Source organism: Malaya genurostris, chromosome 3, assembly GCF_030247185.1.
Source record: "Malaya genurostris strain Urasoe2022 chromosome 3, Malgen_1.1, whole genome shotgun sequence".
NCBI classification, from domain to species: Eukaryota; Metazoa; Arthropoda; class Insecta; order Diptera; family Culicidae; genus Malaya; species Malaya genurostris.
The window spans coordinates 77087660-77625377 of NC_080572.1; the positions used below are offsets into that span (position 1 = coordinate 77087660).

Sequence of the window (537718 nt, forward strand, 5' to 3'; positions counted from 1 at the left end):
GAAGATGATTCCTGATGCCTGACTACCTCAAAATCGTCGTCCTTGCGCGAAAAACCCAAGCAAAAATAAAGAGCTTTCCGCGTTGTTTTAAAAATTTCAGAAAACTTAATTTTAGAGTTGTTTGTGGTTATCTCACACTGTTCAAAATATTATCCTAAATTCCTGATCATATTTTTGATGAAATAGTGAAAGAATTATGTTCCTGCCATGATTACAAGTCAAGATGTTCACGATTAAGTTCTGCCCATTTTTCCATATGGCTAATTTTGAAAATGCGCCCCATAGTAAAGTAAGTCGTATTCACGACAAAATCAGTCGTAAGTCGAATTGACCTCTCCATCGGTTCAAAACTTAAGGTTTGCCATACTGAAGCCATGTGCAAAGTTTCATCCAAATCGGAGAAGATCGATTCTGATTTTGTCACTTTTCGTCTACTCATTCCTGGAATTGCTCATGAGGATTACAAATACATTATTAAGTACAGACACATGACGGTTCTACGAAAAATTCTTTTCAAAATAAAATGTCATTATAAGGTTGGAATCATAAAATTTGCGATATTGATACTCATTTATTGATTTTAACAATCTTAAAGTAACCGCTAACCGGTATTTTAAAATTCAAAATTATTCCTCCTTCGTTTGTCTTTATATCAATTACGAAATCATAAGATAAAATTGTGATATTCTAACAGTACGGACTATTTATGAATTATATTCAGTGAATAATTAAACCATGCATAAATAACAATTAAGAAAAACATAACATTGAAATTCACCAACACTTAAGGTGAAATGTAGTCTCAAAAAAGGCGTGCAATATTGTTACCGCTTGAGTTGAGCGATCATCGCACAAAGGATAACAAGAAAATCCGACACATAGAAACCAGAACTTTTTTCAGTGATTGAGCGCAGTGGGCTTACCTCTCGTTATACTGGCTTGTAAAAAAGACTGGGAGTAATGGATTTTTAAATCCTTCACACTTTGAAAATATGCTAATTCAATCGTTATTGTTAGTGATTACTCTTACACTAGAGCTATGAATCATGAGTAATTATGAATGACTAACATGAGGTTATATGTATATGTATTGACTAACTTGCTAACCATGTATATGCCTAAGTTTAGTAGCAAGCATGGATTCTTCTTCAAAAGAACGATTGAAGACAAGAGAACATTCAAGTATTTTCGATATTTTTGACAGGCCACATTGTTTGTATCACAGGTTATATAAAAGTTATATTTTAAAATATTCTACATGAACGATAATATTTGGCTTGTATTTATTTCATTTAGTAGCCTGTCAAGGTTGAAGTTTTAAGTTTTGCTATAAAAATTGCTACAGCCAAGCATTATTGCTTCAGCAACATCAATGCACTGAGCTCAAAAGAGCTGGACAGTTTTAGCATTATAAATGACAGTTGCTTAGAAAATAAACGATTTCTTACAATACCCATTTTATAGTATTCAACTCGTTTTCATTTCAACACAATACCCAATGCTGCATAAATTCGCGTCCTTATTTGATATGTAATTTTTGCTCACGATATAATGCCACCGAGTCCACCGTGCATTTCTCACACCACCGCAAGAAAAATGCAGAAAAGTTTATGTAAACTTTTTCAAATTTCGGTAGTTTTGACTAAAATTTTATAATTTTGAGTTGCATTTTCAGATTCTTTGTGCAATTCTGCTACTAACACTACTTTTCAGTTCTAAAACCATCCCCGTGGAACGAAACAGTAACCGTTTATACATTTCAAAAACCAATTACGGCTCGGCAAAGCAAAATTTCAAAATTCAGGAATACTTAGTCGTGATAAATTTGATTTCGAAAACTTGAGTGTTTTTACTTTCTCGAAAATCGGTCTAGTTTTTGAATAATTGATCAAACACGCGATTCGCGCATTCCGCTACATTTCACCTTCAGAGGTTACTTACTTTAGGGCTAGAGATGGTTGGGTATGCAATTTCTTAACCCCGACTCGTAGCCGGTGAACAAAAAAAAACCGAAACCGGAAAAACGCGTTTTCGGGTTGAAATACCCGAAACCTGCACCCATTAAAAATGATAAAATTGTCACCCGTACCGGACCCGAATCCGATGAACATTTTTTTTCTAAACTTAAATCCGACCAATACCCGTCGGGTTTTGGGTACAAATACCCGAAACTCGACAACCTCTATTGTACAGCCCATCTTTCAAAACAATTTTTGTTGTGACTCATTTGCAGTGAGTACGATATTTCAATAATCAATGAATTGACCTATTCCACATTTGAAGTGAGTTTTCCAATTAGTATAGCTAGAGATCGAACGACGGAACACAAAACAATACTTTTTGTGTAATTGGCAACGGTTTTCGATATTCCACCGTGTCGAGGTTTAAGTACAAGTAATCGATTCGTACTAAGCGAACCTGACTGTTTTTCTTACGTTTCGTCTTCGACTTCTTCAGTGTAGCAGATTATATTGAACTGTCACACCACTCAGCAGCTCACATACAGCTAATGAGACGTATTTACGTTTGAAACTTTATCAGTAAAGAAACTGCGCCTCGGCACAACTTAAGTCTCTTTAAGTATAAATAACTTTACGTCTGTTTAGCGCTTTATGTTGAACTGCTGAGTGGAGAGGCAATCCAATCTGAACCAGCAGCAGTCCCGTACTCAGATTTCCGTTTCGGGAGGGGCCCTGATAAAAAATTAAACGTCATACTTATGATTCTTTGTCTATCTAATTATGGGTGCGCCGTTAGAACCTCTTGTTTCTTGGAAGCGTGACATTGGTTAAAAAGAATTTCCGAGTTCACATAGGAAATATTCATGGAAGATTGATCCAAAAAACTTTGCATTGAAACCAAAAATGATCGATTTTTAAGTTTCTCATATCATTTCGTCCAATAGTCCGTATTCGACTTCCAGTTCCAGAGTTGCCAATTAATGAGATTTAAAACTCTCAATTTGTAAAATGGTGTCTCACTATTCAGTGAGATCTTCTAGTTTGGAAATTTCGTAGTTGTTTATCCAACAAATTTATTTCGAACATAACGGTTTCGGAAGCATCGAAAATAGCGGTTAAAAATTTTATAAGAAGAACTCGTGCCGATTTTTTAGAGATGACTGGACCGATTTTAACAATCTTTTATGCGACTGAAAATTCTTATAACACCACTTGATCTTATCTAATTTCATTGAGATCCAACTTTCTGGTCTGGAAATACAGGGTGATGAGTGATCGTTGTTAAACGGTGATTTTTTTTTAGCAAAGCCTTGGTATTACATTCCTATAGTGAAATTTGACCTTCTGTTTCAACAGACTTCGCAACCGATTCAGAATGTACAGAACGATTGCATGGCTGGTGCTACGATCCTACTGACACTACGAATCCTTCCAGGTCGAGGCTCGAACATACGACAACTGGTTTGTTACACCAGTGCCTTATGCATTGAACTGCTAACCCGGTGATTTTTTTGCTAGTATCTTTTTGGCAACACTGTTTTTGAAAGATCACGCGTGAATCTTGTGTTGTGCCATTGTCAAAGTTGTTCAGTTTGGTTTATTTCCAAACATTACATTATATTGATCGTTCTATGGATTCCAATAAAGATTTCATAAATTTTGTTCAAATTTTTTGTGCTGTTTTTTTTTAAATCCTATACCTCTTAAAAATCAACTATTGGAAGAGACGATGCAATAACAGAACAATATTTTTATTATCGATCACAATAGCAGGTACATTGTCTGCTTAGCAGTTTATATTGAACTGCTAATAAGCGTAACAGTTCATCATAGGTTATTCTGCGCTGACGAGCCGAAGACTAATGAGTGCTCTGAGTTTCTAACCGTCATATCTGACCACTTTTGACTTTTGCCTTTCTCATATAGAAAGGTTATTCTATAACTTGAAAAACCGACTAGTAAAAATTGGCCCAGAGGCTCAAGTATCATATATCATTCGACTCAGTTCATCGAGCTGAGCAATGTCTGTGTGTGTATGTGTCAAATAATCTCACTAGGTTTTCTCGGAGATGGCAGAACCGATTTTGACAAACTTTGATTAAAATGAAAGGTCTCATGATCTCATACGGAACTCCTGAATTTCATTCGGATCCGACTTCCGGTTCCGGAGTTATAGAGTAAAGTGTGTTAAATATTGTACGCCGTCACCTAAACCGGCGAAATAAAATACGTAAAAGAATTTCTAAACTGGTCTCAAAACTACACTAATCGATAGCCATTATCAGTAGGCAACTAAACAAACCGATTTCGGCTATCTTGGTTCCCAGTCTCCGGTTCCAGAAGCACCAGAAATAGTGGTCATATATTCCAAAATGGATCTCACTCACTTTTTTCAGCGATGGTTTGACCGATTTCCACAAATTCCTTAAATTCAGATGAAAGGTCTTATGGTTCCATACGGAATCTCTGAATTTCATCTGAATCCGACTTCCGGTTCCGGAGTTATAGGGTAAAGTGTGTTCAATAGTGTACAACGTCACTTAAACCGGCCAAACAAAACACGTAAACAATTTTGTAAACTGGACTCAAAACCGATATTCCCATTTTTAGGGTCAAAATTTTAAACCGTCGTTTAGAGTACGATGGCAATCTTTTCTTCAAATCCCACTTCGTTTTCTTGAGGATGACCTACGCGAGCAAAGCACTGTTTCATTCTGTATGTTATACTAGTTACTACACAAACAATCCCTTGGTATCTTTCAAAAATCGAAGAAAAATTTTTTGAATAGAATACAACAATATTATATATGAGTAAGGCATCATTACACCACTAGGTTGATTAAAATAGGTTTTTATTTTATTTTCTTAGATTAGAGCTTTCCTAGAGCATACTAGTGCGGTCTGAGCTATCTATTTGCATAAATTAGTTCGCGCCGTTTTCAAACAGATGGCATAACTTGATTTCTTTACCAGTCACTTACCTTTTCAAATATGCGTTGGAAAGCTACTATCATACTGTTTCAGAATCAGTACGTGTCAATTAGCTAATTTTGCTATGAAAATGTTGAATTTTGTGGCGAATAAAGGGTTTTTATTTAGTGTTATCTGGAATTTAAAAAAAAGTCACAGAAAGTCGAACTTTAAAAAAATTTGCGATATGACACTAAAAGTCGGCGTTGCATGCAATTCTAAGACTTTTGGCATCAAAAAATTATTTCGATTTCGGAAATTTCATGTACTCTCCCCTACAGTGATTTTTCCAGATCTATGGAAATTCCACTAAGTCGATTAAGAAGAATTTTTTTAAGATTAGCATCACTCTTCTCACACAAATTGACAACGCAAATGTCAAGCGCTTGGTTTGAGAAATGATGCCGAGTATGTGACATAAACACTGAAGCATGCTTTTGTAAACTACTCGAATCAATCTGAATTGGTTTCAAAAATGAGCCCAAATTAATTCCAGAAATTATTTAATAAACAGAGTAATAAAAAATTATTAGACTGATTTCAAGAAAGCGAAAGGCATTATCATACCGCTAGGAAGGAAGGGTTTTTCGAATTTCAATCGCTCCAATAATGCACAATAATACTTGCTGTTGACGGATGTAGTTTCCTTCTCTTGGCGTAGATGGCGGTCTGTGTACTTGAGGTGTTTCCGTTCATGTATTACCATAGAGTAAAACAAAGAAACGATAGATTTATAGATTCGGTTGATTTTGATATTTTGTCTTTGGATCTCGTGATATCGGCAACAATATTACTACTTTTTCCATTCGTTTAGAGCAAAGATTAGGGAAAATATTCAAACTTATTAAGAAATCAAAACCGTGAGCATATTCGTAGAGCTCTGAGAGAAATTTTCAAAATGCCCACGGAAGTCTAGACGTAGTCCTACATCAAAAAGAAAAAGTTGGTACTTTTTCAATTTTAGAATGTTCTGTTGCTAAATAGAATATTTACCGTCACAGATTATTCAACAAACTCAATAAAACTGTTTAAATTGAAGAGAGTGTTTCAGTGTACCGGACACTGAACATAAGGTAATAAAAAACGTAAGTTTACTTCAAAATTATAGAGCTAATGGAAACCTCGAAGCCGTTTGATGCCATATACGTTACCAAAAATTGTAGGTCGACAATTGATAATTCCGCCGTCTGAACCCAATATCGTACACAGGCTAATCATTTTGAAAATAATATCAAAATTTTTGCACAAACCGGTTAAAGTCAGTTGTCGAAAGCACATAGTAAAACCTTAATAAAGACTAGAAAGTTTTTTTGAGCAGCAATTATCAAAACCTGCTGAACAAAACACTTTTCAGCCAAATTTAAATTAATGTCTGCATCCAGTAATTTCGGTTCGGCATAAAAAATTTCAATCAAGTTTTGAGCGTCATCTCGTTAGAATGTTAGAAATTTAAAAAAAAATCTACTTTACTGTCTGTATTTCCGTAACCGAAAGTCAAATCCGCATGAAATTTAAAAGCTTTATGCGGTATTGTAATATCATTCATTTGATTCAGAGTTTGTGAACATCGGTTCTGCCAAAGTTTGACAAAGCCTACGAATTAAGAAAGAATAATTAAACTCTAAGAGACAAGTGCATAAAATTGAACTGAAACAAATTCGGAAGACGTTTTAAGGAAACCCGAAATGTTTTATTCTCGTTTTTTTTTTAAATTTAAATAATCTACATAGGGCGATGAGGATGTTTAACAGTGAAATAATGATATCAAAGCTGCTTCATTCCGCTGCCGCTCAGACAGCTGAAGCGGTGGGTTTTCAGACTTAGAAGCACTTGCGGTGGACGATGGATGGACCAGATTCATCGTATTCCTCCTTGGAGATCCACATCGACTGGAAGGTGGACAGGGAGGCCAGGATAGATCCACCGATCCAGACGGAGTACTTACGCTCCGGAGGGGCGATGATCTTGATCTTGATGGTCGATGGAGCCAGAGCGGTGATTTCCTTCTGCATGCGATCAGCAATACCTGAGATTTTGGATTAGAATTACAACTTCTAGTAGTTCCAGCTAACTAAACCGTATAGCATTTACCTGGGTACATGGTGGTACCACCGGACATGACAGTGTTGGCGTACAGATCCTTACGGATGTCGACATCGCACTTCATGATCGAGTTGTACACAGTCTCATGGACACCGGCAGCTTCCATTCCCAAGAAGGATGGCTGGAACAGGGCCTCCGGAGCACGGAAACGCTCGTTACCGATGGTGATGACCTGACCGTCAGGAAGTTCATAGGACTTTTCCAGTGAAGTAGAAGCGGCAGCAGTGGCCATTTCCTGCTCGAAGTCCAGAGCCACGTAGCACAGTTTTTCCTTCACATCGCGAACGATTTCACGCTCGGCGGTGGTGGTGAAAGAGTAACCGCGTTCGGTCAGGATCTTCATGAGGTAGGCAGTCAAATCACGACCGGCCAAATCCAAACGGAGGATGGCATGTGGCAGAGCATAACCTTCATAGATTGGGACAGTGTGCGAAACACCGTCTCCGGAATCCAGAACAATACCGGTGGTACGACCGGAGGCATACAGGGACAGGACAGCCTGGATGGCGACATACATGGCTGGCGAGTTGAAGGTTTCAAACATGATCTGAGTCATCTTCTCACGGTTGGCCTTCGGGTTCAGCGGAGCTTCGGTCAGCAGGATCGGGTGCTCCTCTGGGGCAACACGCAGCTCATTGTAGAAGGTGTGATGCCAAATCTTCTCCATATCATCCCAGTTGGTGATGATTCCATGTTCGATCGGGTATTTCAGAGTAAGAATACCACGCTTGGATTGAGCCTCATCACCGACGTACGAATCCTTGTTGCCCATACCGACCATCACACCCTGGTGACGGGGACGACCAACGATCGACGGAAATACGGAACGGGGAGCGTCATCTCCGGCGAAACCAGCCTTGACCATTCCAGATCCATTATCAACAACAAGACCTCCATCATCGTCGTCACACATCTTGTCTGCTTCGGACTTTGCACTTGGTGCCTACCGGGAACAAAGAGTTGATTATTACGACCTGAAACCGTCACGACCAGGAAACGACTGAATGTCCTTCTGCTGCGGAGTCTTCGATCGAGGCAAGTGATATTTTCCCCACCTTCTGACAACCGGTAAGTCTGCGTCGGCGTAATAATTATTACCAATTTAATGGCTTTTGGCGAAGAAAAAAAAGTGTTTCGATGAAAAGTGAAGTATACAGTGTGCGGTATCAAATTGAAAATATAACTTGAAAAATGAGAATCCAACCATGTGATGAGAGTAACGCGATCCTAGAAGCAACAAAATTGAAGCTCCTAAAATGGTCTGTCGATTAGCGTGAGCGTTGAAAATAAGTATTATTAAACTTGATATCTAAGATAACCGTTCGTAACTGGTTCACAAGAGCACTCGATAATCTTAACATTGTCGAGTGATCTGTTAACTGCTGCTATCGGTGGACGTACGTCTGTTTTTGCTTTTCTCCGCTCGGATCGGTAGCTGTAAAATCTGACGTCACAATTCAGTGAAGGGAAGACAATTTATTACTTTATCAATTGTTCTATCAGCGCGATGTTTAAACCACCATACATCGATGGTGTTTAGTTGATATTTAAATTATAATATTAATGTAATATTTGGGTAACAGTATTGCGGTTTGACAGCAAGTGTATGTATTGATCCTATTTGCTTATGTGTAGCTCTAAACTCTATTCTGACTGAAATATGACGAATCTTACAGTCATTATGTCGAGAGTGAGTCGTGCCGCCGTTCACGCGAAATTGTACTGATATTTTCTGGACTGCTTCTCAGTATAAGTAATTTGAGGCAATCCAACTAGGGTTAATAGATATATAATTTCTTAGCTAAGGAACAATAGTTCCTTATGTGTAGCCTACAGGGCTGGGAAAATCAAGATCAAAAAATCGTCAAATCAAGATCTTTGCCGAAGAAGATCGCTTGTGATCTTCCGCAATAAAAATCACTACTGATCTAATCTTTTTAAGATCAGTTGATCAGTGATCTTCAAATCACATCGTTCAAAATCGGTACTGATCTTCCATCACACAATATCGGTAGAGATTTTTAGCTAAAATAATTCTTGATTCATGTAAGATAAATCATTGGATGATTCGAACAGTTTTGATATTGTTGAAGGAAAATCATACATGATCAAACATGGGAGCCGATTGATCTACGTCTGAAATCGTTGATTCCCCGCTGAGGGGTATGACAATTAGTGACTACAGGAATTTATAACCAAGGATAACGCGTGTCAATGACACTTTCAAAATCATGGAAAATTGTCAATTTTGTATCTTTGGGGATTGTGATTTCACGGCTTGACGTCTTTTATGGACACCCTTTTTTTCTCATAATGAGAAAAAGCAAGAACTCGGTGCACAGGACCAAGACTTGACTTGAAAATTTGACAAAACATTCTTGAAATGTTTTATTAGGACAAAAAACAAGGAAAAAAATATGATTTTTCAAAAGTGTTAGACCATACGCGCTACCCAGAAAAATAAATTGTTTCCTTCGATTTTATAGACAGGTTTTGAAAGTCCGTAACCATCGTCATTCGAGAACTACTTCACCATTTTTTCAAATTTTTCACACATTTTCTACATACCAACATACCAGACCTTAATGTTTTTTTTCGTTGTTTGTTATTGAATGAATATTGTATGAATTGTATATCTATTTGCAAAATTCTGTAATGAAAATTTACGTAAGACTGATCGTCCGGTAAAAATTTGCATAATTATTGTAAAAGAAAACTCATGTACCGAAATATCGGTCATTTCCATGGATTACCGAAATTTCTCGTCAACAATATTACCGAACAATGGAATTAAATCTTAGTGTGCTTACTTTTGAGTAGGATTAAGCAAAAATCCCATTTAAACATGTCAATAATATATATTTCAGAAACGGTGAGTCCGATCGAATTGGTATATTCTGCAATGTTTTAGGTAGTTATAATGACTATGTAAAAAAAAATGGTACAGTTAAAAAATATTTTATTTTAAAAAAGACACTTAGAATTCAAATATTCCAAAAAACGTAGACATATTTTTTTTTATTTTTCGACATGTTGTAGCTAAAGTCCAAAGTAAAATACCGTCAAATTTATCGAATGGAGAAAATATATTTGGAAAAGTCATATATTTTCAAAATAATGAAATTTTTTCAAAATCATGAAAAATTCTTTTTTTCAACAAAATTTCACAACCGTTCTCGGTTATGGATAATCTTTGAGTCTTGATAATATTCTCTTGAAACAGTAGCAACAGTTAAGCAACAGCTAGTATTAATTCTATGATTGTTTTCATGCCCTGATGGTATTTTTCTAATATTAGAATGTATAAAATATATGAGAAATGCAGTAAATATTTTTCGTAAAGAATAAGAAAATATGTTTCCCAGTTTTCTGGGATAAACACACCTGTTATTTTCGCTGGGTAAACCTGTTGTTATAATTTTCCTGATCTTATTAAAATCAACCCATGTACCCATGTTTGTATATAAAACAATCTTGTACTGCGAGTGATAATCAAGTGAAAACAAGAAATAGCTATGGGGACGGGTATAGTGTGATGGGTAAGTCGATGCCTTTCACGCAGCCTGCCTGGGTTCGATTCCCAACCCCGCACATAGGGTCAGAAAGTTTTTCTGACCCGAAGAGGTGAATGACCTTAATGTTAAAACCTCTATAATCAAAACACAAAAAAAAGAAATAGCTCAGAATTGAAGAATGAAGTACAAAATATATTAACGATTTATTAAATTTTAGTTGGTTTGACGCAAAGCCGCCATAACTAAGTTCAGTTTTGCAATGACTGAGCGGAAACATACATTGGAGAAGCCAAATGAATGAAAAACTACCATAAAAGATGATTTATTGGAAAAAGATACGCTCAGAGACAGGACTCGAACCTGCGTTCTTATGCATTCCGTGCATACGCGCTTCCATTTCGCCACTCTGTATTTTGTTTTAGTCACTCTAAAACGCCAGTCAGACACAGTAGAACTTACATCGAACATGGTCTACATCCTGGCCGTCATCCGACTGGCTTTGGCGATTTCTCCTGTCTTTGAATTAGATTTTGCCTTTTTAAGAAAATTAGATTACTGATTTTAAATAAAATCATGAGTCACAAGTTTTTCTAATTTTTCGCAAAAATATGCTGCAAATTCTTCTACTGGTTTGACAAATTTCTCTAGATCACATCTGTCAGTAGAAACCTATTGTTCAAATCTTATCTCAGTCAAATCACGTTCCTCGAAATTGTCTAAAACGCTTCTCTCCAGATCTTGTGTCGTTGGTCAACTTTTGAATTCAGGGAGGTAGCATGATCTTTTTGGTGAGTCACATAATAGCTTTTTTAAATAATAATTCTTATCATCATACCTGAAACATTGTTCAATAGCATGAATCATTAATGAAACATTCTCATAGATTGTGCAAACACATATGTTATGTGAACCAGAACTTCCAAGCAACTTTCAGTGTTTTGGCCTTAATGCTGCAAATGCTCCTTATAACCTAAATAAATTCCTTTCAATGAATCAATCGTTTTTGTTTGCGTTCACACTTACCATTCATTTTGACTGCGACGCAATCCCTTGATCCCGGCATTACTCTGCTGACGTCATCGCTGTTGAAATATTGAAGCACCTTGTTTTCTATCGTTTCGTCTCTGCTGCGTCCCGTTCGTTTCTTGGCTTTTTTTCGTCCATTGATTCTCTTGACTCCAACACAATGTTTTTTCGCCTTGAATTAGGTGGCTATTTTCTCCTTTGACCACGAGTTTAGCAAGACTGACAACAAACGCACTTTTTCATTCCTAGTGCAATCATTCTTAGCAAACTGCTCTATCATTTTAGTAATCACTTCATCCAACTCTGCTGCTTTTTTATACCTCTTGAAATATCCAAATATTTTTCTCTAGGATAATTAACATTCCGGATTTTCTTCGGTGATATCGGAGACACGTTGATTCCTGCGATGCCCTTGTTGAAGAGTTCAATGTTGTGTGCTCTTGAATACTCCGCCGCGACTGATGCTTCAGAAGATGCTGAGTTGATTGAAGCTGCTGAAGGTACTTCCTCTAAATCGGTTCCATTGTTGACTGCCCTTCTGTTTTCGACGTATGACTTTCCTTATGAGCCCGCCTACGACAGCGATCACAAATGCTTAAGGTGGTATTCAATTTAACCTTGCACTTTTGAGCTTCTTATTTTCCAATTATGGTTTCTGTTGATTGGAAAAATTTTCCGGAATACACAAAACCAGGAAAAGGTATACAACATTTTAAGAAAACCATATTGTAGTATTGTAACTGTTTCGAAAGAGATTTCTTATAAACTGATATTTGTTCTACGATGCATAGCTATTTATATGTGAAACAGGTAGAATTTAGGTAAGCAATTCGCCGGTACGTACGTTGGTTGTGAACAGTAGGTAGTCAACTGGCACACCTCTTTGATTTGATTTGACGTAGTTACGTTAGTTCTACTGTTTAAATGATTATCTTTCAACGAGAACTTGAAATTTCGAATATATCTGTAAATTGTTTTAGCTGTAACTTTTTCAAAAGGCACGAATGGGATAGCCATCAGCCTGTAGATTTTAATAAGAGCTTTAAAATAAAAATTATCAAAAAAAATCGAAACCCTGTTTTTTTTTAAATTAATTTTTTCGGATTATTTTGTAATTATTGAGAAAAAAATAATCAAAATTTTTTTTCAGTGTATATTTTTATAAGAGTGCCCAATCGATTCCCTACAACTTCTTCCTGAGCACAATTTTTGTACATTTGGCTGCCTAAACTTTTGAACAATAGCGCTTTACGAAATTAAAGGTAATCCAAAAATTTTGGCACCCTTGTATACATTAGAGCGGTAAAAAAACAAAGTGTTTTGTCGGTTACTTCACTTATACCATTATATCTCCGGAACAAAAAGTCGCAGCCATTTGATCTTTGAACTTGATCAATGGCTAAACAGTAGCTTTCAAACGAGCACAAGTTTGTTAAAATTTGTTCAGCTATCTCTGAGAAAATTGAGCGCGTGAAAATACAACGCTTTTTGTCCGTTACGTCACTTATACAATCATATCTCCGGAACCGGCGTTCGGCACAAAAATAAATACTTTTCAGAAGAACCCGCTAAGCATTTCTCCGGTTTAGTTTTCAAAGATTCATTCAGCTACTGAAAAGTAAAATACGGGTCAAAAAATTTGAGAAAATACTAGCACACAGCACTTACCCATGCCCGATTATTTTTTTTTTGATTCTTTTTAATGCGCTTTGGAAAATAAGAAACCTTTTTTTTGGCATTCTAGTGAACACCTAGTACCTAGTATGTTTTCAAATACATTTCCATGAATCATCTTGGCATCATAATTCTGATTGAGGGCTGGCCAAATATACTTGGTTACGTGATTGAATGATATTTTTAGATTGTCACAACGTTCTAAAGAACATGTAAAGACTAAGAGTACCGATCTTTAGCACGGTATTTGATTTAATTAAGAGAAAAAAATCGGCGTGATCGAGACCAACACATAAAAACTTTGTTTGACGTTGGGAGAAATCGGACTACAATAAAGGGATTGGAATTTTCAAATCTAATTTTTTTAATACAGATCCATAGAATAACGAAAATAGTGTTTACCCCTTACTTGTTATTAAATCTAAGCTTTTGTGAACGTCTTAAAAATCTATTGGAAGATTTCGTGACTGAAATGAGATGTTTACATATCGCTTTGATGTTTGTTTCGATTGATATTTATCAATGAAAATTACATTTCACAACGAATGTGCTACACATGAAACATCTATATCGATGTTGAAGCTGGTGTCGCGCCTGCTGCCATTCGTTGCCGTGGTATTATGCAACCGATTTAGAAGCACTTGCGGTGGACGATGGATGGTCCAGATTCATCGTATTCCTCCTTGGAGATCCACATCGACTGGAAGGTGGACAGGGAGGCCAGGATAGATCCACCGATCCAGACGGAGTACTTACGCTCCGGAGGGGCGATGATCTTGATCTTGATGGTCGATGGAGCCAGAGCGGTGATTTCCTTCTGCATACGATCAGCAATACCTGAGATTTTGGAAAATAATTACAACTTCAAGTAGTTCCAGCTAACTAAACCGTATAGTATTTACCTGGGTACATGGTGGTACCACCGGACATGACAGTGTTGGCGTACAGATCCTTACGGATGTCGACATCGCACTTCATGATCGAGTTATACACAGTCTCATGGACACCGGCAGCTTCCATTCCCAAGAAGGATGGCTGGAACAGGGCCTCCGGAGCACGGAAACGCTCGTTACCGATGGTGATGACCTGACCGTCAGGAAGTTCATAGGACTTTTCCAGTGAAGTAGAAGCGGCAGCAGTGGCCATTTCCTGCTCGAAGTCCAGAGCCACGTAGCACAGTTTTTCCTTCACATCGCGAACGATTTCACGCTCGGCGGTGGTGGTGAAAGAGTAACCGCGTTCGGTCAGGATCTTCATGAGGTAGGCAGTCAAATCACGACCGGCCAAATCCAAACGGAGGATGGCATGTGGCAGAGCATAACCTTCATAGATTGGGACAGTGTGCGAAACACCGTCTCCGGAATCCAGAACAATACCGGTGGTACGACCGGAGGCATACAGGGACAGGACAGCCTGGATGGCGACATACATGGCTGGCGAGTTGAAGGTTTCAAACATGATCTGAGTCATCTTCTCACGGTTAGCCTTCGGGTTCAGTGGAGCTTCGGTCAGCAGGATCGGGTGCTCCTCTGGGGCAACACGCAGCTCATTGTAGAAGGTGTGATGCCAAATCTTCTCCATATCATCCCAGTTGGTGATGATTCCATGTTCGATCGGGTATTTCAGAGTAAGAATACCACGCTTAGATTGAGCCTCATCACCGACGTACGAATCCTTGTTGCCCATACCGACCATCACACCCTGGTGACGGGGACGACCAACGATCGATGGAAACACGGAACGTGGAGCATCATCACCAGCGAAACCGGCCTTTACCATTCCGGATCCGTTATCCACAACAAGACCTCCAGCATCGTCGTCACACATTTTGTTTGCTTATTACTGTTTCCTGTCGTACCTGAATATAACAATTATTGTGACCTGAGACTGCCACAGCTAGGAAGAGACTGTCGATACTGTAGCAAGCGATAATTATCATCGACTTGAAACATATTCCCCCACTCACCAAAAAATGAGGGAGTCTGCGTAGTTGACCTCTTCGTCGATCAACAATTTTATCGCGCTTTGCGCCGAAATTCATGTCGAATCCATGTGCTATGACACTATGTTCCTAAATAGGCAACGGATTCAGTAGGTATCAAAAATACATTTTCGAATTCGAACGGTCTATTTTGTTACGAGAAACCACGTGTTGAAGTGTGAGTTTGGTTGACAAAAATAATCATAATGTTAATTCAAGTCGGCAGGTACTATACAGAGTATCACAAATATATTTCTTTGGTGACTGACGAATTGACAAAAAAACAGCATTAAGTTATTTCGAGCGATTCGCTGTTGATTTTGCTTTGAACTAAATTCTCGACAGACACCGTCTTGTGAACGAATAAATTACCGATGACGTTGAGTAATTTGTATCAGATATATATATTATCAATTTCAATGCAATCGTTTGGCTAATCGCATGCGTTAGTAGGAGGCGCATAGTTTGATTGAGAAATGAATTACTTTTGATGCAGTTTCGTGTGCTGCTAGCTTGCCTTGCGATTTCTGAACCATAACCACTATCTTTTGCTGCTTGAATTCCTACAGTTGTATGATTCACGACGAAAAATTTAAACGAGCTATATTATATTTTTTCCGGGCCAATTTCTAGCTCCTGACTATCGGTTTGAAGTGTGCAAATTATAAAACATCGAATAACAGACCTTAGAAAATGATTAACTAACTTATGCAAGTTTCAAACTGAGCCATGAAAAAGGTCTAAGATAGAAATTAATCCGTGTTCTTGGTGCTTTTTGGGCCGATTATACCAAACTGTTAAAAGTATTATGAAATTGACGCCAGCTGAATTCAATATTGTGTACTTTTTCATTGTGTTTCCTTGCAAGGGTCTAGGATGAAATCTTTGCAGAATTCTACAGTAATGCATATGTCAAAATTGAAATAAGTGACAACCTCACTTCGACTAAGCTCACCGAGTTTTGAAATTTGAAGCTTTCGTACGTGTTTTTACATTGGTAATTATTTCTGTTTCTGTTATGAAAATTTTGTTCATCCATCACACTGTAACATCGAACCATTAACAATCTTTTTAAAGGCTAACAATTATTCAGCCTTTGCTTATTGAGAAATATGTCGGCGAAGAAGTATTTTCGAGGACGCATTTTAGAAATCATGATTTATGGTGTCCACTGTATGTTAGCGCAGAATGATCAGAAGTCAAAAAATTAAAGTAACAACTTTTTACTATAAGAAAATATAAAATAATTGATTTCTCAAAACTGTTAGACCCCACCCACCCCATTTGATCGATTACTCAAAAGCTAAACAAAATTTCGGAAAACTAAAAACACTCAGGTTTTCGCAATTAAATTTATCACAACATAATTTTGAAATTTTGTCGTAATATGCTTTTGAAATGTATGATTGGTTACTGTTCCGTTACACGAAGATGATTTTAGAATTGAATTTTCATTATTATCTGTTTTACTTGTGCATTTCTGTTTCGTGCGATAGTGGTGTGAGAAATACACGGTGAATTCGATGGCGTTATATGATAAGCAAATATTACATATAAAATAATTGCACGATTTTTTGCAACATTGCACAGTGGGGAAAATGGACGAAAACCGCGACGATTTTTTTTAAAGGCATGATACAACTGACCACAAAGCACTGTTTTGGTGTAAAATGGTCAGTAAAATCGATTACACGTACTAAGAAAGATCGCACGAAACGCTATCATGTTCATTTCACCCCAAGATCCCTTTTTGTACTGTACTGTATTCAAGCTTAACTATATAACATAAAACCGAAGTACTTGCAGAAGAACGAATAGAATGTTTTCTGATGTAAAGAAATCTAACAAATCGATTACACATAGTTTTAATGACAGCAGCAAACTCGTTGTACCGATTTACCCCATTTCTTTTCTTGTTATGATATTCAGTTGAAATATGATCTGCAATCTAAAAGCAAATCCAATACGATCTATCAATGTTGGTTTATATTTCGTACAAAACATCTGTGATCCAATTAAATACAATGAGAGTGACAGTAGTGACCTTTTTAACCCGTTTTACCCCAATGTATTTCATATGTCGTACCGTTGGTTTAATTTTCTTTCACATTCCGAAAGGAGGGTGAATGCGGTTGATTGAAATCGATTGATATTACAAAGAAAGACCTAAAAAAAGATTACAAATAGATTTAACGACCGCACGAATTTCGTTATATCGTTTTACCCCAATTTATTTTTTACTGAGCATTTGATAAATATTTATCTACAATCCAGAAGCATATCCTATACGAACTATCAATATTGGTCCATATCACGTAGACAACGACGAAACCTTGGTTCAAGGGGATGAACCTGAGTCGCGTTTTCATTCGTGTGATGTCGCGGTTCATGTCAAACCACTACACATTCAACGCACATCGCCGGTGTATTGGCCTCGCGAAGAACGGTCTCTGCACCTGTGGCGAGGATTATCAGGACATCGAGCATGTCATGTGGTCGTGCGGAGAGTATTGTGACGCCAGGTCAGAGCTTAAGAAATCCCTCAGGGCCCGAGGTAGACCACCTGAGGATCCGATCCGAGATGTGTTGGCGAGTCGGGATAGTTCTTATATGCTCCTCATTTATAGGTACCTTAAACACATGACCGTACAAGTGTAATCTGTTATATATTGCTTGTAAATCTTTTCAATAAACTTCCTTGACGATATTTCAACTGAGGCTAAGAATAAACTTACAAGTTCGACACTAACATTCGCTCGATTCTCCCCATCCCTCGACTGTCCACTATCTTCATCGAAACTAACAAGATCCATCTGCTGTCACTAGCTTTTTCGCTCCCCCTTCCCATGTCTTTCCACCATCTCGATGTCAACTAATTAGATCTTTGTCGTTCTTAGTCATTTCGTTCCCACACCCTCTTTTTCCACTCCGTTTATTTCTGTATGTTTCTTTCATTCTCTTCGACAACATCACCATCATCGCCCACGGAGAGCCGCTCCAGTCGATGACCAACATGCGGGCCACCCACCGGGTCGTCGTAGTCTGGGGGTGTTTCCCGCGGACGCACAGAAGGATGCAGCAACCTTTGATACTTTTCCACGTCACCTGGATGGTTCCCATAAGTTTAAAAAGGCATTAAAGTACTCACAAATTTAATAGGGGGTACGTTCAAAACGATTTTAAAACTGTCTAGCGAAATTCAATTTTAATTACTGTTTTTTTAAGTGCCTTCAATCAAAATCTGTTTATGAAGATATAATAAATAAACAACGAAATAACCTCGTTCAGATTGCTCAAAAAATTAATTCAAGAAGAGTGATTTCTATTTTTTTTTAAATTTATGTATCATGAGAATTTTAATATTATCACAATCGATGTTCAATCCCAATATTGTTTTCTTCGTGTTTGTTATACTTCATAAAACTAAAACGACTATTCCGGCTTTCATTATTTGAAAAGTAGTTTTGAAAAAAGTAATATTCTGGTTTTATTTATGTTCCATACACTTCTTGCGACTCCATAGTGTGTTCGCCATATTGAAGCTACAAGAGTTTCTTAAGTTGTATTTTCGTTATCATTACGTTGGGAAAACCAACCGATAGCTATCTGAATCAATGCAAAAATTGTATGTTATAATCTTGAAGGATCTATGTTATTGCCATATCAATTCACAGTAACGAATTGTCCATTCGTTTACGTATTTATAAAGGTTTCGAAACGGAAAATAAACCTTGTTTTAACTCGTAGCTGTATAGCATAGCTGTGATTAAAGATATGTTAGTATTAAGTAGCGATAACTTACACATGATAGTTAGTTCAATGTTTATGATATAAAGAAACATTGCTGTCACCTCGTTTTAACCAGTGTAACGTGAAAAACAGACCAGAATTTTTCTGGCCCTAAGAGGCGAATGACCTTAAGGTTAAAGCCTCTATGATCGAAACAAAGAATGTTTAACACTCTTTCACATCCTATCGGTGAGACGTTGGCTCGAAAATGCCTTGTTTGATATTCCTTCGCTCTGTTTCTCTAGCGATACATAATGTAAACATAAAGCTTTTTTAGGTCAGCGCGGTTGATGCAAATGGTGCAGAATTGTCCGATGACGGGCCGATCGAAGCGCTACGATCGGCCCTATATCGTGCTCAATCGGTCCGATAATCGGACCGATGATCGGACTTATGCGGGTCTACAAATTTCACTGGGTAGTAGCTAGAAGCACAGTTGTGATTAAAGATTAGTTTGGATTTAGTAACGATAGCTTATGAATTATAATTAATTCAATATGACGAAAAGATGCGGTGATTGGAAACTCAAATAACTACTTCGTAACTAGTCATATTGCTGTCACCTTGTTTTAAACAGTATTACATAAAAAACATGTTCGTGCTATTGTTGCAACATAGTTTGGACTTAGTCGTATCAGAAGTAGTTGCGGATTGCTACTTGGGGGCCGGATCTTTAAAGACCCAAGGGTGTTTCTCGCGAACCCACATGGATAAATATGCGGCCACTACGATTACGTAGCAACGTCACCTGAAAAACATGCAAGACCCAACCCTTCTTTCAGTTCATATACACTAAGGTCTTTTTTATGCGGTCTTTTTTTATGCGTTTTTTTTATGCGACTTTTTTATGCGAATTTTCAGAGTTATGCGATTTTTTTTATGCGAAGTTTCAGAGTTATGCGTTTTTTTTTATGCGGTACGTAAACTCGCATAAAAAAGGCTTCAGTGTAAGTGTAAGTAAATGCCTTGGCATTATAAAGCTAGCCGCATTGTGCCTTAATAAATATATCTTTAAACAAGTGCAAACTGGCACGCAAAATATTAAACGATTATCATATTTATATCGAATTTAATGCGACGGTGCATTTCTCTTAACTGAAGTGTACTGAAGTGTCCAAAATATACATGATTTCCTCTTGATATTCCACGATATGTACTACTAAAATATCAATTATTGAGGGGATAGCAATGAACAATTTAGGGCATTTTTCTCTCTTTACTGTTGTACAGAAACGCTCGAAAAAAAATTGAACGTATTTTTAGTATACACGTACAGACATTTTGCAATCAGCACAAACTAATTTGGATGGTATAATACACTTCAAAAATTACTTCAATATCGATACTTGATCATCTGAGTCTCGGTTGGAATGTCGGTTTTCACAGCAAACAATTGCACAGTGGAATTTCATACTTTCAATTATTTTGCGGCCTTATCTCGAACTTATTGATGGCTTCTGCAAAGGAGTAAGGGGTATTGGCGTGGTTTCATGGACCATATTTCAGCACCTTTGTAAAGACAGAAAAAAATACCTTTTTACTGAAAGCTGAAGTTTTTGTCTTTGACAATTAACTATTGCAACTATAAACTCATTATTCGGTAATGTTACTAAAAGGGTTCAAAATCTTTTTTTTTTTTCATTCTATCCTTTTCCTCAGAAACGATTTGTGTTTACGCTTAGTGAATAGAGAGATAGAAAAAAAACTGTTATACTCGTAGCAATCCTCTTCAAGCAGTTAGGTAGACTGAAATCGGAATAAGCAGCTATTTGCCTTTCCGACAGCTCATTTGCAACCACACGCAAAAGCCAGCGATCGCAAAACAACCAAAATGTTAGTTGTTTTTTGATTAAATTGTCATTTTTGATTTGTGGTGCTGGCAGATTATCAATGACACCCAGCAAAGACACGCAACACAAACGAGTAATGAAATGTTACAGTTGAGCGATGACATACACCCTAAGCGAAAAATGGAAAGTTTCAATGAGGTGTCACTCGTGCAACTGAGCAATGACACAATCCCAGCAAAGTTACCTGTATGCATGAAAACATAAAATGTCTCAGTTCTTTTAACCAATTATTCAGTTATTGGAACTCAAAGCGACTATTGCAATAAATACATTTTTACTGCTGACACAGAGAACAGACATCCAAGTAGAGATTTCAATTTGTGTAAGAAATTTAACGGTTTTTGCCTTTCTCATATAGAAAGGTTATGCAATCAGTGTGAAAACCGACTTTTGAACCGAGGCCCGGAGGGCTCGACTCAGTACGTCGAGCACGCAAAATGTCTGTGTGTATGTGTGTGTGTGTGTATGTGCGTATGTGTGTATGTAACATTTTTTGCACTATCTTTTCTCGGAGATGGCTGAACCGATTTTCACAAACCTAGATTCAAATGAAGGTCTTGTGTAGTCCCATACAAAATCCCTAAGTATTGTTTGGATCCAACTTCCGGTTCCGGAGTTATGGGGTAAAATGTGCAAAAAATAAAAATATGTGTTCTAGCTTTTCTCATAGATGGCACGACCGATTTTCATAAACTTAGGTTTAAATGAAAGGTCCTATGGTCCCATACGTAATTCCTGAATTTCATCTGGATCCGACTTCCGAATCCGGAAATATAAGGTAAAGTGTGTTAAAAATTGCATACCATAACTGAAAAGGGCGAAAAACCGTAAAAAGGTTTCTAAATCGACCTCAAATCTTCTCCACTTAATAGTTTTTATCAATAGATGGTCAAACAAACCTATTTAGATTATTCTTTCAAGAATCGAAGTTTTCTATGAGCAAATGTATATCTGATGTATGTGAGATTTAATAAATAAAATGAACATAATACAAGTATAAAAGTTCAACAAACTCTATTTCATCTTGTAAATCGTTTAAACACGTTTGTGATGAATGATTACACTTCAGTACTGTCTTCTGACAAAGGGTTCGGTATTTTTTTGTTTTGAATAAAATTCTCGATTTGAACAAATTTTCGGATTATAAAAAATAAAACGTTCTTTACCCCGCTAGCAGTGAGACGAAACCCTTTTTATCGATCCACTCGTTTTCTGCTTCTGTAAATATTCAATTGTCTCTCCAAAATGGTGACTTGAAAGTATGGTAACGGATTACTTAGCTAAAATAAATAGGATAATTAACTAAAATAAATAGACAATTTCAGTAAATAAATTTGAGTGAAATGAAAATTTCATTTTATTATTATTTTCATTTATCATTTTATTGAAAATTTCATTATGTTGACTTAAATATCTATAGAAAACAGTTTTTATACTACAGAGGAGACCGGGGCTAAACCGGACACTTTTTGGAAATTGCAAATAACATCCATTACAACTGGAATTTTACCAAAGTTATCTCTACCGTTGTGTAGATTCAACCTTCAGCCACAATTCCGTACAACTACATTTTCCCAATATGCATTAGTTTTCGTACCAAGTCACGGGGAAGTGATCAACCCAAAAATGGGACAAAGGGTCACACAAAAATTAAAAACGAATACAATGGGATGCCAAATCTCCAGCTAACTGACGTCTGTCTATCACATGAAAGCACGTTTACGAAGTCAATCCATCGATCGAAATAACAGCAGGTTTATAAGAAATTCAAGCTGTCATGTTGAACCCCGTGTGTAAGACCTCTAACCTCCCTGTATACGCGCCTGACGGTAGATATTATCAAGAGAGCAGCAAATTTCGAGATAAAAGTTTCCATAACTCGGTAAGTAATCATCAGTTCCAAAAACAATAGCGTATAAACTTCCAGGAAGACCTTTCATTTGCAACTAGTTTGATTAAAAAAAAACCTGTTTTAATCCACCTAGTGGTTTAATGATGCCTTTCTTATATCAATCATACTATCCTATATAATGCTGTGGTATTCTTCAAAATAATTTTCTTCGATTATTAAAACAATAACCGAAATCGAGTTGTTTGACCGTCTACTGATAAAAACTATCAATTGGAGAAGTTTTGAGGTCGATGTAGAAAACTTTTTATGGTTTTTCGCCCTTTTCAGTGATGGTATACAATTTTTAATACACTTTACCCAATATTTCCGGAACCGGAAGTCGGATCCAGATAATATTCAGGAATTTTGTATGGGACTACAAGATCTTTCATTTGAATCTAAGTTTGTGAAATTCGGTTCAGCCATCTCCGAGAAAAGTTAGTGCAAAAAAACGTTACATACACTCACACACACACGCACACACACGCACACACACACATACACACACATACACACACACACACACACACACACACACACATTTATATTCGTAGAAATATAGTGAAATGGATATTCTCATTGTGTATTGATTCATTTTTATTCACAATACCGAATGAACGTCTTTAGAACAAGTCGTTTTTTACTTATGGGCCTATGCAATCCAGACACATATCCCGGAATTTGCTCCCGGCAGTAAACATATATGGGCTGCAAAATTTCAATTTCGATTAATTGGATAATAATTAAAGACTGTCCCAGAAAGAATGGACAATGGTTCAGAATCTGTCAATTTTTATGGCTGCGTCCTGTTGTTTACACTCTTCTCTAACCACTTGTGCAATTGTTTATTCGTTTTCATTAGTTTGTTTCCAAATGCGTGGACTTTTAGCAGAACAACGTCGAAAAATTGTGTACAAATGGTGCACAGAACGCGGACTGTCACTGATAAAGATAGCAAAAATGGAAGGAGTAAGTGAAAAAGCCGTGCGAGATGCAATCAGGAAGTTCGGTGAGGATAACACCTTTGAGGATAAACCGAAAACGGGTCGAAAAAAGGTCCTGCTAACCCTCAGTTTGATAAACGTATACTGAAGGCGTTCGAGCAAAAGAAGGAGGTTTCAGTTCGAGATGTGGCCAAAAAAGTGGACACTTCGAAGTCAAATGTTCTTCGTGCTAAAGAACGTTTGAATCTTCGAACCTATAAGAAGCAGAAACAACCAAAACGTAGTCCGAAACATGGAGCACCGATCAGGCCGAGGATTCGAAAGCTGTACAATACGATTCTTGCTGGAAATTTGAACTGCATAATCATGGAGGACGAAACCTACGTGAAACTCGATTACTGATCCTTGCCAGGACCACAATATTATACGGTGCGAGAAGGGCAAGTGTTAAACCAGTCCGAGACATCGATTGAACTCGAAAAATTTGGTAAGAAAGCTATGGTCTGGCAAGCAATTTGTAGCTGCGGTAAGATTTCGAAACCCTTCATCACCACTGCTTCAATGAACAGCCAAATATACACCAAGGAATGTTTACAAAAACGACTTCTACCCATGATTCGTAGCCACAAGGATCCTGTTGTCTTCTGGCCAGATTTTGCTTCTTGCCGCTACTCGAAATCAACGGTAGAATGGTATACTACCAAAAATGTCACTTTCGTCGCAAAAGACATGAATCCACCAAATTGCCCACAACTTCGACCAATTGAGGAATTTTGGGCATTAACGAAGGCACATCTTAGGAAACATGTCTCGGCAGCCAAAACCATTCAACAGTTCGAAAAAAATTGGAAAAAAGTATCAAAACTTGTCGCCAAGAAGTCTGTACAGAATTTATTGAGGAACGTTCGCAAAAAGATGCGCCAGCTAGTCTACAATCGCTAAGTAGCAAATGTTGAGAATAATATTCTGTTGTTGTAGTCTAATGTTATCAGTATATCGAATAAAATTTAAATATCTAACACTTGTGAATTATTTACAGCAAAATCAAAGTGCGTCCATACTTTCTGGTACAGTCTTCACTACAATTTCCAATGAGTCTTCCTGTAAACGAATGTTTACATTATTGATTAAATAAATCGATTAAATATCAAATTTCATGAAATGGTTTCCGTCTGACAGTTTTGATTCATTGTTTTTTTCACCGAAGTTCGGTATATAATAGTTATATTCACCATGCAGCCGGTATGTTTTTCACCGTACTCTGTGACTATGTCGGAAAATTGGTTATTTCTCATCACCACCGAAAGTTTTTATCAAAAAATCTACCGAATATCGGAATCAAATCTTGGTGTGCAAACTTATCAGTGTAATTCAACAAGCTTCTCGCATACGGTGAAAGATACATCAAGGAGTTATTGACTATTTTCTCCAGCTTGTTTCTACGGAATCAGAAGTCGAAAGAAGTTGTAAAAATATATAAGGTGTTCAACAGTTTTACGTGTTTTTACAAAATTTAACGTTTCGTGGAACAAATTGTTTTTCTGGGGTTGATGTCAAATACGCTAGAATGGAAAAAGTGATTTTTGAAATTTTTGCAATGACTGTGTGAAAAAAAAATATTGGAAAAGTCATTTGAGAGAAACTCACAGCAGAGATAATTCTATTGAAAAAGATACTCTAAGAAACAGGGGTGGAATCATGTAAGGTGATTATCACCAAGTGATTATCACTTTTGAAAATTTGGAATCATGTAAGGTGATAATCACCAAGTTCTGTCACCACTGCTGAAAGGCTAACATCACTATCAAACGTTGGCATTACGTAAGGTGATAGTCACCACACGATTTAATCACCTTCATGTCAATATGGAGGTGATAGCAATTTAGTTATCACTTTCAGTAGTGTTTTGATTTTTTGAGAAGTGGCTTTATAAATTATGGTCCGTTAGGTGAATTTTAAGCCACTGATATAAACATAACCGACCAATGTTGGTCGGAGAGGATAATTTTTCAATAAAACTCGTACTGATATTGTGCCAAATTAAATACCAAAATGAAAAGTAACTTAGTTTATATAGATTGAAGAATTCACAGAATATTTATCAATTAAATCAATTCATTTATGTTGTAATTATTATTTGAAGGAATATCATTGGGGTATTCGTAGAGTCAAAGATAAATTGCTTTCTGGAAATTAGATCTTAGAATTAGATGGTCGTGACCTAGTGAGCGACATATCAGTCTCGTTCAACTGAACGAGTAAAAAAGATTAAACTGCGTTCTAAATTTTCTTCTTGTGAGTTGAACTAAATAAGGCAATATTTTTAGACAATTAGTTGCTGCTAATCATAGTGGATATTTCTTAGTACCGGTGGGTAAAATTTCCGAAATGGAACTAGCATTTGAAAGCTCTGTGAAATGTCTTAATCGTAAAGTGAATGAAAACTATACAAGAAATTATTTAACGGATCTTTCTCATTCGAGAGGAATGCCATCCGTTGTGAAACATAAAGAAGATCTAACAATTCGTGTCATTTCAAAGCTAGTAAATTTATCCCAAAGAACTCACTGTGGCATTCATTTCCATTGAAAAATAAAAATCGGCACTAAATTAAACCAACAAGTGAATTATTTTATTTGTTTGTGCGCAGGTAATTTTTTTCAACGTTACTCTTCGATCCATACAAATCATCATTGATAAACATGACTCGGATTAATGAAAAAAATTGAAAACTAAAGGAATAAAACTTTAGATTTCAAAATATTATATGGGTATTCGCCACATTCATATTTTACTCCTGAAAAATTGACGTTTCTTGACAGGTGATAAATGGAGTGAAGTTGGCTCAATCACCGGTGATGGTGATAGTAAAAGTGATCACCTTCGGTGATTCCAAACATTCTGGTTATCACCTCGTTATCACCAGGAGGTGATAGTCACTTATCACCTTACATGATTCCACCCCAGGACTCGAACCTGCGTTCTTATGCAATCCGTGTATACGCGTACACTGGGGTCTTTTTTACGCGGTTTTATTTATGCGGTTTCTTTTTACACGGATTTCCGAAGTTACGCGGAGATTCTGATGTTATGCCGAATTTTTTTTTCAAATCAACTCTTTGACACTTAGAAAGTTTTCGATTTTTCTCAAAAAAAATGCTCAGAAGACACCAGATGTGGACGTTTCATACATTTCTAAGATATTCGGCATTAAGTTTTGTTTTCTTTAGTTTTGAAATTTTGTTCTACGCGGATTTCCAAAGTTACGCTGTTTTTTACGCGGATTTTCGAAGTTATGCGTTTTTTACGCGGATTTCCGAAGTTGCGCGGTTTTTATTTACGCGGTACGTACCCCCTACGTAAAAAGAGTCCTCAGTGTATACCATTTTCGCCACCCTGACACAGCTCTACCACAAAACTGAGTTTGGTAAGCGTACATTAAACAATGGTCTAAATCCCAACCGCCTCACTCATTACAAAAACTGAACTTAGTTATGGGGACTTTACGTCAGACCAACTAAAAATTAATAAATCGTTAAAAATATTTTCCGTTTGATTTTCCGTAACAATCTGCTTCTGGTAGGAAGGGCAGACTATCAAACAACCTTCATAAGGTATGTCGCTGATGATAGCCAGGCATCGATTTGTATAGTAGAGAAGGCAAGAAGTGATTATGAATATACTCTTCTAATCAGTACCTGAGCGGAAAACAGGTATAGAGCGAGAAGACTAACGTTTTGTTGTCTAATCAACAGAGAAGATGTTTGGATATATGGTACCGGTCATGAGGGGGCTGGGATTTAGACCATTCTTCGATGTACGCCAATGTTGCTCGAATATCAAAAATACAACGAATGTCTATGATCATCGCTCGCTTTCCTTCGCCTTTGTTCGATAATCGTTCTGGTATTCGAACTTGTCCGTATATTCGGGCGCGAACGAAGCCGACGCTGCTTCGTTACTTGCACGAATATCTATTCCTTGCAGTTGTTATTCGCATTGGACATACCCCCGAATGACTTAACGCGAATATCGAACGAATATTCATACAGCGATCATCGCCAAACGTAATTCGCGATGATCGTTCGTGCTGTCTTTGAAACATGCAAATTAAGATGTTTCCCCCCGCACTATTACCATAATCTTATGTGTATATGATGAACCATATTCCAGCATTCTCCCATTACTGCTATCGAACGAGATATGATGAATTTATTAGATAAAAAATGCTTTGTGAAGAATGGAAACCAACGATCTTCGCCGTGACGCTATTCGAACCAATTCGAAGAATAAAATAAATGAACGAATGACAAACGAATGTATAAAACGAACATGCACGATGTATACCAGCAGCGAAGAATGGATTAGTATATTCGGGTTCTCTACGATCATTGCTTGTTCCTTTTGCACCCTTCTCTCTTTCGAGCAGTGAATAGTTCAACGTTGTTCGAGACTGGCATATTCGAAGGCAGTATAATCACAGCAAGGATGCGTGAATGGGTTAGTTACACGAAGAATATTTGCAACATTGATGTACGCTTACCAAACCCAGTTTGTGATAGAGCTGTGTCTACCACAACTCAGGGTAGCGGAAATGGTAAACGCGTATGCACGGATTACATAAGAACGCAGGTTCGAGTCCTGTCTATGAGCGTATCTTTTTTCCAAAAAATTCTCTTTTCTGTGATTTTCTCATTCATTTAGCTTCTCCAATATATTTTTCCACTAAGTCATTGCAAAAACGGCACTTAGTTATGACGACTTTACGTCAAACCAACTAAAAGTTTATAAATCGGTGATTTTTGGAATCATTTTAGTAACACTATCAAATAATGAGTTAATGGCTATAGTTTGCGAAAGAATTTCGTCAGTAAAGTTACCAGAAAATACAATTTTTCGAAGACGAAAACTCTGCCTACTTCAAGTAAAAAAATAATTGTTTCATTTGTCTTTACACACGTGCTGAAACATGGTCGATTATTTCCATAAAACCGCCTACAACTTAGCAGAAAACACCAACAAAGGAAAGTTTACGATAAGGGCGCCAACTAATTAAAGGTATGGAATTTAAGTTTTGGATCACTGGATCATTAATTACTTCGAAAATGAACACCATAGTTAAATAAACGTCAGTGCTTGTCTTGTGAATCCTCAAACAAACGAAGCAACAAAATAAAACATCCGCTGTGAACACTTTGCTTGACATTACTGAATGAGAGATCTATATTAGAGAGAAACTGGATGTGTGAGAGTATATGCTACTGAGCAGACCAGTTTCCATGCTTGGTAAATTGCCTATGCTCACAGTCTCAGTTAACACATGAACCAATCAACCAATGCAATGCACAGTGGGAAACAATCTTTGAAAACGCGCAAAGAACTCTGTAACTCATGAACGAATTGAGATAGGTCAACAAACTAAAGCGTTTCTTATGTAAAAATGTCCAAGAAATTCAATGGAATGGTTTACAAAGACCGCACGAATCGCCATCCTGCTCGTTTTACCCCAAATGTATAGCAGTTTTGGGGTTTCCTATAACATTCGCTCTGTAACTTGGAAAGAAGTCGAGTGCGATGTTCTGGAATAGCCTACTTTTATGTAAAAAAGTCTCGAGAATCGATTAGAAGAACCTACACTGGCCGCACGAAACCTTTGGATGACTATTTTACCCCAGTTCCTCCATTTTATAGTATTTAATTGTAAATCGGTTTTAAATCATGGTAAAACTTATTGGAAGTTCACTAAATCTAGCTTATCTTATAAAAAAGTCTGTAGAACCGAATGGAAGAACCTACACTGGCCGCACGAAATGTTTTGATGACTATTTTACCGAGATTTAAGGACGATTTACAATAAGATATCATGAAATAGAGGAATTGGGGTGAAACAGTCATCAGAACGTTTCGTGCGACCAGTGTAGGTTCTTCCATTTGATTTCCCAGACATTTTTACATAAAATCGAGCTATTTCAGTAGACCACACTCGATTTCTTTTCAAGTTATAGAACAAATACTACAGAAAACCCTAAAGCTGCTGGGCATTTAGGGTAAAACGAGCAGGATAGTGATTTGTGTGGCCATTAAAAAACCATTCCATTGAATTTCTTGAATTTTACATAAGAAACGCTCTTGTTTGTTGCCTTTTTCCATGATTCTCTATTTTTTGCAGGTTTCCTGGGTTTTTTCCCACTGTACAATGCAAGGAAACGAAAGGACCACTCTCGTTAGTACTCTACGAGAATGAATAACTTTGCTTCACGGCGTGCTTCAAGACGCGAAGTAAGATCATACAAGCAATATTTACGGTGTTTTTTTCGGTGTAGGTTTACAAAAATCATTTTTGAACATAATGTTTGAACTCCAAGACCAAATTTGACCACATTTCAAAAATATTCCAAACATTATATAGAGTAACAGAGGTGTTTTGGCCCACTTTAGGAATGATTTTATTCTGGCCTACTTTGTAAAAATATCCACCAAATGTTGTTATATCTTTGAAAAACCCTTCCGCAATAGGTAATTTAATGTAATCGACTTCAAATGGATGCAACATGGCTTACTTAACATCGATTAAATCAATAAAGTTTGTTAGGTGGGCCAAAATATATGAAGTGGCCAAAATACCTCCGTTACCCTAGCATAAAGTTTGCCTTTTTTCTTGGGAGTTTACACAGTTTATATATCCAACACTAAAAGCAATGTTATTTAAATTAATATTCATCGGAATCAAAAGTTATGACTCTAGTTTTCTTATAGGCATCTTAAATATGAGATCCGTTCATCAAATGTTAACCTCATGAAACATGGTCATCAGCTGGCGCACATATTCATGAACTAATGAATGAACAAAGCAGCTCTCCTTGCTTGGGTTGCAATGTGAATTTTACCCGACATACGATTGTGTGTGAATAGCACAAAGGGGGAAACTCTTTTGTTAATATTCTCGTTGCTTCAATTTGCAAGCCCCGATAAACGATGCGTTGCAGGTGTGAACCTGTTGTATCTCAAAATCAAGCACGATATTTCACTTTGCAAACGCTGTAATCTCGATTTTAGTGTCTCGTTAGCCAAGAATTCGATGGACTGGGATAAGTCCAGATGAGGAGAGATGATTAATAACGAGTATATAATTAAGCGCAAGATTCATGGGACTTTAAAAAAATAACATCAAAACTAGTTTTTTTACAGTTCTATTTTAAAAACAGATTATAAAGATAACAAAAATATTGCTTTTAACCCCACTTGTTGTTAAAACTATGAATGTCTTATATTGGACTGAAACAAGTATTGGTAGATTTCGTTTTTCCATTAAATCAAATATCTTCGACGCTGTGTGATGTTGTATTTTTCTCGATTCTCGATATGATCTTATAAAAGTCTCATCTATTTCTGGTGTTAAAGCAATAATTCTTCGTCCATTACTCGATAGAAGAACCTCAAAACATAAGGATAATGACCCACATTACAGATATAAATAGACATATCTTTCCACGGAGAAAATATTTGAATCACATATGGGAGAATATTGCATGATGATGATGTTTTCACAGTAAATAGGTGTCTCGATGCATGCTGATGGTAATGCTGTAGCTGTTTCTGCTGTTGTTGGTGTGCTTATTTCAGTACACTTAGAAGCACTTGCGGTGGACAATGGCCGGACCAGACTCGTCGTATTCCTGTTTGGAGATCCACATGGTCTGGAAGGTGGACAGAGAAGCCAAGATGGATCCGCCGATCCAGACGGAGTATTTACGTTCTGGTGGGGCGATGATCTTGATCTTGATGGTCGACGGAGCCAGGGCGGTGATTTCCTTCTGCATACGATCAGCAATACCTGAGATTTTGGAATAGAATTACAACTTCAAGTAGTTCCAGCTAACTAAACCGTGTAGTATTTACCTGGGTACATGGTGGTACCACCGGACATGACAGTGTTGGCGTATAGATCCTTACGGATATCGACATCACACTTCATGATCGAGTTGTATACGGTCTCGTGAATACCGCTGGATTCCATACCCAGGAAAGAAGGCTGGAACAGAGCCTCTGGGCATCGGAAGCGTTCATTGCCAATGGTGATGACCTGACCATCAGGAAGTTCATAGGACTTTTCCAGCGAAGTAGAAGCGGCAGCAGTGGCCATTTCCTGCTCGAAGTCCAAAGCGACGTAGCACAACTTTTCCTTGATATCACGAACGATTTCACGCTCGGCGGTGGTGGTGAAAGAGTAACCACGTTCGGTCAGAATTTTCATCAAGTAATCTGTCAGATCACGACCGGCCAAGTCTAGACGGAGGATGGCATGTGGCAGAGCATAACCTTCATAGATTGGGACAGTGTGCGAAACACCGTCTCCGGAATCCAAAACAATGCCGGTGGTACGACCGGAGGCATACAGGGACAGGACAGCCTGGATGGCGACATACATGGCTGGCGAGTTGAAGGTTTCAAACATGATCTGAGTCATCTTCTCGCGGTTGGCCTTCGGGTTCAGCGGAGCTTCGGTCAGCAGGACTGGATGTTCCTCTGGGGCAACGCGCAGTTCATTGTAGAAGGTGTGATGCCAAATCTTCTCCATATCATCCCAGTTGGTGATGATACCATGCTCGATCGGGTACTTCAGTGTGAGAATACCACGCTTAGATTGGGCCTCATCACCGACGTACGAGTCCTTGTTGCCCATACCGACCATAACACCCTGGTGACGGGGACGACCAACGATGGACGGGAAGACGGCACGCGGGGCGTCATCACCAGCGAAGCCGGCCTTGCACATTCCGGATCCGTTATCGACAACGAGTGCTCCAGCATCATCATCACACATCTTGGCTGATTTGGTTTGGCTTTACTGCTCTACGGAAAAAAAATACGACCACCGGTTACAATGAGTCCGAAGAAAAGGATTTGAACGAAACAAAAGATGGATTTTAAATCGACGTGTTCGGTTTTATGACGTGTCTTTAGTAGGGTAAAAGAGGTATTTTGGTCCACTTTAGGATTGATTTTATTTTGGCCCACTTTGTAAAAATATTCACCAAATGTTGTAATATCTTTGAAAACTCCTTCCGCAATAGGTGATTTAATATGATTAGCTTCAAATTGATCCAACATGGGTTTCTTAACATCGATTAAATCCATAAAGTTTCTAAGGTGGGCCATTATACATCTGTTACCCTATCTCATCAGTCTTGAGCGTGAATATTGTTCTAATTGTTTGAGAGATGCCAATTCGAGCCACGTTATGAAATATTCGACCTTTAAGATTCTTTATATTTAAATAGGTTATATTTTTTTATCAATTACACAACCAAGGTGAGGGTAGAATTTACAAAAAGAAGCGCAACTTCGCGGTCGGCTTTAATAGTACAGAAAAATTGCATGGCAAGTGCTACAATCCTATTGACACTAAGAAATCTAACACGTTGTTTCGCATTGTCAATAACAGAACATTGTAATAATTTATATAAGCACGATTGATCTAAAGAGCTAGAAGAAAACATCTCTTCATAGTTTCTTCATGAATTCAAATCACTCTGTTCCACAAATTGTATCTGATATAACGACTTGTTGACTAACGATTATGTCCTGCGTCATGCCAAAAACGTGCTTGTAGGATATTGCTTCTTAATCAAAATACGATCACATGTGCTATTTCAGAACTGCCTCTCTACATTGTAAATGTTCATATAAATTAAAACACAATTAATCACGTTTTCAACCAGTACCACAAATCCGAACGAGTTGGTTTGCTTATGATTAATAATACTCGATTCATTAACCAACACTGAACTGCAATCCATGAAACTACGAAATATCAACTTGGCATACTAACCCTTCACAACAAAAAAACAAACTACGAATTGTGCCTTGCCGGTGTCTGAGTATTTTGGCGAATGACTGCAAAAATAACCAATATCTAGTTTTTATACTGGGTTCTCGTTTCTGGGCACCCATCGGCCGATCCTTAGAAGGTTCGAAGCGGCTGTCCAATATCGCGGTGCATCAAGAATGTGTTATCTCCCTTCGACACACGGAATCATCGCATCGGCACCAACACACCTACTCAGGAAACTGCAGGGACCGCGTGCATTCGGATGAAGATGTAGAACAGAGAGATGTCATCTATGCTGCAAAACCGCGAATTTAGTTTGTATGATATTTTTCTGAAGATGCAACGCTTACGCATGCTAACTATAGGTGCCAAAATGACTTCCCCTCAAACCTTACCCAGCAAAGTACGCTGTTAAGGCATCATCGTCTCTAAGTAAAGTGCATTCAACAAAAAATGAATAGGTTATTGATTATGCTACGAAATGCGTTACGAACAATAGGATCTAAAAAATTCACTTTTTATTACTATCCAATAATTATACATAAACCAACAAATAAATTTCCCGTTGCTTTCCGACACCATTTCAGGCCAACGGAGTTATTTCTCTTAAATTGTGCTGCACCGCCAACCGAGTGCACGCAAAGACCGAAATCAGTTTTTTTGGCAAAATAATTAGTTGATTTTCGGAGTTTAGTTACTTAATTTTCAGGCCTGCCGGTATGATTTGCTGTTCTCAGTTCCCAAAATAACGCTAGAACATGGGATGAATTTGCTGATTTTCTAGTTACCTTGTTGTCATTTTTAAGTGGCGACTCAATCCATTTTTTTCAACTAATTTTTTAAATTGAATCAACCCCGGGCCGTACCCAGGTTTTCGTTTCAGGAAGGGTCTTAAAAAATAAATAATGTAACTGAAGATTACTTATGTACCTAATTCATGATGTGTCTTTTACCGACGTTTTCAACAGACACTTCAAACTATTCCACTGGAACTGTCATTCTTATAAAATTTGTGACTGTGTCCGTGAACAAATTATTATCACATTTCTTTACGTTTACTGTTATATTATTTCTAAGTCTACGTACGTTTGTGCAAAATGTACGTAGTCTCATTTTCTTTTATTCACACAAAAATATACGAAAGTCAGTCAATCAATCCAGAATAATGATTCATCAACTTAGCTTTACCTGAGAAAAGAATGATTCGAATAAAAGTAAATGTCAAGCATTGCGAAAGTGAAAATTTTCGGAAAACACACCTCAGTGGCTAAATTGAACTAAAGGCTTTCCAGTAAAATTGTTCATTTCAATCACTTTACGAAGGAAACCCATTTTCATTCCCATCGCCCATCCGGTAAAGACGTTTTAGAATCATTGTATCTCATTGCCGCTTGTTTATCTTTTATAACTGAGAATTGACAACAAAATAAGCATTTTTTTTACAAAGTGAAATGCATTTACGCACGGAGTGTGGGACTCTCCACAGGACTACCCAACTGTTGATTGGAACTACCCACTAAAACACCTTGAATCTCCAACCCTACCTCCCGGCACCACCGCTAGGTATTTCTTCGGGGTGGAAGGCTATTGGTGCTCACAGCACCCTCCCCAGACTTATGCAGAATGGGGATCAGCATCCTGCTCGAGGGATCGACCAGTTGGATGACGAGCATGACTTCCGGTTCGCTAGCGCCTCGACGACTCGAATCGGTGTTGTGGCGACTGCTCGACTAGCCCCCGCCGAAGGATCTAGCCTACACCGACGGAGAGTTCCCCGACGAAGGAGGCTCTCCCGAAACCGACACTTTCAATACCCGTCAACGCCCGACCGAGAGGATGCCTGGGTCAATCCAGTGATTCCGGTTGGAGGATAGCTTCTGGTTCACTGGCGCCCCGACGATCCTAACAGTTTATGTACTACTCGTCTAGTCCCCGACGATGGATCTAGATTAATCCGACGAAGAGCTCCCCGGCGAAGGATGTTCTCCCAGACCGACGTTTATTCGCTGATCCCTCTTGAGCCTACTACGGTTGCACGCGACTAGCAGTCGCGGCTGCCTGTTGTTGTTCCGCACTCCATTTCCGCTGCAATATGCCCGCAATTTGGGATGCCGCGGTCGACACTGCGTTCCAGTTCTCTACGCAGTGGCACATACTCTGGATCAGGATCTCCAGTGTGGTGTCAATACCGCATGCCTCCAGTAGTTCACTCCTTTGAGCCGCGAAACGAGAACGTGTTCTGCCGTCTCGATTTCGTCTGGGCAGCCAGACAAAATAAGCATGTAACGCTTCGTAACGCCCATAGCTTACTAAAAAGTAACGCATGTAACGCTTCGTAACGTCATAATTCACAAAAACGTAATGTTAGTAACGGTTCGTAACGCCTCTAACTTACAAAAAAATAACGCTTCGTAACGCCATAACGCCTATAACTCACAAAAAACTAACTCATGTATCGCTTCGTAAACAGCATTTGATTTTAAGCTATTTTATCTCATCAAGAATCCTGATAACACCGGTTTCTTGCAGTCTCAATTAAATGTATTTCTGAATTGGTGCAACGTTAACAGGATGGTGCTAAATGCATCAAAATGTTCCGTCATTTCTTTCTCTCGCAAAAGAACAACGATCACGTATGATTATGCTATTTCGCAAACCGTCCTAAAACGGGAGTCAACAAGGATTTAGGAGAGTTACTGGATTCTAAACTTAATTTCAAAGGTCATTGGGACTCATTTTTCGTATTGCTAAAAATTTTGACAGCATATATTGTTGGAAATCGCTCGACCCTTGAGTACACTGTCGTTGTTTGGACACCGTATTATCAAACTGATAAGCTGAGAATTGAAGTTGTTCAGCGGAAATTTGTTCGTTTCGCTTTGCGCCGTCTGCCATGGAGAGATGCATAAAATCTTCCAAGCTACGAAAATCGATGTAGACTCATAAATCTCGATTTGCTACCTGTTCGCCGGGATACCATCAAAGCGTTTCTCGTTGCGGATTTAATCCTATCCCGGATTGATTGCGCAGATCTCCTACAACTGCTGAATTTTGACATCCATCGTCGTAATTTGCGATTCAATCCTTTTATCCGAGTTACTCAAGCTAGAACCAACTACGGTTTCAATGAACCAGTCTCCAGTATTTGCGTTTAATCAACAGTTGTTCTAACGAGTTCGATCTTTATTTACCTCGAAATACTGTCGAAAACCTATTTTTTCGTAACGCCTGTAACTTACAAAAAGTCACTGCTTCGTAACACCTGCAACTAACAAAACAAACGCCTCGTAACACCTTAAACCTACTACTGAACTACTGAAAAATAACGTTAAAAGCGTTAGAAGCGTTTCAAATTATGACAGAACAAGTTTATTCTCCTAGTGCGCAACTACATCCATGCTTATCCAATACATATGTGGATGCGGAATATTGAAGTATATAGTACATAGTATATAGTAAACATTGAACATGAAAAAGGTACAAAGAGGAAGCATTTGATACATACATAATGGATACCATTTTAAATTAAGCTCAATATATTTACCGTATTCCGCTTTGGAGCGATCATCACGATACCTGATTGTAGCGATTTGGATAGGGAGAGTAGAGTCGTTAACTCCCTATTGTTAACATTACGTGAATATTTTCCCCACTTATTGTGGCTACCTTATATTACAATAACTTGCACAGCGATTGACTTACAGGAGATTGTTTTCGGAAGAAGATTCTTGAACGTTCTCGTGATACGTGTAAGCAAAATGGATTGTTTGACTCTTCATGCAATGAATATTGATTCGAATTGTAATGTAAGTGTGATGGAAAAACATATGATACGTCACTATTCTGTACGTTTCGTCTTCGACTCGTCAGTGCAGAGCAGTTCAAATTGATCTGCTTAGTGCAAAAACTTAGATAGTTCAATTTGAACCACTAAGGAGTGTATCGAAAATAAGCTATCCACAAATTTTCCTTTCAAATTATGATAAAAAACGATATTTTATTCAAACTAAAAATGGATCCTTTATTGTTCGACGTTAAATTTGAGCATAATGAAAACCGGATGAAAGTTATTCCTTCACGAATTTTTGAACTTTTGATCGAACGCTCTTCATCAAGTTCCGGACAAGTGTTCCATCGCATTTTTTGGACGCTTGAGTGCAAATTGTTTTGAACTTCTGCATGTTCCCAGCTGCCTTACCAGTGTTCTTGAAGACCCTCTTCACGATTGCTCAGTAACGTTTGATGTGTCGAAGCTGAGGGCAATTTGGTGGATTGATATTTTTCTCAACGAAATTCATACTCTTTTCCGCAAGCCAATTGAGAGTGGTTTGGGCAAAGTGAGCCGACGCTAAATCCGGCCAAAACAGTGAAGGTGTACTATGCTTCTTATATAAAGGCAGCAATCTCTTCTGGAGACACTCAGGTGGATAGATTTCTGCATTTATATTTCCGGTAGTGTAAAAAATGGTTGACTTCAAACCACAGGAACATATTACTTGCATACCAGTACCTTTCGACCGAATTTCTCTACTTGAATCGACCTGTCCGCATCGCTCACAACCTCCCCAACGACGACAGTAAAGTATTGTGGACCTGGAAGGGTTTTTGAGTCCTCCTTTACATAAGTCTCATCGTCCATCAAAACGCATGCATCCGGACACTGCAAATGACGCGAATACAATTTCCGGGCCCTTGTTGCTGCTCGCTTCTTCTGTTCCACACTTTGTTCCGAGATTTTCTGCTTCTTTTAGGTCTTCAGGTGATTTCGCCTCTTGATACGCTGGACCATTTTGACACTCTTTCCTGCTTTTTTGGACAAATCACGTATTGACATTGATTTCTTCATGATTAGAGATACCACTTTCTGGTCCAGTTTCGGGTTGGACGAACCGGGTTTTCTGTCTCTTCCTGGTAGCTCATCCAAAGAATAGTGTTCCCCAAACTTATTAATGATGGTTTTAATACTGACATGATGAATTCCAAACTGCTTCGCCAATTTTCGCATTGTAATACCATTCTTACTTGGCCATGTGTCCAGAACCTTAATTTTCATTTCCTTTTCAATACGCGACATTTTGAAAACGCAGAATTTGAACCGCACAAACAAGTAAACAAATGAGAGCTGACAGCCAAATGCACAGTATGCTGTGATCTGAGCATAAAAACCAACACAAATCCATGCGTACAACACAAATGTATGTGGATAGCTTAGCTTCGAAACACTCCTTAGGCAGGCGTAAAGTTAACGCTATTTTTTTATATTGTGCCGAAGAGACATGTCTTTTCTGACGTCCCGAATAGGTGACTGAATTGGCCGACCACATATTTTGGTTATTTAGGGGATTGGTTAAGGTCTGAGGACATAGGGTCGCGTGATGAGTTTAAAATCAACCACGTGACTCGCTCAATTCTCTTTGCGCATCGTATTTCTCTTGTACTCTCTCGTATATGAGCAAACTGTACCGCGTTACCAGCATACATTTTATTATTTTGATGAGAAGTTTTATCACATAAGTTTATCGTATGGGTTTCACATTACATGGATTGCAATGAACGATGTAAAAATATTCAACTTTCACAAAGATTGAATATCTGTGTGTTTGGCAGCCTTGTCGAGTCAATTTTATTTCTCTCTCCTTTTTCCTATCAGGAAACCAAAGCGAAAAAAAATGGTGGATGCATTGAAACTGACTTTGTTTCACAGAAAAATACAAGACTTTATTATTATCGCGATAACATTTATGATACAAGCCTTCAAAGCCGAGATATTCGATGAACAAGTAGAGGTATGCATTTCCGAGCGTTCCAATTTTCAGCAGTTCTTCAGTCAGAAAAAAAATACAACACGACCGCTAAACTCAATGAATCATTCTGAAAATTTAACAGAATATTCTCAACTAAATTTCGAAGACGTCGTCAGGTGGGTTTTTCTATATTCTGCACCGTTTCCAAGAAAATTTAATTTGAAACGGGAAAATAGCAAAAAACCTACCACTTTTGAACTGTCTAAGTTTTTGCACTAATCAATTCAATTTGAACTGTCATACCCCTAAATAACCAAATAGCATACATCATATATAGACTGTAGTAATAACAACTGTTTCTCGATACGTGCGGTGTCCTTATAGAATTACATCGACGACACGACCTGCACTCGTCTATTTAAACTGTATCGCAAATTTAACTACCTCTCAGTAACTCGTAATGTCAAAACAAAATTGCTTGGAATAATATTCAAACTGGCAACACAATTTGATATTTTATTGATTTTGAATAACAGTTACCATAACCTTGGTTACTGTATATTAAAGACTTAAGAAATGAGTTAAGACTTAAGAAATGAAACTGCTAAACGGGTATATTATTACGAAAAAATTAGAATGGATTCAATGGTTCAAGTGGAAGATCCGTTTTATGCAGTTACAAGTTCTCCAGCATCATTAGCTGTTAGAGCAGTGGATCAATAAGTCGGTCTTGGTGTAGTAATTCTGGCCACATTTGTGGCTTGAAATTAGCCAATGAGTACGACTACAAAGTACTACTGTATTTGAAAAGAATACACGGATTTGGCATTCAAAATAATTATACCATGCAACTAACGATAAATAATGATACCTCAAATGAAATCTACTTGAAGGAAACGGACATACAAAAAACTACACTGATATTGAAATGATCGAATGTACTGCAGAAGCTTGGACTCACTAGGGAAAATCCTTTTGTTTTTATTCGTCACTGTATTTGTCATTCTCCTCAGAGACTTTAATGTACGTAATAGTATGAAATAAAAAAAGTAAATGATTTTTATGCGTTTCCTTCAATTCTCATTTATTCATTGTATTGAAATATGTTAGTTTCTGAAATTTTCTAAAATGTACAATGTTAAGAAAGAAGGAAGAAACCGTGTAGCATGTTATAATTAGAGCTAGAAATATATCCTACTCCAAAACAAAACATACGATTTATTGGACCACATTTATCCACTAATCGAGGATCCGATTGTGTTTCATTTAAAAGAGTTAGAGAACACCCGTTGGTTTTGATAATGAGCTTCCCAATAAATCTCAGATTTGACTTCGTATCTTTCAGGGTTGTTGGGACTGTTCATAAACTATTCAATATTACAAACATATTTATTTTATTTAATTTAATTTTGATATAAAATTAGGACCTCTACACCGTTTAGAAAATTTCTTGACTTTCTATCCGTTGTGAGTTGTTGATGTTGTCTATCGCTAGTAATCAAGCTGAGAATTAATGAAAATATAGTTGATATCGTGTTGATATTTTTCTGTTTTCGTTTAATCTGGAATCTTCTTCATGAGCTAGTGATTCCGATATTTAAAGCTGATTTTTAGAATGCTCTCTTTATTGTTAGACCTGGAAAATATAGTTTCATTAGAGCGATGAATATTGAGATCTAGCAGTTTTATTCGTGTTCCAATCATCGTATCTACATTTCATTTCCTTAAGTCCGGTCAAGAAAATAACTTGTTGAATAAATATACTACAGTTTGCTGAAGCTTTCTGTATCTTTCTGTCGTCGATTACATCCTTGCTTGAAAATCGTACGAGTAAGTAAGCAACCAAGATATGTTATTGTATTACGTGTTTAGGAGAGTTTTTAAGTAATTAAAAGAAAAAATACAAAAAAAACAATTTTGTTCTTCCTTAAGCCACTAGAACATAAAGACATAAGACAGTAAGTGCAGAATATTAGAAACTAACACAGTTCGATGAATATCTGCTTTAAAGTAATAATCTGATAGATTTCATTTTTCTCATTATACTATTCGATCATTGGCTAACTATTCCTTTTCGCTAGCTTAAAAATTTATGAAAAGTACCGACGACACCAAAACATCCGAGATGCCCGTAGAGTAACAACTTATTTCTTCTATGAACTTGTACCAAGACATTCAATTCAAAATTCACTTTGTTTTGTGTTTTCAATCAGAACACTTACTCAAATCCAATTTTATTCTCACTTCTGTTGGAGCATTTAGTTAGCAAGTCGTTTCGACTTTTTCGTACAAGCAGTCGTATAAAAAACCGTTCGTTTTAAGTTTCATAATGCGGCCTTTGCTTTTCACCAATTAATCTCAATCAATGAACTAATTAAAATGAACATCGAAACGATGCGCAAGCAACTTCACCACTAAAGGTTTCTGCTCTGCATTGTTTGGACTTTAATCAGAAATGTTTTGCGATTTTTCAACTAATTCAACTAAACACTTAAACTATTTTAATATGCCGTTTTCAATGTGCTGCCATTGAACTGTGATGGTGACAGTTAGGCTGCGTTAAATTTGCAAATATGGCACATAGTTAGATGTAAACGAAAAAGTCTTCCTGAATTGAATTCTTGTTAGCTTTTTCTTCCAGATTTTCTACCTACTAAAAATATTACCTTGAAGTAAGAAAAACTTTTAGCAAGATAATTGATAAACAACAGTTAAATTATTGGCTGTTTTTGAAATTTTACTTGTTTTCAACTACTCGAAAAACAAAAATACGAATTAAACACAGAGCTGATTTGCTTCTTTTCGTTTGAGAAAAGTTTTCTATTATCAACATTTTGTTTATTTTTTACTCATACTGCAGCAGAACAGAAAATCTAGCGATCAGCTGTCCAAATGCTAATTAGATGGAACATTTGCTCATACTGCACCCAAATGCAAGATAAACATAGCATGTTGTTAAAGGATAACCGCCCGTATATTCATCTCAATGCACGAAACTCTATACTTCGTCGTGAAATACTCGCCCTACAATTGATCGACCGAAAACGTATTTGCAATTTTGGTTCAATCCTTCCAGTGCAAGAAAGCAACATTATCAACATCGAAAGATTTTGGATTAGTTTGGACTTTCAACGTCAATGTAGAAACATTCACCTTACCATTTCAGAATGCATAACTAAGTTGATGCATCTTGCATAGTCGGTATCTTTTCCACCAAAGAACTTCGCCGAACGCCTAACCGCAGCATGTACGGTTTGCCAAAAGTAAAAATATCCGCAGGGTTACCAGTGCGTTAGAGAACAAAATTGGCAACGAGTGACGGTTTTGGATCCATTCAGCACTAGACTCGTCTCGAGTAACCAAAAAAGGTGTCACATGGAATATGAGACAAAACTTGACTCTTTTTAATGCTATTCAAGATTTTATTTACTAATTTTCCGTTTAATGTGAATTTATGAAATTATCTAACTTTACAACGGTAACGGCAACTCTGGTGGTACATTTCAATTCATAGTTCAAGACAGTTCGTGCTGTGGAACATGAGATTTTTCAAAGATGACAAATAATCTTGTAGTTTTGTTCGGTTTCAATTATAGACAATCCAACATAGTGCCAGCGATCACTCGGGTCAGATAAATTCTGATTTTCAAAAACGGAAATTTTTTAATAATCAATAATGCTATAAAATTATCGTCTATGAATGAAATTAAAATACACTGTGTATAAGATCCTATCAGTTCTGGAAATATTTTAGTCAAGACTGATGTAAAATGCAAACATTCTAGGTATTATAAAAGCTATACTTTGTAGAATTATGCACTACGTTTGAGCATATTTGAGTTTGATACACTATTACTACAGAAAAATAATTAATTTGGTTAATGCACGGAGAACCCTTCGATCATAAACTTCGATATCGCAGTTTTTGATTTTTGCGATAGTTGATTTTACTAATTTCTTTTTGATTCAACCAATATAGTTTTTGATTTGCATATATTCAAGTAGTTGAAAAATATGTTGTTTTGAATGCTGTCAAATGCCGAAGACAGTTGAAAGCAAAACAATAATCGCAATGCAAAATTAACAACTTCTTTAGTTGAAATCTGTTCGTGTCGCTTCAAAATGTCAATGAAAACAACATCGATGGTTAAAGCGTTTGGTGAAATTGTGTTCAATCGATTTGAGAAATTTATGATAACAAGTGTTTATCTAACAGCGATATTGTGATAAAGTTAACCTTGCTTAAGATGAAAAAGATTTGGTGACAAGTTAGAAAATGTTAATGAATGATCATCTCGTAATCTTTCAGGTATGCGCAAAAATTTTATGCTTCAAATTCGATCATTGATTTACTTCCAGCAGACTGTTTTACTTCCAGCTGTTTGATACCGATGATGATGTTCATGCATTACCAATGAAACGCTTTTTGACATGAATTTAATTTATGAAAGTAACAGGAGCGAAGGGTTTCAAACACACAGAACGCGCTGCGATTGAATGGAGCGTTTGAATTGCCGTCGCAAAATTCCCATTCCCAGCGGTTGATGCAGCCAAGCTCATATAAATTGACTAAAATTATCAGTGCTTAACTTTAGTTCAACCGTTTGAAGGCATCATCTTTCAATACTCATTTTAGGTAAATTTAATAATTTCGCTAATTTACTCGCCCCTCCGGGCACTTTTGCTGATTAAAAACGATTTTCTACATCAATCATTTCTGATCGAATCAGAAGTATTTTTTTAGAATTTAGATCTTTGTTGATCTCGACTTGACATGATCATGATTATACAAAAATCAAAATCACTCAGAGATCAGATCAGTTCTGATTTCGTAATGATAATTTATTCCTCGGTTAAGATCACTTGAAATCAGCAGTGATCGGTGGTTTTCCAAGCCCTAATGATATTACATGTCAATATAAAATATTGTTTATATTTTAACAACGATATTTATTTCATTATTCTCAACATACCGAACTTATTTCAAATAGATCATGACGTGTATCAGTAAGTATATTTTGATTATTTTCGCAAGTCAATAACATTGTTCGAGTTGATTCAACTATTTGCAATGTCTAAAACAAATAAAATCGATTAATTTTTCAACTAACAGAATTTTGTTTCAATAACTCAACTAAAATATTTGTTGAAATTGAAAGGTATGTGTCCTCACTAATTGACAGAATTTTTTTCCAAACAGTTAAATTAGTTGTTTCAACCATCGTTCTGCTAATCGAAAAACAAAAATGAAAGTTCAGTTAAAACAACAATCGATTAGTTGTACCAAATTTTAACCAATCGAATTCAGAAAATCAACTAATATTCTGGTTGAAATGGGATCGCGGGTGGTTCCGTGTGCATTCTTCGATCTCATTTTCGAATGTATTGAATCTAATACCATTTTCTCGAAATCCACTGAGTGCTATTGTATGTATATAAATTACCATCAAATTACACAGACTCCAGTCGCTTTTTGGGTTCACAGACTTCTAAGCTGATTAAAAGTAAATTGGTACGCTCTTCGTGCGCCGTTAGCACATCGTAAAAAAATAAATCATTGATTTTACAGCATAAACAATTGATTCACAATTAGATATATAGGTTACAATACATTTTATTGTATCTTGACAAGATTTCCAACCATTCAATATATTGTTTCTACGATTCACAATAGAATTTATTGTACACGTGGTGTTTCAAACAATATGCAAACTGTACATTGGATTGTTTTCCAACAAAACATGTATGAGAAATTTTTATGATTTGAATTGTTACGATACTTAGCAACCTATACATTCTATTGTAAAAAGCATGTTCACAATTAATTGAATAGTGTATAACAATATATTAAAATATTTTTCAATGGTCAAAGCAAAATTTGATTTCGCAGTTCGGCAATTTCTTTAGGTGAACTTTCGGTAAATATCGCTCAATAAACCGTGTGATTAGGCAAAAAAAAACACTTTTTCGATGAAAAAATCGATTTTATGCATCATTGTAATCTTCCTCAAGTTCAATACAATCATTACAACGCTTCTCTAACTTCTTGATTCCGTGCTTATAGGAGGATTTGCGTTTTTACCTTTTTTATATATATAAAAAATAGGCATAAAATTCGCTCAAATTTTCGAGAAAATTTCCGAGGCCCGGAGGGCCGAATGTCATATACCAATCGATTCAGCTCGACGAACTGAGCAAATGTCTGTGTGTGTGTATGTGTGTGTCTGTATGTGTGTTGTCAACAAAGAGGTCGAGATCTCAGAGATGGCTGGACCGATTTTGATCAAATTAGTCGCAAATGAAAGGTCCCCACGTCACCCAGAACGCTATTGAATGATTTTGAGATCGGATGTTTGCCTTTTGAGTTATACGAAGTTACATGTCAAAATTTTCAGTTTTTTGACAGTCACAATTGACCTTGAAAACAGAATATGTTTTCAGACTTTTATTCCGCACGGTAATAGCTATCCAACAAGCCATAGATTGTTCAAATCCGTCCATTTTTAACGGAGATATCGAAATTTTTGTGTAAGCGACTTTTCTCCCATATTCCAGCTGTAGAAGTTCTGAGCGCTGTCTGGCAAAGAAAGGCTTGGGAGCAACGTAAAACACGATTTTTATACTGTTACATACAATTGTTTCTAAGTACCAAAAATACTGTCTACAGCATCCTTTTTCATGACATTTTGCCTCGGACCGATTTTAGCACTATTCGTTTTTGGCAACATAATCGTTCGAATATGACATATTGGAAAGATGGCAGTACTTCCGAATTCAGAACATTTTCATAATTATATTGATTTAAACTGCTTACAGCTGAATGCTGCAAGAACATAACACCCATATGCCATTCGAATCAGTTCGTCGAGATCAGCAAATCCGTATGTGACAAATGATTTCACCTTTTTTGGAAGATGACTCAACCGTTTTCTACAAACTCAGATTCATATGAAAATTCGTATGCTCCTAAACAAGGTTCCTGAATTATGTTTGGATCCGACTTCTGGTTCCGGAACTACAGGATGATTTCTCAAAGATGTCTACACTGATTTTTAAACATTTTGAAACAAATGTAAACTATTCAGGTGAATTTGTCTGATTTCGGCTACACCGATTTTCGAATTCCGGCTCCAGTATCGAATCGTTTCTCAAAGCTCAATCGTTTTCTCAAATAAAACCAAATCGAATTTCAGAAACAAAAATTCAAATGGACTCAAAACTATTGCAATTTATTCGTCATATGGCCATACGAATCGGTTTGGGTTATGCTGGTTCCTGAATACCGGCTCTGGAAGCACCTTAAATTACCGTAAACTCTAAAGTGGAATTTACTTCGACATATCATGGAATGTTTAATCGATTGTCCCACTTTTAGATAGAGTAATGAGTGATTAAAATGTCAAATTGCAGCTAAAAACGACGGTCATTAAAATAATGTCATGAAAACTGAAACACCGAAGAATATTCATGCAAAAAACACATGCGGATTGATAAAAAGAGATATCATCTCACTGCTGGGTGGATTAAGCACGTTTTTTTTTTCAAAATAGGCTTTTCATTCAGCAATCGCATCTTCATTTGAAATTCACTTACCGCCGAGCATTTTTTTTGCATTAAAAGTACTTACTCTTCGATATACGGGGCCGGGTGTCAATTAAAAGTTTCACAAGTAGCCGCGTAACCTTTTTCTGTCATAGTTTTGAACGCTTATACATTTGTCATTTGTTGATGAGTTTATATAATTAACCAACCAATCGATTCGGCAACATTTAACTTAACTTATGAGGTAACGTCACTTAAGTATACCATTGAAAATGTGGTTTGAGTGGACCTATGTTTTCACGATCCAATCACAGTAGTAGCGCGTGAATGAAGTCATCCTCTCGTCCAATTTGCGAAATATGAACTATCGCACAAAAGCGATTCTATAAATATAACAGATCGGCTGAAAAGTTCGTATCGTTTCTATGAGAGGGCGCCACTAGAATTAAATCCATACCATTTTCAGTTAGTACTAACCTTCAAAAGATACGTGTATAAATTTGACAGCTGTCTGATTATTAGTTTGTGAGATATTGCATTTTGAGTGAAGCTACTTTTGTTATTGTGAAAAAAATGGAAAAAAAGGAATTTCGTGTGTTGATGAAACACTACTTTTTGATGAAAAAAAGTGCCGCCGATACCAAAAAATGGCTTGATGAGTGTTATCCAGACTCTGCACCGGGCGAAGCAACAATTCGTAAGTGGTTTGCAAAATTTCGTACTGGTCATATGAGCACCGAAGACGATGAATGCAGTGGACGTCCAAAAGAGGCTGTTACCGATGAAAACGTGAGAAAAATCCACAAAATGATTTTCAATGACCGTAAAGTGAAGCTGATCGAGATAGCTGACACCCTAAAGATATCAAAGGAACGTGTTGGACATATTATTCACGAATATTTGGATATGAGAAAGCTTTGTGCAAAATGGGTGCCGCGTGAGCTCATAACTAATATTCTGGTTGAAATGGGATCGCGGGTGGTTCCGTGTGCATTCTTCGATCTCATTTTCGAATGTATTGAATCTAATACCATTTTCTCTAAATCCACTGAGTGCTATTGTATGTATATAAATTACCATCAAATTACACAGACTCCAGTCGCTTTTTGGGTTCACAGACTTCTAAGCTGATTAAAAGTAAATTGGTACGCTCTTCGTGCGCCGTTAGCACATCGTAAAAAAATAAATCATTGATTTTACAGCATAAACAATTGATTCACAATTAGATATATAGGTTACAATACATTTTATTGTATCTTGACAAGATTTCCAACCATTCAATATATTGTTTCTACGATTCACAATAGAATTTATTGTACACGTGGTGTTTCAAACAATATGCAAACTGTACATTGGATTGTTTTCCAACAAAACATGTATGAGAAATTTTTATGATTTGAATTGTTACGATACTTAGCAACCTATACATTCTATTGTAAAAAGCATGTTCACAATTAATTGAATAGTGTATAACAATATATTAAAATATTTTTCAATGGTCAAAGCAAAATTTGATTTCGCAGTTCGGCAATTTCTTTAGGTGAACTTTCGGTAAATATCGCTCAATAAACCGTGTGATTAGGCAAAAAAAAAACACTTTTTCGATGAAAAAATCGATTTTATGCATCATTGTAATCTTCCTCAAGTTCAATACAATCATTACAACGCTTCTCTAACTTCTTGATTCCGTGCTTATAGGAGGATTTGCGTTTTTACCTTTTTTATATATATAAAAAATAGGCATAAAATTCGCTCAAATTTTCGAGAAAATTTCCGAGGCCCGGAGGGCCGAATGTCATATACCAATCGATTCAGCTCGACGAACTGAGCAAATGTCTGTGTGTGTGTATGTGTGTGTCTGTATGTGTGTTGTCAACAAAGAGGTCGAGATCTCAGAGATGGCTGGACCGATTTTGATCAAATTAGTCGCAAATGAAAGGTCCCCACGTCACCCAGAACGCTATTGAATGATTTTGAGATCGGATGTTTGCCTTTTGAGTTATACGAAGTTACATGTCAAAATTTTCAGTTTTTTGACAGTCACAATTGACCTTGAAAACAGAATATGTTTTCAGACTTTTATTCCGCACGGTAATAGCTATCCAACAAGCCATAGATTGTTCAAATCCGTCCATTTTTAACGGAGATATCGAAATTTTTGTGTAAGCGACTTTTCTCCCATATTCCAGCTGTAGAAGTTCTGAGCGCTGTCTGGCAAAGAAAGGCTTGGGAGCAACGTAAAACACGATTTTTATACTGTTACATACAATTGTTTCTAAGTACCAAAAATACTGTCTACAGCATCCTTTTTCATGACATTTTGCCTCGGACCGATTTTAGCACTATTCGTTTTTGGCAACATAATCGTTCGAATATGACATATTGGAAAGATGGCAGTACTTCCGAATTCAGAACATTTTCATAATTATATTGATTTAAACTGCGTACAGCTGAATGCTGCAAGAACATAACACCCATATGCCATTCGAATCAGTCCGTCGAGATCAGCAAATCCGTATGTGACAAATGATTTCACCTTTTTTGGAAGATGACTCAACCGTTTTCTACAAACTCAGATTCATATGAAAATTCGTATGCTCCTAAACAAGGTTCCTGAATTATGTTTGGATCCGACTTCTGGTTCCGGAACTACAGGATGATTTCTCAAAGATGTCTACACTGATTTTTAAACATTTTGAAACAAATGTAAACTACTCAGGTGAATTTGTCTGATTTCGGCTACACCGATTTTCGAATTCCGGCTCCAGTATCGAATCGTTTCTCAAAGCTCAATCGTTTTCTCAAATAAAACCAAATCGAATTTCAGAAACAAAAATTCAAATGGACTCAAAACTATTGCAATTTATTCGTCATATGGCCATACGAATCGGTTTGGGTTATGCTGGTTCCTGAATACCGGCTCTGGAAGCACCTTAAATTACCGTAAACTCTAAAGTGGAATTTACTTCGACATATCATGGAATGTTTAATCGATTGTCCCACTTTTAGATAGAGTAATGAGTGATTAAAATGTCAAATTGCAGCTAAAAACGACGGTCATTAAAATAATGTCATGAAAACTGAAACACCGAAGAATATTCATGCAAAAAACACATGCGGATTGATAAAAAGAGATATCATCTCACTGCTGGGTGGATTAAGCACGTTTTTTTTTTTCAAAATAGGCTTTTCATTCAGCAATCGCATCTTCATTTGAAATTCACTTACCGCCGAGCATTTTTTTTGCATTAAAAGTACTTACTCTTCGATATACGGGGCCGGGTGTCAATTAAAAGTTTCACAAGTAGCCGCGTAACCTTTTTCTGTCATAGTTTTGAACGCTTATACATTTGTCATTTGTTGATGAGTTTATATAATTAACCAACCAATCGATTCGGCAACATTTAACTTAACTTATGAGGTAACGTCACTTAAGTATACCATTGAAAATGTGGTTTGAGTGGACCTATGTTTTCACGAGCCACTCACAGTAGTAGCGCGTGAATGAAGTCATCCTCTCGTCCAATTTGCGAAATATGAACTATCGCACAAAAGCGATTCTATAAATATAACAGATCGGCTGAAAAGTTCGTATCGTTTCTATGAGAGGGCGCCACTAGAATTAAATCCATACCATTTTCAGTTAGTACTAACCTTCAAAAGATACGTGTATAAATTTGACAGCTGTCTGATTATTAGTTTGTGAGATATTGCATTTTGAGTGAAGCTACTTTTGTTATTGTGAAAAAAATGGAAAAAAAGGAATTTCGTGTGTTGATGAAACACTACTTTTTGATGAAAAAAAGTGCCGCCGATACCAAAAAATGGCTTGATGAGTGTTATCCAGACTCTGCACCGGGCGAAGCAACAATTCGTAAGTGGTTTGCAAAATTTCGTACTGGTCATATGAGCACCGAAGACGATGAATGCAGTGGACGTCCAAAAGAGGCTGTTACCGATGAAAACGTGAGAAAAATCCACAAAATGATTTTCAATGACCGTAAAGTGAAGCTGATCGAGATAGCTGACACCCTAAAGATATCAAAGGAACGTGTTGGACATATTATTCACGAATATTTGGATATGAGAAAGCTTTGTGCAAAATGGGTGCCGCGTGAGCTCACAATCGATCAAAAACAACAACGAAAAACCATGCTGAAATTGAACGAATTGGGCTTCGAATTGCTCCCTCATCCACCGTATTCTCCAGATTTGGCCTCCAGTGACTTTTTCCTGTTCTCAGACCTCAAGATAATGCTCGCTGGTAAAAAATTTAGAAGCAATGAAGAGGTAATCGCTGAAACTGAGGCCTATTTTGAGGCAAAGGACAAATCGTACTACAAAAATGGAATCGAAAAGTTGGAAAATCGCTCTAATCGCTGTATCGCCTCTGATGGCAATTATGTTGAATAATATAAACGAATTTTGGAAAAAATGTGTGTTTCTATTAAACGATATGAACTTTTCAGCCGAACGGTTATGTTCGAATACATTTCTGCTTTAGTTAACCACTGGCTGGCTTTGAGCGAGCATGCATCGTAAGCCGGTGAAGGTGTTTGAATAATGAGTGGTTGAAATATACTTTACATACAAGCATTAACTACATTACACTTAAGCAAAATTAAATTACTTACGAAAGTTCTAAAATACATTCAATAACAGGTCAAGTTTAAAAAAAACAATAAATAAACGTTTAAACGTGACACGAGATAGATTAAAATCGAATATTGTACAACATCGATTAAATATGCGAGCCATACTATTCAGGGGTTCGTTCTTCGCGTAATTTGTTCTAGCGAACTGGATGACGAGGAAAGAGTTGCTCCGGAGAGTTCTGCGTCGGATGTTTATACCCATTTGTCCGAGAAGATCACGACAGCCTATATGACCAAGTATAAAATCGCATTAGAGACGTTCCGTCGATCACTGAGTAGTTCAAGTCCAATTAGGTTACATCTGTGTTCATATCTAGGGTCTCTCCAAGGCAGCTGACGTAGAGCAAATCGGACAAATTTATGCTGCATAGCTTCGATGCGTTGTACTCCATTGCGGTAATAAGGTGACCAGACTACTACCGAGAACTCGAGTACAGAGCGAACAAGGGCAATATATAATGCTTTTAAACAGTGGATGTTTTTGAACGACTTCGTCATTTGGAAGATAAAACCGAGTTGCTTGGATGCCTTTGAGACGATGTACGATATGTGCTCACAAAAAGTTAATTTGCTATCAAGTATGACACCAAGATCTTTGATGCAGAAGCGAATAGTTGACCTTATTGGATTTCGTTTATGATTAAAGCTTATTATGGAACACGTTGATGCGTTCAGTACCATTCTGTTGACCTGACACCAGTTTCCGAAAATATCAAGTTGTTCCTGAAGGAACTTAGCATCGTTTTGGCAGAACACGTTGAAGAATAATTTGAACTCGTCTGCGTATGAGAGCTTAGAGCACTTCAACGAGAGAATGACGTCATTAATGTAAGTTAGAAACAGAAGAAGTCCTAGGTTCCTTGTGGTACGGCAGATGTAATAGCAAAGGATTGAGAAGTGATGTATCCGATTTTTACCCACATTTCGTGGCCAGTAAGGTACGACTTTATCCAGTCAAGGAACCTTCTCTGGAAACCGATACGCTCCAGTTTTGCTAGTGCAATGCCATGATTAATCTTGTCAAATGCAGCTGACAAATCAGTATAAATAGCATCTATTTGATGACCTTTTTACAACATTTCACGGATGATAAATGATGTATAACGTACTAAATTTGTATTCGGAACAAATCCATGTTGATCGGCAAAGATGTAATGTGAACTGCAGCGAAACATGAAGTTCATGACGATCAACTCAAACAACTTGGAAGCTGCACTCAATGACGCAATACCACGATAGTTCGATATGATATGCTTGTCGCCTTTCTTGTGCACAGGGAATAATATTGACTTTTTTCCAAATGTTAGGGAATTTGCCAGAAGACAGTGAACAATTAAACACATATGCTAGTGGAGCTGCAATGCTATAAGCACATGTTTTTAGCCCTATTGTTGGAATACCGTCAGGGCCTGGATTCGAAGTGTATTTGAGATTCTCACACACTTCAATAACATCGTCAAATGAAACACTGGCTGGAAAACCCACCGATGGATGGTAAGGTACGTTATTAACAGCGTTTTCGATTGCTTCGTAGTCAAGGTTAGAAGAACTCGTGTCTCTCAATGCATGAGCCGTGAGAGAATTTTTCTACATTTCTACAAACAAAACTACATTTCTTCGCTCCACTTCGTACTCTGAGTATTCCACGGCCCTTAAAAAAATACAGTCTGATAATGATTGGTGCAGTGTCGAATTTACCAAGAGAGAATCGCAAGTTGACATTTGTATTTGGTACAATGTCAGCTCGTCAGTATCCACATTAGAGTGTGAGTCTGGAACGAAAGGGGGGCAGTGTAGTTTTCTGACCTAACTACGACTGAACATATACGTGTAGCAAATTTACCTGAGAAACTTTGCTCAGTAGCAATATCTTGAATTTGACTGATGAACGAATCAGGAGATTAAAGAGCGAGGTTTACATCCCTATTATTGATTCCGTGAGTGGCTGGCTGGTTAAACTCATGGAGTTCACGATCATTGGTCGAATCGGCAACAACCGTCAGAGAGCTGGAAGTGTAGTCCACTTTGAGCGTGCGTAGTATCTATCGAAGCCTCGGAAGGACGTATACTTATGTGTTTACCTGACAGAGCAGGAGAATCAACTGACTCATTCGATCTCATTTGCTATGTAGTGTAATCAATTCTCAGTTTGGCTTTTTCTAATCGCTTTTTGTAAAGGGGACACTGTGAACTCTAAGAGTGATGACTGATATCAAGTATCTCGGCGTTTGAAGGATTCAAATGCTCATTCTGATTGTGAAAATTAATGGATTTAGCAATATCAGGATTTTGAAGAACGATTAATAAAATTACACTATTACTGAATTTACTGGTTCAAGCACTGGTAGCTGGATATCTTGTTAATATGATGTATTTGATAGAATCAATTATCATAAATTGAAGTCAATCGAAGTAGAAACTTGGACCTTGCTCTTGCTTCTTCGTAGAATGAGATAGCCATAGATAAAGGTCCATAACTTCCAGAGTTTCGTTCCAATAGTCTTGAAAATTTCACATAAAATTCTTCAAATGTTTTACTATAAGAAAATATAAAGAAAATAATAAATGATTTTTCAAAAGTGTTAGACCCTACCCACCCCTTAATTCATTCTTTCGAAAGGGACAAAAGTTGCTTCACCCCTTAATTCATTCTTTCGAAAGGGACAAAAGTTGCTTCAATTAAATGACTGTCACTTTTTTAATAATCGTAATGAATCGGAGCGCCTGTGTGTCTGTCACACGACTTGTGGAGTGATGTGTTCAATCTGGATAATCAGTTCTTCATATAATCGGCGATATAGTCAGCAATTTAAGGTAAAATTTTCAGTAGTATGAGATAAAGTCATAGATGACAACTCTCGGTTTGTGAATATTCCTTCAAATCGCCTTATAATTTATATTTTCGAGATAGGTTTGACAAGTAGGTTATTTAAATTAATGTCATATTAATTTCTAACTTAAATTTGGAAATCCTAGATGACTAAAACCGTTTTTTGATGGGTTTTTAAATTTTTCAAGGAATTAGAACTTTTCGTGTGTTTTGCCTTATAATTGTATCGTTACAATTATGCAAGTTATTTGAAATTGAAAAGTGGCAAAATTAACACAATCAATAAACTAGTACGTGCTAATATCGATATTGAGATATGTGGAAAAAGCAAGTCAGTTTTATTCGTGTTCAACGAATCCAGTTATCTCTGACATTACCCACCCACTTTTTTTTATTGATAAATGCATTTATTTTATTCAAGCATAAAGCTAAACGTTTCAACATCATTCTTTAGGAAAACCATTACATTTTATAGTAAATAAGGAGTTCGGAATATTGAGACTTCATCTCTTTTAAGAATTCTACAAAGTGGTGCGATATAATTAGTCTGAAATTCTCGTTACTGGATTTAGATCGAATTTTAAGTACTTTTTAGATAATAAACAATGTTTGCGTATAGAATTAAAGAGTCGAAGCTGCCCATCGAAAGAGCCGATGTGGCTCGCAAACTGCAGCTTATCGACCCCTGCACTAGACTAATCTAATAGTCATTGAGCCCTTCTGAAAAGCAACTACAAATAGAAAAGGATTTTCATTGCTTGAATCTCTAGCATCTATATGCACTGATCGTAACACAAACACACGGCCAGTGTTTTCAAAACTGTAATATGAATTTTAAAACAACAATTTTTGAACTGTTGTTATTGTTATATTTATAAACATAAAATCTATCAACGAAAAGCATGTCGGCAGACGGTAGGAAAAGTTGGAATGCAAGAACCGGATTAAATCATTTGATTCGGAAGAACCGGTTAATTTTTGTCCGATTTTGACATTCAAAGTTTTTCTTGTCCGGTACTTGCAGAAAATTTTTTTTTAACGTTTTTTTTGTAAGGGGCTGTCCATAAAAGACGTCACGCCGCCAGGGGGAGGGGGGTGTTTCATAAAACGTGACCTTTTGTGACAGGGGGAAGGGGGGGAGGTTTTTGGAATGTGACGTCCACTATTTTCAATGAGCGCATTTTTAAATACCTAATTATAATACTGCTTTCCCCTATTTCCTGAAAAAATCTCCACAATAAACGTTTACATTCTATAGGAAAACGTGTATTTGTTGATGTAAAAGCTTCTTCTTGTAAATTCAGAAATGAGTGATGCAGGAAATCATTTCTGTTGTGATCAGCAAAAGTGCACGGAGGAGCGAGTAAATTAGCGAAATTAATAAATTTTGCCTAATATGAGTAAAAAAGAAAAATATGTTTAACCTAAGTTATGCACTGACATATTTTTCAGTAATTTCTAGCATTGATAATACTATATTATAAAAATTTCTCTTATCTGATTCTGATCCAGTTTATTCAATTGTACTCCATTTGAAAAAGGGCGGGAGATCAACGATTTCAGGTGTAGATCATGTCATGTCTTATCTTGATCATATGCGATTTTCCTCCACTAACATCAAAGCTTATCGAATCATCCAATGATTGAACTTACATAAATCAACTGATCTTGAAAAGATTCTTCGGCAGCGATCTCGTTTTTATGAGGTTTTGATCTTTATTTTCTCAGCCCTGTATGCTACACTAAGGAAATATTATTCCTTAGCTTAAGAAATTATATATCTATGTACCCCATAGAAGGATTGAAACAGATGATTTAAATGTTTCATCAATTCCAATCAAATACTTTTGTTAAATTATATAATTAACATTAATAAAATAATTCCGATGATTTTGAAGTTTTAGGGATATTTTTTAATCTAATGAGAGCATGTAATAAATCGATTTTTCCCTCATATTTGTATGGTTTGTCATACATATTGAGAATGTATTGAGATGAATTTTATTTATTTTGAATTTGTGACATGTGACATAGGGGGGGTGGGGGGTCTTTGCATCTGTGACAATTTGTGACAAAGGGGGGATGGGGAGTCAAAAATCGTCAAAAAAAGTGTGACGTCTTTTATGGACAGCCCCTAATCCAAACTCGAGCATACCCCATTTTTCTATTCATTCAATGTTCTCGGACTGATATTTTCTCTTCCGGGAATGTCACCGAGGAGATGAAAGCGTCCCGTTGTCAGTTATGTTACTGGAACCGGAGGTGTTCCCCATTAGCCTTCCGAATTCGATTAGTGATTCGAGAATAGCTTTGAAACGTGCGTTTGCAATTTCGTAATAAGCAATTTCTGAAATAGGTAGCATATACGCAAACCACGGTCTGACGAAGTACGGGAATGGCGAAGTACGGGCGGATGTATTTTTGCATGCATTTTCTTCAAAACGTTGTAATTCGATTGTTGTTGATTGCACAAAAATAATATCAAAAAAGAGGAGCGAATATACTCATTGAAACGGATGAAAGAATATTGACGTCAGTGCACGGAATTATGAAAAGGTTTGAGTTAACTTTGTAACGAGCGACCTTGAATTGTAATGATTAATTAGTAAATTTTTCCACACTTTCTCATTCCAATATAGATTTGCTGAGAATGCCAAAGAAACTCTTGATGGTTAACATCAGAAAAATGTAAAGAGTTGAATTCTATCACCTACACTAGGCAATCCAAGAGAAAGGTCACCCAAATAACTAAATGAACACACTCATGATTTTCCTAGAAATTTTATTATTGAAAACGTGGTAAACGTAAAAGTAGATGTAGATATTACAAGGCAGTGCTAATTGCAGGTCTTTCAAAGAGAATTGTCATAACACCAAACTTGTAAATCACGGAGATGTTTGTTGCTAACAAAAGCAGGTGTTACTTATAAATGATGTTCCTTTATTGGAATTATTGCGGGCGTACCTGAACTTCCTCAACTAGATACATGAACTGAGAAAGCAACCGATTGTCTTAGGCTGTGCATTGGCGGTATTTGCATTTGAATAACATGCAATTTGACTGTAGCTGTTGAATCAAAGATTTGTTGGTCGTTCGTCTTCGTCACATCCGGCGGCAGTTTTTCTAATGCTATCGAGCGGCTCAGTGGCACTTAGAAGCACTTGCGGTGGACGATTCCTGGGCCACCTTCATCGTACTCCTGTTTCGAAATCCACATGGTCTGGAAGGTGGACAGCGAAGCCAGAATGGAACCTCCGATCCAGACGGAGTATTTACGTTCCGGTGGTGCAATGATCTTGATTTTGATGGTAGACGGAGCCAGGGCGGTGATTTCCTTCTGCATACGATCAGCAATACCTGTAGCAATTGCAGAACGATGTGAAGAACTTATCAAACGAGAAAGAGCAATCCTAATTACCTGGATACATTGTGGTTCCACCGGATAAGACACTGTTGGCATACAGATCCTTACGGATGTCAACATCGCAGCGCATTATAGAACTGTATACAGTTTCGTGAACACCGGTAGCTTCCATGCCGAGGAAGGACGGTTGGAAAAGTGCTTCTGGTGCACGGAAACGCTCGTTTCCGATGGTGATGACTTGACCATCAGGAAGTTCGTAGGACTTTTCTGAGGATGAGGTAGCAGCAGCGGCTTGCATTTCCTGCTCAAAGTCCAGAGCCACGTAACACAGCTTTTCCTTGATATCTCTGACAATTTCACGTTCAGCGGTGGTGGTGAAAGAGTAACCGCGTTCAGTCAGGATCTTCATTAAGTAATCAGTGAGATCACGTCCGGCCAAATCCATGCGAAGAATGGCATGTGGCAAGGCATATCCTTCATAAATTGGGACCGTGTGTGAAACACCATCTCCTGAATCCAGCACTACACCAGTGGTACGACCGGAGGCATACAGGGACAGCACAGCCTGGATGGCGACATACACGGCCGGTGAGGCAAACGTCTCAAACATGATCTGAGTCATTTTCTCACGGTTGGACTTTGGATTGAGCGGAGCCTCTGTCAGTAGAACCGGATGTTCCTCCGGCGCTACTCGCAGCTCGTTGTAGAAGGTGTGATGCCAAACTTTTTCCATGTCGTCCCAGTTCGTGATGATACCGTGCTCTATCGGATACTTCAGAGTGAGAATACCACGCTTGGACTGGGCTTCGTCACCAACGTAGGCATCCTTCTGACCCATACCGACCATCACACCCTGGTGCCGGGGTCGGCCAACGATGGACGGGAAGACGGCACGTGGGGCGTCATCACCGGCGAATCCGGCCTTGCACATTCCGGATCCATTGTCGACCACCAGTGCTCCTGCATCATCATCACACATTTTGGCAGTTCGTTGGCTCTTTTACGAGTTCTGTATGTAGTGGAGAGAAAAGGAACTTTCGTTAGATTTTTAATAGAAGATGCGGTCTGTAACAACGTCATAGAGAACAGTGACAACATGTAGATATACAGACATCATGACAGTAGGACTAATGGAAATTTTCAATAGATTTATCTCTTGCTCTTCTTTTTATTGCTCATTCTTCTTCAGAGCGCGTCAAAGCAATTTTGCGAATATTTGTTGATCTAAAACAACAGAGAAATGTGCCCACCAACACATTAAATTAAAATCTTTGATATGAATATCCGTTTTCGAAAAAAAAAAACAATTCGGAAAAGTGAATTTTTATGCGAAAAATGTGATGGAACTTTTTTATTGTAAAGGGTGGTAATATCAATTTATGATTAAACCGCGTATTTTTGTTAGTTTTTTTTGGACTATAAAATACCTATAAAGTAAAAAATCAATATGGGAATGGCGAAGATAAATCTTCTGATAATTGTGTTATTTTGTTTTTATTATCTTTTTCCGAAAATATTTCATACTGAAATATTTACTGTCTTTTTTTAATGTCAAAGTTTTTTCCCGATTTCTCTGATATCCGAGCGTTAGAGATGGATACGCGAACTGAAACTGAAACAAACGTATCCCAAGTTTATTAACTTTTTTTTGTTTCCACTATAGAGGTTTTAACGATAAGATCATTCACCTCTTCGAAACAGAAAAACTCTCTGACCCTATGTGCGAGGGTTGGGAATCGAACCCAAGTGCCCTGCATGAAAGATATCACGACCCATCACGCTATACCCGTCCCCTGACTAGGGTTATTTATTCGAAAAGTTCTAGTGTCAAATTTCGAAACTGCTATACGCTACCGTTCCATTTTTTTTATTTGAAACAGCAGAAAAACGCCGCGGGGGTTGCCAGTTTTTTATTATTATTTCTGTATTTAAACATTAAAACTCTTATGAATTATGGCATTCAGAGGTAAAACACTCCTGAATATGCTCTTAGCCTCAAATTCCGTGACATTATCTTTCTATTTAATATTTCCCTGTGACATTATCCTCCTATTTAATTATTCATCTGTAACCAGAGGATGCACATAATTATAATTTATTTTTAGTTGAACACTTATGGACTTGAAATATTACGATGGTAACAGCATCTGTTGAAACAACAGAGCATATGGAAGAAGCACGGAGAACCCGCAGATCACAAAATTACAATATTGCAATTGTTGTTTCACGCCCTGGTTGGTTCAACTGAAATGTTGTTGATTTAACTAACATGTCTGTTGATTTTGTCATAACCATTCAGGTAACCGAAATTGTTGTATTCAAATGCTGTCACTTGGCGGAGAACGAAGACAGCAAAACGCAGAACAAAAAACCTCTTCAATGCACCAGAAGCGTTTCATATTGAAAATTTTCAATGGTAAATGAACGTCATTTAAGTTAGTTACGCAGTGGCCGTTTTATGTAAGTGAAAGTATCCAGAAGAATATAACAGTTAATTGTAAAACAAGTTTTCCATGCGGACAGTTTATGTCAATGTTATTAAACCCGCTTAACGCTTAAAAATTTGCTGCTAAAGTGAAGTGGTACTATTTGTATTTTCTTGAAAGTGTATCTGTAGCATTAGGTTTACCAGCGAGCCATTCTGCAAGTGAAGGAAAAAATCCTAATTCCCTGTGACCATTTTTCTGGTGATTTCCCTTTTGAGAATTGTAATCTTCTGGTTCATTTCTATATCCTTTGTGAGTTTAGTGATAAAGATATAAGCAGGTAATTAGGTAAGGTAATAAGGTAAAAAATATTTATTGCAATTGGCGTCTTAAGTTCAAATAACTGAATAATTGGTTGAAACAACTGAGACATTTTTTTGCTTTCATGCATACAAGTAACTTTGCAGGGATTGTGTCTTTGCTCAATTGCAAGAGTGACATCTCATTGAAACGTTCCATTGTTCGCTCAGGGTGTTTGGCATTGCTCAACTGAAACGTTTCATTACTTGTTTGTGGTGCGTGTCTCTGTTGGGTGTCTTTGCTAAGCTGCCAGCACGATAAATAAAAAATGACAGATTAGTTAGAACAACAGTCGATTAGTTGTACCGAATTTTAACCAATCAAAATCAGTAAAACAACTAATATTTTAGTTGTTTTGCGATCGCTGGCTTTTCCGTGAGTAGGGCAAAACATCGACAAACAAAAACCCTGTTTTAATCCAAATAGTGGACCATTGGAAACTTCACTCTGTAATTCCGAAACTGGAAGAAAGATCCGGATAGAATACTATAGCAATCTATGAGACCATAAGAATCGGTTTAGCCCCTTTGATAAAATGCAGAAAATTTCTTTCGACGGGTTGAAATTTCAAATACACTTTACCCTGTAGTTTCGGAATCGGAAGTAAGATCCGGATGAAGCTCAACAGTAGTATATGCAGCCGAAAATTGGAAACTGCATTTGATCATCATTGTAAAAATGAAATGAGCTCTGTTTTAAACTTGTTGCTTACATCCCGGATTGGCGGTTCAATGCATAGGACGCTGGTCTTACAAGCCAGTTGTCGTATGTTCGAGCCCCGACCTGGAAGAATTTTCTTAGTGTCAGTATGATCCGTAGTACTAGCCATGCAATGATTCTGTACGCTATATGAATCTGCTGCGTACTCTGTTGAAACGGAAAGGCCAAATTCCACGAAAGAAATGCCAAGATTTTGCTTTTACGAAACCGGGAACTGATATAACTTTCAAATAGAAACAGCTTTAAGACAAATTTAGAATTTTCTCCTTTTCGCTTCTAGAGCATGACGGAAATTTGGCTACAATTTCCGATACTTCCAGAACATGGAACTTATACCCGATATCTCCGAAATCAATTTTTATGATGAATAACTAACAAGACGTACACAACTCAAGTTTTATATGACTAGTTTAGAGGATTTTTTCGTTTTGATGTAAAGAGAAAAAAAGCTCTTGAAATAATTTTTTTTTCACTCATCGCTATGTAATATCGGAACCGGAAGTAGTATCCAAATAAAATTCAGCATTATTTGTTTGAGTCTAAGTTAGTAGAAATCGGTTCAGCCATCTACAAGAACATTGAGTGCGTATTTTTGTTTATTTTTGCCCACATCACCCTGTAACTCTGGAACCGAAGATCGGATGCGGATAAAATTTAAAAGCAATCTCGGAGAAAATCAAGTGCAAGTCGAGTACCCGTTTGCATTTTTGTGCAGTTCACCCCGTTACTTCGGAACCAGAACTCGGATCTGGATGAAATTTAATAGCAGGCTATGAGACCAAGAGACCGTGCATTTAAATTTAAGTTTGTAACAATCGGTCCAGCCATATTCGAAAAAATCAAGTGCATATTTCTGTTACACACATAGACATATTCTGATTTCGACGAACAGAATCAAGCACACGGTAAAAAATTAATAACATTAGAGCAACTGTAAAAATGAGTAATTTTAACGCTTGAATACGTCAGCAGAGGCAAGTTTACACGATTTTTTCCTGGTGTGTAGTTAATAGATGCTTGTCTATGAAAAGTGATCGATCGCCGATTTATTTGAAATCTAAGCTGCGTAATCGAACGAAAAAAAAAATCAAATACTAATGCGGTCAGTTGTATCTAACAAACATATTATCACATCTGTAAGTAAGCAATTATCAATTTTAATTTGCTAACGTGTTATGTAACGACTTGTAACCTTGTTATTTATTTTAATGGGTAATTCCGCTCTCAAGTTTAGCATTTCGATAAAAGCGATTGAAGCTTCCCGGAATTGTGCTAATGACATGGAATACTCCGATTTGGATAAAACTTTGCACACATCTTCAGTATGACAAACTATTTGTATTTCATGGATGGTGAGACCAATTCGATTGAAGACTTTTTTTTTAAAAACTAGCGGATTTATTTTCTGTTTGCATTTTCTTCAAATCGTTGAAATTCGGAAACGGTAATTTAAAAAAAAAACCGAAAAAGGGTGTATGTTTTCTAGAGGAATAGGAAAATAATGGAGAAAAAATGTTCAAATCTATTGCATCTATAGATCTAGAAGTTGGGAAGCAATGTTTGCTTTTTGGCTAGTGACTTTTGCACAACTGCTTCAAAAATATTGAAATGGCAATTTACAATCTTCGCATTGTTGCGAACTCTGATGCCATTGTTGCAAAACGCAAATGCAGTTTCTTTATCGTCGTTGAGCGGAAATTCATAAAAGGAATATTCTTTCAATTAATTCATTTTTCTACAGTGATGTTCTTTTCAAAGGGTACAGTGTTGTCTTTTTTTCATGAAGAGTATTTTAGCAGTGGTTTCGTGTTTTCTACAATGGCTGTTTTTTCTAAGATTGTAAGTAGATCCCTAAAGTTAGTAAATATGGAATAAATTGTATTCAGACCCCAAATTACCGTCACTGAACTTTTTTCCTGCTTTGGTTATAGAGAGTGTAAAGTTAAGGTCATTCACCGCATGGAGCCTGCAAAACTTTCCGATCAAAAGAGCGTGAAAGGTTTAGACTTACCCATCACTCTATACCCGCCCTTACTGAACTTTCACTGTAATAATGATAAGCAGTTTCTTTATAATTTTATGTTTGGTGCATTAGTTTCTCAAAAAAAAAACATTGTTTTGCGTTAACGGCCAACGTTTCATCTTCATTACCTTCATCTTCAGGATTAACAACTACTACAGCGGTCGTCATCTTTGAATTTAAAACAACACAAATTGGTCGTAGTCGTTTTCAAACTTAGATTTATAGTGATTGTATTCGAACAAGGCTCTTGTTTTGCTGTTAAATCAAGAAAAGTGATTAGACCATAGTCGGTCTCAGTTTTAAATCAACTTTCTTGGTTTTATTTTATCAATACGCAACTTTCTAAACTTATGTTCATTTTTCTTATACCTCATAATGGCCATGAACATAAACCATAACCTGTTTCTACAATTTTGCAAATTCTAAGAATTGATTCAAAATTTTACTTTATCATTTGAATTTTAAAATAAATCAACACGAAATAGATTCTTCGAGATTGATTTTAGGAGTCTCTAAGTATTGGTAATAATTTTAAAAACTGATACAATTGTTTATCGTAACATGCTTCCCAAACAAGTAATGCAACGAACGAGCACTACATCTTAAAATTTTGTAACTTGTATTAAAAGTATTCTAGGATCCAGTATCAAGGATAGAAAAAAAAGTTTCTTCGAGTAACATTAGACTTAGCATCATCATATTTGTCTCATCGACATAAAATAAATACTATCAAATTATTAGTTAAAAATTCAAATCACTTCACATTTATATCGAAACAAAACCCTTCGAACAACCAGCTTTTCTCAGCATCAAAACTAGATAACCAAAAATTATTAATTTGAAATGTAGATCAATCTACGAAACACAATTCTCTTCTTCCATTGATAGAAAGCACAACTGACTGCACTCTGCTAGTCCATATTCTGAAATGTAGAGCCCATCTTTCGAAGATCATGAACACATTAATCCAGTATCCGTTACTAATGGACAACATAAAAAACTTTAAATCTTTGTTCAGTAAATTCGTTCAAAATCATGCAGCAAATTTTTCACTTTAGTTTCATTATCTAGAAACGAAACTTATGTATTAGCACCCGTATATTCACTATTGGAAGTTGTGACCAAATTTTCACCGTTACGTAATTCACATTAATTTCTCGTACGCAACCCAGATTTGGTATTAGGAAAATTTTCTCAAACCACCATCCGGTCAATCGAATCCGAACTACTCCAACACAGCAGGACATCCGGTTGGACGAAAACACAGCATCACGCAGGATAACAACAAATTTCAGCACAATCACGTACACCGGAAACCAACCTTTAGGAAATGATAAGGAAAAAGCACTGGATGCTGTTCACCGGACAAAGGATCACTTGAGATCGCACCAGCAGGCGTTAAAATCCGAATGCGAATAATTGGGACTGCGTGACGGAACCACCGGTTTTATACTCCGAAACTGAATCGACAATTGATCAAATGCACTCCCTAGATGGGATGAGAGCAGTTGCGAGTGCGTGTAATTGATCGGTAATCGATCGGAACCGTTCGTGTTTTTAATTCCACTACCAGACGTGTGAATTTCATTTCTAAATTTGGCACTAAATAGTTCGCTGGCGCACTACGCTATCAATAGTCGATAGGATGCGGCACGACACCAACACAATCGAACGGCGATCAGGAATCACCGCAGTTCACAGATCTGTGACATGGTTGTAGTCTGCATGCATAGCTACTTAATGCAATAATTATCATCAAATAATACTAAGTGTTCATAATCAGATTGCAACTGCTTGAAGAACCAAAAGAAAGTAAAGTGATTCCAGAGTACTTCGTTTGTAGGAACTTTGTCCACACGTACCACGGGATCTACTTCTAATGACCTGAAGCTTACAAATCAGTCGCCATGAAAGCAGTCTTAATAAAGGTTATGCATAATAGGAAGGCAAATTGGCCCGCCACATGTTTAACAATCGGAAGTTAACATTTCCACTCTCTATATCGAGAACAATTTTAAAGGCTACCCCAATGATCCTTCCCGATTTCCTGAATACAAGCCAATAAAATGCAAAGTCCGAAGCGTTACTTGACGTTCTTCTGTTTCTACAGACTGACAAATTTCATCTCCAATCCTGTATGCCTGCACCTTTCTTTTCACTTCATTCCAATTTTCCAAGTTTTTTTGCTTTTAACCAAATTTTTTTTAACTCTAAGTATCTTTATACACCCAAATCTCCGGGTACGTGAACTTTATTTACATTTCCTCTTTTTGAGTAACTCAAAAAATTCCCACTCAACGTAATGTTTTTTACGAACCAAATCCCAAATGACGTAAACTTTTTTTACGAACCTACTTCGTAAAAAGAGGTTTTTGCATACAAAGAAAATGATCTCCGTCTCATTTATATTCCATGGAAATTTCTACAATATGGATATTTTCGGAACGGGTTTGATGAGTAGATGGAAAACGATGTTTGAGGTGGTTCCGAATTCCAAGAAGGTGACTTCCGCTTCATTGATATTCCTTGAAAACCACTAGGTGGATTAAGAAGAGCTTTGTTCGTAAATTTGGCTCAGAACAGTTTACAAATTTAAAATATTATGCTAGCTCACTTTCATGTTTGAAATTCAAGATTAAATGAAAAAATTTTTAAGGAATCTTTTTATGAAAATAATAATGCCGTATGAAAGACACCGGAAAACGTTACACTAAGAGTATTAAAATAGGCTTAATCTGTCATCGACCCTCAAAATCTGTGAAGTACACAGTTCGAAAAAATCTTGTGATTTTACATTTTGTAAGATGCACATAAATGGAGCGTCGTATTTCACACAAATTCATATTCAAGAACATGCAAAATTGTGTGATTTGAAAATTACATGGCTTGAGTTCAAATGAACCAAAAATAATAAAAGATTGATAGCAACAGCGCAACTTGAAGCGAGAAATATTAGATCACAAAGCACATCGGTCAATCGACTGAACCACAGAAGCACATATATGTTTGTTGAATACTTGATACATATAAATCCATACAGTAAGTAGTTATGAATTGTATCGTTTGTAGGATTATATCAAATTAGCTCTTCACATCTTTTTCTATTAAAGCAAACAATTATGATTTTAGATTTTTCTTCACTCTCCATTCTGGAACCGGAGGTCTGGCCGTTATAATTTTTAAGAATTTCTCTCTGACAGTAGTGCCTTTCGTTTGAGCCTATGTTATATACTAACTTACTAACTAATACAGAGAACGAGTCGAATTGAAGATTGCATCGATTTTTTTCCGAATTTGCTTATAATATTATGTGGACTTACATCTATGGTTCTATATTTGTGAGTCTGTGTGACTCATTTGTACTAAACCAGGGAGGACACTTCAAAATCATTTTCAGAATTTTATTCTGAATCCTTTGAAGCGTTTTCTTCCTGGTGGAACAACCAAATTGGTACTGCATAAAGCATGGCTGGACTGAAAATTTGTTTATAAATTATAAATTTGTTTTTTTAGACAGATCTTAGAATTTCTGTTTATAAGAGGATATAAACATTTAATATATTTATTACACTTTGCCTGGATTCCTTCAATGTGATCCTTGAACGTGAGTTTTTTGTCATACGATAAACCTAAGTATTTTGCTTGATCAGACCATGTCAATTCCAAGCCATTCAATTTGATAATGTGATTATTATTTGGTTTAAGTAAAGAAGCTTTTGGCTTATGAGGAAAGATAATTAATTGCATTTTTGTTGCATTTGGCTTAATTTTCTATTTTGACAGATAATCACTGAAAATATTCAATCTTCTTTGTAGGCGACTGCAGATAATTCTTAGATTTCTACTTGTGGCTAACAGACTTGTGTCGTCACAGAATAGCGATTTCTGACAACCAACGGGTAGATTTGGAAGATCAGAAGTGCAAATATTATACAAGATTGGAGCTACGCTCGAACCCTGCGGTACACCGGCTCGTACGGGTAGCAATTCAGATTTACAATTCTGATAGCTAACCTGAAGAGTACGATCAGTTAAATAATTTTGAATCATTTTGATCAAATAAATAGGAAATTGGAAATCAGACATTTTTGCTATTAATCCTTTGTGCCAAACACTGTCGAATGCTTTTTCTATGTCTAGAAGAGCAACTCCAGTGGATTACCCAGAAGATTTATTTGCTTTTATCATGTTCGTTACTCTTACAAGTTGATGAGTAGTTGAGTGTTCATGACGAAATCGAAACTGCTCTGGTAAAAATTGAATTCTCATTTATATGAGACATCATTCTCAACAAGATGATTATTTCAAAATGTTTACTGATAGAAGAAAGTAAACTAATTGGTCGATAGCTTGATGTTTCTGCTGGGTTTTTATCAGGCTTGAGGATAGGAATAACTTTACCGTTTTTCCATCTTTTTGGGAAGTAAACTTATGAAAAACACTTGTTGAAAATTTTAACCAAGAGTCTCAAGGCAACATCGTGAAGATTTTTAATAGGAATATTAAAAATTTCATCATTACCAGGAGCCTTCATGATTTGAAGTTTCCTAATAATTGACTTCATTTCATCAAAATTCATCTCAATAATGTCATTTGGTAATAACACATGAGTAGAAATCAGGATCACAAGAGCGAACATTCTTCAACCGAATGAGCAGTTGAAGATTGTCATCGATGATAGGAGTATTTAATTTAGTTTGAGCTTTGGGAACTGAGAGATTTCTAGCTTCGATAATGTAATGATTCAAATTATCTATTGCTGTGCCGATGTCCGCAGAACTTTCTAAAATAATTCCATGATCCACATGATTTTCAATGTAAGATCTGTATTCAAACCAATTGGCTCTATGGTAGTTGAATATAGAACTAATTGGATTAATTATAGCCTCGTTGGAAAGTCTGAATGTTACAGGAAGATGATCGGAGTCAAAGTTAGCATGTGTAATCGGTTCACTACAAATGTGACTTTGATCCGTTAGAACCAGATCAATTGTAGACGGGTTTTTCACGGAAGAGAAACAAGTCGGATTACTGGGATGCGGAACTGTAAAGTAACCAGCTGAGAGTTGATTATGAAGTATTTTACCATTACTGTTATTTTGCCTACATTTATAATGGATATGCTTTGCATTTAATTCCCCTATTACGAAAAATTTCGGTCGATATCGATAAGTTTTTGCAAATCGCCTTTAAAGAAATTTAATTGTTTATCGGTGCATTTGAATGGCAAATTTGCTCCAGCGATGACATAAATTCCATGAATGGTTTCAACTTCGATTCCCAAGCATTCAATAACTTTAGTATTTAAAGAAGGTAAAATTCGATGTTTAATTTGCCGGTGGACAAAAAGGCCAACTCCACCACCCATTCCAGTAAACCTGTCGAATCGATGAACCACATAATGTAGATTGCTTTTCAATTTGACATTTGGGTTAAGAAAAGTTTCTGTCACAATGGCAATATTAACTCTGTAAACTTTGAGAAAATTATAAAATTCATTTTCACTCGATTTTAAAGATCGAGCATTCCAATTTAAAATATTCAAATAATTATTTACCATCACTGTTAAATTTTAAATTCATTATACTATTATTTGCAAATTGCCATTAAATTTGAAATGCATCAAAAAGTGATGAAGTCGAATTCATTCGGATGATCAGTTGAAAAAGTTGTTTTAGTATTATTTCCAGTTTTATTGCCTAAACCGACTTCGTTTAAAGAAGCGAATGGCATATTGGTAGGTAGATTTCTATCTGTTACATTAGTGTAACTGCCAATAGAAGATGACGTGGCCGATATTAATAAATGGTTTTCGAAGACCAACTGGAAGGCGTTCCTGTGTTTTGATTATTTACATTATAAGAATTAATAGGTATCTCTGATGTCTACCTGTTACCAAAGCGTAACTGTCATTAGAAGAAGATGAAGACGAGGTCGATCTACTGTCAATAAATAATTTTCGTTAGAAGACGAATTGAAAGGCGTACCTGCTTTACATTCGAAGAACAGGACATTTCAAATAATTAGATTTATGATTTCCATCGCAATTAGAACATGAAAATTTATCAGGGGTTTCATTCATTGAATGCGATATACCACAATTTAAACACCGTATATCCATATGACAATTTTAAGTTCCATGGCCGAAGCCTTGGCAATGACGACATTGCGTTAAGTTTACAATTCCATTATGTCGTTTATAATGTTCCCAATGAATTTTAATGTGGGAAATGAAACGTACTTTTTCTAAAGTTTTCAAATTGTTTACATCCATTCAGTAAAAACCATTCAAGCGAAGAGGTTGTGTTTCGATAGTACTGGCTCGTGAGTTAACGGCTGCTACCGAGACAATTCTAAGCTTCAGGTAGTTAAACTGCCCATAGCAAACGCAATATTCGGGGCGTTTCCCGACTGGAAAGCTAGCAACGAAGGCCATCCCGTTCATACGCACAGAGGTGTAGAGACACAGAGGTGCGAGAGCATAGAAGTGACGAGTCACAGAGGTGCCATCGCATAAAGGTGCGAAGACGAAGGGGTGCAAAGGCACAGAGGTGCTAAAGCAACCCAGTGCTGATCTACCAGGTACCAGAATTTGTACGCTGCGTAGGATCAAAAGAGACGGCATATATCGCGAGGTGCTACACTGCAAGCATCGCATTTGATCGCCACCAAGAGCAAAAGCACTGTACCTGGGGTCAGGTACAGCAAGTGCAGTGGTGTTCACAACGACGGCAGAGCAACTGAGATAGCAGTAAACGACAGAAGACTGCCAATTGGAAACAGCAAAAGACTGCCAATTGGAAATCGTTGGAAGAGCTTCACGTCGTTCTTCACGATAAAGGAACAGAGACATCAGCTACAAGGTAGATTTAATTTAATTTATTTTTTATTTCTTATATCTGAAATTTTACTAAACATAAGTTTTTATTTTGGTATTATTAATTTACAAAAAAAATTTAATGTAATGGATGATCTCATGGAAGATCATCCGAATCCGATTCCGGATACTAGTAAAAGTTTAAATACTCCGAGGGCTAAACATTATCCACAGGGTACCACTGGGCCATGGATAGTCTATCTTCGAAAAAAAGAAAAGATTTTAAACTTGATGCAAATTACAAAGGATTTGACATCACATTTCTCTGAAGTTAAAGAAATCTGTAAGGTTAATAGAGATAAAATTCGAGTTGTAGTTAACGACTTGAAACAGGCAAACGATATTGTAACCTGTAAATTATTTGCTATTGAATATCGAGTTTACATTCCATCGAAGGAGGTAGAAATTGACGGTGTTGTGACTGAAGCAAGTCTGACAGCAGATGATTTACTTAAAAATGGAGTTGGCCGTTTTAAAAACTCCATGCTTGAGGGAGTTAAGATACTCGAGTGCAAACAATTGTACTCAGCATCTATTGTCGATGGAAAAAAGTCTTATCGTCCCTCAGATTCGTTTCGCGTAACATTTGCCGGATCTGCATTGCCTAGCCATGTCTATATCGATAAAATTCGTCTTCCTGTTCGGCTTTTCGTACCGCATGTTATGAATTGCACGAACTGTAAAAAATTCGGACATACAGCTACTTACTGTAGTAATAAGTCCAAATGTATCAAATGTCAAGGGCCTCATAAGGATAATCTTTGCGATAAAGATGTTGAAAAATGTGTTTATTGTGGGGAAAGCCCTCATGATGATCTTTCAGTGTGCGCTGCATTTAAGCTGCGTAAAGACAAAATGAAGCTTTCTTTAAAAGCACGGTCTAAGCGCACATATGCAGAAATGCTCAAAACGGTCATACATGTCTCCCCTTTGGAAACCGAAAACGGTTTTTCAAATCTTGCGGAGCCAGAGGAATCTGACTCTGACGGAAATAGTGAAGATACCTCGTTTGTCACTCCTCAAGGGTCTGTTAAGAGGAGATTAACAAACCACAAAATACCAAAAAAGACACCTAAAATTATACCTTCAAAAAAAGATCCCCGTGTTAAAGCTAAAAAGCCAAATTTAAAACCAAAAACTGTGCCTCCTGGTTTGTCAAATTCACAAACCAATCCAGGAACTAGCTCAAGAAAAGACAATAATCCAGTGGGCTCCATTTCACATTCACCAACAGGATTACTGAAATTTTCGGAAATTGTAGAATGGATTTTCGCTGCATTCAATATTTCTGAACCTCTAAAGACCATCATAACAGCATTCCTTCCAATAGCTAGAACTTTTTTGAAACAGTTATCAGCTCAATGGCCAGCTCTTACAGGTTTTGTATCATTTGATGGATAATTTATCATCCGCCGCAAATGATTCAATCACTGTCCTGCAGTGGAATTGTCGAAGCATCATGCCAAAACTTGATTCATTTAAAGTTTTGTTGCATAGTCAAAAATGTGATGTATTTGCTTTGTGCGAAACATGGCTTACATCAAACATAGCCTTAAATTTTAATGACTTTAACATTATACGTCTCGACAGAGACTCCCCGTATGGTGGAGTGCTTTTAGGAATTAAGAAATGTTATTCCTTTTATAGATTAAACATTCCTTCGACTTCTAGTATAGAAGTTGTTGCTTGTCAAATAAACATTAAAGGAAAGGACATTTGCATTGCTTCGGTATATATTCCTCCAAGAGCTCAAGTTGGACAACGACAGCTTAATGAAATTGTCGAAGCCCTTCCTGCTCCACGTTTGATTTTAGGAGATTTCAATTCGCACGGAATGATGTGGGGTTCCGTTTACAATGATAGCAGATCATCTCTAATATATAATATTTGCGACAATTTTAGCATGACGGTACTAAATATGGGTAGCATGACACGGATCCCAAGACCTCCTGCACGTCCAAGTGCATTAGATTTATCTCTTTGTTCGACTTCAATTCGACTAGATTGCACCTGGAAAGTATTTCCTGATTTACATGGTAGCGATCATTTACCAATCATCATCTCAATTAGCAGTAACAAAGGCATTGCTAATTCAGTTAATATTCCATATGATTTGACAAAAAATATTGACTGGATTAAATACCAAAGTAATATTTCAAGTGTCTTAACTTCAATGGAAGAGCTTCCCCCACTTGAAGAATATGACTTCCTCGTTTGTTCGATTCTGGAGGCCGCAGAACAAGCCCAAACCAAACGATTTCTTGGTCCATCGTCTAACAGAAGACCTCCAAATCCTTGGTGGGACAAAGAGTGCTCAGATGCTAAACACGCGAAACAAAATGCTTTCAAGACGTTTTTTAAACGAGGAGGAGGAACTCCTCAGAATTTTGAAAAATTCTTGGTTTTAGAAACCAAGTACAAGAACATACTTCGGGTTAAGAAATGCAGCTATTGGAGACATTTTGTGGAAGGTTTGTCAAGAGAAACCTCAATGAGCACTCTTTGGAATACGGCCAGACGAATGAGGAATCGTAACGTAGGAAATGAGAGTGAGGAGTACTCGAATCGATGGATATTTGATTTTGCGAGGAAAGTTTGTCCAGATTCCGTTCCTACGCATAGCATTGTTAGGGAGTCTTCTTCAAATGATGATTCCATTGATAGCCCCTTTTCAATGATGGAATTTTCCATAGCACTCATGTCTTGTAACAATAACGCTCCTGGATTGGACAGAATTAAATTCAACTTGGTGAAGAATCTGCCCGACCTCGCAAAAAGACGTTTGTTGGAATTGTTCAACAAGTTTCTTGAGCAAAATATTGTTCCACCTGACTGGAGACAAGTGAAAGTTATCGCCATTCAAAAGCCGGGGAAACCAGCTTCCAATCACAACTCATATAGACCCATCGCGATGTTGTCCTGCATCAGAAAATTGTTCGAAAAAATTATTCTACGACGTCTCGACACTTGGGTCGAGACGAACGGTTTGTTGTCAGATACTCAGTTTGGCTTCCGTAGAAATAAAGGGACGAATGATTGCCTTGCATTACTTTCGTCTGACATCCAAATTGCCTTCGCTCAAAAGCAACAAATGGCATCTGTATTTTTAGACATTAAAGGAGCATTTGATTCAGTTTCCATTGATGTTCTTTCAGACAAGCTCCACCAACATGGACTCCCAGCGGTTATAAATAATTATTTGCACAACCTTTTGTCAGAGAAACGCATGCATTTTTCACATGGCGATTTGGCAACAATCAGAATTAGCTACATGGGTCTCCCGCAAGGCTCATGCCTCAGTCCGCTCCTCTATAATTTTTACGTGAATGACATTGACAGCTGTCTAGTAACCCCATGTACACTAAGACAATTGGCAGATGATGGCGTGGTTTCAGTTACTGGATCCAAAGCTATTGATCTGCAAAAACCATTGCAAGATACCTTAGATAAATTGTCCGTTTGGGCTGTTCATCTTGGTATCGAATTCTCTGCGGAGAAAACAGAGCTGGTCGTCTTTTCAAAAAAGCATGATCCCGCGCAACTTCAGCTTCATATGATGGGAAGAATAATCGAACAGGTTTTGACTTTCAAATACCTCGGGGTGTGGTTTGATTCCAAATGCACGTGGGGAGGACACATTAGGTATCTGATAACGAAATGCCAACAAAGAGTAAATTTTCTTCGAACAATAACAGGGTCTTGGTGGGGTGCTCATCCGCAAGATCTAATAAAATTGTATCAGACAACGATACTTTCAGTGATGGAATATGGATGCGTTTGTTTTCGTTCCGCTGCAAATTCTCATATTATCAAACTTGAGCGAATTCAGTACCGTTGTTTGCGAATTGCTTTAGGCTGCATGCATTCGACACATACAATGAGTCTTGAAGTTCTGGCGGGAGTTCTTCCATTAAAAGATCGATTTTGGGAGCTTTCATCACGCCTGCTAATAAGATGTGATGTGCTGAATCCCATGGTAATTAATAATTTCGAACGACTAGTCGAGCTTCGATCTCAAACAAAATTCATGACAGTATATTTTAACCATATGTCACAGGAAATCAACCCTTCAAGATATATTCCTATCCGTGTCAGCCTCCTAAATGTACCTGACTCAACTTTATTTTTCGACACATCCATGCAGCGCGAAGTGCGTGGAATCCCGGACCACCTACGCTCTATGGAAATCCCAAAAATATTTTCAAGTAAGTTCAGGCATATTAACTCTGAGAAAATGTTTTACACGGACGGATCGCGAATGGAAGAAGCGACAGGGTTTGGTATGTTCAACAATAATGTTTCGGCCTCATTCAAGCTTCAAGAACCTGCATCTGTTTATATAGCAGAGTTAGCAGCAGTTCATTATAGCTTGAATGTAATCGTCACATTATCTCCAAACCATTATTTCCTCTTCACAGATAGTCTGAGTGCAATTGAAGCCATTCGCTCAAACGCTGCTGGCAAAAATGAACCGTTTTTCTTGGGTAAAATAAAACAGTGTCTGAACGACATATTGAATAATAATTATCTAATCACAATAGTTTGGGTTCCGGCTCATTGCTCCATTCCAGGCAATGAAAGAGCCGATATTTTAGCCAAACGTGGTGCTATTGAGGGTGAAATTTATGAGAGACCGATTGCTTTCAACGAATTCTATAGCGCGTCTCGCCAAAGAACACTTGCCAGCTGGCAAGCTTCTTGGGATAAAGATGATCTGGGTCGGTGGATGCACTCAATTATTCCTAAAATATCGACAAAGGCATGGTTCAGGGGACTGGATGTGAGTAGAGATTTCATTCGTGTGATGTCCAGACTCATGTCCAATCACTACACGTTAGATGCACATCTCCTTCGAATTGGACTTTCCGAGACTAATCATTGTGCTTGCGGCGAAGGTTACCGCGATATTGACCATGTTGTTTGGACATGCGTGGAGTTTCGTGATGTCAGATCTCAACTAATAAATTCCTTGCGTACCCAAGGTAGACTATCCAATGTCCCAGTTCGCGACATTCTTGCTTGTCGTGACCTTCCATACATGAAACTTCTTTATCATTTCATTAAATCCATTGGAGTTCCAATTTAAATTTTATTTTATGTTAAACTGTTTTCTCTTCCATGAGTTCAACCAATAGCCAACTATAGGATATTGAATATAAGTGGTGAACTGATACAAACAATCCTGAAATAGTTATAAGATCATGTACAAAATAAATGTATTTTATTTAATGTAATTTAAAATAGCAACTCGCTTGATAAAAACAGTGTTTAGATTAACTAATGAGTACCAACATACTAATATGATATTCGAAATGTATTAGGTTTAAACTACTATGTATTGTGGATGCCACGGCGAAGAAAAACTTATGTATATTGCCTATGAAATAAACGTATTTATGAAAAAAAAAAAAAAATTGTTTACATCACTTCGATTGAAGTGTATTAGGTAAAGTTCATGGGAAATTCCAGAGCGTGGTTTAGAAGAACAATTCGCTCTTTTTTAATAAGTATTACTTGGGAAGGGGCAAAACCGAGCAATTCTTTTAGTTCATTTTTAATTTCATCAGTACTTTGATCATTTGATAAGCCTTTCAAAACAGCCTTGAAGGGTCTGTTTGATTTTATATCATATGAATAAATATCGACAAATATCGGATAAGACGTTAATAATTTTCCAATCCATCAACCAAGACTCGACATTCTCCTCTTCGTCCGATTGGAAATATGACTTTTACTTCCGGGAGAAAAGTAGAAAGCTCAGTACGAAATGCTTTGAAGTAGGAAATCATCACCATCACTGGAGGCATAGATTGTTTTTCTTCCCAGAACGACAAGCGTCCATTTTGGGAATTTTAGAAGAATTTTCTTCTATGTTGCTACAATCGGATTCAGGAAGAATCTCGTAGGGGAAAGTCTTATAAAGCGCCCCTGCTAGCCAAAATGCCCCCTTACCTTTCTTAAGCATTGAAGACTTTTCTGAACCAAAGTTTTATCACTAACACTATCGTTTCGTAGGATCTTTCTGCTATGCAAGTTTGGTGGTTGTCGTTTGCAGGAAAGTAAGAAAAAACTAAAAATTTCATTTGGCAGCTTTTCGATGTAAGGTTTTGCTTCGACTAAATAGATGTTTTATCCGCCATTTCTCTGACATACTGATTATCTCAAAACAGTAACTTTATGGACATTTCAAGAATGCATCATTGTTGTGGGATAAAATGTCTTTTGTTGTGTGTCATGCTACTGATTTGTTGTGAGACATATTTTACGGCTGCTGGGGCATTATGTCTGTGGCGAGTGGAAAAAAACTAAGAATGTGGCCGTTTTGGAAAATGTGTTTATATCTATCAATTTTCATCTTTTCTATTGGAGTCATTGAAAATTATGTTCCTCATCCGTATTGCAATGAAATACTTACATTCTCGAGGAAAATATATCAATACACTTGGAAATATCTAAATGTTTTCTTAAGTGGGGCATATTATAACACTTTACCCTAAATATTGTTAGACGGCATAGAATCAACGGAAGAGAAGTCCGTCCGATGTCTTTTATTTTTACATTCCGATTCAATAAGATCGTCTATGTTATTAGAAAAAATAAGAATAACAGATTGAGATTTCTTCCATATTGAATTATTTTTAGTCTTAGGCTTGTTGCCTTTCCGGTTTAACGCAGGCTTTTTGAAAAATATAAATTACCTAGGCTAAATTAGTCTTCGATTAGACTCCTAGTTTGGATAAGTCTTGATAAAGACTTTTGTGGTAGTCTTAATAAAGACTGATTAGTTCGAAAAATAATTCTTTGAATGGCTAGCCTTAAAAAAGGTAGATTATTTTCTTAGTCTTGAAAAAGTCTAATTATATTGGAATATCACTCTTTGTATCGCCTTGAGAAAGGCTGACTAATTGTTAGTCTTTAAAAAGATGATTCAGGTAGCCTTGGAAAAGACTAAAGCCTTGAATCAGAGAAACACCCAGCCAGAAAAAAAAATTCCAGGAGCCAAGAGCTATACGCGTGCGGTGCGAACGACTGTTCAACACCGACTAAAAGTACAAAATTAATTCCTTCTACATGGAACAATAGTGCGTTAGTTTTCTGGATGTTCGCATACAAACATCTTCTTTTTCACTACTAAATAAATCATCATATTCTGGATAGAATAGTTCGTTCGTCAAGTTACACACGACACGAGAAGCAATTTCAAAAATATTTGTTAAAATTATGAGCATGCTTGAAAAAAATGGTGTAATAACTAGGGAACGTTTTTCTCTTACTGCTGTAATTTTGATTTTCGTTCAGAATATCCCCAACATAATTCAATATTTTTTGCATCCATTCACTTAGCTCTGAGGCTGGCAACTAGAACTTTAATTGTTAGGAACAGTTAATTTGTGTGTTCGTGTATATTTTCAGAATAGTTTGCACCGATTCTATGCACCCAATTAAATATTGGTTAGTGTAAAATAGAATGTCACAACTTGAATAAGATCTCATTACATAGATAAACTCAAACAACGAACAAAGATAAACTAAATTGTTTGGAATATAACAAAAATTAACAGCGAAACCAGTCGGAACAGATTACAAAATATAGTAGTACATCAACAAACGGTATAGAGAATACATTTTCTTCGGTACGCATTATATACGATACAAGTACGCTTCCAGAAATTAAAATCCCAATGATCGAAGAGTGGCCAGATGTTCCGAGCTTCGCGGGAACTGCATATGGGCGTAATTGTACAACACACTCGTTCGCCCATCTGGTTATTTAACATCAACGTCTACAAATTTCGAACCAAATTCATACAAAAACAAATATAGCCAGCAATTACAACTACTGATTGTATTTGAATGTAGAAAGCAGTTTAATACGACACAGTCCTAGACCGAAACAATTACACAAAACGTCATCCTCAATTGTTTAGCTCAGTTCTATGATGTCACATTACTTTCATCGCCAACACCCCCGAAACCTTTTTCTTGTTTATTTTCCTTGCAATGCACAATTATGGTCAATCGGTTCGAAACAAGCCTTTGTAAGGATCGATTGTTCGTGAAATCGGCGCTTGGAGATATTTTTAATTCTTTGCGAACGACCGATCGATCCCCAACGAAACAATTCACGTAATGTCCGACCGGTCTGCTAATGTGCGTTCACAGAGGCAACAACACATCACCATAAAAGGCAAGGTCTACCGTGTTTCCCCATTGAACCGACCGACCGACCAACCGACCGGCCGGCCGACTATTTCAATCTAGAATCCCGAATTGATCTCGCGCTATCTAAGGGGAACCCACAGTTACGAAAGTCACAGCGACGATTAGGAGGTACTTATAGCTAAAAATACAAATTTCGGATGTGCCGGTGACAGTCCACATCTACAAGCCGTTATTTAGTGCACCATACCCCGCCAAAACGACGGCGCTCGGATGGACGGCTGAGAAGCATCCAACAATGTGATGAGAATACACGAGAATTAAAATAAGACTCGCATCGAATCGACGACGATTGCGGCATGCCATTATTGAAAGAGTTTGCATTCACTCGCAGCAAGAGATCGGGATAAATTAAGTGATACAAATTTGCTAAAATCCGCAACGTTAGAGTACTCGCAAGAGACACTGAGGATGCTGTTTACATTATGTTGGGAAAATCTCGACAACGTTTTAGTTTTATTGTCTAAATGCTCTATTTCAAAAATTAGCCGACGAATTCTTTGTCCAATTTACGATGTGAGTTGGTTTAATATGTTTACTAGCATAAAATCGCACTAGGTTAGTTCTACCGAATTAAGATGATATTAATTCATACTGTTAACTGAACTAATCCTAAGTTTTCACTATGTGTAAACTTTTTGAAAAAGAAACGAAATATTGCAGTGCAATTAACATGCTCAGCCGAGAAAATGTGACATCTTCAGGATCAAGAACATCAAAAAGCAATTTTCAGTTTGTAATTATTACGTCTTAACTACAATCATGAAGTAAGGATCAAAGCTATCGATATCAAAATCGACAAGCTGTTGTAAGACGTAGACTCTTACGGCATTACTTTAGATGTTTCCAGTTTTTAATATTTCCGACATAATTATTCAAAGAACAACGAAAAGTCAATTCATTTTCAATTTCGTCAGTATTTTTTTCACAAGCGATGGCGAAACGACGTGCACATCTTCATCTAGTTGGCAGATTTTGTTATTTAGTGAATATATGAAACTACTTATGGACTACTAGTTCCCGATTTTCGCTTTCGAAAGCACCGATAATATTGAAGAAAAGGTTCCAAAGCGGAACTCACTTGAAATTCTCAGAAACGGGTAAACCGATTTTCACAAATCGTGATTCCAATTGAAGCTCTTATTGCCTTTAAAGACACTGTGCAATTTCATCCAGGTCCGACTTCCGGCTCCGAAATTATAGGGCGATGAGTGTCGATACATTCAAATTCAAAATGACGATCCTTGGCTTGGCTCCGTTCGCAGCGTGATTTGTTCAATTTCGTACAGCGTGCAGGGTTGCCACATTAAAATTTATATATTTCAGGTGAAAAAATGTAAATTTTCAATTATTTTATTCTTGTTAGTGTTATTACAAAATCATGATAACAATGCTTTTTTATAAAAGTACATTTATTGCCTTTTTTTATTGTAGACATTTTATGCAATCACTTGAAAAATTGACAAGTGAAAATTGGCTCAGAGCGCTAAGTGTTTTATATCATTCGACACAGTGCATCGGGTAAAGTGTGCTTAAAATTGCACACCGTTATTTAGAGCGACGATGCAATCCAGTACATGGGTGAAGCATATCGCTATACATGCTTGAACCCACCTGATGATTTGTTTGAGAGGGCGCGTCAGACTCATGTGAAACGTTCAAAAGGAAACAAGTTTCCTTCAAGTGACTTTGGCTGGCTATCCACAATTCCTCGTCCAGTAATCAATTGTAATATTGTTATTAATAACAAATTAATAATAAAAGAACAATCAATATCAATATTACAATATTGAAATACATATTAAACTAGCTGAATTACGCGGCGTTGCTTGGAAATGTTTCGTTCATGTTCAGATTGCGAATGAACAGTGTCCCATCTCAGATCTCAGAATAATCATTATTTTCACGAAACTTTTTGTTAGAAACATTTAAAACACCTTTCTCTCTATAAATACCTTCTTAGTAACCTCCGAGTTTGTATATGTGCTTGTAACGTACTTGAATTATTATGTATATGTGTTTGTAACGTACTTCCGTACTTTCTTGTCACATTCGATCTACAATACCTTTGGCTTCCATGGCTATAAACACTTGCTATTTCCTCTCTCTTTATTAAAAATTTTATGACATCATTATTTCCACGTAATCGCACAAAATTTCACATCTCATAATGATTATTTTATAACGAAAGGCTGTATATCATCACAACTACATTCGTACTCTAGGATAACTTTTTTATATCATTTATTTTACCCCGGCTTTAACCATTTTGGTCGTTCACCGGGGAGAAGAACGTATAGAATAACGATTCAGTTAACACAAATGTTGTTGTAAACTTATTTCCGACATCTTGGGTCGACAGTTTTTTCAATTTTCATTAAAAATGCACATTAATTGTATGATTTCTTCGTCAATTCAAATCAATGTTGAGAATACCTCCCTCTTGTGATTATTTTTGTGAACCTCATTGGAAATATGCTGTACTCGTAAGTACCAATTTTTCGTAAAACCCGATCAATTTTCCCTTACACTTTCCTTGTTCCATGAAACCAGATCTTTTGAAATTATTTAAAGAAAATTGCGTTGCATACAAATAAACAACAGCAATACTATCTACTACGACCTTGAAATTCTTGCCATTCTATTGTTTTATAAAAAATGGGAGATGAAAATTTATTTTCAAAAATCTCTCCTTCTAGTCTAAATCTTGATTCTCTTCTAATTATATAAATTTCGTCATTGACCTTCATGTTAAGAACAGTTGCTACACACTATTCCCGCTGAAATTGTTACAATGATCATCGCTGAAGAGCAAGAAGTATATGTGCTAAATTTAATAGGAATCCATTCAGTAGTTTCGGAGTTATACCGTTACAAACATTACATACCCCTTTTGAAAGCACTTGCTACATCCACACCCCATATAATCATATCTAAGGTATACAAAATGTTTCTAAGGTCTTCAAAAAATATCGATTCTTGTCAAATTTTATGATTTTTTTCATGACCTTTTCATGTTAATGACAATTGCTTCGCTTCTTCCCCTATAAAAATACCTTTATGATAATTTCTGAACAGAAAAAAAATTCCTGTGCCATGCTTCATAGCAATTCGTGCAGTAGTTTCGGAGTTATGCCATTACAAACATTACACTTCCTTTTTTAGAGGCACTTACTACGCCCTCCCCCCACCGAATATCCTCTAAGTTGTGCAAAAAGCATCTATGGTCTTCAAAAAGTACCGATGACACTTGCTACGCTCCCTCCTCCCATAAAAATATTCTTATAACCATCTATGAAGAGCAAGAAGTATATGTGCCAAGTTTGATAGCAATCCGTTAATTAGTTTTGTAGTTATGCCATTACACACATTACACCCCCCCCCCCCCCCTTTTTAAAGACACTTGCTACATCCATCCACCAGATAATCATTTCTAAAGTATGAGAAATGTTTCTAAGGTCTTCAAAAAATATCGATTTTCGTCAAGTTGTATGAATTTTTTCATGACTCCTCCTTGTTAATGACACTTGCTACGCTCTCTCCTATAAAAATACCATCTCTGAAGAGCTAGAAGTACATGTGCTAATTTTGTTAGTGATCCGTTCAATAATTCCGGAGTTATGCCATTACAAATATTACACCCCCTTTTTTAAAGGCACTTGCTACATCCACCCCCATATAATCATATCTAATATATGCAAAATGCTTCTATGGTTTTAAAAAAGTATCGATTCTCATCAAATTAGACAAACTTTTTCATGACCCTCCCTGGTAAGGACACTTACTACGCTCCCTTCCCCATTAGAATACCCTTATGACCTTCTCAGAAAAGCAAAAAATATCTGTGCCAAGTTTGTTGGCAATCCGGTCAGTAGTTTCGGAGTTATGTCGGTTTAAACATTACACCCCCCCCCCTTTTAAAGGGACTTGCTACATCCACCCCCCGTATAGTCATATCTAAGATATGCAAAATGTTTCTATGGTCTTCAAAACGTATCGATTCTCGTCAAGTTATATCAATTTTCCTTTGACCCCCCTTTGTTTATGATACTTGTTACGCTCCCTCCCCTATAAAAATACTCCTAACCATCTCTGAATTGCAAGAAGTACCTGTGCCAAGTGTGGTGGCAATCCGTTCAGTAGTTCCGAAGTTATGGCGTTACAAACATACAAACTTACATCATTTTTTTCAACGTGTTGAAAATGTCAATTTTTTAAATATTATGTTTTCATTTAAAGAGAATCATGTTTTATATGAAACGACATGTGATGGATTTTTATGTGAGAAATGAGTAACGTGGATGACCATTGAAAAATTTGGAATTGCTAGATATCATGGATGACGATGACACTGCTAGTCAAGAGCGAATGGCAGTAATGTTAAATGTTGCACAACAAACAATTTCTAACTGCTTAAAAGTTATAGAAAAAGTACAAAGAAATGTTACTTCGCATAGTTACTTAGAAATAATTTAATGGTTCCAAAAAGAACCGATTTGTGTAATTTTTCCATTATCGCATTACGTATCGCTTTCGACCTCGTGATCGAGATCCTAACAATGTGGTACTAGATTTCGACTGACGCTGCTCGAACTGTCATAACAAACATAGGTAAACAAACCTGTATATGGGTTCATGAAAATCATGAAAAAAAAATTTAACCGTGAATTATTGTTTAGGTATTTTCGAATACATTTATTCGGTTGAAGTACTGAAAAGAGGAAAATTGTTTGTAATACTGCGGTTTTAGGTTACCACGAAATTACCATGAACATATTTATGAAATTTAAATCAAGAAGCAGATTCGTTTCCACTCCATTTGAAAACGTAAAGAATTTTTTCAAGCCTGTTCTTGTACACAATTTATCGATGAGCTTTTCAAATTATAATAAAAAAAATCTGTGTCTAATACAATTTACGTCATCCATATGTGTAGTTTTAATCAAAGGTTTTAGGTTCTGCAGCTTTCTTTGTAGTATTTTCTCGTATTTATTAGGAGATATTGCTTTAGCTTTAGCAACCCATTCTTTGTAGTATTCATAATCTATTTAGGTACTATTGAAGAGTCAAATACACGCTAATAGCAGGAGATTGTGATACTTTTGGCATATTCTAAATACTTTCAAGGTGTTCGGACAAATTTTTCAATTTACTTGAGTTAGATATATGGGTAAAAACATTATTCGCTCATTGTTACCAAGCGAAGAAGCTTTTTCCCTAAATCCGTTCGAGCAAAATATATAATGATATACAAAACAATGCATTAGAATAAAGATTATCAATACTAATATGTTTATGAAAATCTAAGATGTTATCGATTTAAATGACAAAGAAACGTATTCGAAAACTCATAGTCGATAATAATACGGCTTTCGACCATTTCTTATCGTGTTCAGTCGTTTACGAGCTCGAATGTTTTGTATCCATGATGACAAAACTTCTCGATAATCTAATACTTCTTCGAGTGAAGTCGAACGAAGCTCGATGATCGACTTCGGATCGAGAACCATAATACGATACGTGGTCGATTCGATAAAATTTTAGGCGAATCGAGATACATAATGCCACCCCAGCATTCAACTGCTGTGGAGACGCTTGATGTTTGATTCTAGAACTGAATTCTGAACATGAATTCCGAACCTGAATTATGGTTTAGAGTTCAGATCTAAAATCTCGTTCCAAAATCCAGATCTAGCATTCATATCGTGAAATTTGTTCCAGAATTTTGAAATTGCATTGCTGAAACAGAACTTTTACTACGAATTTCGAATTTAAAGTTAGTCAGTAAATTACACTCGTCCAGTTGAACAACATTACTGATATGTGCCAGACCTACCTCGAAACAAATGACATAGAGCAGGAGTTATGTTTTTGTATTTAGTACAACTCGAGATATTCCATTCTTCCACAGGGCGAATTTTGAAAAGGCGCTCCATAGTAAAGTAAGACTTATTCTCGTCAAAAAATGTCCAAGCCTGCCGACTCCCCGCTATCGTTTTTGTAAAATCTTTAAATCCTTTCGGGGGTTGGAGGTTTCATGAAATGTTCATTTTGGTACCTGCAGATCGTTCAGTATCTTGTCGGGGGTACGGAGCGATTTGGTTCTGTTTGTTTTGTGCAGTTTTGTTTCCCACCTTATTCACTATACAATTCCTCTCCATGTTCCTCTCATCCTTTCCTTCTCATCAGAAAAATGATGAAATTTCACGCAAGACATCAAATAACCAGGGGAACTTGAGCCAATTAGTTCTGATTACAGACTCCTGATGGGCGATCTAATATTGTGTTTTAAAGCTAAAGGCGTACGTGTGCGAGGATGATGATTGCCAGTTTATCTGTTAAAATACAAGGTAAATTTCCAATTTCCACTTGTAAAATCATTTATAACTTATTTACAGCAATGAACGGTTTTTCTCAGTCTAAAAAGTAAGGCAGACGATTTGTTTTTATATTTGCCCGACGTTTTGGCCGTTTTTGATGGCCTTTTTCAAGGGAAAACTACGGAAATAAAGTTTATTCAAAATTTTGTTGTTAGAGACATGTTTTACAATAAAATATTTTATTCTGGGAACTCACCAACTTGTCGTCTTTGTCGGTCTCGTTTGTTGCAAACGGTAAAAAGTATGTTGTAGTCAGTTCTGTCAAAATACTGGAACGGATTCTTTATCCGCGGCATTAAAAACAATTTCAACTTGAAGGACCAGTTCGCTCGTACATCTCATCCAAGTCAATCGATACAACAAAACCGCTTACGTTCGAGACAGAAGATACCAAGTACAGTATTGTGTAGTGAGCAATAGGCCTCGAAAATTAGTGAACCAAACGAACAAAAGCTACCGCCGACACGAAAGAATACAATTGTTGTGGACTTCAGGCAGTGCAAAATTCGATCTTCGATACGAGAACTTGAAGGTTTGCTCAAGGAGCAAATGCATCTTGACATTAAACGTGTGCATTTGCTTCAATGTAATAAGACGAATAATGTTGTTTACATCCAGTTTTATAAAGAGTTGGATGCAATTCCATTCGCAAAAGACAATAACAATGTGCACTGTGTGGAGCACGAGAACATTAAGTACAACATTCCAGTATATATGGAAGATAGTGCTATAGAAGTGCGTGTGCATGATCTTCCCTTAAGCGTCACCGATTCATATATTCGCAAAACTACACAGAAAAAAATAATGAATTCTACAGGTAACAGAATTCTACAAACAATATAAGTCACAACTACTAAATTTTTAAAATGACGCAATATTCCATTCGCACAGAATTTTACATGGTCCGAGTGTAATTTGCACTCCGCTACCAAGTGCCGCTGTATGGATTTATATTTATCAATTATTCACTGAACAGATATGAGTTCTGCAGTCCAGTCGAGTAACCGATGTGCTTGTGATCTCATGTTTCTCGGTTCAAGTCGCACTGCTGCTATCGATTTTTTGTTTTTTTATTTCATTCGAATTCAAGCCATGTAATGTTCAAATCACACAATTTTACATGTTCTTGAATAAAAATTTGTGTGAAATATGACGCTCCATTTATGTGCATCTTATAAGATGTCAAATTACAAGATTTTTTCGAACTGTGTATGTCCCAATACGAAGAGATTCTCTCTATGGAAAAAGAAAAGTGGAAGAATTTTTTCCCTGGTATTCTAAATGGCGTACGTTTATTACGCATACACTTGAAGAAGCCTATACCTTCTTATGTGATGTTTGGTCAAGATACAAGAATTCCGTGCAAATCACTTGTTACCTATGACAATGGATGGCCACATGTCAATATTGCCAAAAAGCTGTTCACTACGGTAAGCCATGTGATAAACTGGACAAGGAGACAACTACACCAAAGAACAACGGTGCTTCCTTCACACCAACCCCAACCAACCCCAGTACACCTGTAACAGCCACCAACAACAATGAAGCATCCCCTTCAACGAAACCATCAGTATCCCCTATAGAACAAAGTACACCAGCTGCAGTTAACAACTTACCCTCCAACCAACTAGCAACTTCAACCAATGTACGAGGTCTGTTCAAAAAGTACCCGGAACTCTCATTTTTCTAAAAAAATATTTATTTATTCGTCTACATCTATATGGTCCCCTTCAAAGTAATCCCCCCTAGATATAATACACTTATGCCAGCGTTTTTTCCAGTCTTCGAAACAACCCTGATAGTCACTTTTTGTAATGCTCTGTAGCACTCTCAGCGATTCTGCCTTTATCTCTTCAATCGATGAAAAACGCTGTCCTTTCATGGGTCTCTTCAACTTTGGGAACAGGAGCGATATCTGGTGAATAAGGAGGTTGGGGCATGATTAAAGTCTTAAAAGTCGTTTTTTTATCAAAATTCAGTAGTTTTGGAACGAATTTTGCTGCCACTCGTTTCATGCCCAAAACTTTTGAAAAAATATGATGGCATGAGCCAACTGATATGCCAAATTCATCAGCAACTTTTCTAATAGTGATTCGGCGATCATCCATAATCATTTTTTCCACTTTTCCCACATTTTCATCGATTATTGACGTGCTGGGTCGACCGGAGCGTTCGTCGTCTTCAACGTCTTCGCGGCCATCTTGGAAACGCTTATACCACTCGTAAACATTTGTTTCTTTTCATAGCAGACTCACCGTAGGCTCTCTGTAACATTTCCCACACTTGGTTACACTTTATTTCATTTTTCACGCAAAATTTAATACAAATTCTTTGACTCTTCAATTCTTCCATTGTTTAAACTAACAAAAATCGCCGAGCTCAAAAAAACACGTCTACACCAGCCGCTACAAGACAAAATGTAAACAATGAATACAGCTGAAAATTTCACCATACATTAGGGACATATGTACCAACACAATAAAAAAAAATTTTGACCACCGGACTCACCAGACGCGCGCAATTAAAAAATTCCGGGAACTTTTTGAACAGACCTCGTACAACAAGGCGCATCTACAGCAACTCTCAACGAGCCCAAGACTACGATCAACAAGGAAAACGGAAATCACACACAACACAGACGATGAAGAAATGGATGATGAGATAAGGCGCGGACGAAGTGACCCCCGATCCTCGTTGGATGGAAATGTAAATTCATCTCCCCCTAGAAAAAGGGTGACAACGAGCCAATAGAAAAAAAAATTTAAGTAACAAAAATGTAAGCCAATCGGCCACGTAAAGCTTTTACGCAAAATGGTCAGAATACAAATTTTATTATAAAAAAAAACCTGAAGGACCGCGCAGATGCGCAAACCGAACCAAACATGCGATACTATGATGAGAAAAGATGTTTTACCGCCCTTTTGATTTATTCCTTTAGCGTTCAAAATAACCTCTTCCGAACCGAAACAAATTCCGGATCTCGATATTTGTCTACATATCATCTTATAAAATCAAAAATTATTTCACGAAATAAAAGAAAACTAATTTTCATACATTTTCAAATGAACAGTTCTTGTAACAGATCCTAAAATTCTACAATATAATTGGAAAAAAAGAAAGTTTCGAAGAATGAAACTTAGATGGCGCGTCAGGTAAAATTAGTTTTACATTAGATTGCCAATTCTTGAAGTCCTTTCTTTTGAATCTAAGCTTATGAAAATCGATGCAGTCATCTCTGAGAAAATTGAGTTTTATAGACGTAGCCGCTATCCTCTTGAAGTGGTTTGGAGCACACGAGCAAATTCTCGGTGCGTTTTTGGTCATATTTGGTCATGAACTAACCAACATCTACCGAATTGAAGAGTTATACTGCTGTTTGAGTGTATTTGATTCGATTTTTCCGTGTCATGTAAAAAAACAAGTGCCTGAAATTGAACTTTTCATACTCATCAGCTTGTAGTTCCGAAACCGTCGTCGTCGTCGAAAGTCGTATCCGAATCAAATTCGGTAGAGTTGTAAAGTTTGAACTTAAGCTTATGAAAATTGGATAAAAAGTCTCTGAGAAAATTGAGTGCCATTCATTTTGCACATTTTACCTCGAAACTCCGGAACCGAAAATCGGATTCTTATGAAATTCAATAGCAGGCTATGGGTCTACAAGGTCTTTAATCTGAATCGAGTGCACGTTTTTTACAAATTTTTCCCCGTTAGTCTCGAACCGGAAGTTCGATCCGAATAAAATTCAATAGACCTTTCATTTGCATCTAAGTTTACGAAAATCGGTCCAGTCTTCTTTGAGAAAGACGAGTACACATTATTGTTACATACACACACAAACATTTTGCGCACTCGACGAACTGAGTCGAATGGTATATGACACTTGGCCATCCGGGCATTGGTTAAAAAGTTATTGGTGTTCGAAATCGTAGTGTATTTTGGCATAGTATTTTGTGTATTTTGAGATAATAACATTGATAATAATTCATTACAGTATTGCTACTCAAAGTATTGTCCATCGTTATCCATAACATTTTGCCATCTTTGCGGTAAACATCGAATACCATGTTGGAAAAACTTTTGAGATGGAAACATTTTAGAAATGGAAAGGAAAAATATATGTATGGTAAAGAGTAAGCCGATTTCAAAGCAGAAATATTTCTTTTAGTGATATAAATAATTGTTTTCCCACACTGAACTATGTTTTCTGTGTTTATACAAAACATATCATTGTTGAAAGAAGTTGTAAGACAACACATCATTAATCAAACCAAATCATAAACACTCAACATCGTTTATTAGATTGTTAACATCTCCATGTGTCATTAATAAAATACACCATCCAGAAAGAAAGACGGCCACAGAGAATCTTCCGTGGATCCCACGCATCAAACCGGTCGTTCGCGGTGAGTTCCGTTTGTTTTGAGCGGGTGGCGATAAATCTCGAGCGAAGCGTTAAACGTTCTCGTCGGATTAATTGACCAGGACCAGATGAAATCTGGACAGGCACTAGCGCCAAGTATCGCACGTAATAAAGCTAGTACCTAATTGATCGTAAAATGGATGGAAAACGTAGGCGTTCTCATTACTACGCGAGTGCAAAAAGTGGTGCATATACATATATTCAAAACTTTTCTTTGAGTAGCTCAGATTGACATAGGAGCTCGCATTCCACTTAACCCGAGAACATAATCCATGCGTTTAATATAATATGATCGCATCAAAATATTGTCACCCGAAAGTGCATGAGTGTCAGTATGAAATTTTCTTGTCAACAAGGAAACGCCATTTGTTCAAATATTTAAAAATTTGTTTTTCTAGAACTGCTGCGTCGTGTTGCACAATTCGTTCAGGCTTGTAATTTAAATGCACTTCAATGTTTTCCAATTTAATTACCCTTTACGTAGTTTTTATTGGGCGAGTACCTGGAATGATCCCTAATATCGATATGATCATACTACTAGTATTTAAACGAATTTGTACGCTAAAAGTTGGCCGCAATAGATTTTGTTAAAATAGTTCAAATTCACCTAAGGAATGTAATAACCAAGACTTCATTTTGCTTACAAACTAGACAATTTGAATTACGATTCAATATTGCTTAGTCGTTTCGCCTTGAGTAAGCAAATCTTCTTAATTCATATCAAGGATTATAAATAACTAACGAAACAGAAGTGAGTCGATAGCTCAATTGCAAGAATACCGAAAAGTACGGAACAAAATGTATCCGAGGCCCAGCCGAAGACGTTGTAAAAACAAAAATTGAAAGAAAAAATCTTCTCTTTTGTCGCACCCACAATTTGAATATTTCGTCAATTTTATCTCGAGTTATTTTTATCGTGGCCGGTATTACGAGCGTCCGAATCGCGTCCGAGATTGTCGCTATATATCACGATCCATTTTTATGAATGAATCGTTCTATTACTTAACCTTAAATGGTTTGCGCTCACAGAATGGTTGACGGGTAAAGAAATAGCAGTGGGGCGAATTCTTACCGGCACACACTCGAACTTCATCACTGTCGGAAGATGTACAATTGCTATGACAACTGTCCGTTCGAGATTTTGTTTCTTTCTGCTTTCATTACATTTTGCTCGGATGCACGGTTAAACAGATTGCATCGCATTCCTGGTGCAACCATTTTGTCTATTTGTTCGTCGTAAGCTTTGATCTTATCCGAATTGGATAGTGACCAACTCATTTCATTCTTTTTGATCGTCTATTTAGTACAAAACTGTCAAAAACTATAGATCAGAAACCAATTGAAATGTTTCCCCATGTTGGGGCGGCTCGAAACAGCGTCTGTTCTCCATGTTAGGAGCGGCTGATTACCGTCGTTGTGACTCTAAACAGTGCTGACACGATGGCCCTCCGGCGAGACAGGAGGTTGGTACAGGCCTAACAAGCCGCCCGGAAAACACTTGTTACGAATAATCAGGATATAAATACGACTCGGAATAATCGGCAAAGACCTACGCGACGAAATAAGGAATACAATTGGAAGCTGGGCACATGAAACTGCAAATCGCTTGGTTTCCCAGGGAACGACCGAATGCTCCATGATGAGCTTCAAATCCGCGGCTTCGATGTCGTAGCACTGCAGGAACTTTGTTGGACGGAACAGAAGGTGTGGAAAAGTGGGCATCGAGCGGCTACCTTCTACCAGAGCTGCGGCACAATCAACGTTCTAGGAACTGGATTTGTAGTGTTGGGCAAGATGCGCCAGTTCGTGATTGGGTGGCAGCCAATCAGTGATAGGATGTGCGTATTAAAGATCAAGGGTCGTTTCTTGAATTACAGCATCATCAATGTGCACTGCCCACATGAGACGAAACCCGATGACGAGAAGGAAGCATTCTACGCACAGCTGGAACGAACCTACGACAGCTGTCCACGGCGGGATGTAAAACTCGTCATCGGCGACATGAATGCTCAGGTAAGCCGGGAGGCAATGTATAGGCCTGTGATCGGGCTGGAGAGCCTGCACGAGGTAACAAACGACAACGACCAACGATGCGTGAACTTTGCAGCCTCCCGACTAATGGTAGTCCGAAGCACCTTCTTCTGCCGCAAAGATATCCACAAAGCCACCTGGAGATCACCTGATCAACATACGGAAAATCAAATCGACCACGTTCTCATCGACGGGCGATTCTTCTCCGACGCCATCAATGTCCGCACCTACCGCAGTACCAACATTGATTCTGACCACTACCTTGTTGCAGTTTGTATGCGCTCAAAACTATCGACGGTGCACAACACTCGTCGCACAGGAACGCCGGGACTCAATCTCGAGCAGCTACGTAGCGTCCGTACTGCAGAGGAATACCCGCAACACCTGGAGCAAGTGCTACCAACGGAAGAGCAGCTTGGCGCGGCGACTCTTGAAGACAGCTGAAGGAATATAAGGTCCGCCGTGAGTAGCACAGCTGCAACCGTTCTAGGTACGAGGTTATCGAATCGAGGAAATGACTGGTTTGACGGCGAATGTCTGCAGTTGGTCGAAAAGAAAAATGCAGCAAGGGCGAGGATGCTGCCACACCGCACTAGAGCGAACGAGGAACGATACAGACAGGCACGGAACAGACAGAACACGGTTTTCCGCGCCACCACGGAAAAAGCGCCACCAGGAAGACCAAGATCGCTGTACCGCGCAAATGATACACGGAAATTCTATGAGAAGGTGAACCGCTCACGTAGAGGCTTCACGCCACAGGCCGAAATGTGCAGAGATACCAGTGGTAACGTCTCACGAACGAACGTGAGGTGATCGACAGGTGGAAGCAGTACTATGACGAGAATCTGAATGGCGAAGCACAGAATACAGAGAACGACACAGGAATCAATCTGGGTGCACGCTCAGCCGACGACAGATTCCCAGCACCTGATCTGTCGGAGATAAGTTAGGAGATCGGCAAGCTGAGAAGCAACAAAGCCGCGGACAATGACCAGTTGCAGGCGAGCTGCTCAAACATGGAGGAGAGGCACTGGCTAGAGCGCTGCACTGGATGATTTCTAAGATTTGGGAGGAGGAGATTCTACCGCAGGAATGGATGGATGGAGTCTACAAAAAGGGCGATAAGCTAGACTGTTGCAATTACCGCGAAATCACATTGCTGAAAGCCGCTTACAAGTGCTCTCCCAAATACTTTGCCGTCTTCTATCACCAATAGCTAAGGAATTCGTAGGGCCTTACCAAGCGGGATTTACTGGAGCCCGCGCCACTACGGATCACATATTCGCGATAAGACAAGTACTCCAGAAGTGTCGTGAATACAACGTACTCACGCATCACCTATTCCTTTACTTCAAAGCGGCATACGACACAATCGATCGAGAACAGCTATGGCAGATAGTGCACGAATACGGTATCCCGGATAAACTGACGCGATTGGTCAAAGCAACGATGGATAGAATGATGTGCTACGTCCGAGTATCTGGAATGCTCTCGAGTCCCTTCGAATCTCGGAGAGGGCTACGGCAAGGTGATGGACTCTCTTGTATCTTGTTCAATATTGCCTTTGAAGGTGTGATTCGAAGAGCGAGGATAGACACGAGTGGCACGATCTTCCGAAAGTCCGTACAACTTTTTGGTTTCGCTGACGATATTGATATTGTAACACGTAACCTTGAGAAGATTACGGAAACCTACATCGAACTGAAGCTAGGCGTATGGACTGGCCATAAATGCGTCGAAAACAAAATACTTGAGAGGAAGAGGCTCTAGAGAAGGAACACTACGCCTCCCACCACGAATATTGATAGACGGTGACGATATTGAGGTGGTTGACGAGTTTGTGTATTTGGGCTCACTGGTGGCCGCCGACAATGACACCAGCAGAGAAATTCATAGACGTATTTTGGCAGGGAATCGTGCGTACTTTGGACTCAGAAAAACCCTTCGATCGAGAAAAGTACGCCACCGCACGAAATTGACCATCTACAAAACGCTCATTAGACCGGTTGTTCTCTATGGCTACGAGACCTGGACTATGTTGGCAGAGGACCAACGCGCCCTTAGTGTTTTCGAAAGAAAGGTACTGAGAACCATCTATGGCGGAGTGCAGATAGAAGATGGAACGTGGAGACGGCGTATGAATCACGAATTGCAACAGCTGCTAGGAGAACCATCTATCGTACGGACAGCTAACATCGGACGTCTACGATGGGCTGGGCATGTCATAAGGATGCCAGACGACAACCCAGTGAAAATGGTTCTTGAATCAAATCCGACTGGTACAAGAAGAAGAGGAGCGCAGCGAGCAAGGTGGATCGATCAAGTGGAGGGTGATATCAGAAGCATCCGTTCCTTGTGTGGCTGGCGACGAGCAGCCATGGACCGAGTTATGTGGAGACGTATGCTTGATACAGAAAAGGACACCCCAGGCCTATAGCTGTTAGGTAAGGTAAGTATTTTCTAGAGCTGAATTGTTAAACTCATTATCTTATAATTCCGCAACCGAAGGTTGGATCCGGATAAAGTACAATAGCAGGCTATTGAACAGTGAGGCATCAAGGAATACGAAAGCAGAATAAATTGTCTTAAGTGACAATTTTCCAAAAAGCATTTGTATGAGCACAACTTTACACGCATCGCCAACAACTAGCTTATTTGGATACAGCCCAAAAAAAGAATCTTTAGCAAAAAGCAACTAGTTGGAAACTTGAATTTGAGACCAACAGCTAGTACTGTTAGTTGCATAGTCTATAAGGTTACTGTTCCAAAGCCCTGAATAATTTTTGATGCAGTACCACATTTTTATTCTATTTAACGATATATTTAATAAGGCACACCGCTTTAGCTCTTAGATTTTGTTTTGTGGGTCTGCGGGAAACACCCCCAGGCTATGAAGATCCGGTGGGTGGCCCGCATGTTTGTCACCGACTGGAGCGGCCTTCCATGGACGATGATGTTGATGTTACGGAAGAGAATATAAGAAATATAGATAAGTATATGTTGTGGAAAACGGAGTAGAAAACCGAGGTATGGGAACGAAATGATTAAGAACGACAAAGATCTAATTAGTTTACTTCGAAATAAGGAAGAGACGAAGGAAGAGACGAAGGAAGAGAGAGCGGTAAAACTATTGCGTCAAAATGATCTTGATGTTTCAGGTCCAGAGCGCAGCTCCAATTCCAGCATCGAAAATTCAGTTCGATAATGAATCAATTGCGGGACGTTCGCAGCGCCAGTTTCCCGTCAAGGAAGATAGATAGCGTCATCATGATGCTGGTCCTTTAGAACAAAATACAACGAAAAGTGGAAAACAATGGGGAACATTATGTAAAATCAGCCCTTTTAACAATCCTAATACCAAGCCTAAAATAGTTACGCGGAGCACCAAGCCTGAAAAAAGTTTGAACGGTAATTATGAGCTATCATAGCTCAGTTATTACTTGACCAATTTCGATAAATTTTACACCCTCGAATTTTGTGAAGTTTGTAAATTATTTTAAGTATATCATTATTGACGAAAAAGTTTAGGAAAAAGTAATGAAAATCTGATTTTTCCCGTTCCAAGTTTTATTTTCAAGCTCGAAATATGCCCTATCTGCATTCATGCGGCACCTCCATCGCGAATAGGATATTGAGAACATCAACTTTACCGAGTCATAACTTTTTTTTTAGTCAACCGATTTTCGAAATTTGTTCACCATTGGAAAGGTACTACTTCCAGAAATAAATTGCACCGAAAAACACGAAAAATAGGGTTGTCCACCTATAGTTATAATGAAAAAAAGTTGAGACTTTTTACAATGATCTCTATATATTTCGAATTGCATAGCGATGACCTTTATATTTTTACACATCATTCGATTGCTAGTGATACCAGCTACAATTTTCGCCCAACTATCATTCTTGCACTATCAAAAGAAAACCTTAAAAAATCGATGAATTTATAAATTATATAAATTTTTCATTTTTTTCACATGTTTGTATATAACTAAAAAATTGAAGCAGTGATATGTTATTTTATCTACTTCAATATATTGAAATCATTACCAGAAACAATGTATTGATGAACAAAATTATATATCCGTTTTAAGAATCTCAAGAAATTTGGTACAAATACAGAGAATTTCTATTATTGGGAAAATTTTGCCAAACAAAATAAAAATAAAACTTTTAAATTATATGACATATATATTTTTATTGTTTTAGTTGGAAATTTATTATGAACAAAATTTACAAAAAAAACTGAAACTTGGATTTCACTGACAATCTTAAAAATTCTGGTAAATATACCTAAACTCTAAAAATAATTAAATTTTTGTATTTCACAAAAGATCTAAACAATTTTTATTCACAACCCAAACGCAATTGAAAAACTATGAAAATTCTGATTTTGTTTTAGGTTTGCCGTAGAAATTTGAAAAAATAGGTAGAAGATCGGAAATTTTAAAATTTTCGAGTTATATTGCATTGCACAGTGGTCCGGATCCACAATTTATTTTTCACCTTTCGTATTAGGTATTTTTTAACTTTGTAAAAACCAATTTTTTGGTGACTGTCGCATTCAGGTAGCGTTTTCTGAACAGAATTTATAAGCAAAACTAGTTCAAAAATGTGTTATTTTTAAACTGTTATATCTAATATAGAGGCAAACGAAAAAAATTCCGTTTCTTGCATTTGACAGAAAATATTTTCGAGCATGATTAATTTCGACTTTCTTGCGCTTCCTTACCGAACGTCGAGATCATGAGTCATCTCGAATTTTTTTTTTAAATCTACTCACTGGAATATTGAATTTTAAGATTTCCGAAATCGATCGTCGCGATTTAGTGATTTTTTGTTTTAAAAAACCTTATTGTTTCTGCCAATTCTAAGATATTCGGAATTGAAAAAAAAATTGTTGATTTCGGAAAATTCATGTAAATCGGTGATTTTTCAAAACGGTTATGTGCCCTAGCACAAGCAAGGTCAATTCCCGAATGACATCCAATGTCAGCCGGCACCTACCGCTTTACGCAATTAAAGATGATCCCAAAATATTGGCAGTGCAGGGTTTCATTCAGTAAAAAGCATTCAAACAGAGAGGTTGTTTTTCGAGACGAAGACAACTGTAAGCTGCAGTTAGATAACCTGTTGGATGCTGCAAAACCAATACTCGAGGCGATTCCAGTTTCGGAAGTACCTGGAATAGTGGAAATTACTTCACTGAGAAAGATTCGCATTCAGCTGCTGAAACTGAATTTTTGATTGATTTCTGTAATTGAATGCTAAAACGGATTTCCTAGTCTTATTTAGTCCACCTGAATTTTGAATTTATTTTCAGGTTTAGAATTTAGTTGCAAAATTCTGTTTTATAATTTAGTTCCAAAATTCAGAGCCTGGAACTGAATTTCAAAACTAAATTCAGTTTCGGAATTCAAAATCAGAATTCATTTCTAGAACTAGATTGCAACTGTTTAGTTCTTGAGCTCAGGTTCAGTTTCTGAATTCCGTAAATCGGTTATTTTTAAAACTATTAATATATTTCCAAAGGACTATACAACATTATTGTGTTTGGATGGTCCTTTTGTCTAGAATACGACTTACTTTACTATGGGATGACGCCTTTTCAAAATTTATCCTCTGAGAGTGCTGAGTTTTGGATCGTGAATATCTCTTGTTGTATCATAACGTAATAACACGACATAATCACAAATAGTTCAAAATTAAATCTTTTCTGAAATGTTTGGGTATCAACGAGTACCACAGAGGAAAACTAATGACGCATTCCTCGTAACTGGATAGGTATAAAAGGTTAACACATGAAGTATTTGCAGTTGCAGCTTGTAGTTGGTTGAGCAGGAAGTAAAGAAAGTGCACCATTCCGGTTGGTTCACGACCAGAGCTCAGTTCCAGTTCCATCATACAGCTAGTGGTCGTTTGTATTGGAGCAAAATACGAAAAGTGAACAACGATGGGGAGCATTATACTAAATCAGCCCTTTTAATTGCTCCAAATGTTATGTAAAGAACTATAAAGATCGCTTGTTTGCAAATCGGAGACAACCATCAGAATAATTTAATTAGCTTTGTGCAGTTTTCGCAGTGCGAAATTCACACCAAAAGAGTGCGAAAGAAGCCATCATTTGACTGCATCGCAATCGAGAAAAATGCTCCGAACAGTGTTTAATATCGTAGAAAACTTCACAATTTGGCCCATCAGAATGTCAGAAATTTGACTCGTACAGCAATTTGATAGTTTATTTCACTGAAATATGCAAATCCGAAATGAAATAATTCGCATTAAAATTCTGTATTTTGCTATGCTTTTACTCTCATTTGTTCCGCGTTATTTAATTTTCTGGTGCAGAATATTTGTCGCCAATAAGCCAATTTTCAGTATAAATGAATCGTTACAATTCACACAATCAACTAATATGAACGATTATCTTTTTATTTCGTATTCACGACCTCTAGTTATATCTGTGACATTACTCACCCGCCTTTTTATTTAGGGGTGCAAATTCAAAATATGTTAAATCAAACAGCACAAACAGTGGTTTCGAACACCTACTGATCTGCCAATCTGAACAGATTTTCTATTTCATTAAAGCAGCTTTAAGGAAATATTTCCACGCATCAATTCATGTAGATATAGCTGTGTACATCATATAATTTGTGGCAAAAAATTAAATTAATGATAACCTATTTCTAATTTTACCGGTTTCAAAAGCCACTTTTATGGCTTCCCTTAACAAAGACGACAATTTCGTATACATAAGATCGCAACCGATGTGCACTCTGTGCGGCCCTTCAATTCCTTAGAGACGATTGTTATGAGCATCAGCAGGTGGACCTTCTGCTGATTTACTTTATGCGTCGTTCGTCTCGCATAAGAGGCATTCTTCGAAATATGTTTGCTGACCTTGAACATCGAATTGCTGAACATTATGGATCAGCACCGATCATCACCAATCACCTTTTTAAAGTATTCAAAATTCTCAAGAAACTTTTCTCGTAGATGCAAATAAGTACAAAAACCGGATGCTCAAATATTCAAAACAAAAATTCACGGTGGTTTTGACAGTAGTTGTGTAGTCCAACATCGACACTTCGAACATCAGGGCTGCTCTTGCAGACCTTCTACCAGAGGAGTCGAACTTAGGCATCTTGATGATAGGAATCATCCAAGTCTCGGATATGTCTGGAAGTAAAGGCAAAGGTCGTTTACCATTTACAATCCGAACCGGATAAAGTAAAGTTAAGAGAAGTTGTCACATTCTGCCTAAGATGCCAAAGATCGACTCCGCTAATAGAAGGTAAAAGTTTAAATACGAGAAGCCTCCTTATTTAAATGACCCTAGTCGCGTCTCACTTTTCCGCACTTTATCTTCACATTTTATAACAGATCGGCTGAAAAGTTCGTATCGTTTCTATGAGAGGGCGCCACTAGAATTAAATCCATACCATTTTCAGTTAGTACCAACCTTCAAAAGACACGTGTATAAATTTGAGAGCTGTCTGATTATTAGTTTGTGAGATATTGCATTTTGAGTGAAGCTACTTTTGTTATTGTGAAAAAAAATGGAAAAAAAAGAATTTCGTGTGTTGATGAAACACTACTTTTTGATGAAAAAAAGTGCCGCCGATACCAAAAAATGGCTTGATGAGTGTTATCCAGACTCTGCACCGGGCGAAGCAACAATTCGTAAGTGGTTTGCAAAATTTCGTACTGGTCATATGAGCACCGAAGACGATGAACGCAGTGGACGTCCAAAAGAGGCTGTTACCGATGAAAACGTGAAAAAAATCCACAAAATGATATTCAATGACCGTAAAGTGAAGTTGATCGAGATAGCTGACACCCTAAAGATATCAAAGGAACGTGTTGGACATATTATTCACGAATATTTGGATATGAGAAAGCTTTGTGCAAAATGGGTGCCGCGTGAGCTCACAATCACAATGTCACAAGTCGATGAAAACCATGCTGAAATTGAACGAATTGGGCTTCGAGTTGCTCCCTCATCCACCGTATTCTCCAGATTTGGCCCCCAGTGATTTTTTCCTGTTCTCAGACCTCAAGAGAATGCTCGCTGGTAAAAAATTTAGAAGCAATGAAGAGGTAATCGCTGAAACTGAGGCCTATTTTGAGGCAAAGGACAAATCGTACTACAAAAATGGTATCGAAGATCGCTATAATCGCTGTATCGCCTCTGATGGCAATTACGTTGAATAATAAAAACGAATTTTGGCAAAAAAATGTGTGTTTCTATTAAACGATACGAACTTTTCAGCCGAACTGTTAAATGAACAAAATATTTTCCAAACAAGATCTTTTTTATATGGAATTACAACTAAGTTGAAAAATGTTCACTAAAAATACCTAGTTTATGAAGTGCATTTCTCATGAGTTTTTGAATGAACTATAGATACTTTTTGTCCACGCTTGGCGACTCAAATTCGATTTTAGTCTATTTTTTAAATCGCTGTGCAATTTGTATTTTTGAGACGGGTACGACAAGTAAGTTATTGAATTTAATGTCATATAAATTCCCAACTTCAATTTAGATTCTAAAAACGATTTGTTGTAGATTTTCAATTTGATCGGTCTTATCCCCTACACAACCTCACAACTTTTTTGCTTTTGCTTGTTCATTCATGTTCATTATTCATTTTCACGTCTTTCACTCATGTCTCTGACATTACTCTCCCGCCTTTTTGCTTTTCTTACATAGAAAGGCTATGCAATTAATGTAAAAACCTACTTTTGAACGGAGGCCCGGAGGGCCGAGTGTCATTTACCATTCGACTCAGTTAAGTTAATTCAAGTTTGAAAGAAAAAATTTTGACAACATCTTCTAGTGATGTTTTTGAAAATATAAGTAATATGAGAAAGCCATCACTACACCACTAGGTGGATTAAAAAAGGTTTTTTGTTTAGATTATAGAAGATTTAACCTTGTGATCAATGGCCTCTCAGACCTAAACTTTCGGTACCTTACGTTCCGAATTGTGAACCGAAGGCTGCGTGAAAAGCATCGACAAACTCATTACGCTGTTCCCGACCTGTACATTCGCAAGAAAAATTTCCTTGTTATTCGATATTTATGAAAACTTGCGCGCCATAGATATTCTGGGTTTCTAAAAACTGACCTACCATTGATATTTATATTTTCGTTTCCATCACTTGTAACTAGAAACTCCTATATAAACTCCTCCTCGAAACGCATTTACACAGATTTTTTATGTGAGCAATACTATGTTATGTTAATAAACTTCTAAAATTGAAATAATTGACCAAACGCAATGAACAATAACGCTTTTTCGTAATGTAATGATTATTTTAACCTTTATCATATAGAAAATATATGCATCCGCTGTGAAAACCGGCTTTTGAAACGAGGTCCTGAGAACCGAGTGTCATATACCATTCGATTCAGTTCGGCGAAGTTGCAGAACGTGTGTGTGTGTGTGTAAGTGATGAAAATATGTACTCGATTTTCTCAGAGTTGGCTGAACCGGTTTTCACAAACTTAGGCTTAAATAAAAGTAATAATAGTCTAATAGAAACCCTATTGATTTCTTTCCTGGATCCGACTTCCAAACCGTCATTTAGAGCGACGTTACAAAACAGGAATTAATTCTTCTATAAACGGCTCGAAACTATTTCAATTTGTAGATTATGATAGTTGCTATCTAAACGAACCGACTTCGGCTGTTCCAGCTCCCAACTGCCGGTTCCGGAAGTACCGATAGCTGAACCGGTTTTGAAAAACTTGGACTAAAATGGAAGGTCCCATATAACGCTATTGAATTTTATCCAGATCCGACTTTCGGTTCACGAACTAGATTGTGCTGAGAATTTCAAACCGTTGCGTCACTCAGAGCGAAGGTGTAGAGAATGGGAAATTTAGCATAACTGTGTACAAAGGTTATGTTAGTTTATGCTCAAATTAACTTTCTAGTTTATTCAAGTTTCAAATAATTATTTTTTGAAGAATCGTCTAATGATTTTTTTGATAATGTAAATAATATAAGAAAGACATCATTACACCACTAGGCGAATTAAAACAGGTTTTTACTGATCATAATGGTAGCCATTTGCAGATTTTTTTTCAAACATTTACATTCTGGTAAAAAAAAAATATAGCCTAACGGTGGCCCCATTCATTTCAGCTCCAGTAGTCATCTCACCATTCTCATCTCAGGTACATTAACTTGGAATTATCGTTTTGCTATAACGGCAGTATCGCACAACTGTCGAACTATTTTTCCGCGGTATTGCTTCTTGAAGCCGAAGCGAAGATAATGTAATCGATTTTATCACAATTCGCTGATTGAAAGTTGAGTAATCCGCAAATTAACATGGCGACTTTACTATCGAGATCGCTGTCGGTACAAGAACCCTGTTCCTAAAAATATTAAACAAAATTTTTCCTCGCATCTGCTTTCTCTCTTACGTTACCTTCAATTTGATCAATTTGTGACCGAAGTCTATACAGGCAATACGCAAAATTTCTTTCGAATTATTTTCGTTAGAAAATAGCTGCGTGGTGTCAAGCGAAAATGTTGTCTAGTCAAATTTCGGCCAAACTAACGTATATTTCGACAGTTCGGCAAACGCATTTGCTGATTTCGGGATAATTGTTAATCACCGATGAGTTCAGCACAAGATTTTTCCAAATCAATACTAAAAATCTTGCATCCGCTTCAACCCATGATTACAACCCGGAAGCACATAATATCTCGCTCACTGATTGGAACCAAACAACAATGAAACAATTCATACCTTCTCTGATAAAAATAGCTGCACCACCCTAATTCACATTCTAACAGTACATACATTTAGGCAATTCCCATGCTAAATGCGCAGTCGCAGTCGGTAAGTAAAATAAAGCTCTTCGCATATTCCGACAAGTTCAATGCTTTCATCGCATTGCTCAACAAAGTTTCATAGAATAGCTATAATATTAAGTAGGCAATCTGTAGTGGGTCATACATTCATACACATATGTCATACGGAACCGAAACATAGAAACGATAACTCATGGCTGCATCAAACTGACTTCTAGTTCACAGAACTTGTTAGTTTTTGGGCATATAAACCTTTTTCGGCACTACACTTTCGGAAGCATCGAAAGTAGTGAAGAAAACCTCCAAAAATAAAACTCACTTCGATTTCTCAGCGATTCTTAAACCGATTTTCACAGATTTTGGTTAAAAATAAAGTTCTTATTGTCTTGCTACTATGAAATTTCATCCGTTTCCGACTTCCGGCTCGGTTCTGCAGTTACAGGGCGATTAGTGTCAAAGCTATATAGAATGACAATGGCGTGCTCGCACGGAAGAAGTAATCACAACACGAACGGTGTTGAACATTTGTTCGCACCTCACGCGTATAGCTCTTGGCTCCTGGAAAAAATTTCTGGCTACCTAGAGTTTCATTGATTCAAGCCTTCAGTCTTTTTCAAGGCTACCTGAATCACTAACTGTCTTTTTTAAAGACTAACAATTAGTCAGCCTTTCTCAAGGCTATACAAAGAGTGATATTCTAATATAATCAGTCTTTTTCAAGACTAAGAAATTATTCAGCCTTTTTTAAGGCTAGCTATTCAAAGAACTATTCTTCAAACTAATCAGTTTTTATTAAGACCACCACAAAATCAGTCTTTATCGAGACTTTTCAAAACTAGGAGTCTAATCGAAGACTAATTTAGCCTAGTTAATTTAATTTCAAATTTCATTCATTTCAAAAATGCCTGCGTCCAACCGGAAAGGCAACAAGTCTAAGGCTAAAAATAATTCAATACGGAATAAATCACAATCCGTTATTCAACATTTTTCTAATAACATTCACGATCTTATAGAATCTGAATGTGAAAATAAAAGACAACGGACGGATTTCCCTTCCGTTGATCCTATGCCGTCAAACAATATTTACGAGATTCTTCCTGAATCCGATTGTAGCGACAAAGAAGAAAATTATTCTAAAATTCCCAAAATGTACGCTTCTCATTCTGGGAAGAAACAACAATCTATGCCACCAGTGACGGTGATGATTTCCGACTTCAAAGCATTCGGTACTGAGCTTTCTACTTTTCTCCCGGAAGTAAAAGTCTCATTTCAAATCGGACGAAGAGGAGAATGTCGAGTCTTGGTTGATGAATTGGAAGATTACGAACGTCTTATCCGATATTTGTCCGAGACACTTCATAAATTTTATGCATTTGATATAAAATCAGACAGACCCTTCAAGGCTGCCTTGAAAGGCTTATCAAATGATCAAAGTACTGATGAAATTAAAAATAAACTAAAAGAATTGCATGGATTTGCCCCTTCCCAAGTATAACTTATGAAAAAAAAAAAGCGAAAGGTACATTTAAACCACGCTCTGGAATTACCCATTAACTTTACCTAATACACTACAATCGAAATGACGTAAACAATTTGAAAGCTTTAGAAATAGTGCGTTTCATTTCCCACATTAAAATTCATTGGGAACATTATAAACCGCATAATGGTATTTCAAACTTAACGCATTGTCGTCATTGCCAAGACTTTGGCCATGGTGACTTCCAAACCGTCATTTAGAGCGACGTTACAAAACAGGAATTAATTCTTCTATAAACGGCTCGAAACTATTTCAATTTGTAGATTATGATAGTTGCTATCTAAACGAACCGACTTCGGCTGTTCCAGCTCCCAACTGCCGGTTCCGGAAGTACCGATAGCTGAACCGGTTTTGAAAAACTTGGACTAAAATGGAAGGTCCCATATAACGCTATTGAATTTTATCCAGATCCGACTTTCGGTTCACGAACTAGATTGTGCTGAGAATTTCAAACCGTTGCGTCACTCAGAGCGAAGGTGTAGAGAATGGGAAATTTAGCATAACTGTGTACAAAGGTTATGTTAGTTTATGCACAAATTAACTTTCTAGTTTATTCAAGTTTCAAATAATTATTCTTTGAAGAATCGTCTAATGATTTTTTTGATAATATAAATAATATAAGAAAGACATCATTACACCACTAGGCGAATTAAAACAGGTTTTTACTGATCATAATGGTAGCCATTTGCAGATTTTTTTTCAAACATTTACATTCTGGTAAAAAAAAAATATAGCCTAACGGTGGCCCCATTCATTTCAGCTCCAGTAGTCATCTCACCATTCTCATCTCAGGTACATTAACTTGGAATTATCGTTTTGCTATAACGGCAGTATCGCACAACTGTCGAACTATTTTTCCGCGGTATTGCTTCTTGAAGCCGAAGCGAAGATAATGTAATCGATTTTATCACAATTCGCTGATTGAAAGTTGAGTAATCCGCAAATTAACATGGCGACTTTACTATCGAGATCGCTGTCGGTACAAGAACCCTGTTCCTAAAAATATTAAACAAAATTTTTCCTCGCATCTGCTTTCTCTCTTACGTTACCTTCAATTTGATCAATTTGTGACCGGAGTCTATACAGGCAATACGCAAAATTTCTTTCGAATTATTTTCGTTAGAAAATAGCTGCGTGGTGTCAAGCGAAAATGTTGTCTAGTCAAATTTCGGCCAAACTAACGTATATTTCGACAGTTCGGCAAACGCATTTGCTGATTTCGGGATAATTGTTAATCACCGATGAGTTCAGCACAAGATTTTTCCAAATCAATACTAAAAATCTTGCATCCGCTTCAACCCATGATTACAACCCGGAAGCACATAATATCTCGCTCACTGATTGGAACCAAACAACAATGAAACAATTCATACCTTCTCTGATAAAAATAGCTGCACCACCCTAATTCACATTCTAACAGTACATACATTTAGGCAATTCCCATGCTAAATGCGCAGTCGCAGTCGGTAAGTAAAAAAAAGCTCTTCGCATATTCCGACAAGTTCAATGCTTTCATCGCATTGCTCAACAAAGTTTCATAGAATAGCTATAATATTAAGTAGGCAATCTGTAGTGGGTCATACATTCATACACATATGTCATACGGAACCGAAACATAGAAACGATAACTCATGGCTGCATCAAACTGACTTCTAGTTCACAGAACTTGTTAGTTTTTGGGCATATAAACCTTTTTCGGCACTACACTTTCGGAAGCATCGAAAGTAGTGAAGAAAACCTCCAAAAATAAAACTCACTTCGATTTCTCAGCGATTCTTAAACCGATTTTCACAGATTTTGGTTAAAAATAAAGTTCTTATTGTCTTGCTACTATGAAATTTCATCCGTTTCCGACTTCCGGCTCGGTTCTGCAGTTACAGGGCGATTAGTGTCAAAGCTATATAGAATGACAATGGCGTGCTCGCACGGAAGAAGTAATCACAACACGAACGGTGTTGAACATTTGTTCGCACCTCACGCGTATAGCTCTTGGCTCCTGGAAAAAATTTCTGGCTACCTAGAGTTTCATTGATTCAAGCCTTCAGTCTTTTTCAAGGCTACCTGAATCACTAACTGTCTTTTTTAAAGACTAACAATTAGTCAGCCTTTCTCAAGGCTATACAAAGAGTGATATTCTAATATAATCAGTCTTTTTCAAGACTAAGAAATTATTCAGCCTTTTTTAAGGCTAGCTATTCAAAGAACTATTCTTCAAACTAATCAGTTTTTATTAAGACCACCACAAAATCAGTCTTTATCGAGACTTTTCAAAACTAGGAGTCTAATCGAAGACTAATTTAGCCTAGTTAATTTAATTTCAAATTTCATTCATTTCAAAAATGCCTGCGTCCAACCGGAAAGGCAACAAGTCTAAGGCTAAAAATAATTCAATACGGAATAAATCACAATCCGTTATTCAACATTTTTCTAATAACATTCACGATCTTATAGAATCTGAATGTGAAAATAAAAGACAACGGACGGATTTCCCTTCCGTTGATCCTATGCCGTCAAACAATATTTACGAGATTCTTCCTGAATCCGATTGTAGCGACAAAGAAGAAAATTATTCTAAAATTCCCAAAATGTACGCTTCTCATTCTGGGAAGAAACAACAATCTATGCCACCAGTGACGGTGATGATTTCCGACTTCAAAGCATTCGGTACTGAGCTTTCTACTTTTCTCCCGGAAGTAAAAGTCTCATTTCAAATCGGACGAAGAGGAGAATGTCGAGTCTTGGTTGATGAATTGGAAGATTACGAACGTCTTATCCGATATTTGTCCGAGACACTTCATAAATTTTATGCATTTGATATAAAATCAGACAGACCCTTCAAGGCTGCCTTGAAAGGCTTATCAAATGATCAAAGTACTGATGAAATTAAAAATAAACTAAAAGAATTGCATGGATTTGCCCCTTCCCAAGTATAACTTATGAAAAAAAAGCGAAAGGTACATTTAAACCACGCTCTGGAATTACCCATTAACTTTACCTAATACACTACAATCGAAATGACGTAAACAATTTGAAAGCTTTAGAAATAGTGCGTTTCATTTCCCACATTAAAATTCATTGGGAACATTATAAACCGCATAATGGTATTTCAAACTTAACGCATTGTCGTCATTGCCAAGACTTTGGCCATGGTAATAAAAACTGTCATATGGACATACGGTGTTTGAATTGTGGTAAATCGTATTCTAAAGACGTTTGTCCAATGAATGAAACCACTGATGAATTTTCATGTTCAAATTGCTATGGAAATCATAAATCCAATTATTTGAAATGTCTTGTTCTTTGAATGTTAAGCAAAAAACAGGTACGCCTTCCAATTCGTCTACTAACGAAAACAATTTATTGACAGGTAGCTCGACCTCGTCATCATCATCTTCTAATGACAGTTACGCTTTGGTAACAGGTAGACAACTACCTCCTAATTCTTCTAATGTAAATAATCAAAACACAGGAACGCCTTCCAGTTCATCTTCTAACGAAAACAATTTATTAATAATGGCATTCTAATGGCAGTTACACTAGTGTAACAGGTAGACATCTACCTACCAATGTTCCTTCAATGCCATTCGCTTCTTAAGTTTTTTAAGTTGGAATGCTCGATCTTTATAATCGAGTGAAGATGAATTTTATAATTTTCTCAAAGTTCACATAATTCATATTGCCATTGTGACAGAAACTTTTCTTAAACCAAATGTAAAATTGAAAAGTAATCCACATTATGTGGTTCATCGATTTGACAGGTTTACTGGAATGGATGGTGGAGATGGCCTTTTTGTCCAACGGCAAATTAAACATCGAATTTTACCTTCTTTCAATACTAAAGTTATTGAATGCTTGGGAATCGAAGTTGAAACCATTCATGGAATTTATTTCATCGCTGGAGCATATTTGCCATTCCAACGCACCGGCGAACAATTAAATTTCTTTAAATGCGATTTGCAAAAACTCACAAGATATCGACGGAAATTTTTCATAATAAAGGACTTGAATGCTAAGCATGTCCAGTGGAATTGTAGGCAAAATAACAGTAATGGTAAAATACTTCATAATCAACTCTCAGCTGGTTACTTCACGGTTCTTCATCCCAGTAATCCGACTTTTTCCTCTTCCGTGAAAAACACGTCTACAAAGTCACATTTGTAGTGAACCGATTACACATGCTGACTTTGACTCAGACCATCTTTCTGTAACATTCAGACTTTCCAACAAAGCTATAATTAATCCAATTAGTTCTATATTCAACTATCATAGAGCTAATTGGTTGGATTATAGATTTCACATTGAAAATCATGTGGATCATGAAACTATTTTAGATAATTCGGCGGACATCGACACATCAATTGATAATTTGAATCATTACATTATCGAAGCTAGAAATCTTTCAGTACCCAAAGCTCAAACTAAATTAAATTCTCCTATCATCGATGACAATCTGCTTATTCGGTTGAAGAATGTTCGTCGACGACAATATCAACGTTCTCGTGATCCTGCTATGAAAAACATAGTTAAGGATTTACAAAAAGAAATTAAACATTGATTTACTCTTTTGCGAAATGAAAATTTCGCTAAAGAAGTTGAACAAATTAAACCTTATTCTAAACCTTTCTGGAAACTTTCTAAGGTTCTTAAGAAACCTCAGAAACCAATTCCTGCTCTCAAGGAAGGAAATCAAATACTTCTTACAAATGGTGAAAAAGCTCAAAAATTTGCTCAGCAGTTCGAGAGTGTCCACAATTTTAATTTGAACGTTGTGGGTCCTATTGAAAATGAAGTCTTACTGAAATATGATCATATTTCAACTCAAGTGTTATAACAAGTTGACATTATTGAGACGAATTTTGATGAAATTAAATCAATTATTAGGAAACTTAAAAACATGAAGGCTCCTGGTAATGATGGATTTTTTAATATTCTTATAAAAATCTTCCCGATGTTGCCTTGAGACTCCTGGTTAACATTTTCAACAAGTGTTTTTCATTAGCTTACTTCCCAAAAAGATGGAAAAACGCAAAAGTAATTCCTATTCTCAAACCTGATAAAAACCCAGCAGAAACATCAAGTTATCGACCAATAAGCATTCGACAGTGTTTGGCACAAAGGTTCAATAGAAAAAATGTCTAATTTCCAGTTTCCTATTTATTTGATCAAAATGATTCAAAATTATTTAACTGATCGCACTCTTCAGGTTAGCTATCAGAATTGTAAATCTGAACTGCTACCCGTACGAGCAGGTGTTCCGCAGGGTTCGAGCGTAGCTCCAATTTTGTATAATATTTTCACTTCTGATCTTCCAAATCTACCCGTTGGTTGTCAGAAATCGCTATTCTGTGACGACACAAGTCTGTTAGCCACAGGTAGAAATCTAAGAGTGATTTGCAGTCGCCTATAAAGAAGTTTAAATATTTTTAGTGATTATCTGTCAAAATTATCTTTCGTCATAAACAAAGAGCTTCTTTTCTTAAAACAAACAATAATCACATTCTCAAATTGAATGGCTTGGAATTGACATGGTCTGATCAAGCAAAATACTTAGGTTTAACGTATGATAAAAAAACTCACTTTCAAGGATCACATTGAAGGAATCCAGGCAAAGTGAAATAAGTATATTAAATGTTTATAACCTCTCATAAACAGAAATTCTAAGCTCTGTCTGAAAAACAAATTATTAGTTTATAAACAAATTTTCAGACCAGCCATGCTTTATCAAGTACCAATTTGGTTGTTCCACCAGGAAGAAAACGCTTCAAAGGATTCATAATAAAATTCTGAAAATGATTTTGAAGCGTCCTCCCTGGTTTAGTACAAATGAGTTACACAGACTCACAAATATAGAACCATTAGATGTAATGTCACATAATATTATAAGCAAATTCCGACAAAAATCGATGCAATCTACAATTGAATCGATTCGCTCTGTGTATTAGTTAGTAAGTTATTATATAAGTTCCCTTTCCCCATTACACAAAATCAGGGCCGCCAAGTAATCTGTAAAATAATGGAAAAAATCGGCCTAGACGAAGTTCGACGGGTCAGCTAGTATTTTATATAAAGATAATTTTATGATATTATGCACATTTCCGATTTTTCGAATCGCAAATTTAAACCTTCCTTCACCACAGAGGACAGACATCCAAGCTAGTATAAACTTTATTAAAAAAAAAGTTTCAATCACAGATGCGTATGATTGTATGAAAGCTGGAATGCAAGAGTTATGGACTCTTGCAGGTCTTGCAGGACTGCACAAAGCGCCTCTATAGGCGATCGCTTTTCCAAACAACCGTTAAATTTGTTAGCAAATTTTAAAATTTCTTTAGCGATGTCAGTTCTCTGTGGCTCCGCTGCGCCGAAGAAAGTTTTCTCAGCGAACTATCGAAACAGCAAAAGTATTCGAAGATTCTTCCACGAAAGACGGCTGAAGTCAATCCGATGTCGATGGATGTGGGCAGGTACTAGTCAGGTATACCGTGCCAACAAAGATGGTGAGTTGTTACCTACTTAGCACACTTTGTAAGAAAGACAGCGAATAGGTTATTTGTTGATTCATGCAGGTGATTAGTTCACGTAGCAAGCCACTCACTAATTTCTAACAATCGGTTTGTATAGCTATGAATCGATTGTCTTGATATGGTGATCCTTTCTAAATGATTCATATCACTAATTCAATTAATCACTTCTGCACAATATATTTCCATTTTTAGTATGAAGACAGATAACAAAAATGATTCGATAAATTTCTGAGAAGAAAATATACATCATTTTTGACATAGAACCAGAAAACGCATCTCTATTGAATAAGTACTTCAGCTAACTCGTGAGAAAAAAATCCATCGATTGCAATTTTAGACGGTTTCATCCACATTCGAGGAAAACTCGCACGACGCACAACTTTTCAGCTGCCGTGCGGGACATCCCAGGCCAAGTATGGTCAACGAAACTGCTTTTTTATCGTCTGCTGCTTGTGGCTCACGTTCGCGAATGACATTCCAATTGGGTGCATAATTTTTGTTATGGTTCTAATTATACTCGTACGCCGTACCAATTGCATATGAGTTTAGTCGCTTTGACATTTGCCCCTACCAAAACCATACTGGCGACGAGCAGAATGTTAATCTAAACGTAAAGATTATTTATACGAATCTTCCACCCCTCCTCCTCTTGTCACCGTGTTGTGCATCTTTTTCCTCTGGGTATTCAAGTACCGTATTTGAACACTAAAAATACGTGGCATTAACCTCAACTCTTCTTCTACGGGAGAGGTTCAAATATCCCCAAACGCCTGGCACTGTCTGGGATTCCTTCACGCTCGCGACCAAATATCTTCATGTTTTCATAAATGAAACTGTTAAACAATTTTAATCGACTGAGTGTTTATTGCACTTTTTACCCATTCAGTAGTTTATGAGTTGTTTGCTGAGCACAATATAACAAAACAAAAAATACAAATTAGCTCCGATAATTAAATTTAGTAACAACAGAATTCACAATATCTACGATCGTAGCAATCATCGTTTAACCACCATCAAATTTCCCTGGTTTTCATATTACGCCCGAGTAAGTGAAATCATCGGGACACTCCGCTTCTAACCATATATGGTAAGATCAACAAACAAAAGTCTTACAGCCAGCTCACAGACAGCGCGAAAAGGTGCCTCATTTATAAATGGAGCACAAAAATAAATACAAAACTAGCCCTCTCTCATTCTCCCCAATTCAGACATCATCCAATAAAGGTATGTATATGCAGCTGCATTCTCAGCTGACAGAACGTGTTTCTGACGAAATCAAATGACTACTGAGAATGAGAGTAGACATTTATGCTAAAGTCGATCTCACTCGCATCAGGGAAATGATCCTCAACGGGAGCCATCGGTTTCTCTGCTTGAGGCTTGCCTTTTTTTTATTCATTTTGCGACGGTAGCTTTGCGTTTTCCGATTTGTACTGTTTTTAGATACAGATGCTCGTTTCCCTCAGAATTCAAACACTCAGCAGAATGTAAATTCAAATATGAACATGCGATAATCGCAACAACCATTTGCTAAATTCAACGCATACAAACGCTAAGATAAAAAAAAACGCCATATTTTTTGGCATAGGATAGTAACTGGGTGGAGGCATTCGTTACCAGAACTTCATGTTCAAAGTTTTTCATCTCGACAATAATGAGATACCCTATGATATCCGAAAACACAAACTACAAAATCGAGAATTCATACGCAACAAATGTGTAAGTGCATGTGAGTGCATTGATTCACTTCTCAGTGATATAAATGTTCCATGAATTTGCAATACCTTATCTTTTCTCATAAAGAAATGCTAAATCACTGGAACCATCGACTTTCGATCCCGCAGCACCACTCGAATTTATTTCTTTATTCGTCAAACAAACAAATGTAGACTACAGACAAAAGTTACAATGGTTTCTTATATGCCATACATTATTTCTACGATTTGGTTCAATTGTTCTTCTATTTGTGTCCTGGGCATAGTTAGATCGTTTTTTTTTTGGCAGTTTTCGTTATAAAAGCGCATCATTTGATTAACAGGATTAAACACTGTCCCAGAAAGTATGGATTCAACCAAAAACAGCTACTATTTCGCAATGGTTCAGAATCTGTCAATTTTTGGCTGCGTCCTGTTGTTTACACTCTTCTCTAACCACTTGTGCAGTTGTTTATTCGTTTTCATTAGTTTGTTTCGAAATGCGTGGACTTTCAGCAGAACAACGTCGAAAAATTGTGTACAAATGGTGCACAGAACGCGGACTGTCACTGATAAAGATAGCAAAAATGGAAGGAGTAAGTGAAAAAGCCGTGCGAAATGCAATCAGGAAGTTCAGTGAGGATAACACCTTTGAGGATAAACCGAAAACGGGTCGAAAGAAAGGTCCTGCTAACCCTCAGTTGGATAAACGTATACTGCAGGCGTTCGAGCAAAAGAATGAGGTTTCAGTTCGGGATGTTCCTAAAAAAAGTGGGCACTTCGAAGTCAAATGTTCTTCGTGCTAAAGAACGTTTGAATCTTCGAACCTATAAGAAGCAGAAACAACCAAAACGTAGTCCGAAACAAGAAGCATCGATCAGGCCGAGGGTTCGAAAGCTGTACAATACGATTCTTTCTGGAAATTTTAACTGCATAATCATGTACGACGAAACCTACGTGAAACTCGATTACAAATCCTTGCCGGGACCACAATATTATACGGTGCGAGAAGGGCAAGTGTTAAACCAGTCCGAGACATCGATTGAAGTCGAAAAATTTGGTAAGAAAGCTATGGTCTGGCAAGCAATTTGAAGCTGCGTTAAGATATCGAAACCCTTAATCACCACTGCTTCAATGAACAGCGAAATATATATCAAGGAATGTTTACAAAACGACTCCTACCCATGATTCGAAGCCACAAGGATCCTGTTGTTTTCTGGCCAGATCTTGCTTCTTGCCACTACTTAAAATCAACGGTAGAATGGTATACTACCAAAAATGTCACTTACGTCCCAAAAAACATGAATCCACCAAATTGCCCACAACTTCGACCAATTGAGGAATTTTGGGCATTAACGAAGGCACATCTTAGAAAACATGTCTCGGCAGCCGAAACCATTCAACAGTTCGAAAAAGATTGGAAAAAAGTGTTAAAACTTGTCGCCAAGAAGTCTGTACGGAATTTGTTGAGGAACGTTCGCAAAAAAAAGGTGCGCCAGCTAGTCTACAATGGCTAAGTAGTAAATGTTGAGAATAATATTCTGTTGTTGTAGTCTAATATTATCAGTATATCGAATAAAATTTGAATATCCAACACTTGTGAATTATTTACAGCGAAACCAAAGTGCGTCCATACTTTCTGGGACAGTCTTTATTTTTGGCATAATTTGTTTTATTTTTTTTCCGAGAATATTTGACGACTTCTGAGATGATTCAGATTATACTCGTTGAGAAATAATGTCGTCGATAAAATAAAGCATTGTAGCTTTGCGGCGTTCTTCGAGTGTTAGTAAGTTTATGAGCATACAACGCGCCTTATATGATGGAAGAGGGAATGTAGTCCAATTTAGTCTATCAAGCGCATACAGTAGAAATTGTTTTTGGACTAATACGATGCGTTCTTCGTGTACATGGGTTCCATACTATGTTGCAGTGTTCCAAAATTGGCCTGACATAAGTTGTATATAATAATTTTATTGTGTAAGGGTCCTGACTGAAACGTTTAATGAAACCTAACATACTATTTGCTTTATTGACAATTGTAAGTAAAGGTGTTCGTTTCCCGGCACCCCACCGTAACTTTTGACAGAAAGCAAATAGCGTCAATCCGACAAATGTCATGTGTGTGTAATAGCAGCACGTTTTTTTTGTGCCGAATTGCGAAACAAACAGTCACTTGTACTTTTTTTTCGACAAATCCTGAAAAATTGTCAATGATATGCAGGCTGCTGGCGAGACAAATATCTAGCTGCTCATACAGTAGATGCTCCGGCTAAGAAAAAACGTTGAACACCGGCCAAATTAATACCAAAGGCGCCACCATCCAAATATTCCCCCAAGAGAGCCAAGGCGAAGTCACAATCAGACAATGAAGACTTTGGTCAAAAACGCTTCCAAAAAGAATTAATTCTGTCTTTTCTTTGAATAGCTGCAGTCTTTACTTATATTTTTCCATTTTTAGCAAAATTTCTTGGGGTGCCGGTAACCAAACACCTTTTTTAAAATGGCCAAAATTTATCGGTTTACCAAATTGATAACAATTTTTTTTTTCAATCAAATGAATCAACTTAGTTCCTTAATCAGTAGTTAGCCAGGGACTTTAGCTTTCCATTGATGTATAGATGTTCGTATAATGTGCACTAAGTTAGAAGTTATGAGATGAAAAGAAAAGGGTGCCGGTAACCGAACACTTTCCCTTATAACAATGCTCCACGAAAGTAAGTTTTTAGTCTAAAATTACGCCTAGGTCTCTAATAATTTCTACAGGTTGGTTTCCTAAATATATATAATAGAAGGAGACATGACTTTTCTACTAAACGATACTGAACTACATTTCTTAACGTTTAGTTGGAATAAGCTTTTATTGCACCAAATGTTGAATACGTCAATTTCATATTGGAATACTTCAGCATCTACAGTAGTTTTATATTTCCATAAAGAGCTTCATGTCGTCTGCATATACAAGTACTTTTAGATGTTTGATTAAGAAGGAAATGTCGTTTACGTACAAGATAAAAAGAAGAGGGCCTAAATGTGAACCTTGAGGAACACCTGAAGTGACATTTATTGATTTGGAGTATGTGTTTTGATTGCGTACAATTTGTTTACGTTCTGTGAGATATGATTCAAGCCATTCCAAAAGTTTTTGTTCAATGCCATATTTTTTAATTTTGAATAGTAATAATGGTATGTCAATTCTGTAGAAAGCTTTGCTGAAGTCAATATAGAGAGTTTCAACATAATTTCCATTGTCAATAGCTTCCAAAGTGAATGTAATGAATTTCAAGAGATTTGTTGACTTAGAACGATCTTTGAAAAAGCCATGTTGTATTGCAGTTGAAATATTTTTCCATTGATAATTTTTTCAAATAATTTTGAAATGCACGAGATAATGACAATTCCTCGATAATTACGTATGTCTAATTTTTAAGCCTGATTTAAAAACCAGTACTTAGAAGGAGGATTTCCATGTTTCTGGAAATATTCCTGTTCTTAGAGATAAGTTGAAGAGATGGTGTAATGGTGTTGTGAGTTCAGTAGCTAATTGTTTGAAAAATATTGGTGCTATTCGGTCAGGTCCAGGTCCCTTTGCTGCGTTGAATATTTCTTACTATGATAATTGATTGACATTGATGTTGCCAGCTCAATGTAGTTAGACGTTTTGCTTATTCAAAATTTGTTTTGTGGTGTTTCATTTTCTCCTGCAATTGGAAGTAGAATGGATTCATTTTGTTCTTCGGTGATTTCGTTGGTTAAAGTCACCGTATATGTGTAACTTAACTTCTGGTTCCATATTCGACATATTTTTTTCTACGGTTTGAAAGAATAGCTCGAAAGTTTCTTCGCATTTTACGCATTCGTCTCAACTACTTTCAGTTCCGAGAATAACTGAGAAAGAAGATGATAAAATATTTTGTTAAATTTCCTTCATTTTGGCTGGGCTTTTCATGCGATTGAAATTCTGACAGTAGACAAGAATTTCAATCGCATTCTGTTGTGAATGTGAAGAAATTTGAGGATTTGAGTGAAGTGTAGTGTCATTTCCCGGGTAGAAGTGTTTTGCAAACCAATAACAAATTCTGTTATTAAAACCAAACATCTCAATGGTAGAAATTAACATTATTTAGTTTGAAATAAGAGTTAAAATATCAAAAATCATAACAAAACTTGCATGAGAAAATAGCTACAAAATATTAAATTCTGTCATTGTAATATAACTCCCAGCTTGGACACAATATTATTGAAAAAGTTGACTATTTCAAGTATCTGGGCATATATTTCGACCCCACATTAACCTGGGCTCACCACATAAAGTTTGTTGCCAAGCACGTGGCGTCGTACTGCGGTGTTTTATGGAGAGTCAAGTCCTTTGTTCCCCAGCGTGTGCTGTTAAATTTTTATTTTGCTTATATCCATTCACAGCTCAACTACTTGGTATCGGTGTGGGGGCGAGCCGCTAGTTCTCATCTGAAGAAACTCCAAACTCTACAGAACAGATGCCTAAAAATCATTTTCAATAAACCCTTACTATTCTCGAGTCTATTGTTATACTCTGACAGAAACCATAATGTTTTACCAATAACATACTTATGTGATGTCCAAACGTTGCTATTCATCAATGATAATTTGTATAAATCCACAGTACACCATAACCTACAGTTCCCAACTATATCCCATTCTAGAACAACACGCCGTAGTAACAATTTGTTTCGTGTTCGAGCAGCTACAAGCCTTGGTCAAAAACGGATCCTTTTTGTTGGTCCAACTAAATATAATGCACTTCCGCCTGACATGCGAGGAATAAGCAATCGTGCCACATTTGCGGCTAGACTAAAGTACCATTTTAAGCACAGACTGAACGAGATATTTAGCTAATTTAGTTTTTTGTTTTATAATGTAATGTATTTATCGTCAACAGTATTTCATATTAATAACTAATTACCTAATTTAATTTGTACTTTCTTTCCAACATAGCGTAGTAATTAAATTGTGGATCCCTTAAAAGGAAATCTTTTCCACTGGGATTCCACTTTAATAAATTGCACATCAAACCATGAATAAATAGAATCTCAGCGGACTTTGAATCAAAATTAAATTTGTATTTCTAGTATTATTATTGCCAGTGTCTATTTGTTTCTTGTTTTTCCGCTGAGACTAGTTGCGTCCACTACCAGGGGGCTTCAAATTGAAGCTTTTTGGTGTGGGGGAGTGTGGTGGGCAAAAAAAAAAAAAATAAAAAAAAAAAAAAAAAACCAAGAACAAAATATTTATAGAAGACGAATTTCTCAATTATTTTATATTCTAGCATTCAGAATAGAGTAATATCATAAGTATTTCTCTTATCTGATTCTGATGCAGTTTATTCAATAGTATTTTATTTGAAGATAGAACTACTGGATCAATTTACTTAATGAAATTGAAATAGCTCATCAATAACGAAATAAGATATTATAACTAATTTTGATGTTAAACAGATATTGTATAATTTCTTGATTCCTTGGACGCAATATCATGAAAATATCAAGTATCGCTGTGATAACACAGAAACAGCAAGCCAAGATATGATGGTAAAAGTTGTTATTATTTTGATCTTTGTTTGCTATTTACACCTACCCGGGTTACGCCATTATAGGATATTACCTCAATAAAGGGCGTCGTTATTTCCGAAAATTTTGCCTTGTAAAATTGTGTTTGGCTTCCCGGATTAGTTGGAGTCGGCGGATGTGTTCACTTGTCAAAAATTTCCCATAAGAGTCCAGGTCGGCCAGCGCTTCCTTAGGTTTCATTCCATATTCCTGATGCACCTCGATGAAGATTCGTAGGAGGTGGTCAGATGTTGTTGGAAGGCCTTTTGATGCTAATAGCATTTTTATACTAGTTGGTGTCATACCCTCGATGCATACTGTAGGTTGTTGATTGTTCATGTATGACAAATACAGAAATTTTCGGGTCACGAAGTCTTGCTTTCAAGAAGCGTTCGTCGCCATTCGCAGATTGTGAAGTAAGACGTACAATGGGAGGACGCATTGGTTCAATTTCGAAATGGCTGTCTGTATTCATGTTCTGTGATATTGCAGATGTGTTCACGGTTTTATACTAAAACGTCGAAAGACAAAAGGTCGAATGACAAAACGTCGAACGACAAAAAGTCGAATGACAAAATAGTCACAAAACGTCGAATGTATCACAAGGTCGACTGCGACAGAAGGTCGAATATAACAAAAAGTCGAAGAACCAGATAGTCGAGATACCAAAACGTCGAATACAACAAAACGACGAATACAACAAAACGTCGAATATAACAGAAGGTCGAATACCACTAAAGGTTGAATACGACGAAAGGTCGAATACGACAAAATGATAAATGGTGAGAAAGTCTGTAGTAGAAATACTGTCATGAAATACAAAAAGGAAATGGTGATACATAGGGATGGTACTCGAAAGGTAAAGTATCGATACCTAGGGTATCGGGATACCAAAATTTTGGGTATCGATACAAGGTATCAAAAGGCAATAAAGTATCGATACCTGTAATACCAGAAAAGTAAAACTAGCATCACCAGTTGGGGCCATTGGTTCATGTGGGTCCAAACGTCTTCAATTGGCCCAGACACGGTCCAAATTATATCAACCCGCTCGAGATGTTTTTGGGCATATTTTTCTCTAAACATCGATTTCTGCAGAGTACTTCGACATTTCAAATTATTTGCGTTTATGTGGCTATGAACAGATCCGTACAATATACTCTAACTAACAACTCTTGCTGCTTTTACGGACATCATCGATTGAACTGGGTTTGGAAATCATCACATTTTTCACCTGTTTGAAACGATTCATCGACTTTCTCACAAACTGAAAAATTGTTGAGATTCATTTTATCATTAAACTTCATTGATCGCGAACAATCATGACCACACTCTTCTGTTACCGACTTTCACACAGGTCGTTTGATTATTCTGATTTTGTTAGGGTTCGAAATAATTTCCATCCGAAGATAATTTTTCAGCGGTGCGAAGTTCGCCTGGACAGGTACAGAAATAAGGGGAACAAGTGCAGAACGCACATGAGCTAGTGTGGAAGGGGCATGAACAGGTAGAAAAAGTAAAAAAATACAGAAACTACAGGAACAAGTCCAGACATGAGAGAACAAATACTGAAATAAATGCAGGACAGGAACATGTAGAGAAAGCACAGAAATACAGAGTACTGAAACAGGTACAGAAACTGATACATACAATTCAGAAACAAGAGCAGAAAGAACAGCAATAGGTTCAGAAAGTACAACAATGAGTACAGAAAGTGCAGAAAAAAAGTTCAAAGATAAAAGGTTAATGGCAAATGTTATCGAGGGAACGATTCCAATGATACCCACTGACATGTCATTCAAATTTAAAAGTCATTTTCCCGTCCGTTTAGCTTTCATATTACCGCCAATAAAGCACAAGAGTAATCGTAAGGAGTTTGTGTCATTAAGTTTGAGTTTTTACATGGAAAACTGTATGTTGCGCGTGTTGGCAAACCATCGCGATGGTTCGACATACTTTTACATATGTTGCATCGGTTAGACATACTTTTACCGAAAAAGGTGAAACAAAAAATGTTTTTTTTTATCGCAGAGCAGCTATTCTCAACCTGTGGTCCGCGATATAAAAAGACTCCGTTTTATTGACAATAACCATTAAAATTGATTTAAAGAAGTATTGATTTATTCACATCTAATTTAATATTATTGCGCAACGAAGTGTGCAGGGGTCCGCTAGTGATAGAATAAATTTTTTTACACCATTGAATTCTACTACAGGTATATCACGTCACTATACACATCCCGTATGTATCTCACAACACTTTTAAAACATGTATAATAGACGTCAATTTCCAAATTCGTTTCTAATTAACTTAGAAACCTGTTACTCTGATGATGAATATAAGTAATATTCGAAATACGTATCTGTGTTGTGACGTCTACTATACATGTTTTAAAAGTGTTGTGAGATACATATTGAATGTGTACAGTGACGTGTTATATCTGTAGTAGAATTCAATGGTGTAAACAATTTTATTCTATCATGAAAGTTAATAAACCAAGGGGGTATTTTTTGGATAATTTCAAATGAAGATTGTAGTACTCTAAAGTTTTTACGTTCAAAATTATATATGTAGTTTTTCTTCAAAAATTTCATTTAGAATTTTGTTGCGAATGTTTACAGAAACAGAATATCCCATTTTCACTTTGAAGCAAGTAGGAATTAAACGCCTTTTTTCAAAAAAGCAATATCCTTAGATATTTCAGCTTATACAATGAGGATGAATGCAAATAGCAGTCGAAATACTGGTATCTGTCTGTCAATATTACGTGAGTATTATAAAAAACGTGATTAATCCACCTAGCAGTGAGATGATACCTTTTTTAATCAATCCGCATGTGTTTTTTGCATGGATATTCTTCGGTGTTTTAGTTATCATGACATTATTTTATTTATCGTCGTTGTAAACGGCAAATTGAGATTTTAATCACGCATTACTCTGTAATGTCGAAACTGCAAACCGTATCGAATTTCAATCTTAACGTGTGACAATCGATTGAACATTCCATGAGATGTCGAAGTAAGTTCCGCTTTAGAGTTTATCGTCATTATTTATGGTACTTCCAGAGCCGGTATTCAGGAACTAGCATAACCCAAAATAATTCGTATGGCCCTAAATTAATACGCCAAACAATTTACATCTTCTATATCTGTATGAATTTTAAAAACTCATCATCCTGTAATTCCAGATTCGGATATAATTCACCAATTTTGTATGGGACCATAAGTTCTTTAATTTGAATTTTTGATTTTGAAGTTCGATTTGGCCTTTTTGAGAAAATGATTGAGTTTTGATTCTGGAATTGGAATTGTAAAATCGGTGTAGCCAAAATCAGTTGAATTCACCTGAAAAGTTTGTACACATCTTTGAGAAATTGTAGTGCGAATTAAATTTTTGGGCACCTTCCGAATCGAAAACTGAATACCGCTAAAACTGAAATAAATTTATTTGGTAATCGACTATCCAAATCTGCAAACCCGATAAACCTGATTAATTTATGTGAAATGGACCTTTTTATACTAATCACCCTGTATCTCCTAAACCGGAAGTCGGATCTGACTAAAAAGTAAGATGTTTTTGTAGGATTTTAAGACCTCTCATTTGAATAATAGATGGTTCTTAGATTTCATTTGAATCTTAGATCAGTTTTGCCATCTACGAGAAAAATGAGTTAATCAATTCTAATTTCGTTTCACATATCATCCTGTGGTTCCGCAATCAGAAGTCGGATCCAAACGTAATTCAGGAACCTTGTTCGGGAGTATACTACTTTTCATATGAATTTGAGTTTGTAGAAAATGGTTTAGCCATCTCCGGGAAAATGAATTATTTGTCACACACGCTTTTGCTGATCTCGACGAACTGAGTCGAATGATATATGAGAGATATGTTCTTCCAGCATTTATTACTGTAAGTAGTTTAAATCAAAAGAATTATGGAATTACTTTCAACTTGAAAATGCTGCCATCATCTAGTTTGCATGTCATACTCGAACGATTATGTTGCCAAAAACGAACCGTGCTAAAATCGGTTCGAGGCAAAATGCCATGAAAAAAGATGCTGTACACTGTCTTTTCGGTGCTTAGAAAATATTGTATGTAACAGTATAAAAAATCGTGTTTCACTTTGCTCCGAAATTTCACTTTATCAACAAGTGCGTAAAACTCCTACTACTCAAATAAGGCGAAAAGTCGTTTACACAAAAATATCGATATCTCCGTTAAAAATGGACGGATTTTGACAATCTATGGCTTGTTGGATAGCTATTACCGTGCGGAATCTAAGTCTTAAAACATATTCTGTTCTCAAGGTCAGTTTTGACAGATATTGTCAAATTTAGACATAAAACTTTGTATAACTCAAAAAGTAAACATCCTATCTCAAAACCATTCAATAGCGTTCAGGGTGACGGGAGGACCTTTCATTTGCGACTAGTTTGATCAAATACACATACAGACTCACACACGGATATTTGCTCAGTTCGTCGAGCTGAATCAATTGGTATATGACATTCGGCCCTCCGGGCCTCGGAATATTTTCTAAAGTTTGAGCGAATTCTATAACTATTTTTTATATTTATAAAAAAGGTAGAAAAAGCTAAAAAAAATGCATAGTGGAAATTAGGGAAATTTTTACTTTTCTTTTCGAAAACACTTTAGGTACATTTTGATCCTTCCCACAGTGTCCAGCAGATTATGTTCAGTGGATGCAGTTATTTTACTATAATAGATGATAGTACCCCATCATGCATCGGACATAGGACGATAAAAGTTTAGCAAATAAAGATTAAACTTCCAATCCAATACTGTTCTGCCCTCCGGTACTACTTCGTTACTAACGGTTATGTGATCCAGTTGCACATCACTTAATCCAAACTTACACAACTGACACGCGTGCTGATTCCCTGTGATGGTGATATTATTCTGCATGGGAATTAATTTCACTAGGTACATCGACAAAAACCACGGCGAATAGGGACAACATGGGAAAAATATGGAAAGATGCCGAGCGTTTCCGTTGAGGCTTTTTTTAGCGCGGGAGAATCCCAAGGGATCTCCAGCAATGTTGTGAGAGCGACAAAGCGTACCGTATAAAATCAATGGTTCGGAACGGTACGGAGTTATTCTAGTTTCGAAATTTCCCGCCGACGTTAGAACTCGGCATTGAGACTTGGTGTGAAGTTGAGAAGTTGTGTGGTGAATGATCAACGCATAGCACAATTTGATTAGTTTGACGGGAGTGTAGAAAAGAGCATTGTTTTAATCAACAGATTTGTGGTGTGAAGAAAGTTCCAATCTACTAAAATGTGTGACGAAGACGCATCTGCTCTTGTCGTTGACAACGGATCGGGCATGTGCAAGGCTGGATTCGCTGGTGATGATGCCCCACGCGCCGTATTTCCATCGATCGTTGGTCGTCCGAGACATCAAGGTGTGATGGTCGGAATGGGTAACAAGGATTCCTATGTCGGTGATGAGGCCCAGTCCAAACGTGGTATTCTTACACTGAAGTACCCCATCGAGCATGGAATCATTACCAATTGGGACGACATGGAAAAGATCTGGCATCATACATTCTACAACGAGCTGCGCGTTGCCCCAGAGGAGCATCCAGTTCTGTTGACTGAAGCTCCATTGAATCCGAAAGCCAACCGTGAGAAGATGACTCAGATCATGTTTGAAACCTTTAATTTGCCAGCCATGTATGTGGCCATCCAAGCTGTCCTGTCTCTGTATGCTTCCGGTCGAACAACCGGTATCGTCCTGGATTCCGGGGATGGCGTGTCGCACACTGTACCAATTTATGAAGGTTATGCTCTGCCACATGCCATTCTCCGTTTGGACTTGGCGGGCCGTGATCTAACTGATTACCTAATGAAGATCTTGACTGAACGGGGCTACTCATTTACCACCACCGCCGAACGTGAAATTGTTCGTGACATCAAGGAAAAGCTTTGCTACGTCGCTTTGGATTTCGAGCAGGAAATGGCGACGGCTGCCGCTTCTACTTCGCTGGAAAAATCCTATGAACTTCCTGACGGTCAGGTCATCACCATTGGTAACGAACGCTTCCGATGCCCTGAGGCCCTGTTTCAGCCATCTTTTCTGGGAATGGAGTCGTGCGGAATACACGAGACCGTATACAACTCGATCATGAAATGCGATGTCGACATTCGCAAGGATCTTTATGCCAACACGGTTCTGTCTGGTGGTTCCACGATGTATCCCGGTATCGCCGATCGTATGCAGAAGGAAATCACGGCACTGGCTCCGTCATCCATCAAAATTAAGATAATCGCTCCTCCTGAGCGTAAATATTCCGTCTGGATCGGTGGATCGATCCTGGCATCGCTCTCGACTTTCCAGGCTATGTGGATCTCGAAGCAAGAATATGATGAATCTGGTCCTGGCATTGTACATCGCAAATGCTTCTAATCTGATCATACTCAGATGTGTAGCTTATAGTTCCTTAGTATTATTATTTTAGCGTTAGCTTCGTCGAAAAACTTTTGTTTTCGATCACTGCTGGAAAGATTCCCATGTGATATTTGATAAAACTAACGTGTCCCAGGATATGCCGTGCCAAAGTGTGTGTGTGTGTGTGTTTTTTTTTGTCTCATTTTATGTATCTTATTTACGTCAAACTTTCATGCCATTGAAAATTGATTGTATTAATCACTGTTGAATAGATTTAGAAGTATCTTACGCAAATAAAATGGTGTAATTTTGAATTACAACTAATCGAGAAAATGGTTTTGGTTCACACAAGAGAAAATTATGATCATATAGGGCAACGGCATCCAGTAGTCATCTCATATACGAAAATCATTAGTTAGAGTGAGATCTGCTGTCTCTGTTCGAATAGATTGACCTTAAGAATAAGACGAAAATAGGTACATTCACTTCGAGTTTTCGCGTCGCTATAATAGCAGTATTGAACAAACTATTTTTTCTGCGGTAAAAGCCGAAGCAAAGATATTTTATCCGATTTTATAACAAATCGTTGACTGAATGTCGTGTAATCGGTAAAATAGTATTGCGACTCTACTAATGAGATGACTATTAGTACAATATCCCTAGTATGGTTTCATCTAATTTCCATCAGAACAGAACGTCCGAGTGACTCTTTCCAATCGCCAAGTGTAAAATTGAGCATAATACTAGTAAGGCTAAATTTACCAGGCAATCTAACTTTGGAAAAACATTTTTCAACATTTGGAAAAACAAAAGTGAAAATTTACATCTATATAGATGCACATAAAAGGAGCGTCGCAATTCACTTGGATTTACAATTGAAAGCGTGTGAAATAATCACTTTGGAGTCATCCCGTTTGTGCTTAGGGCACATAACCGTTTTGAATTTCCCTTACGTTTCGTCTTTGACTCGTCAGTGCAGAGCAGAGCTGCTTAACAAATTCAAATTGAACTGCCGAAAAAGCCGTTTAAAGACCAATTATGGTATCATCTCTTTACAAATTATTTACCGTTGAAGAAACTCGAGCAAATGTTAGCAGCGTCATCTAAGATTTTAATGAAATTTTCTGGACATATAGACCTTATCACAAAAAGCTACTATTTCCAAAGATTATCCGAGCTGTCTTTTGAAAAATGCCAAACTTTCCCTTCTAATATCTTATAGTCCCATAAATCCATTTCTAATATCTTATAGTCCCTTAAACCCATTAAATATTTCCCGAACCGACTTCCGGTTCCGGAATTACAGGGTGATATGAACACAAAAAATTGGAGAAAAATGTCACTTACTTTTCTCCGAGATAGCTCCGAGAACCGATTTTCACAAACTTAAATTTAAATGTAAGGTCTTAAGTTCCATAATTTGTTATTGATTATCGTCTTTATCCGATTTCCGGAATTACAAGGTAATATGTGAAAATCTATGAAAAATGCGCACTCAATTCTCTCGGAAATTTCTCTAACGATTTTCATTAACCAAGATCTCGAAGTTGTTTTAAAAGTCCCCGAGAAGTTGATCCAGATCCGACTTTCGATTCCGATATTACAACGCGATAAATGGAAAATTTTCAATTTCATGGGTATTTTTTCACAAGCGATGGCGAAACGTGGTGCACAGTTTTATAAAACTTACTGGTAAGTTCATCTAGTTGGCAGATCTTGTTAGTTAGTGAATATATAAACCTGCTTTGGGAATACTAATCTCCGGTTTCCGCTTCCGAAAGCACCGATAATAGTGAAGAGAAGCTCCAAAAACTAAACTCATATCAATTTCTCAACCACGATTGAACCGATTTTCACAATTCATGATTTAAATTAAAGATCTCATGGTCCTAAAAAATTCTGTGCAATTTGTTCCAGATCCGACTTTCGGTTCCGTAATTATATGGCGGTGAGTATCACAACTTTGAAATCGTCATACAAAATGACTAAGCAAAATCGGTACTCATCGGTAAGTGCTGGTACGGAAAAAGAAAACACCACCGCCAAGCTGGGTGCGTTCAATTTTCTCGAAACAGTCACTTCACGGACATTATGCCCCACCCTCAATTCAACAGTAAGCTTTGATTTAAAAAAGTTTTAATAAATTTATAACGATTATTAAAACAAAATGTGACGTTGGGAGGATTTAAAATGTTGGTTCCCGATTGCTATTAGTTGATGAGGTAAATAATTTCTGATGCAAATAATATTTCATTTTCTTTTTTTTTCTATTTTGCCATTCCAAAGGGTATAATGCATCTTTTATTGTGGGGTATATTATACGGCAGCAGGGACATTATGTCTAAAGACAAATGAAATAACTGAGAATGTAGTCTTTTTGGAAAATGTGTATCTATCAATCAATTCTCATCGCTTCAACTGGAATCATTGAAAATTATGTTCCTCAACCATATATGAAATACACACATTCTCGAAGAAAATATACTAATACATTTAGAAATATCTCAATGCTATCTTAAGGAGGGCATATTATAACACTTTACCCTAGATCAAATGACTCTGGTTCCGAAGATATCATGGTACAAGTCGTCCCGGGTTGGCGGTTCAATGCATAGGACGCTGGTCTTACAAGCCAGTTGTCGTATGTTCGAGCCCCGACCTGGAAGGATTCTTAGCGTCAGTAGGATCCATAGTACTAGCCATGCAATGATTCTGTACGCTATATTAATCGGCTGCGAAGTCTGTTGAAACAGAAAGGCCAAATTCCACAAAAGGAATGTAATGCCAAGACTTTGCTATGGTACAAGTGACGTAACCGACAAAACGCGTTGATTTTTACCACCTAATTTTCTCAGAGATGGCTTAGCCTATTTTAAAACACCTACACTCAGTTAAAAGCTACTGTTGAATTGTAGATCAAGCTCGGAAATCAAGTGGCTGTCACTTCCGATGCCGGAGATATAATGGTAAAAGTGACGTAAGCGACAAAATGCATTGATTTTGACCGATCAATTTTATCGGAGATGTCTGAACTGATTTCAATAAGTCTTGGCTCGTTTAAAAGCTACTACTAAATTGTGGATCAAGTCTGTTGCTTTCTGGTTCCGGAGATATTATGTATAAGTGACGTAACCGACTAGCGGCATATTTTTCATCGGCTGAATTTTCCATAGAAAACCATACGCTTATACAGGGGGGTGATTAAAAAAAATATTATATTGTGAAAACTCTTCTCTCTAAAAATTTAAGTAAATTATAAAATTAACGATTTTCGACAAACTACTCTATAACCAATAATTTTTCAAATAATTAGATATTTGCACCCCCCGAAAAAAAATTCTGGGTACGCGCCTGAAGTAAGCTAAACTAACTCATCCATGAATGCAATGAAATTCAATTTGTGAATGGATTTTACCGAATACTCTTTCGCTAATAGCACGATATTTGCAAAAAGTATCGGACTGGAAGAAAAAATACTTCCAGCTTGGCCGACCACCCCCTGGATGCCACTCCGTTACTGTTCGGGATCAGCTGAAATTGCACAGAGATTTTTTAGATGATTAGTCCTAGAAAATTTCAAATCATCCTTTAATGTGCATATTCTGGTAACCCTTAGAATAGAATGATCAGTACCGGCGCCGGCTAAGTTCGAATGTTTGTCGGGTCGGGAATAGGAAGGGTTGTTAGTCATTTTCATCGACTCAAAATAGACGAAAATGACGAGAAATAAATGTCACTCTCAGCTTCGCTTGCAAATTATGAGAACGAGATCCATGTTCGTTCAACGACAAAAGCGGAATAGTAGTTTCAAAATTGTGTTGTTTCTTCCATTTGCCCTTTCAGTAATTTTGGGTGTCAGTGAAGACGAATATTGTACTGTGTCGATATTCAACCACAGCTTTGGGAATCGATAATGACAGAAAACGACTCACAATGATTTTTACCTGTTGATGCTCGAATCGGTAGAAGTTATGGTTTCCGAAGAAGTTCTAGGATGTAAGTATCTCGATTTATCATATTTTAAACACGTTTTTATAGCCAAGCGTCACAGATTTTCAATATATCGGTGAATTGAAATTCTTCTGATTCACCCTGCAGACGTTACTTTGGTTTCGTCTTGTCATAGATAGACGAGTGACGTTGACAATTACTCTCTCTTTTGTTTGGATGAGAGACGAAAATACTTCGTATCTCTTCTTTTTTTTGGATGCGGTCATTTACGAATGGGACAGTAAAATAACGAATATGAGGTTGTTGGTTTGGATTCTTTCATTGAGAATCCGTGACAATTTTATGCTCTGGTTGTTGGTTGGTTTTCCATCATGAACCACTGGAGTGTCGCTCATCGCGATTTTATTTATACACCGAAACCTCTATTCATGAACTAAACGAAGGTTCGTAAATCGAGTTAATTCGAATTTTTTTCCTTGTTTGGAAAAATAAAGAATTCATAAAAAAAGTTCACGTTATTTGAAATTTACATTGTATAAAAAGTTTGTGCAGTTAATATTTTGAAACCTAATTATATGAATATTTTTGGAATGGATTTGATAAGTAGAAGCCAGAAAACAATGTTTGAGGTAGTTTCGTAATCCAAAATGACGACTTCCGGTGTTTTTATATTTCGAGAAAACCCTTACAATATGATTATTTTCGAATCGGATTGGATATGTACACACTTAAAAAAACCCTGTGATTTTAAATCTTATTAGATGCACAGAAATGGAGCGTCGCAGTTCACGCAAATTTACGTGGAAGAACATTTAATATTGTGTCTAAAACTCCATGACATGAAATTCGTTCAAATAAAAAAAAAAGATTACTAATAGCAACCGCCGCGACTTGAACCGAGAATCATTGGATCGCAAGTACGTCTGTTAATCGACTGAGTAAAATTCAAGCTCATTAAGTCAAAACAAATAAAATTTTCCGTCACTTGACAAACTAGGTCTTCATAAATTACATCGTATGAGGGATTAAGTCACCTGTAAAAATCAAATTTTTTTGGAGTGTAGTAGAGTGTGACAAAATATTGACTTTAGCTCAACCAAACACTATGCAAAATTCTGGCTGCTCCAAACCTTACTGTAAAGACATTTCTCCACACTAAATCCCTTACAAACTTAAAACCTTAGACGCGGAAATATAGTTTCTCCGATCGAGCTTAAATTCTGCATGGTGCTTTAGACACTCAAAATTGAACACGAAAAGTTTGGTGGAGCTGAAATCAATATTTTGACCCACCCTAACGTGTAGGTACCGACAGGGCTGCCGAGAAAGGAGCGAGAAAGGAAAGAATCCCCCGGGCACGAACTTTTTCAGGGGGGCTGGCAATTCGAAGATTCAGAGTTATCATTTCATTTTTCATAACGAAACAAATTTAGCATGCAAATTGTTTTGTTAAAATATTGTATTTGAAAATCTCCCAGGACTTTGATTTTCACTTTCTCGAAATACGATAAAACTATTTTTCAATGGTTCCTTAACTATTCAGTAAAGAATTGTTTACCATCTTTATTGAAAACTAATTGATTTACTCGCTGAAATTAACCCATTCATCTCTTCCCTCACTTTCTCCGCATTCTGCCATCTTTTTGATCACCAATTAGATCTACATGCCGGTTCTAACCCCGTCTTTCGGCCAAGCTCACTCCTTGCCCCCTCAACTAACCATCATCTTCCATCCTCCTATCCACTTTTCTTTTTTATCTCATCTTTTAAGGAAGCTGCTCTGTAATGCTTGATGTCATCAACTAGTTATACGGTTATAATGTTAGTGTTTTAGCTTCAATTGTTATTTTTAGTTGCTATAGTTTTAAACCTAAATGTATCTGTTGGATCATTGTAATCTGTAATTGATTCAAAAAATGAGGAGGTATAATTCCTGCTGGAGAGAGAAATTGCTATATTTTATCTTCATCGGGCTTTTCCCTGCTCCCAAATAAATAAATCCGTTCCGAAAATATCCATATTGTTAGAATTTTCAAAGAATATCAATAAACCGCCATATTGGATTTCGGAATGACTCCTAACCTCGTTTTCCGGAATCTACTCTTCAAATCCGTTTCAGAAATACCCATATTGTAGTGGTTTCCATGGAAATCGTTTTCATTTTATGCAAAAAATCGTTTTCATTTTATGCAAAAACCTCTTTTTACGAAGTGGAAGTAGGTTTCGTCGCTCATCATTATATCGCTTAGAGAAATATCACCACCTGTGAGAATTTCGAGTATCTTGTTCGCGAACGATAAACGAGCTCCATAATCCACCAGTTTCAACTGCTGGATAATTACGATCTTATATGGATGAAACGACAAATCTTCCCGAACCATTCAATGGAAAAAAGGACGAGAAATTTGAAGAACTGCAGGATGTTCCTTATCCAAACAACCTTTCACAAGAACGGATCCAACACATTCAACATTCTCTGGTGTCCGGACAGTCCGGACGTGACATTTAGTCACTGAGCTTATTTTTACAAAAAAAAATCAGTGCTCCACAATATTACTTATTATTTATACTCACGAATAGTTGTAACATACGACTGATTCTTCAAAAACAAGTTATAAATAAAAACACGGTGGGCGACACTCCAGTTCACCATAATGGAGAACTATTACCTTCATTATTCCACTCTTCGATGCCGTGTTCGGTTTTTCCCTCTCTTGTTTGTTTCCACACTCCACGGACTCCGGCAACAAGGAATATCGTGTTATTGGAATCCACGTAGTACGAGATTCCACTATATTTGGTCCAGTATATAGTGAACAAATTAGTGTAGCAGTAAATATCGTGTCAAATTGTCGGTGCCCTTCATAACTTCTTAACTAATGTACCTTTTGAGATTTTAAACACAACACTCTTACCTGCCGTTACATAATTTTGGGTAAAATCCCATCAAAATCAACTCAAGTGCAGTGGTGTAATGATGCTTTTCTCATATTACCTATATTTTTGGAAACATCACTAGAAGATTCTGTCAAGATTTTTTTCAAACTTGAATAAAATCAAAAACTTTCTCTGGTATAAACTACCATCACCTTTCCAATTTGTCAGTTATGTCAAGTTAATATAGATTAAAATGTGGGAACCCTGCACGTTAAACGAAATTGAACTAAGCACGCTGCGTTTTCTTCTTCCTTACCAGCACGTGCCGATGCGTACCGATTTTGCATCATTTTTTATGGCAGTTTGAAAGTTTTGATACTCACTGCCTTATAATTTCGGGAGTCGGATCTGGATGAAATTTCACAGTATCTTTTAAGACACTGAGTGCTTTAATTCGAATCGTGATTTGTGAAAATCGGTTTAACCTTTGTTGAGAGATCGAAGTGAGTTCCGTTTTTGGAGCTTTTCTTCACAATTATCGGTGCTTCCGGAGGCGAAAACCGGGGACTAGTAGTCCCGAAGTAGATTTATATATTCACCAACTAACAAGACATGCCAACTAGATCAATTAAGTAGTAAGTTTTATGAGAATGTGCACCTCGTTTCGCCATCGCTTATGAAAAAATACTCATGAAATTGAAAATTTCCACTAATCGCTCTGTAATACCGAAACCGGAAGTCGGATCTGGATCAACTTTTTAAGGACTTTCTAAAGAATTTTAAGACCTTTTATTTGATCTTAGTTTGTAAATGTTGGTTGAGAAATTTCCGAGAAAATTGAGTGCGCATTTTCTCATAGATTTGCACATATTGCCTTGTAATTCCGGAACCGGAAGTCGGATAAAGATAAAATTCAATTCTATGGGACCATACGGCCTTCCGTTTTAATCTAAGTTTGTGAAAATCAGTCACGCCATCTCTGATAAAATCGAGTGCCATTATTTGTCACTTACACACATTCATACACACACAGCCATTTGCTCAGTTCGTCAAGCTGAGTCAAATGGTATATGAATGGTATATGGTTCAAAAGTCGGTTTTTACAATTATTGTACAGCCTTTCTATATGAGAAAGGCAAAAACTCGATTTCCAGTGTATTGCTGAACCTAATTTACAAGGTAACGCTAGAAAGTTTTCTCGAATTTGTTAATAACATACAAACAAATTGACAGATTTTTTTTCAATAAATAAATTTGTTTCATACAGGGTCCGGCACTCGAAGTGTAACCAATTAAAAAGGCCATAAATTCAGTTTGGAAAATTACTTTTACTTAATTCAAAGTACAAAATGTGTAAAAATAATACAAAATTCAGAATCAATTCACTTTTGCTCGATATGACCACCTTTTGCCTTGACTTGATGACTTGAGAGAGCGAAGGAGTTGCTTCGTTTGGCCGAATGTGACTTGCAGGTATTTTGGCCCACTCGCGGACAATAACTTTTTTCAGCTCTCCAAAATGGCCCAAAGAGAATAATCCATTGGATTCGCATCTGGTGAATTCGAGAGCCATTGTGTGGACGTGATGAAGTTCGGAACGTTGTTTTTCAGCCATTCTTGGTTCACTTGAGCTTTGTGAGTCGGTGCCGAGTCCTACTGAAACGTCCATGGTCTGCCACCGAAATGTTTGTCTACCCACGGCTTCAAAGCAACCTCCAGAATACTTTCCCGATAATATGTCGCATTTACCTTGACGCCAGGCTCGATGAAAACGATTGGAGAGCGCCCATCTGCGGTTACAGCGGCCCAAACCATTATCTGTTGCGGGTGCTGCCTCCTGGTGGCCAATCGATGACTCAAATTCTCGTATGAACGGTCGATCAAGTAAACCCTATCGTTTTGAGAGTTGCGAATTGCTCAATTGGAAAAATTTTCTCGTCAGAAAATTCAATGTTCGGAAATTGACCGCTTTCGGCAAAACGAAGCAACTCCTTCGCTCTCTCAAGTCATCAAGTCAAGGCAAAAGGTGGTCATATCGAGCAAAAGTGAATTGATTCTGAATTTTGTATTATTTTTACACATTTTGTACTTTGAATTAAGTAAAAGTAATTTTCCAAACTGAATTTATGGCCTTTTGAATTGGTTACACTTCGAGTGCCGGACCCTGTACATAAATTTTTCTTTACCGTAGCATACACAATACATAGTACTTTAAACCTAATACATTTCGAATATCATTTCGAAAATGTTATTATGAATTACATTAAATAAAATACATTTATTTTGTATAACTTATAACTATTTCAGGTTTGTTTGAATCAGTTCATCACTTTTATTCAATATAATATAGCAGGCTATTGGTTGGGTCTACCATAAAATAAAATTTAAATTGGAACTCCGAAGGACTTAATGAAATGATAAAGTAGTTTCATGTAAGGAAGAACATTGGGACATTGGCTAGTTTACCCAGTCCCCTGAACCATGCCTTTGTCGATATTTTAGGAATAATTGAGTGCATCCATCGACCCAGATTATCTTTATCCCAAGAAGCTTACCAGCTGGCAAGTGTTCTTTGGCGAGACGAGCTATAGAATTCGTTGAAAGCAATCGGTATCTCATAAATTTCACCCTCAATAGCACCACGTTTGACTAAACTATCGGCTCTTTCACTTCACGCTGCATGGATGTGTCAAAAAATAAAGTTGAGTCAGGGACATTTAGGAGGCTGTCACGGATAGGAATATATCCTGAAGGGTCGATTTCCTGTTACATATGGTTAAAATATACTGTCATGAATCTTGTTTGAGATTGAAGCTCAACTAGCATTTCGAAGTTATTATTCTTATTAGCAATCGGGATATAAGCTCCCAAAACGATCTTTCAATGGAAGAACTCCCGCCAGAACTTCAAGACTCATTGTATGTGTTGAATGCATGCAGCCTAAGGCGATTCGCAAACAACGATACTGAATTCGCTCAAGTTTAATAATATGAGAGTTTGCAGCGGAACGAAAGCAACCGCATCCATATTCCATCAATGAAAGTATCGTTGTCTGATACAATTTTATTAGATCTTCCGGATGAGAACCCCACCTAGATCCTGTAATTTTTCGAAGAAAATTTACTGTTTGTTAGCATTTTGTTATCAGATACCTAATGTGTCCTCCCCACGTGCATTTGGATTCAAACCACTCCCCGAGGTGTTTGAAAGTCAAAACCTGTTGGATCATTCTTCCCAGCTGTCAATCAATTCTTCCCAGCTGTCAATGTCGCTTACATAGAAATTATACAGGAGCGGACTGAGGCATGAGCCTTGCGGGAGACCCATGTAGCTAATTCTGAATGTTGCCAAATCGCCATGTGAAAAATACATGCATTTCTCTGACAAAAGGTTGTGCAAATAAATATTTATAAACACTGGAAGTCCATGTTGATGGAGCTTGTCTGAAAGAACATCAATGGAAACTGAATCAAATGCTCCTTTAATATCTAAAAATAATTTTTCGCACAATTTTCTGATGCAGGACAACATTGCAATGAGTTGTGATTGGAAACTGGTTTCCCCGGCATTTGAATGGAGATAACTTTCACTTGCCTCCAGTCAGATGAAACAATATTTTGCTCAAGAAACTTGTTGGACAATTCCAATAAACGTCTTTTTACGAGATCGGCAGATTCTTTACCAAGTTGAATTTAATTCTGTCCAACCCAGGAGCGTTATTGTTACAAGACAAGAATGCTATAGAAAATTCCCATATTGAAAAGGGGTTATCAATGGAATTATTATTTGGGGTAGACTCCCGAATAATTCTCTGCATAGGAACAGAATCTGGACAAACTTTCCGCACAAAATCAAATATCCATCGGTTCGAGTATTCGTCTGGTCGTGTTTCAAAGAGTGCTCATTAAGGTCTATCTTGACAAACCTTCGATAAAATGTCTCCAATAGCTACATTTCTTGGCCCGCAGGATGCTCTTGTACTTGGTTTCTGAATTCAATAATTTTTCAAAATTCTGAGGAGTTCCTCCTCCTCGTTTTAAAAACGTCTTGCAAGCATTTTGTTTCGCGTGTTTGGCATCTGAGCATTCTTCGCCCCACCAAGGGCTTGGAAGCCTTCTGTTAGTCGTCGGACCAAGAAACCGTTTGGTTCGGGCTTGTTCTGCGGCCTCAAAATCATATCAAATCATATGGAATATTAACTGAATTAGCAATACATTTGTTACTGCGAAATGAGATGACGATTGGTGAATGATCGCAACCTGTAAATCAGGAAGTAATTTCCAAGAGCAATCTAGTCGAATTGAATTCGAGCAAAGAGCAAAATCTAATGCACTTGGACGTGCAGGAGGTCTTGGGATCCGTGTCATGCTATCCATATTTAATACCGTCATGATAGAATTGTCGCAAATATTATTCATTAAAGATGATCTGTTATCATTGTAAACGGAACCCTACCTAATTCCGTGCGAATTGAAATCTCCCAGAATCAATTGTGGAGCAGGGAGGGCTTCGACCATTTCATTAGGCTGTCGCTGTCCAACTTGTGCTCTTGGAGGAATATAAACCGAAGCAATGCAAATGTCATTTCCTTTAATGTTTATTTGACAAGCAACAACTTCTGTACTAGAAGTCGAAGGAATATTCAATCTATAAAAGAAATAACATTTCTTAATTCCTAAAAGCACTCCGCCATACGGAGAGACTCTATCGAGACGTATAATGTTAAAATCATTGAAATTTAAAGCTATGTTTGATGTGAGCCATGTTTCGCACAAAGCAAATACATCACATTTTTGACTATGCAATAAAACTTTAAATGAATCAAGTTTTGGCATGATGCTTCGACAATTGCACTGCAGGACAGATATTGAATAATTTGCGGCGGATGATAAGTTATCCATCAAATGATATAATTGGCCATTGAGCTGATAACTGCTTCAAAAAAGTTCTAGCTATTGGAAGGAATGTCGCTATGAGGGTCGTTAAGGGTTCAGAAATATTGAATACTGTAAAAATCCATTCCACAATTTCCGAAAATATCAATAATCCTGTTGGTGGCTGTGAAATGGAGCCCACTGGATTATTACCTTTTTCTGTGCTTGTTCCTGGATTGGTTTTTCGAAACACCTCACACTGAACATGAATGTAGTCATTTAAACATCAGATTTCTACGAGAAAGTAAGACCTTTCATATGAATCTAAAGTTTTAAATATCGATTCAACCATCTCCGAGATAATCAAGTTCATATTTTATATGTATTATATAAATTCCACACATTTTTCGATCTCGACGAACTGATTGGAATGGTATAATAAAGGTAATAATTTCAAGGTAGCCAAGCGAATTTTTTCCTGCTGATAATTCAATTCGGAATTCGGATCACCCTAACGAACGAGAAGCATAAATAATTATAGGTTTAAAGTATTCAACGCAAATCACCCAGATACGAAAGTTATCCTCTAAGCAATGATCATCCAGCCTGTGTACAATCCTTCGGCACTCCACAGATCACACACAAATACTCACAGACACTCCACTGTTTGGTGTTCTACCGAAGAAGGGTGATCGTTTTTCGGTGAATGGAAATGAACCTCCCCACACCAAGAAAAGCTAAAATGAGTAAGGATGATATTTTAAAATTATGGGATATCGCTTACTGAGCGCTTCCGTTAGTGCTTTTTTTAGCATGAGAGAAGCTCAAATCATCTCAAGCCGATCCGCGAGCATGAGAAAACTAGCCATATAAAAACCAACGGCTCAGAACGGACCGGAGTTATTCTAGTTTCAAATTTGACCGTCGCGAAACGTGCTCCAGAGGATTGCGATTTAAGGATCCGCAGTTTGTTACGTTCATTTCACGCTGCTTCTCTGCAGTAAGTGGTTTCATTTAGGCTAGCAGTGCAAATTTAAATTGACATTCTGTTCTGTTACATAAGTTTGCTAGACTTTTGTGTTTTTCTAAAGTGTTTTGTACTCTCTAGTGATCATTTTAAAATATTAATAAAATTATCAGTATTAAAACTAGCTTTAAAAATGAAACTAATTCAGATATTATTTTCTTGTTCTTCGTTATCAGATTCGTTCTTTGAGTAACATCCAAAACAGTCAATATGTGTGATGATGATGCTGGAGCACTCGTTGTCGATAACGGATCCGGAATGTGCAAGGCCGGTTTCGCTGGTGATGACGCCCCGCGTGCCGTCTTCCCGTCCATCGTTGGCCGTCCTCGTCACCAGGGTGTGATGGTCGGTATGGGTAACAAGGACTCGTACGTCGGTGATGAGGCCCAGTCCAAGCGTGGTATTCTCACACTGAAGTACCCGATCGAGCATGGTATCATCACCAACTGGGATGATATGGAGAAGATTTGGCATCACACCTTCTACAATGAACTGCGCGTTGCCCCAGAGGAGCATCCAGTTCTGCTAACGGAAGCTCCTCTGAACCCGAAAGCCAATCGCGAGAAGATGACTCAGATCATGTTCGAAACCTTTAACTCGCCAGCCATGTATGTGGCCATTCAAGCTGTTTTGTCTCTGTACGCTTCCGGCCGAACAACAGGCGTTGTTTTGGATTCCGGTGACGGTGTGTCCCACACTGTGCCAATTTATGAAGGTTATGCTCTGCCACACGCCATTCTCCGTTTGGACTTGGCGGGCCGTGATCTAACTGATTACCTAATGAAGATCTTGACTGAACGGGGCTACTCATTTACCACCACCGCCGAACGTGAAATTGTTCGTGACATCAAGGAAAAGCTTTGCTACGTCGCTTTGGATTTCGAGCAGGAAATGGCGACGGCTGCCGCTTCTACTTCGCTGGAAAAATCCTATGAACTTCCTGACGGTCAGGTCATCACCATTGGCAACGAACGCTTCCGATGCCCTGAGGCCCTGTTCCAGCCCTCTTTCCTGGGTATGGAGTCGAGCGGAATACACGAGACCGTATACAACTCGATCATGAAATGCGATGTCGATATTCGCAAGGATCTTTATGCCAACACGGTCCTGTCTGGTGGTTCCACGATGTATCCCGGTATCGCCGATCGTATGCAGAAGGAAATCACGGCACTGGCTCCGTCATCCATCAAGATTAAGATAATCGCTCCTCCTGAGCGTAAATATTCCGTCTGGATCGGTGGATCGATCCTGGCATCGTTGTCCACCTTCCAGACCATGTGGATTTCCAAGCAGGAGTACGACGAATCTGGTCCATCCATTGTACACCGCAAGTGCTTCTAATTGTCTAATCGAATAAGTTACAGCAAATACCAAAGATCTTAGATGTATAGCATTACGGTTGTAATTTGAGATTACATTTAAGATTCTTTACATTTCGTGAATTTAAGTGCATTGATCGTTTGCGAAAAGCATGTTCTCAATCACTGCAGACTCCTTTTTGTGATATTGGTAAAAACCTTTTTGTTCATAGTATCATCTTAGTTATTTCAAGCTAGAAAACCAATTGGTGCTGTTTTATGTTCTTTACTACGCTTTCCATCCAGTTGTGATCACACGACAGATGAACCGAAGTAATTGTGTATTGATCAGTGTAAAATTTAGTAGTAATTTCTTTAGTATTAAACAAACACAATCCTTTTTATACAAGCATGAGAAGACATTTTTAAAGTTGCATAAATAAAGTGTTTCCTGATAAATTTTCAAAACAGAATTATTAATGTGTTTCATAATTAATTGCAAATTCTCTTCTGGTGTGACTATTCATTCGTAAATAATTGTATACACTAAGATTCCATTCCGTTGTTCGGTAATTTTTTTGACGAAAACTTTCGGCAATCAATAGAAATTACCGATACTTCGGTACATGAACTTCATTTCACAAAAATTATGAAAATTTTTACCGGACGATCAGTTTTACGCATTCATACGGTAAATCTGAATAGTCGCCGAGTACGGTAAAACCCTACCGTCCGTATGGTAAAATAATCTTCCAGTAACCGAACTTCTGTAAATACTGATTGTCGTGAAAACTAACTGTCAAACAGTTGATAAAATGTTCAGTGAGTGTCTTTTTATTAACCAAACGAAAAAAATCTTGAAGAGTTCATCGAATGGATTGAGGTACAGGTGCTAAAGTTTTTGAAACATTAGAACCATTAAAAGCTTTTCGTTTACGTATAGGCATAAAATAATTTTGTATCACTTGTCCACTTACAGCCTACACAATTCTGGTGGATTCGACGAATTGTTCAGTGTTTTGGAAGGTGGAATATAACCATAGCCACAATTAAAAATTCAATTTTCTTCATTCATTTTTGTGAACATATGTTGTTTTTTGAAATCCGAAAATAAAAGAAATTTACCAAAAGGAATATAAACAAACAACCAATTACCGAACAATCAATTAGATCTATTTGGTTTACAGTTTACGGTAGTTGTTTGACAGTTCAGCAATTACCGAACGATCGGTAATCAATTTGATTACCGAACTGACTACCGAACGTTCAGCTGTTGAAAATTCGGTAAAAAATTACCGAATTTTGCGAAATTTTCTAAGTGTGTAGCTACTGTATATTTTTTGGAAACGGATTGCACAGCATAGAAAAATTGATTTGAAACGGCGCCTCTAAAAATTGATTTGAAACGGCGAACAATACTTTTATAGCACTATAATAGAGCTGAGATGAATACCGAGAGGTAAGTACTGTTACTTACTCTGTATACGAAGATCATAACGGGAAAGTCGAACCACGATGGCACACTTCTCTTGTTGGACATAGGCAGTGAATCTTTTAGACATTGGCTATACATATATGTAAATACTCAAATAACAGATTGTTTACGATCGTCTGTGCATGTAATTAAATTTTGAACTGACATGCGGTTGGATCGATTGAATTCGCTTTTGGCGCCCGAAACTGTATCCCATTATGGCACATTGACGTTAAAATGAAATGCAGAGGCGCTGCTCGTTTAGAAATGATACTTTCAGCAAGAGCTGCCAAATCGATAGAAAATTTTTAAACCAAGTCGTTTTTTAAACAATTTCTGATTGACATATTGTCTCAAAACTGAAATCTAGAGGAACTGCTTGTTTAGAGATTCAGCAAGAGCTGTTAAATCGGTCCAAAGCAATGATTTGCCACGACTTCTGGTTTATCCAACAATACAAATAGATATCAGCAATTGAACAATCCAATCAGCGTGGTCACCACGAGATAGCGTTATGGTGATTGTTTTGACATATCCCATGTATTTAGAAAAATTTTTGACGAATTTTTCAATTTACTTGAGTTTAAAAGAATGCAGATGGCAAAACCTTACAAATATGGGTAAGAAAAACGATTATTCACGTGTTGTCATCAAATATATGATTTCAAATTGTCCTGTACTCTTGACAATCTCGGGTGAAATTTCAAATTTTCAGTTCACATACAGATTTGATTTTGATGGTAAAACATGAGTAAATAGACTAATCATAAAACTTTTGATAATAATTTATCAATTAATCTCAAAATCCAACCCAAAAAACAAAGAATATCCCAGATATGAAAACAGAACCCAACCTCACTTCTTCGAATTTGGTATTTCATGTTACAATTTCTCCATAAATATCAATCAAACATACCACGGAAAGTTACTGAATCATAAATGATCGATTTTTTTACCAAATTTTCACACGTTTTTGTATGTTAGTATTCGAATCGTAAGAAAATAAATAAAAACCCTGCATTTTGTTCGAATCTTCAAAGCAAAATCTGAAAATTACAGGGTCCGGCACTCGAAGTGTAACCAATTAAAAAGGCCATAAATTCAGTTTGGAAAATTACTTTTACTTAATTCAAAGTACAAAATGTGTAAAAATAATACAAAATTCAGAATCAATTCACTTTTGCTCGATATGACCACCTTTTGCCTTGACCATGGCCTTGAGACGGTCAAAAAACGAATCGCAAGCTGCCCGAATGTGACTTGCAGGTGTATCTTTTAGTTCGGACTTTGCTCTCCAAAATGGCCCAAAGAGAATAATCCATTGGATTCGCATCTGGTGAATTCGAGAGCCATTGTGTGGACGTGATGAAGTTCGGAACGTTGTTTTTCAGCCATTCTTGGTTCACTTGAGCTTTGTGAGACGGTGCCGAGTCCTGCTGAAACGTCCATGGTCTGCCACCGAAATGTTTGTCTGCCCACGGCTTCAAAGCAACCTCCAGAATACTTTCCCGATAATATGTTGCATTCACCTTGGACGCCAGGCTCGAAGGTCTGAAGTTGGTTACACTTCGAGTGCCGGACCCTGTTTCACCATCGCTTAGTTCAAAGCTCGCCACTCGGGCAGCGCAGTGATCGCAAAAGAGTTGGTTGGATTCTTCAATACCTGCAAGTAAGATTACTAGGGTAACAGAGATAATTTGGCCACTTCATATATTTTGGCCCACCTAACAAACTTTATGGATTTAAATGATGTTAAGTAACCCATGTTGCATCAATTTGAAGCTAATCACATTAAATAATAGGTAAGGCGGAAGGGTTTTTCGAAGATATAACAACGTTTGGTGGATATTTTTACAAAGTGGGAAAAATAAAACCAATCTTATAGTGGGCCAAAATACCTCTGTTACCCTACTTTTTCTAGTGCGAGCTACGATTAATTATGGAAAATCTTCAGAAATGTGTAAAATTGGGATAGATTAGCACGGATGAACATTTTTTCAAACAGAAACCAGTGTAACGTTGACATTTCGAGTGCTAGAATGTTCGAGTACCATTTTCTTTGGATACTTTATTTGTTATTCCCGAGCATTTGAGAAATGGTATTGAACCATGTATAATCAAATATACTATATATCAACATGGATCACTCTTGCGATTCACGAAGGACATCACAGTAAAGTGCGATAGCAAAAATAGGTTACTAATACACTACAATTTTTTTAATTCACATATGACAGTTTTCCGAATCAGTACACTGATCCAAGCAACTCCAAATATATGGAATATATCTCGATATACACTGCATGGAAAAATAAGCTGTAAATACGGTTTAGAATCGTAATCTGATACTAATTCAGATGAGAAAATTTTGTTTTCATAAAAATCCCTATTTGCATAAATATGTGTAAAATGTGCATGCAGAACTAAACAAATTAATCTTAATGTTAGTTACAGAATTTTACCAACATTTTCGAATTATGGACTAAAATTTCTTGATTTGAAAAATTACGGTTACGGTGACAGAAATATACAATATAAGGTTGTTTAATAAATAAATAAATGCTTCAAAAATAAAGAATTTACTATATGAATAAACAATAATTCGCCTCAACGAGAGCTATCAATTGAAGTAAAAGTAATTACTTGTATAGTATAACTTGTTCTTTGCTTACTGAATTCCAGTGCTAAACAAACGTTCTATTTGTCGAATTTTCAATGGTTCGTCTGTTGAATGAAATTCAATTACTTTTCAGAAAATAAATATCGATATTTCAAATTTTGACTAAAAGTTTAAGCTATTCGCAAAACAGTACACAGCGAAGGGCAGATCGCTTTGTACATACACTTTCGATTATAGACAATTTATAGAAATGACCATTTTCTTTTACATTCTAACTTTCCACGAGAGAAAACATTGAATGTCATGAATGCAATGAAAAAAATATCGCAATCAAACTAACTTGTAATACACCGTTCATTTCATTTTAATTTTGTTCTACATATCAGAAGTAATCTGCCAAACATTGACTTCACAGCCTATAGGTTTCATCTTTTCAGCACTGTTCATAACATTCATGAGCAAAGTTAAATACTACTTCATAACTCTTGAAAGTGAAGACGATAGGTCTAAAAGAGCATAATTCTATATTATTTATAGGTGATATTTACTTTCGTCAGAAAAAAAGGTGAGTGGGCAATGTCAGAGACATAACTGGATGTCGTGAATACGAAAAAACTGATACGCTCCCATCACTTTTCCGAATATCAGTTAGTTGATTGATTGTATGAATTGTGCAAGCTTTCCTCTTTTTCGCTAATAGAGTTTGAAGCGATGCACCTACCTTAAAATACAGATTAGTTACATTAAACAGCTACTATTCTACAACTATATATACCAAGCTTGAAACAATTCTTTTATAATTTGCTAATATAGCAGGCTAGGTACGACAAATTTGTAGTTTATTTTTATTTATGCTACAAAGCTCGAAAATATCTGATTCTTCTCGAAATTTCAGTACGAGACAATTGCAATGGCCAGGTCTGAAATGTACCGACGATCTTCGGTATGCAAGAGTCATTCTAATAATAATAATGATAATAATAAAAATAATAATAATAATAATAATAATAATAATAATAATAATAATAATAATAATAATAATAATAATAATAATAATAATAATAATAATAATAATAATAATAATAATAATATGAATGTGTTAGTGACGGTACAAATCTGCTTTTCTACCTGTTTTCGGAGCCATCGTTCTGACGGTGTCTCGTACGTACAGAGTAGCTGCTTTAACTTAAGGTGACCATGGAAGCGAGCCACAAATGGCAACCAAGAAACCACCTACCATCCCACTCCACCTTCCGCTATTTTGCCATGCTCTTGATGTAAACAAACCATGAAACACATTTTTTCTACGCGTAGGGGTAAATATGCTGCGTAAAATTGCTACTGCAATTTGGTGACATAATCACTCATCGTATTGATATATGTTCACGATAAACTATCAACTCTGGAGAATAATTTGTGCAAAATTTTTTCGGACCTTCATTAGAATGTTTCTTCTTAGAATGTTATTATTTTTCACTAACCTTAAGATTTCAACTGCTGTTTATAGCTCTGTGACATAAGTAAGCTTTATGGAACACTTTTGAGTTGTTCTTCACTGGTGAATTTATCATCTGCTCTAAGCATTTTATTATTAAACCTTTGAATAACTCACAGTTCTGGTTTTGAAAATTTTCCGAAAATCCACGATAAAAAGTTTGCGGCCTGCTTTAGTATTGGTAATAATACCCTTTTATATTGGCAGTGATGCCATACATAAATAGAGAAAAAAAACCTTGCAATGCACTAAAAATGGCAATATTTTCAATTAGTCGCACATTGATATAGTTAAAATTACGGATCAAAACTACTTTAGTACGTCACCATATAAAATTTCAATATTAAAAAAACGATAACATTTACCTAATTTCCATTTCAAATACTGCTTGCCCTCCTAGTTATCCGCAACCCTGTTGTCTTATTTACCGTCGCTATAGAATGCAACAAATAAACAAACAGTTCAAGTATTGCAATCTTTTCAAAATGCCTCGTCCATCTTAGAAGAGGAAAGCAGCGCTCATTCGCGAAAATCAATATAAAAATAGATGGAATACGTTTATAGAGTGTGTTTTGAGTAGTGAGTATGTGCGGGACTCATCAGTTCAAACAGTGGAAGAACTGCCATAAGTGCCGGTTCAAAACAATACCACAGAATTTAGAAACTGTACTTGATCCAATAATTTGGTATCAATAGGTAAAGTTCTAAAATATTTTCGTCAATACATATGAAATTATATCTTCAAATTTGCATGATAAATCTTTTCAGAGAAAATAGCCGATTTATCATCAAGCCCTCTCGTCAAGTGTCACTTGACTGTTCTCTGGATGAGATTGCTTCCCTATTCGAAAACGATGATGTCGACAAAATGGAAAATGTAGAATTTATTGGTTTATATTTTTTGAGTATGTGAGCTTCATATTCAAGAATTAAAATTAATACAAAAAGCCATTGCAACAGAGTTTGTTCTGATTTCGTGTGGTGTTACTATACTTAATCCATCAATGTAACAGCTTCCATTTTACTTTGTAATGTAAGAAAAATGCCAAGAACCAAACGAAGGCAAATAGTAAACTATCTTCTTTGGCATAATCATTATATTCTCATGATTGCAATTTGTTAACTCCAGAATGAGCATGAAGATGAGATAAGTCCACTCTGTTCTGCTAGGTGATTTAAATAGTTTCAATGTTTACATCTTGTTCTTGCAACTGTATACCTTTCAGCACACAAATATTATTATTTCATTCCTCTCTACTCACAAATTCTATTACTATATGAAAAAGTATTGTTTCACCAATACGTTTACATTTATTTTCCTTGGCTTCTGTCCATGGTCACCTTAAATGACGCTATTTCTCACATCACATTTCATTTTATACTGGTAGCGGTGTACGGATCTCCCCTTCGCAGAACGGGAAACAGTGAGACGATATAAAAGAGAGAGTTAGTAGAGCGGCAGTCAGTAATACTGAATAGGCTGTCTAGCTGCTAACAGCAACTTGTGGAATTTTTACGCGGAAACACGCACACAGGAGGAACAATTAAGGGTAAGGCAAAGTCCCGTTCGAACCGTGCTGGTCTGCAGTTCCCAGTTGGCAAAATCCATCGTCTGCTCCGGAAGGGAAACTACGCAGAGCGTGTCGGTGCCGGTGCACCGGTCTATCTGGCGAAAGTGATGGAGTACTTGGCTGCCGAAGTGTTGGAATTGGCCGGTAATGCTGCCCATGACAACAAGAAAACGAAAATCATCCCTCGCCATCTGCAGCTGTCCATCCGTAACGACGAGGAGTTGAAAAAACCCCGTCCTTTTCAGGACGATCACATCACTGTGATAAAGAAATATTTAGGATTGCTTTAAATTTAGCCAGTTCTGATACGCCTGGAAAGTAGAATGCGCAAATCAAGTGGAAACATTTGTTCTAACAATTTGTATAAAGTATACTAGTATAAAGATGTTTCTAAATCAAAATTTTCTTCTTCGTATTGCGAGACTGTCGTAATTGAATGTGTTAGATATCACGATCAAAAAGCGCCCCATACTAATGAATTCACGACAAAAAGAAATACATATTGATACGTGGCAACTCTTTCGCACGGCATATTTGTATATTAGTATAAAGATGTATTCAACATCATCACTTCTACTTTCGCATTGCCGTTCGTAATTGAATGTGTTAGTGACGGTGCAAATTAATTTAACTTCTCGTGTGTGCCTTGTTTCGGCAACAGTTGCTCGGAAAATGGTAGGAAAGCGACAAAATTCAACTAGTTCTTTATGATTTTTTTTAGCACTTAAAAGTGCTATTTGAATGGGCCTTGCTTGCTGGAATTTTCGGCTTCCTTTCACCCGGTTTTCGCTGTCATCGTGCTGACAGCGTCCCGTACGTTCAGAGTAGCTGCTTTAACTTAAATGACGCAATTTTTACATCACCTTTGTTAGAATTCCTTTCCTGTACGCAGAACGGGAAACAGTGAGACGACAGGTCCACGATGTTGCTCTCGTGTGCCTTGTTTCGGGAACAGATGCTCAGCAAATGGTAGGAAAAATGAAGCACTCAACTTGTATATGGATGCTCTTGTATAGATGCAGACATCTCGCGTTCTGATTGGCTGGTGCTGTCATGGGTTGAATCAAACAGGTTTTTCAACAGTGTACTATTGAAAAACTTCAATGTTGTTGCAATACACGTACAAGTTGAAAATTTTCGATTCTATTGGTAGTTAGATTATATAAATCCTTCTACAGATCACTGAGCTATGAGCTTTCAAAATACGAGAAAGGCAAACGCACCTTATGAATTATCCTCTTTGATACTCGTTTATACCAAACATTTAAGAAAAGTTTAATTTTGAACTATTTGAGATTATGTCACACAACTGAAAATTTTATCATAAAATTGTGATCATATTTCCGATGGCATGTTGCAAGAATTATGTTGATTCATTAGATACAACAGGAGATATTCACGATCAAAAACTTATCACTCTCTCAGAGGGTAAATTTTGAAAAGGCGCCCCATAGTAAAGTAAGTCGTATTTACGACAAAACACATTTAAATATTAAAATGTTCACACCTCCTTGTGGGCATCATGCTCAATTATTTTTGACATTTCATTTCTGGGTGCACGTTAAACGCAAACTATTAAACATGACTGAACTAATGGCTTAATTTTATTGCTCATTCAAAGATTATCATCATGAGTTTTGCGGCAGTATTCAAATAATCTATAGATTGAAAAATTAACTGCAATGGAAATGCAATATACGATTGGAGCATAAAGCTTATACTGCTGTGGTACATTGACAAAAAGATGGCGCTGCACAGGTTCACTACCGAAGCTTCAAATGTGCTATAAAAAGTTTGTCCGTTTTTATTGCATCCCTGCAAGAATCCGTGATGTCAAATAATTTAAAACGAAAACTGTATCACCTAACTTTATTAAATCTTTTGATGTTAATATTATTTGATACTAAGAAATTATCAATATTGTCACAATAAATTATGCATACAGAATGATAATTTCAATGATAACACCTACTCAACACCTGTTCTTTTTCTCTGCTTTGTAAAATGCCATGCCAGAAAAAAAGAAATATATACGATGTTTTCCGAGACTCGTTGAAAAGTTATGCTGCAATTATGATAACACGTTTAGTTTTATCGAGAGCTCGCATAACAGTTTTCTGAACTCATCAGTAAATAACAAATATACACGGAAGTAATTTCACTTGTCGCTATTTAAACTCATTTGCCGTATGCTTAACGCTTTAGACTCATTTGCTGTATGCTATGTGAAAGAATTTTTTCAATTCACTATACAATTTGTATATTCAAGACAGATTTGAAAAGTAAGCTTTTGAAATTAAATGCTTTCTTGTAGCTTTTTCAAATTATGAATGAATTTGAATATTGCATTTTTGATTCAATTACAATTACGGCAAATGAGTCTCACAATTGTACCGTTACAACTCTGCAAGTGAAGCATAGAAAACTAGCAAAACTCACACAATCAATCAGCTAGTACGTGCGATTATCGATATTCGAAAGTGTGAAAGCAGTATTCCAGTTTTATAAGATATACAAGCACCTCCGTTTATAAGAGTTTTTTGTTCAAAGTGTGTATGGTTAATCTTAGTACAAGCCTACCATGTATCAGACTCTTGTCAACTTAGAGCGAAATTAATTTTCAGTTCAGCAACGCCATCGCACGGCATCACATTGAACATATCATGTCGATTGTGAGGGCGCGCAATGCTGCTATTTTGGCACGCACGAATCTGACATTTCTCTCAACTACTTGTGTGTAGGGGAGACCGAGGCTAAGCCGGACAGTTTAAGGAAATTGAAAAAAAAACATCCATTACAACTAGATTTTCACCCAAGTTATCTATACCATTGTTAAGCTTTACCCATCAGCTACAATTCTCAATTTGTGGTTTGGAAACATATGCGGTAATCTCTGTAAAAAGTCGCGATGAAGTAACCAATACAAAATTTAATATTTATGAACCTCGGGACTAAACCCTATTGGGCTATTAAGTTTCACACAAAAATGCAGATGGAACACAGTAGAGCACCAAATCTTAAGGATCAAGAGTAAACCAAGTTAACTTGTGTTGGTAATTTGTGTATTACGTGCATTTTATTTGGTACGTATGTCATAGATCTATGTATTAATATATGCAGTGTAACCACTTTATCAAAGAGGCTTGCACGATTGAGTTTCAAACAATCTTTTCTAGCAATAATTTATTCTCAAATAAACTTTTCGGATGAAATATCAGTTTTGATAAATTTTTCACTAACGTTTGATGGTAAATTGCTTAAATTTTATGAATGTAGATTTCAATTCCCTAATAAAAACGTTAGCAACACTGCTTCAATGGATTTGTATTAAATTGTGCTACTCAAAATAAACAAAACTAAATATTTTCTGTTACAAAAGCAGTTTTCCGAAAAAATAAATAGTTTTACGACAACATTTCATATCCATTGCCTTTCGCGTGTTAGATTAACGGTTTCTATTTGCGGGTTTACTTATAAGAGGTACGTAAATCTTTATATCTCAATAATTTCTGCAAGACGAAATCCATATGGGAATGTGTTTGTTGCTAATCAAATGTGTCAGTGGATGTAAGTTGAAACTGAAAATTTTTTTTCGAGCAATTCTAAGGAAAGCGGAAGAGTTTTAGACTAAGATTTTCTCTTTTCTTGAATTGCCATTTTAAGCAGAATGATCCGATTGGTTTCTCTAGGTATTGTCTCGAAACGACACCGAGCAGTAGAAGAAAGTGTTATAAAGCGTCCCTGCTGGCCGAAACGCCCCCTTCCTTTTTTAAGTATTCAAGACTTTTCTAAACAAAAGTTTTATCTCTAATGTTATCTTTTCGTAAGATCTTTCTGGTATGCAAGTTTGGCAGTTGTGGTTTGCTGGAAAATATGAAAAAACTGAATGTAAGGTTTTGCTTCGACTAAACAAGCATATTAATCGTGTAAAACGTCTAATAGTCGGTTGCAACTTAGTAATTAACTTTCAGCAGTGCTATTTACAGTATAAATATCTAGAGAAACAAAGCCATTTCTTTGATATACGAATTTTCTCATAACAATCACTCTATGGACATTATGCCCCACCTTCGATTCAACAGTATACCATTGCACATTTACAACTTTAGTATAACATCGTTAATGTGGAATCACATTAATTCAACATGATTTAAAGCACCGTGCATTAAAATTGCATTCAAAATATAATGAAGCATTATCCTATAAAAGCTTTTTGTCATGTATATACAGCTATATATTGGAATTTAAAGATATATTTTATTGCAATCGAATATTATCGATTATAGAAATTGAACTGCTACATTGAATCCATGCATTAGGGTTGAAAAAAGTAGAAAAATTCTTCAACTTAAAGCTAGTCTAAATTTAGCTTTGTTTACAAATATAATAGTTATCGGTGAAACAGAAGTAAAATATATTACCGACATTCACTTACATTGCGCAGATAGCATAATATTTACAGATTTATTTACAGAGAACCGACGTCTATGGCAGGGAAATCCGGCTATTAATCAACTCTTCAATAATGTACAATTAAAAATACATGGCTATGAACATTCAAATCAATATGTAGAAATATTTCCAATCAAATGGTGACATAATATTAACAGTTGATACAAAATTGACTGAGCTTTAATTGTTCAAAACCTGACCACATTTCTACGTGTATTTTTCTTGAGTTTCTAATTTGCACCCCTACATAGAAAACAAAAATGTGTTCCACATTGAAAGTTGTAAATTAAAAAGTACGGGTGTGTAATGTCAGAGACATAACTGGATGTCGTGAATACGAATAAAACTGACACGAATTCTTTACACTTTCGAATACGAATTGATAGTTGATCGATTGTGTGAATTGCGAAACTTTCCCCCTTTTCACTACTAAAATTTTCAACGATTTATGACGTCGATTATCTCATTTCGGATTTGCATATTTCATTAAAAGAAACTATCAAGATGCAGTACATTTCTGCCTTTTAGAAGGACCAAATTGTGGAATTCTCTACGATATTTAGCACAGTTCGGAACATTTTTCTCGTACAGTTCGGAACTTTTTTTACGAAGCAAATCAAATTACTTTGGAAATTCATTAAACTGATGATTTCTACCTTCGATTTGCAAAGAAGTAATCTTAATAGTTCTTTAGATAACATTTAGAGCCATTAGAACGGCTGATTTGATATAATGTTGTCCACTTTTCGTTTCTTGTTTTCTTTCTCTCCAATGCAAACCATCAGCAGCGGATGCAATCGTTCTTGCTTGAATTGAAACTAGCTTTGCGTACAAACCGACACATCCGCTCGCAGTGCCCAATCATGCGAAACTGGTTTAATGCGTCTTCTCATCTTGACGACCGGAAGGCAAATGAGAACTACGACCTGAGCGTTTGAGGTTCTTAACCACGTGCGCTCTCCAATGCCGCTGTTTGAATGCGTCTCCTCGCCCCGACGTCTGCTTTCATCCATCGCACAAGAAGAAATGAACGACTTTCGACCACGGTTCCTCTTTTATAACGTTCAGTTGAAGATATGTGCCTGACTACCTCTAAATCGTTCTCCTTGCGCGAAAACCCCAAGCAAGAGTAAAGAGTTTTCCGCGTTGTCTTAAAATTTTCAGAAAACTTAATTTTTGAGTTCTTTGTGGTTATCTCACGCTGTTCAAAATATTATCCTAAATTACTGATCATATTTTTGAATAAATAGTGAAAGAATTATGTAGCTGCCCTTAATACAAGTCGAAATATTCACGATTAAGTTCTGCCCATTCTTCCATATGGCTAATTTTGAAAAGGCGCCCCACAGTAAAGTAAGTCGTATTCACGACAAAAAATATCAGTAAAAAACGTACATCTTTTGACACGAACCCGGTTGACGCCTAACTCGATTGACTAAGCGTCATACAGCTAACTAATGTCTGTCTGTCACATGAAAACACGTTTACAAAACCAATCCATGGTTCAAAATAATTACTAACCCCGAGATCCCCTGCATGATTTGATGCGCACTCGCCTGCGGACGCCATACTCGCAAAACGGATGTTGCCAGTGATTTACTCGGGAAACTTGAGAGCTGGTTGTCTTATTAATATGTTCTTTCTCACACCGATAGAAGCTGAATTGCTGCTGAATGAAATACGAAGTGTGAAGCAACGGTCCAAACCGTCGACCCCGCTGGAGCAGTTCGGGTCATTACGTCATTATGGGTCAATTCAAACAAATTTTTCAATGGTGCACTATTGAAATACTGAAACGACACTGCTGGAATGTTTTCGAATGGATTCGAATGGAATGGAGCCAAATGCAGCCATAATTTTCCTCTATGATACCCGTTTATACTATGGCCTTAATTACATTCTGTTTGATGGTTTCTCAGGACTTTCGGTATTGTTGAAATGAAAGATGTTGCTTGCTTGACGATTAACCGATAAAGAAACCTGCTCTTCATCAAATCATATTATTTATGCTGTTTATCATCTCTCCATGTTTGTATCAATAAACACATTAAATTCATAGGTAACTGTTCCACTCGACTAGAGCACATCTACATTGCAAAAAATTCATTTTCAAAACGTTCGTGTCCTCAGTTTTCGTACTTCGTTATTTTCATTTTACCATAATGTTTTTAATAGAAAGTTCTACACAGGGTATGTTATTCTGTAACATATGTGGACAAAACTATGAATTTTGGTAAGGTGCTTTTTTGAAACTTTTTATATAGGCCTGAGACAGAAACAACTAACAATTTTCGTATAGCCAATTAGTTTTCGCAACTAACCCCACATTTATTAAACTATCCGAAGAACAGTTACCCGTCTGTAATTTAGATTAGCAAATTGCCTGTTGCAACCATCGGATAACTATGACTTTATAATTGTACCGATTTAAAAGGGAAGGTTTTTGTTAACAATCAGGTATCTCCATTTTTTATTTGAAAACATTTACCGCAAATTAAACACTATGAATGGTGTTTACTCGAATAAACAATGATTAGCAAACACTCAAATATACTTCCAAAGATGGAAACATGTTTAAATATTTATTTGGCTCAGTTAAAAAAGGGGTATTCATCGAAATTATTGACCAAGTTCAAGACATTTATGGTTTTGGTTTAACTTCTTTTGTGTGAGAAAAAAACAAAAGCATTTTATATCTAACAGTTCACTTACGACTCACTACTCTTCTTAATGGGAAATTAAGATGCAGGTGTGCAGAATGTACTTGATTGTGTTTATCAATTTTATTAGTATTTAGGTTAATGATCGTTAGAAAAACTCACAAATCTTCTCACTCAGTAATAATTAAGCGTTTTCTCAGTTTGCTAACCAAAACTAAATTGAATCTTTGTTCGGCAGGATAGAAAGAAGAAATAACATTTTTTGCTACAATGTCTCATAGGCAGGCATAAAGTTTGGGAATGACTGCTTAGTTTATTTTAAAATATCTTCAAATCTCGAAAGAAAGTTCTTTGGAGGAAATTCTAAATGAGCACAGTATTCCTGCAGATCACCAGCTTTAACCTCCAATGTCTTGTGTTGCGTTGAAACTTCAGCAGCCTAAAAGTTTTTGTCATAATAAATTGATGGCGTTTCGATTGCTGATTGAATTCACTGAAATTAAAGCATAAATTCATTCATTACGCTATTTGCCAATGCATTCGACCTCAAAAAGCATCAAGCCTACTGTTCGATGTTGGCATTTGCTTCTCGATTGTGGAAATGACATTTTAGCAAGAGTAGTGACCCGTCAAAATTTGGCTTGTGCATCGCGAAAATCCATACTACTCGCTCGCATATAGAATACGGAACAAATAAGCATTAGCATATCTGTTCCGTATTCTATATGAACTGAACTTGAAATATAGATAGGATTTGAATTTTTGATAATACATATGAACTATTGCACCAATTGTTTATCGTATCACCCTTTAAGTTTTTATCAGCCCATTTTCAGTTTTTTCTTATCAATCTCACAACAATTGAATGATTCACTATTCACATCATATACATGCAACTAATAGATTGGTTTGATCCTGGATTAGACTTAGCAATGATTTCCCACGTTTACACTTATCATGAATACATTTGCTCTGAGCCTCAGATCTCCCAGAGAGATTTTTTAGTGGAGAAGCTCACTATTTGGGACAATTTTGAGATTACTGTCCACTAAAACTGATCTAGTGCCTGGTTTTTCTGATTTATACCAATCATTTTAGTAAACATGAATTTCGAGTTATTTGTGGTTATCTAACAAAATATTTCGTTGCGTTAATTACATCAAGAGATTCTTACTATTAAGTTCTGTCTATCCATCCATATACGGCAAAAAACTGTTTTCAAGTCATCATTACTATCAATTTATTGTATATTTATTTTTTACGCAACGTCTGGGAACAATCCAAATCAACACCAAGGTACTAGCACCGATGTTGCTTCTTTGCTGTAGGAAACAGACATGCGTTTCCAAACTTACCTTCAGCTAAAAACGTCCAAATGTCACGTCCGGTGGATAGTCCCGCAAGGCTCCCGCACTGTGTGCATGTTGAATTACCGGCTTAACGAGTGCAACATGTATGAATCAACAAGGGCTGATTGCAGAGTAATTCACCTAGCGGAACAGTGAATACTCTCAATGTTGTAGCACATTCCCAGTGGCATGAAGAAGAAAGCCCAACCAGCTGATGCAAACCTCAAATGCGAGTGCAGTGCACCGATCCCCCTTTCCACTTTCACACACGACCTGCCGCACCAGAGACAGAGGTGAGAGCGAAACATGTTATGTTTATGCTATCGGGCCGGCTGGCATTAGGCGATGTTTGTAGTTCCTAGCCGCTATGAGGCAAAACTAAAATCGAAAACAAGTGCCGAGTGGAGTGCAGAAGTAAACAAGTTGATCGTGAACTTGACTTTGTTATCATTTTTGGATGGCGTTCCACTGTCGCGTTTCACTACCGCTATCACAAAAGCAGTACGTAGTTTGGTGCGGGGTTTTATTGGTTTTATTATGTCTCAGAGTTTGTGTTCTTTCGGACAACTCAATGATGCCCAATATTCTGATTGTTTATTGTACCAGCTTGGGATACTTCATTAATTGCTTTCCTTCTTCCAACATTGCATGGTACTATGTAACTCGTCACTCGCAACGATCACTTTTCAAGTCTCTTTTAATTACCGCTAAGCTAAATAAATCGCCCGACAACCCTTTAATATTTGAACCTTGGGACAAAGAGAACATAAAAAAAAAACAAAATAAAATCTTACAACTTTCTTCCGTTTTAGCAACATGCCTCAAACGGCACTCGAAGACTAGTAAAAGAACAGCCTTACAGTCGTGATAGGAAATAAAAGTGAAATGTTGGCCATACTTTAAAATCTCACCCGGCCTGTCGTCATCCAGTCCAGGGTATCCTTTCGTTCATCTTTCCTTTTGACTAGATCAGCGCACTGTCACCGCTCACTGCTAGGACTCCGTAGCGAAACGCACCGAACCGACTGCAGCCCACGTTTCGCTTCGCCATTGCAGATTGTAATTATTTTATTTGAGGGCGGCGGCGGAGAACCGTCCCTTTTCATGTTGCTTGTTTTACTCTTGCTCAGGTCGGACTGCAGCTGGAGAGTGCGACGACGATCTGGATTTGCTTTTTTATTGCACTTTATCTATTGATGTTATTCTAGGGCAGTGAAACTTCCTTTCCGATAGCATAGCTAAAGGCAAACCGATTGGAATTGTTCTGTGCAATTTAAATGGTCCGATAGGTTTCGTTCGTTCCACACACAATGAGAAGCTGGAAATAGGAGGAAAGAGTTACAAAAACAGTTACTATTGAAGTGCACAACTATCGACACCGTCTAGCGTGTACAATTTCAATCCTAGTTTTCTTTGTGTAACGAAAATTTCTTTCAAATTTATACGATTTGTGTCATGTCAATTTATCTACGAAAAATTTACACGGTCAAAAATCTATTACCAGTACCATGATCAAGAAATTATGAAAATCACGAAACATGACTTCTTATGAGATCATGCCTATTACTGATGATTCTATGAGTAAAATGATGAGTTATTGCTCATGATATGAATCATTTTGCTCATAGAATGTAGATACAGAACTATAATGAGTTGAGTTGATTCTTAATCAACTGTACGAAATTTAGAATTGAATGTCACTTACTAAAACTTCCGAAAAAATAAAAATTCGAAACGACTTCTACACAATAATCCTGTTGTCTTCTGGCCAGATCTTGCTTCTTGCCACTACTCGAAATCAACGGTAGAATGGTATACTACCAAAAATGTCACTTTCGTCCCAAAAGACATGAATGCACCAAATTGCCCACAACTTCGATCAATTGAGGAATTTTGGGCATTAACGAAGGCACATCTTAGGGAACATGTCTCTGCAGCCGGAACCATTCAACAGTTCAAAATGATTGGAAAAACGTGTCAAAACTTGTCGCCAAGAAGTCTGTACGGAATTTAATGAGGAACATTCGCAAGAAGGTGCACCAGCTAGTCTACAATGAATAAGTAGCAAATGTTGAGAATAATATTCTGTTGTTGTAGTCTAATATTATCAGTATATCGATTAAAATTTGAATATCTAACACTTGTGAATTATTCACAGCGAAATCAAAGTGCATCCATACTTTCTGGGACAGTCTTTAGATATCAGCAATAAAAGTAAACTCGGGGTAGAATAAAATCGATTTCAAAGTGATTACTACTACAATTTTTTTCAGTGTAAACTACGATTAAACATGGAAAATCTTATAAGTATAATTCTCCATTTTAAATAAACTTTATTTTATTTTATTTTGTTTCAATTATAGAGGTTTTAACCTTAAGGTCATTCGCCTCTTCGGGCCAGAAAACTTTCTGACCCTATGTGCGGGGTTGGGAATCGAACCTAGATGGGCTGCGTGAAAGGCATGGACTAACCCATCACGCTATACCCGTCCCCTAAATAAACTATAGTTTTCGTACAATTAATTAAGATCGACATTACTACCTCAGAATAAAAACCTTTTCTTTCACATCTACTATGATTTTTAAAAAGAATTAGCCCGTTTTTATAAGAAATCGTTTAAAATGTGAAGTAATTTGAAATTTTCCTGCCGATTCGACAGCTCCTGCTGAATGTATCATCTTTAACCCTCAGGGTACGGACTATAAAAAAGTTACGTTCAGTACGGACAGGGTTAGCCTAACCCGGCGACTTTGATTGGGTGTATATCGAGCTGTACTTTGTCAATTTGAATAATTTTTTTTTTATTTTGTGTGAAATTGTCTCAAAAATATAATAGAATTGTCAGATTAATCATGCAACTGATTGAAAAAAATTATAATGAAAAATGTGAACGGGTCTTGAATTTTTTTTTGTAAAAAACGTTTTTTTTTTCAAAATGCTGTAACTTTTTGAAAAAAAAAAATATTAACATTGTATAACTCGCATTTGGAAGGTAAAAAGTAGTTCTTACAAATGTCCATAACGGTTTTTTGATTTATTCCTAAAACTATATTTTTTTTTGAAAAATGAAAATACGCGTTTTTTCGAGTTAGCGAAGAAACGTTGTTTCGTTGATTTATGATGATAAAGGTTAAAATTAATTACTTTGAGCAGCAACGCTTCGAGTGATTCGACGCGTTGCCATGTTTTTAATGCGTGTTCTTTAACAAAAAATTACAAAAAAAACAAAATTTAACGAGTTATAATTCACTACGAGCAGCAAAGATTTCGATATAAGACGTACGTTCAAGTGATTGAGATCTACTACAATACTTCGCTTACACCATGTACAACGCGTTATTTTGAGGTTAGAATCTACAAAATTAAGTAAAGAGTACGTATTCTTACTTACCTTTTTATTCCTCAGCGGCAAACAGACGAAAATGAAAACTTAATTTTTTTGAAAATTTTGGATTTTGTAACGTTCGATACGGACTGGGTGTACCACACCCGAGCACAATGTTTATATGTGTCTAGCTCGGACACAAAGCGGAGACTGACTCTGCCGCTTGGGCCTCTAATAGTGTGTACCTATAAGTTTTTTCCCCCCCTGGTCCGGACCCCCCTCGCCGACTTCTCTTCGTATGGCGCTTCTTTCAAATTTCGCTCGGGTTACGGTAACCCAGTCCGTACCCTGAGGGTTAAACAAGCAGTGCCTCTACATTTCAACATTTTAGCGTAATTGTGCCAATAGCAAGGTCTGCGCAGTTTCGATGTCGGATCCTTCAACCGACAACCGAAAAACTCTCCCAATACAACCGGTAGCCGTGTTTTAGCGAATGCGGGTGAAATTAAAAAAAAAACACTGGAGTAGGCAATACAATTGTACAATTGCTACATTTGCTTACAATCGTACAATTGCATATATATTTCAATATTTCATTTGATTTTGTTTGTAGTTTTTTTTCGCAAATGGGCAGTCCCAACATTTTCACAAATATAGAATTTTGATGTTGATTTTTTAATTTCGGATTGGCATATCTCGGTTAATTTTTCAAAAGGGCGTATAAGCAAGTGATAGTTTCTCTTTAATCACTCTCTCTTTCGATTATTGTGATGTGATTAAAAAGATTTTCTTTGATATCACTATTCTGTTTGAAAGTCGAATGTTTCGAGTATCATTTCATGCAAAGAATTGAGCGATAAACGTGGAAACCGCTTGGTAATTAATAGAAGACAAAGTAAACAAACAGAAACTGTCACTTGCTTATACGCCCTTTTGAAAAATTAACCGAAATATTTCATTGAAAGAAGCTATCAAAATGCTGTACGAAATTCATTCCTGGTTTTCAGAAAGACCAAATTGTGGAATTCTCTGCGATATTAAACACTGTTTGAAACATTTTTCTTGAACGCGAGGTAGCCAAATTCTAACTAGCTTTATTTGCGCTTGTTTTTTGCACATTTGTCACAGCCAAAAGTGCACAAAGCTGGGGATTTAGAATCATTCGATTGATCTCACACCAGTCAGCAAAAATTAACAGTTGGCTTTGCAGGTTTTGCAGATATACGGCATCTATTTTCCGGATTAAGTTATAAATTCTAAGATCACCAGCAAATGATAAGACCAATAAGACAAGTTCTCTAGAAGTGACTTCAAAGCGGCATATGACAGAATCGATCGAAAACAGTTATGGAGGATTATGTACGAATACGGTTTTACGGATAAAATGACGTGATCGGTCAGAGTAACGATGGATCGAGTGATATGCTATATAGGAGTATCTGGGACGCTCTCGAGTCCATTCGAATCTCGGAGAGGGCTCCGGCAAGGTTGTGGACTCTCTTGTATCTTGTTCAATATTGCCTTGGAATGTGTGATTCGAAGAGCGAGGATCGACACGAGTGGCACGATCTTCCGAAAGTCCATACAACTTTTTGGCTTCGCTGACAATATTGATATTGTGACACATAACCTTGAAAAGATGATGGAAACATACATCGAACTGAAAGCTGAAGCTGCGTCAAAAACAAAATACATGAGAGGAAGAGGCACTAAAGAAGAAACACTGCGCCTCCCACCACGAATATTGATAGACGGTGAATAGAAGCTACACGGAAATTGATAGGTTGAATGAAGAGATAATTTAGTAAAATAGAGTAATCAGAAATGAAACATTGAAAATATCTGATAACTGAAAGGAAAAAGAAACTCCTGCAATTGTCGCTTTTTACGACATGGAAGCAGGAACCCAGTGTATCTATTCTTGGTTCACACGGCATCTAGGCTGGTACTGTCCAGAGAGTATGTATAACTGTATAACTCAAAAAGTAAACATCCGATCTCAAAACAATTCTATAGTGTTCTGGGTGACGGGGAGACCTTTCATTTGCAACAAGTTTGATCAAAATCGGTCCAGCCATCTCTGAGATCTCGACCTCTTAGTTGACAACACACACACACACACACACACACACACACACACACACACACACACACACACACACACACACACACACACACACACACACACACACACACACACACACACGCACACACACACACATTTGCTCAGTTCGTCGAGCTGAATCGATTGGTATATGAAACTCGGCCCTCCGGGCCTCGGAAAATTTTTCTAAAGTTTAAGCGAATTCTATACCTATTTTTAATATTTATAAATAAAGGTAACACCTATCTTAGTCCATCTAGTGGTGTATTTATGCCTTCCTCATTTGAATCATACTATCATATGTAATACTGAGGTAGTTTTCAAAAAAATTTCCTTCGATTCTTCAAAAAATAACCGGAATCAGTTTATTTGGCCTTCTACTGATAATGACTACCGATTGGAGTAGTTTTGAGACCAGTTTAGAAAAGTTTTTATGTATTTTGTTTCGCCCCTCTAAGTGATGGTAGAAAATTTCTAACACGCTTTACCCTATAATTTCGGAGCCGGAAGTCGGATCCGGAAGAAATTTAGAAGTTTTTAATGGGACTATAATAACATTCATTCGAATCTAAGTTTGTAAAAATCACATATTTTCATTTTTTGCTTCTTTTTCCTCTGGAACCGCAAGCCTGATCAAAGCAAAATTCTGGAATATTGTTTGGAACCACAAGACCTTTGATTTGAATCTATGTTTGTGAAAATCAGTTTATCTGATGTGGTATCATTTGAAATTGAATAAATAAAGCTTGCTTCATTTAGAATTGGAACAAACTTTTGCTCATATTGTGGCGCTTCTGGTGGACGGATTTGGAAGTTCTTGGCGCCCACGTGTCGGGAATTTTGTCAGCTTCACGTATGATTTTTGACATTCCGCAAATCGACTGTACTTTGTAAACAATCAACATGGAAGCCGAAAGAAGGGAAAAAAATTGTGCAGAGTTATTTGGAAAATCCATTGTGGTCTGCATCTAGGCTACAGAATGAATCAGAAATACAGTATGGCGCGTTATCAAACGGTATAAGGAAACATTGATTCTGAACGATTCTGAAGCCTCAAGCCAATCGTCGGAATGGAACTGTCGACCGGAAACTGCGTGGTAAGATTTTGAAGACGATTAAGAGGAATCCTAATCTGTCGGACCGTGATTTGGCCAGAAAATTCGGTGCTGCCCATAGTACCGTGAGGAGAACTCGACTCCGGGAAGGAATCAAGTCGGATCGAGCTAGCAAACAACCCAATCGGACCATAAAACAGAATAGTGTGGTCAAAATTCGTACTCGGAAACTATATGACCAGGTGCTGACCAAGTTCGACGGGTGTCTTTTGATGGACGATAAAAACCTAGGCTGACTTCGGGCGAATCCCAGGTCAAAAATTTTACTTGGCAACGGCTCGGGGGATGTTCCAGCCAAATTTTAATTTGTTTTTGCAGACAAATTTGCAAGAAAATTTATGATTTGGCAGGGCATTTGCATCTGTGGCCAAAAACGAAAGTTTTCGTTACAAATTAGAAAATGACACCAGAACTATACCAAAAAAGAGTGTCTCCAAAAACGAATTTCGCCGTTCATTCGATCCCACGACCATCCCGTAATGTTTTGGCCAGATTTGGCAAGCTGTCATTACAGCAAAGTCGTTCAAGAATGGTATGCAGAGAAAGGGGTCCAGTTTGTTCCGAAAAACCTCACTGCTTCCAGTTCCACCCTATTGAGAAATACTGGGCAATCATGAAGAGGAGACTCAAGGCAAATGGAAAGGTTATCAAAGACATCAATCAGATGACGACCTGGTGGAATAAGTTAGCTAAAACGATGGACGAAGAAGGTGTACGCCGCCTAATGAGCCGTGTTACAGGAAAAATCGGAGAATTCCTTTGAAACAATGACGAATAATTTTATTCGTATTTTTTCTTAAAAGTATGAGGAAAACGCTGCATTTGTATTAAAAAAGATCTTGAATTCAATAATAAATAACTAAAATACAGGCAATTATCTTTGTTCCAATTCTATCTGAAGTAAGCTTTATATCGCAGAAAAATGCTCAAAAACTGACTTCAGTTCGAACAAAGAAACAACACCGCAGGATCATGGAACTAAACCGATATCTATCATTCCGTGCTCACGTGTCTTCTGCGGGCAACTGGGCACAATTTGAAAGAGTTTTAATTTAATTACTGAAACCGCTTATGCGAACGCGTGCTCCGATGGCCGAACAGGCGTCGGCCGTTTTGCTCTACCGCGCGCCACCGAGGGTGATTTCAATCATATAATGAGAACCAGAATGTCCGCCCTGTTTCAAGCGAGTCGCTTCCGAGATCTGCTAGCGATTATTCATTCTGCAGATTGAACGTCGTTAGCGAGCCGCCAATGCAGAGCGCCAACTCGTCCGTCACATTTGGCGGGTCGGCCGAGCATTTAATGTGATATCAAGTGCGGAAAAATATTTTTCAATTAGCAGATTGAGGTCAAATCGCCCGTTCCAAGTGCAGAACCGTACAATCGTTACAATTGTTCCGGAGCGATGGCAATACATCACAATTTTAAGTGGAAATTCGATTAATATCTTGGGAACGAGCACACACCCACTCGCACGTACTGCTCACAGGGTGGAATACCACCCTTCAAACGAGACGGAAATTTTAAAGCGGGAATAAGACGTGCTTAGTTAAAAAACCATTTGGAAAATATGTCATTTAAATTTACTATCAATAACCCGTCAAACATCTCATGCTCAAACCGAATAGTATAGCAATGATAATGACATCCACCGAGAACCAGTGCTTACTAGAAGTTACTGTAAACAGTTCTCCCGCACTTTTCCTTACCCCGTTTCGAACGGTGTGTCCACGGTGGGTCCTGCCTTGAACATCAATCAAACTTCTCATTCGAACTGAGATCATTCGAACACACATCTATCGAGAACAGCAATCGTATTCATTAGTGGAAATGATGAGCATCTTCGTTGGCGGGGAAAGAAAGGCATTTCCGCCATCCCCTGTTCAACGAAACAACGAACTGTCACGAACTACTACAAGCCGTACATTGCCATGACCGTGCGCTAAAAGCGAAACGCATGTTGATTCGATCTAGACATTGCATCTCTTGCGGAGTGCATGCAACTAATTAACATACCTACCACTGCACTGTCCGACGCACTTTGAGATGCAGTGCCGCCAACGCAGCAGCTGTGTCTGGGGCTACAGTTTTTTAATAATGCTGATGCCAGGAAGGATACGGCAAATACATCAAAGTATCTGATCTGAAATGCCGGTAAACCGGAAACCTCTGATTCCCACGGAACCATTCTAATAGTAATACTTATATTGAAAGTGACACGGCTTGGGACGCAGGTCCCGCAAATAAAATCGTAATTAGCATAAACATGACGATCGTGTGGAAAAAGACCGGCGAATGTTTCGGTCCGCCGAATATTTCTCTTCAGTACATGAGCATGCACTCACTCTCTTGGGTTGATGAATTTTCTCACTGAGAGCGAGTCCCTTCAATAGGGCAAACAAACCATGTTGAACAATGTTGTCGCTATTCAAGTCGTATCGTAATTTTTCGTCTAAAGATTTACCTTGTTCAACTTTGACATCAAATGCTGTCAAATTCATTCGTTTGTAATCTGTCGACTTAGAAATTTGCTGCGTTGAGCTTCAAGAAACACGCCACTAGTGTCAGTGGGCTTAACCATAAATAAAACACAACTCATGAGGCACCTTGCTTAAAATACGTTATTATGTCATTTTCCTAGAAACGATGTAAGAATAGCACGCTAAACATTTTTGTCGGCTTACAAATGCTTTGGATGAAATTGAAATAAGGTACATTAGATCGCTGAATTTTTAATTATACTCTATTCTTCAACCTACTAAGTAAATATTCCCAAACGTTGTTACGAGGGTTGTTACGTATGTCAGTTGTTTTGTCGGAAAACATCGATGCTACACGGAACGACCGAAATTAGCTCTGCGCCAAATTCGTATTAGTGTTTTTGAATTAGTTGATTTTAACAACGAAATTTCTAAAATAACTATGAAATTAGTTAAAATTAAGAATTTACTTTGCTAAAAAAACTCTTATTTTTGAGAATGTTTTTAGTTGTCGAATATCCTGGACACAAACCAGCAATATTTCAATCCAGCACGAAATTCTCATTGACAACTAATTTTGTTATTAAAATCAGAAAATGTGTCTATTTATCTATCACCATCATAGCTTAAGGACAGCACAAAGAAAACAAAAATGAAATTGGTTTTATTAATAAGTTTATTAGCCAAAAACTCATGAGAAGCTAAAAAGGACAGTCTTGTTGAAACTGCTTGCAAATTGTTTTGATGTTTTTCACATGTGTTACGATATATCCATATATAAATTTCTAAACCGATATGTAAAAATGACGTAAACTCTTAGTGGAAAGTGTATTTATTCAGAATTTGTGCGCATTTGATGCGATTGTGCGTAATAATGTTTTTACGTGGAACAGTGAAGTGAGTTTCGAATGTTGCACTCTAATTGTATATGTCAAATGATGTTTTTTGTATATTCCAACCTTCCGGGCTGCGCCGTCCGGTGTACTACTTGTATTTGTTTTTTGTTTTCCGAGTACTCAAAGTTTTCAGTGAGAGAGTCGATTTCGCCTAGGACAGGACCTGACAATTGTTAATCCACTTTTAGGACCAATTTCGGACCAGCTCGTGATTGGTTGAAATTGACATAAGCAAGTACAAGTTGTTGAAATCAATATTACTGCAGGGTGGTAGAAAAAGTGTTGTCAGTATCTTCGGTAACAATGTAGCTTGATATTGGATATTTTATTTTTCGGGTCATCTTTTCAAAATTATTAATTTCAATAGGGTTTAAGTTCAATTTGTTTTTAAGTCCTGTCAATGCGGAAAGAATACGAGTACATTTAACAATCACTGGATGATACAAAGAGAAAGCCTGAAATCACGAAGTGTGATATGGACGGGAATATTGATTATGTTGGTTGAGAATAGCACCGAATCTTTGGATACTTCCGTATGTTATTATTTTTCTCAAATAGAATATGTTGAATACCTTAGTTAATAAAGCTGCAAGAATTAATTACCCAACATTGAGTGTTTTAGAAAAAAAATTATTAAGCTGTTTCAACTAAACGTTTTCTTCAAAACAAACATCTGATCAAAATGAATCCAGAGCTATATTTTTGACCGATATACCATTTGTCTAAGTGTTTTCAAATGATAAAAAATTGCATGTCATAAGGGGAGAAAGTTTTCAGAATGAATAGTTATCTCTACTGGCAACAGTGATCGCGAGGCGATTTATTATTTACAGCAGTAAGCAACCGGAATAAGAAGAGAAATATTTTTCTGGAAAAAGAAGCCAGTTGTCTGGTCCTGTCCTAGGATTTCGCGAAGTCGAATGAAGAAAACAGCGATTAAGAAGAAAAATTTTGAAAAAGAATTTAATGTTTCGTTCATGCCTTTTTCTCCAATACAACATCGTAGTAGTAGTAGTGTGCCATCTAGTGGCTAGTAGTCATTACGGTGTAAACGTTTTTTCAGTGACAGTGCGCCATATTGCTGCAAATTGCAGCTAAATTCAACAATTTATGATGGTTGAAAACAACGTTTTATTTCTCTAATTCAACTAAATAACTATTTGAATGGAAATTCCTCAGCTGAGAAATGACAGCACGTTTAATTGGTGAATTCAACTAAAAAAATAGCCATTTCAACAAATATTTTATTATTATTAAGAAAATGAAAATCAAAAAATCTAAATGAGCAGAAGTAAGATTTCTTTATTTCTCTCCAAAAAGAACTAACTGGAATCAGAAAACCAACTAATTTTTTCGCCAAAACGCAGATTTCGGTCTTTCCGTGGAATGTGGAAAAAACATATTGTTGTTTTGTGTTATTCATAGTGACCACCCCACGTGCATCGAAAATATTGCAGTCATTATTTCTCAGTTGAAATTCAATTGCGAATTTATTCAGTAGAAATTTTATTATTGCTGAAAATATAATAATGAAATCTTGCACGAATCACTTCGGTGTCGAACTGACGCGTTAAGCATCGAAATATCATCGAAAACTCTTCTTTCTTTCGATTATCTCTTTAGCGATATTTCTGTGGGTGAAAATTCATCATTAAGTTACGCTGACACAAAAAATCACTTGTGAACTTCGAGGTCCTGAGTTTTGTGGATGCTTGTTTCATGAATGAGAATCTTGGAAGTGATTTTTTCAGTTTTTTTTTAGAAAATCTTTTGAACTGTTATTTTTTTCACGAGTGACAATGAAATGAACTTTTCTGATCATGATTTTTCCAACACTGCTCCTATTAATAATTTCATGCAGTCGATTAGCGTTACGAGGTTCCTTATTCCATGTGCACTAGGGTTTTCTGGAAGATTTCTCGCTACAAATAATACCCAAACATTGGTCAAATTAATTTTTAATATTACGAAACATATCACTATATTCGGACTCAAATTTTAGTTGCAGCAGATTAAACATATGAGCACATACACTTTTTCACATTGCTCAGTTTAGCACGGAAGAATGGCTACTTTGACGAATCACCGAATCTCGCTCGTCTAGTTTCTGTTTACCGAGATTCCGGTAAGTTGATTTTAATTTGCTGATATCGGTCAGTATAACAAAATTTTCGAAAAATCAGAAATAATAAACGGAGTATTTTGGAAAGATCTTTCTTTGCCCCTCAATTTAAATTTAATGTGAGAAAATTCATTTTCCACTTCTGTTATTTTTGCAAGATTTTGTTTTAACAATCCAAATACCAAGCCTGAAAAAAATCAGGAACGGTTACTTCGAGCTGTCATAGCTCAGCTGTTTTTCAACGAATCTCAATAAATTTTACTCCTTCAAAGTTTGTGAAGTTCGTAGATTGATTCAAAAACTTTGTAGGAGACGATTGGTAAAGGAAAACCAATAAAAATTTGATTTTTCCCGTTCCAAGTTTTTCCTATGTTCTTTCCTTTTGCATAAACGTCGTATATAATATATTGAACACTTCAACTCCACCGAGTCATAACTTTGTTGTTAGTCAACCGATTTTCGAAATTTGTTCATCATTGGAAAAGTACTACTTCCAGAAATAAAATGCACTACAGAAAATGAAAAATAGGGTTTTCTACCCAAAGTTATAATGAAAACTGTAGATAGATGACATCAGAAAAGATGAGACTTTTTAAAATGTTCGTGAATATCTCGAATTTCAAAGCGATGACCTATATATTTTTACACATCATTCGATTGCTATCACTATCAAAAGAAAACCTTAAAAAATCGATGAATTTATAAATATATATTAATTTTTCATTTTTTCCACATGTTTGTGTAGAACTCAAAAATTAAAGCGATGACATGGACATTTTTCTGCTCCAAAATATTGAAAATCATTACCAGAAACAATGTATTGATGAACAAAATTTTATATCCGTTCAAAGAATCTCAAGAAATTTGGTACAAACACAGAGAATTTCTATTATTTTTTTAGTTGGAAATTCATTATAAACTAAATTTACAAAAAAAAACGTGATTAATCCACCTAGCAGTGAGATGATACCTTTTTTTATCAATCCGCATGTGTTTTCTGCATGAATATTCTTCGGTGTTTAAGTTTTCATTATATTATTTTAATGACCGTCGTTTTAAGCGACAATTTGAGATTGTAATCACTCATTACTCTGTAATGTCGAAACTGCAAATACAATCGAATTTAAATCTAGAAGTGTGATAATCGATTAAACATGCCATGATATGTAAGTTCCACTTTAGAGTTTACGGTAATTTAAGGTACTTCCAGAGCCGGTATTCAGGAACCAGCATAACCCAAACCGATTCGTATGGCCATATGACGAACAAATTACAGTTTTGAGTACAACTTTGAAGCTTAATTGGATAAAATTCATTAATTTTTGTATGTATGTATAAAATTAATTAATTTTGTATATAAGTTAAATTCAATTTGAATTTTTGTTTCTGAAATTTGATTAGGCTTTTTTGAGAAAACGATTGAGCTTTGAGAAACGATTTTATACTGGAACCGGAATTCTAAAATCGGTATGACCGAACTCAGATAAATGCACCTGAGAAGCTGTATAGTTTACATTTGTTTCAAAATATTTGAAAATCAGTGAAGACATCTTTGAGAAATCATAGCACGAATTAAATTTTTAGGTGCCTTCTGAATCGACAACTGAATACCACTAAAACTGAAAAAAGTTAATTTTGTTATCGACTATCCAAATCTGCTAACCCGATAAACCTGATTAATTTATGTGGAATAGATATTTTTATACTAATCACCCTGTATCCCCGAAACCGGAAGTTGGATCTGACTGAAGAGCAAGATGTTATAAAGAATCATGAAACTTTTCATTTGCTTCTAGACGATTCTTAGATTTCATTTGAATCTTAGATCGGTTCAGCCATCTACGAGAAGAATGAGTTACACAATTTTGATTTCGTTTCATATATCATCCTGTAGTTCTGGAACCAGAGGTCGGAACCAAACATAATTCAGGAACTTTGTTTGGGAGCATACGAATTTTCGTATGAATCTGAATTTATAGAAAAGAAATTTTCAGAGAAAATTGAGTGAAATTATTTGTCACACACGCATTTGCTGATCTCGACGAACTGATTCGAATGGTATATGGATGTTATGTTCTTCCAGCATTTATTGCTGTAAGTAGTTTAAAACAATATAATTAAAAAAAATCTGCCATCATCTGGTTTATATATGTCATATTCGAACGATTATGTTGCCAAAAACGAGCCGTGCTAAAATCGGTCCGAGGCAAATTGTCATGAAAAAGGATGCTGTACACAGTCTTTCTGGTACTTAGAAACAATTGTATGTAACAGAAATCGTGTTTTCCGTTGCTCCCAAGCATTGCTTTGTAATACAGCGCTCAAAATTCCTACTGCTGGAATAGGGGGAAAAGTCGTTTACACAAAAATTTCGATATCTCCGTTAAAAATAGACGGATTTTAACAATCTATGGCTTGTTGAATAGGTATTATCGTGCGGAATCTAAGTCTGAAAACATATTCTGTTTTCAAGGTCAATTGTGACAGAAACTGAAAATTTTGACATAAAACTTCGAATAACTCAAAAAGTAAACATCCGATCTCAAAACCATTCAATAGCGTTTTGGGTGACGGGGAGACCTTTCATTTGCGACTAGTTTGATCAAAATCGGTCCAGCCATCTCTGAGATCTCGACCTCTTAGTTGACAACACACATACAGACACACACACATACACACACACACACACACACACACACACAGACATTTGCTCAGTTCGTCGAGCTGAATCGATTGGTATATGTCATTCGGCCCTCCGGGCCTCGGAAAAATTTTCGAAAGTTTGAGCGAATTCTATACCTATTTTTTATATATATAAAAAAAGGTAAAACCGAAACTTTTATTTCATTGACAATCTTAAAAATTTTGGTAAATATACCTAAACTCTAAAAATAATTATATATAATTATATATATTGTAAAAACGCAATTGATAACTACTAAAATTCTGATTTTGTTTTAGGTTTTCCGTAGAATCTAAAAAAAAATCGGTAGAAGATCGGAAATTTCAAAATTGCCATCCGTGTTGATTTCATATATTTCATAGAGACGTAGAATTTGAATTTTTCTAATAAAATAAGTTTTGTGATAAAACAAAAATTTTGTAATTCCAATGGCCTTATACAATAAGGAATTGAACGTAAAAATATAAGAATGAGAAAGATGGCCTAACCGATCTGAGAACTTTTTCATTCTGAAGATTGCACTAGCTTTCATGTTTTTCAAAAATCAAACAAAATTGTTTGAAGAATACCTTTTTCCTTGAGAATAAGAGAGATATAAGAAAGGTATCATTACACCATTAGGTGGAGGAAAAATGTTTTACTTAATTTCGTGAGATTTTTTGTGCTAAATGCGTAATTCTTCTTCCTTCATATAATTTTACGTTCTATTTTTTATTGTACAAAGCCATTGATATTATTTAATATTGTACATTCACTTTGATTTGCAGAATCGTTGGAACGTAATATATATCGAAAATTTTGAAATTTCCGATCTTCTACCGATTCTTTCGAGATTTTACGGAAAACCTAAAACAAAATCAGAATTTTAGTAGTTATCAATTGCGTTCCAATCCAAGTTTCAGTTATTCTACAGGGTGATTTTTTAAGAGCTTGAGAACTTTTTTAAACAATAAAACGCATAAAATTTGCAAAATCTCATCGGTTCTTTATTTTAAACGTTAGATTGGTACATGACATTTACTTTTTGAAGATAATTTCATTTAAATGTTGACCGCGGCTGCGTCTTAGGTGGTCCATTCGGAAAGTCCAATTTTGGGCAACTTTTTCGAGCATTTCGGCCGGAATAGCCCGAATTTCTTCGGAAATGTTGTCTTCCAAAGCTGGAATAGTTACTGGCTTATTTCTGTAGACTTTAGACTTGACGTAGCCCCACAAAAAATAGTCTAAAGGCGTCAAATCGCATGATCTTGGTGGCCAACTTACCGGTCCATTTCTTGAGATGAATTGTTCTCCGAAGTTTTCCCTCAAAATGGCCATAGAATCGCGAGCTGTGTGGCATGTAGCGCCATCTTGTTGAAACCACATGTCAACCAAGTTCAGTTCTTCCATTTTTGGCAACAAAAAGTTTGTTAGCATCGAACGATAGCGATCGCCATTCACTGTAACGTTGCGTCCAACAGCATCTTTGAAAAAATACGGTCCAATGATTCCACCAGCGTACAAACCACACCAAACAGTGCATTTTTCGGGATGCATGGGCAGTTCTTGAACGGCTTCTGGTTGCTCTTCACTCCAAATGCGGCAATTTTGCTTATTTACGTAGCCATTCAACCAGAAATGAGCCTCATCGCTAAACAAAATTTGTCGATAAAAAAGCGGACTTTCCAAATGGACCACCTAAGACGCAGCCGCGGTCAACATTTAAATGAAATTATCTTCAAAAAGTAAATGTCATGTACCAATCTAACGTTTAAAATAAAGAACCGATGAGATTTTGCAAATTTCATGCGTTTTATTGTTTAAAAAAGTTCTCAAGCTCTTAAAAAATCACCCTGTATAAGTTTTGCTCATAATACATTTCCAACTAAAATTATAAAAAAATATATGTCATAAATTTTAAAAGTTTTGATTTTATTTTGTTTGGCCAAATTTTTCCAATAATAGAAATTCTCTGTATTTGTACCAAATTTCTTGAGATTCTTTGAACGGATATATAATTTTGTTCATCAATACATTGTTTCTGGCAATGATTGCAATATTCTGGAGCAGAAAAATGCACATGTCATCGCTCTAATTTGTGAGTTATATACAAACATGTGAAAAAAAACGAGAAATTCAAATATATTTAAAAACTCATCGATTTTTTAAGGTTTTCTTTTGATAGTGCAAAAATGATTGTTGGGCGAAAATTGTAGCTGGAATCCCTAGCAATCGAATGATGTGTAAAAATATATAGGTCATCGCTTTGAATTTCGAGATATTTACGAACATTGTAAAAAATCTCACCTTTTCTGAGGTCATCTATCTACAGTTTTCATTATAACTTTGGGTAGACAACCCTATTTTTCGTTTTTTTTTCAGTGCATTTTATTTCTGAAAGTAGTACCTTTCCAATGTTACACAAATTTCGAAAATTGGGTGACTAACAATACAGTTATGACTCGATAAAGTTGAAATTCTCAATATCCGATTCGCGATGCAGGTGCCGCATGAATTCAGATAGGGCATATTTTGAGCTTGAAAAAAGACTTGGAATGGGAAAAATCAAATTTTCAAAATCGAAATTTGTCAAGTAATAACTGAGCTATAATAGCTCAAAGTTACCGTTCCAACTTTTTTTCAGCCTTGGTGCTCCGTGTAACATTTTTAGGCTTGGTATTAGGAGTGATAAACAATGAAAATTGAGAAATAGTTTTTTGCCGTCTTTTGATAAATTCTACTAGCGCTCCAAATAATCTCAACCGAACCGAATCAAATTCCGGATATTATAAAATCAAAAATGGTTACACGAAATAGAAGAAAATTCATTTTCAACCCCACAGTTCGTGTAGCATATCCTGAAATTCTACAATATAATTGAACTAATATGAGGTCTCCAAAAAAGCCTGTGTAAAATTCAATTGTCTTCCTAATAAAGGTTTAAAAAATGAAACTGAGATGGCACGTCAGGTAAAATTGACGTTAGATTGCCAATTCATGTCATAAAATTATCTTCTAAAAACATTCGTGAACGATACAACCTCTCAAGATTTTCATTTATTGTCTTATTTGCCAACACTGCCTCCATTCCGCTTACCACTCACCGAAAACCGACCAGGCGACCAGTCTCTTATTACCCGGGGTTTCTCTCTCATTCCGACACGCGCGAACTGTTATGAGTGGTCGATCCACAACTCCACATCCTTTATCGACGCTCGGTGGCACTCAACTCCAGTAGGAGTTCTATTACGATTGCGACGGTGACGCTCTCCGAGTTCCTATTGCGGATGCTCACCTCTTTCACCGCAAAACGTAATACTCAACGTACTCTCAAGCCAGCCAGCATGCTGCTTTCCATCTTCTAACATCCATTTCAGTCGTATTCCGATCGCGTGAAGTACATGTTTGTTACTGTTAGCAGTCGTTTTGGTATGGTTTTATGTGTGGGAATTTGGATGATACTCTTTTGCCGGATCCATAAGCCTTGTTATTGTGATAAGGGACGCAATTTCGCTCCGATCAATCTGTGATGTTCCCGAAGATGCTGACGAGTGAAGCCGCACAGGAGTGATCCTCGTCGTAGTGACTGAGAGTCAGAAGTTAGTGCCGACAGAGTGGTATTGTTGTGCAACCGAAGAGAGCAGGTGCCGTGTTTTGACTTACCTTTTGCGGCGACGGTGACGAGGACGACAACGTTGCGAGGAGTATCTCTGGTTTCAGATAGTTGGATTGTGGAGAATAGCAGAAAAGAAAGTGTGCACAAGTCAGACGGAAAGTTGAATAAAACCAAACAGTGATAACAAGTGATTGTTTTGTATATGGCTCTACCCTCGGCGGTAACGGAAGAGTGCATAATAATTGTTGTATGTGTCTCTGATAGCGTCGCAATCACTGCAATTGAATGTGATTTCTCAACGCGAGTTGAATGATTTCCGTCATCGTCTGAAAAGCACTAACTGGAAGTGATACATTTCGCCCGTTGGGAATTTGATCGCGCAATTTTTGTTTTCTGCGAACAAAAACGTGTTAATTGTACTAATTCGATGATTGTTTATGTGTACACATCAAGCTCCATTCGAAGCTGAAAATAAATCAAATTCACGGCTACTCGTCGGAACGGAGCAGGTTCCGTTTTGTTTTATTTTATTTTATTTTTTCAAATAAATATTGGAAAGAAGAAGTGAAAAATAATGCCCTAGGCGGCTGCATGACAAATGTGTATTTGGAAGTTGAATTGAAATCAGTGTGCGTTTTTGTGACCTATATTGTGTGACGAGAGAAGAAATAGCCGTGTGTCCGAGGAGAAGCGACCACACACCAGAAAGGAGCCGCAACCGAACAGAAATTATACACTGAGAAGACGAAAACAAGAAAAAAAAAGTTTTAAAAATTCAAAAAAAGTGGTCGCTTGTGCCCAAGGAATAATAATCGGCAGCGTTTCAACGCGAAGCCATCGTGTGACTTCACATTAAGAAATAAAAAAAAAACGGAGGAAAGTGTTGAATCTTTGAGCCGGTCGACGAGTGAGCGGTGTTGTAAAAAAGGTAAGATCTCATTAAAGAAAGTTTTTCGAAACCATTTTCTTTTTGTTTTGGTTTGAATATTTCTCTTTGTTTTGTTTTGTTTTCATGCACGCCCCGTGTGCGTGTGTTGATCATTGATTTATATCCACAGGGCATCAACAGTCTCTATATGGGGGTTCGGTATAACTCGACCAATCTCGGAATGTTGGTCGGCTATTTCAGAGCAAAACTGACTTTCAGGCAATTTTCTTTCGTGATACTAGCCAAAACCATTTCTGCCGGAAACTTGATTTCATGAATCCAACATGAACATTTAACCTTGAAAGGTTGAACTTTGTAATAGTCTGGAATTTTTCGCGTTCCGAGAAAAATGTGTATAAAAGTAATCTAACGCAACCATAGCCAATTAAAACAAACTATGATTCTAACTGTATGCAGATATTCGAGACTGTTACAGTGTCCATTTGATGTAAATATATCGAGTAATTCCTGAGATATGATTGCTCACAGTGGGACATGTTATTTTTCGTTAGGGTAAATGGCGTGTACCTCACAAGTTCACAAGCACAGTTTCACCTATTTTTATGTTTCGTCTTCGGCTCATTAATACGTTTATGTTGCGCAATATGAACATTAACATGAACCTCCAAGCAGGAAACTTCCCTTAATTCATATTACCTCATGATCAAAAAAGAACCGGAATTTTCATTTTAAAATTCCCGCGCTTGTCCAATCGGTAAACTTTTTTTCTCTCAACGTTGGCAACACTTTTATACACATTCTGAAAAAATTTTGACGCATATCGTACGATTAGTTTTTGTTTGGCAGCTATACAGAGAAGTTGAAAAATTTTCGTGTGGCGATTTTAATTTTTATAATGAAAATTTAGAACAACGTGCGTGCATCAAATTTTGTATTGCAAATGGATTTAAGTGTTCCGAAAAGATCAAAATGTTAGAAAAGGCCTTTGGTGAATCGTGTCTAGGAAAAACACAGGCATACGAGTGGTATAAACGCTTCAAAGGTGGTCGTAGAAGCTTGGATCATGATGAGATCCCTGGCCGCCCAACAACATCTGTTACTGAAGAAAACATTGAATCGGCGAAGAAAATCGTGTTGCAAAATCGTTCTGTACCGATTAGAGAGATTGCTGTGTTGTTGGGCATCTCTTATGGATCAGCCGAACACATTTTAACTGATGTTTTGGGTTTGAAACCCGTCGCTTCTCGGCTGGTGCCAAAAAAGCTGAAACCACGATAATGCGCTGACTCACACAGCGTTGGTTGTGTCACAGTTTTTGGCCAAAAACTCAACCAATATCATCAACCAAGCACCGTACTCTCCAGATATGGCCCCGTGTGACTTTTTCCTCTTCCCCAGACTCAAATTGCCATTGCGGGGAACGCGTTTTGAGACCATAGAGACCATAAAAGAGAATTCACTGCGTGAACTAAAGGCCATACCTTCGGCGGCCTATAAAACTTGTATGGAAAATTGGATCAAGCGTTGGCATGCTTGTATTGCCGCAGGAGGAGAGTACTTTGAAGGCGATAATAAAGAAATTTATTAAAAATTTAAGTTTTGCGTTTTTTAATAAAATTCCGGTTCTTTTTTTATCATAAGGTATGTGAATTAATTTTCATCTCATTCTTTGAGATTTCCTTACCACCAGCTGAAGAAATTCTCAATTGGTTTCTTCCGATATGGGATCTGCTTTGAACTGTGTTTTTGGAAAATGTTTATTGAAAACTAGCGTACCCACTGGAACAGTCTGAATTTTTTGAAAATCGCAGGGATAAATGAATTGGTTTATTCAACCTCCTCTTCTAGGCTAAATGTTTACACCTACAAATTACCACTACTCATAAAATCTTGTGCAACACTTTCGTCCGCATTCATAGTCAACCAGTTTTTTTTTTCTATTGGGCACTGTTCAGGCGAGTTTGATAGATTTACCTCGTTTGGCACAAAAACCAACATCGTACGATTCGTACCACTCCATCACAAATTCTGCCTAATGACACGATGCCAAATCCGGCACTTCTGGAAGCATTCTTCTATATGTATTAGGCCGTTGATGGTGCCGGTCTTATTTTACGGCTTGTTTACAGGTCGCCTGACGTTACATCAAGCACTTCCAGGCGAATTTGTCGACTTTCTGCTTCCGGAACTTTTATTTTATTTATTTATTTATTTTATTTATTTTATTTCTAGAGCAGGGAAAAGCCCACTGAAGATAAGTTATTATCAATCTATCACTATATCTCCAGTAGGCATAAAACCTCCTCATCTTTTGTACCAACGGATTACAGAATATCCGAATGATACATTTCATATTATTAACTATTATTACTACATAGCTAAGTACTTAGAACTAACAATAAACTTCTAAAGAGATAGTGTTCGACAAAACAATTTCCCAATTGTATCACGAGTTAGATAAAAGTCGAACTGACTTGAACAGCGATTGAACACTCGGCACATACTTGCAAATGACTCGTTGTGGCCATAGTTGGTTCTGGCGGCAGGAATGCGTAGGAAAAGATGAGTTCGAAGACAACGACGACGAATATCAAAATCTAGCAAACGTAGATCGAGATCTATGAGCTTGCACCGATCTTGGTAACTCGGAAGATTTAGGGGATCTCTCCATGGTAGTTGGCGAAGCGCAAAACGAATAAATTTATGTTGAATATTTTCTATGCGTTGAATGTCGTTTTGATAGTTGGGTGACCAAACCACAGCTGCATATTCTAGTGTAGAACGAACCAAAGCACAATATAATGCTTTGAGGCAATGAATGTTTTTGAAGTCTTTCGTCACAAGAAAAAAGACGAATCCTAACGGAACATCCTAGCGGAACGTGTCGACATAAAACTCCATCCCTAGGACCTGCTTATTCGCTTTAATGTAGGTCGTACGTTCGAGAATCGACCTATAAGAATTCTTAGTGTCGGAAGAATCGTAGCACCTGTACGCCATGAATCGACTACAAAGTCGGGAGAAACATAAGGTCGAATTCCCCAACATAAATGTTATACCATGGCTTTGCTTGGCTTGTTGGTTTTATTAACAGACTTAATTAAAAAATATTGCGTGCAACATTCAGATTTTGTTTTCGGCTAGTTTTCAATTTTTTGAAAAAAGCAACTTTGTTTCAGTGCTTATATTTCTAAAGTAAAAAAATATTTCCTGTAACCTTTTATTGGACTTGATTTTTGAGCAATTCACAGTTTCGAGTAAAGACGATTCGATGAGAATGAATAGCAAAATACATTCGGCCCTTTGAAAAATCTGTTTTTTTGGAGGATGGGTTTCTCCGTCCATGCAAAATAAATAGTTTCCTTCATTCCGTAAAACAGATTTTATGATCAGTTCCGTGTTTTTTTTTGAAACACTTCATTCTAAATACTATTCAAAACTAACCACAGCTCCCCGACAACATATGTACAGATAAAATCACGGAATAGTAGTCGAGCTGACCCCGTTTTTCGATGTATACGTGCGTTTCCCCTTTTTTTTAAGATGTCTCCTTGTCCGGTTTATCACATGGCTTCCCGTAGTGAACAGCTTTTTGGCAATATTGACATGTGACCATCTGATTGTCATAGGTAACAAGTGATTTGCACGGTATTCTTGTATCCTGACCGAATGTCACATAAGAAGGTATAGGCCTCCTCAAGCGCATGCGTAACAAACGTACGCCATTTAGAATACCGGGGAAAAATTCTTCCGCTTTTCTTTTTCGATAGAGAGAATCTCTCCGTATTGGGACACAGTTGCGCGAATATAAGGATCGATGACGCTTGAGGGAAGATCATGCACACGCACTTCTATTGCACTATATTCCATATATACTGGAATGTTGTACTTGATATTTTCATGCTCCACATAGTGCACATTATTATTGTCTTTAGCGAATTGAATTGCATCCAACTCTTTATAGAACTGGATATAAACTACATTATTGGTCTTATTGCATTGAAGTAAATGCACACGTTTAATGTCAAGATGCATTTGCTCCTTAAGCAAACCTTCAAGTTCTCGTATCGAAGGTCGAATTTCGCACTGTCTGAAGTCAACAATAATTGTATTCTTTCGTACCGGCGGTAGCTTTTGTTCATTTGGTTCACTCATTTCGAGATCTTTCTATTGTTCACTACACAATACTGTACTTGGTTTCTTCTGTCCCGAACGTTAGCGGTTTTGGTTTATCTACTGACTTGGATGAGATGTGAAACTGAACTGTAGTGCAAAAAAAAATGTAACATACACACGCATATTAATCCTTATCTATATGAGAAAGGCAATGAGAAAGGTAAAAAAAGTCCTGCTCTCTCAATTTTGCCTTTCTCATATAGAAAGGCTATGCAATCGCTGCGAAAACCGACTTTACAACTAACGCCTGGAGCGGCGATTGTCATATACCATTCGACTCTCTCCCTCTCTCTTTTCCTCTCTCTTTTCCTCTCTCTCTCCCTATCTCTCTCTCTCTCTGTTTGTGTGTGTGTGTGTGTATGCAAGGTTGCTGATCCTATCAATGAAACATTACTCGTGAACTATTCTCTTCACCGGCGATGCTCTACCCGTGCGGCGAGCAGTTTGTATATATTCCGTGTCTGCTTTATTCATTCTTTTCTTCCACTCAGAGAATTGAACCGCTTGGCAAAGCAAGCAAGCATCTTATATGCACTCTGTTGACTCACAGTGAGTTCGTTTCGAAGCATTTAGGTAGAAAGCTATTCGGTGGTGATGATGACTCGCGTTGAGTCGAATTTTCTACTCACGGTGATTCGTTCTCTGCGACGTATGGCGGTACAACTGAATGACCGCCCAGGATAAAATTTTATTCCTGTATAAAGCTCATAAGAAAGATGTCGAATCTTTTTGAATTGTCTTCACTGCACATTTCTTCGGTGTTTGCTATACTTTAATCGTGATTTGTAGCGTTAGGGACAACTTTGATACCTACCAGAATATGTTATTGATTAAACATCAAACTGTAAAGGGTTATTAATGGAGCGTTTTTGTGTGTCGTAAATATGTAACTTTCACTCCTATTCCGTAGTTCTATAATAAATTCATTTTGTGTTTCGATCGAGTTCGACTCTTCCAAACAAATTATACCTCATTCGAAATGCCAAATTGGTATTTTTCATTCGGTCGAATGTAGGGTTGTTTATTATGCCTGAGAAGTAATAGTCCCAAGTTTTTGTCAATTATTATTGTTTCTCATGATCGTGAAAATATTTATATACCGATTACAAAGCCATTCGACGATCGTTTCCTTAATAATTATAAACATATGTGATGATTGCTTTTAATTTCATGTTAATCATTCATAATAAACTAATAGTATTTGTATTTACTTCGAGACAAGTTGTGTCGAACCAAGTCAACTACCAAAAAGATTGAGACCAACTTTGATGATAAACACTATCAGTTCGTACAAATACTAGAAGAACCATAAACACCAAATAATTCCGTCACATTCAATATACAGGGCGTTAGAGCTACAATATAATAGAAACTAAAACCGAAATAGAACTTCTATAATTTTGTATAAGGCACTAATTTGGAGGCCAACATAAGATTTTACTGAAGAATGATATTTCTATTATTATCAAAAACAAACAAACTCTCTACAGTTACTTGTTGGAAACTGTGCCATTGATAATCGTGCAATGAAGACCTTCCGCAGTTTCCAATAACGAAATAAATATCTAAAAATCAAGTATCATACAATCAAACACAACAAAATTATCTGTCTCGTGACATTAGTGACGTTAAATAAAGTGGAATTAAATGCATATTTTTTTTCTTGATCCTATATTCTCCTACTATCTCCTGATTATGTGATAACAGAATTATATTTCATTTGGACTCTTTGTATGTGATCCTTGAAGTATTCACGTAAAAATTTTTTTGCTCAACACAGTTTTAAGGTAAATAATACAATGAGTAGTTTCAAAACTGAATGTGTGATATGAGTAACAAAAATTATAAATCGCACTATCTGACAAATCGATAAACCACGCGGATTGTGTTATTTTTCAAATTGAAATCGTTTCCTCTGTAATATGAATATTGTAAAATGTTATGAAATTGAATTTACAATTTCTTCTAGCGGATGTTCTTTTTTAAAAAAAAGCTAAACCGATCACTTCGGGAGTTAATTGTAGAACATTTTAATTTCAATACATTTTTGACAGCAATATCAGATTGTAATCTTAATTTGATTTCAGCTCATCAATTTCTCAACTGATATCACATTACGTTATTATTTTGCTGTTTGCTTTTGGAAGCAAAACTTACGAGGCAATAGTTTTGTGAAACTCCAAAAATGATAATATTAAATGCAAAAATTTAATGAATGCATTAAAATAGGACTAAGTTAATAAGGCGATACAAAAATGCAAAAGTAAATTTCAATGGAACATCTATTCCTCCAATTTTATGTTGCGTTTTACAAAATGCTTCGACATCCTGTGGCAGTTGGCCGGAACCACAACCGTGATTCTCAATTTAAAAGTCTTAATTTCCTGATCGTAGTACAGTTATTCTAATCGATAATTTGCGTAGATGTATGGTAAAAGATGCTGAATGAGTATTTAGTTAGTAATGACTATTTCTTTGTTAGCCATTCTTCTTTATTGCTTTGATTTTTGTAGAAGCAAGCAGTTACATGGCGTCTCAGTAGGTTCAAACGTTGTGGAAAACCCTGCACTCCTATTACTTCTATAAATCAAATCTATGCGACGAAGCGTTAAATTGTGTTTAATATAATAAAAACATGAGAAAATAAATCATCCCTGGAATTAAAAGATTAGACTTGCCTCTATAATCAATATTCAGAATATATTTTTGTCACTCTATTTGCATTGCATATTCATATTGCGTATTGGACTTGATCATTCATAATCATATGTGATTTAAAAAAATATCACTGTAGATATTTCAGTCCATTTTCAAAATCATAAAAAAAATAAATATCAAACCAACCCAAAAGAGAATCAAAAGTGTTGCTACAGTTATATGTGGAAAATAATTCATTTTATTTTATTTCTTATATAAGCCATATAAACTGCAAAATTTTCACTTTACAAAAGTGATTGCCCTCAGGTGATTCAACTCCAGCTTTTTTAAAATCTATCTGCCATTACTTGCCGCAAAATTTCAACAGCACGGAGTACGAACGTGAGAATAGTATTCGGTGAAATCTGAATAAACTGTTTCATTAGTTTTATTGCAGTAGGAAGTACATTATATGTACATTAGTATACGATTTTAAACGACGTTTTGAAGTAGACTATCAGTTTTATTTATCAGTTTAATTTTTATCCAAACCAATCGTTTCGCCATCTTCCAATAATAAGTAATGATATTACGTTTAAAGTTTTCCAAGCTAATTTGTGATGTTCAACGCACACTTTTTATCAGGGCAATATCTACGAGACAATTAAACTAAGCAAAATAAAAAATTGCTTCCATCGCATCGCTAATTTTTGTCTTCAATTTTTTTCGTACACTTGCATTCATGATTGCTGGCATTTTGACTCGCAGTGAGTCAAAAATTGACTCAATGTAAGCGCTACTCGTGCCTGATGATACCTGCTCTTGAAATGGTAGAGAATGGCTCACGGCGGAATAGCAACAAGCATGAAAAAGCAAGATCTCTTCTCTCTTGCGAGTCGCTCAGGCAGTCACATATTAAGCATAGCTTCTGCCTCGTCCGGCATTACATGCTTTGCTGTCTCCGTTCTTGAATCGTTCGCAGGCGATGAACGTTAATGAGTTGCGTGAGGCGAATTTCAGCAACCCTGTGTGTATGTGTGCATAAGAAATAATGTCATTCACTATTCTCATAGATGACTGAACCGATTTACAAAGTTAGATTCAAATGAAAGGTCATAACGTCTCATTCAAAGTTCCTGAGTTTCATTTGGATCCGACTTTCGGTTCCGGAATTACAAGTGATATGCACAAAAAAAGGAAAAAAATAGTCACACACGTTTCTCTGAGATGGCTGAACCGATTTTCACAAACTTAGATTCAAATGAAAGGTCTTATGGTCTTATACAGTTTTCATTTGGATACAACTTCCGGTTTCAGAATTACAAGAAAAAATGTTCAAACTTATTAAAAAAATACGCACTCAATTTGCTCGGAAATTTTTTTATCGATTTTCACAAACTAAGAAGCAAATAAAAGGTTTTGAAATTCTGTTTCGATAGCGAAACGAGGTGCAGATTTTTATAAACTTACTGCTAAATTCATCTAGTAGACAGATCTTGTTAGTTAGTGAATATATGAACCTACTTTGGGACTACTAGTCCTCGGTTTCCGCTACCGAAAGCATCGATAGTAGTGAAGAAAATCTCCAAAAACGGAGCTCACTTCGATTTCTCAGCAACGGTTAAGCCGATTTTCACGAATCTTGATTCTAATTAAATCTCTCATTGTATTTAAATATACTGTGAAATTTCATCCTGATCCGACTTCCGGTTTCGAAATTATGGGGCGATGAGTGTCAAAACATTCTAATCGTTATTTAAAATGATGTTGCAAAATTAGTACGCGACGGTACGAGCGGCTCTGCTCCGCCACATTAAAATTTATATTTTTCAGGTGAAAAAGATGTAATTTTTTAAATTCTTTTATTCAATTTGTACCTACTTGTTAGTGTTATTACAATATCATGGTAACGATGCTTTTCTATAAAAGCACAATTATTGCCTTTCTCATATAGGAAGTTCATGCAATCTCTTGAATAATTGAAAAGTGAAAATTGGTTCAGAGGGCGAAGTGTTCTAACATATATCATTCGACACAGTTCCTCAAGCTGAGAAATGCATGTGTCTGTGCGTGTATGTGTGTGAGTATGTGTCAAACAATGGCAAAGCAAAGCCTTGGTGTTACATTCCTGTAGTGGAATTTGACCTTCTGTTTGAACAGACTTCGCAGCCGATTCTGAGTGTGCAGAACCATTGCATGGCTGGTGCTACGATTAAACTGACACTACGAATCCTTCCAGGTCGGGGCTCGAACATACGACAACTGATTTGTAAGACCAGCGCCCTATGCATTGAGCCGCCAACCCGGGACAATGGCACCCATAAAATAAAATATCATAGTCCCATAGGTTGCTATTGAATTTCACACCGTCATTTAGAGCGACGATGCAAAAAGGATAAAATTCTTCTAGATTTGGCTTAAAACTGATTCAACTTGTAGGCTATATTAATTATTTACTTATTAGGTGAACCGACTTCGGCTATACTGGTTCCAAGTTCCCGGTTCCAGAGGTACCGGAAATAGTGGTCAAAAAGTTTAAAATGAGACTCACTTAATTTTCTCAGATATGATTTGATCGATTTTCACAAACAGGCTCAAATAAAAGTTCCTATAGTCTCATAGATTGCTGTTCAATTTGATCCGGGTCCGACTTCCGGTTTCAGAACTTGTGTGTTTAATCGTTTAATGCGACGATGCAAAATAAAGAAAAATTCTTATTAACTTGACATAACTGTTTGCAAATTGAAAAGGATATGGTTTTTATTTTATTCAAGATTGAAAAAAAAATTCTTCACAGAATCTTCTAGTGATATTGTTGAAAGCATAAGTAATATGAGAAAGGCATCATTACACCAAAGCAAAGCCTTGGTATTACATTCCTGTAGTGGAATTTGACCTTCTGTTTCAACAGACTTCGCAGCCGATTCAGAGTGTACAGAACCAGTGCATGGCTGGTGCTACGATTCTACTATCATTACATCACTAGATGAATTAAAAAAAGTTTTTTTTCTGACGAACTTGTTTTTTTTAGACGGTCGAACCATGTGAAGTAGAATTTCTATTCAATGTACTTTCTCATACCAAGTAAAGAACTATTGATTTCTTTATACACAGAAAAATGAAGACGACACAATTCACCAATTTACTTATCCCAAAATTCATTTTCGGACTAATGGTTTTGAACAACAGAAACATGGTGAACAGAAAGTAACAGAATCACTACTTATGTAGTGTTTCTAGTATTTGAAAAAGAACGAACGACGATTGTGTTCTCCTGCAAAGCGACAAATTTTATCGCGTTTATTACGTCTTATATTTTTTTTTTTTGCTCAGAAAAGCTTTGCAGTTTTGATAAGACACGCCATATAGTGTGGTCATGCCACGCTGGAAACAACATACATAGACAGGAAAGTTTGATTATCGCTCTCGTAAGATTCGTAAGACTTTTTTGTCTCGAACCACCGATCTGGTGGGATTTTCACCATATTACAAAATCGAAAAGATTTTGTTGTTGTTGTTGCTAGCTTTACATTTGTGATCACATTTCAACTCCGAGGACACGGGGCTCTAAGGGCTGGGATTATCATCATCTTTCTCTTATCACTTAGCCAGTAATAAATCCACTGGGTTCCTGCTCGTAAAAGGCAGCGATTGTAGGAGATTCTTTTTCCTTCAGTTATCATATTTTTTCAACGTTTCATATCTGGTTACTATATTTTACTAAATTTATTCAAAAACCATTTTTCTTTCAGAAATATTTGCTCGATTTTATGACCAAATGAACTATGATTCATGTCCATCTAGCTCCTGAGAAAGGTTTTATTTGGTATTTTTTTTTTCGATTCCATGTCTTTCAAGATTCTATTTATTTGGTATTTTTTTTTCGATTCGATTTTTTTTCGATATTGTATACAACATTTTCAATCCGGTAGAAGATGCTACAAGAAATCACGTCTCTCAATGCATGAACCGTGAATGAATTTTTCTACATTTCTTCGCTCCACTTCAGAGTATGAAGTATTTCACGGCCCTTAAAAAAATTACAGTCTAATAATGAGAGAATCGCAAGTTGACAATTATTGCAGAAAATCGAAACGATGAATCGACTTGATGATTCTCATACTAGGTTGCAATATTTTAAAACCTTTGTGTGGAACATTCACCTACATTTTCATAGACACAACTTATACAAAGGTTATACGCACATAGTTAGAATAAGTGGCAATAGTAAAATGATTCTATCGCAATTATCCACTGCCCATACAGAATCGGATCGCGAAACGACAATAAGTGACCGTTTGTAGCTTCAGAGAGAATCCCCACAGCAGCGTGCTAACCTTTGATTCTCAGAAATGTAATCGAGAGAAATTCGCTCTCGCACTGGTGTCTATTCTATGTTACTCTAGCCATGCCGGGTTTTTGTTGCTGCGATGATATCCGTATCTCTTTGATGGCACTGATTAAATCGTGTGAAGAGTTGCGTAGTTAGTAGCGAGCGTTCTTTCATACGATAAAAGCCATCCTTGACTATCGCGACGATTCGTTAAAATTACAATGTTACTAACAAAGTTAACATAGATCGGAAAGGAAAATACTTGTTTGTTTGATCACCTAACTCCTGATACCCGATAAAAGGAGTTACGTATCACACTTCAGATATAAAGTAAATAAATTATCATTTTTTTCTCGGTAGTCGGCTGCCCATATCAAACAATATAACCAATTAACCATTTTCGAGGTATAAAGTAATAATATAGAGGAAATAATAAACAATCAAGACGCGCGTGAAGTCCGTTGATCTTTGTTTGGTGATTTAAAATGATATTAATACAATGTATGAAAAAATAATTTAATACGCGTACTTTATCTGTTAAAAAAGAGCTGTTTAATGCTGCAACTCTCTCAGAGTGACATCCCACCTCACTGTACCCTACCGGTATTCGGTTTCCGGCAGTACCGGAAATAGTGATCAAACACTTCAAATTGGAGCGCACTCCGATTCCTCAACGATTGTTACACCGATTTTTATAAACTTAGAATTAAATAAAGTCTTCCGGTCTCACAAGTGACTTTAAATTTTACTTTGCAGTCCTACAAAATGCTTGACCGATATTCACATACTTTGGAATAGGTTTCGTTTCTCGGTACAACATGAATTCCATTTTCTTTATACCATTTCAAAACATCTTTGGCGTAGTGACAAGATGGTAGTGAAGAAGCTTTGGCTTGATCGACTACAGCTGCATATTGTCTGCCGAGCCAAATATTTTTTTGGAAAACTTGGTCTTTTACTTCGTTCTGAAATGCTTCTCTATGCCGTTCCGTTACATGGTATGTAACTCTGGTAGTATAAAAAGACATAAACTTTCATTGTCTATCATCACGCAGGAAAACTTCGTTACACATATTTAACGAAGTTTTCCTGTGTGATGATGGACAATGAAACTTATGCCATCACATTCTGTTTATCATTACGGTTCGGTACAGTTACTTGAACGACTTCAGAACTCCCCGATGCTTGGAAGCCAAAGTTAAAGCTTAAGACCTTTTCATTTTTCTAGCCACAGTACGTACCGAAAGATCTGGTCTCTTCTGCAATAGTTCGCGTCCTGCTGGTGGTTCCTGAGATCCATTTTTGTTGCCAAACGTGCATCGAAAGATTTAAAAATATTATGGACAGATGATCATTTGTTGCTAATTAGTTACGATAATTTTGAATTTGTTGCTCAATTTTTTTATTGAGTACTTCGCTAAGTTCATACGAAGTAACCCTCCCTAATAAGCTTGAAAACTATTCGAAACGCAATGAATAGTTTGTTGCTAAACAGTTGCTAATTAGTTATGGTAATTTTGAATTTGTTGCTCAATTTTTTTAAGTACTTCGCTTAGTTCATATGAAGTTAACGAAGCACCCCTCCCATATAAGCTTCGAAACAAATCGTTACCCCTACAGTTATTTTGAATTTGTTGCTCAATTTTTTTTTATTTTTTGAGTACTTCGCTCAGTTCATATGAAGTTAACGAAGCACCTCTCTTAAATACGCTTGAAAACAAATCGAATCGAGAATCGAGTGGATTATTTGGTGCTCTTTAAAACGGAATTTGAACGGAAATTTTCTCATAGATGAATTGGACTTTATTACGCATAACTCCTCAAATTATATATCCGAGAGCCAACACGGTTTATGCTGAAACGATCTACATCTAAAAATCTTGTATCATACACTTCGTTTATCATTCAATCCTTACAAGCACGTCTACAAGTAGATGCCATATACACCGATTTCTCTGCAGCTTTGGACAAGATAAATCATGAGATTACCATTTCCAAACTAAGTAGACTTGGTTTCAATGGCTCTTTTCTGAGCTGGCTTAGCTCATACCAAATAGGGCGCAAATGTCAGTGAAAATTGATGACTGCTTTACATCACCGTTTGCTGTCAGATCCGGAGTTCCACAGGGTAATCATCTAGGACCATTCTTATTTTTGCTCTACTTAAATGATTTAAATACTTTGCTGAAATGCAGGAAATTATCCTTTGCTGACGATTTCAAACTCTTCCATCTAATCAAAACTACCAATAATGCCATATTTCTGCAGTCACAATTAGACATGTTTACAAATTGGTGCAGAGTAAATAGAACGACTATAAACGCCTCGAAATGTTCAATTATGTCGTTCACACGAAAACACTCAGTAGTTAAATTCGACTACTGAAATAGTCACAAACCGTTCGTTAAAGACTTGGGAGTTATCCTGGATTCACAATTACCTAGCTTCTAAGTTACTCGGATTTATTTTTCGTGTTACGAGATGTTTCAAGAATATACATTGCCTAAGAGTGCTATATTGTTCTCTGGTTCGTTCTATACTCGATATATGATATATGATATTCAGCGTATAGAAGCCAACATAAATTCATTCGTTTCGCGCTTCGTAAACTTCCTTGGAGAGATTACACATCTGCAAGCTCATGGGTCTCGATCTATTCCCGGGTAGAAGTGATTTGCAAACCAATACCAAATTATGTTATTAAAATCAAACATCTCAATGGTAGAAATTACCATTATTTAGTTTGAAATAAGAGTTAAAATATCAAAAATCATAACAAAGCCTACGTGAGAAAATAGCAACTAAATAAAAATTTCTGTCATTGTAATATCAAACCAAGAACAAAATATTTATAGAAGATGAATTTGTAAAATAATTTTATATTTTCACATTTAGAATAGAGTAATATCTTAAGTATTTCTCTTATCTGATTCTGATGCAGTTTATTCAACGGTATTTTATTTGAAGATAAAACTACTGGATCAATTAACTTAATGAAATTGAAATAGCTCATCAATAACGAAATAAGATATTATAACTAATTTTGATGTTGAACAGATATTGTACAATGTCTTGATCCCTTGACACATCACAAAAATATCAAGTATCGCTTTGACAACACAGAAACATCAAGCCAAGATATGATGGTAGAATTTGTTATTGTTTTGACCTTTGTTTGCTATTTACACCTACCCGGGTTGTCTGTTCGTAGAGACGTGTTTAAGGCAACTTTCGTCGCAGATCTGCTTCAATCTCGAATCGATTGTTCTGAACTCTTACGCTCACTAGACTTCGATATTCGCCGTCGTGCTCTTCGAACTCATACTTTTATCCGTCTTCCTTCCGCTAGAACCAATTACGGTCACAACGAGCCTTTCGTTAGTATGTGCCGTCTATTTAATCGTTGCTCAAATGTTTTCGATTTTCACTTAACTCATAACACCATAAAGAATTTGTTTGTAAGATTTTTGTCTCGCTAGTAATTAGTATTGTATTAGTATTAGTATTAGATATAAGAATGGTGCTGTGTGTAGTAGTAACCAATGTAATTCAAGGAAATGTATCATTTGGATAATTATAATCTGTTGGTACAAAAGATAAGAGGTTTAATGCCTGCTGGAGAGAGAGCTAAAATTTGGTGATGCTCAGCTCCAGTGGGCTTTTCCCTGCTCCAAATAAACAAATAAACAAATCGATTTTCACTAACATAGATTCAAATAAAGGTGGCATGGAAGTATTACAAAATATCTTCAAAGCTGATTCCCAGAATGTTTGATTTGATGTGATGTGATGATTCTCGCTTAAATATATAGGCGATAATGAATAATAAATGGAAAAGGCATTATTACACCGCTAGGTGGATAAAAAAGGCTTTTCTTTTGTTTGGACCTGTTTAGGTTGAATGAAATGGACCAAGAAGCATGCAGCACATAACGAAATATTCTAACATATCAGGATTATCATGAAACCATCGAATTAGGACTCATTAATCTAATCGTGTAATCGCTTTATCCTAAACCGGGGCTCAGTTTCGACAGCATATTTGTGCATTATCTGGGCTAAAAATCGACAATTCCGAACATAATCTGATTATTACGAATTCCTCCAGGAAGCCCCATTCATAGCCATAGCCTCTTACGAGAAAATCATTGCTTTTTCTTCTCTCTGTCCTACCCTGGAATGTACGCCGGTTCCACCCGGTTGGATTGGATAGGTTATGGCATGAAACATACCCATACGTACGCATCAGCATGATTCACGCATCGCTCATACCTCAAGTGCATTAGTCTGGATCGGTATTAGCGGCACTACCTGGCCCGGCTGAGAATGGGCTTAAATGAAAACGAAATAATAATTATCACCACCGGCAGCCTCCTCCACACCGCGATCGGTACTAATTACGAGTTTTGTTATAGGTGGTAAATTCCCACGCCTATTTTTGGTTGGTAAGTGGAAAATTGAATTCCGTGTATGCACGCTGGTATGCATGTTTGTTATTTGAGGCTTTTTCGGTGCTTTTGTGTTTTTCTCTGCCACGGAATTCCCTTGCCCCTTTCGGCACCAAGCCGCCTCTGATGGCTGGGAGCAGATGTGTAAAAGAGAGCGGACCAACTTTTGTGCACGAATTGTAACCGCAAGCTTATGGACAGGGAACACACGGACGGTGCTGTTTGCCCTAACGGATCAAAAGTTCAACAATCCCGTAAATTTATTTGCGTTGGCTTGTCGGTGGCACCGCCAACGGGCACTGGATGGCAGACCACGCGTCGGTTGTTGCGGTCGGACAACTGTAATGCAACTCGATAGTCCGGAGATAGTTCAATGGTTCGAACTCTGCTCAGTCACGGCCCGATGTGCAGTGAAACGATGGCTGATTCGCATTTACATTCGAATGGAAAGCTAAATTTATCAAATTTTATCTTCTGTTGGGATTGAAGCAAAAAAATAGTTTAAAAAGTTTGCATATCGAAGTATCCATCGTTGTTTTTTTTTTTGGAAGATTATTTCAATTGCTTTTCAAATCAGTTACACGAAAAAAAGGTTCATAGAGAAATTAATGACTTTCTTTCACTTGACTGCATTTATAACGAGATTCTGTGAACCGCGGAAATGAATAGCACAACGACAACACTAATGAAATTAAAGCAGTATACAGCAATGAACCCTTCGAAATGTGGAATTTCCTCTGCGTTCGTGGCTGCTCGACATTTTCTGAAACATTCTATCACCTCAAATGAAGCCATCTTTGGCTGTGTAACGGGCAGTGGAAGAAGGAACGGAACGGTATGATGGAACGGGAGTAACCGTAAATGTGTAGCAGGTGCCTCTACAACCGCTGGAGTGTGATCAGAAAGCCCACGCTAATGATAATTGAGTGTGAAATTAGGTGTGAAGTAATGTTATTATCATTGCATGACGAACATTTTTTCACCTTTATGTCGTTCATTCGACAATCGCGAATAGTCTAATGTGCGTGTTTCACTGTGTGAAGTGATTAATGTGCATGTTGCAGGTGTTAATGACCAGGATGTTAGTCACATCTGTCATTGAGTCCATTTGTAATTTAGACTCTCGAGCGACTGAAGAACCAAAGATTTATGACACTCTTACCATTTGCTAAATACGGAGCTCATTTTAGAATAAACTTAGGCTTATTCACGACACAATCTGGATGTCCTAAATACGTATATCTGGAAATACTTCAAAATATTTCGCAGACTGATGAACGTATGTCTGTTCATTGTGTGAAATCAGTTTTTGGTGATACTACAAGTTCGTAGATTGAAGATGGCGTCGAAAAAAGAGCAAGTTGCAAAGAAAATCTGGACCTGTCAGTGAAAAAACTTGGCAAGTACTGTCCATAACGTTCTGAAATTTTTGGATTCACAATTTCCAACAGCCACAAAGACTGGGATCAAAGCCAGGACGGGATCGGATCACAGAAGTCACCAGAAGGACGTTGAATTGCTTCAACTTTACGTCCTTCTGGTGGTTCCTGAGATCTCTTTTTGATTGCCGAGAAGACCAGATCTTTCGGTAGGTACTGTGACAAGACAAATAAAAATTTCTCAAACAGCATACTCATAAATACTTTCAACCACTGACAACGTATGAAGTCGTTCTACGTGAAAACTGTACCGAACCGTAATGAAAAACAGAATGTGACAGCTAAAACCCGGACTCGCAAGTTTTCCAGCGTCTATTTATTTTGTACTATATGCAACGACGTAGATGAGCATTTCAGGGCGAAGAAAAAGGCCAATTTACTCACAAAATATTAGGTTTGGCAAGCTTCCAGAACAGTAAACAATGAAATCTACCGCGAATAATGCTTAAAGAAGCGATTGTTCTCATTCCTATGCAGCCAGGACGCTCCATCGCTCGCTCTGGGTTGATTTGGCATCTTGTCACTACGCCAAACCTTTTTGCCTTTTTCTACAGAAAGGTATTAGAATTGCTGGAAAAACCGACTTTCGAACGGAGCCTCGGAGACCCATAGTGTTATATACCATTCGACTCAGTTCGACGAGATCGGAAAATGTCTGTGTGTGTATGTGTGTTTTCGAAGATATTTATACGCGCTCAATTTTCTCAGAGATGGCTGAACCAATTTTAACAAACTCATGAAAGCTACTGTTGGTCCATTGATCAAGTTCAAAGATCAAATGGCTATGACTTTTGGTTCCGGAGATACGATTGTATAAATGACGTAACCGACAAACCGCGTAGTATTTTTACGCGCTAAATTTTCTCAGAGATGGCTGAACTGATTTTAACAAACTTAGGCTCGTTGGAAAGCAACTATCGGACCATTGATCAAGTTCGACGACCAAATAGTTGTGGCTTTTGGTTCCGGAGATATAATGGTATAAGTGACGTAACCGAAAAAACACTTTGTTTTTTACCGCTCTAATGTATATATTTTGGGATCACCTCTAATTTCGTAAAGTGCTATTGTTCAGAAGTTTAAGCATCTCGAAAAAAGTCCTCATGCACAATTTGAGCTAAATTGAACATGAGTAAAGGGTGCTACCCAGCGTTTCGATCTTGAAAAAGCACCATAGGGGGAAGTACATGAAATTTCCGAAATGGAATTTTTTTTTTATGCTAAAAATCTTAACATTGCATGAAACGTCGAGATTTAGTGTTATCTCAAAAAAAAATTGTTTGAAAAAATCCACTTTCTGGGACTCCCAAGAAATCAATTTTTTCAAAAAAAAATTTTTCGAGATGATACCAAATCTTGACGTTTCATGCAATTCTAAGACTTTTGGCATCAAAAATATTTTTTCGATTTCGAAAATTTCATGTACCCCCCACCCAGCGTCTTTCAACACAAGCACGCACTCAAAGTCTGTCCAATGGACACTGAGAAGAAGTGCGCTTTCCTCTTTGTGTAGAGCACACCAAATGTATCCACAGTGTATAATTGAAACTTACGCACTGGTGTATTACTCTAGGGAAATGCCATCTCTGCTCGTGAAGAGAGAACCCTCTCAATATAAACAACAAGCTACAACTATAGTAAGTAACTATACGAAAATCTTGGACAAAAGCAACTAAATCGGTTGCAGAGAAATCTGCAACGAGACTAATGGTTGGAGTAAACTCAAAAGTTCGTAGTTTCTTCAAGCAGCCCAATTAAGTAACTGTAATTAGTTTTTATATGACCTACAATGCACAAATAAATGAATAAGAAATTACTCCTCGTGTATATCGCCTCCAATGGTAATTGCAGAACTAGAAGAAGTGCAACAGCGCAATCGTTATGCACATTCAAGCTGTAAATGAAGGACATTACGATCCAAAGTTGGCTAAATTCAACATGACGAATTTGTTTCATCCTGCATAGAAAAACCTTCTCACCTCTTATGGTAAAAATGTGTGTATGACATTGACATTTACTCTTCAGTTATGAAAATGACTTCATTGAAAAATCAACAAAATATGGGTGATAAAATACTAGTGAAACAATTGCGGGAAAAGCCTGTATTTTATGTTAAGGCTGATAAGGGAAACAAAGTGGTAATTATGGACGAAGAAGATTATGACAATCTGATAACCAAAAAAAAATCAACGACGGCCCTTATAGAAAACAAAGAGCCAACCCCCTCCAGATATTATTAAAAAAGTAGATAAAACTCTTCGTGAATGCAATCCAAACTTCGATATCAATCTCAGTAGTCTCAAAGTTTCTAACCCCTCTTTATCCCGAATAAAAGGACTACCAAAGGTTCATAAACCCAGTAACGAAATAAGGGAAATTATTTCTTCAGTAGGGACCCCATCTCAAAAAATCTCCAAATGGCTAGTAAAAGAATTCCAATCTATGCCAAAAAAATTCTTCAGTAAATCAGTTCCTAACACACAGGTATTCGCTACTCAACTTCAGATTACTCAGGCGAAATCGAAGATGTCGAAATGATGGTATCTTTCGATGTAACCGCCTTATTCCCAAGTGTCCCGGTGAAGGATTCAATCAATCTATTGAGAAGATTGGTTACTTCAACAAAATAGTAGTAGTTTATGGAAATGCAAAGTACGGTCTTATCTTACCCTAACTCGGCTTTGCATGGATCTAAAATAATTTCAAATTCAGAGGGGAATTTTATAAACAATTACAAGGGGCACCAATGGGTAATCCACTCTCCCCGTTTTTATGCGAATTATTTATGGCAAACCTTGAAGAACTTTTCAATAAGCAGGGATTATTATCCAATCGCTGGTGGAGATACGTAGATGATATATTTTGCACCATCAAACTTCTTGGAAATAATTAATGATTTACATAAAAATATTAAATTCACCTATGAGGAAGAGAAAGACAACAGTTTACCTTTCTTGGATATTCTTATAGTCCAGGAGGCAAAATCCTTAACTTTCGAAATATATAGGAAGCCAACCAATACGGGCCGTGTCATACCAAATACTTCTAATCATTCGAGTCAACACAAAATGGCAGCATTCCACCATATGATTCACAGAATGCTATCCTTGTCCCTTAGAAAAGATGGTGCGATAAAAGAGAAAAACATCATTTTCGAAATTGGAAAGTTCAATGGATATCCAGAGCATATAATTCAAACCATCTTCGATAAAAAAGAGACTATTGAAAAAATTTTAAAATCAGTATACTTCAATCGAAATATTTCACACTCATTAAAATCAAAATGGTTTAGATTTAGTGTTCAGCAGTATGAACTACCAATCGAAAACTTTACTAGGTCCTACAGAGAATTTGAAAAAGTCTGGGTATACAAAATCTCCTCATTGCGATGAATATACACTAGGCATTCGTTATAAGGAACATATCTCCGAAATAGCGAAAGCATCCAAAGAATTGGAAAAGGGACTACCAAATCACTTCAAGTCAAAAATAACAGAGCATGCCTTTTTTGAAGATCATGAACTCACTACTAATGACATAAAAATCTTAAGACAAATTTCCAATCCATGGAAATTAGATTCAGCAGAAAGTTTAGAAATATTCAAAAATTACTCCATCTCTTTATTAAACCGAGACCAAGGGAATAGATCTTCTTGGCTTTTGCTGTTACTACCCATATCCAAGATAAAAACAAACATAGAAAACACTTAACTCTTCCAGTTTCTGTTACCTGTTTTTTTCTTTTCAATTTTTTTGTTCCTTTTGTGGTTTACCTACTTAAGTTTCTACCTACTTACGTTTGTATAAAAGGAACTTCACTGCAGCATTCTTTCAATAAACTTATAAAACCGATACACTGAAGAAGGATGTAAATAACATTCCGAAATACGTATCTGTACTATAACGTTTGATACACTTTTGTGGAAATAGTGACTTTGTGAGAGTGTAATGACGTGACATAGTAGATTTAAACGGTACAACAACAGTACTATTAGTGAGTCAAGTAGTTTCAATCGGAAGAAAATCGAATACCGGAGGCTCCAAAACATTGAAAAGATTGGCCGGTTATTTCAAGCGAAACTCCAACCTCTCCACTGGAAATGTCACAACTGAACCTTCTGATACTGTACATCGAGATAAAAACGAGCCAAACTGTCGACTTACAACAGGCGCGTAGTCAGGAAAAATTTTCGGAGGAGGAACAGAACAGAGTTTTCATAATACAGTGGACACCGGGGCTAAACCAGACACTTTTTGGAAATTGGAAAAAAAAATATCCATTACAATTACGCACCTAAAAAGAATCGTGTAAATTTTCATCTTCTGAGACCGAACATATACTCGACGTTTCATACAATGTTGAGACTTTTGGCATAAAAAAAATCGATTTCAGAAATTTCAAGCCCCCGTACATAGTACATGGTGATTTTTCAAGATCGATAATTTCCAAACCTTTCCACGTGCAATCTCCTTTACCCGAATCCGATTTAGTTCAAATTTTGCATGGGGACTTTTTTCGAGGTGCTTAAACTTTTGAGCACTAGCGCTCTACGAAATTAGAGGTGATCCCAAAATATTGGCACCCTTAAATATATTAGAGCGGTAAAAACCAACGTGTTTTGTCGGTCTCCTGAACCAAAAGTCACAGCTATTTGATCTTCGAACTTGATCCATGGCCTAATAATAGCTTTCAAACGGGCCTACAGTTGTTAGAATCGGTTCAGCCATCTCCGAGAAACTTGCGCGATAAAGAAACAACGCGTTTTGTCGGTTACGTCACTTATACCATTAAATCTCCGGAACCAGAAATCACAGCCATTTGATCTTTGAACTCAATCAATGACCCGATAGTAGCTTTTAAACGAGCCTAAGTCTTTTAAAAGTGCACACACAGACTCCACATTCGAAACTTTTTAACTCATCAACACTTTCACGTTTCCTAGAGTATTCGAAAGATTGGGTTTCTTTTCTCGAGTCAGAGAACATGTAACCCCTAACATAATTCGCTACCCATCCCATGGTTATTTATGACAGAAACACATTTGCATTTGACATGTTTACTCTAAGCACCCGGAACCGCAAGTTGGATCTGAATTGAAATCGAAATAGGTTTATAGCATCATATGACTTTGCAGTTGAATCCAAGATAGTGTAAATCGGTTGAGCCATCTTGGAGAAAAGTTAGTGTCATTGTTTTCATTATTTCACACACATCACCTTGTAATCCCGGAACTGGTAATCAGATCCAAATGAAACTCAGGAAACCTTGTAACATCCATTTGAATTAAAGTTGGTGAAAATCGGTTACATAACTTTCATTTTTTTGTGCATATCACCATGTAACTCTTCCAGAACCGGAAGTCGAATCCTTATGAATTTCATTTCGATCCGATAGTGAACCGTAAACTGAATGTAAGTGGTGGTTTTCCATTACCGGATTGACCTTGATCCGGCTCTTAAGTAAAATTTGCTGATACATGATTGTGTTACTTTTCAACTGAGCACCATCCTAAAGTATACCTCTTCTTAGCAAATAATCACATACCTGATGCAAATCATGATTGAAAATGATTTAAGAAATATTTGAATAATATTGGGAACAATTTAAAATTTAATTTTTAAATCTCAATTTAAAAACTCCCAGTTAAATTCTTTTTCGAGATAATATCAATTCTCGTCGTTTCTACGCCATTCGTCATAAAAACACGAAATGGGATCCCGAAAATGTCAAAGAAAATAAATAAATTAGGTGCGTTTGGAAGCCGAAACCGGGCACTAGTAGTTCCGAAGTAGATTTATACCTTATGATCAAAAAACAACCGAAATTTTCATTTTAAAACTCCCGCGCTTGTCCAATCGGTAAACTTTTATTCTCTCAACGTTGGCAACACTTTTATACACATTCTGTCAAATTTTGACGCATATCGTACGATTAGTTTTTGTTTGGCGTCTATACAAAGAAGTTGAAAAATTTTCGAGTGGCGATTTTTATTTTGGATGAAAATTTAGAACAACGTGCGTGCATCAAATTTTGTATTGCAAATGGATTTAAGTGTTCCGAAACGTTGAAAATGTTAGAAAAGGCCTTTGGTGAATCGTGTCTAGGAAAAACACAGGCATACGAGTGGTATAAACGCTTCAAAGGTGGTCGTACAAGCTTGGATCATGATGAGATCCCTGGCCGCCCGACAACATCTGTTACTGAAGAAAACATTGAATCGGCGAAGCAAATCGTGTTGCAAAATCGTTCTGTACCGATTGGAGAGATTGCTGTGTTGTTGGGCATCTCTTATGGATCAGCCGAACACATTTTAACTGATGTTTTGTGTTTGAAACGCGTCGCTTCTCGGCTGGTGCCAAAAAAGTTGCATTTCATTCAAAAACAGCGTCGTGTTGATGTGGCCAAAGAGATGATTTTTGGCCAAAAACTCAACCAATATCATCAACCAAGCACCGTACTCTCCAGATATGGCCCCGTGTGACTTTTTCCTCTTCCCCAGACTCAAATTGCCATTGCGGGGAACGCAATTTGAGACCATAGAGACCATAAAAGAGAATTCGCTGCGTGAACTAAAGGCCATACCTTCGGCGGCCTATAAAACTTGTATGGAAAATTGGATCAAGCGTTGGCATGCATGTATTGGCGCAGGAGGAGAGTACTTTGAAGGCGATAATAAAGAAATTTATTAAAAAGTGAAATTTTGCGTTTTTTAATAAAATTCCGGTTCTTTTTTTGATCATAAGGTATATCCACCAACTAATAAGGTCAGCCAACTAGATGAATTTACCAGTAAATTTTATAAAAATTTGCACCTCGTTTCGCCATCGCTTGTGAAAAAATACACATGAAAATGAAAATTTTTACTAATCGCACTGTAATTCCGGAACCGGAAATCGGATCTGGACCATCTTCTTGGGGACTTTTCAAACAATTTCAAGACCTTTCATTTGCATCTTAGTTTGTAAAAATCGGTTAAGAAATTTCCGAGAAAATCGATTGCGTATTTTCTCATAGATTTGCACATATTGCCTTGGCTCTCCGGGCCTCGGATCAAAAGTCGGTTTTCACAGTGATTGCATAACCTTTCTATATGAGAAAGGCAAAAAAACATCTGCAGTACAGTGAGCAGAAATCATTACATAATTGAAACACTGAAAAAAGAGCTTCGGTGTAACAATACACAATGTTGATGACGTGACATAAAACAATACGAATTTACTTTACAGTCCCTTTTGAATCAAGGGCAACAAGAGAGATGAAATTGCAACGCGAATGTAGGAAGAAGTTTTTTTTTTGAAATTTATACCGAAACAAAGGCTTTTGTAAATTAATTCATGAATGGTACAATTCTTTATCGGCTGTTTTTCCGACTTCATGATTTTGTTTAGTCTAGAGCTAAGTCAGTTTATTTTGTAAAAAATCCGCAATCATGATACCCATTGGATCTAGCTGCAAAACAAATGTTCTTTCAAAACCATCTTTGAACAAAGAGTGTCACGATAAAAAAACACGTTTTTTATATCTGGCAAGCAATTTGAAACATGAAAGGAAACTCATGTTTTCTCATCAGCTAACGATGTCTTCAAAAAGAGTGTTATTCGTGTTTGTCATTTTTCAAATATAAATCTTGATCCGAGCATTGATTCGTCAAACCTTGGATTCCTAGCAACTCGTATGGTTGTATCATTTGAATAGGGAACGAAGATTTTCTTTACTTCTACTCTTTTCTCTTGGTATATTTTTCTCGATGGCATTGATTACAAACCTGTAGCATGTACTTGTTTGGCGATAGCTCATTTTTTCTGATTGATGATATTTTCACTTGACAAATGATGCCTAGTAGTCTAGTAAAAATCTTCTGGATTTTGCACTAATTTTTTTTTCGCTATCGTTAAACAAATTTACTTCAAAAAAAAATCTCTTGACCTGCAGAGCATGTACCACCTTCTGTCAGAAAAAAAAACACGCATCATTTGCAGTCACCTTCAGTTGCCTGAGAAGGTAAACTAAGCCCCACCGTAAAGCCCAGCCCTCCCAGCCTGTGAACCAGTGCCAAGACAAAAAGTCTGTTATTGTGCAACGTGAATGAAATCGGAAACCTGCAGCATTTGGGTGCAACTCGTCCGTCAGCATTTCGGTTTACCAAAACTCGGAGCGGGACACGAACATAGGTGTAGCGTTTCTGTCTGCTTACGAACCAAACCCGAACCTCTCGGATTGTTTTGTACGGGTACCACTGCTATGTAAATGCAAGCAGTGCTGTGTACTTGCAACCGAAGAAAGCGGAAGTGCATTAGTGTAGCCCTTGATAGTCAGCGATGTTGCAATCCTCTATGACTGGCTGGTTGCGTCACGTCGGTGCAAGGTCGTACCGAAACGGGCTTATTGTCGTCGAAAATATCAGTCAACCTGGTTTGTTTTGGGTATCTGAGTTGATAATGTTGTGTAATTTCATGCTTGTTTACAAGCGCATATTTCGAGCATGATATTATTATTGAGGCGTAAAGCTTGAATGTACTTTAACTTTTATCAGCCCCAACTCAAAAACAGATTGGAAAGGTACTGACGAAACGTATAGTAGAATAGAAAGTTCACGAAAATATCGAGTCCGGTCAAACCCGCAATTTTTCTTTATCCGGATAGTAAAAATTCCGTACTCGGGTCCGAGCAGATCTATTTTATTTTTTCATTACTAACTATCGAGAAATAAAATCCATAAATGACAGAAGAATAGAACAGTTTTATTATCAGTTTTATTTAACCTAAGTAAACATTTTTTTACTCCTAGGTAAACATTTCAAGAAGGAAAAAGAATGTAGGTTCAATTACAGCCTACGGGTTTTCTTTTTTCAATATCAGTTCATGAATTCAAGCCCGGTTTGGCGACTCAATGCATAGGGCGCTGGTCTTACAAGCCAGTGGTCGTATGTTCGAACCCCAACCTGGAAGGATTCTTAGTGTCAGTAAGATCGTAGTACTAGCCATGCAATGATTCTGGGGAGCGGGTCATTTCGCCGAAAGCTACTTCGCCGAAAGTCGCTCTTTCATTTGGCTTCATTTTAAATTAATTCTAATTATGATTTTAAGACGATTTCAGGATTCGGCGAAATGGCATTCGGCGAAATGACTCTGATCCATGATTCTGTACGCTATGAATCGGCTGTGCCGTCTGTTGAATCAGAAAAGCCAAATTCCACAAAAGGAATGGAATACCAAGACTTTGCTTTCATCAAGTCAATTATCATTTACTCTATTTCATTCATGAATTATTTTTCTCTCAATCTGGTTTTCGTAAGAGAGTGACTAAAAGTTAAATTGTCTGATTTATTCAATAAATACTTTATTTATATGCATCGCAACCAATTTGTATATACAGAAATGTAATTTGATAAAAAACTCTTTGAATGTTCAAAAATAAATCATCTTTTAAACCAACAGCCAAGGTGCATACCAAAAAAGTAGCGTTTCAGTCAGAACAAATAGAACAATTACTGTGAAGTATCAGAAAAAAATCTCATCGGAAGTTTGAAGTGATAATTAGGATTACCATAAGCCATACAAGACATTTGGAAAAGATTCGCTATTATTATTTGTCACGAGACACTCGTTTAGTAACTTCTCAAGCATGACAGATTTTTTTCCTTGAGATTTTATTGAGTAGTAGGTATAGCAATCCGGACCGATTTCGATCGGACTAGTTGCAAATTAAAGATCTTTTCTATCAGACAGAACGCTATTGTCTTCGTTCTTTGATCCGTTGTTTACTTTTTGAGTTTGCCCAATTTGCCAAGTTTTATGTCCAAATTTGCAGTTTTTTGACAATATCTGTCACAATTAACCTAAAAAACAACGTTGTAATACCATTCTAACAAGCCTTAGTTTGTTGAAATCCGTCAATTTTTTAAGGATATTTGGATATTTTTGTAAAAAAAATGACTTTTCTTCTCTATCCCAGTAGAATGAGTTTTGAGTGTTTCATGATAAATCGATGTTTGGAAGCAAAGTGAAACACGATTTTATTAGGTACTTGAAAAACTGTGTACAGCACCCCAAAACACAGTGTGCATCATCCTTTTTCATGACATTTTGTGCAGGAGATGAAAATCAAAATAATTAAATTTTCTCTACAACCGCTCGACCAATTTTCAAAACTTTGGTTCAAATGAAAGATCACACAATTCCTAAGAACCTTGTCGAATTATAAGAAGCAGCTGTTCTGATTTTTACGAACATAGATACAAATGAATTATTACAAATGAATTGATTTGAAATAGTAACAATTATGAAAAAAATGCATCATAACACCACTAGGTAGATTATAACAGGTTTCTGTATATTCCGCGTGCACATGAAATGATCAAAAGTTTAAATTAATTAATCTTTAATTACCTTTTTTCATACATATAAAAAATAGGTATAGAATTCGCTCAAACTTTAGAAATTTTTTCCGAGCCCGAGGAGTTTCATATACCAATCGATTTAGCTCGACGAACTGAGCAAATGTTCGTGTGTGTGTTGTCAACAAAGAGGTCGTGATCTTAGAGATGAGCAAACCGATTTTGATCAAACTAGTCGCAAATGAATGAAAGATCTATCCGTCATCCTGAACGCTATTGAATGGTTTTGAGATCGGATGTTTACTTTTTGAGTTATACGAAGTTTTTTGTGAAAATTATCAGTTTTTTGACAATATTTGTCACAATTAACCTTGAAAACAGAATATGTTTTTAGATTTAGATTCCGCACGGTAGACTTGGCTTTCCAACAAGCCATAGATTGTTACAATCCGTTCATTTTTAACGGAGATATCGATATTTTGGTGTAAAGAGTGTATCGAAAATAAGCTATTCATCTACATTTGTGTTGTACGCATGTATTTGTGATGGTTTTTTATGCTCAGATCACAGCATGCTGTGCGTTTGGCTGTCAGCTTTCGTTTGTTTACTTGTTTGTGCGATTGAAATTCTGAGTTTTCGAAGTGTCGCGTATTGAAAAGGAAGTTAAAATTAAGGTTCTGGACACATGGCTAAGTGAGAAGGGTATTACTATGCGAAAATTGGTGAAGCGGTTTGGAATTCATCATGTCAGTGTTAAAACCATCATTAATAAGTTTTGGGCACACTATTCTTTGGATGAGCTACCAGGAAGAGGAAATCCGGTTCTTCCAACCCGAAACTGGACCAGAAAGTGGTATCTCTAATCATGAAGAACAAATCAATGTCAGTACGTAATTTGACCAAAAAAGCAGGAACGAGTATCCGAATGGACCAGCGCATCAAGAGGCGATATCACCCGATGACCTACAAGAAGCAAAAAATCTCGAAACAAAGTGTAGAACAGAAGAAGCGAGCAGCAACAAGGGCCCAGAAGTTGTATTCGCGTCTTTTGAAGCGTCCGGATGCATTCGTTTCGATGGACAATGTAAAGGAGGACTCAAAAACCCTTCCAGGTCCACAATACTTTACTGTCGTCGTTGGGGAGGATGTGAGCGATACGGACAGGTCGATTCAAGTGGAGAAATTCGGTCGAAAGGTACTAGTATGGCAAGCAATATATTCCCGTGGTTTGAAGTCAACCATTTTTTACATTACCGGAACTATAATTGCAGAAATCTATCGATCGCAGTGTCTCCAGAAGAGATTGCTGCCTTTATATAAGAAGCATAGTACACCTCCATTGTTTTGGCCGGATTTAGCATCGGTCCACTATGCAAAAAACCACTCTCAATTGGTTTGTGGAAAAGGATATAAATTTCGTTGAGAAAAATATCAATCCACAAAATTGCCCTCAGCTTCGACCCATCGAACGTTACTGGGCAATCGTGAAGAGGGTCTTCAAGAAGAGGAGTTCAAAAAGATTTGGTCCCAAGCGTCCAAAAAATGCGATGCAACACTTGTCCGGAACTCGATGCAGAGCGTTCGATCAAAAGTTCGAAAATTCGTAAAGGAATAACTTAAATTTCATCTGGTTTTCATTATGCTCTAGTTTAACCTCGTACAATAAAATATCAATGTTTAGTTTGAATAAAATATCGTTTTTTATCATAATTTGTAAGAAAAATTTGTGGATAGCTTATTTTCGATACACTTCTTAAGCGACTTTTCGCCTCATTCTAATAGTAGGAGTTTTACGCCCTTGATGATAAAGTGATGCTTCGAAGCAAAGTGAAACAAGATTTTCAATACTGTTTGATGCAATTGTTTCTTAGCACCAGCAACGAAGAATGTATTAGTAGACTCGGGTTCTCCGCGATTATTGCTTATTCATTTTCACTCTTCTCTTTTTCGTGCGGTGAATAGTTCAACGTTATTCGAGACGGGTGTGATTAATATAAGCAAGTTCGCATTGAAGATGAATGAAAGAATTAATAACACGAATAATATGTGCTACATTGCACAGCACCCTTTTTCATGACGTTTTGATTTTAGTACGGTTCGTTCCTGACAACATAATCGTTCGAACATGACATAAGTATTATTAAGATAACAATTTCAAATTGATATTGATTTATACTAATTGCTGGAAGAACACAGCTTCTTACACCCTTATGCCATTCGAAGAAGTTCGTCGAAATAAGCAAATTTATGTGCGAAAAACAATTTCATTATTTTTTCTCCGAGATGGCTTAACTGATTTCACTCATACGAACAGATCAATGATATAATCATTAAAAAAAATTTCACGATAGTCCTGTCCAGAACTTCAAAGCCACTAACGGCCCTATTCAGGAGTCTCAAAAGAACGTAAAGAACTTATTTCGAAAACTGTCGTAAACTGCCGTACTACTTCCTTCACTGCAAACACAATCTTCCGAAATCAAAAAGAACTATTTTCAGGACTACTACAAATCTTAAACGGTCAAACGGTATCAAATCAGTTAGAAGCTATACACATCTCGAATGTAGTCCTTCGTCAATTTCGCCGTTATGTATATTTTCATAGATATTCTTAGTTTTGGAGCTACATACTTCGTACTTGTCTATTTGTTATCCAAGAACTTAATTGAAAAAAGGTCAATCAGCAGCTCATGTTACGCTGTGTATAGTCGTATGGCCTGCACTCCAGGTAATTTTTGGATGTTCTAGAACATTCGTAATAAATCTATGAATTGCACGTGGTGTCACGACCATAGACGGTTTACAAGAATTTTCATAACGTTCTTGGTTACGCTAGTAGATCTTATGGCAGGCACTCTAGGTAGTTTTTGGGTGACCCAACACATCCTCATGGTTCAGCACAATGATCCCGCATTAATTGAAAGTACTACCACATCGCTAATGTCATCGGTTACAGCGGTAAATCTTAAAGTGTATATTCCAAGGAGGTTTTTGGATGAGCAAGAACTTCCTCATTAACTTAAATAGATACCCTTTGTTAACAACGAAACAATATTTTAAGCTTGCGCACTTTGATATGGAATCAGGAATTCAAGAACGTGTTCTGTCTGATACAGATTTTCGTACTCGCCATTTATGTCAGCATAGCAAATCAATTTCCAAATATTTTTAATGTTTGACGTTATGATTATCCTCCTTCTTTTAATTAATAATCAAAATTAACAATGTTTGCTAACCTATAAAATAAATATTCACAGTCGAAGAAAAATTCACCCACCAACTTTCGGTCATTGGTCATTGAACTTTGAAAACGAAAGTGTTTCAGGCAGGTGGAATTGCTACTAAACTAAATGTTGCAAAGTTTTTCTTTCTCCTTAACTGACGCACCAAAGAATGTGCAATTAGGTCTAATTGTAATTGAACAGGCCGTCATCAATAACATTCCGTACTGGTCAGACGAAGTGTTCGACGTGGTAGTCAAAGACCCTCCCTCAACCAACCGAGCTGGCGAGAGCTCCGGTTCATCGGTTCAAGGTGGACCAGGAAAGTGACCACGAGTGAACGGATCGTTCCTTCTCACATCACAGGCTTCACCCTGGATCACTCCGTATCACTACCAATGGTGCATACATGAGTGATGATGTCGATTGCCAATGAATTTACACATATAGCAAATGATGGATCACGTGTGCAAGTGATTGATGATCCGCGAGCGTAGGGCTCTCATCAGTGCAATAGCATTGCGAAGAGTTGTGTGGCCCGTTCTGCCAAGGAAAAAATGATTTTTATTTGCTGTTCGAAATCTATTTGCGCGTACACAAATGTACGATAATTGATGCTTCAACGGTTCCGAATAGTGACGCTCGACAGCAGCGGCTTGATAGGATGACCCGACAACAGTTGCAATTAATTGATAAAATCAATAACTGGCATTGAGGGGCGATCACCCACCTACTGAGTCAGTATACGTTTGTTATGAATTAATAAAAAAGCCCCATTCATGCCTGGGAGAGAAAAACAACAAACGGCTGATGCGAATATGGTTACATTCCTGAGTAAGTCTTATCTTAACAAAAACTTACGCTTATTAAGTGTGGATTTGAACTTCCGTCATCTCGTCACGACAGCGGTTTTTTTACTTCAGGATAGCACCTTTGTAACACTTAGGAAAATGGATGTTTTTTCTGTTTTGTTTCTATTATAGAGCTTCTAACGTTGTGTACGTTTACCTCACGGATCTGAATAACTTTCTGTCATAAAGTATGAGGTTGTGAATCGAACCCTGGCGATGTGTAGTCATGCTGTACCCACTTCCATAATTACAAAATCACCACATCGCTACCTGAAATAGTCGAATTTATTTACTATTATAATTTTGTTTATCTCATCCCGGCTTGAAATTAATTAAGGAACATTTAGGAGATTAGCAGATGTCATTTTTCGCGTCTCCAAAAGTTTGATACCTAATTTCGTGCTGGAGTTACCATCTCAGATGTGGCCTACCTGTAACCGCATATTCACTCCAATTCAGACGCTGTTATAAGCCTATCTTAACATGAGTAAATGGCGCTCCATTCCAATTTTTTCTGTAACTATAGGATTGAGGGATTCTTCAACGCTAAATAATCAATCTAGATTGGAGAAGGCATGCAGCTGACTTGAAATTAGTATTATTCATGTAATCGAGTTGAGAAGGCTAAGAAATGTGGTAAAATACAAAAAAAAAACTATAGAACAAGCAATAAAGTTTATAAATTCTTGATAAAAATAATCTGCGGAGTCGGAATTGACTTGCTACAATTTGGATCACACTTAGCACACTTATTCAGTATGACAAACCATTTGTTTTCCATGGAAGGAGAGGCCCATTCGACTCAAGACAAATTTTTATTAAAGGTGAATGTAGTTTTGCTTGGAAATTTCTTAAAATCGTCACTCAGAAACTAGAACTCAGCTCGACGAACTGAGCAAATGCCTGTGTGTGTATGTGTGTGTATGTATGTATGTGTGTAAGTGACAAATAATGTTACTCGATTTTCTCAGACATGGCTAAACCGATTTTCACAAACTTAAATTCAAATGAAAGATCTTACGATCCCATAGATCGCTATTAAATTTTATCCCGATCCGACTTCCAGTTCCAGAGTTACAAGGTGATATGCACCAAAAAAATGAAAAAAATTGTCACTCACTTTTCTCAGAGAGGGCGTGACCGATTTTCACAAACTTAGATTTAAACGAAAGGTCTTATGGTCCCATAAATTGCTAATGAATTTTATTCCGATCCAACTTCCGGTTCCGGAATTACAAGGCAATATGTGCAAATCTATGAGAAAATACGCAATCGATTTTCTCGGAAATTTCTTAACCGATTTTTACAAACTAAGATGCAAATGAAAGGTCTTAAAATTGTTTAAAAAGTGCCCAAGAAGATGATCCAGATCCGATTTCCGGTTCCGGAATTACAGTGCGAATAATAAAAAATTTTCAATTTCACATGTATTTTTTCACAAGCGATGGCAAACCCGATCAGATGGTAATAACAGAATTATAACAACTGGAGTAATTTATTTCAGAAATATTTTGTAACAAATTTAGAAATATGTCTGGCTGGTAAGCTGTTAAAATAACAAAAATCATAACAAAAAAGACTCTAGTGGGAACCAAATCGTAACAGATTTTGGAACGTTTGTATCACAATTATTATTGAATTTGATATAACTACAGAAGTCCGAAAGCAGAAATTGATAACAATAGTTGTAAAAAAATAAATAGCAAATTTAACACAGAAAAACTATATCCCAGCTAACTTTTAGCATCGTTTCAATCCAAAATTGTTGAATTTTTTTTTTTAAATGAATAATTTATTTAGTGATATGATTTTTTTTTGTTTCAATTATAGAGGTTTCAACCTTAAGGTCATTCGCCTCTTCGGGTCAGAAAAGCTTTCTGATCCTAAGTTGCGGGGTTGGGGATCGAACCCAGGTGGGCTGCGTGAAAGGCACCGACTAACCTATCACGTTATACCCGTCCCCTCGGTGATCTGATTTTTTTTTTAGTTTTTTGAAATTCTTATCATTATATTTCGATATAAAGCTACGAAAACTCATTTATTCAATTAATCATCATGAGTCTTGCAAATGAGAATAAAAAATCATAACTGATATTGTTATTATATTGTTATCAAAAGTTCTAACTTTCATCTGTTTTCAACCGTTAAATATCTCAAAATAACACAAATTGTTATACATATCAACTGTTGATATTCTTGTGTTATGATTTTGTTATGTGCATCTGATCGGGAAACGAGGTGCACATTTTTATAAAATTCACTGGTAAATTCATCTAGTTGGCAGACTTTGTTAGCTGATATATAAATTTACTTACTAGTACCCGGTTTCTGCTTCCAAACGCACCGGTAACAGTGAAGAAAAGCTCCAAAACCTGAAATCACTTCGATTTCTCAGCAACGGTTAAACCGATCTTCACAAATCATTATTCAAATTAAAGCTCTCAGTGTCTTCAAAGATATTGTGCAATTTCATCTTGATCCGACTTTCGGTTCCGAAATCAAAACATTTAAACTGTCATACAAAATTATGCAAAATTGGTACGCATCGGTACGTGCTGGTACGGAAGAAGAAAAAAACGCACCCGCCAAGTACACAGTGTGCTTTGTTCAATTTTGTTTAACGTGCAGGGTTGCCACATTTAAATCTATATTAACTTGACATAGCTGTTTACAAATCGAAAAGGTGATGGTAGTTTTTGATTTTATTCAAGTTTGAAAAATTATCTTGTCAGAACATAATATGAGAAAAGCATCATTACACCACTAGGTGGATTAAAACAAGTTTTGTTTTCGTTATTTTCAGTTCAAATCTGTTATTGAAATCTATACATTGACCTATACAACCAACGTCATGAAAAAATGAAAAAGTTTCGCTAAAGGAAAAGCTCGCTGTTTCATCCATGTTCATATTTTCTCTCCGTTTGTTACTCGTTTGCAGTGATATACGAGGTCTGTTCAAAAAGTACCCGGAATTCTCATTTTTCTAAAAAAATATTTATTTATTCGTCTACATCTATATGGTCCCCTTCAAAGTAATCCCCCCCAGATATAATGCACTTATGCCAGCGTTTTTTCCTGTCTTCGAAACACCCCTGATAGTCACTTTTTGTAATGCTCTGTAGCACTCTCAGCGATTCTGCCTTTATCTCTTCAATCGATGAAAAACGCTGTCCTCTCATGGGTCTCTTCAACTTTGGGAACAGGAAAAAATCACACGGAGCAATATCAGGTGAATAAGGAGGTTGGGGCATGATTAAAGTCTTGTTTTTAGCCAAAAAATTTGATCAAAATTCAGCAGTTTTGGAACGAATTTTGCTGCCACTCGTTTCATGCCCAAAACATTTGAAAAAATATGATGGCATGAGCCAACTGATATGCCAACTTCATCAGCAACTTCTCTAATAGTGATTCGGCGATCATCCATAATCATTTTTTCCACTTTTCCCACATTTTCATCGATTATTGACGTGCTGGGTCGACCGGAGCGTTCGTCGTCTTCAACGTCTTCGTGGCCATTTTGGAAACGCTTATACCACTCGTAAACACTTGTTTTTTTCATAGCAGACTCACCGTAGGCTCTCTGTAACATTTCGCACACTTGTTACACTTTATTTCATTTTTCACGCAAAATTTAATACAAATTCTTTGACTCTTCAATTCTTCCATTGTTTAAACTAACAAAAATCGCCGAGCTCAAAAAAACACGTCTACACCAGCCGCTACAAGACAGAATGTAAACAATGAATACAGCTGAAAATTTACCCATACATTAGGGACATATGTACCAACACAATAAAAAAAAATTTTGACCACCGGACTCTCCAGACGCGCGCAATTAAAAAATTCCGGGAACTTTTTGAACAGACCTCGTACTCTTAGTTTTTTTTCAAGAATTCGTGTTCTTGATAGAAAAAATCAACAATCAAGCACAGGAAATTGATTTTTATGGTCAAAATCATTGAATTCACTTATATCTCCGGAACCGAAAGTGACATTCATCTGATCTTCGAACTTGATCATGTATTCTTTTTGAATGCGCCCTTTTTCTTCTATTCGATATAGCTCGGATAATTTCAAATATACAAATACTTACTGAAATAATTTCGAAAAAGAAGTTGTTGGAAATCGATTGCGTACTATGGAAAAACATGTACACTGGAAAAAAGTAACATACTTTTTCTATAACTTCAAAATTAGATGCAAAAATATTAACAAATTCCATAGAAAGCGTCTTATTAATGTCTTCTGAACATATTTTTTTTACACACGGAAAGACCGAAATCAGCATTTTGGCGAAAAAATTAGTTGATTTTCTGATTTCAGTTAGTTATTTTTTGAGACAACTAAAAAAAATCTGATTTTTGCTGATTTAGATTTTTTAATTCTCATTCCCTTATTAATAATACAATATTTGTTGAAATGACTATTTTTTTAGTTGAATTTACCAATTAAACGGGCTGTCATTTCTTAACTAAGGCACACTTCATATCCATTCAACTAATTTTTTAGTTGAATTAGAGAAATAAAACGTTGTTTTCAACCAACATAAATGGTTGAATTGGCTTCTGCAATTTGCAGCTATATGGCGCACTGTTACCGAAAAAACATTAACACCATAACGACTACCAGCCACTAGATGGCACACTACTACCGAAACATTTTTCTTCTAAATCGTTGTTTTCTTCTTTCGACTTCGCGAAATCGACTCTCTCACTGAAAACTTTGAGTACTCGGAAAACAAAAAACGAATACAAGTAGTACACCGGACGGCGTAGCCTGGAAGGTTGGAATATACAAAAAACATCATTTGACATATACAATTAGAGTGCAACATTCGAAACTCACTTCACTGTTCCGCGCAAAAACATTATTACGCACAATCGCTTCAAATGTGCACCAATTCTGAATAAATACACTTTCCACTAAGAGTTTACGTCAACACATGTGGAAAACAAATTGCACAATTTGCAAGCAGTTTCAACAAGTCTGTCCTTTTTAGCTTTTTAATGGATTGTTTTGCTTTGACACTTCTCATGAGTTTTTGGCTAATGAGCTTGTTAATAAAACCAATTTCATGTTTGTTTTCTTTGTGCTGTCCTTCAGCAATGATAGTGATAGATAAATAAAAACAAATTTTCTGATTTTAATAACAAAATTAGTTGTCAATGAGAATTTCGTGTTGGATTGAAATATTGCTAGTTTGTGTTCAGGATACTCGCCAACCAAACGCATTCTCTAAAAATAAGAGTTTTTTTCAGCAAAGTAAATTCTTAATTTTTTTCTATTTTCATAATTATTTTGGAAATTTTGTTGTTAAAATTAGCTAATTCAAAAACAGTGATATGAATTAGGCGAAGAGCTAATTTCGGTCGTTCCGTGCATTTGCATTTAAATTCCACATTTGATCAAATTTACACATCATCAAATTAACGATAAGTGTAAAGCATGAAGTGACAAAGTTAGGGGAGACCAGTGCTAAAACGGACATAAATAATTATTTCGATTCATGGATTGACTTTGTTAACGCGCTTTCATGAGACAGTCTGTTAGCAAGCTAAGGCTGAGTCAATTCAGTTTGGCGTCAATCGTGTAAGTATTTTACAGTTTATTTTTAATTTTCAGATCTTTTGTGTGTATTTCATGTCTACGCATCGTAACGACGGTCTGGTTATTAGTTTATATCGTGCTGTTCAGTGATTATTGAATGATTTCGATTACGTGGAGAATAAAAGGTTTATTACGTTTCAAAAATGAGTTGTCTGTGTTGGACTAATCCGGACAAAAAAGTGAGGTTAAGCCGGAAACATAATTTGCGATTCGAAGTTCTTAACGGATACTTGAAACATAAATATATTTCCATTTTCATATTGACTATAAATTTAAGCAACACGTTCACTGTATGTAGCGAAACAATCAACTGGTCTTCAATAATGACTCTAAAGTCAGTTTAAGCATCAATCATTTTGTACAACGGGGCGTCAAGTTTCGATTCAGTTTCTGTATTTTCTGCGAGCAGGATTATGTCTCCCCAAATTTATTATAAATCAATATTGATCATTCTATGGAACCCAATACAAATCGAAAAAGACATCACAGTAACACCGACGACACGACCTGCCACTCGCCTGTATCGCAAATCTAACTACCCCTCAGTAACTCAAAATGTCAAAATGAGTTTGCATAATTTTGCTGTAAATCTGGTAACACTGTTCGAAAAATTGTTGATTTTGAATAGCATACATATCATGGTTACTAGTTATGGAAGAAAAGGTATGTAAACAAATCTAACTCTAAATCGTTTACAAACTGTGCTTTTTTTGCGGAAATTAAAACAAAAAGATATATGCCACCGGTTCTGGTTCGAATTGACTTGTGTCAAGCGCAAATATAGTAACATGTTTATTCCTGATTCAACAAAACTTTTCTCCATTAAACTTCACTACATTTATATCACTTTGAAGAGAAACGGAGTCCTATGAGTGAAAATTCTTGCACCGATAACGAAGATTGTCTTGCCTAGCATGCATTTTAACCGAGGACTATTGGTTCTATATTTTAGCAGTTTAATTTATTATTACAATTGCGCCTTACAATCAAACGTAGCGCTTTTGTAAATAAAATACTTTCGTTTACTCTTACAATTGTAATCATTTCATGTCCATCGCAGCGAAAAATGTAAAATAAACCCAAATTGCATGTAATCTTTTGTTCCAATGTTGATGTTGGTTGGTTCTACCGAGGTTAATAAACGCGATCAGTTTTCCTGTATCTGTCTTTGAAAATACACTCTCCTGGCGTTTATGCAATAATTCCTAAAATTACAAAATTTGGGTTCGGAATACACACTATAAAAAATAAATTTATTAAGGTAATTTTTTACACTTTTTTCTGTTTAAATGTAAAGTCTGTTATTGATGACATAAAAGAAAAAAAAATATATTGTATGATACTATAAACATTCCGGTACAATTTTTCTACGCCATATTATTCTTCCAAGAACTTCCATATTCTTTAGTATTTTGAAAGATTTCCGGTTTTCGTTATAGGCATCGATAAGTGCAACTAAACAGAGATCTTTTTGTATCACTGATTCTACTACAAGCCCGTATTAGTTTAATGAAAATAGGTACAAGAAGGAATCTGTTAATTTCTTGTTTATAAAAAAAACGTAAAAGCAAACTCCAAACTTTGAGTACTCTCGTGCTCTTTTGCTAGCACTGATGATGACAGTGATGTTTGGTTCATAGCAAAAAGTTTCTCTTCCTTACAGAATTTACATAAATAAAAATTTAATTGAATTTTCGCAGCTTTCTCCAACTGTTTATTTATTTACGTTAGGATTTCTTAGCAACTAGTTGCTCGAGAATATTAATTTTATCATTAGCAACGGGTTATTCAATTTGTGGTAACTGATGGTAAATCGTTCAAGAACACTTTTCATGCCGATTTTTCTTCGGAGTGGCTGGTCGTGTCGTCGGTAACACCATCTTGTGACGGAAAAGGTTGCTAGTATAGTATTGTTTAATAGTTTACGTTTCGCGTGCACCAGAATCAGAAATGTCAAAACTAATTGAGCATGACGTCCAACTAGAAATGTGAACTTTTTTATATTTTAAGAGCAGTTTTACTAATGAAGCAAAATATCGTCTGTAAAGTTGCAGAATAACAATTGTTTCCACATTCAAAACAAAACGACGACCTGATATTGTGTATTTATTCCGTTGGAATCGGAAATCATCATCACAGTAAACCTGAATACAGATTGGTTGATTTTTAAAAATCAAGAAATCTTAATACGGCAATATTGGCGAAATTTTGGAATTAGCAATAAGATGAGTTCGTTTAATTTATGAATAAAATAAATTTATATTAATTGGGATTTTTATCATAACGCAGGTATTTTATGCATTCTAGTATATTTTTGGACCGGCGTACATATATTTGGATGTATTCAAAATGATGTACATCGTGTCTCGTCCTTAACGTTTTACTTCATAACGACTTGGTACGAAAACCAATGCACATTTGTCATTTTCAAAGTGTCCGGTTTGACCTCCGTCTCCCCATAAGCTGAAATATTTGTAAGTATTTTTAGCTTCAAGTTCCGGATGAAAAATAGTCATTGATACAATAGAATACACAAAAGAACTTCACAAATTTTTCGATTGTTTCCTCCCTTTTATAAGTAGCAATTTTTAAAATATGTAGACATGAATGCAAAGAACTCAGACTTTTTATTAAATTTTTCATTTCACCAAACTATAGTTTGAAATGTACGTTCCATTTAGAATTACTGTTCTTGTATGTGTACACTTGTTACTTATTAGTTTGATTTTACGGTTAATTTTTAAATTTTTAAAAAGCATCAGACTTTTTCTGCAGTAAATCAATTTTTCAGAGTGCATAATCGATGTGCGTTCCGATAATGTGCAAATCGTGCTTTATGTATTCCCGTTTATTTCATATACATACTTCAATACAGTTTGCTTGATCATGAGAAATCATTATTTGCCAAACAAGAACCTGCACACGTCACAGCACAGCTATACAGGCTGTAATAGATTTTTTCCCCTCTTTCTTCACCTATCGCTTCGCAAGATTCCGGTTATGCACTAATAAAAAACCCATGACCCGTTACTCATCCACGCGATCCACACGGATGGCGTTCACCGCATCGAAGCAGGCGACAGGATGATCGTCGTTTTCTCTTTGTCTAAGCACTGCCGGTGTAAATGTCAAACCACTAACTTGTCCACCCGAAGTGTTTATGGTCTGCAAGCTGTTGAAGTCTCTCGCATCTCGTCTCGGTTAATGGAGACATGTGGTTACATGATTGAACGAATTATCCTCCGAGAACGGGGTGCGAAGTTGCTGTTTAGTTTAGTGCTCGGAAAGATCAAATGATCGCAAGAAGTGGTAAAGAATGCGCGTGGTTGTCATAATTAAGTGCTCATAAACTTGATTCGCTGCGCATACATCAAACCAATAAGCCATCAGCCAATGGGATGGCAGTAGCACTTGGCCGAACGACATCGCACAGTCCCACTCTGCCAAGTCATGCCAGCATTCCCGTGCACTGTCCGGTCCGCTCAAACCGGTAGAGCACTCGGAGCGTTTGCAAGCGGACGTGCTGCGACGAAAACGTTGTGGGTCGATGTGGTCAACAGTTCAACTGTTTGTTGTAATGGAACGTAAAGTAAGTTACAGTAATAGGATAAACAGGTTAAAGTTGGTAAGCCAAGGTCATTTCAACCTGTAGTTGGTAGCATGTAGCAATAATCGTCATTCGAACCTGCATCAGTTGGTGACAAGAATTGAAAATAATATTAGTTCGCCGATTACTCGGCTTTCAATCAACGAATTGTGATAAAATCGGATACAATGGGCCGTATGAATAAAACGTGTATTTTTTTTTGTTTTGTATACCAACGATCTCTGCAAAGCAATAAAAACAAATGAACTGCTGTACAAATTATGTTTGAACGGGTTGCACTGTCCATTGCTAAGACCCTTTTCTATGATAGATTTCATTTATCAGAATACTCAAACATTCCAAAATATCTACTGTCTGAAAACAATATACGCAGTACACGCAGAGAAAAAATTGTAAAAAAAAAAATTTGAGTTTCACCCACCGAATATTTTTGTTGAAATAGTGACAAAAGAAAATCTGGTTTGATATTACAAATATTTCTACTTGAAACTACAAAACATGATAGTTTATTTTTCTCGGTGGATTAGTTTGTTTCAATCAATAGTTTGATCAAAATAACAAATATTTTTCTTGTGCGTTCCTGTCAATTTCGTGACAAACAGTTTCACAGTAAATTCAATACGAAAAAATAGTTTTAAATGAAACGAGTTCTAGTTAAAGTCAATAATTGTAACGCTTTAGATTCACAAAACCTTTTAGTTGAAATAAATTTCCTTGAAATTAGATATTTCAACTAACGGTTTTGATTGTTGAAACCATACATTTTTTTTGATTTTAAGAATAAAATGATTTCTTTCAAACTAATTTACAAAGTAATTTTTGGTACTACTTTTATTTGTTTTCAATTTCCTAATATAAAATTATTTTAAATTTTGCAATTTTTCGAAACTTAGCCGTTTTGTCGCTAGACGATCGAATTATTTACATACCATAATCAAGCCCTGTTTTTTTTAACTTTTATAGCATCCAACGATTCGGTGCTCCATTAGTCAAAATAGAGATCCTGCATGAAATATTTTTTGCAAAGAAAATGTCATTAAGGGGTTTTGGTACCTCTTGGGTACCGGTTTGTGCAAAAGTACACATGACTAAATTTACTTATTTTTACGTTTCGCATTCAGCTCATCAGTGCATTAGCAGATTATGTTGATCTGCTAATGCCACGTCGCGGATCAACATAATCCGCTAAGCAGACGTAAAGTACTTGCTACGTACAAGTACAAGGATTATGTTGATCCGCGACGTGGCATTAGCAGATCTACATAATCTGCTAATGCACTGATGAGCTGAATGCGAAACGTAAAAATAAGTAAATTTAGTCATGTGTACTTTTGCACAAACCGGTACCCAAGAGGTACCAAAACCCCTTAATGACCACAACCTGTTGGCGGTCAGAATGCCGTCAATATGTTTCGTACTTTCGGGACGTCAGGAAGGACTTAAGCAAGTGACTTGTACGTAGCAAGTATTTTACGTCTGCTTAGCGGATTATGTTGATCCGCGACGTGGCATTAGCAGATCAACATAATCTGCTAATGCACTGATGAGCTGAATGCGAAACGTAAAAATAAGTAAAGAAAATGTGTTATGTAATGTTGTGCAATATGTAAAATATTCCCAATTATCGATACATACGCTTGAATTATTGAAAATCCCCTAGGAAACTAAAGAAGCAGATAAACGATACTTATAAAACTTGTAAAAAACTTTATCCGCGGGAGATAAGGAAATACTCAGGATTATTCTCGCGAGAAAATATGCTCTCTATGAGAAATAAAACTGTTACGGTTCATTTGAACCGTAAACTTAGTTATATCAGTACACAAATGAGATCATAGATAAATTGAACCTATTTCTTTCTTGAAATAAAGATAAAGCAGGATTGAGTCAACATGGATATTTCGATAACGTCAATTCAACTTCGGCTGACATGTAATAAATAGTTAGTTTATTTCAGCAAAAAAATTCACCGGGAACAAAAAAAATTTTCGTTTGGTTAAACCAAAGTTTAGATTCAAATCAAGCAGTGAGCATTTGTTATATTTAAGAGAGAAATTGGTCCAAAACAATCATATTCTAGCTTGTAATGAACATAAATAATATTGAAAATTCTTCTAACTGTTTTGTTATTTTAAACATGCTCCATTTCTCTGCGTGTATGTTGCAGATTGGCGATTGATGCTTATGACGCATTTGGTTTTTAGCAAATTATAGACATCACAGTGACTATTTTTTTTTGTTTGCGCACATCAACGGTCCTCTGTGAAACTGGCAACAATGATAACAAACTGGTTGCCCTGCTGGGTTCCCATCATCATATTTACTGTGCAAATTTCAAACCGTGAGAACCCTTCTGATTCGATATTTAAATTAATTCCAAGTGGACAATTTACACCTAAAGACAGTCCCAGAAAGTATGGACGCAACCAAAAACCGCTGCCATTTCGCAATGGTTCAGAATCTGTCAATTTTTATGGCTGCGTCCTGTTGTTTACACTCTTCTCTAACCACTTGTGCACTTGTTCATTCGTTTTCATTAGCTTGTTTCGAAATGCGTGGACTTTGAACAAAACAACGTCGAAAAATTGTTTACAAATGGTGCACAGAGCGCGGACTGTCACTGAGAAAGATAGCAAGAATGGAAGGAGTAAGTGAAAAAGCCGTGCGAAATTCAATCAGGAAGTTCGGTGAGGATAACACCTTTGAGAATAAACCGAAAACGGATCGAAAAAGGCCCTGCTAACCCTCAGTTGGATAAACGTATACTAAAGCGTTCGAGCAAAAGGAGGAGGTTTCATTTCGGGATGTGGGCACTTCGAAGTTCGTGCTAAAAAAAACGTTTGAATCTTCAAACCTATAGGAAGCAGAAACAACCAAAACGTAGTCCGAAACAAGAAGCATCGATCAGGCCGAGGGTTCGAAAGCTGTACAATACGATTCTTGCTGGAACTGCATAATCATAGAAGACGAAACCTATGTGAAACTCGATTACAAATCCTTGCCGGGACCACAATATTATACGGTGCGAGAAGGGCAAGTGTTAAACCAGTCCGAGACATCGATTGAAGTCGAAAAATTTGGTAAGAAAGCTATGGTCTGGCAAGCAATTTGTAGCTGCGGTAAGATTTCGAAACCCTTCATCACCACTGCTTCAATGAACAGCGAAATATACATCATGGAATGTTTACTAAAACGACTTCTACCCATGATTCGAAGCCACAAGGAAACTTAGGAAACATTTCTCGGGAGCCGAAACCGTTCAACAGTTCGAAAAAGATTGGAAAAAAGTGTCAAAACTTGTCACCAAGAAGTCTGTACGGAATTGAATGAGGAATGTTCGCAAGAAGGTGCGCCAGCTAATCTACAATGGCTAAGTAGCAAATGTTGAGAATAAAACTCTGTTGTTGTAGTCTAATATTATCAGTATAGCGTATTCCCAAAAAATGCCACAAATTAGGTCCACCTGCCGCGACGGCAACGTTCGTCAGTTTGACTTACTCTATTATGTTCCATAGATCAGCACCTGGAAAAAATTCAAATTGGTCTAAATTTGTTAATAACGCTCCAGAAAACGGTACAGGATCTTACGGAATTATTGTGATCTATTGTCCAGAACGGTCCCAGCAACATTCACACCCTCAATCAGAACGGTACCTTCGATTCGGGCTGGCCGGAATAGCACACCAACGAGAACGCATATTTTTAATTCATTTCGACTCAAAGCTTTTGAACACATCAGTATCACAGGAAACTCACGGGCGGTCAACTAAGTTAAACTAAGCTAAACTGTAGACACGCTTAAACTGAATTATATGTCGAATGTAGTGGAAGCAACCCATTCCATCCGTAGCATTACAGACCATTGTGATTGAAAGAATGGTACACGGGTACAAAATCGATCTCGTAAATGAGCTAAATCAGTCATGATTTCAGGAAAATACTGTATTTTCATGTTATGAATATACACCATGGATAATATTCATGAAATCATGATTTTTTTCGCCGGTAACGCTATAAGCGTTACGTTTTTCTCTAACAAAGACCATGAATAATTTCAACTGATATCATGATCATAAATTATGAAAACTAGAAGAAATATTTCGAACCTTGACTGCGATTGTTCATGATTCCAGGACTATTTGTGATTAGGTTGGAATTCTTTTGAAATCAATTAGGCAAGTTCATTCGATTATTTCGTTTTATTATAAAAAAATAAACAAAGGGCAAACTCAACATTTTATTCTTCGAAGGTAATTTAAACAAAATTATGTGTCTATTTCCTGTAGAAGATCGCGTGTACTTTTAGGCATTTATATTATTGATGCGGGAGTTTTGAATAAATATGCTTGAAGCGTATTCTAAATGCAATACATATATTATATTCATGCATAGACATATTGCATGAATAATATTTTCAGTTGCATACTCTGCTCCACCGAACATAACAAACATGATTGACCTTGCCGCACCCACGGCTACAATTTGTGGTTGAACGTTCACAACCCCGAATTTGCTGCGTAGGAAATGCATCCGTTGTTTGATTCTCCTTTCGATGTCGCCTGCGGTCTACAAACAGAAATAAAAAAAGTATAAAATTAACGATCCATACAAACATATTGAAAATTTAATTTACGGGATATGAGAAACAAATGCCATATACTTTACAGGATTTAAGCTGATGATTATCACTAATTGCTTAGAAATTTTAATGCATTAGAATACTTAAGAATAATTAAGGAAAATTACAACTAATTTTGACATTAATAAAAAAGAGTATTTGTTTTGATATAACTTTGAAAAAATATTTACTGTTTATGTCATTAGTAACTAGTTTCGTTTCAACAATTTTCCTGTTGGGCCTACTCTAGTCCCTTCTGCAGTTGTATGGCCGCATTTGTAATATGTATCCTGAAATATGGCGTGTTCCGAAATCAAATAATTTCATTACATTTAAGTATTTTATACTAACAGGATTTTCTCGTGGGAACAATGTTGCGATCTTCTGACTCACGAATTCGTTAAATCTTGCATTTAGTTCAATTCCTTCAACGGCGGCGTCCATGAGAATCATCTTGACCTTCCCATTTCTCAATCCGTTTGTAAGAGTTTGGTTTTCCTCGTAATATCTCGTAATCTTGAACTGCAATGAAAACCACACTGTTATTTTTTCAATTTTAGGTTAGAAGCATACCTTTTTTGAAATGTTGCTCTGAGTATCAGGATCTTCTGACGTCGTATGTACTAAACGATCCTTATATACTGGTTTACTAAATAGCCTAAATTTCTTAAAGTGGATTTTGTTCAATGAAATGAAATAACATTACGAATGCATGGTTTTTTTCGTACCAAATTTCTCAGCAACTTGCGAAACAATATACGTTCACGGGCCACTCTACAGAAAAGCTTAAGATCGTTTTCTTCCAATTCACTAAATTCTTCGTTTGTTGTTATACCATGATCCCGAGTTACAATGCCTATGAAATTGTCGAGACCAGCTCGCCATAAAACATTCTCCAAATCTAATTTTGGAATTCCTGGGTCAAATCGTGGATTATATGTCTTTTGCTCATCGGTAATTTCAATTGCCACTAACGGTAAAGTAGATCCAGCAAAGTGGATATACTCGATTTGCGCTTCTTTATCCATTTAAGGTGAAATGTAGCGGAATGCGAAAATCGCGTTTTTGATCAATTATTCAAAAACTAGACCGATTTTGGAAAAACCAAAAACACTTAAGTTTTCGAAATCAAATTTATCATAACTAAGTATTCTTAGAATTTTGAAATTTTGCTCTGCCGAGCCGTAATTGGTTTTTGAAATGTATAAACGGTCACTGTTCCGTCTCACGGGGATGATTTTAGAACTGAAAAGAATTTCACAAAGAATCTGAAAATGCAACTCAAAATTATAAAATTTTAGCTAAAACAACCGAAAATTGAAAAAGTTTACATAAACTTGTTTGCGCTGCTGTTTCGTATTGAGGTGGTGTGAGAAATGCACGGTGGGTACGGTGGCGTTATATCGTGAGCAAAAATTACATATCAAATAATGACGAGAATTTATGCAATATTGGGTTCTGTGTTGAAATAAAAACGAGTTGAATACAATAAAATGGGTATTGTAAGAAATCGTTTATTTTCTAAGTAGCTGTCATTTATAATGCTAATAATGTCCAACTCTGTTGATGTTGCTGAAGCAATAATGCTTGGCTGTGTAATATTGTAAGACAGGTATTATTTTACATTGTAGCCATTTTTATGGCAAAACCAAAACTTCAACATTGACAAGCTACTGAATGAAATGAATACAAGCCAAGTATTATCGTTCATTAACCTGATATACAAACAAAGTGATAAACATTGAGGGTCAACTTCGAACCAATCAGCATGGAAAACTTATTGGAACACGGAAAGACCGAAATCAGCATTTTGGCGAAAAAAATAGTTGAATTAGAGGAATAAAACGTTATTTCCAACCAACATAAAAGGTTGAATTGGCTTCTGCAATTTGCAGCTATATGGCGCACTGTCACCGAAAAAACGTTAACACCGTAATGACTACTAGCCACTAGATGGCACAATACTACCGAAAAAAATTTCAGTCGCGATTGTCTTTTCTATATTGGCAGGTATAAATACGTGTTGTATTGGAGAAAAAGACACAAACGAAACATAAAATTCTTTTTGGATATTTTTCTTCTAAATCGTTGTTTTCTTCATTCGACTTCGCGAAATCGACTCACTCACTGAAAACTTTGAGCACTCGGAAAACAAAAACCGAATACAAGTAGTACACCGGACGGCGTAGCCCGGAAGGTTAGAAGATACAAAAAACATCATTTGACATATACAATTAGAGTGCAACATTCGAAACTCACTTAACTGTTCCGCGTAAAAACATTATTACGCATAATCGCTTCAAATGCAAATTTGCAAGCAGTTTCAATATGACTGTCCTTTTTAGCTTTTTAATGGATTGTTTTGTTTTGACACTTTTCATGAGTTTTTGGTTAATAAACTTGTTAATAAAACCAATTTCATTTTTGTTTTCTTTGTGCTGTCCTTCAGCAAAGATTGTGATAGATGAATAGAAACAAATTTCTGATTTTAATAACAAAATTAGTTGTCAATGAGAATTTCGTGTTGGATTGAAATATTGCTGGTTTGTGTCCAGGATATTCGCCAACTAAACACATTCCTAAAAATAAGAGTTTTTTTAGCAAAGTAAATTCTCAATTTTAACTAATTTCATAGTTATTTTGGAAATTTTGTTGTTAAAATTAACTAATTCAAAAACAGTTATACGAATTAGACGCAGAGCTAATTCCGGTCGTTCCGTGAATTCATTGGTGTTTTCAATTATTATGAATACAATGAATCAACGCTTGATTTTGCTTTCAAAATCGATTGAATAATAAGGAACTACGAAATTACTTTATATTCAATTTCGTGCCCCAAATATGTGCTTGAGAATAGATTCACTAAATAATTTTAACTGCATGGTATGATGAACTATTAGTTATAATTGGAATGTATTCCAACCCGGGTAGGTGTAAATAGCAAACAAAGGTCAAAATAATAACAAATTTTACCATCATATCTTGGCTTGATGTTTTTGTGTTGTCATAGCGATACTTGATATTTTCGTGATATTTCATCAAGGGATCAAGATATTGTACAATATCAGTTCAACATCAAAATTAGTTATAATATCTTATTTAGTTATTGATGAGCTATTTCAATTTCATTAAGTAAATTGATCCAGTAGTTTTATCTCCAAATAAAATATCATTGAATAAACTGCATCAGAATCAGATAAGAGAAATACTTAAGAAATACTCTATTCTAAATGCTAGAATATAAAATAATTAACAAATTCATCTTCTATAAATATTTTGTTCTTGGTTTGATATTACAATGACAGAATTCTTCATTTTGTTGCTATTTTCTCTTGCAGGCTTTGTTATAATTTTTGATATTTTAACTCTTATTTCAAACTAAATAATGTTAATTTCTACCATTGAGATGTTTGATTTTAATAACAGAATTTGGTATTGGTTTGCAAATCACTTCTACCCGGGAATAATGTAATCTAAGAAATTATTAAACTATTGATGATTTCTGGCACCGGAGGCCAGAGCCTGTTTGGTCTTCGGTTCGTTATCGTTGAAACAGACATTTCTAGACTCACCATGCTATATAATTCCGAAAGTCGCTTCCGAAAAAAGTTAATGGTGAATACTTTTACGTAAATTCTATCTCATTGGCGGGAAGGGCCTGGTGAACGACTGGCAAAGATATCGAAAATACTTGAATGTTCTCTTGTCTTCAATCGTTCTTTTGAAGGAGAATCCATGCTTGCTACTAAGCTCAGGCATATACATGGTTAGCAAGTTATTCAATACATATACATATAACCTCATGTTAGTCATTCATAATTACTCATGATTTATAGCTCTAGTGTAAGAGTAATCACTAACAATAACGATTGAATTAGCATATATTCAAAGTGTGAAGGATTCAAAAATCCATTGCGTCCAGTTTTTTTTTACAAGCCAACATAACGATAGGTAAGCCCACTGCGCTCAATCACTGAAAAAAGTTCTGGTTTCTATGTGTCCGTTTTTCTTGGTACACTTTGTGCGACGGTTCGTTCAACTGAAGCAGATAAAATTTTGCATTTTATGACGCTACATTTCACCTTAACGAACCAACTATAATCGATGATTGTGACAAATAAATTTACGAATTCAGAAGAAAAAAATAATACACGCCGGGATGCCAACGTTTTTAGCGCAAAGTTTGCCGAAATAAAAAATGTAATATGATTAATTTATTTTTCGAGAGAAGCTGCAGGCGAATCGTTGCAAATAGAATATTTATTTTAATATCAGACGAAAGAGCTCTTCCAATTACCAATGCAAGAAGCGAATGTTACTTACCTGGTTTTTGCGGTAAAAACGAATTCCGTTATGAATAAAGAAAAAGAACAATGGATACGTTGATGTTACGCAACAGAACGATATCTAATGTTAATTTCAATGTACTGAGCGCTGGAACTGAGTGTTTTGTTAGACTCTTTTCCTTATCAAAGATCGAGCTCATCTTCCAATTTGTAACGGAAATTTGAGTTTTTTAATACAACTGCAAATCGCTTGCCAACCAGAAACTATAGTGATTGCTAAACATGTCAGAAATTGAACTCACAGCTAGCCAAAGCTTACATCACCTTTGTCAGCATAGATGAGTGGTACAATGCATATTTTCAGTCACTCTTTCTTGCAGAGTATCTAGTTCATAGAGTCATTTGTAACGAAAATTTGAATTAAAAATCTTTGAATGTGGAGTGTTAGAAATGTTCATAAACACAATACTGAAATGTACTGCTTCGCACACAATCGATAATCGTGCTTCGGGTTAAAAATATTGACATGCTGCTATTTGACCGCAAGTAGTCCAATACTCACGATGTGAATTAAGTATTAAATTGCATTTATAACACATTCTTCATTAACATTACATGAGCTTGTCCAATAAGCGATAAAAAGAAAAGGCCACTTTCTTGATTACTTCTCTGTTGCTACGTAGACCGATTATGTGTTTCGAAACAAAATTACAATTTCAAAAGTTCTCTTCGATGAATAACAACATCAATACCGCAGGGTCGACAAAAAAGGATCACTTATTCGCTTCACAATCAAACCGAGTATCGAATGTTTCGCCTTTGCCTTTCCTTTTTGTATACACTGACTTAAAGGTCACTACCACCGAAAGGAGAAGCTAAAATTCAATTCACGAAATACACATCCAAGTACCTCTTTTTACTTTTTATGGGATATCTTCAACGAGCAAAAAAGTTCAAGTGCCGCCAATATCATCCGACAGCGGTGTCCCTGGAAGAGCCTGCATAGCAATTTCATCGACATCGAATGTTTCCCAGCAGTGTGGTCATACTCATTTGATCGGGGATGTGATGTAGGTTTCTTCGGCGCAGAATGGTCATCATGGGAAAAAATGCACAAACGAATTTGACTCCTTTCCGTACCTTCAGGAACAATGATGGATTCCAGCGATGTGTGTTTTCCACTTTATGCAATAATTAATTATAGTGAGTTGTTCTAGCACAGCGCTTAAAAGTGCCGCCCTCGATTTTCAATGCAAACTGTCCTAATTGGTACGCACTTACTGGCTGCTGGAGCCTACCGGGAGAGGAGTGCAGTTTGGCACATTCGAAGAAAAACGGCAAACAATTAAGGCATGTACAAACAGGAACTTTTACTACGAAGGCATGCTGAAAGTGAAACGGTCGGGAACATGACGATGGGCTCGTGAACATCTGGATGTCGAAGTCACACTCTCGGTCGTCATCGGGGAAAGTTTTCTCCCGCAATAAAAATCCACACGCAGGCAAGCAGCAGCCAGACAGGCAGGCAGGCAGACCTTCTTGAACCCCCAATGCACATACTGCGTACAATGTTTGTCCATATGAGAAGTCCGATAGCAGCCTGACTGGCAAAAGCAGACCTTTTTTTCTGCCGGTGGCATCTATCTTCTTCCGTGCAAATGACCTGCGAACGGACTTCGGCAGTCTTTTGAAGGCAGCTCCGTTCGCTCTACAAACACATTTCCAGCTGATGATAAGCCGGCCAGGGCCATTTGGCTTGGATCCTTCTGTATCCAGCCATACAAAAAAATGTATGCAAATTAACATTCTTACGTTTCTTCCATTATGTTCTCAATGCTGTTTTTTGCTAGGTCCGTTGGCACTGCGGTTGGCAATCGAGAACAAATAGAGCACACGAAATATACGTACACATATTTAACCTCTGTCTTTGCAAGAGAAAAGCTACTACAGACACCCAGTGGAGTCATTTAGCGAGGGTTCATTTCGTCTATCACCAGTCGTAAAATTATTCGATTCTGTTGTTCGTCCATTTTGGCTGGTTGCTGGTGTGAACGAATTTCAAGTGCACGCTGTGCCACTGTGTGCGGGTTTTTATTTTTTATTTTCATTTTTCATTTACCTATCGACCGGCCGAGAAGAGGCACACAGCACGCATTAGTTTGTCGACTGTAAACAGATCGATGCCAGATGGCTACCCCAGGCAGTCAACAGTCACTGCCGAGAAGCGCTTCTACACGCGCCAACGACTTTGACCGAGACAGGGCCAGCAAAAACTGCGGGGGTTTGCAAAAACGAAAAAATAAAAACATTCTGCGATTTATCTTGGATTGATGGTTTCAATTGATCTGGGAAATAATAACAATTTTCGGAAAAACAAGTTGCTAGTCAAACGGAATGTTTAAATGTTGACTGATCCTACTCTAGTCGTCGTATCGTTCCCGATTATATAGCAGATCAGATCACGCAAAGGAAATCATCGACGCTGCGGAAGAATATTTTGGCGACTTTGCCGAAAAGTACTTTTCAGATCAGTACGGACAAATCGCTGAAATAAGCACTAGAAGGATTCTTAAGTTGCTGTCAGATTGGAAGCGTAACGTAAAGCGTCGAGGTACGCGTGCGAGCTAGTTGCATTTGATCAAAGCAAACCTGTCAGAGTGAACGCGAAGCGATAACAGTACATTGCATTGAATCGCTTCGCTTCGCATCGCTCACTCTGGCATCAACCTTAGTGTCAGTAGGATCGTAGTACTAGCCATGCAATGATTCTGTACGCTATATGAATCGGTTGCGACGTGTGTTGATTAAACAGAAGTGCCAAATTCCACAAAAGAAAGGAATGTATATAATGCCAAGACTTTGCTTTGACGATATAAATATGTAATTTAGAACCGTAGACTTTGTCTAATTCAAACAAACTAGAGAGAATGCATTCCTTTTGCTTCCTACTGCAGAAATCCAAGAAAGTTCAACCATGTATAAAAAAGTAACGCTGCTGTTGTCGCTAAAACTCCGCTAAATGAGAACAAATGGGTTCAAGTTTGGTGATTATCATTCCTCTCTTATATATGTAGGAAAACTAACAAAGAGCTCACCGAAATGTTTCTAATACAATCTCTGCACTCCCCACGTCCATTCGAAAATAATTCGCCTAAGACAATTCGTGATTATCATAGGAATGCTAAGTCGGTATCCCAATAGGATTTCATTCAAATAAAAAAAATCGGTCGTTTTCGCTGCGTCAGCTTCAAAAAATTGGATGCTATTTTCAAATCGAGCAGTAATCGGATATACATTTACGAATCACGAATCCACAGCACGATTTCTTAAACTAACAGAATTCTTCTGATCAGTAAACAAACGTTATCAATGCGCTATTTATCAACGTTTCGTTAAAATCAGCTTACCGTTAAGCTGCTGGGACATATGGCAATCTTACAAAGTATGGTGAGTTCTAAGTGGTATATTCCATTATTTCAATAGTATATCTTCAGTACCCAGAACCACATAAAATCTTTAAAGTTTCTGACAGCAGTATTCATCTATAATTCCACCTCTTCCGAAATTTTTTATGCCTGGGACGATAAAGTACACATCAATTCTGAGGCTTTATCATTTTTAACACTATTCACACGTTTTGACTGTCTTACGGAGACAACAATGTCAACATCAGTTGTATGCAATTCTTGAAATATTTTCTACAGTTATTATTTCACTACGACTCTTCATGTAATCAAAGTCGTAGCACAGAGAACAACCGACGACAACAACCATCCAAGTAGAGATCTCATTGTGTGTAAGAAATTCAACGATTGTTTGGCATGCTTTGGTTTCCGAGTTGGTGATTTAATGCACAGGTTGCTGGTCTTTACAAGCCAGTTGTCGTATGTTCGAATCCCGACCTGGAAGAACTCTTAGTGTCAGAGCTTAAAATTGTCACGCATTCTCGATGAAAGAATCCATTCCAACAGCCTTATTTTCGATGTTTTACTGTCTCATTTGTAAATGACCGACACCAGAACAAACGAAGAGAGACGAAGCATTTTCGTTTCTCATCGAAAAAAATGCGAGAGTATCACTCTTTCCTCTATGACAATACGAAACCAAATTAACATCTGCAGGGGGAGCATCAATTTTATCAGCAGAATTTTAAATTTTCATTCTTTCATCGATGTATTGAAAATCTGTGACGCTTGGCTATAAAGAGTGACTAAAATATGACAAATCGAAGTAATTTACATCTCAGAACTTCTTTGGAAACCAAAACTACTACAAATTCGAGCATCAACAGGTAAAAGTCATTGTGAAACCTTTTTCTGTCATTTTCGATTCTCAACGCTTCGCTTGCATACCGACCATGCATACTATGGGTCTTTCGCTGAAAATCGCAAATGACTGAAAGGGCAAATTGCAAGCGAAGCTGAGAATGACATCAATTTCTAGTAATTTTCATCTATTTTGAGTCAATGAAAATTACTTTTATTAGCTCTGCTTAGTGTCAATAGGATCGTAGCGGCCTAGTCATGCCATCCCGATCATAAAAAAAGGAGCAAACGAATGTCATAACTATAGTTTATTTAGTTATCATTGCTTATTTAGCTATCATAATGGATTGTGAAATGTTGCAAGAATTGCTGGAAATAGTAAAGCAATGAATAAATTTTCAATGATAGCTCGTTTTGTTATTATTTTCTTATTCAGACAGTGAGAAATGTATGAATATATTAAAGTGCCACTGTCAGCATTTTCTGTCATTTTCGGTATATTTTAGTAAGAAGTTTATAATATATACGAAAAACTCAAATTTTGGCAGAATAATAGATTGAAAATTGTAAATCCTGTTAAAATGATTTTGAGGGTTGGTGTGACAGATTCGATTTTGTGCGTTTCCCACATCGTCGGTCTATAACGACTGTTTGAAAATTTGAGCTTATATCATCTTGCAATTCCAAAACCGAAAGTCGGATACGCATAATGATCACGAGTATCGTATAAAATTATAATACCTTTCAGTTTATGAAAATCCACCCATTCATCTCTGAGAAATCTCCACTGAGAAAATTCACTATTTTCCGGTACTTACAGAACCAGAAACTGGGGACCGGTATATCAGTAGTGAGATTATTTGGTGATCTGTCAGCAAGATCTAGGAACAAGAGCAGTTTATGATCAATTTTCAAGCGAATCGCAGCTCTCTACGCGGTCACTTATGATAAGCACCCTCATAATCAAAATTTTTGCATTTGTCTCTCTGTAACTCCGTAACCGGATTCAACTAAAATTCTTGAGCATTGTATAGGATAACAAGACCTTCCATATGAATTTTAGTTTGAATCTCGTTTATGAAAATCGGTTCAGCCAACTGTGAGAGAAAGTGCACTCAATTTGTTGTGCACACACATACAGACTTTTCCGATCTCGACGAACGGATTCGAGTGGTATATGACACTCGACCCTCTGGGTCTCGGTTCAATAGTCGGTCCAATTTTCACAGTGATTGCACAGCCTTTACATATGAGAAAGGCAAACACACAATAATCAGTGAATGTAAATTTGTAAGTCAATGCAAAAATCGGAGAAGTACTACTTAGTATGGAAAACTCGTTTAAATATTTCTAAATAAAAACATTGGGTGTAAAAAAAAAACTCAGATCGTATATATAATGCAAAAATTGTTGTAAAACATCTCCATTTCTAGAACCGCACAAAAAAATTGTATGCAAAAACAGGTTTATAACTTCTGGTTAGCTGGTTCTTCCGAAACAAATGCCTATATCCGATTACTTTTAGGCCGACTATCGTTCAGGAACGCAGCGTGGATCAGACCCCGTAACAAATAAACAAATTGTACTTCGTTCGCGAAATTTAGTCAAAACTAAACTTGTTCTTTCGATACAAATGTTTGTTCGGTTCTCGCAAAATACATGTTTTCTAAACGATTTTAGTAATGTTAAGTCCGTGTTCGGTTTCTACATTCAAATATACACACTTAAACTGCATTTCTAAATTTAATTGTTTTCATCCGATATTGGCATATTAGAAGTTGTAAATTGATTTAGTGAAATGATAAATTTGTACATGCTTTTGGTTGTACATTTAAGTAAATTGAGGCGTCAATTTACATGATTTTCTCTAAGTGGGTCTTTTCCTTACAAACAATCACAAAAAGGCCTCTTTCGAAATGGAATAGACGAAATGGGTTCCGATTAACATATATTCTGTTTAGTCTTTACAAAATGTGTTCTATGGGGGGCGGGTCTTACTCCATGCTACTAGTTCCATGAACATTTTAAATATTTTCACCCTTTGTATTGTCGAATCACGGTCTGTAATATCACCTTGTCATAGAATTATATGTGTTTTTTCTGCTAAAAGGGTTAACCTAATGCCTTTTCAAAAACCGTAATAATGAGGAAATCCGCACAAAAAAAAACTTCGCTCATCTGTCGATTCCAGAACTCTGCCAACACATTCGAAACTACTGCAGTGTACCGCAAAATGGGTAACGTAGAATAGCATTATAATTTCGTAGAGGTGCGGTGAACAAGAACTTTTTATATACTAAATGCACTTGAAAAATTTAAGGGGTTACACCACTGTAGAAAAAAAGAGAAAGACTTTTTTGGGGAATTATTCTGGGATCCAAAAAATGGAGTTATCCGAATTTTGTATAAAAAACTTTTTATTATGTATATTTAAGTACAAAAAACGTGATTAATCCACCTAACAGTGAGATGATACCTTTTTTTATCAATCCGCATGTGTTTTTGCATGAATATTCTTCGGTGTTTAAGTTTTCATGACATTATTTTAATGACCGTCGTTTTAAGCAACAATTTGAGAATTTAATCACTCATTACTCTGTAATGTCGAAACTGCAAATCGAATCGAATTTAGATCTAGAAGTGTGATAATCGATTAAAGATGCCATGATAAGTAAGTTCTACTAAAGAGTTTACGGTAATTTAAGGTACTTCCAGAGCCGGTATTCAGGAACCAGCATAACCCAAACCGATTCGTATGGCCATATGAAGAATAAATTACAGTTTTGAGTACAACTTTGAAGCTTAATTGGATAAAATTCATTAATTTTTGTATGTATGTATAAAACTAATTAATTTTGTGTATAAGTTTAATTCAATTTCAATTTTTGTTTTTGAAATTTGATTAGGCTTTTTTGAGAAAACGATTGAGCTTTGAGAAACGATTTTATACTGGAACCGGAATTCTAAAATCGGTATGGCCGAAGTCAGATAAATTCACCTGAATAGCTTTATAGTTTACATTTGTTTCAAAATATTTGAAAATCAGTGAAGACATCTTTGAGAAATCATAGCATGAATTAAATTTTTAGGTGCCTTCTGAATCGACAACTGAATACCACTAAAACTGAAAAAAGTTAATTTTTTTTATCGACTATCCAAATCTGCTAACCCGATAAACCTGATAATATTTTGTGGAATAGACATTTTTATACTAATCACCCTGTATCCCGAAACCGGAACTTGGATCTGACTGAAGAGCAAGATGTTTAAAAGAATCTTGAAACTTTTCATTTGCATCTTAGATGATCCTCAGATTTCATTTGAATCTTAGATCGGTTCAGCCATCTACGAGAAGAATGAGTTACACAATTTTGATTTCGTTTCATTTATCATCCTGTAGTTCCGGAACCAGAGGTCGGAATCAAACATAATTCAGGAACTTTGTTTGGAAGCATACGAATTTTCGTATGAATCTGAATTTGTAGAAATAAAATTTTCAGAGAAAATTGAGTGAAATTATTTGTCACACACGCATATGCTGATCTCGACGAACTGATTCGAATGGTATATGGATGTTATGTTCTTCCAGCATTTATTGCTGTAAGTAGTTTAAAACAATACAATTAAAAAAAAATCTGCCATCATCTGGTTTATATATGCCATATTCGAACGATTATGTTGCCAAAAACGAGCCGTGCTAAAATCGGTCCGAGGCAAATTGTCATGAAAAAGGATGCTGTACACAGTCTTTTTGGTACTTAGAAACAATTGTATGTAATAGAATAAAAAATCGTGTTTTCCGTTGCTCCCAAGCATTGCTTTGTCATACAGCGCTCAAAACTCCTACTGCTGGAATAGGGGGAAAAGTCGTTTACACAAAAATTTCCATATCTCCGTTAAAAATGGACGGATTTTAACAATCTATGGCTTGTTGAATAGGTATTATCGTGCGGAAACTAAGTCTGAAAACATATTCTGTTTTCAAGGTCAATTGTGACAGATACTGTCAAAAAACTGAAAATTTTGACATAAAACTTCGAATAACTCAAAAAGTAAACATCCGATCTCAAAACCATTCAATAGCGTTTTGGGTGACGGGGAGACCTTTCATTTGCGACTAGTTTGATCAAAATCGGTCCAGCCATCTCTGAGATCTCGACCTCTTAGTTGACAACACACATACAGACACACACACATACACACACACACACACACACACAGACATTTGCTCAGTTCGTCGAGCTGAATCGATTGGTGTATGTCGTTCGGCCCTCCGGGCCTCGGAAAAATTTTCGAAAGTTTGAGCGAATTCTATACCTATTTTTTATATATATAAAAAAAGGTAAAAATGATTAGTTTTAAAAATTTAAAAACAAAATGGCGACTTGGCGGCATTTCCGCGGAAGTGCTGCATTTTGACGGCCGGAAACATAAGTCAAGTAAATCTTGACCAATCGAGGCATCATCACATTTAATGATGAAAGAAAATAAGAACCTTTGACGCCGATAAACGTTTTTTTATACCCAAGAGAAACTCAAACAAATAATAAGTGATAGTAATTGAACGTCGAATTTCCACAGAAAAATCAGAACCATCTTGTTCATATTCCACGAAGGATTAGAAAGTTGCTTGTCGAAGTAAATTTAATATCTGTATTACCTCTTTAACATTTAACATTTGCAAGGAATTTTTTTATACTCGAGAAATGATTGGTTTTGTTTTTAGATTAATAATAGTAAACGCAAAGCAGATTTTGCAGTTCGATCATTCATTACCACTAAAAGCGAAACGTCGAACAAAAAGAAATAAAAACATCTAGACAAAAGGAAAGAGACAAAAAAATGTAACAGTTCGAAACGGCGATGAAAGCGTTCTCATGTCTGTGTGACGGAGTCATTTAGTAGGGCTTATAATATAATGGCTGTATTTGCACTCACTACCAATCGGATACCATGGCCTTGCGTTGAAGCTACCGACTTCCGCTTCAAAAGCGTAGGTTCGAAACTGCTTCATCTTTAACAAACATGTTCAATATAATTCATAACTAATTTAGCCTTCAAGTATGCAATTTAAGCTCTTCCCCTCGATTCTTTTTCATGGCAAATTTCATACGTCTAAATGTAGGCTATAAATACATAAAGTTTGTGATTCTATTTTTAAATTAGCACGACTAAATCATAGTAATCACTATTGGGTACAAATAGACATCAGGAAAGAAATTGGGTATAAACTAATATTGTTGTGGTATTGTTTTGGTATCCTAAATAGCTCAACTTGTTATGAATCTGGTATGGATGGTGTAAGTTTTTGCTATTCAGTTTTGATATTTTAGCTCTTAATTCAACCTAAAATAGCAAAGTGTCTTGGCATTACATTCCTTTTGTGGAATTTGGCCTTTTTGTTTCAACAGACTTCACAGCCGATTCTTAGTGTACAGAATCATTGCATGGCTAGTACTATGGATCCTACTGACGCTAAGAATCCTTCCAGGTCGGGGCTCGAACATACGACAACTGGATTGTAAGACCAGCGCCTTATGCATTGAACCACCAACCCGGTCCAATCAACCTAACCAATACCAAATAACTAGCTTTTCTAAAAAAAATGACATAATATGGTCTTCGTTTGATATACTCTTCTGATCGAATTGATTCTGCAGGGTAAAGTTTTATAATATGCCCCCCTTAAGAAAACATTGAGATATTTCAAAATGTACTGATATATTTTCTTTGAGAATGAGGAACATAATTTTAAATGATTTCGGTAGAAGTGATGAGAATGGATTGATACAAACACATGTTTCAAAACGACCACATTCTGAGTTTTTCGCTTGCCATAGATATAATGTCCCAGCAACCGTATAATATACCTAACAACAAATCAGTCATATACCCCACAACAACGATGCAATATGCCCTTTGAAATGTCGATTTATAAGAAAAGAAAATAAAGAAGATATTTTTTGCATCAGAAATCAATTGCATAATCGATTAATTACAACTGGAAACCATCATATTTTATCCTCCCAACGCTGCATTTTGTTTTAATAACCGTTATAAATCTCTAACACAATATCTTAACTCGAAGCATACTGTTGAATCGAAGGTGGAACATAATGTCCGTTGAGTGACTGTTATAAGAAAATTCGTATATCTAAGAAATGGCTTTGTTCCTCTAGAGTTTTAAACTGTAAATAGATACATTGACACTGCTAAAAGTTAATTATCAAGTAGCAACCGACCATTAGACGTTTTACACGGTTATAATGCTTGTTTAGTCGAAGCAAAACCTTAAATCGAAAAGCTGTCTAATGATATTTTCAGTTTTTTCATATTTTCCTTCAAACGACAACTGTCAAACTTGCGTAGCAGAAAGATCTTACGAAAAGATAGTGTTAGTAAGATAAAACTTAAGTTTAGAACTGTCTTGAATACTTAAAAAAGGAAGGGGGCGTTTTGACCAGCAGGGACGTTTTATAATACTTTCCCCTACGCTAAGAATCGGCTGCAAAGTCTGTTGAAACAGAAAGGTCAAGTTCCACAGAAAGAATGTTACGCCCAGGACTTTGCTTTTGTGCTGTACATGGGTTTACAAAAAAAAGTTTATATGAGCTTAGATGTTTGTTATATGTGGTCGTGGTGCATTTTGTCGTACATACGAAAAAATGCACCACCAAATATCTCTGTCGATGCAAACAACCAAAACCGTACCTTAACACAATGCAAAAAGACGCTGCTTTGCTAATTTTATGCACCGGACAACAGTCGCAATTTTCGAGGCCGATTTTCGGCGGTTTACGTAAAACAAGCTTTTCCTTGCTACACGTTGTTCCTGTGTACTTATCAAGCTTGACATGCTCAAGTCAAAACATATGATGCAATGTTTTGTGGTGCATGCTTGCAGTGTTTTTTTGTTGTGGCTGAAAGAATGTAAACCAGTCGAAAAACACTTTTACTGATGAACCAACATTTCACTATTTTGCACTGTAGTTCATTAATTACTTGATTCAAATAGATCGAAATTTTGCAGTGAAGTCAACTTATAAGAAAAAAAAGGTATCTCAAAAATATCCGTTTTGAACGCATCAACAGTTTCTTCAGGCATCGTAGAAAGTTGGCAGTACAATTAAGTTTCGGAATATGGGAATAAGAAGAAATCATTGGAGGCTTAATCATACGGTGAATTGATGTTCTAACTCGGAAACCTTTAGTTGTACCAAAAATTGTGTCTAAGTTACAGGAAATCGATTGGACACTCTAATCGAATAAAGGAGCAGAAAATTGATTAGGCACTCTAATCAATTCATACACTGAATAAAAAAAAAGTTCAATTTAAACAATTCTGAGTGATTTGAATTTCATGTCTAAATATCTCGAGGACGGCTACTTCTAAGCAAATGATGAGTATGGGAAAATTTATTGTTGTAGGATAATTTTCTAGTTATTGAATAATTATATAATAATTATTATCTAGTGTTTAAACGATAATCTTTCTTCCGAAACTTGAAGTTTTGCAAATGCCTGTCAATTGTTTTACCTGTTATTTTATCATGTTTGAAAAGGTACACGGATAAAAACCCATTGCCGGTACCATGATTAGGCAATTATGAAAATTATGAAACGTGTCTTCTCATGAGTTCATACCTATTATCAATGATATTATGAGCAACATGATTTAAATCATGAATATTTTTATGGGATTTGCTCACAAAATCATCAGTAATAGGCATGGTCTCATGAGGAGTAATATTTCATGATTTTCATGATTTCTTATTCATGGTACCGGCAATGGATTTGTACCCGTGTACTAATCAAATTAACGTCAAATATTTGTTATTGCAATTAAATTTCAATTTTCATATTGCAAAGTAATGTTTGATTAATTTCTTTTTTTTTCGAATAATCATTAAGTTTTTTTTCTCAGTGTATATATTTCTTACTTATGTCGTTTTCGTTTTTAAATTGGACTACACCGGTGTAGCGAAAGCTGCACTGAAACCGTTCGTTTTTGCCAATTGCACTACACCAGTGCTACACTTTTTCTGCGCCGATACCACTGGTGTAGCACTCATCAAAAGTTTGGTGTAGCTCTGTGCAATGGAATCGTTTATGGTAGTCAATGGTTACTGTTTATGTTTTCGTCATTTTTGTTCGTTTATTCATGCCTCCGTGTAGCCCTGCACCGGTGTAGTGCAAATTAAAAACGAAAACGCCATTAGATTCCTATAATGTTTTCTTGGACATAACTTGAAATTAATAGTTTTTGAAGTACAATGATTTGACGCCTATTTCAAAAAATAGTCTTGAGTCTGTGTGTGTGTGTGTGTGTGTGTGTGTGTGTGTGTGTTTTTATGTATATGACAAAAATATGCACCTAATTTTCTCAGAGATTGTGAAGCTGATTTTTGCAAACTTAGATTCAAATGAAAGTGGTTTCATCTTAAATATTATCCGGTCCCACTTCCGGCTTCGAAATTACAAGGTGATACGCACAAAAAAAATTAAGAACTTTTCTCGGAGATGGCTGTTCCGAATTGGACAAACTTAAATTCCAATGGAAAGTCTTAGGATCCTATAGTCAACTTTTGAAACTAGACTTCAGGTTCCGGAATAACAGTGTGATATGTGCCAAAAATAGTAAACAATGGGCATTCGCTTTTCTTAGAGGTAGCTCAACTGACTTTCACCAGCTTAAATCCAAGATTAAAGGTCCTAGGGTCCACTATATAGCTATTGACGAATTTCCTAATAACATTCAGTAAATTCCTTTAGTTTGCAGAACTTCGTTTTGTTCCACGTTTCGTCTTTGACTCATCAGTGCGTTAGCATTTTGTGTTGAGCTGCTAGTGCGACTTAGCAATTCAACATAAACCGTTGTGATGAACCATAAACCAAGATAAAATTGGTTATGTGAATTTAACACAAACTTCAGTGACATTTTTTAACCCTTTGCAGAACTTGTTAATTGAAAGTGAAACAAATTTGATTCGTCTGTACTAGTCCCCAACACCTGGTTCCGGAAGTCCCAGCAGCAGTTTCAAGCAGTCGCACTTCGGTGCAAATAAAAAAAAGTGTTCCGTAAGTAGCTGAAACTCTATGTCTGCCTAGCAGTTTATGTTAAGCTGCTAGGTTAAATAACAGTTCAACATAAACTGTTAGGTACTGACGAGTCGGAGACGAAACATAAAGTATAGAAATCGGTTATGTGCCCTATGAACAAATTAGGTTAATAGGAGTTTCAATAGGAGTTTATACCGCTTCTAGCATACTAATGTCTAAATCAGAGGCTCTATCTACTACTGTTAAATTTATCTAGGATTCGAATTCGGACCCCGGAATTACAAGAAGTAAAATATTTCTAACCATTATATAAGTGACGTCGTAGAGGTTCGAAATTCTCAAAATCGGTCAACACGCAATTCGAACGTTTCGACCTTGTTAGTTCATGAATAAACACACTTACCTTTTTTCCCCTAAATTTATTCTATGTGCCCAGAATACCCATTTTGATTTGACTTTACGTTTCGTCTTTGTCTCATCAGTGTGTAGCATGTTTTACCCATTCAAATTATCACAATCTGTGAACCGAAACTGGTATCGTCCGAGACGTCAGTTTAGACATTAACATACACTCCGGTGTGATAGCGAAAAGCGGTTTGGAAGTAGTATTAACTTTACGTCTGCGGTAGCGGTTCATGTCGAACCATCAGATCGCACTAGCAGTTCAACATAAACTGCTACGCACTAAAGAGTCAAGAACGAAACGTAAAATCAAATCGATATACTGTGACTGTTCCAATGGGGATGTCAAACCAAGAGAAATTCTTGTTTTAACTCGTTTTTGAATTAATTATTTCATTTCGTCTCCGATTTGTATTTGTAGTTCATATTGAACTTAGCAGTTCAACATAAAGTTAATCATTTAGCAGTTCAACATAAACAGACGTGAAGTATTTTACTTAAGTGGCACAATTTTCTAATTACATAGAAGAGGTTTGGGTCATTTTATAGGAAACCGTTTCGCCAAAAGGATCATTCCACCGAATGCTATTTTGACAAACGGACATTTCGTCGAAAAGGTCATTATATTGATGAATTATACGATTGTCCTAATATCGTCCAGAAATTGATTTCAAATGAAGAAATATAAAACATTTAATTTATATCGTTTATTTATACCCGGCTGTAACCTAGTTACTGTCGTTCACCGACTGAACTATGAAACATGTTGGTGTTCATGGCTTATTTGAGTACCTCACATTTATCACATTCGAAAGCTATTACATTTTATTATATTTAAAAACTAGGTAATATTCATGCTCAGTGCGGTATTTTCAACTAACCCTTTCCCTATGATCCTCAGAAATAAATAAACGAAGAGTTGGGTTTATTATATCGTAATTTTATTTATTTCATAGTCAGAATAGTAAAATAAATAGTTAGTTATGGTATTCTACGAAACGATTTCGTGTACTAAACAAGCACAAATGGTCGTTGCAAATAACACATTTATTATGTGTTCTATTTTCCATACGTCGTTTTGTTCAAACTTTTTTAGTGTAATCAAGATTGACAGTTCTTTTTTTTATTCTTTCAGAAACACTATAAAGAAGCTTTCTCCAGAATGTGTCGTCTATTCAATCGATGTTCTCATGTATTTGATTTTACTCTATCTCGCAATACCATAAAAAATTGTTTATAAACACAATCTCAAGCAGTCCTGCCAACTCCAATACTTAAATTCTAGATTTAGCTTTAGGGTTAATTTAGTACCTAACCACAAGTTTAGTTTAGTGCTCCCTTAGTAAGTCTGCTTCCATTCTCCATCGATTATGCAACCAAGAATAAAATTCACCATTAGGTTGGTTTCTAACATCCGCTCGACTCTCTCAATCCCCCAGCTGTCCACCATCTTCTTCGAAACTAACTAGATCTTTATGAAATTACTAATTATTTTTTGCATCCCTCCTTCTCCATCTTTTCACCATCTATTGAGACAATTAACTTGATCTTTTGCTGCTTTCAACTTCTTTTGACTTCTCTCCGTTTCTCTCCTTTTTCCTGCATGGCTATTATTCACCGCTCTCCGAGGGTCACTCTCTTTGATGTCAAGCATGCGGGCCACCCGCCGAGTGTTCGTGACGTGGAGGTTTTCCTGCGGACCTACACGGACAACAGGATGCGGCCTTCAACGACACGTATCATCGTCACCGTCCAACAAACTAGCCACTATTGACCCCCGCCGGGAGACATTATTTTACTTAGTACTAAGCCCTTATAAATAAAAAATATATCTACTGGATTTTTGTAATCTGTTGATATAAAAAGATGAGGAGGTGTTATGCCTGCTGGAGAGAGAGATTGTAAATTTCAGCTCCAGTGGGCTTTTCCCTGCTCCCAAATACACTAATACATGAACTAATAATCTCCTGAGATAGCAAAATATCGCTTTCGATTAAGTAAAGACTGTCCCAGAAAGTATGGAAGCACTTTGATTTCGCTGTAAATAATTCACAAGTGTTTGATATTCGAATTTTATTCGATTTTTTTTACTTCGATTATAGAGGTTTTAACCTTAGGGTCATTCGCCTCTTCGGGCCAGAAAATTTTTCTGACCCTATGTGCGGGGTTGGGAATCGAAACCAGGCAGGCTGCGTGAAAGGCATCGACTTACCCATCACGCTGTACCCGACCCAAATTTTATTCGATATACTGATAATATTAGACTACAACAACAGAATATTATTCTCAACATTTGCTACTTAGCCATTGCAGACTAGCTGGCGCACCTTCTTGAGAACGTTCCTCATGAAATTCCGTACAGATTTCTTGGCGACAAGTTTTAACACTTTTCTCTAATTTTTTTCTCAATTGGTCGAAGTTCTGGGCAGTTTGGTGGACTCATGTCTTTTGGGACGAAAGTGACATTTTTGGTAGTATACCATTCTACCGTTGACTTCGAGTAATGGCAAGAAGCAAGATCTGGCCAGAAGACAACAGAATCCTTGTGGCTTCGAAACATGGATTGTTTTTGTAAACATTCCTTGATGTATATTTCGTTGTTCATTGAAGTAGTGGTGATGAAGGGTTTCGAAATCTTACCGCAGCTACAAATTGCTTGTCAGACTATAGCTTTCTTACCATATTTTTCGACTTCAATAGATGTCTCGGACTGGTTTAACACTTGCCTTTCTCGCACCGTATAATATTGTGGCCCCGGCAAGGATTTGTAATCGAGTTTCACGTAGGTTTCGTCGTCCATGATTATGCAGTTCAAATTTCCAGCAAGAATCGTATTGTACAGCTTTTGAACCCTCGGCCTGATCGATGCTTCTTGTATCGGACTACGTTTTGGTTGTTTCTGTTTCTTATAGTTTCGAAGATTCAAAAGTTCTTTAGCACGAAGAACATTTGACTTCGAAGTGCCCACTTTTTTGGCCACATCACGATCTGAAACCTCCTTCTTTTGCTCGAACGCCTTCAGTATACGTTTATCCAACTGAGGGTTAGCAGGACCTTTTTTTCGACCCGTTTTCGGTTTATCCTCAAAGGTGTTATCCTCACCGAACTCCCTGATTGCATTTCGTACGGCTTTTTCACTTACTCCTTCCAGTTTTGCTATCTTTCTCAATGACAGTCCGCGTTCTGTGCACCATTTGTACACAATTTTTCGACGTTGTTCTGCTGAAAGTCCACGCATTTCGAAACAAACTAATGAAAACAAATAAACAACTGCACAAGTGGTTAGAGAAGAGTGTAAACAACAGGACACAGCCAAAAAAATTGACAGATTCTGAACCATTACGAAATGGCAGCAGTTTTTGGTTGCGTCCATACTTTCTGGGACAGTGTTTAAGAGAGCGCCCTTTAAATGAAGTTCATGAAAACATTCGACTTCAAGATAATACAGGGTCCGCCATGTAACTTTTTTTAACATGCAATAAAACACAAACGGTTCATCCGATTTCAAAATTTATTTTTTCATATTAAAGTACAATCCTTCCGGTTAATTCTGGAATATAATTTCATTCAAATGGCTGCCTCGGCTGGCCTTGCAGTACGCCATACGGTCGATCCAGTTTTTTAGTACATTTGATTGTATGCAGCTTTATTTCAGCTATGGCTGCACGAATGTTGTCCTTCAAGGCTGGAATAGTCTCTGGCCCCAAAGATAATAGTCTAACGGCGTCAAATCACAGCTCCGAGGCGGTCAAACGACACCCGAATTTCGACTGATAATTCGATCTTCGAAAACTGTGCGCAGAAGATTGAAGCGTTGGCTGTGTGGCACGGAGCGCCGTCTTGTTGGAATCAAATGGTGTCCAAGTCTTCCTCTTCAAGTAACAGGAAGAACCAATCGCTAATCATGCCGCCATTGACCGTGGCGGCGGCTCCTGCCTCATTTTCGAAGAAAAATGGTCCAATGATGCCGCCAGACCAAAATCCGCACCAAACCGTCACTCTCTGAGGATGCATCGGCTTCTCCATGAGAACGTGTGGGTTTTCCGTCCCCCAGATGCGACAATTTTGCTTATTAACATACCCGCCGAGATGAAAATGTGCCTCATCCGAGAAGATGATTTTTTTGGCACACATTCCGCAACATTACCATAATTTTCAAAGTAAAACTGCACTATTTTCACGCGTTCCTCAAGCGTATACACAACCATTTTCGTTCAGCGGAAGGATAAAACTAAGTTTCTGTCAAATCAGAAGTGACATTAAGGTTACCAATGTCGAAATAACTGCTAGTTAAAAAAAAGCTAGATGGCGGACCCTGTAGAACAAAAGTCAAATGAATGAGATGGGATATGCTGACAGTCAATTGCTATAAATTTCATTTTCATCTAATAATATTCGATTGAAAATCAAATCTTACCGCACTGCTTTCAGGACATGGACGTAAAGGACAAGTGCCGGACAAAGTATTGAATATGCCGATAAGTCAATTTTCACAGAAAATAGTTTGGAAAAAAATTTGTGAGTGTGGAATGCTTTCTAATACATTTGGGACAACAGATAACCGAAAACATCACAATCCAGTACTGTTTTGGCCGGATTTGGCATCAGCACATTACCTAAAGGACATGATAGCCAATGGAGTAGAGTTCGTAGGTAAGGAGATGGATCCTCCAAAATGACCCTTGGTCAGACAAATTGAACCATTTTTAACCCTGGTAAATGCATATTTGCAGAAACACGTGAAGGCAGCGTATTCTATTAAAAATTTCGGAATTGACTAGAAAAAGGTATTCAAAACCGTTGGTAAAAAGTCTGCGTAGAAGCTAATGAGCAGCGTGTGAACAAAATTTGATCTTTAGCGAACAATTGATGGATCTCGAAAATGTCACGTCGAATTGTTGAAGAATATATTAAAGATCAGATCATGAAGATTTAATTTATTTAAAAACTAAGATCGTGTTATTATTTTCAAACTTTGCTTAAACTTACTAGGACGCCATATATTTCCAAAACCTACAAGCAGGGCCGGTGAAACATGTTATGCCCAAGTGTGTAATTTTTCGTACCGGGGGTAACGACCCACTATTTTGAGTTATTGAAATGATATTTATGCCTTTAAAGAGTAAGGTCCATTTTTATAATATTTTGTTTCGATAAAACTTTGCATGAAACTACTCAGACCGTTAAATTCGTTAGGTTTGATGATGGAAGGTGCTGAGCTCATTCATCCAGAACTCCATGATCGAGATCATCCTGCATTTTTTCGAATACGAAGAAACAGCCGATTTTCGACCAAAACATGTCTCGTGAGAATCGAACGGCGCACAAAACAAATCCACAAACAGTCATACCGCTGATGTCCATAACACATTGTTCAAAATGTTCCGGGACTGATCCAGAGAAGACCTAATTTTTCGACCAAGTACCAACTTTCAGATGACATGTGTCAAACTTTCTCGTCTATTGCACCTACCGACATATAAGTGAAGTTACATTTTCATTTTTGAAAAAAATATGAAAATAATTAATTCCGTGTGTCGATAAAACATTGCCTTTTAAAAGGGGAAAATCGTCCAAACAGATCAATTAAAAGCAAAGATTTGGTACCACATGGGTATCGGTTTTGTGTTAAGTGCACATAACTTTTCCTATTTCCATGGTTCGCCTTCGGTTCAACAGTGCGTTAGCAGTTTATGTTGAACTGCTAACGACACAATATGAACCGCTATGCAGACGCAAGTTACTTTGAAAAAAAAATGAAAAAAATTGAAAGATTTGTGGTATTTTGATTTTAAACGTGGTCGAATAAAACATTCATCCATAAAAAATTAAGCATGTTTTTCAATTCGTGAAAGATGAACGCAAAATCAAAGTTCGTGAGATTAGATGTGCTGAAATGAATAGACTTACGTGAAAATCTGGGCATGAGAAAGGTCTTTTCCAAATGGGGGCCTCGTTCGCTTACAATCGAACAAAAGCAACAACGCATCAAGAATCTTTCAAAATCTTTCGGCATTGTTTAGTCGCAATAAAAAAGAATTTCGTGCGTTGGTATGAAACAGTAGACGGAACATAGATTCACCATTTTTCTCCGGAATCATATCAGCATTCAGACGAGAAATGCCGCCCGAAAACGCAACAGGTAGCTGAAACAATAATGGTGTCAGTTTTTAGATGCTCGAGGTATAATTAACATCAACTATCTTGAAAAGGAAAGTACCATTATAAAAGTGATTATTACATTGAGTTATCGATGCGTTTGAAGTGCGAAATAGAAAAAAACTGCCTCACAATAAAAAATTCAACCAATATAATGCATCGTGCCACAAGTCAATGAAAACAACGGCCAATTTGAACGAATCGGGCTCCGAACTGTGCCCTCTTTCAACATATTATCAAAAACCATACCCCCAGCGAATACTTGTCCGATGCTGATCTCGAAAAAGATACTCCTAGGAGAAAATATTTCACTCGAATGATAGAGGCATTGAGGTCATGAACAAATCATTCTATAAGTATGGTATCGAAAAGTCAGAAAAGTACAAAAACGATTGTATTGAATTTTGCTCAAGAAATTTTGTTTTCCTGGACTTTTTAAATGATTTGTTAACAACCTTCTCTACGGCAGTATCGAACCGCACAGAATGTATTTCGATTTGATATTGAATCTTGTTTTGTGTGGGTGGGATTTTCTTAAATGCGAACGCACTCATTGAAGAGCAGAAATCATACAGAAACCGTGAACTTACGTATACGAAACTGGCGAATCTGTTAGAGGAAACCATGACAAGAAAAATTAGACATTGTTCGTTACTAATTGAAATTTTGATCACCAATTACCTAAAATATATAGATTTATCTAGTCGAATCGATGCGTAGAAATATTTCCAAGCAGTATCTGTATATATCGAAAATCAGTTAAGAAATGGTTCAGATGTAGATGTTTAAAACCTGACCACTGTTTGTACCGTTTTATATCCTGCATTTTGAATTTGATCCCCGGTATAGAAAACAAAAACGTAGTCCTACGGCAAAAGATTTTCAGTGATTTTATTTATATGAAAAAATCTTTTAGTAATTGAACTTTCACCTTCTACCAGAGGAGATGAACTTAAGCATCTCATCAATGCAAATCAGCTCGAGTCTCTGGTATGTAAAATGGTCTTGGTGGATGCTTAAGCTTGACTCCTCTGGCTGAAGGTTTCTAAAAGATTTCTGTTTGCTTATCATTTAAGCACGTCACCACCTTTCTGTTGAATATTTTTACATCCTTGCTCTACCTTGAGTACAAGCACTCGATTATTTTGGTTTTATTTATTCCTAGTTACAAGAAAAATATGCTATTTCTTATAAACAATAACAATATCACCATTGTTTTATTATCGAAACTTCAGAAGGGTAATTACTCACTTTTGGAATTTTCGGGTGAAAAGTACTACCCACAGTACCCACCTATTTCACCGGCCCTGCCTACAAGAATAAAGCAAACATAGTCCTTACTAACCTGAAACATTACTTGAGACATCAAATCAATCGAACCAACCTTTCCTGTGATATACTGTACTGAGAATTTTCAAGGATGTTTTAGGTTTTCTTAGAAAGAAACATCAGAGTCAACATTACGAACTCATGATGCAAATTGTGTTGTTTGGTCATGAACTATGCTTACATTTGAGCTAAATCAAAGCATTCGAAAAATTATTTTCTGTCGAGTTAAAGTGGAATCGCTCTGACGTGAAAAATTTTCCAACCGGTTCCATTGCGCTACAGTTACCGTATCCATCATCCAATTCGAATACCACCCATTGGGAAATAACAAATTATCATACACAAAACTAACACATCACTCTCCCACGGCGCAACACTTCGTTATCTTTTCCGCTGTCTTCTATGTGACCGTCAAAACAAAAAAATGATACCGCTTGTACCGTTGCTACCAATCTGAATTGACACAAAATCAAAACTCAAAGAAAAAAAAACCGGTTACCTGAAAGTGAAAACGAGAGTGAAAAGAACACAATCACACACAGTTATCTGTTTACATCCGTTGTGCTATCACGAGTTTCGACTGTGGCGGTTTGGTATGACACAAGCGTCTTGCGAGGGAGTTGGAATTATATCACGGCGAGACGGTTGGTGTTTAGCAATAGGGCTTTTGGCGTATCACGAAGGTGGCACTAATGGTAGGGTATGCGATCCTATTATGTACATCTAGATGCCACTTGTGCTACAACTTGATTCAGGAATTACGATGCCGGTTGTTCCTAGCATGCAATTATCCTGGCTGTACGTTAAGATCCGGTTGCAATGTCTTCTGAAACAGAAGGTCAAATTCAACTTTGAAGTGTTGGAGGCAACGACTTGCTTTAACGCTACTTATGATATTCAACAGCTTGAGTAACCGGAATTCAACTGCAGTCATTTTCCACATTTCAACTCAAGAGGTACCAAATCATGCCAGCATCATCGTTACCGTCTGTCAACTGCCGCATTAGCCTGACGGAGGAGAATTGTGTAATTATTTTGCTTCACAGTCGATTATAATATTTTGAATGTGACTGCCAACCGCAATATTACACCGATCAAAATATGTCGTCGCGACGTCGTCGGTCTGCGAAGGCACTCCGGTTGCTGTCACGCAACAAAGCAGAGATGAGAATGGATGGATGGCAGCCGACTCCACCGGCATCACGGGAAAGCCCCATAAATAGCTGCCAAAGTATAAAATGTTGCCCGGCTACGAAACGGTCCGAACGTCGACAGCTCGGGTTGGCACAGCTCCGGTGCCCGTTCGGTGGCGCATGTTGATGCATTTCGTATTTTGCGAAGAAAATCGACTTACGGTAAAAGTTGGGCTGCAATAAATTTAAATTAAGCGATTCCTTTCCCAAGGGTGAAGTCAACTCCCAATCAGACACCGGCTAGCTGCTTCGTCTGGATTCACCTGTGAAGGGCCCGGTACCGGTTCGCGTTTTGTTTCATTTCTACGAGTAGGCTTTCGTTTCATCAAAGCGCGTAAGGCTGAAGGGCGAAAACCTAGACGGTTCGGTTCTACGAGTGCACTCAGGAAGCAAAGCAGCCGGTCATGCCGTCAGTGATTGCCGCCTGATTCATGGTGGGTTTCCACTCTGCCGCATGGCGCTGTCCTATGAGGAGTTCAGGGTTTGCAGATTGTGGTGATAATTGGTAGTTTGATCCGCGTGATGGTTTTTCGGTTGTGTAATGTTCACTTTGACGGCACAATGATGACGAAGCTCTTCAACTGTAGGTGCTCTCTTTGTATCCGGGAGTTTGTTAAATTTATATGAAAAACTAAAACTTTTGTAGAACGATTTATCTTTTGCCTCAAAATAAGCCTTAGACTTCTTACTGGCGCTTCAAACGAGGTTCACCAGTTACTGTCCACTCAGATGACGATTGTTTTGATTCCGGAGTGAAGTGATGAATCCATGTTTCATCCATTGTCACATGTCGACGCCAAAATTCCGGTTTGTTACGTTTAAAAATGGCCTAAAAACTGCTAAGAATCATCAACACGTTCTCGTTTTTGGTCAACAGTGAGCAAATGCGGCACCTACTTTTGTTGCTTGAACGGTTTTTTTTATTATTACCCCTCCACTCTCCCCACACCAAAAGGCTCGCATTTGAGCCCCTTGGTAATGGGCACCGTTTTCAGCCATTGGCAACAACAATTATAAAACAAATATTGAATTACTACTATACTATATCAAAAATGGCTGAAAATATTAAATTTCTTGAAGTAACATTAATGAGTAGAGAGCTATACTAAATATGACAAAAACGAAAAGTGTACTTCTAGTGGATTATTTGTCCTTTTAAAAAAGCACATATATTAACAAGAATAGTTACAATTTAGATGATTCTAACACGTTGAATTAATAATTACATTTAGCTGTTTGTAGACGGTTTACATATAACACGTAGGAATAAATAACACAAATACATAATTAGTAACTTAGATTAGTAATTGGTGTATACGAGTTCTTAAGTAGTTTTTGATGCTGGATTTGAATGAGTGACGATGTGTAATGTTCTGTATTTCTTTGGGGATTTTGTTATATATTGCTAGACCAATGAATGTAATTCGTTTCTGACCAAAATTTGAAAATGCAAGGGATTGCGGGAGATGATTAACTTGCCTTATGTTGTGAATTCGAGGTGTTGTATTTATTGTTATATTGTGTAAAGTCTCCGGATTATGAATTATGTTGTGGATTAAGATTAATGTTTGTTCATCGCAGATACCTAGAATGGGTAAGATTTTATAAGGAAGATCTGTATAAAGCTGAAATGTAGAAAATAGAAAGGGTAGATCGAATATTATCCCGATACAACGATTTTGCAATATTTGCAATCTCTTCAATTTTGACTTGCAGACTCTACCCCAGACTACAATGAGATAACTCAAGCGAGGATGAATATGAGCGAAATAGAACAGAATAAGTGTCTTCCGTGGTAGAAAATGACTTACACGTTTTAAAATTCCACACAATGATGAGATTTTTTTTCGGTTTCCTTTATATGATGTTCCAAAAACAACGTAGAATCCAGATGGATTCCCAAATATTTGAAAACTTCCACTCTTTCTATAACATTTTCTTCAATAATTAAGTTGGGAAGAGTGGGTAATCGGAACATGACATATTTAGTTTTTTTTTTGCAGATTCAAAGAGAGCAGTTTTTTAGAGAAGTATTCTATTAAAATCAGCAAGTCGTTATTCATGTTTGTTATAATAGAACTTGTATTGGCAGTCTGATAAAACAAGGCCGTATCATCCGCTAATAACCTTGGCATACCGGAGAGATTAATCTTGCATATATCGTTAACATATAGCAAGAACAGTAAGGGCCCGATATCACTTCCCTATGGTACGCCAATGCTTACTAGTTTTGAAGAATTTGTTTCTCCATCGATTGAAACATATTGGACTCTGTTTTCTAAATAGCTTCGGATTATGTTATTAGCAATCCCTCTAATTCCATACTTGTCCAGTTTACGGAACAGTGTTTCATGATTCAGAGTGTCGAAGGCCTTTTTTAAGTCTAAAAATAAAGCACCCACATATCTTTTGGAGACCGTTATTTCTAGAATATTATCTATGAGCTCAGGTACAGCAACGGTTGTGCTACTTCCGCTTCGGAAACCATATTGCATTCTATAGGGTATTCTGTGATTTTCTAGGAAACAACCTATACGACTTATCAGCAATTTTTCGAAGATTTTGTTAAAAACTGAAAGTGTCGCTATAGGTCGGTAATTATCGGGTATTGCAGAGTCACCTGATTTTAAAATTGGAACAACTTTAGCAACATTAGGGCAGTCTGGGTAGAATCCTCCTTGTATCATCAAGTTGAATGAGTCAGATAAGGTCCGAGAAAAGGATTCGGCATTGTTTTTTGTTATTTTTGCTGGAATAAGATCAGGGTCAGGACTTTTGTTCGTTTTCAGTTCATTGATGAGAAGTATAATCTTATTCACCGACGATGGTTGGAGGAAAATTGAATTTGCAATTGGATCGATGTGTTGCAGTGGACAAGACCCATTTGGGGTTATATTCTCTGCTAACTTGGATCCAACTGTAACAAAGTGATTGTTGAATGCTTCGCAGATTAGTTTCATAGTTCAAATTCCGTTGACAATCAAAGATGGAGTTGATTTGGTTTGCTTTTTACCTAGTAATAGGTTTATGTTCTTTCACATCCTTGAGTGCCATGTGTTGTTCAATAGCCTCTCAAAATAACTCCTTTTTGCTCGCTTTTTAGCTAAGTCCAGTTTTCTAGAAATATGCTTCAGCAAACTCGCTAAGCGAACATCATTGGGGTCTCGACGACATCGTTTTAGGTAGTTGTTTTTAATTTTTATTAATGCCCACACATCAAAGTTTAACCATGGGCATTGTGTGTTAGCATGCTTCGTGACTACCCTGGTGCAATCTTTTAATATATTGTTATATTTTGCTATGTTTTGTAGGCAGGTGTTCACATCCTGCACATGTTCGATAGCATCAACGTAACTTTTGAAATCATTGTTAAGTTTATCGTGATCAATAACTCTTTTGGATATCTTAACCAAATTTTTGCCGTGCTGTTACTTAGAAAATGTCAGAACCATGCTATGATCACTAAAAATAGTATGATTTTTTGAACGATGAGCATCGGACATGGTACATACAACATGATCCAAAATGTTTGAGCTTGCGGGTCTCGTAATAAACGTATTTGAGCACATAAAACCATAAGACTGCAAAAGATATTTATATTTCAAGACAACATTGTTATTAGATAAGTTGATTGGGACATTCATGTCTCCGAAAATCAAACAGGGACGATTACTACAGCTTTTGTTTAGCCACCTTTCGATATTGTCATGAAACATGTAAAAATCATCAATCTCTTCCCCGGACAGTTTTAGTTTAAGTATTTTTTTTTTCCCTATCAAGAAGCATTGTTAAATTAAAACACAAATTTTTTTTTATCCATTGTTCTAAAAATAACAAAAGTTACGTAACTCTTAGTACAATAACTTACAAACTAATATCATGAAATGTAACAACTGTCTTTTAAAGGTTAGTATTAACTGAAAAAAGGTGACTGCAATAAAACTAGCGCCATCTATGTGTTAGGCGCGGGACTTTCGAGCCCATGTGTTAAGACATTGGGCATAATCCCAAAAATTTTCACAAAGCTGTATTTTTACAATTACTTTTTTGAGATTACACTAGATCTGGACGTTTCATAAATTTCTAAGATATTTGGCATAAATAAATTCTTTAGTTTTGCGGTTTTTTACGCGAATTTCCGAACTTACGCGAAATCTTAGGCCACTTTCAAAGTAAACATCTAAAGCTGAGCCGAGCTTACAACCAATACATCGAAATCTCCATTTACGAAATAAACGGGGAATCGTAAATCGAGTTCGTAAAAAAGTTTACGTTATTTGGAAATTACTTCGTAAAAAAAAGTTTACGTAATTGGAATTTGGTTCGTAAAATAAATTTTTGAGTAGTGAATGTTGTAAAACCTATTCAAATGGATATTACCGGAATGGGTTCGATGAGCCGGATGTTTAGGGTCGATCCAACATCCACGATGAAGACCTCCGGTCTATTGGTATGTCTTGAAAATCCTTAAAATATGAGTATTTTCGGGACGGATTTGATGAATAAGTGCAGGAATACAATTCTTGGGTCGTTCCGAAATCCACGAGGGTGATTTCCGGTATATTGATATTTCATGAAAACCATTTCAAAATGGGGGTTAGGGTTTTCATGAAACATCGAAAAGCCGTAAGTTGCTGTCAGAGCTGCAAATTGTCAGTCATGTCAAATGACCTTGACAGACTGACTAAAATCATCATCAACTGTAATCGGTACGGTCAAAGTATCTGTCAAATGAGATACTCGATAGTTCTATGACTAAGTAGACGTATACTAAGTCAAAGATAGAGGACTTTTTTGTTTTCTCTCTCATTCTCCTATTCCCTGTTGAAGTAAAAAAAATCCATGAGAGTACTAACATAAACATAAATTGATAAAGTTCATTGTTCTTGGCAAAAAGTCATCGGACTTCGGAGTTTATTGGTGTAAATGAATTTAATTCAATGTATATGCTGCTTATTTATTTATTTATTGTAAAATCAACAGACACGATGTGGTCCTAATGAATAATTTTAATACTATGTAAGAATTTGGCCCTTGTTTTATGCCGTGAAAGATTGAGGTCGAACTCAGATGACACTCGATTGAATGACCGTTGTAAGCCGATAATCGGACCGTTTATCCCGTAGTTAGTACGGCGTAAAGGAAGTCGGAGAAAAGCGTTGTTGCGGAGAGCTCGAGGACGAACATTGATGACGACTTCACGGAGCAAAGTGGGGCAGTCGATCCTATCATTCAAAACATCTGCTATCATTAAAGCACGCGATAGCGCCCGTCTTACTTGCAGTGTGTCTAGATCGATTAGCACTCCGCGACTTTCATAGCTCGGTAGTTGATGAGGATTGGTCCAAGGTAAACGGCGAAGAGCGAATCGAACGAATCTACGTTGAATCGACACGATTCTATTAACGCAATTGAGGTATTGAGGGTTCCAAACAGCTGAACAATATTCCAGCTGCTTGATTAATATTTAGTCACATCGTAATCAAGCAGGAGAAATGAAAATAATAAGGAGTGTATCGAAAATAAACTATCCACATACATTTGTGTTGTACGCATGTATTTGTGATGGTTTTTATGCTCAGATCACAGCATGCTATGCATTTGGCTGTCAGCTTTCGTTTGTTTACTTGTTTGTGCGGTTCAAATTCTGCGTTTTCAAAATGTCGCGTATTGATAAGGCAGTGAAAATTAAGGTTTCGGACACATGGCGCAGTGAGAAGGGTGTTACTATGCGAAAATTGACGAAGCGGTTTGGAATTCATCATGCCAGTTTTAAAACCATCATTAATAAGTTTGGGGAACACTATTCTTTGGATGAGTTACCAGGAGAAGGCAGAAAACCCGGTTCTTCCAAAACGAAACTGGACCAGAAAGTGGTATCTCCAATCATGAAGAAAAAATCAATGTCAATACGTGGTTTGACAAAAAAGCAGGAACGAGTGTCAGAATGACAAGCGTTTCAAGAGGCAAAATCACCTGAAGACCTACAAGAAGCAGAAAATCTCGAAACAAAGTGTAGAACAGAAGAAGCGAGCAGCAACAAGGGCCCGGAAATTGCATTCGCGTCTTCTGCGTTTTGATAGACGATGAGACTTATGTAAAAGAGGATTCAAAAGCCCTTCCAGATCCACAATACTTTACTGTCGTCGTCGGGGAGGATGTGAGCGATGCGGACAGGCCGATTCAAGTGGAGAAATTCGGTCGACCATTTTTTACACTACCGGAACTATAAATGCAGAAATCTATCGATCTTAGTGACTCCAGAAGAGATTGCTGCCTTTATATAAGAAGCATAGTACACTTCCACTGTTTTGGCCGGATTTAGCGTCGGTTCACTAAACCAAAACCACTCTCAATTGGCTTGCGGAAAAAGGTATAAATTTCGTTGAGAAAAATATCAATCCACCAAATTGCCCTCAGCTTCGACGTCTTCAAGAAGACTGGCAAGGCAGCTGGGAACATGCAGGAGTTCAAAAACATTTGAGCTCAAGCGTCCAAAAAATGCGATGCAACACTTGTCCGGAACTTGATGAAGAGCGTTCGATCAAAAGTTCGAAAATTCGTGAAGGAATAACTTAAATTTCTTCCGGTTTTCATTATGCTCAAGTTTAACCTCGTACAATAACGGATCAATTTTTAGTTTGAATAAAATATCGTTTTTTATCATGATTTGAAAGAAAAATTGGTGGATAGCTTATTTTCGATACACTTCTCAAAACTTTGGTCGATGCGCTAGCGATGAGTTCTGGGATTATACCTGACGTAGAATGGTGAGATCCTTTCCATTGAAAGGGGGGATTAAACAGCATTTTTAGTTTCGCAATAGATTAAAGAATGTTACTTATACAGAGAAAGTCTGCATCTTCTTGACGGTTAAGCTGCTAACTTGCAAAGGTAGTTCAATTTAATCCGCCGGTGTCTTGCTCCTTCAAAGGATCATATACGATATCCTGTTATGATAACCTTTTTGAATCTACTTAGTGGTGTCATGATACCTTTCTCATATCACTCATATTTTCATTTATAATAGTGTTACATTCTTCCGACGACTCTTCTTTGGCTCTTAAAAGAAAAAAATTATTGTTTTAGCATCAACTAGGCTATTTTTAAATAGAATCAATTCGGTACAGATTGACAATGTGTTCTCAGATCGCTCAAGCCATCTCGGAGGAATCCAAGTGAGTTATCCAATTCCAGGTGCATTCCGGAGATTTTGAGTTTTGATTCATGTTTCGTTAATTAAAGAATGACTTTAAATGGTTTGAAGTAATAATAGTACCAGAATCGGGTATCAGATCTAAATTTAGAATGTGCTTAACACATTGAAAAATCTTTCATTCGATTTAAGTTGGTTAAAGAAGACCAAGTCATTTTGGAAAAATTGTAATGAGTTTTTGAACACTATTCCCGGTTCTACTGGAATTGGAAACTAAAGACTGCTAAAACTGAAGTGAGATTTTTTAGTGATCTGCTAACAGAAATTATAAATTGCAGATTTTTAAACCAGTTTTATGGAAAATGCTGCTGTTTACATAGCCATTTATGAAAAAAACACTCCTGCATTTTAGATGTTAATTACATACAGAGTAAAATCTTGAAACATAAGCTGGCTCTGGTCATTTGATATCGGGCCACACTATTTATTTTATTGTAGCGCTCCTAGTTATCGTACTGGGAATGTTTTGACAGCAGTTTATTTCAAAATATTTCCTCTTTCAGTGCTGCAAATTCCATCACGATTCACTTCGTTTCAAAGAAGCTTCCCTTGATCAAAGCAGCGAGCCGAAAATTAATTTTCGAAAATCCGACGTGGACTGTCTATTATAAGTTGTATAATGTGTTTCTTACAAAATAATGCACAAAAAGTGCTTGAATATGAATTTTGGACAGTTTCCTAGGCAAAAGATCTATAAAGTCAATAGTCGACGGGTTATCTCAAGCAAGTTCAAGTTCGTTTCTGCCAAAAAAAGAGCAAGGTATTTGCAGCTGCGGACAAAGTAATCAAATTTTCATGGCAAACAAGACTTTGGATTCCCAAATGCACTAGCAGGAGTGTCAGAAAAATCCAATTCTTTCAATGAACGAATGGGCCTGCAAAGTTTTGGCCTGATTTGACAAGCTGTCACTGCTGTGGATAAGTGCTATCGTTGGTATCGAGACAGTGTCCAGCCAGCGACTGGCACCATTAAAGAAGGTGACAAGCGGTTATAAATACACTCTCCTACTCAATGCTTGATCGGAGCAATAGGTATAAAGCGAGTAGATTAGTGTTTGATGGACAGAGAAGATGTTTGGATATAAGATATCGGTCGGATGACGGCCAGGATGTAGACCATGTTCGATGTACGTGCTACTGTGTCTGTCTGACGTTTTAGAGTGACTAAAACAAGATTCAGAGTGGCGAAATGGTAGCGCGTATGCACGGAATGCATAAGAACGCAGGTTCGAGTCCTGTCTCTGAGCGCATCTTTTTCCAATAAATCATCTTTTCTGTTAGTTTTTCATTCATTTGGCTTCTCCAATATATGTTTGCGCTCAGTCATTGCAAAACCAAATCCAATTGTTTTTTCGATACCTTTCATTCAAAGTGCTAAAAATTGCTCTCATTTCGAGTTCTTAACATTGGTATTTCTTAAATACGGGTCCGAAATAGACCAATTTGTTTTCGTTCGGAAATATAATGAATCAAGTTTTGTTTTACAGGTTTTAGAGGTTTTAGAATTTATAAAGAAAATGTAAACATGAATATAGGTAAACATAACAACACCAATACTAAATTTCTGAGAAATACAGTACAAACGAGTCGTGCCCGTCCAACCAGCAACACTGCCTTTGTAGGGCCAGAACAGAACAGCACAGCACTCGGGTCACGCGCATGATTTATTCTGTTTTAATCGCATAACTGTTGCAGCCGCCTCGCATGGTGCGCGATCGTGGTGTTGCGCGATTGATTTTTATGTACACCGGTTTTCATTTTTTTATTATTATTATTATTTTGTTCTTGTCCGAGACGTCTTCATACCACATTAAAGTAACGACAGGCTTTGTATTCTTTCTTACAGCTGCGGCCTATCTCGTTTCCAGGAAGTACACCGTGTGCCCCACCTTTTACGGGAAGGGACCTAGAACTGCTGTATCATCCATCCTTAAGTTATCGGTTGGGGGCCATCTTCCGCCTCAGTATCTAGCCAACGGTTCTAAGGATCGGATCGGATCGAAGTTGCGCGCTCGAACTCGCACTGAAAGCCGCTGCAAGTCAGTCCCGGTCAGCATCCGAACGGGGCGTGAGAGTTTACCGAGCATTTTCGGCAAAAGTCCCACTCCGTCGAGCGTTCCGAAATTTTGAAGATATTCCGTTCGAGTTTTCTGTTTGGGCCGGTTACTTTCGATTTCGTCCGATGACGAAGGGGTACCTTTCTGATCGTGACAACAGTGAAAGAGAAAAAAGTTGATCGTGAGACTAGACGGTGATTTCCTTTGCTGCGCGTTTATCAAAGCAAAATAGAGAGTGGAACGTTTTAAACAGGTCGGTAGTAGAGGAAAGAAAGCAAAAGTGTTTTACCTAACCTTGAAAATGATATCTCGTGACCTGCTGGTGAATGTGCTGAATGGGATACAACACTAAGGGGCAGAAAGAAAGGGCAGCCTCTTCCCAAAACGGGAAGAAAAGAAACGGCAATTTCCAGTGAGAGGCTTCAAAAAGAGAAACGCGATAATTGCAACGAGAGGAGAAGTGACAAGATCGTTAAGAAATCCGTGCAAAGCCATTGAGTTATTGTAACTGGAAGAAGACCCGTGTACTGCGGTGTGGCATTTCCTTGTCCGGTCGACTGCCCAAACGGGGCCCGCGGGTAGATTGATAAATCCGAGTGTATGTGTACGCGTTGGTACTGAAAAGTGGAAGATTCAAATTAATTTCTACGCATTCAGGAAACGATTCTCCCATACTGCTTAGGGCTGATTGAGAAACCAGCCAACGATTACGAGGCTTCCCGCTTGATCGCTGGCGGAACAGAGGAAACGATTGTAAGTAGTAATGATCATCGTAAACATTTTCTTTCTTCATTTCCTTGATCAATTATATGATGCATAAAAATATGCGTCTGTCTTGTTCTACGTGTTTTTATAAAACCATTACTTCCAAGAATATACATTACAAGGGACCACGGTAACATCTCCTCACACGTAACGTAGGATCCACGGATATCGATTATAAGAATGAGTCATTGTTTCATAATGCGTCTCTCGATGACCAGGTAAATATTTCAAAAATTTCTCAATTCCATAACCGGAAATGAATCATCATTTCATAGCTCATCTGTCGAAATCAAGAAAAATTACGGGTAGCAAAACGGTCGGGAGAGGCTTATGATTTTCAAATCCAGTCAAATGAATGGCATAGTCAACTTCTGGATCTATGAACATACTGTTGTTGGCCTTGATCTGTTAATGAATTTATGGTGATCTAGTTCCTCTAAATATCACCAGCTTAAATGTTGTTCAGATTCGGTCATCCTCTTTCTTTCGACAAATCGGTAAATTTATTCGATTCGCTCGAAACTGATTTTGTGGCTGTAAAGAATGCAGTGCTCCATTTTAACAACGAAACACACTCCGAAAGCAGTGGTTTTCGATTCTTTTTAGTTGCAAAACAGCACGCATTTTTCGAATAACTCAACGACGACTGGTGGTTTAGTCATGTCTTCGAGGGAGCATTAGCATGAGTTCGACATTTCACTGCTCGATATACTGCACGAAATTGATGACTGAATACCGTTGGTCGGATAGTTATGCTTTGAAAAATTTCAGAGTGTACGCTCAAAATCAAATACTATTATAACCTAATGAAGAGTATGGAAAATATGATAACCTAAAATTGATTATTCTCAAAACTATTTCATTTGAAAGCAATTCTAATCAGCCTCGGCTGTTTCGCCGAATGCCGTTCCACCGAAAATCAAATAGTCCTAAGTCCTAATAATTGATGAAACTGTTGATGTATGGCTACACCAAACAAAGCATAAGTATTATAAGACCAGTGCTCTATGGATTGAACAAACAACCCGGAACACCGTAGAATTATAAAAAGATTGCCAAATCCACTGCGATTTCATTTTGTTACATAGAAAGGATATCCAATCACTGTGCAAACCGACTTTTTACTCGAGAAACGGACTACCGAGTATCATATACCTACCGAAACAGTTCGTCGTAAACGTAGAAATAATGTTTCACCTTGATTTGTAATTATTAAAACGACTTAATTCAATACCTGAAAAATTGATACAAAAATGGTTTAGTCATCGATCCACCTAGCAACTGCAATCATTGTACAGTGAGGTCGCTTTTTAAGCGGGGGATACGTACCGCGTAAAAAAAACGCGTAACTTCGGAAATCCGCGTAAAAACAGACCTCAATCCTTGCTGGATGGCAGGGGCGGCAAGTTCCATGAAATCAGTTCGCTTTCACATCTCATCCAAGTCAGTCGATAAAACAAAACCGCTTACGTTCGGGACAGAAGAAACCAAGTACAGTATTGTGTAGTGAACAATAGAACGACCTCGAAATGAGTGAACCAAACGAACAAAAGCTACCACCGACACGAAAGAATACAATTGTTGTTGACTTCAGGCAGTGCAAAATTCGACCTTCAATACGAGAACTTGAAGGTTTGCTTAAGGAGCAAATGCATCTTGACATTAAACGTGTGCATTTATTTCAATGCAATAAAAAAAAAATGTTATTTACATCCAGTTCTATAAAGATTTGGATGCAATTCAATTCGCAAAAGACAATAACAATGTGCACTATGTGGAGCACGAAAACATTAAGTACAACATTCCAGTATATATGGAAGATAGTGCTATAGAAGTGCGTGTGCATGATCTTCCATCAAGCGTCACCGATTTATGTATTCGCAAAACTATGTCCCAATACGGAGAGAGTCTCTCTATCGAAAAAGAAAAGTGGAAGAATTTTTCCCCGGTATTCTAAATGGCGTACGTTTATTTCGCGTACACTTGAAGAAGGCTATACCTTCTTATGTGATTTTCGGTCAAGATACAAGAATTCCGTGCAAATCACTTGTTACCTATGACAATCAGATGGCCACATGTCAATATTGCCAAAAAGCTGTTCACTACGGTAAGCCATGTGATAAACTGGACAAGGAGACAACCACACCAAAGGGCAACGGTGCTTCCTTCACACCAACCCCAAGCAACCCCATTACAACTGTGACAGCCACCAACAACAATGAAGCATCCCCTTCAACGAATCCATCATCATCCCCTGTAGAATAAACCACCAGCTGCACTTAACAATTTACCCTCCAACCAACCAGCAATTACAACCAATGTACAACAAAGTGCATCTACAGCAACTAGCAACGAAAAGATGACGGAAATCAACAACAATACCATCGATGCGGCAATGAACGACGAGACGAACCACGAACGAAGTGCCCCTCAATCCTCGCAGGAGGGAAATGGAAGCTCCTCTCCCCCTAGAAAAAGGGTGACAACGAGATCCAACTCAAAAAAAATTTTATTTAAAAATCGGCTCAATCGGCCACGTAAAGCTTGTACGCAAATAGGCCTAAATAAAAATATCTTTTAAATAAAAAAAAAAGTTCCATGAAATATTGGGGGCGGAGCTCAAAAAACTATTTCTTCAAATCATTGAACTTTGCAATATATAAAACGTTTTTATAAAAGGAACGGAGAGGTTAGAGCAGATAAAAAGCAACCAAGTAAGCAAGTTTAGTTTCTCTTCCGAATGTTTTGACACGATCACAAACATTTTCCTTACTATTCCATGTGACCAATATTCGAAAATGGTAAAGTATAGAACATTTCACATAGTAGTAAATTAGTTATAAAATTGTAGTAACTTGGTTAAGAAATATGGACGATTACGGAGACGAACTACGGCGATAACGAAAAAGTGTTATATAACAAGATATTTCTAGCGAATTTTCAAATATTTATTCCAGTTGCCAAAATTTTGGGAGGGCATGGTCACTCCAAAGAATCTCTTGGAGGGGCCAAAAGTATGGGACCTAAAGAGCTTTCATTTGAATCTAAGCTTGTGAAAATCGGTTCAGCCATCTCTGAAAAAAGGTGGTGCACTTATTTTCACAATTTTTTGCACATTTTACCCCATAACTCCGGAACCGGAAGTCAGATCCAAATAATATTCAGGAATTTTGTATGGGACCACAAGACCTTTCATTTGAATCTAATTTTGTAAAAATAGGTTCAGCCATCTCCGAGAAAAGTTTGACGAGCTGAGTCGAATGGTATATGAAACTCGGCCCTCCGGGCCTCGGTTCAAAAGTCGGTTTTCACAGGGATTGCAAAACCTTTCTATATGAGAAAGGCAAAAAGGATTGCTAAAAAAAAGTTTTTTTGAACAAAAATATTGCACTTTGTAGAAACTTTGTGGCTCGTTTGGCCATCAACTAACAATACCATCAAATTTTAGCAGATTTGAGCCCAGTTTAAAGAGATTCTTTTTACATATTTATTTCGGGTCATCACTTTAAATGACGATTAGAGATTTACCGGATGTCTGATAAAAACCTGTTTTAATCCACCTAGTAGTGTAATGGTGCCTTTCTTATATTACTCATAACATCATAAATATTACTGTGGAATTCGCGAAAACAAAATTATTAATTGCGTATGAAACTGTAAGGCTTTTCCATTGAAACTATAAGTTTGTGCAAATCAATTTGGTCATCTTGAAGAAAAGTGAGTAAGATCCAAGGGGAGAGTCGTTTAACACAAACTATATTGTGCCTCTAAAAAGCACGTGATATACTGTGATTTATACCATGTTCACATTAGCGCTTATATCACTTGATATACCGAGATGATACGCATATCACGTGGTAGTGTTCACATATGATCGAAATGATATCGTTTGACAATCAAGTTGTCATATTGAATGTTCCCATTAGGAGTAAGATCAATAATATTGCTTTTCTCTCCTACAATTCAATTAATAATTGAAGTCTTGTATTCAATGGTCTCCGAAACCCAGTATTCGTTGAAAAATTCGAAATTATAATGATTGTTTATTGTCACTCTCAAAGTGACGTTCATAAATGAGTGCGTTCAATGCCATTATCCGTGTTGCTAGTTGCGATTTTTGACAACTCGATATGATATCGTACATGATATCCCGTATATCATGCCAAAATGGTGATACGCGTTGACATCAAATGTATGGGATATCAAGTGATATCGCACATGATATCATCGGATATCAAGTATATCCGTATATCACTTGATATCAGCGCTAATGTGAACATACTATTACTGTGATATACTGTGATATACTGTGATATACTGTGATATACTGTGAGTCTAAGTGTGCCATGCTGTTCCCTATAAAACAGCTACTTGTCAAAACTGAGCCCTTTGTGTGCCGCAACTGTGCAACTGTATGAAAACAAAAGTGCCAATATTGATAAATGCGCCAACGCATTGTGTTAATGTGTGATTGGCACATTGTTCTAAGCGTCTTCCCCTTGGTAAGATCCTTTTTGCAGTTTTTGATCTCCACTTCCAGTTCGCCCGAGACCGGAATAACCGAAGTTGGTTCGTTTGACCTACAAATAGGAAAAGTTTTGAACCTAGTTAAACCTAGACTTACTATCTCATGTTCTATTTCGATTAAACCAATTGAACGAAATTTAACAAACGAAGCGAAACCGCGTTTCTGTTGCTTTTGTATGTGTAAGTCAAGCTGAACAGCATAAATCAGCAGCATAAAACATGTAGTAGGATTATTATTATTAAAATTGACATCACTACATCACCGACACGGCATTACTGCACTACCGGTTGTGAAAATTGCATTTACATAGCGAAGCTTGAAATTCCGATGCATGTTTATTTTTTCAAATAAATTACAATTCATTGACATTCTTTTATTTTTTCGGTCGCACTTATCATAGAATATGCAAAATTTTTATCAACCGCAGCACCGTCTTTTACCAATATCACATCCGTAACCCTTTCGTCTTCTTCTTCTTCTTCTTTTTCTTCTTCTTCTTCTTCTTCTACTACTACTACTACTACTACTACTACTACTACTATTTCTGGTTGGCGTCACCTCTCTTGAGATGACACCGATTGATGGCAGTCCGATGGACTTTCTTTTCACTGGACTCCAAGTGAAAACCTCGCTGCGTGACAACGTCGAGTCGCCAAAGTACGGCTAAAAATCCTTCCTTTCATTCAGTAATAGCCGTTCAACCGAGAAGGTTGTGTATAGAAGCGTACAGTTTAACAACGCTGGTTAGTTTACACGCGTTAAATACGACAACGGTTGAACTACAGGTAGAGACCTGTTGGCAGCAGCCGTTAAAACGTATAGTCGTGCTGCATAAGAGAGCCCTAGTGCTGGGCCAAGCTGGTGAAGGAAACAACAAAGGGCGTTTCCCAAGCTCTACCCAGGCCACAATACACAGCCACAAGTGCTGAGCAAGAGAGTGCAAAGGCACATCGAAGAAGGAGAGTGCAAAGGCACATAGAAGCAGGAGAGTGCAAAGGCACACCGGTGCGAAGGCACTTCGGTGCAGAAGCATATCGGTGCGGAGCACAAGGAAGAAGGAGACAAGACAACTCGGTCTTTCCACTGCCATACAACACGCAGGTATACACCGGTGACCTGCGCTGGTTACAGCTGGCGAAGACAAAAATAAATCGGAAATCGAGTGGTGCTTGATGTCAGGTAGCAGTAGCATCACATCCAACAATCAGCATCCAACAAGAACATCTAGAGCAACAAGAATCTACACGGCAGTGCAACGGAGATAGACAACAATTTCAAGGTAGAAGTTTTTTCTTTTCCTTTTGATTGAGTACTGTTAGTGTTGGTTTCATTTTTTATTTAAAGTTTGATTAAAAATTTTAATGTGATGGATGAATCCATGGACGTAAATCCTAGCATGAATCCGATACCCCCACGAACGAAAAAATATCAGGAGAGCTCTTCTGGGCCTTGGATAGTCTTTTTTAGACGTATATCAAAGCCATTAAACATTTTACAAATTAATAAAGGTTTGACATCACGATACTCTTCAATCAAAGAGATCATAAAAGTAAATAACGATAAAATTCGTGTTGTGGTAAATAATTTGAAACACGCGAATGATATTGTCTCTTCGGAACATTTCATTAAAGAGTATAAAGTTTACATACCCTCCAAAGATGTCGAAATTGACGGTGTTGTTACCGAAGCGAGTCTTTCGGTAGATGATTTACTCAAGCATGGTGTTGGTCGTTTCAAGAACTCTATGCTTGAGGGTGTGAAAATACTGGAGTGCAAACAACTGTACTCAGTAGTTCATGAAGAGGGAAAGAAAGTTTATCGTCCATCAGACTCGTTTCGAGTGACATTTGCCGGGTCTGCCTTGCCGTCCCATGTCTATGTCGATAAAATTCGCCTCCCTGTTCGGCTTTTTGTTCCAAATGTAATGAATTGTACGAACTGCAAAAAATTCGGCCACACAGCTACTTACTGTAGTAATAAACCAAAATGTATTAAGTGTGAAGGGCCTCATAAAGATAATGATTGCAAAAAGGAAATTGAAAAATGTATTTATTGTGGAGAAAGTCCTCATGAGGATATTTCAGTATGCACTGCATTTAAAGTACACAAAGACAAAATTAAGCTTTCTTTAAAAGCACGGTCTAAGCGCACATATGCAGAAATGCTTAAAACGGTCATTGATGTCCCCCCTTTGGAAATCGAAAACGGGTTTTCAAATCTAGAGGAACCAGAGGACTCTGACTCTGACGAAAATAGTGAAGGTAATTCGTTTATCACTACCCAAGGGTCAGTTAAGAGAAAGAAGTCTTCCTCCAAATTACCAAAAAAGACACCTAAAATTTCATCTTCAAAAAAAGATCCCCGTGTTAAACAAAAAAAGTCAAAACCAAAGACTGTGCCTCCTGGTTTGTCAAATTCACAAACCAATCCAGGATCTAGCACCGAAAAAGGTAATAATCCTGTGGGCTCTATTTCACAGCCACCAACAGGATTACTGAAGTTTTCGGAAATTGTTGAATGGATTTTCTCAGCATTCAATATATCTGAACCCTTAAAGACCCTCATAATGGCATTCCTTCCAATAGCTAGAAATTTTTTGAAGCAGTTATCAGCTCAATGGCCAATTGTCTCAGGTTTTGTATCTTTTGATGGATAATTTATCACCCGCCGCAAATGATACAATCACTGTCCTGCAGTGGAATTGTCGAAGTATCATGCCAAAACTTGATTCATTTAAAATTTTATTGCATAGCCAAAAATGTGATGTATTTGCTTTATGCGAAACATGACTTACTTCAAACATAGCTTTAAATTTTAATGATTTTAACATTATACGTCTCGATAGAGACTCTCCGTATGGTGGAGTGCTTTTGGGAATTAAGAAATGCTATTCCTTTTATAAATTAAACATCCCTTCAACTTCTAGTATAGAAGTTATTGCTTGCCAAATAAACATTAAAGGCAAAGATATTTGCATAGCTTCGGTTTATATTCCTCCAAAAGCACAAGTTGGACAGCGACAGCTTAATGAAATGGTTGAAGCCCTTCCTGCTCCACGATTGATTCTGGGGGATTTAAATTCGCACGGAATGATGTGGGGTTCCGTTTACAATGATAGCAGATCATCTTTAATACAAAACATTTGTGACAATTTTAGCATGACGGTATTAAATATGGGTAGCATGACACGGATCCCAAAACCTCCTGCACGCCCAAGTGCATTAGATCTATCTCTTTGCTCAACATCAATTCGAGTAGATTGCACCTGGAAAATATTGCCTGATTTACACGGTAGCGATCATTTACCAATCATCATCTCAATTAGCAGTAGCAATTGCATTGCCACTTCAGCTAGTATTCCATATGATTTGACAAAAAATATCGACTGGATTAAATACCAAGGTAGTATCTCTAGTATTTTGAATTCAATGGAAGAGCTCCCTCCACTTGAAGAATATGACTTCCTCATTTGTTCGATTCTGGAGGCAGCAGAACAATCCCAAACTAAACGCTTTCCTGGGCCAACGACTAACAGAAGGCCTCCCAACCCCTGGTGGGACAAAGAGTGCTCAGAGGCTAAACTCGCAAAACAAAATGCTTGCAAGACGTTTCTAAAACGGGGAGGAGGAACTCCTCAGAATTTTGAAAAACTTATGGTTTTAGAAACCAAGTAACGTGGGCAATGAGAGTGATGAATACTCGAACCGATGGATATTTGACTTTGCTAGGAAAGTTTGCCCAGATTCTGTTCCTACGCAGAGCATTATAAGGGAATCTCCTCCAAATAATGGTTTTATTAATAACCCATTTTCAATGATGGAATTTTCTATAGCACTCTTGTCTTGTAACAATAACGCTCCTGGGTTGGACAGAATTAAATTCAACTTGGTGAAGAATCTGCCCGACCTCGCAAAAAGACGTTTCTTGGAATTGTTCAACAAGTTTCTTGAGCAAAATATTGTTCCACCTGACTGGAGACAAGTGAAAGTTATCGCCATTCAAAAGCCGGGGAAACCAGCTTCCAATCACAACTCATATAGACCCATTGCGATGTTGTCCTGCATCAGAAAATTGTTCGAAAAAATTATTCTACGACGTCTCGACACTTGGGTCGAGACGAACGGTTTGTTGTCAGATACTCAGTTTGGCTTCCGTAGAAATAAAGGGACGAATGATTGCCTTGCATTACTTTCGTCTGACATCCAAATTGCCTTCGCTCAAAAGCAACAAATGGCATCTGTATTTTTAGACATTAAAGGAGCATTTGATTCAGTTTCCATTGATGTTCTTTCAGACAAGCTCCACCAACATGGACTCCCAGCGGTTATAAATAATTATTTGCACAACCTTTTGTCAGAGAAACGCATGCATTTTTCATATGGCGATTTGACAACATTCAGAATTAGCTACATGGGTCTACCGCAAGGCTCATGCCTCAGTCCGCTCCTTTATAATTTTTACGTGAATGACATTGACAGCTGTCTTGTAACCCCATGTACACTAAGACAATTGGCAGATGATGGCGTGGTTTCAGTTACTGGACCCAAAGCTATTGATCTGCATAAACCATTGCAAGATACCTTAGATAACTTGTCCGTTTGGGCTGTTCATCTTGGTATCGAATTCTCTGCGGAGAAAACAGAGTTAGTCGTCTTTTCAAGAAAGCATGATCCCGCGCAGCTTCAGCTTCATATGATGGGAAGAATGATCCAACAGGTTTTAACTTTTAAATACCTCGGGGTGTGGTTCGATTCCAAATGCAAGTGGGGAGGACACATTAGGTATTTGATAACGAAATGCCAACAAAGAGTAAATTTTCTTCGAACAATAACAGGATCTTGGTGGGGTGCTCATCCGCAAGATCTAATAAAATTGTATCAGACAACGATACTTTCAGTGATGGAATATGGATGCGTTTGTTTTCGTTCCGCTGCAAACTCTCATATTATCAAACTTGAGCGAATTCAGTACCGTTGTTTGCGAATTGCCTTAGGCTGCATGCATTCAACACATACAATGAGTCTTGAAGTTCTGGCGGGAGTTCTTCCAATAAAAGATCGATTTTGGGAGCTTTCATCACGCCTGCTAATAAGATGTGAGGTGCTGAATCCCATGGTAATTAATAATTTCGAACGACTAGTCGAGCTTCGAGCTCAAACAAAATTCATGACAGTATATTTTAACCATATGTCACAGGAAATCAACCCTTCAAGATATATTCCTATCCGTGTCAGCATCCTAAGTGCCCCTGACTCAACTTTATTTTTCGATACATCCATGCAGCGCGAAGTGCGTGGAATCCCGGATCATCTACGCTCGACGGAAATCCCAAAAATATTTTCAAGTAAGTTCAGGCATATTGACTCTGAGAAAATGTTTTACACGGACGGATCGCGAATTGAAGAAGCGACAGGGTTTGGTATGTTCAACAATTATGTTTCGGCCTCATTTAGGCTTCAAGAACCTGCATCTGTTTACATAGCAGAGCTAGCAGCAGTTCATTATAGTTTGAGTGTAATCGTCACATTATCTCCAAACCATTATTTCCTCTTCACAGATAGTCTGAGTGCAATTGAAGCCATTCGCTCAAACATGACTGACAAGACTGAACCGTTTTTCCTGGGCAAAATAAAACAGTGCCTGAACGACATATTGAACAATAATTATCTAATCACTATAGTCTGGGTCCCGGCTCATTGCTCCATTCCTGGCAATGAAAGAGCCGATATTTTAGCCAAACGTGGTGCTATTGAGGGTGAAATTTATGAGCGACCGATTGCTTTCAACGAATTCTATAGCTCGTCTCGCCAAAGAACACTTGCCAGCTGGCAAGCTTCTTGGGATAGAGATGATCTGGGTCGGTGGATGCACTCAATTATTCCGAAAATATCGACAAAGGCATGGTTCAGGGGACTGGATGTGAGTAGGGATTTCATTCGTGTGATGTCCAGATTCATGTCCAATCACTACACGTTAGATGCACATCTCCTTCGAATTGGGCTCTCCGAGACTAATCATTGTGCTTGCGGAGTAGGTTATCGGGATATTGATCATGTCGTTTGGACATGCGTGGAGTATCGTGATGTCAGATCTCAACTTATAAATTCTTTGCGTACCCAAGGTAGACTATCCAATATCCCAGTTCGAGACATTCTTGCTTGTCGTGACCTTTCATACATGAAACTTATTTATCATTTCATAAAGAAAATTGGAGTTTCAATTTAATAAAGGCCCCTTTTAAGACTTAGCTCTGATCCCAGCTGCGTCCATGAGTTCAACCAATAGCTAAATTAGAATAAAAATTATGTAATGATACAAACAAACTCGAAACAGTTTATGAAATTATCAACAAAATGTCTGAAAATAACAGCTTATTTTATAATTTATAGAAGGTAATCGTTTGGTTCAAATAATATTTCCGAGTAGATTTCATAATTAATGACGAGTTACCTAAGATGATGTTTAAGCTATAAGAGAATATGTTTTAATAAATTCAAAACGTTGTGACTATGTTAGAATTAAATTAGGATAAGAATATTATGTAAAAGTGATGCTACGGCGAAGAAAAACTTATGTAAACTGCCTTAAGAAATAAACGTATTTATGAAAAAAAAAAAATCCTTCCTTTCTCGCGAAATACTCAAATTTTCACCGCTCTAACACGATACAACGTGTTCACTCGTTGAGTGTTTCGCCGGAAGTGTTTCGTTTTCTTTATAGCGTGTACGAAATTGAACAAAGCGTGCACTGTTTGTGTTGTGTTTCCTTCTTCCACGCTGCATGTATGTACCGGTGTTGTACATATTGTCATTCTATATGGCGGTTTGAAAGCTTTGACACTCATCGCCCTGTAACTGCGAATCGGGATGAAATTTCACAGTAGCTTTTGAGACAATGTGTCATTCTATATGGCGGTTTGAAAGCTTTGACACTCATCGCCCTGTAACTGCGAATCGGGATGAAATTTCACAGTAGCTTTTGAGACAATGTGAGTTTTAGTTTAAACCAATATTTGTGAAAATCGTTTCAAGCGTCGCATCGTGAGTTCTACTTTTGGAGTTTTTCTTCACTACTTTCGGTGCTTCCGGAACAGGAAAAGGGGGGACTAGTAGTGTTAAGTTTGTTTACCCACAAAGTAACAAGTTCTGCAAACTAAAAGAATTTATCAGGCAGAGTTATGGGATTTGTATCTGCTTTCGACCAAAAAAAATCATGAAATCATGAAATTGATCATTTTCCACTTATCACGCTCTAGTTCCGAAACCAGAAATCGGATCCGGATAAAATTCAATAGCGGACTATGAGACCCAAGTAGCACCTGTACCTGACAAAATTCATAGAAAAAGAAAATAAAACATAAGCTTTATAATAGTCGCATGAAAGATGCATCGAAACAAACCGGATTATGATGGTGACATCGAAGTCAAAATAATGTTACGAATTGATATCTTTTCATAGTATGCTACAATAAGTTTCAACGTGACTTTTTGGTAACCTAATTCTTACAATATTTTCGCATTGATTTTTTTTGGATGCCAACCGCAACGAAATGTTACAATGAAAAAAAACACTGTGCAAGACAAAGTTAAGTAATGATTTTATATCCGTTACCGTATTCGTTGTGATTCAAAAAAAAAAGAAAAACAAATACAGTATCGATTGAAAGTTTTTGTACATTTTTCCGGCCAATAACATATCAATAAATAAAGGAAAGTTACTCAATTTGCAAAGAAAAATTCATTGTTGAGTCTGAGCTTATACGACTTAAAAAGTTTTTTTCGTACGAATTCCAGAAAAAATTTGCGGGACTCTAATAGCGTTGGAGTTCCGCAAAACCTTTTCTAGTATTTATGCTAAAAAAACTTTTTTGTTTTGAGAAAAATATTTTATATTAGACTCTGTCGTGGTAGTGTATAATAGGAAAATTTACACAAATGGCGACCGTTAGGACCAGTGAATTAAATATTCATTGGACTACAAAAAATGTGTTAAATTTTTGGCACTTGGTCAACTGTTTTAACTTAGATATATGAAAAACTAATATTTATCACAAAAAAGTAAGTACGCTTCTTTTTTTCAGCTCCATTTTATTGACGGGAATAAAAGTATGAATATTAATTGCTTGTCGATGTGTTAAAAAACCCAAAATATCGCTGGCGCGCACGTTTTCAATAAGTAAAATGATTAACTTCACCATGAATATCGAGTATCACACAGTTTCTGAGTAGATATAGTGGATTTAACAAGCTTGAATTCTATATTTCAGTATAGATCATTGGATGCAAATCATTGGCTGAAAATGTTGGATGGAAAAGCTTCAACAAATTGTAACCAGACTCAAACGAAATTTTTCTGTTTCATTGTGACTGATGTGCGGGCTGGTTCAAATCAAATATTCGTTGCTGAGAACTTGTTTGGCAACTCTCAGTAAGTCACAGCTCCGCCTCTTACGCTTTTCAGGTTACATAGCAGTTTAAATGCATGTTGCTATATATTCAACTTGTTCCATCAATTTGTTTCGTATACGTTACTGTCATTGAAGCGTAATAGCGTGAGTGTGAAAAAAATGGAGTGCATATTTTTTCCGTTTTTTTTTGCATATCCCCTTGTATCTCCGGAACCAGAAGTCAGTTTCCACAATAGCCTTTTCAGAAAAACCACTCGGCCGACCCACCCCTTCTACCAGGCAGCCTCGGTCTCCCCTATTCCCAATCTAGAAAAAAAATTAACATTAACAGTTCCAATCACACTTCCGAATATATCGATAATCGCACGTATATGTTTATTGTGTGAATTTTGCAACTTTCACTACTTTGCTTCTAGAATAGTAACCGTTCATCTCTACCTTATTAAGACTTATTCACGACAAACATATTCTTCCATGCAATTAAATAACACGGAATAGATTAGTAAAAAACTGCAACAAATGTTATAATTGTTCTTTTAGATTTGCTTATTAAGTGGAGGAAAATTTCGCCTAATCCATTGGGAATATTTTATTAACTTTAAAAAGAACCGATTCGTGGAAGTTATGCGATGTGCACAATTTTCGGCATCACTTTTTTATCTACGCCAGAGCCTAAATTCTGAACCTGTTTGCAGCAACTGAAAATTAATTCAAGAACGAAGTTCGAAACCTAGGACAGGCTCTAAATTCAGTGAAAAAATTAAGGTTCGAAATTCAAACCAATAATTTAATTCTGGAACTGAACTCATTTTTATAAGCCAATTTACCGGTTCCGAATTTAATTCTAGAACTAAATTCTAAACTTGAACTTCGAACTGGAATAAATAAAATGAAATCTTTTCCAAACTCTAGTTCCAGAACCCGATTTCCGAATTTAATTCCAACATGCAGCAGGTCTAAATATTTAACTTGAATTCTAAAACTGAATTTAGGAATTAAGTTTTGAACTGAATTAAGGAATTAAATTCTGGTTCAGAAGGAGTCAGTTCCAAAATCCAGGCTCAGAGTTCCGAATTACCATTTAGTTCCAGAATACAGATTTATCCTGAGTTTTGTTCCGGAATTCTGAAGTAGAAATTCTAAATCAGAGTTAAAAATTCCGTATATAAATTATATTTACTTCAAAAGCCTGGTCAAGACTCCAAAATTTAGTTCCAGAATCCATAATTAGAATTCAGTTCAAGAGTCTCAGTTTTAAATTCTGAAACTAAATTCTAAACCTGAAATTTAATTCAGAATCCAGATTCTGGATTCAACTTTAGAATTCAGTTCCAGAATCGAATCCTAAGTCCAAATCCAGTATTCCGACGCTAAAAGCTGATAATTTGTTGTTTCTGCTACTGATTGCGAATGCAACTGCTCAAAAGCGACCTGCGCGTTTGTTTTTTTTTACTACGCAGAGCTTTCCTATGTGTCGGTTTTGCACGATACGCTTTGTGCTATGATTCGTTCATTAAAAATGATTGAAAATTTGCTTAGTTTGGTACTGAATTTCACCTTAATGGTCGTTCATACCAAACCTTTTTTAACGCTTTAGTTTTGAGTTATTTGTGGTTATTTCATAAGCCTGAACATTTTATTATAAATTTCTGAACATATTTCCGATGATATGGAGAAAAGTTTTTTCTGCTGTGTTAAATATGTACAATAAGAGATATTCACGATTGAGTTCTGCCCATTCTTGTACAGAGTGAATTTCGAAAACGCGCTCCATAGAAAAATAAAACGTATGCACATCAAACAATCTTCGTCAGTGTGGCGCATATAAAACTTAATTTGGACTAAGATATCGTTAAGCCGAAATAAATATTGTTTTTGAGTTATTTCTTTTGAAGTGGAACACATCTTTGTTTTCTATATAGGAGTGCAAATTAGAAACTCAAGGGTAAATACAAGTAGAAATATGGTCAGGTTTTGAACACTTACAGCTCAGTCAGTTTAGTTTCAAATTATTAATATTATTTCATCTATTGATTGGAAATATTCTTACGTATTGATATGGATGATCATAGCCATGTATTTTCAATTATATATCATTGAAATGTTGATTAATAGCTAGCAGTGTCCTATTTTGTATGCTAAAAATCTCCGGTATACCGGATTTCCCTGTCATAGACGACGCTTTTGAAGGAGTAAGCGATATATCAATTGGAAAGCATCGCTCTGGTTGGTCAATCGATCTAAAAGCGAAGCTGTTAGAAGCACGCGAATCTATAAACAGAAGCAAAATAATAGCTAACGTTTCAGTCCTACGCGTAGCATGCTAGAGGTAGGTTGTTGCTAGACAGCAAGACAAAAAGTGCCATAAACCGATTTGAAGCTTTAATTGGTATGCTCTGATCTTGTGTTATAACAGATCGGCTGAAAAGTTCGTGTCGTTTCTGTGAGAGGGCGCCACTAGTATTAAATCCATACCATTTTCAGTTAGTACCAACCTTCAAAAGATACGTGTATAAATTTGACAGCTGTCTGATTATTAGTTTGTGAGATATTGCATTTTGAGTGAAGCTACTTTTGTTATTGTGAAAAAAATTGAAAAAAAAATTGTGTTGATGAAACACTACTTTTTGATGAAAAAAAGTGCCGCCGATACCAAAAAATGGCTTGATGAGTGTTATCCAGACTCTGCACCGGGCGAAGCAACAATTCGTAAGTGGTTTACAAAATTTCGTACTGGTCATATGAGCACCGAAGACGATGAACGCAGTGGACGTCCAAAAGAGGCTGTTATCGATGAAAACGTGTAAAAAATCCACAAAATGATTTTCAATGACCGTAAAGTGAAGTTGATCGAGATAGCTGACACCCTAAAGATATCAAAGGAACGTGTTGGACATATTATTCACGAATATTTGGATATGAGAAAGCTTTGTGCAAAACGGTTGCCGCGTGAGCTCACAATCGATCAAAAACAACAACGAATTGATGATTCTGAGCAGTGTTTGGAGCTGTTATATCGAAATAAAACCGATTTTTTTCGTCGATATATAACAATGGACGAAACATGGCTCCATCACTTCACTCCGGAGTCCAATCGACAGTCAGCTGAGTGAACTGCACGCGATGAACCGAACCCAAAGCGTGAAAAGACTCAACAATCGGCCGGTAAGGTTATGGCGTCTGTATTTTGGGATTCGCATGGTATAATTTTCATCGACTACCTTGAAAAGAGAAAAACAACCAACAGTGACTATTATATAGCGTTATTAGAGCGTTTGAAGGACGAAATTTCAAAAAAACGGCCTCATTTGAAGAAGAAAAAAGTTTTGTTTCATCAAGGCAATGCACCGTGTCACAAGTCGATGAAAACCATGCTGAAATTGATCGAATTGCTCCCTCATTCACCGTATTCTCCAGATTTGGCCCCCAGTGACTTTTTCCTGTTCTCAGACCTCAAGAGAATGCTAGCTGGTAAAAAATTTAGAAGCAATGAAGAGGTAATCGCTGAAACTGAGGCCTATTTTGAGGCAAAGGACAAATCGTACTACAAAAATGGTATCGAAAAGTTGGATGATCGCTATAATCGCTGTATCGCCTCTGATGGCAATTATGTTGAATAATAAAAAGGAATTTTGCCAAAAAAATGTGTGTTTCTATGAAACGATACGAACTTTTCAGCCGAACTGTTACAAGCTCGGATGAAATTCCATGTTATGTCATTTCGCCTGAGAAAATGACAACTATCCAGGATAAATTTTGAGTGCTTAAGATTAATAGCTAATTTATATAAGATGAACTCGATTGATAATGAGAAAAATTTTATCGCTTCAATCGAAATCGCAGAATGGTAGAGAAACTTAACGCTATAAAAATAACTGCTTGCATACAAAACTTGAACACAAGCTTGGTGAAGAGAAGCCTTTATATCGAAATCGCAAGTATATAGAAAGATATGATTGCATACATTTGGGATATTGGTGTAATTTCGTCGGCAATAAAATAAATACAAATAAAGACAAACGATGTTCGGTGTGCAATTGCGGATTCAAAAGTGTGACGATTGATTGAACTTTTTGATTGTAGATCATTAGAAATTCATTAATCAGTAGATCAATAAAGTATACTTCGATAGATAAATTGCCGTCAAGAGCTGTGTCAACCTACTCTGACAAAACAATGTGCGTCTCTCACGCATGGTTGACCTTTCAGTAATTAGATGCCAATAACATGATATAACCCATACCCAATGCATTCGAGGTGGTAACTCTGAACACAACTCGTCAAATAAATTAGTTTGAATAGGTAATATCATCAAACTTTTCTGTTTGTAGCTGCATATTTTTATTATTTAAATAAGATGGTCTATGAACTCTTAACGTGAGTTCAAATAACTCGAAATTATTATTGATTCTGATCTGATTCCTGTTATTTAATATCTTATGACACACTTATTGGTCCAAAGGTAAATCAAATGAAATTGATACTTTTCTGATACATCGGAACCAATTCAGTGTGTTTACTAACTCGTACGGAACACGATTACCGTTGAGGTCGTCCCATATTGGCCGCAATCCTATGACAAACAAATTTCCCGAACCGTGCGACTACATATGCATCGTCCCAACAAATAGTGATTGATTTATAGGGTGCATTGTGCATTGGAGACCCACAAGATATATGTGCCTGTGTCATTGTGTTTGCGGAAGAAGATATCACCCAGTTCGACATCAATCTCTTCACACTAGCCTTACCACCGAACCACCGAGTCACGGCAAAAGGGCCTCTTAACGGAGTGGCGGATGAATGCTATCAGAACGAAACCAACATTCTCCCCCTCAAGAATTTGATTGATTGACATGTCTTCTTTCTTCTGGAGTGAATAGAATTGAACAGCATGCAGCCGGAGAGGCTGAGTGGGCATATGTAGCTACATACTCATGTCGAACACATACCAGTACATGGATGAATGAAAGATGGAAGCAGCTTTATCGGAAAAAGAGCAGCTTGTCTGCCAACAATCCATTCGTCCAACAACGTCCCTGCACCGTGAGTGATTGCTATCAATTATTTGTAATTGGCGCATGTGACATTCAACGATGAACAACAATAACGAAGTTATCACGTTGTACCAGCAACGAGCTGTGTTTACAAATGGGATCATGTAGGTTTTTATTCACATGCTTTTTGCTCTTGTATCACCTGAGTGGATCTATTTATTCTTTTTTTTTAATCGATCTTTCTATAGAATTGAATTATGAATATAGCGTAAAACCAAATCAGAACTGTTTATTTCATTATTCCCGAATAAGATCATCCGGTGAAGTAGCTTCAATCAAAGTCATCCCATCGAAAGTCAAACAGCATCAATCAGAGTAATTGCATTTTTTCTGTGTTTTGATTTTAATTCATCTTTTAATTCCTGGATCCAATCAACTGGCATGGCAGTGGATAACTGATTTTGCCTCAACCTAGCATATGGTGCAGCAACGCTCGTATCCTTTTATTGAACCATAACCTGGTTATGATGCAATAGAGCTGTTTTCGCATCCAATGTCTAAACGATGATTGACTTTCTGCAGGAAGGGATGGATATCTCCTTTGCAGGATGCATCGCATAAAACGACCGTGCTATGAATATTAATCGATAGCTCGGAATTGAATTATCACCACTGCTACTGTCTTCCCTTTCCAGGCTCGTTGCAGACACTTGCCGGATCAAACGAATAAGTTCGATTTTGCAGTACATACATACGCACTTCCCTGATTCCCCGACAGTCGATGACGGTGCTCGTAGGCAACTGTCGCAGTGATTCCTGCTAAAAGCCCCAAGTTGGTGCATTGCAAAACAGCAAGCAAGATGTGCTCATTATTTCAATGTATTCTTAATTAAAACATGTACTTTAGCTTTTAAACGACAAACCGTTAGGGAGTTGAAGCTTAGCATTCCTAGTTTATATTGCGGTAATGCTTCATTGAACTTATCAGTACTTTTACTTTTCTCTCACATGAAAGGTCGCGTACGTAGAATGTCCAAAATGTAAAAACCTGATTTAATCCACCTAGTGGTTTAATGTTACCTCTCTCATATTACTCATATTCTCCTATAAAGTACTCTGCGGTATTTTTCAAAACACTCTTCTTTGATTCTCGAAAGAAAACAAAAAAGTTTGCCTGTGTATCAACTAGTATAATCTACAAAATTAACCAGTTCTCAGATCTGTTAAGCTTTCCCTGAAAAAAAAAGAAGTGAGTTCCACTATTTAAGGTAGCTCCGGAACCGGAATCCGAATTTTAGAAGATTATTTAGATTTCAGAAGTTATTATACCTTCTATTAGAGTTTTAGTTTGTGTAAATCTGTTAAGCCGTATCCGAGGTATCCATATTTACCCAGAATATTCGCTTCCTTCGGGACCGGTATAGTCGAAGTCGGTTCGACTGGTGATCAACTCACATAACTTACAAGTTGGACTAATTTTGAGCCCAATTTAGAATTCTTTATTACGTTTTCCGTATTGTCACCTTTTATTTAGTTTATTTATTTATTCATTTGGGAGCAGGGAAAAACCGTCTAGAGATAAAATTTATAATCTCTTTCTCTAAAAGGCATAAAACCTCCTCATCTTTTCTACCAACAGATTGTAATATCCGAATGGTACAATATAAGACTTCGATTTAACTAAATTACATTACAAATTAGTTGTATGAAAACTGTCCCAGAAAGTATTGACGCAACCAAAAACCGTTGCCATTTCGCAATGGTTCAGAATCTGTCAATTTTTATGGCTGCGTCCTGTTGTTTACACTCTTCTCTAACCACTTGTGCAGTTGTTTATTCGTTTTCATTAGTTTGTTTCGAAATGCGTGGACTTTCAGCAGAACAACGTCGAAAAATTGTGTACAAATGGTGCACAGAACGCGGACTGTAGCTAAAATGGAAGGAGTAAGTGAAAAAGCCGTGCGAAATGCAATCAGAAAGTACGGTGAGGATAACACCTTTGTATATAAACCGAAAACGGGTCGAAAAAAGGTCCTGCTAACCCTCAGTTGGATAAACGTATACTGAAGGCGTTCGAGCAAAAAAAGGAGGTTTCAGTTTGGGATGTTGCCAAAAAGTGAGAACTTCGAAGTCAAATGTTCTTCGTGCTAAAGAACGTTCGAATATTCGAACCTATAGGAAGCAGAAACAACCAAAACGTAGTCCGAAACAAAAAGCATCGATTAGACCGAGGGTTCGAAAGCTGTACAATACGATTCTTGCTGGAAATTTGAACTGCGAGAAGGGCAAGTGTTAAACCAGTCCGCGACATCGATTGAAGTCGAAAAATTTGGTAAGAAAGCTATGGTTTGGCAAGCAATTTTAAGCTGCGGTAAGATTTCGAAACCCTTCATCACCACTGCTTCAATGAACAGCGAAATATACATCAAGGAATGTTTACAAAAACGACTTCTACCCATGATTCGAATCCACAAGGATCCTGTTGTCTTCTGGCTAGATCTTGCTTCTTGCCACTACTCGAAATCAACGGTAGAATGGTATACTACCAAAAATGTCACTTTCGTCCCAAAAGACATGAATCCACCAAATTGCCTACAACTTCGATCAATTGAGGAATTTTGGGCATTAACGAAAGCACATCTAGGAAACATGTCTCGGCAGCCGAAACCATTCAACAGTTCGAAAAAGATTGGAAAAAAAGTGTCAAAACTTGTCGTCAATAGTCTGTACGGAATTTAATGAGGAACGTTCGCAAGCGCCAGCTAGCTAACAATGGCTAAGTAGCAAATGTTGAGAATAACATTCTGTTGTTGTAGTCTAATATTACCAGTATATCGAATAAAATTTGAATATCTAACGCTTGTGAATTATTTACAGCGAAATCAAAGTGCGTCCATACTTTCTGGGACAGTCTTTAGTATATGTTTGTAAAATTGCCCTAGCTCTACAACTAGATAGATAGGGAATCACGAAACAATCGCTATATTAGATAGATGAAAATCAAAATCATCATAGCAACTATTACATAAACGACACATACTAGAAAGAAGCTCATTCTATCCGTAGTTGGTTCTAGCAGGGGTAATTCTAAGAAACGAAGGGTGTGAACGACGACTGTCTAAATTGACTAGCTGTAAGATATCAGCACAATCGATACGTGGCCTTGTAAACATGCCTTTGAACAGACAGCAGATCCAAGTCGACAACTCGTTAGCGATCCTCATATCCAGGAAGGTTTAATGAATCACTCCATGGTAGATTACGAGGTGCAAATCTAATGAATTTGCGTTGAATAACTTCGACAAGATCGATGTCAATTTGATAATGAGGTGACCAAATAATAACTGCATATTCTAGGATTGACCGGACTAGTGCACAATAAAGAGCTTTCAAGCAGTGTATGTTAAGAAAACTTTCACCAATTCGAAAGATGAAACCTAAGTGTTTGGAAGCCTTACGTAATCGACGTGATTCTTGAAATCAAATTTACTGTCTAAAAAAACTCCTAAGTCTTTCAAACGGTACACGTTCAAGAACGTTTTGCGAGAGGCTGTAGTCATATATAATTGTTGAGCGCTTTCGAGAGAAGGATATAACGGAGCATTTAGAGGCATTCAGTGCCATTCTGCTGACATGACACCATTTTGCGAAAACATCCTGACCATTTATCAGATGAGAAAGTTCGAAATCATCAGTGAATGATAGCTTGAAAAACATTTTACGGTGATACTGTGATAGTTGAGAATGAGTAAAAATATAAACGGTCCTAACTGACTTCCTTGAGGCACTACAGAACTAACAGCAAATGGTGTTGTTATCCTGTTTCCTATTTTCGCAGACATCTCACGACCAGTTAGATATGACTGCATCCATACCAGTAGAGCACCGTTGAAGCCAAGTCTGTCAAGTTTGGCTATTGCTATTTGATGGTGTATTTTATCAAACACTGCCGTGGAATCTGCGTAAATTGTTTCGACCTGCAGACGCGATTGTATGTATCGGTTGATAAACGGAGTATAGGATACTACATTTATAGATTTAGATCGTTTAAACATAAATCCGTGTTGCGTTGCAGATATGTAGTTATTGCAGTTTTGGGTTGCAAAATCAAGAACAATTTTTACAGATAACTTTGAGACAGCGCAAAAATGAATCCTTAACAAGTATTCAGAATTTTGAGTACTGATCAATCTGTAATCCAGGAACCGGTAGTCGGATCCGGATAAAATCCAACACATTTATATAGCAGTCCTTTAATTTGAACCTAAGTTTGTGGAAATCGGTTCAGCCATATTTGGACAAGTGAGTAATTTTCCGGTGTTTCCAGAATCTGGTGATCGGTATAGTTAATACTCATATCCGTATTTTACCCTAGTGTACTGTATTTTCGACCCATATACTACGGACTGTTTTTTACCCTCAAATGTACTGTATTTGAATTTGTACTGTATTTTCACGTTGAAATGTACTGTATTTTTCACATCAAAAAATAAACACAAAGTTTTAAATCTTTAGTTGATCGAATTACGATTTGCTGCAATACAAAACGTCAGAAATAACAGTGACAGTACGTAGCAAATAAAACTACAAGCAAACAATCTCTCTCTTTCTGTCCTTTTTATCATGGCTTATCATTCTTGTTTGGAGCGCGTCATTACAATTTTGCTAAATTTTCTTGATTTTAGGAAAAGAAAAAAGTCTCCACAAAAAAGTAAGAATACACTAAATCAAAATCATCATAAAATATCTGTTTCTCATTATCAATTAACTATTTCCGTTTGATAAATAATTCATGATTTTTTTAGTTTTTGTTGAACATAAAAATGCCTTGAAAAGGGAAAATAAAAAAATACTATGGAGATTATGAAACTAAATCATCAGATAATTATTTACTTTTGTTTTTTATTCACTGTTGTTAGATAGAATGCGACCTGTAAAATGTACTGTTTTTCGTTAAAAAAAAACTATACGAGCGTTAGGTATAGCCAAGGTGAGTTCTGATGGCCCCCAACTAGCATGATTCAAAAATTGAACTTTCACATTCAGTACATTGCTTCTTCATTTGAGTTGATCTTCTTACCGACCAATCTTTTTTTTTAGATCAGCAAATAGTCAGTAGTCACTGGGGGCTAGATCTGGACTATACGGATGCAATTCGATGTGTAATTCGTTCAAATTAACCATTACTGCCATCGACTTGTGAATTTGTGCATAGTATTGGCGAAACAGTGGTTTGTTTTCTTCGACTCATGAGGTCGTTTTACCTTGATTTTTGCCTTCAAACGATCTAACAGCGCCATGTAGTATTCACTATTGATTATTTTTTCTTTCTCATGATAGTCAATGAAGATTATACCATGTTCATCCCAAAATACTGAAGCCATAACCTTTTCAGCTGACTGTTGTGTCTTTGGACGCTTCGAACGATGTTCGCCGGCTGCGATTCCGGAGCGAAGTGATGAATCCATGTTTCATCCATTGTCACATAACGACGCAAAAAATCTGACTTATTTCTTGTAAACATTACCAAACACTGTTCTAAATCATCAAACACGTTGTTGTTTTTTATCGACTGCGAGTAAACGCGACTGTGAATAAATCCACGTTGAAAAGAGCTTTTCCATTGTCAAATGTTCATACACAATTTTAAACACACTACCTTCTGATATCAGGTGTTCAACTTTGCTTCCGCCGTTTTCCGATAGGTGTCTGTACCGGCTGAGGCTGGTTAAAATACATAGATGATAATGCCTTTAATGTGAGTGTGTACAGTGCCTAACGAATTGTCATCGCCGTTTCAGTGACAGTTGTTCTTGTTTTCGTATTATTCACGCTCGAAAATGTCTGTTTATGTGCCCAATTCTCGCCATTTCCGGGAAGTTTTACTTTTCTGTTACAATTCGAAAAAAAAAATGCAACTGAAGCGCATCGAATGCTTTCAGAAACTTACGGTGATGCTGCTCTGAGTAAAAGAACGTGTCGGGAGTGGTTTCAACGTTTTGAAAATGGTGATTCCGATGTCGAAGACAAACATGATGGTGGAAGAGAAGAAACCTTCAACGACGAATAACAATTTACTACGAGCTCTTAAAACCGGGTGAAACCATCACAGGAGATCGCTACCGAACGCAACTGATGCTCCTTAGTCGCGCGCTAAAAGAAAAGCGGCACAGTATCAAGAGCGACATGACAAAGTCATCCTCCAACACGACAATGCTCGGCCTCACGTCGCAAAAGTGGTCAAAAAGTACCTGGAAACGCTGAAATGGGAAATCTTGCCCCGCCCGCCATATTCTACAGATGTCGCCCCTTCTGACTTCCACCTATTCCGTTCGATGGCACACGGCCTGGCAGATCAACATTTTCAATCCTTCGAAGAGTTGGAAAAATGGATTGCTTCAGGGATAGCGTCCAAAAAAGACTCCTTTTTTCGAGCCGGGATCCGACATTCATCATCATCGGAGTCTGTACGACTTTGTTAAAATTTAGCATATCAATAACAAATGATTCTTTTTGATGGAGCAGAATCCGGATAACACTTTTTTCAAGCCATTGCTGAACTTGTACAGTATTATTTTTCCATCAAGAAGCCAGTCACATAGCCTTTTGAAAGTTTGTGCTTCATAAATGTCATATGGATTTGATAATGATAGCGCCATCTGTGTGTCAGTCACATGACTTGTTGAGTGATGTGTTACGTCTTACTTCTACGATTGGGTTCGCCTTTTTGTACACGTCAACTAAAACGATTTCTTTTAGAAAACATTGAGTTTTAGTCAAAACGGAGAGAATAATTTTTTTGGTCCATACATAAGAGGCATGACATATTCATTTTATTTTGTGTTATTTTGTTTGAATGAAAATTCTCCAAAAAGTGTCTGAAAGTTGAAATTCTTTGGAATTTCTGACTAACCGACTGCTATCAGTGAAAATATTCCAGAATGAAACGAATATCGATTTATCAAAGATGGCTGAACGGTTTTTCATAAATTTCAAGCATTAATTTTACACTGATTTGACCACCGGTTCCAGAGTTATGGGGTGATGAGTCTTAGAACTTTCAACCAGGGGTGAGTCAATGCCTTTCACGCAGCCCACCTGGGTTCGATTCCCAACCCCGCACATGGGGTCAGAAAATTTTTCTGGCCCGAAGAGCCTAATGACCTCAAGGTTAAAACCTCTATAATATCTCTATGAGTCACGATGCAAGAAGCGTACGAAATGTTTAAAAATTACCTCAACACTTCCAAAACTTTTGGATCTTGTTATTTGATGGTCAATTAAACTCACTTCGGTTACGTCATGGTCCTCGGTTTCTTATTTCGGATGCATCAGCAGTAGTTATAAAAGGACACAAAATCGAGAAGTAGAAAATTTGGAATAAATTTAATGACAAACCCCGCATATCACCTATTTCTTCTTTCCGGTCAGCGCTTCAAGTGGAACTAGTCAGGTGCAATTTGAACTGTTTTACATTGACATTTCTGACGAAACACAATATAGGATACGGCACAATTGCTATCAAATACCCTTCGAATGATCGCTGTGATGAATAACTAAAGTGTGCAAGTCAACCGCCGATTCGTACGCCCTTATTCTGAATAACGACGTATTGGTTTTTCGATCGAATATGGTTCGGTCGAATCATAGCTACCTTTCATTTTGCTAGCGTTATTGGGAATACGAATGAAATACGATTGAAAAAACGATACGTCGTTATTCAGAATAAGGGTGGTAAATTGCTTCTCACATATACTGTGCATATGTTAAGCGCATAAATCAATTCCATAGGAATTCAACATGAATAATACAATTTACAATCTCTTCACTTATTGCAACAAGATGGAACTTTTCGATACTAAATATTGAACAAAAGCAACAAGTCATTCGAGGCAATAAAAAAACTATACGAACAATGATGACAATGATCACAGAAAGGGCACAAAACGCCTTTCAAACATTGCATCATGCTACAAATGAGCTTTGCATCAAACAAACGGAAAATCAAAAGACATTCTCAAAACAAATGGACAGGGCACCGGATCGGTAGCCGCACACAAAGTTCCACTGCAAAAAAGGGAAAAAACAAGCAATTTATATCAGCATAAAAACATGATAAATGAATAAAGGAAGAACGATAAGCGCCATTATATTCGCACTGACCCATCGAGAATTGTCTGTGGTCAATAATGGGCAACTGGAAAGTTTGTTTTTTGTATCCAGGTAACGAGAATGGTGACAAATTTCATTGTTGTTTGACATTTGATTGAATTTGGTATTTTTTTCACGTGAACTGTGTTTATATGATGTCAGGTTTAGTAATACCTAAAATAATGTTCACCACTAACCGAGTCCATAATTGACATTTTACCCTAACGGCACCAACAGGATCCCAGGCAAGAAAGATCGAACGATTCATTATTAATGATATGTTTGTTTTCGTTCTAGATTCAGTGCTGAACCATCGGAAACGAACTTGCAATGATAAATCCTTCCCTTTTGTGAGCAGTTAACTTTTTGTGTTCCCTTCGTCCCTGCAGGGGCGGTCTTGGCGATCAACTCCGAAGTTGCACCCGAAGGACTGAATACTTCATAACCATTTCACAGTTATGTTGGTAGAAAACTATCCGAACTAATTGCATTACAACTTTTTCCATCAATATTTGATTTCAAGCAGTATCTTCTGCAGATGTGCACTTTTACGGTTCCGGACAGGAACAGGTCCGCCCGGGGATGGCGGAGAGTTTCGAGCGAATCGGTATTCAATTCGATGGTGCAGTTTTCTGCTCATCAAATATTTACGCACCAGTTATGTGCTTCGTTGCAGATGGCCCAAGTTCTCCGACTAAGTTGTAATTAGTCTTCAGACTGTGGGATAAAATGTAAGATGTTGAATATTGCATACATCAAATAGTTTATTGCAATGTAATTGCGTTAGAATCAGGCAGTTTCTATTATGGTTCAGTATACTTGTCATGCTAATGTTAATAAATGTTGACTTCATTCTTCAGACTAGTTTCGAAGCATAGCTGTTGCAGCAGAGCTTACAAATATCGGACACGACCATAGAGTAAGGATTTCTTTCTCAAATAATATCAGCGTTTATTAGCTGAAATCGTCCGCATATTATTAACTGAAGGAAGAAGGTATTCCCACTCAACCGAATACGAAATCACATTTCTAATAATTGAAAAATATTTGCAGCTTAATTCAGTATATCGAGTATGAAACACATCACAGAACCTAAAAACGCTTTTCTTTAGTACATTTGGAAAGATTTCCTTTGTATATCTAGAGATATAAACACAACACAAAGCAAAAGCTTTATCTGTTTCCAGCGGACCTTCACGGACCGATGGATGCGGCAAACATAGATATGTTCCAACGCCGTCTGGAAGACTCATGCAATATTCAATTCACCGAACGCTGCCGATCCGCGATCCCAATACATTACCTAATGGTACTATTCTAGTTTTAAGTTAGTCGTTAATTAAGACTAGAAAATACCATTGGTATCTTAGAGATGAAGCAGTATGCCTTAAAATTGTATTATATCATTGAATAAAAAAAAGCAAAAGGTTTAGTCCAAAAATGTGTGGATTCGTGTTCTCTCACAATTATGTCGTCAATCGATAACACAATTTAAGTTTGCAATAAACTATGATCTTATAAATAAAATTCACTGCTGTCTAATCGCCATGCGAAAAACTGCTGATGAGAAACGCGAACGGATTGAGCTCATCACAAACAAATCAATACAATTTTTACAAAATATTTCAGAGGATATAAGAAGATCTACTACAAAATAATTTTTTTTGAGTCGTTTGACTCTAGAATAATTTTATAGTACCAGAAAGTTCTAGAGGTAACTGTTTTGTAATATTCCTTAAAGGAATTCGTTACAAACTTTTCTCTTTTTTTATCTCTTTATGGGCTTCTCTGGCCGAGGGTGAGAAATAAAATCGTTACAAAAATTAATGTTATCATCACGAAATTTTGTTAAAAGTTAATGCTATTATCTCTGAATCCTATATCGGTTCATCCGATGTTAAATCTATGCAGAGCCGTAGTGAATATTTCTGGCGACCGAGGCAAACTCAAAAACAATCGCCCACTCCAATTTTTCAACAAACACCATGAAGACTAACACAGGATTACAGGGTCCGCCATGTAGCTTTTTTTAAACATGCAAAAAAACACAAACGGTTCATCCGATTTCAAAATTTATTTTTTCATGTTAAAGTACAATCCTTCCGGTTAATTGTGGATAATTCCATACAAATGGCTGCCTCGGCTGGCCTTGCAGTACGCCATACGGTCGGTCCTGTTTTTTAGTACATTTTCGATTGTATGCAGCTTTATTTCAGCTATGGCTGCACGAATGTTGTCGTTCAAGGCTTGAATTGTCTCTGGCTTGTCCACATAACACTTATCTTTGACAGCCCCCAAAGATAATAGTCTAACGGCGTCAAATCACAGCTCCGAAGCGGCCAAACGACATCCGAATTTCGACTGATAATTCGATCTTCGAAGACTGTGCGCAGAAGATCGATCGTAGCGGTGGCTGTGTGGCACGGAGAGCCGTCTTGTTGGAACCAAATGGTGTCCAAGTCTTCCTCTTCAAGTAACGGGAAGAAAAAATCGCTAATCATGGCGCGGTAGCGCTCGCCATTGACCGTGGCGGCGGCTCCCGCCTCATTTTCGAAGAAAAATGGTCCAATGATGCCGTCAGACCAAAATCCGCACCAAACCGTCACTCTCTGAGGATGCATCGGCTTCCCCATGATAACGGCGCCTCTTTTCTTCCCATTTTCATACGTAATTTTCGCCCACATTCCGCAACATTACCATGAGTTTCAAAGTAAAACTGCACTATTTTCGCGCGTTCCTCAAGCGTATACACAACCATTTTCGTTCAGTGGAAGGATAAAACTAAGTTTCTGTCAAATCAGAAGTGACATTAAGATTACCAATGTCGAGATAACCGCTAGTTCAAAAAAAAATTAGATTGCGGACCCTGTATACTAGTCTTAAGTACAGTTAAGAAATACTTTTGGTATCTTAGAGCTAAAGCAGTGAGCTTTATTTTTATTATACTGTTAAAAAAAAAAAGGTGGACAGTTCTTTATAAGGTTTAAAATATAAAGCAAAATGAAGAACCAGTATACCTGCGTTAAATCTATTTCGAAATGGTTCAACATTCAAGAAAGTTCAAACACATGTTTTCTGATCAACATTAAAACTCCACAGTAATAGTATACTACATTTTTTTACGACTTTGAGGACTTTTCAGAATTAAAAAAATGCACTTTCATTTTTAAAAATAATTTTTGTGTGATTTATCGTCATTTCGGTATAAATCAGCTAGCTACATTGCGTCAAAACTAGTGCTAGAGCTCTGAACATAAACACATGAAACATAAAACATAAAAAAAACCCTTCTTAATCCACCTAGTGGTGTGATAATGCCTTTCTCTTCTTTCATAACAGTCTCATGAAAATATGTTTCATACTTTTATTAAATAAATTTGGATACACTTAGTGGAATTTTCATATATCTTGAAAAAGTACATGAAATTTTCGAAATCGAAAAAAAAATTTTGATGCCAAAAGGCTTAGAATTGCATGAAACGTACAGATTTAGTGTCATCTCGAAAAAAAAAATATTTGAAAAAGTCGACTTTTTGGGACTTAGAAAAAATATGAAAATTCCAGAAAGTTGATTTTTTCAAAAAAATTTTTTTTTGAGATGACACTAAATTTTGATGTTTCATGCAGTTTTAAGAGTTTCGGCATCAACAAAAATTTTCGATTTTGGAAATTTCATGTACTCCCCCCTATGGTGCTTTTTCAAGATCGAAAATTGTCAAACCTTTACCACCGGGCAGCACCCCTTAAGCATGTCCGATTTAGGTCAAATTTTGCATGAAGGCTTTTTTCGAGGTGCTTAAACTTTTGAGCACTAGAATTTAACGAAAATAGAGGTGATCCCAAAATTTTGGCACCCTTATATATATAAGAGCGGTAAAAATCATCGTGTTTTGTCGGTTACGTCACTTATGCCATCATATATCTGGAACCAAAAGTCACAACCATTTGATCTTCGAACTTGATCAATGGCCCGATAGTAGCTTTCAAACGAGCCCAAGTTTGTTAAAATCGGATCAACCATCTCTGAGAAAATTGAGCGCGTTCAAATACAACGCTTTTTGTTGGTTACGTCACTTATACAATCATATCTCCGGAACCAAAAGTCACAGCCATTTGATCTTCGAACTTGATCAATGGCCCGACAGTAGCTTTCAAACGAGCCCAAGTTTGTTCAAATCGGTTCAGCCATCTCTGAGAAAATTGAGCGCGTTCAAATATCTTCGAAAAGTGCACACACATACACACACATACATACACACACACACACACAGACATTTTCCTATCTCGACGAACTGAGTCGAATGGTATATAACACTATGGGTCTCCGAGGCACCGTTCGAAAGTCGTTTTTTTCAGCAATTCTAATACCTTTCTATAAAGAAAGGCAAAATGAAACATAAAAGTCAATCGTATTCCCTTTTTTATAAAATTCTGAGATTTATTTGATGTTAATGAATGTAACGGTAGAACATCAAAATGGCGGACATGAAATTTTCCTTAATTAATTACACCTGACCTAAAAAGTAATAAATTCTATAGCCTACAACACACGAAAGTAGTTTTGTGAAAAAAATGAATAAACAATGTTTAATTGTTTAATTTTCGCTCTAGTAATTTAACTTTTGGTGAGTTCCCGATCAGATGCACATAACAAAATCATAACACAAGTATATCAACAGTTGATATGTATAACAATTTGTGTTATTTTTAGATATTTAACAAATGAAAACAGAAGAAAGTTAAAACTTATGATAACAATATAATAACAAAATCAGTTATGATGTTTTATATTCATTTGCAAGACTCCTGATAAAATTCATTAATTGAAAAATGAGTTTTCCCGTTGCTTCATATCGAAATATAATGATCAGAATTTCAAAAAACTAAAGGAAAAAGTCAGATCACTAAATAAATTATTCATTTAATAAAAAAAAACACTCAAAAATTTTGGATTGAAACGATGCTAAAAGTTAGCTGTGATATAGTTTTTCTGTGTTAAATTTGCTATATAATTTATTATAGCTATTGTTATAAATTTCTGCTTTCGGGCCTGTGTAGTTATATCAAATTCAATAATAATTGTGATACAAACGTTTTAAAATCTGTTACGATTTTGTTCCCGGTAGAGTATTGTTTGTTATGATTTTTGTTATGTTAACAACTTGGTAAGCCAAAAATATTTCAAAATTTGTTACAAAATATTCCTGAAATCAATTTCTTCAGTTGTTATTATTCTGTTATTACCATCTGATCGGGTTGTGTTCCTTAAGTTGCTTGACTGGATTCTGAGAATAGAATTTGGACCTGAGTTCTAGATTATACACCTAGAACCTAGGACCTAGAAATAAATTCTAGATCTGGATTCAGAACCGGTTTTATTGAACTGAATTCTGAACCTGAATTCTGGAACTGGATTTTGGGTTTTGGAAAGCTAGCATAGAACATGATTCTGGACATTAACTCAGGAGCTGAATTTTGGACACAAATTTTAGATTCTGCACCAGTATCTGGATTCTGTAAATGTATTTTAAACCTGAATTCCGAAACTGCACTGCACTTGGATTTTGAAAATGAATTCAGGATCTCAATTCTGAACATTAACATAACTCTGGATCTGAATTTTGGTTCCGAATTCTACACGTACACTTTGGACCTGCTTTGGCCTATATTCACAACTAAACTTCGGAGTAGAACTCTGATCCTGGATCCTGAATCTTGATTCTGCACACTTAAATTTTATTGCTGAATCTCGACAAAAAATGCTGAGATTATCTGTAAATTAGCAGATATTTATAAGTATATATGCATTGTAGATAGTTTTTTATTTCACTTATCTTTCCACGAAATATAGAAATCAATATCCTAACTTCAATTTTTTCTAGCTCCACGAGCAACGACGACATGGCGCTTTGCTAAATCAAAAACACAAGCTCAGCATAGTATTATGCCAAATTTGCGCTTTACCGAGATATCAGTATATTACTTTAACGAATTTCGGAAAAGAGCATGTGAATTACTGAAGAAATGCTACCTAATGCTAAATCATGATATTAGTACATGAAATATCGGTAATACACCTTTGCTATTCCAATATTGCAACAAATATGATATGAGTTGATATTTTTTCACATTTTACTAAACAAACCCTGGGGGACGGGTATAGCGTGATGGGTAAGTCGATGCCTTTCACGCAGCCCGCCTGGGTTCGATTCCCAACCCCGCACATAGGGTCAGAAAGTTTTTCTGGCCCGAAGAGGCGAATGACATTAATGTTAAAGCCTCTATAATTGAAACAAAAAAAAAAAAAAAAACAAACCCTGAATATATTGAGGATAGATTGCATTCCTAAAGCTAACTCAAAATTGACGAAAATCGATATGGGACTGATATGCGAGTATGAGCAGTGTAGGCAAAAGAAAAAGTTCTGATATCGTTTACCAGTTAAAGGATTGTGTGTGATAAAGTCAGATGAATAATATTGGCCATTGTGAGCGTGAGTTTAACAAATCAGAAATTTGTCTAATGAATCAATGAAAAGATTGAGCTGTAGAAGCTCTAAAGGCAAACCAAGAGATTTTTCTTTCATTTTGCTTTCGAATGAATTAGATTACAATAAGCGCACATAGTAAGATGTCAATGTTTAAGTTTAGGCCTGAACATTTTTCACTTTGTTAGAGCTCTAAAATCACTTTTTGGCAACTTGAACGCACAGAAAAATGTCATGAGGATACTTTCTCGCTGTTTAAAAACTGTATTAGGAACTACTTCAAAGTTTGTTCTGTTGCGTCGGGTGAACATTCAGGTATGAGCAATTTCTTAAAAACGGACTCTTCAGAATGTTTTGTATGTTGCTTGAGCCAAATCTTTTTTACGAACTTTTGGTTACTTGGGCTACATACTAATTGTAAATATATCCTACTCTACCGAATGAACTACTCTAGAAGAGAAACTCTTTAATTAGAGATGAGAATCTGTGCTCGATTTTTGCTTAACAGAAGTATTTCACATTTTCACTTTAATTTTTTGTCATATTTCTTTTCGGGCTGAAGTAAATGTGTGTCAAATTCCGTTGATTGTAGGTTAAGTAATCAGAAAAATAATGGAGAGAAACGTTAACGTTAAACATAGAATCGAACAAATTTTGGGGCGAGTCGAAGTTCGACGGGTCAGCTAGTTTGTTTATAAATGTGTAACTGTGAACAAATTGAATTTCAATTTTCTGACACATCTCTGAAAAAATTATAGAACCATTGCTCGATGCCATGAACGTCACTCACCCACATCCGGCGTAATAAAATTGAACTTAGCATCCAGAAACTATCTATTTCATCTAACACAGCCACCAGTTACACAACAGGCTGACGACATTTTAATTGCTAAGCTAAACGCGTCGATCGGCCCCGTAAACCATGAACGAGACTAAAATTCCCGGAGGTGTTGATTCCGCAGTCTTCCTTCATGGAACATTGAAATTGTATCGCTGTTATTAACCCATGTTGCTTCCCGTTCCGGTAACTTCCAACTGTTTTATTTCCTTTCTTCGTTGCGCTGCTTCTGACGGTGGCATTTTTTTTGGCAGAAGACATCGAAATATTAGCTGTTGTGTTCCGTAGTGAAAACTCTACCATCATCATCATCATCATCATCATCATCAGCTTTTCGCATTTAACGTTGCTAGCCTCGAAGGTGCCGGTTGAAGTGAGATATAAGCAATTTTTAATTGTATCAACAAATGTTCCCGTTACCGTTTTACATTTAGCCAAGAGTAAACATCGAGCACCGTTAAATAGTGAACTGGAATAGTTGTTGAATTGTTTTATTTTTTTTCATGTGTAGCCATCATTAACCCGGATCTGCGGCCAGTCCTTTATTGCTATAACAAATAAACCGAATCCTGCTCTAGTTTGCGCACGTCAAAGACTCGAATGTATACAAACCATCCAGGTCAGACGTGTGAGGTGTGAGGAAAATTGAAATGGTTTTGCGCACGTACGAAAACCGTTGGTGGCGAAGGCTTTCTCGCTAACAATTGCACGTGCAATTAATTGAACCCTCTAAATATCATTGTCACACACCTTGACGGTACCGGTGGCAAAATCGTGACTAGATCCGTCCATTATATGCATTACTCAGTGCCACGGACAGATCGGTGAAGGTAAGAATTCCAAGTGTAAGTCTTTTCTGTGATTGTTATTTTCTGGAAGATTCGCTCTGTTGTTGTCATTTTGAAAAACAACTAGATAACGGTGTCAAAGACCGGGTCCATCCAAAACACCAGTGATGTCAGATCTGCAGAAATCTCCGTAGATCTACGGATTTCAACTAATTCTACGATAAGCGGATCCGTAGTAGAAGCCTATATAAATTCGATATTTTCTACGTATTTAACTCTTCTGCATTCAATGACTCTTTGTCACGAAAATATGCTGAAAGTTTTGGCATGAATAATTTTCATTATCCTATGGATTTTCAATATGATATATGTTTCCTTTTTCTACTATTCGATATTATCATTCACGAATCAATTCCACTTAACTCATTGAGGGCACTGTACTACTAAATGGTAAACCTAGACTGGAAATTGAGTTCACTTTTTCTAGGAGAAATTGCTCATTGTCGATGGCTTCTATGATCTACCCAAAATTAGGTAGAAGAAAAAAATCGGTTACCATCTAAACTTTGGATAAGTAACCTTCTTTCTCAGTTCATAGTGGTTACACTGATAATCGAGTTAACCTTTTTTTTAGAAAAAAAAATCGCTCATTGTCGAGCTCTTCTATAAGCTACTCAAAATTAGGTCGTTATCTACTCAAACTTTGACTTGATGGCAGATGGTAGGCAGCGAACATTGCCAAAGTTGCCATGACAAAACTTTGGGCATTCTTACATTTACCTAAATATTGAGGTCATATCGTTACCTAAAATTGCGGAGATGCATTTCAATTTATTTTGGGTGGGTTTCCAAATTCCCAAGATTAGGTAGCGGCTTGTAAGAGTGTAGTAATTGATTTTTTATCTACTTAAACTTTAACTTGATCGTAAAAATCAGGTAGCAAAGTCAAAGTGTCAAAGTTGTCATGACAACACTTTGGGCAATCTATCATTTATCTTCATTCAGGGGTTAGCCAAATTTTGTGCTAGGGCACATAACCGTTTTTATTATTTTTACGTTTCGTCTTTGACTTATCATTTATCTTGCTATTGAGGTCATCACTCGTTAGTCTGGTTTATGTAATAGTCTAGTTACCAAAAAATTGCAGACATGCACTTTAGTTGATTTTTGATAGTTTTCGACCCAAAATTAGGTAGCGGCTTATAAGAGTGTAAGTAAAATGGTGTTAGACTTAAACATAGTTTTTTCAACAATTTTAAGTACAAGTGAAATTGATTGAAAAAATTTGTTTCAATCCACCTAGTGGTTTAATGATATCTTTTTCATTTCCTGTAAGTTGACAAATTATTGCGAATTTCCGGTATTGAAATAGCCAAGTAAATTTGTATGGCCATAAACTAATCAAATCAGAATCAAATGTTTTTTTTAAGCGTTGTTGTTTTGAGGGGCAATTTACAATCTGCAGAAACCAGCCATTAAAGCATAATGCAAAAGCAGTTTTCTTCGATTTCGTTGAGCGGGTTTTCAAAAGTTTATTTGATACATTTTCAAAAATAAACTGATGATTTTTTCTTGATCTAGCAGTAGCAAAGAAGACTGGTCTCGCAATTTTCCACAATGGCTGTAAAGGCTTGTCATTTTTAAAACACTTCACTCTTAAATTCCGGAGCCGTAAGTCGGATTAGTTTGAGTATTCATAGTAACATATGGTACCTAGTTTAACTATCCCCGAGAAATCGAAATTGGTTTTGGTAATTGTTTTATTAAATTTTCGACTACTATTATTGGTACTTCCAAAACCGCAGTCCGGAGACCGACAAAACTTCGACTAACAAGGCTTACACATAGCCTCTTGAAATAGTTTTAAGCACTGTTTCGCAAAAAATCATCGTCCCTAAATGGTGTTCGGAATTTTTTTAACGTTACTTACTTCGTAATCTCGTAACTTAACACATGGATCAATGAGTCCCGAGACTAACAATGGAAACAACATTTTTTTGCAAAATTTTTTTTTATTCATCAACATAATCACCTTTTAGGGTGAAACAATGGTTCCAACGTTTTTCCAATTTTTCAATACCATGTTTATAAAAAAAATTATCTTTCGCGTCAAAATAAGCTTCAGTTTCAGCGATGACCTCCTCATTTGAGCCAAATCTTTTTCCCTGGAGCATTTTTTTAAGATCAGCAGTAGTCACTGGGGGCTAAATCTGGCGAGTATGGGGGGTGGGAAAGCAGATCAAAGCCCAATTCGTTCAATTTCACCATTGTTTTCATCGACTTGTGGCAGGGTGACTCGTTGCTGTTTTTGTTCCATCGAAAGCAATCGCGGCACCCACTTGGAAAAAACCTTTTTCATGCTCAATTTTTCATGAAGGATAGTAAATACACTTCCATATGATATCTGTGTCATCTCAGCCATCTCACGGAGCTTCACTTTACGATATTTCATTATAATTTTTGTCACTTCACTCACATTTTCCGGTGTGACGGCTTCCACAGGTCTACCCGAGCGTTCCGCGTCATTTGTGTCGGTACGACCACGTTTAAACTCGGCGAACCACCGACAAATCGTTGCTTTTGATGGACAAGAGTTTTCAATCCATTGTTTCGCTTGCACGGTGTTTTTACCCATTAAAAAACAATGTTTTATCAAAACACGAAACTCGGTTTGTTCCATTTTTTAAACAAACTACAAAACTACTTTACTCCAACCTCGATAACTCAGCTGTTTCTGGTCGGATCGACTTAAAATATTGACCCGTTTCAAGCAAAGGTTAGTACTCTAGAAAGACGTGTTACTGGTTTACTACGAGCGCCATCTCTGCTTTAGTCTCGGGACTTATTGATCCATGTGTTAAGGTCAGATCTGGATGCAATATTCTTAGCAACCTAAAGGATCATACGATGCTTCATTTGAACTTAGGTTTGTGAATATCTGTCCGACCAACTCCGAAAAATCGAAATATGTACCGTTTCTTCACTATTTCCAATTCTCCCAGAACCAGAAACCGGTATTTCCTATCTGAGCTTGTTTGGCCATCCAACCAACAGGATCTGCAAATTAGAATGTTTTGTTTTCATATTTCACAATCCAAACGACCTGAGTAGAAATACTGAGTAAAAACTGTTAGCCTTTCCATCGATACCGGAGTACCTTTCTATATAGGAAGGTTATAAAAATGCTGAAAAACCCGATGTTACACAGCTCGATATATAGGAAACGTATGTGTGTGCACGTTTTAAGAATTTTTTCTTCTTACCACTCAATTTTCTTGAAAATGGCTTAGGCTCCTACGAAAGCAGCTATTAGGTCATGGATCAAGTTTGAAATTAAAATGGTTGTCATTTCTGGTTCAGAAGATGTAATCGTATATGTGACGTATCCGAAAAAAAGCGTTAATTTTTACTGCTCAATTTTCTCAGAGAGGGCAGAGCCGATTTTAAGAAATGCAGCCTCGTTCGAAAGTTACTATTGATTTGTGGATCAAGTTAGAAGATCGAATGGCTGTCACTTTATTTTCCGGAGATATAATTGTATGAATGACGCGACCGACAACACGCACTTTTTCGTATCGCTCAATTATTTCAAAGATGGCGGATAAATCGTTTTTAACATGCTTAGACTCGCTACGTTTAGGCCATTGATCATGTTTGATGTTGGAATGACTGTTACTTCTAGTTCCGGAGATATAGTGGCATACGTGACCGAACGTTTTTTATCGGCTAAATTTTCTTGGAGATTACTTAACGAATTAATTTTAAAAAACCTGTTTTAATCCACCTAGTGGTGTAATGATGCCTTTCTCATATCAATCATACTATCATATAAAATACTGTGGTATTCTTCAAAATAATTTTCTTCGATTCTTAAAAGAATAATCGAAATCGGTTTGTTTGACCGTCTACTGATAAAAACTATCAATTGGAAAAGATTTGAGGTCGATTTAGAAATTTTTTTAAGGTTTTTCCCCATTTTCAGTGATAGTATACAATTTTTAATCCACTTTACCCTATATTTCCGGATCCGGAAGTCGGATCCGCATGAAATTCAGGAATTACGTATGGGACTGCAGGACCTTCCATTTGAACATAAGTATGTGAAAATCGGTCGCGCCATCTATGAGAAAAGTTAGAACACATTTTTTTGCGCATTTTACCCTATAACTCCCGAACCGGAAGTCGGATCCAAATAATATTCAGGAATTTTTTATGGGACCTCAAAACCTTTCATTTGAATCGGTTCAGCCATCTCCGAGAAAAGTTAGTGCAAAAAAACGTTACGTACACATAAACGCACACACACACACAGACATTTTGCGTACTCGACGAACTGAGTCGAATGGTATATTAAGTCGGTTTTCACAGTGATTGCATAACCTTTGTATATGAGAAAGGCAAAAACTACTATTGAGTCATCAATCAAGTTTGTAAGAGTTATGGCGAATATTTTCGTTTCGGGTCTAGAATGCTAAATGCTTTTGACAGCTACTATTAGGTTATTTGATAAGCTTACAATACTAATAGCGAGTACTTTTTGTTCGAATCAAAGAACTTCGTTCAAGTACTACCAAATATTTACAAACATTAAATGACAAAAATGGTCGTTGATAATTAGAACTATCATAAATTCTTTCAAGGTAGAGGAAACTCATATGTATAGTTTTAAAAAAACCCATCAAAATCTTTTCGTAATCCTTTCTCTTGGAATTTTCTACCTTAAATTTCATAAATTGGCAATCTCCAGTCTACAACAATATATTGAAAAAAAAAATATTATTCTGAAGTGTTCTGAAATGTTTTAAAATTTTTCTGAGGTTTCTGCAAACCTCAACAAAACGCCTCAAGAAAGGATATTCTTCAACAACGAGGAAGCCATAGCTAAAACAAACGCTTACTTCGATGCAAAAGCTAAATCGCACGAAAAGCATTGAAATGTTATGTCGTTTTCGCTTAAGAAAACTGAAACTGATCCAGGGTAGTTTAATCAAACGAATACTTTTCACGAAACTGTGTTGTTTTCGCGCTTAGCAATGGCGGTTTGAGCAAACCTGATATAACAACCAGGTTCGAAACTAACTCCATTTTCAGTTCAACAACGTTAAAACTAGGTTCGAAACTAGCTTCAAACAAACGGTTTGACAACAGTTAGGGTGGAAACTGGGTTAGGTTTGGTATCAAGCCGAAACGACATTAGAGAACCGCTGAAATATTTGTGTTCTTGAAAATTGAATTGGATCAAAACTTAAAACAAATAACTCTAACGTTGAAAGAATTGTGAGAGGTCTTTTACCGAAAGTAAATAAAAAAAAATCAACTAATGAACGAAAATTCGATGAATCATTCATTGAATTTTCGTGAAATTTTCACATTGATTCGAATAATGTGCAACTGAAATAAAAATTCGCCTGGATCTTTTCCGGAGCTAAATTGGGTTGTTCGAAATACAGAGCTAATTAAACTTTAATGAGATTAAGAGTCCACTTTTTCATCAAAAGATTCAGGAAACACGTTACTGTGAATGGCGAGCGTTACCGCGTGATGATTTGCTCGAAATATTGTACATGGCCGACATGTGCTTTCAACAAGATGGTGCCACATTCCAAACGGCACTCGTGACAATGACCATATTGAGAGCCGCCTTCGGTGAACAGTTAATCTCACGTTTTGGGCCCTTCAATTGGCCGCCTAGATCGTGTGATTTCACGCCTTTGGACTATTTCTTGTGGAGCCATGTTAAGGATAAACTAGCTACGATTGACGCACTGGAAGCCAATATTGGAGCATTTATTCGTGAAATACCGGCCGATATGTTGGAGAGTGTGCCAAAATTGGACTTTGCGCATATGCCAACATTTGCATGGAATATTCTTCGTATTGGTCGTTCTATCGATTTCGATTAAGATTTCATCGGTTTGCTAAAATTTTTTGGACTTGTTACCCCATACAAAGTTCCTGCATTTCATTCGAATCGGACTTCCGGTTTCGGAATTACAGGGTGATATGTGCAGAAAAATGACAATAAATGCACTAACTATTCTCAGAGAGGGCTGAACCGATGCTCACAAACTGAGATTCAAATGAAAGGTACAATTGTCCTTTACAAAGTTCCTGAATTGGTGGGTGATTGCTGTAAAAACTCCTATTTCAAATTACTTCCTCATTTTTTCCCAGCGATGGCGCGACTGATTTCAACAAACTTCAAATGAAAGGCTTCATGTTTCTATACAAAGCTTTCAAATTTCATCCGTATCCGGTTTCGGAATTATAGGGTAAAGTGTGTTTAAAATTTGATACCATCACCTAAGGTGGCGAAACAAAACACGTAAAAAAAATTCTAAACTGGCCTCAAAACTACTTCAATCGGTAGCCGTTATCAATAGACAACCAAACAAACCGATTCCGGCTATCCTGATTCCCGGATTCCGAATCCGGAAGTTCCCAGTGGTGGGCTGACCGATTTTCACAAACTTCACATTTCCAAATGCAAAGTTCCATATTGAATTTCTGAATTTCATCCGGATTCGACATCTGGTTTCAGAATTACAGGTTGAAGATCGTTAAAAAGTCATACCGTCACTAAAAGTGGCGAAGTAAAATAATTTCTTAACTTGCCTCAAAACTATTCCAATTGGTAGTCATTGTCAGTAGACGGCCAAACAAATTAATTTAGACTTTCCTGGTTCGCGCTTTACGATCAACAGTTTTAAATTGTAGACTCGCAGTAATTTTCTCGAACCGACTTCGATTATACTGGTTCCGGAAGTACCTGCAATAGTGGAAATCAGTTCGTTACCTCAGAAATGTCCTAACCGATCTAAGTGCTGTTGCACTCTGTTGTTTATACTAGTTTATGAACAAACCTTTTTGTTTTCGAAGAATTAAATAAAATTATTTTAAATAATACCACACATTTATGTATGAGAATATGAGACATATGAGAAGGGCATCATTACACACCTAGGTGGATTAAAACAGGTTTTGAAAATCAAATCCCATGTCTCTTAAAAAATCACCCTTCACAAACTGGAACTGCATCACTGTAACTGTAAATTTACATGCTTTCTTGTTAGTGCGTACTTTGTAGACAGTAACGCATTCTTTGAATATCTACTCACTGAAAATTCTTTTGTCATATTTCCCAACCTGCAAAAATCTTCGGCATCGACTGTGCTACCCATCTGGCATCACTGCCAAACACCCAACAAGCGACGACGAAACTCTGTCTAATATGATAGTCCACATACCGTGTTTTTGTCTGTTTTTACGCCAGAACGAAGAACGTTGACATGCATCGCGACAGATGGGAAGAAAGAAAAGATTTTCCCGCGGAGTTTGCTCTGGGCACCTTGAACGCTATTAACCTACGAGTTCAATGAAAATTAATTCCAATTCCATTAAGAGCTGAGAACGAAACGGCAGCAAGAAGAAAGCAATAACTCGGTGGCAAACATGAAGCCAAACATACCGCGCTGGTGCTGATACTGCTGCTGCCACGGCGAACAACAATAACCGACGGGAGATGATGTTTTGACGTCACCCACTCGGGGAGGATACCGGCGCGAAGATCGTGCGGTTGCGTTGCGAACGATGAGGCAGTTGTTAAGAAAAGCTGTATATCTCTTATTGGCAGGCAGATTCTTCACGACGAGAGACGTGAATAAAGTATTAAACCGTCGGGATGTTCCTTTCGTTTGTAATGCGTTTTCAATCGGAATTCAAGGAAATGCGCTCAGACAACTAGTTCCCGAGACTTCGCAAGGTCATCAACATTATTGTTACCGTTTAAAAAAAAAAATAAGGAAAAAGGAACTTTTGTAAATAGTCAACAATTTTCCTTCAATTTTCAAGTTTAAAACCCAACGAAAAATCAAACTTTTTCGAGCATCTCTCACGCCAATGGCAAGTGAAACAGAGAAAAAAAAACAATCATATGGCAAATGCCGTGTAGTCAAATAGCGAACACGATCATTGGTCGTATTGCAGGGAAGAAAACACTAATAGCACCCACTGAACATCGTTTCTCGCACGTTTTACCCTTCTCTACCGCTCTAAGAAGAACGCAGCACTCGTGACTTCCCTTGCGGGGCCCACGAAAGGTGCTAGATTCTACCTTCACGTGACGCCGACCATTTCAGAGTCGGATTTTATAATCTTGCCTCCCCGCGTGCGCTGCTTGATTTTACATGGACATGGACGCTAAATGCGGAAGGCTTGTATGATCCGAGCGATGATTCGAAAAGCGGATTCAGATGCGGAATGAGCACCACGAATAAAATCAAAGCCCCAGACATTCTCTGCACGGAGCGGAGCGATGACCAATCTGATATGGACATTAATGTCAGCACTTTGACTAACATGCGCAGCCAGCCAAACCTTGCGCAAATTACCTACGGTACGGAACATGAGGAATTTTACTGAAATAAAGAAAACACAACAAACACAACATGGAATGGGATCTTCGGACACGACGGAAGAAAAGTGGAACATGTTTTTCCGCAGCAACTTGACACCTCCGAGTATTTTCATTGAAAACTAAACTTGGCCAATGATTGACAAACAGTTGGAGGGAAGCCAGAATTAAAAAAAAACATCAACATGTTGCTGAACCTTTGAACATCGGCACCGAAGGAAATAGAGCAAGGTAGACGGCATGATGACGCTTGAAATGAGAGCTCAATTTCAATTTCTACTTTGTTTATTGTTATTCTTTTCGGGGTGAATACGTCTTACTCTAGAATGGAGTATGTTTTAGGGAATCGCCCTGTGGAAAAATGAGTAAGAACTTGATCGTGATTATCGAATTTTTAATGAAGATAACAACGAAATTGTTACTTCATGCATTCAGAAATATTCTCAACAATTTGAAAACAAATTTTAAGTAGCATGAGATAGCCATAAATTATTCAAAGATTCAGTTTTGTTATGGTTTTGGAATCAACGAGCATCTATAAAGAAAATTCTTGCCGCATAAATTTCAATGCAAATCTCTTCTTGTACGTTACACGCAAAGGAACGTTGCAACCAGCAGTTTTACACAATCGTAAAAAATGCAAACTATCAGGGGATATATTAGCTATGTTTCACTTCATTCAATATCCTTACATAGGCTAATATGCTACCCATCAGATCATGTGCAACACTTGCGTCACCCTTTCTTACACACTTTCATCCACTCTTACTTCATCTCTTTTCATTTTAGCCATTTTTGAAAACCTTTCCTGTTTTCCTGAGCTTACCTTTCATGACAGCCTAGGATTTCTGTTGGGCGAAGTTCTGATGAGTTTGCCTTTTTCGACAAGTAACATCATTTACTTCGTACCACTTTATCACAGGTTTCGCATAATGGTACGATGCCAGATCCAGCCAAAATAGAATGTCATCTTCGTGGGACCGGGATCAGGCAGCAGACGCTTCTTGAGCATTCTTCTTCAGATATTTGGTCATTTACGGTGCTTATCATTATGTACAGTTTGCTGAATTTACTGCACCCGTTTGCTGAATTTACCGCCTGCCACACCAAGTACTTTTTGGCAAATTTATCGACCTTCTTCTTTCGGAACTTCTCCGGAACGATCAAGCGTGACTTGCCAAAAAAAAACCTGCAGATCGAAGATCTGCTCGGCGTCCGCTTTAATGTACGTCTCTTTGTCCTTTACGATGCATTTCGGCTGCCACTCCCGGTATAGCTTCCTAACGTGGGATTTTGGTCACCGCTTTCTGTTTATCGATTCAGTTAGCACATATTTACCTTAAAAAGGTGTGATCTCCGATCCACTTCGTTGTTTGCTGAATGGACCTCCTTGGCCACGTCCCGCATCGAAAGGTTCAGATTGCGTTTGAAATAATCCATTTTTCGTTACACTTGCTTTTTTGCACTTTGCTTCTGCAGCCAGTTTTACCACATGGAACACGATCGAATTGAAGATTCTCAACCGTTTCGCGATTCACCTATGAAACTAGCCTGAATTATCATGATCGAATCCATTTTTTTTGTTGAAGCTCTTCTTGTTCGGAAGCCATCTCGATGACCACTTGACATATTGTGACGAATGACGGCACATGTAAACATTACACTCTCAAAATTTCATCTCTAACACAAAATTTCATCAATTTTCTACATATGCAGTAAGAAATTGTCGCTCAAAAGAAAGTGCAATTTTTTTTCGAGTGCAGTACTGTTCTAAAATGCATCACCGCCAGGAACAGTCACACAGGAGCTAATATTTTCATGTGATGTCCTTTATCAACATACAACAACAATTGCAATCTACACCAGTTCACGGTGGTTTAAAAGCGCAATTTCACGCTCTTATTTGATAACTGATAGGAACCTGGTTTTTGAGGTAGAATATCTTTAGCAAAGTTACTCAGAATGATAGACCATCTTTTGGCAAATTTTATTTATGTGATTGATCCCCCTAAAAGTGAGATAAAAATATTATTTTAGTTCAGGGCCAACATAGGGGCTAAGTTACTTCGACAAAGTGGTTCAGAAAGTTATTACAAACAAATTTACTGAAGATACTATTCCCGTAACTTGAGTGTAATTCATGATATAATGTATTTTCTGGAAAGAGTTTCCTAAAACCAGTTTTTGTATAAAAACACATATATTTTCAATTTATATGAGTTTTTCATGTTCTACAAAGTTTTTCATCAATAAAAACTACACAATTTTCTCAAACATACTATGCTGCTATCATTTCAGTTTAATGAAATAGAGCCATTTTTCATGTTTTTATTACAAAATTTCAACTTGTCCATCACCAAAAGGCGCAGAAAGGTGCAGATGAGACTACTTACATATTAGACTACTTGATAAGAGCTTTCATACCGTGTTTGAATCACTCGTCTGCGATCGTCTGCAGGCGATATATGTTCTTTTCAAATATTCTTCTCCTTGACATTTGCAATGATAATGTTCACTTCATGTCATATCAGATTTCAGTGTATATTCATTACAATGGTACTTGCTACAAAATATGATTTATTTTGCACATCGAAGTCTATAAATTGAATAGTTTGGTGACGGTTTTGTCACGACTTAAAAAAAAGCAATCATTAAATCGAATTAAGTTATGTCATTTTTTGGTAGAGAAAAGTATGATAAAAACTCATTTTTTAGTTATTCGTATTTATTTTATGATAGCTGGCAATATTCTTAACCAGCTAAAAGACTCTTAGCATCGTCCGACAGATTCTTCTTAGACTATTTTGGCCATTCACGAATATTTGTAACCAAAGGATCCGATGAAACTAATAACCAATTCATGGGATCCCGATTCGAAAGTGATCTGTATTGCTTGGGTGTATAATACTCTCGAAATCTGTATGAAAGAAACTTCTTACTCATTGTGAACATTGTGAATGCTATAGAATATTTTACCAAAAAATGACATAACGTAATTCGACATGATGATTGCCTCTTTTCAAAGTCGTGGCTTCTTATCTCACTTTCAAAAAACGTCTGACAGTTACTTTCAAAAATCGTCTGTAATGATTACTAAACTTGTATTTGTAGACTTCGATGTGCAAAATAAATCATATTTTGTGGCAAGTACCATAGTAATGAATATATACTGAAATCTGATATGACATGAAGTGAACCTTATCATTGCAAATGTCAAGGACAAGGATATTTGAAAAGAACATATCTCGCCTGCAGACGATCGCAGATGAGTAATTCAATCACGGTATGAAAGCTCTTATCAAGTAGTCTAATATGTAAGTAGTCTCATCTGCACCTTTCTGCAACTTTTGATGATAGACAAGTTGAAATTTTGTAATAAAAAAACATGAAAAATGGCTCTATTTCATGAAACTGAAATGATAGCAGCAGTATGTTTGAGAAAATTGTGTAGTTTTTATTGATGAAAAACTTTGTAGAACATGAAAAACTCATATAAATTGAAAATATATGTGTTTTCATACAAAAACTGGTTTTAGGACACTCTTTTCAGAAAATACATTATATCATGAATTACACTCAAGTTACGGGAATAGTATCTTCAGAAAATTTGTTTGAAATAACTTTCTGAACAACTTTGTCGAAGTAACTTAGCCCCTATGTTGGCCCTGAACTTAAATAATATTTTTATCTCACTTTTAGGGGGATCAATCACATAAATAAAATTTGCCAAAAGATGGTCTATCATTCTGAGTAACTTTGCTGAAAATATTCTACCTCAAAAACCACGTTCCTATCAGATATCAATTAAGAGCGTGAAATTGCGCTTTTGAACCACTGTTCAGTTGAGAGAAAACAACAGCATTTTTCAACGAATCTGTTCAATAATAATTGCGTCTAGTTGGCCAATATGTTTCGTGTACCGTTTGCATCGAGCAAATGTTTATTGTTCAAGACCTTTTAAGAACCAATGAGTTGATCCCAAAAAAAAACTATTTTTATATTTTCTAAATTGCGTTAAACTAATGTAAAACATTAAATAATAAATTAAGAAAGAATATTTCTACTCTCGTAAACTTTATCTTATTTGATGCAAACGTGATATTTCGTGAATACGAGGCGTATTCAAATTCGAAGTCGTAACACGCTTGAACTACGTGCGTTACTCGTACAACTATTTAAGGTGTAGTTTTGATTCAGCAGTCATTTGCCTATCTATGCGTACAGTAGACAATAATCGCGGTAAGCGATGATTTCGCCAGCTGGGAAATTAATGCTGCAGCATGATATTTGTGTGCAAATAACCTTCATTGATGGTAACGCCTGGTAACTAGGGCCATAACTTACTGTAATGAGTGAATGAACGGTTGGTGTACTGTTTTAAAAAAAAAATTGCGAGCTACTGTTTATGAGCGAAAAGCGATGTGGATAATGTATTTATCAGGAGCCAGGGGGATAACAGATTGGAAAATAACTGACGAAACGTAAGGAAAAATCGATCTGAATAGTAACAGATTCTGTGTAACTATTTTTTATTATGGGACTGGGTTTTAAAATAATATATCGCATAACAAACGTAAATCATTGTTTTGAGATGGTAAAAAAGTTTTCATAACATCAGATCTTAACGTTTAATGTATTTTCTTGATATCTCTCAATGGAAATGGTTTCGGAAAATTCATGTTAAGCCTCACTCCTGTTTACTGTTCCCTGTACGCTGTTTTCTGTTAATGCTAATATTCTTTGTTCCATGTTCTGTGTTCTATGTTCTATGTTCTATGTTCTATGTTCTATGTTCTATGTTATATATTCTATGTTCTATGTTCTAAGTTCTATGTTCTATGTTCTAAGTTCTATGTTCTATGTTCTATGTTCTATGTTCTATGTTCTATGTTCTATGTTCTATGTTCTATGTTCTATGTTCTATGTTCTATGTTCTATGTTCTATGTTCTATGTTCTATGTTCTATGTTCTATGTTCTATGTTCCATGTTCTATGTTCTATGTTCTATGTTCTATCAGGTGTACAACTTTGCTTCCGCCGTTTTCCGATAGGTGACTGTACCGGCTGAGGCTGGTCAAAATACATAGATGATAATGCCTTTAAAGTGAGTGTGTGCAGTGCCTAACGAATTGTCAACGCCGTTTCAGTGACAGTTGTTCTTGTTTTCGTATTATTCACGCTCGAAAATGTCTGTTTATGTGCCCAATTCTCGCCATTTGCGGGAAGTTTTACTTTTCTGTTACAATTCGAAAAAATGCAGCTGAAGCGCATCGAATGCTCTCAGAAACTTACGGTGATGCTGCTCTGAGTAAAAGAACGTATCGGGAGTGGTTTCAACGTTTTAAAAATGGTGATTTCGATGTCAAAGACGAACATGGTGGTGGAGGAGAAAAAAACCTTCAAAGATGAACAACTAGAAACATTGATTGATGAAGATTCGTGCCAAACCCAAGAAGAGCTTGCCTAATCGTTGGGAGTGAGTCAGCAAGCCATTTTAAAATGTCTCAAGGCCCTGGACGCTAAAAGAAAAGCGGCCACAATATCAAGAGCGACATGACAAAGTCATCCTCCAACACGACAATGCTCGGCCTCACGTCGCAAAAGTGGTCAAAAAGTAGCTGGAAACGCTGAAATGGGAATTCTTGCCCCACCCGCCGTATTCCCCAGATGTCGCCACTTCTGATTCCACCTATTCCGTTCGATGGCACACGGCCTAGCAGATCAACATTTTCAATCCTTCGAAGAACTGGGAAAATGGATTGCTTCATGGATAGCGTCAAAAGAGGACTCGAGCCGGGTTCCGAAAATTGCCGGAAAGAGTGGAGAAAGCTGTCGCTAGCGACGGTCGATACCTTGAATAATACATCTGTAAGCACTTTTTCGCAATAAAGCTTTCTATTTTGGAAGGCACAAATCTCCAAATATCAAGGGGAACGTGCCATTTGAGCCAATTTGTTCTGATTCTGGTCTCTGGTCTTTGGTCTTTGGTCTCTGGTCTCTGGTCTCTGGTCTCTGGTCTCTGGTCTCTGGTCTCTGGTCTCTGGTCTCTGGTCTCTGGTCTCTGGTCTCTGGTCTCTGGTCTCTGGTCTCTGGTCTCTGGTCTCTGGTCTCTGGTCTCTGGTCTCTGGTCTCTGGTCTCTGGTCTCTGGTCTCTGGTCTCTGGTCTCTGGTCTCTGGTCTCTGGTCTCTGGTCTCTGGTCTCTGGTCTCTGGTCTCTGGTCTCTGGTCTCTGGTCTCTGGTCTCTGGTCTCTGGTCTCTGGTCTCTGGTCTCTGGTCTCTGGTCTCTGGTCTCTGGTCTCTGGTCTCTGGTCTCTGGTCTCTGGTCTCTGGTCTCTGGTCTCTGGTCTCTGGTCTCTGGTCTCTGGTCTCTGGTCTCTGGTCTCTGGTCTCTGGTCTCTGGTCTCTGGTCTCTGGTCTCTGGTCTCTGGTCTCTGGTCTCTGGTCTCTGGTCTCTGGTCTCTGGTCTCTGGTCTCTGGTCTCTGGTCTCTGGTCTCTGGTCTCTGGTCTCTGGTCTCTGGTCTCTGGTCTCTGGTCTCTGGTCTCTGGTCTCTGGTCTCTGGTCTCTGGTCTCTGGTCTCTGGTCTCTGGTCTCTGGTCTCTGGTCTCTGGTCTCTGGTCTCTGGTCTCTGGTCTCTGGTCTCTGGTCTCTGGTCTCTGGTCTCTGGTCTCTGATCTCTGGTCTCTGGTTTCTGGACTGCTGGAGCAATATTACTACGAATCGATATAAGACTATAAAAATACATATTTTTAATTTTTCTTCACCCTTCGGTTTTAACTCATCAGTACAGAACATTTTATGTTGAACTGTTATGCGAGGCTAGTAAACTCCGAGAATGAAGAGCCTAAATCGCATAGAAGATTGAAAGATGGACGCATTCACGTACACATCAGTAAACATTTTTGTCTGATTTTTTATGTAGGACTACATCTTTGTAGTACATAATGGGTGCGAATTCAAAGTACGGAAACTAAAAGGTGATTTTAAGAGGTATAGGATTTAAATTATTTTAAAAACACAAACGTCACTAAACACAATTTTTAGATAAAAAAGTGGATCTTCCTGCGAAGTCCAAATGATTGAATTATACACCAAAAGATTCATAATTAAATTGTAGACCAAACTGAACAAGTTTGACATTGATACAAGACACGATTCACGCGTGATCTATCAAAAACAGTGTTGTCAAAAAAAAAGCCTGCGATAAAATCACTCTTTAAAACCATATAAAGAGAGGTCAGGTTTTGAACATCTACACCTTACTGCTTGGAAATTTTTCAACGCATCGATTTGAGTGAGTACAATATGTTTCAGATAGTCGGAAGAGAAAAATTCAATTAATAACGATCAATGTCTAATTTTTGCTGCTTTCTAAGCCATTCTATAGTAAAACAAGCATCAACTTCGAACCGACTTGCACTCCGTTCAGTTCGATTATACCGTAGAGGAGGATTCTGTGCCCATCAACAACTGAATCGTTTGTGGATTTGGTTTTGGGCTCCGTTTGTATGCACGAGACACATTTCCATCGAATTTCCGCTGTTTCTTCTTATTTGAGAAAAAAACAGGACGATCTCGATCACGGACATCTGAATGAATGTGATCGACCCCTTTCATCGTTAATACCAACAAACTAAATGGTCCTGCCAACTGCTGCCTAAATATTTAAAACAAATGTTAGTTCGAACAAGCCTATAGCTTTGTGGCTTGTAGTTTTTACATCGTTCTCCTCAAACGAGAGGCAACTATTGTCATCGCAGTTCTAAGATATTCTTCACATTCGAGAAAAATGTCATCAACATCTAATTAATCTTTTAGGCTGGGATTAAATAAACGACATGATAATAATAATAAACAATTATAACTGGAATCTTTGCTTACATTTAAATAAATGAATTTACAGTGAAAAAATCAATCAGAGAACAGTTCGTCCATATTGATCACAGTGTACAAAGAGGGTCATATCCAAACAAAACCCCTTCCCGTAACCAGCATTAATATTGAACCAACGTTCGTAAATCGACGAATTATTTGCTCTAATTCACTGCCACCGACGATACACCCCGAACAGGATAACACGGCTAGAGCAGCTTGATGATCATGATCAGTACCTCTCATCAGCAACACTAACCAGTTTAGGGCCACCAAAATTGTGTTCAAAAGTATATTTCGCATACATACAAACAACTATAGGTAGAACAGAAAATAAATTCTCCTTGAATGTTGGAAACAAAAATAATTTAATAAAGTTTGGTAATTTTTCTTAATATGTTCAATAAGATGATAAAATAATTCAATAAAGTATGGCATAAGAAAAACTAACAATAAAGTACAATTTTTATGCAAATTACATACAGTGGAAGATATATTATTCCGTTTGTCGGACTAATCGTGCCGGTCTGTAAACTTTTCAAAAGTACCGCTATCTCCCCGTATTCCAGTTTCCGGAATCAGCTGTTCCGTTCATCATCCTAAATAAGCTATTAAAGTGGAATTCAGGCCCCCGCATTGCCTCCTCCCACATGTCCTAACAACTGAACGACAAACGACTCCGATAAACCTATCCCGGTTCCTCCGAAGCGAAAACCGGAACAATCTCAAATATTCGATCGTTAAAACAAAGCTGGATCGCGTGCTAAGCACCGGGCGTACATCGCAAGCAGCGCAGCAATGGTGCAGCGGAGTTGAGCCCGCATAGCTGACAGCCGGCCGCGCACCACAGACACCGTGACTTCATTAGCCCTCGGTACTCGGGCGGTACGGTTCGATGGTGACACAAGCAAAGCGGGACGAGCAGCAGGTAGAGCAACCAATGAGAGTCAATTACCTTTCGCGGTGAATGATATAATTTACCACCAGAACAACCGCCGCCTACTGTATGCCAACCATCGACCGGCGCACCGCACCGCACCACAAGCGTCGCTTTGGTGTGTGGATAAGTGAGGTGTTGCTGCTGTTACTGCTGCTTGTTCTGTCGCAGTAGAGTCAGCTAGACAGAAAGAGAGTATCTACGACTGTGTTCCCTTCCCCGGCAATGTAAATGATATCAGATGAATAAATCACGTGAAATATCGCTACGGTAATGGCAGTGCACTTGGATTAAAGAAGTTGAGCGTATGGTTTAATGCATCTCGGCTGCCCCTAGAAGGTATTTCAGTTCCAATAGTAAACATGCTTCCGAGTAAGGTCATGTTCATGTGGCTGATAATTGCATTGGACTCATGTGAGTATCGTGGATGTTAGATGAAATCATGAAATCTATAAAACCAACAAATTGGATCAAGGTATTGAAGTTCCGGTGGAAGGTATAATTTCGGATTGCAGCCAATGTCTGTGGGGTTCAAAAAATTTCTGGCATGACTGCATCAATCCCTCAATTTGATGGGAAACCCCATTGTGTAAGAACTTGTTTGTTCGGTGTCACAGTTAACCCACACAACTTCGATATCGACTGTCCGTAAGCGGCGAACCAGTTCAAACGCTCTTGACTTATTAATATATGCACTGTATGAAACCATAACCTTACAATTTTCCATATACTCATGCGGTCGATTGGTTGATTACGCTCGACGATTTTGCAATCGATCGACTAACCTGACTGCAGAAATTACCATCGATATATTGAGCATTCGTTGTTCGATTTAAGGATTAATATGCACGTGACATCGGCAATCACGTACCACTGGACCGGCGAAATAGTGTGCACAGTGGGTTGAAAGGAAAATATAATGTCAACACTCTATTTCTTTTGGTTGGCACGAATGTAGGAAATAAATTTTACATAAAAATTCTCCACAATTTTGGAAAATAATCTGTCTGAACAGTAACAGTAACACGCCACCAGTTTAGATAAACGCGAGAATTACTGTTTACTCTATTGTAACCAGATTTCTCTGATTTTCTGTCGATCTCGTGTCCACTGTGTACCGCTAGCGGTTACGGGACATCACATCCGTTATGGTTGCAACATTTCATAACCTACTTGATCAGTCTTAGGCAGCTCAAAGTATTGGAATTAAATCACCTGCAATTTCAGACGATCGACGATCGACACAGACACACAACACAAAGCAGCACAAATATGTTTTTTAATTCAAACATCTAATCCAGGTCGCGACAATTATATGGCGCTAGATTTATTGTTGCACCTGTCAGTTTACATAACTTGGAATGGTACGGCTTTTCCGAACTAATCGTTTCTAATAGCACTCGTGCTTTGCGGTCTGTGTCATGTATCGACCTTAACGACTCTATTTGGTGACGTACTTACGGATGGCAGAATGCGATCGAGACGTACTTTATTCGTTAGAGTTTTGTACCATTGTTATGATGTACTTTCAAGGCTCAGATTGTAGTTATTTTTATCAACGTTAATTTATATCCTCCGCTTTTAACTTTAATGGTGATTTACCGAAGGAACAGAGAGTTTAATTAATCTGGACTAAAGGATACATTCAATAAAACTGGAAGACACATACTTACTCTTAAAAATAAAACCGATTATTCGATGTTCTTGAAATTTTGAAGAAACGAAAAATATACTAAAGACTGTCCCAGAAAGTATGGACGCAACCAAAAACCGCTGCCATTTCGCAATAGTTCAGAATCTGTCAATTTTTCAGGCTGCGTCCTATTGTTTACACTCTTCTCTAACCACTTGTGCAGTTGTTTATTCATTTTCATTAGTTTGTTTCGAAATGCGTGGACTTTCAGCAGAACAACGTCGAAAAATTGTGTACAAATGGTGCACAAAACGCGATCTGTCACTGAGAAAGATAGCAAAAATGGAAGAAGAAAGTGAAAAAGCCGTGCGAAATGCAATCAGGAAGTTCGGTGAGGATAACACCTTTGAGGATAAACCGAAAACGGGTCGAAAAAAAGGTTCTGCTAACCCTCAGTTGGATAAACGTATACTGAAGGCGTTCGAGCAAAAGAAGGAAATTTCAGTTCGGAATGTGGCCAAAAAAGTTAACGTTAAATGTTAAATGTTCTTCGTTCTAAAGAACGTTTGAATCTTCGAACCTATAAGAAGCAGAAACAACCAAAACGTAGTCCGAAACAAGAAGCATCGATCAGGCCGAGGGTTCGAAAGCTGTACAATACAATTCTTGCTGGAAATTTGAACTACATAATCATGAACGACGAAACCTACGTGAAACTCGATTACAAATCCTTGCCGGGACCACAATGTTATACGGTACGAGAAGGGCAAGTGTTAAACCAGTCCGTCGAAAAATTTGGTAAGAAAGCTATGGTCTGGCAAGCAATTTGTAGCTGCGATAAGATTTCGAATCCCTGCATCACCACTGCTTCAATGAACAGCGAAACATATATCAAGGAATGTTTATAAAAACGACTTCTACCCGTGATTCGAAGCCACAAGAATTCTGTTGTCTTCTGGCAAGATCTTGCTTCTTGCCACTACTCGAAATCAACGGTAGAATGGTATACTATCAAAAATGTCACTTTCGTCCCAAAAGACATGAATCCACCAAATTGCCCACAACTTCGACCAATTGAGGAATTTTGGGCATTAACGAAGGCACATCTTAGGAAACATGTCCCGGCAGCCGAAACCATTCAACAGTTCGAAAAAGATTGGAAAGAAGTGTCAAAACTTGTCACCGAGAAGTCTGTACGGAATGTAATGAGGATCGTTCGCAAGAAGGTGCGCTAGCAAGTCTACAATGGCTAAGTAGCAAATGTTGAGAATAATATTCTGTTGTTATGGTCTAATATTATCAGTATATCGAATAAAATTTGAATATCTAACACTTATGAATTATTTACATACATAGCATTTGAGATATTCTGAATGTTTGCGAAGTTTTGTATTCATAATTTCGTGTAAAACGCACCGTTGATTGTTCCGATAGTGATAAGGAGAGCACTTTTCACCGCATCCGCACATCGCCTGCCAGATCAGCAACTTCTTTGAAAATTTCAATAGTTTCTTCTTTCGAACATCTTCCGGAACATCAAATTCAGACTCGGCAACGCAATATACTAGCTCAGGAAGTTGACGGATGTTGGCCTTGGCGTTTTCTTCACAGTTTCGGGCTTTTTGCACCTTGTCTACATGTAACTCTTGCACACTTCATGGTTTTCTGCGTGAAGTCGACTATCACATTGGAGTACTTGTGTTGTGCTTAAATGTTCTTAAAAGAAGCGATTACAATATATTGACAAATACGTAGGATACACTATAGTTACGTTAAAGTGAACTCGCGCAGATGTTTTGAATGCAGGCTTTCAAATAAAGAGTTAAAAGAGACTATCTCTTTTCAAAGTAACAAAAATCACCACTTGTAACTGAAATTTAAAATTTAACTCATATTGCAATAAAGTAACATCAAATAATAACAACGCAATCCAACCAAATGATTCCTAAAAGCAGCATCCGTTTTTTTTGCACTAACTTTTCTCGAAGATGGCTGAACCGATTTTCACAAACTTAAATTCAAATGAAAGGTCTTGTGGTCCCATACAAAATTCCTAAATAATATATGGATTCGACTTCCGGTTCCGTAGTTATGGGGTAAAAAGTGCGAAAATATTAAATTATGTTTTCTAACTTTTCTCATAGATGGCGCGACCGATTTTCACAAACTTAGGTTCAAATGAAAAGTCCTATGGTCCCATATAAAATTCCTGAATATCATCCGGATCCGACTTCCGGATCCGGAAATATAGGGTAAAGAGTGTTAAAAATTTTATACTATCACAGAAAAGGGCGAAAAACCGTAAAAAGTTTTCTAAATCGATCTCAAATCTTCTCCAATTGATAGTTTTTATCAGTACGTCAGACGGTCAAACAAACCGATTTCGGTTATTCTTTCGAAAATCGAAGTAAATTATTTTGAAGAATACCACAGTATTATATATGATAGTATAATTGATATGAGAAAGGCATCGTTACACCACTAGGTGGATTAAAACAGGTTTTTATCCTTATGAATTGTTTGAATTTTTAAGAGCATTGTATGCCTGTGATGCATTGTTTTGCCATGTTCTATCTACGTGAAAATTGGGTGTTTATTTCGGATTTATTGTGTAACTTGATTCAATGTTTATGTATACGCTTTATTTTTTTAATGTCATTTTAGTTTCTGAATAAACCAAATAAATATGAAATACGATAAAATTTCAATGCATTCTCGGTAGCCAGCTACCCAGAACAATAAATGCATGATGATACAAGGTTACGCCGACGACACGACCAGACACTCCGAAGAAAAATTAGCATTAAAATTGTCTGTTGACGATTTACCGCCAGTTACCATAAATTTAACGACCCCTTGATAATGTTAGAAATAATCTTATTGAGCAACACTGTTTAAGTTGCTACGAGCTAGTTACCAAGGGACCCTAGAATAAATAAACAAACAATTTGAAAAAAGAGATCGCGGAATATCGGAAAGGGCTTGTATGAGGTACGTTAAGTCTGGTTGGACAGACATTGAATAGAAAATTCAACTAATTTTCAATCGGCAGAATCCACGTAGCGGATCTGAAAGGTTCTTCTCTTGCATCTAGGCGAAAGATGTACATCAAACTACCACAAGCTCATGTTCACGAATGCTACATCAGTCGCACCAGTGCCTTGTACTTGGGACAGAATAGCTTTCAGGATCTTAATTCTACAGATCAGTACAACTGATACGATATTTTTTTCGTTACTACTGATTTTTAGTCGATGGAAGTGTAGTAATGCTGACCGGTCCAGAGTTCTGTTACTAAGCTGAAAGATCGATCACCCGCTTTAAATGAAATACTTAAAGGTCACTACAGATACAAAGTAAAGTCTCCAGTACATTTCTGTATACAATTCAATTTTGTTTCTCAGTCTGCACTCTGCACAACGACGATTAGTTTAATTAAAAAGAAAACCGCGATTATATATTAAAATGGGAATGTTATTTACTCAACATGAGTCATGTTAGCTACAACATAAAGTTTATACCAATATTTACACCCATGTTGAATAGTTTCATTTTTTACATGATCTTTGTTCTAATCAAGCACTGGGATATTTCTGCGTTAGTATCATATTCATATTCATATTTCATCATATCCGCTACCAGTTCCAGGAATGCCACCTTCGATGTGCATCCAAATTTAGTTTTGGCCTTGCTGGTGTCGCCAATTAGAAACCAACTTCGGTCGGACGGAGTACTTCGGATTAATCCCTGTAACATTAACCACATCACTTCCACGTTTATTTACATTTTACATTTCTTTATAAATAGTAACCATGGTAGCTGTTATTGAAAATCAATAATTTAATAACTTGTGTTGCCAATTTAAATATTTAAACAGTGATTTCATTTTGACATTACGAGTTACTGGGGGGTACTTAAATTTGCGATACAGTTTTGATATACGAGTGGCAGGTCGTGTCGTCGGTTACGCAAAGGAACCTGACACATTTATTATGTAAATTGACAAAAGATCCGAAGTGACAATATTTGACAAATGGTACCAGCTTCACAGCGAATGTTGCGAATTGGTGCTTCTGGAAATGATTCGCTTGCGTTTTTTTTCTCGACACTGTCAGCGTTTCTCGAGATATGACACGTGGCTCCATCTTGCTTAAACGTACGACTGAAACGACGTTACCGTTTCAATACGGGTAACAAAATGTTTTCAACATGTGAGTATAGCGCGTTGAGTTAACCGTGCCGTCGAAGAATCTGCTTCGGTTCAGTGTAACTCATGCAGTGCTAATTATTTTCCGCCTATTTTAAGTTAAATGAAAAAACAGTTGATTCATTCGGAGAAATTTTTACTAGACTCTTTTGTATATTGATTCACTTAGTCGCATTTTAATCAATTATTGATTAAAATGAATATTTTCGATTCAACATTCAACGTATCGACGCAATTGAATTGCGTCTTCAGGAGAACTGTATTTGAAAGTTAAAAATTGCAAAATATGTTAAATTAATAACAATTTTGAATGGAGTTAGAAAAGCAGATTATCTTTTAGAGTCAAAAATATTTGCATAGGTGTAAACAGACAAATATTTGAAATTCGACCTTTGGTATAACGAATAAAAAGAGTAACAGTTATCACAGAAATACATGTTAACATAATCAACAAAAAGAACAGAATCACTTGAATGATTTGAAAACCTAAGAAAAACAAAAATCATTAGCTGTGATATCTGTCTGTTGTTCAAGCAAACTTGCATTTGATGGTTAATTCTGTACAACGATTCATAGTGAAAAGATTCATGTTGTACACAATGAAGGCAAAATACAGGCTTCTTGAAAATCTTTCGGACGACACCATTTTCAATTGTATGCTAAATTTCTACGAATATCGCACCACACTAGTGTGGGCAAAAAGTAGTAAGACTTAGTTCATAATTTCAAAATTCTTTATTTATTCTTCCACATCTATTTTATCTCCCTCGAATTAATCCTCCCCGGCCCCAATACACTTGTGTCGAACTCGAAACAGTTGTTAAAGTCCAGGTCCGAAATAGCCTTCAATGCGCGTAGCGATTCACGTTTGATGTCTTCAGTTGACTTAAAACAGTTTCCTAAAGCGGTTGTTCGAGTTTATTGAATAGTCAGAAGTCAAATGGAGATAAATCGAGCGAATACGGTGGTTGAGGACCGATATTGGTTGAATTTTTGGCGAAAAAACCACGAAGAATCAATGCAGTATGCGACGGTACTTCACTTTCCGTACTTTCAATTTTCTTATGACCAAATGATCTTTCGAAATGGTTTTTACTGATCCCTCCGATATTCCAACGATTCCAGTAAGATCTCTGACCGTTAATTATCGATTCTCAAGCACCAATTCCTTGATTTTATTGACGTGTTGATGTTGATAGCCGTCCTGGGTCGTCGTCAACTCGTTCTCGGCCTTCTTTGTACAACTTGGACCAATCAAAAACACTTGCTCGTGACATACAATAATCACCGAAGGCCTCGGAACGTTTCGGCACCAGAAATTTGATTCCGCATACAAAATTTCATGGAGCTTCTTTGTTGAATAATTCCACTTATTGTTAAAATCGCCGATTGCACATTTAATACTTCAGAGAGACAGACGTATACGAAACAGTGACAGTCATATCAGCCTAGAACAAAACTATTTCGACGAATAAGGTTTTCGCGCGAAATATAATTCAAAAGTCTACTACTTTTGACCCACAGGAATGTATAACTCCATCGAAGCAAAAAAATTAAAATACTAATTGTTACTTCATTTTTCAAAACTACCGCACAGCGAGAGTTTCGTTCATGAGGAAGAAAATTAAATAAACCGAATTTAATCTGAAATCAAGTAATTACAGCTCAGCAGCTTAGTAGTAATAACTCACTTGCAAGTTCCTTGTGGAAATTACTGAGAGCTGCTTTACCTTAAATTGGGTCATGGAACGGAACCCCGGGGTTAGGAGGAAACGAAGCATACGGTCTACTACTTCGGTCTTAATGTGCTTGCAAAAAAAAAATCAGAACCTTGTAACATTCAGTCTCAAATTCATTGATTCCCAAACATGCACTATCAACATAAAACGTACTCAGAATGATGAATAGGAAAAGATAGTTTTTTAATAAAGTTTTTTTACTCGGCTTTTTTGCACTTAAGCTTAACGCGGCCGTTTTACAATAAAAAATATTTTTTTTTTGTTAGATCTTGTTGTAATTTTTTTCCTTGGAGGAGAGGCGCTTTCGCTGTTATCTATCGAATGTAGGGGGAGCAGTGATTCGCTATTCACGATCCCGTCCATTGGTTCGGCATCACTGTTATTGACGGAACAACCGTTACTTATTTGACAGGCATTGGGTAGGTTGGTAACTGCAGCTGGTGTACTTTGTTCTATAGGGGTTACGTTGGATGGTACTGGAGGTGTACTGAGGTTGCTTGAGGTTGGTGTGAAGGAAGCACCGTTGTCCTTTGGTGTAGTTGTCTCCTTGTACAGTTTATCATATGGCTTACCGTAGTGAACAGTTTTTTGACAATATTGACATGTGGCCATCTGATTGTCATAGGTAACAAATGATTTGCACGGTATTCTTGTATTCTGACCAAAAGTCACATAAGAAGGTATAGGCCTATTCAAGCGCATGCGTAACAAACGTACGCCATTTTGAATACCTGGGAAAAAGTCCCTCCACTTTTCTTTTTCGATGAAGAGAATCTCTGCGTACTGGGACATAGTTTTGCGAATATAAGAATCGATAACGCTTGAGGGAAGATCATGCACATGCACTTCTATAGCACTATCTTCCATATATACTGATATGTTGTACTTGATGTTTTCATGCTCCACATAGTGCACATTGTTATTGTCTTTAGCGAATAGAATTGCATCCAACTCTTTATAAAACTGAATGTAAACAACATAATTTGTCTTGTTGCATTGGAGTAAATGCACACGTTTAATGTCAAAATACATTTGCTCCTTAAGCAAACCTTCAAGTTCTCGTAAGGTCTAATTTGGCACTGGCTGAAGTCACCAATAATTATATTCTTTCGTAGCGGTGGTAGCTTTTGTTCGTTTGGTTCACTCGTTTCGAGATCGTTCTATTGTTCACTACACAATACTGTACTTGGATTCTTCCGTCCCGAACGTAAGCGGTTTTGTTTTATCAACTGACTTGGATGAGATGTGGAAGCGAACTTGGAAAAGACAGTTCAACTGACGTCGCTTGGAATCTTCGCTACGCTAGACTGTCCAGCGAATTACAAGTTAGTGCTACAGCGACAATATCTATTGTGAAAGTGTGCTCGTGGTCAATATAATGTTTTACTAGCACAACTTTGGTTATGAAATATGTGATCTGATCTACATTAGTGGACTCATCTTATAGAATACGTTCTAGTTTGTGACATCGGTATGACCAAAAATAATCATCGCATACAAGTTTGCTCAATAAATTTTGATTCTTAGATTTGAATTTGAACAAAACGAAATAAATAGAATTTTCTTTTTTTATCTTCTCATTTCAGTTTAAACCAGCATCGAAATACCACAATAAAATGTGCTAAGCAGAAATGACATATCTGCAGGTGAGTTTATCTAATATTTGCCGAAAATATACGAGAAAATCGTTCAAATTCATGTCTCTGAAGAGGCACATGAAAAGAGCGTCGCAATTCACTTGAATTTACAATCCAAACCATGTGAAAACTAATAATAATGTAAGAACTAATAAGAAACTGTGTTGGTTTCGCACTTAGCAACGGGGATCTTAACAAACCTGATTTTAAAACTGACTCAATTTTCTGTTCAACAACGTTGAAACTAGGTTCGAAACTTGAGCTTGAGCGACCACCCCTGGTTGCTACTCCGTTACTGATCAGGATTAGCTGAAATTGTACAGGGAATTTCTAGATGATCTGACCTGGGACAGGTAAATCATCCTTCAATGTACATCTTCTGGTAATCCCAGAATTCATTGATCAGTACCGGCGCCGGCCAGGCCCGAACGTAGATCGTCTAAGAAATGGGAAGGGATGTTAGTCCAACACTTGTTGTTACTAGAGGCCGTATATACTACTGCGCACTCCACAAGTGTCACGGGAGAAGCATATTTGTTAGTAAAAATTTCAGTATTGGTAGTTTTCGCGCGCGACTTAGTATATTCCGGTTTCAAGATGCTCGGAACTCACTGACTTCCCGAGTGAACGTTTCAACAATATCATATATTGAAGTCCCGGGAAGTCTTGATTCACAGCTCTTATTCGAGGAATCTGAAGAATAATTTGCAATACTATCGCGTAAAGAATAAAATCTTCCCTATTTTTACCTGAACTGAACAAAAGTGTATGTGCGTGTCTGTATGTGTGTTGTCAACTAGGAGGTCGAGATCTCAGAGATGGCTGGACCGATTTTGATCAAACTATTCGCAAATGGAATGTTTCCCCGTCAATCAGAACGCTATTGAATGGTTTTGAGATCGGATGTTTACTTTTTGAGTTATACGAAGTTTTATGTCAAAATTTTTACAGTATCTGTCACAATTGACCTTGAAAACAGAATATATTTTCAGACTTAGATTCCGCATTGTAATACCTATCCAACAAGCCATAGATTGTTAAAACCGTCCATTTTCAACGGAGATATCGACATTTTTGTATAAGCGACTTTTTCCCCTATTCCAGCAGTAGGAGTTTTGAGCGCTGTATGACAAAGCAATGCTTGGGAGCAACGTGAAACACGAATTTTTATACAGTTTTTATACAATTGTTTCTGAGTACCAAAAAGACTGTGTACAGCATCCTTTTTCATGACAATTTGCCTCGGACCGATTTTAGCACGGTTCGTTTTTGGAAACATAATCGTTCGAATATGACATATGTAAATCAGATGATGGTAGCATTTTCGAGTTAAAGTAATTCCATAATTATATTGATTTAAACTACTTACAGCAATAAATGCTGGAAGAACATAACTTCCATATACCATACGACTCAATTCGTCGAGATCAGCAAATGTAGTATACTCCCAAACAAGGTTCCTGAATTACGTTTGGATCCGACTTCTGATTGCGGAACCACAGGATGATATGTGAAACGAAATTAATGCAATTCATTTTTCTCGTAGATGGCTGAACCGATTTAGATTCAAATTAATTCTAAGAATCATCTATGATTCAAATGAGAGGTCCTCAAATCCTATAGAACATCTTACCTTTTAGTCAGGTCCGACTTCCGGTTTAGGAGATACAGGGTGATTAGTATAAAAATGTCCATTTCACATAAATTAATCAGGTTTATCGGGTTTTCAGATTTGGATAGTCGATTACCAAATAATTTTATTTCAGTTTAAGCGGTATTCGGTTTTGGATTTGGAATGTACCCCCAAATTTTAATTCGCACTACAATTTCTCAAAAATGTCTACAGACTCCTCAAGGTGAACTGATTTCGGCTACACCGATTTTAGAATTCCGGTTCCAGTGTCGAATCGTTTCTCAAAGCTCAATTATTTTCTCTAAAAGGCCAAATCGAACTTCAAAAACCAAAAATTCATATTAAAGGGCTTAAGGTCCCATACAAAATTGGTGAATTTTATCCGATTCTGGAATTAAAGATGATGAGTTTTTAAAATTCATACCGATATAGAAGATGTAAATTGTTTGGCGTATTAATTTATGGCCATTCGAATCATTTTGGGTTATGCTAGTTCCTGAATACCGGCTCTGGAAGTACCATAAATAATGACGAAAAACTCTAAAGTGGAACTTACTTCGACATCTCATGGAATGTTCAATCGATTGTCACACGTTAAGATTGAAATTCGATATGATTTGCAGTTTCGACATTACAGGGTAATGAGTGATTAAAATCTCAATTTGCCGTTTAAAACGACGATAATTAAAATAATGTCATGAGAACTAAAACACCCAAGAATATCCATGCAAAAAACACATGCGGATTGATAAAAAAAGGTATCATCTCATTGCTAGGCGGATTAGTCACGTGTTTTATAAATGAAATTACGTGATACAAAATGATTTAGACAAAATAGTTGATTCATTGCATTGACATATTCTAAACAGTTGTTATAAAATCATTTTAAATCACCAATCAAAAGTCAACAGATTTAACGCCCGTCTTGATTATTTATTATTTCCGCTTTATTATTTTAATTATTTATTAAAATTGTTAGTTGGTTATATTGGTTGAATTGGTCGGCTACCGAGAAACATATTAATTTATTGTTTGAAATATTAACATCAAGTGTTTTTTTACTATGTATTCAAATACCGATATATGTTATCTGTTATTATAATATCAACGGATTTGCGCAATAGTTGGAAGAAGAAAACATTCCAAATAAAACTTTTCTCCGAAGCTAGACGGAAATTGATAGGTTGAATGAAGAGATAATTTAGTAAAATAGAGTAATCAGAAGTAAAACATTGAAAATATCTGATAACTGAAAGGAAAAAGAAACTCCTGTAAATGTCGCCTTTTACGACATGGAAGCAGGAACCCAGTGGATCTATTCTTGGTTCATTTTTTTCCGCCGGATTCCACACGGCATCTAGGCTGGTACTGTCCGGAGAGAGCTATTAGGTACTATCAATCTCCTAGTGGACCTCAGCCCCTTATCACATGCAATTATAGGCTTATTGTGATTAAACTACGCCATCCAAAAATTACTTGCAGTTCAGACCGTAAGATCTACGATAATAACAAGGTGCATTCAAAAACTTAATCTTCACGTTCCATACTAGCGTTTCACTGGAGTCCTTGGACGACTGAAAATATTCCTGAAACAGATCTGATTAGACAAGTAAACAATATGTAGCTCCATGACTATGCACAGCATCGAAAAAAATATATTCATAAGTTGCTGATTGCTCATGTATATCTTATGATCTGTTTTCACAGAAGTTCTTGGATGACTGTGGACGTTCCTGGATCCGATCAAAAAAGACAAGTAATCAAAATGTAGCTCCATGACAATGAATATTATTGAAAAATTATTCATAAGCTGCTGATTCCTCTTGAAAATCTTAAGACCTGTTCACTGAAGTTCTTGAACTACTGAAAACTTACCTGAAACAGCTATAAAAAGACAAGTAAGTAATGTGTAGCTCCAGAAATATGAACAGCAAACAAAAAATATATATTACCCGTTGTCGTTCTTGTTGTGGTACAGTGTAGTATCTAAGGAAAATATTACAAGTAGTTCTTGGATCTTGGAATATCTCTTCCGGATTTTCGCAGTCTTAGAATATACTTAGATGGTCCTAGATGCTTTGGCGTATAAACGTAGTTAGATTTTTTGAGCTATTTACACTAAACCTTTTTTTTACACGATGTTTTATTTAGTTTGCGCGATTTTGCGCGTAAAACTTGGAAAACTGCCATGTGCATTCAGCACAAACCGGTTTCAACGCGGTGCCAAAACCCATAAATGAGAAAAATAATTGACAAATTAACTGAACAATATTCAGATTTATACACCTGATTGTAAAAAATATAGTTCACAATGAGAACACACTCAAAACTAGATCCCATACTAAATGCCCCAGTAAAACGATCGTTAATGGGCACTGTTTCAGGTGACACTAAAAGAAGACAAAAACAATTATTAGTTTATTATGTTATGGTTCAAAGATCATGTCCTTTTGATTATTGTTGCTTGCAAATCAAAACATTTTCTGGTGTTCCATCGCCATTCTTCTTACGTTTGCTTTGTATTTCATGGTCAATTTTGCGCACTGATAACAATAATCAAACTATCACATGTGTATTAGCGTCGGGTACAATCACAAACACAGCATGAAAATAAAAATTGATGTACTATTATCAGCTCTAATCAGCATATTTACTTCCAGTGCACAAATGATGTACATGTCCGAAAAGCAGATTAAATTTGCTTTTTCATAGCATGAGGAGAATCGCACCATCCGGCATGAATCGGCGTTGGACTGCAACAAAATAAAAACTTTCATAGATTTGAATCCCACAAACTCAACCTGCAATTACAAATACCTACAGGGAAGGTTCGGCAAAAAAAACAGCAGCTGCTCTACTCTTGGCCTTTTCCAAGTTCTGAATAAACTTACGTCATTGTTTTCGAAAACAAATGTTCGATTGGGCCATTGAGAACTAAAACTGCATGCAAGAACAAAAATAAACACAAAGTGCAACCAAATGATATCCATATTATACAGAAGTCAATATTTGGCTACATGGCTAGCCACCCGTGGTGAAGTAATAGTTTAAATTCTATGTAAAGTTTTCAAATATCAACTGAAGCGCTAGCAAGAATTATGCTAGCTTTACAGCATTTCGTTGTGTCCCCTTCAGTTTGGAAAACATTTCGACAAACAAAAAGAAATAAAAAAAATGCAGTACTGCCGATCGCAACTGGTTCAATTAATCTGAACCGGTCGACCAACAGGCAAATCAATCAAGCACCAAACTCATTGACCATTGCAGAATAGCTGACCGGAATGCAAAAATGTAAATTTGGCGGATCATATTTCTACTGCTGGGACCGGCAGATCCATTGCGTTATGTTTGTTTTTTTTTTGTGTGAGGACATTTATAGTTGCGTTTCTATTTAGCTGCTCAGGTGCGTATGCGTTGTGCTTAGTTGCGTTTTTTTGCGGAAATCACTTTTTTTTATTACCTCGTGCGTACGACGGGACCATGAAGTTGGTTTGGGCGTTTTGACATTGGATTTTGATGATTCTTTCATTTTCACACATACTTCTACTCTTGATTCATTCTACCATCTAATCAGTTTAATAAGTAGTATTAAACAACAGACTGAATACATTAATTTTTGAAATTGAATGAAACAGTTTAATAAATCTATTTGAACATCGGTCAGTGAAAATTCAGCAGGGAAGGTGCGAAAATGCAACATTTCTCCTTTTCATCTCGCTTTGCTCTTGATGGCCTTATCTTGACGTGACTTGTGCAAAGTTTCCCATGAGTTCGCCATGTTTGAGCTGTTATAAACATTTGTAAATAATTTTCCCCGGCATGATTTAGCTGAAAGAGAGTAGCGGTGCTGTATGATTTCCACTTAGTCGCGATCGTTTGAAGATGAATCAAAATCGTGGGAGCTCTTTTTTATTGCCGGTGAACAATAGTGTTTGCCATGCGATTCGGAGAAAACAACAGACATTGTTGAAATGCCTCTGCCAAAGAGGTGTGAATTTATTAAAAGTAAAAGTGGTATGATTTATTATAATTATGTAACCAGACAGACATTAGATGTGGTTGCTGTTGTACTTCACAATTACGGGTTTGCAAAGGAAACCTGTTATGGAAAAAGTTTCAAGTCCATTGCAAATTTTATGACACCAATTAAACGATTAATTAGAAGTTTGGTTCTAATTAGAACTGAATCAGAGAAAAATAAAATAGCAGCTAGTAAATGCTTTTCTGATTGGTTCTGATTATGCACAGATCAGCAGGAATATTATTTTAATCAATTTGTTTCACTCTCAAAGTAAGTGTATCGCTATAAAGTGCAAATTAAGTGAAATGTACGGGTTTTTTGGGATGACGTTATGCACAAAGTTGATCACGAACCATTGTAACAACATTCCTGTAAGTTGCTATTGATTAAAGTTTTGATCAATACTCAAAAGAACGAATATTATGGTTTGTAGGTTCGAGCCATCATATTTGCAATTTCAAACTATGCTTTCTTTTGTCACTGTTTCAATGTAATAAATATAGCTGCCCACGGAAATTGATCTTCAATGTCAACTTCTCTTTCTGAGCAGCCTAGATAGCCGTGTAGTGTCGGTAGCGGTTTCCCGTTCCATGTCGTAAAAGGCCACTAAAACAGGAGCTCGCAAGTCAATGCGAATTTTGCATACCGATGACTGAATGACTGCAGGAGCCTAAAAAAGGCAGTCGTAAATTAGAACATTTGTGGGCTTTGCCCCAACGGGGCTTGAAACTCCTTGTCACAATTAGACTGACTAATTGAAGGCATGTACAAATTGATGCCGTATATACTGATCAAAAGCAGCGTTCGACCGAATTGATCACCGAATACTTTTGTGCAAGTTATTGTGTCTGGGGGCAACACAAAAGTTCATTGACTGGCTTTGCTCTTACTTAAGTGGTAGAGTCTTACGAGTCAAGCTTGATTCCTGTATGACATCCTCGTTCTCGAACATATCAGGTGTACCTCAAGGCAGCAACATGGGTCCACTTCTGTTCTCGCTGTTTTTAATGACGCTATTTTGATGCTCGATAGTGGCTGCAAATTAGTTTACGGACGTAATTTTAAGGATCCACATTGCTTGAAGGCATTATACTGCTCGCTAGTTCGGCCTATACTTAAAAATGCTAGCATAGTTTGGAGTCCGTATCAACTAGCTTGGAGTTTACGAATTGAACGTGTGCAGAAAAAAATTGTTCTATTCGCTCTAAGGAATCTTCCCTGGCAAAATCCGCTAGATCTTCCACCGTACCCCGATCGCTGCCGTCTGATTGGTTTGGACACACTGGAACCCGTTATGAAGCAATCAAGATTGGTAGCAATTGATTCCAAATGTTTTTTTAGAAGAAGAGCATTTCGATATGAATGTTTCGGCAAAAAAGTAGTTAGAATGTGCGAAGGCTGGACAATGATGTGAGTGAGGCAACATCCCATTACTATTCAAATAAACCTTCAGCGGAACGGCCAAATGGGACCAAGCTCCTTCGTGATGGAATCAATGTCCGCTTCAAACGAATTAGTTCAGTTCGAGTCAATTCGATGGTTCAAAGTTGGTTTGGTTCTTTTTAAGGAGTTCGTACGTTATGACCAAAGATACCAGGTAAAAATTGCAGGGTTGCAAAAGTCTATAAATCCGAAAACATGTCTGCGAGCTTCATTTCTCTAAAAAGTATGAATCACAAAATTGGTTTTTCAAAATTTACCCTGTTCAAGAATGAGTAGAACTCAATAGTGAAATTGTGATTAAATTTTCAACAATGTGAGATACTAACTCAAAAACAAAGTTTTCTCAAACTTCTGGAAGTAATGGAAAAATATTCATCACACCTGCTTGCCTTTTTCTCATTCGGACGTTGGTTTTGAGATAGTCAGGCTCATAGCAGTCCCGATGTTCTACTGGACGAGTATAAGAGGCAAACTTTCTAGTGCGTTAGACGGAACTGGATGTCGGGGTGAGATTATTCCACCATCATCATTAACAACAAACCTGGTATTAAGCGTCAAACGCTCAGGTCGTGCTCTTATTTAGACTTCGGTTGTCGGGAGGAGCAGTCGCCAGCAAGGAAAGACCTTTTTTCGTGGTACAAAACCTCATACGCTCAGGTCGTATTTGCATTTGGACACAAACCGCCTTTAGTTGATGAATACCGGATCTGAGTTCGTGAGCTTAATGTTGGATTATTTTCTGTAACTAAATTTTAAAACTTAATTCCGAATCTATCAGGTGTACAACTTAGGTTCCGCCATTTTTTTCCAAAATTAAAATGTGCTTACAGATGTATTATTCAAAGTATTGTCCGTCGCTAGTGACAGCTTTCTCCCATCTTTCCGGCTATTTTCGGATCCCGGCTCGAAAAAAGGGCTCCTCTTTTGACGCTATCCATGAAGCAATTCGTTCGAAGGATTGAAAATGTTGATCTGCCAGGCCGTGTGCCATCGAACGAAGTAATAAGGGGCGACATCTGGGGAATACGGCGGGTGCGGAAAGACTTCACATTTCAGCGTTTCCAGGTACTTTTTGACCACTTTTGCGACGTGAGGCCGAGCATTGTCGTGTTGGAGGATGACTGTCATGTCGCTCTTGATATTGTGGCCGCTTTTCTTTTAGCGCGCGACTAAGACTCATCACTTGCGTTCGGTAGCGATCTCCTGTGATGGTTTCACCTGGTTTTAAGACGCTCGTAGTAAATCACACCGAGCTGATCCCACCAAATACAAATCATAACCTTGGCGCCATGAATATTCGGTTTTGCCTTCGACCAAGTAGCATGTCCGGGCTTTCCCCATGATTTTCTGCGTTTAGGATTATCGTATCGAACCCACTTTTCATCACCGGTTACGATTCGATGTAAAAACTCCTTACGATTATTCTTTGAAGCAATTGCTCACATACAAATAGACGGCGCTCGATGTCCCTCGGTTTCAACTCATACGGCACCCAGTTTCCTTCTTTCTGAATCATGCCCAGGGCCTTGAAATGGCACGAATCTTCATCAAGCAATGCTTCTAGTTGTTCATCTTTGAAGGTTTTTTTCTCTTCCACCATGTTTGTCTTCGACATCGAAATCACCATTTTTAAAACGTTGAAACCACTCCCGACACGTTCTTTTACTCAGAGCAGCATCACCGTAAGTTTATGAGAGCATTCGATGCGCTTCAGTTGCATTTTTTTTTCGAATTGTAACAGAAAAATAAAACTTCCCGCAAATGGCGAGAATTGGGAACATAAACAGACATTTTCGAGCGTGAATAATACGAAAACAAGAACAACTGTCACTGAAACTGCGATGACAATTCGTTAGGCACTGTACACACTTACTTTAAAGGCATTATCATCTATGTATTTTGACCAGCCTCAGCCTGTACAGCCACCTATCGGAAAACGACGGAAGCAAAGTTGTACACCTGATAATTTGTTCCCGTCAAAGAATTGCGTCATTCTGTTGCTGTTCGTTTGCATCAGAGCAAAATGCAAAGAAAAGTGGACAACGATGGGGAACATTATGTAAAACCAGCCCTTCTAATGGCTTCAAATGTTATTTTATGAACTATGAAGATTGCTTCGTAGCAAATCGGCAATAATAATCATCGAATTAATGCAAATCTAAAATAATTTGATTAGCATTGTGCACTTTTCGTCTTTACATCCTGGAAAACTGAAGACAAATATTTAAGTGATGACCAGATGATTATTGTGCACACGTTGAACACAAAACGCAAGTTTTCATGAACCAAGAAGACACTACAACAAAACCTTTTCTTTTGAAAGTTCGATTTCTGGCATCCATTTATTATTTAAATTCGACCAAATATTGTCATATAATTAGAATATTGTGAAAATGCGTTTCAGAGAACTACTGCATTTATACAGGGTTGCGCAAAGGAACCGGACACATTTGTTATGTTAATTGATAAAAGCTCCGAAGTGCCAAACAAAAAAATCTAACCAGCAATAAAAAGTAGAAGCATGGTTTACAATCGTTTGTTTTTAAAAACTATATTTGTCAAAATTTCTTGAAAGTGTTCGGTAACCGGCACCCTTCTATTTTAAGCTCATAACGTCTGACTTAGTGCACATTATGCGGACATCTATACATCAATGGAAAGCTAAAGTCCCTAGCTAACAACTGATTAAGAAACTAAGTTGATTCATTTGATTGAAAAATTTTTTTTTATCGATTTAGTAAAGTGATAAATGTTGGCCATTTCAAAAAAGGTGTTCGGTTACCGGCACCCCAAGAAATTTCGGAGAAATATAAGTAAAGAATGCAATTATTCAAAGGTAAACCGGAATTTGTTCTTTTCGGAGGCGTTTTGGACAAAAGTCTATATTGTCTGATGGTGACTTCGCCTTGGCTCTCTTGGCCGATGATTTGGATGGTGGCGCCTTTGGTGTTGATTTGGCGGGTCTTCCACGTTTTTTTTTTGTTAGTCGGAGCATCTGCTGTATGAGCAGCTAGATGTTTGGCCAAAACTTTGGCTTGCTTTGTCTCGGCAGCAGCCTACATTTCACTGACATTTTTTCACGATTTGTCAAAAAAATGGGGTGCCGGTAACCAAAATCGGTAGACATTTTGAAAATGACAAAACAAATCTTTGGTTGCGAAAATTTTGATAGCATCCGGTATTAAATCTCGGAATAAATCAATTTCACCTCAAAAATTTTCAATCCACTAACCTTTCCGATTGATGCTCTTCAACTTATGATTCTTTAAAATTTTCAGAAAAAACTTTTGTGTTGTTTTTCACGCAATTAAAATTTGTTTTAGCGCAAAAAAAAGTACAAGCGTCTGTTTGCTTCGGTTCAGCACAAAAAGAAGGTGCTGCTGTAACATACACATGACATTTGTCGAAATGGTGCTATCTGCTTTATGTCAGAAGTTACGGTGGGGGGCCGGCAACCGAACACCTTCCCCTATTGGTCACTTTCACCAACTTATCGGTATCTATTTCGTCAATTTTACGGCGCATGTTGTCCCACAGACCGTCCAATGTCCTGGGCTTGTTGATTCCAGTTTTACTTTTTAAGTAGCCCCATAAACAGAAGTCACAGTTTTCGTTTCATTTCGGATAAAAAAATGTATAGTATAGTATAGTGCTATACAGGGTGAGCCATTTAAAGTGGCAGCATCAGACAACCCAATAAGTTTTGACAGAATTGTCAGATCGACTAGTGACATACCGCATTGGAAGCGTCATTCCAAGACAATTTTACCATGAAACAGTACACATCAAAAGAACGCTCTTAAATTGTTCAGCTTTACATTAAAAACGAGACCAACTTTTGGCGAAAAATCATCATGCCAGACGTGTCAAATTTCACTTTAAATGGATGAGTTTATATGCAAAATTGTCGGTGCTATACCACTGAAAACTCTCAATCAATTGAGGAACAGCCTCTAGAAGACCAGTTAGAGTGGTGTTTGTACGGATATGGTGATTGGGCCCTATTTTTTCCAAGACGCTGATGGAGCAACGAAAACTGTTAATGGCGATCGTTATCGAGCTATGATAAATGATTTTGTGATGATCATTGTTCGTGAAATTGGTAATGGAAAAAAATAAAAATGTTTATTTTTGATGTGGAACACATCTTTATTTTCTATATAGGGGTGCAATTTAGAAAATCAAGGAAAAATACACATAGAAATGTGGTCAGGTTTTAAACACTTACAGCTCAGTATATTTTGTATCAATTATTAATATTATTTCATTATTTGATGGGAAATTTATTAAGATTCGATTTGAATGTATCAAGCCACGTATTTTCAATTATAAATTATTGAAATTTTGATTAGTAGGGAGCAGTGTCCTATTTTGTCTGCTAAAAATCTCCGGCATATCGAATTTCCCTGCCATAGAGGACGGTTTTGAAGGAGTAAGCGATATATAAAAGGGAAAGCATCGCTCTGATTGGTCAATCGATGCAAAAGCGAAACTGTTAGAAGCACGCGAATCTATAAATAGAAGCAAAATTATAGCTAACGTTTCAGACCTACGCGTAGCATGCTAGAGGTTGGTTGTTGGTAGACAGCAAGACAAAAAGTGCCATAAAACGATTTGAAGCTTTAAATGGTAAGCATGACACATCAAGCTCGGATGAAATTCCATGTTATGTCGTTTCGTCTGAGAAATTGACAACTACCCCAGGGTGAATGCTGAGACCGTAAGATTAATTTCTAATTTATATAAGATGAACTCGATTGATAATGAGAAGTTTATCGCTTCAACCGAAATCGCAGAATGGTAGAGAAACTTAACGCTATAAAAATCACTGCTTGCATACAAAACTTGAACACAAGCTTGACGATGTACAAAGATATAATTGCATACATTTGGGATATTGGTGTAATTTCGTCGGCTATAAAACAAATACAAATCAAGACAAACAATGTTCGGTGTTGGTTCCTAATCAAGATAAATCTAGGCAGACTCTCGTGCAATAGCGGATTCAAAAGTGCGACGATTGATTGAACTGTTTGATTGTAGATCATTAGAAAATTTGGTTGCCTTGTTCCACATTAATGGCTCGAACAACCACATGGGGCTGATCCTTGTAGTTTTTTCATATATTCTGTTCAGAAACAAATGCTTCCACTTTAAATTGCCCACCCTGTAGTTTCTAACACGAGCGCGCGGGACTCTTCACAAGAACGGATCAAGTTCGTTCAATATTCTCTGGTTTCCGGACGGTCCGGATGTGGCGCTGAGGTTTTTTTTTGTTACAGAACCTGTTTTTACAAAATTTTTCATCCACAGTTCCACAGTATTACACGAAGGCACCGGCATTTTCGACTTTAATTTAACATTTAAAAAAAACTCACGAATAGTTGTGAAGTACGATTGATTCTTAAAAAATGAATTATGTATAAAATCGCGGTGAAAGACACTCTTGTGCTCCATGATGGAAAACTAGTAGACAATAATAATCCTTCATTCTTCTACTTTTCAATGCCGTATTTGGTTTATCCCTTCCTTATTTGATTCCAGTGTAACCGCCCGGGTTGGCGGTTCAATGCATAGGACGCTAGTTTTACAAGCCAGTTGTCGTATGTTCGAGCCCCGACCTGAAAGGATTCTTAGTGTCAGTAGGATCCATAGTACAGTACTATGCATGCCATGCAATGATTTTGTACACTAAAAATCGGCTGCGAAGTCTGTTGAAACGGAAAGGCCAAATTCCACAAAAGAAATGTAATGCCAAGACTTTGCTTTTGTAACCAAAATGTCAGGTTCTTTGGCGCAACGTGGTATCTCAGTTGAAGCGTTTGAAATAAATTTTTGGACTTATTGTTTCATAGGCTTGTATTTGTACAATAATCAAATATACCTTATAATAAACCTACTTCTAAGTGCGTTGTTACACAATACAAGTAGGTTTAGAATTTTCCCTACACAAAAATCTCAGAATTGCGGAAGCAAATGATGTCCTCATGGTAATAACCAAATCATATATATAATAGGGCTGAAAAGTCACCACTTGTGGCTGAAGACCCAATTTAAATCTTAATAATTTAATTTTAACTCATATTCCAATAAATAGTTATTTTAAAAAAAATGCGTTGTTACACCGAATCATCGATCGTACTGAAATCAAAATTGTGAAAAAAGACTGAAAATTCGCTGCATGATTCGTAAGAGAATTTAAAACACGATACAGTTGTCCAAGCTGTAACTTAGCACTGGATGCTGGAAGTTTGTGAATACAGCAGGTTCAGTTCTATTTCGGGATTTTTGAAGATTAATCGAAATAGATATTTAATAATCATTTTCAACAACCATGGTGTGTTGAGCACTTCAAAATAATTTCACTTGTCGCTGGGAAATTTTTCGGTAGAGTTTAACATTTAGAGAGACCACTTTAATCGTCGCCCTCTTGAAACCTAATCATTAAACGAGGACCAAGCTGGCCATCTCTAGAATCGATATCTGCTAAAAACTAAACGACTCTGATGACAAACGCATCACTCTTCATTTTTCTTATATGATCTAACGAAAAAGTGGCGCCAGTGATGTATTTACCATTTAAATTAATTGTTGAAATCCTTGAAGCGTTGCAACCACAAACAAACCTACTAAACCTGTCCTCTATTCGTCAAAGCGCACTCTCGGATTGGCTCTCCTTCTCCGATCTGGGCCCAAGTTGTTTTACTCCTCTCAATACATACTACATTGAGAGAAGTAAAAAGTCAAACTTGTTTGAAAACAGGTTAACATTTAAAGATATAAAAATAAATCACTTCAAAAATCTCAGCAGAACGGCACATCAGTTAACTTTGTATACAATTATCACGACGGGTTGCTGGGTGAATCGGAGCCTTGAGTGAGCCTGCGCTGCTCGTCACGCATGTGAAGATGTGCTCGCTCGTGTTCGATATATCGAATTGCACAAATCGATGAACTTAACAACAAATCATCTACGTTGGCATTTCAAAAACTTACACTAATTCATTCGAAAAAAAATGATGGAGTTGTGCCACTATATCATATCATAAACAAGCTCCAGAACTTCTCTTTACAAAATCTAAAGCTTCGGTTGTACTGGCAAGGTTATTTCGATCGAATAATTTGTAATGCTTGCCGTTTGATGCGACTAGGTTTCTTTAGAGAACATTCAAGCAATTAAACAACTTTCTCACAGTAACATCCGTTGCTTTTTATTTTAAATTTCATTTATAATCGCCAAACTAGCGGTAACTATTTATTCAAGTATTTTTGTTTTCGTTTTCACATGAGGAACCACCAGAAATGATGTGAAATTTGAAAGCAAGAAACATGTCACAGAAACATCACTTTAACAACAATTTCGATTCGTCGCAAGTTCTGTCTAATTGTAACAAGTTACGAGCGAAAGGTGAGACAATGGTTACGTGATTTTAAAAATAAACAAAGAAACAACGCCTTCCACGCAGTCTTTCCGGGTTCCAATTTCAACCCAGCACATAGGTCAGAAAGTTTTGCTGACCCACAAGAGTAATCGAAACAACAAAAAAAAGATTTGTTAATAAAACCTATATTATATGAAACCTCGATGAATGGCTTCAAGGTTAAAACCAAGGCTAAATAAAGAAACATACTATATACTATTTCATATGAATATATTTTAGCTTTTCTCAACCCGCATTTTGAACCGAGTGTCATATACCATTTGAATCAGTTCGTCGACTACGCAAAATGTCAAAATGTCCAGAGTTACAGGTAAATTGGATTAGTATAAAACTTTCAATTTCAAATTACTCTCGTTCCTCAGCGGTGGAGAGCCCGATTTACACAAGCTTAGGCTCAAATTGATGGTCTTACAGTTCCATAAAAAAATCTTGAATTTCATATGAATCCGACTTTCGGTCCCTGCATTACCAGGTGAAGATTATGATGGTATGAATAATATGTGAATGGCAACCGCTAGGTGGATCAAAACAGGTTTTTAATGTCTGGATAATAGGTCTCGAATAATGAGTGTAATCCTGTGCGACATTCGTGTTACATGTTCAGCCCACTGTAAAATGTTTCGTTTAATCAGCTTGTTCTCTTATCCAGAACCACCTCCTAGCAGTCATTTTGTTTTTTGCCCGGGAGAATCTAACTTCATCTTATCCAGCGTCTGTAGTGTTTGATTTCGTTCCATCGACCATTCTATGAATCAGTGTATCTTACTGTGTATGACATGTCATGTTCTGAAACAATCTGCCACCAGGAATATTCGTTGAAATTTGTCCAGTTTTGCGACAAAGGAAGTAATTCTTAAACTGTTCTCGCACATAGTATTGACCTTCGGTTTGGCCTTGCATGTGATGCAGACCGACCTGACCAGGTGGAAGCCATGACATTTTTTTGCTCGTCCTCCGCTACAATTAGATGCAGGATCATTTGTCTTTCCATTTGTTTATCGCTCAGTTGGTGTAGCGTCCATTTTCCATACTTCCGGATTTCCAAGACTTTTAGGCTCTGGCAAATTCCTCTTTGGGTTACATTCAGTGTCTATGTGAACTTCTGTTGCAATTCCTCGTCTTCTAGCATTTTTACTACATTCAGATTTTCATCGACATCTCCACTTTTGAATTGACCAGCAACAACCTGCAATATTACGCTGAAAATCCGATCTACTAGAAACGAAAATCGACATGTTTAAATAAACAACCATGCCACAATTTTTATCACGGAAAGTGACTTGTGTATTTTTGAAAAATAATTCAATAGAAAAAATGGCACGCATGCAAAATCATCTAACCGCCAAATCGTAAAACTTTAACTAATACTCCTGGAATCACACTTATCATGGGTTTCTGACTAGGTGAACATTTCTAAACCGGTCCGTTGTTGATGATCCTTCTTTAAACCAGCCACAGAAGAATTATATCTAGTTAGTTTGGATAATTAAGTTTTTGGATCATTTCGATACAATATACGACGTCTTGTAGGTCGTCAAATGGTGAGATAACTAAGTCCTCATAAGTTCCTATCACATGCCTCCCCGAGCGTCTATGATGACATTTGGTCAATAGAACGGCGTCGACTGGGTGCTATCGCCTTCTACGTTAGTAGCAGAATGAGAGGGTGCGAAATGGCTTGTAGGTTGAAGCTCATCCTAAAGTGCAATATTTATCATAGTATATTGTAACATGCGTTTCTGTTGTTTGTTGCATTATTTGTTATATATTGAATTGAATTATATTACATTGTATTATATATTGTTGTTATTATTGTTATCATAATTATTATTATTATTATTATTATTATTATTATTATTATTATTATTATTATTATTATTATTTTTAGCTTTGAAAAAGAAATATTATATTTCCTACAGTATTGCGACGAAAGAAGAGCATAACTTATCAGGTGTACAAGTTTGCTACCGCCGTTTTTTTCCAAAATTAAAAGCTTTATTGCGAAAAACAGCTTACAGATGTATTATTCAAAGTATTGTCCGTCGCTAGCAACAACTTTCTCCCATCTTTCTGGCAATTTTTGGATCCCGGCTCGAAAAAAGGAGTCCTCTTTTGACGCTATCCATGAAGCAATTCATTCGAAGGATTGAAAATGCTGATCTGCCAGGCCGTGTGCCATCGAACGGAATAGGTGGAAGTCAGAAAGGGTGCATCTGGGGAATACGGCGGGTGGGTCAAGACTTCCCATTTCAGCGTTTCCAGGTACTTTTTGACCACTTTTGTGACGTGAGGCCGAGCATTGTCGTGTTGGATGATGACTTTGTCATGTCGCTCTTGATATTGTTGCCGCTTTTCTTTTAGCGCGTGACTAAGACGCATCAGTTGCGTTCGGTAGCGATCTCCTGTGATGGTTTCACCCGGTTTTAAGAGCTCGTAGTAAATCACACCGAGCTGATCCCACCAAATACAAATCATAACCTTGGCGCCGTGAATATTCGGTTTTGCCTTCGACGAAGTAGCATGCCCTGACTTTCCCCATGATTTTCTGCGTTTAGGATTATCGTATCGAACCCACTTTTCATCACCGGTTACGATTCGATGTAAGAACTCCTTACGATTTTGTATTTGAAGCAGTTGCTCACATACAAATAGACGGCGCTCTATGTCCCTTGGTTTCAACTCGTACGGCACCCAGTTTCCTTCTTTTCGAATCATGCCCAGGTCATGCTGACTCACTCCTAACGATTCGGCAAGCTCTTCTTGGGTTTGGCACGAATCTTCATCAAGCAATGCTTCTAGTTGTTCATCTTTGAAGGTTTTTTCTCTTCCACCATCTTGTTAGTCTTCGACATCAATATTTTTAAAGCGTTGAAACCACTCCCGGCACGTTCTTTTACTCAGAGCAGCATCACCGTAAGTTTCTGAGAGCATTGGATGCGCTTCAGCTGCATTTTTTTTCCGAATTGTAACAGAAAAGTAAAACTTCCCGCAAATGGCGAGAATTGGGCACATAAACAGACATTTTCGAGTGTGAATAATACGAAAACAAGAACAACTGTCACTGAAACGGCGATGACAATTCGTTAGGCACTGTACACACTCACTTTAAAGGCATTATCATCTATGTATTTTGACCAGCCTCAGCCGGTACAGCCACATATCATTTAGGCTGGTATAGCGAAATTCTTTATTATATGGCTGGATGTTCTTGCTGGAAGGCGCTGGGTCCTCAAAACCCATTTTGGTTTTCTTAACAGCAGTTATATGAAAGCTATCTAATAATCAATTACGGATCTACTGTAAGTCTCCCCGCATACATTGGTAATGCCTTGAACTGATGGTGGCTTGACACATACATACATACATACATAGATACAATATACGACGTTTGTACGTTACCTAAGCAATATCCAAATCCAAAACGCATCCTAGAAATTTAATGATCTTCTTCTATATCGACCCAAATCTTACTGACAACTACACAATAGAGCTACTCTAAAGAGAAACTTGCCGAGATTTGGTTAACCGAAATTGTTTTATGTTTCGTGGAGACCACCGGCAGACATAAAACCTCCTCTTCTTTCGCATAAACAGATGCAATAATCCAAATGATACATTTTACTGAAATCTAGTGTTTCTAAAGCAACTAAAACTAATTGGGCAGTAACCCAAGGAACATTTTCTGAACGATATTGCTGGAAAAGTGGTTGAATATGCGGCACATACTGACAAAAAGCTTGTTATACCCATAATTGATCATATCATAGGAAATCCGACGAGAGGAATAGGTGCGAATATTAAGGCGATGAACATCTAATTGTTAGAATTGTAAGAGCTCGAAGCACTCGTATCGTGAAGTATATCTGTAATTAAAAGTAGTCTTGCAAAAGTCGCGACGGATAGATAATAAATCAAAATCAATCAGTAGAATAAAAAACATAAACGATCCATGGTGAATTCCTTGAGGAACTCCAGAGACAGCGAATGGTAAGATCGCATGTGGAGTCTCAGATGTCTAGTCAGAGAAATTATGTGTTATAAAATCCTGAACTATCATTGCACTCTGCTTCGATACAACATTCTATGGTAGTTGAAAACTGTACTATTATTTCGCTTTTTATGAACAGAAAACACATAGGATTTTCGCCTATTACAGGGCAAGTTCCTGAACATAAGGAGTAATTAAATAAATGGGCCAGTAGAACCAATCGGCTGTTAGAGCAGTTGGATGAACGTTTTAACTTATTTGCACATGCTGAACTCACAGCAAAGATCGATATAATAGGATGACATCCAATTGGAGAATAAGAGAAACATTATTGTCACTCAGAAATATTTGTTGATCAGTTTGGTTGTCTTTGGGAAAAAATACTACTAAAATGTTTCCGAAAAAAAATCTCTAATTCTGAGCGAGTTGGATCCTTCAACGTCGTCGAGCCCCATCAGGAATCGGAAATTCCTTCTTCCTCCATTCGTTGACATAGTTCCAAAAGTGTTTGGGGTTGAATTTACGATTTTTCTGGATGCGACGTTTAAAGGTGCAAAAAAGCGGCCAATGTACATTACAATAGAAACTTGTAAAGTTATAAGCACTGATGAGCCAAAGGCGAAAACGAAATATGTACTTCTTATACAAACCAAAAACCCCTAAATGTTCAAATTCTGCGGTAGTCGGTCATCACTCGTTTTCGCCAGAGACGTCAGATAGAATATGGCAGTGAGTGAAATATCTTTAAAGGGTCACATAAATTGTGTGTACTTTGTGTCTGTTCAAATCGAACTGTTAGGCGGAGATGGTGGTTAAATTTGAACTGCTTTAAACACTAATGAGCCGTAGGCGAAACGCGAAGAAATCGAAACCATATGTACTTTTTGTACAAAGCAAAAATCTCTAAGTGTTATGAAACTCATGCATTCATTTAGTAAAACACAGAGAAAAATGCGTCTAATAGGTAAATAAATATTCCGAAACTTCTATCACATTTTATTGGAAATTATGTCTAATACTGATTCCCTTAGTCGCTATTCAAGTCAGCATACACTCATACATACCTAGAAAGAATGAAGCTTGCGACATTAGTTGTGCAGTTAATGAGATGATGCATTTTCACATGCTTTGTTTGTAAATTTAAGTGAATTACGACGCTCCTCTTAGGTGCATCTATCGAGACGCTAATTTACACGATTGTTTCGTAGTGTGTAGGAATTCCTATCATTTATTTTAAAATATTTTCACTGTGTACAATCCTGAAGGAAATTGAATACGACCTACCAGAATTTAGACATATTACCTACAAAACATCAGGGAAGAGTTATGGTATAATACGATTCGTGCGTTTCCCTGTCTGCTGTATATGGTTCTCTACCTTATATTAATCGATATTGGTCAAAAAGCTTCTTTTCGGTATTCGAAAAAAAAGTTGAACTAAAGATACGAACTATGAGAAGAATTTGTTGAGCTACATGGTGTGATGTAGTCATTTCGCATTTGACCTGCTTCAGGATTGTAGATTGAAGTTCAACTGAACAAACGAAAAAGTGGGTAAAACGTTAATACATGGATGAGAAGTCCTAGGCCTAACAAAGAAAAAGTCGATTTTTTAACGTGAAAACTTTTTTATTCTTCAGTATAATCTTCATCTAGAGCGATACACTTGACCCATCGGTCCATTAACATTTTGATGCTCTTTGAAAAAATAATAAAGATTTGACAAGGCCTTCAAAATAGGCTTCCGTTTATGCAATGACCTCGGCATTTGACGAAATTTCTTTCCCTGGAGAAACCTTTTCAGCTTTGGAAATAGATGATAGTCGCTGGGGGCCAGGTCTAGAGAGTACGGAGGATGGTTTTATGCGTGAATGCGCTGGTGCGTTTTTTCCACAGCTTGATGAAAACTAGAACTCGACTGACACGATCAGCTGTTATTCAAACACTAGTGGAAGGATTGTGATGAAATTTGGTACTGGGCCATCTAGAGGCTTGTTGTCAACAAAAATATTCACGTCTTTTTTGTGAGGCCCGGAACTTTTCATTCTATGTAGTACAACGAATATCGTGTGGTCATTGAAATTGCACTGCAGGTACCTCGGATTAATGTTTTATAGTTGAACTTGAATACAATCCAGTGCTTGATTTTGAGGTCGAATGACCACGATAATGATTTCGTGCGGTCCTTTTAAATTCGTGAAAGCAACTTTGCAGACCATTTTACATTAAAACCATACTTTTTGTTCGACTTCATCATGCCTCCAAAAACACGTTTTAGATACATTTTTCCCATCGTGCGCCGATTTAAAACAAAGTACTGACTCTATCTGCACATTTGTTTACTTTCAATTCTAGATAAACTTGTATCTCAAAGTAATTTCAAGTTACAAAGTATGAGGGTCGGTTTATTATTTATGTTGCATCCAATTCACATCCTTTCCGCTGGCCATACTTACAAGTTTATCGCTCGATATCATTCCGTTTTCCCCCACACAGCCAAGATAAAAGTGTAAACAGCCTAGAGCGTTGATACTTTTACCTCACTGTTTCGATAAACTCAGCTTGCACACGACAAAATTCCCCACGCAGTAGGTATCTTTGTGTTTGAGTTGAAACATATCATTGTTTTTACAACACCCATTCTCTCTTGGTGTCTCGTGATATAATGCCAAACTTTTAACCAAGCTCCTCGGAAACATTTCTCCTGCGGTAATACTCGAAGTACTGTTGGTTTATTATTGTCGTCATCATCATCATCATCGTTATCAGTCAAAATTAAAACTTCACCCTACAGAACAAATTTGGCTTTCAAGATCCATTATCCGGATAGCGTGACCCACTTTTTATTTCGCGAGAGCGGGACGCATGAATTATATGTGCTTTATACGTGGATAATATATCGTCCTCAAGAATTACACGAAAGTTTTCCGTTAAATGTGACAATCACTTGCAACGGCTAAAAAGTGTTTTATTTTGGCCTGTTCTTCTCTTGTCTCCAGTCATCGAGATTTCAAACATATATTTCAACAAAACTATCTTCCCGAGACAACTCGTGGCAAAAGGCTGTTTCTCGCACCCATGATGTTCTACTCTGCAACTAACAGTACCTTTTCCCAGTCACTCTTATGGAGTACTTCCTCGAACTTTTAAAACAAGGTTATCTTTATGTGCGGCGAACCACACAAACACACAAAAAAAGTTATGAAACATACCGCAATCGGGTTCCATCTCTATGGGCCACAGCGTCACATCGCTCCGGAACGCCCCGTTAGTAGACCGAATAAATGCGGCCACACAAAAATAAAGAACGAAACGGGGAAACTGTCTGCCCATTTCAACAAAGATAAAATTTACTCCTTCGGGGGGGGGGGGGGGGGGGGGGAGGCGATCTCGGTCATACAAACTTTCTCGAACTCGGAGTTCAAAAGCATAATAATAGCGTTTTGCAGTGGGAAAAGGTTAATGTGCGCCCAGTTGGTCCCAGCCAGTGAAGTGTCCATTACGGTAAGTGCAGCATTATTTTCCCGGTATGTTTTAAAGATGATGACATCGCTACCTACGGTACGATCGACAGACCGACCGACCGACCGATACCCTCGGGAAAGAAAGGGTTGAACTTTCAGGTTGTTCTCAGCTGGTTGTGGGTTGTGTAATTTGGGTGATTTTCACGACTAGATTTTTCTGGTTGGGACTCTTTCAGCAACGGTATACTGAACCAGTATTTTCGATTGACGGTGTATTTTAGAAGGGAATCGACTTTGGCACAGTTTTATATGATGTTTTTCGTCTACAGTAAGATTTTTTACATTAAAGTGAACTGTGATCGGGACTCTAATCACTGGGTATCTTTCTAAACAGAATATTTTGAAAAAAGTAGTTTTACAAATGTGTTGAATATTTTTTGATCAGTTATTCCTAAGTTCAAATGATACTTCGGTGAACCAGCTTCTGTGTATGTTGATTTGATAAGCGAACGCTTGTTGTATCGAAATGTACGCATTAAAATGTAACAATTGTCGAAGATGTATAAAATGTTGTTTAAAACATTAGAACATTCATGGATCTCAAGTAATAATTGAAGTTTTTTTTTTTTTTTAATTAAAATGTTTCACAATCTTGACAGAGCAGTTATTTTTGTTAGATAAGATTTATTTATTTTCACACGTTTCTGTGGCAATTGTGAGAATCACTCATGTTACTAGTCAAAGAGACTAGTAACACTCTTCAATGCATTAGCAGTTCCTGTTGAACTGCTGATGCCTCCTCGCGATTCAACCTAAATCGCTTTTTGAAAAACACTTATTTGCACTAAAGTGCTATGTCTTTCCTGATGTGCCGAAAGAACGAAACAATTTGGCGGCCTACTGGTCACTAACAGATTGTTGTCAAGGAATTTTATACCTCGTGTGTTATCAGTTTGTGCAAGGTACACATGAGTGAGTGATATTATTTCGCTCCGTTTTAGTGAGATGACATCAATAGTTCAACACGAACTTCTAATGAACTGGTGAGTCGAAGACGAAACATAAAACTATGATTTCCAATACAGCTTGCATCGGGAAGTGGCGAGACTTAGTCCAAGGTGGTGATGCCATTTTCCTTCTTCCATGTCTGGATAAGTTCTATTCGTACCGAAATCGGAATGTTGTTCACCTTCGTTCATACATCAAAGTGCGCACAGGGTTTAAGGACTTACAAAATAAAAACCAACAAAATAACGACCAACAATGGCTGAATCGAAAGTTCGTGATTTGTATCGCGATTTTTTCTATTGCATAATATTGCATAATTGCATGGGCGACAGAAAAATATATCAAGTATGGTTTTGGAGTTGCATAATGTATCTACAGTAACAGCAGTCGAAGTCTCTTAGAACTACTTTGTATGGCAAGCCAATTGCAGCTGTAAAAAAATGTCGCAGTTTTGTCACCTCTGAAAATATGCCTCGAAAAGTGGCCAAAAAAGCGTCCAAATGTTGATGTTCTAATAAGAGAAATAACATCTATCTTCACTAACATATATTGATCTCATTTTTGGGTGTTCGGATTTGATCGCAAAAACGCTTTAATTGACCATTCAATAAGAAGTCGTAACTCGCTTAAAAAACAAGCTTTTATCTTCATTCTTTATTATAAATTTTATTTCATCTTATTGTAAACGTTTCGAAGAACTGGGAAAGGTTTGAATTTTTTTTTCCAAAAGTGTTTTATTGTGTTATTTCAATTTTATTTCTTTTTGATCTTTGATTTCAATAAAAACAAGCTTGCTTGAAGTTTAATATAAGTAGAAGTCTGATCATCTTTTAAAGTTCTTCTTACAATTCTAAAAAACCAAAATTGCTGAAAATCGCATTCTCCGCTACTGCTAGATGAGTCCCCAATAAAAAAAAACCATCAGTTTATTTAGGAAAATATACAAAATAAATTGATATTTTTCATTTGAATTTTTGCTTAACCACCAGCGACGAAAACTGCTTTCGTGATTTGAAACTGTGACTGTTATCCTAAAACTATAAATTGCCTCCTAAGCATTCCAAATATATTTAAAATATGTAACAGTTATAGAACATTCAGTTGAATAAAGCTTGTTCGCTACAAAATCTGTATACCTCGAAATACGAAAATATCCCAACGCATGAAATATTTCGCAGACTGTTCGTTGTGCAAAATTAATTTTTGGCAATACAACAAGCTTTCATATCGAAGATGACGTCAAAAGAAGAGCCAGTGCGAAAATCAATTGTGTGCGGTCGCAATGAAAACCCGGATCTGTCAGTAAGAAAACTTGTCAAAAAGCTTGGTTTTTGCTGCAAGCACAGTTCCTAACTTTCTTAAATCTTTCGATACACATTTAACAACAGCTAATAAGGCTAAGAGCGGAACAAAAAAGGATATCAGCAACCACCAGAAGGTGAAGCGTAGGTGAAGCAAATATTGTAGAAGAGATCAGATCTTTCAATAGGTACTGTGACAAAACTGAAAACTGTACCGTTCTGCCATGCAACGAAACAGCGAACGAATTAAAAAGTCAAGTTTCTCCAAAACTATTTGCTTTGGCTGGCAATATGCAGCTGTGGTAGAGCAAGCCAAAGCTTCATCTATCCGGAACGGTAAACAAGGATATTTACCGTGAATAATGCCTAATGAAGCGATTTCTACCAATTTAGTACATCCATAACGCTTTTATGGCCATCTTGTCACTACACCAAAGATGATTTGAAATGGTTCATGAATCGAAAGAGGCGAATTCACCTTACTGTCCGGCGTTGCGAGCTATAGAGCAGTATTGGGCAGAGAGCTCTCTCAATATAAACAACAAAATTTCGAAAACTATAGAAAAATTCCGAAAAGTCTGCACAGACCATAATGGCTGGATTAAATACAAATGTTCGCTGCTTCATCATACAGCCTAATTAGGTAACTGCAAATAGTTTTAAGATGACTAATAATGCACAGATAAATGAATAGAAATGCACCCAGGATTGAACTAACAGCTAACTTATTTAATTCCAAATTTAATCTGTCCGGATTTTATCGCAAACAAGCCTTACTAGGAGAGAATAAGTTGCTCAAACCTTTATGTGGGACAAACAAATTTTATGAAAAAATCAAGTGAGTTAGACAAATTCTTAATGTGCGTGTTATTTTCATGAAATCTTGTTGAAGGTTGACAGTCCTTATTATCTTCCTCCGGACGAGGTTAGCGTGAAGGTCATGAGAAATTTTAGCCAAGAATAGAACTGGGTTGCTGCTTCCTAGTCCTGAATATGATTTAAATCAGAGGTGAAAATAAGCCCATTTTGTGCACGAAAATGTGAATCAAGATTCCCGATTGTGAATTAAGGAATTTGGCAACAAAACTAAAATTTAAATCATATTCTAAATTGTGGAAACTGTATATTACACTCAGTAGCAGCAGACCTTATGCATATTGCGCTTAGACAAATTTGTTATCTTTCTTAGAAGACAACCAAGCGCAAGCGAAGAACTTTAACTGCTCTCTCAAAAACTAGTTCGCGCATTTATGTACCGCTGCAGAAATGAATGTACAATGTTTCTACGGTCTCAGCGCATTTAGCCAGAACGAGGTTCAAGTGACTTAACTCTCCGATAAGTCTCCGATAGCAATATAACATTTATACAATTTTGTAAGAATAATAAACCCTAGATTTTTGGCAGTTGTGTTTTCTGAGACTCACAGTTCAAAAAATTCTTGTGATTTCACATCTTATCAGATGCACATAAATGGAGCGTCATATTTCACACAGATTTATATTCAAGAACATGTAAAATTGTGTGATTTGAAAATTACATGGCTTTAAAACGAAAGGAATAAAAATCAAAAGATCGACATCAACAACGAGACTTGAACCGAAAAACATTAGATCACAAAGCACACCAGTTAGTCGACTGAGCCACAGAAGCACATATCTTCTTGGCTGGTAAATCGTGCATATAAATTCATACGGTATCACACTCGGAGCCGGTAAATTTCTGCACGAATATAATAATGTGTTATTTGAGAAGTTCAGTAGTTATGAGCTCTTTCGTTTGAAGAATTATGTCACCTGTAAAATTCATAATTTCTTTCTGTGCTTGTTTAATTACTTTCCTTAGCGTACGGCGCAATTGTTAATGATCAGGTTTTCAAATATAGGGAACTCAACACCACCTTAAAAGTCCTTTAAAATTGTTTGCGTGGTCATACATAAAAACCATTCAAATATGATCTAGATTTAAATATAGTAATCCCGTTAGTAGTTTTAAATATATTAAAATGCTTTCCAATAATATCGATAATTGAAGTTAGTTTTTACACTTTGATTCCGAAAAATATTTTAATAGACATATATTATCGAACTTAATTCGTCATAAATATCCAGTTTTCCAAAATCTTTTAGGTCTCAAAAAAGTGGGTTGCAAGCGTATATGTTTAATTAAAACGGCAAACGACTTTGAATCTGTTAGATAAAATACAAAACATTCAATATGTGGAATGAATTCCACTGCCGTGGGAAACACGTATTAAGTTTCCATGCAAAAATCAACACATTTGTTATCCCATTCAAAATTTTTTGCCCGGATTTTACAAAAAAAATGACTTTAAACGATTTCTGTTCAGGAAAGTTCAATTCCGGTTTTGGCATACATCGAATATTAATTCGGTTTTCGTATTCAAAACTACTTACAGGAGTTTTCAACGATAAGTTGCACTTATCAGCCGGTCATATAAAGCTCAATCACTTTTTGAAATTTGCTATTTTATCAAACAGTATCGCACACAGAGATTTTTTGATAAAAAACATTATAAATGAATGTTTCTTCCATGTTAAGAATTATTTACGGTTCAAAACGAAGTTATTATGAATTGAATTTTTCTTAGATTCAACTTCTTGTTCTGTAATTCCAGAATTAAGAGAACTTTAACCTTATGGTTATTTACCTCTCCGGATCAGAAAAACTTCACCAAATAAAATTAAAACTGGCATATAAATGAACACAAAGAGGTTATAAACCTTCAAAACTGGTCTCACACATACATTTCAAATTATCTTCTATGTCGAATATATAAACGGAATCACGAATACATTAAAATAATATGGCGAGTTTGATTTTTCTGGTCATTTGACAGAACGTTTTGCTGAGAGTCTACGAATAGTTTAGGCAGCATCTTACCAAATGTTTGCATCTAATTAGACGCCCATATGTAGAAAATCCTGCAGTTGAATTCTTGAAATTTACAGGACTGTGAAACTGTTAACTTCGAAGATGGAAAAATCAAGATCAACAAATCATCAAATCGTAATCACTAGCGAATCTTCGCTTGTAATCTTTCCCAATAAAAATCACTCCTGATTTTTTTAAGAACAGTTGATAAGTGATCTCTGAATCACATTGATCAAAATCAATACTGATTTTCCGTCACACAAAATCGGTAGTGATTTTGCGCTACTATTATCAGTCATTCCTGTAAGATCAAATCACTGGACGATTCGATCAGCTTTGAGCATTGGGGAAGAAAATATGAGCAAGATCAGAAATGAGTGCCGATTGATTTACGTCTAAAATCGTTGATCCCGATGAGGAGTGTGAAAGTTAGTAATCATACAGGAATTTTTAACTAAGGATAATGCGTGTCAATGAGACTTTTAAAATCGTCGAAAATTGCCAATTTTGTATCTTTGCTCCAATTGGAGAAAATTGTCAATCTGTAACTTTCAGGAATGCTCCTCTACCAGTCCTTATCACCAGAGTTGGGAAAAAATCGGTTCCGTTACGGCACGATTTACGAAGTTTCAACACATGTTCTCGTTTGTTACAAACCGTGTTTAATTTCACAACCTGTTGTTTAATTCGCAATAAAATAAATACTAGTGGAAGGAAAACTAATGCTAGATGAAGGTTTTATGAAAATAATCAGTTTGGTTCGTAATCACATTGATAATGTCAATTTAACAGTTTTCACTGCGCAATAGCAACACGCAATACAACATTAGTAAAACATATACCACACCAAATAGTGATTATAGCGACAAAAGACTTTATTTTATTTCCAGCTGGTTGATGCTGATGATGATGATGTACATGCACTATTTAGATTAAACCCAATAAAACCCCATTTTCACATGAATTTGATTCATAGAAGTAATAGGAGCGCAGCATTTGGTGCAGTGTTTGAATGGTGCGTATCAATTGGCGTAGCAAAATCCTGCACTCCTGTTTCTTCTATGTATGATATTCAAGCTAAACAGGGTAATATTAATCAGTTGCATAGCATGCTTTGTGATTGGACATGTTTTCCTCATCATTATGATTATTATTCATCGCAGCATGTATGTTAATGTTATTAACTGTTTTCATTGATGATATTACTCCACCACGACGGTATTGATGAATAATTTTTAAATACATCACGAAGCATTTAATTCCGATGCGATCGACGGAATGAACTCACCTAACGAGCCAAAAATTATTGATATCGGATAATCCATATCCGAGAAAATTGAGCGGTAATCAATTTTGACGTTTACGTCACGTATACCATTATATCGCCAGAACCGTAAGTGACGGCCCTTTGAACTTCAAACCTGTTTAATAAACACAGAGTAGCTTTAAAACGAGCCTAACCTTGTTGAAATGTTATGTTAACTATGAAGACATTTATAAATTCCAAGTAAAACCAAAATTTATTTTATCAAAAATCATTCGTTTCAACATGTATTGTAATATCTACAATAAATATGTGATATGAAAAGATAATACTGACTATTTTTATTTACTCTGAATCAAAACATTTGCTTATTTCCACCCCTGATTTAAGTGATAGAAATTAGTTTTGTAATGTTTTGTACTATTTACGATAAATAAGTATATTTATCTTAAAAATCAAATTTGATAACTTAACTAACGAACGATGTGGAAGATTTCCAGACATCCGGCTTTCTGTAGTTCTACGAATTTCGGAGGTTTGTTTACCAAGACATATTCCAGATCATCTCTCATACCTACTCGTATATTTTCTATCCTGTGATACACGTGGAGATTCAGTGGTACCCGCGGTACAACTACAACAAGTATCGGACTAACACTTCTTTCCTTCCTCAGTAGCACAGGCTTTGGTCGTGCCCATCGTCGTTATTGACCATTTAATGGAAGGTTTCTTGAGGTTAGCTATTCCCAAGCTTTATTTTCATGGTTAATTGTTTGCATTTTCACTTACGCGGTCAATCACGAAGTGCAACTACGAGCGGTCTATTTCAGTTCAGCTCAGCTCTGACTGCACATAATTGTAAGCACATTGAAATATTAGTTCTAATAGTTCGATGGTTTATCATCGTTATTAATAAATTGAGAAATGAATGAGCAGTAGGATTTATCTTTTATTATTTATTTTAATTGGTCTAGCAACAAATGGCAAATGTAATTCACCGCAGAGCTTCATTCGTCTGCTTGAATTGAAAATAACAAAGGTGCCAATCGAGCCGAAAGTCGCATCAGCAGCTTTGTAAGAAGCCACCGAGGATGAGCCTCGGTAAAATTCAATTACATTTCAATTTTATTACACTGTATCGTCTAGGTCCTGTGGGCAACTACTGTATGAACGAACGTTTCATAGACATATATTCACCTCCCAGCGCGTCTACCGAACATACGTAAACACATACACACACATATACAGACACACGCAAACAACACCTCAAGCAACAACATCGGTGAACAAGTTTTAACATTTGCAATAAGCCGTGTAGCCGATGCAGAGGTGAAATAACAAGTCCATTAAATTTAAATCCGTCTGCCCGCCGTTCCCCTCATTGCCGGAGCAACCGCACAGCAGTTGAATTCTGAAATGCAAGGGTCGGTGAGCCTGCGGGCGACGATGATCCAATCTAGTAAAGGATTGAAGCCTCACCGTACAACAAGAAGGGTTTGTCTGATGCTGCCTTGACAAAAGTGGACATAATTGTCAACAAGACTTCATTTGCTCCGTCTCTCCGGCTCAACGAATGCCGAAGGGAATTCATGTGCTGATGCGACGGCACTGTCGTGGTTACAGCATACCCGATTCCGAGTTTGAATTAATCCAGGGTACGTTTTTAATCATCCCTCGGGAACACAACCTCATACTTCTATGGTCACAAGTCCCACTCTTTTTTTTTCTTTAGAACTTTTCCTAGTTGAAAAATTACATTCGCCACGAACTGTCTTGTTGACAGAACACAAATCATTTGCTAATTATCTCGAAAATTTCAAAAAAAAAATTAAAATGTTTCCTTAAATGTATACAAAACTTTTGAAATTGTGTTAATTTCATCTACTCTCTCAGTTGAAAAAAAAACGAGTAATTCCATGCATGGCTCACAAGCCAATGTGAAATTTATGCGAGTGTCGCTGATTGTAGCTATAGTTTACAATTTGTCTAGTTCCATCCGAGCAATCCTGGTGCAATGGCACCATCATGACTGGTTCTAGACGAAGTTCTCTAGTCTTCCAACGGTGGTATCTATCCGAAGCAATGCAATTGGAAATTATGGCCGGTAACAAGCGAAAACTTACTTCACCCAGTAATGTTTTTCACGGCTTCACATTGGAACATGAAAAATGCATTAAGTTGAATTATCGGTTGACTCAGAGTTGAAACAGAGTAAGCACCGGTCGAGATTGCAGAAACGTGCGGTAACAGAATCGTCAAGGGGGTGATTTTTCTTCACTACACGGAACGACCGAAATCAGCATTTTCGCGAAAAATTTAGTTGATTTGCTGATTTTAGTTAGTTGTTTTTTGAGACAACTAAAAAAATCTTACTTTTGCTAATTTAGATTTTTTATTCTCATTCCCTTAATAATAATAAAATATTTGTTGAAATGACTATTTTTTTAGTTGAATTCACAAATTAAACGTGCTGTCAGTTCTTAGCTAAGGCACATTTCATTTCCATTCAACTAATTTTTTAGTTGAATTAAAGAAATAAAATGTTGTTTTCAACCAATATGAATGGTTGAATTGGCTTCTGCAATCTGCAGCTATATGGCGCCCTGTCACCGAACGGTAACACCGTAATGACTACTAGCCACTAGATGGCACACTACTGCCGAAGAAATTTCAGACGCGGTTGTCTTTTCTATATTGGCAGGTATAAATACGATGTTGTATTTAAAAAAAAGACATAAACGAAACATAAACATCTTTTTGAATTTTTTTCTTCTAAATCACTGTTTTCTTCATTATCACTGAAAACTTTTAGCACTCGGAAAACAAAAACCGAATACAAGTAGTACACCGGACGGCGCAGCTCGGAAGGTTTGAAGATACAAAAAAACTTCATCACAATTAGAGTGAAACATTCGAAATTCACTTCACTGTTCCGCGTAAAAACATTATTACGCATAATCGCTTCAAGTGCGCACAAATTCTGAATAAATACGATTTCCTCTAACAGTTTACGACATTTTTACATATCGGTTTAGAAATTTGAATAAAGATATATCGAACACATGCGAAAAACATCAAAACAATTTTCAAGCAGTTTCAATAAGACTCTACTTTTTAGCTTTTTAATGGATTGTTTTGCTTTGACACTTCTCATGAGTTTTTGGCTAATAAACTTGTTAATAATACCTATTTCAGTATTGTTTTCTTTGTGCTGCCCTTCAGTAATGATGGTGATAGATAAATAGAAACAAATTTTCTGATTTTAATAACAAAATTTGTTCTCAATGAGAATTTCGTGTTGGATTGAAATATTGCTGGTTTGTGTCCAGGATATTCACCAACTAAACAAATTCTCTAAAAATAAGAGTTTTTTCAGCAAATTAAATTCTCAATTTTAACTAATTTTATAGTTATTTTGGAAATTTTGGTGTTAAAATCAACTAATTCAAAAACAGTAATACGAATTAGGCGCAGAGCTAATTTCGGTCGTTCCGTGTAGAGCGAAATAAAGTGTCGTAGAATGTTCCGTGGCGCATCAACCGAATCGACGTCGTGCCAAATTGTTGGGTTGGAAAAAAAAACCACTGCAGAGAAAAAAAAACTGATGCTACTTCGATTATCATTTTTGTCGTGAATATGACTTACTTTACTCTCGGGTCGCCTATTTACTCTGTACAAGAATGGGCAGAACTTTATCGCGAATATCTCCTGTTGTATTTAACACAGCAACATATCTTTTACTCCATATCATCGTGAATATGGCCAGCAATTAATGATAAAACTTTCAGTAGTTTTAGATAACCACTAATAACTCAAAATTGAAGTTTGACACTAATGTCGTTATCGTTTTGTCGTGAATACGACTTACTTTACTATGGGGTGCCTTTTCAAAATTTACCCTCTTAGAGAGTGATAAGTTTTTGATCGTGAATATCTCTTGTTGTATCTAACGAATCAACATAATTTTTGCTACATGCCATCGGAAATATGATCACAATTTTATGATAAAATTTTCAGTTGTGTGACATAATCTCAAATAGTTCAAAATTAAACTTTTCTGAAATGTTTGGTATAAACAAGTATCAAAGAGGATAATTCATAAGGCGCGTTTGCCTTTCTCGTTTTTTGAAAGCTCATAGCTCAGTGATCTGTGGAAGGATTTATATAATCTAACTACCAATAGAATCGAAATTTTTCAACTTAAACGTGTATAGCAAAAGCATTGAAGTATTTCAATAGTACACTTATGAAAAACCTATCTCATTTGACTTATGTCAACACCAGCCAATCAGAACGCGTTCTGAGGACGAGAACAAAATATCTGCTGCTGTACAACAAATCGTTCGAGAAAAATGTTCCGAAAAGTGGTGAATATCGTAGTGAGTTCCTCAATTTGGTCCTTTTGAATGCTAGAAACGAATCCCTACAGCATATTGATAGTTTCTTTCTATAAATTATGCAAATCCGAAATGAAATCGACATTAAAATTTTGTATGCGGCTATTTTTATAGCCGTTGGGACCGCCCATTAGTGAAAAAGCTACAAACAAAATCACGTAAAAAGAAAACTCCTAACAAAAATTGAATCAGTTCGGATTCTATCGCTACTGCGAGCAGATGTATTTTGTGTCGTTTGCAAAGCTAGTTTCGCTTCCGACAAGAGCGATTACGTCACAGCTGCCATGGGACCAACATCCCATGTTTCGTTCAACAATTGTAAGGGTTTGGCAGCAATTTTTAATGGATCAGAAAGCATTTCTTAGTTGTTATCAACAACACCACAACGAACGGATGCTTTTTCTGGATTTCTTTTTCATTTCAGAATAAGTTTGCATAATATGATTGCAAAAGAAGTATCAGGTAACATGTTTAATAAAATTATGAAAAATTCTTAGGAGCCTTCATGTTTTTGAGTGGGCTAATGATTGTTATAATCCAATCCTAATTTGTCTCAGTAATGTCATCTTGAGACAATACTTGTGTTGTAATCTTGGTATTGATTTCAATAGGATTCACAAAATTTGAAAAGCTGTTGACTTTGACCTTGTCTACCGTTTGCAATGAGTATTTGATTTCCTTCTTCCAGAGCTGAAATTGGTTTCTGAGAGTTTGTTAAAAACATTAGAAAGGCTAGGAGCAAATATTGAGACTCCAGCGATTGCAAAATAAGGTCATATACTTCCTCTAATATTCTATTAAATGCATTACAATGGCTTTCAGTGAAACAGAGAGTATAGCAATGGTGTTCATTTTCAAAATCTTGAATGGAATGCTGCCTCGATATTTGTGTGATCGGATTGAAAGAGGAAATGACTTGCATAGGTACAATACTAGAAATGCGTCTGATGCGAGAACACCAAGCTTTTTATCAGCCAGATCGCAAAACTCGTTATTGTACAAAGGGATTAGTTTTTTTCAATTCGATGCCAGGACAGATCAAGCGGGCTGCTACATTGAGGGAGTTCAAAAAATTGTGTATTTCACACATAAAATCTATTTTGTAATTAAATCTTTAATGAATTAGTGCAATTTGATTTTTTCGAAAACTGTGTAAAAAGACGAAGATTGTATTTATTTTATTTTGTTTTTTTTTTTTTTTAAGTAAGACGCATTAGGTTGTTATGTTCTGTATGATGATGATGGATTTTTTATAATTTGTTTAATTAAAAAAAAATGAGTTGTCTACAAAAGTATGAGCCTCGCGCGCGCAAAGCAGGTAGAGGCAATCTGGAAATTGAGTATGACTGGAACTGGATACTGGATCTCTTTTATTTTTGAGAGCTTTAGCATTCTACGTGTCGAGTTCGAACCTTGACTTTGTAAGATTTGATTAATGGTTTATTGATTATACCTATTCGATTATTTCGGGAATTGTTGTTGAAGTTGTTGATGGAATTGGGATTGGCTCTGCTCATCCGCAGTCTGGTTATTCCATCGTAACTGATGTTTGTAGCGATGGACTGGTCCGGCGGGAAGGGCCAGGTGAATTACTGTCTGATACTGACAAAGATATCGGGTTCGATTCCTGATTTGTTCATGGATCTTCCCGGGTAGGAAATTTTTTTGAATAACTCTGGATAGTAAATCGGGAATATTTGAATGTTTTCTTGTTCTCAGTTGCACTTTAGAAGGAGAATCTATACCTGCTGGATTAACCAGATCGTTTTATATTTAGTTAACTGGTTAAAATATGTGATGCAATATTTATTATTAGATAAATCGTCCAGCTCACACCTTTGTAAGGGTATGAGGCGGGACCATCATTATGGTTTGATTTATTCAGTTAATGTTTAATGTTTAATTTATATTAAGCATCATTACCTATGGATTTCATAGTAGGATTCACCAGAATGCTGGTGTTGATGTCGACGAAGAATCAAACTTAGGTCATCTCAGTCACTAGAGGCATAGATTGTTGTTGTTTTCCAAGAGCGACAAGAGTCCATTTTAAGAAGGATTTTTTTCTGTTTCGCCAAAATTCAATTTTGAAAGAATATCGTTTATGTTGTTAGATGGAATCGGGAGGAGAATTGTTTCCTGTTCATTTTTAACCTTAGATATACTTTTTTTAGACTATACTAGTATACTATAATATACTATACTATACTATAATATAGTATTGGAATACACTAGAGATGGGCAATCCGTTAACGAACAGTTCAACGAGTTATTTCTCCTCGAAGAGTGAGTGAATTTGAGTCCTTTATTTAAGAACAGGTATTTATTCAAGGGAGGGTTCAGAGGAGAGTTCAAAGGAGGGGTCAAAAAGGGAGGGGAAGTGTTCAAGGGTAGTGAGGATTCAAGGGAGAGAGGGGGGTTCAAAAAGTGGGAAAGGTGCAAAAATCTGAAAGAAAAGTCAAGTTATATAAGTACTCTATTGTTCATGGTACTTACTGTTGAAAAATCTTCCATGGGGGGGGTTAAAACCACCAACCCCCCCCCCCCCCCCCTGCACACGGGCCTGTTTAAGGATGATAGTTCTCTATATTGAAATGAAAAAAAAATCGAGCTCTTTGAAAATGTATACAAGTTAGTTGCGTTTTTTGGAATGTTTGCTGGTTTGAGGAATCTGGTAGAAGTTACACACATTCGTGACCGTTTAAAAAGAGAATGATTATTGGTAGAAATACATGCAAAAAGTACTCACTATTATTGAATCTGTAATCTGTAGCTCTCATATTATTTTCGAAGAAACATACAAAGTTTCAGAAGAACGAAACTAAAAAGGTTAAAACCGGGATAAAATAAATGAGGTTTAAAAATAAGAACGAAAGAACGGTTCAATAGCACTAATTCTTTCGGTAGAACTGTTAAGTTTTGAGCGATTCTTTGTAATGAACGGTTTTGCCTATCTCTAGAAAACACTCCTAGTTTAAATCCTAAGAGTCTTAAGAACTACTGATATTGCAGAAAGCCTTAAAAAGACTTATTTAGTGGTAGTCTTACAAAAGACTGAATAGTTCGGATAATAACTATTTCAATTTTGGTTTTAAGGCTTTAAATTTATTTTTAATTATTTGGCTTTCAAATGCCTGATGGTATTTCTGGCTACCTAGAAAACACTAACAATAATCTAATTTGAGGTAAAAGCTGCACTTAAGAGAATTATTGAAGACAGCATGAAGTCTGAATAAAATGTGTTGATTTTTAGACAAAGTTGCAAGAATGTAAATGTAAATTCCTTCGTGAAATGCAAGACTTATCACTTTTATCATATCCGCTGGCCAGCTATGCTATGATTCTTGTTTTAATACTACTGTTACCTCGAATTAATTTGAAATAATCAAAAAGATTGAGTTTTTATCTTGAAGAGCTAGTACATACGAATAACATTAGTAGCAAAGTAACAGACAAAATAAAGATGGAATACATTGAGCTGGGTGGTACTGTTGGTTCTAAAGATGAATATTTGGATAAATTGTGGATGAGGTTTTTAAACGTCGTTCCAAAGATTATTCAAATCTTAAATCTTCTATTAAGCAAATCCTCATACTTAAACAAAAACGTTTTGAAAATCTTGTGGCTCAGCGTTTCGTTTATAATGCTATTTTAAATCCTGGGAGTGGGAGCGTAATTTGTTTATTTGTTTATTTGGAGCAGAGAAAAGCCCGGTGGAGTTAGTTTCTGTTAAACTTACTCTCCAAGAGGCATAAAACCTCCTCATCTTTAGCATCAACAGATTACAATCATCCAAATGATACATTTCACTTAAACATAGCATTTCTAAACTAACTAAAACTAAAACTTATTAGATAGTAACCCTAGGAACAATTTCTTGACAACGTTTCGTGATAGATTGAAGTCGAATGAATTGGAACTGTGGTTGAATATTCGGCACATGCTGGCAAAAGGCTCGTTATACCCATAATTAGTTCTAGCATAGGAGGTCCTAAGAAAAGAATAGTTTCTAAGATTACGGCGATGGATATCTATTTGTAAAAGCTGTAAGAGCTCGGAGCAGTCTATTCTTGATTGGAGGAGATCAGCCACAAAAGTAGCCTTGCTGACGTCGCGACGGACAGATAACAAATCGAGATCAATCAGTTTGCATCTGGCATGGTAACTTGGGAGGTTCCAAGTGTTTCTCCAAGGAAATCAACGCAGAGCAAATCGAACAAATTTCCGTTGAATTGCTTCAATGCGTTGGATATCGTTTTGGTAGTACGGTGACCAGACAACCGATGCGCATTCGAGCGTAGAGCGAACTAAGGCACAATATAATGCTTTCAAGCAATGTGCATCATCGATATCTTTAGTAACGCGGAAAATGAATCCTAGCAGCTTGAAGGCTTTGGAGATAGTAAACTCAATGTGTTCCTTGAAATTTAACTTAGAGCACAGGAGGACACAGACGAACCTTCACAGACGATGTACGTTCCAGAACAATTTGTGAAATATTATAGTCGAAACTGACTATAGACTGTTTGCGACTAAAAGAGATGACGGAGCATTTGGAGGCGTTCAAAACAATTCTGTTGATATTACACCAGTTAGTCAAATGGTTCAACTGCACTTGTAGGAACTCTGCGTCAGCAGTGGAATTGATGACATTAAATAATTGGAAGTCATCGGCGAACGATAGTTTCATGCACTTGATCGAAAAATTTAGATCGTTGAGATAAAGTAAAAATATAAACGGCCGAGGTGACTTCCTTGAGGAACTCCAGAGGTAACGGCGAATGGTAAGGTTATACAGTCTCCTATTGTCACTATCATTTCGCGACCAGTAAGATATGAGTGAAGCCAATTCAGAAATGACCCGTTAAATCACAGTCTACTTAACTTTGAAATTGTTTTAAATAAAGAGATGGCTTTTTGGTCAATTGGTTTCTCGTCAAAACATTTATTTTTCGTTAAAGGCCAACGTTTCGAAGGTTATACCTTCATCTTCAGGGCAAATATTTGTAGTCGTTTTGCCCTGAAGATGAAGGTATAACCTTCGAAACGTAGGCCTTTAACGAAAAATAAATGTTTGGACGAGAAACCAATTGACCAAAAAGCCATCTCTTTATTTAAAACAACATTAACTGGTCGCACCCGCATCAAACAAATTTGAAATTGTTATTTGATGATTAATCTTGTCGAACGCAGCGGAGAAATCGGTGTAGATAGAATCTACCTGTAGTCGTGATTGTAACGAACGTATGATGAAGGAAGTATAGGATACTAAATTTGTAGACGTCGAACGATTCAGCATGAAACCATGTTGAGTCTCAGATATGCAGTTAGAACAATTATGTGTTATAAAATCCAGAGCTATAATGTCAAACAGCTTAGATACGGCGCACAAAGCTGCTATTCCGCGGTAGTTGGATACTGTACACTTGTTTCCTATTTTATAAACAGGAACACATAGGATTTCTTCCATATTTCAGGAAAGTTCCTGAACGTAAGGAGCAATTGAATATAGTGGATAGTGGAACTAATAGGCTGCCAGAGCAGTTTTTTATTACCACAGATGGGATTCCATCGGGTCCAGCACTAGATGACCGTTTTAACTTGGCACATGCTGAGCTCACAATTAACAAAACAGCACTCAAAAACTTATAATCGATACCAGGAGGCTGTCGAACCGAGGAAACAGTTTCTAATCAAGATTAGAGCTTTTATTTTCACTCTGCAGATCTCCACCTGTTCACACTTTTCATAACCGGAAGTCGGATCCGAATGACATTCGTATGGGACCACAAGAAAATCGGTTCAGCCATCTCTGAGAAAATTGATCGCTCGAAAACGTGACCTAGTCTTACTTTATTTCTCAATTCTCGATGTTCTTTTGGATATGGGATTTCTAGAAATATTCAAAAAAATACGGAACATAGGCGATCTGAGCCTGCTCTAAAAACCGTGAATTTTTGTCTCGCGTATTAGGAAACCGGGAAAGTTAAATCGGCAATTTACTTGCCACCCTGACTACACCAGTGCTACACTTTTTCTGCACCGATACCACTGGTGTAGCACTCATCAAAAGTTTGGTGTAACTCTGTGCAATGGAATCGTAAATTGTAGTCAATGGTTACTGTTTATGTTTTCATCATTTTTGTTCGTTTATTCATGCCTCAGTTTAGCACTGCACCGGTGTAGTGCAAATTAAAAACGAAAACGCCATAAATCCCGACGTTTCATGCAATTCTAATGCCGTTTTTCATTGAAAAACACTGGTGGATTGCTCTGGTTTTGCACTTTCGAGCAGAAATGCAACATTCTGACGGTGTTTCATTGCGATTTCTGCTCGAAAGTGCCAAACCAGAGCAATCCACGCCACCAGTGTTTTTCAATGGAAAACGCCATAAGACTTTCGGCATAAAAAAAAAAAGATTTCTCTTGAATTTCTAATTTGCATCTTTTTATAATTATTTTTACGTTTCGTCTTTGACTCATCAGTGCAGAGCAGTTCAAATTGAACTGCTTAGTGCTAAACTCGGCAGTTCAATTTGAACCGCTAAGCAGACGTAAAGTTTCTGCTACTTACAGAACACTTTTTGTTTTGCAACGAAGTGCAATGTCTTTTCTGACGTGCCGAACGAAAACGTGTTTTCGACTATTTCTGGCCGATGCAGGTATGGTCATTTAGGGGTTAGCCAAATTTTGTGCTAGGGCACATAACCGTTTTCATTATTTTTACGTTTCGTCTTTGACTCATCAGTGCAGAGCAGTTCAAATTGAACTGCTTAGTGCTAAACTCGGCAGTTCAATTTGAACCGCTAAGCAGACGTAAAGTTTCTGCTACTTACAGAACACTTTTTGTTTTGCAACGAAGTGCAATGTCTTTTCTGACGTGCCGAACGAAAACGTGTTTTCGACTATTTCTGGCCGATGCAGGTATGGTCATTTAGGGGTTAGCCAAATTTTGTGCTAGGGCACATAACCGTTTTCATTATTTTTACGTTTCGTCTTTGACTCATCAGTGCAGAGCAGTTCAAATTAAACTGCTTAGTGCTAAACTCGGCAGTTCAATTTGAACCGCTAAGCCGAGTTTAGCACTAAGCAGTTCAATTTGAACTGCTCTGCACTGATGAGTCAAAGACGAAACGTAAAAATAATGAAAACGGTTATGTGCCCTAGCACAAAATTTGGCTAACCCCTAAATGACCATACCTGCATCGGCCAGAAATAGTCGAAAACACGTTTTCGTTCGGCACGTCAGAAAAGACATTGCACTTCGTTGCAAAACAAAAAGTGTTCTGTAAGTAGCAGAAACTTTACGTCTGCTTAGCGGTTCAAATTGAACTGCCGAGTTTAGCACTAAGCAGTTCAATTTGAACTGCTCTGCACTGATGAGTCAAAGACGAAACGTAAAAATAATGAAAACGGTTATGTGCCCTAGCACAAAATTTGGCTAACCCCTAAATGACCATACCTGCATCGGCCAGAAATAGTCGAAAACACGTTTTCGTTCGGCACGTCAGAAAAGACATTGCACTTCGTTGCAAAACAAAAAGTGTTCTGTAAGTAGCAGAAACTTTACGTCTGCTTAGCGGTTCAAATTGAACTGCCGAGTTTAGCACTAAGCAGTTCAATTTGAACTGCTCTGCACTGATGAGTCAAAGACGAAACGTAAAAATAATGAAAACGGTTATGTGCCCTAGCACAAAATTTGGCTAACCCCTAAATGATCTTTTTATAGAAAACAAAGATGCGTTCCACATATAAAACTCGAAGCAATAAGCAAGCCCGTGCGCAGGAGTCATTTGAGAGGAGGGGGGGGTGGAGTTATGTGGAGTAGGGAAGGGAAAAAACAAAAACTTAGAACGAAGTATGAATTGTCCAGTTATTTGCACTTTTATATAATAAATACTCTGTTGTTCATTTAGTGTTAAAAAATCCTCCATGGGGGGGAGGGTGAGGGGGTTAAAACCCCCCAAGCACCACCTTACGCACGGGCCTAACAATATGAACTAAATATTAATGACAGATGTCTAACCTCTTGAAACTATCCACATCGCATCAATATTCTTAACATCCAGAGCCATCTATGGAAATCGGGCCGAACAAATTTGTATATAATGAAGCAAAATCCTTTCTACGCTCCATTACTGATGGCTCGGCAGTTCATGGCTCAACCCCGAACACATTTTTCAGCAAACTTGTATGGCTGGAGAATTGCAGTCGTGAGTCTAATCAACTATTTAAACAGTTGGACTCGCGTTAATAGACAATCTTCAGAACAGAAATTCAGTAAAAGTAAACAACATTCAATGAACAGCAAGTAAACACACGATCAGTGTGAACGGTTCCGAAAAAAATTGATGAATTAGATGATTATAAATAGAAGAGGACGGATATAGCGTAATGGATAAATCGATGCCTTTCACGATGCCCACCAGGGATCGAATCCCAACCACGGACATAGGGTCAGAAGGTTTTTTCTGGTGAATGACCTCAAGGTTGAAGCGTCTATAATTGAAAAAACGTGATTAATCCACCTAGCAGTGAGATGATACCTTTTTTTATCAATCCGCATGTGTTTTTTGCATGAATATTCTTCGGTGTTAAAGTTTTCATGACATTTTTTTAATGACCGTCGTTTTAAGCGACAATTTGAGATTTTAATCACTCATTACTCTGTAATGTCGAAACTGCAAATCGGATCGAATTTGAATCTAGAAGTGTGATAATCGATCAAACATGCCATGATATGTAAGTTCAACTTTAGAGTTTACGGTAATTTAAGGTACTTCCAGAGCCGGTATTCAGGAACCAGCATAATCCAAACCAATTCGTATGGCTATATGACGAATAAATAACAACAGTTTTGAGTCCAACTTTGAAGCTTTTCGGAATTGTCATCTTTTATATCGGTTTGAATTTTAAAAATTCATCATCATGTAATTCGAGAACCGGAAGTCATAATTGGATAAAATAATTAATTTTTGCATGTATGTATAAAATTAATTAATTTTTTTATATAAGTTTGTATAAGTTTGAATTTTTGTTTCTGAAATTTGATTAGGCTTTTTTTGAGAAAACGATTGAGCTTTGAGAAACGATTCGATAATGGAACCGGAATTCTAAAATCGGTATGGCCGAAGTCAGACAAATTCACCTGAGTAGCTGTATAGTTTTGTTATATTTGTTTCAAAATATTTGAAAATCAGTGAAGACATCTTTGAGAAATCATAGCACGAATTAAATTTTGAGGTGCCTTCTGAATCGACAACTGAATACCACTAAAACTGAAAAAAGTTAATTTTTTTATCGACTATCCAAATCTGCTTACCCGATAAACCTGATTAATTTATGTGGAACAGACATTTTCATACCAATCAACTGAAGAGCAAAATGTTTTATAGAATCTTGAAACTTTTCATTTGAATCTTAGATGATTCTTACATTTCATTTGAATCTTAGATCGGTTCAGCCGAATCAGTTCAGAGAAGAATGAGTTACACAATTTTGATTTTGTTTCACATATCATCCTGTAGTTCCGGAACCAGAGGTCGGAACCAAACATAATGCAGGAACTTTGTTTGGGAGCATACGACTTTTCGTATGAATCTGAATTTGTAGAAAAGAAATTTTTCCGAGAAAATTGAGTGAATTATTTGTCACACACGCATTTGCTGATCTCGACGAACTGATTCGAATGGTATATGGATGTTATGTTCTTCCAGCATTTATTGCTGTAAGTAGTTTAAAACAATATAATTAAAAAAAAATCTGCCATCATCTGGTTTATATATGTCATATTCGAACGATTATGTTGCCAAAAACAAGCCGTGCTAAAATCGGTCCGAGGCAAATTGTCATGAAAAAGGATGCTGTACACAGTCTTTTTGGTACTTAGAAACAATTGTATGTAACAGAATAAAAAATCGTGGTTTCCAAGCATTGCTTTGTCATACAGCGCTCAAAACTCCTACTGCTGGAATAGGGGGAAAAGTCGTTTACACAAAAATTTCGATATCTCCGTTAAAAATGGACGGATTTTAACAATCTATGACTTGTTGGATAGGTATTGCCGTGCAGAATCTAAGTCTGAAAACATATTCTGTTTTCAAGGTCAATTGTGACAGATACTGTCAAAAAACTGAAAATTTTGACATAAAACTTCGAATAACTCAAAAAGTAAACATCCGATCTCAAAACCATTCAATAGCGTTTTGGGTGACGGGGAGACCTTTCATTTGCGACTAGTTTGATCAAAATCGGTCCAGCCATCTCTGAGATCTCGACCTCTTAGTTGACAACACACATACAGACACACACACATACACACACACACACACAGACATTTGCTCAGTTCGTCGAGCTGAATCGATTGGTATATGTCATTCGGCCCTCCGGGCCTCGGAAAAATTTTCGAAAGTTTGAGCGAATTCTATACCTATTTTTTATATATATAAAAAAAGGTAAAAAAGGTTATAAATAAAAGTATTAAAGACTGCAGACGTCATAAAATAGAAGTCGGCTTGCATCGGTTGCATCTCGACAGTTCAACAAATCTTGAGCCATTTAATCATTAGAATCACATTAATGTATTTCACATTTATCAAGCCGAAAGTTTGTCATAGCAGAACTTCTGCGCTGCTGGCTCATCGTCCCGGTGCCGTTCGCCGATTGCCTATGCCGGTGTTGGGCCGACCGACCGACCTTCGGCGCGGGCAATAAATGTGAAACGCTACGGCAGTTCAGTTTTCGCACATATTCACGCTCGTGTTCGTGTCACCTCTGCGTCGGTCGGCTCGTAACTGAAAACATCTGCGCGTAGGAAAAATAAATCCCATCTCAATAAATCAATCATCTTCTACTTTGCCAAAGTGACTGACTCTGTTGAATTAACACACATTTTCACGACCGGGTCTTCAAACGTAGCGACTTTTCCTGTTTGTGTGATTTGGATGCCGCACCGGGTCACGATGCCGCCATTGGGATGATCACTTTTATATCTTTTGGTTTGAAAACAATTTACTGTAGGCAAAATGGGCACTATCCTACTTGAAAATATTGGAAATTTTAAGCTATGCCATCGTGATCATAAAACCATCCGAATGATGAGTATATAGCATTTCTAAAATCTGTAGACATTCCTGCCGACACTTTCAGCCAACATATCCACAGTGCTATAAATATCACAGAATCCTCATTCAGATCTTGAGTGCACGGATGCTTACAGTAGGCATTCCGTTGAATGGAAGTGCGCGTAATTTAGATTTTCACCGCATGAATTTCCATTGACGAGGCTGTAAATCACCGTGCACCGACCGCCCCAAGAAGACGAAACCGAAGGGAAGTGAATGAATAGCTGACTGAGTGTCGCTACCGATTCCGTGTCACCAGATGGAACGAAACGTAAAACTGTCGGTGGCCCATTCGTTGGATCCCGTGCACCTGATCTCAATAACGATCCGAGACGCACATCCTGCGATAAATTTTCCACTTTTTCGAAAATTTCTGTTTGATTTCTTTCCTAAGCGGATGTTTGCTCTGAATTAGGATTCGCGTGAGCGGTTAACGAAGCGATACGAGCGATGATGATATATGTGAACTGCGCGATTTAATGGAAATGTTTTGCAACAATCTTGCGGAAATTCAATGAAAGCTGCCTCCAATTCATACAGTGAACTAACCGAGTTCGGTATTATTAGTAAAAATGTATTAATACAGTTCTGCACTATATTAAATATTATTTGATCAAATATTCGTTCACACGTCAGTTATCCGGAGTTTGAATAGAAATTTGAGATTTTTTAACATATGCGATTGGTGCGAAATGGATATACACTCAAACCTCCATTTACGTAATAATCGGGACTTCGTAAATCGAGTTATGACGAAAAAAAAGTTTACGATATTTGGAATATTCAACGTAAAAAAAGTTTACGTTATTTGGAATTTTCAACATAAAAAAAGTTTACGTCATTTGGAATTTTCAACGTAAAAACAAGTATTTTCGGAACGGGTTTGATGAGTACTTGTTGGAAAACGATGTTTGAGGTGGTTCTGAATTACAAGATAACGACTTCCGGTTTATTGATATTCCTTGAAAACCCTTACAATATAGTTATTTTTGGAACGGGTTTGATGTGTAGATGTCGAAATACGATGTTTGAGGTGGTTCTGAATTCCAAGATGGTTTTCCGACATCTACACATCAAACCCGTCCCGAAAATACCCATGTTGTAAGGGTTTTCGAGAAATATCAATAATCCGGAGGTCGCCATCTTGGAATTCAGAACCACCTCAAACATCGTTTTCCGGCATCTACACATCAAACCCAACCCGAAAATACCCATGTTTTCAAGGTTTTCCGAGAAATATCAATAAACCGGAAGTCGCCATCTTGGAACTCAGAACCACCTCAAACATCGTTTTCCAACATGTACTCATCAGACCCGTTCCGAAAATACCCATATTGCAGTAATTTCCTTGGAAAAAACCTCTTTTTACGAAGTAGGTTCGTAAAAAAAGTTTACGTTATTTGGGATTTTGTTCGTAAAAATAGATTACGTTATTTGGGATTTTGTACGTAAAAAGAGTTACGTAAAAAAAGCTAACTTAAAAAAAGTGTACGTAAATGGAGGTTTGGGTGTAATATATTTCTTCCATTCGTGTTTTGTTCTTCAATTCATCAGTTTAATTTGTACTGCCAATGCACATTAGAAGTTCAACCTGATTTGCTAAGAAGATGCAAAGTTTACTTCTATTCAATAACAAATTACTAGTATTACACCGTTAAGTTAATAATACTTTCTGATATCTTGGACTTAATCGAGTGACAACTTACTGATCATCGACGGATAGTTTTTGGTAGATTCATACATCTATTAAGGTTTAAAATGAAATGCTATACGGCAATAACAGGCCAATTTGAGGTCGAAGTTGAGATATAAAAAATAAGAATTATTGTAAATTCAGATTATATGAAGAATCAGATTAAACGTTAAAATTACTGCTTTGTTTAAAATAAAAGGTAAATGCTTAAAAATAATCAAGAAACCTACAACAAAATATCAAAACCTCTCCTTATTATAGCTCCATTGTTATAATAGTATTAAGCAACAATCTGTTGATAATAAAAAAATGAGGAGATTTTATGCCTGCTGGAGAGAGGGATTGTAGATTTCAGCTCCGGCTCCAGGCTTGTCACTGCTCCCAAAACAAATAAATACCTAACAAACATAATTTACTCAATTAGTTTTATTATTTTAGTATTGAGAATAGAATAATACTATTTGTAGATTTCTTAATAGAGTGTTGAACTGAGTACGTTTAGGATGAGTTGTGTTTGTCAGATCGTTTCTTTAAGCGTTGAAGGTGCTTTTTTTGGGCAGACAACATTTGCCCTACTAATACTAAGATTTGAAACAAAAAATTTTATGACCTCACCTCACATTGATTGATCATAACCCAGAACTAATACCTAACATAGATCCTTGATTAAAATATCAGGAAAACGTCATTAACAAGGGCAATTTCTCCTACAGTCGAAGATAGATTTCACGGAAATAGTCATAATAGAGTATATTTTTTAACTAATCCATGTAATCTAGCTTTGGGTATAGCAGACAAAATAAATAATCCTAGTCTGATGTGATTTCTGCTGCCAGCTATAGGCTGTCGTTTGTAATCGGTTTCCAAAAGTGCATGGCTCCAAATAATTTTAATTTATTTATTCCATCTTCCAAAAGACCCTGAAGTAGAGCCATAAAATGCTTCTAGATGAAAATTAAACTTAGCCTTCGGATAATACTACTACTGTAGGCAAAAAATAGTTTATTTATTCTTCCAAATCTATTTCGTCTCCCTCAAAGTACTCCCCTCGGCCAAAATACACTTGTGTCAACGTTTTTTTTTCACTCCTCGAAACAGTTGTTAAAGTCAATTTCCGGAAAAGCCTTCAATGCGGGTTGCGATTCACGTGTGATGTCTTCAATTGACTCAAAACAAAAGTCACACGGAGCTAAACCAGGCGAATACGGTGGTTGCGGAGCGATATTGGTTGAATTTTTGGCGAAAAAATCACGAAGAATCATTGCAGTATGCGACGGTGCATTATCGTGGTGCAAAGTTGTCGAGTTGTCGGCCCATAATTCCGGCCTCTTTTCACGAATAGCTTCGCGGCAATGACGCATAACACTCAAATAGTATTCCTTGTTTGCAGTTTGGTCGATCGGAAGGAATTCGAAGTGCACAACACCTCGATAATAAAAAAAACTGTTAAAACTACCCTACCGCCCATGACGTGGTTCGTCGTCAACGTGCTCTCGACCCTCTGTGAACAACTTGTACCAATCAAAACACTTGCTCGCGAGGTACAACAATCGCTGAAGACCTTGTGTAACATTCTGAACGGTTCGGTACTAGAAATTTGATTCCGTACAAAAAATTTAATGGAATTTCTTTGTTTAATAATTTCACTCATTGTAAAAATCACCGATTGCACTTTGAATACTTCAGAAAGACAGACGTATTCTAACAGTTCGGCTGAAAAGGTCGTATCGTTTAATAGAAACACACATTTTTTTGCCAAAATTGGTTTTTTATTATTCAACATAATTGCCATCAGAGGCGATACAGCGATTATAGCGATCTTCCAACTTTTCGATACCATTTTTGTAGCACGATTTGTCCTTTGCCTCAAAATAGGCCTCAGTTTCAGCGATTACCTCTTCATTGCTTCTAAATTTTTTACCAGCGAGCATTCTCTTGAGGTCTGAGAACAGGAAAAAGTCACTGGGGGCCAAATCTGGACAATACGGTGGATGAGGGAGCAATTCGAAGCCCAATTCGTTCAATTTCAGCATGGTTTTTCGTTGTTGTTTTTGATCGATTGTGAGCTCACGCGGCACCCATTTTGCACAAAGCTTTCTCATATCCAAATATTCGTGAATAATATGTCCAACACGTTCCTTTGATATCTTTAGGGTGTCAGCTATCTCGATCAGCTTCACTTTACGGTCATTGAAAATCATTTTGTGGATTTTTCTCACGTTTTCATCGGTAACAGCCTCTTTTGGACGTCCACTGCGTTCATCGTCTTCGGTGCTCATATGACCAGTACGAAATTTTGCAAACCACTTACGAATTGTTGCTTCGCCCGGTGCAGAGTCTGGATAACACTCATCAAGCCATTTTTTGGTATCGGCGGCACTTTTTTTCATCAAAAAGTAGTGTTTCACCAACACACGAAATTCCTTTTTTTCCATTTTTTTCACAATAACAAAAGTAGCTTCACTCAAAATGCAATATCTCACAAACTAATAATCAGACAGCTGTCAAATTTATACACGTATCTTGTGAAGGTTGGTACTAACTGAAAATGGTATGGATTTAATTCTAGTGGCGCCCTCTCATAGAAACGATACGAACTTTTCAGCCGTTCAGCTGTTAAACACTAATGAATATTTAGACGTGACACTTGGCACAAATGTCACTGACAGTCATATCAACCTAAAAAAAAATAAATATTTCGACGAATAAGGTTTTCCAAAAGTCTCACTACTTTTGCCCACAGTATCGCGTGAGTTTCGCAAAGTTAGTCATGAATTAAATATATAATAGTTTTAGTCAAATTTACTTCACGATAGATTTTTTTTTAGAAATTATAGATCAATTAGTACAGTTATATAAAAAATCAATATGAACTAATTCGACCTAAACGCTTAAACTACAAAATCTCTTATATGTGAGAACATTTTGAAATACTGTGTTTACGTCAGAAGCATTGTTTTGAAAATGGAGTCGAACAAAGTAGTGCGTAAGAAAATTTGGCACATGACATAGTAGAATCACCTAATTCGGGAATAAACCCAAAACTTTTCAAAACATTTCTGAAAAGGTCAAAGCATTGTATCCGTTGTAGATCGACGATCTTTTAAATACAAATTTCTACAGTTTGGCAGGCTATTTGTAGTTGTGGTTTGAAGAACTAAATCGTCATAACCACAGGTACGACCAGCCTTATTGGCAGTGGTATGTCCCGTCTACAAAAAGGGCGATAAGCTAGATTGTTGCAATTACCGCGCAATCACATTGCTGAACGCCGCTTACAAGGTACTCTCCCAAATCCTTTGCCTTTCTCTATCACCAATAGCTAAGGAATTCGTAGGGTCGTACCAATCGGAATTTACTGGAGCCCGCGCCACTACGGATCACACCCCAAGGTTATAGCTGTTAGGTAAGATAATTATTAATGTTACGGATTAAGTTCGGAATCTCCCTATTTCAAAGGACCTAAAAGTACACAGTTAGAAAAAATCTTGTGATTTTACATCTTATAAGATGCACATAAATGGAGCGTCGTATTTCATACAAATTTATATTCAAGAACATGTAACATTGTGTGATTTGAATATTACATGTCTTGAATTCGAATGAAATAAAAAACAAAAGATCGATAGCAGCAGCGCGACTTGAACCAAGAAACATTAGATCACAAGCATATCGATTACTCGACTGAACCGCTGAGCTCATATCTGTTCATTGAATAATTGATAAATATAAATCCATACAGCCGCTTTTGGTAGCCTAGTGCAAATTACACTCGGAGCATGTAAAATTCAGTGTAAGTGGAATATTGCGTCAATTGAAAAATTAAGTAGTGGTGAATTGTATCGTTTGTAGATTTCTGTCACCTGTAAAATTCATAATTTTGTTCTGTGTAATAAAAAGGTACTACATCAGAATCAAACTATGTCTTCTGATAATACCAACTCGATTTTCGCAAAGTTGTACATGAATAAAATATTTAATAATACAGATTGTGATCAAATTAATTTCGCTATAGAATTTTTTTTCAAAGTGGTCAATTTTTACAGTTACATAAAACATCAATGGTTAGATGGTTGTAAGAAGTTATGAGAAAAGTGTTGTATTACAGCATGTCGTCAATGCCGCCTCAGTCGTGTCTGTAAGATGCTTTTTTGATGCTTCTTGTTTGGGGTTTGAGTGGTTAATGGAATGAAACTAAACCGTTTTTGAAACTGAAAGTTTTTCAAAAACGGTTTCGTTTGTTAATTTCAAATTTCGCAAAATTCTAATGTTGCTTCGAGAGCTCCAAGAAATCAAACTCCTGTTGCGAAAAGCAAGTCCCAAGCATTTACTTCAAACAGATGTTCGACAGTGTGCTGAGCGAAATTGGTACTGTTTCTCAACCAGACACGCTTCATTCAAACCCTCACCAAACGAAAAGTTTCTTCATCCGAGTAAATTGTTTTCGACTAATCGCGAAGCTTATACTTTTTCGTAATATGAATTTCAGCGAGCAGATGTTTCGAGCTTGCAGAACGGTATTGCAGCTTGACTTCTTTTCAACGTCGTCTCATATAGAGGCTGACATAAATTCCCTTTCTGGCAAGCTTGGCCTTGGTGACACGCATTCTCATAGTAGGGTTATTCTCAAACGTCTACGTTATCTTTTTGTCAGATTTTCTGAACGTCGCTCTTGATTTTGTGAATAACTAATTGTGTTGGACAAGTATGTTACCTATACGTTTACTATAAACCACTTAGCAGACAGAAACTTAATGTTGCTAGCATAACACTATTTTGTTTCGCCTCAAAGAACAGCGTACGAATACACGGTTTCGGATTATACTGACCGGTTCAAGTAGTGGTCATTTATGGATAATGAAACGTTTTGAAAAAGAATATCTTCAGCAATTAATTGTATACCTGTGGGGCGGGTATAGCGTAATGGGTAAGTCGATGCCATTCACGCAGCCCACCTGGGTTCGATTCCCAACCCCGCACATAGGGTCAGACAGTTTTTCTGGCCCGAAGAGGCGAATGACCTCTCTATAATCCAAACAAAAAAATTGTCCTCCTAATGACAATTCCATTTAAACAAAAAGAAACAAAATTATTGCAACTGACATTTAAAATCAATCAAATAAATATTTGGTTAAAACAACTGAGAATCTTTTTACTTTAAATTTGTTTAATTTTGAAATCAACAATTTCGTTAGTCGTACAGTACTAGTAACTTCTGGGAGTATCTCAGTTGGCAATGGCACCTCATTGTCGCGTTTCATTTTCCGTGATGTGTTCGTGTTATGGCCTCGATTCGTGTATATGTCATTGCTAAGTAAATTGATTAGTATTTGTACTCAAGCGGTAAATCACTCTCAGCTCTGGACTAACTCGAACAAATGATCTCATCTGATCCGAAATAATCTCAACCTTTCCCGCCAAAACCCTGCTAAGCTTTTCTACATCCCATTAATCCCGCACAATCTCTCCTAAACTTTCTTCAACTTGCAAATCTCACACAATCTCTCGTTAACTTTTCTAAATCCGTTGAATTTGAAAAAAATAATATTAATGTTGTTTTGCAATCGCGGGCTTTCCGTATAGTGAAATGAAAGGAATAATATTGTATGTCCCATTTTCTTGCCCGATGAGAAAATTAATTTAATTCTCCATTCATTGTTTACGAACAGCCAACGTTCAACAACTGACATGTTTTAAGTTTCCAGGCAATTTTCGTCCAATTTCACACGGCACTTCGAAACAGCTTACCAAAACAATTCAATGGTTAAAAGCTGACTTATTCAATATGTGTTCATTTACTCGTAGCTTTTCAAATTCTTCTTTGTCGGTAGCTCGCAATAAAACAAATAACGCCTATTATCCTGCGCTTTAGCAATGAAATCAGGTTGATATTTCCAGAAGATCTGTAGGAATTAAGAATAAGTTGAAAAAAAAACCGATGAAGAAATACGTATGCATAGTGATTTATCTATATTCAATTCACATGGAATAACTGCCAATCAGAATACGTACCGAGATATTAAAGGGAAGACATTTGGCTTGCCACTTCAACCGTTCAACCGAGCAGCCAGGATTGTCTGTAGGCAACTGAATAAAAACGTACATAGCTCAGCTTTTACTTAATTTATGCTGCTAGCTTAATTGATTGAAATATTTATGACACGGAATCACCCACGGGAACAAAGGCAGAAATTAATAAGCACGTCAACGACACCTCGTCTGCAGACGAATCGGTTTACTTCTTTGTCAATTGCCTCTGGACTAGGACTGTTGACCTGCTAGGCTTATTGTGTTCTACGACAATTATATTTCTTGAGAAGGAGAATAAATCTCGAACTATTCTCACCCGACGACGAACTAAAACTTACAACCGTCCTTCCATGGCAATAAAGAGGTTTTTTTTCGATCTTCTCATTACTTTCTGCTTATGCTCAGTGGATCCAAAGTGGTTCCGGGTTGGGTTCATAGTGGTAATTACTGTGAGTTCCATCCGACCATCACCTGTCAGCTCCACCAACTGCTCCAAAACAGCGTACCCATGTATGGTTTGTGTGACTGCATGTCTCACGTTGTCTGAGGTTCATTCGATCGCTGGAGATGAGACAAGTTGTGAAAGACCTTGAAAACAGCTGAATAAGCTTTACTTTTATGATAGCTTTTGGCGACACATACGCCAATTATTGCGGACCGGTTGTTACTTTGTGGTGAGAATATAAGATGTACTAGACCCACATTCAGGAATACTGTCAACCAGCTATACCAGTAAGGAGTGTATCGAAAATAAGCTATCCACACATGTTTCTTTCAAATTATGATAAAAAACGATATTTTATTCAAACTGAAAATTGATCCTCTATTGTACGAGGTTAAACTTGAGCATAATGAAAACCGGATGAAATTTAAGTTATTCCTTCACGAATTTTCGAGCTTTTGATCGAACGCTCTTCGTCAAGTTCCGGACAAGTGTTGCATCGCATTTTTGGACGCTTGAGCCCAAATTTTTTTGACCTCCTGCATGTTCCCAGCTGCCTTACCAGTCTTCTTGAAGACCCTCTTCACGATTGCCCAGTAACGTTCGATGGGTCGAAGCTGAGGGCAATTTGGTGGATTGATATTTTTCCCAACGAAATTTATACTCTTTTCCGCAAGCCAATTAACAGTGGTTTTGGCATAGTGAGCCGACGCTAAATTCGGCCAAAACAGTGGAGGTGTACTATGCTTCTTATATAAAGGCAGCAATCTCTTCTGGAGACACTCAGATCGATAGATTTCTGCATTTATAGCTCCGGTAGTGTAAAAAATAGTTGACTTCAAACCACAGGAACATATTGTTTGCCATACCAGTACCTTTCGACCGAATTTCTCCACTTGAATCGACCTGTCCGCATCGCTAACATCCTGCCCAACGACGAAAGTAAAGTATTGTGGACCTTAAAGGGTTTTTCAGTCCTTCTTTACATACGTCTCATCGTTCATCAAAACGCATGCATCCGGACACTGCAAAAGACGCGAATACAATTTCCGGGCCCTTGTTGCTGCTCGCTTCTTCTGTTCTACACTTTGTTTCGAGATTTTCTGCTTCTTGTAGGTCTTCAGGTGATTTCGCCTCTTGATTCGCTGGACCATTCCAACACTTGTTCCCGCTTTTTTGGCCAAATCACGTATTGACATTGATTTGTTCTTCATGATTAGAGATACCACTTTCTGGTCCAGTTTCGGGTTGGAAGAGCCTAGTTTTCTGTTTCTTCCTGTAAGCTTATCCAAAGAATAGTGTTCCCCAAAATTATTGATGATGGTTTTCACACTGGCATGATAAATTTCAAACCGCTTCACCTATTTTCGCATAATAATACCCTTCTCACTTAGCTATGTATCCAGAACCTTAATTTTCACTTCCTTTTCAATACGCGACATTTTGAAAACGCAGAATTTCAAACGCACAAACAAGTAAACAAACGAAAGCTGACAGCCAAACGCACAGCATGCTATGATCTGAGTATAAAAATCCATCACAAATACATGCGTACAACACAAATGTACGTGGATAGCTTATTTTCGATACACTCCTTATAAAATGAGCGTTACGATACAAATGTTTGGATAATAAACATTTGGTGTGAATGAGCCTTAATTTCTTTTTTGTTGGTTGCTATGACATATGCCATCGTGTTAAAAAGGTCGAATTTTGAACCAGATAATTATGGTTAGCGAAAAGTATTGATTTTTTGTTTTCATTTAAAAAATAGTGCTGCTGAGTCGCATCGAATGCGTGTTGAGGCATATGCTCTATCAAAAACAATATGCAAAGATGAATTTAACGGTTCAGAGATAATATTTTGACATGGGAAATGAAGAACGTGGAAGACCATCAAAAAAGTTTAAAGACGTCGAATTGCAAGCAATATGGGATGTAGATGATACTTTTAGTCGACACTGAATGGTAGCAAAGTTAAATAAATTACAACAAACAATTTCTGGATGTTTAAAAGCTATGAGAAAAATCCAAAAGTGTGAAAAATGAGTGCCACATGAATTGAATTAAAAAGAGAGGTAGAAAACCGAAAAAACATTTGTAAAATTTTACTTGATTTTCATGGAAAAAAAATCAGTCTTGCATCGAATTGTTACTGGCGATGGAAAATGAATTTATTTTAAGAAATCTTCATTTAAAAAAAATCCATGACAACTGCTAAACCAGATAGACTCGGCAAGAAGGCAATCGAAAACTTACTATCTGATGGGTTGGTTCAAAAGATTAACATTTCTATTAACGTGGTATTCATAAATTGCCTGAAAAGTGATCAAGATTTGTGGAAAACAACGGTCAATTCTTTAAATAAATTTGTTTTATTTTCCCACTCAAAATTAGTGTTTCATTTGAACAAAAAAAACCTGTTTTAATCCACCTAGTGGTGTAATAATGCCTTTCTCATATTACTCATAGCATCAAAAATATTACTGTGGAACTCGCAAAAACAACTGTTCATTGAATAGAAATAGGAACTCGGACTTAATCTAACAAACTCCACAAATCCTGTTTACCCTGTAGTTTCGGAACCGGAAACAGTAACCACAACAAATCTAGGAATTCCGTATGGAGCCGTAAGACTAAGTTTGTGAAAATCGATTTGGCCATCTTGAAGGAAAGTGAGTGAGATCCTTGTTGCAGTTTTAAATCACCATTTTCAATTCTCCCGCAACCGGATTCAGATGTCCGGTATAGCCGAAGTTGGTTTGTTTGCCAGCAACAAATATGACCTAAAAATTGGAACAGTTTTAAACCTAGACTTACTATCTTATGCTCTATTTTCATTAAATCAATTAAACGAAGTCTAACAAACTTCTTCATATGTAAGTCATGCTAAACAGCATGAACCAGCAGCATAAAACATGTAGTAGGATTATTACTTTTACTATTATTATTGACATCATTACACCATCGACACGGTATTACTGCACCACCGGTTGTGAAAATTTCATATTTTTTCAAATAAATTTGAATTCATTGACATCCGTTTATTCTTTCAGTCGTACTGATCATAAAATAGCTATAATTTTTATCTACCTCAGCACCGTCTTTTACCAATATTACACACTAGCAGCAGACATCAGTAACCGATTCGTTTTCTTCATAGCGTGTACGAAATAGAACAAAGCACGCATCGTTTGTTTTGTATATGGCGATTTGAAACTTTGACACTCATCACCCTGTAACTGCGGAACCAGAAGTCAGATCCGGATGAAATTTCACAGTAGCTTTAAAGATAATATGAGCTTTAATTCAAATCAAGATTTGTGAAAATCGGTTCCAGCATCTCAGAAAAATCGAAGTGAGTTCTATTTTTTAAGTTTTTCAGCACCACTTTCGATGCTTCCGGAACAAGAAGAGGAGGGGCAGTAGTGGCGAATTATTCTTTCGCGCCCACAAACTAACAAGCTCTGCAAACTTGAAGAATTCGTCAGACAGTTTTATGGGATTTGTACCTTTTTTTGACCATCGTTTGTAAAAAATACTAATGAAATTGGTAATTCCAGGATTTGGATAAAATGTTCTAGAAATTTTTAGGAAACTGTAAGACCTTTTATTTAAATATTAGTTTGTAAACATCGGTTGAGCTGTTTCAGAGATAATTGAAAGCACACTTCTTCTGTAATTTTCACATATTACTCTGTAACTCCGGAACCGGAAGTCAGATCCAAATGAAATTTAATAGCAGGGGGGATGAGACCTTTGATTTAAATCTTAGTTTGTGAAAATCGGTTCAGACATCTCCGAGAAAAATGAGTGCATATTTTTGTTACATAAATACACACACACACACACACACACACACGGACAGATGGACAGATGGACATACAAACACGGACTGACATACAAACACATAAATTTGCTCAGTTCGTCGAGCTGAGTCGAGTGGTATATGACATTCGGCCCTCCGGGCCTCGGTTAAAAAGTCGGTTTTCACAGTGATTGCATAGCCTTTCTATATGCGAAAGGCAGAAAAGCTCACTTCATACCGGTATTCCAGGTATTTATATTATATTCATTATTGTAAAGCACGAACATTTCGGGGTTTGCTGGTTTGTACAATAGACACATTTCGTTTAGATTTCTTTGCGTTTCGCCTTCGGCTTATCAGTGCTTAAGCAGTTCAAATTGTATGATTATGATTTGGCTTATACTTGTCAATTAGCTTGTACTTTCTTCGTAGTAATGATATTTGCGCTTTCTTCGGCACGAATGTGCTGTAGAGATATTTTTGTGTGCAGATAGATCTTCAGCTGCTTCAGCCAATTCACCGGAAATAGTGCCTAGTTTTTGGACCTACTACGTTAAAGGATGTTTAGACCACGGTGTCCACGCCGCAGTCAAGAAACCAAGAGAAAATTCAAAATTTTTGTATGAAGATTTTTACCACCACTGAACAGTTCCTACTCGGACATTTAAAAAAACTCTTCCTTTTCCACCCAGTTTTGCGATAATGCCTTTCTCTTTCCCTATAAACAGTCTCTTTGAAACATTTACAAAATTTTATCCACGGCCATTGGTATTGTGAGCTAATCAAATAATCTATTAGCTTTCAGACGAGTGTAAGTCTTTCGAAACCGATTCAAGCATCTCCGAAAAATTTTGACGCATTTAAAACACATTCAAATTTGTGGATATGTCACATATCAGATTACATCTGCCGAATGGGAAATATTCGCCAAACAGGTCTAAGAATGTGGTATTAAGTTTGGTCTACTTCGAGAAATTTGGAAAAAAGTGCGTTTTTTGATTACGTTACTATATATCCGGAACCAGAAGTGGCAGTCAATTGAAATTCGATTTTTATCGATAGTTTACTAAGAGCTTGCAAACGAGCCTAAGTTTGTTGAAATCGATTTAACTATCTGTAATCAAATAAATAATAAAAAAAAACACGTCGGTTACGTCACTTATACCATTATATCGCCGAAACATGAAGGGACAACCATTTGATTTTCGAATTTTATCAATGACTCAAAAGTATCTTTCTAACGAGCCAAAGCTTGGTCAAATCGGCTCAGCCATGTCTGAGAAAATTGAGCGTTAACAAAAAACAACGCGTTTTATCGCTTACGTCACTTATACCATTGTATCTCCGGAACACGAAGTGACAGCTTCTTGTTCTTCGGACTTGATCAATGGTACAATAGCAGCTTTTTTTCAGCAATTCTATTACCTTTCTTTACAATCATGTGAAAAATAAACTAGATTTGTAGAAAACTTTAAAAATTTAAATTAAAAAAAACATAGTTTTTTGCATTGCATAGTATTAACAAATTTAACGTGTTTCTACACAACAGTTAGTTAGAATGAGATATACATTTACCTAATGGTGTTTTTCGTTTTTAAATTGCGCTACACCGGTATAGCGGAGATGGCACTAAAACTATTCTTTTTTTTGCCAACTACACTATACCAGTGCTACACTTTTTCTGCACTGATACTCATAAAAAGTTCAGTTCAGTGTTGCAGAATGTGGTCCAGGGGTTGATGTTTATGTTCATAAGAGTTTCGATGATGTAAATTTAAAAACGAAAACGCCAGAGGTGTGTGTACAGTAGAGTGGTAGTAGAAAGAAAATGCTACAACATCAATTACTGATGAACAGTTACAGTAGTTTCCGACCCATTTGAAACTCTAGATACAAAACATCATCTTTAACTTTCCTTCACGTTTCGTCTCAGACTCGTCAGTGCACAACAGTTCAAATTGAACTGCTTAGTGCAAACTTAAGGCCATCGTCCAAGTACCATGCGCGCGGGTGGTTTTAGGAATTTTTCGATGGAAATTTTGAAAAATTTTACAAAACCTAAAACATACAGACTTTTGAAATATTTTTATCTATCTACAGGGTGAAAATGGCTGGAAAATTCGGAGGATTTTCCGAATCTTATCAAAAATAGCACTGAAAAAATGAGTTTTTTTGTAATTTTTCACAATTATTTGAAAAAATAATTCGATGAAATGAAATTTTTTTTTCAAAAAAACCTTATGCTGGCAACAAGGATCACATTCGGACACATTTTTGGAAAACCTTTTCACGCTTTTCATGAAAAATCAACAAATTTCATATAACTGATTTCGTGGAAATTTTTTTAAATTCGTGGATTTTCTATGAAATGCGTGAAAAGGTTTTCCAAAAATGTGTCCGAATGTGATCCTTGTTGCCAGCATAAGGTTTATTCGAAAAAAAAAAATTATGTCATCGCATTATTTTTCCAGATAATTGTGAAAGATCACAAAAACACTCATTTTTCAGAGCTATTTTTTATAAGACTCGGAAAATCCTCCGAATTTTCCAGCCATTTTCACCCTGTAGATAGATAAAAGTATTTCAAAGGTCTGTATGTTTTTGGTTTTGGCAAATTTTTCAAAATTTCCATCGAAAATTTCCTAAAACCACCCGCGGCATGGTACTTGGACGATGGCCTTAAACAGTTAAACTTGAACCGACGTAAAGTTAATGCTACTTGAAAAACACTTATTTATTTGGTACCGAAGTACCTCTTATTTCCTAACGTGCCGAACAAAAACGTTGTTTTCGGCTTATACTGGTCGATTCAGGTATGGTCATTTAGGGGTTATCATACGTTTCCGCATCCCGGGTTGGCGGTTCAATGCATAGGGCACTGGTCTAACAAACCAGTTGTCGTATGTTCGAGTCTCGACCTGGAAGGATTCGTAGTGTCAGTAGGATCGTAGCACCAGCCATGCAATGGTTCTGTACACTCTGAATCGGCTGCGAAGTCTTTTGAAAGAGAAGGTCAAATTCCACTACAGGAATGTAATACCAAGGCTTTGTATGTATATGTTTGTGCTTAGGTGCCCGTTTTTACTTTTTTTTACGTTTCGTCTTAGACTCAAATTGAGCTGCTCTGCACTGACGACGTGGTACTTCGGTACCAAACAAATAGGATAACCCCTAAATGATTATCTTTACGCTATACATTGTATATGGCATCTTGGCATCACTGTGCGCTCTGTAATGATCAGCAAACTGTAATATGTCATAAGGGGAGCTATGTCACGTGTAAAACTAATTCTGTATTGATCTTACAAATGCTTACCTCCGAGGTTCTACTCTCAGGAATAAGCTTCCAATGTGTTCACTTCAGAAAAAAAATGTTTCACCACACATCTGTTTTGAATTCGGATGCAATTAGAATTCCTATCTCAATCGTTTATTTCATGATGATGACGATGACATTTGGCATCACACCAACACTGAAATTACGTTAATTTGCCAATTGTAACAACGTCCGATTCAGCTCACATACTTAACGGTTGTGTCTCGACTGTCTAGTCATTAACTAAAATATGATTAAATTTATGCCACCCGTAAACAAATGGGTGTAATTTTCTTGCTCAAATATTACAATGCCAACAAATCGAGTCAGCAGATATGCGAAAAGGCTTTGCAATTGCCAAGATATTATACGTCATACGGTTTTGAAATCCCATTTCATTTCTCAAAAGCAGCTGCAATTTTTAATTTTGTAATCAATACCTATTTTGTATTAATATATGTTTTATTGTCCTTTTTCAGGTTTATTCCTGGCAGTGAACAAAAAGGTATGTATTCAACAATTAAAATGGGACAAAAAAGTCATGTCTGCTTTTTCCGATAGTTGCAGTTCGTCTGAGTTCTTTGCTGGTGTTCGAGCTTAAGACTCAAATATTTAGTAATTTGAAAAAAAATTTCAAATGGCGATAGATATGGATTGTTTATAATCAGTGTTGGTGACTGCCGAAAATTTGACAGAAGCTGCTCGATATTTATCAATATTGTACACAACATTTTCAATCCGGTAGAAGATGCTACAAGAACTCGAGTCTCTCAATGCATGAACCGCGAGAGAATTTTCTACATTTCTTCTCTCCACTTCATACTCTGAGTTTTTACGGCACTTAAAAAAAGTACAGTCTGATAATGATTGCTGCTGTGTGGAATTTACCAAGAGAGAATCGCAAGTTGACAATTATCGCAGAAAATCGAATCGATGATTCGACTTGATGATTCTCATACTAGGTTGCAATATTTCAAAACCTTTGTATGCAACATTCACAGACACAACTTATACAAAGGTTATATGCACATAGTTAGAATAAGCGGCAAAAATGAAATGATTCTATCGCAACTATCCACTGCCCATACAGAATTGGATCGCGAAACAAGAATAAGCGACCGTTTGTTGCTTCTGAGAAAATACCCACAGCAGCGAGCTGGCCTTTGATTCTCAGACAGGTCATCAAGAGAAATTCGCTCTCGCACTGGTGTCTATTCTATGTTAAATGAACCATGCCGGGTTTATGTAGCTTCGATGATATCCATCTCTCTTTGATGGCACTGATTGAATCGTGTGAAAAGTTGCTAGTGAGCGTTCTTTGATACGATCCTTGTTTATAATACCGTTAAGCGAAAACGAGACGATCTACAAATCACAAAAGTGTCATCCAATTTGATTTCTACAGAATCACCTTTATTACCCAAGTTAGATAACAAAATTGAAAAAAACGCCCTTAACTGATGAATATGAAAAATTTTAAGGAATCTGGATTCGGAAGTTATGTTTCATTCTCCTAACAGCCCCGCTCTTACTTTCGCTGATTATTGTTTGTTTCGCTCCGTTTGGAATTCTATAAGCGACAAATGAGTTGATTCTGATAAGGGTATTAAAAACCACTGCTTTCAGTTTGCCTTTCTCTGTAGAAAGGTTATGGAATTGCTGACAAACCCGACTTTCGACCGAAGCCTCGGAGACCCCTAGTGTTATACACCATTCGACTCAGCTCGATGGATCAAGTTCGAAGGCTATTGGATTGTGGATCAAGATCGAAGATCAAACTGTATGAATGACAAGAGAAAGACAATCTCACACCACTAGGTGGATTGATAATAGGTTTTTTATTTTATTAACCAGAATCTTTATGAGCGCAGAAAGCTAGGCAAAAGTGATTGAGCGAAACAAGCAATACTTTATTCATTACTGCCAAGTATGTATATAAATTGATTCCGAATATGAAGCGACATCTTGCATGGCTTGTTTGCCACACAATATAAACTGGAACCGCATTATAAAACTCAAAACGAATGTTTTTTTGTACGAACCCTTGAACGAAAAAGTTTAATCGACTTGTTGCATAATGCCACTGCTCACTTGACATTTTATTTTTGAAGTGAACCTTTTTCAACATGCGGTGCGTTATCAAAATTTGTCCTCTGAGAGTAATTTGATTGTGGATTGAAAACTGAAAGTTTTTCGCAAAAAACACACTACGTATTACTGCAGGCTAACACAAATCTTCCCCTGGCTATTACGCTTATTACTTTTTTTAGAATTCATATTTCCGTTCGTCAGACAGGATAGTTTGAGAGCTTTTGTTTTATCTTGGCTTGAGTCGCGGATCCCAAATCATCTTTTCACTCTTCTTCATCTTCTGTTTGACGCTTGCCCGCTGTTTATCAATTGAGGAATAGTTGATTGATATCCCTTTCGAGGAATCCCACCCGGTTGTCTCGATGCCACTGTAGCTCGGCTCCGCTGTAGTGACAGTTTGCCAAATCTAACCAAAATTTTACAGATCCATTATGAGCTTTAATGTATGGAGGAATACTTTTTTTTAAGAACTTCTGCTTGTACATTTGGGAATCCATAATCTTGTTGCCACGAAAACCAGGGCTTATTGTCCACAGCAGCTACGATTTTGAATTTGTTAGGAACAATCAATAGCTTGAGCTTTCCGGATAGAATATTTATCTAGCAAACTGTTCATAACCCATAATCTCGTACGTTCCGGATGCATTCTCCATATTTCGTAAGAACGGTCGTGGTCGTGGTCGATTGCTTAATGACCCGAAAATAACAATATCTCGGTTTGCCCTAATCGGTCGATTTAGCCAAATTTAACGACTTCACACATTTTATAACCTGACATGGACGGAATTTCGATATCAGTGTCCAAAGTTAATTTTCGGTTCGCAGCTTCCATCACCGTTAACTTCTTTGCAACAAAATGAATCTTGATTAAATTTTCAGCACTGAAAACAGGAACATTTGAAAAAAACTTCTGTCTAAAAATTCCAGCTCCTACAACTAGTGGCGCTACAGTGAAAAAAATAGTGTGTATAGATATTAGCTATGAAAGGAAGAAGTTTATCGCTTGGGTTTAGTTAAGAAGCTTTATCGTACACACCAATATAACTGTTGTTTTAATTTTAAATGAAATGCAATTTATTGCGTGTGCGTGTGTGTGTTCCCAAACTTCACTGTCTGGCAGCGACTTACAGAGAAGAGTTTAACTCAATTCAATTCCCATTTCATAAACAGAGCAAATCGTGTTCCGAGAGAACACCGTTTCATCGGCCAGCCCCGCTTTAATGCAATATTTGCATCAAATGAACTCGAATAGTACAGAAAGACTTCGTCGAAAGAATATACGTTGATTCCACTAGGAAGAAAACGCTTCAAAGGATTCAGAATAAAATTCTGAAACTGATTTTGAAGCGTCCTCCCTGGTTTAGTACAAATGAGTTATACAGACTTACACATATAGAACCATTAGATATAATGTCACATAATACTATAGGCAAATTCCTACACAAATCGATGCAATATTCAATTTAATCACTCCGCACTCTGTATTAGGTAGTAAGTTAGTATATAAGTACCTTTTTCCCATTACACAAAACAAGTAGGTTTACAATTTTCCCTACACAAAAATCACAGAATTGCGGAAGCAAATGATGTCTTAATGGTAAAAACCAAATCATGTTTATAATAGGGCTGAAAAGTCACCACTTGTAGCTGAACACACAATTTTAATCTTAATAATTAAAGTTTAAATCATTTTTCGATAAATATTCCTCAAAAAAATCAAAAAATAATATGCGTTCAAAGAAAGGGTAATGCGATCGAAAAACGAAAAGTTGCTTTTTTTGACTCGTTGAAATTTGGGGGGTAATGTTTCGAATGATGCTCTGATTGTAATAATCATACCAAAATGTATCCGTAATAGTCACAAACGTTATTATTGAAAAAAATGCCAAAAACACAAAAACTAGAATGTTGGAGGTTTATGATATATTTTGGACACCAAACCGGGACAAAACACTCACCTGATATTAGTTATCGCAATGAAAATGGCTTCATTTGAGCAGACAAAGAACAACAACTGGCACTGTGGATACTCGAGTTTTAACACCAACACAATAACTATTAAGAGTAACACACCACTACATTATCATTTACCTACATGATATTTGTTTATTGTAATGCACCTACTATACCGATGACAAGTAATTTGCTCCATTAATTTAGTCGCTACAATCAGTTCACAACACTACAACCTTCTACTCTACTGTTGTTCAATTGAATCACTCTCACTATAATGCTATAAAAGTTATAAAGAATTATTCTTATTTGTGAGCAAATGATGTGAAATATCAAGCTCAATCAAATTTCCTAGTGAAAAATTTAAGCTAAGAAGCCAAAGTCACGGTCATGGGTTCGAGTCCAACAAAGGAAAAATTAGACTCGGATGGGACCAAACATAAATATATTTTATAAATAATGCACAAATAGTGATATTCATGCATTTACTTTGTATATTTGAAACCTATTTGTATTTCATTTATAAAGCATTATCTAAACACATTTCTTGAATCATGACATTCATTATCTACAGCTGAAATTGTTAACATCGATAAAGTAGATATTTGCATTATACAGCAATTATATGAGGAACTGATGTACGATCTCTCATAATTTCGTAAAATTTGAAAGAATCTTTCTTCGTCGAAAAATATTAGACCCGTATTTTTTTATTTTGTCGTTAGGGTGGCCATTTCCTTGTTCGGGTGGATAAAAAAATCGATTATTTCCGGTTTTCTTCAAAATATACATTTTTTGAAAAATCATAACTTATGAACCACTCTTCAGATTCTATTAATTTTTGGATATGTTACCAATAAATGCCTGATTTTTAGGAAAAATATGCGAATATTGTAAGGTTGAAGTTTTGTGTATGAAAAAGTCAATTGTATAACTTGTTAACGGTTTTAATGGTTTTATATTTTTTTCTGAAAGCTGAAACATTTTTACATAACATACCAAAAAATTGGCAAGTTTTTGAGAGAAAATCAAAAAATACGGAAACTGCGAAAACTTGAAAATTTTCAAAAAATCATAACTCAAAAAAAAACTTACATCGCCAAGTTTTGGATATGTTATAAAAATATTCGCATATTATTACTAAAATTAGCAGAATCGACCGAATGGTTCAAAGCTATGATTAGAAAAAAATGTTTTTTTTAAGAAAATCGAAAATAAATAATAATAAAATTTTTTATCCACGCTGGTCACCCTAGTGACATATACGGGTATAATATTTTTCGATAGAGAACGATTCTTCCAAATATTACGAAATTCTGATAGATCGTATATCAGTTTCTCTTGGAATTGATGTATAACTTAACAATGCGCAATCCCTGCTTCATCTGTCCTATCCTCTATCCGCTCATTTTCCTCGGAGATGACTGAACCGATTTAGACAATCTTGATTGAAAGCTACTTTTGATCCAGTTCGAATAACCAACGTCCGACACTTCCGGTTCTGGAAATGTTACCGAAAAAGCGACGTAAGCATTGGAGCACCTAAATATATCTGGAAGTTATTAGATTTACTTAAATTTCTGTAAATATTTAACTCAATGAACAAAATGTTATAAAAAGACTATTTAAATGACGCGAAAAAGGTATTATTGTTGGAATAATAAAATTAATTTAAAGAAACATTATCTATAAATATTGAAATTATAGGTACTATTAAATTCTACATAAGGTCAATACAGTTTAGTCATCGCTTCCCAACGGCATCTGAACATCTTTCACTAAATTCAAAATGTAGGGGTTGACATTGAATTCTAGTAATTCAAAATTACCCTTGTTAACCAAGGCTACATTTACACGCATAGTTATTTTACCATGCTATACATCTACCGTTTAGTTTGAAAAACATTGCACAGGTTTGCTAACTCGCATGAAACTCCCACAACAATCACTGGTACGAAGTCATTACAACGATGAATTATTGACATAACATTCATAGTGAGAAAAATTAATCATTTAGAAATTTCATATCATCATTCGACTTCTGCTCATTCCGTACAAAGCAAACCACACCATCACTCAATGATGCAAATCTATGTTCCCAATTTCAGACCTTCTTAAATAACAATTAACATATCCAAAAGTAAACACCTTAACGAAAACCACAACTTGGTGCAACACTGCTCGTATTGAGTGAAAGCCAATCAAGATGTGACGCAATTTAAGGTCAACCTAACCATTTTCATTTTATCTTTTGTATTTATATTATTTTCGTATCTCTTCAATAACCCTCATCCTGCTCAATTGAATGCCATGAATTAATATTATCAGTTAGTTGTTAAACTGACAATACGCGCGATTACCCTGTATTTTTTCGTGTATTTTAAGTGCAACTCAATAGCGCAATAACAACGGCTTAATTCACAAGTCGGTGCGGTGTTCCGTCACATACCGCGAAGTAGCGTCCGTCGACCAATTGGACACTTTGTACGTTACAGTTCGAGCAGTTTGTCTCATTTGTTAACCGAAGCCCGTACTCGTGTTGACAATTGTTACGCATTTTTTATGTAATAAACTAGGACTAGTTTTTCCATGGTAGGAAAGGTTTCGTACACTGCAGCAAAATTTGATACTTTATTAATTTATGTAGATTTGAATTATGTGACGCATAATTATGTTGCAGAAAGCTTCTATTCCACGCGCCAAATTCGGTTGGAAAATATTCATAATTCATATCATTACCTACTGGTAGTATTTGTAGCTACTTCGAATGGTAAATTGGTCGGCAAATACATTTACGAGTGAGAATTCGGCGACGGACGTATGAAAGGCAAAGGAAGAGACTTGAAAATTAAGTAGACAACATGGTACTAGAAAGGTTTCATTAAGAATCTTTGATTTGTAAAAAAATAATTAACATGCATTAATTCTTTAAACAACTTGCAAAACCAGACCTTCACATCCGATTCGTGTTACTTAAATTGGAGATTTCAAATGCATGAAAAATACGCAAATCAATTTTTTTTTTCACACTCCGTGTTGATTTTTTTAACGCTTGACTCTGACTTTAAATCAAAGGTCTTACATTTAAGATTAGCTATGCACATTTGGAACTGGGTCTGGTTTTCAAACTCAGTTATGATTTCCCACAACAAATGGCTATAATACAAATATCTACTTTATCGATAACAATTTTTTAGTGAATTGTCTGACTTTATAAAACTACACACATAGAAAATCGTGTAAATTTACGTCTTCTGAGACATGCGAGCGTCAAATATAACATAACTTCACTGCTGATCTAACACACAGTCTATGCTTTCTTATACAATTTTGAATGTTGAAACACGTAATTTTACATGTACACTTGAAATGTTGGGTTGATTTGGACCAGATTTAAGTCATTCTTGCAAAACCCACCCATTTAACGATTTACGATTTGGCTGCACAAGACTTGAATCCATCAAAACTATTCCATTTGGCTTCAATGACCTCATGAAAAAAAATAGTTTCTGGAACCTTTTGACTGAAAGTAGTAGGGTGGCAAGTGACCGGAAAAACCGGGAAAAAGTCGGGAATTTGATTTTACCGGGAAAAAGTCGGAAATTTTAGTTCCAATCCGGGAAAAAATTCCTAGTCCTAATCTAAGGAACGATTTTCAGCGTCGTGATTTTCCTGATACAACAAATGAAAAGATGAAGGCCATTTTGTATTTGAACTAGAAGTTCAGTACAAGTTTTAAATCTTCTTATTGTCCCTCACAGGTTCAATGGTGCACAATCTATTGAAAATGGAGCCAACACCTCAGCAATTTTGAAACAATAAGAGCTTTCTTAGTTGTCATCAATAACAGCATAATCAATGCTCATAATAAAAAATAAGGATAATTTGGATGCTTCTGCTAGATTTCTATTAAATTCTATACAAAGTGTAAGATAGAAGAATTGCCTATAGGACCGTAATAATTGAAAGAAAGAGTAAAGAAAGAGGAATTGTCATTTGCACTTAGGACCTTTTCTAGTGTTTTTCTTCAAATTTCAGAATAAGTACGCATAATGGTAAAAGTAATATCAGGTAAAATGTTTAATCATTTTTTAAGAATTCTTAGGGGCCGTGTTTTTAGTTGCCAGTCAATGATTTCCCTAATTTCACCAAAATTTGTCTCAGTAATGTCAAATTGTGACAAAACTTATTTAGTAATCTTGGTATTGATTTCAATAGGATTCGCAAAATTGACAAAGCTGTCGACTTTCATTTTATCCACCGTTTGCAAGGAATATTTGATTTCCTTCTTTGACAGCTGAAATTGATTTTTCAGAGTTCGTAAGAGCTTGTTCAGTGTCGATGATAGGAAAGTCAAATTTAGATCATCTCAGTCACTAGAGTCATAGATTGTTGTTATTTTTCCAAAGCGACAAGCGTATATTTTAAAAATTCTAGAAGGTTTTTGTTCTCTCGCCAGAACCCAACTCTGAAAGAATATCGTATGTGTTGTTAGCAATGGCCTCTCGTCCTCATGTGCACCTCGTGCACTGCGCAACTGGCCAAATAGGCTTTGTGAGAACTTGTATGCACACATTCAGGAGAGGCTTCAGTGGCTTATGCTTGTGGCAGTTGAAAACAAATTGCTGTCTTAGTTGCAACGTCGAAAAGGTTCTGATATCATACCATATAAGCAGTGCGCAACCCGTAAATTTTGTCACGAGACGCCACTGGTTGTTAGAAGTAATCGGGTTTGAGGGAGGAGTGTTGTGCTTTAGTTCATTCATTTTTATTTTTTTTCCTTGTTCTATACCAGGCTAAAAAAGTATTGGAATATACTAGAGATGGTCGGTCCGCCTACGGTCCAAAAGAACTAGTTTTCCTCGAAGATTGAGTACAACTATCAAGTTTTCAACAGTTCTTTGAAATGATAGTTCCAAGGAGACACGAAAAATACTTATTTCTCAACTCTCTATGTTTTTTGGACATGTAAAAAAACCGAGAAACCTGGACCTGGACCTGGACCTGGACCTGGACCTGGACCTGGACCTGGACCTGGACCTGGACCTGGACCTGGACCTGGACCTGGACCTGGACCTGGACCTGGACCTGGACCTGGACCTGGACCTGGACCTGGACCTGGACCTGGACCTGGACCGGAATGACGTGCTTTAGAAGACTTGCTAAAACGTCCTCTGGTCAGTAAACTGCGTATGCTACAATGAATGAAACGGAACAAATTTTTACATTTTATTCCTATTCAGTATGCTACACGTAAATCATACATCAATACCATTGCCCGATCTCGAGATGAACGATAACGCAATTTGAATTTTGCTCACAAATGTTCTTTGATTTTTAAAATTTTCGAAACTTTTCGTTCCGACGGTATGAAACAAGAATTATGTTCCTAGGTTTTCGTTAGAGCTGTTCGTAAAATATCATCACTAATAGTACTATTGGTGTACTGTTTAGTTCTATTATGTCACATAGTAGAATTAAACGGTCCAAGGGCAGTACTATTAGTTAAGAATTATGATACGCTGAGTATAACACGATCCAAATTTTATTACTCTTGCACAGAGCAAATTTTAAAGAGACGCGCATAGTAAAGAAAAATTGATAAACTATTTACGTAAAAATAACCAAATAACTTTTTACTCCAATAATCAGAGGTTCTAAAAACATCGTATGAAGTAAAATACATGTAACCTAAAGATAAGATTGATAGAAAAATTGCCGGAACAAATAAACTTCATAAGATTCCTGCATTCCATCTTCCATCGTCCTTATTCACCCGATCTTGCCCCCTAAGACTATTATCTGTTCTCAAACATCAAAAGATGACACAACAAAAATTAAACAAAAGTCAGCTCGTGTGAGGAGATCATTACGAAATAAACTGTCTTTTTTACCGAATTTTCAAAAAATTACATTACAGACAGGGTCAAAACATTGAATAATCGCTGAAGTTCTAAAAATTTTCTAAAGACAATTGGCATATGCTCGGTACTGTAAAAAGTATCTGCCAAGTCTTTGAAAATAGAACGATAAGTTCTGCACAGTATTTGTTTTTTGCGCTAGAATCCATACCTGAGTAAAAGCGTTTGTTAGTTACTGAAAGAAGTAACAATTTAAAATGTCATACTTCGTCTTAATATTTTTGTCTTTCTCATTTAAGCAATACACAATTCTGTTTTGAGATTTGTTATCAGAAAATACTATAATTACCATTAAACAGCAGAATTGGTAACCTCATTAAGTTTTTTTCTTAATGTTTCAGATTTTCACAGTAACTGTTGAATACAATGTAGCTAACAGTCACAAACAGACAGACTACAAATAAATGTCAATAAAATAAACGGCATACAATTTTCCTTCTTGTGATATTTTACTATTTGCCATGATAAGATGTCATTTAATTGAGTTGATATTTAATGAATATTTTGTACTTAGTTTTAAGATATTATGTTTTAAATGAAAATTTGTCTATTCATTTGTTTCTCTTTTCTACTCAGGTAATAGGTGTGTGTGTGTGTGTGTGTGTGCTTTTCATCCCATTTTTTGTGTAAAATGTGATAGAAAGTGCTTCATACATCTAAAGTTTTTTAAAAACGTATAGCTATAAGATTCTAAAAATCGGAAGCTCTCAACTAAGTGTACAATTTTAATTGCATTCCAGCATAATTTTGTGATTGCGTTCATATAAATTTTATAAACCTTACCCAATTGGTCATCATCGCCATTCAACACCATCACACAATCACCGTCCCTGTCCACCATCTTCATTGGAACTAACAAGATCTTTTTTTGTCACTAACTTTTCGTTCCCCCCTTCCATGTCTCTTCACCATCTCGATGGCAACTAATTAGATCTCTGTAGTTTTCAGACATTTTGTTTCCATACCCCCTATTTACCTCGGTTTTCACAATATTTACTTTTTTATTTTCTCATCTCTTCGTAACATCACCATCACCGCCTACGGTCCTACGCTCCAGACGATGACCAGCATGCGGGCCACCCGCCGGGCCTTCGTAGCCTGGGGGTGTTTCCCGCGGACCCACACGGACCGAAGGATGCGGCCAACATGGACATTTGCAAACGCCATATGGGAGACCCTCATGCAATATCCAATTCACCGGCATTACATAATGATACTATTCTAGTTTTAATATAGTCGTAATTAAGATTAGTAAATACCCTTGGCATCTTAGAGCTTAAGCAGTGTGCCTTAAAATTGTATTATAATATTGAATAAAAAAAAAAAAAAAAAAACACCATCACACAGGAAATCTTCGACCCGTCAGCGAAAGTGCAGAGATCTCAGCAAGTGGGACTCGGGAAGGTGATCCACGGGAATAACCATAACAGAAGCAAACCAAAACAAACCGTCCGTCGCACCGGCTTCTCTTCCTATCCCTCCATCGGTTTTTATCCAAGTCATTCCGTCAGGTTCGATGCTTGCGGTCGACAGAAAAAAAGATATAAAAAAGATGTTACCGCAGTGAAAGAATCTCTTGGAATTCTTGGTGTTACATAATAGTAGGAATCCCATCGGACTGCTTCCCGAAGTTGTTAAACCGGAGGCAGCCGCAACGATCAGCTTGTGATCCACTCCTGAATTGTTATAACGTATGATGTGTGTATAGCAGAGCAGATTGCAGGCGTGTTTCGTCGGTGAATCCAAGGTAGTGAGTGATGATTAAGACAATAAAAACTGCTAAAATAACACATAAATTCACATTACGGGCTGAGTAAACGACCTGTTGAGCCCGTCATCGTTGCAGATCGCTCGACTGGTTCTTTCCGATTACACATCCTAGCTGCTTTGGCCTTCGTGGCAATGCCCAATCAAGGAACAGGCAGAAGTGGTATCATCAACAAATAGTGACGATTATGTTATATCGTACTTTAAGAATTGATTTCCTTTACGTTTTAGAGATGTACCTTTTGTACTTGAATAATACCATGTTAACCAGGTCAGATGGCCAAGACCTGATAGAGTCAGCTGCGATCTTTTCGTATCCGGTTTGAGATTCTATTAACACACTCACACACATAATTTTGCCTGCTCTGCGGTGGTTCAGTCATGGAGTAACCGGTATTAGTTTGTTGTTTTTACTGTGCAACACATGGCCATAAGAGATTTATTTAATGTGTAAAATGAGTTGTATATTTTTTAGATCTGCTGAATTTATCAATTTATATCTAAGAATGTTCATGGAAACTGCCCAGGAAAGTTAGAGCGCACTTCGCTAAACTCTGCCATTTGAACATAATTTCTAAAAGGGTAAGCTGTCTGCTCCATCTCATTGGTTATTACTAAACGTCAAATCAAAAATAACTCAAAACAAAGATGGAAAATTTTTCCGTACACAGGAGAAGCACTACAAGTGGAGTATTTCTTTTTGAATTAGTCACAACACGAAGTATATGAAAAAAACGGAGCCAAACACCTCAAATCGGATGAGACTTCTCCAAAATCGTAACTCGTGATTTGAGTAACCTGATCACTTTGCCGTCCAACGTTCAACGAACCAAAGGAAAATGAAAAACCTACAAGAAGTTGAAGCAGTCAAAATAAAATCCTACACTAACAATCAGTGTGAAACTACGGAGTCGATAACTGTACAACACCTTGTATGAAATATTCACAAGTTTCTAAAGCTACTTGGAGAATCACGTTTTTTTTTACAAGGTGAAATGCATTTACGCACGGAGTGTGGGACTCTCCACAGGACTACCCAACTGTTGATTAGAACTACCCACTAAAACACCTTGGATCTCCAACCCTACCTCCCCGGCACCACCGCTAGGTATTACTTCGGGGTGATTGGAGAATCATGTATCAAATGATAATTGTAGGACCCGGGTTGGCGGTTCAATGCAAACGGCGCTGGTCTTACAAGCCAGTTGTCATATGTTCGAGCCCCGACCTGGAAGGATTCATAGTGTCAATAGGATCGTAGTACTAGCCATGCAATGATTCCTGTACGCTAAGAATCGGCTGTGAAGTCTGTTGATGCCAAATTTCACAAAAGGAATGTAATGCCAAGACTTTACTTTGCTTTAGGATTGCTACGCTGGGCTGGACATGCCATATGAATGCCACAGATGAAAGCCCAGCGGAGATGGCACTTGAAACTTATTCTGTAGACACAAGAAGCACAATGAACAAGGTGAATCGATTTTAGACGAACAAAAAGTCTCTTTCAATTCAAGTAATAGTAAATTTTAGAAACATTAGTGCCCTAAGCGATGAAAAATCCCTTCAATTCAATCATAATAAAATGCATAAAATTAGCTTCAAGGCGGAAAGTCGTGACTAAATATTATAACAGTATCTATGAAACTTGAGTTGGCGGTTCAATGCATAGGGCGCTTGTTTTAAAGAGACATATGTCGTATGTTCGAGGCCTAACCTGGAGAGATTCTTTGTGTCAGTTGATTCTGTACGCTAAGAATTGGCTGCGAAGTCTGCCGATTGTTGAAATAGAAAGGCCAAATTTCACAAGAAATTCCAAGACTTTGAAATTTCGGAGATAAATACCTTTATTTCAGAAATGCGACCCTTTAGTGCGGAAGTAGGTCTTCTTTTTCGCTAATTTAAATTTCGAAAATCAAACAAACCGCAATAGGCTAAGAACGGTACCACACTATGCACCATGGTACCAACTCAATTGAATTGAAGCTCATTGTGCATGGAAACAAGTGTTAGTCGGATGGTGCAATGTCTTAACAGTAGGGTAAATGAAAAAGATAGTCCAAATAGTTTTCAAACGTAGCCGCAATACCAGGTATACCGGTATGAAGAGAGCATATTTTGGTTAAAATAAAACTTTATATTTGAAAGGGAAAACAAGCCAAATTTCAAAGTGTTGACAATTACTTTCTACACATCTTGATCACCTTTTTGGCAATTTATTGCTACCACGCCAATCGCAATGTTCGTCACTTGTAGTAAATCAATAAGACACTAAATTTCCTATTTCTTAATAGGAATCGAAAACTTTTCAACCAATGTATGGTCTATCGACAAAAACAAATGGTAGTCGGAAGGAGCCTAGTCTAGTGGATACGGCAGGTGAGATAGCAGCTCCCAGTCAAGTGCTTTGATTGTATCCTGAGCCAGTTTTGCTTTGTGTGCAGATTCATTGTCGTGTAACAAAATTATTTTGCCGTGTTTGCTGGCCCAGTCCGGTTGTTTTTCAATCAATTCATTATTCGAATTGATCATTTGTTGTCTTTAGCAGCAACGACTGTTAACCTAACACCAAACACAGAGCATTGCCTCCTTGCCGAATCGATCTGGTTTGGCAGTCGATGTTTCAGGTGATTTTTTCCGATTAGGATTCTTAAAATAAATCCATTTTTCATCGAGAGTAATAATTCGATACAAAACTGATTTTGTTTCGTGACTTTAAAGCGAAATTCTACAAGTGCCTTTCTCGGTTTTCTGTCTGTCTCTAATTCAGTTCATTTGACTCTAGATCTACATACTTTTGGACTTTTCCCATGGATCAGGGTCATTTCGCCAAAAGCCGTTTCGTCGAATGCCATTTCACCGAAAGAGTCATTTCGCCGAAAGCCATTTCGCCGAAAGGGTCATTTCGCCGAAAGTCATTTCGCCGAAAGTCATTTCGCCGAAAGGGTCATTTCTCCGAAATCGTCATTAGTCTTAATATCGTAATTGGAATTGATAAAAAAAAGACAAATAACCCGTTTGGTTGACCTACACTTGTATTTCTGATATGATTCAGAGACTTGAATAATTTTTGTAGGCTTATTCATGATCCTCTGAACGGAATTCTCAAAATAACTTGTTGACTTTATTATTGTGAAATTGTTTGCGAAATTTTCCGATAACTGAGTGCAGCTGGAAAAATATCTAATGCGACTTCGCCACATCGTTTTGTTCGTATGCTATCCGACCTCGCTACCGCTCGTTCGGACCTAACAGACGCAAAGAAACCCAGCTTTGAGTAGACCGGACAAACGAGGCGGTTACAGGTTTGTAAGCAAGAGGCTTTGTGCCGCCGAGCCATCTTGGCTTCGGTTATGTGGCTGCGCCACATGCGGAGATATAAAAACAAAAAGATATTTCTGACCCTAAAAAAATTACCCTTTCGGCAAAATGGCTTTTTCGGCGAAACGATTTTCGGCGAAATGACCCGCTCCCTTTTTCCATAGCTTTTAAACGGCCAGAAATTGTTTGTTTTGCAACATTTAACATTGCTTTTGCCTAGAAGTAGCATCTTCATCCAATTGCAATTCGGTGTCTTCGAACATTTTTGATGGTCTTCATTTCTCTCATCAAAACCATTATCTCCGGACCACTAGGACCATTTTTTGCATGTTGCTTTTGACAGAGCATGATCACCATATGCATCAACAAGCGACTCTGCAGCACTTTTATTTTTTCCAAGGAAACCGAAAAATTAATGCTTTCCGCCAATCATAACTTTCTGGTACAAACTTCAACATTTTCAACACGATGAAAAAATCTGACGTTGATTGTTCAACAACTTGATCTATATTAAATATTATAAGCAGATGTCATATCAATGTAACACTGGTTCGCTCACACCAAAGGTATGTTATCGACATCTTAACGCTCACTTCATATCGGTATACTTGGTATTTAGCCGAGCATTGTCCTGATGAAAAATGACGGATGCATGTCTGGTGACATATGCCGGTTGTTATGGTTGAACTTCTTGAATCTAAATTCGGCCATACCCAACTGAAAATATAAATCTTTATCCGTACCCGACCCGAATCGGATTTTTTTAACCCAAACCCGACCGGTACCCGAATAAAAAAAAAATCATTAACTGGAACCCAAAAGAAAATCTTTTCGCTGGTATATTACTTTTCTTTACGTTTCGTCTTAGTTCAAGGGGTTCAAGTTGAACTGTTTAAGTTTGCACTAAGCAGTTCGATTTGAACTGCTCTGCACTGACGAGTCTAAGAACGAAACTCTCTCTTTTTTAAGTTGGGTATCGGATTTGAATACCCGAAACCTGACCAACTCTTTGAATCTCAAACCGACCCGTTCCCGTTCAAAATAAATAAAAAATATCACCCAACGCGAACCTGACAAAAAAAAATTTTTTTTTTGAACCCGAACCCGACCCGTTCCCATCAACCATGGAATCGGGTCAAGTTTCGGGTACAAATACGCGGAACTCGACCATCTCTAGTACCGTGCTAACGAAGCCATTTTTGTGCCAAAAGATATAAATCCAATAAATTTACCGGAACTTGTCGCCAACCCAATCGAATAAATCTGGGTAATTCAGAAAGCGGAACATCGCCAACATCCCAATAGCTAGAGTTGAAGAAAGTTTGGGTGAAAATAACTAAAATGCTACGAAAACCGGCTGAACAAAATTTGATCAGTGGAATGAAGAGGGACATTCGGGATGGGAGTCAAAATCGTAATTGTAATAAAATCATTATAATATTACTACAATTGTAATCGCAACAAAATCATAACTCATAAAAGTAGTTTTTCATTTCATGAAGGAATCAGTTTGAAAATCTACTCTGAGTACCGAAAACATCCAGAGTACAAAAAACATCCAAAACAACATACAGAAGCTTTGCATTACAAGAGTACATTACTTATCAACCTTGTATAGCATGGAAGAAATACAACATTTCTGTACTCTTATAGACAAAAAATCGATACCAAAGATTTTTTTTTTAATTTTCTTCCATTGATTCTGTTTGTCTCGTTAGCCCCGCCCTATTGACTACGAACGAGTAATTACACAAATATTTAAAGATATATTTTTTTCAGTATCAATTTAATTCGAATCGTGAGTTGTTCAGTGGCCTTAACTTTTCCTATCCGGGGAAGTTGTAATGTAATTATAATTGACTTGACTTAAAATAATTATAATTAACTTGACTTGGTTTAATGATTACCAGTCATCAAAACTAAGTCGAGTCAATTATAATTTCTGAACATAATAACACAAAAAGAAAAAAACCTCTTCTTAATCCACCTAATGGTGTAATAATGCCTTTTTCTTATTATTAAAACAATCTCCGGGAATTTTTTTCATTTTTTTTTCATTGTCGCTCGCTTTTTGAGCTCTAGAACAACCACTACTGTGGGCCAAATGTTCCTCTTGACATACAACAAATCGATATCCGTACCTTATTTAAATCTAGACTGAAGCACTTCTTCAGGCAGAGGTTAAATGAAATTTATATACGCCTAATTTTTAAACAAGCGTATTTACGTCAGTTAAACGTCAACAGTATTTTATTATTTAATTTTAAATATTCAACGTAGATCCCCTAAAAGGAAATTTTGTTCCATTGGGATTCCACACTAGTTAATAGTTAATTAGTTAATTCATCCTAGAACAAATTGTTTGTAATCTCAATTCTTCTTGTTTTTTGTTAGTATGATTATTACCAGTGCTAATCAACTGAATTTAATTGGGTCCACTATCAGGGGGCTCCTTGTGGAGTTTCTTGGTGTGAGGGAGTGTGATGGGCAATTAAAAATACAATTTTTTTTCAGATTGATTCTGTTAGATCACAAAGGTCCCACCCTCAGCGTTTACTTTCCATATGCGACAACATTTTTGAAACAAAAATTATTAGCAATAATAAATTTGATCTTCCGACAACATTGGTCACTTTTTGAAAAATGTGCGGATAGAAAAGAAACGCAATTTACGCGGTTACGTCACTAATACGATGATATCTCACGAACCGGAAGTATATTAGATTTAATCTTCGGACAAGATCAATGATGCAATGTAAGCTTTCAAACGAGTAACAGATTGTTGAAAGCGGTTCATCCATCCCCGAACAAATTGAGCGGAAGGAAAAATTGCGTTTGTCGCTTACGTCACTTATGCCAATATATCTCTGGAACCAGAAATGACAACCAATTGATCATCGAACTTGATTCACAACCCAAGAGTAGCTTTCAAACCGTCCAAAGTTTGATAAAATCGGTTCTCGAATCTCCGAGAAAATTGAGCGACGATAAAATCTTTGAAAGGTTTGACACACATGCACACATTTTCCTATCTTGTTGAGCTGAGTCTAGAAGTTTTCGGATCTCCGATCAAAAATTTTCCAGCAATTCTACTACCTTTCTGTAAAGAAAGGCAAAACAATTCCTTCCCATTATTTTTACGTTTCGTCTTTGACTCGTCAGTGCCAGGAAGGACTTAGCACTTCGGTGCTAATTATAAGTTTATTGGAAATAGCAATAAATTTACGTCTGCCTAGCGGTTTATGTTGAACTGCAAGTGACATAGCAGTTCAACAAAAATTCTTATGCATTATGAGTCTAAGATTAATGCAATGGACAAAATTGATCACCAAATTCTTTTTTTCGTGTACACTTTTTATTAAATTTAGAGCAATGTTCGGTGGTTATTGTCGTAGCCTATTTTTTAGAAATTTGGTCATTCTGTTTTAGCACCCGATTCTAAGTGTACAAAGCCATTACGTGGCTATTGCTACTATCCTATTGTATCTAAGAATCCTTCCGTGTGTTTCTAAACAGCATCCTCTCAATTGGATCGTTTGTAATAATCGCCATAAAAATATGGAGTTCTTGTGTTAAATCCCTGTTTTCAAATCCCATGGATTTATCCTATTCTTCAGGCCAAGACATTGACTGAAGATTAATAGCAAATGGTCTCAAAATGTGACACGAAAGAGGACACTGAACTAGCAACTATAGTTTAGGTTACCCTTTATGACAAAATAAATCTTTTATCAACAATCTGTTGACCCTTGATCACATTGTGTGGTTGGATGGCGCTTCAATAAAATGTTCCCACTAAAATCTCTAATAACACCGTAAAATTGATCGGGCCGATACTCAACGTCGAGTATAACGGATAAATGTTATTGGATCATTAAACTGATGCTCTCTCAATTCTTTCGTTCAAATCTGTGCTTCTACGTACCAACATCATCATCACCGCCATCAACGTCTTGGAAAATGTTCATTCTTCATCGCGTGGCTCTCCTGTTCGGACGACGGGTCGGTGATGCAATAAGACATACTTGTTTCCACTAAGCCTGGTTTTCAGCAGCGCGATGCACTCATAATAATCAACCAGAAACCACTCAATATCGAGACCAGAGGGGAAACTGAATTGCATATTGCACAATGGACATGGCACTTCATGCGCTTCAATTTTTTTTAAATGACTTGCAGATGATGAGCGGGAACGCGGGATCAGTAGCTTATGTGATTATGACAACGTGACGCAACACAGCTATAATCGGTTAACAATGAACTTTCCACTGATTTTCCATGTTGATCTTATTATTAAATCACGCTCCAATGGGTTATGATTATAAACCGATCTAACACGCATCTTGTCTGACCAGCCGAACGGTTCCATTCTACTGGCACGGGATAATTTATTGCTATCATCTTTGGCACATGCTTCTAGTAAATAGTTGCATACACTGCATTCGATGAACAAAAAGGTTGGCATCAGGCTCTTACCAAGCGATGATTTCGTCACGTATTATTTATGACCAGACATGAAATTATTCGAATGTTTTCCCTGGCACTTAAAAAACTGTTAGCAATGTCACAAATGGATTGTTGATCTGTTTATTGGGTCTGAATGCATATCGCTTGGGAAATCGTCGTATTGCTTTCGCCTGTGTTTGGACTGCATCTAATATTACAGCACCCGTTATTTGTATCGCCTTCCGTCGCTAACCGATAGGCAGATGAATTCAACAACAACGACAATGTATAAATCGAGAACGGAATGTTTTAGTGGTGTCAATTATTATGTCAACACGAGCAAAATGCATCAACTGGGTATTTATATAGATTGTAATTGGAGTATTTGTTGTTATACGACAGTTTACAAGCATCCCAATTATAATTAAACAGTGAGTCAATGAGAAGCAAATAATAATTGGATAGTGTAGGCATTCTATAGCAATGGGAGTATTTATTTTGGACACAACATAATATGATATGAACAATAAGCTGTGAACATTGGACCATCCACTGACTTCTGTTTGGCTGTTCTACGAAAAGTCATTTTTTTTTGGACTCCTGACTAATGAATTAACGCTTCCATTAGTTACATGTTTCCGACTGAATACTTGTCAAAATACTTTCTAGTCAGTAGGATAAAAACGAGTTGTATCCTATATTCTAATGAATTCATAAATAAGTTCAATTCAAATTGCCACGGATCAAGTGTAAATAGATTACATCCGATTCCGAATATATAATCGAATAAGAGGCGCAACCAACAAATCCTTTCGATCCACCAAATTTTCTCCGAGATATCAAAACCGTTTTCGACATATTTGAGATCGTTTGTAATATTACTGATATTTTTGATTCCGGAAATGGTATCGTAATAGCACTATATGTATTAGATCACACTTTTGTGCAATACCCGAATCAATTTGGCAATTATTGGACCCTCCTGAATTTGTATACAAAATTAGATTTTTGGAATCTATGTGCCTATGTAATAACTCAATGTTAGATTATCATAAATTTTACTAGTTTCTACTGTAAATGCATTTAAATACACTTTTTACCAGCAAAGCAGATGTGTGCTTCTGTGGTTCAGTCGATCAACGGACGTACTATGTGATCAAAAGATTCTCGGTTCAAGTCGCGCGGCGGTGATCATTTTTTTTATTCAATGAATTCCATGTCATGGAATTTAAGGCACAATATTGAATGTTCTTGTTTTTTTTTTAAATTTGTGAAAAGTTTTTGTTTAAAATAACATAAATAATTTTCTTACCATGAATTGTTGACGAAATATAAATTTTTCAAATATTCATAATTATTTATTTATTTGAACGTCATTATCGCGAGCTTTCATAAAGTACTCTGTTTTGCCCCTACGTAGATCGTTCTGAAAAATTACATAACGTAACTGATTTTTAAGATAAAAATATTTTTTAGTAAAAAGGGTTATTAGTTACTGACAATGTAAATTTTTATACGCAATAAATATCTCATTAAAATGGTAAAGACTCTCCCAGAAAGTATGGACGCAACCAAAAACCGCTGCCATTTCGCAATGGTTCAGAATCTGTCATTTTTTTGGCTGCGTCCTGTTGTTTACACTCTTCTCTAACCACTTGTGCAGTTGTTTATTCGTTTCCATTAGTTTGTTCGAAATGCGTGGACTTTCAGCAGAACAACGTCGAAAAATTGTGTACAAATGGTGCACAGAACGCGGACTGTCACTGAGAAAGATGGCAAAAATGGAAGGAGTAAGTGAAAAAGCCGTGCGAAATGCAATCAGGAAGTTCGGTGAGGATAATACCTTTGAGAATTAACCGAAAACTGGTCGAAAAAAAAGTCCTGCTAACCCTCAGTTGGATAAACGTATACTGAAGGCGTTCGAGCAAAAGAAGGAGGTTTCAGTTCGGGATGTGGCCAAAAAAGTGGACACTTCGAAGTCAAATGTTCTTCGTGCTACAGAACGTTTGAATCTTCGAACCTATAAGAAGCAGAAACAACCAAAACGTAGTCCGAAACAAAAAGGATCGATCAGGTCTAGGGTTCGAAAGCTGTACAATACGATTCTTGCTGAAAATTTGAACTGCATAATCATGGACGACGAAACCTACGTGAAACTCGATTACAAATCCTTGCCGGGAGCACAATATTATACGGTGCGAGAAGGGCAAGTGTTGAACCAGTCTGAGACATCGATTGAAGTCGAAAATTTTGGTAAGAAAGCTATGGTCTTGCAAGCAATTTGTAGCTGCGGTAAGATTTCGAAACCCATCATCACCACTGCTTAAATGAACAGCGAAATATACATCAAAGAATGTTTACAAAAACGACTTTTACCCATGATTCGAAGCCACAAGGATCCTGTTGTCTTCTGGCAAGATCTTGCTTCTTGCCAATACTCGAAATCAACTGTAGAATGGTATACTACCGAGAATGTCACTTTCGTCCCAAAAGACATGAATCCACCAAATTGCCCACAACTTCGACTAATTGAGGAATTTTGGGCATTAACGAAGGCACATCTTAGGAAACATGTCTCGGCAATTGAAACCATTCAACAGTTCGAAAAATATTGGAAAATGTGTCAAAACCTGTCGCCAAGAAGTCTGTACGGAATTTAATGAGGAACGTTCGCAAGAAGGTGCGCCAGTTAGTCTACAATGGCTAAGTAGCAAATTTTGAGAATAATATTCTGTTGTTGTAGTCTAATATTATCAGTATATCGAATATCTAACACTCTAACATCTGAATTATTTACAGCGAAATCAATGTGCGTCCATATTTTCTGGGACAGTCTTTATGTGCTTTCGTTACCTGTTAGAATTATTTCAGATCATTTTACGGGTTGGTGTACTGGAACACAATCTAGGGGAATTGCCTTTTAAACTGTAAGAAAAGAAAAATTGAATTGTGTTTCAGTTTCGTATTTTTTTTTTGTACTCAAAATTCGCGTAATACCGATTGGTCATGCAAATAAGTTGTTGATGGTTGGTTTCGTAGGGCCATTTAGTATTTAGCTATGTACTAATATTAGATCAGAAAGTATAATAGAAATTAGCTAGACTTCATAACTGTTGATGAAACTAATGAGCAGTTATTTACCTTAATATCAAAGTGATGAATACCAAAAAAAAAAAGGATTTGGCTTATGTAGTTTGTACTAGGTATTTCAACAGACGCCATAATGCGTTTGCATCCAAAGCACAAAATGAACATAATGAATTCAAGTAAGTACGTGACACATAAACAATACGCGACAACAGCAATAATTCTGACATACGGTCCATTTCATATTCAATCATGATCCGATGGTTGTTAAGAACATCACGTAAACTCCGATGTCAAAGCCATTTTTGGAATCTTTGTGATTTTTTACATAAGATTAACGTGTGGATTTTTACGAGTGTCATTTTTCAAATGACGGAAAATTTCATCTGTAATAACTTAATGTTAGATTAGCATGAATTTTACTGGTTTCTACTGTAAATAGCATTCTGCTAGCGGTGCGACTGTATGCAATTAAATACACCCTTTACCAACAAAGCAGATGTGTGCTTCTATGGTTCAGTCGATCAACGGACGTACTATGTGATCAAAAGATTTTCGGTTCAAGTCGCGCGGCGGTGGCAATCAGTGCTAATTTTTTTTATTCAATGAATTTCATGTCATGAAATTTAAGACACAATATTGAATGTTCTTTCACCTAAATTTGCGTGAACTGCGACCCTCCATTTATGTGCATCTAATAAGATGTAAGGTTTTTCCGAAGTGTGTAGTGCTCTCTTTTGCGTTTCAATAACGTATTATGCCGGAAAGAAAAATGTTTGTTTGGGGCAAAACGGGGTATTGCGCAGCGCTCAGTGACATGTAACCTTACTTTGTCCGAGAGTGCAAATTCTAGTAAATCATACTGATACAATTTCGATACCCAAAAAAAAATTCATGGTGATCGTTTTTTTTTAATTATTTATTTTTCGACACAATTCTATGCAAAGGTTAAATTTCTACTCGATGAAATTTGGGAAAAATCTTTGTTTAAAATAACATAAATAATTTTCTAACTATGAATTGTTGACGAAATATTGATTTTTCAAATATTCATAAATATTTATTTATGTGAACGGCATTATCGCGAGCTTTTATAAAGTACTCGGTTTTGCCCCCTACGTAGATCGTTCTGAAAAATTACTTAACGTAACTGATATTTAAGATAAAAATAATTTTTAATAAAAAGGGTTATTAGTTACTGACAATGCAAATTTTTATTCGCAATGAATGTCTCATTAAAAAAGTAAAGATAATCATTAAACCCAAATATCCTTCAATTCGTTTTTCTTTCAATCGAAGCTTAGTTTAACCACCATCAATTGATCACTTGAAATAACAAAACATCTCATTCAATTGAATGAGAGAGCGCCCTTCAAATGATATTCAGGTAACCATACGAATTGATTCAAGATAATAGATGAAAGGTAAACTTGTTATGACAGCTGAAATATCAATTACAGAATAAGCATTAATTAATTGTTTCCTCTTTCAATTTTATTTTTATACTTTGAAACGCATCTCAATACTTTTCAAACAGTTGAAAAATTTCGATGCAAACTTGCTGTTGACAATCGAAAACTCAAATGAGAACCGCCATCCTCTATTTACAACTCTGAAAATGAGTTCTGGGCACTTCATTTAAGTATGGTAACAAATGTCATGACCGGGTTGGTGGTTCAATGCATACGGCGCTGGTCTTACTACACGGAGAACCCTTCGATCATAAAATTGCGATATCGCAGTTTTTGATTTTTGCGATAGTTGATTTAACTAATTTCTTTTTGATTCAACCAATATGGTTTTTGATTTGCATATATTCAAGTAGTTGAAAAATATGTTGTTTTGAATGCTGTCAAATGTCGGAGAAATTTATGATAACAAGTGTTTATCTAACAGCGGTGTTGTGATAAAGTTAACCTTGTTTAAAATTAAAAAGATTTGGTGACAAATTAGAAAATGTTAATGAATGATCATCTCGTAATCTTTCAGGTTTGCGCAAAAATTTTATGCTTCAGATTCGATCATTGATTTACTTCCAGCAGATTGTTTTACTTCCAGCTGTTTGATACCGATGATGATGTTCATGCATTAGCAATAAAACGCTTTTTAACATGAATTTAATTTATAAAAGTAACAAGAGCGAAGGGTTTCAAACACACAGAACGCGCTGCATTTGCGCCATTTGAATTGTCGTCGCAAAATTCCAATTTCCAGCGATGATAATAAATTTATTCCACTTAAAATCAACCGTGATCGGTGGTTTTCCCAACCCTAATGATATTACGCTAAGAATCGGCTGCAAAGTCTGTTGAAACAGATATGTAGACCAAATTTACAAAAGTCAAATCAATGTAAAGGGATATATTGGCAGTCCAATGCAATGGTCATAATATATTTCATTTTCATCTAACATTCGATTGAAAATGAATTTTTACAGCACTTGTTGCAATGCTGCCATGATTCAGGTTGTCCTGACTAGGTGTCTGAAATATTTTAAAAAACCGCATGCCATCTTATTCGTGAGATTTGAGACTTGGTACCAAACTAAAAAATAACTTTATCCCAATCCACCTAATAGTGTAATGATGTCTTACTCATACGAGTCAGATTTTCGTAACCAATACTAGATTTTTTTTTTATTTCAATTATAGAGGTCATTCGCCTCTTCGGGTCAGAAAAGCTACTTGATCCTATGTGCGGGGTTGGGGATCGAACCCAGGTGGGCTGCTTGAAGGGCATCGACTAACAAACAGTATTCTTTGAATCTTGAATAAGCAGAAGAAATGTTATTTTGGCATAAACTTGCATGACCTTATTAATTTGTAAACAGTTTTGAGATTGGAAGAATCCTTCGATTTTTTCATTAATTTTCATTAATTGTCGCTCAAAACGACGGTTTGAAATTTTAAGCACGCTTCATTCTGCTGTTCCTGAATCGGAAGTCGTTTTTTGCACATTTTACTCCGTACTTCTGGGACCAAAAGACCTTTCATTTGAATTTAAGTTTGTGAAAATCGGCTCAGTCATCTCCGAGAAAATCGACTGCATATTTTTGTTACATTAATGCATACTGATTTTGCGTACTCGATGAACTAAGTCGAATGATTAAAAAGTCACTTTTCATAGTGATTACTCAGGCTTTCTGTAGGAGAAAGGCAAAAGGAATTTAATAAAATAAGAAAAAAAATCGATTTTTCTCGTGGTTTTTTGGGTCCTTAAATGGACTAAAAATTATTGGATTAATCTTAATTCTTTTAGTCTAATTTAAGATATCACACAAGCAGTTAAAAATTAAAAAAAAAAGGTTTTACAAGAAAACGCTTTTAAAAAGTTTTGTATATAATATACCTGTTTCGGTTAGCGTGTGCTTCTGCCATTTGTGTTGTGTTGATTACAATTTTTAATGTATTTCTTGCCATAGAGGCAAGTTTTAAAAAGCATGTCCTTGAATATATATCTTCTAGTGGAGTTCATGTTCCATTGGAGTTCGTTAATCTCAACTATTTTAGACATAAAAATGTAGTTAACTCATTGAAAAAAAACCATTTTCTCGTTTCCTGAATTGATCGGAAGATATGGAACTTGACACATGGTCCAATAATAGCTTTAAAACGAGCCTAAGTTTCATTCAGGGGCTAACCTAATTATGTTGAACTGTTAGGTGGCATAACAGTTCAACATAAACTGTTATACACTGATGACGAAACGTATATACAATTTTAAAATAGAAAACCAAAGCCTAAGTTTGTTAAAATCGGTTCAGTCATCTCTGAGAAAATTGAGCGGTAAAATAAATCGTTGAAAGGTGCAAACACATACACACACCGACATTTTCCTCTCTAGTCTCCGAGACTCCGTTCAAAATTGTTCGGGGTTTTCAGCAATTCGATTACCTCTATTATTCTGGATGGGTATAAAAATTATACCGGTGAAATCAAATATCCTGTTTTGAGCAACCGGAATGGTATTCTAGTGTTTTTTTAATATTAAATAAATATACAAGACGACAATATGCAATTCCTCAAAAGTTTTTTGACACTCCTCTGTACAAGTAAACTTAATATTCTTTCGCAAGAGATCGTTCAATGGTTTACGTTGCTCTGCTATGTGAGGTATGAATTTTCCGTAGAAATTTACCGTTCCTAAGAATGACCGAACACCTTTGACTGTTTTTGGTGCCGCCATCTCTGTTATTGTTTGTATATTGTCTTCCATATAACGAATTCCATCTTTGTCAATTACATGTCCTAAATACTTTATTTCATTTCTCTAAATTCGGTATTTACCTGGCTCGACATTCAGATTATGTCGGCGCAGTGCCTCTAAAACTTTGCGTAAGTTTTCACACCGAAAACAATTATTTCATCCAGATAGACGATTGCTTTATCCCCTTCTATCTCATAAAGTACCGTATTCATTAATCTTTGGAACGTCGACGGGCTGTTTCGCAAGTCCATAGGCATTGTTGTGAATTCAAAGTGGCCTTTTGGAGTTGGAAAGGCTGTCTTGGTTGCATCTTCTGAGTTAATTGGTACTTGGTAAAACCCTGATTTCAAATCCAAGGTAGAAAAATATCTACTGTTTCCAAGATTGTCTAGAATCTCGTCAATTAGTGGAATTGGGTATACAAATGAATTTGTAACTAAATTTAAAGCCCAGAAGTCAACCACGATTCTGTATTTCTTGTTAACAAATTCATCGTTCTTCTTGGGAAGACGACAACAATGAATGTTATTTCAATGGCGGTATTTTATCCCTTTCATTGTTCTACGTGGACAACACAATTATTGTCAGTTACCACATGGTTCGAAAGCTTCAAATTATTGTTTCTAGTATCGAATGAAAAATATCCCGCATCATTCATTCGCATTTTCATCGGAAAATAGTTCTTTCTCATGATATAGATTATAAAAACTTTCTCATGGTATAGATTATAATCATAAAATGATATGAAAACGTGGTGGAACTTAATTGATAGAGCACAAAATTTTCATCAATTTCTATAATTCGACGCAGGTGAATTTAAAAAAAATCATCTCTAACATGAATCGAAAATCCAACCAGAAAAATCTACACAAAAGAAAAGCTTTCATCGAGGACATGTAAAAATCACTTTAAGAAAGAAACAAATAGATTTTTCCAATAAGAATTGCCAACAGGAAGAAATTAGCAAAAATTCCTTTCAAATTTACAAGCTTACCGTAGCACTTACAAGTTTGAGAAGCTGTCAACTAAATCTTGAGATGTATAATACACACAAAAAGGTTCATTAAAGAATAGTGTCATTGCACCCCGTTCACCATCTGAAACCTCGGTTATATGGCACAAACATTTCCTACGGCCGTGACTTACTGTCTTTATAGCATACTAAGAATAATTTCACCTGAAACGAGTAGTTGCTGATGCAATCAGGAATCAGGAATCAGAACAAATTGGCTCAAATGGCACGTTCCCCTTGATATTTGGAGATTTGTGCCTTGCCATCAATTTGTTTTTAGCATCATTTTCCCGATATATAAGAGGGAAGGATTGAAAGGAAATGGTAAGGGTTGGACTAGGAGGATGGGAAAAATTGACGACACAAAAACACATAAAAGCAGAAGTAAATTCTGCACCCCTAAGGGATGCTGAACAATCTGCTGAGGATCACATTTAGTGGAAGCAGAAGGAAATTCTGAACCTCTACGAGGTCCCGAACAGTCTGCTGTTAATAAAACCTCCAACCCCCGAGAGGATTTAGAGATCTTACAAAAGCGACACCATTCTCGGAAGAATGCAGAACGACTCGCAGTATGTACGAGCAGAAGTAAATTCGGTACCCCCCAAAGGATGCCAAACAATCTGCTAAACCCTATTTAAGGTGAATACAGAAGGGATTCATTCACTCCAGGAAGAACGATGAACCCTTCTGACTATAGCTCCTTACCACATTGGGTGAGAAACGAGATAATATCCTTCAATTTTAGCTCCGCATACACAGACTCAACCATGTATGGAGAACCGAAAACCCTGATACGTTGCTGCGTCAATGCGGAACAGTTACATATCAGATGATATGAAGTACCACAATCGCATTCACACAAATCATACGAATAATACTCAGCACGTTAAATAGTAGCCATGAGATAATTGAGTTTGCAATGTCAGAGCTCTGACCAGAATACTGCAATGATACTTGGAGAAATGCAGTAGACACTTTGACATTTTCAGATCTAAATCTGGTAGAAATGCTTTTGTCTGAGCACAAGTTTGCAAGCTGCGCCAGTAGCTGGCATGTTTGGATGCAGCCCAAGAACGAATCTTGTGCTTTATCCAACTAGTTGAAAGTGGTAAAGCTGGTTCAGGACCAACGAAATCATTCGTTGCACCAGCTCTAGCCAACTCATCAGCCCATTCATTTCCAGTAATACCAGAATGGCCGGGTACCAGGCGCGTAGCCAGAGAAAATTTCATCGAGGACATGTAAAAATCACTTTAAGAAAGAAACAAATAGATTTTTCCAATAAGAATTGCCAACAGGAAGAAATTAGCAAAAATTCCTTTCAAATTTACAAGCTTACCGTAGCACTTACCGTAGCACTTACAAGTTTGAGAAGCTGTCAACTAAATCTTGAGATGTATAATACACACAAAAAGGTTCATTAAAGAATAGTGTCATTGCACCCCGTTCACCATCTGAAACCTCGGTTATATGGCACAAACATTTCCTACGGCCGTGACTTACTGTCTTTATAGCATACTAAGAATAATTTCACCTGAAACGAGTAGTTGCTGATGCAAACTTCAAGCACTGAGTATTCCCACAAAGTAGTACCCCTGAACTTCTGAAGGATAAGGTCAACATCGTCCGCAAAGCCAGAGCGTCAATAGCAGTAGCGTTTCATGTTTACTCGTGATGTGTTCTTGCAATGAGGTCCCATTATGCAACACTACACATCGAAAGCGAATCGCCGGTGAACACTTCAATGGCCAATGCACTTGACGAAGTAACTCACTCTGATCGAAGGAATAAAAGAATTGCAGACATTTCGTCACAATGCGACTCCTTGCTGGTGTGGTACGTTGATAACTGCTGCTTATTCGACCAATCAGTTGAGCAAAGCAATGGATCTATACATATGGTAAATAACTTTTATGAATAATCGAAACTCAAACAGGGAGCTCAATTTAGAAAACAAACAGTGAGCACTCTTGAACTTTTCGAGTGTATGCGCATTTTTGAAAGCCAACTGCGATCGCTCTCGTTCGAGGATGAACATCCCTCGTACCTTCACCGGCGAATAATATTGACACTCGAATCACGTTTCGTGTGCTGTTTTTAGGTCTAAATTGTATGCGAATATAACAATCGTTGTGGCCTCATACATTACAACCAATTCAATTCCTCGGTTCGCCTAAATCTTTTTTTTATGAAAAAAAGCCTTGTATGGAAACTTGCGAATCCCCGAAAATGGAGCATTTGGAGGGATGTTTGAAATTAAATTTTTTTCTGCGCAACTTGATGGAATGTGGAAAATTCGTCTTTCAAAGTAGGAGACAGTTCCTAAGTTCACAGACCGATATTAGATGCGCTATGAGCTAGCAACACATACACGTAACACCATTCTGGCCATCAGACAGCATAGATCACGTGCAACCACCGTATGCTGACGCCAGCTAACTTCAGTGGAATTTCGCGAAAAATTACAATTCTAGCCATACGACGCGGTCACTCCTCAAGGTATGCTTATTAAAATCGAACGTTGACACGATTGTTTTTGTTTTGATGGAACGCCTACACGATATTCGTGGGTAATCACGCGTTCAGAATTTTAATGCCAACCGGGGATATGTAGGTCACGTTTAACCTCTGTACCTAGTTGCAACTGTTTATGGCATTTTCTATCCGAGGAAACGAATTCTACTTTGCGATTCCAGTAGAAATGCTACCACTTTTGAACCATGATTCACTTCCTTCGGAATGCACTATCGTAAATCTATTCCAAACGCGTGCCTCCTACCTCTTAAAAGTGCAAATTACTATAAGAGCGAGGTGTGCACTATATCGTCTGCTCCAATTCACGTTGTGTTGAAAAAAAAAACACTGTAGAATGGGGGTTATTTGTTTGAGCAATAAATTCCTCTGACCATACACCAGAAGATCAATAACCATAGCAAATGTTACTGCTTCGTTTCCTGCTTCACTGTGTTAGCAGCTGCACCTGGTGTTTACCAAACTCACAGGTTGTCAACACAGAAACAGTTGTCACCTTTACATATGTTCTTTGACATTTCCGTTTTTATTTTCAATCACAATGGATTTGGATGATTCAACTGAAATGGAACGTATGTTATGTTATATATTATTTGTTTTACTATCAGTTATTGTAGTAGGACTAGCATTGGGTCGTCCTTACATTATTACAGCCTGGTCATGTGTCACCCATTGATAGTATCTTTACATAATTTTCTTTCTAAAATAGAATCATACAAGTCAATTGCAGATCTGAAACGACTAGTTGAACGTTTCCAAAAAAGGGTAACAAATCATCAGACTTCGCATACTCTTATACAAATTACTTCACATGCGAGTTAAAACGAGAACAAAATGCAAAAATACATCTACTCTTCTTAAGAACCAGTCTTCAGTATTGTCTCTCTGTTCGTGCAAAACCAAAGGTTTGCCATACTGAAGACATATGTGAAGTTTCATTCAAATCGGAACAAGTCAGTTCAGGTTCCTTTTTTAATTGCTGGAATTTGCATCAAAGATGGTTGAAACCATTGTAATATGAGGTAACCCCTATATGTGCACAATAGAGCCAGTCCAATGATGCCTTTCCCATAAGCGTGGAATTTGTTGAAATCTTAAATTTTTAAAGTGCTTCATTGAATTGGGATCTCCAAATATCTGCGTGAAAATAAGATTCAGTTTTACAAAAAGATAAATTGTTTATGATCTAGATCATTTTGTATGTATGCATGTATGTGTGACGCCACCATCAGTTCAAGGTATTACCAGTGTATGCGGGTAGACTTACAGTAGATCCGAATTTGTTAATCAGATAGATTTCATATTATTGCTGTTAAGATAGCAGGAACATCCGGCCATACCTTATGATAAAAAAGAACCGGAATTTTATAAAAAAACGCAAAATTTCAATTTTTAAAAAATGTCTTTAATATCGCCTTCAAAGTACTCTCCTCCTGCGGAAATACATGCATGCCAACGCTTGAGCCAATTTTCCATACAATTTTATAGGCCGCCGAAGGTATGGCCTTTAGTTCACGCAGCGAATTCTCTTTTATGGTCTCTATGGTCTCAAAACGCGTTCCCCGCAATGGCAATTTGAGTCTGGGGAAGAGGAAAAAGTCACACGGGGCCATATCTGGAGAGTACGGTGCTTGGTTGATGATATTGGTTGAGTTTTTGGCCAAAAACTGCGACACAACCAACGCTGTGTGAGCCGGCGCATTATCCTGAAATTAAGCTTTTTTGGCACCAGCCGAGAAGCGACGCGTTTCAAACCCAAAACATCAGTTAAAATGTGTTCTGCTGATCCATAAGAGATGCCCAACAACATAGCAATCTCTCTAATTGGTACAGAACGATTTTGCAACACGATTTGCTTCGCCGATTCAATGTTTTCTTCAGTAACAGATGTTTTTGGGCGGCCAGGGATCTCATCATGATCCAAGCTTGTACGACCACCTTTGAAGCGTTTATACCACTCGTATGCCTGTGTTTTTCCTAGACACGATTCATCAAAGGCCTTTTCTAACATTTTCAACTTTTCGGAACACTTAAATCCATTTGCAACACAAAATTTGATGCACGCACGTTGTTCTAAATTTTCATCCATTATAAAAATCACCACACGAAAATTTTTCAACTTCTTTGTATAGACGCCAAACACAAACTTATCGTAAGATATGCGTCAAAATTTGACAGAATGTGTATAGAAGTGTTTCCAACGTTGAGAGAATAAAAGTTTACCGATTGGACAAGCGCGGGAATTTTAAAATGAAAATTCCGGTTCTTTTTTGATCATAAGGTATAATAAAGAATTTCGCTACACCAACTTAAACCCGCCTGATGATTTGTTTGTTAGAAGGGCGCGTCTTACTCATTTCAGACCTTCACACAGTGGTTCAGCCAGAGGCCAAAAATAAGAAAAATGAACTATTTATTTTTTTCAAATTTGATATTTTTCCTTGGTTGCCAAATAGTTACTTTATGTAATGCCGAAATAGGATCCAAATTGATTAACGGGATCATTTACTTTTCAGTTCTTAAAGTTGACTGATGTGGAAGAGATGATTTTGTTTGTTCGCGCACAATATTATTATTATTATTATTATTATTATTATTATTATTATTATTATTATTATTATTATTATTATTATTATTATTATTATTATTATTATTATTATTATTATTATTATTATTATTATTATTATTATATATAATATAATGTAATAAACAACAAAATTATATGTTGTAATATACTACGACGATAAACATTTCACTTTAGGATGGGCTTTAACTTATAAGCCATTTCGCACCCTCTCTTTCTGCTACTAACGCCGAAGACGATAGCACCCAGTCGACGCCGTTCTATTGACCAAATGTCATCATAGACACACGGGGAGGCATGAGATAGGAACTTGTGAGGACTTAGTTATCTCACCATTTGACGACCTGTTTATGATGTAGATCATTTTATCACAAAATCATGGAAAATAGTTACGATTTCATAAGATAAAGCAGCATTTTGTTTCATGATTTCCTAATCGCGATGGCGATTACGGATTTTTTTTTTCGATATTAGGTGCTATATCACCTACACGATAAAGAAGAGTGTTTTCTTCCATGCACTTTTTTCCTTGTTGGTAAAATACAAAGAGCAATACCACCCAATAATGAAAGTTTCTCTGAATAAGATAAAATAAAATAAATCGCATTCAACCCAAAATGAAGTTGTTAACAGTCCAATAAATGCTTCATAAATATATTTTACCTTTCATTATATTTTTGTTTATTTTAAGTGCTGAAACATCGTGCAAATTATTTCATCTTTTATGTCAAATCTGATAGATTAGTAGGTAGCATATCGGCCGCAAAACATAGAATAGAACATAAATCTGCTTCGTAATGTTTCTACACGCCATGACACTTCTAAATCCGCCATCGTATAATCAATCCCTTACTTGTGTACAGTTTATTCGGTGACACTTATACTTCAGTTTGGTACGAAGTTTTACTAATATCTTGTGTCTGATATTGTATACTACAGAAGAAGCTTTGTAGTCTTGCATGCTAGTGAACTTTATCTTGCAGTACAGATTGTGTACTATTCGTAGGTTTAATTTTCTACACTGTGGAATGTAACTACGAAATTGCCACATTCCAACAAAACCATAAAAAATGACGAAAAGGAAATTTTTTCGCCCTTTCTTCCTTACATTTGAAGTGTCGCCATGTTTGTTGGCATGTAACATGAAGGGCGGAACATACGAAAACAAATTGAAAGACCGTTTCACCCTTTATAGTGCTGTGTAATACTAGGATTATGATTTTTGTAGACCTAAAATTTGTAGGCAAAATTGAAGGATTTTGAAGCATTTATTTATGCGAATGTGAAACTCTATTTATTTACTTTTGTAAGATTCGCCCTTCTTTGAAAAACAGTTATCATATTACTTGAGGCTAAAATGCATTCACAAGGATGGCTTTTATCGTATCAAAGAACGCTCACTAGCAACTCTTCACACGATTGGATCAGTGCCATCAAAGAGAGACGGATATCATCGCAGCAACAAAAACCCGGCATTGCTCATTTAACATAGAATAGACACCAGTGCGAGAGCGAATTTCTCTCGATGACATTTCTGAGAATCAAAGGTTAGAAAAAAAAATGTATGTGAATGCTCCACACAAGGGTTTTGAAATATTGCAACCTAGTATGAGAATCATCAAGTCGAATAATCGATTCGATTTTCTGCGACAATTGTCAACTTGCGATTCTCTCTTGGGAAATTCCACACAGCAACGATCATTATCAAACTGTAAATTTTTTTAAGGGCGTGAAATACTCAGAGTATGAAGTGGAGCGAAGAAATGTAGCACAATTCTGCATCTATCAAGAAATACAGACTAGAAAAAGGCTAACAATTTCAATTATGAAATGAAGAACTTCGAATAAGTTACCGCAGAAACGGGACCCGAACTCAACGCTATTTTTTGACACATTCATGCAGCGCGAAGTGCGTGGTATCCCGGATCACCTACGCTCGATGGAAATCCCAAAAATATTTTCCAGTAAGTTCAGGAATATTGACTGAGAAAATGTTTTACACGGACTGATCACGAATTGAAGAGGCTGCTGGGTTTGGTATGTTTAACAGTAATGTTTCAGTCTCATTTAGGCTTCAAGAACCTTCATCTGATTATAAGGCAGAGTTAGCAGCAGTTTCTCTTCACAGATAGTTTGAGTGCAATTGAAGCCATTCGTTCAAACGCTGCTGGCAAAAATGAACCGTTTTTCTTGGGCAAAATAAAACAACACCTGAACGACATATTAGATAATTATTATCAAACCACTATAATCTGGGTCCCGGCTTATTACTCCATTCCAGGCAATGAAAGAGCCGATAGTTTAGCCAAACGTGGTGCTATTGAGGGTGAAATTCATGAGTGATTGATTGCTGATCATTGTGACATGCGTGGAGTATCGTGATGCCAGATCTCAAATAATAAATTCTTTGCGTACCCAAGGTAGATTATCCAATGTCCAAGTTCGAGACATTCTTGCTTGTCGTTACCTTCATTCATTGAAACTTCTTTATCATTTTATTAAGTCCATTGGAGTTCCATTTTAAATTTTATTTTATGTTAGACTCCTTTCTCTTCCATGAGTTCAACCAATAGCCAGCTATATTGTATTGAATAAAAGTGATGAACTGATACAAACAAACCTGAAATAGTTATAAGATCATGTAAAAAATAATTGTAACAATAACAGTAATTAGATTAACTAATGAATACCAACATACTAATATGATATTCGAAATGTATAAGGTTTAAAGTACTAAAGCTTGCTTCATTTGGAATTGGAACAAACTTTTGCTCATATTGTGGCGCTCCTGGTGGACGGTTTTGGAAGTTCTTGGCGCCCACGTGTCGGGAATTTTGTCAGCTACACGTATGAGTTTTGACATTCCGCAAATCGACTGTACTTTGTAAACAATCAACATGGAAGCCGAAAGAAGGGAAAAAATTGTGCAGAGTTATTTGGAAAATCCATTGTGGTCTGCATCTAGGCTGGCTAAACAGCTGAAATTGCCCAAAAATACCGCATGGCGCGTTATCAAACGGTATAAGGAAACATTGACGACGATTCGGAAGCATCAAGCCAATCGTCGGAGTGGAACTGTCGACCGGAAACTGCCTGCTAAGATTTTGAAGACGATTAAGAGAAATCCTAATCTGTCGGACCGTGATTTGGCCAGAAAATTCGGTGCTGCCCATAGTACCGCGAGGAGAACTCGACTCCGGGAAGGAATCAAGTCGTATTGAGCTAGCAAACAGCCAAATCGGACCATAGAACATAGACCATGTGGTCAAAATTCGTGCTCGGAAACCAAATGATCAGGTGCTGACCAAGATCGACGGGTGTCTTCTGATGGACGATGAAATCTATGTCAAGGCTGACTTCGGGCAAATCCCAGGTCAAAAATTTTGCTTGGCAACGGCTCGGAGGGATGTTGCAGCCAAATTTAAATTTGTTTTTTCCGACAAATTTGCAAGAAAATTTATGATTTGGCAGGGCATTTGCAGCTGTGGCAAAAAAAACGGAAGTTTTCGTTACAAATAAGACAATGACATCGGAACTATACCAAAAAGAGTGTCTCCAAAAATGAATTTTGCCATTTCATTCGATCCCACGACCATCCCGTAATGTTTTGGTCAGATTTGGCAAGTTGTCATTACAGCAAATTCGTTCAAGAATGGTATGCAGAGAAAGGGGTCCAGTTTGTTCCGAAAAACCTTAGCCCACCCAACTGCCCCCAGTTCCGCCCTATTGAGAAATACTGGGCAATCATGAAGAGGAGACTCAAGGCAAAGGAAAAGGTTGTCAAAGACATCAATCAGATGACGACCTGGTGGAATAAGATAACTAAAACGATAGACGAAGAAAGTGTGTGGCGCCTGATGAGCCGTGTTACAGGAAAAATTCGAGAATTCCTTCGAAACCGTGACAAATAATTTTATCCGTATTTTTTTAAAGTATGAAGAAAACGCTACATTTGTATAAAAAAAGATCTTGAATTTAATTATAAATAACTGAAATACAGGCAATTGTCTTTGTTCCAATTCTATCTATAGCAAGCGTTATCTGACAATGTTCGTTTTCTTTTTTCATATTATTTCCTATCGTTAAGAAAACGAAGTGGGTTCACTATTATACCTTATGATAAGAAAAGAACCGGAATTTTCATTTTAAAATTCCCACGCTTGTCCAATTGGTAAACTTTTATTCTCTCAACGTTGGCAACACTTTTATACACATTCTGTCAAATTTTGACGCATATCGTACGATTAGTTTTTGTTTGGCGTCTATACAAAGAAGTTGAAAAAATTTCGTGTGGCGATTTTTATAATGGATGAATATTTAGAACAACGTGCGTGCATCGAATTTTGTGTTGCAAATGGATTCAAGTGTTCCGAAACGTTGAAAATGTTAGAAAAGGCCTTTGGTGAATCGTGTCTAGGAAAAACACAGGCATACGAGTGGTATAAACGCTTAAAAGGTGGTCGTACAAGCTTGGATCATGATGAGATCCCTGACCGCCCAACAACATCTGTTACTGAAGAAAACATTGAATCGGCGTTGCAAAATCGTTCTGAACCGATTAGAGAGATTGCTGTGTTGTTGGGCATCTCTTATAGATCAGCCGAACACATTTTAACTGATGTTTTGGGTTTGAAACGCTTCGCTTCTCGGCTGGTGCCAAAAAAGCTGAATTTCATTCAAAAACACCGGCTCACACAGCGTTGGTTGTATCGCGGTTTTTGGCCAAAAACTCAACCAATATCATCAACCAGAATTTTTTTTACGTCTTGTTTAGAATTTTTTTTACGGTTTTGTTTCGCCGGTGTACAATTTTTATTAAACTACTTACTCCTATCCTGTGATACTCGTGGAGATGCAGTGGTACCCGCGTAATGTAGGGGACAAAAGTTCACTGGCTATTCACAACCTCGTTCATTGGTGCTTCATCGCTGAAAACATTTTTTTAGTTAAATTGCGGATCACCTTTTCTAAGGCCCATTCACCGAATTTTACCCATTAGGTTCTTGAAATGAAAATGTAAACTAAACAACTTTGGCTCATGCCACTAATCGCTGTACTGTTACGAAGAATTCATTGTGCAATTCTTTACAGTGATTGAATTTTCAATGTACTAAATTTTAATAAAAGTCTGATCCAGAACGAACATTCATTTCTGAGCTGTCTCGGACCCAGCATAAGATAAATGTGCTGTGACACTGTTTGACCCTAATGTCGACTGAAGTCGATTCGTTTACAGTCTGGCGAGCCTGCTTTATAACGGCTTCAAGAACTCACACACACAACAGTGGCAACGTTTGTTGTACAACACGTAATCTGTGGAGATTGAAGTTAATTGACTACCTCGGGACCATGTTTCTCTTTATTAGTCGAAAGCCAGTCACTAACCGATATTTAGACACACAGCTGGAAAGATAAAATTAACATTAAAAACATGTTATTTTACCACGGAAAAGACATCGACGAACTGCAGAAACGCGTGAACATCAAAAACCGCAGCTATGGACAGTCGTGACGATGGTGTACATAATTTATTTAGAACGCTCATCAAGAGACATCGTCTTCGGCTCAAGAACATGGCGACTCAAAATGCTATGTATAGAACCTGTGCCGTACGTCGGGAATCAGCAGCGATCTACTGGGCAACGAAAGAAAGAGAAAGAAAGAATAACTTCTAAACCTGTCGTCGGAAGATACATTCCAAAGCGTCCATTAGCTACTGGTCTTTCTAGCCGTCGTGATAAGCCTCATTAGCCCACCGTAAAATCTTGACGGTCGCGAGAAATGCTGGGATGCTCGCGAACGCAACTTACTCCGCGTAACGGCCGCAAATGATGTATATCTCGTTAGATGCAAAACAAGCGATTCAAACGTTGCGTTAGACGGCTTAGAACCCGTGCCACTAGTTGGCGCCAAGCATCTACCTGGCGCGAGGTTAAGTGCGGTCAAACTATCGCCATTGCAATTATGTATAATGCGTTTGTCTACTAGCATATTTTTATCACGCCACTAACCCGTTCGTGGATGCTGAAAATCGTAGGCGTTTAGCAAATATATTGAAAGTTAAAACCCACACAAAAAATCATCTGTGTTGATTATTGATGGGATCCCCTGCAGAACCAAACGCTCACTGGTAAGTGCATCTGAAGGGTCTTCGACATTTTTCTCTCAACCATTGCTGCTATCTTTTTGCACATTTGAGTACGTAAACCCTACCATAAAATGTATTACCTTTTTCTTGGGTAAATTGATTTAAAACCCATAGAGAAAAACCATTCACCGGGATAATACGCAGTGCACGCAATGGAAGCTGATGATTCACGTGTCCGGATGCAACAATTATTTGCATTTATACATTTCTTAAATCAGAGCTCGAAAAAATTGATTATCTCCCGAGAGGAGTACAACAATTCGACATACTTCAGTAGTCAATGATTCAGTTAAAAAATTCAGTATTGTGTGAATGAGTAAGCAAAAACAAAATTAATAATTAATTATTTCAGTCTCAACTCTATGGGACAATGATAAGAGTTTTGACCTGAACTATTATTTTAGAGAGCAAGTAAATCTACGAATACAAAACATTCAAATTTATTTTTCTAGCGTAAAATTAGTCTTGCGTAAAAATTTCCATTCGTTTGAATTTCAGTTCGGTTAAATTCAAACACAAACATTCTCCACAAAGAAAAACATGTGAATCAACTTTCTGTTCACGGTCGAGTTTCTCAACACAGAAAAAAATAATATGTGTTCCTTCGCAAATCCCCTGGTAGCCCACCATGCTCAGGAAAGGATCTAAATAAACATGTTTCCTTCCGCCTAGGCTGGCTTATTTAGGGACGCTCGGCAGCATCAAAAAGGAGCAGCACCTGAACAGCACCGTTTCCCGTCGGTTTAACTTATCTCGAACGCACGAACAAACCCGCAAAAACGGTTAATGGGAAAGGGTCTTGACTTTCTAAGCCTAACGAGAACTCTAAAGCGATTAGAAAGAGTGGCCCACCTTGATTTGTGCTCACGATGTGGAAATGCCACCGGAGAGCAAACAGAAAATGCTCCTCTAAAAGCAAAAGGATAAAAGACGAACGAAGAAGCATTGTGCGGTCCCTGTAAGGGTTTGTATGTTGTAAAAAAAACGAAGGACCGAGCGGTTTTAGATTTGTGCACGATAAGCGAGCTTTCTAGCATGATTTTTTTTGCCGTATGAGTTTTTTATTCCTTTTGTGGATTCGGCAATCAATAAGTTTTATGATGGCAAAATCTTTTGTTGAAAAATATAGAAAACTTTCTTTTTGCACAATCATTGCAAAGCAACAACAAGCAAAAAAAAAACATAGGTTCCTTGAAATCCTTTAAGTGGCATAGGGTCCAGCTTTAAGTGGAAGAACAAATGTGTTGCGAAATGATTGCCCGGTTGGAGTGCGGGTGAAAGTAGAGGCATGCATGGTGGTGGCAAACAAACAATTAATGTTTCCCTTTTTTTCTCGAAAAAGTAGATAAATATAACTGTCCGCTTACCTTGTCTACCAGTCTATGTTTGTTAGCTGTCCGATAGTTTGCAAAATTTAGTTTGAACAATCTGTGCAATGTGATAAATAATGCTTCTTCATACGAATACGTTTTCAGTAATTGTAGTTTTTAGTGTATATATATTAAACTGTTTTAGTGTAATGTGAGGAAAAAAGTTGAACAGTCAAAACTATCTGATTCAATATGACAAGTTATCGTTCATAAAAAAATCGAAATTTCTGTGTTGAATCTTGTTATTCTAATATTATCTAGTGAGTCTATTTCTTTATGCAATCTTAATCTAATTTCCAAAATATTTCCAATTACTTTCTAACTATGATAGGAAATGTAAAACAAAACACGTTTTCAGAAAATAGACTAATGACTCGTTTTCTTTTTTCTTCCAGGTAATACTGTGAGATCTTTCAATACTTGGTGGTGAGTACTACACTGTAAATTGTTGATGAAGCGATTTTGAGGCTCTGTTCAAATATGTGTATATTAAATTTGAATCGATTCAGGCTACTCACAACAAATGATTAAAAGTTGTTAAAACATAAAGTAGCGGACACTGATTAGGTGATTATTTAAATACAAAAACTTTATTGGTAATTTGAGAAGTAGAAAAATACCCGCAATTTTTTGCTAAGTGCACAGTTTCATTTGTTTTTACGTTTCGCCTTTGACTCATCAGTGCGTTAGCAGTTTATGTTGAACTGCTAACGTCATCCAACGATTCAACATAAACCGCTAAGCAGACGTAAAGTTGAAATTTGTAAAACACTTTTTACTATTTTAAGTTTGCATCATGTCAGCAGTAAAATCCGTAGTCCCATATGCCAGTATCATTCTTAAATAATTTGGTTTTAATCTGCTTATCGGGTATTGTATTCAACACTGGACGCCAATTTCCTTTAGAATGTTTGAACTATTTTCTGGGGTTTCATGAGAGTTAGCTAAAAGATTGTCCAATACACTGCTAAAAATTTTGGGTAGTTTTTTGCTGGTACACTGAGGTCTCTTTTTACGCGGGGGATACGTACCGCGTAAAAACACCGCGTAACTTCGAAAATAAATATCTTAGAAATGCATGGAAGAGCCAGATCTGGTGTAATCCCAAAAAATCCTAATTTCTTTTTCTTTTGAAAATATCGTCTTTGGGTCTCAGTGAATTTGAAACCGCGTATCTTTGAAAATCCGTGTAGAAAAAAACCGCAAAAAAAGCAAAAAGAAAATTTCTTGCTGCCAAATGTCAGGAATGCATGAAAAGTAGAGATCTGGTGTAATCTGAAATAAAAATTTGTCAGACTTGGTTTTAAAAAAATTCGGGATAACACCTATAAAAATAAAAAGACCTCAGTGTACTCCGAATCGGACATTGTTAGCGAAATACTATTTCTGAACAATTTTCACCGTAAAGTTAGGTGAGGCCAACAAACAAAATGGAACAAGTGTGTTTTTTTTTTCATAAATACGTTTATTTCTTAAGGCAGTTTACATAAGTTTTTCTTCGCCGTAGCATCACTTTTACATAATATTCTTATCCTAATTTAATTCTAACATAGTCACAACGTTTTGCATTTATTAAAACATATTCTCTTATTACTTAAATATCATCTTAGGTAACTCGTCATTAATTATGAAATCTACTCGGAAATATTATTTGAACCAAACGATTAACTTCTATAAATTATAAAATAAGCTGTTATTTTCAGACATTTTGTTAATAATTTCATAAACTGTTTCGAGTTTGTTTGTATCATTACATTATTTTTATTCTAATTTAGCTATTGGTTGAACTCATGGACGCAGCTGGGATCAGAACTAAGTCTTGAAAGGGGCCTTTATTAAATTGAAACTCCAGTTTTCTTTATGAAATGATAAATAAGTTTCATGTATGAAAGGTCACGACAAGCAAGAATGTCTCGAACTGGGATATTGGATAGTCTACCTTGGGTACGCAAAGAATTTATTAGTTGAGATCTGACATCACGATACTCCACGCATGTCCAAACGACATGATCAATATCTCGATAACCTTCGCCACAAGCACAATGATTAGTCTCGGAGAGCCCAATTCGAAGGAGATGTGCATCTAACGTGTAGTGATTGGACATGAGTCTAGATATCACACGAATGAAATCTCTACTCACATCCAGTCCCCTGAACCATGCCTTTGTCGATATTTTCGGAATAATTGAGTGCATCCACCGACCCAGATCATCTTTATCCCAAGAAGCTTGCCAGCTGGCAAGTGTTCTTTGGCGAGACGAGCTATAGAATTCGTTGAAAGCAATTGGTCTCTCATAAATTTCACCCTCAATAGCACCACGTTTGGCTAAAATATCGGCTCTTTCATTGCCAGGAATGGAGCAATGAGCCGGGACCCAGACTATAGTGATTAGATAATTATTGTTCAATATGTCGTTCAGGCACTGTTTTATTTTGCCCAGGAAAAACGGTTCAGTCTTACCAGTCATGTTTGAGCGAATGGCTTCAATTGCACTCAGACTATCTGTGAAGAGGAAATAATGGTTTGGAATTAATGTGACGATTACACTCAAACTATATTGAACTGCTGCTAGCTCTGCTATATAAACAGATGCAGGTTCTTGAAGCCTAAATGAGGCCGAAACATTATTGTTGAACATACCAAACCCTGTCGCTTCTTCAATTCGCGATCCGTCCGTGTAAAACATTTTCTCAGAGTCAATATGCCTGAACTTACTTGAAAATATTTTTGGGATTTCCGTCGAACGTAGATGATCCGGGATTCCACGCACTTCGCGCTGCATGGATGTATCGAAAAATAAAGTTGAGTCAGGGACATTTAGGAGGCTGGACACGGATAGGAATATATCTTGAAGGGTTGATTTCCTGTGACATATGGTTAAAATATACTGTCATGAATTTTGTTTGAGATCGAAGCTCGACTAGTCGTTCGAAATTATTAATTACCATGGGATTCAGCACCTCACATCTTATTAGCAGGCGTGATGAAAGCTCCCAAAATCGATCTTTTAATGGAAGAACTCCCGCCAGAACTTCAAGACTCATTGTATGTGTCGAATGCATGCACCCTAAAGCAATTCGCAAACAACGATACTGAATTCGCTCCAGTTTGATAATATGAGAGTTTGCAGCGGAACGAAAGCAAACGCATCCATATTCCATCACTGAAAGTATCGTTGTCTGATACAATTTTATTAGATCTTCCGGATGAGCACCCCACCAAGATCCTGTTATTGTTCGAAGAAAATTTACTCTTTGTTGGCATTTTGTTATCAGAAACCTAATGTGTCCTCCCCACGTGCATTTGGAATCGAACCACACCCCGAGGTATTTAAAAGTTAAAACCTGTTGGATCATTCTTCCCATCATATGGAGCTGAAGCTGCGCGGGATCATGTTTTCTTGAAAAGACGACTAACTCTGTTTTCTCCGCAGAGAATTCGATACCAAGATGAACAGCCCAATCGGACAAGTTATCTAAGGTATCTTGCAATGGTTTATGCAGATCAATAGCTTTGGGTCCAGTAACTGAAACCACGCAATCATCTGCCAATTGTCTTAGTGTACATGGGGTTACTAGACAGCTGTCAATGTCATTTACGTAAAAATTATAGAGGAGCGGACTGAGGCATGAGCCTTGCGGGAGACCCATGTAACTATTTCTGAGTGTTGCCAAATCGCCATGTGAAAAATGCATGTGTTTCTCTGACAAAAGGTTGTGCAAATAATTATTTATAACCGCTGGGAGTCCATTTTGGTGAAGCTTGTCTGAAAGAACATCAATGGAAACTGAATCAAATGCTCCTTTAATGTCTAAAAATACAGATGCCATTTGTTGCTTTTGAGCGAAGGCAATTTGGATGTCAGACGAAAGTAATGCAAGGCAATCATTCGTCCCTTTATTTCTACGGAAGCCAAACTGAGTATCTGACAACAAACCGTTCGTCTCGACCCAAGTGTCGAGACGTCGTAGAATAATTTTTTCGAACAATTTTCTGATGCAGGACAACATCGCAATGGGTCTATATGAGTTGTGATTGGAAGCTGGTTTCCCCGGTTTTTGAATGGCGATAACTTTCACTTGTCTCCAGTCAGGTGGAACAATATTTTGCTCAAGAAACTTGTTGAACAATTCCAACAAACGTCTTTTTGCGAGGTTGGGCAGATTCTTCACCAAGTTGAATTTAATTCTGTCCAACCCTGGAGCGTTATTGTTACAAGACAAGAGTGCTATAGAAAATTCCATCATTGAAAATGGGTTATTAATAAAACCATTATTTGGAGGAGATTCCCGTATAATGCTCTGCGTAGGAACAGAATCTGGGCAAACTTTCCTAGCAAAGTCAAATATCCATCGGTTCGAGTATTCATCACTCTCATTGCCCACGGTACGATTCCTCATTCGTCTGGCCGTGTTCCAAAGAGTGCTCATTGAGGTATCTCTTGACAAACCTTCGACAAAATGTCTCCAATAGCTACATTTTTTGACTCGAAGTATGCTCTTGTACTTGGTTTCTAAAACCATAAGTTTTTCAAAATTCTGAGGAGTTCCTCCTCCCCGTTTTAGAAACGTCTTGCAAGCATTTTGTTTTGCGAGTTTAGCCTCTGTGCACTCTTTGTCCCACCAGGGGTTGGGAGGCCTTCTGTTAGTCGTTGGCCCAGGAAAGCGTTTAGTTTGGGATTGTTCTGCTGCCTCCAGAATCGAACAAATGAGGAAGTCATATTCTTCAAGTGGAGGGAGCTCTTCCATTGAATTCAAAATACTAGAGATACTACTTTGGTATTTAATCCAGTCGATATTTTTTGTCAAATCATATGGAATACTAGCGGAAGTAGCAATGCAATTGCTACTGCTAATTGAGATGATGATTGGTAAATGATCGCTACCGTGTAAATCAGGCAGTATTTTCCAGGTGCAATCTAGTCGAATTGATGTTGAGCAAAGAGATAGATCTAATGCACTTGGGCGTGCCGGAGGTCTTGGGATCCGTGTCATGCTACCCATATTTAATACCGTCATGCTAAAATTGTCACAAATGTTTTGTATTAAAGATGATCTGCTATCATTGTAAACGGAACCCCACATAATACCGTGCGAATTTAAATCCCCCAGAATCAATCGTGGTGCAGGAAGGGCTTCAACCATTTCATTAAGCTGTTGCTGTCCAACTTGTGCTTTTGGAGGAATATAAACCGAAGCTATGCAAATATCTTTGCCTTTAATGTTTATTTGGCAAGCAACAACTTCTATACTAGAAGTTGAAGGGATGTTTAATCTATAAAAGGAACAGCATTTCTTAATTCCCAAAAGCACTCCACCATACGGAGAGTCTCTATCGAGACGTATAATGTTAAAATCATTAAAATTTAAAGCTATGTTTGAAGTAAGCCATGTTTCGCATAAAGCAAATACATCACATTTTTGACTATGCAATAATATTTTAAATGAATCAAGTTTTGGCATGATGCTTCGACAATTCCACTGCAGGACAGTGATTGTATCATTTGCGACGGGTGATAAATTATCCATCAAAAGATACAAAACCTGAGACAATTGGCCATTGAGCTGATAACTGCTTCAAAAAATTTCTAGCTATTGGAAGGAATGCCATTATGAGGGTCTTTAAGGGTTCAGATATATTGAATGCTGAGAAAATCCATTCAACAATTTCCGAAAACTTCAGTAATCCTGTTGGTGGCTGTGAAATGGAGCCCACTGGATTATTATCTTTTTCTGTACTAGATCCTGGATTGGTTTGTGAATTTGACAAACCAGGAGGCACAGTCTTTGGTTTTGACTTTTTTTGTTTAACACGGGGATCTTTTTTTGAAGATGAAATTTTAGGTGTCTTTTTTGGTAATTTGGAGGAAGACTTCTTTCTCTTAACTGACCCTTGGGTAGTGATAAACGAATTACCTTCACTATTTTCGTCAGAGTCAGAGTCCTCTGGTTCCTCTAGATTTGAAAACCCGTTTTCGGTTTCCAAAGGGGGGACATCAATGATCGTTTTAAGCATTTCTGCATATGTGCGCTTAGACCGTGCTTTTAAAGAAAGCTTAATTTTGTCTTTGTGCACTTTAAATGCAGTGCATACTGAAATATCATCATGAGGACTATTCCCACAATAAATACATTTTTCAATTTCCTTGTTGCAATCATTATCTTTATGAGGCCCTTCACACTTAATACATTTTGGTTTATTACTACAGTAAGTAGCTGTGTGGCCGAATTTTTTGCAGTTCGTACAATTCATTACATTTGGAACAAAAAGCCGAACAGGGAGGCGAATTTTATCGACATAGACATGGGACGGCAACGCAGACCCGGCAAATGTCACTCGAAACGAGTCTGATGGGCGATAAACTTTTTTTTCCTCTTCATGAACTACTGAGTACAGTTGTTTGCACTCCAGTATTTTCACAACCTCAAGCATAGAGTTCTTGAAACGACCAACACCATGCTTGAGTAAATCATCTACCGAAAGACTCGCTTCGGTAACAACACCGTCAATTTCGACATCTTTGGAGGGTATGTAAACTTTATACTCTTTATTGAAATGTTCCGAAGAGACAATATCATTCGCGTGTTTCAAATTATTTACCACAACACGAATTTTATCGTTATTTACTTTTATGATCTCTTTGATTGAAGAGTATCGTGATGTCAAACCTTTATTAATTTGAAAAATGTTTAATGGCTTTGATATACGTCTAAAAAAGACTATCCAAGGCCCAGAAGAGCTCTCCTGATATTTTTTCGTTCGTGGGGGTATCGGATTCATGCTAGGATTTACGTCCATGGATTCATCCATTACATTCAAATTTTTAACTAAACTTTAAAATAAAATTTGAAACCAACACTACACAGTACTCAATCAAAAGGAAAAGAAAAAACTTCTACCTTGAAATTGTTGTCTATCTCCGTTGCACTGCCGTGTAGATCCTCGTTGCTCTAGATGTTCTTGTTGGTTGCTGATTGTTGGATGTGATGCTACTGCTACCTGACATCAAGCACCACTCGATTTCCGATTTACTTTTGTCTTCGCCAGCTGTAACCAGCGCAGGTCACCGGTGTATACCTGCGTGTTGTATGGCAGTGGAAAGACCGAGTTGTCTTGTCTCCTTCTTCCTTGTGCTCCGCACCGATATGCTTCTGCACCGAAGTGCCTTCGCACCGGTGTGCCTTTGCACTCTCCTGCTTCTATGTGCCTTTGCACTCTTCCTCTTCGATGTGCCTTTGCACTCTCCTGCTCAGCACTTGTGGCTGTATATTGCGGCCTGGGTAGAGTTTGGGAAACGCCCTTTGTTGTTTCCTTCACCAGCTTGGCCCAGCACTAGGGCTCTCTTATGCAGCACGACTATACGTTTTAACGGCTGCTGCCAACAGGTTTCTACCTGTAGTTCAACCGTTGTCGTATTTAACGCGTGTAAACCAACCAGCGTTATTAAACTGTACGCTTCTATACACAACCTTCTCGGTTGAACGGCTATTACTGAATGAACAAGTGTGTTTAAAAAAAACAAAATGCATTTTTAAAAACAAATTTTTTTTAGTACATTCAGGATATCAGTGTCAGTTGTCACGAAAAGGTATTCTACGAATTACGTTCTTGTGCATTTCATAATTTTTGTTTTGTAGCTCAAAAACTTTCTTTGAACAGCCTCAATTCTCGTGTTCCAGTGAGTATGAGAAGGGCTTTTGACTCTAGTTTTTGGCGATCAAGTGAACAATTTAACGGGTTTCGAAATTATGTAGCAATTCTATTGATGAATTCAAATTGACGGTTATCTTTGGCCAAATAATCTTTGTGACATGGTTCAAAAGTAAGGTCTTTATCATACTTTATTCATGTCATGAGCCTTCTCAAAATAATACAATCGTACATGACAGAAGCATAAATATAAAAAAAATACGATAAAAGGCATAATGCTGCATTTCTCAACACTGTTCCTGTCATCTGCAAGAAAGAATCGGCATTCCAATGATAACAGCTACGCATCGTCATTCAAGAAAATTGACAACAGCAAAGGCCTAAGGATTCCTTGCGGAGCTTCAGCAAATTTGTTAACACAAACTGTACCGTTTGACAGGCAAGATATGAACCACTTAACATTCATCTACGAGACGACCAGTCGTTGTAGTTTACCAGCATTCGTCTGGTCTATCCAATCTCTTCAATAACGTTTGTCACTGTCAATTTGGATAATAACAGTTCGGCTGAAAAGTTCGTATCGTTTAATAGAAACACACATTTTTTTGCCAAAATTCGTTTTTATTATTCAACATAATTGCCATCAGAGGCGATACAGCGATTATAGCAATCTTCCAACTTTTCGATACCATTTTTGTAGTACGATTTGTCCTTTGCCTCAAAATAGGCCTCAGTTTCAGCGATTACCTCTTCATCATCGCGTGCAGTCCACTCAGCTGACTGTCGATTGGACTCCGGAGTGAAGTGATGGAGCCATGTTTCGTCCATTGTTATATATCGACGAAAAAAATCGGTTTTATTCGATATAACAGCTCCAAACACTGCTCAGAATCATCAATTCGCGGCACCCATTTTGCACAAAGCTTTCTCATATCCAAATATTCGTGAATAATATGTCCAACACGTTCCTTTGATATCTTTAGGGTGTCAGCTATCTCGATCAACTCCACTTTACGGTCATTGAAAATCATTTTGTGGATTTTTTTCACGTTTTCATCGGTAACAGCCTCTTTTGGACGTCCACTGCGTTCATCGTCTTCGGTGCTCATATGACCAGTACGAAATTTTGCAAACCACTTACGAATTGTTGCTTCGCCCGGTGCAGAGTCTGGATAACACTCATCAAGCCATTTTTTGGTATCGGCGGCACTTTTTTTCATCAAAAAGTAGTGTTTCATCAACACACGAAATTCCTTTTTTTTCCATTTTTTTCACAATAACAAAAGTAGCTTCACTCAAAATGCAATATCTCACAAACTAATAATCAGACAGCTGTCAAATTCATACACGTATCTTTTGAAGGTTGATACTAACTGAAAATGGTATGGATTTAATTCTAGTGGCGCCCTCTCATAGAAACGATACGAACTTTTCAGCCGATCTGTTACAAACAAACTCATACAAACTCCGCACCATATAAATTATTTTTTGTAAATGCGCTCGAACTCCTAGACATAACCTCAAAAAGATGAGGCCATTAAGATTGCGGTTGGTACGTTATAAATAAAAGCAGACTGTTTTGATTTTCCGATCGTCTCAATGCAAAACAGAACGAGTAAAATTAGATGCTGCAAATTTAAAGCATTCTCTTCGCGGAAATTCAATCGTTTAGAAAAAAAAACTAGAGGATGTATTCAAACGATTGCTTTTAACGTCAGATCCTGTCATAGCATTATCTAATAGCCAATAATGATAACCAACGTGAGGGAACTCCATTTTCCTGATTATGCATCTGAAAAACACACGTAGAAATGTGGTCAGCTTTTAAACACTTACAGCTCAGTATATTTTGTATCAATTAAATATCAATTAAATGTATCAATCCACGTATTTTCAATTGCAAATGATTGAAATTTTGATTAGTAGCGAGCAGTGTCCTATTTTGTCTGCTTAAAATCTCCGGCATATCGGATTTCCCTGCCATAGACGACGGTTTTGAAGGGGTAAGCGATATATCAAAGGGAAAGCATCGCTCTGATTAGTCAATCGATGCAAAAGCGAAGCTGTTGGAAGCACGCGAATCTATAAATAGAAGCGAAATTATTGCCCCCTAGGCATAATGCACCTTTTGCTTTTCTCAAAAGTTACCAATTTTTTTCACTGAAATTTTAATGAAACTGAAAGTCCGTCATAAGAACAGATTATTATAAAATTTCGATAGCGATGGTTCAATCATATTCGGAAAACTTTAGAAAAAACCAATTATATCTTTGTTATAAGTAACTTTTGATGTTCGTTCCATAGTAATTTTCCAGGGTGAGGAAGGAAATTTTAATTTTGTAACCAGGGAACTCCTTTGCAATCATTCGGGCTTCTAAAATTAGTTCTAATACAGACGATGTATTTGCAATTTTAGAGAAAAATCGTCAAATTTATTGTCTCATATTTTTGGGGGCAAAACGACCCGAATTGTGTGAGACAAAATGCTCAAAAATTCGCTTACAACAATTATCCATAAGTTATCAATTTTATTGAATAATAGTGAACAATCTTCCACCTGGCAAATATATCGTCACCGAAAAGTCAAAAACTTGCTTTAAAGAAGAAAAAGAAGCTTTATGAGGGTGCATATTGCCCCGTGGTTGTCATGAGCTTTAATCCGTTGTTTTGATGGATGTTTACCCGTTGTTTAAGATCATCCTGCCTCTATGTTCAGATAATCGTCACTTCGCGTAATTTAGAATGTTTATTTTTCATGTTTTCCACGATCGGGCGTCATGGGCCGCATATATTTCAAGAGACAATTTTTAAGGGATTTAGAAAATAAGATATTTCATGTATTTTTCAATGTATTCAGCGAGTATTTGTACGTAATTTTAAGAAATAATTATTACGGAGGATAGTCATGCATGAAACTTTTCCGTGTTATTCTCTATAGTTAAGATATAGCTACCTTTCCTTAGGGGGTGCATTTTACCCCATCTAACCCTAAGAGCTGCGCACACAGCCCCAAGATTTCTGCTTCGATTGACTTAAACACTTGACAAAACATTCTCGAAATGTTATAATAATCATAACAAAATACCTAAGAAAAAATATGGCTTTTTGAGAATGTTAGTGCCTACGTGCTCCCTTGAGTAATAAATTGTTAGCTTCGATTTTAAAGACAATTAACTTCAAACGCGTTTTTCTCGAAAACAAGTTTTGAAAGTCCGGGTCGTCAAATGGTGAGATAACTAAGTCCTCACAAGTCCCTATCTCATGCCTCCCCGAGCGTCTATGATGACATTTGGTCAATAGAACGGCGTCGACTGGGTGCTATCGCCTTCTGCGTTAGTAGCAGAATGAGAGGGTGCGAAATGGCTTGTAGGTTGAAGCCCATCCTAAAGTGCAATGTTTATCATAGTATATTATAACATATAATTCTGTTGTTTATTACATCATGTATTATTATTGTTATTTTTATTATTATTATTATTATTAGAAGAGCGTAACTTACACTGCGACATTACCTGTTATATTGTATCATAGCATATTATTTCATATATTATCGTCTTACACTATTTTATGTTATTATATAATATGTTGTATGGTATTATACTGCATTGCATTATATCATATTATATTGTATTATATTATATTATATTTTATTATATTATGATATATTATATTTCTATTATATTATGTTATATTGTATCGCATTATGTTGTATTATATTATATTATATTGTAGGGTTTATTATGAGTAATACTACGTACCTCTGCGCAAAATATAAATTTGTTTTCCTTATAAGTTATCCTTTTTAAAGTAACTTTCAACTAAATATCAAGGTCGTCACAAGGTGAGCTTGGTCCTCACTGGATCCTGTTTCATGCCTACACGTGTGTCTGTGGTGACAATTGGTCGATGGAATGCGTTGATGGCAGAATGAGAGGATGAGAAATGACATATAAATTCAAGTAATATAATATCATAGCATATCGCAACATATCATTTTATTTATTCTATTATTTATTATATAATTCATTGTACTATATAATATTGTTTTTTATTGTTATTTTCATTATTATATTGATTGTTATTATTATTAATTTGTCATCAATAATAATAACATATATTATTTTTATAGATGTGGATGTTATTATTGTTATTAGAAGAGAAATAGTCTACTTCCTGCAGTATTGCGAAGATAGAAGAGCATAACTGACACTCTATATTAACTGTTATTTTATATCATGTTTTATAATATATTATATTATATTGTATGACATTGTATTATATTATTTCGTAATCTATTATATCATTTTATGTTATATTAATTTCATTACACTATGTTTCATTATATTTATCAATATCAGTCAATCAGTCACTTGAAGGAAACTTGTTTCCTTCTGAAGGTTTGAAATGAGTCTGACGCGCCCTTCTCAAACAAACCATCAGGCGGGTTCAAGCATGTATAGCGATATTCTTCATCCATGCACTGGATATTATGGTTGGAAGAGCATCTTTTATTCCCGCGGAATACGAGTAAGTGACTCTACTTACGTATCCGCCCAACCCTTTTTGTTCGCTTTTCGGTAACAGCTATAGTAAGAAGGTGAATGGATGAGTCATATCGGGGCTACTGTAAGTCTACCCGCATCCACTGGCAAGTCCTTGAACTGATGGTGGCTTCACTTCACATCACATCACATCACAAAACAAGTTTTGAAAGTCCGTGTCCATCGTCCATTTGCACACGCTTTCTACATATAAAAAAACAGACCCCAACGGTTTCCTTTTCGTTGTTTGTTACTATGGGGAGGTTTTACAGCAACAAAATGGTCGATTTTTTCGTGAAAAATCCTACTTTTGAATTTAAACAACCACCAAAAATTAAAAAAAAATTAAAAATCAAACAGAAACGTTGGGGTCTAAACAAAAATTTTGTTCTAACTATGCTGCTTTGATTTGTTCACTTCTGATTAGTCTGCGCTGAGATACAGTGGACACCGCATATCATGATTTTTAAGAAGCGTCCTCAAAAATGCCTCTTTACCGACTTATTTCTCAATATTTTTCCATGGAAAAATTACAAAATGTTGTTCGAATGATGCTTTTTATTATACAAAATATTTGAATTTATTTTGTTGAACGATTTATTTGGTTGAAAATCGCAAAAATGATGTTTTTTTTCATCATTCAGATCCCTCCCCCCTTCCATAAATATTTCAAAATCGTATCGCAAGTATGTACATAGATATAATTGCTTACATTTGGAATATTGGTGTAATTTCGTCGGCTATAAAACAAACAATGTTCGGTGTTGGTTCCTAGATCAATTAAAACAGACTCTCGCGCAATTGCGGATTCAAAAGTGTGACGATTGATTAACCTGTTTGATTGTAGATCATTAGAAATTTTGGTTACCTTGTTTCACATCAATGGCTCGAACAACCCCATGGGGCTGATCCTTGTAGTTTTTATAAACGTGCTCGAAAGTATTTTCTATCAAATGCAAAAATAGGGATTATTCTCGGTTTGTCTTAATCTTAGATATAGCAGTTGAAAAATAACATGTTTTTGAACTATTTTTGCTCATAACTTCAGTTCAGAAAACCCTACCTGAATGCGTCAGTCACCAAAAAATTGGTTTTGACAAACTCTAAAAGATGCTCAAAGATACTAATTACGAAAAGTGAAAAATAAAAAAGCTGGAGCAAAAAATCTGATTTTTCAGTTGCTCTCTCTCTTGAAATAGCTGTAACTATAAAATTGTTAGAGATACTACAAAGGTGTCTTCAGCAAAGCTGCTTGATATAAGTTTTTTCTGAAATTTTGCCGAAGAATGCAGTCTTACTGATCATTTGTTCTGAAGACATCATAGCTCTAAAGTATAAGGCTAGGCCACAAATGTTTTTGTCTCCCTAAATTGTGGATCCGGCCCACTGTGTATTGGGCCATGGATCGAGTTCGAAGATCAAATGGCTGTGACTTCTGGTTCCGGAGATATAATGGTATAAGTGACAAACCGTGTTGCTTTCTACCGCTCAATTTTCACGGTGATGGCAGAACCGATTATAACACACTTAGGCTTGTATTGAAGTTAGTTTTAGGTCATTTATCAAGTTCGAAGATCAAAAGGCCTTGACTTCTGGTCTTAAGTTCAAATGGCTGTAACCTACAGTTTCGGTTATATAATGGTATAAGTTACGTAAACGTCCAAACTCATTACTGATATCAACAATTTTAGACTCTTTTGAGACTTAAATTGGGCTATGGGTCGATTTCGAAGATCATATGACTGACACATCAATATTCGAAGATACAAACGTACAAGTGACGTAATCGTTCAATTATTGTTTTCTATCCGCAAAATTATTTCAGATAGTGAACTATGATCACATTCAAATGTATTTTTTCTGACACGCTTGGTTTGAGAAATGTTGCCGAATACGATGACATTAACGCTGAAGCAGGCTTTTGTGAACTACTCGAATCTGAAACTGAACAAATTGGTGTCAAAAATGAGCCCAAGTGAATGTCACAAATTATCTTTAAAAAGGCGAGTAGGTAATGTCAGAGACATAACTGGATGTCGTGAATACGTAAACAACTGACATGTTTCTTAACACTTCCGAATATCAATTAGTTGATCAATTGTATGAATTATTCAAGCATTCCCTTATTTCGCATTTTTCGCAAAAACAAAGAAAGCTTCACTTGATCTCGATTACTGTGAATTTCACACAGCGAAAAGTACAGAAATCTAATCAAACTGTTCTAGATTTGCACTGAGGATATTTACCTTCGATTTGCGAGCAAGAAATCCTAATAGTTCTTTAGAAACTTTTAGAGCCATTAGAACGGCTGATTTTGTGTATTGCTCCCCTCCGTTGTCCTCTTTTCGTTGATTTCTCACCAATGCAAACAACTGGCAGCTATGACGTAATCGTTCTTGTCGGAAGTGAAACTAGCTTTGCAAACGACACACCATATATCTGCTCGCAGTGGCGATAGAATCCAAACTGATCCTATTTTTGTTAAGAGGTTTCTTTTTACGTGATTTCGTTTGTAGCTTTTTCACTAATGGGCGGTCCTAACGGCTATAAAAATAGCAGCATATAAAATTTTAATATCGATTATTTCATTCTGGATTTGCATTTCATTGAAAGAAACTATCATGATGTTGTACGGGATTCATTCCTGCCTTTCAGAAGAACCAAATTGTGGAACTAACTAGATATTAAACACTGTTCGGCACATTTTTCTCGAACGATTTGTTGTACAGCAGCAGATATTTTGTTCTCTTCCTCAGAACGCGTTCTGATTGGCTGGTGTTGACATGGGTCAAATGATTTGAGACAGGTTTTTCAATAGTGTACTATTGAAATACTTCAATAATATTGCTATACACGTTTTAGTTGAATAATTTCACAGATCACTGAGCTATGAACTGTAAAAATACGAGTAAGGGCAAACGCGCCTTATGAATTATTCTCTTTGATACTCGTTTATACCAAACATTTCAGAAAAGTTAAATTTTGAATTGTATGAGATTATGCCACACAACTGAAATATTTATCATAAAATTGTGATCATATTTCCGATGGCATGTAGCGAAAATTATGTTGATTCGTTAGATACAACAAGAGATATTCACGATCAAAAACTTATCACTCTCTCAGAGGGTAAATTTTGAAAAGGCGCCCCATAGTAAAGTAAGTCGTATTCACGACAAAAAAGAACAATAAACAAGAATAAGTTATGGTATTATAAACTGATCGGAAATGTAGCAATATGGCTGCGCGACTCGCATTATTATCGAACGCATCTTGCGCACTACTTGGGAAAATGGCAGTATGATTTCTAGTTACGTTTGTAATTCGAAATTTGACGCGATGATTAAAACAAAAATAATTAAGACGCAAAAACGCTTAGAGAACGACAGATTTTATGTTTACGTCAACCGTATTTATACATAATTAACAAGGAAATAGTAGTAAATCCCAATGTTTATCTAAAAAAAAACAGTAATGAACACTAACAGGTCCTAGGGATCCCTAGTTTGAGTTGTTTTTCTTCCAAAAGAGAAGTACAATAAAGTGTTTAAAATGTTTCAATTTATAGCTGTTTTATTTTTTGTTTTATGAAAGATTTATCACTTATGATTTAGGATAACGCCCTGAACACCACGAAGCAGTTGGGTTTTGTTCAATAAACGTGTATGTTATTTAAATAAGGAACCATGAGAACTTGACATCTGGTACACACTTAAAATTTTATGTTGAATTTTGACGATAAAATATCGAGATTTGTACACCTGAGTGCTCGGTAACCGTCTCGGCAGAACGTCAAGTGAATCTCGGCCATTTGACAATTGTAATTATGATTGAATTCCCAACAAATTACCATTGGATCAAAATTCGGCTGATAAACATATGATAACTAAAATTTTATCATTTAGCCATATTAATCATTCTACCTGCTGAAAACTAACTATGGTATCGAGTTCATGCTCAGACCCGGAAGCGAGAAATGGAAAGTGAAGCCATTCGATAACATTATTGATGCTTGAGCTTGCCCTTTCAAAACTGTGTGAATATCATTTCAATCCAATCGAAATGCGATTATAATCGATGTCAATCAATTCTGGGTTTTTATTGTCATCTCTAGTTCGCTTCCCTACGGTTATCCGATTCACAATCGGTTGGTCATTTCGATAGGTTTTATTACCGAAAAGGCCACCATCTCGTCACCGTGTGAACTGGGAGTGTGATGATCTTTAGCGAATTTCGGTTCGGAATCATGCCGCTTACCTTCGATGTTGGCCGGTCGATTTCGTCCGACAATTCCTTCGGTTGCGGTAACTAAAGTGAAAGTTCACAGGAAACTTGACCTTGCCCTGCGGTTTGTTTTAGGTGCTCGGCAATAAATCTGTCAGTTTAGGTTGAGTTGATCGTTTGTTTTTTTGCCTCATTAAAAGTATCTTGTTCGCTGAACTTGACTGACTGTTGGATTTGCTTGATTACTAGGTATACTTCTGGTACTGGGATTGGGATTTCAAAATAAACTTGTGTGTGTCATTCATAATAGCAATACCGGATACAACCTGTAGTATAAGCAAACTGGAAGAACAAGTATATGATCGATCGTGTTTCGGTGTGATGAAAACTTGTTATTGGTATCGATTTCTAGAAGACAAATGAAAATGAATATAGTTATTAACAGATATGCGGCGGATAACTATTAAAACAACTAAGACAAATGTTAGAACACCGATAGAATCATCAAATGTTCAAAAATTTCTATTTCATTCTGTATTGGATAATTTTATATCTTAAAATTGAGCAATGGCCAACTATAGGTGGGCAGGAGACCAAAAGTCGTGTTCATATGCAATAAATCACACTAGGATTTGTTAACCACTCAAGAATTCGCATAAAAAAATGAAAAGTCCATTATTCGAAAAACAGGTTTTTACTAAAGTTTAATAATTTGTATTCGAAGCCGCTCCCGATTAAGGTCGTCGCCAAAAGAAACTGCTCCGTACTATAGCGTCGTGTAGCGTCACCCTAAATAAGTAGGAATCTGCCGCAAAACGCTGCCCTATCCCATTAACCCCCTTTTCTTGACATGCCTCAGTTAGTAGCGATTGAAGGCAATTGTGATTCAGTCACATATACTCGTATTTCCAAGTCGGAACCGTTCTACACGGTTTCGCCACGGTCAGTAGCTCGACTTCGCCTCGATCTTGGCTGTGCCAAATTTATTCCTAACCAAGTGGAATAATTATCCGCACGAAAACGTGTCAGCCGGTTGATGCGGACTTAGTATGAGAACCAAACATAATAAAGTACGACGAAAGTAGAACGCTTTAGCTGTCGGAGTAGTTCTACATTGAGACGTTATATCGAAAAGAGTAAATTAAATATTTTTCTCAAGTCAAGAGATAATAACTATCCTAAGATAAATGACACTAGAGTCCAGGATGTGGATCTGCTCTATTGACTGTCAAAAAAGCGTCGCACTGTAAGAAAACTAAATTTTATACTCTTACTTTTTATCAGTAACCAAACGGTAAACAGATTGGAAACGAACTGACAAAACGTATAGCAAAAATGGAAATTTGCGAAGAGGTTGTCGCAGAGACAGAACAAGACGAATCCGTAACTATCCTGCATGTGAAACACCACGCAAAAACAAAAATTTTCCGCTGCTAACAAAAAAGTTGTTGAATAATTAGTCAATACCAAATTTTCTGAAACTCATATCAAACTAGTTTGATACAGATGCTATAAACCGATATTGTTGAGTCTTCTGGCCAGGGTGTTCAGGGGAAAAATGCTTCTGTACTATACACCAACCAAATTTCAAAATTATTCACATTTTAAGGCTGAGCATAAAAAAACTATAATCTAACTAATCAATCATTCATGTACATCAAACTATCGGCCAAGCCTATCAAAAAAAGCTTTATTAACTAGTTCGTCAATTTCGGATACTCGTTTCTCTAGAGTTTCTTGAAGGTATATAAAGACAGCAATTCCATGAGAAAACGATATACGAATTTCAGAATTTCGTAGTATTTTGTAGAATCGTTCTTCATCAAATATTTTTACAGTACAGAGTTTTCTACACAACATATCCTATTCCAAAAAATCCATAAATATGTTGATAAACGTCTACTGGATTAGTTTCCATCAATAATTTGAGATCACTGTATATAATTCTGTCGTGATATTATATGAAAAAATATTCGATCCACCATAATGGAAAATTACGTTTCTTATGGACTAGATTTTGTATAATTTTGATGTGGAACACATCTTTGTTTTCTATATAGGGGTGCTAATTATGTGGTCAGGTTTTGAACACTTACAGCTCAGTCAACTTTGTATCAATTTTTCATATTATTTCTCCATTCGATTGGAAATATTCCTAAGCTTCGATTTGAATGTATCAAGCCAACCGTATTTTCAATTATATGTGATTGAAATTTTGAATAATAGCGATCAGTGTCCTATTTTGTTAGCTAAAAATCGGAATCCGTTACGCTAGTATGCACGTAGGTATAATTGCAAATATTGGGGGTATTGATGTAATTTCGTCGAATACAAGACAAACACGAATCAAGGCAAACAGAGTCTGGGTTCGCGTGTTCGATGTTTTTTTTTTAATATGATTTAAGGCACACTGCTTAAGCTCTAAGATGCCAAGGGTATTTTCTAATCTTAATTAACGACTAACTTGAAACTATAATAGTATCATTAGACTATGTCATCTCGGGTTCTCGTTAATCGTAATGGCGATCGGCAGTGGTCGATGAGCCTGTTCGATGTTGGTTCTTAATACATTGCGGTATTTTTTTTACGCAAGGGATACGTACCGCGTAAAAAAAACGCAAAAAAACACAAAAAACCACGTAACTTCGGAAATCCTTGTAAAAAAACGCTTGTAATAGATCAATCGAAGAAGACTCTCGTGCAATCGCGCATTCAGAGGCAATTGTTTGAACTGTTGGATTTGAAAACATCGATCATTACAAATTTTGGTTGCCTTGTTCCACATCAATAGCTCGAATGGAGCTGATCCTTGTAGTTTTATTATTATTATTATTATTATTATTATTATTATTATTATTATTATTATTATTATTATTATTATTATTATTATTATTATTATTATTATTATTATTATTATTATTATTATTATTATTATTATTATTATTATTATTATTATTATTATTATTATTATTATTATTATTATTATTATTATTATTATTATTATTTTCCTGTCATGGAATTGCTATTATAATAACGCGTAGTTTCCTAATTAAATTTAGAATTTAAATTTTACGCACACTGACTTCAATCAGTCACATAATCTAAACATGACATTGTTACTGTATTCGTAAATATCAACTCATGAAGGTATTGTTAATCATTAATTTAGGTAACGTTGATCTGGATTATTTTATCGTAATAAGTATTTACATTGAACCTTTCGTGTAAATTTATTGTGCCTAAATCTCGATAATTTGCATTGTATTATATTTGGGAGTCGGTCTTGTAAATAATTAGTGAACAATAATTTTCAGATACCAAAAAAAATAATAAAAATTCTCGTTCATCCGATTCGTCGAGTTTTTTCAAAGAATAGTTATTTGAAAAATCGAGAAACAAAAAGAAACAGGAAGATAAACTGAACCATCTCGAGAGTTTTAAAAATTCCTAATTACCGAATAAATAGTGAATTCGAGTCAAAAAGAAAACTGCTTTTCTTAAAGAGAATTTGATTGATAAAAGGTTTAAACTTTTAACACAATGTAATAAAAATTAAAGTCAGTAAGATTTCAAAAGTCTAGCCTTTTCTTCTGCGATTTTCATTGTCCACCCCGCAAACATTTGAAAATTACTTTTAAGGCGCAAAAATATACGCAGAATTGCATAGTGATTTTTAAAAAAAAGGAGAAAAATGTTATAAATTTAAAAACTATTGAACAGTGACAGCCCTTTCTTACCTATTTGAAACTCTAGTCGCAAAACAGTATCATTGCGCCATATATTTTGTAGGTAAGGATGAAAAGAAAGTTTACAACACTTTATCTTCAAAACGCTATGGAGAGCTTATTTCTCGTTCAAAATTTTTTATTCTTTAAACTGTGTGATATTGCACTTGTCAGAGAATTCAAAAATAAATAATATAGTGCAAGAAAAAATTCAGGCATTGTTCAAAAGTTGTGATTTTTTTTCCAAATGGACATGGTCGATAAGTGCATGCACTTGAAATTTTCAAAACAAAAATTATTTAAAAGCGAAACATAATGCATCACTGATTATTTTATATACTATGTAGAATGATTTAGTTTAAAAATAAACACTTAGCGCCCCTTGTCTATAAACTATGAAATCGATAAAAGGATAGTCGTTAAACTCTTTAGTGTTAAGAGTACCCCTGGTATTACAACCTTTAGTTAGAGCAAGCGCTGCTATTTTTATTTAATGTCTTGATTCAAAAGACAAGACAAAAACTAGTGCATTCGCTTCGAATTTTAGTGATACTTATAACTGAAGTTTTGAAATTTCTATTTGCTGAGAAATTACATCTTTGAACCGAAGATAATGGTTCTGAATTCATCGGAATCCATTGATTGTAGGCCAAGTAAACAGCAAAATAATATGTTGGTTGCTTAATGGGATGACTGTCCGATTACTCTACATGAAAATTTAAAAAAAAATGATGAATATTTCACATATCCGTTCAACACGCTCTGCGATTCCCATATCTAGCAATTCCAAAATAGTCACAAGATTTTATATCCATTTCTTCCTTCACTTTCTACTTTCTATAGCTCTGGACCTCAATACAAAACGATATTTCGTTGGGAAATGTACAAGTCTGCCGACTGCGTAGAAAGAAACAAATTGTTAAACAGGCTATGCTAATCTTTAAGTGATGGAATCAATCATCACTGGTCATCATCGCACTAACCTCTATTTTCTGGAAATATTATTACATAAAAACAGGGGCCGAATCGTTTACCGCTTCTCGTTAGCAGTGTTGGTGATTGTCCGAATATATGGTCACAAACACAACGATTAGCAAACAAATAACTGTAGCAAATCGCGTCTGAGAAGTGCGACAGTTTTAACGGTAGTATTGACACTATCGTCAGCCTGGTTCTTGAACTTGAGCGAGAGGCACAGCAAATTTTCAGCCGATGTCCTCTCGCTTGCTCCTAAGCGTTTTAATTGCTTACATGGAAGGCACCATACTGTTTTAAGCCAGGTGGTTTGTGTACCTGTAAACTCTACAGTTAACGGTTTTTCTCTCCAACTGTTTCATAAATTATTTCGGAAGTTTAATTACAATGAATCAACCCATCTTTAATCTTTGAAAAACAATTAAATGAATAATTAAAATACATAGAAGATAGGGCGGTGTAAGTCTATTCTGACCCAGAATTCACACAAATATATGGAACCAGACTACACTAATTAGAGCACAATGGGTAAACCATTTTTGCAGTACTTATTTTCCATTCTTTTCCGAGCTACCTACATCATATGCAAAATCATTCAACCTTTTGTTCGAAGTGCCCAAAGAAACAAATGAGCTAACGGATTTCAGTCACAGTTTGCTAGTATCCTAGCAGGATCGAGTACTCAATATATCCGTTAAACATAATAGTGTGCAATACAAGGACTTGAAAAACTCCTGAATAATTATAGCTGTGATTGTAGAAAGTTGAATGAAATTCAACTGTAGCTTTATTTAATTAAACAAAAGTGATCAGTGATAAACACCTATGTTGAACGAAATGTACCCAGTGTTTAAGTGTTATTGTTGTGTGATAATAATCCAAAGGTAATTTAATAGTTTATCATATGGCTAAGCAGTAAGAATTGTAATAAGTTTTTATTGAACATACGTGTTAAAACTATAACCAAGTGTTGTGAAAAAAATATGTCAAGCGTCTGGAAATCATTTAAGCATAAATTATTCGTTTCAATATTTATCCTCGTCCATGAACCAATCCCTAATCATATGACCAACTGATTTTTGATCGTTTCGGCAAATTGTAAAACAACGGTCTTTTAGTTCCGTTTCTTGTTAATTCAATCCAGTCACAGTATGCAAGTAAAATAGGAATCATAAATAGAGTATAATGTGAAGACGGTACGACCACTTTGTTGTAATTTATTGAAAGATGGCTTTTTGGTCAATGTTTCTTTACAAAATATTTATTTTGCGTCAAAAGCCGACGTTTCGAAGGAATATCCCTTCATCTTCAGGGCAACTATAAGGTTAACATACATGATTAGTCACAGTTTTCACATTATACAATTTCATAACAAATTGTTTACTCACAAACGACAACAAATATTTTTCGTCAAGTGGATTGGAACATTTAAAATGATCAAAAACGGGAACGGCTACTCTACACTGAAAGCACAAACGGTGTGAAAACATTAATTTGAACGAACTACGATTTGAATTTGTATGTTTGTTTTAACTTACACAGTCACTTCCCCCGCACATCAAACCAGATTAAACATTGAAATATTTCTTAGTCATGGCTGATAATAGAGCAAAAATCAGAAAGAGATAGATGAGCAGCAATAGACAGCGAAAATGAGGAGATGAACACGTAGAAAAAGAAAGATACTGTTGTTAATGTGAGAGAGAGTACAACAAACCAGAGTATGCTGCATTTAAATTATGTGTATCGGTTCTAAAGTTTATGGTGGAACCATCTGTGAAAATGTGACACATTTCTAAAATTTGCAGTGCATTGATCCTATTATCTTGATCTAGAATCTTTGCACTGTCCAAATCAAAAATGTGCTCAGATTCAATCACGTGCACCATTAACGCTGTCTTTTTATATTCATCCGTTTTGCTCTCACTCTGATCGGTGCCCGACGAGACGAATTTTTGGTACCGCTGTATCAAAGAGCGGTGTCCAGACAACCGCTGTTTCAGTTGCTGCGTGGTTAAGCCAATGTATGAGCTATCGCATTCTGTACACGGAATGCGATAGATTACATTGCGCCTTAGAAACTTCGAAGTGGAATCCTTGAGCCTCGAAAAAAGTGATGCGTTAGTTTTTATGCACTTAAACCCCAAACGCACATTCTTGTGGTTCCTCTGAATAATCTTAGCCAGAGCTGGGGTAAGTGCATCCACATGGTGAAGCGACCGGTACACCATTTGGTCGCTGTCGCTTTTGTTTCGGTTGTCATCGTTCAGTTTGTTCACAAATCTATTTATAAGTCTGTTGATGAGTGAACTTGGATAGTTGTTGCGGATTAAATAATCACGCACTGTTTTCTTTTTCTCAGTTACAGATTTGCACGTTGACAACCGAAACACTCTCCCAATGAAACCAGTGGCCGTGTTTAGCTTTTGCGAAAGTGGATGAAAGGAGAGAAAATTCAAAATTCGTCCCGACGCAGTAGGTTTTTTGTACCAGTCGGTGACGATTTTTTGCTCCTCTGTTCTTATTAAAAGCATGTCTAAGTACGGCAGTTGGTTGTTTTCTTCCACTTCGCATGTAAATTGAATATGAGAGTTGTATGCATTCAATGCGTTACTCACATATTCAATTCTGTCTCTTGGGAGAGCGGTGACCAAATCATCAACATATTTTTTTGAAAAATGGAATGGGCATACCGATCGTCCCCATCACTTGATCGAGCAAGGATTCCATTACCAGATCGGCAAGTGCAGGTGACAATGGATTACCCATCGCAGTGCCGGAGGTTTGCCTGTAGTAAGTGCCACGGAAGACAAAATAACTGGAGGAGAGATTGAAATCGACTAGTTGAGTGAATAAATCACTATCTTTGATGGTTGTATTTTTCTCGATCGAACTCCAATTATTTTGCACCGCTTTGATAACCAGGTCTCGGGGAATGCAAGTAAACAAACTAACGACATCGAAAGAAACCAATACGTAGTTAGGTGGAAGGGTAACGTTGTTTATGAATGAACAAAACTCATAAGAGTTTTGAACATTGTATTTGTTCTGGTCAATCGATTGTCGTATTATGTTTGCAAGAAATTTTGAGAGATGATATGTTGGGCAATTAATGCACGACAATATAACTCTCAGTGGAATATTAGGTTTGTGTATTTTTGGAAGTCCGTAAATTTTTGGACACGTTGCATTGTGTGTTATTAACCGAGACCTGGTGTTTTGGTCGATCATTTTTCGATCGTATAAAGCATTCACCAGTTTATTGTTCTTCGTTTGGACTTTGTTAGTCCAATCAGAATCAATCCTCTCGTATGTACTCTGGTCACCAACAAGGGCTTGCATTTTGTTTTCATATTCTTCTTTTTTCATTATTACAGTTCTGTTTCCCTTGTCAGCTGGCAGAACACAAACATCAGGATTGTCTCGAATGAACTTTTTGCTGATGTGATATGCTTCGATCAAAAAACGATCGACGGCACTGGTAGACGAATTGAATAAACCGTTCTTCCTTTTGTTCACGTAGTTTTGCATTATATTAGTGAACTGATTGCGGCTTGCCGTCTGTAGAATCTCGTCGGGCTCGAGTTTAAGGATCGATTCCAAGTCTTGACTGGCGGTTCAGTGCATAGTTGTCGTATGTTCGAGACTTGACCTGGAAGGATTCGTATTGTCAGTAGAATCGTAGCACCAGCCATGCAATGGTTCTGTACACTTTGAATCGGCTGCAAAGTCTGTTGAAACAGAAGGTCAAATTCCACTACAGGAATGCAATGCCAAGGCTTTGCTTTCAAACAATAGTATGAATAATTGTATGAAATTTGACGTTGATAGTTATTTTTGAATGTTTGAAAACTGCTGGAAAAAGTAAAGAAATGGAAGTAATGCTTAAGTAATCCTACCCTTTTCCAAAACAAACAAAGCTACTTATATAGAAACAAGCCTTCAATCATGTCATAAATTAACAATCGTCATGAACTCAACGAATGTTAATCAATATCTTTACTCTCACTCGAGAACAATATTATTTCATCGAAAACATTAACGATTGCACACTCATTTCAATACCATTACGTTGAGGATTACCTATTTTGTTCAAAAATAAATTCAAATTCATTATTGACAGATTGCGTACTCTGTTCACAGGTATTTCCTTATATCTCGATGAACATTAGAAAAGGTCCCAAGTGCAAATGACAGTTTCTCTTAGTTTATTTTCTCTTTCAATTATGACGGCAAATTCCAGTAATTTACAACAAATTCTACAGTGCATAACAAAAGTTGATAGTTTTTGCTATTATCCTATGTGAAGTGTTAAATAAAAAGATTGCTGATTGGACTGTAATACTCAAAAAATAAAGTAAACAAAGAGAAAGTGTCGTTTGCACTTAGGACCTTTTCTTGTGTTTGTCTTCATATGTTTGATTTTTATTGAACCAAGAAGCCTTCATCCATGTAAAATAGTACTAATGAGCTCATTTTGTTTTCATCACCACACGATATACTACGAAAACAGAAGTCAAAGCATACCGATCAGAGTAAGCTTTTGTTTGTTTATTGCAGCTATGTCACTGGTTGTTGTGATTGCATTTACTAAGTTAAGAAATTTTTCTATAATAGAGGTAGTTTGAGTAAAACGCACCCCCGAGGCCAAACTCACCCGTTTATGCCTTTCTCATATAGAAAGGTTATGCAATCACTTGAAAAACCGACTAGTGAAAATTGGCCCGGAGGGCCAAGTGTCATATACCATTCGACTCAGTTCATCGAGCTGAGCAATGTCTGTGTGTGTGTGTGTGTGTGTGTGTGTGTGTGTGTGTGTGTGTGTGTGTGTGTGTGTGTGTGTGTGTGTGTGTGTGTGTGTGTGTGTGTGTGTGTGTGTGTGTGTGTATGTATGTGTGTGTGTGTATGTGTCAAATAATCTCACTAGGTTTTCTCGGAGATGGCTGAACCGATTTTGACAAACTAGGATTCAAATGAAAGGTCTCGTGGTCCCATACGGAATTCCTGAATTTCATCCGGATCCGACTTCCGGTTCCGGAATTATACGGTAAAGTGTGTTCAATATTGTACACCGTCACTTAAACCGGCGAAGCAAAAAACGTGAAAATTTTTCTAAACTGATCTCAAAACTACACAAATCGATAGTCATTATCAGTAGGCAACTAAACAAACCGATTCCGGCTATCCTGGTTCCCGGTATCCGGTTCCGGAAGTACCAGAAATAGTGGTCATATATACCTAAATGGATCTCACTCACTTTTCTCAGCGATGGTTTGACCGATTCCCACAAACTTAGACTCAAATGAAAGGTCTTCTAGTTCTATACGGAATTCCTGAATTTCATCCGGATCCGACTTCCGGTTCCGGAATTATAGGGTGCGTACTAAAAGAGTTTGTGTGTCATGTTAGTTGGTGGCCGTACGAACCGACTTCGATTATACCGGTTCTCGGGTTCCGGTGCCGGAAGTGCATATAATAGTGAACCCATTTCGTTCTCTTAAGGATGGCTTACGCAATCAAAGCACTGTTTTATTCTGTATGTTATGCATAAACAATCACTTGGTTTCTTTCAAAAATCGAAGAGAAATTTTTGGAATAGAATACCACAATATTATATGTACATGAGAAAGGCATCATTACACCACTAGGTGGATTAAAACAGGTTTTTTGCTTAGCAATTAATATTTTTTTTCGCAGAAATTTTCATGAAGCTGAAAATTCGTCATGACGAGAGATTACTATAACATTTTAATTATTGAAAGTTTTTTTTTTTTTTTCATAAATACGTTTATTTCATAGGCAATATACATAAGTTTTTCTTCGCCGTGGCATCCACAATACATAGTAGTTTAAACCTAATACATTTCGAATATCATATTAGTATGTTGGTACTCATTAGTTAATCTAAACACTGTTTTTATCAAGCGAGTTGCTATTTTAAATTACATTAAATAAAATACATTTATTTTGTACATGATCTTATAACTATTTCAGGATTGTTTGTATCAGTTCACCACTTATATTCAATATCCTATAGTTGGCTATTGGTTGAACTCATGGAAGAGAAAACAGTTTAACATAAAATAAAATTTAAATTGGAACTCCAATGGATTTAATGAAATGATAAAGAAGTTTCATGTATGGAAGGTCACGACAAGCAAGAATGTCGCGAACTGGGACATTGGATAGTCTACCTTGGGTACGCAAGGAATTTATTAGTTGAGATCTGACATCACGAAACTCCACGCATGTCCAAACAACATGGTCAATATCGCGGTAACCTTCGCCGCAAGCACAATGATTAGTCTCGGAAAGTCCAATTCGAAGGAGATGTGCATCTAACGTGTAGTGATTGGACATGAGTCTGGACATCACACGAATGAAATCTCTACTCACATCCAGTCCCCTGAACCATGCCTTTGTCGATATTTTAGGAATAATTGAGTGCATCCACCGACCCAGATCATCTTTATCCCAAGAAGCTTGCCAGCTGGCAAGTGTTCTTTGGCGAGACGCGCTATAGAATTCGTTGAAAGCAATCGGTCTCTCATAAATTTCACCCTCAATAGCACCACGTTTGGCTAAAATATCGGCTCTTTCATTGCCTGGAATGGAGCAATGAGCCGGAACCCAAACTATTGTGATTAGATAATTATTATTCAATATGTCGTTCAGACACTGTTTTATTTTACCCAAGAAAAACGGTTCATTTTTGCCAGCAGCGTTTGAGCGAATGGCTTCAATTGCACTCAGACTATCTGTGAAGAGGAAATAATGGTTTGGAGATAATGTGACGATTACATTCAAGCTATAATGAACTGCTGCTAACTCTGCTATATAAACAGATGCAGGTTCTTGAAGCTTGAATGAGGCCGAAACATTATTGTTGAACATACCAAACCCTGTCGCTTCTTCCATTCGCGATCCGTCCGTGTAAAACATTTTCTCAGAGTTAATATGCCTGAACTTACTTGAAAATATTTTTGGGATTTCCATAGAGCGTAGGTGGTCCGGGATTCCACGCACTTCGCGCTGCATGGATGTGTCGAAAAATAAAGTTGAGTCAGGTACATTTAGGAGGCTGACACGGATAGGAATATATCTTGAAGGGTTGATTTCCTGTGACATATGGTTAAAATATACTGTCATGAATTTTGTTTGAGATCGAAGCTCGACTAGTCGTTCGAAATTATTAATTACCATGGGATTCAGCACATCACATCTTATTAGCAGGCGTGATGAAAGCTCCCAAAATCGATCTTTTAATGGAAGAACTCCCGCCAGAACTTCAAGACTCATTGTATGTGTCGAATGCATGCAGCCTAAAGCAATTCGCAAACAACGGTACTGAATTCGCTCAAGTTTGATAATATGAGAATTTGCAGCGGAACGAAAACAAACGCATCCATATTCCATCACTGAAAGTATCGTTGTCTGATACAATTTTATTAGATCTTGCGGATGAGCACCCCACCAAGACCCTGTTATTGTTCGAAGAAAATTTACTCTTTGTTGGCATTTCGTTATCAGATACCTAATGTGTCCTCCCCACGTGCATTTGGAATCAAACCACACCCCGAGGTATTTGAAAGTCAAAACCTGTTCGATTATTCTTCCCATCATATGAAGCTGAAGTTGCGCGGGATCATGCTTTTTTGAAAAGACGACCAGCTCTGTTTTCTCCGCAGAGAATTCGATACCAAGATGAACAGCCCAAACGGACAATTTATCTAAGGTATCTTGCAATGGTTTTTGCAGATCAATAGCTTTGGATCCAGTAACTGAAACCACGCCATCATCTGCCAATTGTCTTAGTGTACATGGGGTTACTAGACAGCTGTCAATGTCATTCACGTAAAAATTATAGAGGAGCGGACTGAGGCATGAGCCTTGCGGGAGACCCATGTAGCTAATTCTGATTGTTGCCAAATCGCCATGTGAAAAATGCATGCGTTTCTCTGACAAAAGGTTGTGCAAATAATTATTTATAACCGCTGGGAGTCCATGTTGGTGGAGCTTGTCTGAAAGAACATCAATGGAAACTGAATCAAATGCTCCTTTAATGTCTAAAAATACAGATGCCATTTGTTGCTTTTGAGCGAAGGCAATTTGGATGTCAGACGAAAGTAATGCAAGGCAATCATTCGTCCCTTTATTTCTACGGAAGCCAAACTGAGTATCTGACAACAAACCGTTCGTCTCGACCCAAGTGTCGAGACGTCGTAGAATAATTTTTTCGAACAATTTTCTGATGCAGGACAACATCGCAATGGGTCTATATGAGTTGTGATTGGAAGCTGGTTTCCCCGGCTTTTGAATGGCGATAACTTTCACTTGTCTCCAGTCAGGTGGAACAATATTTTGCTCAAGAAACTTGTTGAACAATTCCAACAAACGTCTTTTTGCGAGGTCGGGCAGATTCTTCACCAAGTTGAATTTAATTCTGTCCAATCCAGGAGCGTTATTGTTACAAGACATGAGTGCTATGGAAAATTCCATCATTGAAAAGGGGCTATCAATGGAATCATCATTTGAAGAAGACTCCCTAACAATGCTATGCGTAGGAACGGAATCTGGACAAACTTTCCTCGCAAAATCAAATATCCATCGATTCGAGTACTCCTCACTCTCATTTCCTACGTTACGATTCCTCATTCGTCTGGCCGTATTCCAAAGAGTGCTCATTGAGGTTTCTCTTGACAAACCTTCCACAAAATGTCTCCAATAGCTGCATTTCTTAACCCGAAGTATGTTCTTGTACTTGGTTTCTAAAACCAAGAATTTTTCAAAATTCTGAGGAGTTCCTCCTCCTCGTTTTAAAAACGTCTTGAAAGCATTTTGTTTCGCGTGTTTAGCATCTGAGCACTCTTTGTCCCACCAAGGATTTGGAGGTCTTCTGTTAGACGATGGACCAAGAAATCGTTTGGTTTGGGCTTGTTCTGCGGCCTCCAGAATCGAACAAACGAGGAAGTCATATTCTTCAAGTGGGGGAAGCTCTTCCATTGAAGTTAAGACACTTGAAATATTACTTTGGTATTTAATCCAGTCAATATTTTTTGTCAAATCATATGGAATATTAACTGAATTAGCAATGCCTTTGTTACTGCTAATTGAGATGATGATTGGTAAATGATCGCTACCATGTAAATCAGGAAATACTTTCCAGGTGCAATCTAGTCGAATTGAAGTCGAACAAAGAGATAAATCTAATGCACTTGGACGTGCAGGAGGTCTTGGGATCCGTGTCATGCTACCCATATTTAGTACCGTCATGCTAAAATTGTCGCAAATATTATATATTAGAGATGATCTGCTATCATTGTAAACGGAACCCCACATCATTCCGTGCGAATTGAAATCTCCTAAAATCAAACGTGGAGCAGGAAGGGCTTCGACAATTTCATTAAGCTGTCGTTGTCCAACTTGAGCTCTTGGAGGAATATATACCGAAGCAATGCAAATGTCCTTTCCTTTAATGTTTATTTGACAAGCAACAACTTCTATACTAGAAGTCGAAGGAATGTTTAATCTATAAAAGGAATAACATTTCTTAATTCCTAAAAGCACTCCACCATACGGGGAGTCTCTGTCGAGACGTATAATGTTAAAGTCATTAAAATTTAAGGCTATGTTTGATGTAAGCCATGTTTCGCACAAAGCAAATACATCACATTTTTGACTATGCAACAAAACTTTAAATGAATCAAGTTTTGGCATGATGCTTCGACAATTCCACTGCAGGACAGTGATTGAATCATTTGCGGCGGATGATAAATTATCCATCAAATGATACAAAACCTGTAAGAGCTGGCCATTGAGCTGATAACTGTTTCAAAAAAGTTCTAGCTATTGGAAGGAATGCTGTTATGATGGTCTTTAGAGGTTCAGAAATATTGAATGCAGCGAAAATCCATTCTACAATTTCCGAAAATTTCAGTAATCCTGTTGGTGAATGTGAAATGGAGCCCACTGGATTATTGTCTTTTCTTGAGCTAGTTCCTGGATTGGTTTGTGAATTTGACAAACCAGGAGGCACAGTTTTTGGTTTTAAATTTGGCTTTTTAGCTTTAACACGGGGATCTTTTTTTGAAGGTATAATTTTAGGTGTCTTTTTTGGTATTTTGTGGTTTGTTAATCTCCTCTTAACAGACCCTTGAGGAGTGACAAACGAGGTATCTTCACTATTTCCGTCAGAGTCAGATTCCTCTGGCTCCGCAAGATTTGAAAAACCGTTTTCGGTTTCCAAAGGGGAGACATGTATGACCGTTTTGAGCATTTCTGCATATGTGCGCTTAGACCGTGCTTTTAAAGAAAGCTTCATTTTGTCTTTACGCAGCTTAAATGCAGCGCACACTGAAAGATCATCATGAGGGCTTTCCCCACAATAAACACATTTTTCAACATCTTTATCGCAAAGATTATCCTTATGAGGCCCTTGACATTTGATACATTTGGACTTATTACTACAGTAAGTAGCTGTATGTCCGAATTTTTTACAGTTCGTGCAATTCATAACATGCGGTACGAAAAGCCGAACAGGAAGACGAATTTTATCGATATAGACATGGCTAGGCAATGCAGATCCGGCAAATGTTACGCGAAACGAATCTGAGGGACGATAAGACTTTTTTCCATCGACAATAGATGCTGAGTACAATTGTTTGCACTCGAGTATCTTAACTCCCTCAAGCATGGAGTTTTTAAAACGGCCAACTCCATTTTTAAGTAAATCATCTGCTGTCAGACTTGCTTCAGTCACAACACCGTCAATTTCTACCTCCTTCGATGGAATGTAAACTCGATATTCAATAGCAAATAATTTACAGGTTACAATATCGTTTGCCTGTTTCAAGTCGTTAACTACAACTCGAATTTTATCTCTATTAACCTTACAGATTTCTTTAACTTCAGAGAAATGTGATGTCAAATCCTTTGTAATTTGCATCAAGTTTAAAATCTTTTCTTTTTTTCGAAGATAGACTATTCATGGCCCAGTGGTACCCTGTGGATAATGTTTAGCCCTCGGAGTATTTAAACTTTTACTAGTATCCGGAATCGGATTCGGATGATCTTCCATGAGATCATCCATTACATTAAATTTTTTTTGTAAATTAATAATACCAAAATAAAAACTTATGTTTAGTAAAATTTCAGATATAAGAAATAAAAAATAAATTAAATTAAATCTACCTTGTAGCTGATGTCTCTGTTCCTTTATCGTGAAGAACGACGTGAAGCTCTTCCAACGATTAATTATTGAAAGTTGTCAGTGAATAATTTGCTCATTACCACATTTGTATTATTTGCATTTTTTGGAGTCGTTGCCAACGTAACTAATGAGATGACATCAATCTCGTTGCATTCACTTTGGTTGGAACGTGTTTCATTGAAGATAGCAATATGGTCTGTGAAAAACTTAGTAATTACATTCGTCACTGGTACGACATTTCAGTTCATACGAATACTGATTCTTTAGATGTCAAGTGTAGTATAAAACCAGGCTCGCCGATTCATTCCATTGCTATAACCAGGGCCACCGATAATGGAAAATGGGGAGAAATCATCCCTGGCCCGGAAATTCGAGGAATTAATATCGTTTTTTATTTTTCATGATAAAACAGTTTTAATCGCACATTCGGCATTTGATTTTTTTTGTTAAGTTAATGTATTTCAAATCCTTTGAATTCAGCGATATTGCCATCCTCTCATTTATGAATGAGAAGTATGGCACATCGCTACGAACATTTTCACTTCCCGAGTGTGCTGTTAAATTTGTTATTTATAGTATACATTTTTCAAACCGGAACAGAGGATTCAAAAGTCGAAGTAATAAATATAAGTATTTTTGAATGTAAATACAATCGAAGCTCGTTAAAATTTTGATGTATTCAACATAAGTATAATTCTAACTTTGTGCCCATGATTTTTCTTCGAATAATCGAATTGAAGTTTTATTATATCCCAACGAAACAGTTTACTTATGGTGGTGCTCCCGTATAAAGAAAGATATAAAGACTTCTTAAACACAGCATCTGATAGCGAAATTAAACCATAAAACCATAGATTTCGGCTCCAAACTAATTGTATGCAGATGACAATCGTACCGGATTTAAAATTGTTTTTTATTCTTCATAATAAAACAGATTAAAATAAACGCACATTCGGCATTTGATTTTTTTTTAGTTAAGTTAATGTATTTCAAATCCTCTTAATTCAGCGATATTGCCATCCTCTCATTTATGAATGAAAGGTATGACACACCGCTACGAAAAATTTCATTTCCCGAATGTGCTGTTAAATTTGTTATTTTTTCCAAATTTATATAACAATACTTTTCACTTAAATATACGAATTGACGACGAGTTCATTTATATCACTTTTTCCAATATTTATTAGTCGAGTGTTGAATAAACATTTTTTCTAAAGAGATAAATAACGCAAAATCATCTTGAACGATATTTATTTTCAATTTAATATTAATATTTGAATAAAAACTTAAAACAATTTAAGAAGGAATTACTTAGGAAAGTTCAAATAATTTCTCAAAATGTTTCAAAATCAAATACCAAATTATTGTTTTCAAATGCATCTTTAGTTATGTGAAGTAGGAAAATGTGTTTGTTACTGCGCTAGTGTTTTTTTACTCGCGTTGAAAGTCAAAAGCATGATCGACAAAAATGTTTGAACTCTTTTAAGGACTATGCAACAATATGCTTAACTAAAGTAATACATTTTTTCAATTCTCTAGTAAATTTTTATCTTAAATATAATGGCCCTTGAAATAATATATAGATTTGCTACAACTTTAATACGATTTGAATGTTTGCTTCTGATGTGGAATCATATTTATAACATATTATGAGATATGGTAACGGCTCTCTATTTCATCTGAGCTCCTCTTTCCATCTCATCCCTTCATCTCATAACTTTAAACATGAATCATATCTTTCAACGTACCTGAACAAAACTGCGAAATGTTTCAAAATGTTTATTCAAGTTTCCCATTAAAAAAAATTGTTTTTTCCATTAAAAAATATTTTTTTCCAATTTAGGAAACATTACATCGTAAGTTTTACAATTGGTCATGTTTCATAATTAGTATGTTTCATAATTAGTAATGTTCACTTGTTTAATCAACAATTAAAAACATCTAAAATTACCCACTAAGCAAGAAAAATCTTCAAAAATATGAAATGAATATTTGCACTTAATTCACTTGATTGCGCTTTGTTTTCATCTCATTTCGTATTGCAAGATTCCCGAACAGTTGCACATAACTAAATCAAAACACAAGTATATCAACAGTTGATATGTATAACAATTTGTGTTATTTTGAGATATTTAACAAATGAAAACGGTTGATAGTTAAAACTTATGATAACAATATAATAACAAAATCATATACCTTATGATAAAAAAAGAACCGGAATTTTATTAAAAATAGCAAAATTTCAATTTTTAATAAATTTTTTTATTATCGCCTACTCTTTCCTCTGCGGCATTACATGCATGCCAACGCTTGATCCAATTTTCCATACAAGTTTTATAGGCCGCCGAAGGTATGGCCTTTAGTTCACGCAGTGAATTCTCTTTTATGGTCTCTATGGTCTCAAAACGCGTTCCCCGCAATGGCAATTTGAGTCTGGGGAAGAGGAAAAAGTCACACGGGGCCATATCTGGAGAGTACGGTGCTTGGTTGATGATATTGGTTGAGTTTTTGGCCAAAAACTGCGACACAACCAACGCTGTGTGAGCCGGCGCATTATCCTGAAATTAAGCTTTTTTGGCACCAGCCGAGAAGCGATGCGTTTCAAACCCAAAACATCAGTTAAAATGTGTTCGGCTGATCCATGAGAGTTGCCCAACAACACAGCAATCTAATCGGTACAGAACGATTTTGCAACACGATTTGCTTCGCCGATTCAATGTTTTCTTCAGTAACAGATGTTGTTGGGCGGCCAGGGATCTCATCATGATCCAAGCTTGTACGACCACCTTTGAAGCGTTTATACCACTCGTATGCCTGTGTCCCGACTTGGAAGAATTCTTAGTGTCAGTAGTACTAGCCATGCAATGATTCTGTACACTAAGAATCGGCTGCAAAGTCTGTTGAAACAGAAAGGCCAAATTCCACAAAAGGAATGTAATGCCAGGACTTTGCTTATGCCTGTGTTTTTCCTAGACACGATTCACCAAAGGCCTTTTCTAACATTTTCAACCTTTCGGAACACTTAAATCCATTTGCAACACAAAATTTGATGCACGCACGTTGTTCTAAATTTTCATCCAATATAAAAATCGCCACACGAAAATTTTTCAACTTCTTTGTATAGACGCCAAACGAAAACTAATCGTACGATATGCGTCAAAATTTGACAGAATGTGTATAAAAGTATTGCCAACGTTGAGAGAATAAAAGTTTACCGATTGGACAAGCGCGGGAATTTTAAAATGAAAATTCCGGTTCTTTTTTGATCATAAGGTATGATGTTTTATTTTCATTTGAAAGACTCATGATAACGTTCATTAATTGAAAAAATGAGTTTTTCCGTTGCTTTATATCGAGCAATAATGATCAGAATTTTTAAAAACGAAACGAAGAAATCAGGTCACTAAATAAATTATTCACTTAATAAAAAAAATCATTCAACAATTTTGGATTGAAACGATGCTAACAGTTGGCTGTGATATAGTTTTTCTGTGTCAAATTTGCTATCTAATTTATCACAACTATTGTTATAAATTCCTGCTTTCGGACTTCTGAAGTTAGATCAAATTCAGTAATAATTGTGATACAAACGTTTCAAAATCTGTTACGATTTTGTTCCCGCTAGAGTCTTTTTTGTTATGATTTTTGTTATTTTAACAGCTCAAAAATATTTCAAACATTGTTACAAAATATTTCTGAAATAAATTACTCCAGTTGTTATAATTCTGTTATTTCCATCTGATCGGGTTGCCATTCGTTTAAATATTATTATTGATATTCATATTTCAATAAAACTGTTTTGACTTTGAATATTGCTAGAAAGTGTGTGTCAAATACTAATGAAATAACCATTATGGCAAGTCTAGTAGCATTGGTTTCATTCCGATATATGTCTACACAATGCTGTTAAGTATGTATGTGTGTTTCATGCTCAGAGATGCCAGATATTTTCATAGAGAATCTGTATTATTAAATCTATATTTTTATAATGAAATGATGTTGAGAGAAGGTTATTCAAGCCTTTTATGGCTTCAGATGATGAGATGGCAATGAGCGACCAACAATCAATTCACTCTACAACGACAAAACTAAATTTCCATTAATAATCGAAACCAACAAAAAAATAATTTCAATACCATATACTGTTGACTTCGGAAGTTCACTTGGGATTTCAGCACTTAACGTACATCTTCTAATACCTACACAATTATAAAATTTGAAGATCAATTTGTAATTTGCCCTATTAATTACCTAACTTTTATCTCGTCACTACTAGAGTACCTGTGATATTAAAGTGACGACATTTCAACCTTAATGTTTGCAACAACTAAAAACAGTCAATCTGAAATGTTTGCAGCTTCGTAAGCTTTATAGTTTTGACAGATCGCTAACTCGTTTGGCACAAAGCTGTCATTCCAAACAAATAGCTGTATTTACTCTGATATTACAGGCACTCTAGTCACTACTACTACAGAGAGCTCAAACAGAAAATTTCAATTTATTATGTCCTGTATTTGTAAATCTACATATATCTGTATCGAATTTAGGAAATCTGTATTCTTTATTGCATGCGCATGTAAAAATCTACATAATACAGAAAAATCTATATAAATGGCATCTCTGGCTGTACATCTGATATTTTCATATTTTTAACCTTACTAAAAATTTAAATGTAAAACGAAAGGAAACGAAAACTACCCAACAATTTTTAAAAGTCGAAATGACTCCAAACTGGTTCTAAAAATAACGTGTGTGGTATTAGACCATTTTAAGAATAATTCTGACATGTTGAACATGAGGGTGTAATAGTGCAATATTTTGTTTTGATTTCTATCGCAATTGCCAATTAAGGATCAAGTGTAAAACAAGTTAACTTGTTAACTTAATATTTTCTGTTACAAAAGCAGTTTTTCGGAAAAATAAACAGTTTTACGACAACATTCCATATCCATTGCCTTTCGCGTGTTGAATAAAAAATTCCTTTTTTTCGGGTTTACTTATAGAAGGTACGTAAATCTTTATATCGCAATAATTTCTGCAATAGGAAATCCATGCAGGAATGTGTTTGTTGCTAATCGAATGTGTTAGTGGATGTGTGATGTGATGTGATGTGATGTGAAGTGAAGCCACCATCAGTTCAAGGACTTGCCAGTGGATGCGGGTAGACTTACAGTAGCCCCGATATGACTCATCCATTCACCTTCTTACTATAGCTGTTACCGAAAAGCGAACAAAAAGGGTTGGGCGGATACGTAAGTAGAGTCACTTACTCGTATTCCGCGGGAATAAAAGATGCTCTTCCAACCATAATATCCAGTGCATGGATGAAGCATATCGCTATACATGCTTGAACCCGCCTGATGGTTTGTTTGAGAAGGGCGCGTCAGACTCATTTCAAACCTTCAGAAGGAAACAAGTTTCCTTCAAGTGACTTGGGCTGGCTATCCACAATCCCTCGTCCAGTCATCAATTCGTCCGATGCCCTGGTGCTCCCTCCCCTTTACGCCCCCGTGCAAAATGTTTTATATTGATAAATACAATGAAACATAGTGTAATGAAATTAATATAACATAAAATGATATAATAGATTACAAAATAATATAATATAACATGATATAATATAATATATTTTAATTAATTATAATATAATACAATGTCATACAATATAATATAATATATTACAAAACATAATATAAAATAACAGTTAATGTAGAGTGTCAGTTATGCTCTTCTATCTTCGCAATACTGCAGGAAGTAGACTATTTCTCTTCTAATAACAATAATAACATCCACATCTATAAAAATAATATATGTTATTATTATTGATGACAAATTAATAATAATAACAATCAATATAATAATGAAAATAACAATAAAAAACAATATTATATAGTACAATGAATTATATAATAAATAATAGAATAAATAAAATGATATGTTGCGATATGCTATGATATTATATTACTTGAATTTATATGTCATTTCTCATCCTCTCATTCTGCCATCAACGCATTCCATCGACCAATTGTCACCACAGACACACGTGTAGGCATGAAACAGGATCCAGTGAGGACCAAGCTCACCTTGTGACGACCTTGATATTTAGTAGAAAGTTACTTTAATAATGATAACTTATAAGGAAAACAAATGTATATTTTGCGCAGAGGTACGTAGTACTACTCATAATAAACTCTATAATATAATATAATATAATAAAATATAATATAATATAATACAATATGATATGATATAATGCAATGCAGTATAATACCATACAACATGTTATATAATAACATAAAATAGTGTAAGACGATAATATATGAAATAATATGCTATGATACAATATAACAGTTGATGTCGTAATGTAAGTTACGCTCTTCTAATAATAATAATAATAACAATAATAATAATAATAATAATAATAATAATAATAATAATAATTAAAATAATAATAATAATACATGATGTAATAAACAACAGAATTATATGTTGTAATATACTATGATAAACACTGCATTTTAGGATGGGCTTCAACCTACAAGCCATTTCGCACCCTCTCATTCTGCTACTAACGCAGAAGGCGATAGCACCCAGTCGACGCCGTTCTATTGACCAAATGTCATCATAGACGCTCGGGGAGGCATGAGATAGGGACTTGTGAGGACTTAGTTATCTCACCATTTGACGACCTAATCGAATGTGTTAGTGGATGTAAGCAGAAACTGAAATAGTTTTAGACTAAGATTTTCGTTTTTCTTGAATTGTAATTTTAAGCAGAATGATCCGATTGGTTTGTTTTTCAACCATATGGGAGATTTATTAATTAAAATCAGAAAAAGAAGCGCCGGAATTTTACGCACACATTGTTGACATTACTCATACGCTTGCAAAGAGTCTTGCTCCTTAAGAGGATGAACCAACCAACGCTAGGATGAATAAAAGTCCATTTAGATGAAATTAGGAACAAAGTAGTGATCATTTCAGAAGTGTTTTTAGCTGTTTTTTTTAATATTAACTTAATTTCTTAGAAATGTGAATCAGTTCTCAATGTGGAGCAAAGCGAATTTAGCATAAATATGAAATAACTATTGAAATTTTAGTGACTAATTTTTGAGATTTTAGTGGCTAAAATAGATTTTTGAGGTAACATGTAACATGGAATGAGATAAAATAGGGAGCCGTTACGAAGGCAAGATATCGTTTTGAGAGAATCCTGTCATACTTTGTTGATTGGGGTTGGGTTTAGGTCGCCTAGCAGGTTTGTAATTATATTACAGTCTTAAAACATATTGTCTTTTCTATGAAATAAACATCAAAACTACTGCAGAGGGTGTCCAATCTTGAATTTATTTTTTTTTATTATACACAGCAAATTGTATTAAGAATGGGAATTCAAATTCGCCTACAATTCTTCGCTAACCAGCAGATTGGCTAAAAAATTTCGGACACATCATTGACTTTAATCAAATCAAATAATGTAGACTCAGTACTTCAGGGCGTCTCAAGTAATCAGGCATCAGATACATCAAAATTATTGTATTAATAAAGAACATTTGTTGAAAAAACAACCGTTACTCTACAATTCCAGCAAAATTGCTACCGAGCGAGCGATGCATCCGTGGTGGCAACGCTAATAACGATTCTAGTACACAATGTGTCTGAATATCCAGTATTCAACGTTGTAACAGACGACTAAAAACTACACCATTTTTTTCGTTCAATTCATATGTTCGATCCACGGAAAAAAAATCTCTCAATTTTACACATTTCACTGCATTTCCCTCGAGATGAAATCTGACAAAACATCAACAACCGGTTCACCGCAATCACTTTACGAAGTCAATAAATTACGTGATGTTGCGCCGGTCGTGTGTGAAAATGAAATCGAAATTGGTCCTCAGGCCTCGCCGGTCCCAGACCGCCGGAGGATTGAAATGATACACCTTTATCGCTGTGTTGATCCATTCACTTTCTGACCTAGAAAATCACTTTCATGGCAATGATGTCTACGAGTCCCACTCGTTCCGAACCGTCCGGTCCGGCAACTTTTCCTGCGGCAAAACATCCGTCCCATCCGTCACGTTCTTCGACTAGTTTCACGTTTTCCGCGTGGTATTTTCGTCGAGGTGTAACTTCTTTTACTTTGTCGGGGAACGTACTCGGAGCCGTCGGAAAAATAAATGCACCATGAACATATTTTCATTTGAAAATAACTCAAGCATCTGCCCACGTGGTTTGCTAAAAACGACAAGGGAAAGCCAATCAAGCGTACTGTGATCTCACAATGGAGTGCAATTTTTGAAAATGTGAACCGGAAAGCATGCACATTCCATTCCCGCATCCACTTACCAATGGTTCCAAAAAAAAAAACGATTGAATTCAATGAATACCGACCAGATAAAGTGCATATAAATTTCAATCACATCGTACACCAGCACCGAAAAGCAAACTTCCGTCGTATTTAACATCCTTTTTTCTCTACTCTATTTGCAGATTGCCTGATGAAAATGCACTGAATCCACATCGTACCGGAACAATGAAAAAACGAGCTAAATTAACAATGTCCTCGCTGACGCTTACTCTGCTATGCTGTTACTCCTGCATGCTGGCCGTTGCAAGCGGCTTGCCAATTACTTCGAAACCACTGGACAACAGTCCGGACCATCTAACCTGGCAAGCGGCGTGGCTGTCGGGAGATTCTCGTCCCAGTGGAATGGGAGGCAAAGCGAAAAAAATACCGAAATCAATCTTCATTGCACCGCAGCTGAACGGGTATAATGGTTCACTCTGTCCACCTGATACCAAGATCGACTACAACGGCAAGTGCATCCATGTGGTCAACATCAACACGGCCGACATCTTGGTTACCAAATTGCAAAGCATTCTTGGGAATGGAGGAGGAACGCCAAATGCCGGCGGTGAGGATGACTACGATTACGACGACGACACATCGGGTCCGTTCCAGGTGAATCTACCATTGAGTATAGATCTACCGTTTGAGCAACCGCTTCAACAGTCTAGACCTGTGGACACGTTTTACGACACCACCGTTGAAGATCGATTACCGAGTTCGGTTAGAGCCAGTGTAAAGCAGTCTACCGTCGACTCCGTTAACCAACAATCGACATTTCCTATCCAAACGAGTAAACAACCAACCGATCAAACACCAGCTGAAACTCACACCGATATTTCGTTTCTTGCCTTTGAGAGTTTACCAAATGGTACACTCTCGACACAGCTCGAACTGGATGGAAATAACGGAACCGTGGTCCAGAACATTGTTCTTACTTCCACGTCTGTTGCTCCGCCTACCGTTTCTTTGGATCCAGTTTATGCGGACTTTACTATTTCCACTAGTACAAACGGTGTGGCAAGTACTGATACGACTTCTACTGTTTTGAGCACCACCACAGAAGAGCTAAGTACGCCAACTACTACTGAAACTGTTTCTCTTCGGGAGAGTGGTTCATCGATGAGCACTGGTAATACAGATAGCCAGGCTACCGACAGTTCTTTTTCCACATCAACAGCACCACCAGATAGTGATGGCACCGATACAGATCTGGAAGATTTGAAGTCGGAGCTGGCTGAAGAATCTTTACTGCTAGAACCTAACGCGTTCGCCACTACAGATGTGCCATCCGATGCAAATACAGAGCAAGTTGGATTCTTCAGCACTGGTTCGACTTCTAAAGCCGGGAGATACAAGCCAACCGAAAGTAGTACTCTTCCGGAGCCTACTACGACGAAGGTGCTGATTCACACAATGCCACCTGCTTTGCCACAAATTCAATCTACTCCGAAACCAGTTCAAATCGTAACACCGCTACGATCGAAGTGGTACAGTCCGCCTGGTGCCACACCTCCTCCATTCATCGTTGCCAGTTACACTCAACAGGATCGAACTACAAGGGCTACACCAGAAACAACCACCGTGCCGCAACAGCGCAGCACGGAAACGCCATTACTGGTGCTAGTCAACGATACCGATGTCGATAAGAGAAATCGAGTCAGCATCCACCGTCAAGAGATGAAAGAAAATCTCCGTGAAACAATGGATACGAACAATCGCTTCGTCTATCACCATCTGCCAGCACCATCGACGGTTGCAACTACGACCGCCGATCACAACTATGTCGATCAACTTCGAAAAATTAATGAAATTGTGGCCGAAAACAATCAACGCCATCAACAGAATTCCCGAATCCGGTTCCCAACGCGTAGCGACGATCAGCAGACAGCAGCTGCCACCAACCACAACATGGTGCGTTTTCCGGGCTCCGTGTCCAATCGTGTAACACAACATGCCAGCCGACTTCCGGACATTTTTCCAAAGAAAACTTCCACAGAAAGTACTACGCAGCGGCCACCATTTTGGTGGCTACCCTCTGGTTGGGAAGTGGATCAAACCGGGCAAAAGCCAATGCTGCTACGATTCTGGTCCCGTATGCCGCTGGTGCGGGATCAATCGTTAACTACCAGCACCAGCAGTAGCAACGATTCCCGAAGCTCCAGCAGCCGATGGAGACCGGCATCGGTTGGTTCAACTGGTCACACTTCCCCTTCTTCGGGAACACCGAGGGGCAACTCCCGAAGCCCCAGCGAAAACTTCTACAAGGAGGTCTCATCGCAGGACATCTACAAGGTGTTGAACATGCGCCAGCTGAAGCACAAGAGATAAAGCCAGTAAACTTCCTTCCGCGGTAGTTTTTCGTCAGCTTTAAGTATTATTTAATTGGAGCACAATTGTGTATAGACAAAACATAACACTAGTGGTACAACGATTTCTCATCTAAGGATCCCTGCCTAACCTTGAAAAGGAAAACGCACACTGCATACTGATGAAATGTGAGGAATAACTAACTGTCACTTTCTCTTTGGCAAGTTTATTCTTTCTTTTATGTTATGACAATTTGCGTAGAACCTGTGATATTTTTACCATTTTTTCGCAAACCCCTCCATAAAACATAAAAGAAGCATTTTTAGCCTCTGAAAATGCCCACTTTTGAATGAGAACGCTGCTTTTCAACACCTGCGAATAGATCTTATTTTATCACGCGATTGATAGAATGTGCAAATCTGTACTGTTTTTAATCTACATTCTTCACATTTCAACATGGTTAGGATTTCGTTTGCTACGAGGCAACAATGTTTTGTATTTTTGTAATTATCGCATTTCGTCCTATTGTACATATCTTAGATCTGTTTTTTTTTGCGCTTTTGAAATGTGTAATAACTTGCTAATAATGAAAAGTTTTATATCCAAACTGTTAACAAACAAATGAATCAACTTTGTGGAGAAAAATTATCGTATGTGAAAAATATTTATGTCTATAATGGAATAAAAAATCTAAACCCGGATTGTGCGGAAAATCTTACATACATAATGTGCCAAAAAGTAATAAAATTGTATTTTTGTAATGGCGAAAAGTAAACAGAAAACATCACTGTAATTTTGGAGAAGTTGCATGTTTTGCATTTTTTTATCATATAAAAACAATGCAAGCACAATTTAAAACTGCGCAATTGAATCTACTTGACGCTTTATCTGTAAATATACTTAAATGAGAGTGAATCATCAGTAGCTATATTCAGCGAGCATTATTGGTATACGTCTGAGTAATAGATGTTTAGTGTGTATATTGTTAATCCAAATTAAATATTTTATTTAAAATTTAGCCATTAGTCAATATCAATCTGTCTAATACACAAAACGCATGCTTAAAATTCGCAAAACAAGCCAGGAAATAACAAAACAACAATCAATCAAATGAGGGATAAACCAGACGAAACACTGTAGCAGACTATTGCCAAAAGTTTTACCGTGTATTATATTAATCATTTAGATAATAGACGTATGAGTAGTGCTCAGAAAAACTCTTTTCAAATATGGAGATTTGTCGAAACACAGCAGTAAAATATACTGATGATCGGTATCTGCCCATTTCTACGTTGATCGGAGATCATTTAAACAATTAACCGTGGAGTACAATTTTTTTATTTAATAATATTTATGGATGATGACGCCCCGATTGCCAATTCGTGTTTAAGGAGTTTGAGTTTCATTCGCTCACTCAAATTTGACAAGGTAAGTATTTCACGGAGGATACGCACCGTGGCACTGTGAAACCGGTCAAAATAAATTCGTAGAACCGTGCAAAACTAATCCGAGCTGTTTCGAGAAAAATTGTCTTCCAAAATATGCTTCTGAATTACCCTATTATTATCATTATCGGCGGTCACCAGTAAGTCCAAATACACGAACTCGTTAACCACCACGATATCGTGGCCTATATTCGTGGTGGGAGACGTAGTGTTTCTTCTCTAGAGCCTCTTCGTCTGGTGTATTTTGTTTTTGATGCATTTATGGCCAGATACGCCTTGCTTCAGCTTTCAGTCCGATATAGGTTTCCATCATCTTCTCAAAGTTACGTGTCACAATATCAACGTCGTCAGCGAAACCGAAAAGCTGTGCGGACTTTCCACTCGTGTCGATCCTCACTGTTCGAATTTCTCCTTCCAAAGCAATATAGGGACCGTGCACGAGGGCGTGGTTTAGTGCCCGGCGACGACAGCGCACGAGGCGGCGAGTGGAAAAAATAATGCTACCATAGCAAAACTTGTAAATTGAGTTTGAAAATTCTTTCTAGCGTATTTTCTCTGCGGATTTTTTCCGAACCCTATGGAACTATTCGCGTGTGGTGCAAACGATTGTTCAACATCTACTGACTATAAAATTTTGAATCGAATTATTCATTCTGTATCTAAATACGGCCACGTCATTTTCTGTCATTGCAGTTGGATTTGTGTATAATATTCGTCAAACTCAAACACTCAAACGATATTCTCAGCGCATTAAATGATTTTTCAATCGACTTGACCGGAAACACTGAAAAATATCTTGCTAAAACATTCTAATTTCAGACCTTTTGTAAAAATTGCTTCTGTGTAATTTCTTTTTATACTTTCACTCAAAGAAAATACCCCAATAAAAAGTTTAAATATTTTTTAAATGAAGTAAGTTTATCTCAAAGTTATTCTTACTTTCGCTGAATTGCAATTATTAAACCACTTGCTATTACTTTATTTTCAGAGCAAAATAGGCCCAAATAACTTTCCATCCGTCAAACTTTGAAATAGGCCACAGTTTTAGATAAATTTAGCTAGTCGATACAAAATAACTGCCCGACTGTCAAATTTTAACTAAAAGTTCAAATAATTCGCAGGATGGTCCATACTCTTAGAATGGAGGAAGAAAATAAATTGTGATCGTGAAAATGCTAGCAATCTCACGAGTAGCCAGTTTGACGTATATTGAAAATACGAGTCACGAAGCTAACAACAAATAATCATTTTATTGAAACGCTGAACTGTTTTGCCTTTGTCATATAGAAAGGTTATACAATCACTTGAAAATCGGCTAGTAAAAATTGGCCAAGTGTCATATGCCTTTCCACTCAGTTCGTCGAGCTGAGCAATCTATCTGTGTGTGTGTGTTTCTTAAAAATGACTTAATCGATATTGACCAACTTAGATCCAAATGAAAGGTCTCATGGTTGTACACGGAATTCTTGAATTTCATCCGGATCCGACTTTCGGTTCCGGAACGATAAGGTAAAGTGTGTTAAAAATTATGTAACGTCACTTGAAGAGTCGAAACGAAAAAAGTAAAAAGTTTTCTAAATTGCTCTCGAAAGTATTCCCGAATCTCGAATAACGACGGCATTAAATAGTCATACACTCAAGAAAGGATCTCACTTACTTTTACACTTAGTCCGGTATTACTAATCTTAGGTTCAAATGAATGATCTTATGCTCCTACCAAAAATTAAGCATATTTTCGGTTGCAATTAAAATCATGTTAGTTGATGGCCATACGAACCAACTTCGATTATACGTTCTCGGGTTCTAGTACCCGAAATACCTACAATAGTGGAACTCACTTCGTTTTTTCATCGATGTCAGAGAACTGATTCATTCTGTAGGTTATACTATTTAATGCACAAACAATCTCTTTGGTTTATTTTAAGAATCGGAGAGAAATATTTTAATAGTATACCACAGTATTATATATGAGAATATGATTGATGTGAGAAAAGGATCATTACCACACTATGTTGTATTAAAACGGGTTTTTGACTATTTTATTCAGCGTGAGCATATGGTAACAGTGTAAAGCTATGGTAGAGCTTTTTCGCCTATTCGCCACTAATGGCGCTACTTGTTATCGTGCACGGTCTCTATAGGCTACCTGCGCAGCTCCGGAAGCGCCACCAAGTGGCGCATAGCGTCTCCAGCGCGGTGCGCTGCATCGAGTTTATGAAATGTCCAACAAAGTGTGATAGCTTTCAAAGTTTACAATGGTCTCTATTTTCTTCATTTACATACACGCAACTGGAATTTTAAACGCTTCTGTTCGTATTATCTGCAAAAACCAGATTTTTTTAATGAGATTTCACAATATTTTTGTAAATATAAAAAATTAAAAATAGGATTCGCTCGAATTTTGGGAAAATTACCCGATGCCCGGAGGGCCAACCGGTTCAGCTCGACGAACTGAGCAAATGATCGTGTGTGGTTAGTTATGTGTTGTTCACAAAGAGGTCAAGATCTCAGAGATGGCGAGACTAGTCGCAAATGAAAAGTCTTCTCGTCAGCCAATACGCAACAGATTGGTTTTGCGATTTGATGTTTATTTTTTAAGTTATACATAGTTAGATGTCAAAATGTTCAGTTTTTTGTGATTGTAATAATTGGATTGCATAGTTTCAAAACCAAAAATCAATCCACTTTTAACAGAGTGCTCAGTGGTCCCAACCACATCAAAATACGTTTTCTGTTTGAGTTTCAGAGGTTGATTTTGGGACTTCATTGCATTCAGAAAAACTTTTGTTTGGAACTGCCTTCTTCTTTGAATACAAACAAAGTTGTCATTAATCCACTTAGAAGTGAGTTATAAGTTTTAATTTGCATACATTGGTAGTGAATTCAAGCCTTTTGAAGAATTATAGAACAGGTTACTACAAGAAAATATGTCGAACACATGGGCCCTTTAAAATGCATCGGTGTCGATATAGGGACCGTGCACGATTACAAGTAGCGCCATTAGTGGCGAATAGGCGAAAAACTTCTACCGTAGCTTTACACTGTTACCATATGTACTCGCTGAATAAAACAGTCAAAAACCTGTTTTAATACAACATAGTGGTGTAATGATCCTTTTCTCACATCAATCATATTCTCATATATAATACTGTGGTAGACTATTAAAAACATTTCTCTCCGATTCTTAAAATAAACCAAAGAGATTATTTGTGCAATAACTAGTATAACCTACAGAATGGAACAGTTCTCTGACATCGATGAGAAAACGAAGTGAGTTCCACTATTGTAAGTATTTCGGGCACTAGAACCCGAGAATGTATAATCGAAGTTGGTTCGTATGGCCATCAACTAACAATTGCAACCGAAAAATATATTTAATTTTCGGTAGGAGCATAAGATCATTCATTTGAACCTAAGATTAGGGATACCGGTCTAAGTGTAAAAGTAAGTGAGATCCTTTTTTGAGTGTATGACTATTATCTGCCGTCGTTATTCGAAAACCGGGAATACTTTCGAGACCAATTTAGAAAACCTTTTACTTTTTTCGTTTCGACTCTTCAAGTGACGGTACACAATTTTTAACACACTTTGTCCTATCATTCCGAAACCGAAAGTCGGATCCGGATGAAATTCAAGAATTCCGTGTAGAACCTTTCATTTGAATCTAAGTTGGTCAACATCGATTAAGTCATTTTCGAGAAACACACACAAAAAGATAGATTGCTCAGCTCGACGAACTGAGTGGAATGGCATATGACACTTGGCCAATTTTTACTAGTCGATTTTCAAGTGATTGTATAACCTTTCTATATGAGAAAGGCAAGAACAGTTCAGCGTTTCAATAAAATGATTATTTGTTGTTAGCTTCGTGACTCGTATTTTCAATATACGTCAAACTGGCTACTCGCGAGATTGCTAGCTTTTTTACGATTACAATTTATTTTCTTCCTCCATTCTAAGAGTATGAACATTTTACAGTCGGGCAGTTATTTTTTATCGAGTAGTTAAATTTATCTAAAACTGTGGAGCCATTTCAAAGTTTGACGGATGGAAAATTATTTGGGTCTATTTTGCTCTGAAAATAAAGTAATAGCAAGTGGTGTAATAATTGCAATTCAGTGAAAGTAAGAATAACTTCGAGATAAACTTACTTAATTTAAAAAATATTTAAACTTTTTATTGGGGTATTTTCTTTGAGTGAAAGTATAAAAAGAAATTACACAGAAGCAATTTTTACTACTGGTCTGAAATTAGAATGTTTTAGCAAGATATTTTTCAGTGTTTCCGGTCAAGTCGATTAAAAAATCATTTAATGTGCTGAGAATATCGTTTGAGTGTTTGAATTTGAGTGAATATGACAAATATTAGACACAAATCCAACTGCAATGACAGAAAATGACGTGGCCGTATTTAGATATAGAATGAATAATTCGATTCAAAATTTAATAGTCAGTCGATGTTGAACAATCGTTCGCACCACACGCGAATAATTCCATAGGGTTCGGAAAAAAATCCGCAGAGAAAATACGTATTTTCAAACTCAGTTTACAAGTTTTGCTATGGTAGCATTATTTTTTCCACTCGCCGCCTCGTGCGCTGTCGTCGCCGGCCACTAAACCACGCCCTCGTACACGGTCCCTATAAGGAGCATAATTGATATGAGGCTCCCAAAATGTAGTTTTTCCATCATAACTTTCTTAAACAAACAGACGAAAAAGGGAATTGAGGGAACCACGTGGTGGATTCACAATTTTCACGCGACTCACTGTGATCAGGCCTTAAATAAATATGAAAATACACTTTTAGAAATGAGTGTCTTAAGATTCGTTACTAAACGTAGCACTTAATATGCGTTAGTTTTTCCTTAGTTGTTCCCAAAACCTCTTGGGAGGTATAAACATGTTCCTTCATTATTTCTATTTGAAACAAATGATAACGAACGAGTCTAAAATAAAACAATTACTGGTAGATAAAAACTGACTTGTCGTTTATGTCACTCATATCATCATTTCTCTGGGACTGATAAGGATAGCCATTTGATCTTCAAACTTCACCAATAACTCAATAGTAGCTTTCAAACGAATCTAAGATTGTTTTAATTGGTTCAGCCTTCAACACACACAAACACACATACACACTGAGAAACGTTTTCCTATCTCGTCGAGCTTGTCGTCTGATCGAGCTCGATCAAAAGTCGTTTTTTCCTGTAATTCTATTAAACTCTATAGAAGAAAGCAGAAACATTGATGCAAGAGTATTCAAATGTATGTAGTGAGATTTGGTGTGGTTAATCGTTTTTGTACGCGAGTTTCCTTAAGGGGTAAGGGTCAAAACGATGAAAAAAATCATTTTTGCGATTGTTTTCCAGAATTTTCGTTCAAATTTTTTGTATGATAAAGAGCATCATTCGAACAACGTTTAGTAATTTTAAATAAGTCGGTGAAGAGGTATTTTTAAAGACGCTTCTTACAAATCATGATTTGCGGTGTCCACTGTATCTCAGCGCAGACTAATCAGAAGTGAACAAATGAACGCAGTATAGTTAGAGTAGAAGTTTTTCTAGACCACAATGTTTCTGTTTGATTTTTTTTTTAATTTTTGGTGGTTGTTCAAAGCGAAAACTACGACTTTTCACAAAAAAAAATCCGCCATTTTGTAGCTGTAAAACCTCTCCAAAGTAACAAACAACGAAAAGGAAAACGTTGGGGTCTATTTTTTATATGTAGAAAGTGTGTGCAAAATTTGAAAACAATTGGTGCAGTAGTTTTTGAATGACGATGGACACGGACTTTCAAAACGTGCTTTCGAGAAAAAGGCGTTTATATTTTTTTGTCTATAAACTCAACGGAAACAATTTATTACTTCAGGCAGTAAGACCTAACACTTTGAAAAAATCATATTTTTTCTTTCATGATTTATTATAATGAAACATTTCCAGAATGCTTTGTCAAGTTTTAAAGTCAATCGAAGTAGAAATCTATTGTCTGTGCGTCGAGCTCTTGCTTCTTTGCAGAATGAGAGCCATAGATAAAGGTCCATAACTTCTAGAGTTTCGTTCCAATAGGCTTGAAAATTTCACAGAATATTCTTAAAATGGAATATAAAAAAATATAAAGAAAATAATAAATGATTTTTCAAAAGTGTTAGACCTTACCCTCGATTAAGGGAATCGACAAGAAGGAAAGATACCTAAAAAACGGGATAATAAAAATTTTCGCGTTTTAGCGAGCTATTGGTGCGCAAAACAGTTTCCTGGAGAAACTCATTGTAATTTCGCTATTCCATATTTTATTCCTTTCCTCAACGATTTACTAAGGAATTTTACGGTTTGAAAGAGATTTTCAATAACCGTGCTCATACTTCATCTGATTATGCAAATATTATTAATGAAAATAGTCGAGTTTAGCTTGTAAAACCATGGTTAAGGATATTACAGAGTACCACGCTGAAGACGCCAGCCCTCACAAGGTGTCGCTTTAATCGCTATTTCGAGATATGCAGTTAGCCTATTCAACAAGAGACAAGAGATCACCTTGCCGTAAGCCTATCCGAAATTCGAAAATACTTGAGAGGGTCCCAGAAACTCGGACGTAACACATCACTCTATCCTTTGTTGCTTGGAACAATCGCGTCAGTTTATCCGAAAAACCATATTCGTGTTTAATCTGCCATAGCTACTCTCGATCGTTTATATCATATGCCGCTTTCAAGACGGGGTGTAAGTACGTTGTGTTCTTGACACTTTTGGAGTACTTGTATCCGGAATATGTTATGCGTAGTAGAAATTTATTTATTTATTTATGAAGCAAGAGAAAAGCCCAATGGAGATGAAATTTGTTAATCTTTCTCTCCAGCAGGCATAAAACCTTCTCATTATTTGTATCAACAGATTACAATGATCCAACATATACATTTGGATTTATCACTAACAATTGAAACTAACAATTAAAACTAATTCTATAACCCTATAACTGGTTGATGACGCCGAGCCTTACATGGCAGTAATAGTATTCTTGTTTAAAAAGTGAGTGATACAAGGGTTGGTGGAACAGGTGGTAGACGAGCGTGGGCTAGCAACTATGTTAGAATCAGCATGAAGATCTAATTAGTGCCCAAAATGATGGTGGAAGGCAAAGAAAACGACGGGTTTAGAATCAGCATGTAGATCTAATTAGTGATCGAAGAATGCAAGGTGGAAGACAGAGAGAAAGAAGAAGAGACGACCGGGTTAATTTCGGTGAGCGAATCTAGCGAATAATGTATGTATGCATGTATGTGGAGTCGGGAAAAGCCCACTGGAGTTGAGAATTTTTAAATCTCTGCCTCCAGCAGGCATAAAACCTCCTCATCTTTGTAGCAATCTTTGATTCTAAAACTAACATGATACGTGACTAAGAAACAATCGTTTGATTACATTTCGAGATACATGAAAATCGAAGACATTATATAAGTTAACGAATAAACAACACATACTAGTAAATGGTTCATTGAACCCATAGTTCGTTCTGGCGGAAGGTAATCTTAAAAATGGGAGATAACGCTACCTAGACTACGACGATGAATGTCGAAATTAATTAATTGAAAGAGTTCGGGACAATCGATACGTGATTGTAACGAATCGGCTATGAAAACTGCTTTTGAGACATTCCTACGAACAGATAATAGATCCAAACCTATAAGTTTACAGCGATCTTGATAACTAGGTAAATTTGCAGGGTCGTTCCTTGGTAGATTGCGTAGCTGGATAGCTTCGACGCGCTCATAGTCGATTTGATAGTAAAGTGACTAAATAATAGCGCCATATTCAAGCGTCGAACGGACTAGTGCACAATATAATGCCTTAAGGCAGTGTACATTGACAAAGTTTTTGGTTACGTGAAAAATAAATTCTAGAAGCTTTGAAGCCTTGGAAATTATATAATCTATGTGGTTTTTGAAATTTACCTTGGCATCAAGAATAATTCCTAAGTCCTTTACAAATGATTCGCGTTCCAGCACTTTTCCCGTAATGTTGTATTCGTATCTTATGAACGAGTGTTTGTGAGAGAAGGAAATAACAGAGCATTTTGTGGCGTTTAATGCCATTCTATCTATTTGACACCAATTGTCGAATGAATCAAGTTGTGATTGTAGAAATATTGTGTCTTCTTGAAATTTAACCTGGTGATATAGCTTGAAATCGTCAGCAAAGGACAGCTTACAGCATTTAAGCAAAAAATTGAGATCATTAAGGTATAGTAAAAATATAAATGGTCCCAAATGACTGCCCTGGGGTACTCCAGAGCTAACGGCGAAGGGTGTCGTTGAGCAGTTTCTAATTTTTACTTGAAGACGTGCTTCAAGAACGGATGATAAAAGATGTGTAGGAGAGTAAATTCGTTGAAGTTGAACGATTGGGTATAAAACCATGCTGAGTTTCGGAGATGTAGTTACTGCAATTGTGAGTGATAAAATCCAGGACAATAATTTCGAGTAACTTGGAAACTGCGCATAATGCCGCAATCCCACGATAATTGGAAGCGTCAGACTTATTTCCTTTCTTGAATACTGGAAAGATAATGAACTCTTCCAAATATCAGGAAACATTGCTGAGGTGAGTGATGAGTTGAATAGCAGTGAGAGTGGGAGTAAAAGGCTTCTCGAACACTTTTTTAGCACTATTGAAGGAATACCATCTGGTCCAGCGTTCGAAGATAACTTCAGCTTAACGCACGCTAACTCAATCATAGAAGTCGATATGATAGGGTGAGGGCCGATAGGAGAGCGGTGCGGAACATTGTTGATGGCTTCAGAGATTTGATGATTAGATAGAGTTTCGTCGGAGAAAACACTGCTGAAGTGTTTCCGGAAGAGATTGCATATATCATGTTGTGTTGATGATTGGACATCTCCTAGAAACATGTGAGTTGGGAGTCCTGACTCTTTCCTCTGTTTGTTTACGTGCTTTTCGAGTTGTAGTAGTAAATCCCGCGTGGTACGGTACTCGTAGAATCTCGCCCTTCCAATTCCTAAGCTTACCGATTTCCTCACTTATCTTGTTTTTTTATTATAGAGGTTTTAACCTTAACATCAATATTTTTCCGCACATCCAAAGCACGACAAGGTAGTGGACATTGATGATGTTGGATAGTAAGCGCCCGACGATGAGAACATGATCGATTTGGTTTTCCGTAAATTGATCAGATAATCTCCAGGTAGCTTTGTGGATATTTTTGCGGGAAGAAGGTGCTTCGAACAACCATTTCTCGGGAAGCAGCAAAGTTCATGCTTCGTTGGCCGTTATCGTTGAAAGCCGTGTGCAGGCTCTCTAACTTGATTACAGATCTGTACATTGTCTCCTGGCCTACCTGTGCGTTCATGTCGCCGATGACGAGTTTCACATCTCGCTGTGGGAGTAGGTTCGATCCAGCTGCTCGTGAAATGCTTCCTTTTTCTTCGTCAGGTCTCGTTTCATGTGGCAGTATGCAATGACAATACTGTAATTGAAGAAACAGAATTAATACACATTCTGTCGCTGATTGCTTCCGAATAATTCAAGCGTTTGCAACTAATCGTCTAGTATTCGATCGCACCCTGGGAAGCCAAGCGATTTACAGATCCATGTGTCGAGCTTCTAACCATGGTCCTTTATTTGTCACCTAGATCGATGCCGGCACCTGTGATAGGTAATTAATTAAGTTTATGAAATAATTTATTAGGTACGATACGGTTATCGCGCCCTTTCTCGCTCGCACCCTCTCATTCTGCTACTACCGCGGAAGGCGGTAGCTCCCATAAAACACATGAAGAAATGAGATAGGGGCTTGTGAGGGACGATGTTTGTGTATTTGACGAAAAATGGGATTATTTTAAATAACGACCATTTGATAAAAGGACGATTGTTTTATGACTATTTATTGAAGTGATCTTCGAGAATATACAAATGTAGGGTAAGGTAGGATAAAGTCAACAGTGTGGATGAACCCGACTACCCTCTGATATCAAAAATCGGAAGTACTAGGCAAAATAATATGGGTGTTGTGTAGACCATTGAAAAAAAGCAAAATTTGAGGAATAACAGCATTTTATTAGTAAATATTAAGATGCTCAAACGACAACAGGTGTATTGGTCTAATTTTGAATTTTTGATTAATTTAATTAACTACTGCATATACCATTTTCCGAACATTCCTCTCAACACTGATCATAAGGACTTGTAACTACAACGTTTGCACGAACTTTTTTTTCCATAAATATGTTTATTTTATAGGCAATATACATAAGTTTTCCTTCGCCGTGGCATCCACAATACATAGTACTTTAAACCTAATACATTTCGAATATCATATTAATATTTTGGTACTCATTAGTTTATCTAAACACTGTTTTTATCAAGCGATTTGCTATTATAAATTACATTAAATAAAATACATTCGATTTGTACATGATCTTATAACCATTTCAAGTTTGTTTGTATCAGTTCATAACTTTTATTCATTATAAGTTAGCTGGCTATTGGTTGAACTCATGGAAGAGAAAACAGTCTAACATAAAATAAAATTTAAATTGGAACTCCAATGGACTTGATAAAATGATGAAGAAGTTTCATGAAAGGAAGGTCAAGACAAGCAAGAATGTCTCGAACTGGGACATAGGATAGTCTACCTTGGGTACGCAAGGAATTTATTAGTCGAGATCTGACATCACGATGCTTCACTCATGTCCAAACGACATGATCAGTATCGCGATAACCTTCGCCACCAGCCTAATGATTAGTCTCGGAAAGTCCAATTCGAAGAAGATTTGCATCTAACGTGTAGTGATTGGACATGAGTCTGGACATCACACGAATGAAGTCCCTGCTCATATCCAGTCCCCTGAACCATGCCTTTGTCGATATTTTAGGAATAATAGAGTGCATCCACCGACCCAGATCATCTTTATCCAGAGAAGTTTGCCAGCTGGCAAGAGTTCTTAGGCGGGACGCGTCATAGAATTCTTTGAAAGCAATCGGTCTCTCATAAATTTCACCCTCAATAGCACCACTTTTGGCTACAATATCGGCTCTTTCATTGCCTGGAATGGAGCAATGAGCCGGGACCCAAACTATTGTGATTTGATAATTATTCAGGCACTGTTTAATTTTGCCCAAGAAAAACGATTCATTTTTGCCAGCAGCATTTGAGCGAATGGCTTCAATTGCACTCAGACTATCTGTGAAGAGAAAATAATGGTTTGGAGATAATGTGACGATTACACTCAAACTATAAAGAACTGCTGCTAACTCTGCTATATAAACAGATGCATGTTCTTGAAGCCTAAATGAATTATTTATTGTTGAATGTACCAAACCCAGTAGCCTCTTCAACTCGAGATCCGTCCGTGTAAAATATTTTCTCAGATTAAATATGCCTGAACTTACTTGTAAATATTTTTGGGATTTCCAGCGAGCGTAGGTGTTCCGGGATTCCACCCACTTCGCGCTGCATGGATGTGTCGATAAATAAAGTTGAGTCAGGGACATTTAGGAGGCTGTCACAGGCAAATCCTGAAGAGTCGATTTCCTGTGATATATGATTAAAATATACTGTCATGAATCTTGTTTGAGATTGAAGCTCAACTAGCTTTTCGAAGTTATTATTAATCAGGGAATTCAGTACCTCACATCTTATTCGCAAACGCGATGAAAGCTCCCAAAAACGATCTTTCAATGGAAGAACTCCCACCAGAACTTCAAGACTCATTGTATGTGTCGAATGCATGCAGCCTAAAGCAATTCGCAAACAACGATACTGAATTCGCTCCAGTTTGATAATATGAGAGTTTGTAGCGGAACGAAAGCAAACGCATCAATATTTCATCACTGAAAGTATCGTTGTCTGATACAATTTTAATAGATCTTCCGGATGAGCACCCCACCAAGATTATTGCTCCAAGAAAATTTACTCTTTGTTGGTATTTTGTTATCAGATACTTAGTGTGTCCACATTTGGACATGCATTTGGAATCAAACCACACCCCGAGGTATTTGAAAGTCAAAACCTGTTGGATCATTCTTTCCATCATATGAAGATGAAGCTGCGCGGGATCATGCTTTCTTGAAAAGACGACCAGCTCAGTTTTCTCCGCAGAGAATTCGATGACCAGATGAACAGCCCAAACGGACAATTTATCTAAGGTATCTTGCAATGGTTTTGGCAGATCAATAGCTTTGAGTCCAGTAACTGGAACCACGCCATCATCTGCCAATTGTCTTAGTGTACATGGGGTTACGAGACAGTTGTCAATGTCGTTTACATAGAAATTATACAGGAGCGGACTGAGGCATGAGCCTTGCGGGAGACCCATGTAGCTAATTCTGAATGTTGCAAAATCGCCATGTGAAAAATACATGCATTTCTCTGACAAAAGGTTGTGCAAATAATTATTTATAATCGCTGGAGGTCCATGTTGATGGAGCTTGTCTGAAAGAACATCAATGGAAACTGAATCAAATGCTCCTTTAATGTCTAAAAATACAGATGCCATTTGTTGTTTTTGAGCGAAGGCAATTTGGATGTCAGACGAAAGTAATGCAAGGCAATCATTCGTCCCTTTATTTCTACGAAAACCAAATTGAGTATCTGACAACAAACCGTTCGAACAATTTTCTGATGCAGGACAACATTGCAATGGGTCTATATGTGTTGTGATTGGAAGCTGGTTTCCCCGGCTTTTGAATGCCGATAGCTTTCACTTGCTTCCAGTCAAGTGAAACAATATTTTGCTCAAGAAACTTGTTGAACAATTCCAACAAACGTCTTTTTGCTAGATCGGGCAGATTCTTCACCAAGTTGAATTTAATTCTGCCCAAACTAGGAGCGTTATTGTTACAAGACATGAGTGCTATGGAAAATTCCATCATTGAAAAGGGGCTATCAATGAAACCATTATTTGGAGAAGACTCCCTAATAATGCTATGCGTTAGAACAGAATCTGGACAAGCTTTCCTCGCAAAGTCAAGTATCCATCGATTCGAGTATTCATCACTCTCATTTCCTACGTTACGATTCCTCATTCGTCTGACCGTATTCCAAAGAGTGCTCATTGAGGTTTCTCTTGACAAACCTTCGACAAAATGTCTTCAATAGCTACAAATCAAGAATTTTTCAAAATTCTGAGGAGTTCCTCCTCCTCGTTTTAAAAACGTCTTGAAAGCATTTTGTTTCGCGTGTTTAGCATCTGAGCACTCTGTGTCCCACCAAGGGTTTGGAGGGCTTGTATTAGACGATGGACTGCACGAACATTTTGTTGCGAGGAAATCCATATTTTCCTTATATCCTCCTCCGAACTTACTTCCTTGAAATGGTTCCAAAGCGCCTGCTTCATGATAGGACCAGTACTTTTCTATTGATCATAGTTCCAGCACATCTGTCGAGTAATGGCACGAAGCTGAATCTAGCCAGAGAATCGTATGAACATTGTGTTTCCTAAAATATGGAAATAGCCGCTTTAGGAGGTGATCTATGTGACCATACCAGTTGAAATCGAAATTACATACAATTTTCTATACAATCGATTCTGAGTGATTGAAAAATTGAATACAGTACTCTTCAGTATAGTATTTTGGCTCTAATAGTTTTTAGCACGGTTCCTTTTTGGCAACATAATTGTTCGACTGTGACATGTTACGCCTCCTATCGGATCTTCGAGTTCAAAGTGATAACCCATACATTTTCATATCTAAATCGATAGTAATAGTCTTCAGCTGAAACCATAAAAATCGAGATTTTCATATCACTCAGATATAGTCTAAATAAGTATAGTTATTGAAATTGTTTTGTTTATTTTAATAAATATTTTGTCCTATTTATTTCAATAAATCAATCGATTACCATTTTTCTAGTCACAATTTATGAGAGACAAACCAATATTGATACAGAAAACATTTGGATCGATAAAAAAGGTAAAGCTTGTTTCAGATAGAATTGGAACAAAGACTGTATTTCAGTTATTTATTATTGAGTTCAAGATCTTTTTTATACAAATGTAGCGTTTTCTTCATACTTTTAATCAAAAAATACGGATAAAATCATTCGTCACGGTTTCGAAGGAATTCTCGAATTTTTCCTGTAACACGGCTCATTAAGCGGCGCACACCTTCTTCGTCTATCGTTTAAGCTATCTTATTCCACCAGATCGTCATCTGATTGATGTCTTTGACAACCTTTCCCTTTGCCTTGAGTCTCCTCTTCATGATTTCTCAATAGGGCGGAACTGGGGGCAGTTGGGTGCGTTAGGGTTTTCGGAACAAACTGGACCCCTTTCTCTGCATACTATTCTAGACTTTGCTGTAATGACTGCTTGTCAAATCTGGCCAAAATATTACGGGATGGTCGTGAGATCGAATGAACGGAAAAATTCGTTTTTGGAGACACTCTTTTTGGTATAGCTCCGATGTCATTGCATTATTTGTAATAAAAACTTCCGTTTTTTGCCACAGCTGCAAATGCCCTGCCAAATCATAAATTTTATTGCACATTTGTCGAAAAAAACAAATTTAAATTTGGCTGGAACATCCCCCCGAGCCGTTGCCAAGTAAAATTTTTGACCTGGGATTTGCCCGAAGTCAGCCATCGAACTTAATCAGCACCTGGTCATATAGTTTCCGAGCACGAATTTTGACCACACTATTCTGTTTTATGGTCTGATTTGGCTGTTTGCCAACTCGATACGACTTGATTCCTTCCCGGAGTCGAGTTCTCCTTACGGTACTATGGGCAGCACCGAATTTTCTGGCCAAATCACGGTCCAACAGATTAGGATTCCTCTTAATCGTCTTCAAAATCTTACCACGCAGTTTCCGGTCGACAGTTCCCCTCCGACGATTGGCTTGAGGCTTCCGAATCGTCGTCAATGTTTCCTTATACCGTTTAATAACGCGCCATGCGGTATTTCTGGGCAATTTCAGCTGTTTAGCTAGCCTAGATGCAGACCACAATGGATTTTCCAAAAAACTGTGCACAATTTTTTCCCTTCTTTCGGCTTCCATGTTGATTGTTTACAAAGTACAGTCGATTTGCGGAATGTCAAAAATCATACGTGAAGCTCACAAAATTCCCGACACGTGGGCGCCAAGAATTTCCAAATCCGTCCACCAGGAGCGCCACAATATAAGCAAAAATTTGTTCCAATTCTAAATGAAGCAAGCTTTATCATCTCACTGCTATGTTTATAAAGCACATTGTTCATTTATCAAACTAAAATGATTTTCTAATTTTAGCACATTCAACAGTCGCTGCGATGCAAGATTGAATGTCTTGGAATTGGAATGTTTGCCTCGGGTGTTTTGCCCCACATATATTTCAATTGTATTTTTTACGGATTTCAAAAAAATTATATAGTTCAGGTCAGGCGCGTACCCAGAAAAAAATTTCGGGGGGTGTTTCAGAACATGTTGATCAATTTCCATACAAATGGAACTTTTTATATAATTATTTGAAATTTTTTTTATTGTGGAGTCGTTTGTTGAAAATTATTCATTTTATTTTTTACTTATTTGAAAATAAGAGTTTACATAATATCATACTTTTTTGAGTTTCGGAGGGGGTTTGAACCCCTAAAACACCCCCCTGTATACGCGCCTGGTTCAGGTATTTTTCCGTGCATACAGCAACTATTTATTCGTAATTATGAGGTATAACAGTGACTGAAGGTAGTCAAAAACACTCAGACTTTCACGTTTTATTATTCAGATATTAAAACATTCCCTCAGGGGGTGCGTGGTGGTCCCAAAATGTTACAGTGACATACACCTAGATCATGCCATGATTCAGGAGCACACTACAAACTGCTTCCGAATGGTTAACCATTGAAGGAACATTGAATCGAACTCAACTAATTCGTTCGAAACGTGTTCGAGTGCGACAGTTTTCATCACGACATCGCTCGTCCACGTGTTTTGGTGATCATTTAGAACCGATTTGTCGGTTACATCACCCGTACGATTACATCTCCCGAACAGTAAACTCTCGCCACAGCTTATCCGAACTTGATCCATGACTAAGTTTATCGAAAGTCGTTGAGTCATCTCCAGAACTTGCAACGACAGTCATTTGATCTTCAAACTTGATTATTGAAAATTGAGCGGAGAGATTTATGCCTTTCTCATATGGAAATTTTATACAATCACTGTGAAAATCAACTTTTCAACCGAGACCCGGAAGGCCAACCATTCGACTCAGCTCGACGAACTGAGCAAATGTCTCTATGTGTGTGTATGTAACAAAAATTTACACTCGATTTTCTCGAAGATGGCTGGACAGATTTTCACAAACTTAGATTCAAATGAAAGGTCTTGGGATCCCATACCAAATTTTGTTTCGATATCACTTTCGATTCTGGAGTTATGGAGTAAAATGTGCGCAAAAAAGAGAATATGTGTGCTAATTTTTCTCAAAGATGGAATAACCGATTTTAACAAACTTACATTCAAATTAAAGGTCTTATGATTATATAGAAAACATCTGAATTTCATCTGGATCCGACTTCCGGTTTCGGAATTATAGGGTAAAGTATGTTAAAAGGTGTATCTCATAACTGAAATGGGCAAAAAAACACTTGAAAACTTTTCGAAACTGGCCTCAAAACTACAACACTTGATAGTCATTATCAGTAGGCAACTAAACAAACTGATTTCGACTATGTATCACAGTTTCCAGTTTCCGATTCCGGAGGCACCGCAAATGGTGGTAATATTTTATCAAATGGATCTCACTCACCTTTCTCAGCGATGGTTTGACCGATTTGCACAAAGTTAGATTCAAATGAAATTTAGCCGGATCTGACTTCTGGTTTTTCCAGAAATATAGGGTGAAGTGTGTCACATAAAGTGGCAAAACAAAAAAAATTAAAAAAATCTAAATCAACATCAAAACTACTGTAATCGGTAGTCATTACCAGTATTATATATGATTGATATATGATAGTATGATTGATGTGAGAAAGACATCATTACACCACTAGGTGGATTGAAACAAGTTTTTTTTATGTACACACACATTTTCCTATCTCGTCGAACTGAGTCGAATGGTATACTACACTAGGGATCTCAATACTTTCAGTTAAATATATGTTTATTGTTAAAATAATAAATACAAAACGTTACTATCTCACTTCCACATTCAAAATAAAAATCTTATACAATCAGAGATAGATAAAAACGGTAGTTTCCGAAACCGAATTGACACGGCAGTCCCAAAACCCCCAATTCTGTATTGTATGAATGATACATCATTTTTTTTTTGGCAATGGTAAATCCTTATTCGGCAACACAAAATGATAACGGGTATGGATTCTACACTGGATTGGGAACTATGCTACATCGTCACCTCGGTTGAGAAATTGATTTACCCTAAAATGGATTATGATATCAGGAGCATTTTTGCTATCGTTTTCAAGAGCATGTTTAATTAGAGTTCGCTACCTTCATTCCAGATAGTGTTCGATAATTTTCGATTAACTTCCGTCTTTTCATGCTTCCATTGCCGATCGGATTTTAAGATAACAGTGATATGTTTTTTCTTTTACCAAATCACAGCGATAGCAGGTTTTATCTGAACCCGATTAAAATATTGAACTACAACTTGCTTACCGTCGCGCCGATTCAACTCCAAGAAAGACAGTTATAACCGGACGGTAGACCGATACTGTTGCTTCCAGGATAAAGCTGCTGCAGGAAATCACAGTTGATTCATTGTTCATTTTAGTTGGATAATCCGAAAACACTGTGTTGTAGATCTCATAAAATTTTATATTCGATGCTCAAATGCTGCCTGAAAAATACGAGTTATTCAACTGAATCAGCAATAATTCTCAACATGATCGTGTATTGAAAGTCAATTTTGATGGTAGCTAATTTATTTGGTGAAAAGAAATTACTATGACCACATCGATTCACACTTGAAGTGAAAGGTGATTTATCCATTATCTATTTTTACCGTAAATATATAGATAATACAAATCCCTTTTCCTAACTTTTTATCAAGTGGTGTGTGGCTGAGTGATATTGGAAAATAAAACTGCGTATTTGTGCCACAGGAGACAACCATGACAGTCATTAGTGCTCAAGGAATGGCTAGCTCTGCTACGCTAACGCAGGCCACCGGAACTTCGAACTTGCAGAAATTTTTGCTGCTGTTGTGGAAGAACTTTCTGTTGCATTGGCGAAGTAAAATCTCGTCTCTGATTGAGATCTTCATCCCACCATTCTTCATGTTACTGCTGGTCGGTCTGCGAAGTTTGACCGAAGTGCAAATTAACGACTACGAGTCAATCTATGATCCACTAGATGTCAGCAATTTTTCTGACATAAGGTAAATCTCAGATCCAAAGGAAGAAAGATTTATTTTTTCCAAAAATTATCAAATATTTTGCAGAGATCGATTGGTAGTACCCTTCGCTCCGAGTATAGCGTTCTCGCCAGACACTGATTTTCTGTACGAGCTGATGAAACAAGTGGGAAAACGAGCGAATCTAGACGTCAAAGGACTCCCCGATCCACAGCAGTTGGAAAATTTTATGATAGTATCGCACTCCTTCGTGGGAGTACAGTTTGACGAACGTTACGTCAAACTGACTGGCTTGCCGATGGTGCTGAACTACACACTACGGTTTCCCGGTGAACTTCGGGCTCAGTTCGGAATCACGCACACGTGGCGGACCAATTCGCGGTTCGCTTCCCGGCCGGACGGTGGAGCTCGTTTCTACAGATGCGCTGATGGTGGACCGAGTCCTGGGTATTTTCGTGAAGGATTTCTCAGCATTCAGCATTTTATTTTTCAATCATTTTTGGATCTGATGAGACCGGTTGGCGTGATTCAAGAACCGGTGCCCGACGTGATTGTTCAACGACTGCCGTATCCACCGTTCATGGACGATAATTTTCCGTCCAGTTTGACGACGTTTTTACCTATTTCAGTCATGCTGGCATTCATCTACCCGTGCATCAGTATTGTTAAGTCAGTTTTGTTTGAGAAGGAAAAACAAATCAAAGAAGCAATGAAGATTATGGGTCTGAACAGCTGGGTTTTGTGGGGCTCGTGGTTTGTAAAGTGCTTGATATTTATGGTGATTTCCGTTTCGATTGTGGTGTTATTTCTCAAAGTGCCATGGTACACAACTCCAAATGTTTCGGTGTTGACATATTCCGATTGGGGTGTTATCTGGTTATTTTTCTTTATTTATGGACTCGCGATCATCACATTCTCGTTCATGCTGAGTACGCTGTTTTCTAAGGCAAATTCTGGAGGTGCGGTGGCAGCTATAATTTGGTTCCTGGCATTCGCACCCTATGCAGTGATGGATCAGGACTATAGCAGCCTTAATACGGCCGACAAACTGGCAGCATCGTTACTATTGAACACCGCAATAGGCTTTGGACTTCGATTGATCGGTGTGTACGAAGGACTCACACTTGGCATGCAGTGGTCCAGTTTGTTTCACGAAAGTGAAGTTGATGACATCAATTTGGGATCCATAATGTTGATGCTGCTTGCGGATGCTGCGATTTATATGCTGATTGCGCTGTATATAGAGAAAGTGTTCCCTGGTGATTTTGGATTAGCCGAACCCTGGTATTTTCTAGTGTCGAAGCGATACTGGTGTGGGGATGCACAGGAAAAAGGTAAAGTACTCTTTGACTAGAAAATTTCTCACAATGATATCGGTATTGAAAAAACCTACAATATCTACTAGTTTTTATTCAAATTTGGAAGATTTTATACGATTTTTCCATCGTACTCTGCAATAATAACGGGTGGCAACTAAAATTTTGGAATTTCTTTCTCAAGCTGTCAAAAAAGACAAACATACTTGGAGCAGATCTGATTTATTGAAATTAAAGAGACATTGTCCATTGTTGAAAAAATAGTGCACATTTGAAAACGGTCCGTAATCGGATGTTCGGTGAAGCTTCCGTTTGATGTCGGAACAGCGTTGTACGGCCTTCATGTCAACTTTGCGAATGCATCTCTCGATTCTACCAATCAACTGTTAGCAATTCGTGGCTCTCCAGTTATTTTTGTACACCAAGGAGCTCAAAACCTCGAAGAAATCTTCGATTAGGCCACACTGAGGTAGATTTATCGGGTTGTGGTTTTTGGGTACAAATGGGATCGAATGGGTATTCAGGAACGATTGTGTTTTTTGGCGCAATGCGATGGCGCTTTATCCGGCCAAAACACGTATTGTCCATTAGCATGATGTTTTTGAAAAAACGGGATCAAAACTTTCTACAAACATTCGTTCTGGTACACATCTTGATTGATTGCCAACCCAGATGGCTTGAACCATGGCTTAGAAATGCCTTTCTCGGAAATGACAATGTACAGGATCACTTTCTGTTTAAACTAATATTTTATGTTCGGAGGTGCGATAAAACTATCCGTTGAATAGTATCGATCGTTTGCGGGAATCTGCGTCTTCAAAAGAGGGAAGTAACTTTCGTCGTCCAAAACAAAACTTTTTCCGGAACAATTTTTTATCAACGTTATCTGTGCGTCAGTATATCCCGGGGCTCGTGTCTTCTTCCGGCACTTTATTCCGAGTCTTTTCAATGTTTTGCAGATGTACTGGTGAGAACAGTTGAACTTTTTTGCGGCATCCCTTTGACTCAGTGAATCCTTGTAGTTGAAGGCACGAGAAAGAGAAAGAAGTCCTTTTGCGTCCATAATTTTGGCTGGTCTTCCACTACCTTCCTTACGAGCAGTTGTTGGGCATCTTAGGATATTGTAAACTGTCGAAGCCGCAACATTTTTGCTTTTAAAATGTTGTACCGTATACTATTTGCCGAGATTTCTGTGCAGTTCGTAAAACTGTACAATGCGCTCGTGAAATACTTCTTGTTTCGACGGCATTTTGAGCAAAACTGAGCAAGCATGAATAAAACAGAAAATACTAGCAGAAAGAGGAGAAAGAGAGCTAACACATACACACTCTTAATTCTTTCTGAGCTCGTTTAATTTTTAACACATTTCATCCTTTAATTCCGGAACTAGAAATCAGATGAAATTTGGGTCTTTCATTTGGGACTATGAGACCTTTCATTTGAAATCAGCATTATAAAAATCGTACACGCCATCTCTGAGAGAAGTGAGAAAGTAGTTCGTAATAGGATTTTTTTCAATAATCACCCTGTAATTCCGGAACCGGAAGTCGGATAAAAATAAAAATTCAGGAACTTTTGTATGGGACAATTATAGCTTTCATTTAAATCTAAATTTGTGATAATCGGTTCAGCCGTCTCTGAGAAAAGTTAGTGCACTCACATTCATTTTTTTTGCACATATCACCCTGTAATTCCGGAACCGGAAGTCGGATTCGTATAAAATTCAGGAACTTTGTGTGACCTTTACAAGACCTTTCATTTGAATCTAAACTTATGAAAATCGGTTCAACCCTCTCCGAGAAAAGTGAGTGCAAAAAATGTTACATACATACATACACATGCACATACGCACACATACAGACATTTTGCGTACTCGACGAACGTAGTCGAATGATATATGTCACTCGACCGTCCGTGCCTCGGTTCAAAAGTTGGTTATATAGTGATTGCATAACCTTTCTATATGAGAAAGGCAAAAAATTTAGAAAAGAGTGTTGAAGATTTCTATTGCATAATACTACTACATTGATGTACTACATTTGAATTTAAGTGGGTGAAAATATATTCAACCACATGTGAGAAAATGAAGTGAGCTCCATTTTATCACATTTGATTACTATTGTCGGTCCTGCCGGAACCGAAAACTGGATATCGGCATAATGACATTCGGTTAATTCAACCATACACTAATAAGATCTACATTTTTTTTTAAAGATTCTCTATGACGATTTGAATTCTGGAAAAAATGTACCCGTAGTCCGACATGAATAAAATTCAACAAATCAAATCAATAGTTTATTTGGCTACAGACTCTCATGGTCTGCAAACTAGAGAAATTCACTAAAGTAAGCTTATGAAAAAATATTCTTGGAATTGACATTTTTACATTAAGCTCCCTAACTCCGGAACCAGATGTTTGATCAGAATGAAAATTGGGATAATCTTATGGCATCTTAAGACCTTTCATTTGAATCTAGTTTGAGTGATTAAAAGAGAGACATTATTTCCACATTTTTTACGCATATCACCCTGTAATTCCGGAACCGGAAGTCGGAACCAAATGAAATTCAAGCACTTTGTATGGGACTATAAGACCTTTGCTAAATTTGTGAAAATCGGTTCAGCCATCTCCGAGAAAAGTGAGTGACAATATTTGTCACACACACACACAGTCCACTTTTAGTGGACTTTTTAAATAATTTCAAGACCTTTTATTTCCATCTTAGTTTGTAAAATCAGTTAAGAAATTTCCGAGTAAATTGAGTGTGCATTTTCTCATATATTTACAAATTTTGCCTTGCAATTCCGGAACCGGAAGTCGAATAAAGATCAAATTCAATAGCGATATATGGGATCATAAGTCCTTTCATTTGAATCTAAGTTTGTAAAAATCGGTCACGCCATCTCTGAGAAAAGTGAGTGACATTTTTTTTGTGCATAGGTATCATCCTGTAATTCCAAAACCGGAAGTCGGATCGGGATAAAATTCAATAGCCAAGACCTTTCAGAACCGTAAGACCTTTCATTAGAATCTGAATTTGTGAAAATCGGTTCAGTCATCTCTGAGAAAATTGAGTGACACACACACGCACACACACGCACACACACACACACTCACACACACTCTCACACACACATACACACACACATATACACACACATACATACACACATACACACAACACACACACACACACACACACACACACACACACACACACACACACACACACACACACACACACACACACACACACACACACACACACACACACACATTTGCTCAGTTTATCGGGCTGAGTTGAATGGTACATGACATTCAGCCCTCCGGGCCTCGAATCAAAAGTCGGTTTTTCACAGTGATTGTATAGCCGAGAAAGACAAAAATCTCGTAGTCCCATAGGTTGCTATTGAATTTCACAACGTCATTTATAGCGACGATTCAAAAAAAGAATAAAAATCTTCTATATTTGGCTTAAAACTGATTCAATTTGTAGGCTATATTAGTTACTTACTAAACGAACCGACTTCGGCTATACTGGTTCCAAGTTCCCGGTTCCAGAAGTACCAGGAATAATGGTCAAAAAGTTTAAAACCAGGCTCTCTCAATTTTCTCAGAGATGATTTGATCGATTTCCACTTTTTCTGTGTTGTGCAGGATATCTTTAAGTTCTTCCGTTGTTACGAATATTTATTCACAATGATAGTGCATAAAAAAAGCTCTTGCATCGATCCCATTACAAATGTAGAAATTAAATCAGTGAAAAAACTATTGTCAAACTCGTGGAAACTACAACGTAATGTAAACAAGAATTGAATTGATGTTTACAAAAAGAAAGCTATCAAACATGCATACACCTTTTCAGACGATTTTAATCAAATTGATGTTTCAATTAATCTGAAAAATCTTGAAATGAATTGTACTTCGATATTTTCCAATATGGAATCGAGGATAACAGTGTGTTGAAAAGAAAATGATTCATCCAACGTAATAATTTATTTTATCTAAATAAAAGGAAATATAAACATGTAAATATTTAAAAAATAAGTTATCTGTGTTTTGCTTTTACTTTTATTAAACTAGTCGACTTAAACAACAATACAGTTTAGTCATACATCTTAGCGGACCTGACATTTGTGATACGCACTGTAGGTATTATTTTGGTAAGCCCATGTGCTGGAGTTGCACAAACAAGTTGCTCAGGCGGTATTATATATACCTATAAAAGTAACTATGAAAAACTTAACTTTTCGTTCAATATCGTTTATTAAAAGTGATATTGAACAATATGTTTACAAGTTTCGAATTTCATATCATTGTTTTGCTTCCTGCACACACTAACCTAAAGTTTTATGAGGCAGCCAAGATTATGCAGACTAGACAGCAAAATATTTTTTACTGCAAGGTTTTCAATTCGGCTTATCATTTTTAGCCTTGCGGAGAGTATAATTTCACTAACTTTTCCTTCACAAGATATATAGGTACAGCCATTTCGGATTATACTGTGTCCGATACAATTAAGACAGCCTTTTGGAAAATTTTTGATAAGTTGTTTTAGTTGCTTCGTTTTTACATGACGGTGTGAATTTTTTTGCAGAACTTCTATAACTGCTAGTGAAACATGATCAAGTTGGTGATTTGCTGCACAATTGTTTTATACCCCCGACAGACATGTGATTTCCGTACAATGATTTCTTTACAACGCTGTACGCGTACAACGATGAGGTGACAGACATGTTTGCGCACAGAATGAATGTACTGTGAACCGAAACAACTCTAAATTTAGCTTAATTTCCCAGCTCCGATGATCGATAATATAGAAATCAAAAATGTTTGCGGTTTGAAGTTACTAGCAACTAATTTATGACACATAATCAATGTCTCTCTTAGCTAATAAACTATTTGTGTGTGAGTGTTCATTGGATGACAGTATCACTCATATCAAATTTTATGGTTTTAAGGTACATTTTTGACACATTTGTTCTGGGATACAGGATTTTTCCTTCATTGTTTGAATGTAATTAGCATTAGGGAAAATTAGATGTTCATAATTTTGATGTTCTACCGTAACATTCACTGATAAAAATATAAAACAAAAATAAATATAAAATGCAAGAAATATGAAAGGCTTTTAGAACTAATTTTTGGAACACGAGAACTATTTTTTATTCAACGACCCTGAAATGTGATTCAACGACCCTGAAATGTGATGAATCACTTATTTTGTTTGTAAATCTTGTCGACTTTTGCCAAATCCGCATAAATTTCAAGGTGTTTAGTCATAATTCCTTTTTCATCAGCATATTCACGATAAAAACAAGAGCGCATAAACTATTAACATTGAGTCTCAAAATAGTAAATAAATCTAAGATATTATTAGTATGTAATCATCAGAAACGGCATGACACACACATATTTCAGAAAAATTCTATTAACGTAACAGTTTAACCATCACGAAATTTTCATAAAAAGAATTATGTTCATCATAAAGCTGAATTTAAAATCTTCTTGAATTTTCAATCATTCCGAAATAGATTTGACATAGGTTTGGTGCTTCACTTTGCTTCATAAATCTTATGAAAAATGGTCTACTAGACTGAAATATAATCTCATAATGGTTTTATTAGGATTTTGAGGGGTTCAAAGTTGTTATGCTATATTTATGAAGTAACACTGAAAACTATCACAAGTATTTCTTAAATTGAATATGTAACTTGGTGCGTGTTCTGATTCAATATACTCATACTGAAAGACATGACTCGCTGTTCTCTCTATTCATACCCAAAATAAGACTCTTTCTAACAATTTAAAAACAAGTTTTCTTTCCATCCAACGGCATTCAACCCGATGACACAAGACGAAGTAGTAAGAAGATTTAGAGTTTCCAGAAGTGAATATAGGGGACCAATGTGATAAATGGAATTTCGATAGGCCATCAATAAACAGGATGAATTACACAATTGGTTTATTGATGTATTGGATATTTATCGTTTATTATTACCACATGTGCAATCAAAATATGAATCATTATGTTTTTAAATCAATTTCAACAATAAATTTACTCGTTATTGAATAGAAAACAATTACTCAATAGTGCTGATTTTCTGTACAAATATGAATAAATTGTTTTGCTTATTTGTAATTCAAAACTTCACTAGATTTATGAATATTTCTTGGTTTGACTGCTTTTTGAAAATATGCTACAAAGTATATAAGTTTTATTCTGCTTGTTGGCATTTTCCCAAGATTATTTTTCAAAATAAAACGAAGGTTGTTTATTATTTGGTACTCAGAAGAAGGAAATATTGTTTCATGAGTTCACCATCGTTCGGCAATGGAGCGCCAGTAAACAGTGATGTGATTTTGAACAGTACAACGATAAATGACCGTAGTACGGAAATCACCGTTGTATCATGATGCTCGCCTGATACCACTGTGATTCAGGGTGACAGACATGTGATTTCATGGTGTACAGTGATACCGATACCACATGTCTGTCATAAGCATTAGATGTACTTAAAGTTATTCTACACACGGAACGACCGAAATTAGCTCTGCGTCTAATTCGTATTACTGTTTTTGAATTAGTTGATTTTAACAACAAAATTTCCAAAATAACTATAAAATTAGTTAAAATTGAGAATTTACTTTGCTGAAAAAAAACTCTTATATTTAGAGAATGTGTTTAGCTGGCGAATATTCTGGACACAAACCAGTAATATTTCAATCTGACACGAAATTCTCATTGACAACTAATTTTGTTATTAAAATCATAAAATTTGTTTTTATTTATCTATCACCATTATTACTGAAGGGCACAAATAAAACAAAAATGAAATTGTTTTTATTAACAAGTTTATTAGCCAAAAACTCATGAGAAATGTCAAAGCAAAACAATCCATTAAAAAGCTAAAAAGGACAGTCTTGTTGAAACTGCTTGCAAATTGTTTGATGTTTTTCGCATGTGTTACGATATATTCATATAAAAATTTCTAAACCGATATGTAAAAATGACGTAAACTCTTAGTGGAAAGTGTATTTATTCAGAATTTGTGCGCATTTGAAGCGATTGTGCGTAATAATGTTTTTACACGGACCAGTGAAGTGAGTTTCGAATGTCGCACTCTAATTGTATATGTCAAATGCCCTTCCGGGCCACGCCGTCCGGTGTACTACTTGTATTCGGTTTTTGTTTTCCGAGTGCTCAAAGTTTTCAGTGAGAGAGTCGATTCCGCGAAGTCGAATTAAGAAAACAGTGATTTAGAAGAAAAATTTTCAAAAAGAAGTTTATGTTTCGCTCATGTTTTTTTTCTCCAATACAACATCGTATTTATACCTGCCAACATAGAAAAAACAACCGCGACATTACGGTGTAAACGCTAGTAGACATTACGGTGTAAACGTTTGATCTCTCGCACGGCCGACGGTTACTTACTCCTCGAATTTCCTTCAGTAGCAATTATGCTTCTTACGGTATAGGAAGGATTTACGGCATGCAAGAAAAAGTATCACTCCCTTCAATATATGCTATATTACAATTTAAACTTTAGACGTAAGCCAGCCGCCAACGATGCTTGTCTAGAGCGTGGATGACGACTGTTACTTCTATTCGCTTGATAGCCCCTTGATATGCGCTTTTGTATGTGTGCGGTGTGTTGATGTCGTGCTCACTTCAGTATATTGAATATCAATTAGTTGTTGATTTTGATTCTTCGGCAACTAGCACATTTAGCTTGATTCGAAGGCATTACTTCAATATTGTACCTTAAAAATGGATTGGTTCAAAGTGTGGATACCTCTCTCTCTATCATTTAACCTGGTTAAACACAATGAATTATCTTTCAGCGTAAGCCCTTATCTACAATTATTGAACCAAACAATAATCATGTGACATAATAAAATGGTTAGAAATTGATATGGTCTTATGAAGCATAATATTCGCCTTACAAATGGTAATCATCTGGTCGACGTGTAATGCGGCGCTACCAAATATGTGTTCGTTTGTATGGGTGTTGACTGCATTGCAATTCGCTATTAATTTTGGTTCACCGGTACACGATGGACTTGCGAAAAAGGCTGTACTTAAATAGTAGACTCTAATAGGAGATTCGCTTAACACAAACTATATATAACACACACAACATTAAGTTCCATGAACAATAGAGTACTTATTATATAAAAGTAATATTTTTTCCCCTTTCCTCCCTTGAATATTCTCTCCTCTTGACCCCTCTCCCCTTTTGAACCCCCCTTTCAACCATCCCTTGACACTCCCCCCCCCGCCTTTTTTAATGAATCCTGCGCACGGCCCTGCTGTCCATACAGAAATATAGAAATGGGAGTGATTATGAATTTTCAAATGAAATCCGATTGATACTTGTAACCAATAAAAAATCACTTCATGCTCAGCGAAGGTTGATCAATATTTACCTTTACAAAGTTTAACTCTGAATGCGTAATGTAACACATGGATCAATAAATCCCGAGACTAAAGCAGAGATGGCGCTCGTAGTAAACCAGTAACCACGTCTTTCTAGAGTACTAACCTTTGCTTGAAACGGGTCAAAATTTTAAGTCGATCCGACCAGAAACAGCTGAGTTATCGAGGTTGGAGTCGTTTTCTAGTTTGATTAAAAATGAAAAGAAAACGGAGTTTCGTGTTTTGATAAAACATTGTTTGTTTTAAGGGTAAAAACACCGTGCAAGCGAAACAATGGATTGAAAAATGTTATCCGGACTCTTGTCCATCAAAAGCAACAATTTGTCGGTGGTTCGCCGAGTTTAAACGTGGTCGTACCAAATGACGCGGAACGCTCGGGTAAACCTGTGGAAGCCGTTACACCGGAAAATATGAGTGAAGTGACAAAAATTATAACGAAAGATCGTAAAGTGAAGCTCCGTGAGATTGCTGAGATGACACAGATATCATATGGAAGTGTATTTACTATCCTTCATGAAAAATTGAGCATGAAAAAGGTTTTTTTCCAAGTGGGTGCCGCGATTGTTTTCGATGGAACAAAAATTTAGTTTATCGCTATTTACAAAAATAGTTTATCGCTATTTACTCGCAACAAAAAAGATTTTTTGCGTCGTTACGTGACCATGGACGAAACATGGATATATCACTACACTACCAGAGTCGAAGCGGCAGTCATCTGAGTGGCGCACAGCTGGCGAAAGCCGTCCGAAGCATCCGAAAACGCAGCAGTCAGCTGGCAAAGTCATGGCGTCAGTTTTTTGGGATACGCATGGCGTGATTTTCATTGACTACCTCGAAAAAGGTAAAACGATCAACAGTGATTATTATATTGACTTACTGGTGCGTTTGAAGGAGGAAATCGCAAAAAAACGACCGCACATGCAGAGAAAAAAATCCTTTTTCATCAAGACAATGCACCCTGCCACAAGTCGATGAAAACAATGGCAAAATTGAACGAATTGGGCTTTGATCTGCTTCCCCACCCCCCATACTCGCCAGATTTAGCCCCCAGTGACTACTGGCTCTTTGCTGATCTTAAAAAAATGCTCCAGGGAAAAAGATTTGGCTCAAATGAGGAGGTCATCGCTGAAACTGAAGCTTATTTTGAAAATTGGAAAAACGTTGGAACCATTGTATCACCCTAAAAGGTGATTATGTTGATGAATAAAAAAATATTTTGCAAAAAAAATGTTGTTTCCATTGTTAGTCTCGGGACTTATTGATCCATGTGTTATTATTTCTCAAAAATTTGGTTACCTCTGGTTTATTTATTGTGACTACTTTTATTGCAGACACTTTCATTGATGAACCCATACCACCGAACAAAAATATTGAAGATAATCCAAAGGGTCGCCCGTCTCGCATCCAGATAAGGTCACTCCGAAAGGTTTACTCGAACAAAAAAGTAGCCGTCGAAGGACTTACGTTTGACATGTTCGAAGGTCACATCACAGCTTTACTGGGACACAACGGAGCAGGCAAAACAACAACAATGTCTATGCTGACGGGCATGAAACGACCATCGGCAGGAACAGCGATAATCTGGGGATACGACATTCGCCATGACATGGCAAAGATCAGAAATTCGTTGGGATATTGTCCTCAACATAACATACTGTTTGATCAGCTAACAGTGAAGGAGCATTTGTATTTTTATGGCCGACTAAAGGGGCTGTCGAAAGTTCAGGTCCAGTATGAAGTTGAAAGATACATTAAGGCACTTGAATTGGTTGACAAAACTAACATCAGAGCGTCCAGTTTGTCTGGTGGAATGCAAAGGAAATTGTGCGTAGGGATTGCACTTTGCGCGGGATCAAAAGTGGTTTTGTGTGATGAACCTACTTCGGGTATGGATCCTGCGGCCCGAAGAGCCCTATGGGATCTGCTGATAGCGGAGAAAGCCAGACGTACAATGATACTGTCAACGCACTTTATGGATGAGGCGGACATGCTTGGAGATCGAATCGCCATTATGGCCGATGGAAAGCTGAAAGCCGTCGGTTCATCGTTCTTTCTGAAGAAGAAATTCGGAGTAGGTTATCGATTGATTTGTGTCAAGTCACGAGATTGCGACGTAGATGCAGTAACCGGATTACTTCGTAACTATATAGTGGACATAGCAGTAGAATCCAATATCGGATCGGAATTGTCATATCTGTTACAAGAGGGACATGCTGCGCGGTTTCAGCCTATGCTGGAAGCACTAGAAAATAATGTTGTGAAATTAAATATTCTAGATTTCGGAATATCGCTTACCACATTAGAGGAGGTTTTCATGAAAGTAGGATCCGATTCCACCACGCTGAGTGATGCCATCAGTGTTAGCAGTATTGCAACATCTTCCACGGATCTTGAATCAAACTCGAGCATCGGTGATTACGAACTGTTGGTTGGATATCGATTATTTTTCTGTCAATTGAAAGCGCTGTTTTTGAAGAAAGTTTACCAAACCTATCGTAATTGGTTCCTATATCTAGTGCAAATTGCAATACCAATTCTGTTCGTTTCGGTTACGATTGCCGTCGTTCGAGCTTGGGTCGGTGCTCGGGACATGCCCGCTCGATTGCTATCCATCGGAAGTCACAACCCATCAGTCACTCTCGTTCAAGTGGATCCGGAAAATGAAAGAACATCACTAACACAAAAGTAAGTTTTAAATAACATCATGATATGAGTTCGGTTCTATATTAGAAATTATTTTTGCAGCATTCTTGACAACTTTCTGCATCACTTTAACTTCTCTCGAGGCCTCACCGTCGAACTAGTCTACGATTACATTGTTCGCGTATTTCTCAAGCATGCCGTACAAAATCTGATTGCGGTAAACAGATACTACATCATTGGTGCCAATATCCTCAACAATAACTGCACTGCATGGTTCAACAACGAGGCACTGCATTCGCCGTCTATTTCGCTGAGTGTAATGCACAATGCTCTGTTGCGAACCTTCACCAATTCGAGCATTTTCCGAATAGACATTACAAATCATCCACTACCGTATACCGATGATACCAGAGTAAGTAGACCTTTTTGAACTGCTCTTTTGAACAACTTCTTACTAAGATGAGCCGTCTCTTCGATTTAGCTTCAACTGAGTCGTGCGCACAATAATCTTGGTTTCCAGTTGGCTTACAACACGGGCTTCGGAATGGCCTTCGTATCCGGGTTCTACGTAATATTTTTCATCCGGGAGCGAGTTACCAAAGCTAAACTCCTGCAGTTTGTCAGTGGAGTCAATCGGTTCTTCTACTGGATCACCGGTTTTATATGGGACTACTTCACGTACGTGATTGTGTGTCTATTTATTATCGCAACTGTAGCCGTTTTTCAGGAACCAGGATTCAGCACAGGAGCGGAAGTGTTTCGACTGTATGCCATCTTCTTGTTCATCGGATTACCAGCGCTTCCATTGGCATACATTACCACCCTGTATTACAACGTCCCACCAGCGGCGTTTATTCGTGTGAGTGTCGCATTTATCGTATCGGGAACGGCCCTCTTCATTTTCGTATTCCTGCTCGGTACAGACTTGTTTCAATTGGTTGAACTCTCAGAAACATTGTCAACCGTGTTTCTAATCTTTCCACATTTTACACTCTGTGATGCGATCGTCAATCTGAGCCGCATGTCAGTTACCATCAACATGTGTGAATCGGAACGACCACCGGGTGTCACTCCTTTGCCAATATGCAACGAAGATCTTCACTATTTTCAATGGACTCGACCGGGAATAGGAAGACATCTGTACTACAGCTTGTTTATGACGGCAGTTTACTTCGGGTTACTGTTTCTACTGGATTTCCAGATTTTGAAATTCCTAATTCAGAAAACTCGAGAATGGCACTATAAAGGAAAGCACAAAGTTGGGGTCAAACTAGATAAGATGGACTCAGATGTGCTAGCCGAGACGAATCGTATTGAAACAATGACTGAGGCGGAACGAAAGGATACAAATCTGGTGGCGCACCAAATGACCAAATACTACAACCGATTTCTAGCTGTCAATCAACTCAGCGTTGGAATAAAAAGGTAAGATAACATGTGTTGAGAAGATAAAAGCAATGTTGTACATATTCTTCATGTAACTAATTTATTCACCCATCCTCGGTGCGAATATCCTGTCTATACTCATGCCCGTCTCGAACAACGTTGTACTATTCACTGCACGAAATAGAGAAGGGTGAACACGAATAAGCAATAATCGTAGAGAACCCGAATCTACTAATACATTCTTCGCTGCTGGTATACATCGTGAATGTTCGTTTTATACATTCGTTTGTCATTCGTTCATTTACTTCATTTTTCTAATTGGTTCGAATTAGGTTTTGCACGAACATGACATAACCTCACAAAAATAAACAGAATGAACGTTTTTTGACAGTTGACGTGTACTTGTTTACAGTTTAAAAGTTCATCAGAAGTTCATCGTTCGAATGTAAAAGTCGCCTCACACTCAACAGATTCATACATGTATCGCTCATTGATGCTGGAAACACATACAGGGCAATCTTTAGTTATTTTCACTGTGGAATACGTTTTTAACAGGCACTTTTTTGTCATTTTTTCAATTTTTAACTTGCAGTCGCAAAACAAAACAAGTACACGGCAACTGTCAAAGATGAACTTGATTCATCGGCAGTTCATTTGTGTCGTCATCGTGCAAAACCTAATAGCGTCACTGCGTTGATCGTTAAATTCATCATATCTCGTGAGGTAGCAGAAATGAGGGAGTGCTGGGATATGATTCATCACACACAGAGAGGCCAGATATTTTCAGAGAAAATCTGTATTATCCTGTATAAAAAATCAGTATTTATCTGTATTTACTAAAAAAAAAGGCGGGTGGGTAATGTCAGAGACATAACTGGATGTCGTGAATACGAAAACAAATGACATGTTCCTTAACACTTCCGAATATCAAATAGTTGATCAATTGTATGAATTATGCAAGCATTCCCCTTTTCCACATTTTTCGCAAAAACAAAGAAGGCTTCACTTGATCTCGATTACTGTGAATTTCACACAGCGAAAAGTGCAAGAATCTAACCAAACTGTTCTACATTTGCACTAAACTGAGGATATTTTCTTTCGATTTGCGAACAACACATCCTAATAGTTCTTCAGAAAACTTTTAGAGCCATTAGAACGGCTGATTTTTTATAATGCTTTCCAACGATGCTTATTCATCCATCGAAATGACTGGCAGCTGTGACGTAATCACTCTTATCGGAAGCGAAACTAGCTTTGCAAACGGCACAAAATACATCTGCTCGCATTGGCGATAGAATCCAAACTGATTAGATTTTTGTTAGGAGCTTTCTTTTACGTGATTTCGTTTGTAGCATTTTCACTAATGGGCGGTCCTAACGGCTATAAAAATAGTCGCATACAGAATATTAATGTCGATTATTTTATTTCGCATTTGCAAATTTATTGAAAAAAAACTATCAATATGCTGTAGCGATTCATTTCCAGCATTCAGAAGGGACAAATTGCGTAATTCTCTACGATATTAAACTCGGAACATTTTTCGCAAAAAAAAGCTTCACTTGATCTCGATTACTGTGAATTTCACACAGCGAAAAGTGCACAAATCTAACCAAATTGTTCTTGATTTGCACTAAACTGAGGATAATTACCTGCGGTTTGCGAAAAACAAATCCTAATAGTTCTTTAGAAAATTTTTAGAGCCATTAGAACGGCTGATTTTTTATAATGCTCTCCAACGTTGCTTTTTCATCCATCGAAATGACTGGCAGCTGTGACGTAATCGCTCTTGTCGAAAGCGAAACTAGCTGTGCAGACGACACAAAACACATCTGCTCGCAGTGGCGATAGAATCCAAACTGATTCAATTTTTGTTAAGAGTTTCCTTTATGTGATTTCGTTTGTAGCTTTTTCACTAATGGGCGGTCCTAACGGCTATAAAAATAGCCGCATACAGAATTTTTATGTCGATTATTTCATTTCGGATTTGCATAATTTATTGAAAAAAAACTATCAATATGCTGTAGGGATTCATTTCCAGCATTCAGAAGGGTCAAATTGCGTAATTCTCTACGATATTAAACTCGGAACATTTTTCGCAAAAAAAGGCTTCACTTGATCTCGATTACTGTGAATTTCACACAGCGAAAAGTGCACAAATCTAACCAAATTGTTCTTGATTTGCACTAAACTGAGGATAATTACCTGCGATTTGCGAAAAACAAATCCTAATAGTTCTTTAGAAAAATTTTAGAGCCATTAGAACGGCTGATTTTTTATAATGCTCTCCAACGTTGCTTTTTCATCCATCGAAATGACTGGCAGCTGTGACGTAATCGCTCTTGTCGAAAGCGAAACTAGCTGTGCAGACGACACAAAACACATCTGCTCGCAGTGGCGATAGAATCCAAACTGATTCAATTTTTGTTAAGAGATTTCCTTTTATTTGATTTCGTTTGTAGCTTTTCCACTAATGGGCGGTCCTAACGGCTATAAAAATAGCCGCATACAGAATTTTTATGTCGATTATTTCATTTCGGATTTGCAAAATTTTTTGAAAAAAACTATCAATATGCTGTAGGGATTAATTTCCAGCATTCAGAAGGGTCAAATTGCGGAATTCTCTACGATATTAAACTCGGAACATTTTTCTCAAAAAAAGGCTTCACTTGATCTCGATTACTGTGAATTTCACACAGCGAAAAGTGCACAAATCTAACCAAATTGTTCTTGATTTGCACTAAACTGAGGATAATTACCTGCGATTTGCGAAAAACAAATCCTAATAGTTCTTTAGAAAAATTTTAGATCCATTAGAACGGCTGATTTTTTATAATGCTCTCCAACGTTGCTTTTTCATCCATCGAAATGACTGGCAGCTGTGACGTAATCGCTCTTGTCGAAAGCGAAACTAGCTGTGCAGACGACACAAAACACATCTGCTCGCAGTGGCGATAGAATCCAAACTGATTCAATTTTTGTTAAGAGATTTCCTTTTGTGTGATTTCGTTTGTAGCTTTTTCACTAATGGGCGGTCCTAACGGCTATAAAAATAGCCGCATATAGAATTTCAATGTCGATTATTTCATTTCGGATTTGCATAATTTATTGAAAAAAAACTATCAATATGCTGTAGGGATTCATTTCCAACATTCAGAAGGGTCAAATTGCGTAATTCTCTACGATATTAAACTCGGAACATTTTTCGCAAAAAAAGGCTTCACTTGATCTCGATTACTGTGAATTTCACACAGCGAAAAGTGCACAAATCTAACCAAATTGTTCTTGATTTGCACTAAACTGAGGATAATTACCTGCGATTTGCGAAAAACAAATCCTAATAGTTCTTTAGAAAAATTTTAGAGCCATTAGAACGGCTGATTTTTTATAATGCTCTCCAACGTTGCTTTTTCATCCATCGAAATGACTGGCAGCTGTGACGTAATCGCTCTTGTCGAAAGCGAAACTAGCTGTGCAGACGACACAAAACACATCTGCTCGCAGTGGCGATAGAATCCAAACTGATTCAATTTTTGTTAAGAGATTTCCTTTTATGTGATTTCGTTTGTAGCTTTTTCACTAATGGGCGGTCCTAACGGCTATAAAAATAGCCGCATATAGAATTTCAATGTCGATTATTTCATTTCGGATTTGCATAATTTATTGAAAGAGACTATCAATATGCTGTAGGGATTCGTTTCTAGCATTCAGAAGGACCAAATTGAGGAACTCACTACGATATTCACCACTTTTGGAAACATTTTTCTTGAACGATTTGTTGTACAGCAGCAGCTATTTTCTTCTCTTCCTCAGAACGCGTTCTGATTGGCTGGTGTTGACATGGGTCAAATGAGATAGGTTTTTCAATAGTGTACTATTGAAATACTTCAATGCTCTTGCTATACACGTTTAAGTTGAAAAATTTCGATTCTATTGGTAGTTAGATTATATAAATCCTTCCACAGATCACTGAGCTATGAGCTTTCAAAATACGAGAAAGGCAAACGCGCCATATGAATTATCCTCTTTGATACTCGTTTATACCAAACATTTCAGAAAAGTTTAATTTTGAACTATTTGAGATTATGTCACACAACTGAAAATTTTATCATAAAATTGTGATCATATTTCCGATGGCATGTAGCAAAAATTATGTTGATTCGTTAGATACAACAAGAGATATTCACGATCAAAAACTTATCACTCTCTCAGAGGGTAAATTTTGAAAAGGCACCCCATAGTAAAGTAAGTCGTATTCACGACAAAAAGAAATTTCTATAATGGAATGATGTTGAACGCTATCTCAACAGATTATGGTTAAAGAATGAGATTTTCAGTGAGCATTTATTTTTCATATCTTCGTAGTTCAAAAAAAGTTCTTCTGTAAAATGTGGAAAGTTTGGCTTTGAAGGAAAAAATTCCGTATCCCATACGTTTACGTGTCATAAATGTACCTTAAAACTATAAAATTTGATATTAGTGAAACTGTCATCCGATGACACACAAAACTAGTTTAATAATTCAGAGAGGCATTGATTATATCTGGCATAAATCATTTACTGGGAATACACTTCAAACCGCAAAAATTTTTGGTTTGTATATTATCGATCATAGGAGCTGGGAAATCTAGCTAAGTTTTGAGTTGTTTCATTTCACTGTATATTCATTCTGTGCGCAAAACATGTCTGTCACCTCATCGTTGTACGCGTACAGCGTTGTACAGAAATCATTGTACGGAAATCACGTCTGTCAGCGGTATAACACTATGGTACTAATACTGAAGAAAACGTCCTAATTTGTTTGTTTCGAACGAACGATCATCGCTAATTAGGTTTTGATGACGATCGCTGCATGAATATTCGTTCCACATTCGCGTTATGTCATTCGGGGGTATGTTCCATGCGAATAACAACTGCAAGCAAAAGTTCTTCATGCGAACAACGAAGCAGCGTCGGCTTCGTTCTCACCCGAATATACGGACAAATCCAAATATCAGAGCGATTATCGAACAAAGGCGAAGGGAAGTGAACGATGATCATTGGTGTTCGTTGCATTTTTGATATTCGAGCAACATTGGATGAAAGTATATTACCGCGACTACTAGAAGGTCTTGAGCACGCAATTCTATGGCACAAAAAACACATACACCTCCCACATTGGGAATAGTTGAATGTAGGAACCATTCCCCAATCATTCAAACGCTCCTTCAGCTTCTCAATGCTGTGCTTGTAGAAGGATTTGTCTTTTGTCTCAAAATAAGCTTCACATTAAGCAATTGCTTCTTTATTTGGGTGGAATTTTTGACCATATCGACGCAAAAAAATTGATTTATTGTTTGTAAACATGCCCAAAGACATATTTGCAAACATTGCCAAAGACACGTTGTTTTGATCGATAATTATTGAACTTAATTCTCTAGCTGCTGAACCGTTGATCCGATATACACAGTTTCTTTGGAGATCTTATTCACAAAAATAAACCTTCGTGATTTGATCACAAGAAAAAGTGTGCAAAGCCTACTACGATAAAAGTTCATTTCAAAAAAATTTTCCCCTCATGTAGCGTTTACACTATTGCTGGTTGCCAGCATGCTGGTGCCAGTGTACTGCCCTCTTAGGAAAAAAAAGGCGGGTGGGTAATGTCAGAGACATAACTGGATGTCGTGAATACGAAAACAAATGACATGTTCCTTAACACTTCCGAATATCAAATAGTTGATCAATTGTATGAATTATGCAAGCATTCCCCTTTTCCACATTTTTCGCAAAAACAAAGAAGGCTTCACTTGATCTCGATTACTGTGAATTTCACACAGCGAAAAGTGCAAGAATCTAACCAAACTGTTCTACATTTGCACTAAACTGAGGATATTTTCTTTCGATTTGCGAACAACACATCCTAATAGTTCTTCAGAAAACTTTTAGAGCCATTAGAACGGCTGATTTTTTATAATGCTTTCCAACGATGCTTATTCATCCATCGAAATGACTGGCAGCTGTGACGTAATCACTCTTATCGGAAGCGAAACTAGCTTTGCAAACGGCACAAAATACATCTGCTCGCATTGGCGATAGAATCCAAACTGATTAGATTTTTGTTAGGAGCTTTCTTTTACGTGATTTCGTTTGTAGCATTTTCACTAATGGGCGGTCCTAACGGCTATAAAAATAGTCGCATACAGAATATTAATGTCGATTATTTTATTTCGCATTTGCAAATTTATTGAAAAAAAACTATCAATATGCTGTAGCGATTCATTTCCAGCATTCAGAAGGGACAAATTGCGTAATTCTCTACGATATTAAACTCGGAACATTTTTCGCAAAAAAAAGCTTCACTTGATCTCGATTACTGTGAATTTCACACAGCGAAAAGTGCACAAATCTAACCAAATTGTTCTTGATTTGCACTAAACTGAGGATAATTACCTGCGGTTTGCGAAAAACAAATCCTAATAGTTCTTTAGAAAATTTTTAGAGCCATTAGAACGGCTGATTTTTTATAATGCTCTCCAACGTTGCTTTTTCATCCATCGAAATGACTGGCAGCTGTGACGTAATCGCTCTTGTCGAAAGCGAAACTAGCTGTGCAGACGACACAAAACACATCTGCTCGCAGTGGCGATAGAATCCAAACTGATTCAATTTTTGTTAAGAGTTTCCTTTATGTGATTTCGTTTGTAGCTTTTTCACTAATGGGCGGTCCTAACGGCTATAAAAATAGCCGCATACAGAATTTTTATGTCGATTATTTCATTTCGGATTTGCATAATTTATTGAAAAAAAACTATCAATATGCTGTAGGGATTCATTTCCAGCATTCAGAAGGGTCAAATTGCGTAATTCTCTACGATATTAAACTCGGAACATTTTTCGCAAAAAAAGGCTTCACTTGATCTCGATTACTGTGAATTTCACACAGCGAAAAGTGCACAAATCTAACCAAATTGTTCTTGATTTGCACTAAACTGAGGATAATTACCTGCGATTTGCGAAAAACAAATCCTAATAGTTCTTTAGAAAAATTTTAGAGCCATTAGAACGGCTGATTTTTTATAATGCTCTCCAACGTTGCTTTTTCATCCATCGAAATGACTGGCAGCTGTGACGTAATCGCTCTTGTCGAAAGCGAAACTAGCTGTGCAGACGACACAAAACACATCTGCTCGCAGTGGCGATAGAATCCAAACTGATTCAATTTTTGTTAAGAGATTTCCTTTTATTTGATTTCGTTTGTAGCTTTTCCACTAATGGGCGGTCCTAACGGCTATAAAAATAGCCGCATACAGAATTTTTATGTCGATTATTTCATTTCGGATTTGCAAAATTTTTTGAAAAAAACTATCAATATGCTGTAGGGATTAATTTCCAGCATTCAGAAGGGTCAAATTGCGGAATTCTCTACGATATTAAACTCGGAACATTTTTCTCAAAAAAAGGCTTCACTTGATCTCGATTACTGTGAATTTCACACAGCGAAAAGTGCACAAATCTAACCAAATTGTTCTTGATTTGCACTAAACTGAGGATAATTACCTGCGATTTGCGAAAAACAAATCCTAATAGTTCTTTAGAAAAATTTTAGATCCATTAGAACGGCTGATTTTTTATAATGCTCTCCAACGTTGCTTTTTCATCCATCGAAATGACTGGCAGCTGTGACGTAATCGCTCTTGTCGAAAGCGAAACTAGCTGTGCAGACGACACAAAACACATCTGCTCGCAGTGGCGATAGAATCCAAACTGATTCAATTTTTGTTAAGAGATTTCCTTTTGTGTGATTTCGTTTGTAGCTTTTTCACTAATGGGCGGTCCTAACGGCTATAAAAATAGCCGCATATAGAATTTCAATGTCGATTATTTCATTTCGGATTTGCATAATTTATTGAAAAAAAACTATCAATATGCTGTAGGGATTCATTTCCAACATTCAGAAGGGTCAAATTGCGTAATTCTCTACGATATTAAACTCGGAACATTTTTCGCAAAAAAAGGCTTCACTTGATCTCGATTACTGTGAATTTCACACAGCGAAAAGTGCACAAATCTAACCAAATTGTTCTTGATTTGCACTAAACTGAGGATAATTACCTGCGATTTGCGAAAAACAAATCCTAATAGTTCTTTAGAAAAATTTTAGAGCCATTAGAACGGCTGATTTTTTATAATGCTCTCCAACGTTGCTTTTTCATCCATCGAAATGACTGGCAGCTGTGACGTAATCGCTCTTGTCGAAAGCGAAACTAGCTGTGCAGACGACACAAAACACATCTGCTCGCAGTGGCGATAGAATCCAAACTGATTCAATTTTTGTTAAGAGATTTCCTTTTATGTGATTTCGTTTGTAGCTTTTTCACTAATGGGCGGTCCTAACGGCTATAAAAATAGCCGCATATAGAATTTCAATGTCGATTATTTCATTTCGGATTTGCATAATTTATTGAAAGAGACTATCAATATGCTGTAGGGATTCGTTTCTAGCATTCAGAAGGACCAAATTGAGGAACTCACTACGATATTCACCACTTTTGGAAACATTTTTCTTGAACGATTTGTTGTACAGCAGCAGCTATTTTCTTCTCTTCCTCAGAACGCGTTCTGATTGGCTGGTGTTGACATGGGTCAAATGAGATAGGTTTTTCAATAGTGTACTATTGAAATACTTCAATGCTCTTGCTATACACGTTTAAGTTGAAAAATTTCGATTCTATTGGTAGTTAGATTATATAAATCCTTCCACAGATCACTGAGCTATGAGCTTTCAAAATACGAGAAAGGCAAACGCGCCATATGAATTATCCTCTTTGATACTCGTTTATACCAAACATTTCAGAAAAGTTTAATTTTGAACTATTTGAGATTATGTCACACAACTGAAAATTTTATCATAAAATTGTGATCATATTTCCGATGGCATGTAGCAAAAATTATGTTGATTCGTTAGATACAACAAGAGATATTCACGATCAAAAACTTATCACTCTCTCAGAGGGTAAATTTTGAAAAGGCACCCCATAGTAAAGTAAGTCGTATTCACGACAAAAAGAAATTTCTATAATGGAATGATGTTGAACGCTATCTCAACAGATTATGGTTAAAGAATGAGATTTTCAGTGAGCATTTATTTTTCATATCTTCGTAGTTCAAAAAAAGTTCTTCTGTAAAATGTGGAAAGTTTGGCTTTGAAGGAAAAAATTCCGTATCCCATACGTTTACGTGTCATAAATGTACCTTAAAACTATAAAATTTGATATTAGTGAAACTGTCATCCGATGACACACAAAACTAGTTTAATAATTCAGAGAGGCATTGATTATATCTGGCATAAATCATTTACTGGGAATACACTTCAAACCGCAAAAATTTTTGGTTTGTATATTATCGATCATAGGAGCTGGGAAATCTAGCTAAGTTTTGAGTTGTTTCATTTCACTGTATATTCATTCTGTGCGCAAAACATGTCTGTCACCTCATCGTTGTACGCGTACAGCGTTGTACAGAAATCATTGTACGGAAATCACGTCTGTCAGCGGTATAACACTATGGTACTAATACTGAAGAAAACGTCCTAATTTGTTTGTTTCGAACGAACGATCATCGCTAATTAGGTTTTGATGACGATCGCTGCATGAATATTCGTTCCACATTCGCGTTATGTCATTCGGGGGTATGTTCCATGCGAATAACAACTGCAAGCAAAAGTTCTTCATGCGAACAACGAAGCAGCGTCGGCTTCGTTCTCACCCGAATATACGGACAAATCCAAATATCAGAGCGATTATCGAACAAAGGCGAAGGGAAGTGAACGATGATCATTGGTGTTCGTTGCATTTTTGATATTCGAGCAACATTGGATGAAAGTATATTACCGCGACTACTAGAAGGTCTTGAGCACGCAATTCTATGGCACAAAAAACACATACACCTCCCACATTGGGAATAGTTGAATGTAGGAACCATTCCCCAATCATTCAAACGCTCCTTCAGCTTCTCAATGCTGTGCTTGTAGAAGGATTTGTCTTTTGTCTCAAAATAAGCTTCACATTAAGCAATTGCTTCTTTATTTGGGTGGAATTTTTGACCATATCGACGCAAAAAAATTGATTTATTGTTTGTAAACATGCCCAAAGACATATTTGCAAACATTGCCAAAGACACGTTGTTTTGATCGATAATTATTGAACTTAATTCTCTAGCTGCTGAACCGTTGATCCGATATACACAGTTTCTTTGGAGATCTTATTCACAAAAATAAACCTTCGTGATTTGATCACAAGAAAAAGTGTGCAAAGCCTACTACGATAAAAGTTCATTTCAAAAAAAATTTCCCCTCATGTAGCGTTTACACTATTGCTGGTTGCCAGCATGCTGGTGCCAGTGTACTGCCCTCTTAGGAAAAAAAAGGCGGGTGGGTAATGTCAGAGACATAACTGGATGTCGTGAATACGAAAACAAATGACATGTTCCTTAACACTTCCGAATATCAAATAGTTGATCAATTGTATGAATTATGCAAGCATTCCCCTTTTCCACATTTTTCGCAAAAACAAAGAAGGCTTCACTTGATCTCGATTACTGTGAATTTCACACAGCGAAAAGTGCAAGAATCTAACCAAACTGTTCTACATTTGCACTAAACTGAGGATATTTTCTTTCGATTTGCGAACAACACATCCTAATAGTTCTTCAGAAAACTTTTAGAGCCATTAGAACGGCTGATTTTTTATAATGCTTTCCAACGATGCTTATTCATCCATCGAAATGACTGGCAGCTGTGACGTAATCACTCTTATCGGAAGCGAAACTAGCTTTGCAAACGGCACAAAATACATCTGCTCGCATTGGCGATAGAATCCAAACTGATTAGATTTTTGTTAGGAGCTTTCTTTTACGTGATTTCGTTTGTAGCATTTTCACTAATGGGCGGTCCTAACGGCTATAAAAATAGTCGCATACAGAATATTAATGTCGATTATTTTATTTCGCATTTGCAAATTTATTGAAAAAAAACTATCAATATGCTGTAGCGATTCATTTCCAGCATTCAGAAGGGACAAATTGCGTAATTCTCTACGATATTAAACTCGGAACATTTTTCGCAAAAAAAAGCTTCACTTGATCTCGATTACTGTGAATTTCACACAGCGAAAAGTGCACAAATCTAACCAAATTGTTCTTGATTTGCACTAAACTGAGGATAATTACCTGCGGTTTGCGAAAAACAAATCCTAATAGTTCTTTAGAAAATTTTTAGAGCCATTAGAACGGCTGATTTTTTATAATGCTCTCCAACGTTGCTTTTTCATCCATCGAAATGACTGGCAGCTGTGACGTAATCGCTCTTGTCGAAAGCGAAACTAGCTGTGCAGACGACACAAAACACATCTGCTCGCAGTGGCGATAGAATCCAAACTGATTCAATTTTTGTTAAGAGTTTCCTTTATGTGATTTCGTTTGTAGCTTTTTCACTAATGGGCGGTCCTAACGGCTATAAAAATAGCCGCATACAGAATTTTTATGTCGATTATTTCATTTCGGATTTGCATAATTTATTGAAAAAAAACTATCAATATGCTGTAGGGATTCATTTCCAGCATTCAGAAGGGTCAAATTGCGTAATTCTCTACGATATTAAACTCGGAACATTTTTCGCAAAAAAAGGCTTCACTTGATCTCGATTACTGTGAATTTCACACAGCGAAAAGTGCACAAATCTAACCAAATTGTTCTTGATTTGCACTAAACTGAGGATAATTACCTGCGATTTGCGAAAAACAAATCCTAATAGTTCTTTAGAAAAATTTTAGAGCCATTAGAACGGCTGATTTTTTATAATGCTCTCCAACGTTGCTTTTTCATCCATCGAAATGACTGGCAGCTGTGACGTAATCGCTCTTGTCGAAAGCGAAACTAGCTGTGCAGACGACACAAAACACATCTGCTCGCAGTGGCGATAGAATCCAAACTGATTCAATTTTTGTTAAGAGATTTCCTTTTATTTGATTTCGTTTGTAGCTTTTCCACTAATGGGCGGTCCTAACGGCTATAAAAATAGCCGCATACAGAATTTTTATGTCGATTATTTCATTTCGGATTTGCAAAATTTTTTGAAAAAAACTATCAATATGCTGTAGGGATTAATTTCCAGCATTCAGAAGGGTCAAATTGCGGAATTCTCTACGATATTAAACTCGGAACATTTTTCTCAAAAAAAGGCTTCACTTGATCTCGATTACTGTGAATTTCACACAGCGAAAAGTGCACAAATCTAACCAAATTGTTCTTGATTTGCACTAAACTGAGGATAATTACCTGCGATTTGCGAAAAACAAATCCTAATAGTTCTTTAGAAAAATTTTAGATCCATTAGAACGGCTGATTTTTTATAATGCTCTCCAACGTTGCTTTTTCATCCATCGAAATGACTGGCAGCTGTGACGTAATCGCTCTTGTCGAAAGCGAAACTAGCTGTGCAGACGACACAAAACACATCTGCTCGCAGTGGCGATAGAATCCAAACTGATTCAATTTTTGTTAAGAGATTTCCTTTTGTGTGATTTCGTTTGTAGCTTTTTCACTAATGGGCGGTCCTAACGGCTATAAAAATAGCCGCATATAGAATTTCAATGTCGATTATTTCATTTCGGATTTGCATAATTTATTGAAAAAAAACTATCAATATGCTGTAGGGATTCATTTCCAACATTCAGAAGGGTCAAATTGCGTAATTCTCTACGATATTAAACTCGGAACATTTTTCGCAAAAAAAGGCTTCACTTGATCTCGATTACTGTGAATTTCACACAGCGAAAAGTGCACAAATCTAACCAAATTGTTCTTGATTTGCACTAAACTGAGGATAATTACCTGCGATTTGCGAAAAACAAATCCTAATAGTTCTTTAGAAAAATTTTAGAGCCATTAGAACGGCTGATTTTTTATAATGCTCTCCAACGTTGCTTTTTCATCCATCGAAATGACTGGCAGCTGTGACGTAATCGCTCTTGTCGAAAGCGAAACTAGCTGTGCAGACGACACAAAACACATCTGCTCGCAGTGGCGATAGAATCCAAACTGATTCAATTTTTGTTAAGAGATTTCCTTTTATGTGATTTCGTTTGTAGCTTTTTCACTAATGGGCGGTCCTAACGGCTATAAAAATAGCCGCATATAGAATTTCAATGTCGATTATTTCATTTCGGATTTGCATAATTTATTGAAAGAGACTATCAATATGCTGTAGGGATTCGTTTCTAGCATTCAGAAGGACCAAATTGAGGAACTCACTACGATATTCACCACTTTTGGAAACATTTTTCTTGAACGATTTGTTGTACAGCAGCAGCTATTTTCTTCTCTTCCTCAGAACGCGTTCTGATTGGCTGGTGTTGACATGGGTCAAATGAGATAGGTTTTTCAATAGTGTACTATTGAAATACTTCAATGCTCTTGCTATACACGTTTAAGTTGAAAAATTTCGATTCTATTGGTAGTTAGATTATATAAATCCTTCCACAGATCACTGAGCTATGAGCTTTCAAAATACGAGAAAGGCAAACGCGCCATATGAATTATCCTCTTTGATACTCGTTTATACCAAACATTTCAGAAAAGTTTAATTTTGAACTATTTGAGATTATGTCACACAACTGAAAATTTTATCATAAAATTGTGATCATATTTCCGATGGCATGTAGCAAAAATTATGTTGATTCGTTAGATACAACAAGAGATATTCACGATCAAAAACTTATCACTCTCTCAGAGGGTAAATTTTGAAAAGGCACCCCATAGTAAAGTAAGTCGTATTCACGACAAAACTGTGGTCCAATGATCCAACGTATTAGACCAACGAAGGACCACCGTTGAACGTTTTTTCCTAAAAGGGCAGTACACTGGCACCAGCATGCTGGCAACCAGCAGAAGTGTAAACGGGGCATTAAGGGCTGAGGACAGTACCGTAAAGTGGTAGTTTTTTTGCTATTTTCCCGTTTCAAATAAAATTTTCTTGGAAACGGTGCAGAATATAGAAAAACCCACCTGATAATGTCTTCAAAATTTAGTTGAGAATATTCTGTGAAGTTTTCAGAATGATTCATTGAGTTTAGCGGTCGTGTTGTATTTTTTTCTGACTGAAGAACTGCTGAAAAATGGAACGCTCGGAAATGCATATCTCTACTTGTTCATCGAATATCTCGGCTTTGAAGGCTTATATCATAAATCTACCGTGACCAAGTCTATATAATTTAGTTTAGATGCGATTAGTACATAAAAACATATATGTTATCGCGATAAAAATAAAGTCTTGTATTTTTCTATGAAACAAAGTCAGTTTCAATGCATCCGCCATTTTTTTCGCTTTGGTTTCCTGATAGCATTCTGAAAAAGGAGAGAGAAATAAAATTGGCTCGACAAGGCTGCCAAACTCACAGACGTTCAATCTTTAGTGATGTTGAATATTTTTTCATAGTTCATTGGAATCCATGTAATGTCCAACCCATACGATAGATTAATGTGATAAAACTTCTCATCAAAATAATAAATTGTATGCTGGCAACCCGGTACAGTTCGCTCATATACGAGAGAGTACAAGAGAAATACGATGCGCAAAGGGAATTGAGCGAGCCACGTGGTCGATTTAAAACTCAACACGCGACCCTCTGTCCTCAGACCTTTTCCAGAATGCTATCAGGAAACCAAAGCGAAAAAAATGGCGTATGCATTGAAACTGACTTTGTTTCACAGAAAAACACAAGACTTTATTTTTATCGCAAAAACATATATGTTTTTATGTACTAATCGCATCTAAACTAAATTATCTAGACTTTGTCACGGTAGATTTGTGATACAAGTTATGTTCAAAAATGTCCAAAAATTGATTTTAAGTGGTTTGTTTAAGTGCTTTATATATCCGAAACTTTTTGCGTTAGACCTAAAGCTTCTTCGGAAAAGTTTTTTCTTGGTAGAAGTTCTAAAACTTTGTGAAAGACATCGTTTTTCTATCTTTTAAGGGAAAAAAATGGTCAAATGAACTTTTATCGTAGTAGGCGTTGCACATTTTTGATTGTGAACAAATCACGAGGTAAATTTTTGGGAATGAGGTCTCCAAATGAACTATGTATATCGGATCAACGGTTTAGCACCTAGAGAATTAAGTTCACACTTTAGTCGATTCAAATCACTGTGCACTGCCTTCTGATATCTTTACGGCCTCAGCTTTCACACGCAATTTCAATTAACGATTTCTGGAGTAATCACCTCAATGGGACGACCAGAACGTTAATCATCATCGGTGTTTGTACGACCACGTTTAAATCCAGCAATCAAATAACAACTGGTTATTTTCTATGGAACAGAGTCCGGATAATACTTTTGGAGCCATTGCTAAGCTTGTACAGCATTTTGATCATCGAGAAGCAATGATCAATTCAAACATGAAATTGTTTTGAATCCATGGTTTTGAAAATGACTAAAGTTGCTTCACTTAAATGGCTGTCACTCATCGAAATGCCATGAAATTTCATGCATAGCCTTTTCAAAGTTAAACATTATGTGGGTTTCTCAATGATAACCCCACCTTTGTACCAGTCACACAACTTATTGAGGGATGTATTAGATTCGAATGTATATTGCACTATAAGTGCTATGCAATTGAATCCCCTGCACCTTTTTAGATCGTGATTTACTCGCAATTGTGACGTACTCGAAAGAATGAAGCAAAGACAAAACCAAGTGACTTCGAAAACTTTTTGTTGTCGTTTAAATAGTCTCATTAAAGTATTTTGTTCTTGGAGCTAATTTTTTACTCAACTTAAGGCAAATTGATTCGTACTCAGATTGAGTAGTGTTAGTTACAAAAGCATACTACAACGCTTACGTCGCTTATTTGGCAATATTCCCGAAAACGAAAGTGTCTTTTTTGTTTCGATTATAGAGGTTTTAATCTTAAGGTCGTTCGCCACTTTGAACCCGAAAAGCCAACAAGAAAACTTTGTAAAATAGGAAAATTGTACGTATAGAAAAGTGCGATTTGTCGGTTAAACGATTATATATCTGGGATCGAAAGTGTTCACCATGATCCTTGAAACATAACCAAATAACCCAATAGTAGCGTCAACGATTTACGAATTCGGTTCAGGCATCTTCGAGAAAATTTAGCAGGAAAACAACGATTTGTCAATTATGTCATTTATACAATACGTCCACCGTACAGGAAACGTTCGGCAGTTTATAATAACTTTTTAATATGCTTAAATTCGTTGGAATCCATTCAGTTATCCAAGAAGTAAAGCGGATAGAAAATCGAGTGCAGTTTTTCTATTACGCAACTCAAACCTCCACTTACGAAATGAATCAGCTCGTTAAAATGAAGTTCGGATTTTACTTCGTAAAAAAGGTGTAAAGAATAATGTAAAACCTAAACATATGGTCATTTTCGGAACGAATGTGAGAAGTTTGGGCCGGAATGTGATATTTGTGTCCAAGTTGACGACTTGCGGTTAATCTTGAAAATCACTACAATACCAGTAGTTTCAGAACTAATTTGGTCTTGGAACGACCTAGAAAGTCGAATTCCGAAATCATTTTTTTTTATGAAAATGTACATATTGTCATTTTGTATTGTTTGAATTTATTGCGTAAAAAAACATCACGTTGTGTAGGGTTTGGTTTGTAAAATAAATTGCTAAATACTTCGTGAATCGAGTCTCAGGTGTATGTAACACTAGGGTCTCCGACAATAATAACAAAATCCAATCACTGTTTTCAGGGACAAAACTATCCTATAGTGAATGAATAACTGTATTATTTCAGTTCGCTTTCACATCTCATCCAAGTCAGTCGATATAACAAAACCGCTTATGTTCGGGACAGAAGAAACCAAGTACAGTATTGTGTAGTGAACAATAGAACGATCTCGAAATGAGTGAACCAAACGAACAAAAGCTACCGCTGACACGAAAGAATACAATTGTTGTAGTTGTTGTAAACGTGTGCATTTACTTCAATGCAATAAGACAAATAATGTTATTTACATCCAGTTTTATAAAGAGTTGGATGCACTTCAATTCGCAAAAGACAATAACAATGTGCACTATGTGGAGCACGAGAACATTAAGTACAACATTCCAGTATATATGGAAGATAGTGCTATAGAAGTGCGTGTGCATGATCTTCCCTCAAGCGTCACCGATTCATAAATTCGCAAAACTATGTCCCAATACGGAGAGATTCTCTCTATCGAAAAAGAAAAGTGGAAGAATTTTTCCCCGGTATTCTAAATGGCGTACGTTTATTAGGCATACACTTCAAGAAGGCTATATCTTCTTATGTGACATTCGGTCAGGATACAAGAATTCTGTGCAAATCACTTGTTACCTATGACAATCAGATGGCCACATGTCAATATTGCCAAAAAGCTGTTCACTACGGTAAGCCATGTGATAAACTGGACAAGGAGACAACCACACCAAAGCTTGTAAGGCCAGAATAAAAATTTTATTATAAAAAAAAATTATTATTTAAATTTAAATTTTAAATTTATAATAACAATAATTCTACGATTCTTGGTAAGCATGCAGTATTTTACCATAAATACGTTTTATTCATTTTACCCCAGACTTAATCTTAAGGTCGTTCGCCAGGAGAATGAGAAGCATTGTATTGTATTTCATGTATTCTTGTAACTTGTTGTCATGCTCGTATATAGCTATTGGTTCACAGGGGGCGTCTTCATCCATTGGCTCGCCATCACTACAATTTTTTTAGTTTTTGATGTTACAGGTATCGTTTTTTTTTCTATTGTTTGTGTTATTTTTAATAGTAACAGTAATAATATAATTTTTCGTGCTTCCTATTTGCTGATGAGAGAACATTCATTGTATTCGCATATGTGAGCATTTCAGCCGAATACATTTCTATTATTCGTTGCTTCAAGGAATGAAAATTCGCACAATGCAAATTTGCATTTCCAAAATCATTATGGTAATTTTCATATCGATGTAATCCGGGATATGCTCTCGACAGTTCAAACGTAGTATAAGTCTGAAAAAAAACCTGTTTTAATTCACCTAGTGGTGTAATGATGCCTTTCTTTTTTTTTGCACATTTTACCCCATAACTCCGGAACCGGAAGTCGGATCCAAATAATATTCTGGAATCAGTTCGGTTTCACATCTCATTCAAGTCAGTCGATAAACCAAAACCGCTTACGTTCGGGACAGAAGAAACCAAGTACAGTATTGTGTAGTGAACAATAGAACGATCTCGAAATGAATTAACCAAACGAACAAAAGCTACCGCCGACACGAAAAAATACAATTATTGTTGACTTCAGACAGTGCAAAATTCGACCTTCGATACGAGAACTTGAAGGTTTGCTTAAGGAGCAAATGCATCTTGACATTACACGTGTGCATTTACTTCAATGCAATAAGACCAATAATGTTGTTTATATCCAGTTCTATAAAGAGTTGGATGCAATTCAATTCGCTAAAGACAATAACAATGTATAGTGCACATTGTATGTAGAGCATGAAAACATCAAGTACAACATTCCAGTATATATGGAAGATAGTGCTATAGAAGTGCGTGTTCATGATCTTCCCTCAAGCGTCATCGATCCTTATATCCGCGCAACTATGTCTCAATACGGAGAGATTCTCTCTATCGAAAAAGAAAAGTGGAAGCATTATTTCCCCGGTATTCTAAACGGCGTACGTTTGTTACGCATGCGCTTGAGGAGGCCTATACCTTCTTATGTGACATTCGGTCAGGATACAAGAATACCGTGCAAATCACTTGTTACCTTTGACAATCAGATGGCCACATGTCAATATTGCCAAAAGGCTGTTCACTACGGTAAGCCATGTGATAAACCGGACAAGGAGACAACAATACCAAAGGACAACGGTGCTTCCTTCACACCAACCCCAAGCAACCCCAGTACACCTGTGACAGTCACCAACAACAGTGAAGCATCCCCTTCAACGAAACCATCCAACGTAACCCCTATAGAACAAAGTACATCAGCTGCAGTTAACAGCTTACCATCTAACCAACCAGCAACTACAAACAATGTACAACAAGGCGCATCTACAGCAACTAGCAACGAAATCAACAACAATACCACGGCAATGGATGACGAGACGAACCACGAACAAACTGCCCCTCAATCCTCGCAGGAGGAAAATGGAAGCTCCTCTCCCCCTAGAAAAAGGGTGACAACGAGATCCAATACAAAAAAAAAAATTATCTAAAAACTCAGCTAAATCGGCCACATAAAGCTTGTACGCAAATAGGCCTGAATAAAATATCTTTTAAATAAAAGAAAAACAAATATATTGGAATTTTGTATGGGACCACAAGATATTTCATCTGAATTTAAGTTTGTTAGTGCCAAAAACCGTTACATACTCACACATATATATACACGCACACACACTCATTTTGCGTACTCGACGAACTGAGTCGAAATGTATATGACACTCGGCCCTCCGGGTCTCGGTTCAAAAGTCGGTTTTCACAGTGATTGCATAAACTTTGTATATGAGAAAGGCAAAAAGATCCACTGGGTTACTGCTTCCATGTCGTAAAAGGCGACAATTGCAGGAGTTTCTTTTTCCTTTCAGTTTCAGATATTTTCAATGTTTCATTTCTGATTACTCTATTTTACTAAATTATCTCTTCATTCTATCTATCAATTTCCGTCTAGTATCGGAGAAAAGTTTTTTTTTAATGTTTTCTTCTTCCATGTTATTGATTGTCTGTCAGGATTATAAATTGAATGATAAAAATACATAGTAAAGAAACACTTGATATTAATATTTCAAACAATATATTAATATTTTTCTCGGTAGCCGGCTGCCCAGATCAACCAATATAACCAATTAATAATTTTAATAAATAATTAAAATAATAAAGCGGAAATAATAAAGAATCGAGACGCGCGTGACCTTTATTTGGTGATTTAAAATGATTTTATAACAACTGTTTAGTCCTATTCACTCGTTTATTTTGTATCACGTAATTTCATTTATAAAAAAAAATAGGGAAGTTTTTATTCTTTACACGATAGTATAGCAAATTTTTTTCAGTTTCCTCGATTAAAAGCTGTGAATCAAGACTTCCCGGGACTTCAATATAGGTTATTTTTGAAAACGTTCATTCGGGAAGTCAGTTAGTTTAGTGGTCCATCCGAGCATCTTGAAACCGGAACATACTGAGTCGCGCGCGAATAATACCAATACTGAAATTTTTACTAACAAACATCCTTCTCCCGTGACACTTGTAGAGTGCGCAGCAGTATATACGGCCTCTAGTAACAACTAGTGCTGGACTAACATCCCTTCTCATTCCTTAGACGATCTACGTTCGGGCCTGGCCGGCGCCGGTACTGATCAATGAATTCTGGGGTTACCAGAAGATGTAGATTGAAGGATGATTTACCAGTCCCAGGTCGGATCATCTAGAAACTCCCTGTACTATTTCAGCTAATCCCGATCAGTAACGGAGTAGCAACCAGAGGTGGTCGCTCAAGGTCAAGCTCTGAAGCATCCAGTTTCCTCCTGTAAACGTTTGATTCAAAATAGGATCTCCTTTTGACAGTTAGTATTCACCGAATGTCGTATTTACCGAAGCTTGGTATTTTAAAGTTAATTTTACCAAGCGGGTGGTTTTTTTACCGTACTCGGCGATTATTAAGATTTACCATATGAATTGTATTGGTATTTACAGAATTTCATAGAAAAATTTACGGATAAATGATCGTTCACTAAAAATGTTATTTATGATCTTCACCGTAAATCTTGTACCAAAAAATCGGTTATTTATGATCTTCACCGTAAATTTTCTTCAAAACAATTACCGAATACCAGAATTAAAACTTAGTGTGTACCGTTATTCAACGAATAATTCTGAGAGCTTCATTTGAGTATGACAACAAAAGTCAAATGAATGAGGAGAGATATGCTGATAGTGTTCATGTTACTCAAATAATTTTCGTTTGAAAATTAAATTTTACCTTATTTTTTTTTTTTATTCAATATTATAATATAATTTTAAGGCACACTGCTTAAGCTCTAAGATGCCAAGGATATTTACTAATCTTAATTACGACTATATTAAAACTAGAATAGTATCATTATGTAATGCCGGTGAATTGGATATTGCATGAGGGTCTTCCATATGGCGTTTGCAAATATCCATGTTGGCCGCATCCTTCGGTCCGTGTGGGTCCGCGGGAAACACCCCCAGGCTACGAAGGCCTGGCGGGTGGCCCGCATGCTGGTTTTCGACTGGAGCGGTCTTCCCTGGACGATGATGGTGATGTTACGGAAGAGATGAAGAAAAAAAAAGTAAATATTGTGGAAACGGGGTAAAACAGGGGATGTGGGGACAAAATGTCTGAAAACGATAGAGATCTAATTAGTTGCCATCGAGATGGTGAAGAGACAGGGAAGGGGGAACGAAAAAGTTAGTGACAAAAAAAAGATCTTGTTAGTTCCAATGAAGATGGTGGACAGGGACGGGGATCGAGAGAATCGGGCGGATGTTAGTGTCGAACCTGTAGGTGGAGTTTATACTTTCTGAACGAGGATAAACACATTACACTTGTATATCAATGTGTTTAAGGTACTGGTATATGAGAAGCATATATGAACTATCCCGACTCGCCAACACATCCCGAACCGGAACCTCAGGCGGTCTACCTCGAGCCCTAAGGGATTCCAGTAGCTTCGACCTGGCGTCATGATACTCTACGCACGACCACACGACATGCTCGATGTCCTGATAACCGTCGCCACAGGTGCAGAGACCGCTCTCCGCAAGCCCAACACGCCGGAGATGTGCGTTGAAGGTGTAGTGATTTGACATGAGCCGCGACATAACACGAATGAAATCGCGACTCACGTTCATCCCCCTGAACCAAGGTTTCGTCGATACCCTAGGGATAATGGAATGTAGCCATCGTCCCAGTTCGCCATTGCTCCATGAAGTTTGCCAACTTTCGAGAGTTTTCTGACGAGAGATACTGAAAAATTCATTGAAGCAGATTGGTCTTTCATAAATATCACCATCCAATGCGCCCACTTTAGCCAATGAGTCTGCCTTTTCATTGCCCGGAATGGAACAATGCGAAGGGACCCAGACTAACGATATTAAATAAGACCGTTCAGATAAAGTTCTCAAATGTTCCCGTATTTTCCCCAGGAAATATGGGGGATACTTTCCTGGCTTCATTGCCCGGAGAGCTTCTATTGAGCTTAGACTGTCCGTAACAATGAAATAATGGTCTTTGGGCAAGGTTTCAATGATCTCGAGGGTGTACTGAATAGCAGCTAATTCTGCGACGTAAACTGAAGCCGGATCACTGAGTTTGTAAGAAGCGGTGATGTTTTGATTGAAGATGCCGAAGCCTGTGGACCTGTCGATGTTTGATCCGTCAGTGTAAAACACCTTTTCACAGTTGACTGTTCTAAATTTATTATAGAAAATATTTGGGGCCACTTGAGGGCGCACGTGATCCGGAATTCCATGAATTTCTTCTCTCATGGATGTGTCGAAAAACACAGTAGAATCAGAAGTATCCAAGAAATGAGCACGGTTGGAAACAAACGAAGAAGGATTAATATTCTGAGCCATGTAATCAAAATACAAGGACATAAAACGGGTCTGAGAATTGAGCTCGACAAGCCTTTCGAAGTTTTCAATCACCATCGGATTCAAGATATCGCATCGGATAAGCAATCGATATGAGAGATCCCAGAATCGATTTTTCAACGGTAATACGCCCGCGAGCACTTCGAGACTCATCGTATGAGTCGACTGCATGCAACCTAAGGCAATACGCAAACAACGATACTGAATTCTTTCCAGTTTAATGAAATGGGTGTTCGCGGCGGATCGGAAGCAGAAGCATCCATATTCCATTACGGACAATATCGTTGTTTGGTAAAGCCTGATCAGGTCTCCTGGGTGGGCACCCCACCAAGTTCCGGTTATTGTGCGAAGAAAATTGATTCTCTGCTGGCATTTTTGTTTCAGATACCTAATGTGACATCCCCAGTTGCCTTTGGAATCGAACCAGACCCCGAGATATTTAAATGTGAAGACCTGAGCTATGGTTTCACCCCCTAGTTGAAGCTGTAGTTGTGCTGGTTCTCGCTTCCTTGAAAATACAACCAGCTCAGTTTTCTCCGTAGAGAACTCGATACCCATTTGAAGAGCCCATGTCGACAAGTTGTCGAGGGTATCTTGCAATGGTCCTTGGAGATCGGCAGCTTTGGGTCCTATAATAGACACAACGCTGTCGTCGGCAAGTTGTCTTAGCGTGCAAGATGTGTTGATACATTCATCAATGTTGTTTACGTAAAAGTTGTATAAAAGGGGGCTTAAGCATGAGCCCTGAGGAAGACCCATGTAACTGAATCGTATTGTCGACAAATCACCATGCGCGAAATACATGTATTTCTCGGACAACAGATTATACAAAAAGTTATTCAAAATTGGTGAAAGACCTTGCTGATGCAGCTTCTCAGATAGGATGTTTATGGAAACTGAATCAAAAGCCCCCTTGATGTCTAGGAAAACTGACGCCATTTGTTCTTTACGAGCAAATGCCATTTGAATTTCGGTTGAGAGCAACGCAAGACAATCGTTCGTTCCTTTGCCCCTGCGGAAGCCGAATTGTGTATCTGAAAGTAAGCCATTAGTCTCGACCCAATTGTCTAGACGAAACAGAATCATTTTTTCGAACAATTTCCGGATACAGGAAAGCATAGCAATCGGCCGATACGAATTGTGATCGGAGGCTGGTTTCCCTGGTTTTTGAATGGCGATAACTCTTACTTGTCTCCAGTCATGTGGGACAATATTATCCTCAAGAAGCCTATTGAATAAATTCAATAAGCGCCTTTTGGCAGAGTCAGGCAAATTTTTCAACAAGTTGAATTTGATTTTGTCTAACCCCGGAGCTTTATTGTTACACGATAAAAGCGCAAGTGAGAACTCGACCATCGAAAAAGGTGTTTCGTTTCTGTTAGATGAGGCGACGCGCATGATCGTCTGTTCCGGAGCAGAGTCAGGACATACTTTTTTAGCGAAATCGAATATCCAGCGGTTAGAATATTCCTCGCTTTCGTTCGTGGTGTTTTTGTTGCGCATTCGTCGGGCTGTGTTCCAAAGAGTACTCATTGATGTTTCTCTCGATAATCCGTCTACGAATCGACGCCAATAACCGCTTTTCTTCGCTTTAATCAAGCTTTTCATCTTAGCGTCTAATGCCGCGTAGTTTCTAAAATTATCAGGTGTTCCGTTTTTCCTAAACTCGATAAATGATGAAGTTCTCTCCGCGTTTAATTCCGAGCACTCTTTGTCCCACCACGGGTTGGGAGGACGGATGTTAGTTTTCGCGCCGGGTACACGTTTCGTCTGAGCTTGAATCGCGGTGTCGAGAATCAAGCCAGCCAAAAACGTGTACTCTTCCTCCGGAGGAAGTTCTTGTGTTGTTTCTAGTTTCTCAGATATCGAATTTGTGTAGCATTTCCAATCAATATTTCGTGTGAGGTCATACGAAACATTGATTGTCTCCGATGGTCTTAATCCGGTGGCGATTGAAATTACGATAGGCAGATGATCGCTACCGTGGGGATCAGGGATTACCTTCCACGTGCAATCCAACCGTAGCGATGTCGAGCAAAGGGATAAGTCTAGCGCACTTGGTCTTGCTGGTGGTGCAGGAATTCGTGTCATTTCTCCCGTATTCAAGATTGTCATATTGAAGTTGTCGCAGATATCATGGATCATAGTTGATCTGTTATCATCGTGAAGACAGCCCCATCCCGTACCGTGTGAGTTAAAGTCTCCTAAAACCAACGTCGGTGCAGGAAGGAGCTCTACGATATCACTGAGCCACCGATGCCCAACCGAGGCTCTTGGGGGAATGTAGATGGAAGCAATGCAAAGGTCCTTACCTTTGATTGTAACATGACATGCGACAACTTCAATACCTGGTATCGAGGGGAGCTTAATGCGATAGAAAGAATAGCACTTTTTGATCCCTAAAAGTACTCCTCCATAGGGATCATCTCGATCCAGACGAATAATGTTAAAATCGTGGAAGTTTAAGGGTATTTCAGAAGTTAGCCAAGTTTCGCACAATGCAAATGCGTCACATTTCAGATTATTTACTAGAAATTTGAAAGGATCTATTTTTGGGATGATACTTCTACAATTCCACTGTATAACAGTGATTGTATCCGTGACCTCGGTGGGTGACTTAGCCATCGAAGGATACGATCGCTGAAAGAAGGGGCCATTTTGCAGTCAACTGCTTCAAGAATGTTTTAACTGTAGGAATAAAAGCCATTATCAGGCTTTTAAGAGGTTCAGAAATATTGAAAGTAGACATGATCCAGTCCACAATATCAGAGAATTTAACAAACCCAGTATTTGGTAAATTCTCTGACTGATCTTTAGGGACTTTCGGGGGTTTTGAAGTCCCAGGAAGTGATGGAAATTCTTGCTCGGAATTTAATTTTCCAAGGCCTGGAGCTTTTTTCTCTGGTTTTTTGCCATCACTACCAGTTGTTGTAATTTTTCGAGACCCATCAGAGGACATCTTCGAACCCTTACTAGGGAGCTTTTGAGAGGATTTATTTCTTCTCTTTCTAATTGATGAGCTATGAGGGACAGCCGAAGATGTACCTTCGAGGGGGTCATCATATTCGCTCTCGTCAGTTGACAAGTAAGCGTAAGGATTTTCGGTAGGTGGCGTAGCACATTTCAACATTTCCGCAAATGAGCGTTTGGAATGTTGCTTGAGTGAACGCTTCATTTTATCCTTACGCAATTTATACACGGGACAATCAGAGAGGTCATGCGGCCCCTCCTTACAGTAGAGACACTTTTCATTGTCTCCACTGCAGGAGTTATCCGCATGACTCCCTCCACACTTTATACACCGGGATTTATTGCAACAATGGGATGCTGTATGTCCCAATTGTTTGCAATTGGTGCAGTTCATGACCCGCGGTACATAAAGACGAACAGGTAAACGAACTCGGTCCAGGAGGACGTAATTAGGCAAAGCCGAGCCAGCGAAAGTCACCCGATACGAGTCTGATGGGATATAGGACTTAGTCCCATCCTCAGCGGTCGATACTGAACGCAATTGCTTGCAGTCCAGTATCTTAACGTTCTTGAGTAGGGGGTTTTTAAATCCGCCTGCCCCATGCTTAAGAACGTCCTCGCAAGTCAGACTCGGATCGGTGATCACGCCGTCTATCTCGACTTCGCGAGCTGGTACGTATACGCGATACTCCCGCGTGAAATTCTCACTTTGAACGATCTCATTAGCCTGTTTTGCACTGGCTAACAAGACCCTAAGCTTGTCCGGGCGTACTTTTTCAATTTTTTGTACAGTATTGTATCGCGAGGACAGGTCATTAGAAAGTTTTAGAAGGTTCAATTTTTTACCATTCGCTTTGGTCCGGATGTAAACCGCATACGGTCCGGCCGAGAGTGCAAGCCCATCGGGATAGCTTCTAATGCGCGATTTATTGCCATCTGAAGCATCCATCTGATCATCAAGGGGAAGGTCAGGCAATTTGATATCGCCTGTCATGTCACGGACTTGTGTCCGTGCGGTCAGATTCGGGGTGCAATTGAAGTGGTATTAAACAACAGAGAAAATAAAGTTTTACTTAGCTTAAGCTCCAAAACGGTGAACGGCTGCCAATACCCAGTCCGAGGCAATGGGTAAATATTCCTTCCAGTAGAGTGCAAAAAACCTCTTTCAGGAAAAAGCACTTTTTTTTGTCTCTCACTACACTGTCCAATGAAACGTTTCTCTTTTTATCACTATATATATTTATCACTGTTTCTAATGTACAACGATATATACGCGGCGCCCAGCGCTGGCGCTGGCTAACGGTACCGCACGCAGTGCTGCTTCACACAAGCTCACAGTCGGCCTTGAGAACGGATTAATTCGAATTATCACTGATGCAAACAATAGAATACGGAATGACCTTGATAACGGAATAAAACAATTCACCACGCGATTGGAGAAAGCCGAATTTACGTCCGATCGATCCGATAGTCACGGCACGAATGAATTTTACCTTATTGTTCGACGCTATACACCTCGTTGTTAATCGAAGCGAATCTGAACATGATATATACTAAGATGAAGATTACTGAAAATGATATATACTAAGATGAAGATTTCGGTTGAGATGCGAATACGAACTGTTGTTGGTGGCTTATTTTAAGACAGTTTTTCATTGTTCTCCATTGGAATCAGAGTAATAGTCGTTTCGTTATCCTTGAATATTCCAGTCTCTCGCAAGGTTTACCGTAGTGAACGGGTTTCTGACAATATGGACACATGGCCAGCTGATTGTCATACATGACGAGCAATCTACATGAATACTTCTTTGTTCAGACCAAAAAACGCTTGAGAAAAAATGGTTCTCTTAAGCGCATGAGCACCGTTCTTGGGGACGGGTATAGCGTGATGGGTAAGTCGATGCCTGTCACGCAGCCCACTTGGGTTCGATTACTAACCCCGCACATAGGGTCATAAAGTTTTCCTGGCCCGAAGAGGCGAATGGTCTTAAGGTTGTAACCTCTATAAATAAAACAAAACAAAAAGCACCGTTCAAGACGCTATCCAAAAAATTAATCCAAACCTCCATGTATGAGAATGGTATCATATCTATAGAATAAAAAAAGTAAGGGAGTTTCGCTAGAACCTTGAACTTACAACGAGAAAAAAATCAAATCTCATCGGTTTTCAAATCCACGCTTCTTATCGAAAAGTGATTCGAGAATTTCTATTTTCAGTTACGAATGCTTTGGGCTCTTGGGAGCTAACGGTGCCGGCAAAACGACCACTTTCAAGATGCTATCAGGTGACGAGACCATCTCGTTCGGCAACGCTTGGATCCGAGGCAACAGTTTGAAAACCAACCTGAAAAAGGTTCACAAACACATCGGGTACTGTCCACAGTTTGACGCTCTGATCGAGGACTTGACTGGTCGAGAAACGCTGAAGCTGTTCTCACTGCTTCGGGGGGTGCCGGGTGATAAAATTTCCGAGATAACTAACTTTCTGTCGAAAGAGTTTGGATTCGTTAAGCACCTGGACAAACAGGTGAAAGCCTACAGCGGGGGCAATAAGCGAAAGTTGAGCACGGCATTGGCCCTGTTAGGAAATCCGATGGTGATATATTTGGATGAGCCTACCTCGGGCATGGATCCTGGGGCAAAGAGGAAACTCTGGAACGGGGTATGCCGTGTTCGCGACAGCGGAAAAACAATCGTGCTAACTTCTCACAGCATGGAAGAATGTGAGGCTCTCTGCACACGACTCGCCATAATGGTAAACGGCGAGTTCAAGTGCATCGGTTCGACTCAACATCTGAAAAACAAGTTTTCACAAGGTTTTGTACTCATCATTAAAGCTAAGAAAGTAGATTTAGTTGACAAAGCACGCGAGGCTGCCGATTCTGAAGTGGCAGATCTGCAAAAAATAAAAGATTTTGTTGCAGCGCAATTTCCAACTTCACACCTAAAGTAAGTAGACCGATGGGCATTGCATTCTATGGTTATAATTAAACCTAATTTCTCAACAGAGAAGAGTACCAGGATCTACTGACGTACTACATCCGCTCGCAGTATATTAAATGGTCAGAGATATTTGGAATAATGGAGAATTGCAAGCGTACGCTGAACGTGGAAGATTATTCAATTGGACAAACAAGTCTTGAACAAGTATTTCTCTCATTCACGAAATTCCAACGCGAGGAATGAGTGACTTTTTCTTCTGCACGAACTGTAGAAACAGGACTTTGTCCCAATAAAAAAACTCGAAATAATTTCTTTCAATTTAACTTTTAGGTAACAAAAAATATTTATTTTAATGTAATGATAAAAAAATTAATTCTGTAACATCGAAGAAACGATAACCTTAAAATTTCTTGCAATATTAAACACAATCGTTCTACGCAGAAATATCCCAATTCCCTATAAGCTCTATAAGTCTGATTATTTGACTGTACACATGTGTGCATGTGACAAAAATATTCGCTTGATTTTCTCGGAGATGACTTAAATGAATAAATCAGAAAATTTGTTTCATATGAAAGGTTTTGTGGCGTGAATTGCTCTGGTTTTACACTTTCGAGCAGAAATGGCAATGAAACACCGTCAAAATATTGCATTTCTGCTCGAAAGTGTTTTTCAATGAAAAACGGCAATAGAATGTCATTGAAATTTTTGCTAATCCGACTTCACAAGCTTAACCTATCTTCATCGAAGCTCCCTTTACGCGACAGTTTAAAATAAAATTCCTAAGTTGGTTCCTAACACTGTAGATGTTTGCTATGAATGTCGTGTGGATCCAAACTTTTTGTCGTGAATACGACTTACTTTACTATGGGGTGCCTTTTCAAAATTTACCCTCTGAGAGAGTGATAAGTTTTTGATCGTGAATATCTCTTGTTGTATCTAACGAATCAACATAATTTTTGCTACATGCCATCGGAAATATGATCACAATTTTATGATAAAATTTTCAGTTGTGTGACATAATCTCAAATAGTTCAAAATTAAACTTTTCTGAAATGTTTGGTATAAACGAGTATCAAAGAGGATAATTCATATGGCGCGTTTGCCTTTCTCGTATTTTGAAAGCTCATAGCTCAGTGATCTGTGGAAGGATTTATATAATCTAACTACCAATAGAATCGAAATTTTTCAACTTAAACGTGTATAGCAAGAGCATTGAAGTATTTCAATAGTACACTATTGAAAAACCTATCTCATTTGACCCATGTCAACACCAGCCAATCAGAACGCGTTCTGAGGAAGAGAAGAAAATAGCTGCTGCTGTACAACAAATCGTTCAAGAAAAATGTTTCCAAAAGTGGTGAATATCGTAGTGAGTTCCTCAATTTGGTCCTTCTGAATGCTAGAAACGAATCCCTACAGCATATTGATAGTCTCTTTCAATAAATTATGCAAATCCGAAATGAAATAATCGACATTGAAATTCTATATGCGGCTATTTTTATAGCCGTTAGGACCGCCCATTAGTGAAAAAGCTACAAACGAAATCACATAAAAGGAAATCTCTTAACAAAAATTGAATCAGTTTGGATTCTATCGCCACTGCGAGCAGATGTGTTTTGTGTCGTCTGCACAGCTAGTTTCGCTTTCGACAAGAGCGATTACGTCACAGCTGCCAGTCATTTCGATGGATGAAAAAGCAACGTTGGAGAGCATTATAAAAAATCAGCCGTTCTAATGGCTCTAAAATTTTTCTAAAGAACTATTAGGATTTGTTTTTCGCAAATCGCAGGTAATTATCCTCAGTTTAGTGCAAATCAAGAACAATTTGGTTAGATTTGTGCACTTTTCGCTGTGTGAAATTCACAGTAATCGAGATCAAGTGAAGCCTTTTTTTGCGAAAAATGTTCCGAGTTTAATATCGTAGAGAATTACGCAATTTGACCCTTCTGAATGTTGGAAATGAATCCCTACAGCATATTGATAGTTTTTTTTCAATAAATTATGCAAATCCGAAATGAAATAATCGACATTGAAATTCTATATGCGGCTATTTTTATAGCCGTTAGGACCGCCCATTAGTGAAAAAGCTACAAACGAAATCACACAAAAGGAAATCTCTTAACAAAAATTGAATCAGTTTGGATTCTATCGCCACTGCGAGCAGATGTGTTTTGTGTCGTCTGCACAGCTAGTTTCGCTTTCGACAAGAGCGATTACGTCACAGCTGCCAGTCATTTCGATGGATGAAAAAGCAACGTTGGAGAGCATTATAAAAAATCAGCCGTTCTAATGGATCTAAAATTTTTCTAAAGAACTATTAGGATTTGTTTTTCGCAAATCGCAGGTAATTATCCTCAGTTTAGTGCAAATCAAGAACAATTTGGTTAGATTTGTGCACTTTTCGCTGTGTGAAATTCACAGTAATCGAGATCAAGTGAAGCCTTTTTTTGAGAAAAATGTTCCGAGTTTAATATCGTAGAGAATTCCGCAATTTGACCCTTCTGAATGCTGGAAATTAATCCCTACAGCATATTGATAGTTTTTTTCAAAAAATTTTGCAAATCCGAAATGAAATAATCGACATAAAAATTCTGTATGCGGCTATTTTTATAGCCGTTAGGACCGCCCATTAGTGGAAAAGCTACAAACGAAATCAAATAAAAGGAAATCTCTTAACAAAAATTGAATCAGTTTGGATTCTATCGCCACTGCGAGCAGATGTGTTTTGTGTCGTCTGCACAGCTAGTTTCGCTTTCGACAAGAGCGATTACGTCACAGCTGCCAGTCATTTCGATGGATGAAAAAGCAACGTTGGAGAGCATTATAAAAAATCAGCCGTTCTAATGGCTCTAAAATTTTTCTAAAGAACTATTAGGATTTGTTTTTCGCAAATCGCAGGTAATTATCCTCAGTTTAGTGCAAATCAAGAACAATTTGGTTAGATTTGTGCACTTTTCGCTGTGTGAAATTCACAGTAATCGAGATCAAGTGAAGCCTTTTTTTGCGAAAAATGTTCCGAGTTTAATATCGTAGAGAATTACGCAATTTGACCCTTCTGAATGCTGGAAATGAATCCCTACAGCATATTGATAGTTTTTTTTCAATAAATTATGCAAATCCGAAATGAAATAATCGACATAAAAATTCTGTATGCGGCTATTTTTATAGCCGTTAGGACCGCCCATTAGTGAAAAAGCTACAAACGAAATCACATAAAGGAAACTCTTAACAAAAATTGAATCAGTTTGGATTCTATCGCCACTGCGAGCAGATGTGTTTTGTGTCGTCTGCACAGCTAGTTTCGCTTTCGACAAGAGCGATTACGTCACAGCTGCCAGTCATTTCGATGGATGAAAAAGCAACGTTGGAGAGCATTATAAAAAATCAGCCGTTCTAATGGCTCTAAAAATTTTCTAAAGAACTATTAGGATTTGTTTTTCGCAAACCGCAGGTAATTATCCTCAGTTTAGTGCAAATCAAGAACAATTTGGTTAGATTTGTGCACTTTTCGCTGTGTGAAATTCACAGTAATCGAGATCAAGTGAAGCTTTTTTTTGCGAAAAATGTTCCGAGTTTAATATCGTAGAGAATTACGCAATTTGTCCCTTCTGAATGCTGGAAATGAATCGCTACAGCATATTGATAGTTTTTTTTCAATAAATTTGCAAATGCGAAATAAAATAATCGACATTAATATTCTGTATGCGACTATTTTTATAGCCGTTAGGACCGCCCATTAGTGAAAATGCTACAAACGAAATCACGTAAAAGAAAGCTCCTAACAAAAATCTAATCAGTTTGGATTCTATCGCCAATGCGAGCAGATGTATTTTGTGCCGTTTGCAAAGCTAGTTTCGCTTCCGATAAGAGTGATTACGTCACAGCTGCCAGTCATTTCGATGGATGAATAAGCATCGTTGGAAAGCATTATAAAAAATCAGCCGTTCTAATGGCTCTAAAAGTTTTCTGAAGAACTATTAGGATGTGTTGTTCGCAAATCGAAAGAAAATATCCTCAGTTTAGTGCAAATGTAGAACAGTTTGGTTAGATTCTTGCACTTTTCGCTGTGTGAAATTCACAGTAATCGAGATCAAGTGAAGCCTTCTTTGTTTTTGCGAAAAATGTGGAAAAGGGGAATGCTTGCATAATTCATACAATTGATCAACTATTTGATATTCGGAAGTGTTAAGGAACATGTCATTTGTTTTCGTATTCACGACATCCAGTTATGTCTCTGACATTACCCACCCGCCTTTTTCGGTGTCTGCTATCCGAGCAGTCATTAGGTTTTTTACCGTCACTGCTAACCTCAATCGCATGAACACATTTTGACAGTTCAGCAGTACCGTTTGTAAACAGAAATTTCTTTTGTTTGTTTATTGACAAATTGGATCAGACCATTTACGGTCCGTATCGCCTAAATAAAGTTTTAAAACATTTGTTCACGATTGAATGCGGTTCGTTTTAGATATTTATTAAATAAAAGTGACTAGTTACAAAGTGTAAAGATGATTGTTTTAGATGTGCTCTTCGATGTTTGTTTAAGCTTATTTGTAAACAGTACCGCTGAACTGTCAAGGATGAATACTTGTTCATTTGTGTCGTCACGATAAAAAACCTAATAGATGAATGTCGCATCCCAAGTAACATTTTTAATATTAATAAATACTTGTAGCTGTCTTCAATGCTACATAATAAATCTTGCAATAAAACTTTAAACTCCACGAAAACCTATTGAAAACCTCTATAAGAGCATGTTCCTGCCAAGTGGACCATTCTTCATAAGGTTTATAAAGCAAAGTGAAGAATCAGCATAAAGCTGCGTTAAAACTTCAAATTCAAGAAAATTTTGAAACCAGCTTTACGATCAACATTAAATTTATTTGGATGGAAAAATTCCGCTATGAATAAACTGTCGTTTTGATAATATTTTTCTTGACTATATGTGTCATGTCTGCGTTGAATGCAATCAATAAGAATTCATTGGATTTTATTTACAAGTTTGAGGCTTCAACCGAACGTAAAAACTTCATGCGCTTTTATTTTTATCGTGAATGTATGGATAAAAATAAGAATTATAACTAATCGCCTTGAAATAAATACGGTTTTTTGCAAAAGTCTCCATGATTTATGAAAATTATTTTCTGTGATTCATCGTCTTTTTTGAATAAAACTATTTCGTGGCGGTAAAACTTGTTCATACGTTCTGAAAATGAATTATAAAAGTCCATCATACTTCCTCGTTTTTGCATTTCGAAGCTTATTTGATGTCAATAAAGGCTACGGCAAAGAACCTTTAATGCAAATTACACTTAATCTAAGAAGCAATGAATCAAATAGCCCACAAAGGGGGACGGGTATAGCGTGATGGGTAAGTCGATGCCTTTCACGCAGCCCGCCTGGGTTCGATTCCCAACCCCGCACATAGGGTCAGAAAGTTTTCTGGCCCGAAGAGGCGAATGACATTAATGTTAAAACCTCTATAATTGAAACAAAAAAAAAATAGCCCACAACAAGAGTGTCATAAATCGACCGTCCCACGACAAAAGGGCCTAACTGCAAATGACAGTTTCTCTCTGTTTACTTTTTCTTTCACGATTTACCGAACTGATTTTATATTTGACGCTTTACTCTTCGCAAAATTTTCAAGGTAAAACTACAAGCTTTTGATTTATATTGGAAACTTTAGAGAATTTGCAATAATGGCTCCGTAATAATCAAAAGAGAAAGTAAACAAAGAGAGGCTCTCATTTGCAGTTAGGCCCTTTTGTCGTGGGACTATCGAAATGTACTTTAGAACTCACAAATTTGCTCTGAGTGGAACTGTCATTAAATGAACACGCTCACACACAAAACTAGATTTATGAAAGAATTTAACTGACAATAATGTTTTAAAGAAAAGTTTTTAAAGCAATATTAAGAGCGTTTGCATGGTTTTATTCTAGTACAAATTAATTCATTTTTAGTCCAGTTGTTAGTCTAGGTAAAATTACTATGATGATATTACTTGTCAAAAGCGACACTTATTATAGCTGTTATAAAACAAGTAGTGATTGAACAAGCAATTACAAAACTCCTATAAATTATCATCAAAACCATAAGGCATTCGAATTGTTACTTAGGATGTGACAGTCATGAGCGAGCGCTACATGAATGTAGTGGCAACAGTCTTACTCGTATCAGGTTTTGCACGAACATAGCATAACCTCACAAAAAAGAACAAAATAAATCAATTTGGATAGCTATCAGTGCTTTGTTTATGTGTTCGTTGCGTTCATTGTGAATTGAATTAGGTTTTGCACGATGACGACACAAATGAACTGCCGATGAATCATATTCATTTTTGACAGTTACCGTGTGTTTGTTTTCTTTTGCGACTGCAAATTGAAAATAGAAAAATGACGACAAAGTGCGTTAAAAACGTGTTCCACAGTGAAAAGAACTAAAAAGATTGCCCTGTATGTGTTTCCAGCATCAAGGAGCGATATTTGTATAAATCTGTTTAGTGTGAGGCGACTTGCAATTTTTGCATTCGAACGATGAACCTTGACGAATTTTCAAACTGTAGACAAATACACGTCGACTGTAAAAAAATAGTTCATTCTGTTCATTTTGTGAGGTTATGTCATGTTTGTGCAAAACCTAATACGTGTTAATGGATAACAAACCACTCAAAAAATGAACTTGATTAATCGGTAATTCATCAATAGTTCATTCGAGTGGCCATCGTGCAAAACCTATGATTCATCGTTTGAATTTAAAAATTGCAAGCCCCCTCACACTAAACAGATTTACACAAATATCGCTCCTTGATGCTAGAAACGCATACAGGACAATCTGTTTAGTTCTTTTCACTGTGGAACACGTTTTTAACAGGCACTTGTTCATCATTTTTCAATTTTTAATTCGCAGTCGCAAAACAAAACAAGTACACGGCAACTGTCAAAGATGAACTTGATTCATCGGCAGTTCATTTGTGTTGTCATCGTGCAAAACCTAATTAGGTTTTTTACCGTCACTGCTAACCTCAATCGGATGAACACATTTTGACAGTTCAGTGGTACTGTTTGTAAACAGACTTTTTTTTTGTTTGTCTGTTGACAAAATGGATGAGACCTTTTATGATGCATATCACCTAAATAAAGTATTAAAACATTTGTTCACGATTGGATACGGTTTGATTTTGAGATTTATTAAATAAAAGTGACTAGTTGAAAAATGTATAGACGATTGTTTAAGATGTGTATTTCGATTTTTGTTTAAGCTTGTTTGTAAACAGTATCGCTGAACTGTCAAGGATGAATCTTTGTTCATTAGTGACGTCACGATAAAAAATCTAATTAGGTTTTGCACGATGACCACTGGAATGAACCTTCAATGAACTGCCGATGAATCAAGTTCACCTTTTGACAGCTATCAGTGGTTTGTTTACATATCTATTAACACGTATTCAATTTACAATGAACGCAATGAACACATCAACAAACCACTGATAGCTGTCAAAATTGATTCATTTTGTTCATTTTTGTGAGGTTATGTTATGTCCGTGCAAAACCTAATTAGGTTTTGCACGATGACGACACAAATGAACTGCCGATGAATCAAGTTCATCTTTGACAGTTGCCGTGTACTTGTTTTGTTTTGCGACTGCAAGTTAAAAATTGCAAAATGACGAAAAAGTGCATGATAGAAACGTATTCCACAGTGAAAAGAACTAAAAAGATTGCCCTGTATGTGTTTCCAGCATCAAGGAGCGATATATGTATGAATCTGTTTAGTGTGAGGCGACTTGCAATTTTTACATTCGAACAATGAACCTTTGATGAACTTTTGAACAAGTACACGTCGACTGTCAAAAAAAGTTCATTCTGTTCATTTTGTGAGGTTATGGCATTTTCGTGCAAAACCTAATTAGGTTTTGCACGATGACGACACAAATGAACTGATGAATGAATGAAGTTCATCTTTGACAGTTGCCGTGTACTTGTTTTGTTTTGCAACTGCAAGTTAAAATTGAAAAAAATGACGAAAAAGTGCCTGTTAAAAACGTATTTCACAGTGAAAATAACTAAAAAGATTGCCCTGCATGTGTTTCCAGCATCAAGGATCGATATATGTATGCATCTGTTGAGTGTGAGCAATTTTTACATTCGAACGATGAACTTCTGATGAACTTTTAAACTGTAAACAAGTACACGTCGACTGTCAAAAAAAGTTCATTCTGTTCATTTTTGTGAGGTTATGTCATGTTCGTGCAAAACCTAATTAGGTTACATAACCTCACAAAATGAACAGAATGAACTATTTTTTGACAGTCGATGTGTAGTTGTTTACAGTTTAAAAATTCATCAGAGGTTCATCGTTTGAATGTAAAAATTTCCTAGTCGCCTCACACTAAACAGATTTATACAAATATCGCTCCTTGATGCTGGAAACACATACAGGGCAATCTTTTTAGTTCTTTTAACTGTGAAATACGTTTTCAACAGGCACTTTTTCGTCATTTTTCAATTTTTAACTTGTAGTCGCAAAACAAAAGAAGTACACGGCAACTGTCAAAGATGAACTTGATTCAGTTCATTTGTGTCGTCATCGTGCAAAACCTAATTAGATTTTTTTATCGTGACGTCACAAATAAACGAGCATTCATTTTTGACAGTTCAGCAGTACTGTTTACAAACAAGCTTAAACAAAAATCGAAGTACACATTTTAAACAATAATCTTTACACTTTAAAACTAGTCACTTTTATATCAATATATTTCAATCGTGAACAAAAGTTTTGAAACTCTCTTTCGGCGATATGGACCGAAAATGGTATCATCCAATTTGTCCAATCTAAACGTGTGATAATCGTTTGAACATTCCATGTGATTTAGTAAAGCGATAAATTTTGGCCATTTTAAAAAAGGTGTTCGGTTACCGGCACTTCAAGAAATTTCGCTAAAAATGGAAAAATATAAGTAAAGATGCAGCTATTCTAAGAAAAAAACAGAATTTATTCTTTTTGGAAGCGTTTTTGACAAAAGTCTTCATTGTGTGATTGTGACTTCACCTTGGCTCTCTTGGTCAAATATTTGGATGGTGGCGCCTTTGGTATTAATTTGGCCGGTCTTCAACGTTTTTTTCTTAGCCGGAGCATCTGCTGTATGAGCAGCTATAGATGTTTGTTTCGACAGCAGCCTGCATATCACTGACAATTTTTCACGATTTGTCGAAAAAAATGGGGTGGCGGTAACCGAAAATCTCGGGGTGCCGGTAACCGAAATTGGTAGACATTTTGAAAATTACAAAGCAAAAATCTTTGGTTGCGAATTAAATCACGAAATAGATCTATTTCACTTCATAAATATCCAATCCACTCACCTTTCCGATTGATGCTCTTCAATTCATGATACTCTAAAAAACAGTCAGAAAAAACTTTTGTGTTGATATTCACGTAATTAAAAGTTATTTTGAACGCAGCAAAAAGTACAAGTGACTGTTTGCTTCGCAATTCGGCACAAAAAGAACGTGCTGCTATTACACACACATGACATTTGTCGGATTGACGCTATCTGCTTTCTGTCAAAAGTTACGGTGGGGTGCCGACAACCGAACACTGCCGGCAACCGAACACCTTCCCCTACATATGTCATATTCTAACGATGATGTTGCTAAAAAACGAACCATGCTAAAATTGGTCCGAGCAAAATGTCATGTTTGGATGCTGTAAACAGTCTTTTTGGTACTTAGAAACAATTGTATAAAAAAAACGTGTTTCCCGTTACTCTCAAGCATTGCTGGCGACAAATTCCACTACAGGAATTTAATTCCACTACAGGAATTTAATATCAAGGCTTTGCTTTTTATCGACAATCTGGTTAGTGCAGCTCGGTGGCAAGGATAAGGCGCTCCAGCAAGTGCTGTCGTAGCCAACATCTAGGACATATGGTGGGCAATCAGATCAGATCGTTCAGAGTATGGTAAACAAACAATCGAGTAAAGTCTTGATTTCCTTATCGCAGTGATGATATTCTGATCGATAATTTGTGAAGTGCGGTGAAGGGTACCGAATAAACATTTAGTTAGTAATATCCTATTTTTGTTAGCAAATCTTCTTTGTTGTTTTGTTCTTTGCAGAAGGATGCTGACCACAATTACTTGACTTCCTTGCAGAGGACTGGGTTAGTGCTTTTAAAAGTTTATTTCGTGCTGAACGCAATGATTTCGATTACGCGAAAGATAAAATCAATTGTCGTCTCAAAAATGAATTGTCTGTACAGGGCTAGACCGGACCAAAAAATTTGGGCTCAACCAGATACATAGTTTTTTTGGGGGACGGCTGTAGCGTGATGGGTAAGTCGATGCCTTTCACGCAGCCAGCCTGGGTTCGATTCCTAACCCCGCACATAGGGTCAGAAAGTTTTTCTGGCCCGAAGAGGTGAATGACCTTAAGGTTAAAACCCTATAATCGAAACAAACAAACAACATACATAGTTTTTGACTTGAAATTCTTAACGGATTCTTGAAACATACGTAAATATTTATATCTATATTTCTATTCGACTTTTTGTCACTTTTAAAAACTAGATTTTCTAATAATTTCAGTAAAACGTTCATTATATATGGCGGAACGAGTCTAAAGTCAGTTTCAGCATAAATTTAGTACATCAGAGCATCAAGTTTCGAAACAATACCTATATTTGCGGCGAGCATAATTATGTCTCACGAGAGGTTGAAACCAACAGGCAATCCATTCGATTCATTTTCTTCGCGATTTGGTGCCCTACTGTATTCGTTTTTAACGTTTTTAATTATTGTATGGAGCTCAATATGGTCAATATGAAAATTAAAAGAACAGTTTTTAAATGAAAAAGTTATCATATTTAGAAACGTCAGCATGCATACTACATGATTACTTTTATGATCACACAATTACTGTTTCTACATCATCAATGCTAGATTAGCAAACAGTCGCCCAATCAAAATGGGCTCTACTGCATGTTTAGCAACTTTTTGTATTCAGCTAAAACGGTTGCCTCTTCAACAAGCGGCAAATCCAGATAAGTATCGCTGTTGGTATCCATGTCCTTGGAGAAACTTTTGTACAAAATATCCATCATTTCTTTCCTGGCACTGTTGCTATCGTTTTTGGCCCTCTTTCGTGACGGGCCCGCCTGTCCGATATTTGGCACGATGGAAGTATCTTCATTGAAGCTGCTGTCTGCAACACTCGTACTAGTAGTGTCCGTCGGGAGAATAGTCGATGGCGCACTGCTCAACTCATTGATGTCAGCAGTAAGTAGCGCATCATACTCGTTAGTTCGACGGGCTGTTATAAGAAACTCTACTGCTTCCTCAAAACCATTACAGGTTTGTTTCAAAGCAACTTGGGCAGCTTCTTCGTGAAAGCCTAAATCGACTAATTTGTCAATCAGCTCCTTGCATGGCTCAATTGAATTCACCAATTCTTGTTTTAAATCCTTATGTTTGAGTTGTAATTCATTCAATGCATTGAACAAGTTATTCCCCGTTCGTTTCAAAGCAATAGCAGCTAGTGTTTCGGGATAACCCATTTCTACAAGTTGGTCAACTTGATTTATGTCAATGCGTTTTTCATCCGCATTTTGATAACCAATCTTTTTGTAGAGGTTTTTTTCCCGTTTCGATTTTTTCTCATTGGCATCTACCATCTCCCTGCGATTGTTTATAAACTCAATCGCCGCATCCACATTATTCGAGCAGGCTCGAAGAGCTATTCTTGATTCTGTTATTTCGAATCCACAATCAAGGAGAGTGGTTAGACAAGCATCGTCAACTTTCAACGATTGCAGTTCTGATTGTACCACCTCGAACATAGTTATGGCATCTTTGCGCTTGTTTTGATGAAAAAATAGTACGGCTTTTAGCAGATGAAGTCGCAATAGCAGTGCCTTCTCACTACAATGTTGGGTTCCTTTTATGGTAGTAACTCGATGCATATTAACTCCGTAGCTTTCACGGAACTTCTCCTCGCAAAGTCTCAAACGCTGCTCAGCATCTGGCAGTTGGCTTATATTCTATAAATATACGAAACTCTAATAGCTAGTGTGTGTGTGAAAATCGAATTACTTGCCTTCAAACACAAATAGCACCAAACAATATCCATGTTAAGCAACGCGTAGTTGTCAACTACAGTTAAAAATTGGGAATTGCATGTACGGAAGTCGCTGTCTGCTTCTAGGAAAAGTAACAAAGCTTCCTCGTAGTTTTCCTTCCTCAAAGCAACTTTCCCTTTTTCGTACAACGTAAGAGCCATCAAAAGTGCTTTTTTCTCAAGTGCAGGCAAATGCAAAGCATTTCCATCTTGATCTTCCAGCTGAAACAAAAAATGACAGGTTCATCCCTTACCGTACAATAAACACCATTACGTCTTACACTAAAAAAATCAAATCGCTCATTATCGTTTATGATTAGTTCTGCGTCGGCCCGGATCTTGTGCACCCGGTCAAATATGTTGCTTTCGTGTTGAACCGCTTCAACGCTTTGTACCATAATCAGGACCATGATAACAGCACCGTTGGTAACATTCTGGTCAAACAATGGTTGGTGGTTAACTAAAACTTTTCCGGCACAAACTAGTTTTATCCTTTAAGAAAACAAAGAAAAATTTGTTTAAATCCACTTTATCATTACACTGCACGGTTCATAATGGCTGTAAAAAACTCAATGCGTAGAAAATAAATAATACGCAGAATAGCATTTTTGTAGAAGCAATCATTGATCAATATTTTAAATTATACACTGAGTGGATTAATCAGTGAGTATCATGATTGAAATATAAAAGCAAATCATTAATTTAATTGGAACCACACTATTTCCAGACAAAACCTGTTCCTACCGTGAACCATCCACCCCCAATTTATCCGCTACCAACTGAATCAGTTCCTGGCCATGACTAGAAATTTTGATCTTCACATCGAAATGTCGATTTGCAGTGCCCTGCGTAGGTGCCCGGCATCGTATTGTGGCGACACCCGTCTTCAGAAACTCATCCTTGCACCTCAGCTTATCCAACGCATTTGCTTGCAGACTTCGAATTGCACTCAGACAGTCCTTGAGTGATATTTTCAGCTCTTCATGAAAAGAAGCGGCCAATTTCTGAAAGGAAATATTTTCACAATTTCACGAAACATTTGTAGTGAATCATTCACCTCCAGTTCTGACTCAACATATTTGTGGGTAGATGGATTATAGTACGGAGGTTCCCAAAGTTTGACTTTTTGTTGATTTAGTTTGGCACGAACTTGAATCACATAATTTTCGATTTCCAACTCATTTGGCATTCTTAACTTTATATTTAAACCCTGTTGATCTGAAGCCAGAAATGAATAGAAAATTTCTGCTGCTCTATCGAACCCTTTTTAAACTTTGAAAGCAGTTCAATGACAAAAAGAATGAAATTTCCTGTTTCTTCCTGAACGATAGCAAAACAAAACTAACAAAGTTAATGCACGAGCAAAACAAAGGAAAATTAAACTCAGTGTTGCCAGACAATGTAAGATACCATACGTCAGCTGTTTTTTACTGAAGGGCGAAACATAGGACAGGACCAGCAGACAACTGTTTTTCACAAAAAAAAATTTCTCTTCTTATTCCAGTTGCTCTCTGTTATAAATAATACATTACTCGCGATTACTATTTCCAATAGAGATAATTATTCATTCTGATAAGCTTCTCCTCTTACAACATGCGATTATTTATCATTTGAAAACACTTAGACAAATGTTATATCAATCAATAATATAGTTCTGAATTCATTTTGATCAAATGCTTATTTTATAGAAAACGTTTAGTTGAAACCGTTTAATTTTTTTTTAACTTTTATTTTTGGGTAATTATTTTCTGCAGCTTTATTAACTGAATTATCCAATGTATTCAATTTGAGAAAAAAAACTAACAAACAAAAGTATCCAAAGATTTGGTATTATCGTCAAGTACTCTCGTAAATAGTAGACCTGACAACTGGCTTCTTATTCTTGTTTTCATCAGCCCGCTACCCCCGCTACTGGGCCACCATGTTCTTGTGACCATCATGTTTTCCGCAAAGACGAAAACAACGAAGAAATATGCAAACATAAATAAAAGTTTGTTGATGGCTTGGCACCGCTGAGGTTGCCTAGTCCTCGTTGTGGTATAAAATCTAGAAAATGAAGAAAAAAGATTTTTTTGTTTTTCTAATGCGGGGCCAAGGGATAAACTCTAGCTTTGAATAGACCGGGCAAACGGGTGAATTACAGGTTAATGTGCGGGGGCCGCCGCTTCCGACGGCGGGTCGTCGTGCTTCATTAGTCGTCGTGTACAAAACTGCTGAAATGCTACCAATGACGATTCTCTCCCTTACGGTATTTGGTCGATACCATAACTTATTGTACACAATTTGTTCAAAGAGCTTTAGAGTGAAAGCTTTTAGAATAATTAGTTCTATTGTTCGTGGATTAACCCATGAAGGGTAAGGTCGTTTTTATAGGTTCTATTATTTATTTTTTTTTAAAGATTAAAAACGTTTGTTACTGAGAATTTTGGGCTAGAGCCCATAATAAGAGTCGTGCAGACTTGATTACGGTTACCACCTGCACGTACCTCGCTCGGCAGTACCGGGCCTGGAACTACTTGCCGGGCTGCCGGACTTTGCGAAATTCTGTATGACCGCACATATATTTTTTAAACATTTGTTAACAATATTCTAATTTCCGTGTTGAGCATTAAGGCGTTACTAACTTTTACTAAAGCATGAAAGTGATATAAGTATGTATCAGTGTCCTAGTAAAAACGCTACTCCATATGAAAATTGAAAATTTTCAATCCAGTTCCATGAGATGCCTTTTCAATTGGTGTCGGGAATTTATTTTACTTCTGTTTCGCCGATGAATTTTCTATTAATAAAGTTAAATCTAACCTAGCTGCAAATCTCAACTTTAAGGCCGTGATTTAACGCAACAATTCGAAGTCTTCACATTGTAATCATCAAAATTTGTTTGCATTAAAATATAACATCACATGCTCAGAAATATCAATAAATTAACTACTTTTTAATCAATTTCGAGTTGTTTCAAATCCTTTCTTTCATTCGCTCTTTCCTTTGTTATGAAACGCAAAAATCAAAATCTGCCAACACCGAGAGATTCGTTTAATAAGCTAGAATTAAAGCTTAATAAACATAACCTTCTAATGAATGGGAATAACCTTTCAGTATATTTCTGCATGTAAATTGCGGAAACTACTTATGAGCCTCTTTACCTAAAAATAGGCTATTGGACAAAGCTCCGAAGTTAGGTAGATATCACAGTGTTTAACGTTTCCGATTCTAATAATTCATATGACTATCAATAATGACGATGGTTCACTCGCTACAGAGGGGCTGGAGTCTACAAGGAGATTGGTAGTACATATTATCATTCTCCAGACAGTACCAGCCTAGATGCGGTGTGGAATCCGGCGGAAAAAACCTTACCAAAAATAGATCCACTGGGTTCCTGCTTCCATGTCGGAAAAAGCGACAATTGCAGGGTGCGCCATGTAACTTTTTTTAAAACATGCAATAAAACACAAACGGTTCATCCGATTTCAAAATTTATTTTTTCATATTAAAGTACAATCCCTCCGGTTAATTGTGGAATATAATTTCATTCAAATGGCTACCTCGGTTGGCATTGCAGTACGCCATACAGTCGGTCCAGTTTTGTTTTTTAGTACATTTTCGAATGTATGCAGCTTTATTCCAGCTATGGCTGCACGAATGTTGTTCAAGGCTTGAATTGTCTCTGGCTCGTCCACATAACACTTATCTTTGACAGCCCCCCAAAGATAATAGTCTAACGGCGTCAAATCACAGCTTCGAGGCGGCCAAACGACATCCAAATTTCGACTGATAATTCGATTTTCGAAGACTGCGCTAAAGATCGATCGTAGCGTTGGCTGAGTGGCACGGAGCGCCGTCTTGTTGGAACCAAATAGTGTCCAAGTATTCCTCTTCAAGTAACGGAAAGAACCAATCGCTAATCTTGGCGCGGTAGCGCTCGTCATTGACCGTGGCGGCGGCTCCTGCCTCATTTTCGAAGAAAAATGGCCCAATTTTGCTTATATTTTTAACATAACCGCCAAGATGAAAATGTGCCTCATCCGAGATGATTTTTTGGCAAAAAATCGGCGTCTTCTTCAAGCTGATTGCAAGCTCTATTTTCACGCGTTCAAGCACTATTTTCACTCGTTCCTCAAGCGTATACACAACCATTTTCGTTCAGCAGAAGGACAAAACTAAGTTCCTGTCAAATCAGAAGTGACATTAAGGTTACCAATGTCGAAATTAGGTTTTTTACCGACACTGCTAACCTCAATCAGATGAACACTTTTTGACAGTCCAGCAGTACTGTTTGTAAACAGAAATTTCTTTTGTTTGCTTATTGACAAATTGGATCAGACCATTTACGGTCCGTATCGCCTAAATAAAGTTTTAAAACATTTGTTCACGATTGAATACGGTTCGTTTTTGATATTTATTAAATAAAAGTGACTAGTTGCAAAGCGTAAAGATGATTGTTTTAGATGTGCTCTTCGATTTTTGTTTAAGCTTGTTTGTAAACAGTACCGCTGAACTGTCAAGAATGAATACTTGTTCATTTGTGTCGTCACGATAAAAAACCTAATTAGGTTTTGCACGAACATGCCATAACCTCACAAAGTGAACAGAATGAACTTTTTTTGACAGTCGACGTGTACTTGTTTACAGTTTAAAAGTTCATCAGAAGTTCATCATTGGAATGTAAAAATTGCAAGTCGCCTCACACTCAACAGATTTATACAAATATCGCTCCTTGATGCTGGAAACGCATACATCTTTTTATTTATTTTCACTGTGGATTCCGTTTTCAACAGGCACATTTTCGTCGTTTTTCAATTTTTAACTTGCAGTCGCAAAACAAAACAAGTACACGGCAACTGTCAAAGATGAACTTGATTCATCGGAAGTTCATTTGTGTCGTCATCTTGCAAAACCTAATAACAGCTAGTTCAAAAAAAAGTTAGATGGCGGACTTGTATGCAGCGGAAAAGTTCACACGGACCTTGTTCTGTACTTTCAAGTTGCCAAAAGTTCCGCGTGTACTTTTAAGCAGCAAGAAAGTAGATGTTTTCGGTAATTGTGGAGCTTCTGGTTGCTTGGGTAAGTACAATAAATCAACTATTTCCTCTAAATCCTATTCACTCGTTTATTTTGTAGCAGGTAATTCCATTAGGAAAAATGGGGATGTTTTTATTCGTGACGCAATAGTATTTCGAATTTTCCTATGAATCAATACTTCCCGGGACTTCGGATATTGTGAAAACGTTCACTCGGGAGCTTTGTGAGTTTAGGGGTGCATCCGAGCATCTTGAAACCGGAACATACTGAGTCGCACGCGAATACTACCATTACTGAATTTTTTACTAACAAATATCCTTTTCCCGTGACACTTGTGGAGTGCGCAGTAGTTTATACGGCCGGCATCGGTACTGATCAAAGAACTCTAGGGTTACCCGAAGATGTACATTGAAGGATGATTTGCCAGTCCCAGGTCTGATTATCTAGGAATTCTCTGTTCAATTTCAGCTAATCCTAAAGTAATGGAGTAGCAACCAGGGGTGGTCGTCCAAGCTCAATGACGATGGTTCACTCACTACAGAAACATTCCTCAATTTCT

At 36.9% G+C, this 537718-nt stretch overlaps 9 protein-coding genes across 9 annotated transcripts; 4 read left to right on the plus strand and 5 right to left on the minus strand.

The window, feature by feature from the left end:
• Nucleotides 1-6595: 6595 nt before the first annotated feature.
• On the minus strand, nucleotides 6596-8047 carry LOC131435002 (actin, muscle-like). The gene is made up of 2 exons (XM_058602440.1): nucleotides 7023-8047; nucleotides 6596-6957 (listed from the first exon to the last, which is right to left on the minus strand). The coding sequence occupies exons 1-2, from the start codon at nucleotides 7945-7947 to the stop codon at nucleotides 6752-6754; spliced, it is 1131 nt and encodes a 376-aa protein (XP_058458423.1). The 5' UTR covers nucleotides 7948-8047; the 3' UTR covers nucleotides 6596-6751.
• Nucleotides 8048-13595: 5548 nt separating this feature from the next.
• LOC131434793 (actin, muscle-like) lies at nucleotides 13596-15168 on the minus strand. Its single transcript, XM_058601942.1, has 2 exons — nucleotides 14152-15168; nucleotides 13596-14086 (listed from the first exon to the last, which is right to left on the minus strand). The coding sequence occupies exons 1-2, from the start codon at nucleotides 15074-15076 to the stop codon at nucleotides 13881-13883; spliced, it is 1131 nt and encodes a 376-aa protein (XP_058457925.1). The 5' UTR covers nucleotides 15077-15168; the 3' UTR covers nucleotides 13596-13880.
• A 15998-nt stretch (nucleotides 15169-31166) lies between these two features.
• LOC131434556 (actin-1-like) lies at nucleotides 31167-33693 on the minus strand. The gene is made up of 3 exons (XM_058601374.1): nucleotides 33537-33693; nucleotides 31604-32557; nucleotides 31167-31538 (listed from the first exon to the last, which is right to left on the minus strand). The coding sequence occupies exons 2-3, from the start codon at nucleotides 32526-32528 to the stop codon at nucleotides 31333-31335; spliced, it is 1131 nt and encodes a 376-aa protein (XP_058457357.1). The 5' UTR covers nucleotides 32529-32557; nucleotides 33537-33693; the 3' UTR covers nucleotides 31167-31332.
• A 23379-nt stretch (nucleotides 33694-57072) lies between these two features.
• LOC131434925 (actin, muscle-type A2-like) lies at nucleotides 57073-64667 on the minus strand. The gene is made up of 3 exons (XM_058602212.1): nucleotides 64523-64667; nucleotides 57727-58681; nucleotides 57073-57665 (listed from the first exon to the last, which is right to left on the minus strand). Exons 2-3 carry the CDS (start codon nucleotides 58649-58651, stop codon nucleotides 57460-57462), a joined length of 1131 nt encoding a protein of 376 aa, XP_058458195.1. The 5' UTR covers nucleotides 58652-58681; nucleotides 64523-64667; the 3' UTR covers nucleotides 57073-57459.
• A 57836-nt stretch (nucleotides 64668-122503) lies between these two features.
• Nucleotides 122504-124045, plus strand: LOC131435215 (actin-1). The gene has a single exon (XM_058602878.1). The coding sequence runs from the start codon at nucleotides 122609-122611 to the stop codon at nucleotides 123737-123739; it is 1131 nt and encodes a 376-aa protein (XP_058458861.1). The 5' UTR covers nucleotides 122504-122608; the 3' UTR covers nucleotides 123740-124045.
• Nucleotides 124046-136303: 12258 nt separating this feature from the next.
• Nucleotides 136304-138221, plus strand: LOC131434760 (actin-1-like). Its single transcript, XM_058601843.1, has 2 exons — nucleotides 136304-136423; nucleotides 136627-138221. Exon 2 carries the CDS (start codon nucleotides 136661-136663, stop codon nucleotides 137789-137791), a length of 1131 nt encoding a protein of 376 aa, XP_058457826.1. The 5' UTR covers nucleotides 136304-136423; nucleotides 136627-136660; the 3' UTR covers nucleotides 137792-138221.
• A 33221-nt stretch (nucleotides 138222-171442) lies between these two features.
• LOC131439412 (uncharacterized) lies at nucleotides 171443-459229 on the plus strand. The gene is made up of 5 exons (XM_058610381.1): nucleotides 171443-172619; nucleotides 253612-254575; nucleotides 315171-315230; nucleotides 374967-374992; nucleotides 455744-459229. Exon 5 carries the CDS (start codon nucleotides 455787-455789, stop codon nucleotides 457929-457931), a length of 2145 nt encoding a protein of 714 aa, XP_058466364.1. The 5' UTR covers nucleotides 171443-172619; nucleotides 253612-254575; nucleotides 315171-315230; nucleotides 374967-374992; nucleotides 455744-455786; the 3' UTR covers nucleotides 457932-459229.
• A 17816-nt stretch (nucleotides 459230-477045) lies between these two features.
• On the plus strand, nucleotides 477046-520354 carry LOC131436846 (phospholipid-transporting ATPase ABCA1-like). The gene is made up of 8 exons (XM_058605785.1): nucleotides 477046-477286; nucleotides 477361-477687; nucleotides 477751-478997; nucleotides 488752-490105; nucleotides 490166-490475; nucleotides 490545-491488; nucleotides 519292-520023; nucleotides 520083-520354. Exons 2-8 carry the CDS (start codon nucleotides 477422-477424, stop codon nucleotides 520258-520260), a joined length of 5031 nt encoding a protein of 1676 aa, XP_058461768.1. The 5' UTR covers nucleotides 477046-477286; nucleotides 477361-477421; the 3' UTR covers nucleotides 520261-520354.
• A 10508-nt stretch (nucleotides 520355-530862) lies between these two features.
• On the minus strand, nucleotides 530863-533485 carry LOC131437091 (NEDD8 ultimate buster 1-like). Its single transcript, XM_058606186.1, has 5 exons — nucleotides 533195-533485; nucleotides 532882-533141; nucleotides 532419-532629; nucleotides 532117-532359; nucleotides 530863-532060 (listed from the first exon to the last, which is right to left on the minus strand). The coding sequence occupies exons 1-5, from the start codon at nucleotides 533324-533326 to the stop codon at nucleotides 530996-530998; spliced, it is 1911 nt and encodes a 636-aa protein (XP_058462169.1). The 5' UTR covers nucleotides 533327-533485; the 3' UTR covers nucleotides 530863-530995.
• Nucleotides 533486-537718: the final 4233 nt, after the last annotated feature.

Bases quoted from the DNA above. Each gene is read 5' to 3' on its own strand.
- LOC131435002 (XM_058602440.1), bottom strand. From the start codon at position 7,947: ATGTGTGACGACGATGATGGAGGTCTTGTTGTTGATAATGGATCTGGA. The intron at 6,958-7,022 runs GTAAATGCTATA...CCAAAATCTCAG, and splicing joins TGGTACCACCATGTACCCAG to GTATTGCTGATCGCATGCAG.
- LOC131434556 (XM_058601374.1), bottom strand. From the start codon at position 32,528: ATGTGTGATGATGATGCTGGAGCACTCGTTGTCGATAACGGATCCGGA. The intron at 31,539-31,603 runs GTAAATACTACA...CCAAAATCTCAG, and splicing joins TGGTACCACCATGTACCCAG to GTATTGCTGATCGTATGCAG.
- LOC131439412 (XM_058610381.1), top strand. From the start codon at position 455,787: ATGAAAAAACGAGCTAAATTAACAATGTCCTCGCTGACGCTTACTCTG.
- LOC131436846 (XM_058605785.1), top strand. From the start codon at position 477,422: ATGACAGTCATTAGTGCTCAAGGAATGGCTAGCTCTGCTACGCTAACG. The intron at 477,688-477,750 runs GTAAATCTCAGA...AATATTTTGCAG, and splicing joins AGCAATTTTTCTGACATAAG to AGATCGATTGGTAGTACCCT. The intron at 490,476-490,544 runs GTAAGTAGACCT...TCTTCGATTTAG, and splicing joins CGTATACCGATGATACCAGA to CTTCAACTGAGTCGTGCGCA.
- LOC131437091 (XM_058606186.1), bottom strand. From the start codon at position 533,326: ATGCCAAATGAGTTGGAAATCGAAAATTATGTGATTCAAGTTCGTGCC. The intron at 532,630-532,881 runs GTAGGAACAGGT...GTTTTCTTAAAG, and splicing joins TTGGGGGTGGATGGTTCACG to GATAAAACTAGTTTGTGCCG. The intron at 532,061-532,116 runs GCAAGTAATTCG...GTATATTTATAG, and splicing joins GGTGCTATTTGTGTTTGAAG to AATATAAGCCAACTGCCAGA.
- LOC131434793 (XM_058601942.1), bottom strand. From the start codon at position 15,076: ATGTGTGACGACGATGCTGGAGGTCTTGTTGTGGATAACGGATCCGGA. The intron at 14,087-14,151 runs GTAAATACTATA...CCAAAATCTCAG, and splicing joins TGGTACCACCATGTACCCAG to GTATTGCTGATCGTATGCAG.
- LOC131435215 (XM_058602878.1), top strand. From the start codon at position 122,609: ATGTGTGACGAAGACGCATCTGCTCTTGTCGTTGACAACGGATCGGGC.
- LOC131434760 (XM_058601843.1), top strand. From the start codon at position 136,661: ATGTGTGATGATGATGCTGGAGCACTCGTTGTCGATAACGGATCCGGA.
- LOC131434925 (XM_058602212.1), bottom strand. From the start codon at position 58,651: ATGTGTGATGATGATGCAGGAGCACTGGTGGTCGACAATGGATCCGGA. The intron at 57,666-57,726 runs GTAATTAGGATT...CAATTGCTACAG, and splicing joins TGGAACCACAATGTATCCAG to GTATTGCTGATCGTATGCAG.